Here is a 576,018-nt window from a genome sequence, read left to right as displayed (position 1 = left end):
TAGAAATGTACTTTGGGGGGGAAGAAAACCCTATCCTGAAGGAAACACCCATTTAGTCATCCCAACTCTTTTCTGTGATGAAGATGTCTTTTTTTATTCATTAAAGAGAAAACTGCAATCCCAAAAAAGCCCTTGCTGTGCTGCACAGTAACTGAGGCTGGTGAGCAGCTGATGTATGTTTGCTATAAGGTGAAGGTCTCCCTGCTTTGCAGTCCTGTTGCCTCTTACCTGGGTGATGGGACCCCTGTGTCTTGAGTTCAGGCAAGGCAGGAGCTGCTCCTCAGCTCAAACAGCTGTGCTAGGGGAAGGGGTTTGTTGTTTGTGTAGAGGCTCAGATCCATTTCTCTTTCAAGCAGTCACCTGATGGACAATTTCAGCTGAAAGTCAAGAAAATTTCTTAAGGAAAGCAGGATGTTCTCCCTCATCCCCTAAATAGGATGTAAACTTTGGACCACATGAATAGTTCATATTAAAACATGCATACTCATCCTGAGTAAGCAACATGGTTGAACAATGAAATTGGTCTAGCATATTTGAAGAGCAGTTCTGCCATTTTTTAACAGTGTTAATCCTGACCTCTTCGTTTCTTCCTCAGCCACAAGAAGTAGCAGAAGGCAGTCACAAATGCAATCCACGCTCTAAAGTAGTAAAGAGCTATTTGGGAAGCTGGAACAGGAGTGGTGTGTACAAACAAAGGATACCTGATAAAATAATGACCTGACTGTGCAACTTGTAATATCATTTAAAAAAAAAAAAGACAACTTAATTCAACAAAGCCAATAACATAATTAAAATAAGAAGGTTGCTGTAATACAAAACCATATGTAGTATAATGAAACCATAGCTCTTCAATCAGAACAATAGATGTACACTACGGCATAAGAGAAATGGTATTTACAAATAATATTGCTATTATCTTAAGTTTACTATCTCCTGGAAAGCCTGAGAAAACTCTGTCTTCTTCAGGCAGCTGCAAAAGCATGGGTCCATGCAAGTCTTTACCTTGCGAGCTCTCGGCAGCGCGCTCTGTCTTTGCGCACAAGAGCACGTGGGGTTTGTTTGATCTCTGCTTCCAGTCTTGGCAAGCTCTGACTCTGCCTGAATGAAGCACCACAACAAATAGGCGAGATCTGGAATGATATTTTTTTTTAGTAATGGTTAAACTAATATGTTTAACAAGAGCTGCTGTATGTAGATGTACCCTTTTGCCATCTTGCTCGTTCCTAAAGGGTGGTAACTAAGTCTCAGAGCAAACCGATGCGTCGTGAGTGCTTCTGCAGCCTGCTATGCACACAGAAGCTGTTTACTAGAAATATTGAATTACTATTAATCAGGTATTTAATTTACAGAACATATTTTGGGGGGCTTAAGGCTTGCAGGAGACTTACAGAAAGCCCTTTGCTTGGCAGCAAGCACGTCACCAGGTGGGTGAGCACCTTCCACCTGCATCAGTGTCAGTGAGAGCTGAGAGCAGTTGTTCTGCAGAGCCTGGTGTGCTCCTGGAAAACCGTGCTGGGGCTCAGGCTTGCGGGAATTTGCTTAATTTTCCCTCTGGCTTTTAAATAAGCACATGTATGTGTACATGCTTATCTATATGTGTATCTATATATCTCATCTGCACGCACTGGGGAGGGGAGCTGTGCTTGTTGGCAGGAGCTGGAGGTCTTGAGTACAACGCCGGGGTGGGGAGGTGTTGCTAGGAGATGGAGACTCCAGCGTCTGGCAAAGTGGCATTTTTATTTTTGGTGTAGATCACACGAAATAGTATTTGACTGCGAAGCAGGATAGAAATCTCTTCCCTCTGCTTACGTTCATTTCTGAATGATCTGTCTGTGCATAGTAGTGTTGCAGCTTATTTAAAACGGAAATCAAATGTAGACTGGGTGCTGTTCAGTCCAGCTGGAGGCTGGGTGGTTTGCAATCTTCAGGCTTTTTCTTCCCCCCCACCCCTACTCATTGAGAAATCCCTTGTTTGAGCAGCAAGATATATATCTCTGTTTAGGGGAGGGCATCCTCGCATGCCTTTGGTTCCTTTGTGGCCAGTTGTCTCTGTTTTTTCAGATGCCGTGTTAGCAGTCAGTTTTTCTGGGTTTGAGCTTATTAAATACATCCTGCCAGGGCTTGTTCTCTCTCGCTTTGCTGCTTGTGCCCCTTGTTGCACCCCGGTGCCAGCCGGAACCAGCCCTCCCCATCCGAGCTGGCTGTACCTCCACCTTCACCAGGGACTACATGATGGCCAGGGAAAGCCGCCGTGGGGTGCCTGGCCCTTCACTTGGGGCACTCTGCTCCAAACCAGGGCTGGATTTACAGTAGGAACTAGGTCTGAATGGTAAAATGTGGAGAGTTTTTGCACCCCTTATGGGGTGCCGGAGTCCTGAGCAGAAACACGGGGCTCATGCCACGCACTCGCGTTTTGCTGATGTCCCTCTTGGGCACCGAACTCCCTTTGCTCCCTATGTGAGGGGCATTTTTGGTGATGTGGGGCTAAACAGCAGGATGCTGAAGGGTTGGGAGGGCACCTGGGTGAACCCGGGGGCTGCCTGTTGCAGAACCGACTTCTGTCCCTGTCGTGAATGCGCAGAAGGGCTCGTAGCTGAACGTCCCGAGCTGCATCCGACCTGTCAAAGGGCTTCAGCTCAGCACCCTGAACCTCTCAGCCTCGGGAAGAGGCTAGGGTGCTGTATTATTTTTTTTTTTTTTTTTTCATTTCAGTGTGACCAAAAAAATATCACGAGTGCTGTGTATCTGTTTATGTAGAAGCTCAAGTTCTGGGGCATGCCATCCAACCTTTGTAAGTGCCTTAAATCCGTGGATTTTCAGTAGGATTTGCTTTCCCAGTCTGTTTTTGGAGGAGATAGTTAATGAGATAATGCAGCAGTGGGTAAACTGTGACATGTGAAATGGGGTTTGGTGTTGTTTTTTTTTTTTTGAATGTTAGAGAAACTACATGCATCAGAGGCTTATGCACATTAGATTTGTAACCAAGCAATTCCCATTTATATTATGTAACTGATGTTATTTATCAAACCCCATGTGCTGGCCAAGAGCAGATGTTGAACTGTCGTGCTACAGCATTGGAAATTAACTTTTCTGGGGGTTAGTTATTACAAAGAGCTAATTACAAGACTGTTTTTTTAATATAATGTAACAACATGCAATATGGAACTATTATTCCAAAAAAATGTAGTGCATATGGGTCCAAAGTCTATTATGTTCTCTTTTTGGTATTAAGTGAAAGTCTGGACTGTATGGCAACGGTCAATCTGGTGGGAATGTGTGCTGAAAACCCTCCCTGACTCAGGGTGGGGAAGGAGCGCGATCTTTCTTACACTGAAAATACAACGTTTTAGCACGTAACGTGATAAACGTTCATTTAATGAGGAGGCTGCTGAAAAGAGACCGCTTGCATCTGCAAGCACTGCATGCACGCACGCTCTAACCAGCAGTTAGAGGAGGACACGTTTTCCGAGTGGTTTACTCCTTCTACGTGAGTGAGACTTCTGGATAAGGTGTTTTAAAGGGCACAAATGAGTAACTGGATACATCATCCTAGTAATGAATTCCTGTTATTTTTTTAGTATGCTCTGTGATTAGGGTGATGGTTTGTTTGGTGGGTTCGGGGGGTCATTTTTAAGGCAGATATGCACACTAGTCCTTTTTCTGCAATCATGGAATCGATCTTTTGGGCTTTATCCACAAATGTGAAGCAGAATATGGATTTGAGGTGAGCTATACGGAAAGGTGGGGGTATTTTTTGTTTCCGTGCAGTCTTACCCTCTTTTTCTTTACAAGTTGTGGGCAATCCCAATTCCTTCAGAAACTTTGTAGCCTGGAGCCCAGCAGCAAATCCTGAAAGATAACTTCAGGCAGTGCGGAGGGAAAAGCAGTGACCATGTGAGGTGCTTATAGCATTTTTATTCAGTGGCTTGCCAAGTATGTTTTCTTTTAGGGCATAATCTGCAAGAGCTGGCAGACCTTCTCTTGGCTCTCCCTAATTAGCTCAGCTAGGAAAGCACTTGCTGGTGAGGAGGAGTTTGAAGTTTATCCTCATTCTTTGGTTTGGACCCCTGAGCATCTATTTAGGGACAGACTGAGGAAGAATTTAGGATTTGGTTTTCTGCCTGTACAGTAGATCTGGCCTTTTTTAACCTTGATATGAAGTGCTATTTAAAGATCCGTGACCTTGCAGAATCAGTCCACTATTTCCTTGCCCCGTCTGTATCAGAGCGTTACTGCAAACAGGGTGGAACAGCACGTTCTCCACGTCCACAATGGCCAGGACAAGAATAGGGCTAAAATTAAACCACACACAGATGGTACGAAATGAAGAAATATTTAGCGAGGCTTGTTGAAGCATCGGAATCTGTTATTTGGAAGGGACTCTGGAGTGCTGATGTTCCTGCCTGGGGTGGAGGGATGCTGCGAGGGCACGTCAAGTGCCTGGTTTGCATCCCGACCAGGACCTCGGGGTTTGGGTTCGGTCCCTGTGGGATGCTGGGCAAGCCGTCAAGGACCACGCACAGTTAAGTGTTGAAGTGCCCAAAGTGGGAGAGATGGACCTGAGCTGAAGTCTAAAAATCCCCATCCAAACCTTCTGCTTGGCTGCTGCCAAGCCCTGATGTTTAGGTGGCTTTTATTTTATTTTTACTTTTAAGCTCCCCACCTAGGAATCTGCCAAGAGTTCGACCTCTCTGATTAACCCAAACTGCTCCGTCTTTAACAGCGCTGAGCTGTGAAGACGCTAAGCCCAGAGCAACCCAAGGTACAGGTATTCCCCTGCACCTTAGCGGCCGCATCTCAGGAGCATCTTTAATGCCTTGTTGTACCTGCAGTTCAGAATAAAGCTTGGCTTGGCGGGAATCAGGAGTTCTAGTTCCCTTTTCCTGTTGTGTCTATTTATCATCTTCAATCACCAATTTTAAAGTGAATCTAGATATTTTTTTAATTATTATTTAGCCCTCAGTCTTTCTATGTTTTAGTTCCCCATCCTTGACTCATTCCTTCTCCCCGCCTGTGTCCAGGTGGGCATTCTAGATCAGAAACTCTCAGAACCTGTCCTGAAAAATGTATATATTTATGGACATTACACTTGTGGCAGGCTGCTAGTATGATGGGTTGACTGCACCTTTGAGAGATTTGTCCCTGCTGTTGTCTGTGCCGGGTCTGAGCGTCCCTGGGCCGGGCTGTAACACATAGTCCTATTTGTGTGCACGTTTTTAATAAGCATGTTGTTTCGACTGAAATGCCTCTTTCTGGGGCCGGCGCTCTCGGAGAATCGCTCTCACCCTCTCTCACCTCGGTGGCAAACTGAGAAAGGTTTCCTTTAGTCAGCTGGGGGAGAGGGGGAGGATTTATGAATTGGAGAAACACATTCCTGATGCGGAATAGGCACATTCCGCATTTTTATTTTTTTTTTTCCCCTCCCGCTCAATAAAAGCACCATTTGTGTGGCAAATAGCCAAGGGTTTTATGAATACAGCTCTTACTTGCTCCAGCTGCTAGAAACGTTTCTCAAATATGAATTAAAATAAAAAGCCTTGCTAGACACTTTTAGCGCTCATAATTCTGCTATTTTTGGTCTGCGGCATGGAGTTCTTGCATCAGAAATCTTGGTTTGAGAGGCTTGAGTGGCTTCTTTCAAATATTATTAAATTGACCAAAAAAATCTGAAAGATGTATGACTTTAAATAATCTCCCACACTGTAAGGATCATCAGGAACTCGATGTGATGATGTCCCTGGATTTGATGCTTCCCTAGTTGTTACGGCTGTAAAATCCTATCTGTGATATCTTTATGCAGGCTTGCCCTTCCTTCAGAAACCGTCAGGGTGTGTTCTGGAGAAATGGGCACAGGTGAGATTAGGGATTTTTAATAAATCAGCTACTGGGGAAAAGAAAAGATTGTGACTGCAATCCATGCATAGGAATCTCTTACGGGTTTTAAGAAAAGCATTTTAGGTTACATCGCGGGAATGAGCTTTGGTGAGAGACCTGGGAAACCATGGTAACGTTAGGAAGATGGTCGAACTGTGAGTTTGCGGTTTGCGTAGCGGAGGGTGCGTGAGCGGGGAGAGGGACGTCGCGGGGATTTGCCGGGAAGGCAGGCAAGGGGCAGGGAGGTGTGCTCGCTCGGGGGATCGTGGAGGAAAGGGAGTGGGTTTTTTTCCAGGGGGGATGCATTTGGACAATTTGCAGTTGTTAGTGATTTTCTGTAAGTACCAGCCCTGTGTTACCTGTGTATTTTGGCAGGGGTTTTGGATACTTCCCCGTTAAGTGGGACTCGTGCGTTGTTCGGAGTCGCTCGGGAGGGTTATCCCGAGCAGGGAGCATGGGGTGGTACCACCTGAGCAGCAGCTGCAGCGGGGAATGGGGCATCTTTTCCCTGCGGTGTTTGTAATCCAGCTGTTCCTGTAACAAACCCATCTGTCACTCTGAACCAAAGTGGGGGAAATTAGGAGTTTGTAAGCCAGCAGACTGCTTGGCTGGTCCCAGATACCTAGATGTAGTGTTAAAAAATAAAAATTCCAGTTCTGACAGATCATGAATTCATGCTTCTGGGGTTTTTTGGTTGTTTGGGGGTTTTTCGGTGGTGGGGTTTTTTTTCCCCACAATTGCAAACATCCTTTTGAGAGAGCAGCCAGAGTAATTTTGGATATCCAGGGTCAGCCGTGACAGAAGGATTGCTTTCCTGGAGGAAGGGGCTCACGAGGTGCCTGCGTGGCCGTGGGTGCCTCAGGACCCTCCCAGCCGTTTTGCGCATCTGTATTCGAGCGATGTGACAGCCAGCGGTGAGAGGAAAAAATCCCAACAAATGTAAAATCTCACCCACTCAGATTCTGAAGGTGAATCAAGAAAATGTGTCTAGAGGGGAGAAAAAAATCTAGTTATATATAGGTTGTGGTGCCATTAAGATGGAGTAGATGTAAGTTGCAGACATTCCTTGAATTATCTCTCATATCTTCCTAGACCTATGCACAGCAAGGAGAGGTGAAACTGAGAGCAAATCTCGCCTTATAAATTTGCATGACATGGCAACAGGATGGCTCAATTTATTTGCAAGAGCAGTAGAGATTTTTTTTTTTTTACTTCTGTTGCATTAGCCTGAATCCCAACCAGATCAGAGATAAATAACAGAGTCTCCTAGAGACGGAAAACTAGCCCAAGGGCCGGCAGTGCCTTTGCATCTGGATCTACGCTCAGAAATTCAGATTTTTGCTGGCTGGTAGGAAAAAGTGAGTATTCCCCCCTGTGGTGCACATCAGTCTTGGTTGGATCATCTTCGAGAATGAAAAGTTCAGTGTCTGTAATGGTCGTGTCAAAGCTGCCACAAAACGGACGCTCAGGGATAATTACACGACTGGCGTTTTTGTGCGTCCGTGAGATGGTGGCTCGTCTGAGGCTGCCGCAGCGCCGTTCATGTAGGTCACCAAGCTAAACAAGGCAGCAGTGGGAAACGTGCGCGAACTATTGCACTCATTTGGAGAGAGGACTTAATTATCTAGGGGCTTTGATGAGAAATAATTGCTGTAAGCTTTAATACAAGTTGCCATTGTCAAAGAAGTTGTTGTCCCTCGGCTGCTCTGCAGGAACTCGGTGTGCCCGGGTTTACCCTGGTGTGGATGGAGCGAGCTGCCCGGAGGTACCTTCCTTCCATGCAAGGGTAAGACATCTTACACGGGCAGTAACTACCCATCAACCAAACTGGGGTAACGCTTAGCAGTGCAGCGACCTGATTGTGCGTCAAAGCCCTTAAAACGTGCGTGTAAACTCTGACGTGCTGCGCTCCTCTCCAACCTGCGCGTCTTACTGCCGTGCAAAGAACCTTTATTAATTAGGGCTTCACCAAAGGGATGGTACTCAGATTTTACAGATCAGAAGATAAATCACAAATCACACATAATAAAGGGCGTTTTCCCCGAGTCCCAGGCTTCTGAGTTAACCTCTGTGCAATGCTTTCTTTAATAACTCAATAGTGCAGTGCAAAAATAAACCTAAATTTGACCATTTGTGTTAAAAACAAACACCCCCAAACCTCTTTCATGAGAAATAACAATCTTTTGGCTTATTTTGTGTACCTAAGTAACTGCCTCGTAACACACTAATCGTGTGCATTAGATGTATGCAGCAGTATTACTAGATAGCTAGGGATATAATTTTTTTGCTTAGGCTGTATTGCTTGTTAGTGCATCAATTTAATTTTACAGTTTGCTTGATGTGACTTCTGCTATAAGCAGGGATATCATTTTACTTGCATCCTGTTGCAAGTTTGTGCATTAGTATAATTTTCCAGTTTTTTTCCAATGCATGCTGAAAGCAGCTGGCTTTTTCCCATGGACTTCCAGTGTATGTTGTATCAGGAATTTACTGATTAATTTGAGAAACTGTATACTGTAATAATCCTGCAAATGTTTTCCAGTCAGCTCATGTGATACACGACATCACCCTACAGTAGCATTTTTTGGCCCGTTCTTGTGCGTTGTGTAAATGAAAGGGATTTTTCACAGCTGGTCTTCCCATCAGTTCTTCCTGCTGCCTTGAGATTAGATCTCTTAATCTGGTTTTATCATTGCTGTGAATCAGCTGTACTGTTTTAAACCACTCTGCTCAGGCCGTGGAGCGCTTCCAGCCTGAGGGTGCCCTCTCAGATGTGAGCTTTGGGGCTAGCCTGACCGTGGGAGCTGCGCTCGCATCCTCTGCAGAAACCTTTGGAGACCTGCTCTCAGTGAGAACGTTAGTTTTTCGCAACCCGCTTAAGTAGAAATCAAAATGTTTTTGCCAAGTTTGCTGGGCTGGGAGGAAAAATCTGGAGTATGCGGGTGTAGGTGGAATCTCATGAGCTTCCTTGGAGAGCCCTATACCAGCATGTATCGGTGTGCAGCCCCGCGATTGCGGTGGCAAAGCTTAATTGGCAACAACATGAATTTTTGTTAAGTCCGCTATAGTCAAAGCTGGAGTGGGGGCTCTAACAAGTAGGAAACAACAAATGACTTTGGGTCTTGTAAGTTGGTGTGTGGAAATGAAGCCCCGCTATGTTTCATGACCATCTGAGTCCCATATGTTCAGCGAAGGTGCTTGTGATTTGGCCGTTATCTCTGTATGGGGGAAAAGTAGAAGATAAATGTTGAAGGTTTTTCCAGACGAAAGGAACTTATCGACTAATACTGAAAACAGACGGCGTGGAGCCAAGCTGGGATTTGGCCCTTATTTTGAGCTGAGTAGAAAGAAACTGTGGCCAAGGATCAGCTGGAAAACCATTTAACCCTCTTTGAGATTGAACAGCAGCTTTGCTGAGAAAGTCTAATTTGGAATACAAGCATGAGAAAAATTGAGAGCAATGATTTATACAGTGATTGACAGCATGTCGTGTAGGACAACCTGCAAACTCACCTCCTGAAGGTTAGAGCATGCATGATCATGTACTCTGATGAGGTGGAGCTATAAAATATGAGAGGTTATAGAGGAAAAAAAATGCTGCTTCTGAGCCTTTTCACCTCTTCTGATGTGCCTTTCCCTTACCCTGTCTGTCTCTCAAATTCTGTTTCAGGCACCAACTCTACTAGGGCGAGTGAAAGTAGAGGCATTAGCTCAACAATTTCATGTATCCTAATACTGAGGGCTTTTTTATTTGTTGAATACCTCATTGTTTGTTGCATCTCTGTCCTCTGACCTCTAGCTCGTGCTCTCTGTTCCTTTCCCCATTGCTCTCTTGCTTTCCCTTTCCTCTTCCCTTTTTCTGGAGCGCAGCCCTGCAGAAAGGGATCTGGGGGGTGCTGGTTGACAGGAGGCTCAATGTGAGTCAGCCTTGTGCCCTGGCAGCCAAGAGAGCAAACCGCATCCTGGGGGGCATCAAACACAGTATAACCAGCTGGTCAGAAGAGATGACTACCCTGCTGTGTTCAGCGTTGGTGCCTCACCTTGAGTACTGTGTGAGTTCTGGGGCCCTCAATTTCAGAAGGATGTGAAGTCTCTTAAATGCATTAAGAGGAGGGCAACAAAGCTGGTGACAAGGCTGGAAGGAATGTCCTGCAAGGAGCAGCTAAGGACTCTGGGCTTGTCTAGTTTGGAGAAAAGGAGGCCGAGGGGCAACCTCAGTGCTCTCTACAGCTTCCTGAGGAGGGGACGTGGAGAGGGAGGTGCTGAGCTCTTCTCCCTGGTATCCAGTGATAGGACATGTGGGAACAGCTTGAAGCTGGGCCAGGTGAGGTTTAGACTGGACATGAGGAAGCACTTCTTTACCAAGAGGGTGGTCAAACACTGGAACAGGCTTCCTAGAGAGGTGGTTGATGCCCCATGCCTGTCAATGTTTAAGAGGCATTTGGACAATGCCCTTAACAATGTGCTTTAACTTCTGGTCAGTCAGTTGGACTAGATGATCATTGTAGGTCCCTTCCAACTGAAATAGTCTGTTCTATTCTGTTTCAGACAGAACGACAGCCCCAGACTGTTCTCATGCCTTGCCTTTATCCCTCCAACTTTGTTTCCTTTTCCTCTCAATGTATTTCCTTCCTTTGATCTCTCAAATCCAAGAAAAAATGAATTACAACTGTTTATTCTTAGAAGTAGTTTTGACCTTCAGCTCCTATTCCTGCTTTTCTGAGATCATGAAGTCTTAGGTGGATTCCCTGCAGGGAGACTTCTGCTGAGTGACCTCTTACTCTTGTCCACATCCTCAGTTCCTGTAAGGAAGAGCTGGGACAGTCCTTTCTGCTGCTGAGCATCTTCTGGGGAGGATGAGTATTGGAAGTGTGGTCATAAGACATATTTGGGACAGGATGGAAAGGAACAAGGAGAAAGTAATTTGAAGCTTGGAGAAAGCCTAACTACCCAGAAGCTATCATAGTGTTCCTTTTTTTTTTTTTCTTTTCATTTTTTTATGTAAATGCATCAGACAAACATAGCTTCATGTCTTTGGATATTTCACAGGATGTTCATGATGACTTTTTGATTGATGAATTGCATTCATTTCAATTGTATTCACCTGTTTGCATGGCAAGGTTCTGGTAGCGGGGGGGCTATAGGGTTGGTTTCTGTGAGAAGCTGCTAGAAGCTCCAAGACAGACCCACTGCTGACCAAGACTGAGTCCATCAGCGATGGTGGTAATGCCTCTGGGATAACACATTTAAGAAGTGGGGGGCATGGGGAACCTGCAGAACTTCAGTGGGAGAGAGTAGTGAGACTATGTGAGAGAAACAACTCTGCAGACACCCAGGTCAGTGCAGAAGGAGGGGCAGGAGGTGCTCCAGGCACTGGAGCAGAGAATCCCCCTGCAGCCCATGAAGAAGACCATGGCGAGGCAGGCTGTCCCCCTGCAGCCCATGGAGGTCCATGGTGGAGCAGAGATTCCACCTGAAACCCATGGAGGACCCCACACCAGAGCAGATGGAGACACCTGAAGGAGGCTGTGACCCCATGGGAAGCCCACGCTGAAGCAGGCTCCTGGCAGGACTTGTGGACCCATGGAGAGAGGACCCCAGGCTGGAGCAGGTTTTCTGGCAGGACTTGTGACCCTGGGGAGGACCCACACTGGAGCAGTCTGCTCCTGAAGGCCTGCACCCTGTGGAGGACCCACACTAGAGCAGTTCATGAAGAACTACAGCCTGTGGGAAGGACTCACGTTGGAGAAGTTCATGGAGGACTGTCTTGCTGTGGGGGAGGAGGTAGAGAAAATCAGGAGTAAAGTTAAACCCAGGAAGAATGGAGGGGTGGGGGAAGGTGTTTTTAAGATTTGGGTTTATTTCTTATTATCCTACTCTGATTTGATTGATAATAAATGAAATTAATTTTCCTGAGTTGAGTCTGTTTTGCCCATGATGGTAATTGGTGAGTGATCTCTCCCTGTCCTTACCTTGACCCATGAGCCTTTCATTGTATCTTCTCTCCCCTGTCCAGCTGAGAAGGGCAATGATAGAGCAGCTTTGGTGGGCACGTGGCCTCCAGCCACACCTCCCCATAAATGATGGCTGCTGCTCTTCCTCCTTTCTAAAGTGATTGGAGCTATACAGCTGAGAAATTGTAGATGGGATTATTGGCTAATGGCTGGTTTAGCCCCAACGTGCCTTCAATTGCTCTTGTACAGAGATTCCCCTCCAGTGGTCTAAATGAGCTGATTTTGCTGTGCTGTGGCTAAAAGGAAGAAATAGAAATTAGATCCATCTCCTGCTTAGCTGTGCAGTGAAATGGCTCTGGACGGCCAGATCTTTATACTGAACTGCATGTGAACTTACCCATTTCTCTCGTCTTGCAGAGCAGCTGTGATAGCCAGGCTGGCTTTGGATTCCACCTCTCTCTTCACACCGTAGTAACCAGCCCGTTGCACAGGGTCACGACGCAGGATGCTCTTTGTTCTCCATGTGGAGTGGAGGCAATTTTTATTCTTAAGGCAGCCCTGGTGCTTCTGAGCCGTAGTGAAGAAAGTGTGTGCTTTTTTTTGGTTTGTTTTGGTGGGTTTTTTGAGTGGCACTCTTAGCTGAAAGTCCTGAGTCCTTGCTGCTTATTTTTCATTTGAAGGCCAATGTTAGGTTTCCTATTTTTATGAAGGATGAGGCTGGTGACTGTAGATTTGCTACAGGGCTGTTATGGGACTCCTGAGAAAAAACACACAAGAACTAACCTTAAATCCCATTCTACTCCAGCTGCAAAGCAGAGGTTTTTAGTCTGCCTTCTTCAACATAAACTCTGAGCAGTGTCTATTAGGACAGCTTTCCAAAATAAAAACCCTACCAAAACAGAAGACATGCGCTCTTTCCAGTGGCAAAAATGAGACTCATCACTCGATGCATGATTGGAAGGCATTTCAGTATTCAAGATATGCAAACCTGTGGGACATGTACTTATAATTGCTTGATATTTCCCAGTTATTTTTAACCGATGTATCATCTGATGCGCACCTCTCTTTATAAAAATGCGGAGTAGCTCAAAGAATAGAGCTCCTAAAGTCTTGATTCAGGCAGCATCTTATCAACCTTTGGAATTCAGTAAGAACTAAGGAAAATTTAAGGCTCTGTCTCAGAAATTGGAGATGTAAACATCTGGTAGGCTGCATTTGCATCCTATAGGGAGTTTGTACGCTTTTTATAGCAGCTCTTGTCTTTGCACAGCACCTAATGCGGAGGGGGTTTGAGCCGTTGCTTGGGATCCCTTGGTACTATTGTGCAGCAGTTAGTTAGTAAGGAGACATTATTCCCTGATATGTAATGCTATTATTATTTCAAATATTTTGTTAAAGTTCTTTAATCTCTCCTTGCGATCGTCACCCCCTGCATTTTTAATTATCAATGTTTTAAATGAAGAAATGCTGAAGTATGCAAGATTAGAAAAGGAAACATTCAGCATCAAGAAGCTCTTTGCTCAGAGGGGCTTTGAACGGGACTGTTGTATTGATTTGTTAAACCAGAGCCTGTTATTTATCGGCAGCGCGTACACCAAATAGCACTGTGCACAACAAATGTACTTACAGTTGTTAATGGGAAAAGAGACCCTGTTCAGTGAGGTGCTTCTGCTCGATGTGAGAGAACGAAAAGAGGTTTTGTTGTTGTTGGTTTTGGTGGTTGTTTTTTTTTTTAAATGAGGAATGATGGAGTAGGTCTGTGAGAAAAACATTCAGCTCATTTCAAATTCGAGGGAAGGCAGTTTGCTCCTGATTCACAGTGATTCATGAGCTGTCACGCATCAGAGATGGATCCAGCCCGGCTCTGACAAAACACACGACCTGAGCACTCTTCTAAACCAGCAGTGCCACCAGGCAGGGTGACGCAGAAAGTACCAGGAGGGGAAGCTGGACTGCGGCTCCAGGAGGGGACAGCCCGTTGCATTGCTGTGTAGCAGTGGCAGCAATGTGTTTGTCTCGGAAAAATCAAATGGGCAAATAACTGAGGCTGTTGACGTGGGGTTATTTGATGCTTGATCCAGCATGGCCTCCACCAGCACCCGAGGGAGAGAGGGCATCACCAAGGGCTCTGCAGGCTGCCTTGGGACCGTGTTCAAAGGGGGAGCTAAGTCTGGAGAGTGGGTACAGCTAAAACAACCTTAAGCTCTTCTCCTGTGCCCTCAGGCTGAGGATTTCATCCATGCCCTAAAGAGACCATGTTTACATTCCGATATAACTGGTGAGACTGGCTCTGCCCTTGCCCTGTTATTTTCCTGGCCAGCGTGGCTGTACAGACCCACTGCTCAGAGTACAAAGGACAGCAAGCTGCGATGTCTCTTTTTGTCAGATTTGCTTCATTTTGTCATAAAACAACACCTGATCAATTTAAGCCAAGCCTTACTATGACAGGTCTAAACCAAAATAAACTCTTGCTACCCTTCTGTACAGGTTCTCCTTATGTTAAACTTTGGCACTTGTCCCAAGTGCAGGCTCTCCTCTTCCCGATGTGTCAGATGACGTTGGGCAACATCTACCAGCATCTCTAGCTGGGCAGGAGCTCTGTTCTCCCTCAGACCTACGTCTAACCGTGCGTTTTGAGCCCTGTTTTAACTTCTTTCTGTCCTGCAGAATAGCGGTGTTGAAACAGGTGAGGAAAAGGTATGCATGGGACTGTTTGTAGTGTGTTGGAGAAACCAGCTAGAGTGTAAATAATATCTTTGATCAACCTCTGAGCTGAGTATTGCTCAGGAAGCCCAAAACAAACACCCCTCCTCCGGGTGGAAGGATGCGGCAGCCCCTGCCTTGTGTCCTGCTGTTTGTCCGTGCAGCGATGCACCACGCTCTCCAGCTACTCTTTCTCGCCTCGGGCCAGGGGTAATTGCAGTTATTTAACAGACAGCACCATCCGATGGGTTTTCTTAAATACGCAGCAGGGATGGGCCTGATCTAAGATCACTCGACTTAGGTATGTTCTTCCCACATTAAAGCCAATTAAGTTTGGATGGGTATAAGCGAGAGCAAAATTTAGCCCAGTTTGTCTTCTCTGTGAATTGGTTCATGTTGGCTGAGACGAGTCTCGCATCTTTCCTTGAGGCAGAGGCTCCCGTACACATGAAGGCCAGGACTAACATGGAGTCATCAGAGCAGGGGAAGGGCTTTGATCTCAAAATTTCACCATTTGAAATTGCAGATGAAAAAAAAAAAAGAATTAATAAACCAGCAGCTAGCCTGCAAGTAAATCATTTTAGCTTCTCTTGGAGCGGGCTTGGTCCCAGTGCCTTGAAATGGGAGCGTGACTCTGGCAGTAGCTCTGTGTTATCCCAAGGGTACTGAGATGCAATGCTCCTGATGGCCTTGTTGCAGCAAGAGCGAGGACGTGCCACCTTTGGGAGGAGGAGATGCTGGCAGAGGAAAGCAGGGTTAGCTGTGGATGGGAGTGCAGTATGGCTCTCGGAGAGCAGTGGCGACGGGGAGCTGGAAACCAGAGCAGGAGGCTTTGGAGGAGCAGGTCTGCACAGCCTCCTCTGCTTTTGCCCCAAGCTGGATGTGTGCTGTAGAACCATTTCAGTGTGGCACGGTGCCCAGGCAAATTCAGCTCGCTTTGCACCATAATGCCGCTCTGCAGCTTCCAAACCAGACCTGACTTGCACCCTGCCAGCTCCGGGCAGGAGCGGAGCAGCCTGAGCCTGGTGGATAGACGTGCCCTGAGGATATGTCTGCATTGCAGTGCAGAGGTGAGACCTGGGCTTGGTGAGACAGACCTGAGCTAGCTCTCAGGAGCTGTGGGGCTGCGATGCACCGGGGGCACGTGGGGGGGGTGTCCCTGGGCTCTGGGAGAGAGGGGGAGGAGGAGGAGGGAGGAGGTCTCCGGTCTCGGTGAGTCTCATGACACTTTTGGAGACTGAGGCTGGGTGATGGAAGGACCTGATGGGCTGGTATGTGCTGTGCTCACTGGTGGGATGGCCATTCCCTAGAGATCACCCAGGAAAATCATGGCCAGCAGCACTGGGAAGCGGACAAAGTGGTAGTGCTGGAGTTTGGGTAAAATACGTTGCCCTCCTCCTTAGGATACGTGAACCTTGGTGTTTGACTGAGGATCCTCAGCCCCATGCCCTGGCACTGGGACAAACCCCAACCCTTCAATTGGGTGGTTCACCTCCTGGAGACCAAAAGCATCTCTGCAGGGTGCGAGAGGAGACAAGGGGTGTGGCATTCGCTGGGTGTCCAGCTGTGGGATGGGGGTGCATGGGCATGTGTGGCGGGCCAATTCAAGCACCTGCGGCTGCAGGTTGTGCTCTAAGCTTTGTATGCGTGGGGACGTATAGCAAGAAAAGAAAAAAAATAGTAGAAACAAGTAGAACTAGCTTCTGGTGAGAAGAATACAAAGAGGTTGGTTGAAACATCTTTCAATTCATATGAAATTTTAAGGTTATTTTTCCTTCTGCATTCCTTATATTCTGGTTGCAAGTCATACTTCTGTATTTCTTAAGTGCCAGGCCATTTTCTACCTGTTTTCCCTCTACTCACCCTGCACCTCATGTAATCCATGAAGAAAGTTCTTACGTTTGAATTCACTATATCGGCTCATGAAAATCTACCCGTGCTTTCCCTCAAAAGCAGGAGGACAACCCTGCACGGGATCCATGCTGCCCACTGAAGAGGTGGCTGTATCCATGTGAGCCATTTTGGTTCACTTTACAGTCAAATGGAGAGAAATGGGCACTCCCCACCCTATGGCAGCCCTGTCCTATAAATCTGATAGACTGGCATTTCAAGGAAACCTTTGCTTTCCGCTGATTGGAAAAAGATTTTTAGATGGCTCCAGCAGATGTTATCCTCTGAAGGAGTCCCACCTCCTGAGCCTGTGCTTGCTGCCTGGTTGCTTATTCCTGAAATTATGCAATATTACAGAGACACCAAAAAAAAAAAAAAGAGATAGAGAAGGAAATGGTCAGAAGAAGCTTAATCAACCGAAATCACAGGTGATTTTCAGCAAGATCTTGGGAAATAAAGTCTGGTGTGAGCAAGCAGCTTAAAGCCAGAAGGGTGGCTGCAGCCCCTGGAAAAGGACTGGAGGAGATCCCCCTCCCCGGCAGCTCCCAGCACCCGTGAGGCTCCTCTGCTCCCAGCACTGAGCACTAGATGGCATCCAAGGGGGAAATTTGGGCTTCCGAATGCAGTCCTGGGCTCTGAATTGGTAATTGCAGCTGGATCCAGAAATGAAGATCCTATCTGGATGGGGAAAAAACCAAAAGGGCCAAGGAGGTGGACTTTTTTCCAGCTCCTGCTGCCATCCCGTTGGGGTACAGCTCGCTCCAAGGTCTGCCCCACCATCTCAGCAGAGCGCTGGGCCACGGGGCGCAGGAAAATAATGCAAGGGCATCAACAGCAAAGGCACTGTGCACAAATCAAGGTGGATTAAAGCCCGCGTGGCTGCGTTCACCCACATCCTCTCTTTCCCTGCGCGCTGCCAGCCTCGCGGGTGCTCGGATGCGCAGCACGCTGCGTACGTTGCTGTCTGCTCATGTGCCGTCCCTTGGTGCGCAGCCTGGGGACAGCTGCAGGTGACTGGAAATGCAGCTGCTCTGAGCTGGGAAACATTTCCTAATGAGGGAATTACCTTTGCTTCATCCACCTGGTTTTCTGAATAAGCCAAGTTGTCCCTAGGCCATTAATGGGCTTTGGAAGAAAGCAGAAGCGCCACAAGAAATGGCTTTTGTCCAGGTGATTTTTGCTCCTCTTTACCTTGAGGGTGTCTTTCTGCTGGCGGGGGATGAGGAGGGGGAGCGTTCAGCATCTCTCCCTGCCTCACGTCTCTGTGCCCTCCTGGGAGGGAGCACTCAACTTCAGCTCCAGGCAGGATTAGACCCCCAGCATGGGTATCATAATATTTGCTTTTATCATCTCTCAAATAAGCAGAGGCCACAAACAAGCTCCTCAGGAGAGGCAGCCGTGCTTGGCCCCACGGCTCAGCCCTGGCTTGGTACGTGGGACCGGGAGCCAGCACCCAAGCTTGGGCTCACAGGTGCTGATGCATACGGCATGGAAGCACAGGAGAAGGTGCGAGGAGCCAGATGGGATGCCAAAATGAGTAAGTGGCCGTGGGTGGCTGCCTGGGTGCCCAGGAGCCATGGGAGGGACATGCTGCTCCCCCCCTGCCTTGTTTGCATGCTGCAGGTGACCTTGAGCTTAACAATTTAATGAGCGCTGTGCAATTACCAGCATCATTTGCATCTGCTCTGTCCCTGGTTAGGAGGATACTGAGCTACAGGTCCCAGTGCATGCTGGAGGTGGCTCTCTCCTGAGCCATTTCACTCTCTCTAGACGAGCAAAGGGGTCTCGGGGCTTCAGTATCCCATCCAGCACTGCATGGGCTGCCTGCAGAGCCGTGCTGCCCTGCCTGTGCAGGCAGCAGCCAGGCAGACCGCAGCAGGCAAGAGCCGCCCGGACCTTATCAGAGAGCAAGTATCTGCTGTCTGCAGCACCCCGCCTCGCCGCCCTCGCAGCTTTGTGAGGGAGAAAGGATGGGGGCAGGCGCTTGGTTTCCCCACTTGCTTAATCACAGGCATTCACTCCTGGGTGTAAATTTGTCTTGTGATTCGCGTGACAGGCGGGGAAGGAGCTGTTGGGGTTCGACGGTTGCTCCACTGCCTGGAAGTCCAGCACCAAAAGGGGCTGGGTCTCATCACCACCCAGAACGTGTTTTCCCTCTGAAACACCTTTGTGCTCATGCTTTTTTTTTTTTTTTAATTATTTTTTTCCTCGTGTTTTTCTGGTGTGAATACAGCTCCAGGCAAGGATGCAGGAGGGCTTTATCAAGGTTCGGTTGGAGTTTGAAATAGTTTTCTTCCCAAAAGTATATGTACCTACAAGAAATAGCTTCAACCCAAGCCCTGGGTAGCCCAGAGTTACTACAGACTACTGTTTGTCTGCCCGTTTCTTTTACCTGCAATTATGGGGAAATTGCCATCGTGTAAGCAGCAGGCTGTATGAATAGCTTTATTATTTGTTGTTATTAGACCTAGATGTGTGTTTTTCTTGAGATCATATCAGCACAAGAAGGCACAGTAATAATAGCCTTTTGGGCTGGCCAGGTTTAATTTCTATGGACTGTGAAACTTTTGAAGCAGGGTGCTGTTTATTGCTTTCTTTTAGAATCAGTGGCATTAAGCAGACAGTGGCAGCAGAGAGACCTCTGCGTTGTCTGGGCTGAGTTCTCGTAAGGGCAGGCGGTCACGTTGCGCTCGGTCTCCCTGGCATCAGCAAAAAGGTCTCTTGTTACAGCCTGCTGCCAAGCTATTTTAGGAAGCAAGATTCCCCTTTTATGGAATTATTTTTCATGTGAGTTTAAGTACTGTGCTTATTTGCACTTCTCTTTTTCTGTTTTGGTCTGTTCTACCTCTCGCCTTCAGGTAGGGTGTGTGATACAGAGAGCAACATCTTCTCAACTTCCAACAGCAAGGTGTTATCTGAGCGTGGAAAACATGACCAAGAACGGGTCAAGAAATAGGAAAACATCATGTTTTCTCTTTGAGGATCATTATCAGGAGCTTTTCATCAGAGTCCAGGAGGAAAGAATAAAATCAGGGCTGGATTCCTTGATGTAAATCTTCTATCAGAATTTTTCGGGCCGATTATCGGATGCTCGTGCCCATGTGGTCGGAGAGCCACCCAAGCTGGCAGCTCTGGAAAGAAGATGAAAACAAAACCAAATTGAAATGGTGCCTTGTCAGACTTGTGTGATTTGTGCTTTTGGCGTCGGGTTTGTTACCCCAAAAGTCACCTCACGGTTGGTATTTTGCTTCGCTTTCTGAGTAGCTTCACTAAGAGCAGAAGGGCAGTAAACGTGGGCGTGCGGCTGGAGAGAGGTGGGCAGCCGAGGACAGCTAAAAGGAGAACTCAAAATGCACCATTTTGTGGGGTCTTTGTCTTTCATTTTTGAACCTCAGTATTTCGAAACAGTCTCAGGGTTTTGAAACAGAAGGATTTTGATATTTACTGTTCGGGGTTGGCAATACTGGACAAAGGTGATAAAGGCGCCCACGACAGAGCACACAAGCTATGTGTGATCTATTGTGCAACAACTGCCAGTGAACCTGTGTCTTTGTGTGTTTAAAGTGTATTTCGTGACATTTATTGGCAATTTTAAAGGGATTTACTCTTCGCTATTTCATAATCCCTGGTTCAGAGCAAATTTGCAGATTTTGAAGATCAGAAGGGACCATTAATGCCATAGTCTGAGCCTCTGGATAGCTCAAGCCACCTAACTTCATCCTCTCCTGTACTGAGCCCAATACTTTGTGTTCAGCTACAGCATGTCTTCTAGAAAGATATGATACGATATGAAGGTGGAAAGATGAACCACTAACCCACCGTTTTGTTCCAAGATCTGATCATTATCGCTATTCAAAATAAAATGAGTAATGTACTTCTCATTTTTCTTTGTCTGCCTTTGGCTAGAAGAAGAATTTATGCCCAAACATTCATATAAAAGCAAACATTTCTTTAGCCCTTTCAAAATAAAGCAAAAGATAGGCTAGATATATGTTGCAGTGAATCTGCATGGCTTTACAGAGAAAATAGCATCCTTCTAGTGGTTTGATGCTGTGGTCTGCAAGGCAGCTCGCGTGAATTTGTAAAGTCATTTGAGCTGCATTAAGGTCAATATTATAACTTGAACATCATTTCTTTTAGTGGCTTTTCCTCTTTATAGACATTTCTTCAGCCCTTTGAAATCCAATGTCCCAAGCAAAATTAAACTGGCACAGAAAAGAGAAGCGGGAAGCGAGGGTTGTGCACTTAAGGGGAAAAAAAAAAAAAGCATTTAACTGGAAATGTATGTGACAAATGGGAGTGGGCCTGGCTTGACCCCTTCTGGCTATTAAAAGGCTATATTGCGAGATAATTTGGGAAAATATTGTAGCTAAAAAGAGGGTGTTGAACCAAATAGTTTGTATTGAGTCAGTAATTTGAGTGCTGTAGTGTTGTAATGCGCTACTAACCCAAACCATGGATCCTACCAGTCCTGAGGTCCTGGCTCTTATCACAGTATCAAACAGCCTGTGTGAAAGCATTCAGAACACAAACCGGGGAGAAAATCCTTTTCAGAGCTATAAAACCATCTTCTGTTGTAAGGAGCTTGATCATTTTTGGCAAGACTTTCAAAGAAAACAGTGTCGAGATCCTCTCGATGAATAGGAACATTAATATATTAGGTATGTATTATGTAAATCCATACTTCAGTGGAGTGCCAGATAAGATAAATGGGAGCAAAGAGCAGGCTTTGAAGGCTGTTGGTGAGGTTTCTGTGTGTGTGCTGTGCTCCTTGAAGGCTCAGTGCAGGACTCGGAGCCCACAGGGACGTTGAGGTCCTGCGGCCCCCTCCTGCTCCCGTGCCCCTCGAGGGGATGCTGCGGCGTAATCGTCTAAACGTCGTCAACCTGCGGCACGACCTTGCTGAGGCCACAGCACTGCAGCAGCATCCTTGAAAAACCTCTTTTCTCCCTGTTTTGTTGCAAGGGGTTCCTTCACAGTCTCGGTGCAGGTGGAGGAAAGCTCCTCCATGGCAGAACCAGGTTGTGCAGCCCCTTTCCACCCCCCTGGACATTGCATAGGATGAAGGCACGGATGGCCAGGGTTACGGCAAACCCAATTTATGTGCTGAAGCAAATATTTGGGGAGGGTCCAGCTTGGTCCCTGCAAACACATTTAAATACTTGAGGATCACTGACAATGAATTATTGAGATAGAGACTTGAGAGCAGATAAGCCTGGGGACTCGTGCATTGTATACAAATGGACGGCCTGATCCTCGCATCTCACGTGAGGTGGTGATGAGGGGGATGTCGGAGCTCTTCCCCGGCACATCTCCAGTTTCATGTCGTATAGTTGTGCAAGACAGGATTGATACGGGGACCCCCACATGGGGCGGGGGACATGTGCGTCACTTTTTCTTGCATTGCTTCATCTCTCTGAGTCCCACCATAGCTCCATGTATATTGAGCTTAAGATGTCTTTCAAAAGCCTCTCCCTGCTTCCCTGGTTACGCACCCAGGCTTCTCCAGCACCAGCCCATCAGAGCAGAGTCTTGGCTGGTGTTCAGAAGATGCAAGCCCATGCATGTCACTGTCACGGCTGCTTCTCAGTTCAGCATCGCCTTTCCTGCTGCCCCACGGTGCAGGTAGCCAGCCAAGCACCTGCCCCATCAGCATCCGTGTTCATCGTCAAGGGCTCAATGCTTTGAAGGTGATGCCAAAACCTATCGGGTGGCCCATAAAATGATTTGGTCTAGACGTGGAAAAAGATATTTTTTTTTTCTTTTACTTTTCATTTGGGTGCTGAGCGTTTTCAACCAGGTTATTGAGATAGTTTGCGACCAGAAATCAATCCAGGCTGAAAAAATGTAGGTGTACCTGTTTACATTATAAACCACAAATGTTTGTATCCTGCAACAAACATCTGGGAAGTTCTCCAGACCAGACATTACAAATGTGTTAACTACCCTGAGTTAACCGGTAATCAATTTGGGGCTAAAAACTCGAGCGTGGGCCTTTCCTCTGAGACTGTTGTTTATAACGGGGCTTTCATTTAGATCCTGACCTAGAAACGTAATTAAACCATGGCACATTCTTGACTTTCAAACAAACTTCTGGGAGCTCGCCAGCGCAGAGCACAGACCCAGATTTTACCAGGTTTGAAACGAGCGGCGATGTACCACCTCTTTCATTAACTGTTGTTGACGGTGAAAATGCCTGCCCGGTAGAAATTGTGAATTATACAGACAGCCCTTTAAGGCTCTGCTAATAAACACATGAAAGGATTTGAGGGAACTATATGAAAATACTGGTCTATTGAAATGCTTTTTAATGCCACCGGTTGGGGAGAAGGTGTATTATTCAGGGCTGGAATTTCTAATAATTAATGTGTGTCTTTTATAATTAAGACGCTGCTTTTGATTTTTGCAGTCCAAGTTGGCTCCAATTTCTCCATCAATGGTGGGCTGTATCACCAGGCAGTGGAAAACCACAGCCATGACCTGCTGGAGCTGCTTTGATGGACCTGAAGGATTTGGTTTTTCCAAACAAATGCTGAGGAAGGGCAGTAGATGGTGCTGTTATTCTCTTTTTTGAGGACAGGGATGGCAGACAGAAGACAGAGGCACAACTAGGACTATACACAAGGTGCTACCAATCCCCCGAGTCCCCAAATCGTAAATCAGGCTCCTTCGAATTGTGGGATCTGGCCTTCAGAAAAATCATCAGATTAAATCAAAAGGCGCCCTTTTCTACAGCTTGTGCATTTTGATCTTTCAGATGAGATTTGGAGGTCACATTTTCAAGCTTTTTGTCGTAATCGTGTCATTTGACATTTATCTTTTTTTTTCCTCTCTGTAATAGTGCAAAGTGGAATCTTCTCATCATTTCGGGAGCCAGCAAGATTTAGGGGAACTAAATTAAATGAAGGAGAAGCCCCAGGATTGTGAAACTTGGCAGTAGTACAGAAGCTGGTTTCAAAACAGACTGGAGTTGAAGGCTGTTGGCAAATCGAATGCATTTGACCCTGAGTAGTTTGGGATGCCAGGAACGGGTCCGTGACCACAAAGCCTCCAACCCCACAGGTCACCAAGGCACGTGCTTGAGGGATGACCCTGCTGGCCTGCATTAATTTGGATACCCAATTTCCGGAACAGCAGCAAACTCTGTATCAGGATGACATTTATCAGCTAATTTTTTTAAATAACCTGAAGATTTATGAAGCTTGATTCTTCCCAGTGGCATTGGAGAGGGCAGAATTGGGTCCCCTTTGAATTTCACTTTTATTTACCTTCCTCTGCAATGACAGGTCTAAGTCCAGCCTTAGCAAACATGTCTTAACAGGGCAGCAATGATTGTGCATGTTGGACAAACCGTTGCCTGCGGCCAGCATGTGAAAGGGGGGACGTGGCAGGTCTCCTGCCCTTAACCTTCTGCCTTGGGGTGGGGTTGGCAATGCCCCCAGCTCCCTCCCCGCAGCTCACAGCCCCTCTCGTGGTGTTTTCTCCAGCAGTAGCTGATGGTGCTAAAAATAGTCTTGAACAGGGTAGTGGTGGTTCAGCTTTGGACTTTCCAGAAGTTTACCGGTATTCTGGCCTCGTGACTCCAGTTTAGGCCACCCGATGCACGGCACGTAACTTTGCTCCGATTTCCCTGTTCGGTGAGGAATAATCTCAGATAACGTACGGATAACAATCAGCGGACTGAACACAGCTCACTTTCTTATTTTAGGTTTGCTATAGACATGGTCATTAACAGCTCCAAGAAACACAATAGGCAGGGCCTGGGCCTTCCCCGCTGCATGTCCTCTCTCCAGAAGACCTGCTGCCAAATCCTCCCCGTGATGGAAAAGCAAAGTTGTTCCTATATAAAACCCCACTGTAGGTCTGAGGAGACAGCAGCGGTTTGGTGCTGGGCTGTGCATCAAAATGAGCGTCCAACCGCATGCACTTTAGACATCAAACTGCTCTGCAACACCATTCGTGTTTGCAGAACATCAGGAGGAGCAGGACAGGTTCTCTACACTTGCAAGTGGAACAGCCTGGAGCACTGGGGCCGCATCCTGTGCGGCCGAGGAGCAGCCCCAGGAGCACAGTACTGCTTGACGGGCTGTCGCTGCGCCCCAGCAGTAACGCTGGACTGATGAAACACGTTGTAGGGACTAACCATGGTTGTGCTGGGCCAAGGAGAGTGGGATGGGGTAAGTGGGAGTGTCAGGACAGGCTACAGATCTGCTCCCCTCTCCAACAAATAGTTATTTTGCATTAAATTACGTGTGGGATAAGCTACTTCCATGAGCCTCAGAGCAGAAACCGGAGCTGCCACCATTCCCTTCTCTCTCCCAAACCCATCCTGTGTACCAGGTGGAACCACGAGCTCTCCACAGGCTCCCCTTTCCCCAAACCAGACCTTACTGTCCCCTTGGACATGCTCCTCTATGGATGATAGAGAAAAAAGCAAAAACAGGAACTTTTTACTTTTTTTTTTTTTTTGTGACAGAAGCAATATCCTTTGGCCTGGATCATGATGACTGGTCATGCTGAATGAGGAAGAGCTTCTCTCAGTTTTAAATTATTGCCATGTAATGAGCAGGTTTCCATATATATATGTTACAGGAGTACTTTTAAAGAGCTTATTCTCTTAAACTGGCACAATTGAATGAATAATACACAATTTCTGTTTTAATATTTTCGAGTTCTGAAATATCCCAGTTAACGTTTAAATCTGGGCAAGAACAAGTGTTACTGCAAACATTTTATCTTCCCATAGATTATATCAGTACTCTATTCCTTGTTCACCGGGGGTCTGGTCCAACTTAGATGGGAAGATGGTGAAAATGTTGTGAGATTGGTTGGTCTCCAAAAATGTAGGGCAAAATTCACTGATAATGTAAATGCAATTGGTTCCATTAATTTATATCAGCAAAAACTTTCAATCCATAGTGGGAATTTAGAGTCTGACTGAAAGGAAAAGCTGAGCCCTAAAAGGATAGCTGTTGCATGGTGTATTCAATAATTGCATTTATGAATAAACAATTAATTATTACCAATTAATCTCTTGCATATTTTTGACAAAGGCACAGAAGCTACTTTTTGGCACTGCTGGCTTACCCATTGTCAAGTGTGAACTGAGCAATCGTAGTGGCTGCTCCCTTAAGAAATTGTCCAAGATTCAGACTTATTTGTGCGCCCATGCTTGCATCAATTAACAGTACAATCTTTTTTGTTATGAAAATGCAAACATTAGTAGCCTGAGGGGTCTTGTAAATGCAAATATAAAACTGTAATTTCAACTTCCCTTTAAGTACAAAAAAGGCGCTTTTTTTTGTTGTTTGTTTGCTGTTACAATGACAAGTATCTTTTCTTTTTTTATTTTTTCTTAGTTTCCTCGCTTTAAAAGCAAAATTGAATTTAACCCAGGGAATTTTAGTGGGGATCATTTCAGACCAGCAGATCTGGGGATGCAGGGAGGCTGAAGCCGGCTGCCAGAAGCCGTGGGCTCCTCTCCCAAGGGCCAGGCTCCGAAGGGTGCAGGGAAGGGTGGCTGCTTGGCCCCGCAGCAGAGGCGGTGAGCTGGGCTGGGCAGCGTGCCCGCAGCTGGCGTGGGGCTGGCCCCCTCGGCTGGGGGAGAATTCCCACGTGAGGATTCTTTCCGCTCGCTTCAGGCATCCGAGGAGCCTAAATTAGGCACCCGCACCTCTGCCACGGTCAGGGGAAAGAGAGAGAGACCTTGAGATGTGTTCTCCAGAGACAGGGTGGGTGACCGTCACCGCAGGGCACCATTTTGGGCTAAAACTGATGGTTTTGTGCTCAGTGCTGTGGGGCGATACTGGGCAAAAGGGAGCCGTCTGCTCAAAAGTAAGGTGGGAGATGGCACCTGAGTGCGTGTCACTGAGGTGTAATGAAAGAATTGGAGGAAAGCCCAAGGTCTGTCTGTTTTCCCCTTTCTTTTTACACCGCACATATAAAAGTAAAATATGAAAACAACCACTTTACTTTCTTCCTCCCAGGCTGGCCCCAATATGCCCAGGTATGTGTCTAAACAGATTCCTGGAAAACCTGCCCTTGCCGAGGCGCAATCTCTAGTGCTCAGGTTATAGTCTGCAGCTCCGCAAAAAGCAGCAGGGAAGCGTGTCCTTGCTGGGGGGTCCTACCTGCCCTCCCTGCCTGCATGTCTCCGCAGGCAGGGAAACACCAGGGACGCAGCAGGATATGTGTCTCGGCACAGGATTTGGCCTGGCAGTGGTTTGCCAGCACGCAGACGGAAGGCTGAGGTCAGATACAAGCCCCCCCAAAAAAAAAAAAAGAAGAAAAGTGGTTAGATACTGTCCCGAGCAGTTTCCTTGGGTATCACACTCTCTTCCCACCACCACACCACTGGCTTTCCTGCTCAGAGCTGCTAGCATCGCCAGCCCGGATTCCTGGGAAACCCTTCGTTTAATTCCTTGATGATTTTTAATTAGACCAAAGGAGCGATTAACCAACATAATAATCCCTCACCCAACTCCAAATGCTCTTGTTACACTCATTTTATCAAGGTGGCATTGCTGGTGCAGGAGGGCAAAGCTGCTACAGTTGGTTTGGTGGTGGTACCCGGTGGGCGGGTGGCATGGCCAAACCCACCCTTCAGCATCCTGAGCGGGCAGGGCAGGATCCGGCCCTGCTGGGGCAGCCCGCTTGGGGTCTGCCAGGCACCGGGGTCTGGGGGTACAACGCACCGCATCCCCTCGAAACGGGTCTGTCTCAGCACGTGGAGCAGAGCTGGAGGAGGAGGGAAAACCAGGAGAAAAATGTTATTTGTTACTAGTTTTCTCCCCTTCACACCGTTACCATCTTTCAGAGTCCTCCAGTCTTGGATCGGCTGGTTGTTTTCCTTCCCTCCCTCCGTCTCCCATTGCTCCCATCGCTCCTCTCTTCGGTTTGTGAACGCTAGAGGCTCCCTCCTTCTGGTCTGCGAAAAAACTTTAGTTCCTGACTCTTTTTTTTTTTTTTTTTTAACTTCCCTCAGGAAAAAAATGTGGAGTTAATTATCTATGTAAAATGTCAGATGCAGGAAAGGGGCTGTGCTTACTTGGATATCCCATCCGAGGCGAAGTGACTGATTTTTTTTTTCCCTCTTCTTCTTCTTTTTTTTTTTTTTTTTTTTTTTCCTAAGGGGTGGAAAGGACCTCGCGAAATAAAAGTGCAGAAACAAGCCGGTGGCTCCCAGAGCGGCCGGGGCGGGCGCGGCGGGAGCCCCCAACGCAGCGCAGCGCGGAGCAGAGCGCGGAGCAGAGCGCGGAGCAGAGCGCGGAGCACCGCCGAGCCCACCTGCCCGCGGGACTCAGCATCGCCCGGCTCCTCGCTCCGCACCTTTTCCCCCCCGCGTACCGAGAGCTTGATACACACACACATAAATATATTTTTATCCCTCCCCCGGCTTTTCCTCCAGGACTTTTCCACCGCCTTGGGACACCCGCAAACTTCTCCCTCGCTCCCCCTTCCATCCCGCCCCTCCTTTGCTGGTGGTTTTGGGCTGGTTTTTGTTTTTGTTTTGCTACTTTTTTTTAATTTTTTTTTTTTTTTTTTTTTTTTTTTACTTTGGAAGACCCGCCTGCGTTTCGCCTCCCGTGCCCCACCGGAGAGGCCGGGAGCGGCTCCGGCAGCGCGGGCAGCACCTCCCCGGCGCACCGCGTGTGAGCCCGGCGGCGCGGCTCGGCTCGGCACGGCCCGGCTAGGCTCGGCGCGGCCCGGCTCCGCTCGGCTCGGCACGGCACGGCTCGGGCGCTCGCCGCCGATAATGCAGAGCTACAAGTACGATAAGGCGATCCCGCCGGAGAGCAAGAATGGGGGCAGCCCGGCGCTGAACAACAACCCGGCCAAGAGCAGCAGCAAGAAAGCCCTGCTCATCTGCCTCGACTTCCTCTGCCTCGTCATGGGTGAGCAGCCGCGGGGGCTCCGCGGGGTCCCGCGCCCCTTCCCTCCGCTCCTCTTCCCTGCACCCCCCCACCCCCCCCAGCACCCCCGGACTCCCACTTCGGGAAAGTTTGGTGGAGGGAGGGAGGGCGGGCGGGCAGAACTCGGCCGTGCCCCGGCCGCGCCGCTTCCTAAACAAAAGCGGAGCGGGGCGCGGAGCGGGGCCGCCGGCCCAGGCGAGCCGGGGAGCGGGCAGCGGCGGCACCGCGGGCCGGGCGGCGGGGAGCGCGTCCCGCCGGGGTCACAGCGGGGCTGGCGGCGGGGGGGGGAGCGGAGCAGCCGGCTGTCCGCGTAGAGAGGTGTGCACGGCACACACACACACACACACCCCCGCCCCGATTTACTGATTATTATTACTCTTTTATTTATTTATCGTTTTCCCCACTCTGCCATGTCCTGACCCGGCGCTGGGGGGGGGGGGGGGGAGAAGGGGGGCAGCCCGGCCGCCGGTGGTACGCAGGGGGCACTGTGGGCTCGGGGATGCGCCCCCGGAGGTGCCCCCCGGGCCGTACCCCGCACCCCACCCGGCCAGCGGCACCTCGGTAGGCGCCGGGGCCAGCTCCAGGTGGAGGTAGTGCTCTACGGCTGCAACGAACCGCGCAGCTTGGGTGTGCTTGTATTTTTGTTAATAATGGGGGGGGGGGGGGAGAAAGAAGAAACTCTTGCCACTCTAGTTACTTTGTGTTGCTCTGATGTCGGGTTTAGCAGTGGTTGTGCCTTTCTTCCCTCTCCCCTTCTTGCACCCGGTGCAGGCATCTCGCTAAACTCATTTCTTTAAAAGATTGCTTTGAAGTGCTCTCAGGCATCTCGTAGTCTCTGGCAGAGGTCTTAGTTTGCTAGCCTGCTTGGCTTTTGGAGATGGTATGGCATGTAAGGAAACTGTCAACAGTCTGTCTCAAAAAGATTTTGCATCACCCGTTCAATTGTGGCCGCAATGCTGAATATTTAATTGACAGACACAGGCAGGGGAAATCAACTGGCTTCCAACAAAGAGATTAATAACACAACAGCACGTGAGTATAATACTCCAGACACCACAGTCTTTAAAACAATTGTTTCTGCTTAGAGCCCATTTTTTAAAGACTGTCAGTTTGATTTAATTTTTCTGTAGTTTATTGATCATCTGGTGTATATTACGAGGCACTAATACATTAAGAAAAGAGGCATGGTTTTCTCTTTATATTCCCACAAGAATAGAGCCCAGTGCAGAAAGCTTCGTCTTCTTGTATCTGGAAAAAATAAAAATACTTGATACCCCATATATGAAACCAGTGTAAGTAGAAACATAACTAGCTTGACTTACCTCACTTATTTAAACAGAAGGTTGGATTCCTAGTAAAACAACTTCTAGGAGTCACAACTTTTAAACTTTTATTTACGCAAGTTTTCTTAACTTCAGGCGTTCCTGGCATGAGTAAGTGCTATTTCAATGGGTAAAGGGTTTTGCTTCCCCCTTCTCTAGACTAAGGGTCCTAAATGAAAAAGCAATTAGTTGACATGTGTTATTCTACTTGTGATAGTGGGTAAACAGAACTTATCAAGCATCACTGGAAGGTATTGTTTGCGGGGAATAATGTGATACAGCAAAAACTGTGATTGTTGCTTTGTTTCATGTTACTACAGGTGGAAATCAGAAAGTAAACACCAGAGTTGGTTTGGGTTTTGTTGTTGGGTGTTTTTTGGTTTTTTTTTTTTGTTAAGCATGAGGAGCATTTAGAAGTAAGAGCATGAATTCAACAGCTGAAGGAAAGTTTAGATCTGGCTGATCACTGGCAGGTGAAGAGCAGGGTGGGACGTCGTGGTAAGGGAGGCGATTACACGATGGATATGGCCCATGATGTGTGTTTGGGGATGGGCTTTTCAAATACACCCAGACCAGTAGTATCGGACCTGCTGGTGGATGACTGGGCATGAGTTGCTGTGAAAGCTGGCTGCCCCACTCGCGGGAGGCTTGGCTTGCTCTTCCCTCTGCCTTTTGCTAGGGAAGACTAGGAGCTTGTAGTTTCCAAGCACTTGATTCCCATTTTCTTCCTTCCTGAGCTTGTAAAAAAACAAAACTCAAAACACTTTAAGGTGAAAAAAAAGGTGCTCTAGCTGAAGTCTGTAAGAGAAAGTTGGACAGATGTAAGTTAATGGATATTTATGCGTTCAGTAAAAAAAAAAAAAAAAAAAATGGAGTCCTGTGTAAGATAATAAAAGCAGAATTGGGTGAAATGACTTGTTTTAAGGTGGAGGTACTCAGTAGAGGTCTTCTGCTGGTGCATGTAGGCACATGGCCAATGGCCTCCAGTGCAGTTAAACTGAGTTACGCCTCTTGAGCGCCTGCCCAAAGACATTCAGAGTAGCAGGGAAACAGAAGGCTTTTTCTCATTTGAGGACCACTTTAGGAAATATTAAAACCGGTCATTTGATTTGCAGAGGTCTGTGACGCTGCCTTGGCTTCTACTGCAGGTACTGCTGTAATTCTGACCTGAATTGGTTTTCTATGAGGGGGAAAATGAAAAAAATCCACTACGGCTGAAATGTCTTTCAGAAATGACACACGTCAGCTCTCTGTGAGGTGGTAGATGTGTACAAACTCTTCTTTGTTTACGTACAAATTTAAACAAATTACCCAGAAGACAATTATCATAAACATTTAAGAAAGCAGAGCTATCAGGAGCTTCCTTCAGCTTTAATTTGGCGCGAGTCGTTAGAAAGATCCACTTTCGTCTTTCATTGTGAAGTACAATGGTTATCTTGATAGTAAATGCATAAGGGGAAGATTTGTATCTTCGTTCCGTGGGGAGCAAAGTCATGGAGCCGTTGGCAGAAGTACGTTCCTGGTGGAGTGGGTTGGATGAAGATCTCTGAACCAGACCCCCCCCCCCCATTTCTCCTGCATTTCCGACTTGGGTTGGGTTGGCAGGGAGCTGAATATTTTGGAATACCCCACTCCTCTAATGAGTGCACTTGGCACTGACAAATCCTTGATTTCTTTCATGAACGAGAGGTTTCATCACTAACACTGTGAACTTCCCAGAAATGTCATGTCTGTGCTTAACTCGGTAAAAGAGGCAGAAAAGAACTGAGTGTGCATTTATTAAAGCAGGTCATCCGAGGGGGGAAAATAACTTTCTCCATCTGCTTCCTCCTCTCGGGAGGGCTCTGTTTAGAGAATTAGAAGATGCTTCCTGAAATTGTTAGGGCTGCAGGCGAGTTTGGTGGCATGGAAGAGTCCCCGCTGCCCTGTCCCTGTCTTGCTGGTCACCGTGACACATCTGAAAATGTCATTGAGGAGCTCAGCTGGGGGGGTGGCTGAAGTTGCTACTGTCCAGCCGGTTGGTGTCTTCACGTTGTGGGGAACTCTCTGAGCAGCAAAATAAGAAGTGTGATGGGAGGACCTCACTCCACCTTCATCTGATCATCCTCAGCCGAATTGCAGCCCCATCCTTTTGCCAGGAGTTTCTTGGACCTCCTGCCCAGAGCATAGAGTTGTTACTGGTGGGGACTGGTGTGACCTTGGCTGTGGCAGGTCCCACGGGACGACTTTCCCTGGTGCAGGGAGGTTTTGGTGCCCAGACGCAACACTGCACGGAGCTGCTGCAACCAGCCACCGCCTTTCTGCAGGAGACGTGGGCCGGGTGGGTGAAAAAGCCTCCTGCCCTGACCCTTGAGGTGGGATATTTTGGAGGCTGGCCCCACAGGTGCAGGACCTAGGGTTAAATTTACTCCTCTTAGACCTGCTGGTTTTTCCCTTGGCAGGGACTCCCCGTGTTCAGCAAACTCTGCGCAGCCACCTGCGCTCTGCTGACGGGCGCTAAGTCGAGCGTTTAATCTCGGAAGAGGGGAAGGCTGTGTCAGCAAGGCCGATAGAGCAGATTAAGGTCTTCGGTAGCTTGTATTTGTGCAGCTTGCGCAGGTAGAACGGCTTCCAAAAAGTTCTGCTTGTGCTATAAAATAGAGGGATTTCATCTGGCGTACCTGCTTCCTCGGCTCGTGGAAATCGGGTTTATGGGAGCATATGTTTCAGGCTGGTGAGATGTAAACTGCACATAATTTACTGCCCTTCTTATTTTCCGTCTCTAATTTAATTTTCTCTCTTCTGTCAATCCCAGTTAATCTGTACAACGCAAGTTTTACTGCCTTTGGGAGGTTTTGAAGCAACAGATGGATAGGCTTCTTATGACCTTAGTATCTCTTCAGCTTTCTCACAAATTTGGCATCTCCTCTTTTGTAGTGAGCTTGATGCTAAAATGAACTTTGAAAGTAAATATTTATACTACCACGACCTTGACATGTTTATGTAAGTGGGGATATAATCTTATAATTTGGGCTAACAGTTTCGATTACTCTTAACTTTCCTCTTCTGGGTAGAAAACTGTGTCGCCGTCCAGCTTTCAGAAGCAAAAAGCGTTTGAGCTCTACCGGGGGCCCTGTTGCTCCGTCACCAAAATCGGCACAAACAGGCCTGGGATTGTCATTTAAGTGTAAGGAGTGGGAGGAATTAAAGATGAGGTTAGAGTTATTTGGATGTTGTAAAGTTGAATTTGATGAGCTAAGCAACTTTGCTTTGTTTGGGTTGGGTTTTTTATTATTTTTAAGACTACCCTGCTGTGCAGGGTTCGCTTGTTGTGTAGGTAACATCTTTCTATGCACTCCTGAAAATAACCTGCTGACCCAACCATTTCTTATTTTCAGCAAGGGACAATGAGATCCGACTGTACTAAACCAGCCGGGCAGTCCCAACGCCTTGGTGGTGTCTTCTCCATGTTGGGGAGGACTGAGTCCGTACCACACGCGAGAAGCTGCGTGGGCGGCGAGTCATCACTGTGTTTTGAGCGTCCCTAGGTGGGGTTGGGTCGTTAATGTTTATGTATCGCTTATTTTAATACCTGTAGGACGTCTTGGCGGCAGCGAGCTCCCTGTGAGGCAGCAGGGTCTGTCTCGGGGATGGCTGGTCTGGAAGTGCTTTGGCCAAGGCAGGTTTGCAGAGGTGGCATCTTGGCGTGGGGTTGTGCGACTGTATGCCACCATCGCTTGGCAGTAAAGGAGCTTTTTTGAGCCTTGAAAAGCTTCGTATTAAACCAACAGTCAGCATCTAAGCATGATACCCATCCTTCGTTTTGCCTTCTTTTGAAAGGCAAAAGGAGCCAAAGATGACTGGAAGAAAAGACGAGAGAGAAATATTTTGGAGGTGTTAAAAATAGGGGGTCTTTTTGTTTTTATAAAGCCAATGCAAAAAAAAAAAAATATGTATCAAGAGCAGGTTATTAGTGACAATTATACTTGAGGTGTTAATTGCAGCACAAGGAAATGCTGTACCTATGGCAGACTGAGTCCTCGGGGGTATAAATCTGCTGGCTTTCCCAAGCCAGTGGAATTTGGCCAGCCTGAAGATGTGTCTCCAGGAAAGCTGAATTAAGTGCAACTGCTTCATGGCCAGAAGTGCTTTGAATTTGTGTACCTGCTGCTGAGACAGGCAGGAGATGGGATCACCAGTTACAGCAGATGACATTTTTGTTTTAAATTGTCTGTTTGTAGTGAGCACAGCAAATACGATAAACATCACTCCCAGATCAAACAGTTAATCTCAGTTTAATATGCATGCCTTTCTTAGGCTGTTTTGGTCTGACTTTGTTTGTCAGGATACAGGCTGAGGGTATATCCTCCAGATGCATGTGCCTCCGTATACCACCCAAAGATGGTTTGCATACCACAGTTGGGGAACCCGGCTGCACGGGCACAGTCTTGCAAACCTGGGCTCCTCTTTAGTGCCTGCATCTGAGATAGGAAGGGCGTTTGCATGCCTCCATCTCTGTCTGAAATCTCTTAAAAAGAGAAGAGTGTGTGTGTGGGGGGAAATCCCCAGCCTAGCTTTCTGTAGCTTGCTGTGGCGGAGCAGACTCCGTCCTCTCCATTTCATTCATACAATGCTCCTGCTTCATCCATGGTAATCCAGAAGGGACCGTTGTGGTCGCCCAGTCTGCCTGCGCCTCGAACAAGGGCATGCCTGTTGAAGGCAGCGCGGGGAAAGGCAGCAGCCTTCAAACCCTCCTGTTCCAGCCTCAACACAGCCAGAGCTGAGAACGGCAGCTTCCCCTGGCCCCGCGCATCCCCAGGGGGGGGTTGTGTCCGGGGAGGGGGGGCAGCAGGGAAACCCCCTCCCCGGATGCAGCTTTCCCTCCTGCGCAGCAGGATGCCAGCTGGGGTTTTAGTACAAGTGCTGTCACTTTTTTTTTTTTTTGTTGTTCTGTTTTAGGGCCCTGGCTTCTGTAGTGGTGTTGGGGGTCTTTTGATAGGTCAGATTTTGTATTTTAAAAAAAAAAAAAAAAAAAAGGTTTGAAAATGACAACCAAGTGAATGATAAAGCCTAAAAAAAAAAAGATAAATTAAAATAATCCAGCATTTATTCTGTAATGATAAAGTCTGAAGTCAGTTTTCTGAATACACTTAATTTTTTTTTCTTTTCTTTTTCCACTGGCTGGTGTGGCAGAGGTGTGGGACCCCTGGTACAGCCGAGGCCAAAGCAGCCCTCTGTGCTTCCCACCTTGCGAACGTGGTGCCGCAGGCTGCGTCGCTGCCTGGGTGATGGTCCTGCCTGCGCCCAGCCTTCAGTCTGGCTTTGCGGATAGCTTGGCTGGGGGCGTCTCACCGAAAGCTGGGAAGAAGCTCCCCTGTCCATCACATCTCGTGGATCAGCATGGCCACTTTCTCAGAAGGGCATTCTTATCCCTTTTAAAGCCACCCCATCTGTCCCTGGTTTGCTCTCTCCCATGATGTCTACCTTGGAGAAGCACTACCCGCTCCGCAATGTCAGCAGGTGAAAAGCTCTTTGGGGCAGGTCAGGTGTCCGTGTACGCAGTCGTGTTGGGGCAGCTGTTGGGAAAGTCATGCTCGAGAATCCCTTCTTGGTCATTAGCTGCGTGCTCTGGCTTAGCTGGAGCGGTGGGATCGTGATCAGCAGAAGCTGCTCCTCAAGTTAGACCTTGGGAGGCAGAACATCACCAAATAAAGAGGAATTTGAAGTGTCTTCATATAGCTTTTGATGCAAACCATCGGAAAACTTGCCTTAAGCATAAGTTTGTTACCAAGATAATGTATTAAAAAGTTTGAAAATTAGGCTTGTCCTGGTGGCTTTCTAAGTATCAGAAATTCCTATCGACTCCGTCCTTTCAAGTTGGTCACATAAGTGGGCTTGTTTTTCACATGCATGGGATGTTTTGAAGACAGAGGGTTGAAAACCAACTCTCCGCATCAAGTAAATGTTATAAGCAGAACATGTAATTTAACTCCAGAGCTTCTGATGCTCTGAAAATGCCTGTGCTCTTTATGCTGTGTGTTCTTGTTCCAGCCTGTAGCTTGCACCCATATATGAGCTTGTCTTATCTGAGCGTATGGTGCTTTCAGTCAGGAGCTACAGGGCAAGGCTGGGTCTGCCAGCCAAAGCCCAAATGAAGCTGCAGTTGGTCTGATGATGCTGGTGATGCTGAATCAGTGGAGAGTGTTCATAATTCTCCAATACTTTCCCAAGATTTTTCATTCCTTGCCCAAAAAGACATGAAAGCTGTGTTGACCATAGCACAGAGAAGCTTGGGAGATGCCTCCAGCCTTTCTGATAAAACATACCAGTGGGCTTGGCCTACAGTGCCCAAGAGACACAGGAACATGAGGCTGGATCGGCATCGCTGGGCTAACCCAGACCTCACCCTGAGCGCTGAAGGTAGCTGTGGTGTTGAGGTGTCTTTCACCGCTTTGGGCATTTGCAGATGACAGGCTATACCTCTTGGAGCTGCTTCACTTTGCTGGCTGGAGGAGCTGAGAACAATGTGGTTCTTCCTTCCATGGGGTTAAGCAGAAAAAGTGAAAGTTACTGGTTAGTGGTTTTGGGCAGCCATCCCTCTTGAAACAAATGATGCTCACTCTGAGAGTTCGCTTTTCCCAGCAGCGTCGGGGTTGTAGCTGGCTGCTGCGCAAGGGAAGTGAGAACTGCGTGGCATCCTGTAATTAGCTTTCACCTGGTTTTACTGTAAATTAGTGCGAATCACAGCCATTTTTGAAAGCTTTTACAGCAGTGTCCCTGGGTCTGATCATGCATGTACTGGAGGCAGGCACTGCACGCAAATATTAATAGCATTGCTCTTAATTCAGCACGTGCTTATGCAACGCTGAGACATCATCGTACGCCTCAAAATAGCCGGCCACTGAATTTGAAAGCCAGTGTGCCAAATGGACTCTGGGCTGCTTGTCTTGATGCTCAGCAAGTTATTTATAACCTCCGTTTTGGGGTGGTGTGATGCACCTTTCTTTAAGCCTGGCTGCAAGGCTCAGCTTGAGACCCTGGTTATCGCTCCCACCGACGCCGACAGCGAGGTCTTTGCTCTGCTCTTTGTAGCAGCGCAGCATCCACGGCAACCGGTCCTGCACCTCAAGCATTCTGAGGGCTTCCAAGGCTTTTCTGCAAAGCCCACCACTCTTTAAAGCATTAGTTTCCGAAAGGAGAGTCGAAAATAGTGCAGCAAAACACTGATAAGCAGGTCTGGTCAGTGAACACCAGGTGCCTTCATGTTCTGAGTGATGCTCACGGAGTAATTTTGGATGGACGGTAAGCTGATGGCAGGCAGCAAAACTCCTTTGAAGTCGAGAGCTGTGAATCGGTTTGGTGTTAGCAGGCTTCCGAAGCTGCTCTTTGATCACTGCTCAGACAGCCCTTGCTTTTTGGGGAGCTGCTTCTCCCGGGTTGCAGCCCAGCCGAAGCCCCAGAGGAGTCCTGTGCCAGGATCTGAGCCCTGTCGCCCGTCGCTGGGGAGGTTTGTGCCTCTGGGAGTTTCTAAACTAAGGAGACAGGGAGCATGAAGGAGGGCAGAGAGCTGGATGGAGCCCGGCGAGGGCACACTTTGAAGGCAGTATTTCCAGCACCCAGGTGCCCGGTGGGGCTTTCAGAGCTACTGAAGTACCTCGAATTCCTAACAATTTCAGTGAAGCTGCAAACTTCAATGCTTCTGCCAGTCCTGCCAGGCCATCGCCAGCCTCCCGAGGTATCTTTTGAGATCAGATCCTCAGCGATGTGCAACCACAGAGGAGAAGTCTATAGCTCCAGGGCTAGGGCCAAAGCGTGTCCCTAGGACAAGTGTGCACCTGTCCTGGAGCTTCCCATCTCGATTCCTGCAAAAGCTTCCCCGGATGGCTCCGTTCCCATGCTTCTGTGTTCTGCAGAAAAGGGAAATGACCTCAGATCACCTGTTGCAGCAGGACCTGGCTTGTCTGTTCTCAAAATAAGAGCTGAAGTTTTTCTGGGTAAGGATATGGGGGGAAAGGTGCACCCGGACATCTGCCAGTTGATTACCCGTAACACAAATGGCTAACTCGCAAAGGAAGGGCTTGGAGGGGCTTTAGCCTACTCATACTTGCCAAGATAAGAAAAAATTCCCTTTGCCTGACCACAGGAGGCTATGTTTGCAGTGGAGTCTCGGGGTTTTTTGTTGTTTTGGGGTTTTTTTCTTATCAAAGTTTACAGCATCAGTGACTATCTCATGAAATAATCCCATATTTTTTCCTGTAATCTGGAATGGATTTTTTTTTTATCTAACACTCCTTGTTTCTTGACCATCCCTGCAGCTTTAGCATGCAGCTGTCATTCTGCTGCAGCTCCCACAGAGCGGCTGAAAACCAAGGTAACAGCAACATTTTGAGTGAAGGGGATGAAATGTGGAATAGGTTCAGCGTATTTCTTTGTCATTGTTGGAGTCCTATTCAGTCTGGAGCTGAATAGGAGGCTGATTAGCATGTGGAAGCATTTCTAAAGCATTGGGCTGTGAGGTTTGGGTGGTTTGTGGTTGGGTTTTTTTTTTTTTTCCCTTAAAGGAGAAGTTTTGTGGCATTTATTTTTCTGACTGAGCTGGCATGAGTCTTTGTCGAATGCAAAACCCATGGAAAAGTCAAATAGCGTTTTGGAGAAAGCCTGTTTTGATAAATCACTGTGTGCATTGGGCACAAAGAAGTTTTCCGGTGCCTAAAGCTCTAAGAGCTACTGCCGGGTCTAGGGATGCAGCATGTTAAAACAGCCAGACAAGTGGGACAGAGTTTGGGATGCATCTGGATCGTGGATGTAACTTAAGGGACTTTGCAGACAACTTCAGTGAGAGCAAAAGCAAAGCTGGATATTGCTTTACGAATGCAGGATCGGGTCCGCAGTCTGAAAATCCACCTGCTTAAATGCTCAGCGTTTTGCTTTCAGAGCGAAAGATATAACGCTGAGGTCAATTAAAAAGCTAACTGCAAGTGAGAAAACAACTTTTCCCCAATGAAATTGCTTCAAGTCCTGGCCCTGAGGCCTGTTTTGGAGAAGAGGGTTGATTTTTTTTTTTTTTTTTCCCTCTTTGGTGTGGGAGCAAGGTGTGGGGCTGATGTTCCAGCTAGTCCCTTGCTTCAAGGTCTGCTGTGCTTTGCTTCGAGTAGTAACTGAAATTATTGCCTTGGTACTGCTTGTGGGTCAGTCTGATTTGGGGGTGTTTGCAAACCCCAAGGGAGACGCGGGGGGACCCTGTTGCATGCCAGGGGTTGCGTGGATGTAGCACGCTTCTGCCCCGGAGCTTGCAGATTGAGTGGGCAGGAAAATGCATTTAATTTCTGGGTGTAATGAGTGATGGACTTGGAAGTTGCGTGGAAGGCTCATGGCAGCAGTTGGAGTCAAACCCTCTTGGTGGTACATGTATGGACCAGACCCCGTGCTTGGGTTTCTCTGAAGAGCAGTGATGCTTCGTCTAGTTTTCTTTCAATTATTCCAGTTTAAGAGAGGAAAAAAGTGCCTCTCCAGCTCACTGGTGTGCCTTGATGTAGGCTATTGAAAGCTGATTAAAGCTATTGTTTAATTAAGGAGAACTTAGCTCCTCTGGTCACAATTCATGATTAAAGGATTGTTTGAAGTAATTCTGCAATACTTTCTTTTTCTTTTTTTCTTTTTTTTCTTTCCTCCCTCTCTCCTTTAACGTGAAGAAAGTTCCTAGCGCTGTACGTGCCCCAGCACCGAGGTTTTGAACGCTATTACAGGACCGCAAACCTGCTGGCGAATCTGGCCGCTGCCAAAGGCATCTGAACATTAAAAAGCCCTGCAGAGGGGTGGGAGGGAGTTCAATCTCAGGATACGCTGATTTGGAAAGGGAATCCAAACAAAGAGGCTTTTCAGCAGAAGCTGAGGCTTGGCTTCTCTCAAGGGCAGTTTGGGCTTGGGGAAGCATCCGGGAGGCGGCGAGCGGAGCAGGAGTACATGAGCTGGATGCCGCGTGGTGTAAGGTTTCCCAGCACAGCACGGTTTTGTGTTACAGGCTGGGGAACTGGCTGCAAGCGCTCCTCGCTCTTCTCTTACTATTTTTTTTCCTCCTTTTATTTCTGTTGGAAACAAAAGAGAGGTTTAGGCTCTTTTTTTTTTTTTTTTAATAAAGGAAAAATAAAGGTTCCCATCCCCTGCCCCACCTCCCCTGCAGGTTTGGCATGCCTCTTGCTGTAGGTGCTGGAGGGGAACCCATCGGAGTCTCCAACCTGGAGAAACCCTTTGGTGGGTCCCACACCGGCCTCGTAGGGGCATTTTAATTTTTCTCACAGGCTCACCGAGGGCAGGCCGGCAGGAGCCCAGGGTGCTGGGGGGACAGGCACCTCCTAAAGAAGGGTCTGGCTCAGATAACAAGTGAAATGAGGTGGACGCTGGAGCACCTTCCTCACAGCAGGAGGGATGCAAAGCGTGTGGAGGGGGTGTCCGCCGGGCCCCCTGTTCCCATGGCAGCCCTGTCCCTTGCGGTGGCACCTCCGAGTGCCACCACGCTCTCGAGAAGTGCCAGGAAGAGCTGAGCAGGGAGGAGGTGCTCCCAACCATCCCAACCAACCAGTTGGGGTTTTTTATAGGCACCAGATGGTTTTAATAGAGGAAAGCTGAACTTCTTATGACCCTTCCCCACAGACGTTGTTTGTTGTTTTGTAATTGTGGCCAGGACAAAACCATGTCCCAGAACCTGCAGTGAGTGTGAGAGCTTGGTGCCTGGTGCTGCCTTCTCCCACCCCACTGCGAGCCCCCCTGCTACCCCCTGCTCCTCCGCCTGCCCTGCCTCCAAATTATCTGGGGGAAGCTGCTGGGCATGAAAGACTTGAGGCTTTCCACCGATCCCTGGTTAAAGAGATTAGCAAGAGTACAAATTGGAGAAAACCGAAACATCTAAAAGCGAAGCGCGAGGAAGCAATAAAATGTCAGGCCGTGTTTTCCCTTCGAGTTGATTAAAAATTCTTCTGATAAGCAAGAAAGCTTTCATGGCTGGAAAAGACCTGTATCGTGTCAAATGCAGTGAAAGGTTTATTAGAAGGATAAAGTGGTGCGAGCGTTGGGTTGTGCTCGCAGCCCTTCTGGTGTTGAGTTATCCCGCAGGGCTGAAGGCGTATTGCAATGGTACGGGAGCGAGAAGTGCGATGGAGAGAGGAAAATGTATGGAAATGGGGGTGTCTGGAGGGGAGAGAGGGAGACACGGGGTTCTGACACACAACTGTCAGAAAAATTAACATAGAAACTGGCTGTTGGGGAAAGCCGTATGACAAAGGTAAAGGAAGAGCAGCAAAAACTATCAAGTTGTAGCTAATGAGGATCTCTGGGTGTTATATGCATATCCATAATGCATCCAAACCCATGATTTTTGAGTGCCCGGTTGTCCTGTGGCTGGTACCTTTGGGAGCAACGTTACATCAAGGCCGACTGCTTCTGCAAATTCCCCCTTGCAGCCCCAGTCTTGTTTCTGCCCAGGAGCATCAAACCTCTAGTAATTGTGAAATCATGCTCATCTCCTGTGCCACTTGTTTCATGGTGGCTCTGGGGCCACCGAGGTCCTGCAGACTGCGGGGAGGAGAAGTTCTCGCCTTGGCTTTTGGAAAGTAGAAAGTCAAGCAGAAGGAAATGAGGGCTGGGTCTCCTGCTCTCCACGGGGAAAACCAACAGTGATGGCAAACCAGCGTGCTTGGAGATCTGCTGCCAAGATGCTCCACTGGGCCCATGGTTTCCCCTTAGCTTGAGAAATCTGGTTGGGGATCAAGACAAGACAAGAATGAAAAAGCAGGAAAACAAAAGGTTCGCTTCCGTGCCGTTGTATTTGACTTCCCAAGGTTTTAATTGCCAGGGGCTGCACTGGGAGCCAGCTGGCTGCAAAGGGATGCAGATCTCAAGTAGAGAAGGTCTTTTTCTTTCTTTTTTTTTTTTTTTTCCCCCTCTGAGTATCTAATAACTGTTATATTTTCCTGCAGGAGATGCAGCTTTGCATACCTTCCCCCCCCTCCCCCAAGATGAATTATCATTTTTAGGTACGTGCGTCCTCAGCTTCTCCAGCTGCTGTTAAAGCTTCTGCTGCTACTGCACAAGCAGCAGGAATGGCAAGTATGGGGTCCAAATTGTACCTGAATTTTAGAGGTTTTTCTCCTTGGAGCAGAAAAGTATGCTTTATGTGAAGGAAAAATACAGTAGGCGCACTTGGTGCATGGGCCAAGGGCTTGCAAGAAGGGATTCATGTGTCCCTGCAGATGCTGGTGCACAGTGACAGCAGGATCAGGCCCACCGGTGTGTGGCCTGGGAACAGACTGGACAATCCCAATTTTGCTGCCAAAACCTTACTTATTGTACAATAACTCGAAAAGAAGAAAAAAAGCCCATCCTAAAAAAAATAAATAAATAAAGCATGGGGTATTTGGCACGCCGGTTGTATAAATCTCAACATTAGCTACCTGTGAATCATCCAGCAGCACGTTAATTGGTACCCCTCGGTAGATGAGGATTTGGCATCAGGTCTGCATGTAATTACAAGCCACACACAGAAGGACACAGGCAGCTAATGAACTCCTGCCAAACTCCAGCTCCGCTTCTGCGGCTTTTGAAGTTCCCTGGTCTTTCAGCATTTTGTATAGTAAGCACTGAAAGGCATCAAATCACTCCTTTGACAGCATTTAGAAAGGGTTGGTTTGTTGAATAACTTGAGTCCCTCCAAAGTCCCATCTGAGAACTGGAGCATCTATAGGCGCCTTTCTCAACGGAGCAGTAAATAGGCTGGAAATAGAGGACACCCCCTACGAGCTGCTGAGCTCCTGCCTCGCTGACGGGAGCCAGTGGGCTCCGGTTGCCACGATGGGCTGCAAGAAAAGAAACTATTTCCATTTAAAAAAAAAAAAAAAAAAAAAAAATCCTTCAAAACAACCCCAACTGATGGTACAGGCTTTTTCCCATGCATCAAGGGGCTTAAAATGGAGGTTGCGCAGAGTGGGTTGCAGCACGTTGCACGGGTCCGTGGTTGCATCGGTGTTACGAGGGAGGTGGTAGATGGGTTTTTGGAAGGTTGGGAGGGCAGGTTTTTGTGATGCTGGATTTGGAGGGTCGTGGCGCTTTTTTGCGCTGTTTTGTTGCTGGGATCAGATTTGAGCCCAAGCCCTTCTCCTCCCCTTGTCACGTCTGAGGTGACAAAAGGAGTTGCTGTTGAGATAAAAACAATTTCCATGAAAACCTGCGATTTTCAGGCAAACATACCAGGCGGGCTTCATGGCAGTACCATGGTGAAGAGGAATAATGATAATGCAACTTGGCACGAAGCCCTTCCAAAAAAAAAAAAAAAAGGGGGGGGTGTGGGGGGAACAGAAGAGCCTTTGTCAAAATTAACTGCAATAAAGAAAAAGGGACTGCTATTCCCTTGGGCTTCTTTAACCTTTTTTTTCCCCAATTTATTCACACTTTCCTTGACAGCAGGGCACAGCATTGTTACAGAGGGGCTGGAAAGGGAAATGGGGAGTTACCCGGTTTTGGTTTTAAAGAGCACAGTACATGTTGTGTCCCTCGAGTCAGCGTGAATAGCGGCTTGGCTGTCGCCTGCGCTGTTTGGATCCAGCCCGATTTATACCGTCCCCTAAGGAAACGGGGCTATGAAATGTCACCTGGCCGCAAAACGCAGTCATCGCGGCGGGGTTTGGGCTGCACGTGGGAAAGGGGCTCTGGTGACACCGGGTGTGACAAGGTGGACGTGTTCGCAGTGGCTGGCCCTGTGCTTGTAGAAGAGGGCGGTGAAATTTTAGGTGTTGCTGTGCCGCTGCTGCGTCACCTGGATTTGCAGAATATGCAGGTTTTTAGGGGGATAAAAAGCACCCAGAAGTTTGAGATGGTGTGCAGCATGGAACCATGCTGTCCAAAGAAAAAAAAAAAACCAAAAAAACCCCAAAACCTCAAAAAAATCTCTTTGTGGCTTTCAGGGACCCGAATAATTCACAGGGTCTCATCCAGGGGCAGATGGGTGAGGGTAGGTAAGTCCTTGTGAGCAGCGGGGGGGGGGCATCTCTGTCACCGCGGGTGATGGGTTGTCACGACAGTATCCCGTTCTCAGCTGCTTTCTACCAAAGTAACGCAAAGTTCTGCGGGCAGCACAGCCAAGGCAGCGAAGCATCACACCTCCGCCTTCCCCTGCAAAGTCTGCCCTCCCCACAACATGAAGCTATTTTAATTTGGAGCATGATTTTTTTTTTTTTAAATGTTATTTGGATACCAGTGCAATCACCGTTTATATCATATATTGTTATACATTAGGGTGCAGCTCTCATGCAGTAACTGCAGTCAAAATACAGAGGAGGGAGAAAAGAGATAATTTTACACCTTTTTAACCCATGGGTGAATAGGCAAAGCCTCACTGAGCTCCGCTCCAGGGCACACTGAGATCAAACCCCCAATGCTTGCAGGGCCTTGGGGTTATTTCCACTCGTGCTCACGTTTTTTTTCACCTTTCTTTCAGCACTGTGTACCGTACATTATATCCTGGAAACCCTACCAAATCTCGACTACCGAGGGGGAAAAGTTTCATTTCCAGTTAATCAAGGGAGTTGTGTAATACCATTTTCTCCTGGGGAACTTCCAGAAAAAAGAAAGGAGGAGAAGGAGGGGGAAAAAGTAAAAAAAAAAAAAAAAAAAGGGGTATTATATACAGCAAGTATATTAAGAGGAAATAAATTATGAATTAAAAGTGATTAGTGAACTTTTAAGGAAGAGGTCAGAAGTGCCTTTTGGACTACAAACTTTTTAAGCTTTCAGTGCTTGTATTCGGTTACAGAGTTATAACCCGGCCTTATTTGTGCAGGTGGCTGCTGCTTCAAATCCGAAGAAGGATTTTGCATTTACAATAGGTACATTGACAGAACTGGGTCAGAAAGCTACTCGCAGCAGGTTTCAGCGCTGTAGACACGGGCTTTGCCTCCTCCTGCACAGGGGCAGTTGCTCCCAAAAATGTGCTTAATTACAGCTGCAGTGCCTGCCTGGGATGCTCCAGGAAGGGGGAAAGGAAGTTTGGGAAGTTCAGCAGATAATTTTTTTAAAAAGTTTTTTAAGGAACTTGATGTTGACCAGGTGAACTGGCTTTATTTTTGCTTCAAAAGCTTTGTGCCTTTATTGGGTTTTTTTGGTTGGTTTTTTTTTTTTAAATAATCAAGAGAATTTGTTGACTGCGTTGCATTAGCCACGGTTTTATATTTCCACTCGCTCTCGTTAGGGTTCGGTGTGGCTGTGCAAAAAGAAGGAGCCAGGGCTTATGCGTGGTGGTGTTTGGGGGCAGTAAGGTGAGATAAGGAGTCTCTGCTTGATATTTTATACATTAAAACAACACCTACAGCCCACAAAGCTTTCCTCTTGAATAGATGTTGATGGAGTGGAGCGGATTTGTTGTTGCATGGAGAAATATTACGGTTCGCGCGGCCAGCGTGCGTCAGTGGGGTGATGTGGATGAAGGGCGGCAGCAGCTCTGCTCGCCATCACATCGGTTTGGAAGAAAGCTCCTAGATTTCCCCCAAAGAAATGGGGTGTCGTGCCCCTTTCCCGCAGCGTAAGCGTTGCAGGGCTGGGCAGTGGTCCGAGCCCTTCCTCGAAGGCAGAGCCCGGAGGAGTCGTGGCGAGGCAGGGCTCGTTCCAAACCCCGCTGACCGGCAGAGTAAACCGTGTTCGCTTCGTTTGTAATTGAAAACATAATAGTTGCCGCAGTGTATTTTTCACACGATCCATTTGCCCTCAGTATTACAGAGTTCACAGGCACATTTTTGATTTTTTTTTTTTTTTTTTTCCCTCCCTCTGTTCAAGCTGGGTCATCCTAGGTCAGACTTCTCATATCTGCGAGACCTTCCAAAGCACTTGGATGTATAGAGGTGCCTCAAAAGATGCTGACGCGTTAGATTTTTCATGGTGTATCGCATTTTATTCCTTGCTGTAGACAATGTGAAATGATGGCTTTGTTTCCATCATGTTTGACTGGAGCTGGCTCTGGGTTCCTGTTGATAATGTCTTTTATATTCACCTTCTCCAACTTTTGCTGGTTGGCCAGGCTGGCTTAAATCTGTTTTACCTGACAAATGCAGAATTTTATATGCATCTAGGTATTGTGGCTTGGATAAGACCTTTTGTTCTTATTAATGCATTTTTTTAGGTATTAAAAATATACGTGCGCTTTAATATAAAGCTCTCTTAATACATCAGCTCATGCCAGACTCCCAGGAGGAACAACTTAACACACTTCTTAGAATTCCCTTCTCCTCTTTCCCCCTTCGTATGCGGTGTTTACCGCTGGAACTAGGTAACAGGTACTCTCTAAAAGCAGCATTTCTCCCAGCAAAACCAATGGCAGCACTCCTGTTCATCTGGAGCTCTTGGAGCACAGGGCTGGCACGTTGTCTTCCAGCCGCACGAGGAAGCGTTTCTACCAAGGTTTCGAATCCAGAGGAATTTGCAGCGCTTGAGAATAATTTGACATTTGGTTTAAAGCATCTGTGGCCAAGAGGCTTTCTATAATAATATTCTCCCAGGATGGTTGGGTCAATAAGCATGCTCCAGGTTGCGCAGGGCTGTATTTACTGCAAAGGATGGGTATGTCTCTGGGTGATGGGTTTGGGGAGCAGGCAGAGATACCTGTCGTTCCTGCCACCACTGCCGGTTCCTTTTAGAGGCACTTCTCAAACACCTCTGCAGTTTGGGGTTGTCAATATTATAGCGTTGTCCATAGGGAAAATGAATATTCTTGGCTTTCTTGTTTGTTGTTGTACTAGCAGGCGTGAGAAGGCATTTTGCCCAGTGTTCCTGAATAACCAGTTCTTATTTAAAAATAAACAAACAAACAAAAAAAACCCCCCAAAATTAAGAACCCAGAAAATATCTCCATCTAGGTCAAAATGAATCCATGTCTGCCCACTAGGAAGTCTCATGGACTCTGTGGACCAAAAATGGTGAGGTTTACATTGAAGTTCCTATGATTGGGCTGAAATGTAATAAAGTGGACTGAAATGTCACCCTCTCGATAGGAAGGACACCAGATAGATTGACATAAGTAGGTGCCAAAGTTAGTGTGAGTTACACGGGAGAACCTACAGCAAATAGAAAATGAACTGGTATCTTGGGTTTTGTGGAAATCAACCCATTGTGTCCTAGGACTTTTCCAAACAGGTCAACTCAGAGAAATTCAATATATACTGATCCTCGTTTATGTGTTCTTTAATACTCTAAAGCAGGTACCTGTTCTACAGTAAAGTCTAGGGTTTGTTTGTGTGTTTAGAGAATTGCCTATCCTTATGCGTCTGTGTAGCTGAGAGTAGTGGTACTGTAATAGAGTTGAATGGGAATCTGTTTTGCAAACACCGATATTAGATGTGTTTCCAAAATACAGGCAGATGCACAGAGCAGTCTTCTGGACTGCTGGAACCAAGGTGAAGAACAATTAAGACTGAGCAGGTAATAAAATACAGACTTGAAGGTACTCTGTGTTTCTGATGTTAGCCTAGTTGTCTCTTGTGAATATATGGACATCAAGTATCCAGATTCAGTCAAAAACTGTTGAGAAGGAGGCCCATCACTGACACTTTCAAGACCTTTGAAAATCCCAACGTAATGGCCCAATCCAGCCCGCAGCAGGATCCTTCTTTTGGCTACCGCTGGGCTGTGGATCATGTCCCTCAAGATTATTTTTCGGTTGACCGAGTTCCTACCCCTCCTTCCCCCACCCATTTTGTTGGTGCTGGTGCAGAATCAGGCCCTATTGTGATTGTCAGCATATGCCTGATATGACGGAAACATGGAAATACTTCTGTTCTTCACGTTATTAAATTTCATCTATGTGCATATAAATATATATAATGTCAACTGGCTTCAGGAGTTGTTTGCTCTTGCAGCAGCTGCCAAGGCTGGTCTGCAGGGCTGCGATTCTTCTCTAAGAGTTGGGAAGCCCACTTTTAAAGCCCCAATAAAAGCCTACCATAGGCTAATCTAGTTTTTATGCATTTTAAAATATGTACAAATGTTGTAAACCAAATAAGGTTTGTATGTACCCAAGATCAGCCACTCAGTACTTCAAATAGAAAGCCTGTCACTTGTAGGTACGCAAATATTTACAGAGTGTGTCTTGGATGAGGAATTAGATGCCCCACTTGGTCCTGCCAAATTATTTAATGATCTTTTTCACTTAAGATAGACATCTAATCTACCGAAACCTTAAAAACACGCCCAGGGCCTGGACATTGGCAGCCAAACACATCACAGAGTGCTTGTTAGAAATTACCATTGCTTTGTTGAGATAGCCAGCAACATCCCACTGACCTGCAGGGTTGAAAGAAGAAAGATTTAGTGGGGGAAAAAAAACCCAACAACCTCCATCAAACCCAAACATTAAAAAAAAAAAAAAAGTGTTTAATTTGGTGCAAAGGTGAAGGTTGGGCTGGGAAGATGAGAGCTGCATGGGTGGGTCACTGCAGAAAAGCCTCTTCCCCTCCCTCCGCAGCTTTTCCAATGGGTGGCCAATGAAAGCTTATCCCCTTTTTAAATTTTTTTTTTCCTATTAAATCCGCACAAGCCTTAACTTTTCAAAGAGTCTGAGATTCAAAGTGCTGTACCCAACACAGAGCCCTTTTTTCTTCTGCCTTTGATTTTATGCACATTTCAAGCTGGTCAGAGAGTACATGCGGGTTTTGCAAGGGTTTTTGTTTAGGCTTAGTGATGGGGTTTTAGCTTTCATGCTGCCAGCTTTCCCAAGATTATTGCCTATTAATTGCCTCTTAATAAAGGTGCTGACCAAGGGAAAGGAGTATTTTTTTCCTTGGTGCTAGATTTCCAAACTTGATTTGCTTTATTAAATAGAAAGGCAAATGAATTTAAACCCTTCACTGAGATATTTTAGTGCAGGACACCAGTGGTTAGAGATCACCAAGTCACCTGGACTTCCTACCAACAAAAGCAACATCATTTTTCAACGTCCAGCCCCACGTCCCGCAGTGCCTTGCACAATTCGTTAGTGTCCATACCTGCTCCATGCTGCTCAGAGCAGGGCTGAGCCCGTTTGGATGGGACAGGATCAGTCCCCAAGAGCTTTCTATTACACTCATGGTTTGGAGCCCTGTTTGATCTCCTGTAGCATGGTGTAGATAAAAGCATGTGGTTGGGATTTCCTTGTTCTGTTCTTAAAGCAAAAAAATCCCCTTTATATGAGGAAGAAAAAAAAAAACAAACCCTTTCCTTTGCATTGTGAAGGATGTTACAATTCAGGAGGTAATCTCAGCTCCATTTACCTTTTTTGCATTGGAATAAGCAAATCTGGTTGTTCTGTGCTTTAGTTTCCTCTGTCTGTGAGATGGGGATAAGAGTGCTTCTCTGGTCACGCAGTCTTACATGGATGCGCCAGGGTTAGCTCCATGCCTTAGGGTATGGTCCACATGCTGCTGTGTAATTTCTCAGCATGGGGACACCAGTATTAATGAAGATGTGAGGCCTTTCTACAGCGTTACTAAAGAACTTGCAGTAGGTCTGTACATGTAGGTGCAAAGTAGCCACAGACAGAATGGCCAAGTAGGACCATTTTTGGAGAGGAGTGACCATCCCAAAATCAGTGTAACTTTTTGCCTGCTGTGAATTGCTCACTTCAATGCAAGTCACCATTCATTACCATTTTCTGAAAGGTACTTCTTGTATTCTCAATAGTTGTGTACGGTGGGTAGGATTGGGAAATGGTGGAGGTTGAAAACTTAGCACCTTTATGGGCTTCAGCTGTTGAACTGTTGTAGATGCCAATCACTGCAGCCAGGGATGCATAATCTGAATTTCATATTAAGACACTGAATCAAAGAAGTAGACTGGGGCAGAAGAAGGGAGGCGGCCAGACGTACCATGAAGATGGTACAACCCTACGCTGCTTGCCTTCCATGTCCAAGGGCATGCGCGCTGTAGCCCCGCTTCTGGATGCCCACCTTTGCCCCTGGCAGATCTCCCAGGGGGAATAATGTCTCTGTGGTGTTTTGCTGAAGGATCCCAAAGGCATCTCTCTCCACGTTTAATTCTCTGTTTTCTTCCACACTTCCCTCTGTAGTGTTTTTCTGCAAAACCCATTCTCTAGTTGCCTTTTGGCACTGCTACGGGCTTCTCCGTGCTGGAACCCCCTTGCCAAAAAATATGTGGGTGGTGACCTAGTCACTTAGACAACCCGTCCTCCAAGAAATAACCTTGTGGAAGAAGAGCTATCTTGAGCACGATTTACCATTTGGCATGGGCTGAGGTCTTCAAGTCTTCTCTTCCTTGGGTTGAAAAGGAACCTCTGGCCCAGCCCTCGAAATCAAGGGCGTGTTATGTCTTCGAAGTAATATCCGTTCAGCTACGGAGAGTATGTTTATGTTTCTCATGTTTAAAAAAAAAAAGGGGGGGGGGGAAGAAAAAAAAAGGGAATCTGAGGTTACTGTTTTGCTGGAAAAATGTCAAGACTTGATTGGCAATATCCCGCTAAACCACAAGTTTGTAGGAGAGAAAACAAAACCATTGGATTTTCTAAACTATGCCTATGCGCACTTTAAGAAAATGTATACCATATAGGTCAGTTATGCTCTTATTATAGCTGTGGCAAGCGTACATATAATTGAAACGCGGAAATACTACCCCATGCTGTTCAATGAATGAAGGGAAAACAAATCTTTATTATTCCTGGGTTCACATAATATATAGGAGCACTATTGTCTTTTTTTTTTTTTTTTTTAAAGCCAGTTTTAGCTTTCAGATGTATTTTATTGTCTGTGGGAACATGTGTTTTACAGACCTGTCATGTGAAAGCTATTAACAAGAGGAACTGGAGAAATAACAATAAGCCACGTAACCGTGGCATGTCTACTCCCCGAGTTCAACTGTTACGCCGCTGCTTCAAGTGCATGTGAAATTGGATCGTGCCAAGCAACATTAGCTCTTCTCCTGCAATTTTTCATTGGGAAACTAAGGATTTTTTAAGTGGCCTATTAATATCAGATTGCTGGCATCAGAGGCATGTTTTGGGGCCAAGCTGGCTAGGCATCAAAACAGTTAAATAGTGGAATGAAGATCAACTGGATTCACACGAGATGTCCGATTTTATTTACCATATCTGAGCTGGGCAGGCGGTTCTGAAACCTTTCCTCGCTGGTTCACACATGTGGTGGAAACCATCCTGCCCTGCCAAGTGCCGCGGGGCCCGGCGCTTGCAATTAACCCATTTCCAGAGTTTTTTAGAGAGGATCTGAAAAGGGGTCCTGAGCGATGGCCCTGGCCGCTCTTGGGTACCTCAGAGGCTTCAGGTCTGCGTGTGGTTGTCCCTGCTCACAGATGATGGAGATTTTCCTTTTTCTTAAGACTAACAAAACCCCCTAATAATCCCGGATTAGGCAAACCTATTAACGTATAAGAAAAGGAGCCAAAATGGATTGCGCAAAGTGAAGTACAGAAAGTGGTTCATGTGGAGGTGGGGAACGTTATTTTGACGACACCTTTTAACAACCTGGATGGCACCCTTGCTAATCACATCTAGCAGGTCGTGATCACTACAAATGTACCATGGACAAATTTAGGTGAAACCCATCAGCACTTTGTTTTTTTATTTATTTTTTATTAATTTTAGAAAGAAAAAAAACCCTCTGATGTCTTAGACTTCTTGCTGTGTAAACAAACTCGCAGATACTTAAGCAAGTTAGTGGTCGACAAATATTCCCTAGTGCTTTCTGTAGGATCTGGGCGTGAGACCTGTTGTCTTGGCCCAAGGACAGCTTGAACCACTGTGCATTTGTTTTCCCCTTACCTGGGTTTCGCTTTGCAAGTGGGAGGAAGGGTTTCCTGTACCTTGTGGTTTGTGATTTACTCTCAACGTGGGTTTCAGGGAATCTGGGGCTTGTTTTGGAGGGGATGTACCGCTCCTCTCGGTGACGGGCTTAATAGCAAAGATGGATGGGGAAACTGAGGAGAACGGAAGGAGGGTGCGCTGCTCAAGGTAACATCGTGGCTGGGAAATACCCCAGAGCTCTCCTACCAAGTTTGAGGCAACGCTGTATTTCTCTGAAAGACTTAAAATACGGAATAACAGATGTGCAGCGATTTTGAGGTGTCCCCTCTATAGCGCATGTCCTAACCCATCACTCCATGATTTTGAGCAGATTTTCTCCGTGCCTGGTGCAAAGGTCTAGCTGAGCTGTGCAGACACAGGTCTCCTGCATGGAGGGTTCACAACCAGTGTTTAAAAACAGATTTCACATGGTTTTAATGTGATTGAAGGCGAACGGGCTCTGATGGGAGTTCAGCAGCTCTCGTGGATGGGCCGGTCGGGTGCGTGCTCAGCTTCCCCTTGCATGGATGGGTCAAGGATGGATGGGTGTCCCACAGCTGCTCAGAGCACGTAGTCTTATGGCATTAGTAGGTACAAACACACATATACCTGGTAAATACAGAGAGGAGGGGGCCAAGGAAGGCTTCAAAGGCGTAGAAGTGATGGGGATGGAGCGTAGCTGGGCTGACCAGGTAGGAGAAGCCGTGCTGATACTCGATCCTCCAGTGTTTGTTTGCACAGCTCTGGGCTGCCCTGCCGCGGGGCGCTCGGCAGAGCATCGGGCCCTCCCTGGAGAAAAGTGCCAGGTTCGTTTTCATGGCGTTTTGCAGAGGGATTGCTTTAGGGGTCCGTTCCTGTAAGTTAATATTTGCAATGCACCAGGCTTAACTGAAACCAGGCAAGTGCAGACATCTGATAACCATAACAGAGGAGATGCTTTTTCCCCGCAAGAGCGACTTGGAAAAACAAATCCCAACGCTGTTCCCTTTGGAAAGATAGCAATATGGAAAGAAAAGCATCAGGAACGGTGCTGTGTGGTTTGCAAGGGGTTTTCTAGTTGGGCCTTTTTTTTTTTTTTTTTGGTGAGCCGCTTGTGTTTGCCTGTGTTGCTGATGGGTTTGGTTATTGTCTCCCGTTCTTTCCAGCCGGGTTGCCTTTCCTCATCATTGAAACGAGCACAATCCAGCCCTACCAGCGGGGCTTCTACTGCGACGACGACAGCATCAGGTACCCGCTGAAGACGATGGAGACAATCAACGACGCGGTGCTATGTGCTGCGGGCATCCTCATTACTATCCTCGCTGTAAGTACCGCCTCCGAAACCTCCTCTCCTATCCCTTGGGCATCCCCGGTGGCTTTTTGTCACCTCTTTAGCTGGTTTAGCTGTTTCTCTGGGGGTTTAACGCAATCTTGCTGGTATGTCCAAGCTATCTACCAAGGTGCACATCTCCTCTGTGATTATTTGACTTCCACGTGAGCATGGAGTAGTAAACATTTGCAAATGAAAGCCTCTAATGGGAGGAATGAGATTACTCCTGAAGCCCATAAACAGGCCCAAAGCTGTTTGGGCAAGTCTGTGAGCTCCACAAGAGCTTTTTCACCCTCCGGTAGGAGTTCAGTGTAGAAGCAAAAAGACTTGAGTGTCAATAAGGACTTGGCAGGGTTTGTCCCTATTCAAATAACTCTTGGTATTTGCCTATTTTATAAGGTTTAAAAAAAAAAAAAAAGTCTTTTCAGCTAACCAGTGCCTGGAAAAGTTTCACAGGTTAGCATTAGATTTTTAAGAGATTGTGTATCACAGTCATATTAAAAAGACAATTAAAACCTTCCATGGGGAGCTTATTCCCAGAGTCCTCACTGTAAAAAGTAGTTAATGCACCACCTTCCCAATGCCTCCTCATTTCTCTTTTCCTGCCAGGTTTCCTAGAGGTGTGCTAGGAAACGATTGCACGGTGAGAGCTTTATATGTCAGCCAAAAAGCTGAATTCATTCAGCCCGTGGAACTGAGCTTCCTTATGCCAGCACGTATCTGGTGCTGGGGCAGGAGGCAAGAGCTCTCTCCTGGTTGTTGGTTAAACGCTTCCAGCTGAAGGTGAAATTCCCCTATGAAAAGTACCTACATTTTCCTTCTCACCTGCCGCCAGCACAGCTCAGGTGCTTTCCCAGAGGTGCTGCCTTCCTCTTGGTCCTTCAGCTGGGGAGGGATGGGGATGGAGGGGTCAGGAGCACTTGTTCTCCTCCTAGCTTTCATCTTTCCTCACAGGACCAATGTCACGGGCAATAGGTATTTTAGCATGGCACGGTGCCTGCTTCGGTAATACCCCATTCCCTGCCTTGCCGTTTTGTGCTGTGAATATCTCCATCGTTTCCTGATCTCTCCATCATTTCCTGACCACATATACTCACTTAGCAAAGTAGGTCCCCAAAAGTGCCTTGTTCCTATGCGCCCTCCCTCCTCAAAACAAACCCCAAAGGTGCCAGACCCCCGATTCTATAAACACGGCAGAATTTTACCCTGCAGGTGAATTACCCCTGAGTGTGGAAAAGCCATAAAAACAAAATGAAAAAGCCTCTCATTTTCGCATTACTGCCTGAGCTATCGGCATGCCGGCTCCATGCGGAGTGTGCTTCTGATCAGTAATGAGGCAGTGGCAAGTACAGGAGTTGGAACAGAAACTGGAAATATAATCAGCTGCCTATGTGATCCATCAGCTTTCTACCACGAAATAGCAGGTCAATTAAAAGAGAAAGAAAATCCCCAAAGAATTAGATGTTTCTGCCCTGGTTTTGCTGTGCCCACAACAAATGTAACTTAATAAGGTAAATTCAAAAGCTCGGTTATTTGCTGTTGAGTGATACAAATGGCTAACGAGGAATTGAAGCAACAGATTTCTTTGCTATGGCAGCATGCATGGAAAATTCAAGTCAGCCTGACCTCTTTTTTTCAGATGTAACCCAGATACCAGCATTACTGTAGCATAATAGGAATTCCTTCCAAATCCACAAAGCACTGACTCCGCTCCTTTCGCTCCCAACGTTTGCCTTGGGAAGGCAGGACAGCGGTTATGAGGACTTCCAGGGAGCCGGCGTTTTGGATGGCGCGGCCAAAATTTTGCGCCCTTGCTTTACGTGGCGTCACGGGCAGTCTAGCCAGGGTAAAAGGTCTGGGTTGTGTTTTAAGTGGCTTGAGGACACCCAGAGTGCTCTTTAGGTAAACGGCAGAGGCAAAGACCTTTGTTTCGATCAGGATGTGAGAAGAGGATATGCATTTGGGTTTAATACCTGTGTATTTACTGACTTCAGGCAAATTTCCGTGCAGATGACCCTGGCTCGTGCCCCTGAGCTGTGCGCTCTCACGTCTCTCCTGACTGCTCTTCTTGCTTGGAAGATGGTTAATTTGATCATCTTGGGCTCAGAAGCATGTTGGCGGTCCCTGGGATGGCCGGGGAAAGTGGCATTTTCCTTTTCCTGAGCCTCGTACGGGTACCGCCGCTGAGCTGCCCTGCTCCCCCCACACCTGATGGGTCTTGAAAGCCTGTAGAAAATACCTAAGAAAATTAATTTGCTAGACGATCTAAGTTACACAGCTGGATTAGCTGATTGTTTTACAGCTGAAGGTGATATGCTTCAACGTGATTAGACACAGAGAACGTTACACCAGAGACGTAAGTGATTAGAAAAGCTCTAAAAGTAATTACAGGCTAATTGGACTGCTGGTGATACCTTATAATAGCAACGATAAAATGGGCACGACAGCCAAAAGTCTGCAAAAGGCATTCACAGACAGAAAAGTTTGATATTGGATTCTCTCTAGTGACCATCTTTCTTAAATGTGCGTGACGGTCCCCCGGGGGCTGTGCCCATCACGTACGCATGGCATACATCCCATGCGGGTGGCTCGCCAGAAGTGCAAGGCATAAGAAGAGTTTAATATCTTAAAGACTTGTTTTCTTCTCAGGATGTCTTTTCAGTTCGTGCACATCTGTGCTGCATTAGTTTTTCACCATCCTGCTTTATCTGGGACGGCACTGCCAAAAAAACGAGTTTACCCAATTTTTAGCTTCTCGTTAAGGTTGAGCCATGGCTTTAACTAAGCGGGGAGGGTTCATGGCTGCCCAGCAGCGTGTTAGCGAGGGAATGAAGTCTCCAATTTACAATCTGCTACATGTGTGCAATTACCCAGACCACCAACGGTGAGAGAAAAATATTAATCCCCAGACTTTTGTTGGTCCTTGTTTAAAACGGTCACATGCCTTACCCAGGTCAGGAGCCTCGGGTTTACGTGGATCTGTTTGTGAGTTTGGAGAAATGGCACATCTGCTGCTATTAGATGTCATCCTTAGTTTGTCTCGTCTCCCCTCTGCAAAAGCCATGAGTTTTGAGCCTCGTGGCTCCCCTTCTTATGAATTTAGGGGTTTGGGAGGCTGCAGGCGGTGGCTGTGCCCTCATGCAGGAGCATCCGTGTCCATCCAGGACACCCTGGAGCTGCCTCCTGCCAGAGGAGCAGGAGAGGCTCCAACCTCCCTCTGTGGTCCTCATGCCTGTAGATGTCCTGGCTGCCAGGTTGTGCTGGAAGGTGGTTCAAAATGGAGATAAACCATGGTCTTTGGAGTCTGAGAGGATTAAAATGATGCCGGAGCTGGTTAGCTGCAGCTCCCCAGAGAGCTCTTGGCCACCGCCAGATTTCCAAGAGTGAATCTTAGTAGTGACATGTAAACCCCAGGTGACGGTGCGGCCACCCAAAGTATTTCTGTGCATGGTGGCAGAGAGCTTGGCCTTCATTTTTTATTATTACACTTGTATCTCTCTTCGATAAAGCCTGCTTAGCTGCAGTTTCAGCTGCCTTAGGTCAACCTTGGTTTCTTCAAGCCACGGTACCAGTGAGTTCAAACAATGATACGGCTTCATCTCCTCTTAGTCTAATTGCCATACTTTTCCAGTTTATTAGTTTCCAAAGGTTGTGCCAAGCTTTTAAAAAAGGTAGGCAGGGGAGCCTTGTCTCCTGCATGCCGCTGGCTGGCTGCCACGCCGGGAGGAATATTGCTGGCTGCTCCAGAAAGGGATTAACATGAAGGCATTTTTTCTGACAGTTAATTTTACGTATCGTAGTCCTTGTGACTAGAGAGGGTCAGGGATGAGGGGGAGACTAGGGGGAAAAAAAAAAAACCACCCCGCCTCGATTTATTACTCAGGTATAAAAACATATAAAGTAATGAATAAAATCCTAAAGCTGTAAATCTGGAGCTCAAAAACTAGGTGTGTAACGTGACGGAGAACAATTTAAGCTTTTGCTTCTTTGGGAGAGGTGAGACATTTGGACTTCATTTCACAGCCTGATTTTCATTAACCCGCCTTTTAAGAGTGGGGATTAGGAGAAGTCAGGCCCTCTGCTCCCTGACTGTGATTTATGGTGATATTGTCAAATGCCAGCGCCCCTGTCACGAGAAAGACAGGATTTGCTGCCACGCAATGGCAAGATCTCTTGAAATGCCCAGAAATAACTGGTGTTTACGGAGGCTTTGAGCAGCTCGAGTTGGGTCTGGTGGTGGCAAATTTTGGGCCTGAATCTGAAAGGTTTGGGGCTTCGAGTCTGTTGCGTTCAGGGTTTTCAGAGACAAAGATAAGCAGGCGGTTCCTTTGCTTTCCTCCAAAATCAGTTTGATAAGAGGGTAGTGGATCTGGCCTCTCCTTCCCAAACACACACTGATTCTTTATCTGGTTTATGTTCATTTTTTTTCCCCCTATGCTGGCATAGATCCGGGGTGCTATTTCACTTCTGTAAAGATGTGTCAACGTGCTAAACCAAACTCTAGCTTTTTTTTCTTTCTTCTTGTTTATCAAATCATAAAAAACATTTTGAGCACTGCGAAACTGAGAGGGAAAAGGAGGAGGACGGAGAGATGCTGGGCTCTGGGCTCCCCTTCCTCACTGTGGAAGCAGATTGCCGGTTCGAGATGCTCAGAACACAAAGAGCTGTCTCAGCCCTGCGTTTGCCACCCATCGCCGGTCTCGCACGGCATCTTTCCTGCTCTCTAACCTCTCTGTTGCCTTTCACCCGCAGATTATAACGGGAGAGCTCTACCGCATCCACTACCTGAAGGAGAAGTCACGCTCCTTTATCCAGAACCCCTACGTGGCTGCTCTCTACAAGCAAGTGGGCTGCTTCGTTTTCGGCTGCGCCATCAGCCAGTCCTTCACAGACATTGCCAAAGTGTCCGTCGGGCGCTTGCGGCCGCATTTCCTGGAAGTTTGCGATTTGGATTTCTCCACCATTAACTGCGCTAAGGGAGTTTACATCCAAAACTACACCTGCAGGGGAAGCGACAGCAAGGTCCAGGAAGCCAGGTGAGAGCCCGTGGTGTCAAAGCCACGGGTCGCTGCCGCCAAAATGGTGTTTTACGCTAAATATGTCTTAGGGTTTGTCTGCCAGCAATAGATGATGCAAACGCCGCTTTCTCTGCGAAGGCTGTAACTCCGTCTGCCAGGGACAGGCGGTTTCCCTCGGGAATTGCGGGACTTGGCTGAATAACATATCTTTTCCTTTCTCTTTACTCCTGCACTATTGTTTCCCCAAGCGGTTGCTCAATGTGGGAATTCACCCTAAGAGCTGAGCTCATGGTGAACAGATTGAGCCGTCTCATACGACGGAGCAGAGGACTTCTCCTCCAAGGACGCTCCACGCAGGCAGGGCTGCCAGCACCTCCCCTTCAAGCTCTCTATCAAATCCGTCAGATGTTTAGATTTGACACTTCTAAGGGCATGTTTCACATGCTGCGATTAAGAAGCAAGCAGCTTCTCCGGTTGCTTATTTCTTTATGGTTTCCTGGTTATTTGAGGCGAGACGATGAGTTATCGGGCTATCCTGGAAATAACTGCTGTCCCACGAGTAGACCAGGAAGGGACGAACAATGCGAGCATCCTGTCTGTCCGTTCGCTTTCTGCCTCGCAAGCGAGCGGGACATGTAACGGTGGTTTTATAACCCAAAAGATTGGGGGTTCTGGGTCCCTCTGCTTTGGTACCCTCTTGGTAGCAGCAGGCGAGTCACCATATTTCACGTAAAATTATAATAGCAGAGATGATAGCGGCTGGTTCTTAGCACCTGCTTTGTTTTGCAGGAAATCCTTCTTCTCTGGGCACGCGTCCTTCTCCCTCTACACCATGCTGTATTTGGTGGTAAGTAACCTCAGGCTTGCTTGAGATTGAGCTGATTTATCTCCTGTCCCCCTTTCCCAAGGCGCTCACACCCGTTCAGTAGCAATAACAACACGATGAGCATCGGAGATAGGGGGTCGGTTGAAAAAAAGAACAAGTCGGTGGCGGAAAGATCCGCTCTCGGCCCCCGCGGTGGTGTTTGGGATGGAGACTCCTGGGGTGATAGCTGAGCTGTGCAGCTTTGGGATATAGCCAAGGCTGTGATTAAATCCGAATCCTACTGATTCTGTGGATGACTTGGGCAATTTTGTTCGCCCCACGTTGTGGTTTCCACTGGGGAGAGCTCCGGGCGAGCCAAAATATCGCACCGACGGAGAGGGAAGATGCGCCGTCGCGGCTCTGTCGGGAAGTGAGGGCCGGTTCCGAAATGCGCCAGAGGAGCAGGTGGAGCAGCCTCTGCCTGCCGGGATCCGGAGCGGAGGGCTGGGACTTGTTTTTCTTTGTCAGTGAGAAATGGCTCTACCCTTCCTGCCCGGGGCTGGGGCCGGGGCGGCTGCCAAGGTGCTTCCTGCAGGGGCTGCGGGAGGCACGCTGCCTGTGCCCTCCCGGGGGCTGGACCCGCACGCAGCTTTTCGGGAGGATCTGGGTAGTGATTTGTGTTTGTTTGGGGTTTTTTAGATTATTATTATTCATAATTATTATTATTTATTATTATTGTAAAAATTAGGAAAAAGGTTTCAGATTCCTTAAAGGATTTGTGTCCCCCAGACTAGCAAGCAAAGAAACAGCACGGCACTGTTAAAAACATTAAATGTGAACTTTTATCTGTGAGCAGTGCTCCCCCCCTTTACCCTCTGAAAAGATAAGCTGTCACTGCTCCCTCCTGCCTTTTCAGCCCTGCATTCCCCCTCCCTGTTAGCAATTTCTGTGATTTAATTACTAAGATTTCCAGACTGGTGTGGGGGTGGCATATTAAATTCTTTCCTCATTCCCCTCCTCTCCCCCCCCCTGCATTTTGTTGTTTTGGGGGGTTTTTTAAATGTTCTGGGAAAACTTTTGAATTTCTTCAGTAACCATTTTGGCCGTTTCCTCCCAGCCGTGTTACAATGCAGAGCTGCCCCGGTGATGCTTCGCAGGAGGCTCAGCCCTCCGCCGCTGCCTTCGCAAAACTTTCCAAGCTGTGTTTGGAAACCATCACTCGCGCAGGCATTTATTTATTTCCGAGGAGATCTGTGGGCAGTCCGATAAGTCAGCCCTGAGATGCTTTCGAGCCTGGCATCCGGAAACAGCGAGCACTGCCAGTCCCTGTTAAGTAGGTGATGGTTTCTCTCCAAATACTCATCAAGGTTTGGGTCATCCTACCGGGTATTTTTGTAGGCGATGCTGCTCCTAGGCCTTTTTGGAAGCCGAGCCCGATGCTTTACCCTTTCCTGCAGCATCCTTCAGGGTAGGGGACAAACACCGGGGGGGCTGTGCCCCGCCAGGCAAGCGCTCACCCCCTCCCTGCGTTTCCACCCCACTGACTTCAGCAGTGGCTGCCCAAAGTCATCAGGGCTTGACCCTGTTTCCACAGGGCGCCGTGCAGACCACGCTGCTTTGCCAGGTTTTTTCCATGTTTTTCTGAAAATCCAGCAGTTACAGAGCAAGAGAGAAATAACAGGGAATGCCGGTGCCTGCGGGGCTGGTGGCAGGGGGTGCACTGGAGACCCCAAACCTGCAGCCTGCATGCAGCATTCCCATGGGACGTATGGAGAACCTGCGTGGCTCATTTTCTAGCGCAGCTTTGCACCAATGCCTGGTGGCTGATTTACTTTTTGACTTTGCAGCAGGCTTCAAAAGTGGCATTTAGCGCCTGCGTAATGCCTCGGAGCAGAAAGCTACCTCTGATCTCTCTTTGCTGCCCTTCCCCGTCCCCACATGGGAGCACTTGGGCTATCGGCAGCCTCTGCCCTTCTCCCTGCCTGATCCGGGACAACAGGCTGCTCCCCTCATCCCTCTCCACGGAGGGTTTTTGACCCACGATCCCTTAATGTTTTTATTTTTGTCCCAAAACTGGGATAAGGTTGGTAGCAGACTCCATCTGACCAGCTGCTCGGTTGCCTTGTGCCTTAAAAAGTGAGGGGAAAAATTACACCAAGTGTTCGTTCATAAACTGAAGGGAGAAAAAAGGCAACTTGAGACAAGACAGTGTGACGTGGTGCATGTTGGAGGTGAGGAAACGGTGATCTTAAGGGTCTTTTCCAACTTAAATGATTCTGTGATTCTAACTTGTCTTGCAGCACCCTGCTCTCCATCACTCCAGCTCCCTGGCCACTGCCAGAGCCTGAATGAGAAATCTCACAGGAAAAGGGAGACAGAAAATCTGTCATGTTGGAGAGGCTGATAATACCCAAAAATAATTTTTTAAAAAAGCAATAATAATCCAGAGGGATTTTATTTAATGGAAAATAAACCCCTGTGTTTTGCCCAGCTCAGTGAATGAGTGGGGTTTGGAAGTGTGGTTAGAAATGTGGCACCTACCGTGCCAACACCTGCAGGAGGTGGCTTCGATGGATTTAATCAGCGAATCATCTCAATCAAAACAAAACAGTTGTACTCCAGTTCCCGGGAAGGGAGGGCTGTGCCGCAGCAGGTTGCTGCCGGTGCTTTGGATACCGGGAGTTTGCCGGGCACCTTTGCAGAGTGGGGATATTTGTGGGGCTGAGCGAGAGCTGCAGAGGTTTGGCTGATCAGCCACATCCCAAGCGCAGCGTCTACATTCCCTATTGAACAATACTTCATATTTCAAGGATAAGTCACTTCCCGTCTTTCCTGGCATTCCCTGGCTTCACTCTTAGAGCCCATTCTGAATTATAATGTTTTCAAGTTTGCCTCACCTGATGGAGACGGGTGCCAGAAAGCTTTAGTTGATCTATTAAAAGATACTCAAATTCTCACGCATCCCACGGGATTTCCCTGCACCGTGGGGCAGGATTTGCCCGGGTGTTGGCGGTTCCCCATCACCCTGCGCAGCAGCAGCGCCCTGCGGTATCCATCAAGGAGAAGCAGTTTGGCCATGGGCTCCCGTAGGAAAACGCAGAGAGATGCCAAGCCCTGGAGGGCTTTGGGGGAAAAGTCCCAAGGAAAAGGCACTTGCAAACGGTAAAATCTCCTGGGATTTAGTTCTAAACACTGAGACTTCAGGGCTAAGTTCCTTGCAGCCTTCTTGTCACCAAGAATACCCAATTAACATCAGGCCTTTGTATAAAAAATTTAAAAGGGGAAATTACGCTTGGCTAATCTTCTTTGTCTTAATTTTCCTTGCTTTGTTACCCCTTGGCTGAGTGAGCCTGTAATACGTATTTATAGCAGGCTGAGGAAAGAGGAGGTATGTAACGGCTTATTCCACGCAACCCCCCGGACCTGACCCACACCTCTCGGTTTTGTTTCGCTGGATGTGGGGAGTCTCTGCGGAGAGCGATGGGGGCTTTCCACTCCCCTCGAGCGCGTGAGACCGTAATGCTGACTATTTTTTTTTTCATGGCACGAAGTTGCCTGGCACCGCACAGAGGATGCAGAAGAGCTAAATATCGGAAAAGCAATGTTGGCTGATTCTGCATAAAAGGGGAGTAAAACAGGGCAGCTTGTGTATTTAATGTGCGTTGGTGGATGAGGTGGAAGACTTGGGATAAGAACGGGGTTTAGTGTGTTCTACTCATTTATATGAAAAATTGGAGATGCTGCTGGTTTCGTGTATCTGGCGAGGCTTTGCACTGGGCTTTCTTGCTGAGGGGTGGAGAAGGTCCTGGTACCCTCGTGCCGCTGAGCGATGACGTGCCAGTGTGAAGGTAACCCCGCGGTGGTTGTGGACTTGGAGTCGAGTTTAGCGGTGACCTAAGTGCATCAACTGGAATTACATCAAAGGCCAGGGCTGAGGTGGGAACTGCATTGCTGAACTGATGGGGATATTCCCGACGGGGCGGGGGATGCCGTACACCCAGCACGGGCAGGGAAGAGGCAAACAACGCATCCCTTTGGTGCTGGGAGCTCTTTGTCCTTCTCCTGTCCTTGTCCCCTGGCCATCTTGGTGCTAAAAACTGAATTCTGCTGTTCCCCTTCCCCCAGCTGGCTTTGCCCAGCCAGGGCAGTGCGTTACACCGGGGTGAGTTGGGTTTGAGGCGTTTTGGCCCCATATCGCTTTGGGTACCGCTCCGTTTGCAGATGGGGCTGGAGGAGGAGGTGACTTCAGGTCAGACAGAAAGAAGACCAGCCATTTCCCAGAAGGAAACCGTAGCTGTGACTAAGGGACGTGGTTGATGGAGTTCAGCCTTGCAGTGGGGAGAGTGTGAACAGGATGGGATTTCTGGGTGGCAGAAAAGCCCCGGAAGGCTGGAGGTGATGCTTTTAGCTGGTGTTCCCTGCCAACTCCTCCTTGAGGAGTTTGCCTGGGGATTGCATGTGGCTGTGGGCTGTCCCCACCACCACTGTGGAAGTCCCCTGGCAGAAGAGCAGTGATATGACATCCTTCAAGCCATCTGCTTTGTGGTAACTCAGCCTCTGCCAGGAGACAGTGGATGGGAGCTCCAAATAACTGCTGCTCTGTGTGATCTTATTTCATCCACACTTGTTTCTGTTGATGGTCTTCCTGATTTTTTGCTGCCCTGTGATGGTCTGTGGTGGAAATAACCCTGGTTGTGGTCTTGCTCCTCCATCCCCTCCCAGGAAGGGCTCCATCCAGCCCCACGTTCCCATCCAAGTCTGGCAGTTCTTAGCAGGCAGCACTTCAGGTTTGCTCCCAGGTTACAAACAAAATCCTTGCAAAAGCAGGTTTTCAGATAAATTGCCAGAAACTTCCCACGTCTTATGGCACCAATTCCTGTTTTAGCTAAATTCTGATCCTTTCAACCTCTATGCTGCCCTTTCACTTCTCTTATTAACTCGGTTTTTCTTTCATACTGAGGGCAGAGGCAAAGTTCGGAGCATCCTGTACAGTCTCTGACGTAGCGCATGCTCATAGTATGCCTGTGGGATATGAAAAGTGCTCTTACCCTCTTTTTTTTTTCTTTTCCTTTTTTTTTTTTTTTCTTATGAATGGGGAACTAATGAACATCTTTTCCAAGAATTTAATTGCGTCAGTAAAAGCAGCTCGGTCGAGATCCTCAGGCTGGTAGTGCAGTGTCCGAGATGCATCTGTTCGGGTGGGTTTTACTTCTCCAAGATACGCAGGTGTGGGTGTGAGTTGGGTGCTGGGGACTTGGGTGGCACCCAGCACACGCCGTACGGTGCCACGCTGCCCTCGCACACCTTTTCCAGGGCTCAAGTGTGTCGATTAGGTGCACAGTTCAGAGCTGTGCTTTGGAAGGAGCGGGTCAGTATACAAACTTGTTTATTTTTTTAATCGCTTCAGCCCCCAAAAATGTCTGCTTTATTGTGTGTTCAAGCTCAGGGTTAACTTTTTATTCCTAATTTTTAATTGCTACTTTGCTTCCTTACCTGTGGATGACCTATTTAGTCCAAGCTTGTGGGATGGAATGGTTTGAGGGGATGTCAAGGCTGTGAAAAAGTGACAAATGTCAGATTATCCAGCAGCAAATGTCAGTCTTAAGGGGTTTGATGTGACAGAGACTCAAGACTAAAGTAGGACATTAGGTTTCCAGTCTTCCTGGTAGAACCAAGAGTAATAGTTTATAAGATATAATACTTGGAGCTAATTTTGCTCTGCAACAATGTCCTGGAACCTAAGTTTTCTACTGTCACCTGGGCTGAGACTCTTGAATCCCGAGCCTGAACTATGGCAACAGAAGCATGTTTTCATATCTTTTGTGTGCTTTAAAAATCCTACTCGCCACAAATGCTGACTTTTCAAGGGAAGTTGTCTCTATACTGAGAAGTTGTATCTAAAGATATCGCCCCCCCCCAGCTCTCCATATCACCACCTTCACCCAGGAGTATCCTGCCTGCACAGTTTATTCTGTGGCAGATCACTGGGTCCACAAGTACCATGGCAAGGAAAATTCAACCAGCCTAAGCCTTGCAAACCAGAAGTGCAGTTCCCTGCTAATGAACCGCATAGATATTTGCTCGCAGGATGAAGTGCCTGCTGTTAAATCACTGCAAGTGACTGTGCAGGATGGGCTTGTGCTATTTTACAGCTCCAGCTTTCCAGCTCAGTGGTAGCTGCGTTTTACCTGGGGGGAAAGCATCTCCTCATCGATGCTCTTTTTTTTTTTGTTGTTACTTTTTTTTAGATCCTCCTGGTCGGAACATACCTCCTAATTTTGATACACTGATTGTTGACTCATCTTTCTCCCCAGCGTAGGAATTACCACCACAAACTAGAGAAACAGCCCAGTGGTCCATTTGCTGTGCTACACCAGCGAGAGTTTGCTGTGGGAACCCAGAGAGCTGTAACTCGCCCTGTAGCAACGCGTGCACGAGTTTGCACAGCGTGGGGTGTGTGCCGTGGTGACGTGGCTCCGTTCCCAGACTCTGGCTGGGTTGCAGATCTATTCCCCAGAATCATAATGTGCATTAACCAGCACCGAGCTGTTTTGGTACTGCTTCTTTCCATGTTAATTGGCTAACAATTTGGATAATTTGGAGCATCTGCTCCATTCAAATGACATGATGTTTCATTTCCTCTAAAGAGCCCAGTGTGTGTTCTTTCCAAAAAGGGGTAAATATAATGTGTATGCAACAGCCAGACATACTAAATTGGCCAAAACGATGCTTTCCCCTTATCAGCCTTCCAATTAATTCTGCTTTTATAGGTAAATGGTGTCATTAAGTTATTTGTGGTTTCAGGGAACCCAGTGAGAACTTTATTCCCTTCTGTATCAAGGCAGTGTAAACTGCTCTGGGTGTGTAAAAGGGATCGTAAATGGATATTAAACCCCTTTCCAGCCCTCTGATGTTGCAGAGTCCCATGAAGCACACTGGGTCTGACTTCCAGCACTTCATTTAGGTACAGGCAGAAAATACCTGCTGCGGCTGAGCCCACGGGCAGCGGGGCCGAGCTGCAGGGGCCGAGCAGCGTTTTCCAGGTACTTTTGCACTCTTCGAGCCATCGAGTGCCTCTCTGCTCCCCAAACCCGAAGGTTGCTGCGGCGTGCGTCCCTCCCTTCCCGCACCCTGCCCCGCTGAGCTGTGGGCAGCGAGGTGCCGTTTTCCTGTCCTCTCTTCCCGCCCGGCTTCCTGGTTCCCACAGGAACTGGCCGTGCCTTATGGACAAAATGGAAACGGGCCCGAGATAGTCATGGGGAGGTGGGGAGCAATGTCCATTTGACGTCACGTCAGCTTATCTTTTTAGGTCAAGCCAGGACCAGGATGGGTTGCTATTCCATGCTGGGTAGGAGTGACTTCCCATGCCGTGTGGTGGGGCAGCTGCTCCCTGTGCCCCTGCAAACCCCCACGCTCGGGCAGGGGAATGTGATGGCGATGTCAGAGGATTGCGTTTTGCATCCGCGTCGGCTGCGGCTGTGTCTGGAAATCCTTGGGGCTGGCTCTGGAGTTGTGGCATGCTGTGTTTATTCCTGCTTTTCTTCTGAGATGCTGCGGGTCCTGCGTGCCCCAAATTTAGGACCTTGCTTCTGTTACGCACTGAATAGTGGTGGGGAGGAATTTCCTGGATGTTGTGTGTGTGACTTTGATGGACTCGGAGGCTGAAGCAGGGCTGGGAGGTGAGCCGGTATGCAGGGGGTCCCTGGCTCACCAAGGGAGGGCTGTACCCATCCATTTCTGCCCGCATCCCCTCCGTGGGCTAAAATCCCTCGGAGGCCACGCGTTTGCAAAGAGCATCCTTCTTTGACAGCTCCCCACTCCTTGAGCCACGAGAGTGCGGGTACCCCACAGCCAGCCCCACAGAGCTGTTGCTGCCACGCGTGCGCGTTTTGGCCACGGCTTCTCCTTTGCTGCCCTCAAATTAACGCAGCCTTTTTGTTTCCCTTTTTTCCCCACAGTTTTATCTGCAGGCCAGATTCACGTGGAAGGGAGCCCGCCTGCTCCGTCCCCTCCTCCAGTTCACCCTCATCATGATGGCGTTTTATACCGGCCTGTCCCGCGTGTCGGACCACAAGCATCACCCCACCGACGTGCTGGCGGGCTTTGCACAGGGGGCCCTGGTGGCTTACTGCGTGGTGAGTACGGCAAACCGTGCGGGGATGCTGGGGGGGGGGGTGTCCTGGGGAAATAGCGGGGACGTCCCCAGCCCGTGCTGCTGCAAGCTCACGTAACCCCCCCGTTACAGCTGGGGACGTGGCAGCGTGCTCTGGGGGTTTGGTCCGGTGTCACCCCTGTGTGCAAACACCCTGGGCAGGTGGAGGGCAGCTCAGGAGCGGAGCACCCTACCAGCACAACGGTGGGTGCTCTGACGGGCACCCAGCAAAGGAGGGGGCACCCGCCGGCGCTTTTCTCTCCCTCTGAGCAATGGCGCTGCTGTGCTGGGGGGGAGAAGCAATTCTTCTTGTCTCCCACTGAACAAATAACGTATTCACCAAAAAAATACAACATTTAGGGCTTTTCCCCATCAGCCTTGCGCTCCAGGAGGCTTCTGGGCAAAGGGCCCCTTCGCCCAGGCAGCTTGGGGCGCTGAAAAGGCGTTCCAGCAAGGGAGAATATTTCCCTTTCACCCAGCGGCATTTGCTTCTCCAGCCGCTCTCGGTAACGAGCATCGGCTCGTTTGCAAGGATTACCGCCAAGCCCCCAGTGGGGAGTCTCGGGTAGTTGGGATTATGGCTCTTCCCTGCACAGTCCAGCCAAAAGCCGTCCCTGGGAGCGGGAGCCGGTGGGCGAGGGGAGGAGGCAGGGTGTCTCGCTGCCTCCTGGGGGGGTTTTAATGGACCGAAAGGGCTTGTGAGAAAACGGCGAACAAAAGCCGTGCCCGCTTGTCCGCGGCTGCCGGGCTTGTTCTCGTGCAATTCACTTTCCAAAGAGTGACCTGATTGCGCAGCGCTGTAACTCGAAGTGACACATGTAAAGGTTCGAAGCGGGCAGGCTGGGGGGCACCGGGTCGGGCGGCTGCCTCGCCTGGACACAAAGGGGCCGGGGGTTATGGGCGCTCCGTGTCTGTACAAACTCCTGAAAGCAAGGTTTTAACAGCTTACTGCTTTCTTGGGGGATTTTGGGGGGGGGGGGTGGTTTGTTGGGTTTTTTGTTTGGTGTTTTCTTTTGACTGATCTAAAAGTAAAGCAGCCCTGGAGGCAAGGAATTAAATTCGCTAACATTATATTTTGCAAGGAGAGAAAATAGGTTATTTATGTACTTTCTACTCATTGATAATGTTCCCAAGCCAAGACAAAAATGTCATTGTCGGGAAGTTTTTATGAAGTATTATTAACTCTCTGAGCAGTAGCTGTTGGGTTTGGCTGTTGCCTGATGCCCATGTCCCATGCACGGCCGGGAAATTAGAGAAGTTGCGTACGGATGCGTGCCTTCACAGCTCCTGTGTCCTTCATACCAACGTTGCCAGGGTGTTTTTCCAAATCCTGGAAATCATTTTCCATCCCAGCAGTTGCTGTAGCACCGTGATGGCAGTGCTGGCAGCCCTAGGGAGAAAAGGGTCCTGGGCAAGGCAGGGAGCAATGGAGCAGCTTGTCTCAGTCCAGGTGTCCGAATTTGTCTCGTGTGGGCTTGCCGAGACACCAAGTGCCCCTCACCAGGCAGGTTCACAAGGGGGTATTTACCTCTCCGTGTGCCTTTCTGCTTGGGAAGTGGGGTAACAGCAATATATAGGGGGGAGTAGGGACCGGGAGATCCATCCCTGGATCCCGGCAGCAGTTTCAGAGAGACAATAGCTCTCCGGATGCTCGGGACGGGCGTCCGGATGCTTCCTGGCTGGGATGAGCGGCAGGGCTGGCCGTCCCCTCCCAGCCCTCCAGCAGCTGGAAGCTGTGCTGGGAAGGGGAGGCTGCAGCAGCGCTGGGCTGGCTTTCCTGTACCGAGGCAAACCGACATAGGAAGCAGCTGCCTGAAGGTTCTCAGGCAGGCTCGGCTTTGCCCGCAAACCCAGGGCAACCTGCGCCGCTCTTCCCAGCCAGCTCATGGAGGGCGCGGTGGTCCCCAAATCCTTTGCAGGCCTGGCTTGGTGGCCGGGGACATCTCAGGCAGCAGCTTAGGACTTGGGCAGGGTTTAAACCCAACCCTTGTCCCGCTTCATCGGCTTGCGAAGAACCGGCAGTATGTTCTTGTTCTCCCAAACGCGGCTTTGCTGGCGTGGGCCATGGCCCAGGAGGGACCGGCAGAGGTGGCAGCAAGGGACAAGGGGAAGAGTCGCCCTGAGACCCCCTGGAGTTTGCATTCAATGTAGAGTTGAGCAGCTTTTGGCTAAAATTACTGGTATATCAGAGCAATTACTGGTATATCCTGGGGGTCCTTGCCCAGCTCTGGGATCCAGCTCTCGTGCACGGGATGCTTGAAGCAGAGGGAGGGACCTGAAGAAGGCTCGTCACCTCCAACCCACCCTGCGTGCTCCCAAACACTTCTTCCCCCAGCAAAGCCTTCAAGAGTCCACTCTGATGATTGTCAAGGGCCGTTAAAATACCGTAGTTATCAGGCTGTAACTTTCAGCAGAAACCAATTGCGGGTTTCATCTCTGAGGGCTGCCGGAGCTTAAATCCAGGTTGTGCTGCAGCAGACACGTTTGTCCTTCAGTGCCTGAAATAACAAGCAGAAGACATTAGTGTCAAGCGCTTCCAGCTGATGAAACATTCGACTCGGATCCAGGGTGAAATACGATGAGGATTTCTTAAATGGAAATCGTTTTTCTGCGTGTTGTAGGCAGCCTGCGATGTCGTGTAGTTTATGTCTCTTGTGATGGAGAGAGAAAAGCGGAGGCGTCGGAAGGATGTGCTCCTTCTGCTGTTGCTCTGCTTAGCTCACATGACTTGTTTTAACCTCCCTGTGTTTGTGATTTAGGGGGGGTTTTTTCAATATCATGGAAAGGAATAGGAATTGTTAAGTGGCAATATAAGATATTGGCTTACTTTGTATAATACGCGCTCGGTCTTCTGCCATCAAGTTTTCTTTATGGGTGGAGAGCACCTTCTACAGGAAATGGAGCTAATCCAACTGCAAAACTTTGCACGTTTATTAGTCCTTTTTTGTGTTAAACAGTTCAAGCATTAGGAGGATTTAACACACTGTTTTAACCCCCAAAGATCACATTTCATGATTCCTATAAGTGTTTATATAACCTCCAGCCATGTTAAAGTGAAATATAGTTTAAAGAGAAACGAAACCTCTTACCCGGTCCCTGAATTAAACCCTGAAAAGCAGCGAGCAGCACAGTAAGAACTAAAATACCCAGGATGACACCCCACCATAACTCATTCCTGTCCAAAATAAGGACCAGACTCTGTGTAATCCCCATATGCTTCTCGCGCTCAGCAATCTCCTCCCATAAATCGATTTGTCATGGCTATCTCGGTGCAGAAATTGGACATCTTTTTGATTGAATCCAGCTCTCCAAGGTGGGCAAGCGAGCGAGATGGCATCAGAAACACGCCAAGCCAGCCGAACGGGGGTTTTACAGTTATTAACGTCCCAAAAGAAAACCATCGCCAGAGCGGTTCAACGTGTTTTTACGCTGCGATGCTGCAGCAAGAGGCCAGGCTCCAGCTCGTGATCCTCGGAGGGTTCAGCTGGATCCTGTTGTTTAACCAAAGGCACGCACGCTGCCACTCGGATGCCCTGCGAACAACTTTATTGGCTCTGTTGCACAACTAGGCAGCCAAACACCAGGACATACATGGGGAAAAAAAAGAAAAAAAAAAAAAAAAAGAGCTGGTTTCTATGTCAGCTCCTTCCTTGCTTTTCCACGAAGCAATAAAAACTGAGAAACAACAGCTCAGCTTCCTGCATCCTTGGTTATAATTGTAGGAGTAAATTGCCACTTACAACAGGTTCACTGTTCAGCTCGGTTCCTTATCTGCCCGTGCTGATAGGGACTTGCAAAAGTTGTTTCCAAGGACAGCTAGACCCGCGTAAGCCTCTGGGTAGCTAGAAAATGTGGAGATGCAGATGGCAAAACCTGATCCCCCTCCCCGCGTTACCCAGCCTGGGTGTGCTAATTAATAATTTGGGCTGGCGGCGGCAGTCGGTGGCAGGACTGAAGTTTGGGGCTTTGGTGCCAGCTAACAAAACGATGAGTCCTCGCCACTTTTTGCCCCGTCCAGAGGATCCATGCTGTCTGACTCTCTTCCCTTCTGGCGCAGAGCTGAGGTTTGGCAAGGGAGAAAGTGCCCCGGTCCTGGAGGACCGATAAGCTTTGTGCAGCGGCTGCCAAGGGAGGATGTGGAAGTTTCCTCCCAGCGCTTTGTTTCTTATTGTGTTCCTACCTCCCGAAATTGCCAAGCGCTGGCTTTTTCACATCCGGGAGAGGGGTTACATCACGGGATATTTAGGAAAAAGTAGTCAGGAATAGCTCCTCCTCTCCTTAGGCTTTGGCTTCAGGACCAGACCCTGGCTCTGTACCGGTGCCTTGGTGGGGCATGAGGAGAGCATCATTCACCGTTGACTCATTGCTGATAACTTTTAACGCAGCTTTGATTTGAAAGCTTTTAATTACCTACCTGATGTCTGGCTGAATGAATTGTTTCTCACCAACTCCATCCCTAAGCTCGCCGTGAGTCACACCAGCCCTTCGGAGACCTTTGTTATTTTATTGGAGTATGGGCCGTGTCTCTGTTTCCTGATTCATGCAGTGAGAGATGAAATTGTTCCGTAACGGGTTTTTTGCTGTATTTTGTGAGGTCTGAGCCTTTTTCTCTGTCGTACAGAAAGGTGGTAGCAGGCACTTGGGATTTCACAGCTATCGGTGTTGCAGGCAGGCATTCAATAGCACAGAAAGTGCTATTTTTGCAACTTAAAAATATGTGAATATGCTGTAAACCAACTTTTTTGAGCAGAGCATCACCCAGTGTGGCTAAGCTTGCCTTTTCCACTTGTTCTTACAGGTGTTTTACGTCTCAGATCTCTTCAAGCCCAAGACAAAGACTTGCCTGCCTCCACCACCCATCCGGAAGGAGATCCTTTCACCTGTGGACATCATTGAGCGAAATAACCATCACAACATGGTGTAGACCTTTGCGAAGTCGGATGGGTGTTGTATTTTATTTTAAATTTTTTTTTTTTTTTTTTTTTTTTTTTTAAAAAAATGACTGCTGACAGCAACTACCTGCTGCTCTCAAATCTCATCAGACAGTAGAATGTAGGGAGAGACTTTCTTGCCCGACCAGTAAAGTCTTACTCTGTGGTCTTTTCAACTTGTGACATTTGGATGAGAGGGGTGGTGGTCAACTAAGTCAAAAGCGACAGTGAGAAAGAAAAAAAAATAAAAACAAAAAACAAAACGTGAAATTCAAAAGCCGAACAAACAAAGAGAGGTGCCGGAGTTCTGGATGTGCAATTGGTTTGAGTGTTCATGTTGTAGTGAACGCCAAATTATTCATAGGCTAATGAACACTAAGGGATTTTTGGAAAGCTGGCCATCTTAGGTTTTATTTACTATGAAGATTTCCAATGCCTGCGAGAAAAACCAACTCACGACTAAATTGTATAGCACTATCTACGAGAAACAGCACTGAGTCAAGATCTGGGATTGGTTTGTAAGAGTTGCTTTTTTTCTCTTTTTGATACTAGTTTATTTTTGCCTCCTCTACTCCATACTGTGACTTAGTTTAGAAGAAGCTTGCCCAGTCTAAAGATCTCCGAAGGGTCTCTGTTCACACTACACGCCTTTAACAAGCGGTCCTGAGATGCGCAGTGAGGCTGAATAGCTCCATCCTCTGCGCAGAGGAGCCACATTTCTTCCTCTCCACTCGCTCCCCAGCAGGGGTTCGCCCTGCCCGAGCCCCCAGGCGTGCGCAGCACCCACAAACGGCCCTTCACGAGAAGAGCATCCTCCGCTTCCCGGCCATCCCCTCAAAAACAAATCGCAGCAGATTTTCTGCGCTTCCCGCGGGAGCTGGCGGTTTGCAAGTGGGTAGCGGCGGCTCTGCCGAAGACGCCTTCGCACTACGACCTCGGGGCTGAGTCCCGGGGAAACTTTTATTCTGCAGTTTCGGGACGGGCTGCTGGGCGGCACGTCCCAGCCTGGGTGTCAGTCGGTTTGTGCATCCTCCCCTGGGCACCCCGGTGCACACCACGGCAGGTACCAGGTCCTGTGCTCCGCTCGGTGACACCGGTGGTAAATCAGTCGTGCCTCTATCGAGTGTGATTTTTATTTTTTTTTTTAATTTTTTTTTTTTTTTTGCCCGGAAACCACAGGTTCTTGGTTTGCAGCCCTTTCACAGAGCGCGTTTGCAAAGGGATCCCGCAAAGCATGCAGAACGGCCATTTGCACATCCTTCTTACAGAATCCGTCCTATCATTTCAACTATAGCAAGCTATGATTTTTTTATATATAAATATTATATAAATAATGTATAAAACCTTAAAAATTAACTATGTAAAATATTATTTCTGAAACAATTTTAGATATATCCACTATGACTATAAACTGTGTCCTGACCTGTGTTATTTACATTTTGCTGCTTAAAAAAGCATTGAATTAATTTTTTATAGTCGACTAAAATATTGTAGTTCTGTGGTAGTAATATTTTAATGAAAATAACTACAATTAGAGACATTTGTATAAAAAAATCATATTAAATTGTCTGTATTTTTGTAATGTTCCATTTTGTAAAGAGAAGAATATTCAAAGACTTTTGTAGAATACAAAACTGAAGTTTGTATCTGCGAAATTATTGCTGTATAAATGTGCTTTTTAAATAAAAGCTCATAACACAACTAAACATCCCGGCGTGAGCTGCGTTCTGCCTTCGGGTTGACCCTCCTCTGCCAGGGGAAATTGGGCCCTTGCCCAGCGGGACGAATTGGGCTGAGTGACCCTTTGGGATTTGGTGATACATGAGGGCATCATCTGGATTAAAAGGACCCGATGCCACTTTAGATGGGCGTGCAAGAAGATCCCACCAGCTCCTGGCTTGGGGGGACACAGGGACATTTGTGGGGTTGCGTTGCGTTGCTCCTGGTTATGCCCAGCCTTTGAGCGCATCCCTTTTTCTTTAGCAATATTATAAGCTTTAAAGAAATATTATTTAAATAAAAAAAGAGTCTGAAGAGCCACAGCCCAGCTCCTGGGTGTCCTGGACAAGGACTCAGGACTATGCTCAGCACCAACACCTTTTCCATGAAAAACAGACGCTTTGCAGCTGAACGAAAAACTTGCAGCTTGATGGGTTGCAAAGATGTAGGTGGAAGGGGAAAAGAAGAGGGAGGAAGAAAAAAAAAAAGCCCACAACAGCATGTGCTCCCAAATGCACATATGCACAGCATACGGTTACATTTTTTTGTCTTTTTTTTTTTTTTTTTTTTCCCTCAAGACAATGAACTTCTTGGCGGTGACACATGGTCAGAGCTGCGTTTCTGCCACTCCTTAGGTGAACCGCATCAGCAAGATAACGCGGCACAGAAATAATTTGCAAGAATGCATGACAGGAAACAAATACCACATCAAACTGCAAATAAATAGCAGGTGGAAATTAAGCAGGCAGAACTCAGCTAGCACTTGCTATTATTATCCTAATTAGCAGCAATATTTTATTTCGCACGGAAGAACTTTGTAAACCTGCACCTGTCCTAAATGCAAAGGGAGTTTTCGTTGTGCCGCGTGTGATTTGAAAGCATTTTGGGGGTTGAGCGCGTTGTAGAGGCGAGACTTTAGCTTCAGGGCAATGGCTGTGAGGACAGACTCTTAATCCCCAGTTTATCTCTAAAATACGCTGCTGGGGTCTAAGTGGCCCCGGGTTGGCGGAGGAAACCCCGCTGCGTCTGCGTGCCCCTGGCAGGAGCTCGGCCCCACGGAGACCTTCACGTGCGGGGCTGGCTCGGGCGCAGCAAGCGCTGGGCTGAGAAAAGTCTTCGCTTTGCATCCTAACCCCCAGCTACTCGGAAGAAAACAGGGATGCAGATGTCTGGGTGAAAGAGGAGGGCTTGGAGAAGTGTCAGAGGGGAAACAGCACGGGAGCCGATAAGAGCTGGGGCAGAGCCGGTGCCTGCGGGGCCGGTGAGTCGTGGGACCTCGCTCAGGATGTGTGGGTCAGGTGGGGGAGAAGGCAGAAGAGGCCATGGATAAATTCGTGGAAGGCAACAGGCTTGAACATTATAGCGTGGGGCTGAGCATCAGCAGTGCCAAGTCCTATTTCTGGCTGAGCGATGGTTTTAGCGCCGTCGTTTCCTCCTCCGCTTCCCGTCCGCCTCCCCGCTCCGTGCTGTCCGGTCCCATCCGTGCCCTCAGGCTGGGAGGGTAAGGGCGGCTTCGCACGGCAGCCTGTGCTCGGGGGAAAGCGCAGCTTTGCCAGGCCTCACATCCCCACCGACTGCTTGGGAAATAATTAAAGGCAAGTGGTAATTGCTGAAGGGATGGATGGGAGAAGGCTGTATGTGGTGGCACGGTCTGCAGAGACCTTTCTGGGTTAGCAGAGCGTAAAGTAAACGTTTAGGTGCTACAGGAGGAACCAAGGCTGATATTAAATGAGTGTTTCAATGAAACTCCGTAGAGAAGTGAAAGCATTTGGTGGGCTGGCTGGAGGAGCGGAGGTGTAGGTACCGCAAGCCGTCAGCACGGTGATGGGGCGTATCTCTTACCATCGCTTCCTGCAGGGCAGGAAGCAAGTGAAAGAGAAATGGGTGAAATGGAAAAAAATAACAAAGCCAAACCCATATGAGCACTGGGATCCCACGGCAACCACTTCTGCAGGCGGTCCTCAAGCAGCATCGGCGCGTGCAGCTGGAGCTCGCACCTTGTACCGCAGTGATGTTTGGTCCTTCACACAAATACGCGTCAGCAGGGATGCTGAACAGCCGGGAGACTTCAGGGCTGGCCTTTTGCATGCTGCTTTGCACGTTGCAGCTCTCTGCAGCTATCCCGGCGAGGGAGATGGATGAACAAACTCAGATGCGTTCATGCAAACGAGGCGCGTTGCTGGAGCCCGAGGCTGGATGCCTGTTGTGGCCTTTAGTGCTGCAAAACCTGGGCTCTGCTCATGCCGATGCTAATCGGAGGCTGTGGAGCACCCAGTGCAGCATCTGCCTTTGATACTCAGGCCTGGCTGGCAGATCCTTTCTGCACAAGGGGTTGTTCTGGTCAAACCTGTCTTTTTTTTTTTTGCACAGAGACCGGTTCAGCGTGTTTTCACAGGCCGGGATTCGTGTGTGCACCTGACTGCTATGAGAGCAGGTCTTTTGTTCCTGGGTAAGAAAGGTTTACGCAAGCCTCAGGTTTGGCCGTGTTTTGGTGTACCTAAACAGCTTCACTCAGCAAGTATGCTTGGCAGCCTTCAGAGGCTGAAGCTGTTGTACTTCTGCTCAATGATTTTCAGATATGAAGGTCTCAATCAAGGGAGGGGGAGGGAGGAGATTTGTCCTGCAAGCAGAGACCTGTTCTTCTCATGCTCCAAGACTACCTTGCTTTGGGTGTCCGAAGTTTTCAAAGATAAAGCTAGCATTCAGCCGTGGAGCCAGAGGACATCTCAGGCCGAGGTCCTGCGGCACTGGAGGGCTGATGTCAAGCCCACGTTCATGGTTGGGGTGCAGCGTGGCCGACCCTGGAGCCAGCATCTCACATCAGCTGCGTTTCTCCCCTCGCCCATCTCCCCTTTCTCTCGACACACCCTCTGCCTTCATCCACTGCTCTCCTCCCAAAAGGCAAGCCATTCCCACTTGTGTTTATCTTTTCCTCTGGAGAACAGATCAGAGGTTCAGATTTTATGAATGAAGTGAATCACTTGCCTTCTGGCTTCTGTAAACATGGTCCATATACCTGCCCACAACCACGAGCTTACCACCCGTCTCCCCCAGACTTTCCTACCCTTGTTCCCTGGGTGCCAGGTGATGGTCCTGGCACAACCCCGATGGCCAACTGCTTGTCTTACCAAGCTATCTCAAGGTCAAACAGAAGCTGTTGCCTTCACTGAAGGAAGCAGGAGGTAGAAAACAACCTCCTGTTGACTCAGCGAGGCGGGGGGGGGGGGACCCACACAAACAAACCCCAAACCCCAACAACTTTCAATTATCATCTTTGCACGCCACCCCCACTGGCACCAGCCGGCGCGGGAGTGCCTGCGTTAGCTTGTCTTGAGTTATAATTTCCTCGGGGCACAGACTACACCTATGTATGTGTTTGGGTAGTAGTGATCAGACTGGTTGTGATGCATCCCTGCCCCATCCTATCTGTAGCTAGAAGGGAGCGAAGTCACCAGCAAAATCTCCTGGCTTCCTTCGAAAGTCTCGTTCTGCGAGTTCCTGCCCTGCTCGAGAGCCGCCAACTGCCACCGCGGCGGTAGCTCGCAGGCAACGCTGCTTTTAATATATAGTGGCGCAGCCTCGCGTAGCATTTAATTTTTGTCTTTAACCCAGAAAATAAAACTGTTGCCTTTTTTTTTTTTTTTATCTCTCATCAGGTGACTCTCAGCGCTGTGTTTCGGGACACGTGGAGTGCGAGGCTGCCAGCTAATTCACTGCTGGTGGCAAAGGCATCAGCATCTGCAGCGTTTAAAGGCATGAACTCTACAGGGTTTGATCTCACTTTATGCTAAGGGTTCATAACCAGCAGGAACAATGGGCTATTATTTAAGAAAAACACCTTTTAGTGTTTCCACGTGTCAGCAGAAAGTTGAGAAAAAGAACCACCAAAACACCGAAGTTTGTGTACGCACACACTCATCTATGGATGGGAGAAATGGGAATCGAGGGGAATTCAGCCTGATCCTGAAGTCTTTGAAGTGATTAAAATTATACTAAAACTTGAAATAATGCGATTTCTCTTTGCCACTTCAAAAATGAATAAAATGAAACAAAGCCATCGCTTAGTTTGTACAGGAACTAGTGTGAAAACCTTGGCTTTCCAGCTGCACTTTGACATCTCCATTTCCAGGTGTGTGGCGTGAGTGCGTGCTAACTGAGGTCAGCCTGAGATATAAATTAAACAAAGGAGTGTTTAATTCATGCTGGGCTGATCTTTCCCCTGAAGAAACATCATGAATGGAACAGGAAGAACTGTGCTGTTTTAATGAGGAACTCAGAAATAAAATAAAATCTAAAAAATAAAATAAAATAAAAAATAAATAAAATCTAAAAAAGAAAAGAAACCCTCCTTTTATCTGAAGGAGGAAGGGAGCCAAATCTCCCATGAGCACCATCATTTCAAAGGGACCTGCCTTCTGCACAAGTGCATAATTTGCTTATTTTCAAAGAAATTTTAGTGATGTTGAAGGCAAATGAATAACATTGCTCCAGCCTCCCAGGGCTTGTCTGAACAAGAAAAGTCGTTAATGTTTAATATGAGGTAAAATTTTAATCCATTTCATTAAACTGTGTAGATATTCTTAGTTCAGTTTTAAGCAGGATTAGTCCTGTTTACCTTAAGTCAAGTAAGCACAAGTACAACTTCAACTGATATAAGGCTTGCTTAAATTAAAGGAAGAATAGCTACCAAGGCTTAGGGGAGAAAATAAAGCCCATTGAAGCTTTTTTTTTAAAAAAACAAAAGTTGGGGTTTGCTTTGATTTTTTTCTTTACAAAGTATTTCTTTCCATGGGAAAATAATAAAAACTAGAAAAAGTCTATGAAAGTTTTGCTTGTAAATGATGAGCCGATTGCACCTGAAAAAACACTACTTAATTCAAGAGAGGTAATTCTTTCCAGCAGAGCCAGCCTAAGCGTCCCCTTGAATGGAAGCGGAGCAAGGCTGGGCCGGTTGGACATGGCGCTTCCAACTCACCCATTTCTAAGAGCCACCAACACGGACCGTAGACATGAGTCAACGCCGAGGCCGGCAGGACGCTCCTCCATCCCTCGCTCACACATCATCCAGCAGCTCTTGTGTTTAGTCCTGTGGACCACGACTAGGGTACTGCATGTCCTTTAGGACGACATCCAGGACTGATGTGAAGGTGCCAAATTATATCGGATTTACCACACCCCTTGGCCAGCCATCCCACTGGCTCATTTGCCTCACTGTTAAATGTGTTGTTAATACTTCCCTTGTTTTTCATTACTGACTGCTTCTGTGTTCCCATGCCCCATATCCCTTTACTTTTATTACCAGAAAAAGCTCGCTTTTATTAAATCATGCCATTTTCCTATAGATAAATCCCCTGGTTAACTTTTCATGGGATTTGTTCATAGAATAATGCTTCTAAATTTAAAGCTTGCTCACTTTTTGCTCAGGTTTTTGCTTCCCCTACAAGAATATAAGAAAGGCTGCAAGTTAACACAAAATCAGCGGAGAAGGGACCAGCCGGGGACCAATTTTCCTTTGTACAAGCAGTTAGTTAGGAGCACCTTCTGCTTGTAGGTCAGATTTAATCTGATGATTTCCAAGAGGAGAGATTTCTTATCAGGTCTTAACCCCTCCACCTTCCAGGCCACGGGAGAATAGCGGCTTGATAACATTCGCCCTCCTTGATGCCCTCTTCAGTCAGGCACCTTATCTGTTAGACCTCAGGCTACTTCTGAAAAACAGATAACCCTCTCTCCGAAGGTGCAGAAAAGGCCTCTTTTCAAGAGGAACGTTAATGACTTCTGTGCCAATGTGTATGATGTGTTTCTTCGAGCAACGTTGATGGATGGGCAGCAATTTTGAGCTTGGAGGGTAAGTCACTTCTTACTCACTTTATACTTGGTATAAATCAGGTGTGATGCTGTCAGGCATGTGAACCGGGCCACTGTGAGCTAAGATATACGTAGCGAAAATATTAGAGATTTGGAAATGACTCCTTTGGGTGGTGTGAAGCTGGTTAAGAAGTCTTGGAAAGATGGTTTTGCCATGGATTGACACATACCTTAAACTTCACACAGCAGAAATATCTATTTCCATTTCAGTCTTCCAAAGGAGCTACAAAGGAACTAGAAGTTACCTCTACGCTAAATTCTTGCACAGCAGCTGACGTAGCAGTAGAGCCAGAGCAAAGCTGAATGCAGATTTGACCTCGCTGAAAGCCAACAGCAGCACACTGGGTTGATAACGGATAACTGCACAGACACCAGTGAACGTGAGCTGAACAAAAGGCTGCAGAAGACTTTCCACCCACTGTATGCTAATAGGCTGGAGGGGTAAGGGGAGGGATGCTAGGCAGAGGGTTACATCTTCAGTCTTATTCATTAAGGAGAAAATATTCAAATAACTGTGCGTCTGCTCCTTGTCTGAACTGGCACTGAAAATAGGAAGGCAATTGCCTTTCTAAGCTCTTCCAGGAAGATTTGAATAAAGCAAGCAAGCTTACTCGAGGCATTAAGCCATGCATGTCTTGTCTTGCAGTGGTGGGAGCAGCTCCCCGCAGAAGTGGGCCAGGCTAGGCACCGAGCAGGTGGATTAACTGTTCAGAGGAAAGAGCATGGAAAGTAGCTTTCTTGCCGAGCAGGTCTCCATACAAATAAGTACGAGGCAGCAGGGATTTGTGCTTAAGCTAATGAACCACCCGTCAGACCTCTCTGGAAGAAGATATTAGCACATAGCGGTACAGCCTTCGACAGGCTGGCACCTCTGCAAGGAGCCAGAGGGTTCGGAAGAGAACAGGCTGCCTGTAGCCAGCCTCCCAAAATACACATTGTGCTTTAATGGAAACCTAACACAAATATTTCCAGCACAGGACTTGTAATGAGCTTCCAGTTTGCCTCAGGACGTTTTCTCCCAATTTGGCTATATTTACGAGCAGCTATTTTTGCTTAAGTACAGAAGGGGGGAAAAATTGCACGGATTGAGCTCCACTTGCCCCTGCACCCACCGCTGCAATGGGGAAGGGGAGACCTTTTGGGGTGGTTCACGTCCATATGTCAGCTGCTGTGCTTTGTTTTTTGTTATGGGGAAAATATATACATTTTTGCAGATAAAAGCCAGGCAATCAAGGGGTTTATTAAACAGAAAATGAGCTTATGAACACAGAGAGGTGGACAGGAGCAGGGTGAGGTTGGGGCATGGAGATGGGTTTGGCCATAAAGCAGTCACCCTTCTCTGCCCATGGAAAACCTTTCGTGGTACTCCAGGAAACCGGGGCGGGTGACAGGAGTCAGAAGGGAAGTGTATCTTCAAGGGACATCTATGTGGCATTCCCCCTATCTGCACTATCAGCCCAGGTAGGTAACCTTATGCAGGGGAAGGTGATCTGCTGGTATTTCTAGTTACCAAAAATGTCTGGGGTTTCTCCTAGCCATTCCTCACTTAATTAAGGCAGCTTTGAGTTTGGGGTTTCCCTTGAGAAATTCCAATATTTTACTGTGTATTTTCCTTCTAAATTGAGACAGAAAATCAAAATACTAACTTCCCCCCCCCATGGAATGGGTAATTCCAAACAATCCCCATTAGGAAATGTTAAACATTTTTGTGCAAATCTATTTGCCCATCTACAGTGCAGCCTCACACAGTTGCAGGCACTAAGCACAAAAGAAGCTTCCTTGACTCCAACATCACTTACAATCTCAAAGCATTCAAGGAGTATACTTTTCTTTTCTTTAATACTTCAAGACATGGTACAAGCAGCAAAAGAAACCTCATTATTTTTAAGTAAGCGTAGTGGCAAGGCTTGCTCTTGGCCAGCCCACCGGCTGGGGTAGAAGGAGAAGCATGGTGAGCTAAGCTCATGTTCTCCGGGGCAGCGTCTGTGCAAGTGCATTTGCTTACCAACCTGTGAGATACTGCCTGGAGCCTTGCTCCTGAGCTCAGTAAAACTTGGTCCTCCTGGCATAGCTGCAGGGTTTAGCAGAGATTACCTGTCTCCTTCCCCCCCCCCCCCCCCCCCTCCCGCCCCGAGCTGTGCAGGCACCTTGAGCTAATGCTCCTAAGGGTTTAGCAGATGCTAGAACTGATGCAGCCATCACCGTGCTAAAACCTCTGGGAAGGTGATATTTGTTGTAATGACCCATTTCCTCTCCCTAGAGCAATGCAGGGAGGTAAAGTGGGAGTTAACATGCCAACGATAATGAAGTGATGGGGATTAAAATGACTCCAGCGATACAAGTCACCCAGCTCTGGCTTCCCGTGCATTTTGCTGTGGGGCACCTGCCAAGCACCTAAAGGTGTCTGCGAATCTTGGTGTTGCTCTGCGAGGTTATTTAGGTGCTCTGCTCCTGCAGATTTTAACGGGAGCTGGTCTTAACTGGGAACAAATAAATAACCATTTATGTAAGGACCCCAAGTCCTGAGCACGAACCCTGCAAGCTGCACCCACGCTCTGCTACTGACACATCGTGCCTGCCATAAATAGCTCAAGTCATATAATGCTTAATCTGCACAAGCCCATCATAATTAGATAAAAGTCAAGCAAAATATCCATCACCTTATGTAAATAACTCAGGCCAGAGTCAAAATAAGTGCCAGCAGAGAAAGTGTGTTCTTACAGCAGTGGGATTTCCAGGAATGCTTCTTTCCTTACCGAAAAATCTCTGTTGTCCGAATGCGCTCAGCATTTGAGCAAACAGGGGCTAAGCCGAAGTGAGAACTAACTGCCGGGGCTCGGCAGCACATGTTTCACATTACGGAGCTGTTTGAGGGGCCTATGTGGCTTAGTGGATAAATCATCAGGTTTGTCCCCTTGCAGCTCACAAGTCCAGAATAGCCTGTGGTCCTAAAGGAGAAAAAAACTCAGCCTAAGCTCAATAGTTTCCATCACAGAGGTTGTGTTCTGGTGTGAAACAGGCCAGGTCCGTGGGCTGGACCCGTGGGAAACCCCAGCCCCATCTTACGTGGGACCTTGGGAGCAGTTGCAGGACGCAACAGTCCCAGTCCTGCCACGCACAGCCCGTCCATGGGTGTCCTCCTCTATCCACAACCTCGGGACCAAGCACTATCGCTGAAACATGGGAAAAGTGATGAAAACAGTAATGAAACACAAGCCCAAGGATCTAGCACACAAATAGCAAAGGAAGGAGAGATAAATACTGCGATAGTCTTTAAATATCCATGGAGGAAACCAGCCAGGAGCCAGTTTGGCTACAGGGGGATGGACTGGAAGCTAATGACAGATGATCCCGATATTACCGAGCGGCTAAGTAGATTTCTAACCACCGTTTTCACAAAAAAGCCGAATGTCACATCCTAGAGATCGGGTTAATTTTCTTGGGAGGAAAAGGACTGCTAAAAGCCTTTAATAGCTCCTATTGAGGCAATCGTGATTATAAGGAGCTGGGAGGAAGCCGGGCCTGATGTATGAGATGCCAGGACTTGAATGTGGTAAACAAGGGTAGGGGAATATTTGTTTTGACAGTGCGCTCAGTACACAGGAAACATCAAGCAAAGAGGGACGACTCTGCACAGGAGTTGCCAGTCCTATATTTAAGAGCAAATCAAATTAAGGGAGGACCCTGCAAATTATAGACATCTACAAATAACCCCAGACCTTTTGTCTCAGCTGTGGGAAGATCCTGAGGACACCGATAACAGACTGCATTGCACAACGCTGGGAAACAGGAGGTCTGGTGGTGTGTCCACTCTGCCCAGGATCTTGGCTCTAACTCTGGCTACAGGCTGCGGGGGAAGGTGGAGAGAGCCCAGGAGAGGATAATTATGGAATAACCTGTCGATGGAGGAAGTGGCTTCCCAACCTCTCTTTACTTAGGGCTCGAGTTCTGCTCAAAAGCAGGAAGATTTATAGCCCTCCCCATGGTTGTGTTGTTTTCTCCTTCTGGCCAGATTAGTTTAATAAATGAGAGGTAGGGAAAAAACTGCTGAAAAGCAAAGCCCCTACAGCGATGCTGTGTCACATCATTAAATAAGGGGACTTTTTACTTAAGAGGAGTTGTTTGACCCATAATTACAGCTAAACTCCCATTTGGAAAATGGCTTTTGGTCTATAGGGGCTTCTCCTGTAATTTTAACAGGATGCAGCATCGAATCCTCACCCCCTATTTCGAGGGCAGCATAAAGTGATTGTATAATATTAAATAGCAGCTGGTTTTCAGGCTGGATTTTCAGGTGATTCTACTGTACACAAAGGCTTTTTCTGAAATTAAATACTCTCCGTAAATGTCAAATAGTATTTGGTTCTCATTCCTGAGGTCTGCACACAATCCATTGTAGCAAAACATAGGGTGAAAACTAACCTGACTCGTATGACAGAAGGAGTATCGACTGGGAATTTCCAAATCCCAGCATCACTGGGGCAGCAGGAGCTCAGAAGATTATCAAAGATGAAGATATCGCAGTGTCCTGAAACACGGGTTAACCACACTTGCAACATTTACTGTCCCCCAAGACTGGATTGGGTATACTGAGAACATGATGGCATGTTTAAACATGTTGCCTCATTGCCATTTCGATCTAAACCAATTATGAATCTATAAACCAGCTCCAAGGTCATCACACAGCTTCTTTAGTGATAATAATAATTACATTCCTTGCATTTACACTGCATTTTTCATTTGCAGATCACAGGAGACTTCATCAAAGCAGGCAGCAATCATCACTTCCCATTATTACTTGCAGAGAAAATGAGGTGCAGGGAAGGTAAACACCTTGTTTGTCTCAAACTAGGGGTCAGATGAGGGGGGTGACAGGAATTAGGAGCCCTGTGGGACCTTATTCAAAGGAGAAGCCATAGCTACTGACCTACTCTCCCAATGGATTAGTATGGGATTGCCCAAAACCTAATGGTGAGGAGACTTCTGGGAAGTTTTGGATTAACCACTTCTGCTTTATTCTTTATTTTTTCTTTGTTTTGCTCAAAAAGAAATGTTTCATGGGAACCAGCTCTTTCTAACCAATCTCTCCTGAAGAAAGGTTTTTTGACATCAAAAGGTCCTTTGTGGTCCAAAAATGTATGTATGTAGCCACAGAGGTCCTTGACGGGGATGTAGGAACCCCAGACCTGTGTCAGACTTCACCACCAAATCTCCCTATCCCTGATGAGCTTCTGGTCGCAGTCTTACCAACATGGTGCAGCTGGTCCAGGCTGCTCACAAACACGTGGTCCATCCAGCCAAAATACACAGCAGCTAGCCATCTTGCATGCTGGCAGACTCCTGCTTCAGCTGTTTCTCCAAAAAGTATTTAAAATGGTTATATCCCCTAATGCCTGGATTGCGACCAGTTGTGGGACGAGACATGAGCTGTTTTCCTATCTGAAAGCTTTGAAAGGTGTTGGTCTCACATCCACTTCCCATTGAGTGGGGCTAAGTTTTGACATCTCAGCAAATTTTTCTGCTCATCCTCATGTGGGAAATTTCCTGCCCATATTTAAGCCTTGCACATGCTCTTTCTGCTGTCAATCTCTCTAACAAGAGACTTGGAAAAAAAAAAAAGTGAAACCAAAAAAGATGAGCCTGTAAAAATGTCCTCTGCCATATCCCCTTGAGAAAGACATTAACACTGCATTATGCAATTATATATTTTCATTTCACATCACTTTTAGTCAGACTCCAGTTTCATTCCAAAACTGAAGTCTGGGAAAAATAGCAATTTTTTAAAATAAGAAATGTTGCTTTCTTGAAAACAGCAACAACAACAACAACAAACATCCTCTTGACTCTTTCTGAGCAGTTTTTCAAGACTCGTGCTGGAGTGTTTTATAATGCATAAAGTCATTTGTGTTTTGTATTGAGCAATGCTTTGGGCTTTTGCCTGTAGTTGCAGCAAAAATAACCCAGTGAGAGTTATTTCAGTTTTTGATTCACATTTTGGTGTCAGAAAGGAACTGAGATCTCAACGATGGAAAGAAGTTATTTCTCATAATTCTGCAAGTCTACACTTCATTTAATAATTGCCTGAATCAACTCCATGAAAGCTTTTATTGCTATTATGGTCCTGGCCTCCTTCACTAGAACAGGCGTATTCCCTAAAAAATGAGGAGTTTGCAAATTAGGGACAAAAGGAAGACTGGCATCCCAGGTTCTTTTAAATATGAAGGTGCACTTTGCAACTTTAATTTCTTTAGGTTGGTTTCTATTCATTCAATTTTGTACTTGAGGAGAGGCAACACAGCAAGAGCCAAATGAACAGCTTTGTTGAGCTCTCTGCTCTGCACTGGTTTGTGAGAAGGCAGGACAGGGATTTTCTTTTTTCCCCCCCAAAACAGCTGGCCTGCTGCGAGGCAAAGAGTTGCAGACTCACAAACTCAACCCAAAACCCCAAACTGGAGGCTAAAACCCCTCGTGTCCTGCAGAAGTAACAGAGCGTTTTATTGTGAGGCGTAACAGCGATTATTTGGGGGGCCAGGGCTGTGCTCGTTGGCAGCTCCCAGGACAGATTTGTGTCTCCACCGAGTTTCGTGCAAGACTCGCCAAGTTTCATGTCCCTAGCGAACCTGAAATGTGTGTTGTTTTCTGTTTTACACAGCTCCCAAGGGCCGAGAGAGGAACTAAATCTCATCCCGAGTGGGGCCGCTCGCCCTCGGTGAAGGAGGATCCGGCATGGAGGTGCTAATGTGCCTAATAAAACCATCACGGCGGGAAAGTGTCGGGAGTCTCTTTTCTGATGGAGCCCATCTAAATACCAGTCCTCCATGACAGCACATGCTTAGGCTATAAAAACTAGCAAAGGAAAGGATCTTTGCCTTGACTTCACTTCCCAAATGAATACCCTCCATGGCCGACCCCGGGGGTGGCTCAGGAGCCGGGCTGGGAGCACCATCAGCTGCCCAGGGAAGCAGTGTCATCGCCAGAGGACAGCACATTGTCATGCAAAGCAACCACCAAGTACTTTAGGATCTGTTGCGGAGACAGAATATGGAAGAGGAGCCAGATTTCCTTGGGAGATAGGGCGGGCAGATCGGGGAGGCGAAGGCTTTCTGACCTGGCAGGTGATTGCCATCCCCAGAGGATGCTGCAAAGCGAAGCCCCCGATAGCCGCCTGCCGTTGAGCGGCACCGCAAACCCTCCTCTGCTTCCAAGGAGATAAAACCAGTCTGCGGACGTCGTCCGTTTAAGCTGATTTAGATACAGCTGGCGTGCTGGGAGCTGAAGGTAATTTATTTCTCTTGGCTGATGATCTGGTCCCTTTGAGGACTGAGTTTTCCAAGCGCTTTCTGCTTGGCCACAACATTTGTATCTCTGACAATTATTGTTATTTTAATATTAGGCTAAGAGCTAATGTATTAGGCTAATATATTAAGCTGGTAGCCCGTAGACTCTTTAGCTGGTCTGTTTTGGTGATACATGAAGGAGATTTTATAGATAGGCTGTTCAAACCCAGCTCAACCCTAGTCTGGCATTTAACTAGGGCTTGCAGAATATAATGGCTGAATGAATTTAGCCCATGCCCACAATAACTCTCTTTGACTGCAAAAGAAGTTCCAATAAACATGTCATTCAAATGCGAATGTATTCCAGTAAAAATTAGTGAGCTGATGCTATGAATAACCTGCGGAGCTACAGTGTAGTTTCAATTGCCCTCCCATCAGACGGGACCGAGATGATTAACACCAGATCAGCCATGATATTTATATTGCTCGGATCATGGTGTGTCATAAGCAAATGCAAAATTGCATACTGTATTGTAACAGCAGGGACGGGAAGAGCCACGTAATGAGCTGGTTTTATAGTGAGAAACAAATGGGATTGTAACACAACCCTGGAAACAAGGGATTGCTTCCAAGCGGGGCGAGGGAACAGGACAACAGCGTGTGAGAGCAGTGCTGAGAATCACTCTTGGGTTAAATCAAGTAATTTATATAAACAGAGGTGTTGCGTGGGGTTTTTTTGTTTGGTTTGGTTTTTTTTTCTTGCAGCAGCTTTGTATGATATAGCATGCATTTGAATAAATGCCGTGAACAGCATGTCCCCCAGACCTGGCCAGCTTGGGAGAGCATTTTATAAAGTTCATTATTGTTGTTTGTTTCTACTAAAATTAACCACAGCAAGTTTTTCCTATTATCCTCTCTCTGTCCCCTCTATTTTATTAATAACGGGGTTCCCCCCTGTGAATCTGCCCCTCTAACAAGCGAGTCCCTCCCCCACCTGCGGCCCCTTTCCACCGAGTGCTATTTTGTAAGATCTCTTGTCACCAGGGCTCTGCGAAGACTTAGGCGTGTAATGGGAAACATGTGTCTTTCCCTGGCGCTCGCAATCTTACCCCGAGGAGCTCCAGCGAGGGCTGAAATGGGAGTGCTCTCGGCGGAGACAGGGAGCTGATGGGGAAAAGCTCGGAGCCAGAGACGGCAACTTGGGTGTTTTGGGGGTTGGTTTTTTGTTTTTTTTTTTGTTTTTTTTTTTTCTCTCAGAAGTGCAGGATCTCGCACAATAACGATAGTAGCAAATGGCAGTTTCTGCTCCGGAGGTGGAGGGGGGGACTTTGGGCAATAGAGCTCGGGACAAGCAGCCGAGACAAAAGGGAGCAAAGGGGAAATAAATGGCTTTTTAGAAGATGGTAAAAGCAAAATGATGGGAAAACACCCCCACCCCCAGACTGGAGCCTCAGATCGCCACAGTTTTGTACATTTTCCTGAGCAAGAGAAAAAAAGAGGAAGAAGCTGAAAAAGATGCAGAGAAGTTGGGGAATGATTGGGGGGGGTAAATTATTGTTTGTGGATCATCACCATCAAAAAGAAAAGTGGTCATCACAATACTGCATGCATGATATATGATACATAACATACATAATATATATGGGCCTCATTCCACATTGTTATTCCTTCCGGATGTTTTAATCTGTAGTCTTGTGGACAAAGAGGATCCTGTAAAGAAGTGGATCCACTGCACAAGGATGCCAGGTTCAGAGTATGGGTGAGGTTTACTCCAGCGATAAAACCTGCTCATCACCTTGGCCACCTCCTTACATTTTCTGAGGTCGTCAGAGCTTCTCGAGCTGCTGACCGGTCAGAAATACGGCCCAGAGCAATGAGGACCCAGACTCAATTGCCATGTCTAAAATCTGAGCGTGACTTGGCCTCCTCTGGGATTAAACACTGGAATAACAAAGCAAGCAGGATCTGGCCGGTGTCTGACAGCCAGTGCTTCTGGCTTTCCAACAGCCAACTTCATTCTGAGGAAAAAAAAAAAAATAAATTAAATCAGTCTAAGGCTGAGGCACGTTGTTGTTTCCTTGTGAGTTCACTTGCAAAGGTCACCGCTCCTCTCCCCCCACCCCAGTGTCTCTCTCTCTGCAACTCTTTTGTTTGTGCAAGACTTGAGGAATTAAAACCTCATTTCAAGGGTTATGAGTAGACCACAGCAGCGATACATTGCACTGATTACCAGCAGCAGGCGAGCTTTTCCCCATCAGCTCTTTCGCCACGGTGGTGTGCAAGATCTATACGGCTTACACTGATTTTTCCTGCCTGTAGATTTTTATTTTTTTTCTAGCTAACAGGGACTCCATTGCATTAGCGGAACAGACTTATGATAAATTACATAGGATTATATTGTTACAGGGAATTGCCATCACCTCAGCAGTAATAGAAAGAAAAGAAAAAAAGATACAGGGATAAATAACTGCAAGATAGCTGGGAGTGCAGTGAGAAGAGAAATGGCCCTGGTAGGGAAGCAGATAGATGTCTTCCTCAGGTGAAAAGATTCATTTATGGAGACAGCACCCTGGGAAATCTTTGTATGAAACAGCCAAGCTATAGGAAAGTAGTTGCCTTAATGGAAAAGGTGGGGGCTTAGGGGTTCCTAGGAGTCTAAGTTTTCTAGATCTGGAGTTCATTTGTCGGTGCGATGGTGGGAACACCATTTTCAGAAGTGAACAACAATTTTCAGTGGCCTAATTCCTGGGTAGATAGATGGAGAAACCTTGAAAGATGCTGCATTTCCCAGAAGCAGCTAGTACCTCCCCTAGGAAAGTCAGGCTTCTTGCAGCAGGACTCCTGAAAACTGAGGGAGCCCCACATCACTCAGTGCTTTTGCAAACAGGCACATCATTGATTAAAGGCCTGGCAGGAATGTTATCTTTCCTGGCTTCTTGCATAACAGAAGCTAGATAATTAAATTTTATAATCTTTGCATCAAGCCTGTAATTCCCTGATTGCATTAGAGTATGTCTTTGAGAAAAAGCCCCAACCCAAATGCCCCTAGAAGCTTCTTGCCTCCCTGAGCAGTCTTTACAGTTGCCCATTAAAAAGGGTCACGACTAGAAATAGTTTAACATTTCCACCTCCCATTCGGAGGGATCTTATCTGGGTTGAGCTTCCAGCCCTGGCATCATTTCTGCTGGCTCAGTCAAAGATTGATTTGCCATCAGAAACCCTTTTCCTGCTGTGGGGACCACCCAGCTGTGATGGAACCCTTCCTCCTTGGTGAGCTCAATGGGTTGAACTTCTGAGATGCTTACCCCAGCCACGTTTTCAAATGTCATTTTTCAGGTTTGCTTTCCTAAACCCTCAGTAGTTCACTGACATCCTCTCCAAAGTCCAGCCTCCACACCAAGCCTGAGCCAGGCACGTTCCCAGCAGTGCTGCACACAGTAGCAGCAACACTCGCCCGCTTGTAACGCCAGCCTCTGCCACTTCTATTTCTCTATATCATTATGTTGATGTAATAAATATGCAGAGGACCTCCAGGCACCAGCCGTTTCCTTTGTTCGAAACGCTCTACCACGTTCTCCCAACTGGATATTATGGTATGATTATATACATGCTGGAGAAATAGCTCCCGATGTCAGTGCTGCTTTGATACTGCATCTCTGCCTCCCTGTCTTCCCCTTCGCGTTTCCCATCCCACATTCACACGCTCCCATTACATAGCTAGCCTATATTTTACTCCCTCTGTTCTTGCTGCAGCTCCTCTCACTAAGGGAAGTCTTGATTATACGTTATGGCCAAATGACTTAAATCATAGAAAAAAACCGAACACAGCGGAGCGTCGCCTTGAGGTCAAAATGAAGTCAGAGCCCTCTGGTTGGGAGGCAGGTCCTTGCTGAGAGCTGGTGGGCACCTCCTCTCGCTCTGCCAGGTCTCTGCATGGACCTAACCTCCATCCAGGGAAACTCCAACCCCTCCAAGCCAGCCCACGCTGAACCGGGCGTAGGGCAAAATCTTATCCACGGGCTGCAAACTTCAGGCACTGGGAAGATTTCTGCCTGTTTCCAGCAGTGGGAAAATGTATGAGCGGGGAAGTCATATTTACATAAGTCAAGGAAAACACTGTTTCCTTCTTCGGCAGGAAACAGAAGTTATTCTCAGAGCTTCAGCAAAAGAACAAGAAATTAAATAAAGCGCTGGCAGCCTAAACTTGTTTTATTCCTGTGGTTTTACAATCTCTGAGTCAAAATAAACACATTTTCAATCTCAGGAGAATTATTAGGGTAATAATAGAGGAGGGGGGGAAGTTATTTACAGGGTCCAATGGAATCGTTCAATGAATCATGCGAACTGAAACAACAGATTGAGGGCAAGAAAATTCACATCTATGCAACTGTCTGGTTTGATTCTTCTGTTACTGGGAGCTCTGATGCTGCAATACAAGATTGGGAAAACCCTTGGGTGCTCCCAGCAGGAGTTTTGCCTGAGAGAAGGGGAATGATCAATATTACAACACTCAATTTCTTTCAATTAAGAGTTTAAGTGGATTTTAATGGTGGTGTCCCTCCTTAAGCCTGGGGTGGACTCTCATGGGTGGGTGCTGAAGCAGAGCTCCTGGGTGAGGGCTCCCGTCCCAGGCATAGTATGGAGTTAATTTGCATTGCCCCGTGATATCCAAAGATTAAACGCAAACCAGAAATTTGAATCCTCATATCTTGATGTGCTTACCATCTCCGCTCTTAAAAATTTATCCAATTTGGCACTGTTTCTCCTTAGGACAAGAGGCCAACAGCCCACACCTAATTACAGTCCTTCACCTTCTCTTCTGACCAGAGCAGTCGTGTTTGCCCATGACATTACAAGGACATCCCCATGGGCAGCGCCTTACGTTAGCTCCCTGCCCACCTCTTCTAATTTATGCCTTTCCTGTGAAATTCAATGATATTGCAAAAGCAGCTCTTTTCTAGTTGAATTCCTGCCTACCACTATGCATGTCTACATTTATGCAGTATAAATGAGTGGAAGGGTTAGATATTTATCTTATATATATATATGATACATATGTGTGTGTGTATATATATGTGCACTTTAATGGTGATATCCCTCCTTAAGCCTGGGATAGATTTAAATAGACACACACACACACACGTGTATATTTATTAGATAAACACCTAAGCCTTCCACTGCTTTACAGTGCAAGATTTAGGCATTTAGACACACACATATATGTGTATTTATCACAGGCATCACATTGCTCTTGGGAGCTGTGTCTACAGCCAGCAAGAGCTGCAGGTACAAGGACAACTAAATGTAATTACAAGAAATAACTACAGGCGGTATTACAAGGGAAAGTACAAGAGGGAATTACAAGAAATAGCTACAAGAGGTAGTTACAAGGGTAAGTGTCAGAGGTAGGTACAAGGCTCTTGGCACTGGGAGCACGAAGGGGACAGGAAGAGGAGCTGGTGTGTGGATGCCAGGATGGGAATGGTGCAATCACAGCAAATACTGAAGCTCTTCGCAAAGCTCTTGCCTTTCACTGGGATGCTGGGAGACAAAAGCAGATAGCAGATAGGTGAGAAAACCCTGAATTGCTTACTCCTTTCAAACCCAAATTGGGCCGGAGGAACACTTTGCCCTGCACAAAGCAATTCCTAGGCTTAGGCTGCTGTTTAAAGGGTAGAGGTTAAACTCAGAAGCAAGCCTGTAATTTTTATAAACAAGGCTCATATTTCCCTTCTGGAAATATATATATGGAAACCCACGTACGCATGAAGTCTAAGACATGCACGAGAAGACCATTGAAGCCTTGTTATCTTCGCTTTTGTTCTGCTTTCCTGGTGCTTTTTTAATCCCCGTACTGGTATTGCCTTGGGATTGACTCCCTTTTCCAGGATAAGTTTTTCACAGGGCTGAAGGGCTCTTTGTTCTCGCCCCACCGCCCCTCCGCGTTGTTTGTTGTGCGGTCCCTGGGGTGTGCTTCTGCTCTTCCAGGGGGCCAGCAGTGGAGAGGAAGAGGCAGAGGATGTGAACTCCCATGTTTGAACACAAAGAGAGAGAGAGGAGGACCTGTGTACTCTTCTGCTAAATGCTCCCCAGCAGACAGAGAGATCTTAGTGTTTAGGAGTAAAACACTAGAAAAAGGGGTAGGGAAAGGGGGGTGTAGGCTGAGGGGGTGCCGTGGTTTCTCCCCACTGAGCGGTACGGTGGCAGTGTTTGCAGACCTTCCTGCTATTATCACCACCTCGGTACTTAGGTGAATTCTTCAGATTTGTGTGGGAGTCACTTATGGGACTTGCAGGTATAAAACCTGTTGGCTCCAGTGAACTGCTTCGCATACCGTGGCAAGGAATGTAAATACATCAGTGCCGATGGCGCTTGGGAGAGAGCCATGGCCATTCCCGGGCATGTAGGGCTGGAAGGGACCACCTACATCACGGGGCTCAGTCACCAACTCCTCACAAACACCTTCCACAAGCTGGTCAAGCACCGGCTACTCAGTTATTTCCTGGTTTGTCTTGCAGCTGCTACCCCTCACATTAAAAGTTTGGCATAAATATTGGAGTAATTTGGTTTGCCTCAACATTTTTTCAACTAAAGGTTCATGGTGCGTTTTTGAGGAGGACCCAGAGTCCACCTTATGCACGTGCCATCACGTTTGCCTTCTTTTAATAAGACTAGTAAAAAATGCAGTTAAGATGCACTTGTTGCACTGTTTTTCCAAAATGCTTTTTTTTTTTTTTTTTTTTTTTGCTTGCACTCTTGAGAACATATATGTAGAGAGGATTTCATGTTTATTTCGTGTTTGGTTGTCCAGCATGGGGAGGAAAGTTGGCAATCATTCCGCAGCCCTTCTCTCCATGTCTTATGGCCCTGGTGGTTCACAGCTGAAGTCTGAGGACCACTGGGTGGGTGGTTAGTGAGACCAGCTAAGGGCTCTTGCCTTTTGTGCTCTCCCCAGCGAGTTGTTGTGAATGATTGAATCATTAAAGTGAATAATTTGTTGTAATACAAGATAATCTTAAACATCTTTTGCATCATCGCAACGGTGTTGCCTCCACCATCCCCCTTGCCCAAATTATACAGCCAAGCTGTGAGCCAGATCTTGGAGATGATCTAGGCTATAAAAAATATTTTTAGGAGAAGGAAGAAAGAATTTCAATGAGAATAATTTCTCCACAGCCCAACGCGCATTTGTGAAGAACAGGTAAGGCCTGGCCACTGGAAAAGGGGAAGGAAGAGTTTCTTATTTTGTTTCTTTTTGCAAGCAGAGCCACCATGAAACCATACTCAGAAACAGGTATTTCAGAGGCATGTTGTAAGGCTAACATAGTTGCAGGATTGAGCTCGAGGGGCTCTCCAGTGTGGCAGCCCTGCCCCATTGATGGTCCTGGGGTAACGGCAATGGGACCTGAGGGTCCTCATGACCCAATGAAAATGGAGTGAGTTAATTTGCATTTATTGTGGATTAAGGTGAGGACATGGCCAATTACTGCAGAGCAGCCACCGCTCAAGCAGTTAGTGCCGTCCCTGCCTGGTGGGAACCTGCTCAAGAGGCCATACCCATAGAGAGAGTGGATGGTGGTTATCTCAAGGTCACATGTGCAGGAAGCAACCATTCATGGGAATTTTGTGTGAGAGGGAGGTGCTGATGGGGCTATCAGTGCTTCCCAGGTCAGGCAGGACATGCAGGGAGTCACCAGGCCCCAGAACAAAGCAGGAAGAGGTGAAGATGGCGCCAAATATCCTGGCGAGAAGGTTCAAAGTCTGGCCAGAGCAACCAACCCTTGCCAACAGTGGGAGACCCGGGCTGCAGCAGCGCCCATCTGGAGCTCGCCCTTGCAAGAATCTTAAAACTCCACTGCTTCCTCTTAAGAGTACACACAGGCTCACCCCACCAACCCTACACCCCTCCTACACCTTCAGCTGCCAAGGTTAGAATTAACTTTACTTTTTCATGTGAAAGAGCGCAAGGACAGCCCATGTCAGGAGGGTTGGAACTAGATGATCTTTAAGGTCCCTTCCAACCCAAACCATTCTGTGATTCTGTCATCTATATCTGATGATATAACTAATAGTCTACAGATTTACTGGGGTTTTTTTGCCAACATTTTTCAGGGGCATCCCTGCCTTGTAGAACCTGCCCTGCTGAGGCTGAAATTACAAAAGCTTTTGGTGTCTTTTTGCTTGACGTTTATGTATTTCTTCATCTGAGAGCATCCTGGTCCATGGAGGAGCTCACAAGCAAACAATGACAGCAACTGTAATAAAATCACCACCAGCATCTGGATCTTCTTGGGGGTGAAAACAAATCATGATATGGCTGCACAGCCATAAAATCAACAGCAGCTTTCCAACAAAAACCAGAGGACAATGACTTTGGTGGAACACCATCTTTAAGGGTTAAAGCAGCAAGCTGACAACAGCCTTAATGTTTTTACAGCACACAGACATGTAACATATAATACAGGACAATTTGTTCTATTGATGTCTAAAAATGCTTAATGGAGAAACAGGCTGTTAAAATACAGGATACTTTATAGGTTAGCTCTTCTCCATACTTCATCCTCAGGTATTTGCCAAGTTAGCAGTGCATCAGACTTCAAGACACATTTAAGCTTCTTTAGAGCAGTTTTTTCCACTAAAAGCTTAGCTAAAAGACATACGTATTAATGAAAAGGAGTCATTCATTCTTGTCACACATTTTGTCCTCAAAACAGTTGCGAATCCTGCATATCATTTTTTTTTCTAATGGAGGGGAAATAAAACAGCTTTTATATAGTTAAACAATTGTCCACAGTCTTTCCCAAGGATGGAAAAATGCCCTAAAAATGGAAAGCAGGTGGGTTTTCTCCACATCAGATTTCTTCTTCTGCACAAGAACAAATAGGCTATATCCCTGTTTTCTGTTTAAAAAAAAAAAAAGCCATAATCAGTGTGTCTTCTAGAAGAGTCCTGTAATCTGGAGATCCATTGGAAGTGGGTTTTGGTCCCTGTATTAGCTGTATGTGTCTACAGTTTCTACTAACTGCATCGACAAAATTTTCCTACTTTTGTACTGTACCAGGGCAACCTTGGCATCCCACCTTTCCTTTCCATCTCTGCTAACCTGGGAAGTTCTGCAGATTTCTTTGACGTTGCTCTTGGCTTGGGAGTGTCAAAGCTGAAAAAGAAAACAGAAGGCATCTTCAGAGATGTTGTTGGGGTTGGGAGATAAGTGGAGTTTTTTGTTTGATTAAAAGAGACACCTGAAAAGTACGGAACGTAAGAGGAGAAAAGAAATGCTAAACAAAATAATCGCTGCTGCAGGACTCTTGGTCTGAAGCTCTCTGGGATTTCACTGAAGATTTGCTTCGTTACTTCTGAATGTCTTCATTAGCTCAGAAGCCTCCTTGGCGGGAACATAGTTGGCAAAAATGGACCCCTCTGGCATGTACTTTTTTACATCCAGGTGGATCCCAGCCAAGCACACAGTCAGACCATTATTTCACACATGGGTTATCAGCAACGCATGCAAAAATGCAGGGTTAGAGGAGCAACTTTCAGAAGAAATGTTGCTGATAAACCTGGAAATACTCTTAGACCTCCCATGGCAGAGGAACAGCCAGGTATAGTTAAGTGAGTGCCAAAGCAAAACCCTTGACCTGAACAACTGCAAATTTCAGAGATATTTAAAACAAAATCCCAGACCAAACTCAGAGGCACGAGAACAGGATAGAAAATTAGGTTGATATTAATGAGGCACCAAATGGGTCTGAGTTTAGTTTGGGGTCAAATTTTGGGACCTTCCTGGCTTTTCTGGATTTTTTTTTTTAGAATTGCTCTAACTCAGTGAGAAGTACTCAGTGGACACCTTCAGCTTGTTCTCCACTTGGCAGCATAGCATCCCTCCAGATAAACCAGTCTGCACCACCCTTATTTACTATGTCAGCTAATGGAGGGATAAAAGCAGATGGGACAGTTCCAATTTGCTGGTTTTCCTCCCACCTTTCTTCTTCACGACCTGTCACCGATTCCCTTTCCTTCCCTCTCTCCTCCCCTCTATTAAAGCAAAACATCTGCTGCAATTTTAAGATGCTGTGGGCTTTTGCAGGCTGTTGCCAGCAAAGATAGCGCTTGGCAGGGAGGGAAGCTGAGCAAGAGCCACAGCAGGTGAAGGTTTTAATTCCCTCGTTACTGTAATCAGCTGCCACGACCACGGAGCGGTCCGTGAGAGGCAGCAGTAATGATTTCCAAACCGAAAAGAGAGCTCTGGCAGGCTGGACTGGGGCTTGGCCCCCATCCGTCAGAGCTCTGCAGAGCTCAGCTGGTGACTAGTCGCTGCGTCACTCCTTTCTGATTAAACTCCCATTAAGTTTAAAATAATAATACGTCCTTAGTGGAATAAGAAACTCTGGAAGAAGAAAGAAGAAAGTCTTTGTGGGGTTTTTTTGGCCAGCGGTGAACTAAGGGCCAGCCCTGAAGAAGCATATGGGAAAAATGTCTCCAGGACCATGCTTTTCTTCTGTTAAAGTGTGGGGCTTATCCTTGCATTTGCTACGACCACAAAATCCAGATTCACCAGTGATCTAAGACCCTTTATACGATTACGACAATGAAAAATGCTGGACAATGTACATAAATTATTATGTGTGAACTATAAGGTACAGAAGCGCCCAAATCTTTCAGCAGACAATTTCTCACAGGGGGTTGATCAGAACAACCTGCGCATTTGTGTCCAAGATCTTTGCTCTGACATTTTGTTCTCCCAGCTATCTGACCCCTTTTTTTCATTATCTGTCTGCTCGCTGCCCTGTGTAGGAGCCAACCAGACTGAGCAGAAGGGGCCACCAGGTATTTTGGCATCCCCAGTCAGACCAGCCCTGAAGGAAAAGGCAGAAATAGGTCCATGACACTGGACCCCAGGCCAGGGAGGTACCAGCACCTTTACCACCAGGATTTGCCTGTACACCCAAGGACCAGTAGTTACTACAGCAGTATATATTAATAATTATACTAATAATACATCTTCTCGGCTTATATTTCTTCTCCTTTACTGAGCAGTGGGGAGGGAATACTAGTTTGTGTCTAGCCCAATGACCATATCTTACTTGTTTTAGTACTGAAATGGAAGAAACAATGCTAGAAACTTAGTGGATCAATCTGAAACTTTTGGCTTAATGTGAGATAATATTTTTTTTACTTCTTTTGGGGGCTATATAATCTTTTTGGATAACCTTTTCCTTTGGTTCAAGTTAATTTTTGAAACCAAAGCACTATGAAAAGCAGATCTGAAACATGTGAACATTCAGAAATCAACAAAATGAAGCATTGCAGCATTTCCATGGCAAATCTTTGCATTAAGAAACACTGATAGAAAAGTAGGGATATTTTCAAGGGCCAGCATTCCCTCTTTTCACAGAAACTATTCACCAGATTTGACTCCATTCACAGTCTTTGTCTTCCAAAAGTCCCATTTTGAGAGATGAATTTGTGGTAGAAAGTCCCCCCCCACCTCTGCAGTCATCACTGGCCCAGACAGGGAGCAGATGTGGCTGAGCCACTTGGCTCTGCCCTACTTCCCCTCCATGAACCAACATCCCACCCAGACTTCCCGAATTTTTGTGGCGAGTTGCCCTGTGCAGTACACCATGGTCCTGGGGCAAAGTGGAGGAACTGCTAAAGGTATGGATGTCTTTTGAATAGTAACGAGATGCCCAGCTAATAACACCAGCCTACCTGATGCTTGGCTCCAAGGTGTGCAAATAGGTAGTGGAAGTGCAAGGATTTTGGCAAATACCCACTTGTGCTTGCGGTTGCTCACGTGGCTTCCCTGCTCAAAGCTAATTCACATCAAAGTCAGGTTACCTGGGAAAAGATTAAGAAAAAGCAAAAGTTGAGGTTGTAAATCATCTGGAGATCAGGTTGAATTCCTCAGGGCTACAAAGTTGGGGCCAAAGACGGGAATGCAGCGTGTAATGGCCTTGCTTATCACCCTGGTGCTGTATCCCAGAGTTATTAATGGCCTCTGGAGTGCAGTGACAGTAACACCAGCTTGAGGAACAACCTAATAAAAAGAGAGTCCCGGCTCCAGCCAGGGCAGCCAGGTCACTTGTAGGTATCACAGTCTCATTCCTGCCTCCCAAAGACATGATGCTGGTCATCTGCTCTTTCCACCGTATGTTTCCTCCATCAACATGCCTAGAAGGACACTAATGGCTCCCGTGATGATTTGGCTCAGATTATTAAGGTATTAGAGAGTAAAACAAAGCTCCTCAAAGTCCTGGGAAACTCTACCTGGCACACACCGAGGGGCTGATAACACCACCCTCTGCAGCACCCTGGCAGGGGGTAGAAGGAGCCAAACTATTAATCTTTTGTAATCTAGCTGGAATTAAGTGACAGTGATGAATCACTTTGTAATGGACTTCCTGAATCCTCATACAAACGGAGGAAGTGACCACCCTTGACCAGATTTCTGCTCATGTTGCCTGTTTCCCTGCCTGTATTACAGATTTTTCCCTTTTGCAATCAGCTCCGACCCCGCTTTAGCAGGGCTAATGAATTAATATTCAGCCAGCCTGTGAGAACGGCGGCCTGGAGGGACCGGGTGGGGGGGCTCCCTGGGGCGTGGTTTACAGGGTATCATCAAGCAGAAATCCAGTGCAGAAAGGTCTCTGAAGGGAAGGCAGCCCTGGGGCGGCCAGCCCCAAGTCCCCGTTGCCTGAGGAAATCTGGCTAGTGGTGCCCCAAAGCACGAGGCTTTCCTGGGCACACCAAGAAATGCTGTCCTTGGGCTGTCCCTATGACATGGAGAGCGTCTGGCCTTCCCGATAGCTTTGGTCCCTCCTCAGCAGCAGAGATGTGTTGTTCGACAGAGCCAGCAGCTGCGCAGGAGGCACTTGAGCCTTTCAAGTCTTGCATCCTTTGGGCCATGCTGGGGAGAGGATGGCTTTCTTTTTGGAAGGCGTCAGTTGAGCTTTATTGTTCCGGCATATCCATGTTACAAAACCATGTTGGGGACCCATCCTTGCCTCATGATGGGCTTGCGTAAGTCTCCAGCAGCATTTGTGTTGAAAAGGGACCATGACCTTCCCTTTGTGGAGCAGCATTGAATTGCCAGCTGGGAGCTCTGGCAAACAAGCCCCGGCAAGCTTATGAACTCCCTGTCTCCCACCCAACAAGCTGGCCATGAACATATCCTGAAGGCTCTTGTTGAAGAGTCAGTGTGAAACAAAAAAGAGACCACAGATTACGGCCCGTGGGAGCTTCAAACCACGCCAAAGGCAAGAGCCAATGGACACTATAGCCATAGAAGGGCATATTCAGAGTCAGTTCCCAGCATCCCAACCTTGGTTTCAAGCGCTGGGTTTGGAAACGCAGTCAGTCTGGCAGTCTGTGTGGGCTCTGCCTCTGGCATCGGGGCTGGCAGGGGGAGTGAACTGCAGCAGAAATGAAGCTCAGAGTAATCCCTGTGCCGATCTGGCCCTGGGAGTCTCGCAAGCGCAGGGACAAAGCCCTGGGATGCAATGAGGTGGCTGCGGAGAGGGAGCAGAGGTGACCTCACGAGGACGTCGAGCAGCGTAGTGAGATGTCTCACCAGCCAGCCCAGCCCTCATTAATATCACCAACAAGAACAAGAGCTGGCCCGTCACATCTCATCTCAGGTGTGGGCTTTGATTTTTTCATCTTTTCCCGTATCCAACTCCCAGGCACTCTAAGTAGGAGGCAATGTGAGAGAGGTACACCCCTGGACACCAGCTCTGCATTTGGCCACTTGGCCCTGACATCTTTTAAAACAAAAATCACGTTATCAGTGGTCTTTTGTCCCCCTCCTGCATCCTGGAGCCCATCACTCAGCAAAGAGCCCCCTCTGATCTTCACAAATGTGGATTCACTCACACCGCAGGGGAGGGTCAAAACCAGGCACTCGGGTTTGTGCTACCCGATAGTCCTTTGCTATCTGCTTTTCTTTTTCATCTTCTTTTGGTCTTCCCTCAGCTGGTTAAACCTCCACTTGTTTGCTGCCTGAATCAGGAAGGTCTGAAGACTTAGTAAAGGGTTCAGGCTACAGTCCAGTGTTTTTTTGTCACTTACTTGTCTAAATAATGCAGGAAAAGCTCCTGCATTTCAGGCCAGGCTCTCCATGAAATGTGTAGAACAGGAGAGGTGCGAATGGAAACCTTGGTGGCATTAGGTGTTGTTTTTCTAAACATTCCCCATCAGTAAGCAGGCAGTCTCTCAGCGCTGCATGGTCCCACCGAGGTCTTTAAATCGTATTTCTAGGATTTCTTTAAAACAGGGGCCTCAAGCTTTTAAACACAAAGGGAGCTGGGGAACGGTTTCTTTAGCAAGAGATTTGAGCAAATCAGTGCTTTTCGTCTCTTTTTTTTTTGCCCTTTTTTTTTTTTTTTATGGACATCTGCTGGGGTTTGTATTTTTTGAGTCATGGGGGTGAAGGGGGTTGAGGGGGAAAGAGAGGTTTGCAGACAGGGTGAGCACAACATATACTGGAAAAAATCCCGGATGCTATAAATGGGAGCCCCCTAACAGTGCAGCTCATCTGAAGCAAAATGAAAATATCAGGCATCCAAGAAACATATGTGCAGATGGCTTAGAGCCCAGTCTCCTTACTAGGGCTCTGCATTAAATAAAATGCACCGGGTCATGTTGCTACAGATATAAGAGATTACTAGGTGCAACGTGCACTCCTCTGTGAAACTGCAGGTTTTTAAACAATTGGAAATACAGACCTTGTTTATGGATCAAGCAAATGGCTTCAGTCAAGCAGAACAGCCTTTCTGGGTTTGGTGGTTTTGGGTTTTTTTTTTGCTAGGGCTGGGGTCAGGAGGCTCGTAATCTGTTTGTGAGATTTTGCTGCAGACACTGCTCAGAAGGAGAGCGGTCTCAACAGCGACGTGAGAAGCAGCGTCCAAGAGGGCTATTGACTATGACCTGTATTTTTGAAGGATGAGATGAATCAATCCAGAGCCTTGGCAAGACCTCGCGGCTGGGGCTTGTGCTTTCAGCCAATGTCAATTATGTCATTACTGAGCCTGCAGAAGCTATTACTAATGTTACTTTTACAGTTCACTGCCGACCAGAGAAAAGAGTTTTTCACACTGTTGTCGTTTTGTTGGAGTAAGACTATACGAATCGCAGATGGCTTCCTTGCCAGATGTAGCCTCACAGGACGGCAGTTTGGGGTTTACCAGAGGTTTAATGAAAAGTTGGCCTTTTCCCAACATTTGGCAAATACTCTTGGGCTGTCAACTCACGCAAGCAAGTCGAGAACCTAAAATGTCTAATGAATTGTTCTCACCGAACAAGGAGGTGAAAAGTTTTACCTGAGAAACAAAACTCAAATGAGCAAACCAATACTCTATCACCCTGGGCCTGAGCTCATGATCACCACGGTTATTGAAAGCTCTCACTGCATGCTGGATCTGTTCCCAAGTCTTTGCTATTGCTCTTGAGGGGTCCAACGTATTTCTGCTGACATGGAACATTGATGGTGAGTAGAGGGAAGATGTGACATCCAGGTGTGTCGAAAATCACATCATCCTTACTTTGATGCCTACTGCTCTTTTTTTTTTTTTTTTTTTCCAGTTGTGACTTTTCTGCTTTGTCCTGGGCTGAGTGTTCATTTGTTAGCCTTTCTGCTTGGTTTGTTTCTTCCTTGATGATATGACCAGTTCATTAAAGTTGTGCTAAAAGAAATTCTCAGATGTGTGCCTTCAGATGTAGGACATCTTCTGTACTCAAGAACATGCCCAAATGGTGCAAAACTAACCAACATCTCCAGCTGCAAACTGGAAATTCTTCACATTATTTGAGTTTTCAGGTATATTATTTCCTTTTCTCTGTTCAGGAATATTTGTTTTCAATGAGACTTGGCATAGCATGGTATCATTTTAAGCATAACTCTTCTTAGTTTATCACTCTGCATTTTCCATTCCCACCAGCCTGGCCTGATATTCATCCTTGTCTAAACTGTCAAATGGAGTCAGCTGCAGCGATTTGTCAGTGAAGTTTCTTCACTGACGATTTAGATGAGAAATGAGTTCCTAGGTCCCAGCAGCCTCAAAACGCCGCCTCATGGGTGCAGTGTGTGCACCAGTGAGATGGAGCACAACGGTGCCTGTACATATGCAAAAACATGCATTTGAGTCGTTCAAAAAATCAGCTCCAACGAACAAACCCTGAAACATTATTCACACCACGTCTCAAGGCAATGAGTCTGTCTCATCTGCGCACCTTTAGCAGTCTCCCATAACCAACTGCCTTTGCCTCAGCTTGTCTGCCTGTCTTTAAATATCTTCATCCTGAGCCTAACTTGAATGGTACATTTTTTATCACCGTTGGTGCACAAACCAGATGATTGAATTCTCCAGAGGAAGGAGGAAGTAGCATTTTACATCCATGTGGCACAGGGATTAACAAAACAGCTGGAGAAACATAATCATGGAGATGTCATCCTTTTTCCACTGACTGAGGTTTGGATGCAAACCTAGTAGCTAACCCTCCTCAGCGTTCCTGTGGACCCGTCTTCTTCAGAATCACTCTTAAACAAGGATATTCTGACTTTTTTTGTGTGAGGTGCTCAGAGAATTTGCAGAAATGAAGTTCTTTTACCAAGATACAGATTGAATCAACATCCCTGAGACAAAATGGACCAAGCACCATGGGTCTCCCTCTTTTTACTTTGGTGATTGCATGATGGAGTTGCAGAGCACATTAGGAAAGCTGTAATGGACTGTAAATCTTCCCCTCTCTCCCCTCAAAAAGAAAAATTACAAGTGTCAGGCTTTCTTAAATAAGTTTTAAAAATAATCTTCAGTTCTATAGAAGGATTTTGGATAGGATCAGAAGAAATCAAGAGGTCTGTGATGACTCGTCTTTAAAAAGTGCCACATGTCTTTTCATAAAACACTGTCTTCCTGGCCTGGGAGGGCTATTGCTAACGAAAGACTGAAAAGCTGCATAATATTCCCTTCTTAATGCCGCTGAAGGGACTCATCTTAGTATACCAGTAGCCTAATAATAATCATCCCTAAAATACGTTCAGCTTGAAATTATCTTTTCTTGGATAGCTGTTTTTCCCTCCAGGGAAATCTTGAGCACCGTTACTCCCACGATGCATAACACCTCAATCTCTGTTCGGCAAATGCTTCTCTGTAGATGGCCCAGAGATCGGGTCTTTACTGAGTTTTGGGTAGGGCTGAGCTCACAGGCAAGTGCTGGGACTCTGAAGAATTTACTATGAAGCTCAGAGGTGTGGGAGAGGAAGATTTAATTCCTTTTTATCCCATAAACATTTGATATGGGCCCTCAGCTAAGGCAGCTAGGGAAGATTTCATCTCACTACGCCACAACTACATCTGTACTCAGTGAAGAGAGGAAGACGTCTCCAGAGCCCATTGTGGACATCTACAGTCTGCACCTTGGAGGTGCTGGTATCTCTTAATTGACTAAAATGGGAGCTAGCTAATATGGGTAACTATGCATAGGTGAGGTGACTCCTATCCCTATGACAAATTGTGGTTTTTCCCTTCCTTCCATGAAATAGAAATGGATCTATCCCCACCTGACAGAGCTGCTATAAGGACTCAGACCTTACAGAGAGGGAAGTGCTTATAAATGAGCCAGCAAGGCGGTCATGGTAAATACCTACATTCAAGAGTGCATGGTTGGTAATGTATAACATTCCCTAGTAAAATCACAGCATTATTAATTTTGCTGCCTTATATACCTCTGGAATGGTAAAAGCAAGAGGAGAAATCTGGCCCAGTGATCCATCATCCGAGGCTTTGAAATAGAGCCAACGTCAGTGAAATTGGAGTTAGCCCTTAGAAACACAAGGAGGGCTAAAGCAACAAGTGCATTTCACTGAGCTATGATATCATCCTCTATTCGTTTCTAGAGGGGAAGCTGTTTATCGGATGTGTAGGAGAGAAGAAAGAAGCAGAAAAGCACACACATATATTTAAATATTCAAAGCTGCCCCAGGAAAGAACTTAAAATCTGAGGTCATTTCCTCGATGAGCTTAAAGCATTATTTGTCATCCACACAGAACCAGAAGAAAAAGGGAAATAAAAGAAGGATAGGAAAAGTCTGTTGCACCCTGTGTGGTTTGAATGGGAAGGTGCTTAGTTACGAGCCAGCCTGCAAGGGTGCCCCTTTCATCTGCTCCTGGCTGGTTCTGAGCACCAAACTGGCAAAATTCATGGAAGGGAATGGAGAAGGCTTGGCAAAGCCGTGGTACCACCTGGGACTCTTTTACATTTCCTTACCGTCACAGCGCTGAGGCATTTGTCAGAGCCTCCAGCCAAGTGGTCTCAAAGGAATGAACTTTTCTCTTCTCTGCCCCACCTAGGCTGTGTGTATTTGGAGGGAAGCATTAAATTCACTCCTGAGAAGGTAAAAAGAGCAGATCCAGCTGACACCTCCAGAAGACTGCCTGAGCAGCTTTAATAGTATATTAAGTGGTATCTTACTGGGGTTTAGGCTTGATTTGATTCCCTTGCATATCAGTGCAAAGTAGGTGTAGTAAGGTGTTATTCTATATGGTAAATAAGTGGAAAATGCAAAAATGGCCCTTGCAATTGTGATCATCATCGCAGTGTTGATCAGGAAGGACACAGCCTGGAGAACCCAGGAGGCAGAGCTGGGACAATTCAGGGTGAAGTAGCACTCAGAGAAGTGCTCAAGTCGAGTGGTGCTGATTGAGTAACTGGAAGACAATATAGTAATTCACTAGGAACTCTGTAAATAATTTGGAGACCACAAGCTGCCTGATGACAGCATCCCTTCATATCCCAAGTACCCTTATTGCTGGCAGGGGAAGTGGGGACTTCACAGTGTTCACTGGCCTGGCTGGGAGCCTCTAGGGCATCCATGCATGAGAAAAAAGACAAGAAAGGAGATCTGTATGTATATCATATAGAAATGTCCCCTGTCCCAAAAAGTAACTATTCCTTTACAAAGCCATGCAAGGTACAACAGTTCCCACAGGGGCTTTGCCAGGGCCAGAGGAACCAAGGGTCATGCTATGACTGCATCCCTCATCTCCTGGAAGACATTTGGTCATGAGGACAATATGGAACACAGGACAGAGGGGAACACTAGCTCTCACCGGCAGCCTTGGTCCCAGCTCAGCAGCTGGAGGTCTTTGGTGTCAGGAGACCCGCAGCCGCCGGGACTCAAATTGGGGACCAGTCTGTGGGCAGCCAGAGACCTGCCCTGTTCATGATTTGTGTTTTCTTCTGCCCAGTGCTGAATTGCCTGGAGGAGCACTGGGCAGCCCATGTGAAGGTAGAACAGCAGCATGTGAGCAACTGAAAAGTACGGACCATCACGGGCATCTGCAGGATGCTGGGCTCTGGTCCTGTTTCATTTATAAACATGGATGCAGCTGAGGACATGTCCTAGATGTCATCCTAGAGATGATGAAGCCATGAAGAATTCATTTTCCTGTGAGCATCCCTCCATCCTCTGCAGAGTGGCTCCCTGGAAACCTTTTGCTCCCGTTTGAGTTGGCTCCTGAACAACACAATGAGACTTGCTCCACAATGAGCTTGTGGTCTGCCTAGAAGCACTGAACTGGCTTTTGGTCTGCAGCTGCTGTTTAGCCTCTGGATTGCGCAGCTCCAAACATATCATCGGTTCCCTGTTATCAAGGGCTCTGATTCAGAGCTCAGGAAAACATTGCCATTCCAGGCTGTGGGAACTGTACATTTTTTCCCCCAGCAGATTTGACTTGAGCCACACCAGTCTTGTAAAAAATTAGAATATCTAAGAAAGGACAAGACTGCCAATGTTTGCATATTTGGCTATTAAAAAGCTGCACTTCCAGCACCTTGTGTGACTCAGCTGAGGGAAGCTTCGGTGTTTGTTTTCACTCTGTAAAAGAAAATTATAATGATGATAATAACCAGTATGTGAGGTATTTCTCTTTGCTGAAGCTCGGACCAAGGACCACAAGATGCTGCACACAAGCCGATGAAGCGATGTGAGCACTTGCGAGCGGCAGCGAATGCCATCCTTCCCCTCCTGCTGCTGCTGGAGAGCCCAATGCACACTGCCGCTCGGCAGCACGGCTGAGTCAACGCGCTGGCACTGTGCTTCCCTAGACGTTGGACCCGTCCCTTGTCAGCGCTGCTCTGAATGAGTATGTCATAGCCTGGTGTTAGGTGACACAGCATTTTAGTGCTTTAATTGGACAGTCTGACCATACCCTAAGCAAGAGCTCAGGCCCTTCCTGCTGGTGCTGCACAAATGCAGCGGTGGGGGCGGGGGGGGGGGCCTTGCTAAGATACAGCAGAGATGGTTTTAAGTAGCTCCGCAGCCCCTCCGCACCACAGCCCTCAGTCCTTGCTGGCAAGTAAGCTGAGGGTGGACAACTTCTCTTTCCCTGACCGCCATGTGCAGCAGATGGGAACACAGCAGGGAAGCACTGGCCAGCAAGGCAGCAAGTGGTCTATAGCACGCCGACACCAGGAGCTCCACAGACATTGCCCTAAACCAATAAATACTGCCAGTTTAATACTGGCAGTGAGACGAACTGGCTGCACAAAACCACAGGGGTGTGAATACTCCCCGGGTACTCCCAGAGCTCATTTCAGCTCATTGCAGCTTTCTCTAATATGCTGGGGAAAAAAAAAAAGGAAATGATTTTTTAAAAGGGTTATTAATCCATTTTAGGGCCAGAAGGAACTTGTGTGACCCTCCAGCGCAGCCACCTGCCTTACACGGACCATCCAGCTTCACTCAGCAGTGTCGGCATCACGCCTGAAACTGCTGGTAGAGCAAGCGTCTCATTTTCATCAAATGTGGAAAAGATTGGCTTCTTCTCTGCTCTAAAATATCATGCCCAATGTTTTTGGTTGGGTTTTGTTTTGTTTTGTTTTGTTTTTTTGTATTAAAATTTTAAAATAACAAAGTGGAATTGCTCAGCGGGGCAAACTTCAGCACTAACCACAAACACAGGCCTGGCTGCAGGAACCAGCGAGCTGGGAGGCATTGCCAGGTTGTTAGTGTTAAAAGCAAAAAAACGGTGAGGAAAATCTGTTCCCCACTCCCTCCCAGTGTGCAGGTCTCTGGTCAGCATTCCCAGGTTGCTCCTACCATTGGCAGCGTGAAAATCAGTGATGCTCATCCAGCCATTTAAATATAAAGAGATAAGGGTAGTGGGGGGGGAGAATTTTCCACAGCTCATCACTTGTCCGGATTGCATTGCCATAATCAAAACCTGCTGAGCCATCTATCGATGTTCAAAGCCAAATGAAGATTGATTAAGGCAAACGTGATGGGGTCATGAAGTAAACTCGTCACGACAGACGACCGTATTTTTGTGCATCTGAACGGTACCTTCCCCTTTGCATGCCACCTTGCCACCTCCCCAGCACCATGAGGAAGGTGTTAGAGTCACTCAGGGTGTGACGTACCACAGAAAATCCCCACATTGCGTCCCCTGCCACTTCTAAAGGAGACAAGGACTCAGCTCACCCAAGTCTTGCCCATCTCCATGGCAAGATGCTTTGCCACGTGAGCATCCACGGGGGAAGCACTACTCCAAAGATAACAAAGCCCGCTCAGTAGCTTCCACTTACCATTTCCATTTGCCTCCCCTTCCCTCCCTTCATTACAGATACCATGTTGTTATTAATATTTTTTCTTTCTTGGCTACCTCTTTGCCTCTGCAAAAGGGAGGCCGGCTAAATCAGCCGTCTGTTACTCCATCAGCCTTTCACTCAAAGTAAGCGACATTCACTGCAAAATGTCTCAAGCTCCTGCCCTGGAGCTGAGTGGGTTTGTCACAGTCCAGAGAAAGCAATTTTAGCTGCTGTCTTAAATGAAGACTTCAGCCCTGGTAGATGGAAGGTGTGAGCTGCATGGCTTTCTCCATCACCCGGAGCGCAGAGCCCAGGGGAGGAAACGGGACCTCCGAGAGGCTGACTTCTGCCTCCAGATTCGCCCTGTGCCTCCTCCTTCTCTCTTTTCATCCTTATCTCCCTTTCTCACCAGATATAACACCCTAACGCCACACAGACGTGCTTTCCTTGAGCCTAGCAGAGTTTTAGCAGGGCAATGCTTTTGCAGGCAGGTTTTTTTCCTCATTTATTGTTTCTGAGACCAGGAAGCAAACTCAATTTTTAAAACTCATTTTCAGTTTTGGTCTTCTTGTTCCTTCTGTGAGGAGGACGGGCTCCTTGATTACCCTCCTCTGGGCCAGTCCACAGCCAGCCCACAACCACCAAGGTCCTTTGGGGCACCGTGAGGCCATGCCGAGACTCAGAACCCCTCGTGCTTTGGTTTGACTTTTCTGTCAATAACCTTGCTGGGCTGGTTCTGGGATTTATCAGGAGAAGGAAGTTTTCTTCATACGCAGCTTAATACTCTGCTTGGACCGTTCACAATTCATCTCGGCCTGACATTTCATGTACTTTGAGAAATCCACGTGGCCTCGAGTGAAACTAGATTTAATGGTGGTATGGGCAGAAATGAAATGGGGGTCAGGGTGAAAAATGTCAAAAGTCAATTTAAACAATAAAAACAGCTGCTTTGAACTGAAACAGGACTGGTCTACACCATAACACAAGGTTCATCCAGGTTAGGTGTGGTGGAGGATGGAGCACTGCACTCTTCCTCAGCTTATCAGCAGGGAAGATTATTATGCATTCTTCAGTCAGTCACTGCTCCCAGGAGAAGAGACTCTCCAGACTATGTCAGATTTCAGACAAACACAACAACAACAATGACTGTGCTTTCCAGATACTAATATTTTAGAAATGATAGTGCATTTTTCAAGGCAGAAGGCAGCAGCCTGGAGTTCAGTTACATTGTCTGGGTGATTAATGTGTTGTTTAGGGAGCAGGCAGAAGCAAGGAGCCTGAGAGAGGTCTCCTCCTCTCTGTGCCTGTCTTCTAGTGCTGAGAAAAAAAAAAAAAAAGAGCAAATTTAGCTCGTGTGGTTACTGTGTGTTTTCTGACTATCTAAGGAGCATTTGAGGTACATCATGTGCACGATGGGAACGACCCAGTGACTTGTGCGTGCTGAAGACAAACACTCATGTTTAACTGCTTCACGGACAGCGCTTATCAGCGTAACCAATCCAACAACAAGCAAAAGAACAATGCAAACAAAAATCCCAAAGAAATCAAAGAAAATGAGATATGGCTGGCTTATCCTTATAGATGTGGAGCAGGATCCAAACCGCTGCAGGCTTTGTACCACAGACCCCAAATCTTCCCTATCTCTTCCCCTTTGTATGAAAGAAGGAAATTTCTCCCAAATATGAGCAGCCTTTGATGGCAGAGACTCAGCAGAGCTGCTCAGCTTTGGGGTTGCAGAGGAGAGCCTTGTGCAGTCCATCTGTGGGTGCCCCAAGTGATGGTGGCAGGTGTAGGAGGGACCTTGGTGGTTCATGTCCGCATCCAGCACCAGGGATGGGAAGACCACGTAAGGACTAGGCCTACAGCCTGTTTTCCCCCTGGGTGCCAGAAGTAATAAATACTATATGCACCGACCCTCAGTAGCGTCACCTCTGGGTGTCCCATGGGGGATTTTCCCACTGGAAATCAGTGTCCAGGTCTCAGATGTGCAGCCCTAGCACGTGTGTTTTACAGAGTGTATTTTTCATTACACAGTTCCACCTCACTCCTTCCACCCCTCTCTCCCCCCCCCAGGGAATATAGTACAGTGCACGCATTCGGCATACGCTGAAATGTATAAATAAACCAGCTTTTTGCTGGGTCAGCCCTCTGTTGGCAACCTCCTTGTACTTTGTCACTGGAGGCCACAACTCCACTTAAAGTGACCATTTTTTCTTGGCAGGACTGGGTCGCTTATTCACTCACTCCTCAGCTCTGCTGTTTGGTGCCAAAGCACAACAAGAGCAGCTCTTCAATTGCCCTTGGCTTCTCCTCTGCAAATGAGTGCTGAGCTGTGGGGAAAGTCCGTGCCATAGAAAAGGAAAAGGGAAAAAAATACTGCTCGCCAGCATCCAAGAAAAGAGAGGAGATATACGCCGTCAGGTCCTATTCAACCATGGCCCATAGGAAGAACTGCAGGGGGTGTTTATAGCTCCCACCATTGGCTTCCACATGGGCTTTAAGATATATTTACACAGTAATAGAGATAAATATCTGTTGGCCCTGATGAAGAGGCATTTCATGTGACAGCCATGGTTGCTCACATTTCCCAGATTAGTGACATTCCTCTTTTTGTGTCCAGAAACTGAACGGGTTGATCCCTTTTCCTGCATTCAGAAGTAGAATTGCTTTTTCCCATCCTAACTCTACATCAGGTATGTGGGTTGGATCTTCTTCAGTGCTGCATTGTTTTTAAATTGCAAAGTGTCTGCAAATGGAGAATAAAGAAGTCATGGGCATATCTATGTAGATGGCTGCCTCCCAGACGAGGGCAACGGGCTCCCCATCACTGGAATGCTGCTCATATGGGCACAGGCTCAGCATCCATGAACATGAGGTCTTCATGTTTAAGGAGGCTAAAATTTGGGAAATAGACTGATGATTTCATATGTACAGCCTCAAAGAAGTCTCCTTCTCCAAGGACAGTGCTCTCAAAAAATCATTTTGATGCCAAGCTGGACGCTGCTCTGGAAAGCATGAAAAATCTTGTGCGACATTTCAGAGCGATGTCCAAAACGTTTGTATTTTGTAAACAGGAAGTCACATTGTCTAGAGAGGATATTTTCCCCCATAAATAGCTGCATGCAGCCTTTTTACATAACCCCTTCTTACAGTATTTCGGGACTGAAAAGTTCATTTCCCTCTCATAAGCACATAGGAGAATGCAGCTGCCACCCAGACATCTTTTAAATGGGACCACATGTAAGCCACTTAGTCTCCAAAAATGAAAGCAAAACATAGTGCTGTCATCACTGCACGGCACCGTCAATCAGAGCTGTTCATAATATGCTGCACCACGTATATCTCATACCATGTTCATTATAAGCTTAGGCTAATGCATAATAATAAAGCAGAATATTACAAATGTATACTCTGGATTGGTAAATGAGGGATAAGTGAAAACAAAAAAGTTCAAATCATCTCTTTTCTGGCCATGAGGGTTGCTGAACACAAATTCCTCTAAAGCTTAACTGAGGTGTTTTTCCCAGCTTTACCCTGACCTTGATCATGTTGTGTGCAACTTCCTGAAAAGGAACTTGTGGCCATTTTTGCTCATGGTCTATATTATTACACTGAACAATCACAATCAAGTTATTTTACTTGCAAATTCAACAAAATGAGTTTGCCAGGGATGCTCCCCAATGGTGTGGATGGGAGACACCAAGGTGGGTCATGCCCAGCTACTTTCATCTCCCCCCTTGCCCTGTTGGTCCCATCGTACGATCCAGAAAGACCACAATGGGATGTGCTGCCGGGCCAGATGATGCCTGTCACACCAAGGACCAAGCAGACAGGGAATATCCACAGACAGACCTGGGGCTTCAAGCTGCTTCTGGGATTGCCAGAAAAAAAATCATCAGAAAAACGCGTCCTGTGCAGCGTAATAGTTGGTCCAGGACAAATGCCCAGATCTCACAACTGCTGTAAGTTGTAAAGGCAAAGTAGTCCATATAGCAGATTCTAAAAAAAGAGGGCGGTATCAAGACTCTTCCCTTGTTTAGAGGCATTAAAGACTGAGAAGGAAAAAGGATGCTTCCTCCCACATGTAGAAAACGCAAAGCAGTAAAGTATAGATGTATAAAGGGGCTGACAAAAGTGATAGCTATTGGTAATTGAACCTTTTTCTTGCTCACTAAAAACCTGTAAAGCTCATGACATTTTTTTAAACGACAAATATTAAAAGCCATTATCTTTCCAGTGTAGCATCATTGCTGGGATCCAGGCCTTGGCATTGGAAAAGAAAGATCGGGGGAGGGCTGGGATGATGCTGTACTGGGAGAGATGCAAAGCACAGGAGGAAGAAGAGGAGGAGATGAGTCCAACTGAATGCTTGGTGCAGTGGAAAAAAGTATTCAAGGAAGGAGAAAAACCCTGGGAAAACCCCAGTTCAGTTCATATCATGGTGGATCTATTGGAAGTATCATGTAAAAAACACAGGGAAATTATGAAAATATATCTGGTCATTTCTGTAAAGCTCTTTCAGTACCTTAACATCATCTGTAGAGTGCTGAAAAGAGAGGAGAGAGTTCATTAAGAAATTAGGTTAGGGTAAGAGGGGCTGAGGCTCACCATTGGGGACTGGTGGGTGGGTTGGTTCCATCACGGGAAGGCATTTCCACTCCTTTCAACATGCCCGGGGTGTAAAAGTAGTTAGAGTCTTAAAAAAACCAGCTGGCACAAGCTTAAAATTTTGTTGTTATTCATATGCATCCAAGTATAAAACAAGGACTGTATAAGCTGAGTAAATAAACAGACTCACCAGTCTCTGGTGAGGAGGTCTGTGTCGTTTTATTCACACTTTTTACCATATACTCTGGGGTCGTTTGCCAGACTGGGAATAAATGGCATCTGGTTCTCTAACCCAGGCTTGATCTCCTCTCTCTTATAAAGATGTTTCTCTCCTGGCTTCTGGGGTACAAAAACCAGAAGAAGTGAGAGGAAAATCTAGCCATAAAATGTCTTAAATGTATCAGAAATCTTTGGGTGTGACTGTGACTGTGTTTATTCCCTTTTTCTGCCACCACGACAGGGCACAGAATCTGACCTTCTGGGTTTCATTTACATTCAACAATAAAGTACTGAGATATTTGTCATAAATTTGCTAAATCTCAGTAGCACTAATTTAAATAGATCAGCTGCTTTTAAACACGCAATACATCTATTATCAAACACCAAGCACGTTTCAGTGGGAGGATTTAATGAAAGTGATTTTAGAGAAGGAAAAATGCCATTCACGGGAAGAAGAACCCCACCCATTTCAAAAGTCACTTTGTTCGACAGTTGTACAGAATTCATACCAATTTAACACAATTTGACATTGTTCAAGGTCGTCTGTGCCAATGCCGCTGAGAAAAGCAAGTTGGTCCTAACGAGCTGCCTTTGTGGAGATTGTTGGACTCTACTCTTTCAGCAAACACATCTTATTATTTCATGATGGTGTCTCAAATGGAAGAACAACTCGGATCTTGCTGCAGCTGCGCAAACCCCTCTGTTGCCTCCAGTGGAAGACCAGAATTATGAAAATGAGTGGTTTTGCTCATTAAACTCAATCCTGCAAATATTTATAAGCAATGGGAAAAAAAGCTAAGAGAAGACTGTAGACTGGTATATCGGGGCATCGGGTCACAGCAAAGTGGTTTGGATTTAGGACTGACACGTGGGTGCCTGAAGACCACGCTCAGGGCTTCGACCATCTTCCCATGGTGCCGCAAGCACACTTGCTGCCACCTGAAGCCAGCGAGATTCCTCAAAATACGTAATTGGGAGAAGTAAAGGAGAGATCGGTGAGGGCTAACACTCCGTAGTGCCGGATTGCTGCGGTACATGTGCAGCAGTGCTTGGGCAGGAGGGAGAAACTGTGGGCACACCGGTCACCCACATCAAAGCAGAGGTGGCAAAGTTTGGGCTCGGGCTGGTTTTCTGTACCGTACGGGAGGCGCATCACTGGAAAATGTGGCATGCTTCTGGGTCCATGCAAAACCGTTCCCATGTTATTAATGTTGGAAACCCCTGATTATACTTTCATTAAATGATACCTCTCTTAAAATGCCCTTTATGTGTTTTTTCATGCTGAGGGCTAAGCATGGCATACAGGGCAGCTCTTGGTGGCACTTCAGGTGCAACTTTTTCAGCCTCCTCCAGCTTCTGGCAGGGGAAGGAGAAGAGCAAAACCAGAGACAAAGAACATTTAACTCCCTTGCATGTTGAAGGTCAGGTGAAGGCGCATATTTGTGGCCCAGTCCTGCTGTTGCTGAAATAAATGGCAGGTTTGCCATTGATGTCTGTGGGAGTAGGCTTAGGCTCGGACTGCGATGCAGGCATGGAATTAGAGCAGTGCCTAACGGCATTAATTAGGGGGTGGTTAGCGGAAAAGCGAATCCTCAGCGGTACAGCAGATTATTTAGTGGCGGAGCAACGTGGGTTCGTGCCTTCTGTTATTGGAGTGCTCTCATCTGACGTTCAGTCCTAGGCTGTGCTCCTGGCCTCCAGAAATGCTTTCCTCCCGTGTGAGAAGACATTTCTGATGAACACATCGTGGCTGGCTTAATACAGCAGCATGAGTGGGGATTTTTCAAGCATGGAGACAGGGAAAAAAGACTTGTGCGCTCTACATATGTATCTTTGAAGACAGAACGTGGGTCATAACTAGGAATTTAGGGACTCTCATATGGGAACAGTTTACTGGTCTTTTAGGGTTTCTTTGCTATAACATTTCCTAACAAGATAGATCTCATCTGCTACCTATCACACATACCTAATTGCACAATAATATGCCACAGGAAGGTGGGGTTTTTTTCCTGATCTTGGCTCTTTGCCTTGCATTTTTCTCCTACATGATATAACTGCAGATATAATCTGTATTCTTATGTGTGCTTCCATGCATAGATCAGTTTTTCACATCACCCCAAAAGCATCTCACCCTGATGAATCCCAAAACACAGCTTCACTCGTAGCACTTGCGTTTACCTTGGCTGTCTGCTCTGCCACACAGAGAAGCCCAGGCAGGGCTGAGGCAGCTGAGGACCCAGCACTTGTGCACTTGAGTGGCTCAGCAGAGATTTCCCTCCCACATACATGTTTCCAGATCTCAGAGCCTCCTTTCTCTTAGCTGTGACATACCCCAGCAGCATTTATGGGGTCTAAGGCACAGAGAGCACCTAGGAGAAACCCTGGTCCAGAAGGCTGTGCCAGCTGTGATGGGAGTAGGTTTCACTGAGCTGCACATCAGTCAGCTGCTGAGATTAATGTCCTTTCAGATATGCACATGGAATTAATTAATTCAATGAAGATTTTTTTTTTTTAATTGTTGTTTCCTGGAAACAAACATTGCTTTTAGCTCTGGGATACACTATTATTGCACAAAGGGAGAGAAAACAAAATCATAAGGCTGAATTTTTTTCGGGTGGTAAAGACTGAAGCTTTCAGAGCGGATTAGTATTATTTCTGGGTGGTGGGAAACATGACTCTCATCCCAATCCAGCTAGGATTTCACTCAGCTTTGCAAACCAGGCAGGCCTGGGTTATGGCTGTACATCAAAACCGTGGTAAGCGCTTGTTAAGCTATGGCCGGTTCTCACATGTAGCCAGGAAAGCAGGACACTTTGGCTGGGATCTGCTCAGGTTTGGGTTAATAACGCACGACAGATACCGAGACATATATGCTGCAACACAGTGCTGCAGAGACAGAGGACACAGCTCTGCAAAGCTCAGCCGTAACCCACCGGCTCTGATGGTGGCTTTTGTTTTGGAAGAGTTTCTTTCTTTTGAATGCAATGTTGTGTAATATGTGTATTAACTCCTCTGTGTATTTACCCCCACAGCGTAGCGGTGATTCACAAGCCTAGTATTATATTATTTACTTCTTTCCTTACTTTTCTCTTACCAGATGCTGCTTTAGTGTTGCTTCTGCCTGGTGGATAGATCACAAGGTTGAAATGCTGGCACTTCACGTGATCCCTTTCATAAACAGATCCAATTTTATTTTAAAAGCAGGTTCAGAAATGATTGCCCTTGGTGTGAGGCTCTTCTCGACCTTAGTGCCCTCATGGTTGCAGGAGAACTAATGAAAAGTCCTGCAGAGCCCCAGATGGTTTGAGATCTTCTTTGGCAGAGCATATGAGGTGTTTGATCAGGGTTTGGAAACTCTCAGGGTTTTGGGTGGTTTTCGCTGTATTAGTCAAGGACTATTGTCTTTCTGTGCGCGCATGGGGTCTGTTTCTCCCAGCGGTGGAGAAGTCCTCCTTCGTCCTGATGCTTACCGAGGGAGAATGGGGCCCTGTTGCAACAGCCCTAAGTCCTCAGGGTTAGTCCAGGCTTGAAATAAGGCTCATTTTCCTATTGTTAGAACTAATCATTCCGAGAGCACAGCACCGCAATTGTTTTTAAAGATCTCATTCTCCAAACACTTACTCCCTGGTTGTGTTTCTAATGTCATAGTTGGCTCTATTGTCTTTGACTTGCAACTCTCCTGCTCTCCCTCTGTGCTCCAAATTCATCACAACCCCCCGCGAGACATCTTTAAAAGACGGGGCTGTGTAGAGGTACCCATGCTGTGGCGTTCAGCAGTAGCCGAGCTCATGAAGTCTAGCGATTAATCTGAGCTAAAATACCATTTCTTGTACCTAAACTGCCCCTGTACTTGAGGTAGCTCCAAAAGCAGCAGAGAAAACCTTTAGGTCTGGCCAGCTCCATTCTGGTGTTGTTTAAATTAAAATTGAAAATGTCTAAGCAGGCATTGCAATTCATTTTAGGGTTTATCCTGGCTTTATACTACACCAGTCTTAAGCTTAGCTCAACACAGCACTTTTACTTAAATAACAACAAACAAACAGATTTGGGTAAAATAAAAACTACTCTGGAGCTGCCTCCCAAATAATGTGTCCAAACCTTTTCAGAGTGTGTAAAAGTTGGGAAAGAAAGTGGAAATAATGAACTACTATAAATAAAACCATTTCTTCAAGTGTTTCCATCAGAGGAAGCCAAAGCCTGGAGGTGTTGGATAAGTTTTGAGAAAATCTCCTCTTGTCACTGGTATGTTGACATTCAGCAGTCAGGGAGGTTTAGAAAGCCAGGAGGTGTTTGTTTGGGGTTTCTCTTTGTTGGTTTATTAAAAAACAACAATAACAACAAAACAAAATAAATTTCCCTTGTACCTGGAATAATTTCAAACAACGATGCTTAGGTGATGACAGGGCAAGAGGCGTTGTAAGCCCTTTCGTGGACAAGACTAGATCCCCAAATGATCAGGGCAAAGTGAGGCTCCATCCGAAATAAAAAAAGATGCAATTGAGTGTGGAAAAAGGCAAACCCTGACACTTCCCTAGGACAGGTGGGGAGAGCGAACAAGGAACTGGAAGCCTGCTGCAGAAAAGGGCTGAATTGGGCTGGAGACTGGGGTGGCTGTCCCAGAAATGCCCCACAAACAGTCCAATATGCCAAACAACTACTGTAAAAAGCAGAAAGCGCTCTGGAGATGCCGTATGCCATCTATGCGTCTATCCGTCAGCCGCGGATGCGTATCCCTTCTGCTCTGCTTGGGGCTGGCAAAGCCTCAGCTGCCGTGAACGGTCCAGCTTTTGCAATCCAGGCTTCAAGGAGACTCTGGAGACAGTTCAGCAAAGAATGATGAGAGGTCTCAAAATGTGATTTCTGCAGGAAGACGGCAAGGATCAAGCTCGTGCTGTCCTGAGCAGGGAGGACGGAGGGGGAAGACATGATACTATAACTTAAATATTTAAATAGAGAGGAAATGAATAAACTGTTTTTGCGCCCGCTAAGGAATAAGGAAAGAAACCACAGGCTTAATCTGTAGCAAAAGAGATTCTGGTTAAAGGTAGGGGTGCTCTGGCGTGGATTTTTGGGGCAGGCTGTGGATTTGCCACTGCTGCTTGGTGCAAAGGCGGCTACACGGGGCACCTCCACCTCGCGGCGATGGTTCAGAGAGCTTTTGGCAGCCGGTCACGCCGTGTGACCTCGTGAGCTCCCTTGCAGCTCCATTTTCTGTGATTTCAAAATAATGGCAAAATTACACGCTGACAACATAAGAGCTGGGATTATTTGTTTTAGGATTAATATAATTAGGCTAAGTATGAATCAGATGTTTTAGCTATTTGCAATTAAAGCACACGGGAGAGATGCGATGCTGTCTCCGTGTCAGTGAAAACCTTATGTGAGCTCAGAAAGCAAGCGCTGACAGACACCTTCCTTTCACCCCGATTCAGCCACGGGACGTAGGAGTACACCAAGGATTAGGCACCGTGCCTTTTAAGCCTCTTGGATAGTGCCAGGCTGAGTTTTGCTTGTATAACCGTAGCATTTCCACAGGCAGACATTCAGTGTCTTAATTAACATCAATAAATGTTAACACTTGCTGGATTTACTGGGAAGATTGGAGTGCCAGCTTAATTCAACGCCGACGTATCAACACAGGAACTCTGAGATCTGCTCCCTCCTAGAGCCGTCTGTTTTAAGATCACAAGGGACTGCTCTGCACCGACTACATCTCCTGCAGCGCTGCGTCGAACCCACGTGCAGGATTGCAGTGATGCTCTGGGAGTGACACCCAATCTTGGTCGGAAATCTTCATGTGCTGAAGAGTCAGCCACATCTCTTGGGAGAGCCCCTGCGGATAATTGCACTCATGGCTCAAAATATGTCTAGTTTCTGGCTGGAAGTGTTTTAACTCCAGCTGCTGGATATACCTGGGTTTCCCTTTATCTGATAGATGACTATGTCAGGAAGAAGCTACTTACTCCCTGTGGGTGCACACAGCATGCAGCTATCAAGCCAGGATATTTCAGATGGGCAAATATCTGTCACAGAGATTACTCCAGCCTGTTCATTACAGACAAGCCATGGAGGTTTTTCTGGTTTACCCCAGTTTTCCTCCTGGTAGCAAACTGTTTGCTCGTACAAGTTGACACTGGCAGAGAGTTTAGCACAGAGAAATTCCATCCTTGCCATGCAGTGGTCCTGGCATGAGCAAGGAGATGATAACCTTTGGCTCTGACTGCTGCTGAGGGTTTTGTTTTATTTTTGTGATTGGATCCAATGTGAACTGGCAGCGCACTGCCAAGTGTTGGGAGAGCTGCTGGTGCTCTTTAAATGTGCGGCGTGGTGGTGCTGGTGGAACCCGAATGGGAAACTGGTTAAGCCCCAGAAATGAGCCTGTTGTTGCTTTGCCCCCTGTTTTGATATCAGCATCGCCCTTCACGTCTGTGGTAATGGATATGTGAGATTATGCAACAATGTGGAGAGGGGAAGACCAACACCATGCCACGCTCTATCCATCCCCCCAGCCCAGGCGCACACGGGTGCTGGAACAGCGGCAGATAACAACACGCTGGGCGATCGGTCTTTCTTTCCCTGAATCTCAGCACTAAAAGTTCAGAGGGCTCAATTTTACCCCTTCCCTCCCACTTCCGGCACAATTCCTCCTCAGGAGGGGATGCCATGCTGCAGACACCCCGTAACAAGTGCCAGAGCAGGTTTTTGGAGGACTATATTTGAATGTGCCAGCCCACAGCTCAACAACATCACTGGTTTACATAGCTCAAACTTTGATAAGTGTCTGCTTTAAACAGAGATGTGGACACATGCATTTCTCTGACAGATGCTTCATTTCTTTAAAGAAGAGGAGCCTACAGCAGTTTTGAAATCAGGCTGGATTCTGGAAGTCCCTAAAGTGGAGGGAAAAAAAAAAAAGAAATAGCCAGGCTTTGCTCCTGACATCGAACTCCTCTGAAAATCCCAGCTGGAGACAAGGACATGCGATCCCAACGTCCAGGTTGCTGTTTGCAGAGCAATTTAGCAGCACGCCCACTCGACCCCCGGCTGCAGTGGTGTCATCTGTGGTCTATTATGGGGGATTTCATACCAGCTGGGCAACAGGAGCTCGTCTGAAATCCACCCCAGCTCAGGAGCTGATGAGCTATTTAGCTACTGCTTGTATTTGTCTTATAAAAGTAATAATACCGTGTTCTGTTACCATTAAGGTCTGACATTAAGTGCATTAATTTCCTAATAGATCTAAAGCAAGAGCTAGGAAGGCCTTTTATTTTTAATGAACTGAAGACTGTTGTGATCTCATTCATCCACCCATGAAATCCACTGACTGACAAGGTCCCATTTCTGGGCAGCGGGGTTAAATGTGCTTCAGACAAAAGCCAGATTTTCCTTTCTTCTGCATGCCATGGACAGGATCAAAGGAGTGGGGAAATGGACATTAAAGCCCTTGTAATCAGGGACACAGACTTCGACCCAGCATGGGCCAGCCCCCTTGCAGGCTTATGGAAATGCCGCTGTGCACTATTGCATGGGAAGTCTGGGAGCTCTGGGGAGCAAACTGGGCAAGTAAATAAGGCTGGGGGGCAAGTGCTGCATGGACCAGGCTCATCTGTCATCACCAGGAGCTTCTCCCTGGAGACAACGCGGGAGTGAACACCCCTCGCACCTTCGGTGCTTCCTCTCTCAGTTTAAGACTTTCTTAATAAGCCTGTAATATCTCTGGGACTCACCAGATGGTGCTAGCATGGATAACCCTGGAAAGACGGAACGGATGGGCGAGCAGATCTTGGGGGGAAAAGGGAAAGCAAGAATACCAGTTTGATTACATTTCTTTACAGAAGTGGTGGTAACGCGCCAGGAAAGCTTTTCTCATTAATCACATCTCTCTGCAACTGGAACAACGCTGTAGCTGCGGCGGCTCAGCTGGGAATCCACGTAACGTGTGCGATGGAGACCCAGATGGGTGGCCAAGGCCGTTTCCCTTGGCTTGCTATGCAAACCACAGGACCTGGTTTGGAGGTGTGGATGAAGGTGACCTTCAGAGAAGCTGGTGAGTCATTTCCCTTCTTGCATTTTCATTTGGTCTTCTGTTTTAAAATACTGTATTCAAGCACCCCTCTCAAATGGCCTTGAAAGGAATGGGGAAAAAAGACTGCTGATGTCTCCCAAAAGACAGAAAACTGGGAATAGTTTGTTTTCTAAGCACATATGAGTTAATTTTCTTTTCAAAATTTGCATTTATTTTTAACTGGATTAACATCCAGCTAATGTGGATGTCAATGGGTTGGAATGCAATTTGGGGAATTACGGAGGAATTTAGCACTGCTGATATAAAACAAATGTGATGGAGTTGGAAAGCATATGATATTTATCTACATGGGCTTGGTGTCATCAGTTTGCTCTGTCTTTGTCCTAGGTTAACTCTTAGGCAATCCAAATGGAAAGAAATACTTCTGCTATAGCTCCCATAGGACTAATACGATACAGTGTATTACTTGGCTTGGGGTTTAAAAGAAGTAATAGGGAGTTTATTACTCAGACCTTCCTTCTAATAACAATGGCCAATGAAACTATAGATATAAAGCAGTTTTTTACTTGGTATGCTATTTTGTTTCATTTGACACTTAATTACAAAGGTTATTGTAGTGCATAATGTTTGGTAAGCCCATACATGCCAGCATAAGGATACTGTCCTTATTCTGTATCTATTTGAAGCATACTCAATGTAGTTGCTACGGCATGTGCTGAGGCTGTGTGGTGGTAAGTCAGGAAAGGACTTAAACGTCCTTAAGCCTGTACCAAGAAAGGAAAGCACTTAAATACCTGCTTTACACTTTGCTTTCAGGGTGTTTTCCTGAACTCAGGCCACAAAGAGGAAGCATCATCCCTTTAAATGGACAAGGTCCAATGGCCTTCTCAGTGCTGAAATCCTGCCTCCAGGAAACGCATACAGGGAAGCATCAAAGCAGAGAGAATGAGTTGTTCCTTAATCAGAATATTGTGAAACTGTGGTTCTGCCAATGGTTTGCTGTTCGGGTTTTGTAGATACGTAGGATGATTGGGAAGCTTCAAAGAAAGATGTCAACCAAATGTTTTTCAGAATCACATGCAAGGCAGAAGGAAATGTGCTTCCTAAAGGTCCTACTGGCAGATGAATATCTTTCTGAAATCATTAAAGTTGTAAAGTTATCCTCCCCCCGCCTCCTCCCCCCCCCCCCCCCCCCCATGAAAGATGATGGGAGTTGCATGCCAGCCAAAACCAGATTTGGGAATCAGACATTTCCCTTCGAAGAAGCAGCATGCTGATCTTGCAGCGGATATGCTGGGGAAAAGCACAGCACGGACCTGCTCACGTTGGGCAGCCCCTTCTCTCTGCCATTGTGCTGCTGTGCCCCAACACCAGCTGCCATCTCTGTGCAGGGACCCCACCACGGTGGCAGGGCTGCCCTGGGACCCAAATCATTGTCCATGACCACTGCCTGTGTGGTGCTGCCTCTTCCCACACAAGCAGAAATAAATAGAAGAGGGGTTTGGTAGCAACTGTCTCAAAAGATCTGCATTGACTGTGCAGAAACACGTTTCCTGGCCTGTCCCTCCTGCACAGAGGGCTCCTTACGGTACGGTATCGGTCAGGTGGCAATAGCATTTCTTCTAGATGCTCCAGAGTACCTGAGCAATGGAGGAGAGCCTGCTAAAGGTGGGAGTACCACCCTGTGCCAGCATTGCTCATGCACGCTGGCATTGCTCCCCGCTGCTCCTGGAGCACGACCTCTCCCGCAGGACATGATCCTGAATCCCAGTGCAGCAAAGGACAGCTGCCTGCTTTACCGTTCCATCGTACATCTATATCCTGCACGAGTGAAAGTAATTTGGGAATGGTGAGGCTGACAGAGGCTTTACACATCTCTATTCCCACAGAGTTGTGTTCACCTGACTGTATCTTTTTCATCCGCAAAAATGCCTAGCTTTGCATTTGAGGAACCCCTTGCACCAGAGTGCAGCAACATGAGTGATGAGTTTGGGTACAGTAAGTTAAAGGGATGGTAAAAAAATAATGGTGGGTTTTGAACTCATACCTCTCACATGTAAGGTTTGTAGTAATTACATCAGGTTGCTTTCTCTGACAAAGAGCGAGCATTGATGAGTACAGATTTGAGTATGACACTCAGTTTCTCAGTTCAGGCCACATTTAAGTTCTACTTGATGGTCCTCAGGAAAGCAGAAGGGTGATCTATGGATGGTGGCATTGAGTAAATGGCTTAAATTCATCTTCCTCCTTCTGATAACTCCTTCCCTTCTTGAATTTGCAGGAAGCTTGAGTTATTATGGTATTACAACATCTTTAGTGTAAGGTTAAATTCAAGGTTACTATTATTTCATTATTTATGTCTAACAGTCTCCTTGGAATTGCGGACCCTTGGAGAGATATTGCTTCTGCAACACAGAGCTGCTGAACTGTGGTGGTGGCACTCTCCATGCATAAGATCTGACATGGACTGTTTACTCTTGTCTTGCAATTAACTGAGCCATTCCCTATTAAGTCCCATGAATGGTTAGAGGGCATTAAAAAGTCTCTTATCACTGGCTAATTCCATAATTTTTGGAAACAGAAACCCCATGTGTTTTTTCAATAAGCACTTCTCCTTCTGACAGCGCTACATCTTTCACAAACACAGCAAGAATAACCTCTGGACTTTGCCTGCAGCAGTGAAGTATGAAATTTTGAATTCCATGGGTCACTGTTTTTGCTGCAGCCAGATGTGGATAAAAGGGAAAGGGTGTTTTATTGTTGTTTTTTCAAGAAACAGAGAAAGGTTTGTACTAAGGTACACCCTCTGTCCTAAAAACAAGTGGCTAACATGTGGCTTGAATATCGCCAATTGCCATTTCAAAAGACAAAACTTTAAAAAAAAATATTTTGAATTTAAATATTCTGTCTGCAGCTAATAAAGTACACTATGACTTTAACATGGATTTTGGTAAACATACAGGAGAGCTACAACCTTGATGCTGAGCTGTGCAGCAGCAACATGACTGTTGGTGTAGTTGGTTCTGTCTCAGTGGTTTCACTGGCATCACAGGTATCAATGAGTTGTGGTGGATGTTAAAGGGGAAATACTCAGTGGCTGAGAAAAACAGCATAGTGAGTCCTTCTTTTTGTTCTGAACAGATTGGGTTACTCATTGGAAATAAATTAACAGATGAATTCAATCCCTGTTTACAATGATGGATGAGTCTATGAAAGCATTCATTATTGGTATGCATTTTATGCAAACTCTTTTGGCCACTGAGGCATGTTAAAAAATTGCTTAGCTTAATTTCTCTGAAGTCCCAGTGTGTCACTGACGATTGAAACCCTTTGTTTCTTGCTTGGAGTACTGGATATTGAGTAACCAGGACAGTCACCTTCATGGTAAACTTCAGTGGACCTCATCACTTGGAAACACTGCCAGAGAATAGTTGAAGATACGAAACCATAAATAACAAATTGAGAACTGCACTGTTTATTTGTGGGGGGGGGGAAATTTTTTTTTTTTTTTTGGCATTATTTAATCCAGCCACTGTCTGTTACATCCACACTGAACAATATTGGGTTCCCAGCCACTGCCCATGCAGCCCAGCACTGTGACGTGATTTTGGCTTCCAGCAGTTTCCCTCCTGTCTCCTTAAACATTCTGTTACAAAACCAAAGATAAAAATGGTGATCACAATGAACACACAAGAGGAATTATTTGATCATCCTGTAGCCTCAATTGCTGCTGCTTTTAGCCTGGTGCTTGACAGCACACTTGCCAGATACACTAGTAGCCAGGTGATGACAACCCACAGCGTTTACTGCTTCAGCAGGGATCACTACACTTTACGGACGATGGACTCTAAATGTCAATACCTGTGAGTCATATATAGTCAGGGGTTTTGTTGTAGCAAGGGAAAATTCTGTACAAAGTTTGATTTTTCTTTGTCTTGCTGTTGCTACCTTGTCAATAAGATCACCATTGCTGTGAAAACACGCACCAGAAAGACACATGCTGGTTCTCAGACACCAACAGCCAGACTTCTGGAGGTGCAGGGCAGTCCCCCGTGACTTTATCTAAAATTCCTTGAGGTGTCTTTGCGATCACTTGCAGATCAGTACTGCACTAAACTTATAATTCAGCCAACTGCTGCATGGGAAAAGATGTGTCAGAAAAGGGAGAGAAAAATGTTCAACTGTCCATTTGTATGTGTTGAGAGCACCCATGTCTTCTCCAAATTACCCGATTCCTTTGCTTGTGCCTTCACAAGACTTTCCACCTCTGTGTATTGCATATTGCATGCAGAGCTTCAGTGCTTCAGGACCCAGCTTGACTCACTGATTTAGCAGGAAATATCTGTTTGGAAAGGGACAGATCATTTTTTGCCCCGACCTTGGATGAAAATAGCTGATAAAGGGGCAGCTGAGCAAGGAAGCAGAGTATGGCCAAGCGTGGGCTATTGCAGATGGGATCAAGGGAGAGGAGAGGAGGGAAAAGGATTTGGAGAGAGGAGCAATGGGGGAAGGAGAATTTCCCCTTTCAGTGGCAGTGCGAGAGGGGACCACCGCAGCCATCGGTGGGGACACAGCTGGGCTAGTGTGTGTCTCTGCTCCCTGAGTGCCAGGGGCAGGTGAAGGAGTCCCATCGTTCCCCTCCTTCCTCCTGAACTGCGGGGCCAGAACCAGCCCTTCGGACGCACCTCCATGTGTGCTGCACAGGCTGGTCCTGCTCCAAGCAAAGCCTTCGGAGCAGGAACTGTACCACAAAGGATTGTGGAAACTCAGACTCACCCCCGGTAGTTTAATGATCTCAATAACTGAAGCACTTTGAGGAGCAGATTTTTTCATCCCTTTCTAATTTGCAGTTGAGACCTAGGGCAATTTTTGTTCCTAAAACTTTGGAGTTACTTCAACATTTTAAGCCACAGAACAACTGCTCAGGTTCTCGCTCCAGTCATTTGAAGTCTCCCTGTGAAACAGCTGGCCTCTGATGTGCAAGATACCTGCTTCCCACTATTTGGCTTCCCACAGCAAGAAGATGACTTACGGCCATGAACTATCCCTTAATTTAACACATCAAAACCGAGTGAAAATAAACAAAGCAGAGTGAAGAACACATGTAGATCATGAACTCACATTCTGCACCTTGCACTTTTGCCCAGAGCACATGTTTTTGCAGCTTATCTCCCTAGGTATCTGTGATGGTGCCTTCTCGTGTGTTTGTTTTCTTTGTGTGGGGATACTTGGCAAGAAACTGCTTCTCTGGGAGAAAAAGCAGTTTTTGCTTCTCAGTGGCCGTGGACCAAACAAAGACCATAACTGGACACTTAACCAGAAGCTTGCTGCAAAACCTGTCCTGACACGTGTCAGAAATGGCTTGCACTGATTTCAGTGTGTCTTGAGGAAGGTTACGTCCAGACTGTTTTGTCCTTTTGAGCTACACTTCCCACCTTCATTTAAATCGGAGTTTGCTTTCATTTGTCTCTCTCTAATCTTAGAAAGCCCTTCTGCAGCCCCAAAATGCAATTTAATGTCACAGCAGCAACATAGCTTGAGTCCTGCCTCTGTGCCCGTGATGGGGAAAAGACCCTTCCATGGGTGAAGCCTTTGGGACAGGCAGTGATCTTCATCTCTCTCTGCTGAGTGAGAGTAAAAGGCTAATAAGATGCTTCCTACCAAAAGAGATCTATTAATTCTTATTTTTATTTCCACGGATTGCTTTTTTTTCTGCTGCTTTTAAGTGAAGGTCTGTCATTCATGGGCACCGTGCAAGATATGGTAATATCAGTACTTTCCTTTTGGAAAAATATGGTGTTATTTGGCAAGGTATAGCTCAGAAATGCTTTAGACCAGAAATTCCTGCTATGGACTCCAAGTCCTGCTGCATCCAGTGGCTCCCTGATTTTGCAGTTGGAAAACAGACTTGGTGAAGCTCAGCTTCAAGTTAACTGCAAGAGCCTATAACATCTCCTGAAAACACTTTTAACTAATTTCTAAATCTATACTCTTCTTTGTGCTGGAATAAATAGAATTTTAAAAAGATAGTAAGAAAATCAGTCCCAATGTCCACAGGCCAGAGAATAGGCATAGTCCTTCCCATCGATGCTGGGCTTGTGCTACACCTGGCAGATGTCTGACCGTCCACGTCCCTCACCAAGCACAAGCATCTGAGTCTTCAGCTGGTTTTGCAGAGCCCAAAACCCTGCTCAGAAACTCACTCATTGTCAGCAGAGATCAGCCCACGTGGGTTTTGTGGATACAAAACCATGCATGTAGAGTCAAGAAGGTGTTGCAGCTAGTACATTCCCACCGCTGACAATGAGTGAAAATACAGTCTCTTCTGTGTTATTCGTGATGAATACAGAATGAAAGAGTCAAATCCAAAAGCTAATGGCTGGTCAGAGATTCAGTCTGGCGAGGGTTAAGATCAAGTCTTGCAGAGTCAGGAAAGAGAAAGGCCCCAAGTGTCCTCGAAATTTCCATATGACATTTAGGTATCAATAACGGCATTGTTCGGGGGCAAGAGCTCATTTTCTAAGAAAGGCAGCTTGCTCCTTGCGCTGGGCTCCCTGCAGCTGAGGATGCCAGGCTGCTCCCTGGCAAGAAGCTTGTTAGTTCATTTAAAAAATGCCCATGTTAAATGAGGCATAAATCAACACCGTTCCCCTCACATTAAGACACACCAGTTTAATACTGCCGAGGACAATGACCTGAAAATATTTAATGATGTCAACATTTCTAGGGAAAATTTTTCTTATGTGGAATTTCCAAAGGCTTTTGGTGTTTTTGTAGTTTATTTTTCTTTAAAAAAAAAACTTTCGCCATCTTTTTTCTTTCTTTTTTTTTTAAGGATTATCTGTTAATCTTACGCTGTTACAAAATGTATTCATAATCCTCATGGCAGTTACTTAGCAAGTCTTAAACCTGTCATTAAAATACCTCCTCTTGTTACTACAATCAGCAGTCTTAATCCACGGCAGGTCTCTCTCTTTTTTTTTTTCTTTTTTCTTTTTTTTTTCTTTTCTCACTTTGTTCCCAAATGGCTTAAACCAAGGTATGACAGGTAGCAAACAACCACCCCCCCATCTAATTACTTGGAAGAAACAAATAAAGGGAAGGAACATGTTTGTGTGGCAAATTCCTGAGAGTTTGGAAACTAGAGGCCATAGGAATGTGCCCTGGGAAATTTTAAACCCACTCCAAAGCTGTGGGTTTGAACAGCGGTGGATTTAGTCCCTGGAAGGCACCGGTGGCGAGAGGTACTGCCAAAAGAGGGGGCGGCTGCGAGCAGCTCCAGACGCGCAGCCCCGGCCCCGAGGCGAGGACAAGGGAGCACGGTCCTGCGCGGGAGGATGCTCGTGGGCCGGATCCAGCAGAATACGCGTTGAGCTTTACCTGGAAGTGCTCAGCAGCCCGGTGTGGCTCAGCAGTGCCCAAATCCCTCCCGGCACCGGATTCCCTGGGAAAACCCAGATTTGAGAGCTACACCGGTGAGTAGGAGGGTGAGTGGTGGGAAGTAGAAAGGACCACATTGCTGGAGAAGTGGGTGCGAGTATCAGGAAAAAAAGGCCGGTAGCAGGATGTCTGATTCATGGGAAAAAAGAGCCTGAATTAGAGATGAGCAGAGGAAACGCGGCAGCTCTGCGCTATGCATTAGTGGAAGGGGAAGGAATAAGGTGTCAGTCGGTCAGTGCTTTAGCAGGAAGTGGTGCTAAACAAGGTTAAATGCATCAGACAGCTCCCACTCGTTTGAAGCTCAGAGCTTGTTCCGTACCTGACCCCATTCCAAAAGTGCAGTTCTGGAAGGGGGTATCCATAACGGCTCCCAGCATGTGCGTTCTGTGAAGGTTTTTAGGGGAAAACAAGAGCTCACTTTCCTAGTCCCCAGAGACCCCAGGCTGTCCTGGGAGCTGCTGGGTAAACATGGTGCTGGTTTGAAATCAGATATTGCCTCTACAAAACTCTTCAGAAGATAATTAGGCTGAACTGGGATTTTTTTAAAGGCATTAAGTCAGTGAACTTTTCAATCTAAAACAATGCCACAATGACCATGTTGGGAATAAGGCATTATGGCCCTTCTTGGAGATAATGTGTTGAAATTGTCTTGTTAGTAGGGAGACGTTAATGTAATAAAGGAAAGCATTGTGGCCTGGAACAGCTGGGCTTTTCTAACTGCTTGCCTAAACGTGCGTGATTAATGACCAAAATGCGTCCTTGCTGAATGGCATTGAGGGTCTGGAGGTATTTCATGGCATTTTCCTTTTCCCATTTTTGTAAGAGATTTGTTGCAAACAAAGCTCCATTGACGTAGGTCCATTACAGATCTGCAGAGTGAATACCGTATTATTGCCTATCTGATGGGTGACAATAATGTTACTTTGTTGTTGCATGTTTTATGCTGCAGGATACGAAGATGCTTGAAAAACTGCTTGGTGCTTTTGGAGACTGGATCCACTCAAACATTTTAATGAGATTTGTTGTCATTGTTGTTGGAAAATGCTGCTTCATCCAAACCAAAATGTCTCGCAGTGAAATAGTCCCATTAATAACATTTCCATGGGAAAGTTTTCAGAGTTTCTGGGGTCAATTTATAAGCAGAGAAGGATCTAAACGAGAACCCTGATCTTCTCAATCTGAAAACAGATGTTTCAATGGCAACAACAACAAAAAACCAAATCCATTTCAGGGAAATGTTTGAAAAGTTTGGTTCTTGTTCCACACTGGAATGAAAACACATTTCCAGACCTCAGAAACCTTCATGGAAGCGCACTGGCTGATGTCTGGCTGCCTCAGCCAGAAACTTCATGGCCCATCGGGGAAGGGGCTGACACGTAGGTCCTTCACTGGTCCAGCCGCACTGTGGCCACCCACCCCATGCTTGGACTTTGGTGGGGATCTCACCCATCTGCTGCTGCTCTCTGCTCTCCTCCCCCTCCTGCCCAGAAGCCTCTGGCAATGCAGAACTGCCCGATGTTTTGCCTTGCTTTTCTTCACCTGTTGAAATGTGCAAAGAAGTGGTTCACAAAAAATAAGTAAAGCTCCTTTGCGCCTAGGAGCAGCCATGTGGGGAGATGCAACATTGTGGTAGCATGGGAATGAAATTCTATCACCAACCAAAACCACAAAGTAGGTTTATAATACAGTTATCAGGAGTGCATGGGAAAGCCGAAGTCAAAGGCTAGAAGACTCTGCAAGAAATGTCCTAATATCCCAGCAGTCCCTCTCAATGTCTTTGTTGGTGCAGGTCATGTTACTGTTCAACACCATCGCACAGCTGCCAGCATGCAGATTTGTGTCTCATCCATCATCGCTGCATCAGCAACAACTTCGGGACTCTCAGCTGATAGGAGGTACCCGGACAGGATGGGTGGATAGATCCATAACGGGGGTCTCAGGTCTCTTTGGGGTGGGGCAGTCGGGTTTTAGTGTCTTGCTGACACTGTGTGCACAACTGCAGGTTTGCAGGCCGTTTGGTGGGAAACAACAACAACATTTTGACACCAGTTCTGCTCGCTGACCCTTCTCTGCCCGCTAGTAACACATGTGCATGACAATTTCCTTCACCTAAAGGTATTGCTGTGGCACGGGAAGGTAGACCCTGGATTTATCCAAGAACCTCACTTAGAGGCAATTTTTCTCCCTCCTCAGCCAATGTGTTGGCTTTTATCATTCAACAGGTCATGGGATTGTTTTCCCTAACATCCTCTTAAGAAGGATGTATTTTTCAAAATACTGCCATTCCCTTCTCTAAAACAGGTTTTGATGTGGCTACTTCAAATCAAAACCATGAGCTTTCCTCTCCTCACGCCCACCGACTTAAAATCTGCCCCCAATGCCAGTGGTTCAGAACTATCCAAATAAAGCAGTTGCTTTAAGGACTGTTTGCTTTTCCTCTCAGGCTCCTTCTCCTGACGCTATATTGTTTGTGGAAAAAGAGTTCTCTGGGTGGGTCATTTAGCTGTCGTGGTTAAGAAGTTGTATTTGAAGTCTGGTTCTGTGTAGAAGAAAAACATGTCAAAACAGCCTTGAAAATACAGATCACTTTTTTCCCTCCGTGTCAGGATGTTACCTTTTTCCCTCTGCGAAACAGCTCTTTCCAACGAAAAACAGCTTCATGAGGACATTTGCTGGGTGGCTCCAAAATGCAGCGAACATAACCCTCTTTTCATACCAGGAAAACAAATTACTTCTTGAATAAAGCCGTGCCTATACAGCTCTGCATTTTAACTTTGCTTGAACACTTACTCCTGAATATCTTCATATCAGGGAAACATGCTTAATTACTCTTGAGTAATTCTGCCTGCTGGACTGCAATCCCTCAAATTAATGCTATGTGGGATTTTGTTGACGATGTTGGTTTTTTCATTTGAAATGATGCCAAGGAGCAGGTTTCCCTCTTCCATCTTCCCCCTCTACCTTTTGACTTTAAAGCAGATTCTCTGTGTTCCTTAAACAAACACTCCTCCGAGATACTTTTTACAGAGTGGCATGTACGCCATGAGCCAAAAATGGCATTAATGCATTTTTCTTCTGCGGCTTTGGAATGACGCGCGTCTAATGTGAATGTGTGTTGCCTCGGAGAACATTCTGTTTTCTATTCTTGCATTTGATTTTCTGCAGCTGGGAAGCCATGTTTCACAGGTGGTTGGTAAGCTTATTAGATTATTCATAACTGGTTTTATTTCTTTTCTTTCCTTTTTTTTTTTTAAAAAAAAGGCAATTAAAAACATGTGTCAAAGGAGGCCCGCGATGATTAGAAGCACTGCTGACATCTATTTCTCAGTTACCTTTTGCTGTTTTCACTCGGGTTATACAGAGCCCAGCGCTGGTACTCGTACGAGCGTGCCGCTTACACATACACATGGCCCCGAGCACCCACCGGCCAAAGTGCGTGCTATTCCTGTTGGAAATAATTTATATTTAAAAAAAAAAAGTTTTGCTGATGGTTTATAAGGGATTGTTGTATGAGAAACTTCTGTTGCTTTCCTGGGAATGAGCAGCAATCACAGTAATAATTATGATAATGATGATGAATGTTTTGAGGCATTTTTCTGCTGATGATCCCAAAGCACTGACAAACTCTGGGCAAGCAGCAATTCATCTGAAGATGAATTCCCAATCTACGGCAGTCTCAAAAGACGTACAGACACCAGGAAGGGGGAGAGTAGTGAGGGACTCACTGATGGGGAGAAGTTGAGCCAGCACAAGAGGCCAGCTCCAGACACCATTAACGTGAATCCCCAGCTGAAATTCAGTCCGGACTACCAGGCTTTGCAAGCCTCCATCGGGATGGTCCCAGCCATGTGCGAGCCAGATACCAGCTCTGCAACTCCTCCAGAGGAGGACTCTGGTAGCTCTCATGTGGCCTGTTCAGCTTCTGGTTCCCAGAGGAGCCAAGGCTGACTTTTCAGAGGTGTTGAGCTTTGACTGGCTCCGATTCAGCCTGTGCATTACTCCTTGGGAACAGTCAGACCCCAAAAAGCTGAGCTGATTTTCAGAGACGAACTTCTACCAAAGGAAATTAATTCAGTGTTGTACATTGCATATAGGCTTTTAAAAGTGCTTTTGTTTAAAAAAAAAAAAAAAGTAGAAACTGCTGGATTTTTAAAGGATTCATACATGCAATGGAAGGAGAAGGGGTAAAGAGATCAATATCAGAAATAGTAGTGTTGACAGGTGGCACCCACAGTGAGAAGATCTTGTGGATAGACTGCTTTGCTGAGAGCAGACATCAGCACTCTGCAGTCTTCAAAACTACTAAGGTCCTGTCTTCAGGGCAGGCTCCAGGAGCAAATTCATAAACCCTTGTATGGTCCAGCCCTGTGGACAGAGAGGAGAAGCATTGCAAATGGAGTCGGGAGAGATGCCCAGCATACATGCGGGCTGCAGTGATGGGACCTCTTTAACCTCCACCGGGCACAGCAGCAGCTACTCGCATGCATAATCCTGTGGGCCCAAGTAGAGCCATTCACCAGCCGTTCACCCTGCTCCAGAGCATCACCCATCCCCAGAGCCGTGCACACCAACGCACTTCAGGCAGAAAGTCTTTGTCTTCCTCTTCCTCACTGTGCTTAAGTGACAACTACATCTCTATGTTGGCTCCTGCAGCGCAGCCGCCTGTTTCCACAGTCAGCTAGTAACCCCCTCCTTTTCTCCAACTCTGCTGCTGCTAAATAATTCAGATGCTGAAAAGCTTCCTTTTAAAATGCTCCTGGCTTATTCGTACCCTTCATGCGTTGCAATCTTCTGCATTGTCTCCTTCTCCGCCTTCAGGTCATTTCTTATACACAGGAAACAAGAACAGGATGGCAAAGTTTGCATGAAATATCTATTCTTGCCTGGGAGAAAACGCAGACTGCTGACTCAGGCTACGTTCACAAACAGTCCAAACACTGCAAAATATATAGCCCCACTGCTCCTCCAGCTGTGCGTTTTCCCATTCTAACCCTCCGCCGCGGCTTGTTTGCACAATCAGCCTCTTTGGAAATCACCCACCTTGAGGAGCTTTGAAAATACCAGGGGGAAAAGACTTTAAAAACGTTTTGGAAGGCAGCGGGTGTCTGAGGTTGAGTACACTCTTACACCTAACCTCACCCTAACGCAAGTCAGGGTTGCAAAATGTGCTGCCTGCATGGAAAAGGTCCCCGGTAGCAGCCTTTTGTCATGGCTGGTGGGTACATATGCACCGGTGGAGGCTGCCACGAGCTGTGCTCCTCGGTGACCTTTCCTTCGCAGGCGGAAATGAACTTCTTCTCTTCATCCTGACATCTGCGAGCAATCTGAGGCTGCTCCATACCACACAGCTTGGTTTCCTAACATTTTGGTGAGGAAAGATCACATGAGATGAGCCAAACGATATTTTCCAGTTCGCCCATTGGTCTCACCTCTGGTTCTAATCACGTCGTGGAAACCAATAGCATGTCTATGGTGTATGATCAGAGGAGAAGCCAGATTCACTCAGCTTTTTTTTTTTTTTTCCCCAAAGGCTCTTCGGACTTGTCTGAATTCCTATTTTTCAAATGAGAAGCTAGTGGGAGGGCTTCATTAAGTAGTCATGGAAACACCTAGTGAAAAGAAGCAACCTAACAGCTGATTTACATGGAAGTGAAATAACAAATCTGGCCTCAATCAGAGGAATCTGGAGTCATTCTGGAATTTTATTTTGCAAATACCAGCCTTCTTACCCCAGAAGTCACCCACTTTCCTGGCTGAAGGTCCGTTCCTACCACCTGAGACATTTCGTGGAGCATAAGGAGAGCTGGACTGAGCTCGCAGGGCTGTCTCCGATGCCCCATGAAGCCTGTGGAGGTCACTGGCAATGTCACTCCCAAGAACATGCTTTGCTGGCTTAATCAAGGCCAGATTCCCTGGGAAGGCTGGGATCCAGGAGACAGTGATTCCAGCCTGCCCAGCCACATCCATTCAGTGTACGCTGCCTGGCTGGGTCTGCCCCTGGTAATGATGATCCTACGGATACCAGGAATAAAGATCCAACTTGTTCAGCTCGGAATGATTCTGAAAATCCCATTTGTCTTATCTTCTTGGTCCCCGGGTTCCCCGGGTTGATAGCGCTTCCTTTGCCTGCATCAGAGGTGGAAACGTCTTACTGCTCGCTCGTGATCTTGTAGGATCACTCAACAACACCAGGAGGCACAAATAAATAACAGTGTATGGCATCACCTGAAGTTTATCGGAGTTAAGATTGGGGTTTTAATCAGCTAACATAAGGAGAAATATGTTGGGTTTTTGTGAGTGGCTGGATTCCTGTTGGTGAAGCGAGAAAAACACCCTTCTGCCAACAGCCTTGCCAAGGCTTATCTCCTTTCCTCCACTTCTGTTTTATTAACGTTAGATCCTGCTGGATTGGCTGAGCTGCCAGCATTGCTTGTGCTTCCCTGCTCATCTGCACAGATTGCTTTCACAAGTGGTGCGGTCTCTTCTTTCTCTGGTTACTCTGCAAATATCGTTTTATCTGAGCGTGTTTTCCAGTCCTCCCAGCTGCACCCGAGTGGCTTTTCCTGTAGCACCAAGTCAGCCCAAGGTTTTGCTGCAGCCTTCATGGTTAAGTTGGAGCTACAGGGAGCTGTCAGGCAGACTACATACTTCTCTCATGTTTCCCTCCTAGATCACACTTTTTTTTTTTGCAACTTGAGCTCTTTATTTTTCTCGCGCAGGACCCACAGTCACCAACGCTACGGGCGCACATCCCGGTTCACTCCTCGGGCTTGGCAAAGCTCCCCTCACTCCAGGGAGCTGGGAAAAGATGCGACTCTCCTATTAAACCTAAAGAGAGCAGTTTGCAGTAGAAACTGCAGGAAAAAAGCTTTCTCTCCCCCCGCCTCCTCCTCCCATCCTCCCCGTGGGCGCTGCTGCTCACCCACATTTTCCCAAGCGCTTTATGTTCATGGAGTTAAGGAAGCAACTCGCTCTTTGGGATTTACATGCCTTTGAGGTAAAGGCAGAGCAGCTTTGAGAGATGAATCCTTCTCTCTGCTGCCTGCGCTGTGGCTAGCCTTACAAACCATAGGAGGAGGATTTTGCAGCTCGAACTTTGCAGCTTTTTCACGTCGCTGTCTGAGCTGACACCTTTCCTTTGAAATGGAGAACGTGGCAGGCATTTTTTGCCCAATGTCTTGAGTCTTAATCCAACTTTTGCAAGGGATTCAAGATTTTTGTGGGCAGTTGCTTTTTTATTCCTCCCCTGACCCACTTTGCTGCTGCGCTTGGATAAATAATTTCTGCAGGGTAGGAAGTGCAGCCAAAGTAAGTAGCTTAATGTCTTTTCTCAGTAAAAAAATCATAAAAATTATCAGTCTCAGATTCACTTTGACACTAAATTAAAACTATGCTCAGACATGATGGAAAAATATCACAAACAAAAACTGCATAAAGACCCTGGCTCCAAAGCGGTTAGTACCTTCCTGAGTTACTTACGCTCATGCAATAAAGTTGTGCTTTCAGTTGGAGTATAAAGGCAAAGCTGGTGTTAAATCTGGAAGCGGTTTTCACCCAAACTTTGCCTGGTGGCCTCATCAATCTTGTATGACTGATTCATCCGATGTTATCCTTGTAGAGCTGAAAGCAAAATGAGAATTGCTCACTAAGAAAATAGAGGATTGTTGTTTTGATACCATATCACATTATTTCTGAGGGAGTCCTGCAAGGGGAGAGAAAGGGACGTGATTCCCTGCTAGTGTGGGCTGCTTGCAGGGCACAGGCTGCAACATCTCAGGGTTTGCCTTTGAAGTCCCTGCAGTGAGTGTGGCTCTTGCATACCCAGAGACACCCCTCAGTCACGTCCTGAGACCTCAAGATTTCCCTTTTGCATTTAAATTCAAGAATGAGAAATGCAACCCAGTACCTCCCTAGGAGACCTCAGTGGGTTTTGGCCACCCTGTAGGAGAAGCGATGGGATTCCTCTTCTGATACACGGTATCTCCTCCTGTGGCTAAACAGCTGAGCATGTTCCTACCTAAGGAGTTTGCAAAGAGAAAATTAACAAGAGGTGGCCATATCTGAAATGGCATGAAATACGGAGAGACACACAGTGTTTTTCTTCTTTTTCCAGCCCTCAGTCTTTTTTCCACTTGGCCCTTAGGTGACGCCATTACAAGGAAAGATTGGGTTTTTTTCCTGGCAATGTTAGAACTGGTCACCAGATACCTTCATCCCCCACGGTAGTTACCTGATCGTGTCTGCACACACTGCCGGCGGTCCGAAGTAGCCCATCTGTAGATCTTGAGAAGCCTGAAGTTATGTCTTTCTTTGCTGACTCCAGATAATCAGGTAAAGCTTTGTCCATGCCCCAAGGACAGATAATAAATTAAACAGAGAAATTCAGATAAACTGGAGGCAAAACATGACCTCAAACCCATGTTTGGTTAATGTAAATAAAGATGACATTTTCACGACATTTTCACTTGTCATTAAATTTCAGCTGATTCACTGTGTTGTCCCACCTTGCCTGTACAGCATTAATGACCATTACAGGGTGGTTTTAGTACCTTAAACCAATCTGGCAAGGCAATTTAATTTCTTCTCAACAACACTTGTGATTAAAAAACTCTTCCATAGTGGAAAAGACTGTGAAACTTTTACTCATTGTCCCCAGTAAAAGCCTTTCTGGGGATGAAGGGGAAAAGGGGAAAGTAATGTTTTCCAGTACTCACCAAAGCTAGAATTTCATATGAAATTTTAATTCATCATCTATTTTTAATCCTAGAGACCTGATCTGGGTAGGATGGTGTTTGTGTATCATGTATCACACATGCAAAATGCTGTTCAGAAGAACACACGCATGTAACTTGCCAGGGATTATTTTGCACTTGGCAATTTATTGCATCCACATATTGACATATTAATATACTTAGCGTGGAGTGCATAGCATGATGGATCTTGCTGTTCAAGCATCCCTGCATTGTCCCTCCACCCAGGATTGCCACATGAAGTATTGCACACTGATGCCAGTGTCCCAGTCCTCCCCCATAAAGCACCAGTGCCGGGTTGGGTGGCTGCAGTGAGGTGTCACATCCCCTCCTTGGGTTTTGCGTCCCCTCTATTGAGTCTGGCATATTTTGGCTCCTTGAGGATTAGGGTTTTGCGGTTCCCCGTGTGAAGATGATGCCTGGCGAGCTCAGCCCAGGCAGGTGCACAGCTTGGTGGACTCAAGCCCGGGGCCAGCTCTTCTCCTTCCCATGGCTGCGTGCTCACCACTCCATCAGCACAGATTTATTTCCATGCTCGATTTGTAGGAATAAAAGAGCCAGATAAGAAATATGGTTTTAATAGTAATGTCACCAATGAATGCTGAGGATCTTGATATCAGCCATTAAGTAAAAGCAGGGGTGGAATGAGCATCATTTGTCTGTTGCCAGCTTCTCTCAACTGGCTTTCATTTAGAGAAGGAAAAAAACCCCAATCATTGCTATCCAGGTAATAGTGAAATATATTTATTGTCAGCAACAGGTCAAAATGCAGAGATATGTTATTCACAGCAAGCTGACTTCACATTTTCTGAGCTAAATGCTGGATCCCTTTCCTCAATTATTCACATATGTTTTCTGGTTTCATAATAACCCACATGCTGTCCCCTAAAGAAAGCTTGCAGTTTACAGGCTTCATGACATTCAACTCGAATACGTATATCTGCTCAGCCATTTCTTGTTCCAGAAGCTGAGCCAGTGAATCTCAGAGATTAAATTAAGAAAGGTGCCAGTAGAAAGTGCATCCTGTTAAAATACAAAAATAAACAATTTACCCACCAAAGAGATTGCAAGTGAGGAAAGTTTTAATGATGCAGCTTCAGTGGAGCGACTTAAACAAGAAACAAAGCGAGCCCGATGGTCACACTGTAATAGCTAACCGATGTTTTCCCCCAGCACAAAATCGCTCGATCGTTCAGCATGTTTGGAGGCGGCTGCCGCTGTGTTCCAGCATAACATACTGCATTCCACGGTGAAATAGCATATATGTAACGTTACATGATAAATGGCCGCGCTTGCTGCTTAGCAAGTGCTCGGTAACTTTGATGTATGATTTTGTCTGGTGTGCGGCATGTGACAGCAGAATTGCCCGGGTAAACGAGTATGTGCTCTGGTCTGAACAAACACATCATTTCTGTTACAAGTGCCGGAGCTGCATGGCAGATGTCTGTCTTTCCTTCATGCTCTCTCTCTTTCTTCCATCCTCTCTGCTTCAGGCCTTCTGCAAAGCATATTACTTTTCTGCCCACGTAGATTTGGACTGCTTTTCTATCAGCTTGGTCGATGTATTTTCTTACCCCTTGAATTCTGCGTGGGTGCAAGGCTTCGTTCACCTTCAGAACAGCAAAGGCAAAATTAAAATAGCAAGTGTGAGCTGGCCGTGAGTAATGCCTCTTTGTACGCTGCTTCGGAGTTACCATATAACCAATGATCAGAGCCATAGGCAGGTTCTACAGCTGATCTGTAATAGAGAAGTTATGGTCTGTTACCCCATATAAAAAGCACAAGGATGCTGAGGGTGGAGTTCATCCAGGAAAAAGGGAGTTCAGTGGCAGTAGGCGTGCATGGAGCTGGATAAGGAGTAATTCGTGCAGTCAGGGATGTGCCAGGCAAGAAATTAGGGGTGGGAACAGCCATGGTCAGAAAGTCCCATTCCTGAAATCTCCTGCTCACGTCATCATTCATGTCTCATTTTCAGCTCTGTGACAGCAGGGAGGCAGCAGCTCAGGAGACGTCGCCATGATGGGTGACGCTGTTCTCATCATCATTACAAATTCCCTTGTCAGGCGTTGGATCCAGAGAACTGGGCTGCTCACCAGTGGAGGTTTCAGTTTCTGATAGAAAAACACAAACATTTTGAGAACACAGATGATGTTTGAGTAACCAAACCCCATGTTCTCCCTGGAAAAAAGTTCAGTGGGAGATTTTTGTCCAGCACCAAATACACTTTAAACCAAGATAGTTTAGTGATCCCCCGAAGATGAAAGACTGAGGAGTTTTGGATTCCCCTCCTCCCATACATCACCTCTGGGTGATGCCTCAGCAGTCAGGCGTTAAACAGTGTCCTGCCACTCGTGAGCCCCCGCACTCTTACAGTGATCACTTTCAAGTGTAATGCAGTAAAACCTCATATGATTTCCATATGTCCTGCTGCCTGAATATTTTGCAACTGATTCATGATGAAAAAACCTTATAAACACATTATCTTGACAGGACCAATTCTTGAAGTAGCAGGAGATACGATAGCAGAGACTTTGAAAGGAGGTCGTTATTATCCAGTAGCATTTTTCACTGTACATCTATGAAATTTATGTCAATGAGTCACATCCTTTGAAAAGAAAGAATGAAAAGTGCCCTGTAGGACAGGTGAGCTCCTCCCCAAGCCTCCCCATGACTATTTAGCTCCAGAGCTGCTTGCAGCCCTGCCAGCAAGTCTATTAGCTGAACAAGCCACAGATCCAGATGCCTCGGCTGGGAAAGAAAATGATCCAAGCTTCGACATATGGGTTTTGCTACAGCTGTAGCCGCAAGCGCTGACTCCTTTGCTGGAGGACACAGAGGGGCCAGATGGAAAGAAAAGCAACGCCGCCACTGCTGCCCACAAAACCGGACGATTCGAGGCAGGCGGCGATGAAACGGCACGCATATTCCTGACAGCACGTAACTGGCCGCGAGAGCACGGCGCCGGGGGTGACACGGCTCCTGTGAGCTCCAAGTGTCGTGCACAGGATGCAAAAGCCTCAAGGTCTGCCAGGCTGGGCCTCCCAAGCATTCCTTACAAGGCTTCAAGTTGTTTTGTTTAAGCTGGGAACATCTCCCTCCTCCATGATAAAGGACTGATTTTGATGCTCAAGATTGGTTTTTTTTCCAAAATAACAACCTGTTTTTTGGTGTCCATTCTGATACCCCTTAGAGGGATCTGCTTTCTGGAGCAGGCTGAGCAGATGCTTCTCTGTAAACCTCTGCCTGGAGCCTTGGAGCCACTATCACAGCATCGTGGATTGTAACTGGGACTGTATCTCCGGAGCCGTTCCTAGACCGGTCTGTCAGCAGAGTAACATGTTGTGTGCACCTGCCACACTTCAGAGCTGTGGGAGAACCTGTGTGGCACAGGGAGCCGGGGCAGCAGTCCAAGAAGAGGACAATCTGGAGCAGCAGCACCAGGCTCGGCAGCTCTGCCCTGCTCATGGAGGCTCTGGCTCCTCTTGCTTCAGTACAGAGCTGAAACCCCAGCAACAGCCTCAGCTGTAAACAAAACTGATGGTTTATGGCCTCATCTCAAACACAGCATGGATTTCTGCTGCATGATCCAGTCCTGGTTGGACCTGTCTGCCTACTAATGCTTTGCAGGTTCATTTAACCCCTCCTGACTTCGTACCCCACTTTCTTCCTGTGAAAAGCAGCAAATGTTCCTCTCTGCACCTGACATCAAACGTAAGAGGTGCTCAACCTCTCCAAAGCAAGATATTTCAAAGGTATCTTCTGCAGTGCCCAACCTGGAATTATCCCCAAACGGCATAATTACAAAGCTGATCAACAGCTGAATGACAGAGCTAGTCTGGAAACCCCATACACTCACCCTAGTAGGTGTCATCAGACCTGGATGATCTAGATCCAGATGTAGATGGAGGACTTCAAAAGCTGAAGGAGAAGGGGAACAAGAGACCCTTGGCCCTAGTCACTGGTCCAGAGCATTTCTCCTGGGCACCGACAGACACAGCTCTTGTAGATGGCACACAGCTGACCTGCCTTGAATCCAGGTGGGATTTGGTGTTGCCCTGAGGTCACAGGAGCTCAGCTGATCTCTTGGATTCCTATAAAGAAATTTTGGGTTAAGTTAGTGAATCTGTGAGAAGAGCCCTTCTTTATATGTCTCCTTCCTGTGTATTTGCTTCCCATCTAACTGAAGTGCATCCCTACCTTTAACTGGGAATCTGGAAAGATAACTAATGCGAATGGGGGAATAATGTTGCATTAACTGCTCAAAGCACCTGGGAGAAGCTGGTTAGATTGCATATTTTCAGTGTGAAGGCTCCTTCAGCTCCTTGTGAATTTGTAGTAAATCAGCACTTCATAATAAGAACAAATGTTTCATTCTCACTTAAAAATTACTATGGCTAGAGGCTTGTAATGTGTAGTTTTCATGCAGGGGTTACATGACGGGAACTTAAATCTGTTCCATTTTCATCTATAATTTAAAATGTGTCATTTTGATCGATGAATTAGTAAAGGAACCCAGGATAATTTTGAAACTACCAGCTTAGTAAAGTTGTCTGACCTTGCAAATAACCTTTCCAGTTTAGAAGCCTTTAATAGCTTAACTATTAGCTAATCTCCTGGGAAACTTTTTCCCTGGGCAAAAGTAGTATGGAAATATAACACCAGTAATAAGGTTTCCATCTTTCTTCTATCTTGATCTTTTTAATTAATTGCCACTCAGTAAAAACATAAGACTGGGAGGCAGGGGATAAAAATCCTTGCAAGGGGAGGGCAGGAGTTAACTGTAGGCTGTTTCTATCCTTTACCTGCCTTTTTTGCATAGATTCATTAGGTGCTGAAATATATTAGCAATTGTTAAGGCATAACTGCTGCTTGATTGCTTGACACTTTTGGCTGAAAGCTGTGAAATAGATCACTTTGTAATGGAAAAAAGCTGCTCCTGCTTATAATGAGCAAACATTTTAAAACCTTGAATGCTTTGCAGGGCACCTCAACAAACCCCTGAGAGCTTTTGTGTTACAGTTGTGTTGTAGTTGGGGTTTGTGGGTTATTTCTTTCTGGGGAAGGGCAGTGGTTTTTCTAAGGACTGCAAATATGTGATTTGTTAGAGGAAAAGCAGAGTCCTGTATAAGTGAGGAGGATAGGGTGGAAATTTGTGGCCCAGGTGAAACGTGGACTAACACCTAGTCTAAAACAGGTCTCGAGTTCCTAAGTATCCTACTTAGCTTATTTTTCCAAAGTTTCTAGTGCCATTTTATCTAATGGCCCTCTAATATAAGTATTATGCTGAATCGATGAGAAGTTCTCCATATAGCTTTACCTGCCTGATAAAGGGGCTCTCATTTTACTTTATGGGCATTTTGCACTATGTTTTTCCATGCTGTCTGGGGAAAAAAAAGAAAATCTGTTTTCTAAGCTAGCAGTGTGTGACCTTTTCATTGCCCTAGCTCCCTGCCGGCCCAGCTCCAGGTTCAGCTGATGGCAGTCCTCCTTCCAGTAAGGACAGGGCATCACTGTGCCAAGCACCCAGGGAGGCCTTGGGCGTCTGCTGTGCTTCAGGTGTTGCTATCCCCACTGCGTTTCACCCTTTTAACCTTATTAACTATTGCTGTTCCAGTAATAAGAAACCTGAGGCATGCAACTGAAATGAAAGGTCCTTTCAAACCACAAATATGAATGTTTCCATTTAAAAAAAAAAAACAACACTTTTTTTTTTTTTTTTGTATGTGTGAGTGAATTGCTTAGTGAGACCTACGCTTATTTGCAAGCGTTCTGCATCTTTTGCTGGGAGAAAGATCATCCACCGTGATGAAGGCACAGTTTACATTGCAATAACATGGCTCCTAGATGAAGACATAGAGAGTTTTGATGCAAGGGAATGGAACCACGGGGGCTTCCCTCAGGCTTATCTTTAGCTGCTGAGGTTTATTTTGCAGGTCTGGACTTCAAGCTTTTTGGCTACGTGAGTGAAGGTAAGTCCCTATCTCAGCACGGTGCCATGAGCAGCATCTGCTCTGGCACCACGCGTCTAGGCTATCGATCTCTAAACATCTCCTTCCCCGCTGAGACTGTGCAGATACCAACACATGTGATGGAGTGAGCGCAGGGTCCTGCTCTGGGGGCTCTGTTTTTAGTGAAAATGAGCTTCATCCTTGCTCAGCGACTGGTGTTGCCTGGTGACCCTTGAACCAGCACTTAAGCCCCTGGAGCACAGAAATTAGACTTTAGTCTGGAAGGACCTCTGCTCCAACAGATGACCTGTTATTTTATCTTGAACAGCAGCAGCTGCGGAGGAGTGTTGGCACATGGCTTTTAGAGCTAATCACTCATGCTCTTTGAGGAGAGCAGGAATTTCACTCCCTCCCCCTCCAGCAACCTGGGACTTTATTGCATGTCTGGATCATTTCAGGCTGATCCTTCCTTAACTTTTCCTATTTATTTCCCCCAGGCTCAAACTTCTGATACAATCCCTGGGCCTCGCAAGCACGCGTTGATGGAGGCTCTCCACTCGAGCCCATTGAAGCTAACCCCTTCCCTATGGCAGGTCCCCGTTATCCCTCTCCATAAGCCACTTGCCATGTGTTTCATCCTTCTGGGATCTCCCCGCTGAATCCTGAGTCTCCCATACCAAAATCCCGTCTTCTTGCCTCTTTCACTACCATCATTCATCCCTGATGACGCACAGGCAGCAATCCAAGGAAGAGGTGAGAAGAAGCAGCTCCCTGACTTCCTTTCTCTCCCATCAAACCTATAGAGGAAGCCTGAGGCTACAACCAAATTAGAGAACGGAATCTCCATTTTTTCATATCCTGAGGCTCCTAAATATTTGCTATTTATTCGATCCAGTTCTGCTCTACCTAACAAGGGCTCCCCGCAGGGACTGAAGTGCGGGGTAGCAACATACAAGCTGGTGCCACAAGAAAATGACAAATGTCATAGCTAGCTGAGAGAGACTGAGATTCAAACCAAGAGCCCTTGTGATTGAACAGTGGAAAGACGTTGGTAACGTGCCCAAACTGCCCCCAAAGCTAACATGGGAGCAGTGGTGAACAGGGTGAGCCCCATGGCTCCTCCAGCCTCCCGCCTCTCCCATTAAGTCAAAATCAGCTGTAGGGTCTCTCCAGGGCTGCTGGTCACCACCTCCATCCATCAGGAGGTCTGGGCTGGTGGGTCAGACCCTGAACTGGTTCCTCCAAGCAGGTGTTGACGGCAGGCTCGTTCCAGCCCTCGTGATACCGCCATGGGGGCAGAGCTCATAGGCTCCCAGTGCGCAGGATGAGACCCTGTGAGAGGAGAAGCCGGTGCCGGTGTGACCTCCTGGTCTTGCTGACTGTGATATCGGATGAGGTTACTGGAGACAGAAGAAATAAGCCTGTTGTGTGTGTCCAGAGAGTTTCACAGTGGTGTATCTCCAGCATGGTGGCTGTCACTTCCTCCTCTAATCTACCACCTTCAGGGTGATCCTGCACCTCTATCCCTGGACCATTTGCATCCAACAGTGTGCGCCCAGGCCAAACACTGCATGCACACACAGAGCGTTCTTGGAGGTCCCTGAGCTAATGGGACTGTACCTGTCCTCATAGCAAACTGCCCTGCAACCCACAGAAAAGCCATTTAATGAAAACACTGGACTGTAAAGCTCCTGTCTGGTTTGGGACATTGCAACTGCAGAAGAGAATTCATGGCCTCTCGCAGAAGACTGCACTCAAAGTAAATAATATTATTTCAGAAAACAAAATTCATTTTGCAGCCTGAGACCAACTGCAACAGGATACGAAGCAGGGGGAAAAAAGTAAAAATGCATTGCCCCGGGGGCTATTTATTATTTATACACCACTGTGCCTAGATAAACTCCTCCTTGAAAGAGTAGGGTGAAAATAATTCTGCAATGTGAAAACAAACTACCTATTTAAAGTGATTTTATGCCTGAATGGCCTCATTATAAAAACAGTCTGTGTGCAATAACTTTTTACCTTTTTCTACATTATCCAATGAACTGCTTTTTGTCACTCTCACCAGTTTCAGTGCTTTCATGCAGCCACCTTGGTGGAAAGCCTCCGCGGTTTCCTTAGAAACGTCTTCCTTCCTGGATGTTGACCCATGGTGGTTGAGGCAGCTAAAACCCTGGAGAGGTCCTGTTCAAACAGGAAAGAGCAGACAGTTTAATAGCCAGCTTTGCAGCTCTGTTCCTCCACAGTTTACAGTAGTTGGGAACTATAAAAAAAAAAATCATAACGAATGTTTCTTTATTTTACGGTCAGCTTTGTGCTGGTGTTTTTGACAAAAGCTGAATATGTAGCTCACGGGCTGTTGTCGGGCAGCGGTGGGGTAGAGGTGGTTCACTTGCAAAGTGCTGGCACTTGTGAGACAGCTCCCCATGTGCAAATAGACTTTGTCCTTTGGAAAAAATACATGCTGTTGAGCTTATAGGTGCAGTCATAAGTCAGTAGCACAAGGGAGGCAGTCTGAGACGCCATAAATAACATCACCTTTCAAGTGTTTTGCAGTGCTCATACGTGAATGCTCTGCAATGTCTGAGCAGGAATAACAGTCCAGCAGTCCGTGAGGAAGCTGGGAAAAACACTTGTCAGGCCGGGACATTATGAAACCAGCCTTATCTCCAGCTCTGCTCATGGCCAAACAGCCATTCCCAGGGACAGCTGCCCACCTCGTGTTGATCACTGACATTTGCATTACTGGAGATGTTGCTGGCAAACTTGGAGGAAGCTTCAGGGTGATCTTCATGTGAAGGGACCTGGTGAGACCTTTCTACCATGCACCTCCCACAGAATCATCCCCACCCATCTAAGACATCATCCAGAGCAAGCCAATGGGCAGGTCATGCAGGTGTTTCAGATTTGCTGTTTCCTTGCATTTTCATTCACTTCCAGAGGAGCTCATGAAGTCTTTCAGCTACGCTAAGACCTGGGCACTTGGCGCTGCGTAAATACTGATGGCATCGTTTGGCTGCTAAATCTATAGGGAAATCTTGGTTGCAAGGGCTGGGCATAAGCAGAGAGAATCAACACAAAGAGGGAAAAAAAGGAGAATTGTAATTAACAACAACAAAAATAAATTACGCAAGAGTGTTTCTCTTAAAGTTTTTAATAGCAAACATTACAGACAGCAGCTTTTTCAAGCCAAACAGGAAGGAAAACAAACAACTACAGCTAATTCACAGGCTTTTAGAAGTCAGGTTATCAACCAGGGACTCACAGACAGGAACTGATGAAGCACAAATCTCCAGGGAAACAGATGAGGTTTTGAAAGAGCACAAACACACAAAACCCCAAGATGTACGTACATTCATAAATAAGCCCAGGGAAGAGCTGGACACCTGATTCCCAGGCTGAGGGTTATGAGAGTCTGAAGGAGGGAAGGAGAGTCTGAAGACTTGATCCACACTGTTAAAATCTGGAAATGGTTGGGGAAGTAACTTGGGTATGTACAGATCTTGGATAAGACAGATAATATCAGTGAGAGTTACTGGCCTGGATGTGACAGCAGAAGAGGAGGCCAAAGAAAAGCTGAAGAATATCTAGAAATGTGGAGGCTAAGTGTTAGGCAGCTCCATCCTCTCCAAAGGACAACGAGTTATGGAAGAGCTCTCCACAGCACTGCACACAATCTTTAGGGCCGAAACACTGCTAGTAAGTCATATCAGCAACTACAAGGCTCTTGAGGGATCCTGAGCTCCGCTTCAGGATGACCTGCCGCGGGCCGAGCTGCTCTTACTCCTTTCCAAACATCTCTCAACCTCCAGACAGTTTGTATTTTCAATGACACAGTGATGGATAGAGATTAATACCTACAGGCAAGAGTTAAACAGCCTCTTGGTGATGTGTAAATTAGCAAGTGGACAGTTGCCCCAGAGAGAAATGGCAAACAAATATTTATTAGTTTTTTCAAAGAACCGCAGCCGTAAAACTTTGTTGTTTAACTGCAGAAGTGTTTGTGTTTTTACTGAAACCAGTGCTAAAGGTGATGTCTTTATTCCTAACTGAGGTAACATCTGTAACTCTGTGATTTACTGCCTCCAGGTAACAGAAAAAAAACCCAACCCTAGAATGTCTTTTAATGTACATTGCTCTTGCAGTATATTAGGAAGATGCCAAGAAGGAATTTAAATACCATTTTACGTGAGCAAAATTACTGTTGATTTCACTAAAATATCTGATTTTTGTGACTGCTGTGCTTTTTATCAATCACCCACCTCCTGGGCAAAGAGCTCTGGCTAAACGATGATGTAGTGGGACAAAGAGTGTAACAAGGAAGGTGACAGGGAGAGCACGAGCATTGGAACGTGTAATAGGGGTTGATACTAGATCCAATATTGTTGAACAATCCCGTTAGCAATCTGGAGGATGGGACGCAGAACACCCTCAGCAAGTTTGCAAATGACACGGAATGGGAGGAGTGCTTGGTAGGTGTGCCACCCTTCAAGGGGACTTTGAAAGCTGGTGAAATGGGTCAAGTGGAATCTCATGGTGTTCAACATAGGGAAGTGTTGAGTGGGGAGGAGTAGCCCCATGCGTGAGGACAGGCTGGGCATGAGAAGCATCTTGGCCAAATAGCATCTGAGGGTCCTGATGGACACCAAGCTGAACGTGAGGAGCCAGAGATGTACCCTCACAGCAAAGAAGGCCACCAACATCCTGGGCTGCATTAGGAAGAGTGTTGTCTTCAGGTTGAGGGATGTGATCCTTCCCCTCTACTTGGCACTGGTGAGACACATCTGGAGTGCTGGGTCCAGTGCTGGGCTCCCCTCTCAGGGAGAATATTCTGCTAATTTCAAAACACAAAAGAAAGTTTGATGATGGTTACTCTCTGCAAGAATTTCCCGGGTCTGCAGGGAAGATGGGGGTTTTTATCTTTCTGTGGGGAAAAGATGTAGCTACTAGTCTGTGGACAGTGAGGAAAATAAATTCTTTTCTGTATGCATGAGTGAACAGTGGCTAAAGTATTTCACTGCTCCGTTCTTGCTAATTCACCTTTCAGCTGAAACTATGACAAAAAAAAAAAAAAAGCCATCCCCACAGGAAGACTTCATTTTTCTGGGAAGACTCGAATTAGCACAAATTAAAATTCTATTTGCATAATTCACTTGAAATTCTAATTGCAATGCTTTTGCAATCTTAATTACACCATTTGTTCCTCATTTAATTGCGTAATTCTACTGAATCAAGTTAAAAAGGAAAAGCTGCTGTATGACTTTCTTATGAGACACCTCAGCCTGTGTAGCTGCTCCTGGGAAGTTTTGAGCGTGTGTCATCAGGCAGCTGGTCCCAGCCTCCTGAGGCTATATATCCTCTGTTCTTCCTTAGGACACATGAGTATGAACTTCAAGAAGCCCTCTATGCCCCACCAAAAGCCAAGGTGCCTTCAAGGACGATTTTTCAAAATGAGAAGCAAAAGAAGGGGAGGAAGAAAAATAACTCCAGGATGAATTTAGATGAGCTGTTATTAATGATGAAAATTCCTTTATTAACCCCTCCAAATCAGCTTTGCTGTTGCTGGAACAGGGAGGGGAAAGTTGTACAGATAACTGAAATGCATTAAAGAGACAAACTCCATAGTCTTGTGCAGAAAGTCGTGCCACATCAGATAAATCGCTATGGACTATCTGCACGTTTATGGTGCTCTTATATAAAATAACTGGACTGTCACCCACGGAGCGACTCCACTTTCCAGGAGTGCCAAATCTGGAGCTGAGTGACTCAGTCTGAAAGTCAGATCAGTTTTACGTGGCCTCTAATCCCCCCAGACTACTTTCCTCCATGAAGACTACTGCTTCATTAGTACAGAAGGTGAAGTTTATAGCAACACCAAAGTCCATTCTCATATGTTATCTTTGCCTAGAGAATAGGACTTCTGACATAAACCTGGAAGGTAGTTCAAAGCCTTGCTGCATAAACACACATCCATTTTTTGTACTTTAGGAATAGGTAATGTAAGAGTTGAAAGGTGAAGGTTATGGCAGTTCGTGTTTATTTCACCAAGAGCCAAGAGATGGGAAACATCTGGCACTTACACACCACGCAAGTCTTAAAAACAAAGAGACCTAGACTTTAGTCCGGCTGAGCAAGCACTGGGATAAAAGCTAATGACAGGCTGCTTATTTAAAGGGATCATAATACAGAACAGCCATGTAGGGAACCAGGGAGGATTCAGGAGGGGGAAAATGAGGGGAAAATTTAGCTTTGTATTTCCAAGTTAAGGGTCAAAGCCTGACTTCAGTTACACTCCAGTGTCAATCCTGACCTGCAGGCCTTAATACAGCATGTAGGACCCTCCAGATTTCACCCGTTCCTGGTTTCCAACATGACCAAATCTCCAAAGCAGTGCTCAGAATTGCTGCTGATGTGTTTCATGTGTGACGATGTGGAAGTCCTCAGGACCGATTGTTTTCGTGAAGGTGAGAGGAGAACCTGAGCACAGAAGTGACTCACAGGGATGTTAGTGTGAAAAGCTCATCAGCATTTCTTGGGAACGATGGAGGTGCTCAAGCACATTGCTGTGGCTTCCCTGGAGCAGATCTTCACCTGCTTTGCATCTTCTTCAAAGGCTTGCCCTGAAAAAAGTGTTTTGTAGAGTGGGGCTCCCTCTTTTAGAAAAATCCCTGACTGAACATGTTCATTTATTGTGGCAGCTCCTCTTCAAAACACGTCACTTCTCCCATCTTCATTACTCAACCCACAGAATAAAATGGTCTCTTCAGCAGGATCCATTTTGACAAGCAGAGATTTACCCAGAAACTGAAGAGTGATGATGCTTTTGCCCCTTCCCCCCTGCCCATTGATATTGTACAGGCCGTGATGTGGATGGGCTGCATGGTCACCCCCGGCCTCCTCAGCCTCCTGACTTTGCCTAATGTCCCATCCACATCCTAGCAGTTACATGGGAGCTTCATCTCTCACCACAAAACAATAAACCATGTAAAAGGAAAAAAAATAGAATTTGTTCATGATATGTTATCCACATGTCTTTTCTCAGGCAAGAACACATATGCTACAGCCATGCTGTTTCTTTCGTAGTCCCCTACCCGCTGCTTTGATGACCATGTGAGAACCTTAGAGCTAAGGAGAGCTCCACTTCTTGCTTTTGGCAAGGTAAGTTTCCAATCCCAATCCCTCAACAACACCAAGAATTAATATTTAACATATCTCCAGAATAATGAGGAAATGTGGTTCCTCCTTCTAAGATCTTAGAGCTTACTATTGAAAATGGAGCATCCTCTACTTGTAGCAGACATGCATGAAACTCTATAACATGCTGGTTTTTCAAAAGACCTGTCATAGGTGTACAACTAAGCAGCATAAAACCTCTTGATCCCATAACATGTGATAAGGAAACAATGGTTACTGCCATAGAAAGAGATTTCCAAGGGTAGCTATGTGACAGAAGCTCAAGTGTTAATTCTTACTAAGGCTGTGGTTTGCACCCAACTGTAAGATTTGTGGTATCATACCACCAGTACCATGTGCCAGATGAGCAACAAGCTGCTAGAGCATAGACAAACTCCAATTAATGGTTCGCATTTGTCAAAAAAAAACCCCCAAAACCAACCAAAAAAACCCCCCTTTTATACCAGCAGATTTTTTTAGTGTATCAGTATTGTCTTAACTTTACGCTGGACCAGCTATCTTCTGCCTTTCCACAGCAGGGGTGCAGCTAGCACAGAAGTATAAAGCTAGTATAAATTCCATATCATGTCCCCTGGCTAATTTGACAAAACACAATCATGTGTCCATGCCTGATCCACATTAGATTTATAGTCCTGGGTGAGCTGGCAGTGCACAGATCTGGTATTAATAATCCTGGAACCACAGCCTAAATCTATTAGCTGGAAGCAGTAATACGATTCTTAATCCTATTTTGTGTCAGAGCAGATAACTGCAACCAAGATGGAGCAGAAATTACATGTTTCTGCCTGGCTAAACTTGCCCTGAGTCTGAGCTTTTGGAGAGTTCGAGCCGCTCCAGGTACTAATCTTAAAACTGATGTTTTGGGGGCACTTTATGGGAATTGAACCTAGAAATCCAAGACCCCAAAGGTTGAAGATTTTTCCTGTAAGAAATGGGCTCCTTTTACTTGAAAGACTCTTATATCCCATGCAAAGAAATGTCATCTATGTTTGAGAACCCACCATTAGAGCAGGATGAAAGCTTACGTGCTTAACATAATTTGCAAGCATGGTAAAGGTTTGGAACAGTATTCATTGAAAACTTAATGAGACCCGTACTGCAAGAGTCCACCGTAAAAACGCAGCTCCCTTCCTTAGACTGATTTGCCCATACTAAATATCTGAAAATCATAATCATGCTGTTTCCTCAGCAATTAGACATTTTTATATACTACATTTCTTTAATAATACTAAAACTTTTTTCTTTATTTAAAAAAGCCGTCCCCTTAGAAACACATTATTAAATTACAGTTTATAGCTTTGCAGTGGGGTAAATTATGGTTCTTTTATTAAAGTATTTTAAAGACTGGAGTTTTACCAACATGTTGCTCATTGCCAATAGTTGGCCAGGCCCATGAACACTGCAAAGGTGCAAGCTGCATCTCACAGAGTCCTTCTGCACTCCAGGAGGGAATTTATGCTTGGTTTTCCAAATAACAGGGTATCACAGAAAGCACGTCCCACGTGACTCTGAACCTCAGATGTATTACACCCATCATCTATGTTGGGGGTGTCGTATTTTCTTCCTCACAAGCATCAAGAGGTAGTTAGACCCTAGGAGGAGGCTGTAGCGTGTTGTTGTTCTTATAGCATTGTTCTTATTGCATTAGTTTGTTTGCTTCTTTGCAAATGACCCTGCTTCTCCACAGCTGCCGGCCCGCCAGGAGATCCTCTACTGGAAGTGCTACACATGCTTACCAAATCGAAAATCATAAATAAAGTATTGGCAACATCCAGGCTGCATAAAGACGCAATGACAACGCAAACTCATGTCACCGGTCCAGCCATGCCAAAGGACCCACTTCTCCTCTGTGTTTCCCTCCCTGGAGTTACACTGATGTCAAACTGACATCAGGAAAAGGAAAATCATATCCCAGATACTAAACAGAACACTTGGGCCTTGCTTGGAGTCAACAGCGCATTTTTCCACTTCTGCAGGCTTCTATCTGTAATTGATAACTCTGTGCTTCTGTCATTGTGTTTTCTGATGTTAAATTGCACTGCGAGAACAGACTTGCACACACGTGCGGTCGTGGAGCCGAAGCTCCAACAGCCTCGCCGGGGGCTGATCCTGCGGGGTCTTCTGCTCCGAGCAATTTCTGCGCACGGCATTTGGCACTGAAACAGGAAATTAAGGGCTGTAGGAAAGCAACCTTTGGCCTTTAATTCACTTTTTAATAAAATCATTAAAAGAAACCTACTCCCTGCCAGACATTATGGGAAATTGCTTTAATGATACTTTCAAGCAAAACACATTCACTCAGCTGCATGCATGGCTTGCTCAACAGCTTCAGCTCGCTTATTTGTGTGTTTGCAGTATGAAAATGGTTTGAATTATAAAGTCAGGCTAGAAAATTTTATATGAACCAGGCCATGATAACAACTTGAGGCCAGGTTCCATCCATTATATACTTTTTTAACACGTAAACAACAGTTATAAAGTTTTTCTAGAAAAGATCAATAAGTTTGAGCCAAAGACAAGCATCAACAACATGAAAGGACAAAGAGAGCAGAGGGGTTTTGGGTCTTCCCGGTCTCTATTGGAACAAAATGTGTGCCCTTAACTGCACAAGTGATGGGCACACAGCAAAGCTTGTGGGAGCACAAACCCATCTGTCCGCAGCTAAAAGCCTCGGGCTGTAGCTCCCGATCAGGCTGCTCTCCATTGACTTTCGAGTTTGCCATTGCACGTTTGTGTAAGCTCTTGCAAAAAAATTTATGGCATTCTTGTACTAACGAAGAGGCAAATCTTGCTTTATAATTGTTAAATTCTTAACTTACCACTTGGGCATGTATAAATCTATTTAAGAAATTGTCTTAACTGAACTGAGCCTATGGATAAGTGGATGATTACTGAAGACACCTTAAAATTTACAGGAGAGATCTGTGCTAAACCTAATTAATTGTTTAGTTACAGCAGTGAAATTTTAAAAGACTGAATAATTTCTATCTAGTGTAAAATTGGCCCTCATGTGCTTTGATTCTTTCTTCCTTTCTTTCCTATTGTATAGAAAAATGTTAATCAACAAACCTGGTAGTCAGTTTTCTACAATCAATAAATTCTAAACCCAAGCCACAGTAGCTTTTATGTCTGTACGTTGTAAAAGTAAATTTACATCATATGTCAAACATTACACATGAAGACAAAAACAACGTTGATTTCTAGTCCTAAAAGATATATGCGTATCCATAAAATCAGCAAGCTGTGTCCTGAATACAGCTGGATGATCATACTCCGACCAAATGGCTTTTTGTCTAAGACTGGAGATCTGTCAGACTCAACTGTTTTCCAGAACTGCATCTGTTTCAGGGAGCTTTGGGGAAACGCAGGACGAGCCCCTGGTTTTCTACCAGTCCTGGGGCAACCCAAATTTTCCTGCTGCCTGGGCTGTGGAGCAGCCAAGGGGTCATGCCAGGTTCCCAGAGGCTCCAGGACAGCAAGAATCGAGCCCAAATCGGAGCTGTGCTGCACACCCCTCCACGGCAGAGAGCCAGGCAGCCTGGTGAAGTTCGGTCACCGGAGGGAAATGGCAAAGGAGGAAAGACCCAGCTGTGCTAATTAATCACGGGATGACTCGATAGCACCAGCGTGATCTTGAGAGAAGCAGATCTGAGCCTGGCGAGAGGGACTGAGCCGACACAAGGGAGCAGGGAAGCCTTTGCGAGACACTTTGATAGGAGCCCGTCGGGGATCCGGCGTGCATCGCTGTGCACCTTCCAGGCAAGGCCAATCCCAGCCAGAAGAAATGCAGGAAAAGGGCAACTAGAAAGACAAGGGAATATGCAGCCTTTCTTACCACACAAAACTTAAAAACCTGTGGTACCTCTAGCCTATTAAAATGAAATCTAAGAAGGACAAAATATCTATCTAAAGATATATTGGAGAAGAGCAGCAGAAAGAAAACATTGCTTTGATTTAAAGAGCAAATGTGGCACAAGAAGGCTGGAGTATAATCTCTGCCCATAATTACACAAACGTGCAAGGAGCTCCACTGACCATAGGGAAGAACGGTCAGCACAGTTTTAAGGTTCGTGGTTTTTACCCCAACATGCTGCAGGTGGCAAAATCTTCTCACAATGGCCATAATTATTTACTTCTTTTTTTTTTTTCCCCCCAAAACCAAAGATATATTGCTACTCATCTTTCCAACTCCAGGACCCCACACCTTGGTGGCTGGGGAGCACAGCAGAAAGGGAAGAGGTTGAACCAGAAAAGACCTGTTTGTGGGCTCTTTGTTAGTGGGAACATCCTCTGTGAAAAAAACACTGCTTCTGGAGAACACACCATGACAGCATTTCCAGAACATTTTCCACTGTTTTCCAATGACATGACATTAGTTTATTTGGGTGGACTCCTTTCTTTGGCTAGTTATGTCCTTGTTCTTGGCTGGAAACCTCCATGGATGAGTAAGGAAAAGAACGCCACCTATTCCCACAAGTAAAGAGGCTTTTTGAGCTACAGTCTTTAACAAAGAAAACCCCTGTGTACCTTTCTCATGGAAGGAATTTATTAGAAAATCCCTAATGAAAATGAATATATCCCTGAAATGAGGTCTTTATCTAATACCTCACCAACTTTCTGGGAAGTGACTAAGTGGAGGCAATTGGATTTCAAGCTGGATCTGGTTAATATAAACTGCCACCTGGTGAATGCTAAAGAGTATTTTTGCCTTCGCTAGGCGTGGTCTGGTTTACACTTAGGAGAAGAACTGATCCTCAGATATTCATGTTGTACAATTAGGAGTAATAACACAAATAGGGATATAATGAAATCACTGCGTTACTTTCTTCCAGCCACCCTGCACAGAGATTATTTGAACACAACGGTTCCTTCTAGATCCCCCCAGGCCAGAGCAACCTGAAATCAGGCATTCACAGTTCCTGCTACTCCGACTACTTTTTCACCCGAGACGTTCCAAGAAGCCATCCTGCTAAACTTGTGCTACCTGTTGGTAACACAGAAATGACAATACTTCCTTACAGGGATGGTGAAGGATGCTAAGGGCAATGCAGTGTCCAAACCCCGTGGTGACGAGGCCACAGCGGTGTTTAGGGGAGATTTGGGATGCCAGGCTGCAGCAGCTCCTTTCAGATAGCTTGCGGCATCACAGACCTGCTCTGAAACCTATTGACACTGAAGGACTCCCACCGGCTTTTATCAGCTTTGGCTCACATCCTTGGCATCTGGTTCGTGCCTATTTATAATGTCATGCATATCAGAAGCAGCCTCCCAGGGAAAATACGCCAACTCATCTTCTTGCTCAAAGAAGCCATTTAGCTGTGATGGTAATCTGTGATTTCATTGCTAGCCCCTATTTGCCTTCGCAGTTAGACTCTCCAGGGATGGAATTTTATTTCTTTGGCACCACTTAAGCATTGTGCTGTGCAAATCTATCTGTCTACTTATCTCATGCATACCTATATAATAAGCGTGTATTTGATGAATAATAAGTACATAGGTGCAATGGGCCTCCTTTGTATTTCTTTGGCACTATTAATAGCCCTTAAAAGTGGGAATAACTCTCATTTGTGCCAGCTCTAAGCTGTCTTGATACAGTCCAAGCTTTGTAAGGGAGTTTTATTATAAACAGAACATTTCTGAATAATTAATCTTTCCGATATAAGACACACATACCAATTCCAAATAACCCCTGAATGCGTTCTTGGTTGAAAGGGGCAAATGAAAGATGGGGAAAAAATGGAGTCAAAATAAGGAGCTAAGATATAGAATCCAGCCAGGAAAGCACGGACTTTTTTTTTTCCCCCCTCCTTACTCACACAATTCAGAACATATTTTCCTTATAAAGTAAATGGGTAGGATATCCAAGTATACCTCTGACAGTATCTCAGCTACATGTGCAACAGTGGAGCATAATCATGGGGTGCTGGACAACATCCCCTGCTATTAACCACCATGCACGGTCCCAAAAAGTAAGTGGCAAGCTCTTGGCACTGCGGCAGTAGCCGTGCAACCTGTCAGGCTGCCCAGAGGCAGCTGTGTGTAGAAGCTGGTGCAGCCGGTCACTTGTTTCGCTTTTAAGAAACCCAAGCAATTATAAACACATGCACTTTTTAGCTTTAGCAAGCTGTAGCAGAATTCACCAGGGTGAGATGGTCAAGAAACTCGTGTGAGGCAGGACGTTTGGTGGTTGCTTGTAATTTCAATGGATGTTTCACCGCGCTCCATTGGTTTTTTCGGAAACGTAACGAATCAGCGCACAGCACACCCAGCCGGAGGAGGCTATAGTCCTACAGCGTTACTCACCGCTTTCTATTCACTGTCCAGCTCATGTTGCTGTTCCTGAAAGTCAGTCTTGCCCTGCCTCAAACGAGTGGTTCATTGTCATATGGAAATGGAGGTATGGCGTGGTCTCTGTATGGCAGGGTAAGACACAAAATGACCCTGAGTCTTTAAACACGCAGCACAGCTCTGGGGAACCCATAGGGATGTGTTATTTTTGCTGGGTTAAACGTACAGCAGGATCATCTTAAGAATGAGAGCTAAATTCTGCTTTTTTCCAGCCATCTCATCTGTGTTCTCTCGTGCCATCTGAAGTCTCTCAAATCTAGCCAAGCACATCTTCAGTAAATAAAGGTTGAAAGAGCTTTGTTTTGCAGCCGTGTAATGTGGAATTATATGTAATACATGAAGTTAAAAACAAACAAACAAACAAACAAAAATCAGAGTGGTTTGTAGGAATAATGCATTTCTTCTCTGACTAATACAAAAGACATTGTCAGAGCACTCCCAGAACCAGCATCCATAAACCGCCTCAACCTTTGAAATCCTGCTGCCGTGCATTTCTAAAACACTGATGCGCTGGCAGACCTCGGGCATCATCTTCCACGCCATGAGACGTGGTCTGAAGGTTCGGAGGAAATTTAACTTCTCCTTCATTCAAGACTCTACCAGATGATGGTCTCGTGTAATCTCATGTGCGCTATGGCAGTGTCAATGTCGAGGGAAAGATCACGGAGATTTATCGTAGTACACTTCTCTGTGAACAGAACAACCCTGTTCTAGTAATGGATGGCCCGGCCTTGCAATTGAAATCCAGATCCAGGATGGGCTCACAACCATGGTAGTGTGATTTGGATTATCCATGCTAATTTCTGCTCTCTGAATTGCAGGAGATTCTGTGGCTGGCAGCTGCAGGCTTACATTTTATCACCGAGCTGCAAGGAGACATGAATAGACTAACTATAGCTGAATCTGTCAAAGGAACCACATGAAAATCCCAAGAAACTGGAGTTTGCACAGTGCTTCCTTAGACTTCAGTAGCAATTGTGGCATCTAGCAAAGATTCTTGTTGGGTTTTTTTTCTGTTTTTTGTTTTTCTCTAATACATAAAAAAATCTCTGTGATGACTGTAATGGGAGAGGAAAATTGTGTGCCTGACTTTGCAGCTTGCTTTCGGGATTTGGAAGGATTTTTTTACATACTGGGGATCAGGACTTTTACTACAAATCAATTCCAAACCCCACTGAACTCCCTCTGTCACAGGGATACCGTGCCTGAAACATGCTTTGTGCACCCTGAGGGCTCTTTAGACCTTAACGCCTTGGTCCCTGGTGCTAAACGACTGGCAAGCAAAAACTCGTGCGCTTAATGCCATTACAGCAGGGCAGCTTATTACCACACTGAAAATCACACAAAGCTCTGAGTCTGTATTGCAAAGTTATAAATCAGCCCCATTTACATAAATGGACAAGTTCAAGTTGAAGTTATCAAGTATGACGGCTCGAGTGGCATCCTGTACGTCAGACCCAGAACTGAATGACCCCTCTTTTCCTTTTGCCGAAGAGACAAATGGTGAGAACGTGACAGACTTTATCTCTGATTCACATTTTTAGCTGGGGACATAGGAAATTTTAAACTGAAAATAATGTCTTTCTAGGGGTGTGTTACAACCTTTTCCTGACAAGGTCTTTATTTTTAAAAACAGGGCAATAAACAGAACAACACCCAAATAATGAGAAGATTGAACTATATGGATGGTTTTTAGCATTTGTCATCAAAGAGATACTGAGCTGCTTGTCTCCAAAGGCCAATTCATGAATGAACTTCCTTGCAGCAGGACAGCATAGCACGCCTTGGCCGGTGCCGCTACCCTGGCTGAGATAAGCCCCTGCCAGATCTTTCATCTTTGTCCCACTGACAGAAGGTCCCTGGTGATCCCCTGTTGGAATACCAAAGCACTAATGACATACCACACTCATTCTCCCACCATGAGGTTCCCCAGGACCACGATCTGGCCGTGACATCTTATAGAAACCAGCAGTTGCTCTTGCATCAACACGGATGATCTGTGGCTGGGTTAGAGCACTTCTGTACGCCAAAGTGGCATAAATAGGATGCAGCCCGGTGGATGATGGAGTCTTTGGTCTTTACAGTCCCCTTAGCCAAGCAAAGCTCCCCCACGTTAGAAAAAAAATGAAAACTCAGGAAAACATCCTAGTCTTTCATTTCAGAGCAGTCAGATGTAACGTTAGTACAGACATCTCAAGCAGAGACGCACTGCCCTTTCCCTTTGCGTTAGACAAACAGCAGCTTTCCTTTTTTATTTTTTCCTTAAGGAAGTCGTCACCGTGTAGCTTGCTGTATTACTCAGAGGCTGAGTTACTAACAGCCTTCACAATCCTTTCCATTAAGAAGCAACCAAACAAACTTGACAGGAGCATCATGTATTCAATCACTTTTACCAAATTCTGTTTATGTTATTTTTAAAGTGGATTTAGCATTCACAAGACTATATCACTTTTTGAAATGAAGGCAACAAAAGCTCTTGCTATTCACAGGAAATGGACGGAAGAGGTCCTTCACACATCCTTGAAAGCTCTCTGCTGCTTTTCTGGCTCTTGAGCCAAAAGCACAGTGAGGCCTCACATGTGGCCAAGCGATTTCTGCAGAAATTGCCAAAACCATGCCCAGAATATTGATCGTTTTCTGCCCCTGAGAAAATGAGTGGGAAGGTCAATCCCACTGACTCATTCAACAAACGAAGGTTGAGGGCCTTGTGGTGGTGGTTGCCATCACTGCCAAACCGGACTCGATTCCGACTAATACTTGTTCTTCCTGCAGTGGGAATTTAACCGGTGGCTTTAGTGGTCTGGCCTTTACGGGGGAAAAAAGACAGCCAGAAGCCTCACAGCCATCAGCTTGAAGCCTGCATCAACAACAAACAAGGGCAGGGGGAATGTGCTTGGGTTCCTATCTGCACCTGGACCCACCACAGCAGCTCATGACAGCCATGCGCTTCATCTCATCTCTGGGTTATCCTCCACAAAGCGAGTGAGATTTTATCCAGAGAAATTCCGTGAAATGTGGTGAGTGGTAGCAGGAGCATTTTGTAAAATGTTTCATTTCACACAATTAGCTGCTTAGTCCACAAAAGTATGTTGCCGAGATAATTCCCATTTGTCTACTGTGCAGCAAAGCTAATTAATTTCACCTGACAATACTACATTTTAAAGCTAGAAATATCCTTTTTTTAAAGAAAAGCTTTCTGATCAGCCAGGCCCGCGGTGAGGCAGCGCTTTTTGTTCCTTGGTTGGGAGACACTCTGCCACGTGCAGACAAAAATGTGATTATTAACATTAATCCCTGCAGTGAATATCACACCAGTCCTGCAAGCCGCTCTCTTGTTCCGATAAGGAAGGAAAGCACCAATTCAAAATTTATTGGTCATTAGACAGCATATTGTGGCTGGAATTTTCCAACGAGCTCAGCGTCTCTAGCAGTGGCCAAACATTCGAAAGAAGCTCTTCATAGTCCAAAATAAATGTCTACATTTTCAGAAGACAGGCAGAGATTAGGCACTGTCTGGGAAGGGATTCCATTTTTTTATCACTTCCAAGTTTTATTTTTGCACATGAATTTTGTCCTCAGGTCTGGCTGAGCTGGAAGAGGCACATGATGCTCTGCTTCCCAGAAGGGCCAGCCAAGCACGGGCACCACCGATGCTGGATGCCAGGCTTCAGCTGTCACCGTCAGTTGCTGCCCCTGGAAGGTCACTGCAATTTAGGGATGGTCTGGCCATATCCTCCACATCTGGGCCAGGCAACGAGTGATGCAGAGTCGGTATAACCTTAAATCAGAAAGACTCATCAGTTTTGCCCTCTGGAGCGTAAGGCAAAAGCCTTGCACATACTCACAGCCCAGAAAAGCGCACACACAGATCGTATCATATTGCCTACTGTAACGCAAGAGAAATGAGAAATCAAAGACACTGGAGACTTTTATTGTTCTTTTTAAGTTCTCTCCCAGCAAATACGGTGCCCATATTTTACAAGGCTACAACACAATAATCTACCACCACCACTTTTAACGACCAAGCAGTTGCAGAGTTGATCTATAAACTGATGTTGCCATTTAATGTGGTTTCCAGTGAACTGTAAAATTTATAGCTGTAACTAACACCCCCCCTGCCCCTCTCTCTTTTATGTTCTCCTCAAAAAACATGCTGCTCCACAGCTCCAAAAGGAAAGCAGAAAAATCAATGTGTAACCTGAAGTGAGCTAATTAGGATCATATTCACATACCGTGGATCTGTGGCCGCCTGGTCAATTAAGCAGAGATTAATGTCTAACACTGGATGGATGAATACCACCAAAAAGGAGGTATAGAAATATTCCGATCCACCCTTCTTGCACAGCTTCTTTCATGATAGTGGCAAAACTGCTGCGCAGAGCAGAGACCCTCTGGGAACTTTCTTCCATGGGCTTTCCCCACTCTGTCCCTTGCAAATTTCTCAGCATTTTTTGGGCAGCCTCACCACTACCATCATCTCAGCATGGTGCCACTGGCACCCTTTCTTTGGCACAGCTGTCGCTCCCCTCGGCCGTGCTGATAAGACCACATGTAAGATGAAATCCACTTCTGCTCAGCTGGCCTGGCCCTTCTCCGGTCCCCATTCAAGTGATTGATGGGATTTAAATGGGCTTCGCTTCAAGCCCATCGCATGGGGGGAACTTTGTCCCAAACGAACGTAATGTTGGAAAATCTTGGGCACGCACAAGCGCACAAACTGATTTAAGCTCACTGTTGTGAACGCTTGGAATGAAAACCGGGGGCCTGATCCCAAAGCCCATTAGCCTTTGGAAAGGCTCCCTATGATGTCAGTGGATTTTGGAACAAGCTTTTGATGCTTTCTGGTAAGGGCTGATGGAAAAAAAATCTCCAAGCTTAATTGGGATGGGAGGGAGGTGGTAAGGAAAATGTTTTTAGATGAACACCACCTTTGCGGGGGATGCATATGCTTGCTTGAGGTCCATTGATATTTTCTGGTGAAAAGCCCCACACTTAACTGCTTTTGTCCATTTGTTTATAGGCTGTAATTTTTTTTTTTTTGTGGGGGTGTGTCAGGGGGGATTAACTTTCATACCTCATGTAAGATCACATTTAATGTTTTAATCTTCTCAACAGCTTTCTAATGGGAAGTAGGATCTAGTTCAAGAGTTTTATCTGGATATTCAATCAAAACTTTGGCCTCCGCTCCCCTGCCGCTGCCTCTCCACCTTAAGCACGGTTGTCTACAGGCACCGGGAGGGGTGACAATGCCACGAGCAATAGATGCACACTGCCTCCATGGGAGGTTTCTCAGCAGGGTGGGCAGAGCAGTCCAAAGGGACACAAAATCTTCCCTGGACCATGTTGGGAGCTCCCGGGACAGTGTGTGTATATTGGCTGATGAGAGAAGTCGTGCTCTTCGACATCATGATTGCAGTACTTATTTAACCCCGGACTTGCTTAAGGTGGCTTTGTTTGGAGCCAGAATGAGTGGTGCTTGGGGGTAAAGCTACCTTATGATGGTTTTTTTGGAGAATTCTCATGCTAAGTTCACGTCAATGCTGCCATGCTTTTTATTAAACAACAGAGCAAAACAAAAGCAGAGGGCCAGATTCTGATGTCATTTTCATTAGTAAAACCAGGCGTGAGTCAGTGGCTAATAAACTTGCCACTGGAGAACCACGGCGCTGTGCCATGTAAGTATGGTCGGCCCCATAAAAATTGGTGGAGGTGGGAATGGAAGAGAGCTGCCATCTTAGGGAAAAAGAAATTAGGAACCCTAATAGTAGGGAAAATGGGATGCATAATGAACAACTGAATCCAAGTCTCTGGCTTGGGATGTTCAAAAGTGTTAGATTAATTTTTTCCCCCCCCTTAACTCAGTACATCACTTGCTGTCTACATCTATCCACTGGCTGTCTCCCCGCTCACCGCGGTGCAATTATACCAAGATATTGCTGTGCAAGGGTGCAGACACAAGGAGCCGTTGCTTCCTAATAGGGCTGAACGTGAAAACACTGAGCAACTTGCAAGCATCTCAGCAGAGCTATAAGGTATTGAGGGACTACCACATTGCATAGCCAGCTAGTGTGCAACCAAAGAGCCCATAAAGCAGAAAGAACACAAGAGTGATTACAAATAGCAATAAATATTATCTCTGTGAATCTGCACCCTTTACAGCAAGGAGAGCTCAACTCTAGTTTTACAAAATAGCCTGGCAGCTGTGCTATTTATATGTTCACCACCAAGCTTTCATTAAATTTAACATGTGTTAATGGACACACCATATTATTTTGGGAGACTAAATGTGAGATTTATTTAATTTCCTTAAATATCAAATATGGATCAAGCAAAAGAAAACTTTTTTTTTTTCTTTAAAAAAAAGAAGTGTCAGTTTAACCGAATTCAGACAGAGCAATGTCTGATCATATTTACAGCATTTATGGGTTTGGAAATCTACAAAGAACTCTGAGGAAATCTAAAGCCTGCCTAACTACATCGAATGATATTCCTCTTGGTAATGCATAACTATTCCACAGGTCTTTACAAGAAAACCCTTTTAACTATATGTAAATATTCCGCAATCTTTCAGAAAATCTCCAATTTAAGGGTGATGCTTAAAACAGGCTCTTTTTAAATTTTAATGTTTTAAATGCCATTTGCAGATCCTATCATTTCCCTGGGATTCCTTCCTTTTCCTAAAAACATCAATGTTTCCAAACAGCCATACAAAGACCTTCGAAACAGACTCCTTGTGTTGCTTAAAAAAAGTTCTCAGATATGAACTACATGCACCTAAATCAAATTGCAGCTACAAACAAACTTACTTCTCACCTCATTTTATTCCTTAGGATTTAATGGAAAACTGTCATAAAGCGTGGCAACAGAAAAAATACCTGCCACAAAAAATAAATCTGTCATACCTGGGAAAATCCATTCATCAAAGGAGGGAAAAATACAGTGAAATCATGAGAAGTTAAAGGAACAAATCTGTAACTGATTTGGCTCTAATATTTAATCTCTTTCTGCTACCTTGTAGTGTGATATTGTGTCCACCCTGCATAACTTGAACATGACAATGGGGCTTCAATAGCAAATTTATAACTTAATCAGGATATTAGTGGTATGGTAGGACAAAGCCAGTGTCTCCTGAGTGTTTCTGATTCTGGCCAGAGGGACAGATGCTCGGGAAGGTAAATCAGACGTAGTTTGAGTGGTAACACACGACTTTGTAGAAGTGCCATGGATTTACACCACCGGAGAGCCTGGCTCTAATCTGCACTGGAAAAGGCACCTTCAAAGCACAACGGCCCCCGTACACACCGGTTCCAGTTAAACACAATCCTGTTTTGTCCTGGGAGCCAGGATCAGGGATCACAGGTTTGTAGTGAGCAAGGAAAAGTGCCAGGAGAAACGCTCTCAGCTTCGTTCCTTGAACACAATAAAAACCTTTACCCTCGCACACCGTGACAGTGATGCTGAGCTTGCTGACACCCCAGGCTTCAAAGGAGGGCGAGGGGTGGCTGTGAAGCAGCTGACCTTGCAAAGAGGTTTGTTTATCGGCACGAACCGGTGCCCTCCTCCAGCCCAGCGGCCAACTGAGTCAAACAGCTTCTGTTCGAGCCCATGAACTGCGGGAAACTGGAGAGCCCATGGGAGGGCTGCAGTGCCCGTCCGGAGATTTGACTTTCTTGAGTGACAGCTTGATGAACTCAGGCATGAGGACTTGGCCCTTTGAAGAAGTAATTATGCTGCTAGTCCAGAAAAAAATAACTCTGGATTGTGCTGTGCATGTTTACACAATGCCAAAGAGACGAGCAGGCGGGTATCTCAACAGGGAAGACGCATTTCAAAGAGTTATTTATTCACCGGAGGTCCTGAAAGGATGTTTGTTGGATCATGCAGAAGAATGGAAGCTCCTGAAATCCAGGATGCCATAACTTCAAATAGGAGCAGGCAGCAGCAGATTTATTTCTCTAGGCAACTAGGAGCTTGTCACTGTTTCAAGTACCCTAATTACCATTTGGTCTCCTCCCACCCGTGACTCCCCAGTGGCAGTCGCCTTTGTGACAACCCTGATGGTGATTATTTATGTCATATAAACAACACATGTTGGCATAATCATCTTTCCCCACTTCTTAATTCACCAGTTTCTCAATGAGCTTTGCAACTGCAAGAGGGATGGGGAAGGAAAATGATCAGCGCTGAGCAAGCTAAGGGTTTTGCCTGAGATGTCGTCGTCCTCGTCCTCAGCGAGGAGCAGTGGGTGTCTCTGCATGCCACCGTGCTGCGGGGTACCTGGGGAAGTGCTGCCCAGCCTCGTCCCTTAGGATGCTGATGGTCCCCAGTGCTCCTCAGGACGTGATGCCGCACAAAAGCAGTAAAGAAGTGCGTATGTGGCTATTTTTAAAATAAAGCGTTCACCTTCTGCCTTCCTGTGCTGAGTGCTCGCTCTGAGACGGACACTCCCCTGTGCCAGCGCCTTGCCTGCATCTTGTTCCTCTATCCCCCTTGTTTTGTCTGCTCTCTGTGACAATTGCCCGCATTGGTACACTGCATTGTTTTAATTCCAGCCACCACCGAGATAAGACTATCAACGTATCACGACTTTTGTTTAGGATAATCTGTTGTGTGCTCTTGTGAGAAGCACGCTCTGCGATGCCGGGGGGCAGCGCTGGATGTACCAGCGGGATGGTCATCTGCCCTTGCTGTACAACCTCAGCTATTTTCTCACTTGGCACCACCTGTTTGCTTATTTTTGAGGGTAAGGCTGACTTTTAATACAGATAGATGGAACGCTAAGCATGGGGGTGAACCTTGACTGAATCTCTGCTGGCCGCTGTAATATAAACTGCATTCTAATGTACAATATGTTGTCTTACATCCAAGTCGTAGGCAAATATTTGTATATAGATAAGCTGACATTTTGTTTAGTACATGCACTCTAATTTCCAATAAAACCTCTAATAAAGAATTATAAAGTGAATTTATTGCTTCACTTCAAAGCAAGGACATGGTGCCACTTTGAAGGGGTACTTGAAGTGTTAAATCCATTTCTATGATGCCTTAATACATTTTCTGTACTTTTTTTTAAAGTTATTTTAATATTATTGTGCCACTCTGTTAAAAGGCCATAAAATATTTTAAAGAGCAATAAAAGTAAACACAAACACTAAAAACCCCATTCTTCTCTCTTCAACCCACTGCGAGAGGAAGAGACAGAGGATTTAGGCATAACAAAATTCATGGCAGCTGTGTAAATAAAATAAAAGAGCACACTGTTTTTCTGTTGATGATGATTCTTAACATCTTGCTATCTAGCAGGAGCCCAAGGCAAGCTATGGGAAGGAAGCAGAAATGCCGAAGGAGAGCACGCAACGGAGGACAGGCTTTGCACCCTTCCTGAAAATGGGAATCAAAATAAAAGAAAAACAGAAGAAACTCTCCAAAGCAAAGAGCCTTTGCCCAGCAGACTTCACCTGCTGAAGGGTGCTGTTACACCCAGCGTTAATAAGGATGTACTCCTCACCAAGCCAGAGCAGGCTTTGGTAGGACAGACACACACCCCCCCGAGATAACCTCCCTTCTCCTCCCTGGCTTTCATTTGCTTTCTGCAAAACACAGGGTTGAGCTCTGTGCTGGGTACCTGCTTACGGTTCACTGAAGTTTTAGAAAAGAGGGCTTAAAGAAGACGTAACTCGATAAACTACATGGTTTTTCTCAGCCCACCCATGAATTTCACTTGGTGTAGGAAGAGGAGAGTCTAGTCAAGCTGCAAAACTGAAGCTCAAGAGGGGATGAAAACGGTCAGAGAGAGTCTTTCAAAAATCTGAATAATGACTGTTGATGCTACTAAAAATAGAGAGACAAAAACCCCTGCCAAAATGGGTTTATCTCAGGGAAACTGGATTTTCAATGTCGATGGTCTCTCCAGAAATGTACAACAGTTCTCATAAAAGAAAGTCACGGATTTTGAGCCAACACTCCCCCTTTCTGTAAAATTTTCCTGACAAAAGTGTGGGTTTTTTCCCCCCAGCCTGGGCCAGTGCAGGGAGCACAGCACCTTCCCACGCTGCATCTGATTGCGAGCGATGGCAGCTCTCGCCAGCTCCCTCGGTCCGGGGCACCAAGGAGCTGGCAGAGCCGCTGTCAGCTCTCAGCCCTCCTGCCTTATTAAAAAATAAGAAAGCAGCATGGGCTACTCTATTCATAGCATCTTAAAATCTGAATTTGCAGCTAGGTCTACAGGTACAAGCTCACACCTTGGTTTACTGCTTGGGATGAACATGAAGCTCCATAATACAGTTTGTGTTTAGGGCTCAGCAATAATTATACAACAAAACCTCCCAAACTGCCATGTCTGTTGGATTTTTTGGAGGTGTCAGGCATGTCATGGAGAGACTGCTTATTTTGCAATGTGCTGGTACAAACTTTCCTTGCCTTGAAGACTGTTTCGCCAATGAGCTCTTACAAATGCAGTGCTTCACAGATGACAGCCCCTGGGGTGATGGCAGAAGCGACAAGGAATTTGCCTTCAAAAGCCAAGTTGTGAAACAAGGGTGGAATAAATCTCGGAGAACTGGGGTCAGGGAAATCTTAATGGGAGCAAAATATGACTAATGATCAAGTTGATCCAACACGTAATGAGCATCATAGAGGCTCCTTCAAGAGATGGAGATCTCCTGGCTTATGTTGGAAAGGGTTCCCAGGTAGGGAAAGGTAGCAGGATCCTGCCCTCAGCATATGCAGTGAGCACCACAAGCCCCGATCAGCCCAGGGGCATCTGAAGGGACTGCCTTGCAGGGCCTCCACCACCCCATTGCACCCCAACCTGCCCCACACCGGGCAGGGCACACAGCTCTCCTAACTCCTGATGAGTCTGTAACTGCAGCACGCACACACGGAGACCCATGTGTAACATGAGCAAAGCACTCAACAATGTTTTTCTGGAAGTGACTTCATTTGGTGTGAGACCTTAATGCAGGATTTGGTTGTATTTATTTATTTTTCCCTGTGATTTCTTGTCCTAGACAACATATTTGCAGCTGCAAAGCACTGATGACTCCCTTTGCTAAGCAGACTTTCTCCTGAGAGCCTTCTTTCAAAGGTCTCCATTGTAACGATCTGGATTTTGCATTTCCGCCGTTGCGCTGACGAATGGAGTCCCAGGTCCTGGAGTCACTACAATGAGCACGGGGCAGAAATCACAGCCAAATTCACCAGCACAGCTCACTAGCCACTGATTTATTTCTCTCCGTGACCTCCACATGGCTGCGGTCCAGACGTGATCCCACGTACCGCTGGAATCCTACACATCATTTCGGGATCTTTACTCATCATTTACTAGACCGTGCTCTCCGAGTTGTCAGTACGGTTTCCAGGAGGCTCTCATTGTGCTCAGTGGGGATTTGGCCACAGCTTTCCGGAAGGACAGGAATACTGAAAATACTAACGTTCTCCAAGTTACTCACTTCACTCTGTCTGTAAGGTCTGCGTATGGAAAATTTTTTGTCATTTCCTTGCAGACACTATTTTCAAAGGAGAGATATATCAGTTTGGCAACAGCGCAGCACTGTGATTTAATAGTTTGTTTACCTCTCAGCCCAGCTCTGCTGTTTAAGTTCAGGAATCCGGCCCTGTCCCTTCTTCCTATCCTTTTTTGTTAACAAGCACACAGTTCTGGTCTAATAAGGCTTGTTGGCTGAACCAAGTCCACTGACATGGATGAACCCTGGCTACCAAGGGAAATGGGGGTTTGCGGTGCTCAGGCCATCACCTGGTGGGATGAGGTTGTTTGAAAGCCTAGATTGACTCCAACAGCTAAAGAGATTTAGAGACCAGACTTCATCATACCATTTCACTAGTGAGACGCAGTCGTAACATTGGGGTGTAGAGGTGTCAGAGGAGAACATTGCTGTGGGAGAAGCTTTCTGGGGTAAAGAACCCATGAAAATGGTTCTCTTCACTCCCGTAAGTGGACTAAGTGGAGGAAGAGGTATGAATAGGGTTTCTCTGTGAGCCACCAATTTTCTCCATTTCTCCTACCTCCAACAGCCTTGGGTACTGTATATATCTATATTATAGTAGCTCTCATGCCTGGCACACAACTAACACAGCTAAGAAGGGGAGGCTGCAAACCAACCCTGGACCTTACCACTGACCCTGATGATGGGCATCCATTGACACTCCTTTTTCTCAGCCAGCCCACTGGTTTCAACCTCTAAAACTCAGAGCACAAGCACACTTAGGTTTATAGATAGTTTTAGGATGTTCTGAAGCAGTAAGAACTTTTTCTCATTTTACTCTTGTTTTATAAGACACAGAATACTTTATTTTCTATGATTTATAAGAAGCAAAGTTACAAGGAGCCTGGTCTTGTGAGGACTTGAGGGCACTTTGCTTCAATGGAGTTCGGCCCCAACATGTATATTGAGCCCCAGATTTGCTTTGAATAGAAACTGAAGTGCCTGTAAGTTCTGCCTGCAGAAGAACCATGGATGTAGTTAGACCCCTTGCAGGAGAAGTCAAATTACATCTTTGGAATGGGAAACAGACATTTCAGAGATGAGACAGAAATTCGTTAGAAATAAAGACAGAAGACCACGAAGTCCAAGACTGTGAATGGAAGAAGTTAAATAACCTCCCTCAGCCCTGACAGGCCAACAGCCTCCTCCACCAAAACATTAAAGATGTCTTTTCACGAAATAAAAAAAAAAAGTGATTTTTAGGGCTTGAGAGAAGTCTGCCTTCAGGAATTCCTTTGTCCATTTGCCCAAAAGTCTCAGTATCAGTTACAGCCTGTGAAACACTCAAAGCTTTCTGGGGTCTTGTAGCCAGCAGATTCCCTCTCTCTGCTTCCAAGGATTATTTTTTTCCCCATTAGAATACAAATTTTGGACAATTTCCCTTTCATCGTGCACAAGTGTAACAGATGATCTCTCACTGAATTATTTTAGAAATGCATTTATGGAGTCTGTTGTCTGGGATATAGAAGCTCCATCTTTTCTATGCTATATATTATTAAATATCATTAACAGTGTCCAAAGCATGAAAGACTGACTTTGCAACTGAGAAAAACCTTCTACCAGTCAACCCAGACACTCTGTTACGCGTCTGCACTGTGCTCATAATCCGCTTGGTATCTCTCTCGAGTGCCTCTTGCACGTGGAGGAGAGAAAGCTATTACTGATACCAGCTGAAGGAGCTGCTGCTGTAGCTCGGGTGACAAAAGCTTACGCCTTTTGGTCACATAGATCCCATGTCTGCTGCTCACTGAGGACACGACCCTGGCCATTTGCAGCTGCAGACCCGACGCCGTTGATGGCATATACTGCTGTGATGCTGCTTGCTGACCTGGTAACATCTTTGGAAAAGTGATGGCTTTCTGCAAAATGATCGTGATGGAAGAGAAGGGCCCCGGCCATGTGCGTGCTCACCCTCCTGGTCTCTGGGTGCACAGGTTGGTTGTGTCCTGGCTCCTTGTTGGGAACTAATCCAAGCATGGTTTGTCTCCCATGTGTGTCCTGTTTCCTTGGGAAAGGAGGGGGCCACAGGACATTTCATGAGATCCCTTGGCATAGACAGGCTTCAGACATGGGCTAGGGACCTCACCGTGCCGAATCATTAGTGTCATGTATGCTTCATTCAGACAAGCGAAAGTCGTTGTAAGGATTTATGTACAAAGAGAACAAAAAGAAATCATGGTCCCAATGCTGTAAAATGGGTAGCATACAAAATACAGTGCCCTGAGCCAACTGAATGCTTAGGCCAATAATTAGTGTTCTCTTTGTGTTTAAAATTGTGCATGTTCAGGGGTCTGGCCCTGGACGCTGAACATCTTAGGCAATTCAGCCCCCCAGCACTGCTCACGACATTCTTTTTGGTTTACAAGGAATCTTTATTGTAGTAGTACATGATGATAAGCATTAATAGAAAGGACATTCCTTTCCCATCACTCTAAAGTGAAACCATTAATTCCCTTTGCAGAAACATGTACAATGTGAATTCCTGGAAGAGTGGGGCACAAGGGAGAAAGGACTGAGAGCTGAAAACCTGTGGGAATGGTGTCAAAAATAAATGTAAGCTCTATGTTGCTTTATGTAGCTTTAGAGAAGCAAAGTGTCTTGGTGAAAAAAAGCACTGGTCTGCCACTATTAGCAGCACGTCCAACCTGATCATCCTCTCCTCAGCTAATGTCCCATTTACTGACCGCCGTAGATGCTCCCGGGCATGGTCAGCCCATTTCCTTCCCCTCTCTTGTCCTCTGTCCTGTCGCAGTGCTCGCTGGTCTCAGACCTGTCTGTCATGCTGCTGCCCTCTCCTGTTGGATGGGCTGAGCATAACCATCCTTCAGTGGGCCGAGAGCACATGGAGAGGGCAAGGACCAGGCATGCCTGCGAACACGGCACAGTGGGAACAGGAACATTGCCCCTCCATCTATTTGCTGCTGTTGCAAGGAAAATCGTTTCTGCAGGTCACGGTCTGAGTGGTGGTCCTGAAGCTGTAGATGCGTTGCCATCCCCGGGGCTAACCCCAGGCTGTGGACACAGAGATGAGTGCTGCAAGACTTCTTGCCACGCGCCATCGCCCTGCGACAGCCAGTCCATTGGGGCACCGAGCCCAGTGCCAAGAGCAGGAAGGGAAGAGAGGAGACAGAGATGCAAGGAATCAGAAAGGCAATTAACCACAGCCTCAGATAAGAGTAAAATATTCCGTCTGTCTTTGTTTTAATGTCATTGATCTAAACCAGAGATGCAATGATTTCCAGTGCAAAAGTTTATGGGCATAATCTCTGTTTGCTGGTGGAAATGGCTCTCTGTACTTCAGAGTGGGAGCGTGCCATGTTGGTGCAGTTTATCTTCTGGAGAGCTAAAGACTTCAAGGAGATCACTTTAACAAGGGGTTAGTAAACTTCACAGTTGTCTGCAATATTTTATTGGGGGTTGGAGAGACTGTTCAAACATCTGTTCGGACGAATAAACAAACAGCCTTGCCACGTCGGTTATAGCTGACTCACAGTTTTTGTGAAGGAGGTGATCAATGGACTTAAATTACAGTTTGAAAGTGCAGGCTAGCTTCTAGGGTATGACTTATAAGGCAAATAAGAGCATAAGGAGGATGCAGAGCCTCCGTGCGATCAAGTTCTGGCCCTCTCCATTGCATTCATACTTTAATATCGCATCCCAGAAGGGAGACTCGGTGGTGGTTGCTTTTCAGAATAAACATTCTGGGTCGGGAGCAATGATTAATACAGCAGAGATCTGGGAAAATATACCTCTGTAAACAATAATGTTTTATAGCTGTGAAAGGAACTGTGTGTACCAAGAATCCTCTGCCTGCATCTGAGCATGCCCCACTCGCAGAAACTAATCAACAACAGGGAATTTCCTCACTTGGAGGAAAATATTCAGAAGATTTCGTTTGTCCAATATATTTCACTTAATCCATATTTCCCTGGAATGAAGAGAGAGAATATTGACTGTGGTAGGAAATTAAATACAAGAGGAACCAATGGAGCAGCCAGTGAGATTTCTTATGTGGATAACATAGGGAAATACATTAGAAAACCTTAACTTTGCTATCAGTCACTGAAGAGAACATTTAAAATACAGATCCTGCCCGCCACAAATTTTCAATGTAATGTTATTGTAAGAACGTTGCACAAATATGTATGTATAGCCACAGAAATACAGCCATTTAACACTGAAAAATGCGTGTCACCCAAGTAAGCAGTGAAATGCGCAGGGTGCAAAGGCATTGGCGATATTACCTGTTACCCGAGTGCCAGCCCTGGCAGCAGCTGGGAACACAAGCTCCACGCGGGGTTGAGGGCAACAGAAGAAGCCCATAGGGGTAACCTAATAGCGCGGGACAGGCAGGAATGATTTTCACTGTACACAGGGCAATTTCATGGTCATGCCTCTCGGAAAGCTGGTGGGATTTGGAAGCTGAACTGCTATTTGTGTCTTTGAAAACCTCTCCTGTAATATTTAGACAGAATGGCGGCAGGGTTTTTTAAAAAAAAAACACCCCAAAAAAGGCAAAGGTGGAACCTGCTTTAATCTAATGCTGTCCATGAATAGGAAAGTCTGTCATTTCAACAAGAGAAAATTCTTAAATGTTCATCCATGGACCAACATGCCTTTGATTAAACCACCCTTACCCTGCTCAGGGCTGCAGGCGAGTCCCTTTAATGTCTGGTGAGCCCTTGAGTGACATGCACCTTGTTTTGGGTTTCAGGACACACCAGAAGCCACTGACATAGTGACCGGGGATATACGTAGCCTACCTATATGTGTCATTCATATAGAGAGTACAGCAACCAACAAACTCAGCCCTCTTAGCCCTTCAGGGGCTTAGTATCCTGCTTGTATTAAGGAACAAATGATGTTACCAGAAAAAAAACCCTGCAAGGGTTTCTCTTTGCAAGGGTGACTTTGCTCACTTCCCTGGCAGAAGCCAGGCATGCAAAGTCTTTTTTTTTCTTGTAGATATTCTATTTTCAATAGATTTCATAACACGCAGTAATCTTATTATGCTAGGTAGGTCGTTTTTGCAAAGAAAACAGTTTTTTCCCCTCTAAAAGACTGCTTCTTTCAGACAAAGACTGTTTTTTTCTAAGGAAAAAAATAAGGCCTGGGCTGTGGCAGCAAGTCTTCCAGGGAATTTAGGGGCTGATTCATTCTTCTTGCTGCTTTTGGTGCCAGGGACCTCATGTGTCCTGTGGCTCCCCGTCACACATGGACATCACCTTCTTGCCCCTTGCAGAAGGCTTTCCCCAGTGCTCAAGGACATGAAGGTGTCCCTTGTATCATGGCTTTGCATCCTGGGTTAATATCAGCTCCTGGGTTTTAGATTATTATCCCATATCTTTCTGAAAATTGAACAATTGGCTTAATAACAGGAAGTCAGGAGCTGGCAAATTACTGTTTTTATAATCAGAACAGGAGGCTGAGAGAAGGAGTCGTGTTTTGGCGGTGATAGCTAATTTCCACATCTCATTAAAACAACGTGGCTTATTCATATATTTTTAAGGCTGTTTTTCGTTTAAAGGATAATAGAGCAGGTGCCCCCTTTTATGAGGCACTAATCCATTTTAGCTAAGCGGTTTGTATTGGTGGAGGAAGCGGATTTATTCAAAGTGCCTGGGTAAACATGGTACCAGTCCTGTATCCCTCTGATACCAGGCTCTTACTGGAAAAGGCATGAAACAAGTCACTTCCATGGTGTGTCTCTGGGCTCAGCTCCGAGTCGGCGCAGCGACTGTCCCGGGAGCCCTTTCATCATGCATGTTCCCTGCATTGTCTTCTTTTCCCAGAAGAGGCTCAACATTTTGATGTGGGTGTGACTGAAAAGTCACCAAAAGAATACATACGGGCTTATGTTATCAGGGTCCAGGCATGTACCCGGGCACTGTGCAGTGCAATGGGTGGTTGGACCTGGCCCAGTCGCCAACCCACATGCCATCTGTGCAACAGTGGTGGTGTGTGACCGATACCAGAAGTAACATCATCAGTTGAGTCCTTTCTTAGTGCTGGGGCAGTTTAGAGGCAATTCAGGTCTGCAGAGAACTTTCTCCTTTCCTTGTTGGTAAAGTCCTTATCCATGAGGGCAGAAGAACGGGTCTTGTAGAAGGAAAATGTATAATAATGCAGATTTCTTGAGTACGTTGTGACTTTTTCCAACAGCAATCCTCCCTGGTGGAAACCCCGTTATTCCTCCTACCTGGCTGCAACCCTTCCAGGCAGGGGGCTGAGAGATATGATGGGCAGCAAAAGTGCTGCACAACTCACAGGGTGTTTTGCAAAGCTGTCTCAAAAGTCTGCTCAGACACAACAGTGATAAGAGAAGTAAGAGTAACCGAAAGCCTGTGTTACCAAAGGTGTGGGTCATAATGAACCCACAACAACACTTATACAGAGTTTCGGGAGCACAGGCTTTGAAGGGACAAGGCTGTATTTTGACTGAATTTGGGCTGAAGGCTGTGGTGGCAGATTTCTCTCTACAGCCCCAGAATTAATGGTTTGGGCAGAAGTCTCTTGCTGCAAAATAGTAGGACTTGAGGCAGTGCTAACTGTGTAATAGAGAACACAAAAAAAAAAAAAAAATTTAAAAATTGGCATAATGCTGATTCAAATAGGGGCTTTATAGTTTGAGTCATGTTTAAAGATAAGTACAGGCCAAGTGTGTGTCTTCTTCAGTCACTTCTATAACATGATCTGAATCCAAAAAAAAAAGTTTGGGCTGAGCAATTTAGGAGCAAGGAGGAAATCCTGAAAAATCAAACTTCTCCAGTTTTATATATGAACTAGGTATAGCCTAGCACAGAAGGGAGCCTGGTCTCTGAGGTCCAGCACCTTTTGCTAGACGATATATTGACTGTTCGTACAATGCTGTAAAATATCCTGTCTGCTTTATCTTGGGTGGAGCAATAAAGGAAGGAAAGTCACAATAGCTCTCCTCCCTTTATCAAAATAGCCTGTGCCTATCTAAGAATCAAGGATAAATTAATAATAGGGATCCCTTGGGATTTAGAAGCCAACGGGTGTCATGTTGAATAGGCATACTTGAACGTCATCCAAGCATTTAACACCCTCCGATTTGGACAACGTGTCTGTGCAGCATCCCTCCAACCAATTCCTCTGCAGCCTCATAAAATAAGTAAATACAGCACTCTTCTTTTTTTTTTAATGCCTCTCCTTCCTTTCACATTCATTTTTTATATCCCTTTATATCCTCTGCCACTCTCCTCTCAAAGAAGATCCAGCACCTTCCAGCCTGCAACCTCCCAGAGTCCCCACTGCAGATGTGGAACGGCACCTTCTGCATGTCCTCGATGGAGACACATTATGGCCCAGCCGCACAATGTCGGGTTACGTCAGCAGAGAATCTGTCCCTTTGTAGCCTGCATTTCTTTTTTTCAGCAGCCAAAGGATATCCCTGCTGAATGGTTCATTTGCACTTGGTCATGTATTTACTCACATTTATTTTGCCGGCGCTGAATACTTATGCATTTCCTGAATTTAAAAATAACAGTGCCGAATTTTTCTTCTTGGAAAGAAGAATAAACACTTGACTTGCTTTCAGATTCCTAAGCAAAATGGAGAGAAAAATTTGGAGACGATCAAAGAAAGGACAGTAGGACTGAGTGACCACGGCCAAAACAGAGAGGTGTGCACACCGCAGGCACACACGCCTGCACCAGGGCTGGTGGTGCTTTGTGAGGAGCAGACACACCTAAACGTGTTTCGTCCTCAGGATGGCTCAGCTGAGCAATACAGCACCTCATCACCAGGGCTGATTGCTGTCTCATGAGCTGCCTCACAGAGACATCAAACAAAGCATGAACCACCCATGGTGCCCAGCCACCTCGCAGAGCAGTCAGCCACGAGCCCTGCCCTGGGGTTCCTGCAACGCAGGTGATGGGTGAAACAGAGAGGGAAAGCTGCTGCAGAACGAGACCGTGTAGTGGCTAAGTAACAACTAATTTTACTGCATGGTGCCTTTTTTGTAGGCTAGTCTGGTTTATTTTATATAGCAAACTTGTTCTTCTGTGTGTGCATGAGAGAGAACCTTTTTCAGAAGGACTTGGCTGAAATGAAGCTGATCAGCAAGGTAGGGGAGCAAGCTGAGCAGAGGAGGCTGGCGGGGCAAGTTCATAAACAGCGTGTTAGCAAAGAGGGGAAAAGCTTTCTCTACAAGTGAGAGACAAAACCAGGCTCTTCAGGCAGGTCATAGGATGTAGGGGCACCAATGGGAATACCTACCCTGTGTGAATGGGATATCAAGAGCTCAGGGGTGGAATATGACCTCTAATTTAAAGGACACTGGTTCTGCCTAAATTACAGAAACTCAAGTCCTGGGAATCCCTGAACGAGCCTCAGATGATCTGTGGGCAGGGCAGATGCTCCACCGAGGGCTGGGCTAACCCAAATTATTTGTCACTGTTTGTGTTCTGATGGAAGAAGATAAAATATAAGGACACTCCTCATCTTGTGTAGACTGAAACACAACCCAGAAGAGAGGAAAAGTTTGCTCTGCTGAGGACAGCGGGTCTGGTTAAATCATAGAATCATAGAATCATAGAATCATGGAATGGTTTGGGTTGGAAGGGACCTTAAAGATCATCTAGTTCCAACCCCCCTGCCATGGGCAGGGACACCCTCCACTAGACCAGGTTGCCCAAAGCCTCATCCAACCTGGCCTTGAACACTTCCAGGGATGGGGCATCCACAACCTCTCTGGGCAACCTGTGCCAGTGCCTCACCACTCTAACAGTAAAGAATTTCTTTCTAACATCTAATCTAAATCGACCCTCCTTCAGCTTAAACCCATTACCCCTTGTCCTGTCACTGCGCTCCCCAAATGAAGTGCTCCACATCTTTCCTGGGCATGGGGAGGGTGCACGGGGAAGAACCGTGCCCAGAAGGAGCGACCCTTCTTGCAGTCTCCCCTATGACAACGCTATTTTTTACCCCTCCTTCAGGATTATTTGCAGCTGATACTATCTGACCCTAATTCACTATGGAGCTGTAACCTGTCCATAGCTTTCTCCAGGATCCCAAGCGAAAGAGTGGATGTGACCAAGCCCTGCATTTAGACAGCAATAGGCACACGTGGCTGTCAACGTTTTAAGGGGTACAGCATCACAAGAAGGAGAGAGAAAAAAATAAGGCATATTTTCTCATGATTTATGCAACTGATATGAAATATTTGTTATACATTTCCTTTGGGATGTCTTTTGGTTCAAAACCTGTGATACCAGCTGATAATGATTTACACATTTATTTTGAAACAGTGCAGACCAATGCTAATTGGAAGCACGTTCTGTTTGACTAAGCAGGTACAATAACTCTAAAATATTCACTGTCATTTAACAGGCTTCTGCAACGATATTAATCAAAGCACTTTTTCTAAGCTAAGAAAAAGTCAATGCAGAAGTTATCAGATATGATACAGAGTAAAGCAACTATCAGCCAGGACCAGCCAAGGAGATTTTTCTTTTCTAGGATTGTTATGATTTCATTGAAAAAAATCAAAAAGCTTTCAACTGGGGCTAGTAAATTTTTCATTGTCAGAAGAAAACTTCTAGTGATTTCAGGAAACGTCAATTTCCCCCCCCCCACAGAAAGCAGGCCTCTTTTGTAAAAAAAGTGCTTTAAGTTATAAGCCTGACTGGAAATTTGCGACTAGTTTTTATACAAGTTCCTTCTGCGCTCTCTGGCAATCTGTATTGCATCTACAAATATTAACTCGTTGTGCTGTGGCCCAACCGCAACCATGTGAGATGGAAGGAGAGTGCCGTGCCCCTTACAGAGATGAAGAAATGGAGACGCAAGGTTATGGCAGCTGCTGCTACAAAGCCAGCGTAGCCGAAAGCCTGACAGCACTGTTCATCATCGTCGTTTGCGTTATATTATCCTGCACAATCACGCAAGCAAGGCTGAGACCGCTGACTGCAACATGGTGTACAAAGACACATGAGGAGGCTATTATATCTCTTGGGACAGGATTTAATATTATCTATAGCAGGTCTGCGGTGACTGTCGTTATGCAGAAAAATAATTAACATTCATGGCCAGGAAAGGAAGGCACAAGGACAACCCTTAAGATGGCACGTGAAGTGTAGAAACCGGTGACAGCACTGTGCTAAATAGACAGTCAGCCCTTGAAATGTGAGAGTATCGACAATGTAGATTTTTTAAGATAGCAGAGAGATCTGCCTTTTATCCTTCTGCTGTTTATATAGAGACATGGATAGAAATCATATACACAAGTGCGGATGATGTAGGAATCTTTCATGGAGGTGGAAACGGATTCAGAGAACTACTCCATAAGCATTACTGAACATCAGGTTGGTACGATGAAGGCGAGGAAACGACCAGCATAAGACTTTTGATGGCAGATCTTACGATCTTGTACCGGACACCTCAAGCTGTTCATGTCTCTTGAAATGACCCATCCCCGTCACAGAAAGGTGATTTTCATGGTGGCATTCAATGTGGGGAATAATTTGCTAATTTCAAAGCTAAAGATGGCGTTTTCCTCTTGCCACATCTTGCCAAATACTTGGGGAAAAAAGTAAAGGGGTGTTCTCAAACTGATTTATCTTAATTTTTCAGGTGTTAGACATTGGTTCCTTCTCCAAATATAAGAAAAAAATGCAGTGGTTTCTTTTTCTTTTTTTACGTCTAATTCCAGCCACGGGATGATTTTGTGTACCTGGCAATCATTGCTTTGCTATCTAATAAGTTGCTGTTGAGTGTTCACAATTGCCTGGAAGCATTTCAATCATGCTCTTGCAGGAGAAGAGTTCAGCAAAGTTTCACTAGGGTACTCCAGTACAAAAATTTCCTACCTGGCTAAGTTACAAAATGGGCCTTTCCCCCATACTATGAGGAGATTTAATAAACCAGTGAAACCTCTAACCACACAGGTTGGAAGAAGAAGCCAACGCAGAGGGACCCAAAGGGAAGCCAGGGCAGAACACGCCAGTGTGAACACACATGCAGAGATATTAAGTAAATAGGGAAAAAACGATGCAGAGACATAATTAGATCCTGCATGGATCTGTGACGAGGAATCCACTGACTGAAAAAAACCCAGGTTGCTTGGTACTGCTGGGCTGGCTCGATGCCTTGGAGAGCACAGAGCGATCTCCAGCGAGGGAAATTTCCACAGAACAGTGTCGTGAGGACATCCTGCACTCTCTCCACCATAGCTTTTTCCAAGAAAAACAGCAGCCCAAACCAAACCCCAAACAACATACACCTCAGAAACGTAAATAAAAACGAGCAGGAGAAAGGAGCCTTCGGAAATTTGAGAAAGTAGGGAAAGGAGCAGCCCAGCTGAAGGCACCACAGGACTTGAAGAAGCCCAGCCTGCTCTTTGTTCGTTGCACCAGAGTAAATGCAATGAAACTGTCCCTAGGAGCAAGAGATTTGGCTGGCTAGAGCACAATAATGTGCCTGTTCCCCAAAATGGGAGGTTTTGTGTGGAATTCATCACCAGACAGTAGTAACTTTCCATTCAAAAGCCAAGGAGGAGATTGACTGTGATGGCAAAAGTCCTTCTCGAAGAGGAAAGGCACTGTGCGCTCCCGGTCCCTTGGACGATGGATGCAAGTCCATGGGTTAGAGTGTCTATTTCCAGACACTACAAAAAGCCACTCCAGACAAAGGGCCCTCTCAACGTGACACAAGTGGTGGTGAGCGTGCGACAGTAAGTGCAGCTGACATCAGAAAAAAAGAGTCTCCAGGAAAACCAGCGTAGGCTCAAGTACTATGCCTTTAAATAATAAGCTCTTCTCTTCCAGATGATTTTAATAAGCCCAGGCACATGTGTTGTAACCCCTTGATGCAGTACAATATGAATAACCAAATAAAAGATCTCTCCAGATTTTAAGATTTACTGTTTGTGATGGGAAAAGGCCAACCAGATGACATCATTATACTTCAAATGTGAATTACTGCCAAGTTTGGTAATACTAAACTAGAGAAATTGATCCTCTATGTTTTTGCAGAAAAATGATTTTTGGCTTTGGTGGTGATTTTTTCTCGTGTTATTTATGTAACTGTAACGTTCATGTTTAGCAAACTTGAATTTTACTTAAAACTAGAGCCAGAGTACCTTATCTTACAGGTTATTTGTTTTCAGCCATCTGCTTAGCTGGAAATAATTGAGTTTGACAATTTATGGGTTAAAGAGTCAATGGATTGTGTTGGATAATTCACAAAGAGCCAAATTCTAGCTCAGGCAAAACTGTACTTGTCTTGGGTGGGAGTCTGCCTGATGAGGATGTCAGGATCTTGGTCCCTGTCTGGAAGATGTTGCTCGCTTTGCCTCTAAGGAAGAAAAATCCATACGTATGTGGCAATAACACCCTTTTCATGTAAGACATCTGTATTTCTGGAAGTATAAAGCCATGATACTCCAGCAAGCATGACAATACTACACCACACTTACACGCCATCTTTCTTCAGGGACTCTGCATCTTCTCAACTCTCATGAATATTTCAAATACCCCCTTAAATGAGGTCCACTAAATACAGTTCAGCCCACTGCAGAGCTAAATAGATCGAGTCCCCGAGAGGTTAAGCCACTTGCCCAAGACTGCAAAGTGATTCACAGGCAGAGCTGAAACCGAAAACCACAAAGCTCTTTTTCCCACACCCCTGCACACCACTTCTTTCAGTCTGTTTGTTGATGATGTGAGTAACAACAGTTGCAAAGTTTTGTACCGCAGACAACTCTGCTGATTTTTTGGTTTTTTTTTTTTTTTTAAATTGAGTACTTACTAAAAATCTTGTTTTCCTCTGCAGAAAAGGATTCTGAAATTTCATGTTACGGCAATGTTTGCAGACAAATCCATACCCTTAGGGCCAGGAAAATGTTCTATTTTTACAGCATACATAAGTATATTTATTAAAGTAGCCATATATACATGGAATTATGTTGGATCTATTTTCTTCAGAGAGGAAGCCCCAAGCCATACAACTGCTATTATTAATAAAACTGTGCAGCATGGCACCCGTGAAACGCACTTGGTTTACCGATTACAACAGAACAGGTCTTTAAAGCTCGGTGCCGTGGCTGCTTCAGAGTACCAGTTGCCTAGAGGAAATCACGCCCAGCGCCTTGATTTATCTGCCATGTTCAACCCTTAAATACCAATCCCCCATCCTTGCTGCCAAGGCACAGTGCCACGAGCTGCTCTGCCCTGCAGCTGGCACTGGGAGGTGTGACACACCAAGGTCCTGCTGGTCTCCAAAGCATGCAGACCACAAGCAGTGCCGCACAGCTGGTTTTTTTTCTTGCTGACGTCTGTTGCCAATAGGTAAATGTCCTCATGGGGAACAAGGGTTTTCTCAGTGCTGACGAAGGGTTGGTCTGAGATGACCTCCTTCGGCAGAATCGTGAACTCCATCCCATCATGGAGGTGTGACGGTAAGTGCCCGGTAGACGTGGCGATGGGAAGAGCGCCTGGAGCATGCCCACAGCCTGGGAACAGCAGCGAGAAGCAGAGGATGAGGCCAGAATAAGCACAGAAACAGAAAAACTCAAAAAGGAAGTTTTTGGGGCCAAGGTCTGGTTGGGAACGGCACTTGGCTCTCCAAGCAAAAAGAGCCTTTCCGGCTCTTTGATTCCTGGTGTGCAGGGGGAAGTGGGACTTCATAGCTTCCCATGGAAGAAATAGCCCACATCACCACCAGCTCTGACTCCAGCCAGACATTCCTCTTCCCACCAGCCAAACCAGGAAAGAAAAGAGGGGGGAGAAAACAAAAAGCGCTAAGCCCTGAATTTTGGCGAGCCAGTTCACCCAAAAAAGAAGTTGAAAGCCTCTCTGGTTACAGTGAAAACCACCGTTCGAACTGCGGGTGAGTTCAAACCTAGAGAGCTTTTTGTAGGACCAGTCGTGAAGGGTTTTGGGGTGGAGCAGTTCACACGCCTCATCAGGGACCAGCGGGTGGGCAGGAGCTGTGGCCAGTTTTAGTCACACCGGCTGGCGTGGAGACATCCAGGGCAGCTACATGCGATGCAGCATCACTCTTAGATCCTCTTGCCCTTAGAAGCTTGTTTGCCTGAAGCTCCAAACTCAGGGAGTTTTGGGTGGCCCAAAGAGCTTTCTGTTGTCAAAACTAAACCTGGGGGTAAAGGTTGAGGGACGACCAGCTCTTGGGCATGGAAAGAAGTACAAATATTTGCTGATGCTTTTTTTTAAAATGGATTTTTTTTCTGCCCAGCTACACAGACGTGCTCCACAGATCTCACACTGGATGGAGATCTGAGGTGGGGGAAGCAGAAAATCTCTGGTCCTGCACTCCTTGCTACACTCCTAGGTGTTCTGCTAGTTAAATTGTTGGTAGATATTGGAATCTGGCAAGCTAACTAACAGCCACATGCTCTAACCAGAGAGTGTGAATGCAGTTATGTATTTCACAGAATGCAGAATCTACCGTGGGCTTGGCAGAAATGTCCCCATGAGTCAAAAGAGTAAGGAATATATAAAATCCTGAATTCATACATCCAAATGAACTGGAACACAACCCCAGAAAGAAGAAACTAAAGAATTAATATGCAACATTTAGTAAAAGGTCCCTGCATTAAGAGACATCAGGGACACTTTTTCCCCAAAAAGCTTTATTTTTAACTCAGTGTGTGGAGGAAGGAGGCCAGGTTTGCTGGCACGGCACACCATACTGGGAAAGGCCATCAGAGGTGAGAAGGACCAAGACCTTCCCAACAAGGGGCAGATGAAGGAGCTACAACAAAGCCCTCAGAAGAAAGCACTGTCCCTTTCCAACAGCATGTCCTTTATTCCTCCTACCCGTAAACGGACCACATATATCCCAGTGCCCTCCATGAAAACCATGATGTTGCCTTCAAGAATTGCCCAAACCAAAACACAGCAGGGAAGATGAAGGAAGGAAAGGACAACCCAGCATCCAAAGTCAAAGTCCTCATGCACCTAAATTCTGGCTCTGTCACAAAGGGAGGGTAAATCTTAGGTTAAATGAGTCAGGGACCACTGTGGGAGGGTGTTTACCACCAGGAGGATGCTCCAAGTTACCATTGCATTTGCGCTTATGACAGCTTTCGGATTCATTTTATTTTGCAAATAATCATGGCCGGTTGCCCAACTTTGAACTTCAGTCTGGTGGCGTTCTGCATTTCAGCAGAAGCCTTGTACTTAGTGGTGTCCAACTAAAACATGTAATGTGGTCAGAAATGTGTTTTCCCTGTTTTAAGAGGAGCAGCAAAAGGAAACTTGGAGGAGCTTCTGGTCCCTTTTTTCCCCTCTCTATTGGATGACTTGAAAAATGAAAGAGAATCTGTTTCTGTGTGAATGTATCCCTTTGGATATTTTTGAAACACATTACTTAGAACTGTGCAAAGAATGGATTTTTTTTTAAAATTTGGCTGCCAAACCAGAAAAATCAGGGAAAAAAGTTCATTTCAGATTGACTAATCTATTTTGTATGACTATAAATGAATGATTCTGTTTCATTTTCACATTTGGATTGTTGTTTTCTTAGCCTTTAGAAAAGAGTTGGAGTTGTTTTTTCAGGGGGGAAAAAAAAAAGCCATCTTCAAATTGAACAGGGAAAAAATCTGTTCAAAAAAAGGCAAATAAAATATATGAAAGTTATTACATTTTCTCGCTGGTTTGCAGGTGAAAATGTCTGGAAGTTGCCTGACTAACTTATCATATCAAAAGAATATTTTAGCAAATTTTCTTTTCAGACAAAACTCCGGTAAATTTCCAATAATTGTTCAGTATGAGGATATTCATGGAGCATTGTTTCCCAGAAAAATGTACCATTTTAGAATTAATAGAATAATGCAAAACAATTTTTCAGTGTTGTCTTAACTAGTGATGTCAAAATATTGAAACCACACAACATTAAGAGGTCAGTAGTGGACCTCCAGCAAAATCTCACCGGCTTGAAATAAAAACATGGCCTGAGTGCAAAACCCTTCTGCAATACAATTTCCTTTTCGGGGCACGCAAATCAGATACAGATGCAGCAACGTCTCCTCCCCTTTGAGGTGTGGAGCCGTGACTGTCTGCAATGTATATTCATAGCCCACTTTGATTACCAAGAAGTCCAACATTTGAGCCTCAGCATGATCATCTAACACCATCTGCATCACTTGTAGTTGTTCCTGCTGTTGTCCAAGCAGTGTATTTTGGAGAAATACAGTGAAAATGGGATAGATCCTTCTAGCATTCTTGAAATCAAGTAATATGACGTGCACTGAACTGCTACCAGCTTGCCAAAGGATTTCTTGGAGGTCCCTGACACAAGCCGTGACCCAGATGCCTCTTACTTTTCTCTGAAGACATCATAGCCCACAGTGGACTTGTCCGTATCCTTCCCATCAAGGTACTTAGGAGAAAGAATGAGTCCTCTTGAGATTTTTAAGGTGCTAGAATAGGATTCGGGGAAGCGAAGTAGGTTTTTGATGAAGCCCAGTCACCAGGAGACTGCGTTTGAGGAATGAAAATACCACAAACTTTTCTCCAAGTTGTCTCCATTCACGCAGCAGTGTCCAGACCCTTGTCAAAGTATCGATGTTCTGAAACATCATTTGCTTGCATGAGGTTAGAGTTAAATCTTTCTAACGCATTTTTCCTGTCGGCAGTTGCACACAGCCAGAAATGAATATCTAGAGAGAGAGTGCGTATGAAGAAACTAACCACAATTGGTGTTAATTTGGAAGTGTTAGATTTGAGGGTCCATGAGATTAAACTTCCCCGAACGCATCTCAGTTGTGGCACCAAGTCAACGCAGCTTTTTGCGCGAGGTGCGTGAACTTGAGGAATTTGAACTAAGAATCATGATGACACTAAGATGCTAAAAAACACACAAATGGCTACCAAAAAAAAAAAAAATCCTCCTCTTTTTCCACATTATTTCAGTATGTATTTTAATGGAATTTTGGATGAAATTCAGCTAATGCTTGGAAAGGTTTTGGGTGTTTTACTATCTTAACCATATGTCAGTACTTCAGTCCTTCCCCATTAGATTTAGGGTGTCTACAAACCAGTAAAGAAGTCTCATCGAGTGTGTCTGGAAAGGGACAAACCCAGCAGCGTGCGACCAACACAGTCCCTTTTTAGCTCCTTTTTTTGTTTTAACTTCCTGGTGTGCTAATATGATTATTGTCCATGGACATGGAGTCTTTATTCTAGGGAAATCTTGGACTGGATTGAAAACACATTCCTCATCTCCTCCCTGAGAAAACATTTATGCTTATTTTATGGTTGGATAGTTGTTCAAATGCCCATGCAACACATCCGAGGGGGGCTGGAGTGTGAGAAGAGCAAGCCAGCTGCTAGAGGAAAGTCACCCTGAGGACAAGCTTCTCACTTCTCCCGGCAGCATTTTGGGGGGGTTCAAGTGGAGCTCCCATGCAAGCCAGCTGGACCAGCCAGCCAGCTGTGGCTGCAGCAGACTCACGGGTGATGCTGGTGGTGCAAAGTGCTCCGGGCACACAGGGCTGACCACCCGCGGCCCACACAGGTGGCTGGTACAACCCCTGCTTTAGCCACAGGCTGTGCAAATGGGCATGGAGAGGACAGGTAGAAGTGCACAGCCCTCATGACCCCCAGGGTGGCTTTCCAATTTTAAGAAGAAGAGGAGGCTCCTCTCGATTTCTTGTGTCTTCCTGGAGGATCCTGGCACAGTTTTCCTTTGCTTTAACTCTCCTTTTAATTTACAATAAATTAATATTGCTACTACTATTATTAAAATAACATTTGAGCAGCCCAAGGAGGCTATTTAAGAGGAGCTGGCGACATCCTGAATCTCACACAACCTTTTACCCTCACATCTGTGCATTTTCATCGGCCGAATTAAGAGTGGAAATACTCACACAATTACAAGTTTCTATGTATGAAACAACTGGTTGAATACCCACGTTACCGAGTCCTGTGCCAATTAGCTGAGGCACAGCAGAGTGGTTCCAGCTCAAGCACACAGCGCACGGCACTTCATCGTCTCAGCCTTTCCCCTCTAATAAGGGGTTGTGATTTGGTCGCATAGTTTGGTCTCCGTTTGTAAACAGAACACATTGCAACGTGAAAATCTGGTTGTAATCTTCCCACATGATTTTGGGGGCACTACATTTCACTCCTAAGTAAGGGGATTAGGGGAAGTTTTTATGGCAGGTCATGCACATCTTTTAAACGTCTTTGTGAAAAGTAGCTCCATGATGACCCAGTGCTCCTGGAACTGGGGAGGACCTGAGCCCACCTGCCTTGGGATCAAGGGCAAAGAGTCGCTGGGTCGACGCACTGCATCCAAGTTTCAGCTAAAGCACACAGACTGCTTTGCTGCTCCTCACAGTTGGCATCTGCATTGCAAAGGATCCCACCCAGCACTGCCTCTGCTCCATCTCCCCCAGAAGCATTGCGATAAAAAAAAAAATCCCTCACTTACTTAAAAAAAAAAACCAAAACACTTGATGGATCTTCTAGACCTCCATAGGATCTAAGTCCCCTCATTGCTACTGTTCATCTAACGCTTTCCTGTGCACTTGGGTCACATGGCTATCAAGCACCTTAACCTTGTCATTGCCTGTCCTCAGACACACTGTCTCTAAGGATGACACCATCAGGATGCTCAGACTTGGCTGCTGGAAGCACTAGAAAGGGCTCAGCTGCTTCCTGCACAGTGACCACTACACCAGCAGAAAGTGTGCTATGAGACATGTTTCAGAGCAACTGCTTTCCTCCAGGAGACAACAGAGCGTCTTCCAGTCTGCAAAGCACAATGCAATCCATCTGCTCTCTTTGACATCACTTTGCTGCCTTTTGCAAGACATATTCCCTAATGTCTCTGTACTTGCCAAATTCACTGCGGCTCATGTTCTTCCCAGGTACAGCAAAATTGCGAATTCCCCTCAGACATTACAGTGGTTCTCGTATTTTGATGGTCTCCTGCTTCAGTAGCCTTAGAAGGGTTTGATGAATGTAGCTATTGGTGTGAAGAGTAAAACAGATGTTTTGTTTCGTTTCGTTTTGTTGTGGGTTTTTTCCCAGCAAACAATGATGTTATTTCTACAGAATAACACAATAAGAAAGCAAAATCCTTCCAAATCTCAGAGCTCTAACCTGCAGCTTTAGCAGTGTGTGGTTTTCCATTTAACCCACTAGTAGCCAGAAAAAATAAACATGTAAAGGAAACACAGGTAAAACTGGCAGATGTGATGAATACACCAGATCTTTGTCAATGGATTCACCTCCCTGCACTTCAAGCATATGTGAGGAAGCACGTGGTGGAGAGATTCATGGGGTCCCTCATGAATCAATGGAGAGGAACAGGCGTATTTAAGGTGTGACGGCTACTGCAGGGTGAGTGGTTGAGGTCCTTTAGGTGCTTGTTTCTCTTTACTCACCCTAAGGATGAGTTGCTCAGATTTTGACATCGGCATATGCTGGGTCAGGTGAAACATGCTGCTTTCAGGTCAACAAGCAGGTTGTGCGCTAGGGAAAGTTTTCTGCTTGATCAGTCCAAATTTTGCTGAAGAAAGCATGTCACCTTTTCCAAACCACAGAAAATGATACGAGGACATAGTGGCATCACTCCATGGTGACTGAGGGGATAACAAAATATGACAAAAACAGCGAAGTCTAAGCTTTGGTAGAAATAAAATATAGTAAAACAGTAAGTCACTGTCCTTCTTTGTACGGTATTGTGTGCAGCTATAACTTGTGTGTGTGATTATACTGGTGACAGAAGATGTATTGGTCTCTGACCGTTAAACTGATTTAATGCGTGAATCTGTAACAACACTGTTTGTTTAAATTTATGACAGCAAAGCAGAATGAAGCCTTTCAGATGTTTCAGATGTCATTTTACTTGCTATAAGTAGGTTTCTTTGTTCTACTCCTGCAGTCCTGCACTACCTATCACTCCAAATGGGTCTAAACCAAGGAAATTTGAGGTGGAATCAGGGCTTCCTAATCTAATTTTAAAGAATCAGGACTTCCTAATCCAATTTTAGGTTCTATTTAATTGCTCCTTGGAGGCCCAACTAATGATGATTTCTCCATTTTAATGTCTGTCTTTGTTTTAGCATGAAACAAAGCTAAAATTGTGTTTCCTATCGGAACCGTTGCTGAAGTTGCCACATGGACTTCAGGTGATGGTGAGAGGAGAAGAAGGGACTTTGCCTTCTCAAGAACTTGAAGGGATACCACAGTCTTGCAGCTAAGATGTGGTCCATCCAAAAAAATGTCTGAGCTCTCTTTGCCCTCTTGGCTTTCCTCAGTGAACAGGGGGGAAGAGCCCTTCTTTGCAATTTGTCTTAAGTTTCTTTTTTCATCAGAGGAATGGATGTGAAAATACAGGGCTTACCACCAAGAATAGATGTACATTTAAGCTCTCTCAAACAAGCAGCCATCTCAGATTTCCAAAAGAATACAGATAGCTGAGCTTCACTGTTTGAAAAGGGACACATTTTCAAACAAAATTGCTGCAAATCCTCCTTGTAACCAGCTGCTTATTTCCATGCTTAAAAAGTCAGACAAGGTTTCTCAGATAAACCAAGCAACTGAGTTATATTCCCAGGCAGGGGAAGATGCTGTTATTGAATTATGTCTTGCCAAACAGTGTCCAGTCTTGCAGTCTCTGGGCTAAATGAACAAGGATTTCCATGGAAAATGACCTAGGTTCCTTCTCTCCCCAAGCTTTCTGTAGAGCTGTCCATTGGAAGATGTACTGCTGGGAAAATACTACAAAAAGGGTTCCCAGGAATACTCACTTTAATGCCTTATTGAATGCACTGTAACTGGTCTTATGTTCTTTCTAAGTTTCTCTTTCCAGTAATGAACACATTTACTGACAAGAACAATTACAGAAGCAACAAATTAATGGAAAGAAATTTTATAACACAAGGATTCATATTGGAAACTTGGCACTAAATGGTGTGTTCCTTTGATCATGGAATGAAGTCATATTGTGCTCTTCTGTAAATCTAATGGCTAATAAAAAAAAAAGAAAAGATGGCATTTGAATATTGATAAGAAAAATTGACAGACAATCAATTATTTGTGAAGACATTTTTGTAACAATTAAGAAGGGTGATGATGTTCTTAGATTATTCCAGATAAGGAAAAAAAAAGGCAAAATTCAATGGCTGAATGATTTGATTGGTGTTATTTGTATCTGATGAAGAGACTTTTGGGGGGCAGGAGCAGTCTGTATCGCACATGCTCTGTGACACCACCACAGCGGAAAGCAAGCAGACACAGGCAACAGTGTGTAGCTACGCTGAATACAAAGGGATGGGAGCTTTAACTCACGGCGAACGCTGGTTCTTCAACGTTGCGCTATCGGACACATAAGGAGAGCTTGGCTGCTGCTACTCCTGCATTAGCCAGTGTGTCTCTACTGATTCAGATGGAAATATGGCTATTCATGGTCATTAGGACTAATCATACGAATAGGGAAAAAAAGATCCCACTAAACTAACCAAAAAAAGCCAGCACTGCAATCCAATTACCATCATCATCACAAAAAAAATAAAAACTAAGACTTAACACCTTAGAAACACTCTTAAGGGTAATCCAGACAATTTTATTAATATGGACACAGCAATGACTTCTCAAAAAAATAAAACTCTATAATTAAATTTGAACACGGCTAAAGCATTTGAAAACCTGCCCCATCTATGCAGTGTAACTAAAAATCTGGCAAAGCCACCACTTAAACCAGCTTGGTTGCTGGAGAATACCAGTAATTACTGAACTGAGCTGGTTAACCTCTATTCCTGCAAGAGGAATAAGAGACACACACCTATTTGCATTGATAGGAAACACCTCAATTAAAGGTTTTTCTAATTTAAGTTTTCTTTTGCAGGGCCAGTCAGATATCTGCATTAAATCAAAGATCAAAAATGGGGAAAAAAAAAAAAAAAAGCCCAATACTTTCTCCAGATAAAAATACTGTAGCAACTTCGCTGGGCAGATGGAAATCATCCATAGCAGAGATTGCTTGGCCACCAATGGTAAGACAAGAAATCTGGCAACAAGTAACAGGGGGATGGATGTTCCTGACTTGTCTTCAGATACCATTGAACTCCTCTGTGGGAAGCGTATCAGGCTGTTCAGCAACAGAATCAGTCCAGACCTCCGCTACAAATCCCACCTAAAACACAGCACGCTTCTCGACTGTGTATGAAGAGCCGGTGATGGAGTGCAGTGATTGAGAGGGAGGATAAGTAACTATTCACTGGAGCGGTTTAAGCTTTCCTCCTTTTCCTCTTTGAAAGCTGATTCTCTTTAGACACAACAAAAGTGAAAAGAGGTTAAGTCTATTAATTTCAAAGGGTATGTGTGCAAAGAAATACCGAAGAATGTATAACATGACTTGTGAGCTCCACTTCATACGTACAGTCAACTATTTTTCATAAAGGATTCATGAAATGTTGAGATTTTTTCAAGTGCTTCGATTTTTTGCTAGAGTGGAAAATAATCTTTTAGTTTAATAGACTAGCTTTTCAAACACTTATGCCTCATCTGAAAATCTGCCAGTATTTTCTCTCTTAGCAGATAAGTAGATACTTTTCTTCAGTACTTATCTTCCACATCTTTCCCCCGACCTAGTGGCACATGAACTGGTGGGCAGAAAAATGTGAAGCTAAAGGGAAAGAAAAAACACTTTTGTGTCAAACCAAAGGTATTCAGTGCCCACTTTTCAGTCTCTGAGCCTGACAACCGAAGGTGCAATTGCTTTTCTCCTCTTCCCTGCCCAGGATCTGCCCCCTGCCCGCCTGAGCCGACTGGCAATGCAAATCTCACAAAACTGGTTTTCCAATCATTTTTTGTACGGTAAAGCTGGGACTGCCAGGTAATTCCTAGGGACTGTACACGAAGCCTTTAACCTTTTTACCTCCATCGGATGCTTTTAAATTGCTTTAGACTGTTCTTAAACTGTCTTCTGCAGCACATGTGAGAGGAAAAGGGCACAAGCCTGAAGAAGAAATCACGCATCATCCCGCTGTTTTCTCCGAAGGGAGTTGCATACACGACGCAAAAAGCCTACGCATCATTTACGCACTACTTAATTTCCTCAGATTTCCCTAAGATTACCTGAGACTTGAGCCTTAAGTCTTTTCCTTCCCCCATCTCCTCCACTCGAGTATATTTTTCTCCAGAGTTTGGGGCTCTGTGGCAGCGAGGTCTTCAGAAGCAGAGTTAATTTCCCACAAAGAAACCCACAGCTAACAGGCTGATGTGGATGGCTATGTTTCGTTTCAATATTTGGATAAACTCTGATTCAACTTACTTTTTTAGCATTTTTACAGTATAATTATTTGGAAAATAGAACAATGTACATTACCAGGAACATTTGAAAATAGAGATTGAGCAATAAGAACATTATAGGACTTGATTTCAAAAGAATGCATGTAGCAATTATTCCAGGCTGCATTAAATTACAAAAATTGAGAAAAGCTGTGACCTAGATATTTCTTCTCTTGAAATATTTTTCATTTCAAGCATCTACTTTTTTTTTTCTTTTTTTTTTTTTTCAGGGTCCAGTTTGTAATGAAAGGAGTATTATTTTGTCGGTTAGGTTTTTATCTTTGCAAACCCATTATGCTATATTAACAGGTTGCAGGGGATAGTTAAACACAACAGAGACATACATAGTCCCAGCAGAGCAGGCCAACAGATTTTGAAATAAAGATACCCTGCAAACCATTGGAAGTTATACAAAACAGACAGGAGAGCTATTTAAGAGAGGAAACCTGATACGGATCCAGAGCTGGAATTAAAAGGCTGCAAAGCTCAAAGAGTAAAATTTGAGTATAAAATGTTATCTGTGCAGGAGGGGATTAGCAATGAGCTGAATTATATTAAAACACTCCCTATGTTAAGGAAAAGTTCGGATACACATCTTTTTTTTCATAGGAAAAATACAGTCACTTTTCACAGATTCAGTACTCAAAAAGCGGCATCATACACAACAAATCAAAGAATAGCTCCATATATTGAGAAATGAATGGATTTTTTGGTGTGATTGAATGCTTTAGAAAGGGAGAAAAGACTCAGACAAAATTTAGTATCCTGTCAAGAGCTTTCAAAATAGTGTATAAAGCTGAATGAAAAATACCAAACACAAGGACGTTGTAATTGGAATAATTACTCTGATTCAGGATCCGTATTGGCTGGGAAAATTATGTGGTGAGTCATATTTTTTTTTTTTAATCTGCTCCTAAATAGTGTTTAGCAACACAGGCCTAGGTTCATCTGTGGAACTCTTACAGGATTAATGACTGCTGACTTAACAATTTCGGTAAATTGTTATTCACCAAAATATTACTCATGTCTACAATAAAGTCAAGCACTTACCATCTGTACACAAATTGCTTTACCTGAACTGGTTTATCAGATATCATTAATAATCCTCTTATAAGTTCTCCTGCATCCTGTTAAAAGTTTTGCCAACCCTTAATTGCATCATCACAGGTCAAAAGCAATTCCCTGGGACCTCGTCGCCTCTTTGAAGCATTAACTGGTATTAACACTACTCTCTGCATCACACCTAGCAAGATCAAGGTCCAGCAGAAATATTGCCGTGTATTTTAGATGAGGACATTCAGATGGGGGCTCTGACAGAGGCTTCAAGTCAGGCAACCAGCACTCCTTGCCCAGAGCTAGATGTGTTCTTGGCTGCTGCCTCCGTGACTCAGGGCAGCCCACACTGCAGTTGCTACACACCACGGGCATGGAAGTGATGTAGGGACCCTCCCCGTCTGCCTCTGTGGGCAAGAGGAGAAGAATGTAGAAGATCTAATCCCTGAGGAATTAATCCCTAAAACAGATGCATTGATTTCCTTACAGCCTACCCAAGCCTAGCCTCTTCCTTATCAGCGACAGGAAGAGAAACTGGTTGCAAAAAGCAGATTACTGCAAAACACATTTATGATTTACACACAAATCCAGCCATTAAAAACACTTGTATTTACTAGAAATCATGGGTAAGAGGAGAAAGATGCCAAAGGACCAACAATGTTTCCAAGAGGAAGCATTGTCCTTGTGCCACCAGGATTACCCAAAGGGTGGGAGGACGTCTGCAAGGTGTTGAGCTACATGTGATTGTGATCTGCCTGGGGCAAGTGGGAACCTGACGTGATTTTCACTGGAAGAAAAAAAATAAAAATCATCCTATAAAGTCGATTTCTCAAGGTCGAAAGATCCAAGCCCTACGCCTACAGCTCCCTCAAAGCTCGACAACTGTAGATAGGAAATTTCTTCCTAGATCCTGAATAATGGCTTTGCCCACTCAAAATAGATTTTCAATATAAATATATCCTATATGAACTGAAAGCACTTACATTTGAAAGAGCTACTCATGTCTATTAAGTCAGACAAATGATTGAAATTTAACATTAGAAGTACAACTCCACACCTTGTACCATTTATCGACAGGAAATTAGGAACAATTAGATCTCTGTAAAACAAGGCAAACCCGTGATTGCCGAAGGTCAGACTCCAGGAAAACCCTGCAGAAAGCTCAACAGCAGAAATTCTTTACAGGTATGCCTCTTTACACTTATATCGTACATATGGTTTCAGCAACCATCAGGTAAAATGGACAAAACCAGATTTCCCCCACCAGCTGTAATAAATTCAACCTTTCCCCCCCCCGCCCCGCCACTCCTGTTATAAACAAGCAGAAATGTGGCACAGAGCAGACACTCGCTGCTCTTTTACAGGCGTTATTGGGCTCTGGAATGGAAAGAGGACTGGCAAAGATTGCTTGCAAGTACAGAAATGAAAGGAAGAAAATTAATTTTCTGCAACTTGCTATGTGCATTTCTTGAGTTTTAATACTTTCACATTCAGAAAGTTCACAATGAAACACCTTGTGTAAATATTGCAAGTCCCTGCCTGGAATTCTTGCAATGAGCTGTCAGCAGATAAACTTTCGCCTGTGACTTTCTGTAAATGGATAACCTTGAAAACACACACAACAACCCCCCACTCCCCTCCCCCTGCCAGATCTCATGATTTCTTTTTTCAAAATGGACTGAAATGCTGATTCCTAATAAGCATGTGTATGTTAGGTTAGAAATGAAGAACCACTTTCCAAAACATTATGTCCAACTCAAACCAATTTTGAATAAATCCTCATTAGGGTTCTGAGGGTTTCAAGTTTTTATACACATACATAAAGTACATTAGATAGATAGACAGACAGACAGAAAGACAGAGATTTTTTTTTCTTCTAACTTCCAGTTCTGGCTAGCACTAGAGCCAACCATGCTAAAACACAGCAAAGAGGACTATTCTCTTGATACTCTCAGCTGTGGCCAGAAGAAATTATGCCTGAAATGGCGTGAGAAAATTGCAAGAGAAATGAGCTTTAGCTAGCTCAGCTGTGAACGTTTGGATGCTTATTTAAAGTGAAGTGACCCCAAACTGCAAGGCACTGGATGTTCACTCGTCACTAATTTCTAATAGTCACTCTGAGACAAGGTGAAACAGCCAAGAAAGGGTTATGGGCTCCTTGCTTGCACCGAGGATTTAAGAGGCAAAGGAGGAAAGGAAAAGTCTCTGGGGCTTGTAGGTCATGTTGGTTGGAGAAATTGTTTTTCTTTGGTGTTATGCAGGAGTTTTGATGTTTGAACAACACCCTATGCCCAAAGGCAGAGAGTGATGGCAGCCATCGGGGTGGCATGGTGTCCTTGTAGGCAAGTCCACAGTAGCTATCACCATGCTCTGGCCCTGCTTGTCCTTCCTGCACAGAGGAGGGGGCATTTGTCGAGGAGGAGGTGGAAAAGGCATCCCTCCATCTCCTGTGGGACAAACAGGACAATCCCACTCCCTCTCCTCTGCCACCCCCTTACCCCTGAGGAGCTTTCTCCATTACGTGTTGGGCCACCTCTGTGTAGCCTTGAGTGAGGCTGAAGGGGTAGAGACAGACATTGAGTGATTCCCTTGGAAAAGCTTATTTTGGGGGACTGAAGGTAATGGAGGGTAAATGTGATGGAGGAGGATAGGGAGAATTTGTGGTCTGGGAAGTCAGGGAGCCTTTTCTGTTGCTGGTCCCTCAGACGAGTGCAGCTGAGATGAGTATGTGCTTTTACAAGCAATTATTTTAAAGTGTGCCCAGAGGACATAATAGTCAGACTTTATTGGATATGTAATACACACTGTGACAGTATACAGTGCTATTGCAGGCCAAAATTACAATTCTGGGACCTTGCAGCCTGCAGCTGCTCAGTAAAACAAAGGAAATCCCACCAAAAGAAAAAAAGGAGGGGGGGTTAATATGCTTTTAAGCAAAATCCAAAACATAGATTATATGACTTCCCTCATTTCAGGGCTTTTCTGTGCCTTCAGGGGCAGCTGGAGGAAATACGAAAGAGCATCTTCCCTATAGCTTTCCCTAGCGAGGGCTGGGGGGGTGCAGCCACCACAGGCACACCTCACCTTTGCACATCTTGTGCCCAGGAGAGGCACTGGCATCGGAGGGGCCTGAGCTGGTGGTGGACCTTGCACTGGTAATATCAAGACTGTGATGTCCCTTTTGGTTCCTCAGAGTAGACCTCCAGGAGTATCAATGTCATGGTTCAGCCCCACATGGTCATTAGCAAGGAGCCACAAGAGAAGCATCTAGCAGGTGAAACGTCTGCCTCACTGGGAGCAATGAAGATCACTTTTTGGGATAGGCTTGCAGCTAAGCCCTGGAAGTTGACCGGAGCAGGACAGTGCTTTGGGAACAGAGGCAGCCGAGGGCACAAGCTGTGGGAGATATGTCCCATCACAGGAACCATGCAGCATATTTTCTCTTTCATGGTGCTTATTCTGCCACTGTCCCTAACCTGTTTAGTAGGTGACATATTGTTCCGCACTCTAAATCATTTCCCATGAATAATTTTTTTCTTAGTTTGTTTTATTCTCTAAAAGTTATTTTGGTTTTGGGAAACTTTGTTGCTGTATTCCAGAAATCAGGCTAAGAGTTTCCCTATTAGAACAGAGTGTGTGCAGATGTTGGCAGGGCAACCTCAAGACAAATTAGGATCTGACCAAGTACTCCTGCAACCAGACTGATCGACACAATGGGTGAGTAGAGTATGCGATACAGATCTCACTTAAGGTGTGCAAAATATAAGAAGAAAAAGAGTGAAGCACAGAAAGGGGATGGTTGAGCATTCTTGAATGCTCTGGGCAGGGGCAGCAGCTCCTTTACCACTTGCATGATACGCAGTGCTAACGCAGCCTCAAGAAGCCATACCACTGCTTTAGTGACAAAACTAAGGCACAGATCAGACGGACTTTATGCTTTATTTCACCATTGCTGTTCTGCTGGGATTGTATTTCCAGAGGGTAAGCATTGCTCAGCTGCTGGGCTTCAACTATTCATTACCTCAAAGCCCTTCCGGGAAATGCAAATAAATGTGTAGAATTTTCTGAGCCATTTTCTCTGCAGCAGCAGCCAGCAGACCTCGGCAGCGTTGCCTGCAGCCAGCTCCACGTTACGCACTCGAGAGTATTCGCAGCACAGAAGGGGACGGCAGCCCTTCATGCAGAGCTGCTGCAGTGCCCGCACCCGCTATGCTCACGGGAGGCAGGAGAGACGGAAAGGGGATTCGGGGACCCGGTGGGTTGGTCTGTCCCTGGGAACACACGCCTGTCCGCACCAGGCAGCACAGTGGAGGACGTGTCAGGGCACAGCGCACCGAGGCTCTGCCCAGAGCTGGAAGAGGGGCTTCCTACCCTGCAGTCCAGACAAACATCTAAGGACTAACCAAAGCAAAGGCTTTTCAGACCTGTTAACTCAGATGCTGGATGCAGAGTTAGGAAGTCTGAAGTAATATATTAGGTCAAAAACTCCATTAACTCAAGCTGAGTAAAAACATCACTGTTAACCACTATCCAAGTTTAACACAAAACTCCTTTGGCTCCCGGGTTCTAGCAATTTTATCAACATTTGATCTCCTTTGACATCAGAGCTGGCTTCTGTCGCTAGATCATTTTGTCTAGACTCCGTGTTTACATTAGACTTACCCAGATTGGCACCGTTTGCTTGGCAACCCTTTTGTGCGCACGTGTGTACGCTTATAGCAGCTTTGTTTACGCAGTTTCCCACTGAGTTTGTGACCAAAAATAAACACGGAATTAAATGTGAGCAATACTCAGTGGGACACTAAATGCATTTTATAGGGTTTGCCTCTGAAGCAAAGGATATGAACTGATTTTCAGACATCTACAAAGGCCCATAATCAAACCCAGATCATCAGACAAGAGCGATTGTTCGGGTGAGCTAAATTTCTTCTGCTCTTCACCATTGGAACAATTACCAAAACCTCAGTCATGTTCAATATGTAAAGTGGCAGCAAAACCTAAGCCTCAAAAAATTTTCAAGACGGCTTTTTCTGTGTGTAAATATGCCAGCCCAGGGCCAGCAAGAGTCAGTGAAGAGCTGCAGAGTCCAGCGGACTTCGGATAAGAGCTGTAAGACGTTGGTAAAAGAGGTGTTTCATAGCTCATGATGGCTAGAGGTTACTCCACCTAGGAATCGGCAGCTGAAGTTCAGCTTCTTAAAATACCAAGGAAAAGGCTTTTTTTTTAATGAGATGATGCAGAGAGTCATGGCTCTGAAAGCCAGAAACCACTGTGACAACTACCCAGCTGCCCTCCTGCAAAAGCCCTGACTGTAATATTTCCAAAGGTAATTCAGACGCACATGTCCGAGTAACAGTGTCCCCTGCACAAACATCTGTCCGTGATTCAGAGGGTCTGCATGACTTCAGCTAGACTTCTTCCTCTGCCATCGCTGTTTCTTTGTCCTAGGTAAGAAGAACAAAAAATTAACCGTAACCATAAACCAAATATTTGGTCAACATGACTATCCAGGTCTTGAGAAGAGGAAGCGATGTGAACTTTTGGGGTATGAGCAAAACTCAGCCAGGGAGCGAGAGAGTTCATGGGAAATCACAATGTTTGCTTTCACCCAAAAGCTCCCAAAATTTTGCATTTTGTTCTGGGTTGTTAGTATTAATCAAGCTAATCAAGTAAACTATCAAGATACAGTGTAGTCCTGGGTTCTTCTTTCTTCTAAGCGTCTCTTCCTGGTCATGTTCCCATGACACATGCTGGCTGCAGCTTGGCTGTTCATTTATTGAAAATAAGACTTCATGAGAATACTAAGATGAAAGTTTGTTCAGTCAGAAGGAAACAGCCCAGTGAACAGAGGCACAGGTTTTCTGCTGCATCCAATGCTGCCTTGAATGGATTTTGCTTTCAGGAGACAAGAAAAACACAAAGTACTTTTATTTACTTAGTAAAGCAGTTGTTTTTACAGGGGGCTGACCTTTCTGAAATTGCACCAAATGATAGAAAAGGTAGGGTTTGCAGCAGATCCCCATCATTTGGAAGGATTCCTGTGCTTCTCTGTAGAGTTTTTATTGATTTTTCTCAGACTCTGTTGTCCTTCTAGCCATCAGATCCATATGACCTCCTGGGCTGATGGCAGATCTCCAGCAAGACAGCTTGAACGGCACACACAAGTTACGTATGTATTCGTGGCTGGAAAAAAAAAAAAAAAAGCAGCTCCTGAGCCAATATAATGAGTACAAGACACAGCTGAGCTGATATGAAGTAATGTGTGGATGTCAATTTTCAGCCAATAGTGAAGTGTCAGGACACAATTGTTTGGCAAGCCCTTTGCCCTTTATGTGTCCAAAACGGCGTGTTGATGCCTTTGTACAGCGAAGGGCTCTGGATGTTGCAGGAAGCATTCCTCGTTGCTTTTCGTTAGCTCCAAAAAAACTGCAAAACCCTCAGAAATGAGAAGTGAATCACAGGTCATTTCTATTGCAAAATCTCAGCGATAACCCCTGATCATGCAAATCTTCTCTTTCACATGTAATCACATCCTACGAGCTGTGGTGTGATGTTCCACTTACGTATATGGAGTAAGAAACGATGACTCACACCTTTTCCAAGTTGTTGTAAAGACAGCCCTTCCTATGTAACACTCTGATATATATCTGATTATGATGATAAGAGGTTCATGTATGTTTTAGCTCCTTGTGTAATTTCCAGCCTGTATGCTGGAAATAAAAGAACTAGAAAAAAAATCTCAGCTTGTCCATTTGGTCTTAAAATGAAGCATATTATGGGCTTCGGTGGAAAAAGTACAGGCGAAGTTTGTTAGAAGTATAAACTTACAAACCTATAAAGGAAATTTGATGTCAAAATTAATGTTCAGACTCTGGAGAAAACCTTGCTGGTGTCAAGATATGCAGAATAACTGAATACATTTTCTCAGACCCTTGCACCATCTTACATCTAATTAGAGCTGCCTGAGGCAGAACCTGTCAATACAGAGATGGAAATCTCAGGCTGGGGACAGGCTGCCGATCCTCACAGTGCTTGTGAGCTCATGGACCATTTTTCCACGGCACTACAGCATTTATTTCATGGGCGTTAATTAAGATCCAAAATAAGGCTGGAAAAGAATTTTTCTGCAGAATCAAATTGGAGGCAGGTAGAGTTGACAAGTGATTTTGCGATGGAAACCTGACAGCTGTCACAGACAGAAACCCTCTTCTCTTCAGTTAGCACTAATGTGAGTGAATAGAGGGGGCTTAGGGGAAATGAGGAAGCACGGTAGATTAAACAGTATGATTCCAGGAACAGCTATTCCCAGGTTATCTATTTTAGTCCAGCCAGGCTTCCCAGGAAGCCTTGACAGAGTTTCCTAGCCGTGATAAGCAGTCACCTTGCCTGCACAGCAAAGCATGGAGTCATTCTTGTCCCACCTTACCGCTACCACAAGCTCTTCCAGAAACCTCCCTCAGAGATTTCTTACGCAGATAAGCAGCAGTTTTTCTTGAGTAAGGGCCACGGCGTTTGTACAATAGCAGCCATCACAACGATCTCCTGTGGCAATGAAGTCCACAAGCTAACTATAGGATGCTTGAGGAGCTATTTCCTGGTATTCTTTCACTTTCCACCAGCTGTTGTTGTTGTTATTTAACTCATTATTAGTTTAAAGTATGATGCTGCATCAAGAGGTTTATGTTCTTATTAAGAAAAAATAATTGGCTGTCTGGCCTTCACTTGGATGAAAGCTCATTTCTCTCTGGGGAGTTTTCAGCGTTAGTCCATCTCTGGCAGCAAAAGCTGTGATTTTAGCACCCTCCAAAACACTGGATTACAGTGAAAGTGGAAACTGGGTAGTGAAGCAAAATTCACAGCATTTCCCACGAGGAGTTCTTCGTACGGAGAGTCAGCAGGACGGTCACTTATATGTACAAGAAATTCTACTAAAATAAACACACCCTGAAAACTTCCTGGGCTCTAAATCATCCTGCTAAATTTGATTATCACTTAAGTGATTTAGAAAGCAAGATGTTCTCTGCGTTATAAGAGTTTATTCACAACGTCAGCTAAAAGTGATAGACACTGCAGTAATTCAAACCAGAGGGTGGGGGAAAAAGGAGTTATGAAAACTTGGCTTAGACTGGAGACCAGAGAAGAAGTTGAAGGAAGAGCAGCATTTTTGAGGGAAAGGCAAATTGAAGGAATGAAGTTTTGAAATTCCTGTCTTTCCTGCCTCCCCAGTAAGCAGGAGAATCTAGCGTTCGCTGGCTTCATGGGGAACAAAGCAGAGCTTGAAGTTTTAAGCTTCACTGCTCCCACTGGCCGTGTCTACATGGCTGCTCAGCCCGAGCTCCAGCTCTTGTGCACAAACAAAAAAGTCTCTGCCTTGCTCAAAACTTGAGTCTGGTTTGTAAAAAAAACACCAAGCAAACAAACAAACAAAAAACCTCTGCAGAAGCAGTGGACTGTGCTGGCACTCAACACCGGAGCCCCTGGATGTCAGAAGGACCAAGGCTTGAGTGCTGAGCAGAGAGGAGGGTCTCCTCGCTACGCTCTCTTCATGGGAAAGGCAAATAGCTGCTGCACGCCGGTTCTCACGGCAGTGAGTTAAACCACCTGCGGATCCGCTCAGCTCTGCCCCTTCTGCTGACCTTTCTCCCTAATGCAATCTCTCTTCCAAAATATGCACATCCTGTGCCTACTGCACATGGCCAACTTATGAATGGGAATGGATTTTCCAAGCAGAGGCTGACATCCCAGCTGATGAGACGACACAGCCTGCGAGCAACCGTCACAACAAAGAAGTGGCAGGAAAAGATGCCATCCCTCCTGCATGGGATCTGCTGAGCCACACAGCTCTGCACCAAATCCCACATAAGACTTCTAAAAAGCCTCAAATAATTAACAGCATGAAGTTAACCATTTTTCAAACATTTCACGGCATATATCCAAACTGTAAATGAGTATCTGTTAGAATTTTACTTGGAGAAGAAAAACAAAAAAAGATTTACTTTTGGTTAATGCTCTTACATAGTTCCCTACCTATCTCCCTATCCAAGAACTTTTGCAGTTCAGTATCCCGGTCTGGGCTCAGCACCACCCCAGTTATATCCCATCTGCCCATCCTTAGCTTCAAATAAACTTTGAAACAAATCAGAAAAAGTAGGGGAGGCTCTCAACATTTTATATAGCTGGAATAGAAGAGGGAACAGAGTCATCTGTATGATTTCCTTCCATCCTGGTAAAAAATAAGAGATTGAGAATAGATGTAGAGATGTGCCTGCTGTGCAGGAGACAGAGAAATGCTTGTGAAAGCCTGTGCAGCACTGAGCCTGTGCCTCGTTGCCCTAAGATGTCCAACAGCAGCTCTAACAGCTCCAACCCAAGAGTAACAACAAGAAACTCATGCCGCAGCATGGCGAAAAAGGTCTGTTGGACATAAGTATCCACCAACGTTAACTAATAAACTTGAGAGAGTTGGATCAAGGATTTCAGTCACAGTCCCAGGAAGTGGGTGAATTGGGGATCCTAGAACTTGTGGAGGCCCCGTCCCTGGAAGTGTTTAAGGCCAGGTTGGATGGGGCTTTGAACAACCTGGTCTAGTGGAGGGTGTCCCTGCCTGTGGTAGGGGGGTTGGAACTAGATGATCTTTGAGGTCCCTTCCAACCCAAACCATTCTGTGATTCTATGATTCTAACTTCATGTGCATGGGGGTCTTGGACCTTCAGGAAGGGATATTCGCATTGATCCAGATCAAGACATGTGGGTCCCCTGGGCCCAGCCTCAGAGATTTAAGGATCTCAGATGTAGAGTCTTTGGGAATTTGTGTCTTGCTCAAGAGAAGGATTCATGCTTTTGGAGCATTTCTTCCAAACTTTCTATCTGGGACAAGAAAATGGGCAACCTGATTAATCTGCCCTCAGAAATGTCTTTATTAAGACACTCTGAAAGAGTCTAGCAGTGCAGATGGATTGGTACACAGCTACAAAAGCAGGTCATGCCCACGTGAGCACGGTGTCTCAGAGGTTACCTGTCAGCCCTGGCAACAGCCCAGCCCTGACATCGCATTTCAACTGCTCTTCAGCACATGAACTGCAGGAACCAAAGGCTGGCACTTGCAAACACAGCTTTGTGTCTTTTATTGTAAAGGTCTGACTCCTTTTCCTGAAGCTTTTAAGTATGGCCCTTTGAGCATAATTGAATGAGACAGAAGCAAAAATCAAGAGGCCTCTGCTTTGGAAAGAGACGTGACACTCATTGATTGTTAACCACAAAACACGGGCCTCTTTTCTTTCTTCTTTTTTTTTTTCCCTTAGTGTTAACTTCACAGTTTTTCTTTCTTTGAAGTAGCTTGATGTTACCAGAGCCTAAGAACCCAAAATGTCCTCATCAGCATGTTGGGGCACCCCTGCTTCAGGGAGCGGAGCCACCAGGCAGCCCTTGGGATAACTCTTGCCTCCTGACAGTTTGTCATCACAACACCACCAGACAAGCAGGAGGCTTGCTTTCACCTGCACCAAACATCTCATTTACATTTCCACTTCCTGTAACTCCTGTCCATCTGCCACACCACGCTGCTGCCCAGAAGCTGCAGCAGAATCTTCCCGGAGCATGTGTATATAACATTTCTTGTAGTTTTACAGTGGTGCAGATGAGCCTGCTCAGCTTTGTCTACAACAACTGCAACAGCCTTTTCAGACCAAACCTGCAAAAGTCTTCGGGGGGTTAAATTTCTGTGCAGATGAACTCATCTGTCACCTAGATGAGAAAGAGATTTGAAGTGCATACTGTGATAAGTACCTACTTAGTGCAAATCTGTGATTATAAGGATGAGGTAGACTGCAATGACTGTCTTTTGCCATGTCCTGCCTAACCCCAGCATGAACTTTGTCCCCTTGTCACCTCCTGCAATGCAGGCATGCCCCTTGTCCTGAATTATTTTCTCTACCTGGTCCCCGGAGTGTCTCTGAGTCATGCTGAGGACCCAAAGGAAAACAACCCAACCTTGGCTGCTAGTGATGGAGAATCCTACATGTCCCATTAAAATGAAATCAAATCATTATAAGGTATTTTATAGTTAACTACATGCACCATTAAAATTTTTAATTGTCTTTCTAGCTCAGATTTGTCTGGATGTTGCTTACAGTCATTGTATCTTATATCTCCTTTTGATATGCAAAGGAGATCCCATTCCCAAATTCATTTTCTCCAATTTCAAGTTGATGGGATGAATGTTTTGTTAAAGTAAAATTTAAGATAATTGTGCAGTCTATAATGACAATAGGGGGAAAAAAGCACATTTCTATACTACTGCTTTGTCCTCAGCAATGCCCAATCCAAAGTCAAATAGTGATGCTGTGGCAGCACAGGAATTGTACAGAAGTGTGAGCCAGCATCCATCTATTCTTCTGATTCAAAGAATCACCGTTTCCTTAACTCTGAAACCATCGTAAAATGAAACATTTCTTGGAGGTTCTCTGACACATGAGCAAAAGTTTCTCAAAGTCAGTGGGAGCCTTTCCACCTCCATTAGTGGGCATTTTATCAAGTTCTGACTTCTTTTGTAAGTAAAGCTGGGCTAAAATCTCCAAATCCTACAATAATTTGAACTTTACTGCCTACGCAAGAGAAAAGCAGCCAAAAAAAACCCCAAATAAATGTATGGAAAAGAAACAATAAAGCAAGTTTTCTCCAAACAGCATTCACTGATAACAATGTAGCTTTGTGATTGCTTTCATTTTTTTATGTATTTCCAAGACAAAACAACGGGAAATATACGATTTCTCCAAATTTCTGCCAAAAAAAGTAGTTCCCAGAGTATACATTTAATGACAGAATCACAGGAAGACGTTTTTTCCCATCCTTTCTAAGTTCCCTGCCCACTGCAAAAAGGACATCGACAAGAAGAAATGTCACACAGAAGAGGCGGGGGTAAGGACACGTCTGACTGCGGTGAAACAATTCTTTCTAGCTGAGCTGGTTCGAAAGGGCTCTGGTGAGCAGCCTGTCATCTACTGGAGATCACCCAAATCCAAGGTCTCACTGGGGCTCATCGAAATAGGCTGCTCACTCATTAGGCTGACAGGAGAGTGCCAAATATCTGTCCCCAGAAGAATTGCTCATACCTAGTGAGATCATGGTCTTTTTGTTTTTTTGGGGTGTTGGGTTTTTTGTTTTGCCCCAAGTTGGAAATGGAGAGCTTTATTTCTTTGGAGGGAGAATTTGCGGAAGGGTAGGTTATCTGGGCCCTTGGCCATCAAGCAAAGCCAAGCCCAGGCTGCCTACGTAGCACTCAGTTGAAAATGGCAGTGATCCCTGGTTGATGGGAGATTAAAAGGTGATTTGAAGTGAAGGAAGGACCACCCCTGATAAAGCACTTCCAGTTAAACTAAAGGAGAAATGTCTGCTATAAACAATATAATATATGTAAACTTCACTTGTACTTAAGACCAGGCTTCAAAAAAAAAAATTAGTGGGAGAAAAAACACCAACAAATCAAAAGTGGCAGAGGATAAAAGGCGGATTTCAGAGAGGTCTGAACAAGAAGGCAGGCTCCTATGGAAGGCCAGACAGAGCACAGCCATCCATGAGCTCACAGCAACATCCTCCCAGCAAGGGAGGATTTAAAGAGCCAAATAAGTCCATGAAATTCACACAGGGCCTTCAGGGATAGAAGACATATTACATTTGAAGAGACACATTCCCCAATCAAGACCACAAAAGCCCTTAAAATTATCAGGCGAGTTGGTCCAGACTCTCTGGCAGGATTTCTGCAGAGCAGCAAGAGCTACGGTGTAGTGGTCTCTGATAAATCACAAGCCACTGCTGCGTTGCTGATGCAAAGAAACGAGACCCATCAGGGACCAGTCAGCATCTGTCCGGCACAGAATCACGGTGAGATGTGATGCTGTGACACTGAGTGTCTGACCAAGACTTGACCTTGGCAATGACCTCTGCTTGGTGTTAGAGAGAGGGAAGCTGCTGGGAATTGTGCTCTTGACGGAGATTTCCTGGGGGGAAATTGGGGAAATCACTCTACTCTCTTGGTGGAGCCCGGTTATTCTTGGACGGGCTTCCTCACTAGTCACTATTTCTGACCTGCTTTCAGTTAAGCACCAAAAGAGTGGTGCTCCTAAGTCATAGCAAATAGCCTTAAACTGAGTGATCACAACTTGACTCACTTGCAGTTGAACTATGGCTTTCAATATCAAAAAGGAAGTAGAGCTGGAGGAGTCAAGGGGACTGAAGGGCTCAGTGACTGTTATGATGAAGGGGGTTGGAATTTCTATTGGCAAACACACATGAAAAAAAGCCTTTAGATAGATCTCCCTGGTAAAAGAGGAAGGGCTCCCCATTGACCTACATGGATATCTTAAGGTGGCAAAAGAGTAGGAGTCTTATCAAGCGTGCAAAAAGGGACACAAAAGCAACAAAGGAAACATCTTTGGGGCTGGGAAGAGGAGAGGTAAAATGTCAAGATTAGATTAGATTTTACTGAGGAAAAAGGTCTCGGATGTTTTCCAGCCACAACCAGCCAGAACATGGAGAAGGAAAAGGGGTTGTGGTGCAGTAAAAATGGAGCAGAAACAGAACTGAGGGCTGCTCCAACCAGCCTGCCACCCTGCCTGTGGTGCTCAGCAAAGGGCTGCTCCAGAGCATGGGGCGAAGGCAGGGCAGCAAGCGAGATGAGGATGTGGAAAGGACAGAGCTGAGAGGGAGTCACAGCCATAGCATCTCATGGGGATGTCCAGAGGGACGGGGACATCTCCATCCTGGGGTTTAAAAAGAACTTGAGAAATTGCAAGTCGGGGGCATGGATATGTAACCCCCAGATGTGCAATAACTGCATTTAGGGAAAGGAGCAAGGAGAAAAGAACAGTTTAGACACTTGCAGGACACTGACTCTGAATCGACAGCGTGGGGAGCTTTTTCAAAAGCAGTTTTTCACAAAAAAATTAGACATTGTGAATCAGGCTCTGACTCCACCCCTGTTTCTTCCAAGAAATGTTTCTTCCAGCTCTCTTCTGGCAGGACATGAGTAATTCTGACCACCCTCAGTGAAAGTTGTGTCCGTGTGGGAAGAAGAAAGCCCCTGGCACATGCCACGGACGTTGCTTTCCTGGGCATCGTCTGGGTAACATACTTCCAGCCTGAGCTGCCATTCATTTTTAGCAAATGACTAATAATGACTTGCAAAACTTGCTACTGTGTTTTTAATTTCAGCTGCTCTGGGGATATGTTTCTGGCACACGAAGCACTCCTACCGTCATGACAAAAATAATTATATTGGTAAAAAAAACCAGGCCAAAAAGATATAAGGTTATTGTAGGGTGAGGGCAGGGGAATTATTGAGATGAGTTGTCTACAAAATAGCTTAAGAGACTTGATTTCTTATCATGACATCATGAGTTATGCTGACTCAATTATGATGAGTGATAATCATGACAAAAACTGTTCTAGCTATGGCCTTAGGAGATGAAAATCGAGGGGAGGAATTAGCAGGGGGTGGAGAAAAAAAAAAAAAAAGACATAAAATTGTCACAGGCAACAGAACGAAAAGCTCCGGTACCCAGTAAGCCAATGGAGATTGGTTTAAGTTACAGTGTTTGAGTGGAGTAACAGCAAAAATAACTGCACAAAAGCAGGGCAAGAATTATCTTATAGTGCGTGCCTAAATAAGCTGGGCACCTTGGCGGGAGGGGGGATTAGGGCTCGAAGGTGTCCTGGCAATGCAAACAACCCAGAAAAGGTGCTTGCAGCTGGTCCCCAGGCAGGGGCTCTGCATCTTCCGGTTTTCTTCTCATCATATAACGCTTTTCATAAATCCACCCAACATCCCTATAAAACCAGGGAGGTTTTATCCCTCCTTAAGTGCTCAGAATCTCACAGTTCTGGTTGTCAGAAATCTGTCCTTTTTCTCCTAAATTTCCTTACTGTAAAGCCACACCTGGACGTTAGGTGTCTTCCTGGTGTGGTCCCCTCTTAGAATGCTGCGGAGCTGTAATACCCTCTTGACCTCCCTTTCGCATGGATAACCAAGCCAGCATCTCTCAGTTCCTTCACATCAAACGACCCTTCCTTTCCCTGGGGCTCTGGGGGCTGCTGAGCCTATTCCAGGTGGGAAACCTGATCCCCCAAAGCTCCCTCTGCCCTGGAATTAGGGAGCAGCTGTGTGCTGAGAAACCCACCTCTGAGAAAAAGGGCTAAAAACCAAATAAAACCATGCCAGGGCTCTAAGGAAAGCTGGAAGTAACGAGATGATTTGTGTAAACTTTAAATTGAGCAAGTTTCATGCAGAAGGCTCAAGTTACGTTTTGCGGGCAGGGAGAGGCAAACTCAGGCACAACAGCAGCGGCTTCAAAGCAACACAAAGACGATTTCTTCCTCGCTGCCTCTGTGCCACCCTCCATCACATGGAAAAGTTGGGCAAATGGATCCTTTCAGGCTTGCTGTATGTTAAAATGAAGAAAAAAAAAAAAAAAGTCAAAATATCTGAGCTTTCCCTGTCAGTTCTGGGCTGCTGGAAACAGCCGAGCGTTTGTGCCAGGCACAGCGGTGCAGGCAGGCAAGGAGCAGGCTGCCTGCCCTTGGCAAAGCTGCTGATCTGGGACCTCAAATTTTACCTGTAGCCTGAGATTGTGTATAAAAGGAAAAGACATTTATGGATTTTGCAGGACATTTGCTGCCTGAGCAGACGTGCAGGGCTGAGGCACGGCACAGCCGGCTCCGGATGCGCTCCCCCGCAGACCACCCACCACCGCCGGGTCCCCACTCAGAGCCAGGGCTTGCTGTCCCTCCCGTGTCTTCAGGACACCCCAGCCCGGAGAGGGACTGAGAGCAATGTGAAAGCTAGACAAACATAAATAGTTGCAGGTTTAGAAAACAGGAGATAGAGATTTTTGCGATAGAGCTGTCAGAAAGTGAGACATAACTATAAAGTCGAAATGAATAACCTGTCTGGCTCGGGAGCTTGGAAAATGCACTGAGGGCAGGAGTTACGCAACACGGCAAGATGTTTATCAGTTCTGGGGTTTTCACTTTTCCTGAAAGTGCAACTGAGAGCTGGAAAGGTGGGTGCTGGGGGTGAGAGAGAAAGCAGAGACTCTTCATTTCTTGGGTTGCCGTTTCAAAAGCATGACACGGAGACAGCGATACTGGGAATGATTTAGAAGGAGCCTGTGGTTTGCTCCCCTCCGACTACTTTCAAGGAGGATTCAGATGTGACAGTGGAGAGGGAAAAAGGGATAGACCCTCTCCCACCCCACAGCTCCTCCATATTAACACTAACATAGTCAGGGCTCAGGGTGGGAACAGGGTGCTCACACGCATCTCTACCACGCTTGGCAACGTGGGATATTGTTCCTGCCTCTGCACTCAGCAATACCTTAAAAAAATGCCTTGCATAGGGGATTAAAACCAAACCCAAATGCTGCTGCCTGTCCAAATCCAGAGGAGATGACAGCTCAGAGGTTCGGGTGAAGTTGGGAAAAGTTCACAAGAAACACTTGTGGGTGGTAGAGTGATGTAACCCTTTAGATAACTCCCAGCATTTTAAGGTTAGCCATCCATTAACTTCCCATTAAAACCCGTCAATCTTCACGCATGCATTGCAACACCCGATTTCCATCCTGCCGACCCAGGGGCTGCCCCCTGCACCCTGCTCCCCTGGGTGCATGGGCGCTGGGCTGTGGCAAGAGCCAAAAGCCACTTGCTCCTGGGAGAAATGACTCAACACCCGGACCAGAGACACATTCCAGCCTGCAGGAAAACAACTTGAAACCTTGAGTGGTCTTGCAACATCCAGCCGCTCAACAGAGTGAAGCAATCACCCGCATGAGCTGGTTTTCAGCTCTTACGCCAAAGTCTGTCTGCAGAGCCCAAGAGTAACCAGGACCAGAGTTTGCTCCTCCATGGTTTATGGAGTACCCAAACCCAGAGTAACGTGGCCCTGGGCGGACACCAGTGTCCCTTCCCACCCCACCGGCTCAGGGCGGGCAGTGGGCTGTGTGCTGGGCATCCCTAAAATACAGAAAGAGTCCGCTCAGGCTGTGGTATGGGCAGAGAGAAGCAGCCCAAGCTTCCCTTTGCAGGGATGCAAAACTGCTGCCCTGGGAGGAGGAACCACCTCCTTATCCTACACCCTCTCTACTCGGAAACAACAGCTACAGGAGATTTGCATTTTTGGCACCTTAACAGTTGCATTAAAATTGGTTGGATTTTTTTTTTTGCCTTTTCTTTTGCAAGACTGGAAAATGTTTATGCTCTAGGGAAAAGATTAAAAAAACCCCAAACAACGATAAACAGCAAAAGTGAGTATATGTTTTTAGTGGCAAAGAGGGTAGTTTTTCAAAGTTTTTAAAGCGAAAACATTGTAGTTATGGCGGTACTTATGTATTAGAGAAAGAGTTGTGAGAAACAAACATATCGGAGCTAAAAGAAGCTCAGCCCTAGCAGGTGTTTTATGATGTTAACAGAGCCAAGTGAGGAAAGCCTCTATCCATTACAGATGCAATTATCTGTTTGAACTGAAAACACGAACTTTGGAGAAAACAGCAAAATGCTGGACTTCCAAAATATTTAAGTTATTTTGGGCATTTGACCAGTAGGAGGGAGCAAAGCAGGGACAAAACTACTCATGTAGTGCTTCCAAATGTACATATACTATTCACACTTTTCATAGCTGAACGGTTAACAACAAAGACAATTACATTCTTGCTACAGCTGATTAAACAGTTGATCCCACGGACCCCAGGCTTCTCAGACGCGGTTGTTTGCTGTAAGCATAACCAGCAAAACAAAAACAAGGCTAAAGCGGAGATGTTCATCTCTCATGGCTCGAGTTCAGGACAGCAACCCTAGCCAACATTATGCATAAATATGAAACACGTCCTGTTTATCCTAAAATTAATATGATTTAACCAGAACTTCATAGGGTTGGAAATGTGGAGGTGTGGTTAAATTTGTAACTGAACTAGGATTTGAATTGTCCCTCTGCTGCTATCATCAAAGAGCTGAAGTTGCCAAACACCGTGCACCAGAGCCCTGGGTGCCTCTTTGGTTTATGGGTTAACATCCCAGTATTCAATCCATGTTTTCTTGGCTGTACCTAGAGCGTCCCACCAGCCCAGCTGGGCAACTCTAGATGATGTCTTAAGCATGCAAACAGCTGTCCGTTTGGAAAAGCTCTGATTCCCGTTGAGCTTCTGCCATAAACACATCACCCAAGAGTCCATTCCCCACCTACAGCTGCTCACCCGGGGCATCATGAGTAATGTTGCACTGAATATCTGACTTCTAGAGAAATAAGTCCCACTGAATTTTAACGATCTGTCATCTCAGCAGGCACAGACTCATTCCGTGTTACGTTCCACAAATTCCTCTCAAAATTATTTTATATTCAGCTTTGTTTTTCCTTTTTTGGGAGCATTGAATGTTGTCTCCTTAATGCGCCTTTGCAAGAAACAATTGCATTTGTATTGGCAATTCTTTTTTCAAGATATTACTAAATCTTCAGTCCTTTCCTTGTGGGATGACGAAAGTTGGATAAATAAGAAGAAAGCTGGCTTCTGACCACTTTTTGCAAAAGAGGAAAAAAAATGTGCTTTACTATGTGGCATAATAGATAGTATTTCCACATACTTAGACAGCAACTCTTTCTGTGGAAAACAAAAACAAATACTGCAAGCCTTTCACATTTTAGCCCAAGTGGAGTATTCTCTCCAAAACAAAAAAGCTCAAAATGTTCTAAAAGTGAGTCCATATTTGATATTCAATATTCATCAATTACTTTTGCCTCTGTATCAGTTTTATTACAGCGACTCTTAGGCCTGACCATGGCTGACCTTTTTTGTACCCCTCAGTGTGATATGGACTATAAAAAAAATCACTCCCCCATGTTCCCATACTGATAAATGAGCTGCAGTCCTGAACAGTTTACAAACTAAAAAACCCAGAGAAGCAGTGAGGAAGAGCTGTCACCACCATGGAGCTGGAGACCTGGAGCTGAAGCAATATTCCCTTGCAGGAAGCACGCAGCAGAATGGAGAGGACCATCACAAGCATGAGCCTACAGCTGGTGTTCCTACTGAGATATCTAATGTCTTACTGTGAGAGCAATGTTTTAACCTTGGAAGAAATTTCATATTTCTTGGTGGTTTTGGTGAGGGAACTTTAGCAAGGGCAAAGTTCTAGACCCTGTGCTCTCTCAGCAGATTAGCTGTTAGAGGTAGAGTTGGTTCCTCCAAGGTTTGTTCTTAACCCTGAAAGAGGAGACCGTCTGTTTTAAAAGCGGCAAAAAATAACATATCACAAATATGTCTGCACTAAGGATGCAATGCAAGCTTTTTTCCCAAGCTATCTTCACAGCCCTGGTGCAGTGGACCTGTTTCAGTACATAAAACACTGTGCAAGGCACCACGAGAAGACACACGAGCATCATCTAACATCAGAACGGAGCATGGAGCTTGCAGTCCACCCGGGCCTGCTGCATGATGTGAAGCTGAGATTTACAGCCAAAGCAGCTCATAGTCACCTGCCACCCAAGGACGTGATTTGCAGGGTCTTGTGTACTGGTGTTTCTCCATAGCTAAGCGCCTCTGAAGCTGCAGCTTCATTTTATATTTAGTTAATGGAAACCAACTGGAAAGATTCCCGTTGACTCCAAAGGGCCATGTCCCAACACATAATGTATTAGTGGAATAAACCGCCCTGTTAAATCATCAGAAGTCATGGATAGACTCATTCCTCAGCCCTAAGTCCCTGTCCAGATAATACAGCTTCTCTTTAAGGGAGGAATGAGAGGAGTTAATCCTGGGACTAAAGACAGGGCTGCTGAAATGCAAATTTCACACTCCCTCCAAACAAACACCTCTGAACATGCAAAAAGGGAAAATCAGAGCAAGGTCCCCAGGTCCAGACCAGAACGAGCCACCCTGATCCTGTGATGGTCCTTTAGCAGCCAAATCCTCCCCTACCTACCCCAGAGGGATCTGGCTACATAGGTAGTAAGGAATGTGAAGGCAAGAAAAGGCTGCTGTTGCTCATTGGAGGGCGAGGATGAGAGTGAAAAAATAAGTGTACTCTGTAAAGCTGGATTTTGCTGCCTGGGATACATCTCCATACACTCAGCCCGGCTCGGAGCTAGAGAGCCCTGCAGCTCTTGGAACCTTCTGCTGCAACTTTCCATCCAAAAACTCCACGTGGACTCACTTGTAAATGGCAAGAGATTAGGGAACTTCCCGTCATCATCACTTATTCATGAAAAGTTTGGAAAAATCTTGCTTTCCGTGGAAATAAAAAAAAAGAATCGGATCTTGGAGGGGGGAAGAATAAAATGTTTATAGTGTGCATCACCTAAAAAAATAATTCATATGATGAATCTTTATCTTAAAAGCCCCGGACTAAAAACAAATAAATGAATCATTCAAATTATTGTGGAAGCAGTCATGTTTCATGTTATTTATGTGTTTAATGCTCCTTTTAGGGTTACATTTTTTTCTTCTTATAAAGAAAGGCAGTTTTCTTAGCATTGCCGTGAATACCAATGTCAAATTCTATTTTAACAATGTTCAGTGATGCATGAATATCCCAAAGGCAGAATTTTAAAAACACTAATACCATTTGTTAAAGAGTAACTAGACAAGCCGAACAGTTTTTCACTTCCTGCAAACTTTACAAAATGTGGTTTCACATGGATAGCCTCTGAGCCAAACCCCATTAAATTAACAGGAATCTTTTAATTGACTTTATCTGAACTTTGGATCAGAACCATAAAAGTCATCTTTTTTTTTTTTTAACTGGCCTTTGGTCTTTGTGACCAAAGTTATTGATAAGATTGCAGGAAGCCAACCTGTTGATTAAATGGCTAGTGTTTTCCCAACCAGTTGGCACGGTACATTCTAGTTAACCTTTAGAGACATTTTAGCTGCCGCTTAAGGTGTGGGATGCCATTTGTAGCAACGCGGCTGCAGCGATGGGGCTCCAGTAGGTGCTCCTAAGCAAAGGCAGGAGTTCTCCTACCTTTTTTTTTGGAAAAGGAAGAAACGAAGGGAACCCTGCTATGAGAAGGAAAAGCACTGTGTCAAGCTCAGTCATGTCCTTTGGGAATAGCAGGTTTCCTTTCACCAAGACAGCAACCTCATCTTTGCTGGGTCCTTCCTTGAACAGGTTATCCAGTGCAATTCTGTTCCAAAGGTATTCCCATTCAATTCTCCGCTGTGCTATTTCTAGCCTCATCCTTGTACATTGAATTGTGAATGCAGAAATTGGCTTCTGTCGTGCTTTAACCCCAGCCAGGAACTAAGCACCACGCAGCAGCTCGGTCACTCCTCCACGCCCAGTGGGATGGGGAGGAGAATGGAAAAAAACCTCGTGGGTTGAGATAAAGACAGTTTAATAGGGAAACAAAGGGAGAGAGTTATTATTATTATTATTTTATTATTATTATTAGTTATTATTATTAAAACAAGTGATGCACAAATGCAATTGCTCACCACATGCAGGAAAAAACCCAACTTGATGCCCAGTCTGCTTCTGAGCAGCGATCCCACTTCCCAGCTAGCTTCCCAGTTCTATCTGGAACATGACATGCTATGGTATGGAATATCTCTCTGGCCAGTCTGGGTCAGCTGTCCTGGCTGTGCTCTCCCAGCTTCTTGTGCGTCTGGCAGGGCGTGGGAAACTGAAAAGTCCTCGACTTAGTGTAGGCACTACAGCTACCTAGCAACAACTAAATACATCAGTGTGCTATCAATGTTATTCTCATACTAAATCCAAAACACAGCACTGTACCAGCTACTAGAAAGAAAATTAACTATCCTGGCCGAAACCAGGACAGCTTCCTTGTTACGCATCTTCTCAAGTCCTTTTTTTTTTCCTCACTCTACGTGATATACCATGGGTGCAATATCAGCTCTGCTAACTTTAGCTGGTTCTAGCCACAGCTTTTTTACATTCATTTCTCAGCCCACAATAAAACAGGAAAAAATTAGAATGTCCAATTAAAAAACCAATCCAAAATTCATGCCATTTGTCTTCTGCTCACTGCCAGAGTCGACTGGGTATGAAGGATGGATGGAGGGTTACCTCTCAGAGAAGGACAGAGGCAGAGAGTCCCATGAGAGCACTCAGTTTTCCTCTTAATATCTCTGAAGTATAACAGCATCTTTTCTTTAAACTATTTTCCCCTAATCCTCAGTTTATGCAGTGCCAAAGTGTACGACACTGATGGGTTAATCCAGGGAGGAGAGAGGTTCTCTGCGGGATGCTTGGCCAGCGTCAGTGGACTAACATCAGATACAGCCCCAGCCCCTCCATTTCTTTGCACAGATTAGGTCAACTCATTTAAATAAACCCTCTGAGCAAACAGGTGCATGCACAATTAGCATCATTAACCAGCTGTAAAACAAATGAGTAGCATGCTAAATTTCTCTCTTCAGATGCATACCAGCAAGATTACATATATGTGAATAAGCATGTGCTGAGGATCTCTGGGAAACCATGTGTTACTGAGCCGTGGTCTCTGGGGAGGCGGGGATGTTAGTGTGAGCCTTGGGATTTGGCCATTCCTTTGTATCAAGGCTATATTTTAATATCAAATGTGGGTAATGACAACACGAGAGCTCTACCAGTCTATACCAGTGCTCTTTTGACTTTCTTAAAGCCTCACGATGTGAGTGGAAATTACATTATTATTGTTATGAATAATAACAACAGAGAAGGGAAACACCAACAGCAATGACAAGAATAACCCAAACTATGTCAAACTTGTTAAAGGCAAATTAAAAACAATTTGGGACCTCATTTGTTGAGAATAAAATGTCAACAGCATTTAGAGCTGTGCCTCACCTGGCTCAGCAAAGGACTTAGGCATAGGCCTAATTTTAAGCACACAATTCATGTATGTGATTTAATAGGTGCATTTTGTGAGTTTAAAATTACATATATTTAAGAGCGCTGCTGACTCAGGGGGTATATTCCTGTATTTATGTTGCAGCTTTAAATTCTTCATAATTACATTATCCCTCCTGCTCTCTTCAGATATTTCCATCTTTCCTCTGTGTCAGGAAAAGTCTCTCTTTCACAGTTTGTTAATCAGTTTATGATAACACAATCTTGGTGATGTTTTCCTTGGCAGCATGCCTTAGACTGAAATTATTTAATGATCTGAGCGTTAATTGAAGATTAAGGTTTGTGGTTGTGTGCACTTGGGTCTCCCATTGAATATGAACCCAACAGAGGCGAAGACATCCGTCCTTTTCTAGGATCAAGAGTCAAATTATTAAGAAATGGCGAGATCCAGCAGGCTGGTGTCATTGTGGTGCTGCTTTGTACAGATTTCACATGGCAGCTAGGTTTGTATAAACATTTTTTTCCAAGGAAATCAGAGAAATTCAGTCCCGCCGCCCTCTCCTCACATGCACGTGCACAAGGCTGGCGCAGAGAGCCGATAAAACAGCCCAGAGTCACTTATTGCCTGAGCTTGCCCCTGAGGCAGAAGATGTTGGTTTGCCCTGCAACCCCAGCTAAAAACGGTCCTGAAGAAGGACATGCTTATTTCCCTGCTGCTGTGATTCACCTGCGATGGTCCAAGGCAGACCTGGTGGGACCTAGCAGGATTTTCCCTGAGCCCCAGTCAGTGACCACAGGCTACATCTTTCCCACAGAGTTATTAGAAGAATTCTTAATTCTTTTACTACTGTTTTTATTTTGCAATTTTCTAAGGCAACAGCAGGTTTTCAAAAATCCATTTAATAAAAAAAAAAAAAATCAGCAGTAAAAGTGTTTTAGGAAGTGGAGGTGATGGCTTACTGATTCTTTTCCATATAGCAGGAAGACATGTGGTTCCAAAGAAAATCAAAATATAGACCAAAAAAAGCTTCGCGAAAATTGTAAAAAGAAAATAAATTAAATAAAACAAAAATCCCAGTCTCCCCAATTAGTTAAACGAGGGAAATGAATGCCACCTGGACTGCAGCAGATATTGGACTGTTTAGATTTTCCAGAAGAGGAAAAGAAATTCACTTTTCTCTCCCCCTGTGTCCCCACTTTTCATCTGTCTTAATTTGTTCACATTATTTTGTCAGATGTCTGCCCAACTCCAAGTCAAATAACCTTCCTCCTCCTGCCTTCTGCAGGATAAAACAGATCCAAGCAAGGGAATACAGAGCACGTATCTGAGCAATCTTGGCACTCGGGATGTATAAACCCAAGCTTAAGCCTCGCTCTCAGTTCTAGTTTGTAGGTCGTCCCTTTAAAAACCTGTTGAAATACTTTGAATAGCTGGAATTAGCCTTGTAAATACCCTCCTCCCTCTGCCCCAAAAAAACTCAACTACACAACCCAGGCTTCCACTGAAATACTGAATCATTTTGTTATTGCCTTATACCACTTCTGCTTTTCAAAGAGCAGGTGGCCTTAGCACCGATTAGTTAAATAAACATACAGAAAGGAAGAGTTAATCTGGCGTGGGGGGGGGGGGATAAGAGCTAATATATCTTCTCGCTGAGGTCCGAAGTGTGTGCCTGTGCACATACAGACAAAGCGTGCCCAGGAATTTTTCAGCGTTTTGTGTTTTACATGGTGACAGGGATTTACCGGCTCAAGTGGAAAGTAAAAACAAAAACCCCCATGCAGGAGCAAAGCCTGTCTGAAAGAGCAGAACCAATTCTGTCTTTCCATCAGGAAGATTCTTCAGGATACAAGAAAAAGAAGAAAAAAAAAAAAGAGAGATAATAAGAATCCCAGGTATCTGGCAAGATCAAGCGATGACGGCTGAAGACACAAAGCCATTGCCAGGTGGGAGGGGGGATGCCCAGTAGCCACTTTTGCTGATAATAAATGGAAGAAATAGCAATTTTTGAGGGGGTGGGGGGAGAATTTGCATCAAAAGCAGTTGGAGCCGCTGCCTAAAAGAACATAGCAGGAGTTAGCCAGGTGCTAAGGGCTAAGGATTTCAATTTCTTTAAAAGGAGTGAAGGAATTCATGCAGGTGTTTGATTTTGGGGGTTGGTTTGGGGTTTTTTGGGGGGGCGGAGGGGGAGGTGGGAAGGGGAAGGAGGTAGGGGAAAAGGGGAGAAAAAAGTAGGAAAAAAATCATGAGAAATACCATAGTAGCACGGAGAGAAGGCAGCTGAAAAAGTCAAGGATAACTAAAGAAGCACATGAAGCATGACCTTGAAATGAGACTAATGAAGTGAGCTTTTTGGGGGCTTGGACCACTGCCCGAGGAAACTGCCTCCTGCTATTTAATTCCTAATGAGTTCAGGGAACGAGGATTTTGCACAGTCTTTGAAATAAACAGGATTGTGTTAAAGAAATACTCAAGCCCATCATTAATTTCTGCTTCTAGTGGAAACAAGCCATGAGACCCCACATCCTGCCTAATCACTCAGGTCAAAAAAGTAACATAATGCAAATTTCAGCACTATATATTACTTTGTGGGGCCAAGTAATTCTACATATTCATTGCGTGCCTGTATTGTGGGTCTTTAGAAGAGAAGGGTCATTGCTAATTAATTATTATATTAATTATATACTGTAGGAATTCAGCGTTTTAGTTTCATGCTTTTCTTCGCTTCCTGTGCCAATTTTTCCATCCCTATAATTGTCCTTCCTGTTTATGCAATTCCATATGCACAGTGGCTACTAAAAGTCAGCTGTTAAAACTGTTTACTGTAAATATTTACACTGTGGCCATTAGTGAAATCTGTATCTCTGAACGGATGATGGATGGCAGCGGGTCTAATCCGAGAGACCCTCTGGGATAAACAGGGTAAAAATCACGTGCAGAGGCTGGGAACGCCGCTTCCCGCTCCCTTCAAGGCAGAAGAGAAAGTCCTACGCTTGGGACATTTGCTCTGAAAAACGCTGAGAAACGCAAGGTTATTTGCTGATGTCTGTGGTGCCAGAACACGTACCAGTTATTACAGAAAGCATCTAAAAACCCAATGACGGGAATAAAAGGGTAACGGGTTACTGCAGCGTACAATCCAGTAAAGGTGGAATTATACACGGACTAGGCTAACGGTGCATATCGCACATCTCTGCGAGCGGGGAAGGCAGGAAAAGCTAAAATACAAAAAAAGCCAGTATTCGTTATTTAACGGGAGTTGCAGAAATTAGGTCAAGCCCTGCCTGATGCTGAGAAATCCTGACACGCGCTGCGTTCCCCGACACCCAGGTGCTCGGGGCGCTCTGGCAGGCAGGTTGGGAAGGCTGCGCTCGCGTGCCCGTGCCCTTTTCTCCGTGGCATCCTGGGGTGTGGGCTGCCAGCGGGCAGCTCCTGGATGAACGATGGACAGTCCATCGCCTTCTGGAAAGGATGGATCTCAAGTGTCCCTGTTCTGCACATTTTTTTTGTCCCGGATGTTCTTTCAGAAGCAGCTGGTGTGGCAAAGCACGCACTGTCATGAAAGAGACACTGAAAAAATAACAAAATGAAATCCCCTCCAAAAAGTGAATTATTTGGGAACAGCAGAAATAAGCGGGTATTTGATGTTAATCAAATATTTGCTGGAATAATGGTTTGGGCTTTGTTCAGTATGAGTAGGAGTTTCTCCACCCACTGCTGTCAGATCAGCCTTCAAAGAAGAGTCACCTAACGCAAACATGCCTACACCTCTGTCAGCCAGCTCTGAAATCCTAACTGCACAAATGAGGCAATCGGGAAGGTGAAATTCCTTGGAAGCCTCAAAATAGCCAGATCAATTTATCTTAGGACAGAGACCGGCCGCGCTCCACAGCCCTAATCAGAGTTATGGGTCTTATTTACAAATCGGGATAGCACATAATCTTAAAGCACACACTTAAGTCCCTTGTTTAAACCGCAGCATGTGTTTGGAGGTTGTTTTGCAGGGATGGACTATCCTGATGATCCAGCTGATATACGTCACTGAGCACGTCCTATGGGGAAATAACTTGGCAATTTACTCTGGATTTAAGATAGGACTTGTGCGCACATGAAAAACACTGTACGACTCGTGCCTGCGGGACGCGATGGTTTGGGAAATGTCTCACACGTTATCAAATCTGTTTGAGGTTCTGAACTCTGGCTTCTCTTTAGTCATTTTAATTCCCAGACAAATGGAAAATCCACAGGGAAACAACCAGGCTGATACCACCGATGAGTATCTGTTCCTGGGGATTCATCCTCAAGAACAACACGTTACCCGACCCGTCGGCCCGCAGGCTGAGCAGCAGCAGGCTGGGGGACAGAGAGAGGCATGAGGATCATCTGAGAGTCGAGAAGAAAAGGAGTCTGGAGTGAAGAAAAGGAAAGGACCTTCCTTGAGCGCTGTAGGGAGAACAGAGATGAAGAGAGACAATGGTCCACACAAGATCTCGCTCGAGAACCAAAAGAAAATGGATGTAGACAACACGGTCCCAAATTAGAATTATGGAAGAGTCTGAGGCAAGGAAGAGCCAACAGCGGGTTTAGGCAGTTATTTTGTGGGCATCTGTGGCTGTAGGAGGCAGCAACCCACAGGCTGTCCCCAGGGCTGGCAGAGGGGTGACACCACTCAGCAGCGCCGGGGACCAGCTCGCGAAGCTCAACACCTCCCCAACCAGAGGGGCCACGTTTTGGTGTCATTCGAGCCCTGCTGACCTGTGCCAGATGTATATCAGAGTTCATCATCCATGTACACACTGGCACACCTGCAAATGGAACTACAAAAAGTTCAGTTTTGGTGAAAATGCTGTTCTCCGCTGGCTGCAAATCCATAAACCTCCATTTTTGTCCTTGCAGCACAGGTGCCCCTCGATCAAAGGGAAAACAAGTCCATTATTGAACGCAGCCCCTCATTTTGCAGAAGCGCCTTCCTTCCCACAGCAAAATTAGCCTCAGCGCGGGTAGTTTTCCATTTGTAGCTCACCCTTCTTTATGGGAAAGTTTATTTTTGGACAACGGTATAAATGCTTAGCCCAAATAGCCACTGCAGCAAATGGTCTCTTAACAGCAGCCAGGGTGGGATTAGTCATTCCCAGGTGGGAAGGTTTGCTCCATGCGGCACCTGCCAAGCTCCACGCAGCCCTTTGCTGCTTTTAATGGGAGATGGATGGGATCTGATGGTATCATCTTTGCTTTCTCTCTGTAAGGTATTTTATTTCTGCTGGCACTCCCGGTGCTCAGGCTTAGACGTGTTTATGACATGGTTTGATGTTAATGTGAGTTTTCCATGTCCCACCGTTGCACTCTTACTTCTTGTTTCCCCACGTGTTACTCCACTCTCATCTACCTCTTCTATTTATCTTTTCCCCACCTTTTGGTTTTATGGCAAAAAGCCATCACGTGGAGGAACAGATGGAAGGATCAGAGCACACAGCCGTTTGTCTTCTGTTTGACAAAGAGCACAAAAATGGGCTCAAAACACCACAGGCAGACGTAGACGTATCATCTACGGGGGTCTTATCGGTCCTCCCCCAGCTGCTGGCGGAGCACGTATGCCACAGTGGGCACTGGGAAGGAGGGGGAGCTCCCTCTCCCCTGGAACAATTAATTAAATTGAAATTCATTAACTTCAACTCAGCTGACCCAAAGTTCGCGCTGGAAAGTGTTTTCAGGTCTGGCAGACTGACCCGACCCCACGTTACACCCGATGTTCAGACACAGGTTTGAAGGCAAGAGAGCTGCATAAGCTCTTGGGCTTTTGCTAAACCCGCTTTGCTCGTCGCAGAGGCTGGCGTGGAAACGGCGGGCAGCTTTCCGCAGCCTCCACTAAACCCCTCTGGCGTGTGCCTCAGTTTCCCCCTCCCCAGACAAAGGCAGCCATGGCTTACAACGAGTGCCATTGAAGAGACAACCACGCTCCGCTCCCCGTTACTGATTTTTGAGTCCTCTATCGAGAGCGAGCCCCACAACAAGGTATTTATACCCGGCTGCAACACAAGCTTGCTTTTTACCAGTGCCTGCTGCACATACCGCACTGAGGTGTCGGGAGGATTAATTACTTAGCGTGCGCAGAGGACTTTGAAGATAAAATGTGCCAAGTAATTACTATGTGTTTTACTGATTTGGGCATGCACAGACATCTTTTTTCTTTCTTAATGGTTTGTTGATTTTGTTGACTGGCAGTCCAGGACAAAGCTGCGTTTCTTGTGAGGTTTCTTTTTTTTAATATTATTTTTAATAGGTTTTTTAATTGCAGTATTTACTTTAGTCACCTCTTAAATAGCTAATTACTTGTGATCCTGTTTAGATTTGTGTCTAGCACAGACAACAATTACATCTTTTCTCTCACAGCCCACAGTTACTGCATTACATGCTGGGCTTGATTTTTTTTTCTTGCCCTGTAAACAGGACTTTCTGACCGTAATAAGTTATTTTCCTGGTCATGGTCCATAAGGTGGAACGGATCTCAGTGAAGGCTCTCTGGTTTGCCCATGACAAAGGGAACATGACAAAAGCTGTATCTGATGTTGTATAAACGTGATGGGTTCATCCTTTGTGTCATTAAAAGGTATAAATGGGAGATCTGTGTAAATGGGAGAGAGGCCAAGACAGCAGGGTAGGGAAAGAAAATGTATGCAAAATTCAGTGTTCTGATTATGAAAAGGTGCCAATAATACCATCTTGGGTGGTCATTAGGCTTTAATTTTAGGAGAACAAGCCAGTAGTCCAGCAAGACAGCTGGTGACGCTCACTCTCACCTGAGCTTTATGAAAAGCACGGACAGAAACACCAGCAGGGAGGCACTGCGGAGGGTGTTTCATCCAGGGTAACCTGACCGGCTTCGTGAGAGCCTGCCTGGAAAAGAGGAGCCCAGCCAGCCACCCATGCACCTTCTCCTTGGTTTGATGTCTTCCGCGGTATTTAAACTACTATTTCCACTTCCACAAACACCCAATTAAAGAGAAAGACCTCATTAGACAGAATTTGGCAGATCACTTCTATTTTACTTCCTCACCGCTTAACGCCAGCGTTAAGCTCCTCTGCAGCATACAGGCACTTGTGGAAAGGTCAAACCTAGCTCAGAAATTGCTACCACCAACAACCAGACAGGACGAGTCTCCTTTCTTGTACGCCCTTAACCTCTTTATTACTGCTCAATAACCTGCTGCGTGAGGATTTCTAAGCTGAGAGGCTTAGACCAGATTGCTTTTTTGCCTATCCTTACTCCCAGCCTTTGAAAGGACACCTAGTCCTGTAGGCTGAAGACCTTCCCAAGAAGGGAAAGTGAAAATTAGATCTCTTCTTGCCCAGACAACCTTTTATTTAGTTATCTCCTCATTTCTTCTCCATGTGTTTTGTTTCCTAAAGACAGGCTGCTGAGGAAGCAGGAAGAGGTCAAGGTGAAGAGGTCAAAAGGAACTCTGCTATCTGCTAAATTATCTACAGTTATCTGCACTTGAGGCAGTCACCTCAGCTCTCACTTTCTGTTGTAAAACTCAGCAAAGTCCCCATAGCACTTTGCTCCAGGAGCTCCAAAACAGGAGAAACAAACCCAACCAAACCCTCTTAGCCAGCTCGGCTTGATGAGAAAAACCAATAGTTTCAATGCCTTCCCCTGTCCCCATGGTCCAGATGGCTCCAGACACAACCTCGCTCGCTTGCGTTTGCTCAGGTCCGGCACTGCTGCGGGGCTGGCCGGCTCCTGCCCTGCGCGCAACGGTGCCTCTGCTCAGCTCTTCTCCCCCAGCCTTTGCAGACAGAGGCTCCGTCTGCCCCAGGAGATGCTTCTCCCAGCGCATCTCCTTCAAGATATAAGCCAAAATAAGAGTTAGCAGATGGAAACAACTGGATTGGCCTTGCTGCGATGCCATCCAGAGGCCGGACGGCTCCAAGGGGAGATGCTGCTGTATGCAGAGAGTTGATACCTTACGGCTACTACGTGGGGATCTCTGGGGCTCATTCAGCCCTGCCTCTGTATTTACTTTTCACAGGTTTTATGGCAGCAGCTGAACATTGCAAAAAGTCTTTTTTTTTTTTTTTTTTTCCCCCCCCCCCCCCCCCCCCCGAATTCCCGGCAGGTGGAGGATGCTCGCAGGAAAAAGCCAGGCTCCAAGGAAAAACCCCTCCACCTCTGCCTGCCCTGCCATCTCCAGCTGAGGTCAAGGCAATCCTGCTAATTATTGCATTAAAATCTTCACAAGCGCAGAAGCCCCTCCAGGAGTCCTGCAGCCAGATTTAGTGGTACCCTGCACCCCAAACCTTTCAGGGCAGGCCAGCTTCAGGAGTATCATGTTTTTCCAGGCACGGTACTGAAAGTAACAGGAAAACAACTGTCTCATTGTTTAGAGCATCCCTAAATATTGCCAGTAAAGATCTGGTCAACTTTCCACAGTCTGCGGCTTTTGAGATTTTTCCATCGGGGTGATTTATTTCATCAAAACAGCTCTCAGGCCACCAGCTGTTAAAGCACTTGTGGAAAGGGCCAACCTCAATTCTCATTATTCACTGCAGGTTTCCCTTAATAGAATCAAACTGGTTAATAAGTGCTAATACCGGTAATACAGTCCTCTGTACTTTGACCTAAATTCTCCTCCGGCTCCCGGGGGGGTGGACATAGGAGGAGCACGGCAGTATTTGCTCCGGTACACGGACAGGCAGGATTAACCCATACAGGCAATCCTCATCTGCTGTGTTTTGGGAGCATTTTGAGGTCTGGGCTCGGTTGTATCAGATACTGTGCAAAATCCTGTCCAAAAGCTCTGATCCCAAACTGCTGATGGTCCGTTAATGTCCAAACAGTGTTTGGTCTCGGTCCCTGGTCTCCAGAATGACCTTTCTCTGCTGCATGCCTCCAGTTCAGAAAGTCAAAGCTGTTTTTATTTAATAAAAAGATAGGAAGTGGCACAAACAGTTTTCTATGCTTGGTAATTGCATGGCCAGCTTCAGTACAAATATTACTGGGAAATTAAGGAAGGTGCCTTTTGTTTTTCCAGGAGAATATCCAGAAAAATCAGATTGGTGTAAACACTGCAAACGCCATTGTATTTTTGTCAGGTTCATTTGGCAGGCCAGGTTCAAATGGAACAGTTCATTTAGTTATTCTCATTGCTACGTAATCCAAGTTGTAGTTTTAGGTATACAAACCACACGTGCTTCTCTAGGACGTACACAGAACTGCGACAAAAGCAGGTCACACGAGAAAGTATGGGGCAGAGTGAGGTGGTTCAGGACAGGGATTTGGGGTCAAACAAGGCAATTTTACTCCAGCTGGTCCCAATCGCAGCAAAAGCACATGTTGTTGCCCAAGAAATAGGCTCTGAAGTACTTCTCAAGTGGAAATGGGCACCATTACGCTTCAGAGTTAACGCTCCAGGATACTGAGCAGGGGAGAGTTTACAATTATGAGCTGGTGCAGCAGTGTATGGCAGTACCACGTTTCCTCCTCCCCGCTCAGGGAGAGGAGTCACCGCGGCGCTCCCGGTGCTGACCTCCCGCACGGCTCAGCCTGCGCTCTCCAGAAGAGTTTTGGCAGCAAAGGGGAGGAAGGAAGGAATGTAGACTCCTCCAGTCACCAAGTTAATGGGTTTCAATGTGTAATTAGTGACATTCTTGAAAACCCATGTCTTGTCACCACTCTAAATGTGTTTAGCTTCTGTTTCCTCATTATTCTGGGATCTCATTTTTCCGCTAGATTAAGGAGATACTTCCCCCCTCAAAAAAAAAAAACCTCTCCCCTGTGAGTGTTCATAGATGGTTAAGAGATGATTAGAAACCTCTTGGCCTGCTGTTTGCACATTAAACATTTGCCTGAGGAAGGACAAATATACAAATATCAACTATACAGTTTGGAAGTGTGACAAAATCTGATGTATTAAGCAGAGACTAACAAATTCTTGATTTGTATCTAGTCCTGGGTACCACAATTCTTTAGGGCTACTTATGCATAGTGACCATGAAACAAATTAAAGACCAATTTTCCTGTATTAGCAATAGTAATTTGATGGGATTTCAGACTGCCCTGAAAAGCCCACAGTCATACACCCTGAGGGAGCTAATTTAGGAGATTAGTCAGCACACGCTCTCGTTATCATTATTGGAGAAAAACAGAAAGCTTGAGAGGTAAAGTCAGCTTTGAGTTAGTTGGTGGGGAGGAACCTTCTCCTCTGTTCATTTTCACTGTCCCTATCAGAGAAAACCCATTTCAGTTAATGCAATGAGAAAACATGACTTGACATCTCCGCCACTAAGCGAAACATATGATTTTTCTTTTTAACACCACCGCACTGGTATGGCAGGGTACGCGGCCTCCTGCAGCCAAGGCAGTTTCTGAGGTGCCTATGCCCGTTCTCCCACCTCCACCCCGGAACGTGCCACGGCGATGGGCTTCAGGCTGGGTAAGCTAAAGAAATTCATTCAACTCTGCAAATACAGAGATCCAGGGTTACACAGGACATGTTTCTGCTCTCTTACCCTATTTTATTTTGATTTTCACTTGCAAGCCAGCAAAATTGCAAAATTCTGAGGAGGGATGCACTTTCTTTCTCCTGCCTTGAGACAGACAGAAAGACTTAGGAAATGCCACAGAAATAAACTCTGCTAAGAAAATGCAAGAATTGAACAGTTCAGCTTTCAAGAGTCAGATAATGGCAAACAGAAGGTTGAACTTTTCCCCTCGTGTGCATATGCATCATGATTCATTGCATACTCATCTTATGCTATTCCTCAACTATTGCAGTATGCCATAATTTGTCTCAAGAGGCAAACAGTAGTTTGCAGAGCTGCATACTTGTCTCTGAGCAGCAGGGCAAGGCTGAGTTCACAGCACATCCCTTTCGCTATGCCCAATGCACTACGAATAACAGCAAGCTTGCTGGTATCGGGGAGAAGCAAGAGCGGGGCTGCTCCCTAAAGGAAAATCCAGGAAAACCAAGCAACAACTCGGGAACAGGGCAAGGGGCAGGTCATCCTGCAATGTAGCTCAGGCTAGGCTGAGCTCAAGTGGGGACCACCAAAGGTCCTAGGTGAGGCTGACGAGGGAAATCAAGGTCTGTTAGTGCCCTCAGGGCCCCAAGCTGGTGCAGCAACGTCCCTGAGATGTGGCTACTTGTAGCTTCAGGCGTAGCAAACCGTGAAGCCCAGTCCCCGGGGGTGCAGGCAAGGCTGGCTGCATTACATCAGCTCACGTGCCCTGCCCCATGGCTAAGCTGAAAGCTGCACCGTGCACCACGCTGTGCAGGATTTGGCCTTATGAGATGACAAGCAGTGGTAGGTTTGAGTCACTTCTGGCAGCGACCTGCAAGGAGCTCATTGTCCCCAAAGCACGGCCCAGAAAAAGCCTCGCTAGAAGAGGGGAGCCTGAAGTCCTGGCTTTGTGTGCACCTATCCACATCACTGCTGCTCCCCAACCAGTTTGGACCAGTGAAGCCCAGCAGACTGGTATTGCAAATACCTCTAAAAAAGGTCCCTGAGCAGGCTTCTGAAAAGAGTCCAACCATGATGTCGATACCACTGAAGTCAGCATAATCCTGATCTCAGTCGAGCCCGCTGCCCGGGGAGCCTGCCCGTGCACAGGACACGCGCTTCCCCAGTGCTGCACGCTGAGTAATCAGCTATTCCCATGCAGATGAGCCCCGGGAGAGGAGCAGCAATCAGCACCGGGACTTGCATTTCTGGGAAGCGCAGAGCTCCTCTTTCAGAAATATCTCACCACAGGAGTAATACCACTCAAATCTTGCAAGTAATAAAAAGTAATGGGAAACAGATGCTGCTGTACCTTAGATTAGAATCTATGTTTAGATTTCCAAGATAATTTTTATCTCCGATACTTTGGCTAATGTAAGGCTGATATGATAAATGGATTTTCTACGGAGTCTGAAAACAGCGCGCCTGCTTCAAAACGCAACCCGATACACAGTTGTCTCCGGCAGCGAGACAGAGAAAAGAAACAGAACTGGCCTGAACGAGGGTCAGGATGGAGGATGTGCTACATGTACGAGGTCAAACGACCCCAGACTGGTGCTGGAGGAGTCATTACATCTCCCTATTTTCTGACTTTTTCCTCCATGAGTGGTCTGCCACCCTTCAGCATCCCCTCTCCCCGTTACCATGCCCCTGCAAGGCCAGGCACAGCTTGCTGCCATGCTGCGACTGCCTCTTCCCACCTCCTTCTCGCTGTCCCGTTGAAGCGATGGCCGCAAACAGTGGATACAGTCTTTTCTTGGTCTGCAGCCAACAGAGCCAATGGCAAAACGCACATGGCAAAAAAAGATGCAGGGAAATCAAGAAGAAAGATTTTATTTTTTCTAAATTATTTTTGTTATTATTATTTTCCAGCCTGAAAACTCTTGGCAAAGTAAAACTCATCAGTTCCTTCTAGCATTGTAAGCGGAGATTATGTAATATTTACAGTGATATTAATGCAATCAATCAGCGTCAGCAAGTGGAGATGTGGGAGCCAGCTATACACACGAGAGAAAAGTGGGGAAAAGGAAAACACAAAGGGGTCCCTGTGATGGCCAGGGAGGGATGCCAAATACTTTCACTGCTTTCCAAACTAATATGTTACAAAATAACACAATCGGCTTTGGCCCAGTTCATTAAAAATAATTAACTGCTCAGTGACTTCCCCACAGACTTGAGATGCCCACTAGCGCCCAGGCGTTTGCATAAACACCTTTCCTCCTCCCATTCGGAGGGTAAGACTTTGCCCAACCCTGCTCCAGCTCGGTCCCAAATGATGTCAAAGGACCCCTTGTTGGATCTTGGGTTACAGGGAACGGTGAAAGCATCACAGATCAGGAGCCTGCGCTGAACAGAAGGGCTTTGCCACTGCCCCATCCACTTGCAACAACACGCCAGCAGCTGAGAAGAGGCTATTTGCCCCGAGGTGTGTGCCCTGCAGCCACCAGGCGAGTGACTTCACAACCCTGAGAGATGCGTAAATAGCTACTGCTGCTGCTTTTTCTTTTTTGGGTAGAAATATTAGGGTCCAGAGAGGGTTGTTGCCAGAGCTTGATTTCTGCCTGGCTATTGGAGAAATTTTTGGCAGCAGGGAAAAGATGTTGGTTTGCTGCACAAGGGTGGGAAGCAGGATCTGCAGATGATTCAAGCAAGGCTTCAAACCCAGCCCACACAGCTGCCACCAGGCAGGCTGAGAAGGGGTCAGCAGTTGGCTTGCAAGGAGCTGGGACCATGCCGAGGAGCAACAGCTGGGAATGTGCTCTGGTCCTTGTCTACCAGGCTGGAAACACTGCAGGCATTGCTAAACCCTATCTTGGAAGCAGCCTCTCCTACGTAACTGCTATGATGGTTGGACTCCAGCCTACAGAGTTTGGTAGAGGCCAGTCTTGGGATTCAGACCTTGATGTGGACTGTCTCAAGCTATGATGATGCCAGAACCAGGGACCGTTGCTGCTCTGGCTGATGGGCCATTCTCACCAGAAAAAGGCAAATCAGTTCAGAAGAAAGAGTCAGGGCACATGTTCATAAAACCATGAATCCTACGTTCAAAAAAAGGCCAGCAGGGATGAATTACCTTGTTTATTTTAAAATGGCCATATAACTGTTGAGATACTGAGTCAGATGGTTCTCACATACCAGTAAAGAGCTACTCACTGATTTCTGCTGGACCACTGAAGAATTTCATAGAGCAAATCTGACTAATCCAAGAAATTCAGGTCTACTCTGGATGGGCCACTGCCTGTTGATATGCTTGTCTGAACTGAACAATTACAGCCTCCAGAATTTGCCCTTGCATGCTAGCTAAAGGACAAAACCTGCATATCTTTAGAAATGTGAACATCACTTGAGAAACCTAGGCAAGCACCCTAATATGATTAAGAAACTCAGTTGACGGTAAGTGTGCAGATGCCTAAAACCCTACAGCATTATCTTCAGAGGACTTGTTTGACCAAGAATTCAGTTTAACTTCTGGAATAAGAAATTCTAGATATGCTTCACTCAGAGAGAAGAAATCCAATATCTTTTAAAATCCATCAGTGCAGTAAAAGAACAGGAGGGACATACTATTTTTCCCATGTTCACGTCTTACGTTACCCCAAAACACAAAGCCAGAAGAGTGCTCGGGTCACAGTCAGAGGTACCCAAGGCAGATTTTTTCCCTCTGTGGACCTCCTGCCAGAAGCCACTGCAAGGAAACTCCCACACCTTCAGGAAGGTTTACTTAACACCAGACTTGGTTGAAAGGGAAGGGATAGCTGAGTGGCAGAGAAACAGCTGGTCAACTCCTGACGCTGGTGCAGACAGAGATCAGGCTAGAGTAAATTACTCCTTTAACCCCAAGTTTGGAAAGATCCATTGGCCAAGTCGCGATTGAGAAATGCCTGCTCTCCAGAGGAAGATCAGCATGCAGGCAGCAGTGAAATTTCCAAGAGCAGACCTCCCCAACACAGTTAGTTTGGCAGCAAGAGCCAGTTGTCTTTGAGCAGACGCTCTCATTCGGGGCTCCTTCCCATTTAGGAGTGTGACTCTTGGGGAAAGCTTAACATCAGATTCTGCCCTGGTCAGAGAGTACAAAACTCTGACCGAGGCCAAGTTTGGTACATTTCTGACACCTAAGCCATGCTTTCTCTTCCTCTCTGACCCAGGGAGTCTATTTTGGGCTGAATTCCTAGTGACATGAGCAGGAATTCCTAGAATAAGACCCTTGTGCACAGATGGAAGAGCAAACTGTTTTGACCACTGAGCAACCACAACCACGAACCACTTCCATTAACTCCAACCCTTTGCTACAGCTTTAGGTTTCCTTGTAGATGCTTAGAAGCTTTCTTCTGCGTGAAGTTCAGTGCTCTCTGGGAGTGCTCTCTGGGAAAAAGTGCCCCTTTTTATTGTTGCAGGGACCTGTCCCTTGCACTATGGAGGTGCCCACCAGATGCCCTAGAAACCTTTGTCACTGGGGCAAAGGAAAAAAAAAACCAAACATTTGCCCCAGACAAATGTTTAATCATGTTGTATAAGCAACTAAATTAGGTGGCTGATCTTCCTTTGATCTCTTTATAATCTCTGTAGAGAGATCTTTCTTCCGTTGAGCAGTTCAGAGCAGGAATTAACCTCATGTGCAGGGAAGAGCCTTGCAGAGTAACCTTGCTCTCTCCCCTGGATAGAGGAGCTGTTGAGCAGTCTAAGCCAGGCAGCTGAGACACCTTAAGTAGATATCTGGAGATGGATGAGATAAATACTTCTCTGGTACTCTACTCTGTCTCCACCCCAGTGGGCAATGCCTCATCTGCGCTTCAAAATCTGGACAATACCTTTCTCAACACCAAACTGACCAAGAATTGGTACTGTATAGAAAAGTGACCTGAAAATCTTGTTCCAGGGAGTCAGAGAGGAGAGAAGCAGCTGCTTTCTTTGGTTTGTGGCGATATTCACAGCTTTCTCTGTATGTCAGAGAGGCCAAAATTACACAATGCCCTGACCGTACATTTATCCACACTTCTGATGCTTTAGCAATCTGGTTTCTCAGCTAGAGGCCGAGGATATGAAGAAATGAGCCTGCGAGTGAAACATATGCTATCAGTAAGGTCTCGTTTTATTGTTGCCACTTACTGTTTCCTAACAGGAGGAGAATGCACATGGGGCTGTCTTCAGACAGGAACGATGTAGGGCAAAGCCCTGAATTACTTTACACCTTCAGGCCACTTGCTGCCACTGGTCTGCAGTGCAAGGGTGTCCAAATGTTGACCTGCCCAGTTAGGGCTAATGGGAGAAATCATTAACAACAAAAACACTACAACAAGGACCAGAGATGATGGCAACCACCCCACCACCACGCTGCAGGCTAATACGGAATGAGAATGACTAAGCTGCAGATGAGCTCAAGATGAAAGATTGCTTAGGGAGAGCTGTTCCCCCCAGCCCAGGAGAGCCATGGGCTTGGCCAGCAGTCCCCGGCTAATGCTGAGTCCATCCTGTTTGATTATAAACACAGAGCAGCACTTGGCCACTGCTCTCGTCTGTATTTCCATTTTTGCTGATAATACACATTTTTAAAGGCAATGTTAATTTGCACACTAGATTTATTAGCATCAATATTATCCATCCTTTCCTTTCACCCCTCCTCTCTTCAGCTCAATTCATCATTTTTTACGAGAGGGCGAGTTGCAAGGACCTCACCTCCTCTGCTTTCTGTGGGTGGCACTACAAGCATCAGCTTCATGATCACCTAGAGAGCGAAAAGGATGAGTTCATAGGAAGTCGTGGGTAAATGACTGAGCTGAGCTCTGAGAGGCCAATTGTATTATTTTCTCCTGACAAACCCCGAGCAACTTGAGGTGCCCGCAACATTGCATCTAGTTTGCGGCAGGGTAACGAGAACAAAGAGCTTTTGGGGTGGAATCCAAACCACATCCTCCTATCAAACCCCACCGAGCAAGTACGCTAAAATGGCTGAGCGCGGAGCACGAAGCCATATAAAGCTGCAAGGATCACAGCCATTGCTCGGTGCCAGGCTTGAGGCGAAAGCGAGTTTTACAGGAGGAAGGTTACGGGCCTCTAACGGGACGTAAATTGTGTTTCTGCGCGCAGCTGAAAGTGTGAGCCTGGTGTCTGTGCGGATCCTTGCAAATTGCATCTTTAAATGTAAGCATCAGTGGTGCCAAACAATTACGATGTTTATAGAAACTGATGGCCTACATCTGTTTAAAATACTTCTCAGTGTTTAGACTGACAGAACAGAAAACATTCTGCAAGGAGTAAGCATAAATTGGATGGTTTGATAGATTTTTTTTTTTAAAGTGAGAAGAATTTGCACTAAATTGATTAACTACTCAAATTCATTAGCACTGTAAGCACTAGAGAGTGAATGCACGCCATAAACCTGCCTTCCCGCGTGACAGAGGATTAACAAAATGTAAGAAAATTCTTCCAGAGAGTAAACCCTGTTTGGGACCAAAATGTAGTTTCATATCCCAACACCGTTAGAGCCTTCCTGCTTGATCTTAAGCACGGCAAAGCTTTTTCTCCATTGAGAAATCAGCCTTGTACGTCTTTGCCTCAGCTCCCGATCCCTGCAATGGAGATAATTCTTACTCGAACGTAGCTAGTTACAGCCGGCCAGAGCAGATGAGCAAACTGAGGTCCCAACCTGACCTGCTTGCAAAGGATAACTGGATCCGTCACACCACACAGAGAAGTCTGACCAAAGCCCTTGGCTTCATCTCACCTCCCTGAGGTGGCTCTATCTCCACCCCAACGCTTTCCTCCTTCCAGGGGCTCTGCTGAGTCAGTGGTCCCTCTTCATGCCACCATCCTGCTGGCACCATGGGATGCACCTTCTTTGATCCAGGCAACTTTGGACAGGAGCAAAATATCTTTCATTCCCAAATTGTCTAGAAGTAGAGATTTTGTAGATTGTGACCAGTAGAGCAAAGAGCAGAACTATATGGTGCTGCAGTCCAACAGCCCTCAATGACACAAAGGCTCTTGAGGGACCTCAGAAAGCCTGTGCAAACCATAGCTAGCTCCAGAAAACCAGGTACTGCTTCAGCAACAGCCAGACCTCAGCATGTACTGGGCTTCGGCAAACGTCTTCCCTCAACCACAGCAGCTCTGAACAGTGCATACAACACAGCAACACCCAAATTCTCACACACGTACCCATAGGCTTGCTTGTACGGCCGTCCTTAGCTTGCTCTTCCTTGAACGTGGACTGCTGTGTTGTAGTGCTTTGCCACCTGACTAATCAAAGAAGCCTTCCTTCATTAGTAGCTCGAAATCTTGCTATAAATCTCCCCATAGGGCTCACTCTTGGGTGACAGCGTTTCAGAACAAAGAGCCCCATTCATCAAACAAGCCTTTGGAGTTCGCTTTCTGATTTTTTAATGTTAGTCTTAGAGGGGGGTGCAAGTTTTATGGGCAAAGCACACAGATACCCCAGAAGGGACACCCTGCTCTGGAACTAGTTATAACCAAGTCCCCTCGGGCATGGCTGCTGTGCAGCAAGTGGGAAGGTCTCTCCTCTCAGTTGTACTGAAAGCGAATGTATGGCAGGGGAAAAAAAAGTTCTGGAGCTTTCCCATAGTTAATTGCCAGGATTATTATGGTATCTAGCTCAGTAAAAGACTTGCAGTTTCCATTCTTCTTTTCCTCCCACCCAGTCCCTTGTATTTTTAAGACCACTTATGTCACACACACACACAAAACTCCAGCACGAAAAGGCAGCCACATCAAACACAACATCACAAATAAGCAGCCTCCATCTCTTCCAAGCCCTCATTCCCTTCTCCGTCTATATGCTGTAAATTAGGATGCAAATTATGTAAATTAGAAGCACGTGCAGAGTGGAAGTCATTCTCCCTGGCACTGGCAGCAGGCCCCGCGTAAGCACCGCAGACTGCAGAGCAGTATCCTGACCACGGACGTCTCTGGGTGAAGCACTGCGTCCATCAGAGCAGCTCCCTGCACCAACACGGGGGGCACACAGAGGGGATACCCCAGAGCAGCACGCTCCGCAGATGAGCGAGAGGAGCCATTGCTTTTGCTGCTCAGCCCCACAAGATCAAGCAGATCTCTGCTAAGCACCATATGGGTCAAGCTTAGGGCAGCCAGACTCGTGCAGGAAGCTGGAGGGGACCACATCTCCCATCGGGAAGCTCCCTGGGACACTGGGATGGCGTTAGTGCTGCACTTTGCAGCTACAGCAAAAGCCCCGCGCATGCCCAGCTCCGCAGCACTCATGCTTTGTCCTGCTAGTCCCGACTTGTACTCGTGCCCACAGGAGAGCATCCCATCCCCTCGGCAACGACACCGTCCGCATGGGGCTCTGTGTGTTGTTCCAGCACTGCTGCCTCTCCCCCAGCCCTGGGGCTGTGTAAAACATGCAGACATTTTCATCACTTAACTTATGTAGATTCCCTCAGGGCAGCCATAAGATTACCCAGTGCTCTTTAAATTCATCACAGAACAACCTTTTCCAGCCACTGCCAAACAAAAGCTTTTCCAGCAGAGTTGCATTCTTCTTTTCTCTGTAAGAAATCCCCCTTTTTTAGACCCACTCAGCTGTTACACTTGGGTACAAGCTGGTGGGAACACACACAAATATCTGCAACCTCACCAAAATTAATAGATAAAACTGCTGTTAAATTCAAGGAGAGTGGAACAGAATTTTACACCCATTTTTCCCAGGAAGGCAGGAAAGAAAAGATCTGTTAAAGCCCAACTTTAGTCCACACTGAAGCAAAACTCCACTGCTCTCATATCCCCTGTGGATGACACATAAATCCTACAGAAGCACGCTGCTGCTCCACCACGATGTAAGAGCTGTGCAGATGCAGTCTGCACTCGGCTAAGCCTTCGACCTGCTCCTCCCGTGTCCAAGCTGACCTGTTACTGTACGCGTTGCTGCCGCAGAGATGTAAACGCGGCGCGGTACTGCTCATAGGCAGAGCCCGGGTTTGTATAGCACCCGCTAACGAAAGCGCAGGGCAGGTAGGTGCAACATCTACCAAGCACCATCTAGCAAGCAAATTCTCAAGGGGTGGGGTATTTTTAGACCTTTAATCTCCTACCAAAAAAATTAGCCACTGACATCTCAGAGTGGGTTTTATAGGGTGAGGCTATGCTACGTTTCCCTTTGGTTTGATGAGGACTGGGGGATGCACTATTCTGCAGTTGTCCCCTGTTAGAGACCTGTTTGCTGTATCCTCCGCCTCTCTGATTCTCTCACCCTTAACTGCAGCTTCACACCAGGTAAGTGAATCAGAAATGCCAGTACCACATGAGAAGGGGTGTCCCAGCAAGGCAAACGAGTGCTACGAATGGGCAGCACTTCACGGCTCCCCTCGGAGTGATTGCTGGTTACACCAGCCAACGAGGTTGTTCTTTCCACCAGAGTGGATAGGTGGATTTCAGGTGAAGCCAACCTCGCAGCTCTGCTGCCAGCTCTCAGTCCAGTTGTGTAACCACTTTCAGACATCCGACATGATCCCACATATTGGAGCTTTTAAAGTTTCCCTTGGTATCAGCTGGGAATGACTAATGCCTAAGGCTCATGAGGATGCCCAACATGACCGTGTACCAGAGCAAGGCCAAGCCACCACTGTCCATTACATGGGCACAATCCTGGGGACGTCTCTAGCCTATTCTGAAGGACCTCAGCAGCTTAGGAGTCCAGGTCCATCTGAAGGGATATGGCATTGCTATCTATGTGAGGAGACACACTGGGGTCAGGCTCCGAGGTAACAAGTTGTCCCTAGAGACCCAGTTGTTGGATCTGCTACACATTGATGTTTCTATACAAATAGACTTGGAAGCTGCTCACATCAGCATTTACTGGAGGAAATCCCAGCCGCGAGCCCACTGGGATCAGGGGAATCAAAGCATTACTAATAAAGAGCCATTTCTCACCCTCCAATTTTCCACACTCCAAACAGTAGGATGCAAGAGGGAGGATTTCTCATAAGCTGAACTCCTCCAGCAGGAAATGGCACATTTAGCACTTCTTTCACGACTTTCTTTTCACCACATTTCCTTCGTGCCTTCTCCCGAGCTCTGCTGATGGCAACGGCAGCACACTATCTCTGTAAGCAGATCCCTTCATCTTTAAGAGCAACACCACGCACTTCTGCCAAAGCAACCTGGACCCAGGGTGCCTGCACGCACCTTCTGCCCGGCTGGTCCCCGGCAGCGCAGCCACAACCATCTCTCCAACTTAGCTCTACAGATCACAGTGGCACCAGATTAAGCCTTTAGCTATGTTAGCTCTTGAGGTTTACTCATCACAAATGTTGACAGTAAGGATCAGCTTTAAGTAGCAAACCAGAAAACCAATTCCCTTCCATATATTCAATAAAATCCTGTTGCTTCCTTCAGAAGAAAACATACTGCACCACATTATTATACAGGCACAAGAGGAAATCACTCTTTGGATTTGGAAAGTCGATATTAATGGGCTCAGACTGCAATAGAGGGCATGTTCTTTTTGCAATTGAGTTACTTTCTCTGATACACTCTTGATTCTATTTTCCTGGCAAATTGTGATTGCTAATAAATTGCAATAACTTTGAGTTTACATTATGACTCACAGAAGATTATGTTGGGCAGTAATGACATTCCCAAAGTGGAGGGTCTCTCCAGTGAAATATCTGGCATATGGAAGCAATTCAGTATTTACAGGTTCAGATGAAACCTGTATATTACTGATGAAGAAACCATATTTTGATATGATAATAGGCAGCAGTGCAAGCTGACAGACATTATTTCTTAAAGGGAAGAAAATACGAAGCTCTTAACATCTACTAGAAGTCAGGCTTCACCCAGAGCTTATTGAAGCCAATAGATTGAGTCCTTCAGTAGAACCTGGGGTTGAAGATCAAGTCTTCACCCTTGGCCACAACAGGAACATGTTCTGGGTCAGCTCACTGTATCCCAGAACACTTTATCCTACAATAATATTCCAGTCTCCTACTTATTATATGCTGAAATCTGTTTATTTCCTCTAATATCTAACTCTCCCTCAGTGTCTCATTTTGAAACCCCCAGGGCAGCTGAAGTGGGAATTTTAATTTTATTGCTCTATTAGTCAAACTTTTTTTTTTCCTTTTTTAAAAACCCACTGTTTACACAGAGCAGCCTTCCTCCCTGATCCCCTCTGGTTTGTCTTTTGCTTCTCAGGCATTTCCTAGCTGCTGTGCTTGGGCTCCACCTTGTCATGTAAATCCAATTTAATTTGCACAGTTCTGCTTGACTGGGGCTGTTTTCTAATAAATTCAAGCTCCATGAAAAATTCCAACCAGGTGATACACTCAGAGGCAGCAGCTCCTAATGCTGTATGTGGTACGGATCTTCAAAACACACTCTAAGAGGAGGCAGGTGGCTTTCAGGGCCAATTGGTCTTTTACTTCTAATATTGACTTTTAATTACCAACAGCTAAACCTTGTTTTTCTATATGATCCATTGCTGCCTCAAAATCCACTTTGTCCTGGGGTTATTGACACAGTTGGAAAACTGACCATGTTTACTTTTTTTGAGAAAACAGTTTACTTTTCATGCATTAATTTCAAATCAAGACTGTCTCTGCACTCATACTGCAAGCTCTACTTCTGCTCTCTTCACTAGTTTTTGGAGTTCTTCATCCCTGTCCTTAGAAACCTCTAGCGCAGAGATGACAACGTGCAGGAAACAAGGACAAAGGATAAGTTTTACTTTATGGTTTTATTACTTCTGCTTCTCGGTGGATGAATTTTTGTGAATGCTCAATAGACTAAAGAGCAAACAACATCCTCTTTGCAAAAAGGGAGATGGTGGAGTCCATAAGCCCCAGTGCACACCATGACTTAGCACCAAGCAGGATCTGAACTGGGTGGTAACAGAAATAAGTGAGCGCTGTGCTCTGCCCAGCCTAACACAGGCCAGGAAGTTAGAGTCCAAAAAATCCCCTTCTGCTGTAAGCAGAGTCTGGGAGGCTTCAGAGCAATATGAACAGAAAAAGGCCCTTCGCTTCGTGCCTCACATTTCAGCGCAGGCTGGTGCCTCCCCACAAACCCCATTTTCGGCTGCGGGCTCAGCCCTGGGTGCAGGTTAGGCAACGTACGTGGCTTGCGACCACCAAGCAACCGCTGCTCCGCCTCGCCTCTGAGCTGGGTTTGATCCCCTGTGAAATACCTCCAAAAATAGCAGCATTACATATCTTGGGTACAAGAGGCCAGCTTGAGGTTTAGGTGGCATTTAATCTACTCTCCCGTGCAAAAAACTCCACAAAACAAAAGAGCCCCAGCTTTTATTCCACTTGGTCAATAAAACAAAGAAATACTCCTCTAACAGCTTTGTAAATAAATACCATGACAGTTCAGGTGATTTATTGGCACTTAACATTCTGAGGGTGATAGAAAGCACTGCAATAGTTAAGTACCACGGTCATGGCCATTATAAACATTTTTTTAAAGGGGTTTATTACAGAGCTGTAAAAGTAAGCTCTAGGCTAGAAGCTGGCATGTGAGTTCTCTCTACCTTTGAAGTATTTATTGACATTAGAAATCTGGGAGGGGAAAAAAATCAATTTGGAAACTATGGTTTCATCAGACTTTGAATAGCAAGTGTAAAAAAGCAAGCAGATAAGAAAGGGGGGGAAGGAAGAGAGGGAGCAGTACCGTTAAGACAAATAACGTTCAGCAAATCGTTTGCCAGGAAGATCTTTTCGGTTCACCTTTTTCTGTCCATAAGTGACTCACAAAGCAGTGGTTTCTACAAAGTTTCTCCGTCTTTCAAAATATTTGCCCAGCCATTTCCATGCAGTTATTGGTGTGTAATTTACAGCTTTTCACAGCAGGGAACGCAAGTCGCCCTGGGGTACGGCATGCCATTGAGTGCTGCTGGGAAAGCTGCAGCTCTCCGCTGGCTCCCTGCTTCCACCGGAGGAGGAGGAGGAATTTGTATCCAAGCGGCTCAGCCCTGCCAGGTTACACATTGGCAAGAGCAAGGGGTAAATCCCACCTGGCCTGATTCTCCAGCCAGGGAGCTTCAGAAGTCTGGTCCAGGGGGCTGCTTTTCCATTCCTACAAGTACTCGCCAAATGCAGGTACCGCTCGGATTTCAAATCCAGAAGGGACCACTGTAAGCTTCCTATATAAGACAGGCCGTTCCATTTTTTGGTTAAATGGCACCACAGCATTGCTCCTGCTCATCAGTTACCCGCACAGCATCACTGTACCATGAAGAGGGCACGTTGGAGCATCCCTGGGAAGACCTGTGCTCAGTGGTACCTTTAAAGCTAAAAGCTTTAAAGCTAAAGAAAACACTTGGGAATGGGTTTGCCACTGAGGAGGACAGTAAGGGAACTTTAACTCCTCCATTAGAGCCACCCAGGGTTGCACTCTGAGCATGTTGCAGCTCAGCATCCCATTTTGATGGCTTCTGTGCGGCCACCTGCACTTGGTGCATCACTGGATCCAAGAAGCCCAGTTCAGAGAGACAAGAAGCTCTCTTCATTATCTCACCCCTCCAGGACAAACCCCACAATGAAACCTACTCAGATGGGAGAAACAATCTGGAAAATCAGCTTGGCACATGTCAAACCAAACCCGTAAGCTTTGGTGAAGATGAACCACGCCTTGCAGAGGCAGCGCAGGAGAGGAGACACCCTGATTTACACCAGCTGGCAGCCTGGCCTTACACCCTGGGAAGCTGATGCTATTTTTGTCTGCCCTTTTCACAGCCACGTTCACCACTGAAATCCTCCCACATGCTGAATTATGGGCTGGATGGATGAGTCCAGCTTGGACCAGATGTTTATCTAATTTGCTTCCACATGTTTTTAAACATTTCACATGTAGGAAAACGATAAAAGCAAGAAGATTAAACATGGATGTCCAAAGTCTAATTAACATCTCCACTGGTAAGCTGGGTGTGTTTTATCTTTAAAACAGAGTGACACCAGCTTCCTTTGTAACACGCATGAGTCCCAGGGGGAAGCAATCAGAAATAACATATTGATGTTGTTAGGAATCATTTATTATTACTGTTATGAAGCTTGGGTGAATCAACTCAGTAAGACCAACACCACCTCTGTGAATCAGTTAAACTCTGGTTTAAGGTCTTGAATAAGACTTTGATGAGACTGAGTTTAAAAACCTACAGATGGGTGAGATGCAATTAAAGAATTTTGACAAGGGCATTTGATCAACCCAAAAAATTCATGCATCAAACTGTCATCATCACCAAATGTGCATGCCTCAGATTTTCCAGTTCAGCGAGGTTATAGAACATTAGGGCTTTTTATATATTTAAAAGTGTGAGTTAAAATATAATTATAATATAAAAATGTTATAAAATAAAAAGCTTACATTTTATAAGCTCACCACTCTGGAAAATATTAGGCACAATAATCTTCTCTATAGCGGTCTCCATATTATGGTTCCAAGTTCCTCACACCTTGTAATATAATTAAGCGTCCTCCTGAACATTTTGTTGCACTTCGGTTCTTGCAGACTATCATCAGAAATGGCTGATCAAGCTCTGCTCCCTCCAACCATCCCAACACTTGGTGGCTTGGAAATAGAGTGCTCCGAGAGCAAGTATGAGAAGTGAGCCCTAGGGGTAGCTTTGGCTCTATAAACTAACTGCGTACAGAGAAAGAGAGAGAAGGGACAAAAATATTTTCTTCCCAGATGCAAATGTGCAGGCAGGTGCCAAAGGCTTCTAACTACATGACTTTGTATTTGGCCTGGTGACAAAATAAACCCCTGTGTAGGAAGATACAGTAGTTGTAAGCAATAGGTTACGGGTTTCAGTTTAAGCAAGGCCTAAATAAGTTCTTTATCAGAGGGAACAGTGTTAAAATACATATATACACTTTAATAAAATGTTGGCCCTGAGGTCATGTGTCTGAACTGTTTTCTTTTTCTTATGTTCTAACAGTGCTTTCAGATGTTCATATCCTGCAGCTGCAGTTCCCATGTAAGCATGGTCCACGCTGCCAATCCTGTGGCAAACGGGTATTAGCACCTCATGGCCACTTGTTGCAAATTGGCTATTCTTTGGCTCAAAGGCTTGTGCATCTGTGAACATCTGGGCTGAAGAGGCTAGTGGAGTTAATCGAAACAAATGCACCTCCCGATAATTACAGGAAATTCTAGACATGGTAGAGATTCCTCGGTTGAGTGATTGATTGACAGATTGCAAGAGGTGTGCATGTCAATCTTTCCAGTTACGAACCTAGGGTTTGACTAAAGGAGCATAGAGCATGTTTGGAGTATGGATTAGATCATCCTGCACCATAAGGACATCCTATCCTCCCTATTTGTTGCCATTCTCTTTCTTCCTGGCTCCGTGGGCTAGATTATCCAAGCAGACCACAGTTGCCTCTCAGGACTCATGGTCTACAGTCATGATGAAATCAAATCTTGAATTCTCAGGGGCTGTATGGGCCATGATGTTGACCTGGGAACCAAGGGGTGAAGTGGAGAAGAGGACAGAAAGGTTGTGCTGGTCTGCCCAGATAAGGAAGACACTGAACAGGTCTGACTGAGGGCAGGGAACATGTCCTGGTTTCCAGCTAAAGCCCTGTATGTGTGCCAACTCCATGCCATTCCTCCATAGGGTTTGGTTTTCTTTGTAAGGAGATCCAGGAAGGTGGTCAAAGAAGAGCTACAAGAGGCTTCATTATGCCTCAACTTCTGGATGATGGGCTGTATCCCTTCTTGATTCAGCCCCAAAGAGACAGGAGGGATTTACAAGAGTAAGGACCATCCCTATTGCATCTCTTGGGACAACTCAGAGGGTGGACACAACACTGCAAATCCAGCTGCAGGTCGTTGGGCAAAACTGGGTGGACCATGACAACTTGGGATGGATAAAAATAATCTGCAGCACGTCCAGGGCTGACTTTTAGGTGTTAGGGAGGGCCATAAGGAGTGATATTCAGATTTTGGAAGACTGAATGGAACGTTCCAGTTCTTCCCAAAATATACAGTGGAAATAGTTGGGCTCAGAGAGAACAACTATAGCCAGGGCAGCAAGAGAAACAGCAGTAAGTCCTAGTGCTGGCAGTGCTAGAGAAGTTGAGAGCTGACTCAGAACGCAAATTATCTTTCATGCTGCCGATCATAATGTCCTCGCCTGGCCTTTGTTAATACGTTTCACTACCGTAATGAAAGCCAAATCCCCAGCTATGGGTCAAGCCAAAGGGAATAGGCTTGAACGTGGGGCAACTGGCAACAGAAAAATTTCTCCAGACGCTTACTGTGGGCCAGAGGTGAGCTGATCTGTGATTATTATTGCAGGCTGGGAGGTGTGGTGTGCTTGGCAGCTGCTCTTTCCATCTGCTTGCATGGGCTGGATGGGGGAATCAGAGGTGCAAATGCATCCAGGCCACTGTCTCCAGCCATCCGTGGGACTGTTGAGGATGGTTGCCTTCTGAACAGATCAACCTCCCAGTAGGACAGTGTTGCGGGTTCTTTGTCCCTTTGCACAACGAGTCGCCATTTATTGATGAAGGATTTTTCACAAGGACATTACAACAGCACCAAGAATCACAGGACAGAACTGTTTCTTTTTCCTTATCTGCTTATTCTGTTTCACCCAAACCATCATATGGAGTTTCTTAATGTTTTGTTCAAAAACTTGGACAAAAGACAGTGAACTGCTTCCAGGCTGGGCTGTAGTTGACTATGCACCTCTGCAGTCTATGCACATTTCACGTGTCACCATAAAACAATTAGCCACTAACAATCAAAATTTTACACCAGGCCAACTAACAAACAGATTACAATTGGCATCCCATCAAGGTGCCACCAACTTCCTGGGCCCAGCAGGACACTGAGGAAGACAAAACCCCTCCTCAGGTCAACATCAACACATGTAAGACCAGTGGCATGAGATTACACGAGTTATTCCTTCAATTTGTGGGAATTTAATCCAGGCATCAACCAGAAGACCAGCTGCTCTTTCCCCTATCTAAATATGGGTTAGCAAGTGCAATTTCAGACAACTTACCACAAAGGAGGCACTGTGTTTTGGGGCATGTCCCCCAGTACCATCCTTCTCATCAAATCAGGCCATCAGCTGAAGCAGGACCAGAGCTAATTTTAAGGCCATGAGTCCAAAATCCCTTCTCACAGCAACCAAGCACAAAAGGAAAAAAGAGTCAGCATGTGTCCAGGGAGCACACCCAAGTCCCACTGCATTGGCATCACCATGGGCTTACTTCCAGAGAGATGTGGTGGTGATACTATTTATGAAACAAGCACTGGCTTTTCCCCACTGTACAATTTTACTATTTTTGATCATTAGGCAGGAAAGCATAAATAAAATCTGCTTAATGTCATAGTCATTTTTCAAACAGGAAGTGACACTGGTTGACACCCAGCCATTAATTTGACATGGGGTAGTAAAATCATTTTATTCTGCTAGCAGAATTTTATAGGAATTAACCAGCCTTAAGATTTATGGACAACATATTGCTTTCACTGTAAAGGCTGGTGTAAAAAAAAATGGAGCATCATCGTTACTTGTTGTAAAGGGATTTTTTGACTATGGAAACAGTCACTTAAGAAACCTTTGCTTTTCTGTACACCCTCACCCCCCACCCATTTTACTCTGATTTTTAAAAAATAGCATAGAAAGGTATTTTAGGAGAAGCAGATGTTGTAAGAGGTATGGAGAAATGCATGGGGTTTTAGTGGTGTGGGAACTTCGCTCCCAAAGAAAGAACAAGCACATGTGCTACAGCCAAAGAGATGGTGGCCATAGTTCAAGTCCCAAAGGGTTTGTTATTGTCTAGTTATCCAGGTGGTCACAGAGGTCTTTGGGCCTGATGAACACCTCCAGCCAGGCCAGAGAGAAGGAAGGACTGAAAGGGCTGTAGCCTGTCATAGCCACATGCCCTAGTCCAACCTCGCTCTTAGGCACAACCAAAGGCCAGTGAAGGACTCTTGTGGACTCAGGCTCTGGATTGCATCCTCCTGGTCCCATTCTGCAAAGCTTAATTAACACACACGATAGCACTCCAGTTAAGTGAGCCATTTACATGCATTAGGACTCTCTCCCCAAGCACAAGTTTGCAGCTCACACTAAGTCGTAGGCGTATTAGAATAACACGGCAGTTGTGTGTGCAAAGGGGCAGCGTGCACGGCGGGGAAGTCTGCCAAGTAGGAATTGCGTACATTCTCCTTGCAGCAGGCTCCAGCCCCAGATGGCAGCGGTGCAGGGCTATGCTATCCCTCACCCTCCCACTGGCCACCGCAATGAATTTTTCACTCCAGCTGGGGGAAAAATGGAGGGCGGGTGGAAGCATGAGGAGATCCTTATCACGCTGCAGTCAGTAACACCACATCAACTAGCACGTCTGACGTATTATACTACCCTCTTGAGACGAGCCAACTGACCCAAGCCTGTGCTTGCAGCCGCCACCAACTCCCGATAGCGTCACCCCATGCAGGGGCCAGCTCCTTACACCACCACCTTGCTCATTCGTGCTCAGCCGCTGTCTTGCTCACTCAGCTTTCACGCTCATTTTCCAAGCACTATTTAAAATGCTGCGGGGAGATCTTCCCAGCACCTCCAGACAGGAGCAAAACCTGAATGCTTGCATGACCAATCTCACCAAGAGGTGACCAAAGTGCGAATGACCAGCAGATGAAGGATGATGCTGACAGAGTCCCTGGGAAGGGATGAGCTGCTAGAAAAGGATGGCAGCTCCCAGGACAGCCATCCTTGTTCCTTCCTGCTGCCAGATGCACCCAGCTGCCAGCCACCTTCAGCACAAGGAGCACCACAACCAATGCATCCAAATTCGGTTGTTACAGTGCCTGAACTAATAAGGTGAGAGCCGACGTTTATTATTATGGGCATAGCTGTGCATTAACAGGCTCAGGTGGCTTCTGGCTTACATCCCATCACCTTGGAGCAAGGTGGAGCCGGTCCTGATCTGCAGAGCCAAAAGCCTATTGCTGTTCTCATGTCTGCATTGCCTCTGCGACGCCTCACAGCCTCAGCCGAAATTCCTGCACGAACCAACCCACAGCGAGAGGGCCTCTGCACCAAGGAGATTTATATGCTCGACAGCAGGAGATTTTGGGGGAGCAGATGTAGAGAGACAGGGTCATGCAAGGTCACATTGGAAATACATGGCAGAAGCAAGAACTTAGCCCAGTTGAACTAAATTCTCGCTCAATGGCAAAACCACAAGACTATCCTTCCTCTTAAGAGAGTTTTTCCATGCCCTAACAAGCCTGGTGAGGAACTTAATGACATCTGCATGCTCTTGCCTGAGCAAGGACCTCATGATTTGGCTGGACGCCATGAAAAAAGATGTCCAAAAGTTATGAAAATAAAGGTATTTATCTTCATTGTTAGAAACAGAGACTGAGCCTTTTATTTCTCTCTCTTGGAGGATTAAGCTCACAGATTTACAAAGAACTGGTTGATTACCAAAATAAATACATCGCCATGCCAATTTATAGGACACAAATGTAGGAAACCCATCCAACCAAATCAGGCAAAGTGTAATTCATGTGAGAGCCCTCAGCATGTGCAAAGGGCACAGTGCATGTGGAACAAAGTACATAGGGAAAACATGCTAGAAACCTCTATCTGCGGGAACAATTCCCAGCGCAGCATACAATGGAGCTATAAAATAAATGGCTTGGCTCTCCACTGGAAGCAAAGCCCAACTGTTCTCAATGAGAAGGAGGATCATGTATCTTTATAATGAGAATTCAGTCATTTTTAAATGTTGGCTTTGCTCGTATCACCACCAAATCTGTCTGCAGAGCTGACAGGCTGCAGACTTCATTTGGATTTCTAACTGTGATTATACATGGCAGTGATGGATACCACAGGGTTTTCGGGGGCTTAGGGTTTAGGGCTGGCTTTTGTTTTTCAGTTGTTTGGGGTTTGGGATTGAGGGAGCTGTTGGGGTATTTTTAGTGTCACTGTCCAATAAGGCTTAAAGAACTCTTTCCTCATTTTAATAGTTCTGATAATGCACAGAGATGAAAGCAGACCCTGAACAAGTTGTTCTTTATGCTGGCAAAGCTGCCCCTTCTGCGATGAAACCCAAGAGCAGTTTCTGCTTTCAGTGCTCAGTGAGATGGAGCAGAACATGTTTACTGAGGCTGAACATACCATTGGCCTCAGAGGTGTAAGCACCACCCTTTGCAGCAAAGGTGATCCTCAGAGCGCTAAAACATCTGCTTGCTCAGTAAAAAAAAAAAAACCAACCCCACGACCACATTAACGTTCAGGAGCATGGCATATTCAGGAGTTAAGGGAACTTTCCTCTCTGTGGCACAATTTCAACTTCTGCAAGGCTGTTCTCCACATACCCTGGTGAGAACATCCCTGCATTTGTGACATGAGACATGTGGAAAGCCACAACCCACATATTAGCCCGATCTGGAGCTCTGTTAGGGGGACTGCAGTTTGGACATGTGTGAAAAAGAGGTGGTTCACCTGATTATTGCTGCATCAGAGACAAGTTTAATGCATCCAAATCCATGAAATGATGACATGCATCAAGTTCACAGCACGTTCTTTGCAAGTGGACACAAAGCGGCTCTGAGAACTGGTTCAGAGTAGTTGCCAAGACCAAATGTGCTCAACTGAGCTGATCTGGCACACTGCAGGGCTGAGTCTCAGTGGAGAGGATCTCTCCCGGACTTCACAGCACCATGCAGTCCAAGGTGTGCCAGCTCTGCACAGGAGCTGGGTAACACCTTGGGCTCCAGACCACCACAGCCTTCAGAGCAGCAGTACCTGGCCAGGTGGTGTAAAAGCAGCTCAGGAATATCAAGACCTCACCACTTTGCAGTGATGGGAACACACCAAGATGCTGTTCGTTCTTCACGCAGGGGTGGAAGGCTGGGTGCAATGGTACTGGGACTCCCATCCCTGCAGTGAATATCATCCAGCCACTACACTGATAGAAAATTTAAAGGCAATAAGGACAAGTCCACACTCCAAAACAGAATAAAGCACAGATGTCCCAAAGTTCATCAGGAGCACTATCGCAGCACAGCTGTATTGCTCCCGGTACCCCAGCTCGGTGCTGTTGTGGCACAGACCAGCTGCAAGCGTTTTATAAAGGAAAGCGCACAAAGCCAGGCAGGGCTCTGGCTCACAGCATGCCAACCCCTTCAACCCAGCGCTCCTTCCCCAGCTTCAGCCATCTGTGCTCAGCCCTTGAGGCCAAGATGAGATGAGCCTTCCCAGTTGCAGCTTTTAGACTAGACCAAAGTCTCTGTACATTGTGAGCTGCGAAATATATGAACTCCCAGGCTTTACATGAGCCTCAGTCTTCTGTGCAACATCATATGGTTTTCGGATTTGTCTGCCCTGTCCACCTCTCCCATGTGTTTCCGATAATTGCTTACATATGGAGGGGTTTCTCTTGTTTGCCCTTAGAAGGGACCTGCTGTTGTTCTCCCTTCTTAGATGAGGCTACAGACGTACACGTCATTTTTATTGGTGTATTTTATTGCCCCTACTTCTTTACAGCACACACCACCAGTCTCCCCAGCCTTCCCTTTCAGTCCACTGTTTGCCATTGCCTCTCTGTTAGGTGTCCTCATCCCCCATCTTTCTCAGTCAAAACAGGGGCCCCTAATTAAGAGAATGCCTTATAAATCTCTCTGCGTCCAAATAAGATCCAGAGCCTGGCTGGGGAGACAGATCTGGAGACAGTGGGTAGGTCTGGCATTCTTCACGTTGCACACAAGCTTTCTTTAGCATCACTCTGCTTGGCATGTGAGCTTGGATCTCAGCACCAGCAGCATGCCCCCTGCACGAGACCCGAGCTCGCATGCCCGCTGCTTATAGTGAGCAGTTAGGAGAGGGATGGGCTGGAGACCACCCGCTTGGACCTCAAACCTTGGTTATGCAGAGCAAAGACCCAAAATGGGATGCTGACCCTGCAGGAGAGGCACTCACCTTGCCTAAGGCTTCCTTGTAGGACCCAGTGGTGCACACTGGTATGAGATATGGATAGCAATCTCTCCCCAAAAAGCTGGGGGATTCACAGTCTCTCAGACACAGGCAGCAGACCCTTGGGTCAGGAGGAGCTGCATTCAGGGCATGTCCTACCCTCAAAATCTCCAGAACCAACCCAAAAGCCAGAGTGGAGGTTTCTGCTATGCAACCCTGTCTGGATACAGCTTTAAGCCCAGTTTCACACCAACCGGTGCGAGGCAGCTCCCAGCTCAGCACACCCATCCCATATCTAACCCATCACCCAAGCCCCCATGGAGGCACCTAAGAGGTTTGTCCTAGTTTAGGGCTCCTGGGTTGCTCTCCGCTCCTTCCACTGATGCCTTGTGTGCACAGGGAACACAGGTCTTAACCCAGGCACGATCACCCTGCTGAGATAACAGCCTAAGACTTACACATTGCATCACCCAAATTACGCGTCTAAAGCGGAAGGCCTGAATACAACCCTCAAAACTCACAGTGACACCATCCCCCTCACTGAAAACCCGCTCCTTGTGGAAGAGTGGTACTGGAGGCACTGTAACTCAAAAAGCACAAAGGATAACAGTGGCCTGAGACAAAAAATCCACCCCACTAAATCAACGCGTTACTTTTGTCCATGCTTGCCCGCAGTCCTGACTTTTGATCAATACCGTGCTGGCCCAGGGACTTAAGCTCAGCCTCCAGTGGTGTCTCTGCATTACACTCGCACACAATAATTTCCTCGGTGTACACATCGCTGGAAACACAGCCGGTGCCAGAATTCCCCCATACCAAATCTTTCCTTGGGCCAGTGCCCAGCACTCTGAAAAGGCTGTCAACATCTGGAAGCAGTGATACTGCACATCTGCGAGACCCTCAGAATTACAGGATGGCGAGAGAACTACCTACAGGATTACTTATGTTGATAATTAAATCCCAAATAGCAGGACACTAGATGTACTCACCTTCACTAACACTGTAATGCTTGAACTATCACATGACCCACATGCCATGCTGCTGCTGCAAACAACCCTTGGAGTAGAAATAGATGGAAATTTTTCTTGCGCTTGCAACAGAAGTGCAGCTGGGGAGGCTAAGGCAGCAGGATAAATCTAAAGAAAACATCACTAATTACCGAGGGACTGATTTTGAGTGTCTTATTCATGCGGAGTAGTAACAAAGCGGATCATTGCACTGGTTATTAGCGTGACTCAGGGTACAAGATTCAGGCTTTAACCACAACCAGGACCTCTAGGACCAAACCAGGGTCATATAAAGCTTCTCCAGGCTTCCCACAAACTCAGAAAACTCAGGCTTCACAAGACGTGGCTTTTCTACTATACCCAGCAAGATACTTTGATGCTTCTAACATACTAGTTTTCTAGATGGCTGGTGTACAGGAGCACAGAAGAATAGCTTGTGGTTTTAGCTGAGTCGGAAACATTCCTTATTCATAATTCTGGCATAATTTATACCCAAACATACAAGATACCTCGCTCCAAACCATGCGATGCTATATCTTTAATGCATTTTCTTTAAGTCAGCTGTAAGCCCTCTCTGCTATTGCCCCACCAGTAGCACCCACCAGCCCACGCCACGGCTCTGCTCGACACCGCACCCACGTTGGGGCCTCAGCCTGGCCAGACTGTTCCAGACACATCGACACATCACTCCACCTGCGTGAGAAGCCCCACGGAAACCAGGGAGGTCAGTCGGGCGGGCACCTGATGCTAACTGTTTGCTGCACTGAAGTTACAGGGCATTGGTGACAGAAGTTTTATCAAGTCAACCAAAAGTCACAGGTGTCAAAGAGAATTTAAAAAATTATCTACTTCAGCTGCTGTACTCATGTGCTAACACCTCCTGCTTGGCTCAAGGACTCTGAAAATACAGAGAGGCATTGCTTTATGTATATTTTTCTCTTCTATTTACATTCTTCATGCAAAATTGACCCTTTGATAGGCAACATCAGAGATCTCTGTCACCCCAGCTGCACCAGGAGCTCAGAGAAATGTCTCCCCGTGGTGATCCTGGACAGAAAAGACATCTAGACCAACAAAACACTGCTGATACAGGCTCTAAAGTAGCAGAAGCCACCTGTACACACTACAAGAGCCATCCTGCTGGACGTGATATACAGACTACAGACAGATAACAATTCGCACAGAGAACGTTTGCAACCGTAACAAGAGACGCAAGGTAATGAGGCTTCCTGACACTTACCTCTTTGATCTGAGACCTTGGCTCATTCCGGTTATTTTCTAAGTCATCACAGATAAATACTCTTGTGTATTTTCAATGACCCCAATCAAAAGCTTTTCCAAAATCAGAAGCTCACAGGACCACAGTGCAGTAGCCTTCAGGAATACATTCTGGAGAGCGTGGGGCAGATTTTTGCTCTTTTGCTAATCAATAAACCCATTATGTGGGCACCCAGTATTGAAATGATGAGAAATCTGGGTTCAAAAGTAGATTTTTATTTTTGTTTTGCTGTAAATCCTATTTATGGCTTAGGGTGCAGCTGATATGCCGCTAGCTTTTATTTCATTGATAATTCTGTGACTGTAGTTGAAACCTTGCAACTTAATGAGCTGATGTTATTACTCATACTGTGTGGCCATCTGGAACCGGTTTGGTCAGAGAGCCCAAAGCACCAAAAGCCACCTGTAATGCATTAAGCCTCAGCCCAGTACCAGCTCCGTGGATTTGAAAAGCCAGGCCTGCATAAATACTAACCTGTGAGAATGTAATTGGAGAAGTGATATTTAAGAACTTATAGTTTGCCAGAAATGCTCATTCTCAGGGGAATGTATGCAGAGGCTTAAAGTTTAAAGCCAAGCGGTTTTTAGTTTCAACATTGTGAATCAAGAAAAATCATTGCATATGGATGTCGTCGGACTGTCCAAACCGCTAGGTCTATCCAAACAGGCCAAGCTATGCCAGGGCTTTTCAAGACCAAGGCTCCCTCCTAGCACCTGAGCCTCACATTGCACATGTTGCTTATCGCTGAGGTACCATCTCGAGACATCGCTCCAAAGGGACTGAAGAAATAAGGGGTGAATGCTTCATAATACTTTACAGTCACAAAGAACGCACGACTGCCACAATCGCCAAAAAAAAATTAAAATAATCACTACAGAGCTCTCATGTATGCACAAATAACACTCAGCAATTTAGAAAGGCAAAAACCAGCACCTAAATATCCCAACAAAACATTCTATTGAATATCATGATCAGATACGAGCTGCCTCTGGGCCAAAAAAAAAAAAAAGAGATGGAGCAACTGCATTACCTGAAAGCCCCTGCTGTCTCCTGAGCAGACCCATCCTTGGTGGCCTTTTCCTGGGAGAAGGCACGAGCCGGGGCTGCTGGTGGCTCTGGCACTGGTGCACCAAAAAGGCCAGTTGTGTGGGCAGAGACATAAATTAGCATGGTGCCTCTCTGCTCGTTAGCCCATTGCTGATTTACACCAGCTGGGGGTGTGAGTCACTACTCAGATTTCAGAGATTTGGGTAAAATACAATTCAAATAAAATAATTTTTTTTCTTTTGATTTTTCAAAATCCTGAAACTTTCCCTAAAGCCCTTGGTTCAGTTAAAGACACACAAAGCTCTGACGCTTCAAGGTAAGAGCGTAAATCCTTGCAAGGGTTTTAATTTCTTTTCTTCCCCTGTTTGTCCTGCACAAGGGCACTTTACAGAGCAAATATAAATGGTTGTCTTCTCACACACATTGTCTTCTGCCAAACTAACACTGGTCAGAGAACTCAACCAAATCTCCATCTTGTTCCTCTTCATTCAACTGCAGATACTTCCCAGTGTAACCATCCCCAATCACAAGCCTTCAGAAATGGTTCCCTGAAAGCAGGATGTGGTTACTGGGTCTCTTAATAGCAAAAGAACGAGCCCTCTTCTACCTGAACTGCCTCATCCCCAAGATTTGGGTCCTTCTTTGCACTGCGTCAGAGCGGTGACGTGAACTTCAGGGAAAGAGGTTTTGCAAAGGGTAAATCGGAGCACGGCTGGTCTGCTTCAGCTCTGGGAATGCCGGAGCACGTGGAAGCAGGAAACCAAAGCCATAAAGAAGCATATTCTGTGCTCAGCAACAGTTACGACATGGTCCAAAGGGTCAGCCAGAATGGAGAATTTTCCTTTAAGTGAATGTTTATTTTTTTTTTAAATCTGTAATAATTGTTGAATTGGGGAAATAAAAAGTACCACTTGCTTTTCCCAGGCTGCACTTGTTTCATGCATGGACACCTCTTCAGAAACACTCCGTAGATGAGTGGACAATGGCTTCATTGGAAGAAGAGAGAAGACTAAATGCTCTTACTTTTGATGGCCTCCCCCATACCCACAGCATGGTGTCATTTTCCATCGAGCTCCAAGACCTCCCCAGACCACAGTTAGACTTGGAGGCTGGGCAAACAGCCTGAGTCCAAACCTTCTCCTTCAGGAAGTCTGCTTCGGCAAGAGGCCACTTTTTCAAAAATGCTTAGTCCCACTGACTTCCACCTGAAACTTTTTGAAAACAAGAGTGGAGCTCCAAAGTTATCCGGAACATCTCATTTATGAAGTCTCCTTTATCTAAGGTATTTGGAAATAATTTCTAATGTGGAACTGAAATGTTTGACTTTTTCTGCACAAGCAGTTACCATTTCTTCGTGATGTCCCAGTGACACGGTGATTCATGCAGCCCACATCTGAGTGGGGCGGGAGTAGAGCATGACATGGCAGAAGATGTGTGTTGCAACAGAGAGTGCCCATGGGGAATCCTCAGGCCTGTTTGAAGACACAACGGGATGCATGAGCATTTTGTCTTAGAGGAGAGCCTTAAATGTTTGGTGAGGTCCATGTAAGCATATAAACATGGTATTTGTAAGAAAATCACATTTTGTTCAGCATCATGTGCATTTTACCCACTCAAGATACATTGCAAGGGCTCAGCATGGCCAGCATCATCCAAAGCTCAACTATTGCATCCATCTGTCTTGCCTGGAATTAGTCTGTGTTTTATTTATTTTTTTTTAATGCATTTTGGTGACAGGAATGAATCCGTTTTAGATGAAGGCTGAAGTACCTTTTTTTTTTCCCTTGCGTAATCCTGAAGTGCTTTGAAATTCTCAAACAGTCATAAAAAAAAAAAGGGCCAAGGAGAATTTTTACTGATCTGGTTTTGATATAAGCGATGCAATGCAATATAAAAGAGCGTCTACAGAAAGCCCATGATAACAGCGAAAACGTGAAGAGGTTTGATTTTAAACCCCAAAGTGTGGTGGATATATTAACCAGGAGTTGGGGAGAGGTCACGCATTCCTCACACGTAGACACTTTCCAATCCCATCCCCGCCTGGAAAACGCCCCGATCTTTTCCTCCCCCCAACCCCATGGCCAGGTAGGGGCTGCAGCGGAGGCGGCACATGCTGGGGGCCATGCCCATGGGGAAGAGGGTTGTCCCTTGGCCATGATGACCAAAGCCCGAGACCCACTGCAGAACGTGGGGGACAAAACCAAATCCAGAAAGAAGGGCTGAATTTCTATGCAGACGTGCAAAAGTGGGATCTGGCGGCTGCTCGCTTTTCATTTATTTTCTTTTTTCTGCGTCAGAATATATTGCGATACAAATCTTTCTGACTTGCAGAGATAAAACCTTTTTTGTGGGACAGTAGATACTTATTTCTTCATGATCCTTCAGACTCTTTTTTTTTTTCCTTCCCAAATTTCAGCAGATTTTTCAATATTTTGTGGTGGGCTTTTGGGCAATTCAGAGCATAAAACTATCTAAGGAATTTTTCTCTGTAATAGTTCTTCATGGCTTGACTTCCTGCAAACATACTTGAGTGAGAGCTCCATCAAAAATACTAGCGTCTCTTAAGTTGTGTGAAGATTAGGATAGGAGGATAAAAACCCACAAAAATTTTGAAGGTTTCACAAAAGCATTTAGAAAAATTACTGAAAATTCCCCAGTATTTTCTGGGAATTTCTTTTGTTTTTTTTTAAAATCAATGTTCTACCTTTTCCCTGAAATGTATTTGTGGTTTGGACTCTGCTAGAAATCTCTCTTGCCAAAATTTTATTAGTCTGAGCATTAATAACTCCATTTACATGGAGGCAACAGGAAGAAATACCATATCGTCCCCTACGATTGCTGCGTGCTGTTGGAAACCTTGGGCTTCCACTCTACTTTTGAACCTCCAGGTAAGTCCTACTTCCCTACTTTTTATTTCAAGTCATTTTCTCCCTCTGAAGCCTTTCACTTTCTCTTGACACCTTATCTGAGATGGGCATCCCACCCATGCCTACACGCCATTTCCCTGACCATGGCAGCATCCTACCAACCTCCTTTATTGCTATTCCACTCGTGTTTCTTTGATATATAAGATCCCTGAGGCTGGGATGGAAAGATTTTTATTCCAAACTTCTTTCGCGCTTAATCAGCCTCAGGAAACAATTAAAAAGAAAAAGAAAAAAAGAAAAATTATAAAAAAAAAAAAAGTCAGGATTCTTGGGAAGCTCATTTTGGAAAACATCAGTCACAACACCTTGAAAGCCTCCCTCCAGCTGATAAATCCGACAGTGAACAGTGCCACCAGCTCGCTGCTGGTGACAGCTCCTGTTCCACGTGGCCCCCCGCAGTGACAGCAGGGACAGAGCGCATTGCAGCCGTCTCTGAGCAGGTATGTGGCTTCCTTCAGGACAGGGATGCCCAAGCACAACCTACAGCAGATGTGTTCCTCCTGCAGCCAGGAGCCACCCTTAGAATAGGATCCCAGCGAAGGTGCTGTTTGCTTTGCCATGCTATCTCGTATAAACCACTTGGATTTGCTCTAGGAATAACAAAAATGCCTCGCCACTTTGTTTGCGTTTTATTCATTCGCTGCTAGGATTTCCAAGAGCTCAGAAGTGCGGGCACGCAGACGCTGCTCTGCAGTCAGCCCAGCATTTGGCTGTCAGAATAAAATTCAACCTACACTCAATGCCTACGAGGAAAGAAAAATAAGGAAACCCATCTAGATTAACTGGCTCATTCAGTGTCCCACAAGTTTTCATTCACAGCTTTTGCTGCTGGCGTTGCACCGTTACAAATTGAATGGTTCAAAGCTTTGTTTCTCCAGAGGCTTATTCCTTCATATAAAATACGCGTTATTGCAATGCATCCCCATGGCGCCGTGCCAGCCAAGATCAGCCGTCTGCACACACCGGAGCAAGAAATTTGCTCGTACTTAGCCAAAAAAAAGGGGAAAAAAGTTCATTCATGGACCACACAGTGTTAAGTAGAGGTACAAGGGCTATATCTGTTCTGGACGCCTGCTCAGGGTCACCTCCAAACCACAGCAGCATCCGGGCCATCTGCCTTAGCTCGAATCTGTCCCACGTGTTGCTGCGATTTCCCCCAGCTGCCCCAAAAGCCAAAGCAACCCCCTCACTCCACACGAGAGCCTCTTCCAGTGGCAAAACCAAATTTCTGGGCTCAGGTCTCTAGAGAGACCAAACCTGGCTCAGCTTTTCCCAGCAGTTGCCTGCTGCTGTCACGCCATTTGCACCTTGCTCCCTTCCCTCATGCAGTGCCTCAAAACCTAAAAAACAAAGCCACCATGATTTTATAAACAATATGGGAGAAAAAAACCCCGAAATTCAAAGCAGAGAGCTCACACGACACATCCCATCCATGGCTCGCCCAATCATTTTTGCAACATGTTACATCTCTAGACTTTAAATCGCCCAACGTGCATCTTCCCACATATGTTGAAATCTGCTTGTGCAGACCAGCACTGGGGAGAAACCCCTTATTCAGACAGACTGGGGGTGAGCAGGGCAGGGATTTCCACCCTCCTTCACTGAGCATGTAAAATTCTTGATTACTGATAGAAAGCAACAGGAAATTACATCCCCACTCTAACAAAAACCAAACACCACGCTGCGGACCCGTGAGCATTTACCCTGTTCCTTATCTGGGCTCACTGCTGCTACGCACTATTGTTCATCTACCAGCAACCTCCACTCCCACGTGAAAAAAACAGCGTAACGTTTAAAAAAAAAAAAAAAGGCATTCTGCATACACAAACACATGTTTCTCTGTAAATATTTAGAGAACATGTGAATCCTCAAGAGAACGAGGCAAAGTGGTGAGAGCGTCAGCAACTGCTCTCATTGCCTTCCAAACCCCAAACTCTAACAGTTACGGTCTTTCTCCATCTCTCTCGTGTAAGGAGCGTTTCTTCTTGTGGTAGCCCCTGCGCATCCCATCGCCGTGGCGCGGGGATGCTCGACGCCGTGCGCTTGATGCGTTGCGCGCTGCTTGACGCTTTATGGGATTTTTTAAAACAGCAGGTGAGGAAGATGCAACCCTGGGTCAGTCGGCGGGGATGAGAAGCTCCATCCAGTCAAACGAAACAAAGCAAAACAAAAACACTTCTTTTCATGGCTTGCAGCTGGTCATGAAAAGGCCGGAGCGCTGGAGCCCTCCCTAACCTCGGGGCTGCCGGGGTCTTCTGCGGGCGGCGGATGGGAGGGGAGCGGGAGTCCGGCGCAGCCCGCCTCTGTCTCCATGGAAGTGCTTATCAAGTGGAAGGAAGTTATAATAAAATTTACTGCAGTTCCACAAAGTACCACTGTTTGTGCGTTATTAATCACTTACACGGGTCCCCGTCAGAGGAAATGGCAGCCCCGACAGTGATTTATATGCTATTTAGATAACCTGAGGAGAGTGTGTTACGAGCTCCGCGCCCGGGCTGTCGTCCGCTGAGGGGTGCCCCCTCCTCCAAACACCCGGGGGTCCCCTCGGACCCTCCCTTTTGCCTTCAAAGCCACCGCACGCCTTATCAGGGCCACCGCCAAAGCAGGCGCTTTCCAAACGCATCCGAACGCAGCAGCTTTTCCCATCGCTGGGAGATCAAACAGTCCTTCCTGCCTGCAAACAAAAAATCTGGCTGGAAAACAAAGTGGCCGTGCCTCGCCTGGAGTCCCGAGGGACATCGAGTGCGGGCAGACAGCAACGCTGCTGCTCCCGCCCGGTGCTGAGCCCTTGCAGGGCAGCGCCCAGCACAGGTCCCATCCCCTGGCCACCCCAGAACGGGAAAATCCCATTGGGATGTTCATTTTGCAGCAGAAAAATGGTTACTGAAGGAATGTTAGCGTTCTTTCCGAAAAAGAGAGGCATTTGCATAACTTGTATTTTTTAAAAAACATTTTGTTTTAAAATGTGGCTTCGGTGAGCCTGGGGTGCAATATGCTGTGGCAGCAGAAGGTGTTTGGGTTGCAAGTGCTTCTGCAGCACTGCCCTGGGCTCCAGCAGAGCCCCACGGCTGCCGAGCCCCACGCGATGCAGGGGAGGATGGTGCCGAAGAGACCGGAGAAGGGAGCCTGCTCTGTTTGCTGGCACCGAGACCCCGGCTAACCATGTTATAGCTCTCCTTTTCTCCTCTTGATTGTTCCTCCAGCAAAGCTTTTCCTGCTCATCATCCTTCACCCCACATTTGGGGTGCTCTGGCTGCTCCTTCATCCTCTAGGATGAGATCCTGCTCTGTGGTCCGTTCTCGGATGCACAAGAAAGGACTGGCGGGACTCACCCCTGCCGGGTCTGAGCTGTGGGCTGGATGTGTCTTGCTCTTTCTCCAAGAAGCTGCAAAACTTCTGTTTCTTCCCCCCACACCTTTGCTTTCTCATTTTGGTAACTTCAGACCAGCAGGAACGCCCGATTTCATTTGCTCAGTCTGAACCGAAACATTCTTCTGCACAGAAAAGCCCTCAAATCTTTCTTTCCATCCTAATTTTTTTTTTCCCCCTGTAATGTGAAAGTTTATGTATCCTTGAAAAATCCACGTCCCTGTTTCTGAGGGAGCCTAGAGGAAGAGGTTCGGGGGGATATGGCAGCAGCACGGCTCGTCTCTGTTTCGGTAGAAGGGTTGTTTTCCTTGCCCCTAATCTCTTCTGCGTATCGCATTTCCTCTCTGTTTCATAAATGAACAAATTTATTGTAATCATTAGAGTTTTACTCCAAAATTAAATGCAGGCTAATACAAAACTATGCACATATTAACTTTGACTTTGCTTTTGTTAAGTCAGACGTTTCTTAATCAAAACCATATTTTTTGCAAAGTCTGGTGATTTTAGGCACCTTTTAAAAAAAAGGGGGGGGAAAGGAGTTAACCTTCCATTAAATATTAACCTTCCTTCATCATAAACAACGCAGCTCCAGATCAATGCTGCTGACATTTGCTTTCGCAAATGCAAGTGTTTGTTTCTGTTTTTTTGTAAACAGAGGTAATGTCTTCGTGGCCTTTTCATTTTAGTTGACATTGAGAAACACAGAGTATAAAGACATGACCCAGAAAGCTCTGGCTGCAGAGCTGGATGTTTTGGAGAGGTTCAGAGACCCACGCTAAGGGTGGCTCTGAGGTTCAAGCAGAACTCCGTGGATTAGAGCGCTTAAAATTCAGAAACTTTCTCAGAAGTTTGTTTGGAAATCCAGATCTGACATTTTGGCCTCTGCAGCCTTCCAGCTGGAGATGCAGAAACGCCGCCACATGCTGCAGGTTTCAGCCAAGCCCCAGGCAAGCTCAGGACTCAGGACCATGGCGTTAGTGGGGCGGATGCCCTTGCTTCTGCCTGGGTGATATGAACCCTCATTGCCAAGAAGCAACAGAGCTTGGAGACAAGCGTTGGAGAGGAAAAGGCCATCCTGACTTGCAAGTATGCTGCACCTGGCAAGGGACCGCTCGCTGTGTCCAATTCAGGTCTCCCCTCCTCCTCATGTTCCACCTTTCAGTCCCATCTGGATGGCTTGGGTACCACCAGAGACTTTAAACAATATTAGATGCCTGTATCATCTGAAACGATCCCTTCTTTTCCCTGGATTTGCAGCGTGCATTAGCCTTCCCATTTATCAGGTCCTGTTGAAAACCTCAGTCGCTTCTGCATCTTTTGGAGCCGCAACGCCTCTCTAAAGTACGACCCCATGCAGAGGCAAGTGCATAACCCCTCAGAGCCACCCGGCAGGATTTGTATTTCAGCCTGGCAACACATCAGAAAGCCCTTCCCCAAAGTGGTGGCCTCTGTGGCATCAGTGCTATTTCACTCTCCTGCTCTGGCAGCACCGAGGGTCCCCAGACAGGACAACCCTCCCCTCACGTTCGGTATCGCACACCCGCCGGTCTGAAAGCAGAGATTTCTTCTTAGCCCTGCATGGTACAAGTGCTGCATTTGCTGGAGCTTCTTTTACCTTAGGTCACAGAAAGGGAAGACAAACGCCGCGAGGTGAAATGTGTCCTCACGTGTGTCCGGTCCAGGAGCAACAGGGTCACCGCGGACATACGGGAAGATACCAGCACCAAGTGAAATGTTCCCTTTCTGTTCCCCCAAAAACCTATTGCAAAAGCTTCCGGCTGCGTGCATTTCATTGCTCTCGAATTTAGGGCTTGCACCTGAGGCTGTCAATACCAGTCCCACTTCGTCCCACTTTTCCCCACTATCCCATGCTGGAGCTCTGAGCTGCTGTCTGAGGCAAGCATTAAAACTGCCAGAGAAAGGATTTAACAGCCCAGACGACCTTACCCAGCCATGGCATCCCTGTCTCTGCTTCAGCCACAAGCTCCCACACTGGCCACAGGGCTAAAAATAAATTAGCGCTATTTAAATGAAAAAGCAAGATGTACTTTTTGTCTCGTCCTGGAGGTTCGAGTAGTCGCAGCTAAAATAACGGATTTGTTTTGTTGTTTTCCTCAGCTTATTTTAATCCTCCTATGGATAAGTTATGAAATTGTGGTGGGACATTTATTGACTCAAAGTATTCATTCAGAAGCTGCAGACCACTGAAACCCACAATTTTACTCATGAAGCAATCCCTCTCCGAACAGAAGCACCAGTTTCATGCTCATAAATAACAACAGTAGAGAAAGAAGAGAAGTCTAAATAAGATGGAGAGAGAGGGTTCAATAACAAACAGCTCACTTTTCAAAACAGCCTTACAAAAATGCTGTTTGTACCACAGGTCTCAGCTGGACAATACAAAGAATGTCAGGAATTTCATTTCTAGAGTCCAGCCTTTGGGGAAAAGGCAGTTTTTAAGAAATACCCGATGATATGATCCTGAAAACAGTTATATAAATCACAGCTGACGCAGCCCAGAAAACAGCTACTTTGGAGCTCCAGCAACCACGGCAAGAGATGTGCGCGTATCCGTTACTTTTGTCTCTTAGAGGACAGTTTATTCCAAGACCCGAGCGCTCTGTAAGTATCTTAACTCTTTAAACCAACACGCCGGAGGAAGGTGTTTGTGCCTGAGCTCTCACGTCAGCCGGCGCTTTTGGCTGGTGCACCACAAATGAGAGAAAAATAACGTTTTTGTGGTAGTAACTCTAACTTATTTACATCGACGTGAAAAATGTTTACTTCTCCTTCCCGGGAGTGTGGCAAGCGCAAATGACCCACTCATGGTGACACGGGACATCGGTGGCAGCATGAGCGATTTGCAGCTGGCCAACGTCCTCGGCGGCAGCGGTTTGATCCCGTTCTGAATCAGTGTTTCTAAAAAGCTTTATGGACCTGAAAGCCCTTTCTGGAGGTGGGGGAAGCCAGGAGGTTTGCCCCCAACTCACACCCTCCTAAAGGAATGAGGAGCTCTCATCTGCTAAGCTGACATGACCCAGTAATGATTTCTTGCCAGGCTTACCTTCATATTTTTATCTCCCCTCCTCATTTTGCTCCTCAGCACACAAAATAGGTGCTTTTCTTCACTGACTCATCGCCACGCTCCTGCGGGGCAGCAGTGAGCACTGTCCCACTGTCACCAGCATCACTCCCAACAGGCGGAGGGCAGAAACTGCAAGAACTCAGCCCGATTTCCCCCCTAGCATTTCCTAATTGTCAGCACCAAGCGTCAGAGACGTAAAGGCGTCTACTGCCCACGTGAACCTCCCCCAGCGTGGGACCAGCTGCGTCTCTAGACTCGCTGTGTCAGCAAGGTATCAATGGAGACATCCAAAGTGAATCTCCCGACCTGCTGGATGTACACCTCTGTTCGTTATGTGCCTGCGACGCAGAGCAAAGAGGATGCTTCCCGAGGATGGATGGGCTAATTAACAGGCTGGCTGTCTCTGGGGAGCTGGTTGGAAGGAGCTGGCTTAAAGGATGGAGGCTTGATGGGCGGGCAGGGAGTCTGTGAGCTTCTTTGATATGCTGCAGTAGCGATTTTTTGGTGAAAAATGATGACAGCTTTGGAAGCCGAAAGATCAGCTCAGGGAAGGGAGAGAGAAGATCTAAAGTAAATTGGGACCGTGTCTGCACCGGCATGCCAGCGCTGCCAGGCACCCCAAGGGGAGGAGGCCCTTGGAGCCCCATCTCCTTCCTGGAGGAGGGGATGGGATGGCCACAAAGCCACCTTCCCCTCTTCAGTCCCACGCCATCTGTAACCCTGTGACAGAGCAGGGAGCAGAGGGAAAACCAGCACGTTCTCCAGGCACGTCTCGTGCCTACCGCATGCCACAGACCTGTTCCCTTGCTCCATCATCAGCTCTGCGCAGACAGCCTCCACGTCCACCTTGGTGGTACTCAACTTCATCCTCCCTCCCCGAGCCCGACAGCTGCAGGACATCGGGGTGTCTCAGCCGGTGCTGCCCCATATCCGCAGTCAGAGTTTGGCCCCGCTACCCCACAGCGTCAGTGGCTAAATTCCCCTCGATCGAGCCTTGCCCTGACTGATGAACCAGGCAAACACCACCCTACAGCGGAGCAGCTGGACGGGTGACTTGAAAGCAGTTTTGCTCATGACACGCTTGGACTCTGCCTGGTGAGAGCGAAGGGTGAAGCTAAAAACATCATTCACCAGAGAGCACATTTTTGCATTTCAAAGCAAAACCAATTTTACTTGCTAATAAATGATTTGTTTATTTACCCTTTCCTCCCAGAGAATGGTTTCATGGTTGCAAGTCCAGATAACTTATGCTTCTATTTAACTCACGTGTGACTTCGAGGTCACCCATTCAGGGAAGTGCAATATTTCTTACGATGCTACGGAACAAAACTAGGCTGGACTCTTGCCAGATGGGAGGTTTGTATCTCCCCACGCAGAAGACACCCAAGTGGCAGTCTGGCTGGTGGCCATGCGGAGCGGAGAGGTCAGGGGCCATCCATCAGGTTGGGTCCTTTCTGGGTGAGCAGAGCCGAGTAAATAAGTAGTTAAGTCTCCTGCTCCGTCTCTGGAATTGGAAAAGCCATTGGGAGTGGTGGTTTTTTGCCGTGCAGTACAGCACAAACCGTCAGCCAGTTTGTTTTGTTTGCTAATGCAGCCCAACAAGCGACTGGTGGGTAAATTTAATCGGTTTGAGAACACGCAGTTCCTGGATAGGTTTTGAGATATGCCCAAAAGTGAACCCATTTCCCTGGACTGCTTCAAGGGTTGGGGTTTTGGTTTGTTTGCTTCCCCTTTGCTTTGTTTTTAACACAGAGCAGACCTCATTTATTGTAACAGGAAAACCGAGAGCTCTATTAAAGTCGTGATTATGCTGTTGCCAAGTATTTGGGATGCTGGAGTTGGGATTTTTTTTTCAGTAAGAAAAACCTCCCTGCTCCCCTTCACAGGTAAACTTGTTAAATGGTTTTCAACGGGTCAGTTTTCCTTCCTGTTCCCCTTCTGTCAGAAACAATTGTTTTATGTGTTGGCAATTTTTAGATAAAAAGCGATAATATCTCAGTGATTTTGAACTGAAGCACCCATATTCAGCTTTTGAATAGAAGAATTTCCTATGAGACATTTCAGTTCCTTCTGGAGCTCCAACCGCTGCCCAAAGAGAAGACGGCGGTGCTACAGATGCCACCTAATTAATCCTCCTTGCACCTTCGGTGTATAGAGGGTATTAACCTCAATTTACAGATCAGAAATATGAGACAGGAGGGAGCTGAGTGACAGCTGTAATGAACACATTGCTTCACTCAGCCAAGGATTACAACTCATGAACCCCTGGATCCCAATTCCCTAATTAGTAAACTACATAGCTCCTCCAATGGACCAGAAATGAATATTTTTGAATAAAGCAAAATATTTTCCTTCATATGTTTGGGTTCCTGCAAAATATCTTGCTACCGAAGGTGATTACGAGCCCTGCTTCTGACACTGTCACCTCTCCTGGTTTTGTTAATGACAAATTCATCTTCAGGGAGGAAATATCTGCTGTCACACCACGTCATAGGAGGCAGCATTACAGAAATGCAACTATTCAGCAATCTTCGGGGGATCTGCGCTGGGGGCTGTTCTTCACATGCCGATTACGGCTCCCACGCTCAGTTTTATTTGCCGAGTGTTTAGGTCTTGATGCCAAGGGAAACCCAGTTCCATCAACAGTTTTTTCTGACATAAGAACATAAATTTGATTAAAAACTAATTCAAATCACCTCAGTAAAGTCCTAGAGCTTTGTATAACTCTAACAAGTGAAAACTAACACTTCTCTGTAGATGGCAAAGGTTTTTTTGCATACACTGCATGCAAACAGCATGTCTTGGTATGGGCAAGAAACACCGCTGGGATAAATCCCAGCGACTCCAAGGCATCGCCCCATGACAGTTGGTTTCAGTATTGCTTCCCTTGTAAGAGTCTAGAAGAACAGATCACAGTGCCATGGAGAAGCCTGTGTATTTATGGCCACATCCTACTACTCCTTGAATATTTCCTATCTACGCGCTTCTAAATCTCTAACTTTCGTAGGCATTTTGGGTGTAACAGAGCAGTTCGCACATTTTCCAGAAGGAAGTTATTCGGGTTTATTTTCCATTGGAAAAGAAAAAACATTCCATAAAAATCTCTAAGTTTTCTCTAAGTTTCACAAATTTTGTATCAAAATAAATCTCGTCTACAAAAAGTGTTTTGATTTTCCTGAAACGGAAGGGTTGACATTATTCTGACTGGCATATTTCAACTTTTTCCTTCATTTGCAATGCAATGATATAATGTTAGAGAAGTGAGAAACACTTCCATTGGTGATCAAATCGGTTTATTTTTGGTTTTGAGATTTTCTCCCCCTTTGAAAAATGTTTTCTTTCCTGTAATTTCAGAACATGCTTTCTCTAATTTCAGAGTTTTCCATAAATAACAAATCCGATTCCTGCCCTGCTCTATTGCATCCTTTATGCAGGGTCTTCCCAGGAATGGCATGCCTCAAGGATTAAAGAGATGTAATGTTTGTAGAGAGATAAAGATTAAGTTCGCTTAGTTCTTAGGCCTCATGCCGGCTCTGAGCACAAGACTGAATTTCACTTCGTATGAGTTATCACAACTGAAACTGCTCTTCGGTGGAAACCACTATGCAACCATCTATTTGCAGTTGTAAAAGTCAATATATTTAAGCCTGCAGTGCATAACAATGACCCCTATGGATCCTCCAACGTTTTTCTTGGATCTGTATAAGCCTGTTTTTAATATATTACTCATCTAAATTGTTCCTGGGACTTGATTATTTGCTGGAGTTAAAATATCCAATCTTAAAAGATTTTTAAACATGTGCACGCTGAATTCCCCACTGCAATAAGCTTCATTTAGCTCAACTAAAACTGCCATGCCATAAAAAAATGTTTTAAAAAATCTCAAACTAACTGCTCTCCTGGTTGGTGAAAGCTCCCCAGGCAGGATTCCTTAGTGATGATAATCTCTGGTTTTGGCTGGCTCTGTTTGGTCCCTGGAAGAATAAAATACAGTTTTCACTGAGCTGCATATCGAGGTGAAAACAGAGGGCAGAGCCATGCCCTCTCCCCTGCAGCGTCCTTCCCCGTAGTACACGGATACTGGATGTTCCCCAAGGAATAAAAAACGTGGCAAGCCAAGCGATCTACACAACAATATTGATTTATGCTCTGTCTCTGAAAAGCGCATGAAATCACCCTCGTTTGCATGCGCGAGCGCTCGCCGCGTTCCTCCCAGTCACCGGGGCCACGGAGACCCCGGCGGGATCCGAAGGCGAATCGCTGCACACCCAGCCCAGCACAGGGTCCCCTCGTAACCATCGACTGCTGGGGCAAAGCCTCCTGAATTCGAAAGCGGATCGAAGCCTGTTCAGCCTTTGCCTGGTTTGCTTTCTAAGCCCCAGCTCCTTTTCATGATGCTGGTGTAAATTAGGGGTGAGGCTATCGAAGGAGATGAAGTTATAGGAGAAAAGAACCGGGCCAAAAAAACCCCACAACCAACCAACAAAAAACACCGCACGGAGTTCAGCAGGTGATTTTTTCCTTCTCCGCTTCTTCCGCAAAGAAGGAGAACTGGGTCATCCTGAAAATAACTGCAGAGGGCCGGGCATTTTCCCCCTCCTCTCCTTTTCTGTACGGAAGGGCAATTGGGCAATCATGCAAACAACTGCTTAAAGTTCAGCAAAAGGTGGGGGGTTTTTTTTCTTTTTTTCTTTCTCCTCTTCTGAGTAATCTTCCCTTTCACTCTACAGCAATGAATACTAACAGGGTGATTCTGATGTGTTTTCAGAGGGTTAGGATGCGGTTCAGGGGAAGTGCCAAACAGTTATTTCTAAAACTTGAAGTTCTGCAAATTGTTCACCTTTGTGACTCTGAAGTCTGGGGGGGAAACACACTAATTTATGTATCTTTGACTGATTTTCGTGGAAATTCAGAATGTCTTTATCTCAGCCATACAGTCAGATTTCTGTGGTTTTGGCCACAGAGCCTCCCTACAGTTTCAACAACTTGATATCCAGAATTAATAAATCTGATATGTGCATGCTTTTACAACCCCCTTGTCTTATTCCCCCAGGGAAAAATATCATCTGCCCTATTGTTGACTGCTTGGATTTACCCCCACAATGTCCCTCCCATCAACATGTGATTAATCACCCTACCCCAGCAGGCACCTCTCAGGAACTCAAGACCTTTTACAAGCATTAATTAAGCCTTGCAACATCCCTGTAAAATAGGTTGAAGCTGGGGTTAAATGATTTGCCTGAGGTGACAGAACAAATCAGAAGCAGGGATAGAAATAAGAAGGAACGCTGCTGCTTCTGCAGCACACGCATGGCTCCCAGCATCGCTGCAACGTACCAAAGCCTTTACATATTTCTTTTTGGAGCTAGGGTGCTGCAGCCACGAAAGCCATGGCAGCCATGCAGTGAGGCTTCCCCAGCTCTCACCCACAGCACAAATTCACCTCGATCCCTTCAGCCTGGCCCCCCCCGCAAGCCCAGCCTCTCCCCTTGCCCGAGGTCCGTGCTTGCGGTTCCCTAACCTGCTACTTGTACGAGCTTTAACTGCCCGTAAACTGGCAGCTGAGCCCTGCCCCAGAGCTGACTATTTGTCACCCAAATTGAAGCCAGACCCTTGACACTTGGGACATCATCAATTCTCCAGAGCAAGCGGGGAATCAGAGCCGGGAGGAGGATGCTGGGGTCTGGGCATCTCTGTCGCTGCCTCTGCAATCGGAGTGGAAAATCACACCAAGGAGGGTGAAGCCTTCTGGGAGGCAAAAGTAGCAAAGAGGGGAAAAAAATGCTTAATTTTTTTCATGGCCTAGGAGCTCCTGTCACCTTGCCAGGGGTCTTTTTGTGGGATCGCTTATTTTCTAGGCTCAGGATTTAGAGAGTCTCATGCAGGTGGTGGTGGCGTGTGTGTCCATGTGCTCACTTCTTCCTCTCCACCGAGTTGCGAAACACAACGTGGGTTTCTGAGGTTGGTTATTTGTTGGGTTTTTTTTTTTTCTTCCCAAGAAAAATCTTTGCTTTGTTTTTTTCTTAATTTGCCCCAGATTTTCATGGCAGACTCCAACACTAAACAAACAAACCAGCAACCCAAAATCAATGTTCTCTCAGATGGTTTAGTGGTTTCCTCAATGACCCAACAGCAAAAGCAGTCTGGCAGGGGTAGGGAGATCTCCCCATGGTACCCACCAAAGCAGGCTCCATTGGGAAGGATAATGCCCACAGCTCTGGGAAAATGTCCCTTTTCCTTGGGGAACAGGGTCCCCCTATCCTTCTCTCCACTGCTTGGGCAGCTCCTTCCATGTATTCCGTAAGGTCATCCAAGGAGACATCATTCCTAGAAAGTTCCTCCTCCTCCAGGGCCTTACATCTCCTCTCACGAGCTTTGCCCAACTTGGCATAATATTGAATAAATAAACCATAACCAATTCTATGAGAAAATGATGGTGTGAGGCCCTCGTGCGTGCTCTGCCACTCGGAGGTGGTTAGGCTGGACGGCAGCTCAGCCACGGGCAGTGGCCTGTAGGGAGGAGCGAGAGCATCAGCCCCGCACAGCATTCCTGAAAGCTTTAATGAAACGTGAGAATAACCAAAGCCAGCAGACCCCCACTTCAGTTTGGCATCTGTCTCATCTATTTTGTTGGGGGCAGGCTCAGATATTTGGCACGAGGTGCATCCCAGGGACATCCTGACAAAGAGATTAATTATTCGTACAGAAAACCCATTGCTGTGACCTCCTGAGCACCCTAGGAGCTTTGCAGCCCAATGGCCTGGTCCGCCACGTGTCCCTGGAGACAGTCCCTGCAGTATGGCAGCTGATGGGGACAGAAGGCTGGTAGAGCTGGTGGCCCCAGGTGGCATCCCCAGGGATGTTCTTGTGTGTCTGTCCATGTGGGCTACTCCCAGGAACAGCTTGTGTCCAGGTTCGCTCTGCTCACGCCAGGCTATAAACATCCGGGCAAGGGGCATACCACCGCGCTCAGGCATCTTCGCCTCGAGAGGTCCCTCGGGAGCTGCATCAAAAATACTCCTCTTCCTTCTTGACTTCTGCTCCACGGTTGTACCAGCCACCCCGTCACACACACTCTGTGCACAATCAGCACGCGAATCCCAGCGACTCAGACCATCCCTGTTCGATGCTCTTGGCCTGGAAGCAGTTAATAGACAAGGTGCCAGGAAACGGTGCTAAAACCATGCTGCATGGTTCCTCCGCAGAACACGCCACACCTTGCACATAGCCTTTTCAGCGTGGTTCTTCAGATCAGCCCTTAACAGAACACGGTACTTTTTTCCTGCACCTATTTCAACATCCCAAACGGAGCCACAGGCAACGGGTGGGTTGCTCCTCCGTCCTCTTGCAAGGCCAGCATTCCCAGCTCCCTCGGTCCTTCTGGCAGGTTTTGCAACATTTGGCTATTTTGAAACCCCAAGATAAATTTCCAGGCCCATGTTTACAGCAAAAGACTTGAAAACACGGATCCTAAACCCCGGAAGACAAATAGACACAACTCTAATTGCAATGTTATTCTAATCCCAACAATTTTAATTAAGTACTTGGGTTCTCGATGGGTTTGTGCTTTTTTTCCTGCCTTTCGGAAACACTTCCAGAAATACAAATAGCCTCAACAGTTGGAGCTGAAAATGGGAAATCAAAAAGTGCACAGAAAACACTAATTAAAATGGCACCAAATTGCCGAAAGCTCAGCGTTTTCCCTGCCACGCTCCCCCGTCTGGCTCGGCCGCTTGGACCTTGCCGCTCCAACGCTGCGGCGGGAGCTGGGCAGGCAGCATCCTAGGGCTGAGATTTTGGGAACAGAGACTGTTCCTGTTTCAAACACCCAAAGGTGCAGGGCAAAGTCCCTCCTGCGTGGACCCGATCGCTGGGGAACGGCCACGGGCTGCAAGGACCCTCGCACCATCCGTTTCCCTAAATCAGCCTCAGTACCGTTGCTGTTATCAATTGAGTAAAATAGCACTTGTTCCACGAAAAGCAGCCGCGAAACAGTTAATCCCAATTAGTTCAAACCAGCAGATATCATTCTTTATATTTTGGCAGTTCTCCTTTTGAAGGGAAAAAGATGTTTGTGTTCTTGGAGTCAGTCTGAACAATAAAATCGGATGCCAATTTTCTGGTCTAAATTAGGTGAAAGACCAGACTTTTTATCATATGTGTGTGTCTGTGTGTGCTGCTCTGTTACATGTTTATGTTACTCCTCCGTGTATTTACCACTGAAATCGCAGGCTGCCCAGAGCATGCCGCAGGGTGGCACAGAAACGCGACAGCCCGTTTCATTTACTAAGGTTGGAAACTGAACCCGGCACCAAGAAAACATGAGACGCTATCAACTGCAAAAGGAGATATTGCCGAGAGATAAACATAATAAAGTCAGTCATTGTCAGCGTATCAAGTGAAAGCCTTGCCAGGGTGTATGAATAAGGGTTTTAAACTTTTGCACTGGCTGAAGTGTTTTCATGTCCGATTTCAGCGCGCGCTGAAAAACATCCAAACCCCGGGCTTCAAAGAGGCTAAAATCAAAAGGATTAATGAGTGGTAAAACGCCATGGGAAAAAAAACCCAAGGCTGGCACATCTTCCACGGGACATTGTCCATTGTGAGCCCGGAGCCGAGGTGCAGGCAGCATTGCCCCCCGTCACAGGGGAGGGAAAAGAAAACGCAACTAAAATAAGCACACGTTCAGCTCCGCTCCACACGCCGTTCCCATCTGCTGAGATCGGGAGCCCAACCCCAGGAAAGCGATGCCGTGTTACCACCTCGCTGCCGGGCAGGTCTGGGACCTGCGGACACCGTCCGGCAGGCAGCGTGCCCAGTACACAGGGCAAAGCCCAACTGGTGTGACCCACCCGGGAAGGCTCCGATAGCAATGCTTTTCTTTCCACGCCAAGTGAGCTTTTCGTAATCTTGTTTTCATCATTCATTTTCTTCAGATGTCACTAATTTTCAGGACAGGCAAGAGGATGCCAGACTCGCATTCAGCACAGACGCCGGCACGCAACAGAGAAACTATTCCTGCAGCGGAGCAGAAGATACAACACATCCCAGCCAAAACGCGCCTGATTGATCAGCCAAAAGCAGGCGGCGGCAGCTCTGCTCGCAGCACGGTCCTCTCCATCCAACAGCCCTCCAAGCTCTGTCCTCTGGTCACCGGTGGAGACACACAGTTATGGGGAGAGCTTGCTGACATCTGTTTTCTGCTCACTTAACTGGGAGAGTGCCTTGGACATTAAATCTCTGGCACCCTGTTTACCTCCTTCCAATTGTTTTCACAACACTAGAGGGAGACAGGATTCAAATAAGGTTTTGCAATCAGAAACCAGCATTTATCAATGACAGAAAATACCCAGAAATGCTCACGGAGCCCAACGCACCCAAGAGAAAGTAGGTGCCACCTCCGAGCGCAGCCAGCTGCAGTCTGAGCAGACCCTTTGCAAAGGGTATTCCATAGCATTTGGGGCATTTTACTCAAGAAATGCACAAAAACCAGTTAAAATTTGAGCATAGGCTTAAATTTAAGCACATACTTAAGAGCTTTCTGGCACAAGGGCTCAACTGAGGATTAAGAGCCACACACCATATTACTTTTAATTGAGCTACTGTCTTCCCATATGTTTTTCCCTGGGGAGAGCAGTGGCTGGCTTATGAGTTCAAGTAACAACATCAGTTAAAAGAGTATTCGAACAATTGCGGTTGGCAGTTCTCTGAATAATATGAATGTTATAGTGTGTCGGAAAATGTCATATCATCAATTTTCTGGTTTCCTGCACTCATTGCTTTTGATCTCCACCAAAAGATTTATTGAATGGTTTTCATTTTTACATTAACCTAGTCCAAATTGCACCGATCAAGAGCTGGGACGTATTTATTTATTTTTTTTAAAACATCCAAAGAGCGATTTTTTTTAAAGCTGAGGCTTTTGATTCCTTCCAGTTTTTATTGTTTGAAGCAAAGGGCTGTTTTGGCAGGTTTATGAGATGGTGTCTGTTTTGCTGACAGACATGCCTGATAGATTGCTTGTTTGCGTTTTATTTTTGGAGCCATTGCCGTGTTATCTGCATTTGAAAAACAATTTACTTTCATTAAAATTTAAATCAAATACATGGAAATATCAGCCTTGCTTACAATCAGATCTTAAATCCATCCTGTTGAGCATCTTTTCCTCATCACGGGTGAAATGCAATGCAGAAGAAAGCGATTCCTTCCCCTCCAGCCATGCCCACACTCAGTCATTACTGCTTTCAACTGAGGAATAATTCCTCACCACGAGCCCTGCAATGCCTTGAAAAGTGAATAAGGACACTTCTTGCACCGCCCGGCCAACCTAAACATGCTATTGATGAGTGTGAAGCTAAAACATTCCTTAAAAAATAAAGATATAGTAGTCAGGACATTTGACTTCGATGATTTCCTTCAGCAGTGAATTTTAGAGTGACCACAGCGTACATGAAGGATTATTTCCTTTCATTTGTCCTGGGTCTTTAATCATTTGTAGCCTTTGAGCTCTGCCTAGGGATCATATTCCAGGAATTTGTTGTTGTTTAACAAGACTATTTTCACTAACCTGTGCCACACCATAAGTTTTGGGTGAGTTAGGAAATAAAACTGAGAACTTTCAGGGCCAACACCTCTATGTAAGTCAGTGCTCTTACTTCAGTTTTAAATTACACCGTTTGCCATCCTCTGAGGTCCTACTATCCCATTTTATCCTCTATTAAAAGAAGGGGAAAAAATTGATTTTTCATTTAAGCGACATGTAGCTACCATTTTTCTGTGTTGATCATCTTTTGTGTCGTGACTTTTACTGCAGGTAAGAAATCAGTAATACTTAATGACAAGCTCGCACAAGGATTACCCCTAAGCGGAGGTTAGCAGATCCGTTTTGCCTTGAAGGGATGCTTTGCTAGCAGCTTTTCTCAGCCTGGGAGAGGCGAAGACACCCTGTGCAGGCAGCCCACCCCTCACCTGCTGAGCCACCCTGAGCCAAGCGCTTCCCTCCGCACCCATCTCCTGCTGTGTAAAACAGAGGTGCCTCGTGCAATGCATCGAGAGCTTCAGTGGCAGCTGGGGAAAAAAAAAAAAGAGCCAATTTTACTCCACTCTTTGCTGTTAGACAGGGCAAACATGTTAATTCGATGAGCCAAGTTCACCCCTGCAAAGTCCATCTGTGACAGTACTGATGAGCTTGGCCTTGCTGATGCTACTTGAAACAGCCTCCAGCCCCAAAATAGCCCTGCACACACAACAGCCCCATTTCCTGAGTGTGAATCGCGGGACGAGGCGGGCAGGGAAATCTGCGGCAGCTCATGACTCCACACCAGATTTGAGGATGGTCCAATTTTCTATAAATACGGCCAAACAAGGCAGAGTGTCCGTCCTCTCCCTCTCCGCGTTCTTGTTTTCCCTTCTCCTATCTCAGCTGAATTTTCCTACCAGCTTCCTGAAAACACTTCCCGATTTCACACCATAAACATCCTCCACTTTTATTTGACCAACACTTCCTATGGTGCGAGGCCTTCCGCCCAGCTCCTCCAGAGCTGCTTCTATGTTTCCCCTATCTTTGATATCTCAACAATAAATTAAAAACAACCTTTCCTGTGCTTGGTACTGGCATGCTTTCGGCATTTTTCCCCTCCCCCCCCGACACTAAGCAGTGAGTGCAGGCCATTTCACGCCTGCGTTGGCCAACAGCCTGCTTTGCAAGAGGTAGCAACGGAGGTGGAGGGACTCATTGCTCCCCAATCAAGGGCAGGAGGAGCGTCACGCTCAGAGGGAGCTGGCGTGGTACTGGGGGTTGCTCCTGCACTGCGAGGATCCCTCCAGACGCACATCAATGGAGGCGCGTGGGGAACGGGACTGTCCCCTGCCAGGAGACGGAAGGTCACGGCCACCCCGGTCTCCCTGAGGAGCTCTCCCTCTGAGCTGCACGCCACTGTCCTCAGATCACCTCCTCCTCCTCCGCTGGGGAATTCCCAGAGCTCAAGCCATGGCCAGCTGAAGGCGAGAGATGTTGTTTGTGTTGACTTCAGCAGCCGTGGACGAGGCTTCCTAGAAGAGTTTCCTAGAGAGCCAGCACTGATGGGCAGAGATGCTTCCTCGGGAAATGTGCTGTCTCTTCCTCCTACGGAGAGCTTTAGCCACTGGTGGAGACCAACCATGCCTTATCGTACTATTTTTCAACTTTTTATTTTGCCACTCAGTAACAGATGAACTCCCCAGAATTCCAACCGTGTACAACGCTTATTGGAGCCATGAGTGTGCCCAGCCCTAGCAAGCAGGAGAAAGGGCATGCCCACCGCTGCAGGCAGCTCATAAACACCCAGGACCCATTTTGTTGGGCTGATGAGCACCAACTGAAGCTGGAAGAGCAGTGTTCAACCATGCTGGAAGTCAGCCTAATGCCAGGGCTAAGCTGGTACGTAAAGGTCTAGTAGGTGACTCAGCATTTGGGTGCCTCAGCTTTGGTGGCCTGGTAGTAGGATCTGCAGCATCCAGAAAGGGCCTGATTTCAGGAAACAGCATCACATCAGAAGGCAGAAGCACTCCAAACAATTCAGTTCTGATTTAAGGAGAGGCCATATAACCTCAGCTTCTGCAAAAGCCTTTACAGAGGCATTTGGCTAGTGCACTTCAGCAGCAGCTTTGGGAAGATCTTCTGACACATGAGAAAGTAGAAGAAATTGCCAGGAAAACTAGGTTGAGGAGCAGCAATGCATATTTATGGACACCCTGCAAATGGGCCATCTTAATTCACCTCAATTGTATTGGAGCCACCGATGGACAAATGCCCTGCTTCTGATGTAAAAATAAGAAAGCGAGGATTAGTTTGAGAACTATTATATTTTGTTTCAGCCAAGTTTTATTAGTATCAGATGCAGTCGGGGATATACTACCCTACCTCTGAGTGGCCAAAGATAACATGTGAAGCTTTGCTAGAAAGGATGACTCCGAAAGATGAGGGAGTGATGGGGAGGATGCACAGCATTGTGTGTTTAACCAGCAGCAGATAAACACAAAATACCTGTCCCGTTACCTGGCACCCACAGTCTCTCCCCTCGAGCAGCCACATTTTTTCCACTCTGCATTTCATAAGAGACTCTCATCATCAGATATCATTTCACTGGATGTAGCGTTGTTTCTTCTATCAAGCTTTGGGTAGAAGCTGAGCGCATCCTTTGCTTCTTAGCTGTTTTGGATCTGCTATCAGGGAGGCAGCAGCTTCTGCAATTTTCAGATAACATAACATCGGAAAACGATGCACTGGCGAGGGAAGCCTGACTGCTTTAGTCGCAGCAGCTCTACATGTATTATTATAGATAAAGCACACTGTTGAGAAGAGTTTGAAGCCATGAGAGCCCTGGGATGCAGAAAAATTACTAGCCATTTCATTTGTGTTTTACCCTGTTGCGTTTTTCTTAAAGGGAGAGGACAGAAAAAAATACCTTTCCGCAGTGTTCTGTTTGGGCAGGATTTCAATCCACCTTGCATCACTATGAAAAACTGTTTGGGGAACAGAAAAAGAAATAACAAAGTGGCTGGTTTAATAATTCTAACATGTCTGCTCATTAGAGCATGATAAGGCAAACCTAAGTCGTCCTCGTTTAATACTTATGAGATAACAGTTACGGAGGCATTTTTGTGATGCTTTAGGAGTCAGGACACCTGCCTGCCCCGTGTCCCATCACGTAATTTATGCATACGCTGCCAAGCGTGCCAAGACTTTTGCTGGGAAGAGTCACAGCTGGGTGCAGATGTCTCCTGTTCAATGCCTGACATCTGGAGCTGAGGAAGGCTGAGCTGAAGCAACACTGGCTCCATCCTAAGCAGGGGCACCATGCCCCAGCAGCAGGGAAAAACAAGACAACACGTAGCGTTTGTTTGGCCTGCCATGGTGCTGCAATTTACTTGCCAACTATCCAGTCGCTGTGGGACACAGTAAGGATTTAATAGGATTTATATACTTTAATAATTTTTGTATTAATGATATTGCATTACAAATAGGTTTTTGTGTGAGCATATATAGCCTATATACTCACATATATATATATATTTATATATTAAAGAAAAAGAACTGAAGGCAAACACAATGCAGCTGCAATCCTCAAACTCAGAAACACGACAAGAGCATAGAGCAAAGGCAGGTCCTGCCTCCATGGTCCTGCAAGCAAACCCAGCCAGAAAGACAGAGCAACCCAGGCGGACAGGGAGTTCCAGGTGAAGAGGAGCACACACTGGATGAACCTTGCTCAGCTCACATCAGCTCCATCGATTTTACGCCTGGATCGCACGAGCAAAGAGCTTTAAGGAGGGACCTGTAGAGGTACAGCATGGGACTTGTGCACATGGAGCAAGTTCTCGGGGAAGGCGGCTGCCGAAAGCGGCTCGGCAGGTAACCTGGCCACGTGTGACACAGTGATCCATGTCCTCGCGGACGAGAGGCTGCTCTCGGCTTCCCAGCACCACGCAGAGATTACAACAATGTGCAGCTCAGCTTCTAAGAGCCTTACAAGCAAAAACAACTCTAAACTCTTTTTTTCTCCAATAAATTTTTGCTTGTGGCCAGAATCACTGGAGAGTTTAGTTATTTTTTCCAATACACAAAAAGCAACTGTCCAGCCCAATTCCTGTGTAATTTCTAGCAAGAACAAAACAAATGAAGGACAAAAAGCTGAGCTCCCCCAGGAATGGGCTTCAGGAATCCTTGAGAACAACATGCTGCCACGCACAGCATACCAGGAGAGTCCTGCTAATTAAAAGACAGTGAACCCCTCCACGTCAAAATACTGAAGACAGGCCTCCACCTCTCCAGCATCAGGGCTACATTCAGGACACACTGCATCCCAAGTGCTGGTTAAAAATAAGTTATTAGCACTCTGAAATAGGCAAGCAAGACTTTTTCAAGAAAACAGATTTGCAGAGAGTCAACAGATCATGGGTAAAAAAAAAAAAAAAACAAACAACAGAAAAAAACATTCTACACTTTCCAGCTTGTCCTTTTGGGCCAAAGCTTTCCAGGTGGCAGCACATACCAACTAAATTCATACACGAAAAGCCTCGGAGGCTGCATTTTATTGCCCCCAGAGACAGTCAGTTGTATCTTCAGCCAACGCTGTCCATCAGAGCTGTAACGAGGTGATGGACGCCCCTGCCCCATGGGCCTTGGGCCCCCACCTTGGCTCTGCAGAACAAGGGAGGGACCACGCTATAATCAGAAACCTGATGAGCAAAAGGATAAGCAACACCAAGAGGCTCAGACCAACAGCAAAGACACCTTTCTCCTCCACATGCCATCTCCATTGACCTTCTCCAGATCACTCACCGCCCTCTTCACCTCTCAGTGAGCTATCAGCTCACACAACCACCTCCCAAAACATGGAGACCGGGGGGACCATTAACACCAACGGGAGTGAATATCCTCTGGCATCATTTGGTACAGCAGGTTTTGGTCCTCATCCCTGCCTGATGCACCATTGCCCTTGTGTCCTCTTCACACGATGAAGACCACCAGGTTGTGCATACTTGTCCCAGGCCAAGTTATTGGCTCCCAGCAGCTTACTGTCTTATTGAAATAACACCCTTTTGGCACCCAGGCCCTAAACACCTCTCTGGAGCACTTGTTAAAGGCCTGAATATCTGAGGGTTTCTTAGAGGGAAGAAGAACTCACACTTCTCACAGGAGCTCGGCCGAGAAGGCTGATAATCATCTCGTGATCACAAATTACTTTTCATAAGGACTATTTATGAGGTAACAGTTGGCATGCGGAAAGCATTTCATTTCACCAGCAGCTTACTGAAAACGAAACATCGTGAACCCTAAAAAGAAACCGTGAATCAAAGGCTGCATTCTTCTCTCCCACAGTGACCCCTTTGTTTGGTTCTACCCAAAAGTTTCATTACAAAAGTCTGATACAGGAGCCTTATTAAATTGTGATTAAATGACGTGTCCACGTAGAAGTCTGCTCGTTCTGCTGTTGATGTGGGCTGGCTTTCTGAGACATTTAAAACACACGGGCTTATGAAATAGCTGTAATATCTTTTCCCATGATTGCTAGGGAATGGAGGGTCTTTGCTCCTGCTCTAGTCGTACCTGGCCTCGCTCCAGAGGATAACATTTTCATTAAAAGTGCATTAGGTGCACAATTCGCCATGCAGCCGTCCTGACGAAGCGCCTGATCCAAAGCCCGTTGACCTGGCTCAGAAGCCTTAATGGGCTTTGGTGAACTTTGCTGGCCTCTATAAAAACAGAATCACCCAGCACTAGAGTTACTTCGAGCCGCTTCTACTATCGGTTGGATCTAGTTTGTTCCCACTGCTTCTCCCTAAGTCTTTCTGTGTTTCGGGATTTAAAAAACAGTAGCACAAGCTGAATCATGACTCAGGCCAGGTAATTGCTAATGAGTTTATTAGAGCAGCAGGGCTGACATTTGGACAGTTGGGACACCCAAGAAAGGGTTAAAGAGTAGAAAGTCAAACCCAGTGACCTCCACACCATTTCTGACTGAGTGCTAGTTCTGAGCCAGCAGTGAGCTCGCAGCGGTGATGCATCTTTCCCTCCAGATGACTCACTTTAAATAGAGCCCAGTGATTTACGCATAGAAAAATGTATTAATAAATACGGAAATGCACAAATTTGTAAGTTTTAAGGCCAGGAGAACCGTCACAAATGTTCAGTCTGACCCTCTGGAGACTGAAGCCTCACCCAGCAACTTCTGCCCAAAATGCATGGCTTCTGTTTGAGTTGAAGCATCCAAATATCACAGCAGAATACTTTAAAATACTTTCTGCTAATATTTGTCAGAAGCGATGCTGTAAAAAACAGAATGCCCCTCTTTCTGCTGTTTTGGAAAGTCTAAGTCAGGCCAGGGATGCCAAGTTTTTTAAAAAATTATTTTAGTTTTAATCAGTATCCCTTAGTGATATTCTGTGTCCGTACTCGGAGCCGTGTGGCACAGAGCTCTGGGGCAAAGCTGGTTGGACGCTCCCAGTCCATCCCACACCTTCAGCACTGTCACGGGCAGCCCCACCATCCTTGCAATCAACGTGATACTGGAGTAACGTAGCTGGTTAACAAAGCCAACGCTTCGCATCATCCACAGCTTCCTCTAGGCAAGAGCAACACTGTGCTCATTCAGCAGATAGTAGATCAAGCTACTCACAAAAGGTGGCAGAGGACGGCCAGAAGGTTTTATGGCAATATGGGTTATTTCTGGGAGATGCTGGCAGCATTCTGGCTGAGTCAGCAAGAATTCTCCTTGGGGCAAGTATCACGGGCTGGCCTCCTCGCAACCCCGGGACCAGAGGGCTGGATCACAGAGGCACCGTCTCATTTGTCCGGCAAAGGCAATTTAAATCATGCTTTACAAAGTACAAATGCGTGTAAATATTTGTGTAAGATAAGATCGGTGAGCAGCCTAGCAATATTTCAGAGCTGAGCAAGGGCAAAAAGTAAATTATATATACTGCTTGAGAAAAATAAAATTAGGAAATCTAGCAATGTGTTTATGTTAGAGTAACATTTGCTCTGGAGTGGGTTTCTGTCAATGGATGTCCTACACATGGAACAGGCAGTGGAAATACGAGGGCAGGGTATGCAAAGAGATTTATCTGAAGATCAGACCTAAATCTCACGAGAGACTTCTAATTAAGCCATGCACCAGCCACAGGATATCAAAAGGCTTTCGGGAAAGGTTGGTGGATCTGTCAGGTTGACATACGCAGGCACAGGCAGCTGACTGCTAAGTCGTATTTTATTCAGAGCAAACGCACAGTGAGCATCTCCGAGATAATCAATCTTCTCATATTCAGGAGACAAAGTTTGTTATCTGAAGTAGCCGCAATGCTTTCTGACAAGGATACATTCCAGATTTTCTCCTTTTAAATTAATATATTTTGATTAATACTTACAGCCAAGAGTCACAAGACTGTGGACACCAACAAACCCAATCCTGAATCGGAGGTTCGGAGAAGCGCTGTACCACACTGCCACCCTCAGCTGCTCATACTGACCCGTGATGCTTCGACACAAAAGCAGAATTTACTTACAGAGAAGGCAGAAAGACCGATAAAAAAAGTCTGCAGATTTTATGGGTAGGAAGCAGACAGTGCCAGTCTCTCGAATGGTTTAGCCCAGAGAATGAATAGCAACTCTCAGCTTTTCATAAAGGCCCCCGCATTTCCCAGGGATGGCCACACTGCAGTGTCAGCCGATTATAAAAAGCACTACATCATTTCATAAAGACTTTGTACACCTTGGTTGCATTCTACATCACCAGCCAGATTCTCAGAGTCTCAATCTCTTTGTCTAATGCTTTAATCTACAGGAGCCAACGTAGCTTCTTCTGCCACAGCCACCTACATCTTCAAGGTGGCAGGTGATCACAGTGCAGCGACGTGAGCTTTCTAATTGTGGCCATCAGATCTGAAAACATCGGTCTACATGATTTGGGCAAGGAATGAGAGAATCGAGCAAGCAACCGTGCTCCCACCGCTGGACAAACAATTGCCTCCCTCACTCCACAGAATCACTTTTTTTTCCTCCAGATGCTTTGCATTTCCCCCTTCCTCTGCCAGGTGTTTTTAGCACATCAGTGCTAAAAATTTCAGCATGTTCTAGGATCCCAGCCTGCTTTTAAATAAACTACCACAGATCTGTCTCTATGGAAGATGTTTCTTGCCAGAAATATTATCTAATTTGTAAGTATTTTATGATTTTCTAAGAGTTATAAAATACAGTATTAGGAAACAAATGGCTAACGGAAAAGATCTCTTCTGGTAGCCAAAGTGACCATATAATTGATTTTTATGAACAGCATCTGAAGAAATGAGTCACAGCCCATATGGCTATTTTGGAATCTAGATATACATCACGTTTTAAGCCTCTCAGAAGATTTATCCAAGTTTTCTGCATATAATCAATGGTGATTAGACAAGGATATGAATCATTACGGTTCCTAAGGCTGAGCACATGTTTGAAGGGTGAAGGATTCACACACTCTTGCTCTATAAATATCCATCCAAGGTTGTCCAGAGCATGAGAAACTCAGATGGCAGAAAGTGAAAAGGTATCGCAGAACAAACTGTAGACTCATTACAGAACCGAAGGCCTCCTCCCTTAGATGGGTGTAAATATTATTAACTTAGGACATGGTTCAAACTTCAGTTGAAGTCAGACGGAAAAACCTTACCTCTAAGGCAGACTGTGTATCCTCTTTCTCCATGACTTTAACCATTTTCTCATAGTTTGGCCCAGCCGGTGACAAGGTTGGGTTACAAATTTGCTCACTCAACTGTGATGCTCTACAAATAACACCCACACAGTTCACATGCGCACACTCTCCCCACGAACATCTGGGCTTTCCAGTGGTGCAGAAACAACGCTGCCACGGGCCCACACTTGCACAACCTCACACGTGCACACCTCACACACATAACACACCTTCACGTGCCTGGACTTTCTCCTGGGCGCTGTGTGCAGCTCCACGGCTAAAGCCTCCACTAAAGCCTCTTCCCGTGCCAGAGGATTCACATTCATTCAGTGTCAACACAGGTTTGTATCTTGCATCTTCTGAAAGACGCTGAGAGCCCTCTTTGCAATAGCTTGGGACTTCTATTACTGTCTTCCAATTGATCCAACAGCGGTGTTGGGACTTTTGTTTACGCAGACAGAAGATGCAACAGGTACAAAACCTTGAGTAACTCAATCCCTGCAAATATGATTGCTAAATTACATCATTTTTGCATTCCAGCTGCAGATGCTGGTCCACAATACCCTTCCTCGGCTCATGACACGCAGCTCCGGAGCACCTACATATCACAGAGCATGCTAGTTTTCAAGGACTCTCAGAGAGGGAAATGTCTCCCAGTACAAAACAACCTTCGTGTCACCATGGAAATCTCAGCCAAATAAATATTTTGCAAATTCATTTGCCATGGAAGAAAATAAGCATAAGCCAGGATTTGTGCGTGATGCTTCGTGCATAGTATCTCCAATGCATTTCTTTCCATCCATCAGACTTCTACGCAGCCCCGAATTCCAGCTCCCAGAAGAGCTGCCCACTGATACTAGAGATGTTTGGCCTAGATTGCACATTTACAACTTTGATAGACTTTTAGAACCAGAAGGGACTGTTATTATAGCCCCATGCAGCTTCCCGTGAAACACAAACCAAACGGTCCCAGCTGATAATTTCTCTATCAAGCCCCGTGACTTCTACTTGAACTGGCACCGGACGCACTCCCGATGTGCTACAGCTACTATATACCTTACTGTATTATATACCTTACAGCTCCTGTATTTCTCCAGGCAATGCAAAGGAGAGAGGGGAGCAACAGTCCCTTTTGCCGCACATTCATCCTGACAAAGGAGCAAGCAAACTGAGCGCCAGCAGTATTTTTAAAAGCTGTCTAGTCTTGGAGGCAAGTAAAGCCTCTGCATTCCTTGGAAAGAGACAATCGGGCGATAGAGAATAGACCAGGATCCATAATCTGTTATACAGATTTAACTTCAAAACACTAGCACACATTCAGATCCTGTTTTAAAGGGAAGCTGAAAGATTAACATCAGCTCCTAGACCAAGCCTGTTGTAATGAAACCCTCGCCTAGAGTTTGACAGAGGCACTAACGGGGTCTTTTATGATGACTGCCAAGGGAAGTCTCCAAGACAGCCGAAAACTTTGAGGTTAAAATTTGAAAGGAAGACAAACTTATCCTCATATTCATGTTACAGCACATGATAAACTATTCCAGAGGGGATTCTTACCAGGATGCTAAAAGAAATTTTATGGAGAACTAGAGTCATTCATCTAAAATGAGGACAAAAGTGTAACATATTACCTAGGAGGAAACAAAGAAAGGTAATATTTTGCCCCCAATTTTATTGTGTTTCTAAGGCAATTCAGTCAGATAAAATTTGCAAAGCCATTTGAAGATGAAAAGGCCTGTACAATAACCAGATCCAGAGGATTGTGATTTAAGGAAATATTATGCCAGTTGTAGCAAAAGTAGAAGTTTTCATATTTAAGTTATTTCATATTATTATGAAACATACCAAGACTAGCATTCTTCCACCCAGAGATTTCCCAGATTTCCCACCCACATAGCATCTGAAAGCTCTATATAAGGAGTTTTTGCCCACTTCACAGATCAAAGCAACCTTCCCCATGCTGGCAGCTCAGCTAGAAATAGGGCTGACACCCCTCAACATGCAGTTGAGCATCTTTAGTCTTGACTTTAGTCCCTCAATTAACCATTACAGCAACAAGTAGATGCTTTACAGCCCGCTCTTGCTGCTCTTTGACTAATGACCTGCAGAGGCAGTAGACGTGAGGTATTGATCTGGTTGGGTCCCCAGTTAGCACAGATGATTAAATCACCTCTCCAACACAGGTCAGTGCCCTCTCCTGAAGTGGGACTGGGGGGCTCTGTCCCCCCCCAGCACGGCAGGAGCCCCCATGGTGCCGAGGAGCCGTGCTGAATGCAGCCAAACCCAGCCTCGCAGCCCTCAAAACCACTCCAGTGCCAAGAACAACAGCAAATAACCTGCCCTCCACCAAGGAGCACGAGGGTTTCCAAGCTCAGCTGGGGCCTTTTCCCTTTTTTTTTTTTTCTTTCTTCCTGAGAAAAGGCAAAATGCTCCGAGATGCCTTGGAAATACAGTACAGCGAGTGCTGCTGAAGGGGATATTTGCAAGGAGCAGTGCCATGACCTCAGCTTTAAAAACACTTCAATCAGAACAACTCAGAAGTCATGCCAATGCCAAATTATCCCCATGCAATACAAGAAAGGAAGCTAATCCCAGCTTCTTGATGATAATTAGCACAATAAGAAACACCTTTCTGACATGATTTAGCTCAGAGCCAAAGCCCAAGCTGTTGCAGAAGAAAACTTCTTCGAAGGAGCTGATGATGATGAAGACTTGAGTGGTGCATTGCACCACACTGGTGGTGTTCAAAGAAACAAACCACCTGGTCTTCCTGGCTCATCTGCTGCACCTGGCCATCATCCGTGGCTTACCCCCCCAAAGTTTTGGATACAGGCAGGAATTTCTTCTTCTTTCCAGTGGCCAGACATACTTGATTTTCTAGCTATTCCACCGAGGAAATAATCCCCCAGGTGATTATGTGCTACAAGACTCTGCTCAGTGACTCAGCTCTTGTGGCTTTTAGTGGTATTGACTTCAAAGGAAGACTTTTTAGGGGAAAAAAATAGATTCCTAGTGAGTGCAATGGTGAATACCTGCAGTAGTGAAACTCCAGGCTGATGCAGTATTAACTCCCAGGTGAGTTTCCATGCACCTACCCTCATCCCCAGCCCTGAACTAGCTATTTTTAAGGGAAAAGCCATCACAGAAATGAAATTTTCCATATGGATAATTCAGAGGGGTTGACTGGAGTTTTGTCACTGGCACCTACAAGATGACAGGTGAGGGTTTCAACCACAGTGCTGCCAAGCGATACTAGGGAGAGGATTACACCAAAACAGATCCACCTCTGAGCCTCACTGCTGCTGTTTCTCAAAGGGTTTGAGGCTGGGAACCCAGAGCTCCCTCAGCACCCATCCTTTCCAGCCATGTCCCAAGGTATGGGGCAGGGGAACGACGCGTTTCCACTAGGATGCCTTGACTGCCTCTGACCCATTAAACTGGTAAAGAAGAGCAGGACCAGAAGCTTTAAAAGGTCCTAGCAAGATCTGGGGATGCTTTTTTTATGTGCAAAAAGCCCCAGGTGCCAATGCCACCCTGCATCTCATCAGGGCACAGACACCTGCCCCCACGGCCAGGGCAAGGGATGCATCTTTAGCCCCATTTTCCCCAGCAGAAGCAATGAGCAGGGTAAACTTGCAAGGAAATTTAGAAACCCTACGCACACCAAAAAAATAGAACTGAATTCTGTTCAGAAACAGTTCTCCTCTGGGGGAGATAAGATGCGAAAGAGCAAATCACTTGTGACAGATGGCAGGGGTGGTGGGGAATGCACTAATGGGAAGCACACACATCCCAGGAGGATGAAAGCAGTATAAAACCTTATAAAAAACCAAGTGCATGTCTCATTGGGCTGCTTCACTGTGGTTACTTTTATAAAAGATATATTCATTCAAAGGCAAATCTTGATTTCTGTCATGAGCCCATTATTACAGAAGTGCTGTGAATTGGTGTTAAAGATACAGCAAGTCATAAAGAATGTATCCTATATACACCCACATGTATATTGAACCCAGATTTATATAGTCAGTGCTACAGGAAACTAGGCACTCTTTATATTTACTAAATGTTGAATTCAGTGCATCAGCAGCATAAACTGCAGTGGGCTTAAAAGCAAGGTGCTGACTGCACTGCAGCATGACACCGCAGCTGCATACGTCATTTCTGCATACAGCCATTGTGCCTGGGTCAAAAGGCACCATTTATCTCTTTCCTTTTTTCCTTTTTTCCTTTTTTCCTTTCTTCCTTTCTTCCTTTCTTCCTTTCCCTCCCTCCCTTCCTTCCTTCCTTCCTTCCTTCCTTCCTTCCTTCCTTCCTTCCTTCCTTCCTTCCTTCCTTCCTTCTCTCTCTTTGTCCTGGTGGTGCCCATAATTACCATTATTACAGGGGTGCTGCCTTTCAGCAGACTGTTGGTGTACAGCTCAGATTTCACTTCCAGATCCTTTGTCATTGTGGGGAGGCACAGTTTTGATGGAAACTCCATTCCAAGCCCTTGTGCCGGCTGCTCCCCCCACAGCCTGGTGATTCCCACCGCCCGACCTGGTGATGCATTTCGGGATTAGAAATGAGAGCACCACGGAGTGAGTCCTCCTCGGTTCTTTGTGGTCTGTGGGTTCTCATCTAATTCAGGGCAGTACTTAGGCAAAGGCTTAGCTTTAAGCAACACTTAATCTCATTTACTTTATAAAGCCAAACTCCAGGATAAAACTCTCTGAACGGAATAATCCCACCAAACACTGGTGGAAGAGTAGAAGGGGTGGATAGGACCTCCAAAGTCTACATAGCCCAATAGCACACTGCACAGATCCTCCAGCCAGCTCCAAGTGAGGTAACAGGGGACACAAAGCCACAACAGCCTGGTGTTCCACTTGAGTTAGAGACGTACAGGTATCTATCTCGCATCTCAAAGCTAATTATCTATCTAGTGCGGACTCCTACCCCAGCATGACATACTGCTTCTGGTATAAGCAAGCTGGCAGAGATACGCAGCATCCTTCCAGGCGCTACCCACCTCCTCAGCAGAGGCAATCCTGGAAAGCATTTTTGAGTTTCGTTAGAGCACACGTAGCATAATGAGAATTTATTGTTTGTATCATCTTGTGACAGAAATATATCTAGAACCTGCTCTCAGGATGCACGGGAATCCCAGCAGGCCATTAGATACAAAAATCTATCAAAAAAATACTGCATGGGGAATATTTAATTCCAGCCCTCAGTGGTACAGAGGACTGATTTCATTTCTGAGATGCAGCCCACTGCTGTATTATAAAATAGCACATGCTGGTTTTATGAGATGGTCCAGAGAACACTTATCAGCTGAAACCACGGGTAGCACACAGGGAAGCAGATTAAGGGAATAACATGTTTTGCGCAGGCAGCCATGCCCCATGCTCACACGAAAAGCCCAGGGGACAGTTAACCCCGAATACAGCTGCTAGGGTTTAGTACTACAGACCCACTGAAAGATTTATCTCTAATTCTCAACCAGGCAGGAGTTTGGTAGGCATTCAAGGAAAACAGTAGTGGGTCCCCTTTCATTTAGCATCCTGAGCAAGTCTGGTCAGAAGAGAAATTTCAGCAAGAAACAGCCACAGGTAGGAGCTGCTGATTTCTTGAATGAAGCTCAGGCCGCGGCAGTCAGTAGTAAATCACACCTCTCACCACCCATGACATGTGCGGACCAGCCCAGCCGGGGTGCTCAGGAACCCTGAGCTGGCAGCAGGCACCAAAACCAGAAAAGATTTCTAATTAGTAGAGTCAGGAGATGATGGAACCACCTTCCGCTGTGGGAATTGGGGTTAAGAGAACACAAGTGGCTTTTAAGATGGGTTTTGGCCAACTTATGAAAAAAGATCCAAGATGTGGACCTCTCCAGCAGCTGAGGACAGTGACCCAGGACATCTCTCAATCCAAACGACCAAACATTTGTGCTACTCACAGCAAAACATTTTGGGGTTAGATGTTTGCTGGACCAGCTCCAAACTGTTATCCTAAACAATTTCTGCGATCCCCACTATAACATGTTGGTCTTTTCCATTATGTCCATGTTTTCCATCTCTGGGTGTGCCTTACCATCATGAAATCTGACTCTGCCACTTAATTAATACCACATCTCGCCCTGTTCTGAGCACCGTCCGCACACTCCGAGGTATTTGTTGCTGCAACAAGGGAATACAAAGCTTTACATGCATGGAAAAGGTTAAAGTCAGTATTTTGGCTGGTGGAAATATTTATGGAAAGAACCCGTGAATTAGTGAGCTGTATTCATTCCACTGACATTTCCTAACTGCGTTAACCTTTTATATTTCTTGTGGTTGGCTCCTGTTTAATATGTTCTAATTATATGAGAACCTGGAAGCAAATGAATGGCTGAGATTAAAGTTAAACAACAGCCATAAATACTGCAGGACAGATTCGAAGCACTGAACCTATAGATTTACGTCTCCAAGTTCAATGCCTTGCAGATGAAACCCAAAAGGCTATCAGACACATGTGCAGAGCTCATAGTTTCTTGCCCACTCACTCATTTGAGGGCAGAATTTGTCCCTTTGATGGCACCGTGTTGATGTTTCATTGCGCATGTAGTAAAGCACATTAGTTCATTCAAAGAGGGTTCACAAAGGACAAATAGCTTCTGCAAAAATCACCATTTCCTCCAGTCTTCATACAATGAGAAAGGCAGGAAAGGAAAAAGGGATTCAAAAGCCTTCAGTTAATGATGGGCAGATGTTCTCAGAGCCTTCAGCCAACCTTAAGCACTGATCAGGTACTACTGCATGCACTGTGTGCAGTAATAGCAATTCCATCTAACATCCGAGCAGGCAGTCACTCAGCAGTGATTTACGAGCACAGCAATATCTGTTACAAAACACACAAGATTGGAATAACTTTCTCCCAGCAAAACGTTACATCACAAGCGAATGCAGACAGTTGCAAAATTCAGATCCACAAGTGGAAGATGTTAGCAATCTGTTCTAGTTCAGCGTGATGCACGGAAATGCCAGATGGCTACTCTGCCGTTCACCACCTCCAAAAGTGGATGGAAGAGGTTCGTGTACGCAAGTTGTCCCTTTTAACGGAGTACAGTCAGCGCTGGCGGCCAAGGGAGTACCAGCAATTTGATGGCAGATTAAAGCTAGCTGGAGATGCTGACCTGTGGAGCAATTGCACCTCTGCTGGAGAATTAGATGTAGCTTCAGTTTGAGACATTCAACCATCGCTCCCACTTTGGGGGTTAAGAATGACACCACCAGCTACACCGACGGTTACACATGGCCAAGGTGCTTTCAGCCTGCAGTCCTGATCACCCTGCCATCCATCTCTGCGTGCCTGCTTCCTTCGACTACCATGGGATAGTACTTAAGATGCTTATGGGTTGAGCAAGAGGTCTAATGAGATTACACGGGCTACTTTTGATCTAGTGACCTCCTGCCTCCTCACAGACAAAGCAGAGATCCACATATAGTGACAAGGGAAAAGGGCATCATCTTTTATCTATTTGGCCTGTGTAAATGCGTGTCCTCTCAGCTCTTTGCTCCCCTCTCTAGCCGTGTTCCATATGATTGCTCAATATGCCTAATTGTTGTCTTGTATCACAGCTTCCGATACGATGCAGCATCAAAGGGATTCATGCATGTGGTTACAATTAAATCTGTGCTTAAGCACTTTGCTGAACCCAGGCATTCATTGAACTGCAATTGTTTCTGAGGTAGGGGACATCTTTTCCTATAAGATGCCTCACACAGTCGGTTTGACCCCAATTGGCCTTCTCTAGCCCACTAAAATAAAAATAAATAACTAGGAGTAAAAATAATAAATGGTGTCACCCTGGTAAAAGTTTATTTCCTTTGTGTTTCCAAGAACGGTACACAATCTACAAGGAGGGATGCTGCTGTCTCCTACCATCAACAATGCCAAAAATAAATAGAAATTAAGTGAAAGAGTCAAGTTTCAAGCGGCATAAGTTCAACCACAGCAAATATTTTGTGTGGATGCGGCATAGTTTAGACTCCAGCATGTTTCCTTATGGTCTATCTACTTCCTCAAAAAATATCAACCATAATCGCTCCACAACAGCCAAGCCTAACACAGCATATCAATTCAATAAACATCTCTATTCCGCTATTGCCTAAGGGGCAAAAGCAATCCTAGCAGGTCTGTAAAGGATTTTTTGACAGCAAACCTCCTGGCTGATCTATTAAAAATCCCAGTATTTGCCTTGCGCAGCCCTAGCAGAATCTGTTAATAGCCCAGACAGTCTCTGCTTTATTTTCAATACCTCTGCTTCCCTCCCCATGCGCTATTTTAAAAAGGTTATTTAATCTAGTGATCCGTTTTGTTTTTTGGGGCTTTTTTTTGTAAATACATATATACATATATATACGGTGCCTATGACACCTCAGCCCGCATGCGTTAGGCAACCCCTCTGGCTTTGCCCAGGGAAGAATTTCCCCTCTGACTGATATTTTTGTGAGTTTGGGAAAGCCTCCGGCTCTTGCCACAGTTTTTCCATTTGTAAAGCCGGTGTCATTAGAGACTTGAAGCACTTACTGATTTACCATGCTTTGGGATAAATAGTGTTACATTAGCACAGGTGCAAATAGCTTTCTAATTATTATTAATTTAATAATGCTGCTGGTACACACTAATGAGATCCATGTTGTTCTATAGTAGGGGAACAACACTAGAAATTTCCACAGCTGTCAGCTGCTGTCTTCTCGCAATTGCTATGGAAAGCAAACAAACCGTAAAGGCAATTCATAATTATTATAAACACTCCCTAACCTAAACCACGTTGACATTTCTAAATCAGAGTTGCATGCTTGCTCTTGTCTGTGGTGTCAGAAAGGGAACAGAGCCAGCTGAAAAAGGACAACCAGCTACGAGATAATTTGAGAGCCAAGCAGTTAGTTTGGTTTTAACGAGCTGTTTTAACGTGCAAAAAGTGCTTCCCCCATCGATTTGACCAACCTATCCCACCTCTCGCTCCATCATGTTGATCTTAGCTTGAGACAACATTTGGCTTTCCAGTATTTTCTGGAGTTTTCCTGCACGGTAAGTGCTGTGCTGTTTGGAAAAGGCTTTGCCATTTGGATCCGTCGGGACTTGTCCCCCCCAGTTAGAAGAAAGGAAGGAGAGATCCAGTTCCCCATGCCCGCTGCTGAGTCCCTCCGGGTTTTTCTCATAAACTCATTCCAAGAACATGGCTTAAGCTCTTAAGTGATATTCAAAGCCCTCAGCATGAGGTTTATGGCTTTCAATGTCTGCTGAGAATATAGTCATAACTGACAAGTTCAGAGGCAGGTATTTGGATGCTCTTCCACAAGCAGGTCCCTATAAAACAGATCTCAACTCTGACACTGACCAAGACTTAATTTACAGCGGTTTAGTAGAAGCAGCTGACTGACAGAAAAAGGTCCACACACAAAGAAAAGCCCATGGGGCTGGATCTGCAGCCGAATGCCTTTCTAGCAGAACCAGGACACTCTGACTCTCCATTGAACTGTGTATCACTCACTGACTTAGACTTTTAAAATTTAAATTGCTAGTTCTACCATAGAAGAGAGGAAATCCTTATATGCTCTTTCTCTTATATTATGGTTTCATTTAGATTTCATTATAGTAATTCTGGTTTCGATTTGTGGTACTTCCTGAATGACTTCTTTGTCTTCTGTGAAAACCCCCAGAGGATGGTCAGAGCTGACGAGCTCAGAGTGTGGGGATCAAGAGGCCGTCACAGCGGGACCTGCATCCCCCTGCACATCGTGTCCTCGATGGACAGACACAGCTTGTGCAGAGGGATGCACGGAGAGCAGGCTGCCGGTGCCAGTTCCAAAACTGACGTGACCCCATTTGTCATCTCCATCTGGCCAACACCAAAGGGCACGCCAAGGATTCCCAGGACTCCTCAAATTCAGCAGCATGAGAAAGCAGGGAGGGAACCAGAGCAATATGTCTCAAGAGAAGTCAAGTCCAGCAACGAGCAACCCCCCAGCCATGCAGCACAGGAGCATCCGAGCAAGGGCTAATGCTCACTCACATATTCCCAGCCCTCCTGTAGACAGAAAACCCAACCTGCAAAAGAATCCCAAGCTCAAGTTTAACTTTTTTCGTTAAAGTCTAATTCTGAACCCTGGGAAGTTCACTCTGACATATAACAAGGTATTCATAATCTTCAAACCATCACTGAATTTGGGTGATGGCAAGGGCTCGGCAGGAGTCCTGTTAGATGCAGTGAATTCTTCAGAAGTCAGACATCTATTTTACTGAGATGCTCTGAGAAATGCCAAGAAGGAGCAGAGCCCTGTTGCATCGGGAGCAGCAGAGCATCCCAGCCTCAAATAGTTGATGGTTTTGATCAGCGGGGCATGCCAGCTCGGAAGCTATTGATGGAAAAGTTCACTGGAGTCAGGGCAAAAATTGTCACTACTCCTTTAGCAGAGCACCCACAGGCTCCAGTCACATCAAGGACCTGCACTGAACAACATAACGAGAGATATTTGAGCAGGACAAAAAGGATATCCACTTTGTGCGATACAAACACACCTGGATCAGCATCAGACAAGCAGAGGACACATCCCCATGGACACCACAGCTGGGAGAAATCCATTTGTGCCTGTTCCCAAAGCTCCCTCTTTGTGCCGAGACAACACTTTTTTCCCTCCCAGAGCGCTGATATGAAACCAGGCCAAATGAAAAGTGGAACTAATCTGAAGGATTATGTTTCACCATTGTAAAACACTTGGCAAAAAGGCTGACCTCAACCTCAAGCCCCCCCCCAGCGCTGAGCAGCTCGGCCGTGCTGCCGCACCTCGGCACAGCCATGCTGCTGCCGTGCTCCAGGTGGGCACCTTCACCCTCCTGCGCTCGTGTTTAAGCTGGGCTCAGACAAACCAGGCGGTGTGGGACGTGCTGTAAAGCTCTCTTGCTCAAAGTCGTCAAGCAAACAGGAGTCAGCCAAGATAACTGTTAAACTGGCCTCTTCCAATCACCTTGTAACCCTTCCATCTACCGCACAGTCACTGCACGTGCACGCTGAAAAGCGAATTAAACTGCCCCATTCTGAAACTTTCATTTCTTTCATATTGTTCAGTGTAGTTTGAAACATCATGTTCCAGACCTCCCATGCATGCAAAGCATGCTGAAAAAGACCATATTTTCCCCACAGGCTGATTCCCGCTTTGAACCAAAAAGCTGTATAACACACTTTACCTAGGAAATCGGATATGGTACACTCTTCTCACACTTTTACTAGGTCTCCACACAAGCATACAAGTTTGACTTTCTAGCCAAGACCAGGTGGGAAAGTCCTGCTATTAAAACACTAACAGGAAGCTGTGGGGTCATTCAACATCCCTACCCTCAAATAAAAGCTCCTCTTCCACGTAGCTCAGGGCTCTTGCTTGTCTTTCCCGAACCACAAAACTGGACTGGATGTTAATTTGAAACGGAAAATGTATCCAAATGTGATGACAGTCTACTAAAAAATAAAATAACCTTAATGTAGTAAACTCTTTCTAAGTACAAGAACCGCCATGGTATAAACACTGCTGGCACTCATAAAGCTTCGGTTGGCTTTAATAGCTTTTCTTTCAGCCTAGCCTGTCTTCAGCAAAGGAAATGTTTTATTTCATTGTGATCACAGTGAAACATCTTTCTTTAACAGTGTTACCAAAAGTAAACATAAAAATAAAAAACAATAATAAAAAAAGCATACCTTGCTGTCTATCTTACAACTTTCCTTCAAAAGCTCTCCTTCCCCTACTCAAGCTGTCAGGGGGCCTTTGGGAACCCAACATCTTTCCCCCCCCCAGCCTCTACATGAGCCAGGGCTCACCTCCACCGATGCGCCAGGTGCCGTCCCGCATCCTGGGAAACGTAGCATGGCAAGCTGAAGCCATCACCACTGCGGCTCCCGCAAGCCGGGCAGGCATCAGGCAGTGCCTCTAGGTCTCAGAGTGGGCCTAGGAAAAATAAGGGGATTTGTCTGAACCTAAGTTTTTTTAGGACATTACGTCCTCTGTATGATGTCTCAAGGCTGACCTTTACCTGTTAAAAATTTAAGTTAAAAATTTGCACCACTCAGAAATGTTGCTAAGCTTTTTAACCCTGGCCCTGGTTTAGAAATTGAGATCAAGCCTCAGCCACAGTTTACTGGACTGGAGAAGTTAGATCTTCTGTTTTACCTGGGGATATTTCCAGCATAACTTAAGCGCATGAGTCCCTCGTTTCAGTGTTGCATCTCACCTGCTCTCACTGGGCCAAACTATTCTTCTTAAAAAATAAATCAGAAATATAGCAGGAGTAAAACGGAGAGAAATGATACTGAGCAACATTCTCCCATCAGGGACAGATCATTTTGGGGTAGGATAATTAATCAGCCACAGTCTAAACGGCTTCTGTCTTAAAGGACTTCCTTCTTCTCCTCACATATCCTCTGTGGGTCAGGAATGCCAGCGTAGTATTATCATTCTCTCTTTGCATTTGAAATACTAGCTACCGTGTTGATGAAACAGACCTTTATGGAACTTCAAAGGCCCATAATTATATATCCTTTCCTTGAGCTTTGATATTTTAATATTCAGCTGGTGAAATTATTATCCATTCTAGCCACAAAGCATTTATTTATTTTGCTTGCTTTATCTCTGTTATTTCTGTGGTGGTAAGAGGCTGAGGAAGAAGCCCCCCTGCTTATTGGCAGCAGCAGAAAGTGGGAATTGAATGTACCAGGACTTTTATCTCCAGCAGCTGAAGAACGAAGCGTTTGAACTCCTTCTCCAGCCCGAACGGGACTCCAAAACCTCTCCCCCCCCGGCCAGTTCCTCTCATTTATGCTTTTCAAGAGCCAGCCAATTTTCTTTATATAGGTTTCCCTGTGCCATGAGGGAGCACGGGAGAGTCAAGAAGACACCATTCAGTAGTAGCAACGGTCTGAATTTTCCATCTGAAAAGGGTACTCTGGTTTTGAAAACTGCAAAAAAAAAAAAAAATCAATGCTTGTGTTTGCTCAGCTCCAGCCTCACCAAGGTGGATGTACGTGCAACAGGGGCAAAAATATTTTCTGTATACATCGAGCCCATAGAGCAGCAAACATAAATACACACAGGTAGAGCACAGCTCCCCTTGCTGGCTAACAAAACAAGGTGGTGTTTTGTGGTTCTTTTCTCATGAGAGAAAGCCCCCGGGAATGTTTTGTGCCCTTCCTCCAGGGACTTCAACAGCAGGACTGGGCTGCAAAATTCAGAGCAAAACCTGGATTTTCCAAGCTCAACCCGCAGGCCTGGCCCAAACCTTCAACAAAACTAAGTGAAAAGTGCATTTACATCACCAAGAGATTTCAAAATACGGTGCAAAACCCCCACCGTTTTCACAGTATCTCTATATCTCATTGAAATGAAGCTGTAGAGAGGAGGTGCTGGAAATCACATCGGAATGATGTTATTGAGAGATTACAGTGCGATTTCTAAAATAAATCCCCTCGGATGCACCCGGATCTCTCTCCTGGAGAAACAGGCTGATGGTTGATCCTCCGCAGACATTTCTCAAGAGTCATCACAAGCCCTTTCTCTCTCTCTGTTGGGTCATTTCCAAATAATCCTGAAATCAAACCTGTGTTAGATGAGCGCAATATCAGCATATGGCTTTCATCAAATGATTTCCAAGCCCTTCAGGAACATGACTTAATTGCACTTCACAGCAGCCCCTGATGAGCTTCAGCAGTCTTTGCTTTGCCTTGCTGAGCTGGAAAATGAGGAAAAGGGGCTATGTCACTTCTCTGAACTTGCAAAGCAGAGCAGCAGAAGTGGCAGAACTACCATTGAGAGGTCTGAGCTTCCTAAAATCCACCTCCAGCTCCCTTAAGAAAGTATTTCCTCACAAGGGAGGGGAAAAAAAGCTAGCCAGCTGGAGACGGACATTTATGCAAAAATGTTCTATAAAATTGCAACCCTCTATTTATAAAAACATTTGAAATGATGGATTCTCATCATGGGCTTTCCCAGCATCAAAACTGAAGAAGATTATGCTGCAACGTATGGGGTGGGTATCCAGGCCAGAAACCCATCTCATTCAGTCCTGGGGGTCCAACCCGATGATATGGGGGATGTATTAAAGAAGTGGGTGGAAGTCTGTAGGAGAGGTACACGGTTCCCACGCGTGGTTGGGTTTGTCGCCTCCAGACACCTCCTGAGGCCATTCAGACCTGTGCCAAGGCTTGCCAGGAAATGCTGGCAGAAGGCATTTAAAAGGCAACGTGGACATGTTCCCTTCCTACCGCACCGCGCTGTTATGCCCACGCAGGGACCCTTCCAGAAGCGAAGGGAAATGCCTGGAAGGCGTGCAGCCAGCGTGCAGCCGCTAGCACCAGCTCCCCGAGCAGCAGGCAGGGCTCGTGGCGCACAGCCTGATGCTGAGAGTCATCCGAGCCCACGCTATTTCTGCGTGGTGTCATGCGTGTCCCAGACCTCATCCTCGCTCCTTCAAACACCCCCAAGTATCTCGCTTTTCATCTCCGTTGTTGTTTACCTAGCATTTCCCAGCAATGCAGCCACTGGTGAGCGTAGTCCTGGTCAGCTGCAGGAGCCTGCTGTCTGTTTGCAGGATTAAATTGTTTATCTTCTTACGTGGGCCATTGAGAAAGCTATGATCCTGTTTACATCGTGGTCAGTGTTGCCATAGTGCAGAAACGTTAATGTCTGAAAAAAATAGTGAAGCGCCATCTTGGAGAATAGGGACATTACACGAAGCAGAGAGGTGACCGGGAGCCAAAGCACCTCTCCGTTGAGCAATGGCTTGGTTTGGTTCTCCAGCTCACAGGCAGCTGAAGGATGCTCAGCACAGGAAAGACACAAAAGCCTCTTAAAGCCAAATTGGATATGTATGTATTTACCAAGAAATTTGGGAAGAAGGAACGGGAGAATCTCATATGCCACATTCTTTTTGCAAATGGAAGAATTTGGGGTTTAGGTTTTAGTAGTACTAGAAAATCTTGGGGGTTTATTTGCAAATTTTCATACAAAAATGACTTTGTATTCAGAAATGTTAACGCCTGACTTTCAGCCCCTGAAAAGATGCAAAGGAAATGGAAATCTAAACGAGTAGCATATGCCATCCCCTCGGCTCCACCAACAAAAATATTTGGCTTCCACTTGCAGCTACCCCAATCAAAAAGAAGTTTGGGTTGCAGGAATGTAAGTCGAAGTGAATGTTAAATTTACATTAGACATTTGTTAATTAGCCAGCAAATGAATTACCCCCACGGACTGGCATGGTCCACACAACTTAAAAGAAACACTTTTGTGTCAAGTTAAACTGTTGCCCTGGAGTTGACTAAGCAGAAACATTCCAAAATGTAATTATTAATAAGATTTTCTTGTATTATTAAAAACATCAAGATTAAAATGCCTCGGTGGATATGTACAGGCAGGGAAGTAAGAGAGGGACTCAGTAGGTGTTTATTAAATCCGTTTCCACATACATATCCACCCTTCGTGTGCTCTGCATTTCCCTGCAAGCAAAAGCCCTCTTGTACCTAGTGTCTATCCCTGCGGGTACCTCTTCGGTTATTGCACCCTGGCCAGCATGATTTGTTGGCTTAATCAATATTCGGGTTAAACAATAATTTCTTTTAGCAGGAAGGAACTCTGTCACCATTCTCAGTGTGTTGTGCCAACACATTAAGGGACCAAAATATTTTCCTGGGACTATAAAGGAACGTTCCTGAGACAGTGCCTCACTGGGGACTGGAATAGCTCTTGGAGCTGGAGGGGTTGTAGCATGCGCAAAGTCTTGGCTATTGAGTCTTCCTCTTCCTCCTGAAGTTGCTGACACCTTGGAAAAGGCTTTGGTACATGTAGGATTAAGGAACCGCTGTGGCCTCAGTTCCTGATCCCACATGGTTTCTCTGCTGGGTTTTCTCCCCAACAAACAGCTAAACAACCCAAATAAAGCTCTTGGGGAGCTGGCTTTGCTAGCGACACCGGGATCTCGGTAAACTTTCTTGTACACTAACATCTGAAACTCAAGTACCCCAAGACCTTCAGAAAAGGATATCATTATTTTTTTCACTTCCTTTGAGCTTAGGCCAAAAGCCAAAGTCATAAATAGAAACAGTTATTCTGGGCTCAATATCACCTTTTGTGCAATGACAAAAATAAGGTGTTGTTGAACTGTTTGGCATGACTGCCCAAGCATGTGACAAGAAGCTAATTACTTTCGAAGCCAAATCCACTCGAGAAAACAAGAATCCAACTTATAGCAACTCATATTCTGCCAATTTTGCTGCTCCAAATGCATATTTTCTTTCTTTTTTCCCCTCTCTCATGACATCCTTTCCTTCTTTTTTAAATACTAACGCACAGTTTGTAGCTGAACTTGCAGACAGTCTCTACTGTCCTCTCAGCCTTGCTCAACCCGTGCGATAACCAAATCCTTCCTGCAGAGCTGAACTCTTTTTCCACGGTCACACAGTACATTAATTCACTCAACACATTTGTTTGCAGCTGTCTTCCATCACCAACCGCACACCCAGTTGGCTTCTCATAGGAGCGGGAAAACTTAATTTTCCACTAATGAAGGTATGAAGCAGGTAATTTTATGTCCTTTGCTCCCTGAAAAATTTTGCTTCATTTTGCTGGGAAAACAAAAAAATACAATACAATGCTTGGGCTGCTAGTTTTGGTCTCTTCAGAGAAAGAACAGCTTTCAGATTTTTTAGCAAGTTTAGCCAAATCCTACAGTGACTTCTTAACACAAGCTGGTCATTCCTGTATGGGTGTATTTCTTCCAGGGTAGGTACAGCTACTGATTTGTTACGAATGATCGTGTTAGTGGCTTCTTCTATTGCTCCCCCAAAACCATACCCTTGTTTACTTTCACCTATAAATGCTAAAGAAAAAGACAAAACAAACCAAAAAAAACCCAACCAACAAATGAGGAAACAACCAAATCTCACAGTCAGAGATTTGTGAGATTTGCTGTAAGTGATGTCCCTGAGCCTGGGACTACAAACACAGCACGGGGTTTTCCTGTCCCTTGAAATTTGCTCTGCACCTGATATTTGGGAGGCATTTTCTTCTTTTCTCCCTCACTCTTCAGCTCTTGCTTCTAATGTCAAACGCAGGCAGCAGCTTTGAAGCTACTCCAAATGAAAATGCCAGAGGAGTCCTGGTTTTCCAGTCAGCCTGCCAACTCCAGCAATCATTAATTTTATGTGCTAATTTTAAAGTTGATTGTTTTTGTGTCTTTGACTTCAAAGGCAACTCCAGTGAAAAACCTAAAATATATTTTAAAAGGTAGAAAATAATTTTGTTAAAATGTCTTTTCTTGCAAAAAAAAAAAAAATCCATTCTTTTTATTTTAAGGAACACAGATTTCCTCCCTATAGCCTGCATAAATGTTGCTGAAGATTTTCATGCCAAATATTTGGTTTATTCCAAAGAAGTCTTTAAAAAAACCTAAGAGAGATAAATAAATCAGACTAAAAGTGTTTTCATTTGTTCCACTGGTGGCACTGTGGATTTTATTAGTGAAGTGTGCATGTAACATATGTGCAGAGCAATTATGTTTTTCAGTTACAAAACACTATTCATTAGATTAAATAAAATGACAGAGATTTTGGTCTGGTTCAGCCCTCAGATATTACACAGTCACTTGACTGGAGTACAGTTTTGACTGTTTTCCCAGCTCATCAGCACATTAAAACCAGCTGTGGGTCTCGATAAATCGTTTCAGCAGAACCCACTGAAAATATCTGTATTTTCCTCCCTCCCAGCCCAACAAATGAAACTTGGAGGTCATTATGGTAGTTTTAATTATGATTTGCTAGGGATGTCCTTCACTGAAATCCGTAGTTCCATAAACAACATGCTTCTTCTGTCATATTAGATTTCTTTATTTCAATTGTAAAGTCACAAAACCATGTGCTTTCCATTTTAGCTCCTGGACCCCCTGCTAAACTTATACACATGAAGGAGTGGTAGCGAAGGGAGAGCAGCAGCCAGGAGTGTCCACAGCCCTATTCCTGCTTGTGAAAAGATGTTTACTGAGCCTGCAAACAACACAAAGAAGGAAAAAAAGGAAAAAAAAAAAAAAAAAGAAAAGAAAACCAGACCAGAACTCGGCAGCCTGGGAGCAGAATCAGGCTGGTATCAATGCGGGTGCAAAGACAGAGCTCCAGCGTGATAGGGGTTTGTAAATGTGTAACGACGGCATTAGCTGCGAGCCTCGTACATGGCTCTAAAGTGAAACCAGCTGCCAGCGCCTGGCTCCCTCCGCCTCGCAGCAGAAGCTCTGGGACACGTCAGAGAAAAGTTCCCCAGCGCTGCAAACAATTACCGTGGTTTTTCATTTGTTCCATTTTATCAAACTCCTTAGAGTAAAGGAGAGAAGAGAGAGGAGAGAGGAAAGGAGAAATTTGAAGGGAAACAGGAACAAAATATGGAAGAAGGGCTTCACTTGGGTTTAGTTTGGTCTCGACTGGGTTAACTCCAAGAAGAGGTTCCCATATACCACTCCCAAATCTCACTACTAGGGAAATTTTAAGTCCCTCCTCAATCTGCGGTAGCATTTAGGCTGTACTTTAACAGGGCCCTCAAGCACGTGCTTGATTTTAAGCACCTGATTTAGTCTGTTGACTGCAAGCCTAGTCTACCAGCAGAATGCAGATAAACGCTGATTTTACTTTATTCAATAACTCTCAAATAGTTCAGGGCCCATAATATATTATACTAGTTTGGGGTTTTGCACCATATATAATATGTTTTGGTGTCCTGGACACAACCAACCAGTTAAAACGCTGCTGAGATAGGCCCTTGCCATTAGGAGAACGCTGCAAAAGCATATTGACAAAGGATTGTCTCGAACAAAGCCCCAGCATTCCCTTTGACAATGTGCATTGCATTTATAAGATAAACTTTGGCTGGAGGAGGGACATTTTGGATGGGCATTAAGCATATTTGTGAAAGAAAAGTTCCTGTGGAAACCCGAGAAGGTGGTTTTGCACTGAAGAGCTCACACAGTTGGCTTGACCTCATACCCATTCCCTTATAGCTTCACATAAACACTTTAATTATCTCATCACAGCCTGGAAACAATATAACGAGGGAGACATTTGTTTCTGCCCCACCATGAAATGTCGCTTGTGATAACAAATTTCGTGTTTGTCTGACGAAAAGTTTATGAGAGCAAATTGAAGCTTGGGAAATATCACAAAATGTCGAATTTCTCAGAGGGCAAACAAGTTCGCGAAAATCATAGCCAGGAACAAACCAAAGCAGTGGAAATTCCAGTTGACAATGTTAGTCTCGTTCCCTGCCTTTTGTTGACAGGCGGATTTTGGAAAAGAACAATTAGTGTAATAGGTTCTGGGAGCTACTGAGCCAGAAATTGAGAAAAATGGAAACCAAGAGAAACAGCTGAAGTATCTCCTCATTCTCATTTAGATTGCGGTTAGAGCAGCTGAATGGCTGTTTTTTCTGGTCCACTTGTCTAATACTGAAAACTGGGGAGGGGAGGAATTGTCCCAGGTCGACCTCATGGAACAAAGGGGAAAACCGTGGGACAAAAAGAAAAGAGGGAAGAAAAAAAAAAGAAAAAGATTTTCTTTGGAGAACTGAGAAGTGTGCGGCATTTTCTGTTGGGATGGATCGATGGCTTTGCTTTACCCCAAAATTAGATTATTTTCTTTACAGACTATTTTTAGAGGGGAGGCAGGAGAGGTATGCTCAGTTGTATAAGGAAAATTGAAGGATATTCCAGGAAAAAAAACCCCAACTTTGGATTGAAAAGCAGAATTTTTCAGAGGAGTTTTTAAAGACATGTTTCAAATAAAAAAAAAAAAAAAAGAAAGAAGAAAGCTTTCTGATTCAAACTTGTTGAAATATTGCCTTTTTTTTTTTCTTTTTGGCAATTCTGTTCTCATGGGGAAAAAGTGAAGGCGTTCGACATAAGTCTGCAAAGCAACAAAATCACCATATTTTGGAGGGAAGAAGGGAAAAAGCACCGTACCATGCCCGGGGTGGGTAGTGGGGCCGGAGTCCCACTGCCCTGCTCAGCCCAGCACGGGTCCTGCCCCAGGGCAGGGACCAGCACCAAGGCACGGAGACCCTCTTCCAGCTGCAAACGTGGGACCTAAGGGCTGTGAAGACCCTGTGCCAGCAGCGGCACAGTGCCACCGGCCCAAGGCAGAAGAAAGCAAACATACATGGGGTGCTGCAGGTGAAAAGAAATGTAGGATTTGCAGGGTGGGGATGAGACCTGAGTGAGATCAGTCACCAGATCCCTCCAAAGAGCCAGGAGAGGAAAGGCAGACATAAACTGATTCCAGCAAGCCAGGTGCTGGTGCCACAAAGCCAAGCAATGACGACATCCGCCTTTCGAAGCACGGAGATTTGTTACCTGCCAAGTTGCTGGATGTCTGCAGTCCCGTTCCAGGGGCCCAGGCATGCTATTTAGACTATAAAACCCTTCCAGACCATCAGGGCTCCAAGGGTATTACTCAAAAGCGTTTTGGGATGTGCTATATCTTTCTAGTATTGGCTTCCTATAGGACAGGATTTTCCCGTTGTGAGGACAGGTGTTCGAAAGACATCATTTGCTCTAAAGCATCAGTAGATGGGGAGTGTTGCGCTGATGGATCTGTGTCAACAGGAGGTTTCCCAGGACGGAGACCTGCAAGGGGTAGCATTTAGCTTTCACTGTTTGATCTAGACTAGTTGTAATTGGCATCCATGAGCTTAGGGTCCGGTCAAGAAGGACTCACAGTCCGAGTCCTCGATGCTCTCATCCCTTGGGAGCTCAGCTTAGCACAGGGCTGCACTCCCATAGCCCCACGAAAGGCTGGGAGCATGGCAGAGGGTTCTCCATCCCCACAACACTTCGCCCTGGAGGCCTTTTACAGCATGCTCCACGATGATGCCCATATGCTTCGGTGGGCGTTACTGCATGCTGAGCCCCTTTTTTGTTTTTTTATTTCAACTGCTGGGGTTTTTTAAGGATGAAGATACAGCTTTGTCAGGCCCAGATCATAGAACCAAGCCCTCACCACCCTCTAGCTTTACAAAAAAACCCTCAGTAATCCCAAATCCAGTGTCGCATGGCCCGCTGATGAGCAAAGCCCACGTCTCCAGCCCACCATGCTGGTCCTGTACATAGCCAAAAGCTGATTTTCCAGCTGCCCCGGGCGGACCCACTCACCCGTACCTTACTGTAGGGCTGAGACTCTCCTATGTCCCGAGGGACCCTCATATGCAGACCCCATGGGAGCTGCTAACTTGGTGTCTGACAGCTAAAGGAGTTTAGAAGCTTAATTCCAAGGAAAACTGAGGGCACCTAAATTCTCTTAAAAAACTGAACATGCTTGAACAAGTTCAAAAAGTCCCACTGGTGCATTATTGAGCAAGCAGAAGGAGTTATTTATGCCACTGATGTGGGCAACGCTGGAAAAAACCCTACAGGGGAGAGCAGAGTCCTCGCCTCCGCAGAAACTCCAGCTGACTTTGAGGGCACTAAAAATATCTTTTGTGACACGAGGAGAGGAATCCAGATATGATTTTCCCCTAATCCTTCGCTCCTGACTAAAAGGCGTTACATTATGTTTCCAAATGGTGGTTCCCCCTTGAGCTGCTAAAATTGTCTCAGATAACAGTGTTAGCGAGGGTCCGCAGATAACACCAGGGATATGAGGGACGTACCGGTGGGGCCACCCCTCCCTGCAGCTGCTGCTGTCCCCTGATCCAGGCCGCCTGCTCTCTGCTCTCAGGACACCTGTAACTTCAGCCCTCGATGCTGAAATGGAGATTGCTTCAAAGAAGGACTTTTCACAGTGGAGAAGTGCCAAACCAAGACCTTTGCGGTGCTAACAAACAGAGAATTCAGACACTTTCTGGTTCTCACGGTGGGGTTAGACACAGCTGTGCTCGGACCGGATCTTGGGCCAAGGACTTTAAAGCTATTTAGATACTTTGGCCCTCGCGTGTCTTTGAAAAGGTTGTCAAGGCATTCTGTAAAACAGCTGAAAAGATTTATTAAATTCTGCAGAAAGCTCCAGAATTTCAAACAGGCTATTTTATGTGTATTAAATGGTATTGTCACTGATTTCCACTGCACTCGATCCTGGCTGACGGCACCAAGCCCTAACATGAGGAGATGCATTTACTGGGTGCACTGAAATCATCCATTGGGGCATCCATTGCCAATTCAGTTGTACATCTATTCGCCCTGGACCGTAGTCCTACGACACATACCCCACCCAACCATCCTGATCGCCCAGGTGGCTCACGAGGTCATCATTTAACAATTACAACATCATAGTTTGGTGAAGCCCAAATAGAGGCAAAAAGTCACGCACTCAGGACCAAGTTTCTTCTTTCATTTGGAGGAGGGAGAGGCACAGAGCTGAGAAATCACAGGCGTCTTCCAAAAACAAGTGGAGGAGGCAGGGAAGGGGTACATGGACTGAGGAGTAAAGTCTGAGGGTCGTTCCCACTCCCCACTTCAGTGCAGTGCTGGGAACAGCTGGTGCCATGCTTGGGAATTTCACCCTCGGAGCAGCTTCCCACCCACTCTCCACAGCCGTGCGGAGGTCCACATAAGGACCCCGGCCGGTGCAGAGCTAGACATGCCAAACCAGGAAATGTCCCAAATGCCTGGCTGCATGCTCTCCATTATATCTGCCCCACCTCACCACTGCGGCATCTGTGCCCTTTGGCAGCAAATTGTGCTGAGGGGCTGTGAACCACCAGCCTTCTGCGGTCGCATTTCCACGGACACAACACGTCTTCACTCCAGCTCTTAGGAGACCAAAAGCAGATGAGGCCAAAGACCGAAGGTGTAAAATATATAGACAGAGTTGCCCCTGCTCCATCAGGAATTGAAGGCAGATTCTGACAACTGCAAAAGATGGGATTCTAAGTTGCATGGATAGCTTGAGAGCCAGGGCTATAAAACAAAATTAAGCATTAAATGTTCTTAACAAAGACAATCTGGGCTCTCTGTGTTCTGTTTTTGTTATGTTTGCCCCCTGTTTTATGCTGCTTTAACCTTCAGTTGTTGCTGTTGGAATCCTTTTTGTGCTGTTCCACTTGTCATTCTTCTTATTTTTATTAGAGATGCTTTGGCAGAAGACTTATCAAAATGCGCTGAGCTTGTCAACAAACGTCATTAGCAACGAGTTGAGGCAGACAGTGTAAGTGGGGAAAGGGCATGGGAAAATATGCAATATAAAATAATTTTATACATCCAAGAAATGCAGCAGAATAATAATGGCAAAGGCCTTGCCGTAAATTATTTGTTATAGAAGTAAGTTCCCACCGTTAAGTGATTTCTAGCCAGGCTTCAACAGGTCCGTGCAGCGGGCTAGATGCTATTCGGGCAGAAAACGGCACAGCTTCTCCAAAATCAAGGGCCTGGCCACTCCGCATGCAATGTAACCAGGTTGAGACACACAACTTTCCACACTGATAATTTTAAAATCTCAAATGACAAATTAAGGACTAGATAACCAGCTCTGGAAATCACAGTCAGACCACTGGCAGCACTGCAGCTGACCAGTCTATGCCCAAATCATGCTTTCTTCTGGGCTAATATTACACACTGGTATATCCAAGTGGCCCACACAATCAGCGTCATGCTGGGGTTCGATCTCAACATGCCAAGTTGTTAGTTACAGGGCTAAAAAGCTGCCCCTCTCCTGATCCTCTGCTTTGAAGTTCCCTCAAAGACATTTGCTTACTTAAGCTCATGCAAGAGAAGGTGAAGTCTGACCCCACCATCCACTGGTGGTGTCCACTTTCATAAGGGTATGAGAAGAAAAATAAATCACTGCAAAACGAATGTAAGTGAAGCCTTACGGTGTGCTTACCTAATTAGGTGTAAGGTTATATTGCAGGTTGCACTGGGCTGTACAAGAAGGGTTGGAATTCAGTAGGCTTAGGTTAAACAAAATAAATCATAAGGTCAATGGTAAGGTGAAAATGGAAAGGCATCCCACCCACCGACCACAGTACATCAGCAGCAAGCAAGAAAGTGCACTCTTGGTATCCCAAAGGCCAAGAAAGACATATGAGCCCGTAAGATTTAGTCCCTCCGGCTCCAGTTGCTGATTACAGCTCTTTGGAGATCAGCTTCTGATAAGTAAATAGGTCAGACTGCTCCTGGCCAAAGCTAATGGTCAAGTGATGTTATTTAACCTCACGCACTTCCACGGGGCACTGGAGCCGGATGGAGAGCTACCACGAGGGTCACTGAACGCGGGTGAGCACATCAATAGGCACACGGGCGAAGCCCCAAGGAGACGAAATGGCAGTAACGCCGACCCCCACAGCTGCACCAGCCAGTCTCAGCGGCGGGAGGAGGGGAGCATGCGGTGGCTCATAACACATCATAAACACTGCTGGCTGCAGCTCACGGGGAGGGACGGGGCAGGGGGAAGGCACAGAGGAGTAGAAACTTGGAAGAAAAATCTGATTAGAATTTAAAACGCTTTAATTGATCACACCGTTAATCTCTTCAATATCCCTCTAAGTGTGATGGGCTCTAGCGAGCTTGCTAGACCACACACAGGGACTCAGACATCTCAGATACGGACCCGAAGAGAGTGTCCTCCACGGGGCAGAGAACCACTCCTCCACCTCTGCGCAGCCATGAGCAAAGAGCTCTCGAGTACACGCAAGGAACAGGGGCGCAAAACAGTTTTGCAAACCTGACTCAGCCTTGATGGAAGCTAATGCGGTTTCATTGGGCTGAACCGAGGCTGTACGCCTTTCATAGCCTGTTTTGCCTCAGGGAGCGTTTTTTATGGCCAAAATAATATGTGCCATATGGGAAAGCCCCACACAAATTAATAGGAGTGCAACCAGTAGGATTGGAGAGAAATTAAATAATCTATGGAAATGGCTGTGTAATCTTTAAAATTTGATAGAGAATAATCCCCTCTTGCAAAGACTTTTTAAGACATTCTATAGAATTGCTATGATGTAATTCGCTTTTAAATCCTATTCAAAAGGCTCCCAAGCCTAAGAATGGTTATTGTTTTCTTATTAAATTCTGTAAGACTTTTCCATAAAGAAAGATCTGGTATTCTCATAATATCTCCACTATCCAAATCTGAAGTAATACAAGACCACTGGATTTAATTATATCAGGCACATAAATGTCTTCCAAAGCATTACATGTATCTGTACACATGCAAACACATACAAATTAGGTGCCATTGGAATCAATAGAGTTGAACCCGCTCCGATGGGACCAGCTACTGAAACGACTACAATGACTGACGTGCTTTTAAAGGCCACAGAAGGGAATGGGCTGGAAAGCTCTTACGAAATGTTTTTGGAGGTGGAAAAATACCAATGCATTGAGATGGAAACTGTTTGGAGGAACACGGTGGGTTTGCTCCCACTTCTTTTGCAAAAAAGGAATTTTTGGTCGTGCACAGAAAGGGAGTATGTGCTCGCCCCAGTCCAGAGCATCCTGCGGCTTGGGGTGGGGAGGCCAGCCGGGATGTGAAAGGCGTAGCCTTTAGAGCTGGGCATTGAGCCTGGAGCGCTGGCAGCCCGAGTATTTCCCTCACCAGGGGACTGTAAGGTATTTGTTTCTCTCCTTTCTCTCTCCCACTCATTCATTTCAAATGAGATCTACTGGTTCACATTGAGACGGAAAGGGAAAAACAACCCTGCAATCACAAAGCGTCGTTGTGAGATGGAAAAACTGGGGTTTACCCGGCTCTACTCCAAAAAACATTAAGGGAAAAGGTGAGAGCGGGTGCCCGAAGCCTGCCCGCGGGTCACGAGGGGGCTGCACGCTGGTGGAGCATGCCTGGGATTCCTCCACCATGATGCTGAACGGGCCCCGGCGATCGCAGCCAGGGGGAAGTTGCTCAATGTTGTGAAACACAGGAGGAAAAAAGTTATATTAAAGTAATAAATGAAAGCAAAAGTGCTCTCTGTAAGGGGGCTGGGAGCAGGGGAAATCTCAGTGTGTGGCAGACCGGTGCGAAACGTATCTTGGCATCATTTTCTGCACTGGAGGAAAAAGGGACGTAAATAGATACAAAAAAATCTTATGGCTGGTAGAGTGTGCATGTACATGTTGTTAAGGAGTTCTGATCCCTGATTTAGTGAAGTACTTTAGTATATGTTTAATTTTCAGCATGTTAGTACTGAACTGGGTCATAGAGCACTAATGACAATGACTGTTGTTGACCTAAAAATCTAAGAATTATGAAAAAAAATCAATGAAGATATATATTTCTTTTTAATATTTCTTGGGAACATTATTGTTTCAAAATAAGAAGCACTTACATATTTTTTAAAGAAACTTTGAAATTTAAATTTCCTATTAAACTCAAGCCCTCTTCCCAAAGGGACCCAGGAAAAGATCCAGCCAATTGGAAGATTTTCCTGGAAAATGCCTGGGTTTGCCATTTTTTCCAAAACAAACGTATGGCTGTGGATCTCCTGGCAAGGGTCGGGGTCAGACCAATACAGCCCTTCCGACCAGTACAAACAACCGCACCGTACGTCTGAAAAAAGCAACGTGAACCTTTCACATCTGCTCCCGACACGTGGTGAATTTGCCTCAACTTGGCTTTTATTATTCAGTTCAAACGATGGTCCCTGAGGTGGACCAAATTTCAAACAAGTCTTGGCTGTGCTTCAAGGAAGCAAGGGCCAGTTTATAGCTTCAGGTGCAAAGACTCCGCGACTTTCTTTTTCACATAAATTTGACGCAGTTAAAACGTGACAATTTTAGCCACACTGTGGGGGAATCTTCTCAAATCTCTGCCTTCTCCAAGGCCACCTGTCAGAGAATGACACCCTGAGCCTTTATGCTGCTGTGATTTATATTCTATTATTTTATTGGACATCAGGAAAGACCACAGTTAAAAAATGAATAGTATATCATCAAGGCAAAAGTTTTCCTTTAGTAATTGTATTCAGCTGTCTTTTCAACAAAGGCAGTACAGGGAGAGGCAGTAATTTTGCTATATCAGCCTAAATCTTAATTAAAAATGTAGAATAAATGCTTCTTGTTTGGGAACAGAGAGGCCAGAAGAAAGCCAGAAGTTGTTTTTCTTTATCCGATAGCCATCAGAAGTGAAAAATCCCAGTTTATATTCTGGATTTCATCACTTCTGCAGACTCTGCATGTTGTATAAGACCAACCTGCCACCACCAAGGCTGGCACACTCGATGCTGCCAGAGAAATGCCCTGCGGAAAACAAATGTTCTTCTGGGGAGGGGTCAGCCTCTCTGATGACCCTCTCATGGGACAGGAGATACTTGATGTAAGGCAAGCTGCTGTGCAGGCACTGTGAAACCCTGCAAATCAGACCGCCCCTGTTCTTTGGGAGGATGCTAAATGCATTTTGCTCCCAAACTTGAAAGACCGGGCCACGTTCAGGGCTGGACAGGCCTCCTCAGCAGTCTGCAAGTCCATCAGCCCTGAGGTAGGGTGTCGGAGCAACCATCTGACGTGCAAAGGTATTTGTCAGCCCGGGGAGTCCTGTGCAAGTGCAAACACATTTTGGCTTCCCCCTCCCATGAATGACCTCCTAAGAGGCATTGGCCGCTGGCCGGGATCTGCTCTTGCTGGCAGAGCGTGCCACAGGTGGCACCATCTGTGCCACCAAGTCCAAGCCAAACAGCTCGTTTCCAGCTGCAGGGAAGGGCCGGCAACATGATAGTGACTCCCAGGCGGGGTGAAGGGTGGCTCACACACTGGCTCCATTGTGGAGGAGGAACAGTCAGTAATTAGCACCTGTAGGCAACTCCCAGCCCCTGCAATAAACACAAATATGTCTCCTGGCATGGCCAGCTAGGAAAATATAAGCTGAAAAAGCCCCCTGTGCCAGACACATTCCAGTGTATGTGTGCCACTGCTGCATGCCAGCTGCTTGCTGCGGGTACGTGTGCTGGAGAGCCAGCAAACGTGAGCCTGCTACATCGTTAGGAAGGCGAATCTTTTCCCCTCGGCTATTTTCACACGCTTAATAGCATGTATGGACTTCAGAGATACCCTCAGCTTCAGACTTTCCTTTATGACTGAAGGAAAGATGTGACCCCAAATGGATTTACGCTATTATTTTATGCAATGTATGTTTAATTTGTCCAGTTACTTCAGTAGGAGGCTGACTGGAGTGAGATGCACACCTTTCCACCTCCTTCTCACCCTTCCTGCCATCCAAAAGCACTCGCATTGCTGCGATGCAGATGTTACGGCATGAGGAGCAGCAGATGTACAGCAGGGGAAAAAAAGATGGTACCAGTCTGGGACATTAAAAGAAACCTCTCACAGTTAGTATGGGATCTTCTCTGATGCCCAGACCCACCAGCTTGTAGGATTTGGGAAAGACCTTGACTATGAGAAATGCCATCACAGTTGACAGCCCTACACCCAGGGGGACATTCAACAGGGGGTGGCCATCACCAGGCTCCAAGAGGAAGCGCCAAGCGAATGGAAGAGACACCCGTGACTTTCTGCCACCATCACTCCGAGAAACGAAGGCTGGACGTGGGAAGATCCCAGTCACCACTCACCCCACCAAGGGGGTCTGTCGGAGGGGTCGATGCTGCCACCAGCACAGCTGCAGGCACACCAGGCCCAAAGACAATAAACAAAAGGACTTCGCTCTCAGAGCTGGGGCTGGGCACAGGGTTATGTGATTTTTGGAAGCCTTGCAAAAAGTTGTGTGGGACAGATGGAATTAAAAATCCCTTCGCGTTGCATGTACACCCTGGCGCTACGAGGCAGCTCTTGCTAAGCACTTTGCTAGGTGGCTACCTGCTGTGCAGCTAGATCTAATCAGCGCCAAACATCTCCAAAGGAAACAGCTCTGAACAGTTCCATTGTTTTAATTTTTTTGCTCTGGGCTCACAAAATCCTGGTGCTCGCTCTCTCAAGTGTGAAAACTGACTATAAAGCAGATCGGACTCAGCTGTGGCTTAGCGGGCAGTGTGAGCTGCACATCAGTGATGGGCTTGCATATAAACCACTTGGCAGAGCTTCCAGGACAAGTCAATTCCTGGAAGGAAAAGTGGCTAATAGGTATGAAATACACTTTGTTTGTACCAACGGGCACTCAGGCCAAATGTCTGATGGTCAGATTGACACAAGCCATAAAGCATTGACTCTTGAAAAGCCTTCTGCTCCTGAGCACCTGAACCCCTGCTTCTCTGAACTTCATCTCCTTGATGAAAATATACTCTAGGGCTGAGCAGCTGAGATGCCTTGTGGCACACAGTGTCCATTAGTCACAGTTTAGCTGAAATTCCTGCTTGCTTCCCTGCTGTGCCAATTCGGAGCCCGGTTTTACCCGAGACTGGCCAGGGTATGTGACTGGCTCCTGCTACGTATTTTCCCATATAAGAAGAGCATTTGTATTCTTTCAACCAGTGTGACTTTTGGTTTAGATTCAGGGGGAAAAGCAAACTTATCCTAACAGAGGCAAAGAGCGTGTCACCTCCATAACATGCTACATAAACAGGGTTTCCCTCCTGGCAAGCGAGACCCACCTGAAATACAGAGGAGCGGCACTGAGCAAAGGCACTTAGAGGTGTGATGGAGCTGCTGAGGGCTGCCCAGTTGGCAACACCTGCACTCCAGTGACTCCTTCACCTGCTTTAACAAACAGAAAATCAATGTGGATAGGCATGCCTTGGCTCAAACTGTGACTGTGCATCTGCTCTCAATCCTGGATGTTCAGGTGATGTTCCTCAGCACTGCTTCTTTGGTATAATATGGGTACAACGAGCAAGTATTAACAGCTTAATTCTTCCTACTGTGACTTTTTTTCTTTCATTGTCCTTATCGCCCAGGATGGAGTTAGTTCAATTTAGGTTCTTGCGTCTGACAGATTTATCAAGCTCAGAGCTGGAGAGAAAAATATCCTGCAGCATAAATATGTTGCAAAAGAAACTACAGGAAACCTCATGTTGTCCTGCATCCAGGAAAACAACAGGAGCAATGCAGTTTTAGCACGTTGAGTTTAATTTAAACTATTTGGTACTTTGGAATCAGATACATTTGGATGAGTACGGAACTGGCCTAAGGATCTGAGATGGCAAATTTCCTAAATAAAGAATGGTGATCTTGATGGTTTATAAAAACCTCCAACATACTTTTATATTTTCTCTTTTTCACTTATTGCTATGATTAATGTTGTGCCATTGCGATAGTCCAGATAATAACCACATCAAAAAAGGAGCTCCTTTATTCATTTACAGATAGACACGACCCATGAGGCTTCTGAGAAAACATCTCCAGGTCACAGTCAGTTTTCTCCCATACTTCCAGCGTGAGCATCTTCACCCTGCCAAGGAAGGATTGCTTTCCCAGGAAGGGAGGGACTGCCTCGGTGACCGTCATGACTCTTTGTAGCTGGTTTATGCCATAGTCCATGGTCTATCGAGCATGATGCAAAGGCACAAAAAAAGGCAACCAGCCCTGCTGCTCACAGAGAACTCAATTCATTATTCCACCTGGGCTGAAGACTTAATTTCATTATGTGCTTTATAAACTTAAGAGTTTTAGAAATAACATATAATATTACTGGCTCAGAATGAATTTCAATCTAAAGGCAAAGATCTGAAAGGGATATATTAAATCCAGGGAAATTCTGCTTCAAAAGCTCCACGCACTTCTGAACATAATATCCCAAAGTCATACTCCAAAGTTAAAATTTGATAAAAACTGGAAATTAGTTGGCATCTCAGCATACTTGGAGATACTGAGTAATAAACGGATAAGATCTGTGCCAAGATGAATTTTCCCCATTTGTCTAAATATTTAAACTGTACAGAATGAGAAAGTGCTGCTCAATATTTTTAAATGTGGCAGATTGTTAGTGGCATTAGTTTATATGTGTCTATTTCTCTGTATTTTTTCTCACCGAGTTCAGTGTAAGCAGCTGAGATCCCATCTCCTGCTAAACTCAGGGTTTCATTGTACAGCCAGAAACAGCTACGTGGAAGACAGTTCTAACTGATTTCATGAATCTGTCAACCATCAGAAGTCTTTTCCAGGATCAAGTTCAGAAGAGATTTGTTGTTTTTAAGACATTAGGTATTGTGTACTCTTCTGTCATCCGTGACTCGACGTGCAATTGTTTCTTTCACCAGAACAACTAAGAGAATCCTTTATGCCATTTCACTCCTCAGAATATAATTTCTCTCAAGATCTGTATTTTGGCTTCTTTTTTGCTGTTGTGTTGGTTTTTTCATGTCCTATCCTCTCTAGGGTGATAAATACCCAAGATGCCAGGCACAGGTTATTGAAAACAGAACAAGATAAAAACAAACAGGGAGAAAAACATGTTTTCTGGGGTTTGTTTCTGAGGGGGAGTTTTGCAACTGGAAGAATGAACATTGGTTGACTTTGTTCTAAAGGCCACAAAGAAAGAAACACGATGCTGGTTTTTTATGAAGCCTGCAGACTGCATTATCTGAAATAAAGAGTTCTGCCTGAAAGAAAATGGGGTTTCTTCGGAAATGCCTGCTGAAAATTAAATACTAAGAAGATGTCATTAGATGTGTTGAGCAAGGTCTTCTCCTAAGGCCACTTCAGTGAATAAAGGCAACTGTGGATTTTAATAGCTACCCTGGGGAAAGGAAAAAACAAGCATATTTGGCTCATCAGCATGCAACAAGAGTAATTAGTGATTTAGAAATAGGTGTGGCAGGGGAACAAAACAGTGGACTGACAGAAGGATTCGCATGTCAAGAATATGGAATAACTTAGAGGAAATCTAGAGATACACCAAGTGTTGAATCAGAGTATGCAAAAATAGCTGTGTTCCTATTCTGCCCGTTAACCCAGAGGTGTTTTATGTGTACACGCAGCGAGGCAGCCCTCTAATCCAATTTGCAGAAGTAGGTGGGACTGGTTTGAAGAAAACAACGTGATTCCCTGGTCAGAGGAGCAGTCCGGGATTGTGGTCAGTGTTGGCAGAGCCCAGGCACCTCTTCCTCCTCAGATCTTGGATGTGGTGGAGTTATTTAGTTCCTTTATAGCTCAGTTTGCTTTTACCTGCAAACAAAGTGAATTGTATTCAGGTATCATCACCTCTGTAGCACCTCATTCATTGGTTTATAAAATACCTCTGAAGGAAAGATGTGAAGAATGGTTATTAACAAAGAGTCTAAAATCCTAGAAGCCAAAAAGAAGACAGTAATCAGAGCGCTAATAAGGCTACCAGCAAACTCAGATGATGTTGTCCATCATGGAGGAGATTTCAGTTTTTGATTTTTGACATCACCATTTACAATCAACTCATCTAATGCAGTCTGTTTTCTCTCTTTAAGAAAAACCACAAAACCAGTTTCATGAAAATCCAAAGTTGCTGTGGGACGGCATCTCCTATTTTAACTCTTTTTCTTCTTCTTTGCTATTTGCAGTGACATTGAAGAACCACTGACATAAAAATCCACTTCCAATTTAATGCTGAAATGGAGACAGATGCATTTTATTAGGAGTTTGTACCGCTCTGCAGAGATGAGAAAATATTTACAGATAGCTCAGCTGATCTTTTAAAGTGGCATGATTTGATTGCCATTGAATAATTATTATGAAAACATTTGCAAGGTTTTTGTTACCTACCTTCCCTTCTCTTTAGAAGATGTCTTCTGGAAAAGATTTTTCAAAAAAACGGGGCGTAATGTAATACATGGCTATAACATAGATTGTTAATTTTTAGTGTAGCTGAATCACAGCATGCTTTGATTGAGAGGAGCCAACACAAACATGCAAAATATGTGCCTCTTTGAACAGGATACACCACATCCTGCATTTGGTAGCCAAAGGTTCCAGTTTGCATCACAAATGTAGTCCAAGATCTCTCTCTCCTTGAGGTATGTACCTCGGAAAGTGCCAAATCTGCAAGACATGCCGCCTTTTTTTTAATTTCTTTCTTTCCTTCTTTCCTATTTTATAAAAAAAAAAAAAAGTTTAATCATTTGCTTGTTTGGGTTTTAGTAGAGACTCAGCAGGTGATTGAAAGAAAGGACTGCGTTGTCAGGAGGGATTTTGATTAATCAGAGACTTGATCGTTTGATTAATCGTCCCAGAAAGAGCTGACTCCAGCAAAAGCGCCCCAGCCAACATGTAAACACGTCGAAAGAACATTTTCGAAATACATAAAGACAAATTGCAGTTCAAAGCTACTCTTCCTGGCCTGTTGATTTGACTGCTAGAAACAAAAGCCTTTCTGCCTGGTTGATAGAAACCAGACCTTCCACGGGAGGAAACAATTGACTTCAGGTCCTTTCAAATTCTGAATAAAAAGAGCTTGACATTTTCTTTTTTAATTAATTTTTTTATCTTCTCATTCTTGTTTACAGTAATAAATTACAGTCCTTAGTCTTTTTACAAGGAAAGTTAAGTTTCCTCTCATTTTCAAGCAATTTATGACACATGTTTAAGACCTTCAGTTACATAAGGGCTCTGCAGAGCTTCCCAGCAAAGCATAAATTATCGCAGTGAGGTAGCAAACAAAACATGGTGCTGTGCACTGCCCAGTCTTCATGGCATTTTACCTGCCATTTAATGCTTGGAAAAATACTCAAAAAGCCTGCCTGCTTGCCTTTAGCAATCTCATCATGTAGAGGGGAAAAAAAAAAATATAAAATTGTGAATTCAGCTGGCTCCCATGCTAGTGGAGGTCATAAAAACTCTTTCTTGTCATGGCAACACATGGTGAGCTGACTGTAGTGAGCTGCATGGTGCACATAAGCAATCCACAATGTTTCTTCTCAAGTTCAATGCTGAAGACCAGCCCTGTTCAGAACGGCACACGAGGAAAGCCAGTAAAAAGCAGAATTAGTATTTCGCAGGAAATTTGGGGAGGGCAGGAAACAATTTCCTTTCCGGAGCAAAAATAAAACTTTCCTACAGATTGTGCAAAACAGAGAATACGGGGAGAAAATTGAATGTTTCCAAGGTTCAAGCCAGAAGCAATGGGTTTGGTCTTCACCCCACACTACCTGGGGAAATCCCTGATTTGTGGATGCCGTACCCTCGCTGGGCTGCCTGTGCGCAGGCTCACGGAGACACAGTAGCCTGGCAGCCACCAGCCCAATTCCTTCGTAAATCCAAGTAGCTTAACCGCTGCTTCATATCACGGGCCTCAGCCCAGGGTGAATCAGCTGGTTTTCTTCTCATCAGCAACACAAGAAAAAATCTAAAGGAAAAAGTTGGCTGTAGTCAAACCAAAATGGAGACAACTTTGCTTTTGCCAACGCACACCTGCAACCTCCCACCCCCATCACCAGCAACCCAGCGGTAATTCTGAGTCAACTTGAAAGCATTCGTTTGGCCCCAAAATGAGCAGATTTAGATTGAATGAGATGTTTTTCAGCCCAAAAGAAAACTTAAAAAGAAAAGACAGTGTTAATTAGCAACTGCTTAAAATATGTATAGGAATTGTGAGACTAAACAAATCAATAAAAGTTAAAATTATTTCCAAGAAAAATTCTGAAAAAATATTTTGAAACTTCCGAAGTACATGTTCGTTTTTCAAAATTCTGAAATATTGCATCTTGTCTTTTACATTCCTTCTAATGGTTTTGAGGTCCAGAACTTGATTTTGAAATAGAGTTTGTCCTTCTCAAGCTGTAATTTTTGATGCATTTACTACTCCAGCTGCAAGGGTCGCAGGTACTTGTTTCTCACTTCAGCATGGCTAGCGGGGTATGAGCTGGGCGAATTGTCTTGACAGTGCAACAGCACAGTGTAGCACTTTTGGTGAAAGCATTAAGAAAAATCAATGCAACCAATCTGAAAAGAGTCCACAAGTTGACAGTCCAATTGCTTATTAATATTTGCCGAAAGATAAATAGACAACAAACCCTATTCCCAAATGTTTTGCTAACAAAAAAGGAGACATACTAAAACATATTGAATGCTTTTGTAATGATTGATTTGTGATATATATTTTTGCTTTAGTTTGCTGTATCTTATCTTCACCATGTTTTATTTATCATTAATTAACTCAGCTTTGTCAAAGACCTTGAATCTCAACCTTAAATTCTAGCAAAGCACCACGGAGAGCTAAAATTACCAGCCTCTCCTCCCTCCAGCTACGGAGCCAAGAGATGAAGATCTACTTTGCCTCTTACAACTTCCTTAGTGGCAACAGGAATCCAAAGGATATTCCTCCCCTCTTGTATATATCAATCGTAAGTCCTTTGTATTCATTCTCATTTCATATCCAGCCGTATTTTAATTCATGAAATCAAAAGACCATCTACTAAAATAAACCAGACTTAACGAGGGAAGAAAGTCAAAACAAACAGGCACTGTTTACTTCCTTCGTACTGATTTGCCAAGAAATGAGCTCCACATCCAACATTATCGATTCATGTCAGAAATATTAACCTCTCACAGCAGCATGAAGAGTAGCATCTGGATCGAAAGGATGAGGGGGGACAGGCGTGGGGTGAAATGCAAGCAACAAGGCATTTCTGCACAGCTTGGCGGATATCTTCACCCCCCACAGGTAGTGTTTACGTCCTGTCAATCGATACCACAGATGGAAATGTGACATTCAAGGTCTCACATTTGGTTGTGGCTCTGGCTCTCAGAGGAGAGGGGATGGGGAGAGCCATGTGCATGGTGTGTCCTCCAGAAAGTACTGCTTCGAGCCACATCTGGAGTTCCTGGCTCATAACGCTGAAAGATGTGGTACCATATGAGCGTAAGTAATATAATTCAGCTGTCATCCACCGTTGACCATCCTTAGTACAAAAGAGCTGGGATTCAATGGCCATCACAGCAAAATGTGACAGCCGTTCATGTGATTGAGTTTGTAAGGAAAGGAGGCATCCGACTGTCCCCAGAACAGGTGAAAGCATGCAGACACATCTAATCTGAGAATCACCTTCATTAGTTACAGCTCTTCACACAAACACCTCCAGCCTTTTGGAATATTTTACGTGAAAGATTTTGTTACCGAAAAAACAGTTTTCCCAAAACCAAAAGATTCAGTCAAAAAGTATCATTTTCAGTCATTAGATCTTTTCTTTCACAGAAAAGGATTTAAAAACAAAAACAAACTAGGGTCTAGGTAAGCTTTGGATTTTAGAAAATGGAAGTAGTACAAGCTTCTACCCCACCCTCCAATCTTTATTTAATTAATGGCTGTTCCTCTTTCAACCCTGCCCCACCTTCCTTTCACCACCGAGTGCACTGACAGGCTGTTTGGTTGGTGTTGGGGTTTTTTTCTTTATCCTTTGACATCTTCACAGTATTTCTCCAGCTTCTGCAAGATGCAGAGCAGCTGTGTGCACCCCTGCAGGACCCACCTTCAGCTGTGGTACCACCCTGGGAAACAGAAGCAACTTGGTCCGCAACTATTTTTCTTCACAGGACTGCAATTTTTCTTCATAAAACCCAGTTGTCCTCCTTTTCAACTAGCTCTGCAACTATTATGCGCAGATCTCGCAACACTGCTGGATCTCAGCAGCGCCCTTTGTTATTCCCCCCGTTTGCGGACGCACAAAGAGGGAACTGGATGGCTTCTGCAAGTTGGAGTGGGGTGTTGGCTCCCCATTCGCTGCTTCAGATCTGAAGCTGCTAACAATGAACAATGGTAACACGCTGACTCCTGCTGCTTTTGCGCTCCATGTGGTGTGCGAATGGGGCCAAGGGCATGGACATGGCTCTGGGACAGGGTATTTTGGTTTCCTGCCTTTTTTGTCCAGCGCAGAGCAGAAGCCAGAGCATCCACAGGGATGTTCCCTTGCTACACTTGGTGGCATCTGCCCCTCAGGGGCTGTTTTGTTGCTGAGAATAGCAAGAGCATTAAACAGAGGCCAAGGAAGAGAGCCATGTGCAAATGTCCCATTAACTCCATCCCGCATGACCAACTTCCTTCTGCTGGCAAACAGCAGCACAGTGCTGCTCTGACAGCACCTCCGTCTCTGCACCTCATGCTCCAGGAGCCACAACCCACCAGAGAATGGTCCTGGCCCTTGGGCATGGACTTAGTGACCTCAGTATTGTTCCTGGGAGCAAATGTCCCCCCAGCCAAGCCACCGGCAGCTCCTCAGTGTCCAAACGGGGAGACAGGCACTACAGTGGCAGACTTAGAGGTGGCCTTTCCACTTGGGGTTAAAACCTATTGTCAGTCTGAACGTTTGCAGCCCTGTGGATAAACACAGGACTGCCCGGAGCCAAGCATTAAATCCATGCTCACATGCAGAATAAATAAAGAATTAAATGCGGTGCATAAATAAATACAAATGTTAAGCGGCATGGAAACTAACACAGCCTTCTCTGTGTCCTCCCGCTGGAGGGGCCTCGGTGAAGGAGCCTGCCCTGTCTCAGCTCCGCGCCAGGCTGCTGCAATCAAAGCCGAAATGCAAACGTGCTCTTTTTTTCCCCTTTTTCTCAGATCTGGTCCCTAAATTCTCACTTTATGTGGCTGACAGAGGTCAGCACAAATAGCACAGAGCCAGGTGTGATGCGTTTGTGCAGAAACGAAGCCAACTACGATGGTCCTCACATTCCATTTGTCCAATGCGTTGGTAAAGTCATAACGAAAACTGCTGACTCTCTCTTGCCCTGATTTTTTTTTTCAGATTATAAGACACATAGTGATTTCTCTGGGTTTCCTTAGACTTTTATCCCATATTTACAGAGACATTTATTTCTTTGCTGTTCTTTTTTTCTTTTCCGTTTTTAGTTTCACTCCCTCAACTCCAAACCAGGGTGTCAACTACAAATTATATATATATATTTATATATATAAAAAGATCAATACATGTATCTTTTCAGAAATGCCTTTCAGTACGAGCCTTCCAAACAGCCCTGTCCTCCCAAAACTAAAGCAAGTGAGCACCTACACCACATCAGACCCCTCTCTGATCTCACGCCCATCGTATCCAGAGTTAACACAACCCATTTCAATGGCATTGGCATCAGCAGTTAGTTCCGATTTGCTTCTGTCTGTGTTGAATCAAAGTCCCTCTTGCTTACGAGGGCAGCTAGATTTTCGCATATGATATTTTTCCTAAGAAACTCAAGCAACAAACAGATGAGAACCAACTACTCTGCAGGTCTTCAAATGAGAGTGTCAGCACAGCACAGGACACGACAGCGAAGCAAGGCTGGGCCCGCTGTACATGCTGGATCTACCACCCAAACCTTAAAGTCCAAGGGTGCTCACTAAAGACCTCTTCAGTTCAGGCCTCCTTGTTCACTGGAGACAAGCAGAGCCTCAAGATGTTTTTCGATGGGGAGTTAGACTGAGCTTTTCCACTTGGGCTCTCTAGACTCTGTATTCGGTTGTCTCAGCTGAGGGTTTGGCACACAGGTCTGGTAGCCACATCCTCTCATTGCACCGTCACACATCACCAGCGGGGTGTAGGCAGGGGAGTGACACACTCCTAGGAGGACTTCCTAGTCATCCGAGTGATACTCAGATACAGCTTACACCGGAGTCTAGGCTAGAAAATTGGTATACAGAGTGGACTTCTCAAATGGCAAAGGGAGCTGGAGCTGAAGTTGTTCTCCAGTCCCTTGGAAATGTGGCCCTTACACTCTGTTCATGGGACAGTTGTTCCCCAAAGGCAACAGGCCTGAGGGCAGCCCGCCAACAAACTCTGCAAATTCCCCAAGGCCAGAAGAGCCTGTGGTGCCTTTGGAGACATAGCTGAGGGTCTCTGAAGTGATGGGAAAGCCATGCTGCCTCTGCTTGTCCCATCACAGTTCCTTCCAACCCCCCCCGTACTGCTCTAGCATCTCGAAATCCTCACCACGCAGCCGCCACTGGGGAACCTCTTTAGTTTGCATGAAGACATTTGTGGATTTCAGCTGAGGAATTCTGGTTTTCAAGCATTTGGAGGATGATTTTTGCAGCAATTAGCTATCGGATCTGTCTCCATCTCCCTAATTGCCTATGAATTTCACAGTGAGCAACACGAAAACCATTAGTGGTCAGATAGTCACAGTAGATTCAGAACACATTTCCAATTGAAAGAATTATTAAGTAAGATTTGTTCATGGTGACATCCAAGCTCCACTAACCGCTTCCCAAGCACTCAAGAAGGGATTATGTCTACTTGGAGGCACTCAAATTTCAGGGGTGCAATATCTCACAGTTAAGAGTGGGGCTTTTTGGCCCATAGCCTTTTAACTACATCCTATGCATAGACTGTAATAAAACTCGATAATAATTGAAGAAGATGAACTTCCTATTAATCGCGAAGCAGCACACAAGGACCACAAGTGCTACCAGATCCCACGTCTCTATAGAAATAAGGGGCCTGTCCGAGGGTACCGCACGGATGCTGCGTGATTTCCAGCCTGCAAGGTTGTGATGTGCACTGCATGCTACAGATCAAGGGAACTGAAAAGACTAAGCTTCCTCACTGTAGCAGGGTCTCTGTTTACTGATTTCATAACTCCAGCTGGACCTCTTTTGGCAAGGAAGAGGATTTTTATGAGGGAAAATGCTATAAATCTGCTGTCACTAAAGGACATCAGAAACCATGTGGCATGTTCATGATATCATCAGTGTGCACCAGTTCTAAAACAGAGGTTTTAGCCATAAAGCTAAACCCTTCCTCTTCCTGCTCCTTCTCAACCCCAAAGCTTTGGGGAGATAGAGAAGGGGAAAATGAAGGGTGTACGCTTCAAAGTCCTGTGATAAACATCCCAGGATTAAAACAAAGCCAAACTTTGTGTCCCGTTTCTGAGCAGAAACAGCTGTCACTCAGCAAAAGCATTTGCTTAATGATGACGGAGCCCAAAAGAAAACCCCTTCCTTAAAGGAAGGGAGTATATCTGTTTCATAATGCTCTGCCTTGAGTTAAAAATCAGGAGGAATCGGTGCAACATGCCAGGTAGGAGTCTGAGATGGAAATCTAGCAGGGTAAGTGTGAGCTACGCAGCCATAAATTGCTTGCCTTAACTGTTTGTGACAATTGGTAGCAGACAAAAGTTATATATCTTCGGCAAGCGTTTCTGCAGTCCACAGCTTTCCGTTCTGCTCCAGTTACCATGGCCTTTCTGACCACCTTCTTGTGAGAGTTTTTCCTTGCATATTGAGGAAATGCTCCAGGCTGGGAGGAGAAGGGAGCAGCCAGAGCCGGGCCAGGCCACTGAAACCCTCTGACATGGACTATAGCAAACGAAGGCAAAACATAAGAAGCCTCGGGGGACTCAGAGCTCCACGAGGCAGAGATTTCGTGCATTGATACCTGCAGACAAAATCCTGATTGTAGACACCAGTTCAGTGCCAGAACACTTTTCCGCTAGGAGACTTTAAATTTATGCTTCTAGTAGGGTTGAGAAGTTCACAGAAAGGTCATATTCATCTGCTTCTTTGCACTGTAATGCAATACCTCTCCCAGTGATTTTAATTAGGACTCTCACAATTAATTTGTTTCCCCATCACATTTGTGTTTTCACTCCTTATCATACGTAGAAGAAACACTGCTGCAGTCACTGCCTTCCCTACTAAAGGAAGAATGAAGACTCATTACTTTTGTCAACAAATAAAGGGTTATTCACCCCACCCCCACTACACCCCGGGCTTTTGCACAGATTGAAGATAATTGCCTGTTTCAGCTGGCTGCACGATGCTCAAGCACCTTTGATTTTGGAGGTTTTGCCTTGTTATCCCGCTGCCTGCTATTGGAGTTCAAACCAGCTGGCTACATGTGAGCAGAGCAAACTTTGCACATGCCAAGGCGTGGGTAGGTGGGTGAGAGCCGGAGGGAGAGGGGAGAGCAATCTGAATCAATATTGATATCATTTATATGGTGTCACAACTGAAAAGGGCGAGCAGTGATGTTCACATTTCCCATTGAAGAGGCTGCACAGTTGAGTTTTACTCAACCCTTGTTGAGTAAAAACTGGAATATTTGCAACTTGGAAGATAAAGTTACTGTGATTGAGAAACTTCCCTTCTAACACAGAGGGAAGATGTTTCCTGCCTATTTTGTTGGGTGCAAGATAAGAACATTCAGCTCCTAAAATGCATTCAGGTTTGTTTCTGCTCCTACATGAAGACTAAGTCTTCTAACTTGTTCACTTTTCTCAGTCCATGGGTTTGTACAATGCAAATGGTTGAGAAGATTACCGAATTTGGCTTTAAATTAGCAGAAACATTTCAAAACATTTTTTTTTTTGATCCAGTCACAAACTGCATTTTGCACTATGGCCCTGATGCATAGGCCACATGTCAATGGATTTCAAGGAGCTTTTAGACAAACCTCATGCGCAGGACAAATAGATGGGCTTTCTGCTCTTGCCACTTTGCAAGGACAGGTCGCCACTTTGGTGTTCAGAGACATGCCCATAAATTTGCATAGCAACATCCAGAGGCCTCCTGGGTGCACAGCTAGTGTTTAGAAACTGCCATGTAGTGGTGGTGGCCTGCCCAAGGTCTCTGTGAGTTCCTAAGGAGAGAAGGAGCTTTGAATCATTTCAAATTGAGCTGATACAACATTGTCACATTATAGTTTTTCATCACTCTGTCCTGCTCTGTAAAAGTCTTACTCAGGTTTCTTTGCTTCTCCCAGATGAGTAATGTTGAGCTATACAGAATGCTTGGAAAGCAGCTTTGGATGGAGAACAAGACATCGTCAAAATTATGCGGTGCATGATCCAAATCTCTGAAACGTGGGGTAGAACAAATAATCCCTTCTCTTACTTAAGTACCAGATTCATTCATCTGTTGAGGACTCATAAAAGGCACGAGCTGGCTGGCTACAAGACAGTTTTTCGGCCCTCTGTGTCTACAATGGGAATAAACCCATGTGAAATCATACAGAAACTCCTGAGAGTTTTCCATGAGGTCACTTTAGAGCTGTCCTCACTGAAGCAGGAGGATGTATGAATTTTAACATTGCCAGTGTGTACCTAATCATGCTAAACACTGAACATCTTTAACCCTTTCTGGTAAATGGATGTTTCTACACTGAGCAATGAAGCAAGGAATGGACATGCCTGACTGCTGTCATTGCAAGAAGGCCAGGTAGTTTGGTGCTTGCCATAGCAATCAGGGTCCTTCCATTCCTAGTTCAGGAGCAGATTTGGTCATCACCAGGAAAAGAAGAGGCTGAAAGTACTTTGTTGGAGCTCTGTACAGTTGGCACCAGTAGGATTAAGCTCAAAAGTTGGGGAGAAAATGCAAATGAACTGGGCACATTATTAACACCGGCTAAAATAGCACAGACCTAGGCCCTCTCTCAAACCATCACATCCTAACACCTGCAGAAGAATCCATTACTCTGACAGTTTGGCCCTAATGGGGAGAAGGGACCACCTAAGCACATTACGACATTGTGAATGTGGTTTTTAACACCATATATATCGATATTTCAGGGATCTGAGGAAGGGAAAGGGATTGAACCTAAGCAACTTCCTAAGCAACCTACACAGCTTGTTGACTATTGAGAGGAATACCTGCCATCATGTCAACATTCAGAAGTTTGGTGGTGGAGGGGATCAGACTGCAGTCACCACCCAGCACAACTCCTGCAGGCCAACTGGCATCAGCCTTCCCAACCCGAAACTGGAATTACTCAGCAGCAGAGGCAGTGAGTGCAGACAGCTGGTTGGCCTTCAGAACGAAAGCTGGCTCCTATTCCTTTGGACCATCCCTTGCCCATTGCTCCACCTGTGTGCTCTACTGCATATGTCTTCCAAGTCTTTCCCCAGCTTTGGCTCTTTTACTGTGTCCTGCTCTAGAGGCTCTTAAAAGGTATTGGCCCAGAGAGGTATCCAGTGCCAGAAATATAACAAACCAGCAGACAAAAATCGAGGTGTCAATGCAGAGAAGAAAAAGAACCAAGGAAAACAAAAGAGAGCACCGCGACCAAAGCCAGGCCTGCCCTATCTCAAAGCGGTGGATGCAAAAACAGTACATATGTGTTGATGCTGTTATGCGTACATAAAAATCAAAGGCCAAATACAAGTACCAACTGTTGCAGAGGCTAGTTTGCAGCATAGTCCTTCATACACTTTCAGGAAACATTCAGCTCTCTGTTAGCTGAGACAATGAGGATTAAGGATTATCCAAACAAATTAAAAATGCAAATGATACCCACTATTTCTGGACCACCCCACTGGCATCCCACAGAGCCAGCTGACTCTCTGCAAATCTTCTCAGCTCTTGTGGTTGCAGGAAGGTTTACTAACTTTGCCACAAGACCGCACACACATGGAGATGCTCCTGGGTGCTCCTGGACCCAGCCTGCCTCTGGAGGCAGTGGAGTTGCAGGTGGGCAAGGCTGCTCCTGGGCTAGTAAGTTCTATAGAAATAAGATCACTGTCTCAGTAAGACACTTTGTTGCCTGTGGCTAAATATATTTTTAAACAGTTACCCCAGAAAGTATGCTTTAGAGAGGTCTGTGTTCAGTGCCTGCCTGCCATGGCAATAAATATAATTTCTGTTGATATATTTGCTCAGGTTTGGCATCTCCTGGTGGGGTGCCCATAACGGTTGTGCCTCTCACAGCACTGCCCGCACAAGACTACCTCAGGGATCCCTGTGTGTCTGTGGTGTAGGCCACCAACAACCTAAACAAGTACTTGGTCATTCTCAAAACAGGAAAGTGAGAATTACAGCGCATGTAAGCCCCACAGAGCATCATCTTGGCCATCTTCATGACAGAAGGTCTCATAGCTGCAAGCATGTACTGAGAAAGAAGTTAATGTCAGGGCCTAATTTTCCTACAGCAGGAGTCTGAAGGGAGTACGTGACCACTGCAGAAGCAAAATAGGGTGCTCTGACACAGAGTAAAGACAAGGAGATGGGAAGAGTATGATCATCTAAACAAGGAGTTGTTGAAGATCAACATTCCCAAAGGAAAAAACCATTTGAAGGACCTAATGGATCCACTGTCAATCAGCAATAAAGACCATTTTCCTGCCCAGGGAAAACTCTGAACTTGTAACCTCTAGGCTCAGCTAGTAAGCAAATGTTTGCACAAAAAGCACAATAACAATTGTTTAAAGGAAAGATGTAGAAATCTACATGAAACTTTGAGTAGCAGATAAAATTTGTTCCTAAGTATTTGCGGTTCACAACACTTCAGATCTATTGTAACCACTTTATGACCATGAAAAATGTCATGTTGTCACTACACTAAGCCCTGCAGTCATATTCTAAAAGCACGATCCATCACTTGAGTTGAAGAAAAATATCTTGTAAGGTTTGGCACTATGAGGTTCATGACACATATCCTGTCTCAGAGAAGATGGTGACACGCATACTCACCAGCCAGTCTACTACAATATACCAAATAGTCTGACAAAGTATTTTAAGTCTTGCTCTTTTTCAAGTATCCAAGCCTGAAAGTGCACCACTTGAAGGGTTCTTCTAAACTGTTTTCTCCCAAAGTAGCATTCAAGCAACAAAAGCAACGTGGCACTGTGTCACACTATATCCTGATACTTATCTACATCAGAATTGCTCTGGGCAGCTAATTGGACGTGACACTGGACAACAAATCAGGTAGGAAAGTGTCCAAGCCAAGTTTTACTGGTGCAGCAGGAATTAACTGGTCTGCTGTAGTGGCTTCAAAAAGTAGTGCAATATGAGTACAAGGAAAACATGTAAAATTTGAAAGCAAATTACTGTCAATCCAAATGCAAATCTAAAATTTTTGGTGTTGGCCAAACTCCTTCTCTCTCAAGCTTATTAATGCTGATGGTGCACAATTCTTCTCTCAGCGTTACAAACCATTTAGCATGGTTTCAGTGAGAGACAGCATTACAACTGTGTAATATGACTACTTTACCTTGCATTGCCAAACTTCTCCCTCAACCTCCATTAAAAGAGCTTCCAAAGGCGTGCTTCTTCGAGCTGTCTTAATAGTTCTTCCCTACCAGTATGGAAATGCCAGGTTTGGGGAGCAGTTTTAAAGGCCTTCAGGTTGGGATGAGGTTTGAGGTTCAGCATTCAACAAAGAAGCAAACACATCGGCATCTCAGGTATTTATTGCTTAGACGGAGAGTTCGTTCCTTAGCGAACTTTTATTTGAACATATGCTACTGAGCAGAAACTCTAGATATATGCCTAAAAAGGTAGCTATTTCTGTCCTTGAGTGATTACCAGCACCAATGGTCATCCAGTGACCTGGAAACTCTGCAAGTCCTTGCAAGACAACATAAAGGAAAAAACCAAAACTCCTCTGCCTTAAAACAGATCAAATCAAGTAGTAGTAACCTTACTAGAAGAACAACTAAATGCCAGCTGTGCACAGGTCCCCTCATGGCCCAGCACTACCTAAATTCAGCACAAACTATTCAGCACACTGTTTTTGGAAAAGGTGTGAGCTGATTTCTGGATTTAGTTTTCAGGTCAAACCCCACTGTAACCACAGGACAGATCATATTGTGTAAATCTGCTGTGGTCACCTAACTAGTAATTTCATCTTTCCTGGAATGCATCATGTTGGAGGAGGGTGTAAGCTGTTGCAAGCATGCTCCTATTCTGCATGGGCTCAACACGACACAGTCAAATTTCTTAGGCAGTAGATGAAAAATTGTAACAAATCCTAAGATTTTTCACAAATGTCTGCTCTAGTCTGTATCCTGTATTCAACTAAGAAGAAAAGCAAAGTTTAGCAGTAAAACAAGGACCAAACACAAGTGAACAAAGTCGAAGCTCTCTAGCAAAATGCTTTTCTTTAAGTTGCATTACATGCATGATAAACTGAATCAGCTCTGAATTCCTGCTCCAAGTGGATACGAGGCAGGGGAGTAATTAAAACAGCATAAAACAGTAGACCATGTCAAGAGTAATCAAAATTTACAAGCTCAGTAGATAAAGATTGTTTTTTTTCCCCAGAAGCTAAGTGTAAAGCTACCAGAGCATTAGAGGACACCAACAAAAATCTAAGCATTCTCACTTATTTTTACAGAAGACAGCAACAGAATTATTCTGAACTATCAAATACACAGCACTCTGCCCTGGCCTTGTTGGCAAATGGCCTGTTCACCATGAAAAAAAAAAAAAAATCACACAAAGATTTCAGTGTACAGAGCCCCAGAGTGTGAACCGGAGAAGCACCAGGGACCGAGCAGGGGTAGGAACTCGTGAGACCTGTGGGTCCTTAGGCCATATTGCAGCAAACAAACTGCTCAGACGGACAAATAAGAGCCCGTGAGAATGTGGAGTCTCTGTCTCCATTTAATATATTTGTTCTAAGGCAGAGCAGTACAAACTGTCCCTCTGCTGCCTCCTTAGAGGTGCTGAAGCCAGCCCAGATAAACTAAAGCTAGTAACAGGGCAAGAGGAACATTTGCTGCCTTTATTGCTGGCTTCTATTACACAAATTAAGTCTTATGAAAGACAGCATCATGCTGAGGATATAAGATATCAAATGAAGCCAGCCTAAGAAACAGGATTTTCCTAAAACCAGATTTTTCAGTTTTGAGGTTTTTAGTAAGAACAAGTTTTGTTTTGTTGCTTTAATTAAAAATTCCATTTTACTAAGAATTCTTTTTCTTCCGGGGAAAAAAAGCCCAAAATATAAAACAGAAAGAAACTGCAGTGGAAAAATACAGAGCAGACCTATCACATATATTTTTGTTCCCTGTTTGATTCCTGGTTGTACGCAGGAGAACCTCTTCCATATTCGAAGGCAGGCAAATTCAAACAAGGGGGAAGGCACAAGCTGGATTAGACATGGAACATGAATAATCATGGAAAATTGGTAGTGTTCCTCTCCTGATGTCTTGAGGTTAAGAAGATGCTTTTCTGGAGGTGATCCTTTTCCTAACACACAATCACCTGGTCTCTATACCAGGTTAACCAGTGAAATCTAATATCTACTAGATTGAGGATGTCAGCCTAGAAGATCTAAGCATTCTTTTTAGTCCTGAGCTCTATGATCCAGACCTGTAAATGAACGATCCGAGAGGAATACAGCAATACTTCGCATCTTGCCTTCAGTAATAGGTCTTCCATCAACAGTTATTGACCAAAAGCATCATTCCCCTGTACAGTCCTCTCCCATATTTCACCCTGAGGTGCATGCACACTATGGAATCCATCCTCCACACCCTTCTGTTATGGGTTGGGGCTTGGTTCCTGGAAGAGGTTGTTTTAGCCTCACCACAGCATCCTATACTTCTGTATCAGCCCTGGGCCTGTCCCTTAACCCGAGGCTCACCATGCCAGCTCCAGAGCAGCTTGGGCATGGGCGTCACACTGGCAAGAGGAACCAGGGGTGCAGAAAGACCCTTCCATGCTGAGCTCCCGAGGCCAGGATCTGGCCGCCTCCATTGAACCACCACTGTATTTGTGTTGCAGTAGCACCTAGTGGCCAGGGCTATGAAAACACACAGAAAAGGAAGCATTCCTGCCAAAAAAATAAATACAGTTAAGCTTAACCAGGAAACAACAGGTGGTCATATGTGACCGATGCAGCCAGCACGAGGTAACTCAAGTTGACTCTAAAGGCCTAATTCTCATGTGAAAGTGAGAGTAAAAATAATTTACATGCTGTGCTTGCTGGCTCAAGAGACCTCAGTATAAATGAGAATCCAGTCCTAAATCCTCAATGGGATCCAGGCTTCAAGAAGGATTTCAGCTTGAGAAGGGGTGTGGGTTCTACTTTGCAGTGTGTGAACAGCTGAATGGGCAATTCATATTATTTTAAGAAATGTCATGATGGGTTTGGTTTGGTTTTGTTTTTTCCTTTAATAACTTCACCCCCCCTTATTAGACTGTAACCAGGGGACCCGTAAAGCCTGCTGAGCTAAGATCAGCACAAATCATCCCACCAGAAACACACAGTGGAAAACTGAGAATGCAGGAGGAAGAGGTGTTGCATGAGCATGAATCATGCAAGGACAGCTACCTCTGGGAAAACCACTCGTTATTGTACCCTTCCTAAAAAAAAAGAGGTGGTGGCGGTTCTTTCCCACTGGCAGTACAACTCTAATTCAGGCACGCAGCATCTAAAAGCAAACTGAGATCAAAGAGAGCATCAAGGCAGGACTGTATCTGATGGCTAAATTTCCCTCTGCCTTTTCATTGTTTGGGCAGAGCTAGGGGAAGTAAATGTCATGCAGAAACACATGGAAGCAGGTCCTGAAGTCCCTTCCCTGAGCTCCAAAGATGTATTACTGAACAGGGCTGGATTGAAAAAATCAGGTTTTCCAAGACAGCGCACGGTTCACTTGACACTATGAGTTCAGTCTATGCTTTTACATTAGCTCAGGGCTGGAAACCACATTTGGGTCCAACACGGCCTAAATGTCCCTACTGTCATATTTTGGCTTGCTGTCTGGATGTTTTCTGGATCAGTCAGCTGACTCTGGGGTGGGGAAACCAAACAACTTACATGCAAACTCTGTCCCCGTGGAAGAAAGGGACAGGAGGCACTGGCAAACCCGAGCTCAGAAACAGCTACCAAGAGGAGAATAGCTGCAGCCAGTGATGAGAAAAGTCATCACTCCTTGTGCTGCCATGCATCAGCCTGGAGCAAGAGGAACTGTAGGTCTTTCAAACCCAACAAACATATTTCCATGTAGAAATTCCCTGCCACAGACAAGATAAATAAAAATAATTGGTGACAGGGACTTGGAGAATGGAGAACAGTCAGTGAAGGGCAGTTCTGTTGGAGGGGGATGCACTGGGCTAAAATGCACACAAATTATCTCAGTTCTGGGTGTAAAAGGGAGTTGTGTCAAATGGGCCATCACTGAGATATCTGGAAAATGTACTCCAGGAATTATTGCAAGAATCTACTCTCTTTTGCTCTGGTTACCTTCTTCAGGTAGAAAAAAATGCAGAGGAAGAAAACTCCACATGTCTTGTAGGAGCTCTTTGGTTTAAGATTTTTTTTTTATTAGGGATAAAAGAAATGTTCATAGAGAAAATGAGTTCATTTCTGTCATCTGCTGCCACCATCTGCAAAACCAGCAGCAACATCTTTGAAATTTTGAATTAAATCCACCCACTTCTCTTATTTCTGCCTTCCCTCCCAGTGTGGTGGGCAGTATGAACCAGTAACAGGGACGCTGGCCTGGGAATAAGGACCCAAAAAGAGCCAGTACAGACCCAAGCTCCCCTGTCATTGCTGTCATCAGCCTGCCCCACCACATAAATTAATTTTTCCTCCATTTCTCTTTCTGTAGGTTGGCTAAATTAACTCTTTCTCTGTGCAAAGTTGTTGTGTTAGTTTAGAAAGATGACAAGCAGGTCATCTTAAGTGTGACCAGCAGGTTGAGGGAGAGGATTCAACTCCTCTATTCTGCTCTGGTGAGACCCCACCTGCAGTACTGCATCCAGCTCTGGGGTCCCCAGGACAAGAAGAATATGGACCTGTTGGAGCAAGTCCAGAGGAGGCCACAAAGATGATCAGAGGGCTGGAGCATCTCTCCTATGAAGACAGCCCAAGAGAGTTGGGGTTGTTCAGCCTGGAGAAGAGAAGGCTTTGCAGAGACCTTACAGCACCTTCCAGTACCTAAAGGGGCTACAGGAAAGCTGGAGAGGGACTGTTTACAAGGGCATGGAGCGATAGGACGAGGGGGAATGGTTTTAAACTGAAAGAAGGTAGATTTAGGTTAGATATTAGGAAGAAATTTTTTACGATGAGGGTGGTGAGGCACTGGCACAGGTTGCCCAGAGAAGTTGTGGATGCCCCATCCCTGGAAGTGTTCAAGGCCAGGCTGGATGGGGCTTTGGGCAACCTGGTCTAGTGGAGGGTGTTGCTGCTCCTGGCAGGGGGGGTTAGAACTAGATGGGTTTTAAGATCCCTTCCAACCCAAATCATTCTATGATTCTATGGTGCTGGAGAGAGATTGGTGACCCAGGGACTCTGGGGGAAACAGAGCACAGAATTATAGAGGAGCAGAGCCCATTTTTGCCCAATGATCAGTGCCTTCTGACATGTGAGTTGGTCTGTTGCTGAGTGTGGAGCTTCAGAAAGAAAGGAGAGATCACTATGAATGTCCAGCATGGTTTCAGTCCTCCAGTAGAGGCTGCAAAACAAATGCTAGTAATACAGCATATTTTTTCATGCCCCACTGGTTCCAACTAGGAGTGGGACCAGATGTGCCAATTTTCAACAAGAAAGGCTACTCATGCTATTCTTGGCACAGCTTGAAGCAGCAAGTACCCCAAATCCTATTTAATATAGTGCCTAAATGTTATAGACCTATTTGTTCAAGTTCTCTTGCTTGGTTTTTCAAGCTCAGCTGGTTCCGATAACCATCTGACCTCCAAGGCCCAACCCAGTCACAACCCTGTCTCCCACCCTTCACAACTGCACCCATCACTAATGTTTTCCTTCTGGAAATGGGTTTCTTCCTATGTCTAAAGATTGCCTTGCAAATAAAGTTTACACAGACAAAGTGCAGACACTTCACAATTTTTGAGTTAAATTGCATTGCATTTTTAGTACTGAGATACAGATCGTTAAGCATTTTTTAGGGTTTGGACGCACGTCGGCATTCCAGATTAGCCAGATGGGCACGGGTACTACTGACAGATGTTTAGTAAACTGTTCACATAGCTGGAGATAAGGGATTTACTACCCAGAATATCCATGAAAACACGAGGAGATACAAGCATATCAAAGTTGTGTAGAGAATTCATCCTCCCTTGGACTTTAGTCTTAGAGGAAATAATTTTACAACATTCTTTGTGAATGTAATATACGTACACAGTTGGGGAGTTGTATCTTTGAAAGGACCTTACACAGGCTCTTAATGTTGTGCAAAGATTCACGTTATAAGAGACTGATCTGCCAGAACTCAGATATTGAGCAAAACAAATCCCTGTCTCATACGCAGCTCTGAACGATTACAACGTTACCCTGCAGTCCCATTACTTGCAGGTCAAATAGGATAAGGTCACTGAAAAAACTGTCATTTGTGGGGAAGGCTGCCTCCTGACAGACAACTGCTTTTCGTTTGGAAAAGGCTGAAGTATTAAACATCTTTTTTCCCTCTGTCTTCACCAGTAAATCTTCTTCCTAGACCTCTGTACAAACCAGAACGGCTTGGGAAAGAAAGGGACAGCCAACAGTGGAGGAGCAACACATTAGAGACAACATGGGGTAGGGCTAAATATTCAAATCAGTGACGATGGATGGTTTTCACCTTAGGGTACTGGAGAAGCTGGATGATGTGACTGTGAGATCACTGTTTATTACCTGCAAAAGATCACAGTGACTGGGGAAAGTCCTTAGCAACCAGGAAAAGGCTGATGTTATACCCATCCATAAACGAAGTGAGAGAAGGATCTCAGGTACCTGGTTTCTCTCCATCCCTGGAAGGACCATGGAACACATCCTCTGGAATCCATTTACAGACATGGGAAGAACGAGAAGATAAATAGGGAATAGTTAACACAGATCCACCTAGGGCAGACCACACTTGACCAATCTGATTGCCTTCTGTGATGAAATGACTGGCTATATAGACAAGGTGAGAGCAGTGCTGTATTATACTTTGCTTTTAGCAAGGCTTTTGACACTGTTTCCCACAGTCCCTCTTCTGTAAGCTGAGGAAGTACAGACTGGACAAGTAGATCATTGTATAGGTTGAAAATGGGCTGGACAGCTGGACTTAAAGTGTGGCAATCAATGATTCGGCAGTTCATTGCCAGCTAGGAAAAAAAAGCCGGGGTAAAAGGAGCTGGGCTTGTACGGTCTGGTGAAGAGGACGCTAAGGAGGAATCTAACAGCCACCTACAACCACATGAAGGCTGGTGACAAAGGCAATGGAGCCAAACACTTCTAGGTAAGGAGAGAAAGTTAATAAAAGATGCAACACAAATGGCAATATGGGAAGCTAAGCTCGAACATTACAAACGCTTTTTCCTTAACAAGGTAGTGCAGCTCTGGAAAAGGTTATCTAGAGATGATGTTGCATCTGCATCCATGGTTGTTTCCAAGCCACGTCTGATCTGATCTAGTTTTGATGATAGTCCTGATCCAACTGAGAGGTCCCCTTGAACCAATTTCTCTATAGTTGTGTGATTCAGACAGGTACCTCCACTGAGGAAGGAACCGAGTTAGGAAGCAAGAAGGCAAAAGTATGTCAGGACAGATCTGCTTCTAACTGCTAATGTATCGCTCAGTCCCCCGTACAGGACAGGACTTAGCTACTCCCAGTGCAAGGGGTGGATGGGACATTATCTACGGGGGAGATAGTCACCTGGCTGGTTAATGTTAATGAAGACAGTGAGCTATTAAGTCCCTTTTGCCATATTACCCTCCCACCCTCACCCCCCCTCCAAAACCTGGACTGGATAGTTTGCTGGAAAGAAACTTATTAACATGTGAGAGGAGCTCCACTACTATTGACACGAGATAAATAATTTACAAAACTGAGAACCAAGGCCAGACCAGCTTTCATAGTAAATAAAACCAGTTCTTTGTTGTCGAAAGGAGGACTGGATCTTTGGCAGGGTCTGGTGACAAAGCAAAGCTCCGTATGTGGGACGACAGCCCTAAGAGGCTAAAAGCATCTGTTCAGATGTGCCTGCGAAATCACCCAACGTTCGCCTGGCCAAAGAGACCAGTGACCATTCAGGACAGTTGATTTGTTCTGGATTGCAGGGCTACCAAGATGCAAGGCCTTGTACCCACGTGGTTTCGATCACACTTCTGGCACATGTATTTTGTCCTCTGCTGGCAGAGCAGTCACCCAGCAAGCCTGTCTCTGGTTAAGGCCTCCCTTCCCACTCCCCCATCCCCTGTTGTTACTAAGCAGGGCTTTTCTGTTTCGTCTCACTTCGCTTTTATTATGGCAAAGCCCTATAAAACTATCAAGTAGAGCTGGCTGAAAAGCAGTGTTTCCAGTGCCTTGAAAATGTAAGGGGGTTTATATATACATATATATATATATATGTAAAATTGGTTTTGATCCAAATTGAACAGAAACTTTTTTCAGTTTTTTGAAAAGACAGCAATTTCCAGGAAGCCAGAAGCTCCCCAGACCCTGCTGCAGCCTCCCAGTGAAATACACGTCAAAGCGTGTCAGCCTCAGCGGGCAGCTGCAGAGCTCCCAGCATCCCTGCCCTTGGGGCAAATCCACCAGGTGCATCCGCTCAGGAGCCAGAGACTTGTACACACACTGTTTCTCCTGTCCTGGAAGAGATCTGCCAGGAGTACAGGTGGGTTTCCTCAAGCTCTCTTCCTCAGGCATAGGGAAAGTCAACTGTGCTCAGCACGGTTCCAGCAAAATAAGCCAGGATCAAGGAACGATGTTTCATGGGAACATTTCTGACCAGTTCAATTCTCTGGGATAAACCATCAAAGAAGAAACCGTTGGCTGAAGGAGCATTTTCACTGCAAGTATATCTGATCCATCTGCAACGTGACTTGCCTCACATGAGCGTCCAGTCTCAGTGATCCTTTCTCGTGTAAGCTGGCTGCCAACAAATACTGCTCCATATGGAAATGTCAAGGCAACGACCACCCCACCAGTGCTGATGGTTACTGGGGTGATGTCAGTGGATGACAATTTTGAACATCTAAATTGCTGACTTTAAAAGCAGAAGATCCTGGTAGCGTTTTATGACCTCGTTGGGTGTATCTTGCCTTCATACACTTAGGCCTGGTGATGAGAAGATCCATAAATTGTTTGGATGACTTTTAAACAGATTCTTCTGAATCAGCCCATATGGATATGACAAGCTGGTGAACCATACAGCATGCTACAGCTTGGCATCACGCCTGCAGCTCCTTCCCATAAAATGGGCAGCTTTTAGACCCATTTAATCACACTTAAACAAGCTTTTTATCTCATTTGTTCTGCGTCATAACTCTCCCTCCAAACGCTATAAACTGTGGCAATACCACAAAGTACAGGCCAGCCACATTTGAGAGTCATCTGCCTGGCTCTCACACTTTGTTTAAATCAGTATTATTTCATGATGATTATCTGTTTTCTGTGGATTGTTTTTTTAAGTGCCGCTCTTCCTCCACGCATACCCCTTGAGGAGGCATATCCATGCCCTAAGTTCATTTTCTCATGATGAAATCACTACCTTTCTCAGCCACTACGTCCTGGTTGAGGGCTCAGGCTGCAGGTGCAGTTCTGATGCTGCCAGCCATCTGGAAATGTTACCTAAAGGAATATGTTAGGATTGCCCCCGCCCAGGAGATCCCCAAACGTGGCACAGATGGCTTTGTGTCTCCTGCTCCTCTGCACAGGGGTTATGTTTAAGATAAAGATTGTTTTGATTTTTGTCCTTCTTTCCACGTTCAGCCTCCCTGTGCAGCCCAAGTGTTTCAGCACTCACATGGAGAGACTCCTGCTACTTACTGAGATGCAGCAGGTGATATACAAAAACCACATGTGATGGGTGCAGAGAGGAAAATGAATTTCATGTTGATAACCAAACCAAGCAAGCAACTCCACGAGAACATGTGCCGTGAAGGCTTCAGAAGGGGACAGATAGATATTTATAGGCCACCTTTTCCCTTTGTTTATGTGAAAGAAAACCCAACAATGACAAAACTTCCCTTACATATTTGTCACACTCAGTTTTGCCCTGTGACAAATCCTGAGAGCAAACCAGGATTAACTGGATGCCCCATCTTGTACCTGAGAGTGCCAGTTCCCTCTGTTCAATAGACGTTGCCTGCCACAGGACCTCAAGAGTTAAAATACCCTGATAAGCTTTAACCTCCTGAGAGAGAGGGAGAAAGACATCTGCTTTTTATTTTCACAGCCCAGTGTCTATGTGCTCCGGTTTTGAAAAGTCTGCATTCCATATAAACAGAGACAAGTCCTCATAATTTATGCAATGATACACCAACACATTAAAAGGGTTATATTTTACTCTAATGAGAGAAATAAGGTATCATTTCCTTCAGACGAGGAAGGAAGAGTTGTCGTAATAAATGCCAAATGGGCATCCCTTAATTTCTTTAAGGGTAAGGATATTATGACAGCAAAGAATTTGGGCAATAGCTACCTATTAAACAAAACTTTACCAAAACAGATGTTGACATTGCAAAGACATCTTGGGAACTAAAGGATGCAAATTTATTTGAATAAAGTTAAACAGGAGAAAAGCATGTCTGAAAATCTGTTGTGTTTCTGAAGAACTCTTTGCAAGAGGAATCCAAATGGAGTAGATGAAAAGAGTTCATCCTGGCAGACAATCCACTATTAATGGCAGGGGGAGCTGGGGTTTTTACTCTTTTTCTGACTCTCCCAGCAAAATCAAGTGACAGTTCTGATACATAGATGTACCCACACAATCCGTTGTATCACTGATTGGTATTGTGTGCTTCTTGGATGGGCACATGAGATCAGCAACACCTATACTGCAAGAAAATCCAGTTATGGCCATGTAAAATCCACGCTAGAGGCTGGTCTGTCTTTTTGGGGGGTTCATGCTGGTTTGAGATAGTAGAAACATGAGTCCAACTTTGTCCTCTGTCCTTATTCCGCCATCAACAGGAGGGAAATAGAATAAAGTCTCCCGTTCTGCCCATCTCTTGTGCCTATGGCCTGTTTGGATGATGTCTTTCTCCCTACACCATTGGGGAGAGCAAGGTTATGCTCGGTGAAGTGGCTCTTATCATTGTTTGCTTCTTCTGCCTTTTCTGTAGTTGTCATCTTCCCCACACTCTCAAAGCAAAAATTTTTCTTGGCACTAGAAGGACCAAAACTCCAAGAAGAAAGGCAGAAGGGGTTTTCATCTGCAGATGGTTGCGAAACTGCAAAAGATCTGTGTCAATACAAACGGTAGGAGAGCCTATAGGTGAAGGAGAGAGATCAAACAGTGGCAGCAATGCAGGAGAGGATGTTCTGGGTTTTGGACCATTCCCCACTGGGAGAATATAACTTTTAGACAGCAAGAATAAATGGAGATCTTCATTTCTGCTGCAGTGCTAAACTGCTTTTAGCTACTGACTGGGCATGCAGAGAACCAAAGACAAAAGGTGTGTTTGAAGAGAGGGAAAAAAACAAGTGAAGTGGAAATCACCTCGAAACATACTTTGATCATGCTGCAGATTCTGTCCAGCTGTAGAAAATGTCACAACCTTTCTGTGTAAGACAGCATTTGTTCATATATTTGAATATTTAAATAATTTGCCTCGAGAAGGATGGGAATTTCAGTATGATTTATACTGACTCACGAAAACAAAGTTAAACTACTAAAGACCAGCACATAAAAAAATAATTTTAGAAATACTTTAAAATACTAACATAAGGAAATAAAGGCAAGATGAAATTCCAGTTCCACTCTACGACACTGTCTTAGAGATCACTACAAAGGTCCATTCAGCCAAAGATCACACTTGCATCGGAGGAAGTCCTCTTTATGCACTGTTAATTACTTCAACAATCTATAAAATTAATGCCTAAATGAACCACATTTATAGAGATTAAATTTCAGATACTATTTACATTTAACAGAATATCCTTTGTTAGCAATTACTAGATTTATGGACTGTTTGGAGCAAAATGGACACACCCCAGGGAACCTGCTTCAATCCCACAAACGCACCACAGATGTGGACACACATCATTCATTCAGTCTGATGCTGCAGAATGGCACTGAGGGAGAGGCTTTTCACTGCCCTTTTTGGTTTTCCTAAATCCTGCATTTTGTGCTCCTGCAAAGGAGGCGAGGGAGGACACGGCAGCCAAGCTCCGTCCCCACGGCTGGGAGACCGGAGGACTCATTGCTCCTCGCTCTGATGCATCTTCAGGCTCTCCCAGCCTGACACCACTCACTACTTCTACTTCAACATGCAAGGCACATCCAAACCAAAGATCTGGGCAGCTCAGACGTGCTGAAGGACACCTCTCTGCCCACCAAGGCAAGCCACATCTCCAGCTTTGTCTAACACATACACACCCTTTTTGGTTTAAGATACTCATTTTTAAAGGAAAAAAATCCACACGTCTATCTCTCTTCTTTTTGACTAGAAATTTCCCTTTCAGTGACTGCTTATGCTGCCATGGCTAACTTCACAAGTTTGATAGGCCAGAAAGGAAATGGAAATCTTTCTGGATTCAAATAATGGGAAGAAGATATAGTATCACCCATTTGTTAAGATACTTGTCACTACATCCAGCCTCCATTGGTCAAATGTGCTAGGAGACAAGCTGACTGCCTCATTTCACTTTGGGGACACTGAGGCATGGAGTGGGACAAAGGATCCTACCCGAGGTCAAGGGGGGGATGTCTGTCCCCAGGGAGGAGGCTGAAATCAAGTCTTGCAGTTTCCCATGTGCTAAGGTCTGGCTCAGCCTGCCTTCCTTCAGTGATTTGGTATGGTCACGAGGATCGGTCTGAATGCAGCACGTGCGATTTTGCCCTTCACATCAGAGAGCTTTGTCACGCAGTTGTGATGGGTCACAGCACCTGTGCTGTGTTTGGGTTTGGACCTGTTTGGAGAAGCTGCCAAGTTACTTCTAAACTACATACTTGCCTCATCAGCTGTTACATTTGGTTTCCAAATGTAGCTACGTGACCTTGAAATTAGCATTCATCGGGCTTCCAGAGCAGTAGAATTAGCACTTGGATATTAGCAGAAAGTTAACCCCAAATGGGCACAGATGAACTAAAATTATGTAAAAGATTGGGATGCCATGTATACGTGGTACATTCAGCACTGGCTGTAAACCCTGTGACAGCAAAACAAAGAGCAGAGAGAAAACTGGGTAATGCTTTAAGGGACAAGTCCCTGTGGCTGTATCTTAGGTCTACCACAGAAACCTCGCACAGAGGCTATACGGTAAAGAGCTCTGTGCATCCTTCACCGTGATATGAACCGTGTTAGGTTATATGGATCTGGGCGCAATTTAACCGCATGCGGTGTGTGGTAGAAAACCTGGGTAATCGATGTGCACAGTGCCGTGCAGGAAGACTGATTACCTTTAATAATGGAGGATAAAGGCAACTTCTAGCAAAAAGGAGTAAAGAAAGATCTCACTATGGACAAAGTAAAAAAATATTTGATATTTAGATCCCTTTTTTAAATCAAGAAAATTGCTTCCTGTCAGCCTGAAATCTTCCAAGGTATTAAGAACTTCTTTTGCTATCTCTTCCCCCATCTGTGATATAGGAGTAAATCTTCCTCTTCCTTAAATCTTTCTCTCCCTCTTGACTTATCTCATACATTCCTTCACTTGGAGATCCAGATTCCCATCCGTTCCAGGCCTCTTTCCATGCCAGACTCATTGGGAAGAATTTTCTCCTCTTAGTAAAGAGCTGAATTTCTCTCCTCTTCTCTTCTCTTCTCTTCTCTTCTCTTCTCTTCTCTTCTCTTCTCTTCTCTTCTCTTCTCTTCTCTTCTCTTCTCCTTGCTTATTTTCCCAGACCAAGCCACTCCTTCCTGTTGGATCTATTAATTATCATCCTGCTGCCACACTCCATGTAGGTTCTCATTTCCCTTCTGTTGTATTCAGGTTTCCACCCGCCAGATTCCCATTTCTGACAAGTTTATTCAGACTCTTTTTATTCTTTATCCATATTATTCCCCCTCCTCTCTTTCAGCTGGTATTTTATATGGGACAAACTACCCATGGGAAAGTGGGGAAAAGGAGAAATAAAATTCCTCCCTTCCCCACCTGGGGACAAAGTGCCGTGGAGAAACATGACCCACAGACCATGCTTTGACTGAGAACCACTGAGGTGAAGGACAGCTTTTCTAATGCCTTCTGAGGCCCAAGATCCCACTCTGAATGCTAGGACTCGGTGACGAGTGGCATTCCTCAGGGGTTGGTACTGGGACCAGTGCTGTTTAACATCTTGGTCAGTGACATGGACAGTGGGATCGAGCGCACCCTCGACAAGTTTGCTGATGACACCAAGCTGTGTGGTGGGTCAACACGCTGGAGGGAAGGGATGCCATCCAGAGGGACCTGGACAGGCTTGAGAGGTAGGCCCATGCAATGTGCATGAAGCTCAACAAGGCCAAGCGCAAGGTCCTGCACGTGGGTTGGGGCAATCCCAAGCATCAGTACAGGCTGGGTGGAGAATGGATTCAGAGCAGCCCTGAGGAGAAGGACTTGGGGGTGATGGTGGATGAGAAACTCAACATGAGCTGGGAATGTGCACCTGCAGCCCAGAAAGCCATCTGTGTCCTGGGCTGCATCAAAACCAGCGTGACCAGCAGGTCGAGGGAGAGGGTTCGACTCCTCTATTCTGCTCTGGTGAGACCCCACCTGCAGTACTGCATCCAGCTCTGGGGTCCCCAGGACAAGAAGAATATGGACCTGTTGGAGCAAGTCCAGAGGAGGCCACAAAGATGATCAGAGGGCTGGAGCATCTCTCCTATGAAGACAGCCCAAGAGAGTTGGGGTTGTTCAGCCTGGAGAAGAGAAGGCTTTGCAGAGACCTTACAGCACCTTCCAGTACCTAAAGGGGCTACAGGAAAGCTGGAGAGGGACTGTTTACAAGGGCATGGAGCGATAGGACGAGGGGGAATGGTTTTAAACTGAAAGAAGGTAGATTTAGGTTAGATATTAGGAAGAATTTTTTTACGATGAGGGTGGTGAGGCACTGGCACAGGTTGCCCAGAGAAGTTGTGGATGCCCCATCCCTGGAAGTGTTCAAGGCCAGGCTGGATGGGGCTTTGGGCAACCTGGTCTAGTGGAGGGTGTTGCTGCTCCTGGCAGGGGTGTTGGAACTAGATGGGTTTTAAGGTTCCTTCCAACCCAAACCATTGTACCATTGATTCTATGACCTGACCCTGCAATGTCCAGATGCCTTTGGAGACCTACTGGTTCTCCTCACTGTGGATCCAATGAGGCAAGTAACCTCCTGTCTGACCAGCTTGCAAACTCCACTCTAGGAATGTGTCAGCCGCATCCTGGACACCAAGATTCACTTTTGGACAAAGATTATAAATAGCTTGCTTTAAAACAGTGGGTAAAATCAGTTGCCATTAACCATTTTTAATAGCACACAAGGCTTTAAAACAGTTGAAGGAAAGAGTAATTAAAGACATAAGTATATATGGGAACTGGGATAGAGTACAACTTTGGGATTTGCCAAAGACAGATATTCATTTCATCTGGCTTCTTGGCTAGGGACTTCCTAGAGGACATACAGTGAATCCAATTGATCTGGATTTCAGTAAAGTTTGTCATACAGGACCACATGGAAAATAGCTCTTTGCAGGAAAAAATAGGAATTTGTACAAGATCTGAAAAGTACATAAAGTGTTGATTTGTATGAAAGGAAACACATTATGTGAAAAGGAAATTCTTCAACTAAAGGGAATCACTTGTGGAACTCATCAGTGTTGGCTCTTAGGAATTTATCTTGCCAGGTATTCTCATTAATGACCATGGCACATAATGTAAGAAATGTGCTAATTAAACTTGCTAATGACCCCAATTTCAGAGATACTCTAAACGGAGAGGAGAACAAGAAGCTTAACACAAACTGGATGATCTTGAGATAAGAAGTCACAGAAAATGCACACAGATTTGTGGTGTAAGGTGTGAGGTAACATCACTGTAACCTCATTGACGTGGAAAGACCTGGGAGCATTGAGTAACACTTCCAGTAGACAGAGGGAAGTGATAACACCATTGTACTGGAGGGTTGTGTCCAGTTGTATGTAAGGAAGGTAAATTCACGGGGCAACATATGAAAGGAAGGACTCTGGGATTAGCAGAAGAGGGAAGCACTTTCAGGAGCAGAAGCCAGAAGACGATGGCCTGCTTACAAGGAGAGCGAAGACACCCCTTGACCGCAATCTTCACACTTCTCCAGTGACAGTAAAGAGTGAATAATCTAAAAAACAGCACTGTAACATGGGGATATGAATGGGCTGAGAGGAAATTTGGACTGTAAATTAGGTGGTTCAGTGACAGCCCTGCATAATGAACACACAAGCAAACAGCCCTTCATGGATTTCAGGATGGAGCTTGCAGAGTTAGTGAACGTTTATGGGATTTGTTCTCTAAGATAGCAGCGGCTTGGCCTGCTAACAACTTTGCTACAGTTCAATACTCAATCTAATTTAAATATAAAGTTTCCCAAAACTAAGTGTTTTCCCCTTGCTTTGTTAATTGCCTCTTCTCCAAAACAGACCTCCAAAAGAGAGGAAAGGCCTCCCCCCCCAGAGTGACACCAATTGAATTTTGTTCTTCTTGAGTCCAACACCCATAATTACCAATACATTCAAACAAGCAGGCAAGTTACTGAGGGAGAGGAAACAGCAGTCAGCCACACTTGCTGTTCCTGGGTAATGAAAAATGACTGATGAATTTTTGCATCCCAAATCAAATGTGGTTTAAATGAAACGATGGGCTTAAAGTACATAGACCAGAAAACCTCCAAGAGCCTCTTGTTCTGCCTGGGAACAATAAGGCAAAAGCTCTAAGAGGCTGCTAAACTTAAAGATACTTGTTTTGATCATCAGTGAAGGACCACAATCTTCTCCCACTGATACCAGCATTGCACGGTCACCTGCATTTGCACGGCCACCTGAACCAGGCCATTAGCTGTACACGCTCCATCTATTAGCAATGCCTCGTGCTTCAAAGGTGAGAAGCAGCTCTGGGGTAGGACACGCAGCATGTGGAAAGGATGAGCAGGCTGGGAAGCGGGAGGTGTTGCAGACCTGGTTTCTAAAAGGCCCTGCAAACGGTTCATGAGAGGTCCCAACAACAGCGAACACGTTGAGGGTCTGTGTCTGCAGGCTGATGAGCTGCTCAAGTAGCCAGGTGAGCAGCAGTAAGGGAGGGTGACAGCAAACATAAGGTCCCCCCCAAAAGCCATGGAGTACATTAACATTAGCAAGATGTTAAAATCAGAAGTGAGCGGTGTTGTGAAAGGAGGTGGTAAGAAGCCAAAGTTGGGCAAGGTTTCTATATACACAACAAGTCCAAATCCCCATCTTGCCATGATTTGACATCTTAGAGGGAAACAGACTTTTTTTTCTGCTTTTAAAGAAAAAACATTCCCTGCAGTGAACACAGCCTAAATATCCCAGCATCCTGTTATTGTATCCAGTCCAGGAAGTGAAACCAAGGCCCTGGGTCGGTAATTGGGGCCACATGGACATCCCCATGCTCGTGCTGAAATGTTCTGACTTCACCAGCCCAGCCACGTGGCTCCAGGTGAGAGCTGAGCCGAGGTACCTGAGCCGCTGTGCAACACCTTTGCCTAGACCTTGGCCAAGTAATGCTGACTCTTTAATTCAGTTCCCCATCTGCAAGGCTGGGGTTATCATCCAGCTCTTGTCTGCCTAGAAGCTCTTCAGGGCAGGGAATGTGTTTACTAGATCAGTGTGCGAGAGGACCTTGATTTTGGCTAAAGCAACTGAGTGCTAACTATACATACAATAGAAAAAGAGTCATATTATATAAATTATTATAATCAAGAATCAGTGGCTAACCTCCTGAAAAGTCCCAGCGCTTAGTGTTTTCATGTTTTTGTTTTTGGAACAGACTAATCACTTTCACATCATAAACAAATAATGTTTTTTAATAGATTCCACATTTGTGGAACTTTTACAGCTAACATGCAGCAAAGCTCTAGTCCTCCACAGGCTTTTTTTTCCTTCTTCTTCTTCTTTTTTTTTTTTTTTCTGAAATAGCAAAATATATTCTGTAGTAAATTAAGTGCAATTCATGTGGCATTTTGTATGAACGCACTGTGGATGTGGCCTATGAAACAAGCTTTGTTAGATTTCTGTAGCCCTTATGTTCCATTTTTGAGCTTATAATTCTAAATATGTTTTTGCTGCAATTTCATGTAAGGAACAACGGGGAGCCTTTTTCTGTCTAATATAACACCTATGAATTCCCATCAATGCAAGTAACAGATGGGGAGGAGCTGGATGCTGCCCTGCCATCTGCACGGGCTCTGTGCTTCCACCCTGCTCAAGGGCAGAGTAAGCAAGAGCAGAAGCCAACCCTCCTAAAGGCATGTGTAATCTTTCACAGCCAAGTTCAACTCCTGATGAACCCTTAGGACTCATAAGTTAATGTCTGCTTTCCTGGGCTACCCTGCTTTTCCCTGTTGTGCTCCTACCCATCCTGGTCTCAGGCAGCTGCCAAGTGTGCAGGAGGCAGCGATAACGCTCCGGTGGGATGAAGCCTGGGGAATTCCCATGGCTGAGGTGGCATCACTCCGTGCAAGCTCAGCGCTACCACTGAACTCCCCTTTTACTTTTTTTGCTGTATTCGGTATCTGTACATCCGTTTGAAAAACGCAGCTGTCTGCAGAAAGGCTCAGCTTAGAGCGACTCAGTCCAAAGAAAGCTTCTGTTGGGTGATTTTGCTTATCAAGCCCAGAAATCCCAGCTACAGAACCTCTGCTGCTACGAAAAAACCCAGCACTTTGAGTCATAAGTGCCTAACATAAAACATACTGGACTGAGACGCCCGGAGAAAGGTGGTGGAGACAAGATTAATGGTTTTAACTGGGAGTGAAATCCAGTAATTAAGTAGTGACCCATGACACTTGAGAAGCAGTAACAGTTTGTTGACCACAAGAATGATTGCTCAGAGCGCCTTCTTAATGTTGTAAATGTGAAAATGATTTACAGCACGACCAACGGGGAAAAAAAAGCAAGCTAGCAGGCAGACACGATTGACATTAGTAATTGTTCCTGACTGCATACATATGTGGAGGTAAGAAAGTAGAAGTACTTTCGGTGTGTAGCATGGTAGCAATATATCAAAATTACTAACAGCAAAGGACTCAAACTGCTTGAGCCGAGATGATTAAAAAGCGTGCAAACACCATTCATAACACTGAAACAAACAAGAAGCCTGAAAGGGATGAAGGATCCGCTTTGGTTTTCAGTAGGGCTTGTTTGCCTTAGATCTGGAGCCGTGAGCGTATCAGAGCCTCGCGGACAGAGTTAAAAACAAATGATTAATATCCAGTACGAGTCTCGGTGTACAAGCTGCTCTGCATCTGAAGAAGAAGTCGGAAGACTCTCAGGGGATTTCGGCAGCATCTGAAAGCACGAGTCAGTTCAGATTTAGCAACAATGAGATCTAGCTGGAAGTCAATAGAGAACTAGCGAAGTGTTTGAGGAGGACATGATGCTTTGTCCTCAGTGAACTGTGCTCACTGGCACGCTGCAGATGGTAAAGTCCAGCCTTGCAGTGGCACCTTCTGTGGTCCTGAGAGAAGACATGAACATCAGGATATCCCGGCTTCCTCTTTGCTTGTAAAACAGGAAGACAAGTGAGCCTTCTTCCCCTTGGCCTCAGCCTGCCCCGGTGGCAGTTCACCAGGGCAGGGATGGTCTCCTACAGCGTGGCCCAGGGTCTGACAGTCTCACAGCACAGGATGAAGGCTCCTCTTTCAGCCCATTGCTTTATGCTGATACCAGGGAAAGAAAGAGAGTTTGTGCTGCTCACGTGTGAAGTGGCAGAGATCTGCTCTGTGTGTTTTGGAAATGTTCCCTCTTTTTGTCAGAGGAAGGGCTCTGCAGTTTACAAGAGAGTTTAGTAAAATGGTGACATCTTCTCCTTTGTAAACACCTGGAGGACTGGACAACAGTCTCCTTTCCAGCCACTTTTTTGCTACCAGTACCGTAGCTTTGCTTTCCTTTTGCGAATAATCACAACCTGCTGGAGGTTCTCTGAATAGAGCAGAGCTATTCAATGCGCCTTGGGGAGCCACCAAGCATCCCACCCGCACCCAGGCACCTCCAGCCACCAGCCCTTGGGTGGGCTCACTCAGATCCTGTGCAAAAAGAGACCTCATCACATTTGGGTTGAAACCCAGGTACAGAGACCCCCAAAACTGGCAGTGTTCACATTGGAGATTTTATGCAGCCTTTAGCCAGGTCATTAAGACCAACATCAACTGATGACAAATGCACGATGACAAAAAAGAAACAGGGTCTCTGGTCTAGCCAGCTGCCATGGCTCATCCCTTCCAGTGCCAAGACTTGTGCCTCCCTGCCCTACCTGTTGATCCCAACAGCACTGGATTGCCACTCAGCAGCCACAGCCCAAAGCTGCTCTTCTCCCCTCTCCAAAATGAAAGACAGTGGAGGAGATACAGAGGGGACAGGAGCAGGGGTCATAAGGCAGCTGAGCAGAAGAAAGAGCAGGGCCTTGTTTCAAATGTAATTATTTTCATGCTTGGCTTTTTCGGCATTACTAAGCCCTCTGTTCCACCATCTCCTGTTAAAAGCTAGTAGGTTTTGTTGTGTTTTTTAATATGGTCATAACCCCATTTTATATAGAAGGGAAAATGCTGGCTCCTGGCTTTCATGTATTTTCATATTGGTGTAATTCAAACAATATGATGACTCAACTTGACGTCGTTTCCTGGCTGCAGTGGGGCTTGTGGTAATCGAGAGTTTAAACTTTATCGGGTCGCCTGATGGAGCAGCAGCAAACACCGCAGAGAGCCCTAATGAAGGCCAAGAGCGTACGGGACTGGCTGACCCAGCCCAGCAAGGACACTTCTTACCCCAGGTAGGTGCCGTCTAGTCAGGTAAGCCACCCAAAAACCTGCCATCTCCACCTGATGCGATGCGGTCATGCAAACAGCCACAAGCACATGCACAGAGACTGAAAACAAGCTAATCCCACTCCCACTGCAATGTTCAAGAAGAAAGTAGAGGTACAAAGCATCTGTGCTCCTTTCCCAGCACCCTGGAAGCTGGCCTTGTGCCACCCAAAAGCCATTGTCAATTCTCCTTTTAATAATAATTCTCAGAGCATGAGAAGAGTCAGTGTTTTGTTCCAGTGAGGACAAAAAGCATTTGCAGTCTGGTTTTAATTACAATTGGAGGAGGAAGGACAACCAAAACTTGAAAAACTAAGGTTGAGAAGAGAGAGGTGAATAAAAAGCGGTGTCTTGGAAGCACAGGACATCGGTGTGCCATTGCATTTGTGCATGTTTCCAGCCGGAAGCATCTTAACACAAATGCGTCTCTTTGTGTCGGGTGTATGCACATCCCTGTACATGCACACTTCTAAGAAGCAGGGCTGGTAGCACAACCTATTATTAAGCTTGCCAAACATTTCCAATTATAAAGCCCTGTTTTCAATTGCTAATAACTTTGTTAAACTTAAACCACTTGGGTTGCAATTTTCCATGCCAAGTGTCTGCCTTGGGCTGAATTTTTTTGTTATTCCTTCTTTATTTTAGCCATCAGCCAAAAAGAGGTTCAGCTGTTTCAGAGAAGATGGCTAGGGAAAACACAGGGGCTTGCAATATAAAAAAATCCTAGCAACCTTGTCTTGCAAAGGTCTAGAGTCCTCCTGCCTTAGAGAAAGGACTGGAAATCTCCAAGTAGTGAAAAATCTCGTCAAATGTGACAGAGAAAAATTGCTCTGAAAACCTTTTTTACACCTAAGAAATACCTCATACGTCTCTGAAACTCCATCATTCCTGAGCACACTTTAGCCTTTTACCCTCCTGGCCATGGCAGGACTGCTTGGGACCACTCCGTCAGAGCCCCGGCTGCACTTAGACAGTGGGGCTGGGAACCTGGTTCTCTTTCAGCCCAACTCTACTCCCAGCCATCATCCTTCCCTTCCCAAAGGCAGCCGTCCTTGCCCTAATCCAGCATCGCTCTCTCCATATCCCGCACGCTGCATTTTTCAGTCCCAACAAGGAATGCAAAGCAAGGTACAGTGTAAGAATATAGTCCTTCTTTATAAAACCCATGTGATAGCAAAGATGTGCCTTTGTCCCTCCTCCCCCCACGCAGCAGTACCTTCGGGATCCCCGGAGTTTGCCCACTTATTAATACCACTAACATTCACATCTGTTTCAGATTGGTTTATGTGGATGGGATTTAATAACAAATATGTTCCCCATTAACGCTAGCCCGTGCCGTGCCTACATTCACTAACAGACTTACGTATTTTCTGATCAGATCAGATGTTCTCTGTGGTTTGTTTGTCAGATTTTTTGTTTGGTGACTTTCTTCTAGCAAATCAGGTCTGAAATGTAAAACATGCAGAGAGTAGCATGGAGCCACCAGCACCAGTGGGTTCAGAGAAAACAAAGCCAGACAGGCATCCTGCAGCCCCACTTCTCCTGGATTTACAGACTCCTGGCCTGATACATGGCTATGCCAAAACACCCTTTGCCACCCCGTGGGAGGTCCACGTTCCCCCTTGCATCGCACTCCTGCGAGATGTTGGACACGTGGCAAACAACACTTGTGTACCTCTGGGACTCAGAGATGGCCTTCAACGGCATGGAAGTACAGCTGAAAAATTCATTCATACGGGCAGATGTGTGAGGATTTCAGCTTGACAGGACTATAAACAGAGGGTGCAGAGTTCTCAGCAGTCATGTTTCTTAAAAGGTGAAGGAATCACTGAAATAATCCAGGTCTAAATCCCCTAACGTCTACATAAAAGATCTAGGAGAATTGCTACAGTTCACAGACGATCATAAAACTGGAGATGCTGCAAAAAGCGCAGGAAAGGAGGAAAAGAAAACAGTGAGCTGCTTGTGGCTTTTCAGGTGGTGCTTCCCATGCACAAGTCTGGAAGGAGAGCTGGACTGAAAGGACACAACATGACAGTTGCCGATATCAGATAGGGGGTTGGGACATGACGCTGAGTCTTGAGTCCATATAACTCAGGAATATTCAAGAGACAAAAGAAACCAGAGATGGGAAAACCAGGAGCCCTGCAGTGGGGCCAGAAGCTGGTAGATAGGAAGTGGTAATGCAAACACAGTGGCTTCCAGCAAGGCAGACATGCTCTTATCAGTGAAGAATAACACATCAGTGGACCAAAAGACAGATATAGAAATACGAGTGCTACCACAATGCAATAAGGATAAAAATGTCAAAGCTTATTCTGCTTTCTGGGGTGATGCATTTTCTCATACATTCAAGAGGCCCAGAGGGAAGCCCACAACAGGTTAAGAGACTGAAATATTGTCTGAAAAAGATGTTTTCTTTTTTTCCTTCAGAGTGAAAGCTGTTCTGCCCCTAGACAAGGTGTGCTCAGAGTCAGCCAGCAGGATTCATGAAAGATGACAGCTCCAGTGATCCTGCAAACCATGGCCTGTGAACATGCATTTCTGTTTTGCTTTCAAGCAGCTATTGCAGCACTGAGCAGGCTGAAGGTCAGAGCTTATATGCTGGTTAAGGCTCCTCAGCTTGTGGGTAGGCCAACAGAATGAACTTCAGTTTCTTGGAGAAGTCCTTGCTTTTGTAAACTCCTGTCTACGCAGGCAAGAGCAAATAGATCCAAATTTTCCCCTTCTTACCTTTCAAGTTGACCAAACACAAGCCAAGACTAATCCAGAACTCTTGTAGCCATCATACCTTGGACACTGTATCAGCTGTATCCAGCCCTCCAGTCCCCATGGAGGGCTCTAGCCAGACCTGGCGATGGACACATGCTGTCAGTAACTTTCTGTTTTGGCAAATCAGCTTAAGCACAAGGTGCTTTATGGTTGCAGTACAGCATCCAAACCCCAGTTAGCCTCATCCAGCCAGCCTGGAACATGGCAGAACGAAACAAGCACCCAGAGCCCGATTAGCTCTGCAATGAGGAGCCAGCACTGAGAGCCCCAATGCTGGGCAGTGTGATGTGCATGGATGCTCCCACCAAAGCCACGTGCTTAGTCCTAGGGGAAGCACGGTCCACAGAGCCACCCATGAAGAGTGGCCTGTTGGGGCCGCTGCAGACAGAAGAATGTGCATCACCACGAGGGAGAATTTAACCTGGTTCCTTCACCCTTTTTCTCTCCTTCAGATGCCAAGTGGGAGGTTTGACCTTGGGCAGCAGATCCAGAGACAGTCCCACGGCATGGACACACATGTGCACACACAGAGGAAGATGAAGTGCTTTTGCCTGTGACCCCAAGCGAAACGGCAAGCCCCAGTCGGCCGAGGTATTCCAATACCCACTTAGCGTTTGTAAGCTGTCCTCTGGGTAGGATTTCCAGGCACATAGCGTCATATCTTTCACACTTTTTGAGCAGGGCTATAAATTATGGTGAGAGTCCCTGTAACTTCAGCCCCATCACCCCGTACTCCTGGCGCCTGCTGGGTTGTTGTTGTTAGGGCTACAGCCCCAAATGGGGAACGTGTGACGTACAGCTGGGAAGGGACTTTTCTAACAGCTCAGTGAAGTGGTCACAAATAGGAAGAAACTGCAGTTTCCTACAATATTTAGCATTATATAGGCCCTCAGCAGTGCCACACTTTACTTCTTCATTTCTAGCATCCCCCTTTGAGAGCTCTACCCCACTTCATCATCATAAACATGTCAACAATCAGTCCCCATGGAGGGCTCTGCTGTTTGTTCTTTGGCTCACATGGAGAAAGCATGTCCCTGCTCCAGCCCCCAGCACACATTTCTCTATGCTCAAAGGGGCCAGAGTTGGAACGTGGCCATCTTGTGGCTCCCGGACCTTGATATTTAAGGAAAAAGAAAAAAAAAAAAAAAAAGGCAAAAATAAAAAAAAGCAAGGAACATGAACTTGATAAATATGATCAGCTGCTGGGAACGTGCCTGAAGCCTCCTGCTGCTGTTGTTGACATCAGAAAGCTGCAGAGCCTGGAGACGGGAGGAAGTTTTATTGTCTCACTCCTACCAGGAGCACACGATTGCCGTTCCAGCTGCCTGGTGCTACCCGGCGCTTCTCTGGAGCGGCCCGCCTGTCACCGAGAAAACAGGACATCAGTTCTCACCTCCCAGACCCGACGGCCGGGGGGAGGCTTCACGCTGCCTCACACAAAGCCTCAGAAGAACTTTTTCACAGAAAACAACTCCAGCATGATGTTTTCCCAGACTAAGTTTTTATTATACCTGAAGCTTTCCCGTCAGCCACCTGACAGCTCTCCGGTCCTCAGGGGCTGTTAATTGGGCTAAATTGCATGGCCAGACAGGGTGCACCCGACCAGAGGGAGAGGTGCTGCTCGAGGGTGCAGCTCTGTGTTGATGCTTTTTCTAGAGCGGCTCCAATCAGTGGAGCAAGGCAGCCCCAGCTGAAAGTTATTTCATGTTTTCGGAAGAAAGAGGATCCAAAATGCGGTCAGCTGGCTCCTTTGAACCTGTGTTCCCCCATCCGAACTTAGCAAGGAAGTTCAGGCTTCCTTAAACCACTAACTCAGCAAGTTGATCTGTTAAAGGACTGGGAGTGAACTTCATTAAAAGTGATGGAGAAGAAAGCAAGCCCATTCTAGTTAATACACTATCTGAATACTAATTCAAGCAACTGAGCTGAAAAGAGATGAAAACTCCTTTGGGGAAAAGGGAATCTGAGGTAGAGCAGTATTTTAGCAGGGGCATGATTAATAATTTCGCAGTGACAAGTCATGAATGTATGGGATGAAGACAGAAATACCTGAGAAGATCCTACACAAAGGCCTTTTCAGTGCTTTTTGATCCTCTTATTTTCTTCCAGCGTGCAAAGCTCCCTCAATCTTTCAGGTCCATGGCATTAGGTATAGCACAGGAGGGAATTATTTTCTTCCATATAGAGAGTTTAGGCCCCCTGAAAGGGGCTGGCTGGACACTTATGAAGATGTAAGTACTCTGTATATACCCAGAACAAACTTCCCCAGTGCTTTGCTAAAAAATATGGTGCAATGCTTGGCTGGATGAAGCATGGTGAAAGAGCTCAGTTTTCATGGCTCATTTAGTCTGGGACTTTTCTTCAGGGACAGCCAGCAAGAGCACTGATTTTGATCACTTTCTTCTGATGTGGACAAAGTTATTCTGGGATTTGGGCTGAGATTGGCTTATTTTACAGGACTTTTAAGAGGCTTCAAAGTGGTCACCTGGAGAAGACAGTTTCCAAATCTGCCCCACTCCAAGCCAGCCAAATCCCTTCTTATATGAACGTATAGCAGTAATGCATTTGGAGAAAAAAAAATCTATTGAGAAATGGGGTTTTTTAAATTGTTTGTCATTCAGCTACAGCTGCAAGGGAATGTCTCCTCGCCTCAAGTTTCTAACCCTTTTGTAAAAATGTTCAGATCTCTCTTCAAAGTAAGAGAATTTTTTTTAAGAAAATATTTTTTTCTTTAAAAAAATCCCCTTCCATTTGGCAGAAACAGTTCCTCACGAACACCGTGGTTTTTTAAGAGACCAGAGTGCTCTTGCGGCAGTGCTCGCTTGCCCAAGCAGCCCTGGTGTAGGAATGTTAAGGCCACTCAGGTGTGAAGGTGCTGAGAGACCTGTAAGTGTCTGGATCAAGAGACAGAAAGAAAAAGCAAAATGAAATTTTCCTGAGTAACTCAAGGGTTTCTTCTGTTCCAAAATCACGAGAAAACCTTTAGTACAAACTACTCCTCCTCCCTCATTATCCCCGAGACAGATGTAAATAGCACTCTGCTTTGCAAAAGAGTTGTAAAGAGCCCTAGAGCCAGCCAACTGAGATAAAAGGCCACAGCTGAGTGTTTCTGTAAAGACAACAGTTGCACCATGAGTGACAGATATTTCGCTATATCGGTTCACCACGCCGCAAAGTTCCTCTGCAAATGGAAGAAAAGATGTCTTTGTGCACCCTATCGAGGCTCTTCCCCCACATCCACGGCATGCAGGGCTCCCCTTGTAGGACACACCGCTATCTGGAATGGGCAGGAAAACGAAAGGCACAAACGTCTTAGCTTGGAGCATACCGCCTCTCACTGCTATCGCCAGGCTCTGTCAGGCTCACAGAGTGAAATATGGCACTGTGCTGTTCGAATCCCAGGTGCACAAATCCAGCCCTTCATAGCTGTATTACTTATGACCCCTCAGTGCACCAGCAGCCACGTTTGGGGAGTGTTACCAGCTCTCTGCAGGCTTTAATCCCTGTCTCTCAACTCAGCGCTGCCCTAACTCCCCAGGAGTGATGTCCTGCAGGACAAACCCTCGCACCCGAGCACACACCTGGTGCAGCACATGCATTGGTTTTGCATATGCCCCTGCAGAAACCTACACCTAGTTAAGGTAGCTCACATATACCTAGTCCCTAAATTCTCCCTGCAGTTCCTGAAACAGCCTTTCCTATCATTAGGAGGCTGAAAGAAAATAAACTTTCATGACCATTTTTATCATCAAAAATTGTTTACCACCTGTTTCATTTCCATGTTAAAACGTGACATTAATTTGGACCCAGGCTAACCCCACCTTTGTCATCAAATTGTTGCACTTAGATCAACCAAGACAGAGACTTTCTTTTTTCCCTAAGTAAATCTACTTTCTTCTCCATGCTAGCCACGATTCTTGGCAAAGATGCTTAAGAAGGAGCTTGGAGGAAATGAATAATATTTTTGATTCTAGAGAAACAAATGCCAAAAGTCACTTTTGAAAAGATAATACAGCTTCAGTTGACTCATATGTTTGTCAAGATGCTGTGACTCCGTAGAGCCCTGGTGAAAGGAAGAAGCTGTGATTTTAAACTGCATCAAGTGTTGATCTTTTGCATTGTTTGGACTTTTGCAATCAGATCTGTATTACAGTTAATAAAAATAAGGCAGTTGCTCAACATTTTTTATATGCAAGGCAGCAAGCAGACCGGGGCTCAGAGACACCAGCCAACTGCCTCTAGTAAAGCCCAGTTAAACGCAATCACATGCAGCCGCGCTCCTCCGTCTGACAAGGCGGCAGCATTCCTGCAAAAGTGGTTCTCCCTCACTAATCCCATCATTAAACCTGAAAACCAGATCCTATTATTTTAATTCATCTGGCAGTAGCTCGCCCTGGTTTAATTGCGCACCCGTACAAATTGATCTGTCGCTTCGGCCCAGACAAAGGGAACCCGAATCCACCTCGAAGCTGTCAGCAGAAACACACTGAGCAAGTGTTCAACAGCCCCGTTTGACACACGGCTCTGTCTTATACCTATGAGTTTCCAGGCCCTAACTGAGCACGCTTGCATCATACTATAAGGGTTTAAGGTCTCACTGGTAAAAGCTCTATTTACTCCCTGGGAAGTCACTCACAGGGTATTATTTTAGTGGTCTGTCAACACAAAGCTTCAATCCGACTGGGGTTGTGCCATCCCAGGCATATATTAATGAATCACTCGAACAGAAGCCGTAGCATCTTAATGCAACCATCCTTTTAAAAAATCAATCAGAATTAAATGTAAACCGCAAAACCAGTAAGTGAATGTATTGTTAAGAGGTTTTGATTAAAGCTTTTGAAATTAAAAGGATCAGACTGAGGATCAGAGAAACATACCGCAAAATCATCGGAAGAAGATGAGGAGCAGATTTTGTAGCCCTTGCTCTTGAGGGAGATAAATCAGTACTTTATATTTTATGTAGGGAAAAGGTTGCAAAATTTGGCCTTTGATACTCAATAAATGTTCTTAACTGATCTTGAGTCCTCGAAGCTGACTAGTCCTTTGGTGTCTCCCCTATGAGGAGGCTCCAGTAGCAGGAAAGCTGCCCCAAACGGAGGTTTCTCTCCTGTCACTTGCCTCGACATGCCTGGGCGACTTTCAGCACACCACCAGCACGGTGACAAGTGGCCAGACGCTGCAGCTCATCCACCTCTAATTGCTGGAAGCAGAGAAAGCTTTTTATAAAGCAGTACTACCACTGAGTGAGAGAATTGCTTATGTTGCCTGATCGGTACAATTTAATGCTTTTATGTCATAAAACTCCTTGCACTGTATTTCTTACAGAATAACAGCAGTGTGCCATATCCTGTTTTTTACAGGAAACCCCAAACATCAACATGAATCTTTGTTTCCAATCACACTAAAAGTGGGTGAAGACCATCAGCCCTGTAGGCACTTTAACATGGTCAAACCCTCATCCACCCAAAATACCCACTGAAACTCCATTATTTTATTTATCTACCAAGCCTTTTGTTTGTATGCTAATTCCTTCTAAAATTGTCCCTTTCCTTGGATGCATAGGTGCAAAAACTGAGCATCGGATTTAACCTTTGTGAGGGTCTGTTTGTGCACTATCGGAGCTGAACACGGAGCAATGTAACTGCCCTCCAGCAGTTATAAAGAGCCAGCGATTCCAGCACGGCTTGTGCGGTGAATAGAGCTCTAAATCCAGATGCTAGTTTACAGATAGTCTTTCAGTTCAATTACAGTAAACTTCTCATTCTTAGGCTACCCAAAAGCCACAGAAATTAATCCCCCTTGCAATATGCCTCTGCTAAACAGAAACCTGGTTAAACACATGGTTGAAGAAGCCACCTGAATTTTTCTATATTTACCGCACATTTAAAAGTCATATTTGTAAGTGACAGAGCAAAACAAAACAAAACCAAAACAAAAATAGGTTCTCTGCTGAGAATTTATGTGGCAAGCTTTGCCCCAGAGTGTGTTTTTATAGCCTGGTTATAAACCCCTGGAAACAGAAGGGTATATAATGGAAACACTGACAGATCCTTACCCAGAATATTGCAAATGAGTGCACCATAAAAATGACTAATTACAGATATTGTAAAACTCAGCTTAGCTCTCAGGCTCAGCTGCTGGGCTAGAGGGGGGAGATGCAGACAGTGATACAGAGGGCTCGACCTCTGCTCCTGTTGGCTTTGCATACAGATGGACGGGGAGCTTCTAGTTTTGACCCTTCATTAATGGCCATGACCACAACAGGAAACGCTTTTTGTCATGTTGTGGGCTCAATGGCAAGAAGAGTGTTTGTGTGTTACCTGGCCTGCAAAAAAATCTGCCCTCGTTCACAGCCTGCAGCACTCCGGCCTACATGCAGCCACAAAGTCCCAAGCAAGTTCCAGCTTAGTAGACTTCACCTGTCTACTTCAGATGGGGCATGAGGAGGTGTTAGACCATATACCAAAACCCAGAGTCCTCTAAGTGGCTTTATCTGGTTTGTGAAGGAGGAAGGCAGTCCCTCAGAGGCTCTGAAGAGCAGCACAGAGGGATGAAGTGAGGAGCTGGGAGCTGCCCGGGGTGGAGCCTGTCCGCATCAGGACACATGGGAATTCACTGCCCCCAGTGAAAAAAGACCAAAAATAAATGGAGACTTGATGGCACCGAGCACCCATGGATCATCGGGGAGAGTTAATTTGTTTATGCATCAGGAGAAGTGTAATTATTGTAAGCAATGGTTCCTGCATGACTGCAGGGATGGTGCACGTGCTCTGCGTGTCATGGAAGGGGTCTGCACAGCTATTGCCTGCTAAACCAGGAAACTGCTCAGGGCCAGACTCTGCCATTCCAGTGTGGTCCTAGGAGCCGATGTCCCCTGGGAGCTGCTCCCTTGCAGGCGTTGAGGAAGGGCCTTGCATCCTTTCCACCCATCCTGGAGAAGATAATGTCAGCTGGCAAAGGAGCAGGCAGCAGGCTCTGGGCTTGAGGAGGTCTCAGAGAAAGACAACCTCCAGCTTTCTCATTTCTCCTTGTCCTCCTCCTCTCTGGTGGGGAAATCCTCTTGGAACTGATGATATCTCCATCACCCTCTGAGCATGGGTACATCACCTGTATGCTGGGTGCTGCCTTCAGTGCCTGCTTGGGCTGGACACTGATCCCTGCACACTGTCCCTCCAATCCTTGCAGAAACCCCATCCCCAAGGTCACAGCGAGCTGATCTGTCTGAGCAACTGGCAGCTGTATCCATTAGGAAACCTAAGCGGAGCCGGTCAGCTTTACGAGAGATGGTTGAATTGTTCTTACACCGGAGGGGCTCACAATTACAATAAAGGCCTCAGCAACAACAAGGGGACAGACCCTGGCCATGGACACCCCGAAGGCCTAAAGATAAAGGGTTGGATTACACAAAGCAGCCTCTCATTATCCACTCCTTGATACTGGTTGGTAACTTTGTTTTTTAAGGAATCCCTTAATTAGGTTTTACAGTGCATAGGTTAGGCATTTTCCAGCAAGAGCTTTATTGTAATGGGTTGCACATGTTCTCATACTGTACACCGAAATGAAACTTAGCTACAGGGCATTTCCTTCCGTTGCTCTTGCTGGGGAGCAGCTTTAACCTCTTTGCAGACACAAAGCCATATTTCACTCCTGAGAGGCCACAGCAGTTCCCCACTCCCAATCACTTGGGTCATTTCAACCCTTAACTATGCGGCGAACTCGCAAATGTGCTGCGGGGAGCAACCCTGAGGAGGTGGGTGAGAGGTGAGACAGAGATGGAAAAAGACCCAGGAGGTTAAAACCCAGCAGTGCCTCACTGCTAGCAGAGCCCAGGAGTCTCCCAAGGAGGAGCCCACGGTCCTCGGCCATGGTCACTTTGCTGACCATTGCCAGGCTGCCAGGGGAATCATCTTCTGGGAACCTCCTCCAACACCAGCAGTGCTATATTCTTGTGTCGCATTTCAATGCACCAAAGTCAGGGCTTGTTTGGAACAAAGAGAAGAAAAAAGTAGTTTCAAGGGAATGAAGATATGATTCATGGGTGAAAGAGAAAAACCAGATTGGGATGGCCAGATACTTGGATAGGATTTGTCCGCAGTCACCGGCTATGGTAAGATGTTCTCCTCACCCTGAACTCTGGAGATGGGTTACTCAGAGCAACCAGAGATACCTCTTGTACTGCAGGGTTTTTTCAGCTGGAGATTGATGTGAAACTAAAGAAATGAAAACTGTATTGGGGAGCATGAACGCTGCTGGGTCACAGAAGTTACTCATGGATTCCTCTATTCAGCCCACCAAGCTGATGACACAGCATGACCATCAGGAAAAAAATCTCCAGCTATGGCTTAAGTGTGTAGAATTTACCCCAGATTTTGTGAACTACCCCAAAACTCAGAAACTTATGACTGTCTTCCAGTTCGAAAACAGCGATATTGAAGGGGGCTTCCATGTGGCAGATTCAGATAAGACACAAGGAGACACGTATGCATACAACATAGAGGGAAGCAGTGGGACTCCTTGCCACAGGATGTAGTAGGAAAAAATATGTTTACATGGGTTCAAAGGGCAAGGGGAGAAATTCTTGGAAGAAAAAAATCCTCCAAGGTATCTTAAATGCCTAACTAACCACACTGTGCTTGGTTTTCCTACAAACCCGTTGCATCATTTGGGTACCAGAGCTACAGAAACAGTTTCTCTGGCAGGTCCTCTGGGAAGAGACTGACAACCTGCACAGCTCAGCGCATCTCTGCCCTACCTGACGAGCGTGGGCAGGAAAGCCTAATTAGGCAGGTCTCAGAAACTTCAACCTGCAGCACAGAACTCTGCTTATCCACCCGGCAGCTCGAGCAGTTAACACAGCCAAAATATGCATTACCCTTAAAGCTGCTGTTGAGGGATTAAACCTCAGTCCCACCAACAGTCAGAGATGTGACAGCTCTGTGCACACCAGGAGCCTGCCTGAAATGACATCTGCGTAAGTGTTTCCAGGAGTAGGAATTTGCAGCTGGATTTTCCGTGGTACCCGCGCCTGTTTGCACTTGGACCTTTGAAAATCAGGCTATTCGTATGCTCACATTGGAGAAGGGAATTTATGTTGTCTTTATGCTTTAAGCCTGAATTTGTCCTGAGGGAACAGTAGCAGAAAAAACAGCCATTTATTTTTAATAGACACCAGTGTCGTTACTTAGGTCTGGTGAGCTTAAAGGATTGAGAGGTGAATGATATCATCAAGGAAGTAATTTCTTTCTTTATTTTTTTTCATTCATCTAAGAAAAAAAAAAAATCCTGCACAGGAATACAAGAACCACGCTACAGTTTGTAAATGTTTCCCCTCAGGACTGCAGACCTCATTTATCTTGTCTGCTGTCCCTTCTCCAAGGCACAAACGTCCCTTCCTGTGCTGTCCTGGGGACAGGCACCTTTTGTCCACCTTCAGCAACCTCATCAAGAAATGAACCAGGTGATGGCAGAGGCGCCTGCAAACCTCTTCATTCCTCTCTCCCAAAAAGATGGAGAAGCCCTTCTCAGTGAAGGAGAAATCAGGATTTATCTGCAGCAACGGCCCTCCCGGCACAGGCCAGCAGCAGGGACCAGGGCCCCCCACCTTAGGACACCTTGGGGTCACCACAGGCCAGCCAGAGCTCCTCGACTTGGCTGTGACCTTGCGGGAGCCCTTGCAAATCACATCTGGAATGTGTTTCGGTTTCAAGAGCAATAAATGAAAACACTGAACACAACAGGGTCGAGGCAATGTTGTTTGAAAGAAAAGGTAATGCTTTGACCCTTATTTGGCCCATGACAAGTCTGGTTATTCCGCCAAGAACTGGGGAAGTGTGGCTTGGGATGGGTAAAGGATAATAAGCTATTTTGTCATAAAATAATACAATTCATTTCAAGCCTCAGTGGCACCAAAGAATGGGAAATGTGACTTCCCTACACTCCAAGCCACTCCTTTTCTTTTGTCTCCAGACATCCAATAAGCAAACAAGAGCTCCAGTGGATTTACACAGAAACAGTCAAGATGAGACAAGTTCATGTTATTTTTCAAGCAGTTTGGCAAACTCTGATTTGAGAAAAAATAGAACAAGACTAGTTTAATTTATGAACTATCAACAAATTGAAATCCAACTTATAGTGACAGCATCAACATAAAAATGGCACATGACCTCTCTGTCATTTTTCCTTTACTTTCTACCACTGAAGCCATGAGTGTGATTTCAGCACCCTGCTCCCTAAAACAAGAGGGGTGCCTTTGGCAGGATGTGAAGGGCTGGCTGCAGGTACCCCTATATCTTCCTCTCCTTCCCTGCCCACAGCAGTATGCAGCTCAAGCAATGTCCTGCTCCCCTCGCTCAGCGTGCCTGGTCCTGTGGCCACCTGCAGGAACTATTGCCTGGGCCATAAGGAAAAGTGCCACAAGCGCTCACAGCATTCCTCTGAGGATATCCATAGTCAGAAGGTATTTTCCCTTTTCTGATGTGGCAAAATCCACTTTTTCCTTAGGAAAGCATTTGCTTGCAGATGAAGTGAGCAGCATTCTTCTAGGTGAGCCAGTGCTCGTTTTATTTTTCAAATGCAACTGGAGTAAAACCTGAAAAGTTCTGAGGATTGCAGGTCTAGATTTGGAAGTTTGACCTTGCCCAGCTGATGCCACTTTTATTGCCATTTATATTTCAATGTCAGCACTGACAGACAATCTCTTCTATCAGGTCCATTAATTTATTGCTTGAATGAATAGTTTGCCACTTAGAAAGGCAATAGCTCCAAGCTGTGAGTTCTCCGGCAGCAAGGCTCATTTCAGAGCTATCTGCCTTGTCATGCCCTGGTTGGCCCCACTAGGTGGGTTTCTGCTGGAATTTCACCATATCCATGTCACAGTGTTGTGCCTGTTTCATTATTTTATAAAAGGATTTTATGTTTTCCCCTTTCAGCCTGGTTTGTTACTACACGTAGGGATGGGAGGGAGAAGAAAAATGACTTGACAGAGGCTGCAGAGCGAACACAGCACACCACAAGCAACCAGCTCCCCGTTTTCACTGCAGCAGTTTCAGGCAGTATCTCACTGGCTTTTTCTGCCTGATTTTTAAATTAAAAAAGCCAAAAAAAAAAAAAAAGCACCCGACCACCCTCTTGCTGAATAACTGGCTTACAGAAAGCTGTCGCTTTTTCTCCGAAAGGATTGAGAAACAGGGGCCTTCAATAGCTTCTTTGTGCAATTTTATTTTGCAGCTTCCAGTGCAAGACAGCATTTCCTGACCTGTGAGGATATGCTGCCCTCTTCCACTCCAGGACACTGCAGCTCAACACTGTCACGGAGACACATCTCCATGGATCTGCAGGATTAACCTAAAGAATCAGTAATCCTCCACTTCCACAGGTCTAGTTTCACTTAGCAGTTAGGTAAAGGGTTAGACAGAATTCATTAAAAATGTGAGGGATTAGGATCATGTTCAAGCAGGCTCTTCCTGACCTCACATCCCCTGTCTGCTCTCCCTCCTGCCCAGTTTGCAGTGCGGAGCCCCTCCACCACCACACACTAGTCCCTGCACCTCTCCTCACCTTCCCCATCATTCAGCAAAGTACCTGGTTGAAGGATGGTCCCCATCCTTCCACACCTAAAGAATCCTATAAAAAACAAGAAAATCCTCAAATATCTTTTACTAAAATGTCATGCTCTGGGAGCCTCCGCCAGGAATTTGAATCTTTTGGGGCAGACAATAGAGATGAGTGAGCAGGAGAGAGCATGGGAGCCTGCCTTACTCGGTCAAGGGCTGCAAGCCTTTTCCTCCCCTTTGTGCAAGGAGGACAGACGAGGACTTTCCAGCCCCGAGTGGGACCCCAGGATGTCACACCTGCTGCTCTCACAGGTGCCTGTGTGCCCGGAGATCCCCTCCAGCAACTCCCCTGTGACTGCTCTTATCAGCCGCTGATTAGAGGTACCTTGGAATAGAAACTTCAAGGAAAAAGGGAAGGCGAGAATTGCATTTCAAAGAAAGTGCTTGAAAGAAACCTTTGAAGGACCCTATTCAAAGGTTCATGACTTGATATAACCATTTTTAAAAGATATAAATTCCTGTTTGGATTTGGGATTGGCTCTCACCCCAGCAGGACAGAAAAGCTGCTGCCTTTGTATGAACACAGTCCCAGCACAACACAGGAGAAGAGATCCATCTGATAACATCTTAAATTACTTTCAACCTAAAAAATCCAAAGGTAATATTTTAAGGTAAGACCTACTCTCACATATGCATGAATAACTTCTGTAAAAAGACATGAGCTCGTGCCCATAAGCTTTTAGGTAGTATAAGGAGAGCTAAATATTTGCGGGGCTGGCTGTGTATCAGATATCCTAGTGAAAAAATACAGTCAACATTTACATCACTTACTGCTGAAATGTTTCCACCCCCGGATTAAAACATGGTAGTCGCTTCCCAGCCAGCAGAGCAGCTAAATCAGATGGTCAGGCTGAACCGAAGCCCAAACATGGGCAAACCTTGGGCACAGCTTATCTTTTGGTGGTCTCTGATGGTGACCAGTCCTCCCCGTTCATCCCAAGTACGCACCTTTCTGGCAGTAGCGTAGCCACACGAGAGTCACCAGGCCTGACAGCACCAAGATGCATTTGGGCTGGCAAATTGCTATTCATGGGTCAAATCAGCTCACAACCACAAAAATACCCTGTCTGTCTGATTTCCTGATACACTGTTTCCTGGTGGATTTTTTCTTATGTTTGAAATTTTATTTCTCTTGGAAAAAATATTTTATTTCTAGATATATGAGGAAACAGCTGATCTTATCTACTCTATTATAGGTGATTTTTTTTAAAGAAAAAAAATTTTAAATGATGCGCAGCCCTCCATTTACACCTTGGTTGAGCTAAGCCCTTAGCCCCTGTGTAGCATGAAAAGTGTGTTTAACGGTATTCAGCAGGATGTATTTTTAAGGATATACTCAACCAATTTGCCGACACAGGGTCAGGGCTCTTAACACTGCTGCTCTCAGCCCCTTCTTCCTTTTTCTGCATCATGACTCCAGTCTGGCCATATCTGAACCTGCACGGGGAGACCTTCCTTCACCCTTTCACTTTCCCCAGCAGCAGCCCCTCATCCTGGCTGTGACCTTTGCCTGTTCCTGCAATTCCTGTAGGCTAATAGTGTCTCAAGGATGCTGGGCAGTGACCCTGCGGGAAGGAGAAGGTCCACCTATGCTGCCTAGCACGAAGAAGAGTCTGAGGTCCCCGCTCCAGCCTTCAGAGCCAGGCAGCTGCACAAGCATGCCCAGCGCTCGAATGCTGGTGGAAAATTCGTGTTCAGGTGCTGGAGCGTGGCAGCAGCGCCGAGCAAGGGGTGCGAGCTGCCTGAGCTGGGGCATGGCAGCCGGCTGCAGTGAGGAAGAGCAGACAGTGAGGGGTTCAGCCTCTCCCCTGCAGCATCAGCATCTCACAGGGCTACACAACTGGAGAACTGGGCAGAAAGCCAGGAAATCTTGAGCTATATTCCTGATGCTGCCATTAATTTCTTATATGGCCTTGGGCAACTTGTATCACCTGCCAGTTTGGGTTTTTCCTTAGATAAAGCAGGGAAAATAGTTAACATCATGGATTTATAGAGCTTAAAGCTCTACAAAGAAGAGTCTGGTCTGGCTTCTCTGTATCAAAAACTCCTTTAATTTTACTCAGTTGTGCCTGAATCAAGGCCAATTTCTTATGTTTGACCAATATATATCTCTCCATCTCTTACAAAAGAACAACTTATCTTCATCTGAAACATCAAGAGATGGAAAAAAGCCAGCACTTCCCTTGGTATTTTCCCCCCTGTGATTAATTCCCATTCCTATCGAGCATTCAAGTTTCATTTCCCATTCGATTTTTTGGGGGGATTCTTCTTTCAGCCACTTCTAACAATGCTTTTTTCTGCTAAATGAAAGTGTTTGCATGATTTGGTATTTCTCCCCGTGGCTTATCCACAGTCGTTGGTGGGCTAAGGGCAATAATGGCAAAGATAATTAAAATCTGCCCAGTGCTTTGAAATATTAAGCTCATCTCTAAGGCCCATTATCCTGCTCAGTGTCAGAGGTACCACTGACAAGTACTTGACTTCAGCCTTTCAGGCAGCACGCAGCTGCCAGAGAAAACCAAGAGTGGAAAAGTACTATCCCTTCAGAAAAACAGATGTTGCAGCTCCAATTTGTCTTCTGCCAAGACAAAGGAGATGCACTAAATTCATCTTTTGTAAAGGATTTTGTTTGGCATCCAAGATTAATATCACAACAAACTGGGAGGTACCATACCTCAGGGTGCAATGCTATATTGCAGAACCGAGCCTAAATACCCATGCTGAGCATAATTTAGTCAGTCTGAAACTATGGCTGTGGAGGGGGAGATAAACTTTTTCCATCCAGTAGCACGTTATCTAAAGAATCTCTCTATCTCAGTATACAAAGGCTGACCACTCAGCTTCAAAGTCAGGCAATAGCTTCTAGGCTTGATGCAGCTCCCCATGGAGTGCCAGTGGTGGTCCTCAGAGCCCTCACTGGTGGCCTTCATGGGGCTGCTTGGTCACACCAAAGGAAAGGAGGAATGAAGGGATGGGAAATCAGACCTGAGCAATCCTATGAGATGGCTGGAATGCTCTGATTGGAACCAACTGTTTTCACTGGCCAGAAAACCCCATCTCGAGTCATGCAACTGGGTAAAGGACATCAAACCAGGGCTCTGCCTTATAGGAAAAAAGTGACTTATTGACACCTTTCACAGAAAGGACCCTGGCTTTATCCACAGGCCAGAAATACTGCAGTATATATGCTGGCTTTTCACCCCAGGATCATGTCTGCTTGTCACCACCAATGGCATCCTCCTGTGGTACTTTTTGCCCCTTACACAAAGTGACAACCCCTTTCCCAAACACACTGGTCCCAGACGTGACTATTCTTCCCTTGCTGACGTGAACCATTACGTGTCTTCACCAGCTACTACAGTGTTTCTCCTCAGCAGTATTTTCACTTCAGCAAAAGGACGAAAAATCCCTACTTGTACAACCTGCTCAGGATGAACGGCAGCGTATAATTTAAACACATCAGTTCAACACTCCTTAGAACAACAAATTGGTCCTGATTTTTACATGGCATATCCAATTAACAGATTGAAACAAGCACAGTCATCGAGTTATGGTATTCTCTTTCCACACTTCTTCATCCACCTGAATAACTGCAAATAAATTCCATGTATTTGTTTCACCAATGCCAAATCTCTGTGCTATGGCAATTTGTGAACAAGCTCTACACACACACACACAGAGGTATAATGGATCAACAAAAATGACTGGACAAATCAAAGCTTTTAGGATTGCTTTTTTCTCTGCACTGTGGGAAATCTTTTACAACAGTGCAAAACACATGCAATGTACTACCTCGAGACAAGAGCATTTCTCACTGGTGCATGGAAGTGCTCCTGAAGCAAGCTGACCCCTTTTCTGCTAGGGCTAAAGTTTTGCAAGCCTAAGTATGTCAGCTAGGAGTGAGAAAAAACAAATACATCATCCCTACAACAGAGAGAGCTACGCCAACAAAAAGCCCTGGTGTGGATGCAGTGTTACAAAAGGAGGGATTATTTTTTGTTCTTTACAGTATAGCTAATTTTGTTTGGGTAGCTCTGATAAACTACACCAGCAAAAGAAACCTCTTGGCTCGAACAACTGTGTTTCCAGCGTAGGTTGCCAGTCGGGTGATATCTGTGTGTCAGCACATTCCTCCTGCCGGAGAAGAGAGACCTAACGCTGAATTCTCTGAAGCCTTTACCTGGGATAGAGGAAGGCTAAAAGAAGGATCAGACTATTCAGTATCTAAAAGGACGGCGAGACACAGCATGGTGAGGGGGACAGCTCCGGCTGCTCTGAGCCAGAGGCCGGCCCATCAGACAGCACATTCCTGCCTGACACGCGCCCTCTCGGCTGCAAAGTGAGTTTCTTGTCAGAGACGATCCCCAGCCAGAGGGTCGCTGTATGATAACATGCAGCTCACTGCCCACATCAAGGGCAAGCTTCTGCTTCATGTGGGGACTTACAGCTGGACCCCAAGGATTTTGGTCCTGCCTGTTGTGGGCACAGCGGGTTGTGAGATGGCTGCCCAAGGTCATAGCTACACCACACTCTGGGGATGGGATGGCATAAAAGTTTCTTTTAACCGAGCAGCAACACAGGGTCTCACTGGTTTTCCATGTAGGCTGCAGGTGCCCAAGGTACACTGGACATATCCAGGCTGTGCAATCCACTTTTCCTTCCCACTGTTACTACGCCTAATATTTGCTCTGTACTCTCACAGGCTGGCTTCCACTTGCCATAATCACACAGCTGACTGCAACACAGCCAGAGCTATCGTTTGGGGAGGGTTAATCTGAAAGACCCCATGGTAGGTACATACTACCATTTGCAGCCTTGTGTAAGTATCCTGTATGTAGCCTCAGGTAGGATGGTCTGAGAGCCTCTCCATCCTTCCTGCTCTGGCCATTGCACTCCTTTCCAGCACAACGAGCAATTTCAGTGCTCTGTTTAACAAGGCTTCAAGGCTGTGGCAAGGGCCCCTTCCTTTGCATCCTCTGGAGCAGCAAGTCCCACCTTTTCCTTCTTGCAGAGCTGCATTGGCTCGTTGCCCTCACTAATCCTGGGCGGGGGGGTTGTTTGTTGGGCTTTTCTTCCTTAATCAATCCATAGAAACTAGCTAGCATGAGGCTTTGTGTTTCTGTGGAGCAAATTCCACAGGCAAGGTGTAAAAGTAATTAAGGCACCAGGCTTCAGCTTTCTGACATTGCAATCAATGAGCTGTCCCCAGGCAGCCACCCGCACAATGAAAGCGCAGCAAGCACGGGGAGGCGAGGGGGGAATTTAAAATCCACGGCTTTTAGAAAGTCACATCATTTCTCGGTCCAGCTCTCTGGGGGCCAACAGATAAACAGCACTGCCCCAAGGAATTTCCTTCCTCCGAAGGTGGGAACTGGCCGGGAGCGGCCACGGCCTCCCATCCTCCGATGACATCAGCTTCCTCGGGCGTGGGGCGAGGGGACTTCAAAGGAGGAGTTAGGGGAAAAAGCCCTCCTGTGAGAACCAAGGTCTGCTTTCTGGCCTGAAGGCCGTGTGACGGAGCCCCGTTGTCAGCAGTTCACCCCAGCATGCCCCAGAGAGACAATAAAAACGGGAAGGAAAGCATTAGTGTAGCAGAGGCAGCCACGCAAAAGCGGCTGCAGGGCTGTGGCCACTCCAGTTCCTCCGGCCAAACAGTCCCAACACAGCCCCATCTCTGCCGACATCTGAGCTAGCCCGTGGACCTGAAGGCCACCAGTTTCCTCAGGCTCGTGGCCCTGGGCTGAGCTCACTGCAAACTTTTGGATGCCAAATCCAGGTTAATCTCCAACACAGTCTCTGTGTAATGATGCTACATGCACTTCCTCCTCCCTACAGCTTCCTCTACCCTTAAATGTTGAAGAACTGTAATATCTTTTTAGTCCCTGGCCCTATCCTAAGTTTTGTTGAAATTTGGCCAAGAACTTCCTGGGGGAAGAGGAAAGAGAAGGGACTGGCAGGCAGACACGGTGACACTATGTTCACATAAGCTTCATTTCCTTAGGAAACCAGGCTAAAAATAATAGTCAAAAATGTTGGGCAATTGCCTTCAACTCAACATCTCTCTCTAGACAGGAAGAAAGGAAGGAATTAGCAGACTGTAGGTTATATTTCAAGGTTTGTCCACATGATTTGAAGCATAGAAATTAGAAATGAAATTAAGAAGATATATTAGGTTGTCTTGCCCCTCCCCGGGGGAACAAACCTCCAGCTGTTTCCCTTAGCATATTTTTTAGTGAAGTGTGCAGCCCGGTTTCAAATGATCCAAATGATGGAGCTTCCATCAGTTTTCAACAGGGACCCATTCCTTCGCTTACATATCTCTCCTTTTCTCTTTTTTTTTTTTAAACCAATTTCAACTTTTTTATCCATTGACCAAGTTTCATCTCATTATTTCTAGCACACCTCTTAATCATTTTATTAACTCACTAGAGTAAAAAGGTAAATAGAAGTGCCACCTACATACTTCAAGTAGCATCACAGGGTTCATTCCATGCTTTTGGCTGACTGAGACGCTCTTATTCAATGTAGCTTCATGTTTTAGCTGTGTTTTTCCTGAAAAAATAAAAAAAAAGAAAAAAGCTTTGATTAATAAATTCCAGGAGGTTTTTTCAGTCCGAGTTTTTCAGACTTCCCATTCTGGCCCCATTTCAGCTTGAATTTGAAAGGCCCAACCCACTGAAAATATCTTCTAGAGGTTTTTCTCACTCCCCTTGAGTTTTCTACTTTAGTTTTCTGTTACATAATTAAAAATTATTGAAAGGGAAGGGTTACTTTAATATGACATTATTCCAGCTCTCCTTTCTTAACCACACAGCTGCTTCTATCGTACAATATACAGTTGCTTTTCAGCACAGTGGGCCCTATAGATCTGGAGACATTTCTCTCGTGCTGCACACACAAGTCCTCGCGGGGAGAGGGTCGCAGTCTGGGTGCAGGCTATCAGTGCTTTCTGGAAACATCAGGGCAAACAATAATTCCTAGGGAGCAACTCTACCCCAGACGCAATTATTAACCACTGAGATTAAGGCAGAGACGAAACAACTTTGCTGCTTGCACAGCCTCCTCCAAAATAAACCACAGCGCAGCGTGCCCAAGACTGCATTTCTCCCCAACACTGCCCATCGCTCGCACGGTCAGAAGAAACCCAGCGATGGTCCGACAGCACCATCTGCTGCCCCCCGCCCCTGCCAGACAGGCGAAACCCCACACGTGGCAGGCTGGGCAATGCCGAAGGCCTGAAGGGAGTTAGGACCTACCTAAGGGAATCAGGATGTGGACAAATCACTCGTCTAGCTGCAGGACGGCAAGTTAAATTAACTACTTCTGTCCAAGCACTCTGTTTGGAGCAGGGCTGGATCTGACAGCAAAAATCCAGCCGCTGACCCAGCGCAAGATCGAGGAGGTACGCAAGGATGAATTAGTGCTGTCATATATACTTGACAGAGAAATATATTGCTTTTTGCTACTTCGTAGCTATATAGCATGAAAAAACGCTGTGAGGTATAATCAGCTTTGGCTTCTCCACCCTAAGCACAAACACACAGAGGCTTTGACCAAAATCCTCATCTTTAACACGCCTGTTCCACATTCAGAAGCAGAAGACGTGAAGATGTGCAAGCAGACACAGTTTTCTTGGCCATAGTGCACTTTTCAGGGGCCAGTTTTAGAGAATTTTATGAAAACAAGATTCTCCATCTCAAAATCATCCAATTCAGAAGAGGGGCTGGTTTCTGGTATTCTCACACCTCCCTGATGGATAGCAGCACATCCACAGCTGCCAGCAAACACAGCGAGGAAGTGTGCACGTATTTGAGATTCATCCCTCAGCAGCTCCTGGATTCCTCCTGCACCTCGTAACCTTGCAAGAAGCATCACGGCACCAGCATTTCTGTGCCTGATCCCCTGCTTACAAATGCCCCCCCGTAACTGGGAACTGCTGGGAAGACAGAGAAAGGCTGGCTCTGTAGGTGGGATGGAGACCCACATTGGGAATATTTCCCAGAGTATCGATGGGTCTCACAGCCTCCACAACCCTGCGGTGCAGATGTCCCACGGGTCCACAGCCATTCCCCTTATACACACCTTGACCCACAATTAACTCCACTGCTGTCCTGAGCCTCCTGCTTCACCAAGCCTAATGCCACACACAGTTTCCATAAAACCAAGTAGATTCAAGGCCATATTAGGCACAGTTAGAGGATACTAAACGGAGGTTCCAAGAAGTCTGAGCCCTTTCCTGAGCGCTGACAGCTGCGTCTGAGTCAGCGTCGCTCTCTGCCCTTCTCTGCTGAGTCACTTTATCCCAAAGCATCGGCAGCAAGCAGAGAGCGAGGAGGAGGAAGAAGTGAGGGAGCACAGCCAGGAGAGGGTGTGCGGCAGGAGCAGAGGGCACCAGCCTTAACGTCATGCCAGATCTTCTGACGTTTGTGTTACTGGTGGAAAAGTACTCTGAAAATACAGCTTTCATGAGGGTCAGGCAGTGACAGAGAAGGCCCATGGTACCCAAACCCAAGCAGAATACTTGGGAAGTAACTTGCGTACAACTCAGTCGAACCAAACTGAGAGAAAGAATTGTACTTTCGAGTGGGATCATGCCAGAATATATGCGTGTGAGCGTGTGTGTGTGTGCGTAAGCACGTGTGCACGTGTGTATGAGTACTGCGTGTGCATGCACACACTCACACATGGTTTTGTTTGGACAAGGCATTTTGGCAAAGTCAACAAAAACTAATTGCAAACAAACTGCCTTTATATTCAGCCCTCAAAACGGCTGCTTTCAAAGTTGTACCAGCAGGAGTTAAAAGCATCACTAGCTGTTGCTACATGACCCAGTAATTTCGGATGCTATACCTTCCACTCCATCACAGCGCTTTTGTTTTGCTGGCCAAAATGAACAGTGAGGTGCTGAGTCTGTTCATCTACTTATTCAGGTCTCAGCCCCAGTTTACAGGAGCACTATATAAATTCAGAAGTTGCCTGAAACAATAAATAACTGTGACAGGTACAGAAACAAAGCCTGTAGCTCTTGGGCTAGTGTTTCCTCCTCTGGAGAGGTTTTTGTTCCCTCGTGTCTGCAGGACAGAACATTCCAGTGATGTTTCAGCACTGATGGGCCCTCAAGCCTCAGCCAGGAGAAAAGTCAGCTTTCTGGCAGAAAACCCTGACTAGCTCCTGGAACCGAGCAAAGAAAAGGAGAAAAGATGAAATACTTTGTTTACCATATCATGACATCACCATCATCACTGGAGAAAAATGCAAGTTCATCTTTCTTCCCTGGGATGGTCCGTATGACCTGAATCATTAGCACTGCTGGATAACACGGCAGTTGTCCTTCCCCCTCCGCAGAGAGCTCTGGGACTGCAGTGCGGGCATCAGCGCACGCAGACGTGTTTGACCTCGTGGCCACCGACTTCGACAGGGTGCAGATGCAACCCAGAAAACTCCCACCACTGAATTCCTTTTGCAAGATACGAGTCCAACAGTGATGTTTTTCCTCTCGGGTTGAGCCTGAATGCGCACGCTGAGTCGCTGACTGCTTTGTGGCAAGCTGTACCGTCCCCCGGGACAGTGTACGGGCTCCACGGAGACAGGGGAGGATTTCTGCCCAGAAAGTCTTTACATCGTCCACTGCTTTAATTGTTCGAATGAGCAGGGAAGAACATACCCAGGCCTTGATAGAAAGTAAACTATTTCATCCAGAGGAAACAGCCACTTCAACTGGCATCTGTCACTCAGGTACACAGAGTTGTGGCTCTCTGGAATGAAACCTGCCTCCAAGAAAACGTTTGGCTTAATTCAAACACGTCTAGGCTAGCAAAGTCTTTTTCATGGATGGCTTCATCTGCCTCCTTTCGCTTCCCTTCTACCTCTGTCCCCCCAGAATTCACTTTTATTTGTCAGTGCTACGCTATTTTCTATATATCTGTTACTGTTCTCTGGTAACTGAGCAACTGTTGAAGACCTCATGGGACAGGTAAAGTCAGGACACCCCAGTACATCACATTTTAGCTGTTTTATTTTTTCCTGGTTTTGCTCCCATGGCCTCCCGCCAGATTAGGTCCATCAAAATCAGTTTTAGGCTTCATGACAAAGAGCCCAGTTAAAAGGAAAAGGGTGGGTTTTCTACCGGAAAGAGAGGCCACCGCTCTATTCGAGGGGTAAAAATTGTCTGAAAGCGTTCAGGACTGCTGTGACTCTGACAGCCACAAATACAGGAAAAATACAGTGGCAAATGGCACCGTAGCCAGCTGCTCCGTCCCCACAGTGAGGTCTTCCTCCACCTAACTGGAACTCAGATTGAGTTGTCAGAAAACTCCAGTAAATCTTTCTACTCACATAAGACCAGAGTCAGGGGAGTGCTTTATCGCTCTGAGATGGAATGGAAAATCGGAGCTTCAAAATCCTTGCAAAGGGATCATCTCAGGAGGGGAAATGGCATGGATCAACAAAAATGTTCATTCTGGTTTTAATGCTACAGACAACAGCAAAGCAAGATAAAGCTGCAAAAAAACATCCAGACCTCATGCTTTCCATTTTTGAAACCATTTGGGAACGTTTTCAGGACTGGAAGATTTACCAAACTGACCCTTGTGCATGCAAACACAGACAGGTTATCCTAGATTACCATTTTCTGATTACAAAAACCCAGCCAGAAAATTCCTGACCAGACATTTTACATAATTACAACTGCAAGAAAACACCGAATCAGAGCACAAAAAACGAATCCTGGCAGATTCCCACCAGAATAAAAATTAATGTTTTAAAGCATTAATTCAGGAAGTCGCTGCTCCTGTGGAAGCCAGAGATCACTCATTTCAAGGTACTGGTAGCAGCCCAGGCAAATACATGTGCAGTGGGAACAGCACCCACTGCAAAGATACTCCATCGCTGAGCCACATGTGCCAGATGGACTAAAGATCACTTGCCCTCAACAGCACCCTTTTTTCTGTGATCATCTGGAGCAGAAAACCTCTATTCCCACCCTGCTGTGCTGAGCTTTGTCCTGGAAGTGCTGGAAGGATTTGAGGGATCTCACAGGCACTGCTGCACACCCTCTGCGTCCACAGCCTCGCACCAGCCACAAACAGCCCAAAATAACCTGAGACTGTGAGTGTAAACAGGTAGAATAATTCAGAAACATCAGCTGAAAAGGCTGTTCCTCTGTGTGAATTCAAGGGGAATTCGTTCCCTCCAAGGGCCAGTAAATCATTTGAATGTTGACTCGGAGATGACATTATGGGCCTGTCCTTCACAATTGCTTCAAGTGCAATTTTGGCCTCAACAGTTTCTTTAATTGAATCCGATTTAGATGGGAGTCCACCAGCACTTCATTTTTATTTTATTTTTATGATTCAATTTAGCATTTAGTTTCAGTTGCAATCTGATTTTATTATAGTTGTTGCTAGTGGAATATGTATCCACCTATTAATAACACTACATAAATCCAGATGCTGTCTTAAGAAACATTCTCACACGTATGAGCACTAACATTTCATATATAATATGCCTACTTGTTGATAAGGCTTGCTGCATGACTCAGTGCCATGATCTTTCCAGAGGAAGTATTGTTTCAATGCATAATATGATACAAAGGCAAAGAAATCCAACCTTTTCTATTGCTGTAACACATGGTATCTTTGGGGCGTATCCTCAGGGAGGTGAAGATGATTCAACCATGCACCGTGCACTTGCACCAGCAGGAGTGTCGATTTGAGAATGTATTCTTTCACCAAGGAACTGGTATTCACATGTCTTCGTGACTTTTTGTGTACAAATAAAGGGGTCTGTTTCACAGATCTAATATCCCTTCCCTTAGAGATACTGAAATAGAGGTGCGGCACACTAGAAGTGGTTGCACTGCACCATTCGCTAGCTAAAGGCAGTCAGAAGAGGCATAATGTTTCCCAAAAAACAGAGTATTCAGCACTTTACACATGCTGCAGTATCATGACATCCACTGTAGTTTCAGTAAGAAGTAAACGGAAGCCAGGAAGACTGTGGTTATACCTGGAGGAAAATTTGTAGACAGTGAGGATAGAAGAGGATTGCATCAGTCAGCCTGGGTAGGCTGCAGTGCCTCCATCGCCTGCAGTGAGCCAGGACTGATGCGGGTAGAGCTGGTCTAGCTCCACAGCTGAGAGGAGGAGGAGGTGGCATTTTAGGAGGGCTTTTCTAGCCCTGGGGTTTTACACTTACACCCAGGATTTGAATTTGGGGATCTACCTGAAGGAAGCACAAGTTATCAGTCACATCTACGCTGCTGTATACCCCCAGCAACTACTGCGTAAGGTGCCTTACCCGATGCACCGGCTGGTTTTCCATGCCATGTTAAGCTCCATGCTGCTGGGGTTAGACTGGCATTTGCTGCAGAATTGCCTGGTTTCAAATTGGATTCACTGCAATAGAAACCGAGTAGATCAGTCCAGATTCAAAGGCCCACAAGGCAGATCACTTTTGAACACAAACACATTTAGAAGAAATTTAGATTGAATTAATTCTTTTTTCTGATCTAAGCTAAAAGCTTTTGCAACATCTGAAACTTTTATCAGAATTGACAATGGTATAAATACCATCCTGCCAGCTCCTAGAGTGCTAGCAAACAATCTTTCATCAACCAAATGAACTCTTACAGACGGAGCAAGATATAAACACCCATATGTAATGCACATTCCCTGGACTGGGTCCACCACTAGCAAAACCTTCCTGCTTCCCTGGAACCAGCAACACAAACTCCCTTTATATGTCTTAAGTGTCCACAGTACAAACAATAACACATTAGCATGCTCTTGACACTGCTGTCAAAATAAACAGCTATTTATTAACATTCTACAAGGCATTCTTTTTAAAAGAAATTAATCGAGCAATAATGTCAGAAAAAAAATAAATATATCCCTCTGCCCCAGAAAGCAGCATCTTCCTTTTACTTAAGACAACATCTGGTCCAGATAACAGCTGCCAAGGGCTAGAGCTAAGAGGCACAGTGATTGCTGTTGCTTGGTGGTTGCTCGAGCATTTTTGAGAACAACATTTTTTTGCCGTATGGTATCACTGCCAACTATTCCCTGGGCTCCCAGGAGAACAATGCATTCCCTTTCTGCTCTTACTGGGTAAACAGAATAAAGGCTGAACGTGATGCTTGCTCTCACCAGTCAAACCTGCACTAAATATAAAAAGATATTAAAAACTGCCTCCCCCCTCTGTCTTTCTGAGGTGAAAACCTCCCCATCTTCACGCAGGGACACTTTTGCTGCCTTTTGTTCCTGTGGTTAAAGCAAATTTAAAGATATCAAGGAACCTCTTGAGAAAACCAAGAAAGGAAGCTTGAATGCAAAGTGAACTTACAAACAAAAAGCTATTTTTAGCATTGGGGGGAAACTCTTAGCATTGGACAAACAATACAAGGAAGTTTCAGACACTGACTGCTAGGGAGAGCTAATATCCCCTTGTCGCTGCCCCACCTAGTCTGGATACAGGAATGCTGCTATATTCTCAGGCTTCTCACAACCCCCAAATTATCCACCTTCCCCTTAGCGTGGTGCAAAAGTTCAGGGCTTTAGGCCGAGAGCCACCTGGTGACCTTGGCTCATACACGCAACCTCACCCTGCCGATGGCATAGGTGATCTGAGGTCACAGTGTGACCTTGATGGGACTCTGGGCTCTGTGGTCTTGATGGGAATGGGTGGTGGGACTTCTATCTGTAGTACCACCACACGTGGTGGTAGCTGGAAGCACGTGCAGGGCTGAGGCCAAATAGCAAAGGAAGAGTCTTGTGTACCTCAGGCACAGAATTAGGACAGAGCAGCTGGGCAGAAGCAGAAGGAATGACACAAATGGCCTTGGGACAACACAAAAAGGACCTTCCTAACCACAGAGCAAAATATCTAGCAGTGCTTCTGCCCTTCGCACATTGCTGGACCCCAGGGCATTGTCTGCAGCTAGTCAATGGAGTCGCACTGGTGCTCAGCAGCTGGGGATCTGGCTGTAGACTCAGGACATAACAATAACGCTTTGGCAGTCCCCATTGACCCTTCTTTTCCTCCTAGCAATTCAGCTTTCCAACTCCCCCAGGCAAAACAAATAATTTATTTTTCAAGCAATTATCAATATGTAGGTTCTTTGGGCTGGAAAGCTTTTACACAGGAGTTTTTCCAGGCTATTCACTTCTTTCTCTAGCTGCATTCCTGTTTATTCATTTGCAACTAGAGTGAGTAGCAGGAATCAAAGTGGTCAAGAACAGTTTGTCTTCCAAGATCAGTGAAATAACTGAAGGACACTGTTTCCCTTGAAACCTCTCCCAGATCTTTGTATTGCCCAGAGACCTGAACCAGTTTTTAGGGAACAGAAGATCCTGAGAAAGTAATTTCATGGAGCAGACACATTTCTACTTTTGCTGTGAGCTTACAAACGCTTAAAGCAAGGCTTTGATGGAGAGAGTCAGTCCAAAACTGGATGTGAGGTGGAACTGTACAAAAAATAGAAGCCATACAGCATTGCTCAAGTCCTTATCTGGCCCTGTTGCCTATATAGACTCAGGAGAGGTCAGTCAGGGACATTTTACAGATCTGCCTGCCAGTGGGAGAGAAGGATATTTATTACATTGCAACAAGCTGAGCCTCAGTCAGCAATGTGCCCTTCCAGGGACAAAGTCGAGCTCTGTACTGGGCTGCAACAGCAAAAGCCCAACCAGCAGGTTGAAGGAAACGGTTCTTCCCCTGTGCTCGGCATTGTGAGCCCAGGTCTGGAGACTGCATCCAGGTTTGGGCTCCCCAGGACACGACACTAAGAGGAGTGAGCCACTGAGCCTGGCTTGGCTTTGCCCATTGAGATGGTCTGGGGGCCAAAGCACATGGCACGAGAGAAGGGAACTGGGCTTGTGTTCAGGCTGGGGCAGAAAGCGCAATGGGGAATCACAGCTTCTGGTACATAATGGGTGGTAACAGAGAAGATGAAGCCCTGCCTCTCAAAGATGCACAGCGAAAGGACAAATTGCAGTGAGGGAGATTCAGATCAGTTGCAAGGAAAAAGAATTTTGCCCTGAGAGTGATCAAACATTTGGACAAGAACTCAGAAACCTTATATCCATGAAGTTTTTCAGCAAGTCTTTATAAGCTAGAGAGAGAAAGGCCTCAACACCCATCAAGCACTCAACTCTCTTTGACCTGGTTAGGGACACTACAATATGCAGGCACCTGAATGCCTTTGTCTGGTCTGCTCCAGAAGGCCTGCTCATTTTCTCAAATGGCACTTATGCCACTGAATCACTTAGTCAATTTTCAAAGACCTTTAATTTTGGATTCTGAGCCTTTCCTACAGGCTTTTTTCAAATTGCTTTGTTCCACAGATACTTTGTCCTTGTCTTGCTAAATATCCCCTGGGTGAGAGGACAGGGTTGTTGGCTGTTGCTTCTTTCTGAATAATTTCCACCTTTTTTTTTTTTTTTTGGGCGGGGGGGTGGGGGGGCACTCATTGCAAAAAACCTCCAAAGAAAGAATAGGAAGAATTTATTTCTGATCCAGCTCTTGGTTCCAGCGCAGGGTTGGTCTGTATCTGCAAAGGGTTAAGGATTAGCTGATGGAAAACATTTGAGAGGCTCTGATAACAGAGCATACACAAACAGAGGATCAGGCTCACAACACTGCTGGTTACACATTGCAAATCACCAGCTTTAGCACAGGCAGTACCAGCCTCGTACCCTGCACAGCGTTTCTGCTTCTGGGCTGCACTGACACCCTCCTGCAATAACTCACCTGTCACTCTCGAGAATACTTAGAGTTTTCTTTCTTCCACCCACCAGCTGACAGGTCTGTAGACATGCACCCCGATGTCCTGTCTCTAATTCCCCCCAAACCTCAGCCCATTGATATCATACAAACCAGGGGAACGTGCTGTTTCAGAGCAGGCACTCCAAAGTCCAGCAGAGCCAGGATGCTTAATGGAAACTGTGCACTGACTCTGAAACACTTGGCTGCAGATTTGTTCAGCTTTTTAAGAAGAGAGATTGCTTGATAGGGCAGCATGAGCGAGCATGCTAGGGACTGGGGCATGATTATAGTTTAGCACAAAGATGCTGCAGCCTAAAAACTAAAATGCTCTGTGAAAGACAAGACACTGGCTGTTTTCCGCCCAAGGCCATGGGTCTGTAATGTAGCACTGGCTTCAGACGCAGCAATGTTCCTCATGCGGCACCTGGGACTGCTACATGCACAAGCATCTTTGCACACAGCCAGGACCAGGCTCGCACCCCAGGGAGCCCAGATGTGGGCACAGCTGGCACCCACATTAGGAAATGCTCTTGAAGTGCCTGGGGAATTTGACCAATGTCAAAGTCAAGAGTGGAGTGGAGCGTAAAAATCCCTTCCACTCTGTATTATGCTCAAATACTGAGACTGCACCTCACTCCTCTGTTCCTAAAACAAATAACAGTGCCACAACCATAATTAAATGCAGCCATTGTCAAACAGTGCTGGTCATATGGTAAAACCTGGTGTTATTAAGTACACACACTTCACCTCTGGGATTAAACCACCTAGTTTCCTTCCACTAACATTCAAAACTTACTCTTTCTCACCTTCCTCCAAAGATGAGCACAGCTAATGGTTTGGGTACAAAGCAACCTAACGGCATTGACGTCAGTGGGAAAATCCTGACCCCACAGTGCTGTGGGGGATCACTATGCTGAGGATCAAACCCTAAAGCGTACAGAACTCCTCTAACACAGAACTGACTCCTGATCTCCCATGACACTATTTGCTTCTTCACCCAAACGGTACCTCCAGAGCCCACGGGTCCGTGCCTACAGAAGGTGACGAGGCGGCAGCAGCCGAAGTCTCCTGGGGTAAGGAAGCAGGAATTGTTAGTGTGGATCAGGTCCACGGCCCGTCTAGCCCCACATCCTGTCTCAGATGGTGGCCAGCACCAGATGCGTCAGAGGAAGGTGTGAGGGACCCCATGTGAGGCAGATGTCATGCCTCACTGCAGCCTGCCCGACTTAGGAAAAGATGAAAACAAATGAGTTTATAACCTTTTGTCAGCCTGTCCCAAGGATGTAACTTCACAAATATTTAGGTCAAACGGGGCACACCCTGCGCTGCACAGAAAGAGAAAAGAAGAAAACCCAGTGCTTCAACTCTTGGATGCCATACTCCTGTGAGCTAGATAAGGTAAACTGGTGACAGTCACTTGCTATTGCCGTGGACACTGGTCTGCTGGCTCAGCCCAGGAGCTAAAGGTGGCTTAGGACAGAAGTGCAGTGATTACTGCAGACTCAGTGCAAGCCATCGTTTTCCACGACAGTCACAAAAAACTGTAGTTAATCAAAGAAAAAGAAATATCAAGCTAACCTAAACTAGGCTTCTCTCTGCAGAGCTTTTAAAACTCCATCCAGTTTATACAAGGGATTCATCAAACTGAAAATCTTTCCGTGACGCATGGGAGTGTCCCCACTTTAGCCATGGGTTCCCAAAAGGTCATGAAGAAGTCCCCACAAGCATGTTGTAAATGTGAAGACCAGCTATAGATGCATGTGGCTCCTGTCTTCTCCCAGTCTGCTCCTCCTTGGTGGGGACAGGAGCTGGTGACTTCTGCCAAGTCCCCAGCCAGAGCCAAGAAAAACTGACAGCCACAGGCCGGTTCTTATTAAATCATAACAGGCTTTCTCAGGGATCACAAAAAGTATCAGTAAGGTTCCTAATCAGCCTGGGACTCCACTTCCACGTAGCAAAGCCTGATTGAGATGAACCTTCTCATTTCTGTCTTGGCAGTGCCTGGGGCTCTCATCCTGCTTGTGGAAATGGGTCTCCACTGCCCATTCCAGTGCAACACGATGGAGGGCAGATATGACCTGGCTCACAGGAATTTTGTCCAGGGCTGTCCCAAGGGCAGGGATTCGGTCTGGCTGCAGCTTCCTCAGTGCTGGTCCCTGCTGGTGCAAACCCCAAACACTGTAAACGCTGTGTTTATAAGTATGCTATACATATATATACATATAAGCTATACATACAAATTCTAAGTACTGGGCAGGGCAGACACTTGCCCTTGTTCCAAGGTGTCCTGTCAGCAAGGCAGGACGGAGGCAAAAGCAGATGAAAGTTACTGCTCTGCCCCAGCCTGAGCGAGGGGAGAGGGGCATCTGTTCTGCCGTTTGGCACGGAAGAGTCTCCCGTGTCCTTGGTATCCCCAGGGTGGCACCACTGATGGCTCGTGAGCAAGGCAGAGACATGGCACAGCTCTGCGAAGGGGGCAAAGGCCAGCTCAGAAGCACCCCTGAGAGCCGGCAGCCTTGCCCACAGCTCTTTTCCTCCATCAGCTGTTAATCATTTGCCTCGGCTGTGTTAATTCACAAATTTCTTTCTCCCAGCCCTGCTCCCATTGTTTCCAAGCAGGGCATTGTCATGAGGCCAGTTCTATATTTATGACAGGATGTCAGCCTGCGCTTATAGTCGCCTTCTTTGAACTGGATACTTTTACCTTCTATGTTGGCAACGATGCAATTCAACAGAAAGGTAGAAAAATAAACAAGTGTTTATTTAAGACATGCTTGGTTGTATCAAAAGACACAAGTGGCACTTCTTCCTATTGGCTCTTCCACACTCCCGGCCAGGAGAGCACAGGGGGTTTTTTTCATGACATAAACAAAGGATTATTTCCTAAGAAGATTGAGAGTTTCCTTTAAAGGAAAACAAAAAAAGAAAGGAGGAAGGAATCTGCAGAATAGCCCTTAGGAAGTTACAACTCTGGAGGCCCTTCAGTCCCTCACCAGCAAAATGTATTTAAATATAGCATGGCCTGCCCAGAGCGCAGCCTGAGAAATGCCACATACCCAGCAAAGAAATCACTCTGCAGGCAAAGCCAGAGAGTGCCAGGCTTCAGGAAAATGTCCCATATCAGGATATGCAACCAGGCCTAAGAGCTGCATCTTTGACTTGAGTTGGTTGCTTCAAAAGCTTTGATTCTGCTTTACTATGTTTTAATTTCCACACACAGCCTAACTTTTTGTTTGTGCAGCAAAGCAGCATGGAACCTTTGTCAGAGCAGGCATGCAAATGCCCTTATCCACTGAAGGATGCCACCAGCCAACTTCAAACCAGACATGAGACTTGAAGCACCCACCTCCTCTGCTCCTCACCCAAGCATCACCAGGCTCCGTCCGTGCTCTTCACGAACAACAGACGATGCCAGGAGATTTGCAAAGCTCCAACCTTATTCTACATGAAATGCTTTCTCAAGACTGCTCTCAACTAGGTTTCTAATGAATAATTTTTATCTGTTATTTCTTGGACAACCAGAGAGCTGAGATGTTATGCCTGTGTGAAGCCCTCATTCCTTGCTGAGGTCATGAACTTCAGTGTTCAACTACAGCAGGTTAGAAAGTGGGTCAGAAACTCCTTCTCCTCAAAATAACAATTTTTTGAGGCAAAACTAAAATGTTTCAAAGCCCAAGTGCCATTCATGCCTCGTGGGAGATGCACCTCCGCATCACAGGCCTATTTTCTCAACAGATGAGGAGTGTGGTGCACTACATTTCCCATGAGAAGCTGTGGTGTCCCCTACCAGTGGAAAGGGTGATGGACCAGTGACGTGAATGGCTGGGAGTTCACCCGGGGAGCCTGGCCACTGGCAGGAATAGGGACATGTGCAGTCAGGACTAGAAGACCCATGAATGGGAAGTTCAGGACACAAATGTTTCATCTTGGTCAAGATTACAGTCATAGTTTTGGCTGGGGGTCATTCCACTTCCTGGATAAAATGTACCTGTTTCTCCTTCATCTCCCTGGTAAGTAGATCACTTCGTGATGGAGGAATAAGCCAAAACTCGGTCTTCTAGGCAGAATGCAGATAGGAGTGTTTTGTCCAATGTTAGTTTGGAGCCATGCCCCATCACCGTGGCCTCCATTCGATGCTGTACCTGCTCTGGAGCTACACAGTGACTTTGTGCTCCAGGACACTCGGACCTGTCTCCTACACACATTTTCCAGAGCACAACCGAGTAGCTATTAATTGCATTCAGCTGCAATGAGAAGTCTGAAATAGCTCAGGCGCTCTGGCAAGAGACTTCTGTTGTAACAACAGGCTTTGGCTGTGGATTTATCTGCCATGGATTCTGCTTCCCATACAGCACAGGGTAACTGCAGCAGGATGAACCCTAGAATGTAATAATATAAGCAGGAAGGGCTGTAATTTGAGGACCTTCCCACATCAAGTAAGTAAAACAATCTCCTCTTTCAGAATGCAACATAATTCTTGCAAAAGAGTCCTTTAAAATAATATACAGCGCTGCTGAACGGGAGCTGTGGGGGGACTCCCTCTGATCCTCAGTTCATTCTCAGATTTAGCTGATAGTTTTGCTCTGACTGCTCTAATTCATATAGAGGAGCTCTAAGTTTTTCTTTCAAATGCAGAAAAGGCTGCACATACCACTGGCTGTTTCCTGAGCCTTTTGCAAGAATAAAGGTACTGACATACAACACGTGAGTTCACCCCTTGCTTCCAAATAATTCTGGCACCTCAATTTCCCCTCTCCAGATGGTGGCAGGTTCTGCTCGTGCTGCGTTTCACACCCAGAAGGACTCTTTGGGAGACTCTCTTCAGATACCAAAGATCACAGTCAGAATAAGCTCTAGCTGTATCAGGGAGCTTCAGTAAATGGTACAGTGCATTTGGACAGAAATTATGATTTCCTCTTTTCACTGTGCAGGATTCATATTTGGGATCCAAAGTTAACTCTGGAAAAGGCAGAAAGCCAGTTTATATTATTGTTATGTCAGACGAGCTACTATCCCTGGATTCAGGGCAAGTAGACATACTTTATGGAAGAAAACAGTACTCTCAGCCCTCACTCCTGTCTGCTCCCCATTTGCTTTGGTCTTAAGACCTGGTCATTTTTTAAGCATCCTGCAAAATCTGGGAGGTAACAGGAGACTTGAAGATCATGAAATAACTGGTGAATAATGAAATAATCTAGATGTAAAGACACAGCAGGGAGCAGCTATATGTATTTTGCAATTACGTTCCTAGGGCAAGATCTAATACCAGTGCCCTCCTGCTAACTTTAGAATAAGGCTTTCACAGTGCAAGAAGCCTTTGTTACCTCTCACCCTGAGGAAATAACTACTGGTCTTCAGAGCAATGCATTACACAGAAAACCCTTTTTGGATTATATGTCACAGGAGCTATGGAAATCTCCATTACAACCACTGGGAGACCTAGCAACAGTGAGAAAAACCTGCCTTCGTTTGCTGCCAAAGTCCTAAATATTGTTAGTTTACTTCAATAGCCAGAGATGTTGCAGATCACAACAGAACAAGGAAGACCCAGGGCTTTGCGAACGGGAACAGTGTCCGAGCAAAACCGCACAGCCCCATCCAGATGGAGCCTCACCGCGTTAACCCTGTGCAGCGTGGCGTGGGGAAGGGATTGCTTGCTCAGGCTCAGCACGAGGCTAGAGATGGTTTGACCGTCCACAGGTGAGCCCATTCACATGCCATATGTTGGGATGTCTTTACAATACGCTCTCCAGCACCTCCAGCTCCACATTAGCACAAGTTTGCATCTGTGAGCACCTACCATTCTCAGCCGTAATGCCTGTGATGAAGGGGCTGCTCGACAATGACCTGTATTGCACAGATCATCAGATTGTAGAAAAACATATCTCACCTACTTATCTTTAACAGGGACTAAAAAAATCATAATTCTCAGCAGAGTCCAAGCAGCACCAACATAGTGAAACCACGTAACAGAAACAGAGTAGAAGAAAAAGGACCAGCAATTCTACAGGGATATATTTCATTACTGCACACCAAGTTTGGAGCAGTGGAAACAATACAAGCTGTGCAGCAAAAATCAGTCACCATGGGCGCTCCTATTTCAGCAAGTGCTTCGGAGAAATTTATGGCTAATCAGGAACATGACATTATTAACGCGCTTTGTACCCAGCCAAGTGCAGATGTGTGCTTGCATAAACCTTTCCTTATCATTATTAAAAGCGATGTGCTGCAGTCTGTCACTGTTCAATAAACAATTCCACGTCCAAGATCTCAAACGTTGCTGCATCGCGTTCTGATGATCTGCCTTTTCCTTATAGGGTGTCAGAGTCAGATGCAATAACAAACACATGAGCACAGCCCCTTTGGGCTGATGCATTTCCAAGAAGGGGCAAATGTTGATTACTCTTGCATGTTATTTTGCCTGTCTAGTTAAGAGTCATCCAAAGTCTAAAGAAACCAGTGGAAAACCTCCCGCTGGCTTCACTGGGCTTTGTATTTGGCCATTAGTTATTCAAGTACATTAGCCAAATTTATGCTTTTAGCGTAAGACAGCTCCTAAACTACCATCCAACCGTAGCCTCCATTTTGGGGAAAGACAGACAGCTAGAAAACATTCTAATTCACCAGTCTTGTAATTTGGCTTTATATTATTGCTAATAACTTTTCTCAATTATTAAAAAAAAAAGACTGACCAAGAAAATTTTTTACAAATACCGCGACCTCAGTTTTCTCTTCATTTTGGGGGGGAAAAAAAAAAAAAAGAGTTACAGAGGTGCAGATGCATTGCCTTTCCAGCCACTTTTCCTGTTTAAAGTTAAATTTGTTTTGGTTTTGTTCACATTTCTTCAAGCCCTTGTTTTTCCCATCCCTCATGCTCGGACGGTCAGCAGACTGGCTTTTCTAGGATGCCGCAGTGAACATTTCCCATCTAGATGCAGGGAGGGGCTGGAGAAGACATCTGGCCTGGATTCTGCAGATGTAAACATGGGAAGGGAATTGGGAAAAGAAAAGGTAGCCTTTCTCGGGCCATATCCTGCAGCAGCCAGGGACCCACCTGGTCCCTAGAGAGCATTAGAAAATCCTCAACATTTTGCTAACCCATGATCTGCCTCGCATGGCTCCTGAACAACAGAGAAGAGCCAGAACACAGTTAATTTCAGCTACACCCTAACCCTCACAATGCCAAAGGTCCGCTCCAGGCGCAGGCAGAGTAGGCAGCTGCCTGGGGCAGCCATCGGCTTGGGGCGGGCAGTAGAGCTAGAGCTCTCTTCTTCCCACTGCTAGAGCTTGAGCGGGCTGGAGGGGAGGCAGATGGAGCCAAAAAGGACCTCCACTCGCCATTCACATGCTCAGAGCTCAAGGAGATGCAGGTAGGGGGACCAGGGTCAGGCCAGGAGTGCAGAAGTGCTTCTGGTGTGCTAACCCCATCTAACTAAACCCATCTGGAAACTACTCCATCACTATCAAGAAACTGCATTTTCTTGCCAGAAACAACCCAAACAAAATAATTTCTTTTTGCCATCTCCAGAATAAGGGACAAACTCAACTGTTAGGGAGTTTGGATCTCTTTCTTGATAGACAAAGGACCCACACTGCATACATGCCCTGGAAGCCTTTTGTGGATGATTTCAGAGAATCAATGTGGAGAAAGTTGGAGCTCTAATAGAAAAATTTCTCTCGCCTGGAAGTTTATTCAGCTGCAACGCTCAAAGTTATGTAAGAAAACTAGATAAAATTAGAGTATTGGATAAAAATAGCACTAAAAGAAATCTTCATCTTACTACAGTATTTTGAGACCACTTTGGGGTCTTTTCTGCTTCTTCACCTGCTGGCACAGGAAAGCAGCCCTTGCTCTAAGTTGCCCACTGGCTGAATGCCATGGCATTTGCACTGCCATGGAAAAAAGTCACTTAGGATGGTAACAGTCTGGTTTCACATCCATTTTGTGGCAATGCCGATGGCTGTACTTCCCAGGCAGCAGTCCTCACTGCTTTACTACAGAGCAACACCAAGGCATAAACCCAGGTCCTGACAGTGAGTCAGCACTGAGCTGTCAAACCAAGCTGAAGTCTCCAGGAAGCAAAATGTTCTCTCTGCGTATTTTTTGTACCACTCAGTATGTTACATAAACTCCCAATGGGTAGAACCATAGCCAGGGCTTGGAAGGATATATTTATTACAGCTGTAATTCTAGCATTTAAACTTTCTGACAGCTGCTGTGGACAAATATGCAATAAAAATCAAAGCCAATTCAAAGCTAATATTTAGAGGTGGGACACTGCATAAGCATTTGGGTTCTGGGCCACGTTCTGCTTTGTTTAGCATTCAGATGGTATGGACGACTGCAGCATCCCTTCTCCACACACAAGTCAAGCTCAAGTCACTTTGGCTTCACTTTCCAAGCTTGGCTGCATGAAGCTAGAGCTCTGTCTCCCGTTATCTGAGCAATTGGCTGTCATGGTCTAAACCACGACTGGCTCATGACACGCAGCTTGTAGGAACAAATAATTTGAGCATATTCAGCTGCTCCAGTTCACACCTTCCCTCCTGCTGCTACAAGCTTGATATCCTCTGGCAGAGACACAGGCTGATAGCTGAGGACAGTAAAAGCTCAGATCACTGCCAGGGCTTGTCTGTCAGGGCCTTTGGGTATCCACACAATGTGCCTGTTCACCATAGATAGAAATAAAGGTAGCCTGTGCTGCAGAGGTCCTGAGCTCGCTACCATTCACTCCTGGGATGACAGGAAAATGTGGGTGGGGAGAGACCCCTGGAGGTCATCTAATCCAACCTTTCGCTGGAAGCAAGGACAACCTGAAGTTATTTCAGACGAGCTCATGATGACGCACTATTCCAAACATGAGTTAGGCCTTACATGAGGCCAGGAGAGAGACCCTACAACAGCTGTATGGATTCCTGTTGAGAAGCCACAGGCTCCCTCTACAAACTGCCCCACTGATGCCCAAAGGAGCGATCGCAGCAGAACTGCAACTGTTCAAAGCCTCTGGAGCAGCTCAGGGACATTTGCCAGTACCCAGCCTGCCCCCAGTGAGAAGCCGTAAAAGTGACACCACGCTACAAGGAGCCATATTGATCTTAGAGAGTGGCATCTGTTGCAGTTACATGTGACTGACTCAGTGAGGTTCCATCGAACCACAGTTCTTAAAGTACTCAGAAGGGAATTCAGATGATTCCTCCCTAAAAAGAGTTAAAAGTATGGTACTTCTTCAGCCAGTGGAGTTGTTCTCAAAGCAGGCGTCTGTCCATAACTGTGCACTGTACGCTTCCTGATCTGTGAAAGCAAAATGTCCACTGTTTCTACTCTCAGAGGCACATAATGCTATAAAGACATCCACTGAGGGAATGGATGATCTCTAAAGTGGCAAGCTTTTCACAGCATTAGCTAGCATAGTAATTGTTGACTGTGGAGAAGGCTGTGTCTACACAGCAGGACCACAGAGCAGTCTTTTGCATGAGGCATGCACGCTTTTTTCTGGTCACACTGCTCCACTTCAGGCTCAACTCAACCACCTTCAGCTAAGGAACGGCCAGTTGCAGGTCATCTGTTGACATTTTTGCCTGCCTGTGCTAGATCTGTCCAGTTTGACAGAATTTAGTTCTCTTCTAAAGACATTTTGAGTCTCACCCTGCACTCCTTCCAAGAGTACCACACCTGACCCTGGTTTTCATGCTCATCTTAGCAGTTTCTCTACAAAACCAAGCAACGTGCACAGTAGGCACATCTGAATTGGGGAATGAGCCGCAGCCCGAATTCACCTAAACATACACTAAAAGCCAAACCTAAATTCAAGGTCTGCACTTGCAAGACAGCTGAAGCATAAATGCCCAGGCCCACAGAGGAGAATGGAATAACGACTCTATTGTCCGCAGGATCCCAAGACTAGTTATGGTTGATAAAGCAGATATTCCTGCTGGGCATGCATTCAGGGAAGAATTACCCTAAGGAATGGTTTCAGGAATTCAGCCTGTTATAGCCAATTCCCACTGAAATTTATGAGAGTCTTTTCAGGGTCTGTGTTGTCTGCAGGCGTAAATAAGGGCTCATACACAGAAGGTCTGGGTATTGTTAAATAACAGGAGGTTTGTACCATATAGCCATCAAGATGAATGATCCAACCCATTGCTTTTATTCAAGCCCTTCTTTCATTAACAGCAAGTCAAGGTTATCATGCTAGCTATGCCAGTATTCAAGCTAATTGGTTCTCTGGAGAGAACTATAAAAATGTTGGTTTCAGGACCTGCCAGGACAAATGCACTGCAGTTGGTCAGCAGTGGAAATACTTTATTATCTTTGACAGAAAATGCCATTTTCATCTCTAATCTTGTGTTGCAGTATGTCTCAACAACCTGTGAAGGAAGTAGGAATTTGTACAAGATCTCTTACTGTTCTGAGCTGCCTTGCCGGTTTTCAGTACTTTTGCTGAGTTGGTTGAAAGAAAAATAGACACAGCAGAAAAGGATCCATCAGTAGAATGGGGAGGAAGTCACATCCTGGAGGACAGAAGGCTCTGAGTGATGTTGTCTTCACAGTCTCCTGTGAAGCCAGGAAATTCATGACCCCTTCCAAGCACACACTTTACCCACCTCAGCTATCAGACCATATTATAGTTGCCATCAGTTTTGTTCACTTTTTCCCTTTATCTGGTTCTTCTCACAATGCTTGTGAGCTCTCCCTGCCATCTTTGCCTCCACTTTGATTCCCAGTTTTTGAGAAGTGGCCTATTTTACCTTTATAAAGCATATTAACAGAATCAAATAATACCAAAAATGCGAAAACCCACTCAGACAGATGACATCTCCTGTGTTAGATTTCCAAATTCTCTGCAATTTAAAGAACAAAGGTCCTTGCTGAAATGTTCAAGTGGTAAGTCTTCTGGGACCTACTTTCTTTCAGAAGCTTCCGGAGGATCTGGATTCATCTGTGGTTAGGGACAAGATAAGCACAGCAGGTGTATTCCCTGTCTCCAGCATCCTGGATCCTCTCCAAGCCGATTTCCATCCTCCCCGTTCCAACAAAACAGTGTTCACAAGGGTCACTGATGACATTTTCTTGGCCAGCTCTCTATTCTCTTCCACTTTGGCCTCTGTGTTTATGACACCCTTACATCTTGTCTCAGCTTTCATGATCTTGTCCTCCAACATTTCTCTCCTGAGAATGCTTGCCATATTGAGCAGACTAAAGGACTTTCCCATTGGTAATTTGATTCAAATCAAATCAAAGAGGGGTGGCAGAGGGAAGGGGGTTGTTAGTTTGTAATTTTCTATTTTGAACTAAACTGTCCTAGGAACTTCCAGCAGTGTATTCTGGATTACCAGACTGAAAACAACAGAGCGATCCACAGACCCATGTTCTACATGTGATTGGGCTGATGTACAGAATATAGCAGAGCAGCACTGGAGGTATAGTTCAGATCTCCGTATTTGCTGTCCTTCGCCCAACTCCAGGGAGCCACCAGGTTGAGCCAGACTATTAATCAGAGGGAAAGTCCTTCAGAAGGTGAGCTTACACAGTCCATTCTCATGCAGGAATGCAAGTTTTCCACTCACTGCAGGTTCCAGAGCCCCATCTTTGATCAAATTATACAGCTCAGAGAAAAGTCTAGCAGATAGCAGCCAGGTAGATAATCTTAAGGGCACTCCCAACTACCCCTAAATCTGCAAAGTAAGATTGTAAAGAAACCAGATAATAGAGGAAAGCACAGATTCACTTGTGGCAAGAACTGAAGGACAGTGGTTGACCACCTCTGATTAGAAAACATTACACACCCAGCCAACCAACATGTTGATGATCATAGAATCACAGAACAGTCCAGTTTGGAAGGGACCTCGAAAGATCATCTGGTCCAGCCTTTTGTGGGAAAGGAGGCCTAAATGAGATTATTTGCACCCTGTCCAATCTCATCTTGAAAGCCTCCAGTGATGGGGACTCTACCACATCCCTGGGGAGGTTTGATTGATTATCCTAGTGATTGATTGTTCTCACTGGAAAAAATTTATTTCTTATATCAAGAAGATGGGATCACCCTGCCAACAAGGAAGGCCTTTTCCAGTCCCTTTTATTTATTACTGACAATCCAAACAATGTGAGGGATTTTCTCTGCTCTTTCCTACTGTCCATTTCATGGTTGTGGAGCAAGATGCACCCAGGTGCAGATTTCAAAAGCAGTATTAAGAAGGTCACCCCTGGTCACAATCAGCTCTAACTGCCAGTTGTAGCGGGATGCAGTCTTTTCCTTAGTCACGAAGCAGAGCACTTGAAATATCCTGTAGGGTGAAAACAATGCCTGCTACAGCATTTCTCTCCTGATTTTTGGGAAGAGGGCCAGACAAGCACCACAATTAGTCATACGTTTCAAACGCAGTCCCCATTCTTAGTTTCAACCTCTTGCCTGTCCTTTTGGTACAAATGAGGCTACGATCTCCACCCTAGAGAGGGTCTTTGCCTCAGAGTCACACACTATCAATCAGTCTGCTCCCAGTAATGAGGAAAGATGCTTTCCTTCCTTCCACCTTCTATTTGGACCTTCGCCTTCCCAGTGGGATCATTTTACTGGGTAAAGGAGGACAGAAATAGACAGAAAGAAACATGTCAATATGTGCATCGAAGAGGAATTAAACCAAAACATAATGAAATATCTGAAAGCGCATGGGAATTTGCTGGAATCTAGAGAAGAGAGGAAGAGAAGCAGCTATCACGCCTTTTACTGCTGCACATGGAGTTAGTTTTTAAAAGTTCCTTCTCCTCGTCTTACTTCCCTCCCTCTGCTCACTCCCTCCCCTGGGGAGGGGAAGGTAGCAAAGGCATCATTACAAAATATAATCACCTTGAAAAGGGTAGGAACCCAAGATTTTAAAATCACTGCAAGAGGCAGAAGCGTCTTTGGGGGAAAGTTCAAACAGCTTCTTTTGCTTGACAACTGCTGGAAACAATATGGCAATCATTAGTTTCTCTCTCTCCAGTTCAGGGTAGTCCATCTAATTTACACATGATGAACAACAGACATGCACATAGGTCCAATAGCAATATTAAGGTTGCCTCTCTTGCCAAGAATTATGCCACTAAAAAGCACATGTGCAAATCCATGTGAGTCTGGAAAGGGTTAATGGGCTACTGGGGGCTCACGCTTCTTGAAGAGAGGTAAAAGGAGGGACAGTAGCTCAGCTGGAGAACAAACTTCACTCTTGCTGTGTGACTATCCATGGGTATGGGAGGGTACATTGTCTGAGAGGGTGGATGACCCTCTCATCTTCAGCTGAGCCAACCGCACTCACTATGGGTTTGGCAAAAGCCTCCTGGAATGCACCTGAAAGGACAGCATCAGATCTGGTGTGGAGGTGCAAAGATTCATGAGTCCTGCCTGATTGTTTGGGTAAACCCTGAAGCCTCACAAGAACACTTAGCTTCGGTGTCAGTCCATTGCCCATTCCTCAATAACTCCAGGATTGGGGTTATTTTTTACCCTTATTTGGGAATATCTCTGGTGGGAGGCAACACCACCTTTACTCGCCTTGGACAGGGTAGACTTCCAAAATGACAGCTCCCTTTCTACATGGGCCACCAAATACTTGGGACAGTCAGTGGGGCGTTCAGGAAAACCCTGACTGGCAGAAACCAGCTCTATGCTCTGCATCATCATTAAGAAGAAACATGTCATCCAGCCAGAATCTCCTGTTTCCTGGCATCAGACAGACCACTACAAAAACAGGAGCTGCTGTCTGACCTGAATTCTTTTTTACATCTTCCCAGTACCATGTGCTAGTTAGTTCTCCACATAAGCAGTCCATGCCACTGCATTCTTAGTGTCATGCTGACCTAGAGCAACTAGATCTGTAGCATAAAGTAATTTGATTTTAACCAGAAGCCACTGCATAGTGTAGGAGGATATTTTCCACTCTGTTTCTGGCATTGTCTGCTTGGTGACCTTGAACAGGTAGTGTTATCTTTCTTCGTCTCTTTGTTAAACAGAGATGCTGGTACTGACCACTCTTGTAAAGTACTTTGACGTCTACCAACAATAAAAAGCCAGGTGTTGACATTATTGTGCAGCAAGTATTTACTCTCATCTGCTTTAAATCTTTCCCTCCTTCATTTTCATTGAATAACCCCTTTGTTCTCGTATTATGAAACACTGTAAGTAGACTCACAACTGCTCACAGAAGTGAAAACGGATGGATACAGACTGATGGAGAGCCCCTCCTGCAGAGCAGGACTTCCAGGGGTGAAACCCTGGCTCCACTGACCTCAGTGGGAATGCTGCCAATGAGGTGACTACTTTATTGCTGATTCACAGTAAATGATAGTAAGAAAAGCATTTCATAACATTTTCTAATCTGCTTCTTGAGGGTTTAGTCATCCCAAAAGTCAATATGAATAAGGATTACTCTTCCCTTTCAATAAATGGACCCCCCATGCAAAACTCTACCCAGTTAACAATTCCTTCACTACTTATTTTTGTTGTTTGTTTTTCTGGTGAAGTTACCACTGTCTGTGGCCAAACAACACACTCAAGCCCAGTAACCTTTCGGAAAAATGACAGATTATGTCTGCTGCTCATTTCATGTGTTTTTTGCCCAGTACAGTCTCTGAGGAAAGGAAGAAGGTGCCAAAACTGAAATAAGAAAGATAACATTGGTAAATGTCAGAGCTCCCTGGTGAGTGCAGAGGTCTCGAAGACTTGAGAATGCTGAACAGATGACTCACTGGGAAGGGTTGCTGCACGTCCTGTTTTTGACAGATGGGACACTAACTTATTTTATCTAGGATCCTGTATTTTTATGGTATTATAGTAGCATCTAGAGGCCTTCATAGTGAAGGAGATGGCTTTTGTGACTCTGTGAGGTAGAAGCTATCATGCAGGATGAGGGAATTGGATTTAATGTAAAATTTCGAGGCCAAGTCTGTGTATGAATATTTTGCAGTTGCTTACAGTCAGGGTTTGGTTTACAGGTGCAGAAGGGCATCTTCCTTACTGAAAAGACAGATTCTGCCACAGGTATAGATATACAAGTCCTCCATAGAAACACTAGATATATGCATCCAGTTTATTATGGAGCCTGCTACATATCCTAAGTGTTTGGATCCACACTTCACACCTGTTCTGAGAGCTTCAAGTGGACAATGCAGAGATTTTGCCTTAGTCCCATGGACAGATTTCAAAATTATTTCTGTTCAGATCAGCCCAAAAGCAAAATTGTTTTGTGTTTCTGGCACTGAAAAAAATGTCACATTAAAAAACTAAACAACATTTCCAAGTAAATAGGCAGTGTATTCTGTATTTGAAATGTTGAAATCACTGACTGACTCTCCCATATTTCCCTCTCCGTTTTCAGCCAAAGCCACTGGCTGAATGCAAAAGTACATGAACAGCCCTAAATCCCACACTATTTTTAATCAAGTTCACTATTCAACAAATAAATAAAGCCACACAGCTCTAATGTAATGATGCTTGTGATGACATTTTCCACATCCTGCTCCAGATCTCCATGTCATTTGTCCCACCACAAGCTAGTGTAACATACCCTACAGCAGGATGAGGAGTCTGGAGTCTGCTACTGTCTGTGAACTAAACCAGACCTGGAGTGAAATCCTGACCTCAGACAATAGCAGCTTTGCCACCAACATAAGTGAGACTAGTTTATTAGCCCAGGATTTCTAACTCAGGCATTAGAGGCTTGTATTTTTGACAGTTTTAATCCAGAAGCCCTGAGCTCACTACCATCATCTGTGGATGTGATTACATGGGTAGACAGGATAAAGCCAGAGTACTCAGAGTATTTCTGCTCCGCTTCTGCTTCCCAATTTGAAGCTGTCACTCAACCGGTCCTGTCCAGCCAACTAATTGTTCTTCTGGGGACAAAGTCCTGTGGGTGACGTGCCCCCGTGGTTTCCCATTTAACATGCTGCTGAAGGAATACAAATTTGTCCACTCCCTCCTCCCCTTCTTATCCAGTTGAAATAATAAATATTTTACTCATGATTTATTGGATTTCAGTTTGTTGAAAAGATCCTCCAAACAAATGAAGTTTTAATGGCAACAAACGCCAGCCGCAGCGCATTAGAAAATATAAACAGCAGCGGAGACCATTAAACAAAAACCACTTCGGATACAGCTGACATAGTGCTCAGCAATCTTCACCTCCTGAGTCCTGGGCCCTCGAGAGAGAGTCACAGCAAGTCCCTCACGGGAAAAAGAAATATGGAAGTACCACGGATTTGAGTCCTTTGAATGCTGAGGGCTGCAAGAAAGACTTTTGAAGTGACCAGGCTTCGGGGTGTTCAGGACCGCAGGCAAGACTTCCATGAAGGGGTTCATTTCTAAAGAGGAAGAGCCAAGGCAGCCCCCCACTCTCTGGTCGCTTCCAGCCCTCCAGCTCCCCGCCTCTGCCCCGTGCTCTCCTCCTAACAAATGGGCTCAGAGTTGAGCTCCTTCACTGCACGGGGCACCTGCACAGCACCTGTGTTGGAGCCACCCAGCACCGCCTCACGGATGAGCAAGCTGCCCTGAATGACCCTTACTGCAGGAAAGGCTGATGTGCACGTCTTTGCAGCCCGGGGGAAGTAACCGAGGTCATTTTGCTGTGCTACAGAAGATGGATGTTCTACCTGTGCACAGGCCACAGCAGTCAGTGCATGGCTGGGTACCACAGAGCAATTGTCACCTGCTCCAGGGAGCATCCAGTGTGCTCACAGCCTATGTCTGTCTCCTTTACATGTCTGACTTTGGTAGAAGCAAGTGAGTTCTGTTTGCCTGGGTTTGTTCTCAGTACATCCCTGGTTACTCCTCTGCCCTCCCATCAGAAGATCTGCCAGCACAACTGATTGTGCAATCACTCCTAAAGCCAATGCTGTCAAAAAAACCCAGATCCCTCAACTACTTCTAGTAGAATGATTTTTTTTTTCTGATTCATTTTGACAGTATCAGAGTAGAGAGCAAGTACTGATGCAGCTACACCTGCACACTTGAGGCTGGGGCAGGTAGAGATCAGGTGGAGATCAGGTGGATGTGGCTGGGAGCCAGTAACCTCTTCAGTGAGCTCATCTTCAGCCAGAACAAGATGCCTGAGCATCACCTCAGGACCCAATGACCCTAAACAAACACTCTAGTTACAGATACCCCACCCTATTGTGTGGGGAATGGATTTACATCTATTAACACAACATCTAGAAAAGAAGTTATTTAGTTCAGTGTACTGCAGGGAAAAAAGAGTGTACCTGACATATGAGGCAATCATGGTTGCTGCCATTGCTCATTTACCCCGGAATTAACCTGAATTCCCTTATTCTTTCTCCAGATACTGATGATGAGGCAGGTAAATTATCCTCCCAAGAAGTCCTTGTCCACTTACTGCAACTTTGGGAGCTGCTACAGGACCCATCATAAAATATGAAGAGAGGAAGAATCTTGTCCCTCTATTTTTGGTAGCTAACAATTTCCCTGAGGTCTCCTGCACTTGCCTGAGAAAGACGCAGGTGAGACATGCCTTTGAGAAGATGGTACACAGTTGCAGTTCTAGATGGGGCTAACTGTTGTAGCTGTACTGAGGAGTCAGTAGACATCAGCTGATGCTCTGTCCTGCGGAAGTCTGACCAGTTCCTCTATCCAGCATATTAGCTGGACTTAAGGCTTGTTTGAGGTTTTTATTTTAAACTTTGGGGCTCATGGGAGGTAACAAACCGACTGAATACTTATCAGGACTCATTTGAGCCAACAGTGGCCTTCTTGAACCTGAGCAGCAGTTTCTGGACCGGAGAAAAGACTCAGTTTCAGAAGATTTTGATGGTTCACACCAATCAGTAGCTCACTCTCACTCACCAGGCAACCCTTCTGTACTCACCAAGCCGACACAGAGGTGAATACCCAGAAGGGTGTACTGTGAGGGGACTCGGGCTCCCCTTTGCGGTGGTGTGACACGATGGAAACCTTCAGGGAAGCTCTTCAAGCCATGGAAGCTTAACTAGACTGTGTCCGAGAATGGAGGCTCCTTCTTGAGAGATAAAACACTCTGTTCCTACACAGCAATCACATCAAAGTCTAAGCAGAAGGGGACTAAGAAGACCTACCCAACAGCACAACTCCCTCCTGTCAATCCCAGTCCAAGGATGTTTTCTGCTGCACAAATCCTAGGGTCTCATCTCTCCACAGCTTTTTCTTAACTGATAGATGCTACCTAAAACAGCCTTGATGAGCGCACAGCCTTGATGAGCGCACAGCTGGGATTGCCACCTTTTATTCAAACAGGGGAAGCATGGACAAGTAATGTGTTCCAGAGACTGGAAATCAGGATGTTTTGATTTGAGATAAGTACAAAACATGTGTGAGTGACCAAAGACACCCTGCCTGAGCCTTTCAGGAAATAAGTGATTCAAGACATTTTACCATAAGAGCAAGAGTTTACTGTCAATAAACCATTGTTTACTGTCTACACAAGAGCTGTGGCTACTACTTTATTCAAACATTCATATTTTGTCTACTTAATCCATTCCAAGTCACTGCAAACAATTTCTCTTTCATCATTTGTGGATGCCTGGGAAAGGGACCTTTCTGTCTATATGGAATCCAAACTGCACCTTGACATCCCAGCATGTCCAGGGCTCCTACACACACTTCCAACCCTGCATGTGCACTGACCTGAGCAGACACCTCTTCCCTGCTCCCTTCCCAGCTCTAAGGGCAGCCAGCAGGCTTCACACAGTGCTTTGCTGAGGCCATGAAATGAAGCCTACCTTCCAGGAGCATGGCCCCTGCCAGTACAGATCATGCAGCCTTCACATCTGAGCTCATATTTGGAGACCTCAAGCTAAGTTCGTGGAGTACCAGCATGGTTCGGATAGATGCCAAGTATCTGGAAAACACTGAGTTTTATTTAAAAAAACCAAAACACAAAGCAAAACAAAAAACCAAAACCAAAAAAAACCCCACAAACAAACAAAAAACCAAACAAACATAAAGCCCACAACAATCTACAGCAAAAAGTTAGTTCTACTCCAACCTGTGGGTTCGCTATAAAGAGACGGACTGCACTGGGAAGAGTCATAATCCAGCTGATTGTAAACCACATACCGAATACTCACAATCAGATTTATTTCATGATTTAGAAAATCACTAAGTCATCACTATTAGCACCATGCTGTGCTGTGTACTGAAAGACACCGTAATTAAACTGCAGCAGACCATAACTGTTCCAGGAACGAACAATGTCAGGAACACAAAGTGGCCAATGTGGATTTGCAAAAGATCATGCAACAATTTTTGCAGCATAAAAACCATTCATTTGTTTGAATCCTGAGAATTTTAATTTCATTTTTAACTGAAGATCAGGGCAGGATTCAGGCTAAGGAGAAGGCAGCAAGCAAGGAGGACGAGGTAGGTAAATGAGGTTAATAAAAACAATCACTGTTAATAGCAGGGGAGAAAAATAGAGAAATCTAAATACAATCACTGAGGAGGATGTAGACATAACCAGAAACAACTCAAGTTCTGCAGTGAACAATCCCACACTGGTAAAGAGCCTAATCCAAAGCCCATTGAAATCAGGGTCTTTCCACTGACTTTGTCATTTGTGACTGCATGACAAGCACAACTTTTCCCATTGCAGACTGTCTGCCACAAAATCTTTTCTGTTTCTCTACGCATTTTTCCACTGTTCTTAATAAAGCCATTTTCTTACATTATGTTAATATTTTTTAAAAAGGAAAAGAGAAACCCTTCATAAATACACAATCAACCCTGAGGTAATTTTCCTAAAATAATTTTTTAAATAAACTGCTCTGTACAAACTTCAGTCACTTCAAAATGTGCTTTGAAACTGAAGACTGTGGAAAAGTTAAAGAAGTGATTGCTGATAAATAGTTCCATATGATTTATTGAATATAATATCCTTCCCTCTACAACACAGAATGCTTTTTCAGATCTTGGGGCATGGACTTTTTGCTTGCTAAGAGATGTGTGCTAAGGTTTAATAAGATATTTATATGCGAAAGAACTTCCTCTAATTCCAGAACACCCTATACCTATTCAGCATCAGCAGTACTCTCTTAAACAGAAATATCCTTTGGGATGAAACTGAACTAAATTGGTGAAGCTGTACAAAAGCGACTTCTATAAAATACTTGAAATGTTCCTCTTTGCTGTCAGAGCAGGAACATTTTTAGTTAGGTTGTGGCAACACCGAAAGGTTTATCACATGTTCTCCTAAATTCCACAGAAATTTTTTCTGGGGTCTGAAGGAGAATGGAAGTTGTCGCTGCCTCACAGCAGCATCAAATATATATGATGGCAATATAAGAGCAGATGGAGAGCTTTTGATGGTAAGATTACAGAGCACAGTACCTCAATAGCCCCTCTGAGAAACCAAACCACCTCCCCTTTTTCAGAAGAGGTCATGTAAGGCATTTCAGTACATAGCACCAGGCCTTTAGAAATATGTTATCTGGAAAGACTCAGTGTGTAAAACAAAGCCAGAACTAGACACCTTTTCAGCTTTCCTGCATAGCTCTATTGCACCAGTTGCCTTACAAAGCACTCAGAAAACCGCCCTGGGTAAGCTAATGCAAACTCTGGTTTAACACATGCATAGATACTTCACACTGGCTATATAGGATTAGCGCTTTCTGTAAATGTATTGATGCAAACCAGCCAAAAATTATCCAGGCTTAAACAGACACAGGCACATCCATATGCAAAAGCCTCAGATGTAACCATCCTCTCTTGTCTGCTAGAGCAGTGCAACTTTGTGCATAGAAAATTGCCTTCAAGAGAACTGGAGGAGGAACCCAAACTTTGTGCCTGATCTTTTGCTAATCATGCGAGGAACAGTCCAATCACCCCCCTACACTGGAGCATAAGGACTCCAAATTGGCTTTACTTAGGGCACGTGTAAACCAACGTAGGCCTGATGTCTATTCTATGGACGCACAGCAGCTTCAGGCCAGATGCCACATACCTTGGTAGGGTGAAATCATGCGTGCGCTAATCCAGTCTTTTATATAGCACTGGGTCTGGCCAGGAACCCCAACCCTACTCAGGCAGAATGCAGGCAGGAACAGGCAGATCTATCTGTACCAATTTGTCAGATGTGAACTCAGATGTCTTCAGTGTGCTTGGAAGGATGTAAACGGTGCTCCTTTCCAAAACCCATAGCAAGGAAATGGCTGGGCTGAGCTCTCTGAGCTCTAAACAGGAAACAGGTTCTTCAGTCTCAAGTGGCTCAACGAAAAATATCATCCAGAAGTGGCAGTAACGCCTCTGCATGCAGCTAGAGTTTGCCAGAAGTTCAGGTGAGTACACATGAAAGCCCCAGATGAAAACACCGACACCGAGCAGAACAGGGCAATTGAGCTCCAGGTTCCCCTCAATCAGCAGGGCTGATATCCAACCAGTAGGATCTTGCCAAAGGCATGAAATACTGGGCCTTTAGGAGAGTCTAGAAGGAAATGTGAGAGAGCAGGGGAAAATACTGTAAATGTTCACCCTAAAACCTCCAGAACTACGACCAGCATGAAAACCCTTTCTGTAAGAAGAAAAGATAAGGTAAAGATGCATTTGGATGGGGAACCGAACCACTTTGTCTCATTGTGCCACACATCTCTGCAAGGGCACATAAATGTCCCCGGATGTCCCAGTAGACTCAGTACTTTGCTACCAAACACTCCTTCAGCTGAAAACGGAGCTGAGCAGGAGAAAGACAGTGCTGATCACAGAGGTGAGGAAGAAGTCAGCTGACTATGAACATGTGGGACTCACTCATATGTTTTGTGTTCTTCTGTTTGTTATAGGAAAGAAAAGTTGCGTGTGGGTGGGCTGGGAGCCCCCCACTCATGCAATGTGGAAACAATAAATCACGAGCAGCCCTGAAGAGCCACCTGTGATTTTTAAATGTAAAAAGCCTTCTTTCTCCTCTGGAATCACCCTCCAGTTTTACTCTCCCATCTTAATCTCACCCCAGCACAGGTTTCTTGGGAAGGGTCTCACAACCCATAAAGCTCTCCCTGGGTGGGGCAACCAGTGGCTCTGGGAGACAACTGGCTGAACCACTCAAGTCTGGTCGTGCTTGGATGATGTGGTTTTAGTCTCGACTGCACATACACTTTGTCCCTTCACTATTACACCACTAGATCTTGCTTTGGCTAGCCCAAATTCTCATCACGACTCAGTACACGTAATGAATGTCACATCTTCCTCCACACTCGTTCTGCTTCACTGACGACAACAGGCTTCCTTAGAGGCAACCGTTGTCTCGCCCCTCCTTGGCGTTTTTTACCTGTCTCTGCTTTTCACATTTTTCTTTCCTCCCAAGATTTCCCAGTGGGGACTTCTGAAAGTCCTTATTACCCACCACTCAGCACGGAACAGGGACAAGAGGAAGATGATGGAGTTCATTGATCCCATCATGGTCAAACACACATACACTTCAGACAGTGGTTTCTGTAATTCCTCAGCCATTCCTCCATCCTCTGGAAAGGGGTCAACATGTTGATTTATAAACTTAGGAACCAAATGCTTCTCACAGACGTGGTAGGTAAACAGGCCAGCTTCCCCAGTAGCCTTGTACAGCTACATATGGCAAGCAGAGCTTCACAAAGGCTTTTGTCCGCATTTCCCATCAGTCAGACTCTGTGAAGACAAATGACTAAATCCAAACTACGGACAAGGTTACCTTACCAGTGACCCCCAGCCTCTGGCCTTGCTTCAGTAGGCCCTAGAGATCTCAAAGTGTCCATTCCCAGCCACACACAGATACTCTCCCCTGCCAGGTTTTCTGCCCTAGTAAACATTTCCGTCCTTCTCCCTGGGAAATGGGGGCTGCGGAGCATGGAATTAGCTGCATTAGTTTCAGGGACATCCCTGCTGTCAGCAGAGGAAGGATATTAACCTGAAATTAGACATTTTTCACTTTTCTCTATGCTGGAGACTCTTCTAAGCCTACCTGCCATTTTGGTTCCAGTGCCTGAGGAGGGGAATGGCATTCTACTGCCTCCATCACCAAGACCAGTATGGCTTGCCGTGCACGCACAGACGAGTCGTTTCAGTCAGAGGCGGGCAACATCCATCCTGTGTGTTTTTACCATGAATAACAACCCTTACTTGTCTTCCCTTTCTCCTGCCTCAGTAGAAGTCTGCTGTTGGTTACCGCTAGCAGATACAATCGTCCTCTCTGCTACTTCATACATGTGAAATCTGTGCTGCTATGTTTGCAGTTATGAAAGTTTAAATGAAATCTTAACTGCAAGAAAAAAGTATTTTTAGTCATATTTACACTACTTAGAATGAGTAGTGAGAATTCATATCGTGTCAAATGTCAGAGCTTTTGTTGTTGTTATTCTTCTGACCAGTTCTTGAGCACAGTAATTGAAGCCATTTATAGAAAAAAAATTACACTGTATTCTTTTTTCTTCCATTTTTGCAATAAAATCAACAAATTAAGCCCTGCCTCAGCTACAAAAGAGTTAATTTAAAGAATAACAGTGGGAACCATGATCTTCTCAAAGGGATATTTATTTGGTTTTAAAGAACTCGTTCTTCATGCAAAGAAAATGAAGGTTGGAACCAGAAAAGAAACATCTGCCTCCTCCAAAGTTATGAGAAACTGTGTTGCACATTCCTAACCTTTCTCCTGTCCTTTTGGCTAAAAATCAATTACTTTTCTTCTAAGGTAACATATACATCTGGGCAACTGGGCAACTAGCATATAAAAATCACTCTTCAGAGCTAAACACAAATAGATTAACTAAAGAGAAAGGGCATAATATATTTTCACTTCTGGGAAGAAATATTTTCAATTACCAGAGAGACTTCTTTCTGGAGGAAAGATCTGACCTTTCTGGTCTGTAAGATCTAAGGTACAGGATGATTGCAGCAGACGTTTAATTGCTTCGGGTTTTGGAGCAAAAGTCAAAAAAACTTCTTTAAAACATTTTTGATGTACTTTGCTCCTCCATCACTCCTCTACATGAAAATACTTAGCAAAATGTTGGTTCCTTTGAGACTGCCATTTATCTTAGCAAAAGAATTAAAAACAAAGCCATTTTTTACCCATTTCTGCTAGAACTGCGGGTAGACATGTCACCCACAGCCCCAGCAACACAGGTTTGAGCCTTGCTCTGGGTCATTTGGGCTGAAGTGTCTGAGCAGTCAGATATGACACAAGAAATATGGAGGAAACTGGGGCACGAGCTGATATATGGTTTACTAAATTCCATGGCCCTGGCAATTGTGGCAGGGGAGAAGGAGAAAAAACGATAGGGCAAAACTACACAACTGTCAAGAAATTCTAGCATAACTGAAATGTATTTATGTTTTTAACAATGCAAACTGAACGGATTTTTTTCATTTAATCAAACTGCTTTTCCATTTTTTTCAGCTACCTTTCCTATCTATTTACAGGCGGTTTTCTTGACTGGCTGAATACAACTGTAAAAACATCAGACTAAAGCACTTAAAGACACCAAATAATACTTTTGAGAACAGGTAGCTTTACAGAGTCCAGAAGGAAATAGCTGAAAGCTAAAATGTTTGGTTTATTCCGCAGGAGTGGGACATAATGAAAACAGATGGAAACAATTTGGATGGCAAGTTTCTTGTACACATCTCAACATCTCCCTAACCTCAACATTCACCTTGAGTACAAATTGCCCCAGCAACTTGCAGTCCAGGATTAAGAAACTATTGCTTATTTAAGTACAGATTTGCTGGGGATATCCACAGGAAATTTGAGGAGCTACTTACTGAATGCAGACCATTGTTTGCATTACAGTAGCACTTAGAAGACTCCAGCAAATCAAGCATAGTGTGCACGGTACTGTACAAATTTTGGATGTATCCTCCCTAGCTCAAATTGCCATAATTTTCCACTATTACTACATCGCCTAAGTGCTTAGATGTTCCTATTGAGTTGAAAAGCTCCTTTTTACCCTGAAGCTGTCCCAGCCCCATGCAGCTAATACAAAAAAAAAAGGTTTTCATCAGCTCTAGCAGATGGGCAGCTCTGGGCGCAGAGGTGAACGTGACCGGTTCAAGGTTACACAGGCCACCTCCGGCAGAGCCAAGAGTAAATCCACGTCTCTGGCACCAAAGCCCGTGTCACAACCAAACCCAGTTTTTCTCTCTGATCTTGCTTCTCTCTTGCTCACATAAATATTTGCATGGCTAGAATGAAACCACATTGCATTTTTTTTCCCCTTAGGAAAAACACGTACTTAAAATATTTCTGTAGTTTACCGCCCTCCCCCCCCCCCGCCCTATTTTTAAGCAATTGGGAGGGGGAATATATTTTTATTTTGCTTGGCAAAGAAGAAAAGAAGGAGCAGGCCCTGGTGGAGTCAGACTCCCTGAAAGCCCTTCATTCTTCAGCTCTGCCCGCCCTGGCATCACTGCAGGACAGCACAGCCACAGCCGCAGCAGCTTGAGACCCCAGCTCAGGTGAGGGGAGCAGGTCAGCAGCAGTACGAAGGTTTTTGTGAGTCACCTGAACATTTTCATGGGAAAGTTGTGTAACCTGTGCTGGATTACCCACACCAATTGTAGTTCACTTAGAATTGACCCGGGTCTGATGATTACCATACAAGCATACACCGAATGTCCTAAGCAGGATCATCAAGGAAGACGAATGTGATTAACCCAGGCATCCGTGTCCTTCCCAGGAGCAACGAGAACAATTTGCTCCCTTTAAAAACCATCCAGGTTCATCTCTGGCTCTGCCAGAGGAATTTCACCTGCTTGTGCCAGCAGCGTTTTCAGCTCCAATAAAAGTACCAAAACATGCTCACATCCACCCAAAACAGCCCACGGTGGGAAAACTTCCCACTTTGCTCCAAGGCCACCTGACCCCTCTCTGGGGATGACGGCTGGTTGATTTTGCAGGCGTAACCAAGCCCCCTCCCAGCGAGGCGAGACACGAGAGCAGCTTCACGCCTGCTTGCCTGCGAGGGTGCAAAAGGGGGAGAGGGAAGGCATGTATGTCTTCAATATGTTAGCCCATTTCGAGTCTTTATTCCTAACACATGTTTCTTCTTTTATGCAAAACATGTCTCTTCTGTTTTCTGTCTCCTTGACTTCATTTTAAAATGCAATATTTTTATGGCATGAAGAGATAAAGATACGAGGAGGGGAGGGAAAGTGGTACAAAAAAAGCAATTAAGTCTGGTGGCTGGTTATTGTAATGCACTAAGAAATAACCAAAACCATTCCCTTTGAAAAAAGGGGCCACTGCTGCTGCTGCTATGCACAAGGTTTTCACAGCTCCCATTAGCATGACTGGAAACTACCCAGGTACAACTCTTGTCTCAGTCAAAGATTAGACTATCATGTCTGAGATGAATGGAAACCTTTGAAAGGAAGAACCAGCATCATTGCTGGATCACTCTAGCCTTGTCAGCCGTTTATTTAATCCATATTTGTGCTCTGAAATTCTTGTATTAATACATGAAGGCTCACAACTAAGGCAATAAACTGCTCTAATGAGCTTTATTGAGTACAGCTATAGTACTGAACGGCTGAGCAGAAAGAAGTCAGGAAGAGCCTAGTTCTGCTCTGGAGTAAATGGGTCGCATGGTTTGGTTTTTATAAGAAGTGCTTTGGAGGTTTCTGAGATTGCAGGAAGTTCATACCTGTCCATTGATCCAAATCTCGGGTCAAGTACTATGGCACAACGCTTCCAGGACATTGCTATCCTCCACATCTGATACTGCAGAAGTCCCCACAATTTGAATTAAACCAGGTTTCTTGGAAAGAGAAAAGTCCCAGTCCACAAAATTTTGTGTGAACCATGGATTATACAGAAGAACTCAAACTGGAAACTGAGATCAGCCTTTCCCAGGGAAAGCACTGCAGGTTAGGAGTATGTGATACCACATGCCATTACAGGGCAAATTCTTCTTGCCAAACTGCTGGCAGCTCCCACTGAGAACATGCATCTGTATTCGTGAGCATTTTCAACTGTGCTCAGGTACAGCCCTTGGCCTGCCGTGCTGGCCCAGACCTTGACACACCTTAAAAAAAGTGCTGAGCCACCCCAACTCCATCTGTGCATGAGTTTTTCAGCTGCTCCTGCAGAGCAGCTCTGCCGTCAAGTGTTTCCAAAAGCAGCTGAACCAAGAGCCTCCCCTGCTCTCAGCAGTTACCCCGAGCCAGAGGGTCTGCCAGACCCCTTGCTGCGCCTGCTAGGGCATCGGGGTCGTCCCCCACGAACCTCACACGACCTCGGCACCGGGTCCTGTTGGCGCCGGGGAGGATCTGGGGAGGTACAGCTCCCTGCACGCCTTGGGCTACGAGCACATTCCTCAGCACGGACAAGCCGCTTGGTACCAGTGACGGAAGTTAACATGAGCTGCTACAAGCTGGGATTATTTTCTGTACTAATCTAGTCATAACGTTAAAACAAACTATTTCCGGACTGCAATTATTGCACCTCATAGAGAAATTGTACGATGCTGAAATTAACAAAATGCTCGAGTGCATTTAATTATTAACAGATACCTTTAAACTTGCGGTTAGGAAACTGTTAGCCATTCCAGAAGCATGTGCCCCACAATTCAGTTCCACTCTGAAGCATTTTCAGAATCTGCTGATCTATAAAACGTACTATTGGAGAAGGTTTGTTTTGGCAGAGGTCTCAGTTTTGTCCAGCAAACTAATGGTGTCCGTTAACACACCATTACATACATCGTTAACATACTTGGCAACTGGGATTTCCCCTCAAGAATAAAGAAATCATGTGTAAATCATAATTATTGTCCGCCTGGCAGTATCAATCATCACACACAAGGCACTTGTTCTAATTTTCCACCGGCAAAAAAGTTCCCTGTGAATGTAACTGGGGTTGTCCTTGCACATGGCACCTTACTAGGAAATCACCAGTCAAAGTGACTGTGATATGCAGTGAGTTTATATGGTCCCGATCAGGAATGCAGAGCCACCAAGAAACAGTTTGCATCGGGCTGACAACAATGGACTGACATGATGAATGAGAAACCAGCATTACCTGTGGAGCGATCCTTGCCCTTAACATGCAGTTCTTCCAAACAGCCACTGAAATCTATTTCTTTTCCGCTGTGGATGCCTTAGGAAAACAATGAATGCAAAAAAACCCCACCCTCATCTATAACCTTATGGGAATTATGGTGCTGAGTGTGCACTCTCCTTCACGGTTTTTGCATGCTCTTTCCTGTTTTATTCCAGGTCCTGTTCAGCCGTACAGGTATAGATCAGGATCCACTTATCTTCCTTGCTTAGACCATAAGCTCTTTCAGGGTGCATTTTGGGGAAACCTTGCAGAGTGGCTTCTTTTTATAGCGAAGTTCAGCATTAGATTTATGAAGGAGTTCAGCTCCACACTGTGACGCCCAAGTTGCCAGCTGGGCTTTCTTCAGCAGAGCTCAGAGCTGGTCCTCTAAAGCTCTACTAGAGTTTGGCGCTAAGAAAGGTGGCTGAGAGGTGAGAGTGCAATCAAATCATCCTTTGTGTGTGTATGCAGGAGGGTTTGGTCCCTGCTCCTAGAACTGAGATCTGGGACTGCTAGGTGAGATTTCATACAATCAGGCAGCAAAGATTTTCTCACATACAAAATCACTCTCAAACCTGTAGGTTGAACATTTAAAAAAACATAGCAGTGATAAAATAATAATACCAACAATACTGCCAGCAGATGTGACTGCCAAGCAACATTAACTACTTCATGGATTATGACACGCATTTGATAGAAAACACTTGCAGCAAGAGAGATTGGCATTACAGCTAAGAAAAAAATTCAGCTGTGTGGTTAGCGCAAACCAGGGGTGGGAATCTCAAGCACTGCAATTTTTCGGGAACAGGACAGAGTAACAACCGTCACACACCTTTAAGAGCTGACATTGCTTTGGGGCAGAGACAGTCTGGCTAACCTGGAGATCCTGCTTTCTAGGATTCTGTGATTTCCACTCTCTAACACAAAATGGCATTATCCTGAAGTGCACAAGTCACTGTCTTGCTCATCTTTTGCTCAACAGGTAGGGATGGATCAGCATTCACATTAGGCAGCGGAACAGCGTTCACTGTACGCTCCTGACAGCCCCTGGCCTTCACAGAGGAAAGCGAAGCAGCCTGGACTCACCAACTCCATTGCCTGTGTGTTTGCTAAAAAGAAGCTTCCAACAGAATTCGTGCTTCCCCCACCACACCTCGCCTTGCAGTGCAATGGTTGGAAGTTGGAGGTAGTATTTAGTTATAAAAACAAAACAAACTAACAAAAAAGGAACAGGGAATTTGCACTGGAAAGATAAAACTTCTTTCACAATTGCAGCTTGGGAGTCTCATGACAGTAAAGAATATATTTATTTTCTGCGTTTGCATTTACACTTCATCTCTGATTCCTTCCCAGTACTCCCACCCTGTATTGCTTATATAAAAAGAGATGTACTAGAGACTCCAACTACAGTCTGTAGTATTTTCAGGCCTTGATGGAAGTCTGCAGTCTATTTTCCAGGCTCGTAAATCTCAAGAGAAGTGTTTCATTATTCTGTCCAGGCAGCGTGGAATATCTGAGCCATAGATCCTCACGGATGTTTCCTTTCTGGGCCATTCCATAGACAGGCAACATTTTGCATTTCAGAAGTGCCCTTAAATTCTTTCACCAGCCCATTCCTCTTCAAACAAGTTGGAACTGAAAATTCCTCTTTCAAGTCCCATACGATAAATTGCAACCTCAACATTCCAGCCTGAAAGGAGCATTTTTTCTCTTCTCTTCAAGCATTTTGCCTTGTAGGTAGAGAAGGACAAAAGCCATGGCCACCTTCAGCAAATTCAGGAGACCAGAAGCCAAAGTAAACAGCTTTTACAGTGTTTTGTAGTGCTTAGGAGTAAAGTACAGAGTCTTCAACAAAAAACAGTACTGTTTCCGGTACCTTCATTATAGTCTAATGGCTATATTGATTAGCAACAGGTCAAAGTTGTGAAGTTTGCATATGGATCCAAGTTAGCCTTGTATTTGGTAGTCCTGGGTTCAGGACCACCTCACCTAGGCACGGGAATTTGTAAGATACTTTAATACTTTTATATATGTGCAAAGAATATTAAATCAGCTTTGTTATTAAGCCATCTGGAAAATGTAAGCTGCATTTTAGGAGTGACTGTACGAATTCAAGCGTCTGTCCAAACGCAATACATTTCCAAGCCATTCTCACTTAGCAAACAAAGGAGACAAGCGAAATACCTCCTAGAAAAAAGCTCTTGTTTCTGACCTAAAAATCACAAGGGTAGTGACTTTGGGCAAAGAAGTCCAAGAAGTTGGTGTAGAAAGGCATTTCAAGCTGGGAGGAAAGTGTTTCCAGTCAGGTCTCCTCGCATGTTCCAAACCACTGAGTCCCCAGAAAAGGGCCCAAAACATCAGCTTGAAGGATGTGGACATACAGCAATATGGACAGCGGTGCAATGCACTTTTGGACCTGCTCATATCCCTAGGTAGCTTGCAGGCTAACTGGGAAGCACGAGCAGTGCTGGTTTGCTCAAAGAGGAAGACAACTGAGCCAAGACTACCCTCTTTTATGCCCTTGCTGTCAGAAGAAGGGAAATAGGGGAATGCAGAGTAAACCAATTAGGATAAATCGTCAATAGATGAAGATCTGCCTTACCTTTTCCATCTGCCTTTTTAGAGAAGGGTAGACCTACACTGAAAGACGAAGTCTTTGACCTTAAGTGATGAATGAAAACTGATAATTCAAACCTGCCACGGGGCAAGTTTAAAGGAGGGTTGCCCCAAATGGTTTCATTATGTTCAAAAGCTATTGCCAGGAACACGGATATTTTTTTCCTGTGTTTGTTGGTTGCTCTGCATCTCTGTATGTTTGTTTTTCTTCCGGTCTTTTGTGGTTGCTTTGTAAACATCTGGGCTGGTTTTTTAGTTCTTTGTACCAGAAGCCTGTGTGTGTTAGTTTTGCCAATGGCTCTTATGTAATGTTTGTGGGGATGAAGGAATCGGTTAAAACAGCTCCTTCGAAAGGCCCCCCCAATCCAAAACTATTACGGGAATAGTTCATGAAACGTCCTCTTCCTCCTTCCATACTGCACCATCAATTTCCCCAACAAGGTTAAAAACAGAGCCCCCTCTTTCAGTGGTAATTAATCAATATTACATTTACTTCTTGCAATCCCATGTTTCTACTGAGTTTTGCGGTGGTTTTATGTCACCAAAGGACACCTATGCACTTTCAATCCAAATTAACTGACTCATTTGTAGGGCACAAAGGAGTACATTTCCCGAACATGAGACCCATGTATTTCTTCTTTAGTATGCAACACCTTAATTCAGCATAAAAATGTTAACACCTCCCAGTAGTGTAAGAGTGAAACTTGGCAGCCAGAAAATAAATTGTTTAACAGCATTTTCCTGCAACAGATATAAAGGGTTATTTGACAGTCAAGATCCTAATTCTTTTAAGCTCCTCTGAAAGACCCTGCAGCTAACATTTTTACATTACTTCAAGCTAGCTCTCCCCCAGTAAGTGAAGACCTTCGGAGCTTTTAAGACCAAAGGAAACACTTTGTCTGTCAAATTCTACTTTCCTGTACAATCCAGACCATAAATTTTCACCTGGCATTTCCTGCTGTAAACTCAAGGATTTTGGTTGGTCTGTCACAGGTTTTCAACAAACATTTGGTTTAACTCGGACCTCTCTTGTTGGTGCAGAGGTCCAGCCCATTGCGCCCTGCACCCACCTGCTGATCATAGAATCATAGAATCATAGAATCGTAGAATCATAGAATCATAGAATCATAGAATCATGGAATCATAGAATGGTTTGGGTTGGAAAGGACCTTAAAGCCCATCTAGTTCCAGCGCCCCTGCCAGGAGCAGCGACACCCTCCACTAGACCAGGTTGCCCAAAGCCCCATCCAACCTGGCCTTGAACGCTTCCAGGGAGGGGACATCCACAACTTCTCTGGGCAACCTGTTCCAGTGCCTCACCACCCTCACAGGGAAGAATTTCTTCTTAATACCTAATCTAAGTCTCCCCTCCTTCAGCTTAAGGCCATTCACCCTTGTCCTGTCACTCCATGCCCTTGTAAACAGTCCCTCTTCAGCTTTCCTGTAGCCCCTTTAGGTACTGGAAGGCTGCTCGAAGGTCTCCCCGGAGCCTTCTCTTCTCCAGGCTGAACAACCCCAACTCTCTCAGCCTGTCTCCATAGAAGTGCTCCAGCCCTCTGATCAGCTTTGTGGCCTTCTCTGGACTTGCTCTAACAGCTCCATGTCCTTCTTATGTTGAGGGCCCCAGAGCTGGACACAGTACTTCCCACAGATCCCTTCCCACTTCTTGAGGTGACAGCTAACTCCCTTTCAGCCTGAGGCAAGAGCCTACCTCAGTCTTGTGGGAGCTCACAGGGAGCTGGAGTTTTAAGGAAGACCCCTCACTTCATTTCCCTCATACCCCAAATGTAGGAAAGGAGGAGAAGAGGAGAGAGGTAAAGGGAGGAGGCTCTGCAGGAGGAGAGCTGGGGATCCTGAGGTAGAAAGCTCTGCAGAAGGGGAGCTGAACAGGCTGAGAGCAGAGAGGTCAGTATAATAGTGCTGCGCAGCTTGTACATTAAAATTTCTTAATGGGCTCTTTTCCTTAGGAAAAAACAATCTCATTTCACAGGCTTTCATGATTACAGGGTTCTCCCCTCCCCCATTTAAAAATACCCCCACAAAGCTCCATCTTCTTAATTTGCTTGGTCACAAATGGGAACAAGCTGCACTTTCTAAATAAATATTTTATGTTTTTTTCCCTCTCAGCTGTGGAGTTCATGTAACAGATTATCTGAACCAAATGGGTTTACAGTTCCCTACTTCCCCAGTTCCTCACCAACAATACTACCACAGTAGAGACAGACCACGCTTCAATATCAGCAGTGTAGATGAAGGAAAATGTGGGTAAATGCGGTTTACACCACTCTGAATTTGGGTCAGTTTACCCACATTTTATTTACCACTAGACTTCTAGTCAGTACCAGATTCAGGAGTCATATATGCTTTCATTTTGTACCCATTCCCAAACCTGACAGGTACAGTTTTAGGGAAAGGGATGGATTTCTACATGGCCTGATCTCAGAGGATAAATGTGGATACAGGGCTCTTGAGACAAATCGATGGGTATCCACACATTCAAATAGCTCAGTGGTTTGCATCTTTGCTTGCTCCCTATGGTTGCAGTTGAAAGTTGTTTTTGGAGAAGTGAAAGCAAAAAAGGAGAAAAATATGCTGTCACCAAGAAAATGTTATTCTGACTGTTACTGTAGTTACAGGTAGCAGATAAATCTGTAATGATGAGGAAGGACAAAGATGGAGCACTACAGTCCTGACCTGAAATTTCCTGAGTTCATACAACATCTTGAGTTTTGTTCTAGGTCACCACACCATGCAGAAGGTATCTATTCTGATTCTGGCTTTCTCTCATTATTTTCCCTTCTATACCCAAAAAAACTGTGAAAAAGAAATAGGGTCATGATTTGGACTGAGTATTCATAATACAGTTCTAATGAGAGAAAGATGCTCTTTCTACTTGAAACGTGATTACTCAACCCTTAAAAACTCCAAAAGAAGCATCCCATGGTCTTGCATGGGCTGCCTCAGAAGATCCCAGAGGATTGATTCTCCCCTCTGACACCAAGTTCTCAGCATGGAAGGTGTCCCTGCCCATGGCAGGGGGTTGGAACTAAATAATCTTTGAGGTCCCTTCCAAACGAAACCATTCTATGATTCTATGATATATACCCAGTATAAAATGGATTAACCCTTCTCTCTCTGCATAGGAAAGTGCCTTTCATTTCCCTCCATAGCACACATGTCTGTGAGCAATGGGGTCTCTAGGAAAATAAGGCTGCAATCGATATCCTAGCCAACAACAGGAGATGCCCATAAAAGACTATATGACTTAACTATCATATCTATCCTTGTCTCTGTGTGCATGAATTTAGGCCTCATGTCTTTCTCACTATGTTGGAAGAATTCATTAAAGAATTTCATGATCACTGAAAGAAAGCAAAGGTGGTGGAGTAAAACTTCTGGTTCTGTCTCAACTTTCTCTCTGTTCTTTTCTCTGACTTAATACAGGTGAAAAGGTAACACTGTTAGACAGCCAGGCATTTCCCTGAGTGGAGAATAAAAACACATCTGCTATCAAAAGGGAAATAAACACACATTGGCAAAGCCCACACAAGACTAAGACAGCAAATATTGCAAGAGAACAACACACCCCCCCATGATGCCCTGTCCTGTTCATAACATGGATGCCAGCAGATGAGAGTGACAAACACACTATTGTAACTCTCTGATGACAGAGATTCTCACGCTGTTTTGAAAAACCTTGGATGATAAACATCATGGCTGACAAACACCCCTTCGGTGACCCCTGCAGAACTCCAACCCCAGGTAGCAGAAGGTTAGAAAAACATCCCTTCATAATCACTGGCTGAGACTGATCTGATAAACAGCCATTAATCCCTTCAGCAGCTTGCTCAGCAGCTCATTACTTTCCATAGTGAAGGCACATTACAAATCTAGAACCACAGGCTGGTTTGATGATGGCTTCATCTACTCATCTGCTGATCACAAACCGATGTATCACTCATAACAGAAAAGGGAAGAAAGAAAGAAAACTAATTTTGAAGAGATTAAACCTAGAGCAACTGAGAAAGATATTAAAATGAACATGGAAATAAACTACAGGAGATTAAAGGTCTGTTAAAACCGAAAAACTGAATTTTGGAGAGTGATGGTCACAAATGCAAAGCAATGGTCTTGCATACCAGTCACAGGGGGCCAAAACTCAGCGGTATGATGCGAAAGAATCATGAAGAGGTAGAAATTAGTGAAGTAATAATGGGAACAGCAGCAAACACCCTGAGCTCTCTGAGCTGAAATGGAAATTCTGCTCCCACACATTCAAATATCAAATTTTAAAAAAAAAAAAAAAAAAAAGTAACTAAGCCAGACTCTTCCTTGAGGAGTAAGGGCTTTTGAATCAGGAAACACATTGGACTCCTTTCAAGAGAACAAGTGAACCTCTCTACCCCAAACAACGTCTTCAGGAAAGTCCAACCTGTAGAGTCTCTGTTTCTGTTTGCCTCGATTTTAGATCTGTTTCCAAAACACAGATAGGTCAAATGCAGACCAGCACCCAATTGCAAGAGTAAAATTCCAGCTCTTCTGTCCGTACATAAATCCGAACTTTGACAAAATCTGGTGGAACCATAGATTTCACTTTTGTCCGTCTCTGAAGATTTCCAGGGTAGAACAAACACTGCATGTTCAGAGTCTGGAGTGTGTCTACAGCCCCAGAAATAAGCAGAACAGGTCTGGGTCCAGAGCTGAGGGAAAGAGATCTGTATGTTTACCAGTGGGAGAAGAAATACAAAATTCCAAAAGGTAATGTTTTTAAGCTTGGTTTTAAGCTGAAACTTGAATTTCAATAATTTACTGTAACAACCAATTATAGGTTTTGGGGTGGTTTGGTTTTTTTTTTTAAAAAAAGGAGTTTTAATTGGATCTTTTGCACCTACACCCTGTTCCCACAGAAAAGACTAGTTTATGGAGAGCTAAGTGACTATTGAACTAAAAGACTGGATTATGACAAGAAGTCTGACTTAATAACTTGCCAAAGCTGATCACATTAGACCTGTTCTTTCACACAGACAGTGCAGACCCCACACAAGGCCTCAAATGTTTGCGAGGGGACTCAGCACCTAAGGATAACTAACCCTGAGCCATTCATACAGACACAACTTCTTTTCTCCTGGTGGAGACAGCAGGTCTTTGCTAATCCTCCCACTTCCACTGTGGCTTTCTGAGTCATTCCTGTTGTAGATGACGCACCTTTGGCCAACTGTTACAAAAACATGACCATGCAAGGGTAACAGAACGAATCTGGCCAGAGGTAACTGAATAAAACACAACTTCAGACAGAGTCCCTCTTGGTTTTGCACTGTCAAGCAGCCAGGGCTACAGCTTGTAGCTGCATGAGGTGCATAGCTGAGATAAACAACCACTGGTGACATTTTAGGCCAGCTGAGGTAATAAATGAACATTGACCTCCATTACTATCTCAGATGAGTGGAAAATATTGGCTCAATTGGCAACAAGTTTCCGCAAGCTGACTTATGATAACAGACCATGCCCTCCCTGCCTTTTCTGTGTTTTCCATCAGAGTTTTGAATAGCTTTTTGTTACAGAAAATCGTTAAACCATGAAGCACACAGAGCTCCAAGCCATTCAAGCCAGAACTTGGGTCAGGAATGCTCTGACCTTGATACAGGACAGATACAGCTGCTGTAGATTGCCATTATTTTCTTCCATGCCAAAACTAATTCTTCACGCCGTGCTTGCAAGACAGGAAGTCGCTGATAAGCAATGTTTACATGCAGCGCAAGGCTCTTTAACGTGAGGGCACGGCCTTACCGCTGGTGCCATTGATTGGCACCATTGTCTGATCCAGCACAGACAAGCTCCAGAGACCTGGTGGGAACCACTACAAAAAAGTGGAAAGCCCAGGATGTGGACTCCCTCCGGATGCCTGCTCGAGCACTTGACTGGTGCAAAGTGATCAACCACAGAAGTGCCCTCAGCACACAAAACGGGGGGTTAAACAGGCCGTGGGCTGAAGCTGTGGGTGGAGAGCTCAGCTAGGAAACAAGTACACACACACACACACACAAAAGCAAAAAACATGCCAGAGGGTGAGGAGAGGAGGTCTGTCTCCAGTGTCTCTGGAAACCAAATGAAGCCAGGAATTGCTTTTGCATGCTGTGGTCTGATCTGCATTGACATCCTCTTTCCCTCAAACGAGGTACCGACTGATGGAACATAAGTTTTCCACAGACCAACCTCTCAAGAAGTCAGGATGTCCCCTTGCCCCACATACCAAGCAGGGTTGACCAGAAGTGACGTGCATACTGTGTGATATTCACTTGCAGCATGGACTGAGGTCTGCAAGCCAGGCCTGGCAGTGAAAGAGTAAACCTAAGGTCATCCAGATGAAGCCAGAGGGATAAAAAGGCAGCACTTATCAACAGGGCTGCAGAATGGTTTACCAGACCCTGGAGTATCAATGTGAATAGTCTGGTACAGAGACCCTTGAGGTGAAAGTATCAGGGTAAAGAATTACTCAGACCTGGACCACAATGTCTTTCAAATCCCCAGGTGGCCTTCAGATATTAAACAGGGATAGGGTTTGCCTACAGGTTTATGGATTAGATGAGAGTTTCACTACATGGATATGCTCAAGAATGATCTAACCATTCACTCATACCTAGTCTGCATAAAGCATTTCTGCTACAGTGGTAGCCCAAAGCAGATTTTGTGCCTGCCTGTACTAAATTCTTTCAAGGACAGGAATATTTCCTGCAGATCTGGGCTTTCTTTTCATTTTGAAATCATAGAAACACAAACGTGAGTTTCCTTGGCAAAGTTCCTTGGTTTGCCTTGCTGGAGATGGAGTAACCAAAGCAAATGAATCGGGAGCAAGATGAGTAAGTACATATCTATCCAGTTGATAGCCATCTTACAAAGCTGTTCGAGGGCAAAAAAGTACATTCCCCTATATTGAATCAGGACATCACAACTACAAAGTGTTCCAAGTTAAACACATCCAAAAACTGTTTGACTCATGTTTCACATTTAATTCTATATCTCTAAAAAAGTTTACAAAAGCAAAGCTTGCCTGGACTAAACAACTGAACTGCATGAGGCACGTGGCATTAGCTCAGGCTTCTCTGGCCAGCTTTCTAAATGAAGTGTTTGGAAATAAGAGAAACACACAGATCTGGGAGTGGAATGGATAAGAGATTTAGTTTCTCCTTTCATAACAGAGTCCTGTGTAAATCTGAAGGAGCCTGCAAAGCTTCAACAAGACATGCATTAAAAGCAGCAGCAGCTCTGTCCACATATAATAGAATTATTAAAAGCAAGGCAAAAGAGAAAGATTCAACACACTGCTGGAGAGTTGCCCAAAAGCCCACAGTTGTGATGTAGTATTTGGACTCGAATCGTGTTAACGGGGCAATATAAATCTGCAGAAAGACAAAGTCTGAAGAAAGCAGACCTAGCCAAAAAGGCCCAAAAACTGGTCACAGATTCAAGTGGTAGGTAGTTCAACAGGGAAGCATTTGAAAATCTAATTCTATATAGTAAAAAGCTGGCTGTGCTCATAGTTTATTTTGAAGGTCACACATACATTATAATACCAAGGGAGCAAAATCTAAGTGATCAAGCGAATGGCATAGCAAAGTGCACTATGAAGACTTCATTTCCCTCACAGGTTCCACAATGGGCTGGCAGTTCAGTTATTGGCAGTGATGATGTTATTTCTAATGTAAATACTTCACTTTCAGCACAGCTGAACTGGGAGGGATTATAACAAGTAATGAATGAACCTCCAAATACCTCTCCAAGCCAAAAAACCCCAGTGATGGCATGCAGAGCTGAATCCTTCCAATCATCCAGAAAGAGATGGAGAGGATTTTGCACGACTCTTTGTAATTATTGCTTCCAAAACTGCCAGCGATGCCTTTTCCCACCCCTCTGTGGTCAAGGCAATTATTCTTCCAGGTTCTCACTCTTGGCCAGCACCTCCATTGTCAAGTCAATGGAAGAATGACAACATCCACCAGCTGCCTGGACAACATCCAGCCTGGATTATTACAATGAGCTCGCATGAGAAACAGGATTAGAAAAGCAGAGAAAGTCTACTGATAAAGCTGCCCCATTTGTTTTGATTCAAGATATTACGGTTGTTCAGTAAATGTCTGTGGTACGTGGGAGACTTCCCTGCACCCTGAACAGCTCCATGGCATTTGATTATCTTCTGCTTTATTGCAAAATAGTACAGCTGGGGGGCGATGGCTAGGTCAGGTTCAGTGAAGGTTTTCTAGGTTTAGCATTTGTATTATCTTCTCCTTGGTATACTAAGAAGTATTCCTAGAGATCACCTACAACATGATGGGGAAGGAAACTTCCTGTGCAGGATCTCACTGTTTAACTTACAGCATATCATAATGTTCCCATTCCTTATAATAACATAAGCTAGCATCCATACTCTCTTCAAATATGGTCCAACCAGATGGGTTTGCATATTTACAAATCTTGCAATGAAATAATCGATGTAGTAATTGCTTCTACCATATTCATTTTGTTAAAAAGCTCTCTGGACTATTCTTCCCAAAACTAAAAGACCACCCTGTGCTGAAAATGCAGGATATCATTTCACTGTGCACACTGACTTCGGCTTGATGAATTCATGAATGAAACTGTACAGCACGACTGTTTATCCTGCAGTATGCAGAGAATGGACCCAATGACCAAGGACCCCTCCAGTGGCACATGCCTACCTGCCCACTGAGTTCATAAAGGATCAGATTAAAAGTTTAACCAACACTGATATGTCTGGTTGCATCTGTGGAAAAGGACACACAAAGCTTTGAGACAGAACAGCCAACTTCAGGCCTCTTGGGAAGGTGACAAATGACATAGTAGCAGACAACATAGTCTGTCTTATATCGCTGTCATAATATGCGCACCTCTCTGGCCTACTTTTAAAACCTTTGTAGTCTCACTGATACCGCACCCAGCCAGTTCCTGAATGCAGGAACTACTCTGTTCTGCTCTGTTCCACTTCCCTTTTCTTAAGTGCTTGCAAGCCCTTAGCAAAACAAATTCTGAGGAGCAAAACTCGGATGGTCAGATGTGAAGAAAAGAAGCAACATAAGAGAAGACAGTTTTGAAGAAAGCCAACGATAGTGCTTGGCTGACCAAAAACTCTGGTGTTGGAATCTTCCAGGGCTCACAATACAGTCTATTTTTGTCAGAGAAAAGAGATATTTTCTACTGTCTTCCAAAGCCAGGTGGTTTATGATCTGGAGGATCCTGTGACTGATGTGGCTTTTGTTCCCATGCAAAAAAGCATTTAATCCTTGGCTTTAGCCTTGTTTTTGGACATGAGGTTGGTGAAAAACTGAAGCAGTGATTACAAAGTGTTCCCTGTTCTGGGAGGAATAATGAGTGTAAAAAACACAATCCCAAGTGCCAAGCAAAATGGCTAAGGTTAATATTATTTGTCATTACAAGTGCAGAAAGAATACGAGCTGCCAGAAGCTCTGTGCAAGGATGTGAAATCCATATTTCTTGTACTTTTTTCTGTTTTGACAACTAGAAATAATATTTTTCAATTGCTAGATCAACCTAAAAGTTATGGCAATGCAGCCTTAAAAGGATTCACAGCCTGCATGACTAGCATAGGGGCAGGGATTTGTGTGCAGCTCCACACACCAACTTTGACCATTCCTGTGAATCCCGGGCCAGGTCCTGACCTCATTCAGATCCATATAAATCCACAGCCGTTTCAGTGGGGCTGTGGGGATGTGAGATCAGAATTTGGCCAGTTACGTTGGCTGAGCTGTGGCAGGTGGGCACTTGCCAAAGAACTTCGTAATGGATGGTGTAAACACCAGCATTGCTTACAACAATTATGTAACCTGCAGTTACACTGCTTTATAGAAAGATTTACAAAAGGCAATGGTCTCCATGGCTCTCCCACTCCACCCGTGTGCCATCATAGAGATCCTCTGTAGGGCCCAGCCCTTCTGAATGCAGGTGGTGGTGTTTCTGAAATTACAAATGAAAATTCTGTCTCCTTGCACAAAGGGCAGTGCAATAATTCAGATAACCAACAAACCCAGAGTGAAGCAGCTCTCCTGATCCCACACTCTCAGTTCTCACCCTTTCCAACTCCTCACCTCATGTCTACTTGTCCCTCCTGGCCAGTATGGAGCTGCATGATTTGGGAAGAGCGGTCAGCTCTGGATTCTCTAGAGTAAGCTCAGCTCAGCCCAAGAGAGCAAGGGAGAAAACTTTCCATGTGAAGTAGAGACAAAAGGACTCCTTAGACCACTTGGCACACAGGTCAGCGGGAAGTGAAAGCAATGCGATTGCAGAGAGTAATTCCTGAGTATGGTTTCAACTCACAACAACCACCCTTGTTCATCCACTACATCAGCAAATTTCTAGATATCTAATCATTACAGACCTGCTACTCATGTTTTCTCCCTCCCTTCCACACATTATCCTTATCATATCACTATACCAGATTCTACACAAGTCTTCTTCCCCCCCAGTTTATGACCCATTAAGTCATGGCTGGTGACAAATACCTGTAAGAAAGGCTTGAATTCAAAGAAACAGTATTGTACTCTGAAAGAAAACTGTCCACAATGCTCAAAGTTTAGTCTGATTCCTCACCCTTTTGCATACTCCAAGAAACATGACCATCTTGTAATATACTGAAAGATTTATTTCTAATATGAAACCCATATTTAGTATTGGTTTGGCAGTGGTAGGAAGGAAACCACAGGCAGCTGGCATGGATTAAGTGTTAGTTGTTTGATAAACCTGGAGTTGTGAGGACTTTCAGCTTCCCAATTGAATCTACTGCCATCCAGAGCTAAATATTTGAGAAGAGTGCCTTTAGACGAGCAGGGTTTTGTTTTTCACATCTTAGCTGCATGCATACCAGCAAGAGATATATGTTTGCACACATAAAATTTCTATGAAAAACAAGAACTGCCTGTATCTTCTCCAACATTCTCACTGCCAGCTCCTTGGTAACAGCTTTAGATGCATCAGCTCTATGCTTCTTAATCCTTTTAAATTACAAATATTACAAACACAATAGCTCGCAGTTTCCTGCAATAGCTTTGCTATCTGAAACTTACACTATTTCAAATTAGAGAATTCTGAGTCTTTTTCCTCTGAATGCCACGGACTGTTTACTGACTAACATTCAACTGTGCTCTGAGGAAAATGTCAAGAACTTGGGTTCATGATGCTGCCACCTGAATGAATGTGGTGCTTAACACAGTGCAAAATCTGAATTAGATAGTCCAAATTACCAAATTCACTTCCAGTGACTCACCGCAGTCTTTGAGCTTTAAAATCCTTATTTGCTAGTAAAACGCTGGCACCCAAGTGTTTCCTCAAAGCTAACATGCAAGGTTTTTGAACGTAGGCCAACCAAATTCATTTTGGAATTTGAAATAATATCCATAAGGATTTTTTCCTATTTGCTCAGTTCTAGTCACCATTTCTTACTGACATATCATCTGACTTGAAGTAGAAATTAAGACTCTTTAAAATGTCTTGCAATTATTCATTTATGAAGTGTGGGACAGAACAGTGAAAATTGAGATTGCCTTAAAAATGTCAGTGCAGGTGTCTTAACAATCTTCATTCTCTACCACGTATCCCAGGCACAGGCTTACTCCATGAAGAATTGCTTCCTCGGCCTTGGAAACTCCAAGCACTTGAGAGTCAGGACACTTTCCCCTTTGACAACTCCCAGGAAAATCATTCAGTTTACAGAACAACCAAAACCAATGACCACCATATTCTTAATTCTTGCCTTTTGTTTTATATGGCTCACAGGGCTTGTATTTTTAAGCATTTTCCTCTAATTTTGAGAAAAAACTTTTAATTCCAAAAGCCAAAAGCAGCACAGAATGAGTTGATTCCAGGAGATGGTGCTTTAAGGAAAAAAACTCCAGAAGTGGTAAGGAGACCCAAACCCTTAGCAACAGTATGGAGGTGCATCCATTACATTTCACAGCATAATCAGGACTTTATGTGCCTTTCTCCATTTAAGTGAAAAAGCAGATTTACTATGGTCAAAGTCAGCTCTGACAGCCAATCACCACAAAGCAAACATGACTAAACAAAATCCATCTGAAGAGATGCAGGAGGTTCCTAACAGGGCACACTGCTTGCTTGTCATGGGACAAACATTTCAGAAAACAGGCTTATATTTAGCAAGTAATCTTGGATGTCACAGCTCTAAATGCAATTATATGCCAGATTTTTGTCATCCAACCTTCCATTAAACCTCAGATACCAATAGCGTCATATGCCAAATGGCTTTTCACCAACCCTTGAAAAGTCACTGCCACTAAACAAACACTTTGCTTTTCCTGGCAACTTTACAAGTGATTCCCATGAGAATGGAGCTCCCTTGGGTTCATCCACAGCAGCTCAAGTTCACTGAAGGCTAGTGAGGAATTGTCCATACAGTTCTAGTTTTGCACGGGAACCTACAGAAGGACCATGACTTAACATACTACTAGTTATAAAGCTTTTAAACCAGCCCCAGCTGAGCTCAGGAGGAAAGCAGATGTGAGCAAACCCCATCGGTCAGGGATTCAGTGCCTTCAACAACTTTAGATACAACTGGTCCTTGCATGCTCAGCCTGCCTGCAGCCTCATTTCTGCAACTGGAAAGGACTTCACCCACCATCAGCTGCCAAGACAGATGTAGGGAACCAAAAGGAGTTTGGTCTGTGGGCACCCGCTGTTCAGGTGTGTTTCCAACAATAAAGTCACCGCACCAATTCTCTTGCAAATATTTCAGCCTTTGGCTCACTTCCCCCACACACACACTTCAGATGCCACTAAATTAGAAGTGAAAAATATAACTTGGTGAGCACATTTAACATAAGTAAAAAGATTAAGGAGTTTATCTGTCAACACTGGAGTCCAGATGGTTTTAAAGTGGAAGAAAAAACAGGAGATCAAGAGAGATGTTAATTATAAGCTCTTTTCTTCCTTTTAAAATGTTTTAAAATATTTGTTAAAATACCTAACTTCCTGTAGGTTTTGGAGAGGGTTTAAAAAAAAATACCAGCATAGATTTCAGACTAAACTTCAGTGTCTACACAGGCCTGAGGAGGCTCAAATCTGCTTCTCATGGTACATACCATCAGACTTTCTTTGCATATCCAACATGCCTATAGAGGAGTTATTTCACAGAAATTTCTGTGTATGACTTCATAGTATCAGAGCTCAGTATCAGAAAGATATTGAATTCTACTGGTTTTCATCCTTGGCTCTTGACTTTTCCATCCCTAATCCAGTTCTAGGAGCACTGAAATCATGGACATACGGCTGGACCTACAGCAGGCTCCCATGACACCAATCTAGTTTCCACAAGGATAAAAATACAATGTAGTGAGTAAGTTTAAAAAAAAAAAGGGGGGGGGGGGTGGGACTCATTTAAAAATAAGCATATCCCTATAGTGGTCACATTTAAAGAGAGGCTCAATTCAGAATTACACCCATTGTAAAAAAGGGAGCCAGCCCCTTCTGTTTTACCCATCTTTCATGTGGAGGACATCTATTTTAATGTTCCTAGGGGCTGCACCAGTGGCTTCTGGGATTTATTTGATCAGTTTGTGCTGAGTTCTTACTGCCAACTTCTTCAAGAGAAAATCTTGATTAATGTCCCATATCTAATACAGACCACGCTCCTGTAGCCTTCATATGCCCTGAAAGGGAAAACAGAAGACAAGGCAGGGCAGAATGCCTACTTCACCGGGATTTCCTTTTGGAGATCCCCATGTCACGCACATCAGATGGCAGGTACTACCTCCCTCTTAGATATAAGTATCATGAATCAACCTGGGAAAAATTCAGCAGTTTGTGCCCAACTGGGCATTTCATAGTTCAAAGGATCTGATGTTGCAGGGCTGGGAAAGATTACTTTGGATAATAATAAAAGAACTCAAAACCATGGGTTCTAGCACAGTAATTTAATAGAGACTGGACATTCTGAAACAGCAATCATTATTTTTGTGACAATACCACACTACTTTGATCAATTAATGTCCAGATACAAAAGAGTTGAGAAGCTAATTATTTTATATTGTAATAATTCATTTTAACAAGAAAGAGTCCATTTTATTTCCTAACTGTAGATCTGGCTATTAATCCCCAAATTTGGGCTGTGTAAAGAGAGAGAAAAGCTGTCTTGCAATACCATTCTGTAGAGATAAAATGGATTAGATGGAAGACAAAGCCATGATCCCTGGTCCACATTCCTTATGAACCCATGTCTAGAAAAAAATTTGGTTTTTTCTTACAGGATTTTCAAAAGCATTCTAGATTTCTACTTACACAAGTCAAGCCTGTCACCCAGTCAGGAACACTGAGATAGCTGAACATTTCCAAATGTTGGGACATTGAAGCCTGTTGATGATGGAGTGGCTGAACACTGCAGCTGTCACACAGTTCATTGGGTCAACATTGCAATGAGGTTTCATAACCAGCCTGGTTCTGCTGCCTGTAGCTTCCCTAATGGTTTATTTTATCCAAATCAGCGATCTTTATTAGACAAGATCTCACCACATCTCTCTCTATTAAAGGGTAAAAAATGCTCAGCTGAGTTGGGGACATATTTATTCATAAGTTTAATATAAATTCTATTGGCTCTATTAGCTGTTACAGAAACACATTCCATTTTAGTATGTTTTTTGGCTCAAATGACCCTTTTCTTTCCAGCTTTAGTGCCTTCCTGTCCTCATTTTATCAAACTCCTAAAAACATTTCCTAAAAATGTTCAATTATTGTGTCTTTTAAAAACAATAATTTTTAAAGCTATTAAAATTTTCCGAAAACTTAACTGTATTCTGAGTCCTTTCCTCTTACTTTTGGAGCTCCATCCTGGTCCCATATTCTTTTCCACAAACCAAGCAAGTTTACCCCTCTTCTTGGCCACAGAGAGTTACTGAGACTCCATAGCATCATCAGCACAGACAAATGCTTGAGGGTCTCGAAACCTGACCAGCAGCAGTGATGAGAGGTGCCTACAGAGACCCCAGAAATCAGGCAATACAAGAGCACCTACATTGCAAGAAGGGCCTATAAAAATCTACCTATGACTCAAGACATCTGCAGAAAGATGTTTTCTGCAAGGATGCTCACACAGTAACAACTACGCACATTCTAGAGTATCTGTGTGTCAACAGGCATACAGACCACGCTGCTAACCTGTTACTCATGAAGCCAGTGATTCCCATTTGCTGATGGTGACACTGAGAGGACTTCCCAATGAGTCCTAAGCAATCCATAGATCTTTAGGAATACGGAATTTATTCTCTCATAGAAAAGTTCCCTTCATAGAAGACATCAATTTCTCTTCTTACTGTCAATGGTATCCCAGAATAATTCTGCAACATCCCTCATATGTCTTTTAACAGAGTACCTCTAACTGGGCCAAAATCCATCTTTTTCCATAAAAACAGCTGACATCTTGAGTTCATATGAGGTGCACTGTGCTTTCTCTGGCATATTCCTAGTATTTACTTCATTATTTTATATTGATGCAACAGCAAAAAAAAGCTTATGCCATATGGGTGTGCTGATGTGGGGAAAAGCAACCAAGCTCTGTTGAAATCAGTAGAGTTAAGCTGGCATACACTACTGCGTATGAAGTTGCGGAGCACCCTAAGCATATGAGCTCCTAGTGAAGACTGGAGCTGGGCAATTAAACTGCTTTATGAGAAGTTTTGGATGGAGTACAAACACCCCTTTGTGTGCTCTCATGCCTGATAAATCTTTAAGTGGTGCAGCCTTTCACACATGTACAACCAGAAGAAAACTCAGGTTTTAAATCTACAACTGTTACAAAACACGGTGATCCTTCATGCAATCCCTAAACGTGTCCATATGCTACAACAATTTCAAATTGAAGTGAAAGAAGATCTTTGTAAAACTGCCACATCTCAGCCTCACTTACTCTGTTTGCAAACTGTGACAACTTAAAGCCATCTCAGCATGGGAAATTGCTATGATATTGTCAGAATGGAGGGCGACTTCAGCTTTTACATATTTGGTCTGTTGTAACTCATTTGCTCTTTAAGGATCAGCTGACTGAGAAGTCACCAATGCCTACTTAGGATATGGAATACATCCTGACTTCTGTGCACACTCCAGGCATGAAGGACAGCAGTGCAAGACCATGTCTTTAATGCTCATATGAAGGGGAAAAACCCTATTCTTCTCAAGAGCTGAAGACAGAATGGGAAATGGGAGGATCTTTGTCTTTGAAAATGATACGTCAAGTTCAAGTCAAATCGGTGCACTGGCTCCCGTCTTTTCTACCCAGATGCATTAAAACAAAACAAAAAAACCCCCAAAACTGGAACATTGTTCCCCGGACAAAGAACATCCTGTGAACTGGAGCCACAGCACATCTGGGGGCCTCATGTTGCTGCTGAGTAATGCATGACCTGGGGACACTGTCATTTTGTGCTTAACAAGTCTCCAGAGGGAAAGCTGACATTTGAAAGAGACAAAAAAGCTTCTTCATGTGATGCCAAGGCACCCTCTCCTGTTTCACTGGAAACTGGGAGCATGTGAACCACACAGAGATGAGCTCATGTAGCTACACTGATGTGAGCCACAGCCTCCCAGTCTCTATGCCAATATCAAAAGCCACGTGCCAGGACATGTGGCATCTCACAGTACCTTTTATTTTCTACTTCTGTTCTGCCCAGACTTTCATCAAATTCTGGATTGAAATATCAGTCAAGGTAGAGGGGCAATCAGAGAAGCTTCACAATCATTGCTTAGGAAGGAACCTGACTGATTAGTTAATTTCTTAATCAGTAACTTCCCTATAAGCCATTCTTTACAATCTGCTCACCACACAGGTACCATGCATGCAGATCTGGAATTGAAAAACTGTAATGTCAGTAAAATTTGCTTGAGATTTCACAGACCAACTATTTGCCATTGCGTTACACAGAGACCTAGACTTATGACTGAGGTGTGGAGATTCCCAGTCTCATGAGCAGTTTCAGAGCATGGAAAAGAGCATGAAAGAATATGACAGACTAGGTAACTGCCTTCTTGATGGGAGTGTAGCACGTGCAGTCATATGATGGCAACAGGTCTGATGATTGAGAAAATCCTGGGTTTTCACCCCTTGATGCTGCAAAATGACAGACTAGAATGAGTTGTCTGAGGTTCAAAGCAGAACAAAACTCTCCACACCATACAGAGGGGCAAGTACCCCAAGACTGTGTGGGGAAGATGCATTAACGCTGGAATTCTTTCACATCTTCCTTAAAATCATCTTGAGTATCTTTGGACATGTTCTAGATCACTGCAATGCTTCTTTCCATCTCTGTATGGTGGAAAATTTCCAACCATATGTTTAGACCTGGACTTTGTCAGAGTTGCTTATAGCTTGTGGTACCAACGTACAGTGACCTAATTTCTATACTGACTCCTTCAAGAAGGCTGCGTTGGCTGGCTACATGAAGAACTGATAAGCTTTCTGGAGCAAAGAAAAGTCCTCAAAACCAGCCAAAGTTGTTTACTGTCTCTGCCACTTCCAGATGAACTACTGGTACAAAGAGGTTTCACTTTTTAAAAGGAAACATGTTCTCAACATGGTTCTTATAAATTAAACCACATCACTCTTTCAAAAGACGACAAAGGAACTGCACACATGATTGATGAAATATCCTAAAGACTCTTACAGAGGAAAATGTCGCAAATGCATAGGCAGATCACAAGTGACACGCACCAGAACAAGGCCTGACAAACAGCACAGTGCAGTAACACACATTTAGAACTCGACAGTGAATATTTGCTTACTACATGCTTCTTTATTTTAATTGGAAATAAAGAAACTCGGTGATGAGTCTTTAGGTACTGGTACAGACATTTTCAAGTGTCACACAGGCCATAGAAGGCTAATTATTACTTGGTGTCAAGCATTAGAGCTCCCCAGATCTGACTGCAGACACCAGTTGAGGAAGCGAGCCACTGCTTTGGTTACAAAACTCATTTTGAGGAGATGATCAGGTTTCAGCAGTACTATGCAGACTCCCTCTGGCTCACTGGGAAGCCGGCCGCCAGCCTGTGTGTCACAGTAAAAGCTGTGAGGTGGTTTGTTCCATGCAAGGGTGGGAGGCTGCCAATCTTAAAAAGATCATTTTTGTTATTTGCAAACACAAAAATTGCTCTAGGCTCGCTGGACATGCCAAAGCCTTGATCAAAATCACGTCCCTTTCATGGGGACAAAACATATGTTCACATTATCCCAAAAAGAAACAAGGGGGTTTGGGGAAGAAAGGGGAGGGAATCTTTTTATGTTGGTTTAGCATGAAAATACCATGCATGGCTGCCAGTTGTTTATCAGCTTTTCCAGATCAACAATATGTTCTTTCTTAAGGCCTTTCATTAAAAAGCTTTCTGTCAATCTAACTTCTATTAAATAACGAAAACCAAATGGGGAACAGTCTCCAGCTCTGGGCTTGTCACATGACACTGCTGTTTAAAGAGCTTTTTTGGTCACCACCTCACAGCAAGAGTATTCTGGAGAATCTAATTCATAAATACTGCTTTTGCTTTGGGATACTACCCATGTGATTCCCTTTTTTTCCTTTTGTTCCTTTTATTTTTTTGCCTGTGACAGAGGAAGGATTGTGCTTGCTGCTTGGGTCAGTCATCTCCACTTCTCCATTGGGTGGTTCTGCTGTTGGTCCCTTCTTTGCATTGTGTGCCCAAAAGAGAATAAAAACTTAAAGAAGCATAGTAGGAGGAAATTTCAAGTCATGCAAAGAAAATATGATACTGGCAGAAGAAGGATCAGGGAGAGAGATCAGGGATCCCTCTTTCAGGATCGGAGTCAGGGAAAACAGCTAAGCAAAGAAAAGCAAGGTGGCTATATCTTCTAAAAAACACATCTGTCCTTCAGCTTCAAAAGATTCTGTGAACAAATACCATAAAGGAGAAGGTAGTGGTTTGCATAGAAAGAAGAGTGAATCAAAACAGGTTTTCAACAACTCTCCTCTGTTCCAGTGAGTTGGGGAAACCGCAAATACAAACACACAGGATGTATCCCAACCGGGGGTAGGAGAGAGAAGCACACAGGATATCAGCTTGTGTAACTATAATTACAGGGACTCTGTCAATCATTAAGGCAAAGTAACTGGTATTCCTTCCTGCCGAGATGAATTCTCACACACATTGTGGCAGGTCTTTCCAGATGGATGAGCCCTAAATTGCCACAGGCAAAGGAAACCATCCATGCTGTTAAACTAACGCTAAGATGAGGCAAGATAAGGCTGTGAAGGGTCGGCATTTGGAGCGACAACAGCAGCCAGAACAAAAAAGGGAGAAAGTCATCAGTCATCTCTGTTTCTCTCCTAACATCATCTTCCAGGTGGTCCCAAACTTTAGGCATTTTTGTAATTTAAGGGTCACTGGTATGTATTCTTTTATACTATCCATCCTTCTGGCAGTGGCTTCACCTGATAACAGCCACAGATAACAAGGGGAAAGAACCTTTAATTCCTGACAGCACCTGCTGCATACAGGATGATGACAGAGCCCCAAGTGGGGTTGTCTTTGGGCACTGTCAGCACTTGCAGGGCCAAGCCCTGCCGCTCTGCTGCCAGCTGCAAAGCCAGAGGAGTTTTTCTTCCCATGTCCACTTGCAGGGTCTTGAACTACACTGGATGGGGACATCAGAGGCCCTTTCACTGTGCCAGACACAGCTCTTCACCAAACCTGCCCCAGTGTATTCTGGCTGGCCAGCATTCCAGCAACATTTCACATTTGTAAAGCATTTTATATATATGTATACACACACACACACATATATAATATGAGGTTTGACTTTCTCCATAATTCCGTCAGACCCATACATTTTACCAAACTGGTTAACTGAGAAAAAGATTTCCAAGGCACAATACCTGCAATACCTCCCAACAGAAACTACTGGAAGTTGCCAGTGCTCAACTAATCCGAAAGAAACAAACCACACTGGATTTATAGCAAGTGAGGAAGTTAGCTCACGTTTTGAGTTCCTTTTATCTTTATTACCAGAGCTATGGCTTTTTTGTCCTTACAGCTGTCTATCAGCAGTACTCCAACAAAGAGGGCCATTCCTTGAATTTTAATCCTGTAATCTGTTCCTTGAGAGAACTTTAAACACATTATTTAAAAATAAATAAATATCCAAAGAAATATTTAGAGTCAATGCAATTCAAATGAACTCACAGAAAGTAAGGATGATGGAGAGACCCAGGTTTTATAACGGAAGATTTACCATATGCCTTAGAAAAGTAGAGGGAAGTCAAAAGACCTGCAGTTCTTACTGAGCATTAATGACTTTCTTTTTCCCCCCAGTGTTTCTGTGCCCAAGGATTTTCTAGCAGAGAGAACAGTTTTCTTTTGGCCGCCTTCAACTCTGAACTTGCCTCTCAGTCTGCTGGTGAACACATGAGCATCATAACTTCTACTTCGGACAGAGGTTGTAGCAAGTGAAACTACAAGACAATTCAGTACACTTAAAGTCATCACATCCAACTACTACTCTATCGAGCTGTGAGACACAAATTAGCAGACACCAGCATGGAGAGGAAGTGTGAACAGTCTCCATAAGGTTCAGGATGAATGGTCACTTCAAAACTCTAATTTCTAATCTGAAGTAATCTACAATAGATATAATTGAGTTACTAACATAAGAGGTTTTCAACAGCAGCAATAATCCAACTCCTTTAACATCAAGTGCAGACACGACTTTTAGTTTTCATCAAGGAAACAAAAGGAAGGATAGAATAAACTGATGTTTTCCCTCTGTCCCTGCACAAGGCTTTGAAAGTATCTGAAAAGGATTAGCAATAAAGAAATGTTGAGTAACATCAGCAAAAGATGCTCAGTTTAGCAACGTTTCTTACCCTAAAAGTAGCCCAAGATGCTCAACAGACACCACCTCATCAACTGACGACTGAGCCACACTGTGAGGACAGTCATTTAGAGGCCCTTTTAAATCTTGTGACTATGGTTCCTGCATCTTTGCCCGCAGCGCATATGCTAAACTCACTGCATTAAGGTATTCAGATCTCAGCCTGCAGAGTCATGGTGCTAAGCACAATGGAAGATTACATGTCCCCTACCTCCCAGCCCAGTCGATAGATGCTATTTTCTTACTTACTCCAGACAATCACTGCTCTGATAGACAACTGATTAAACCCCACAAAAATGCTGTATGATGGCTGACATTCTGGCCTCCGTTCCTGCAACAGTGCCTCTCCACACTGAAGTTCTGGGCAGATCATCAACCTTATCTTTGAGCTTCCTGCCTCATGTCACAACCCTACTGTTATTTAAACATAGTTTTGTATTTAATTTAATTTCCTTGTTTTTGTTTAGCTTTGATAAAGAAAAGGAAATCTTTTCTAATCGGTTCAAAACAAGACCATTGACTCAAGACCAAGTTCAATGAGCTATCGGGGCAACAGGATACTAATGGCTAATGCAAAACTCTGAGAAAGAGTCATGGGAACAAAAGCCATTGGAGGAAGAACAACTTGTCCTTTAAATCTGTAAAGGGGAAGTGGGATGCGGAGAAAAGTTCTGAGTTGAAAAGCCATTGCAAGAAGGGCTGTGACAGAGAATAAGCAAAGAGCCAGGGTGAGCTGAAAGAGAGATCATAACATAATGAACTGAGACTTGTGTGCATATATATGTGTGTGTACATATATACGATGTTTGTATATGTACACATATGCATAAATGCATATATATATAATTTTTTTTTGCCAAGCAAGTATACTAGGAAGGAAGACTGACCTACAACCACAGAAAATCACCAAACTTAAACCAAAGTATTTCTGGAGTTGGGAAATGTCTACATATCAGCTCCCAAAAGACGTAATCACCCATATTCTCAGAACACCAAGTTATCACTTCCTGTTGACTTGACTACATGTCAGTGTAGAATAAAAAGTTTTAAGAAATGAAAAATATAAAGAGGCCAGTTCTACTGAACTAGGTCAACATCTGGCAGAGAATCATGAAAATCTTTGGTCCTGAGAACCAGCCATATGACAGAGCCTCATCCACAAGTCTTTCCATGAGCTTCAAGGAACTTTGGCTCATATCCCAGGACAGCTATTTTCAGGCTAGCTAAGGACAGAAGTGCTCATACGAGTGAACAGCATGAAGAGTTAGTCCAAGTCATAAAAATATTGTGCTAGCAGTTGAGAATGTTAGAATAGAAAAGTGAAGAAACAGATTAAGGCCAAACAGTCATATCAGAATTATCCAAGTCTTATGCATTTACAGCTCCTTATCTACAGCAGGGACACTTTATCTAAGAATTCACATGAAAACTGCTGCCATCAGAACTCATCCAATAATCACTGTCCAGACTTCCAGCCAAAGTGCTTTCTCTCACAGTTGTTAGTCCAACAGCTCTGACTTTTTAGAATCCCCCCAAGTATACTGGCCCTGATTTTCCTATCTCCATTGATGCATAATAATTGGGTCAGATCTACCCTCCAACCTACAAAATCCTCAGTGCAATTTTACTGCATCATATCTGCTGTTACAGAGACACTGTTATGATATCCAACTTTTAATGCAGTGCTAGTTACTTATTTACTAGCTCTACAGACCCCAAAAATCCCTGGCTCTTTTCATAATTTGCTAAGACTGTCAAGGGCATTTTTTCTCCATTGCTACTAATTCACATTAAGGGCCGTTGGTCATGCTCAGTAATGGCTGTCTCTTTGATCAGCACCCAGGTCAAATACCATGAGAACAGCCTTCCAAGAAATGTTCAGCTGTTCTGTCTTCCATCATCCAAAATGTAGGCTCTGCCAGCAAAATGGCTAGGGATTTCATTACCTTTACTATATTAGGTCCTTTATAGACTTCAAGCTCATCTTTATTAAATCTTCTCCACACATTTTCCCTTACACTCTCCAAAAATCCATCTCAGGGCTTTGTTCAAGTTATTTAGTGGTCATTCTTCCATCTAAAAAGAGGTCCAACAACCTGGATCTCTGCAGCTTGGTCTCTCTCACTATTTTGGACCTACGAGTTACCTGCAGAAAAAGTAACGTCATTCTCGCTTTTAACAAGCCTTAGTTTCCTCTGAGGTGTTGAAACCATTTAACATCAACATAATCCAGTGTATTTATTGACTTCCAGAAAAGCTTTCCCAAGATGATCTTAAGCTAACAACTGGGTTTTATTTTCTTCGAATTTAACCACTGTTTGGAGTTTGTTTTTTTATTTGCAGCACCTTCTGGTCTCCAATTCTCTTTTGAGCTATATTTCTTCTCTCTCATGATAGTTAACTCACCAGCATGGTCAAAAATGAAATGTAAACCATTTAAATTCACACCATTCTGAGAATTTCACAATGAGTATATTAATCCCTACACAGTCACATTAAAAGTATCAGAAATGATACTTAAGCATCTCTCTAGCTTAATCCTTCACTGCAGTCAAATAGAGCAGAATGTGCAACCTTTTCCATTTCAACCAGTTCACATTTGCACCCTTCTAATACTTTTTTCAAGCTATCCAGATCTTTTTTCTGCTGAAAGTCAAGGTGTGACAAATACACAAGCTTTCTTAAACCTCCCTAAAAGCTGCAGAGGAAACATATATACATACACACAGATATATATATATATATCCTGATCAGATTCCTGCCCCCTCTTGAGCACCTAACTGATCATGTCTCTCCGCTCTGTGAAAAACATTTATTTTTATAAAGCAGATTGGATACAATAGGCTGTACAGAGAAGGGAAAATGCTGCAACATTTCTTCCATTCTGGTTTCTCCCTTCTTCAGAATTGGGCATATTCACTTGGAATTTATTCAAGCTTCCAAACCAAATCAGTTTCTAAAGTCTTTGAGTTCGTGTAGGCCCTCCTGTTTTCAATAATGCAGCAGGAACACTATCGGCCCCTGGTGCTTTATTGGTCCTGAGAATTGTAATTGTCTCTCAAAGCTCCTCAAAATGTGGTATTTCTACAAAACAGCTGAGCTGTCTGGATTACAGCCAGTATCTCTTTTTTCCACCTCACTATTAAAGAGATCACAGTATTTTCTCTAACTTTTTATAGTTACACTATAATTTCCACTTTCGTCCTTAACCATGCTCGCTCACTCCTCCACACATGGATATTCTTGTAAAATGCATTCACATTATTAATACTTTTCTTCTCTTCTGTCATCTCTACTGTGTTTTATTATCTGGTGCATCATTTAACTCATCCTTCAGCTTTATTGTAATTCTCAGCATAAGGTGGCTTCTCATTCTGAAGACAAATAATTGTCTCTGCAATAGCCCTCTCAGCTTCTATACGTAAAGTTTCAGCTGCAAGTTTCCTATGTTTCTAAAAAAATCTCTCATTCACTAAAAACAAGCTTCTAAAACCTCAAACCTGCTTTCAGCTATTATCAGCAATACTTGGATTTTCTGGATATGTCAAGCGTTTTGCCTTGTCTCATGGGCTCATGCATATTATTGTGTTAGGTCATTCTCAGCGTTGCTTCTTTGAGGTAATACACTGAGCAACAGGGTGAAGACTCTCTGGATGTAAGTTTCTTCTCTGAATAAATAAATATAGTGTCAGACTGACTGATATCAGCTCTATTTAAGCTTACAAATGTTCTAGTGCTCTTCACAACTACGTTAGATATTGCAAAACTTAACTCATCTCTGTAGTATTTAATGGCACTGGAAGATCATTCAGAATTCTTTTGAATTCCACATAGAATGCAGTTTTAATTTCATCATGTGCTTCTAATGTAAGTTCATATAAATCATTATGATCAAAACAAACTGCATGTTATCCTTCTATTCTGAAAAAAAAGAGACATTCACTGATAGCTTCACAAACAAGAACTTCTGAACGCTGTCACATATTACAAAGACTTTACCCATTTCATGCCTTTTAGTCTTTACAACTCAGTATGCTTCTGGAGAGTATTACGCACTGTGGGTTTTTGCAATGACAGGATACTATGGAAGTCCAGTCCTTTGACTCAATGTTCCTTTCCTGTATTGTAAAAATAAATTGGAGATACTGTTTCTTCAAACAATCAAGGCTATGTATGACACTTACTTGTTTCATATAATTTGGAGGCTTTCTGGCCACATCAGCTCAGAAGTTCCATGCTTCCAAATTCCAGCCCTCTCTCTGTAGGTCCTCTATCCATAGAACTGACTCTTTGGGGGGTGGTTTGTTTAACTGAGCTGTATTTGTCCTTTATCCTTCAAAATATCTGATTTAAGAAACACTTCTGGCCCCGTCTCTACTACCAACATTGTTTTTGCAGTCACAGGAGCACCTTTCAGGACACCAGGGAAGGTACCTTACACATGCCTGGGAATGAGATCTGTAATGCATCTGTAAGGATTTTGATGCTGTTTATGAAAACCAACTTAGATATAGTCTGAAATGCAACATGTTTGATCCAAGATTCACAAAATTTTTGAATATGAAACAGTCTGAAGCAAGTAAGTGTCAAGCTTGATCCAAAGATATTTTCACATCGCTGTCCTTAGATGTCAGAAATACACCAAGATTCCTTTATTCTCCCTAAGTGAAAAAGGCACAGCTCTGCATCAGTATCCCAGAAGGAAGAGAGGGGGATGTTTCGGACCACTTTATACATGAATCCGGGTTTAGAAACAACATTACAATGAAAAACTAGTGCATGCCTATACCATTGTGCTCAGCTGAATGGAAGCAGACCAGTTCATTTCAGTATCATAATAGATCCTTTAATGCTCATTGCTTAAGTAGTTGTTTCTGTTTCAAAGGACAAATTCCTACAGTTTCAGAGAAAGAAGTTCTATCCTGGTATTGAGAAGTTCAAAACATTAGTTTTCAGCCTGTCCATTTTCTTAGTATGATCATGTTTTGACCAATGAAAAACATACAAAATCCTACAGTTTATTTCCTTTTCTTTACAGGATTATTATTTTTTTGCTGTCCTGGTGCTTCAAATGAGACGGCTTCTGTGAACCTTGTTTGGAAAGAGACACCATGTGCTAACACATTTAGGGAATCCAAACTGTTCCTGATACTACGCTTAAGATTCCTTATTAAAACCAGCTGAATACAAATAGAAGGGATTAATATCTTTGTTCCCTAATTATTATATCGGTATCGATGTACAGCTGAGATTATTTAAGGGGGGAAAAGGAAATATCTTTTTAAGATGTTAAAAATGTTTTTGGCACTAAATCCATCTAAGCAGACAAACTCCCAAACTAGTTTGAATCATTTCTGTTTATAGTTGATGGCAGCTCCTACGTAATGAGGTTTGAGAAGGCAGTACTTACTGCAAAAGGAAAGTGCATTCAAAATCTCCGAAACACTTTAAATCTGAAGTTCTCTGAGTTTGTTAGGTCGTGGAAAAGCTCAAGAAGAAAGATTTTCAATTATGTATTTTACCCAAAAAACACTCGGCAAGGCCCCTTGAATACTTCCTTTCTTTTCATCAAGATACCGATACAGAATTATTATCTAATCTATTTGTATAAAAACAATAGAAATGGCAGTAGGCGTAACTCTCCTCTCTCTTGCAAAAAGGCAGCATGGGATACCACCAAAGCCAATGGTTAATTCGCAGTGATCTCATCGGCATGAACTATGCTGACACTTTCCCTGCCAAGAGCAATTCTCTGCAAAGGGACTTCCTGGACAGATAAGGGTAAAGAAGCCTACCGCGTATGTCGTTATTCCAAAGCCTAACTGATGAAACATATGGATGTTGAGCAACTCCTGGAGACCTGCTCAGTGCATGAGGCAGCTGGAGAGGGATCGCTTTAGAATTAGCACCTCGAGCTTTTGTACCAAGCACATGCAACAAACTCAGATTTTCTCCCTTCTCAGGGAATTTTTTCCCTAACAAATCCATTTCTTTGGAACCTGAAGAAAGCTTCTACAAACAGGCTTGAGCAAGATAGGCCATGATGAAATAATTATGAAGTTTACAGTGTTGGTACAATCTTTCCTATATATTTTTAAGAGCACCCAAGCAAGATTGTATAATGAAAAAATGACTTATAAAAGTGTCATTCAACTGCTCTGTATTCACATTTGTGCTCAGCGTTAAGTCCTTGACAAAGACAGAACTCAAATACTGTGGATGCTTTCTGCCCACAGCCAGTAGTTTTCTTTGATAATTGCTTTTGTTTAGAAAAGTAGAGGAAGAAACAAAAGGGAGGCTCTGAGAAAAGTTGCAGTAATTCCTTGAAAATAGGAGTATTTTTCTTCGAGAAAGCTGCGAAACATCTTTTTCATAAAGAATTGTAGGGTCTATTAAAAGTTTAACAGGACTTTAGATAGCCATTACAAATGCCTATAAAGTTTCACTATCTGCTTAGATTTGAGGGATTCTGGGACACTTCTTGCTCTCTTCAAGGCTTCATCCACAAGCTTGCTAGGGATGGCTTTGTCCTTCCCAAAGCCCCCTTTCTGTTAAGCAAGCCAGTCTCTATTTGTTTCTGCAAGCATCATTTTCCTATTAGAAATGATGTTTTTATTACTCTCCTATCATGCTGAGCAGTGGGGGATATTACTTCTCCAACAGCTGGAGTGCAAGGCCTCTTACCCTGTGGGGATTTGGCAGTTACCAGTTGCAAACTAAGCGGAGCAGTGAGCAAGCTCTGCAAAGAGGATGTCTTTACTGTCAGCTAATAGCACACAGATCACTCCATTCCTGCAGAACTAAAACCAGGCCACTATTTTGCTTTTTAAGAGACAATAGGTCTCTTTCTCCCCTCCTCCAAAACAGAGCAGGCACAATAGCTCCAAAATGAAAACCTTTTGTGCGCACATATTATTTGATTTCAAGCTGCCTAGAATATAATGATGATTTTTTCAGCTCCTCGCAGCAGCTGCCAGCATTTCTGACAGCCTGTACAAGGAGATGGGAGTACTGAATATCTTTGTGTGTGTTATTTGCTATGATTTTTTTCTTTTAAGAACTTTCAAAAGGCTGTTTAAGAAATTGCTGCCAGCCCTCCTGGTAACCCCACTGAATTTTCCTTATGGAAGGAAGTTCAGCAAGGAGAGCCATCACTTCGCTTTAGAGAACACTAACCTATTCTGTGCTAAAAACAAACTTGCAAAGCCTAGGGGAAACTCCAGAGATAGAATGAGAAAAAAAATGCAAAGCCCCTCAGAAACAATAGAAAGACTCTTCTCAGACTCATATAAGAAACATTATTCAGAAAAGAATAAGAGTCATAGAGCCTATTTATCTTCCTCTCATCCTTTCCCCCCACCTCTGTGCTTTTGTAAAAGAGAGCCTCCTGGAACTCACCTTTTATACATTCCCTGGGTGTGGTTAACAGCCAAGCATAAGTAATCACTAATGCAGCCTCCGGTATCTGGCTGTATAAAGCAGCTCTGCTAGGGCTTAAATTTTTATTTTTTTTGATGGGGGTGGAAAGGAGAACTCTTTTGATGTCTTGGGTAAGTACTAGCTAAGAAGGAAATTAAATATAGAAATTTTATTTTGCTACTGTTTATTTTTTGCTTAAGTTTTTTTTTTTAGTTGTGCCACATCTTTATAGAGACTTTTCAAATAAATGAAGCTTTGCTGCAGATTGTCCTGGTAAGAGTGTCCTGAGCAATACCTGATGAACTACTGGGTGACTACACTCAGATAGGCCACCATGTGAACAAATCCCTGTACTTGCAAGAATGAAGACAAGGCCTGAAGTTTAATATGCTTTCCCACTCTTCTCACAGGATGAGATCTGTGTTGTATTTGGGACACTCAGGGGCTGGGAGCTTGTGAAAAAACAATCTTCTCAAATCTTGCTAGACCTGTACATCTCATTGTAAAACTTTATATTTCCTTAGTGACTTTAGACTTCATTCATGGATAGTTTGTGTCTCATAGGAAAGGCTGGAAATTCAGCCCGGGGGAGGTATTGTAACTGCAGATGCCTTTTCTTCCTAGGGGACTGCTAGTTCTCTACATCTTGTACCACTGAAGAGGTCTGGGGGTTCCTCACTTGTCCTGCTTTAGCAAACTCCTTGGATGTATGAAGGCACACTGCTTCTTTCCTCATTAGTTAAAACACCTGTAGCAAATCATACTGCGTTTCTCCAGGCACAGCCTCCATGCTGATTGTTGTCCTACCCTAAACATGCTCCATTAACTTTCTGAAGCTCTACAATCACCTCTCAGGCTTGGCCAAACCAGTCTCTAGTTTCTCTGCAGATCATGCAACTAAAGCCCAGAACGTTGGAGACAGGATCTCAAGAGATGAGAGTGTATTATAAGGTACAAGGCCCTAACTTCCAGGTACCTGGGTATCTGCACAAATGGCTTTGAAAAGCCATGCTTTGGTTCTGAGAAGTATTGAATGTCTTGGAGTAGAGATCTCAGAGCTGTGACATCTTTTAGTCAACAGTAACTGTCATGTTCTCAATGGTAGAAGACTTGAGAGGCCTGTAATGTGGTCTCTCAGCCTCTTGTAGCAAGATGCAAGATTTCACCTTTAAACTTTAATGATGTCACTTGCTCCTAGGAAAACCATTAATAACGACACTTGACTCCCAGACAGAACACAGCCCGGACTGGTTCACCTTTCTGCAATGCCATAAGCATGAGACAGGAGTGATCTTGGTTTCTGGCACGGGAATCCTTTATCAAAGATTAGACATCTGTCTCACAGGTTGCTGACCACTGAATCCCAGGGCTGCCACTCAACCATATTTGCAAAGGCTGAACTAGAGTCTTCCAGTGTTCAATACCTGTGAATAAACTATCATCTCACTTGGCCACAAAAAAACTTTCCAGGGAAACTAAGGCCATACTTGCACCATGAAATAGGATTCTGTATTCTGCTTTGAGGTGAGGATGACCCAGGCTGATGACAGAGTGCACCTCTAGAAAGCATACAGCTATTACTATTTTTTTTTTGGCACTAAAATTAAGGCTTGCTCTTTCTAAGGCTTAGAAACATATTACCTCAGGTTTGGTGTATGAAAGTGAAGCAGAACTGATTCATTCTGGGGAAAGGAAGAAGATGCTTGCAAAGGACTTTTGGTTCTAGATTTGTCCTGGTTGGAGAGGAGGAAGGAGAGAATCCAAACCCAGGGTGTTGCTATGCCTCATCTTTCACAGCAAGAAGAGGATCCAAGTGTGTTCTGGCACAGCACTGGAGTTGAATTCTTTCAACCTGGTCAAGTCCCAGGCTCGGGTGGCTTTTAGCACAGGCCCATCTCTAGCAACCATTCCCCTTGTTTGCAAGCAAGGAAACAGAGCTGCCGCTATTCGTGGCATGCTGTCACAGTCTAAGCCAGGGGCCTCCTGCCTTGTGATTGCTGATTTCAGTTCATTTCTCTGATTTACAGTTTCCTGATTTGCAGGTTGTTAAAATACTTGTAAAAAACACTGGTCTGGAAAATGTTCCTAAATAATTACGTTGATGACTAAAAATCAGCCTGAAAGGGCTTTAATTCATAGCAGCTTATACAATAAGGGAGATTTAGGGAGAGCTTTTATTCTCAACTCATATTTTTAATGTTTCATTCATGTTCATATCCTGTACTACAGACCCCAAAGTGAGTTTATATGGCTAAACTCTAATTCTACAGTCAAGAACTAGTTCATTCTCTGGAAAAGCTTTCTTAGGCAAATAAATTCTTCTATCTGAACATTAGTGTTGTGTTTACGTTCTGGAGGGCTTGTGGGGAATTAGAGTCCTTTCCCCTTTGGAAGGGGATTGTGGGAATTGAAAGGTTAGCATTAAAATAGGGAGTCTAAGCATCAGTGAGAAACTGAGGTCAAGAGTGTGCCCCATTTACTTGCTGCAAGTAAAGATCACAACTGAGTCTGTGCTAGGGGATTTGTGCAGTACAGCCTGAAACATCCTGGATCTGCAAATGAACAAGACACATCCAAGACTATTTTGATTGTTACCTTTGGTGCTGAGAGAGATCTGTTGTCATTAGCCCAGGCTAATGTTTAGGCCTGAAACAGTGTCATCCCAAGTCTCAAGTTTCTTATTTAACCAGTCCCAGCTGTGTCAAATCCTGCCTGCAACAGAACTAGAAGCTGGAATTAACCATTGAACCTCCCAAAACGTATGACTGATGGACCCGATTGTAAGGTCTGGTTAGGACCATTTTGACACGGCTTCTGCTGGAAAATGTCTTAGTTAAAACTCTTCAGAAATGCATCTGTTACTTAACGCCAAGACAACTCAGAATATCCTGAGTGAGGCCTGGCCAGGATGGGAGATGGGCTTTACCACATCCCAGGGAAATAAGTTTAGTCTATTGTGAGCTGTTTCTGGTTTTGTAATGACTCTCAGCATGGAAAAAGCTCAAGATTCTCAGTTTTTAGAGAATCATAGAAATATTCTCTGCTCAGCTCTGTTTGCAAGGCTTATGTTATTTAAAGGCCTCAGCTTGCTGTAAAGGAAGCTAACACAAATATCTGCAAATATCTTATAAGCAGGGCACAGCAGTTTCTGCATGAGTGCAATGTAGAAGTACAGAAGTTTGCCTGTCAGATGCCCACAGCCCTCAAGTAATGACAGCATCACAGGCCAAGGCATGGGTGTTCGTGTGCTCCCATCAAATGTGACAGGCACTGCCCCAAGGTGCCACAGGCTCAGGTGAGAGTTTACTCGTTTACAGAGAAACAGAACTTGTGGAGGTCTTGCTAATACAGCATTCCTAGAAGTTTGGATCTTGCTTTAACAGTCTAATGTATTAACAGAAGCATTACCCCCCCCCCCCACAAAAAAATGCCCTGGCTAGTTAGTGCAGGTGTCTGCTTGGTCTGCCAAGAAGCCAGCATGAGGGAGCATAGCTGTTTTCAGCTGAAACCAATTACTTTGATGAGTGAAGTAACTAGGGCTATAAAAACACTGTCTCCTGGTGCATTAGAAAGTTAGATGTGCCCAACATCTGCATTTGACAGAACAGATCTAAATAAGGTGATTTGCCATGACTTGCTAGACTCTTCTTTGTAGAACAGTGCATTGTCCTTGTCCTGCTGTCAGGAAACAACCATCAGCCACCATTTGCTTTGTTTCATCCTTCTATTTCTCATCACACCACCTTGTGCACAATAAGGACACGCCAAGATACTATGCAAGTGTCTTGGAGACTACTGCAATAAGGTGATCCTGTAATGTGATCTTCAACAGGAAGGTAATCTGCAGGTACGGTACTCCTGAGCTGTGGCTGCCTCAGCCCTTCTGAAAGCTGTTTTGAAATTGAAAATCTATTCTATGGTGTTGGTACAGTTTATGGGGTCAGTTCTACTGCACAGTTAGCTGAAAATGAAAGTAGGGTCTGGGTTAATTGTAAAAGACTCCACAACCTCTAAGTGTGCAGTATGTGCAGAACCACTTGCTAGCCTTCCTTAAGGGGAGGCAGTTGAATGATCCAATCCCTTACACTGGATCTATACAGAGTCAGAATTCAAGAGTTATAGACTTTGTAAGTGTTCTGGGGCAAGTGTACCAGTAACTGAGCAGAGTTGCAAGCAATCAGCTTGGAAAATGATACACTGAAGGAGTGTCCTTTGGTATTGTATTAAGTTGCTGAGGAAAAAATGACCATCTACCAGAGGAAATGATGAGGCAAAGAAGAAACAATGTCATGATCAAAAGCTTTCATCAAATTTTGGCATGTAAAATAGTAGAATGGTGGAAGATGACCTAGTTCCAGGAAGGAAGCAGGATGTTTTAAAAATTGCCATATCATGGCTACAAAGGTTATGATGGGCAGAACAGAAGAGTAGAGCAACAGCTTACTAGTAACTGAAGGTGAATTTGGAAACTAGATGCGTGTATTTCTGAGGGACAGATGTGGAACATGTGATACTTGTAATGCCAAATAAGCTGATCTGCTTGAATACTCCAGAACCAGCAAGTTCTACCCTCTCCTTTAGCAATTTCCATGGCAGTGAGCAGTTTAATTTGTAGTTATCTCTTTGCAAGTGAGGGTGAGAATATGGCACTAATCACTCTTTGGATGGAGGTGTGGGTCTTACCACTAAGGTACAGAATTCTACCCTGCTCTGTGCTCTACCAGAACTTTTGCCACTTAGATCCCTTGAGGGATCCGCTATGGAACTACCAAGCAGGATGCAGCACAGACTGAGGTTGAGAGTTTTTAAAAGCCATTTCCACTTTGTTATTAACATGTGTGAATATTGGATTTTATGATTTCCTCTTTGATTTTATGACTATTGCAGATTATTCAAAAGCAAACTGAAAAAGTAATTTATTGCCTGGGTTTGTTTTGTTTTTTAAACCTGTAACAATTTAAAGCATCATGAAGAGTTCCGGATCATACTCACAACAGGGAGACTGCTTAATGAATTAAAAAAATTTGCCTGCAAGTTTGAACACCGTGATAAATGGAGGGGTAGGAGTCCATGTGGAGCTGTAAGGTCAGTTATGGATCTGAGAACCCAGTGAAATTGTGCTGTAATTACTGACAGAAGCACCTCAAAACTCTGCCAGCTTTGCTAAGGCTTCCTGCCCTCTCCAGATGACCTTCTATAACTAGACTGATGATCTCCTGATAACAGGTTTTCTTGGTACACTTCCACATTTTCCTGATACTTTGGGTCTTGCTAGAAAACAGATGTTCTTGGAGTACTTGACAATCTCACTTTGAACACTGGCAGGAACCAGAAACTGGAGAAGAAGAAATAAGAAACTTTTTTTTTGATTGCACCTGATCGTTCTTGAGCCTTGACACCGGGGACTAAGATTTGGGCAAGGATCCAAACTGGCTCTTCACCACAAAATCCATTCTTAGGTCCCTACATGCACATTAAGGTGAGCATTAAGTCTAGTGTTTCAGTTTTAAATCTCAATTCCCTTGCTTAGGTTCTGAGCCAAACATTTGCTAGGGGAGAGACATGCACAGCAGATGAGTAGCCTTCTTCAGGATACGTGTTTCCACTAAATGTGTAATGAAATTACAGATTATACTGAGTGATTCTAGATGTTTTGCCCAAGAAACCAGCTAATTAAGCAGCAATGTGGTCCCACATTGACCAAGTATGTGGTTTTTGTTCAGCACTTGTCACCAAATATTGTCAAAGTGCAAGAGCACCATGACCTGAAATTATTGCCCATGCCATCTGCATTTCAGACAGCCATTTCTTCAGGTCACAGACTAAGTCTAGCTAAGTCTTCTGGAGGAATTGCTTCAAAGGATGTCCGAAATGGGAGAGGGATATGGAAGGCGGCTCAGTAAAAGTCAGTACTGAAATGACGCACTGCAAACTATAAAGTCTAGACTGTATCCATAGATACCTAAACGCATATGCTTTTTCTGTCATGCTTCCCTTCCCCAAACAAACTTCTTTGGCTTTTCCACCCAGAGACAACTGCATTTGACTGTTTACATGACACTTGATAACTTAAAATGCATCTTTTGTGTGGTCAAGGTTTTTCAGTATAGTGGCCTCCTAAGCAAGCTTTTAATGCTTCAAGGATCATCTTATCAATGAAAAAAAAAAAAGCCGTTTAGTACGAAAATCATCATAACTGAAGATAATTGTGATTTGAGTAACTGGGAAATTCTCATTCAGTCAAGCAGACAGCACCTGATAAGGTTAGTACATACTCTTAAAATAGGCTATTGTCAGGCCTATGCATATTGGATATAACCATAATGCTTCTTGACCTCTGGGCTCCCTGAAAGCAATGTGAATCCATAGGTAATCTTATATCTTGGCTACTGACCAGTATAATATGAACTGAACACACCATCCAAACAAGGGGCTCCTAGGCAGGCTGTCAGTACTAAAGGTTGAACTTGGGGCCTCTGGAAGGGAAAGCAGTGAGCTCTGGTGCTCTGAGGTTAGAGGTGAACAGCCAAGACTACAGGAAAATTGTTCTTCTACTGCTCTGCTGAAAACAGTGCCCCACAGATCAGATGCAGATTATGTTTATTGCTGCTTCAAGGGTAGTGTTTGATTGTTGGCATTTTTTTTTACTTTATATCACCGGCCAGGCTTAGGCCAGTACTGCTGCTTGGGGTGGTGGGGTGAAAAAGCATCCCAGGAAACTGATCCACATGCAAAAAAACCAGATTTTGTTTCACCAGCAGACAACCCAACTGCTTGTATTGGCATACCTGAGAGGCAGCATGGAATGGGCTCGCTGAGGCCTGTGCTGCTGTCACGGGCAGCGCTCCTCGCCTGGGGGCCTTAGGTTTGTCAGTCAGGTGGTGGCAGTAAAATCCTGAAGTTAAAAGTGCTTCCATTGTGTCAGGCTGCTCCAGCAATGGGAATTCTGCACAAATCAGGGCAGCACTCTGTGCCAAAGGCTCTATAGGAATAAAAGGCAAAATAAGTAGTAAGTGACTTAAGTGATGCTACTGGCTTGCTTCAAATTATTCCAAATTGAGTCATTTTTGAACTTAAAACCTTTGGTTTAAAATAAACCAGAGAGTCATCAGGGAAGAAAAAACCTGAGTGCCATGAAAACTGAGCTGTTAGTTCATGGATATGATTCATTTTCCCCTTTCTTTTCCATCCATTCAGGGGCCAGCCAAATCCATCTCTTACCTGGCCTTTCTTTACCCTGAAACTCAGAGTAATGGGAGGAACAGAGTTGATGTGACAGGATGTTTGTAGAAGGCTCTCCCATGGGTGTCCTGTGAATTGTTCTTGATATACCTCAGCTGGTGTGCTGTTTCTTTGGGTACAGACAAGTATATTGTAGTGATACAGAACTTGGGCCTAAACAATACGTCTGAATGGTTTTAACACAGGGTCTAGACAAAATCTCTCTATTTCTTCCAAGCTAGGGGTGGAGACATCTCTCTCGTACACACCCCCCACATACACATACCCCCCTCCAGAGTATGGCACAAACATCTGAAGGCCCTGGGATTCCCATTTTTATTGTTGATGCTCACTTTCATCACATCTAACATTTGCTCCGAACTGACTACTTCTAAGAACGTCACTCTTTGCAATGTGTATGGATATTAATCTTCCAAAGAGGAATTTAAATGGCAGGGTGGACCCTTGAAGCTAATATAAGGGAGGTGATGCCCCGTCTGGTTTTAATTAGAGGTAGCTTTCTTAATGAGGTAATGTTCTGTTGTGCTGGGTTATCTCCTAGAAGACAGGGCAGCAGGCGAGCTGTTGGGGAGGGACACTTGAAAAACATCACAGGCAAGCTGTTTAATGTTAGCGCTATCATTCATCACCCGCGCTCTTTGGAGAGCCTGACAGACGGAGCACGTCCTGTGGGGACTCCATCAGCCTCTGGCGTGCTGCTTAATGCAATTTAGCCAGATGTATCAAAGCAGCAGGCGAGACCCTGCTATTTGGACAGCATTTATAGCATCCTGGGCAAATAGTCAGGAAATGTTCAATAATGTGCCTTGCACAAGTGTGGCAAGAAGCAGATTCTTAGAATGACGGGTTGCCAAGAGAAATCCTGGCAGTGCCTCGTTCCAGCTTTTAGTCACATGCTGGTTTTGTTGTTATTGTTTGAGGGCTTATTTTTTTTAAAAGGCTGTCTTGGTTTGAGGTTTCCAAAGACCAGATTTAAGGTGACTTGAATACGCCCATCTGGTTCCCGATCAAGTGGACGAATGTGTACAGCAGAATCGCTGGCCCGCGTGCACACAGCGTGGATCTGGGCACCGGGCCCGCTGGCGTGCTGCGTTGTCTTCCCAGCAGACAGAGCAGTGCAGAGCTGACTGCTGCAGCAGCCCCAAACGCTCTGCTCGTGATGCAAAAGGGATCAGCGCTGTCTGGGCAATCAGAGAGCAAATGCCATTACAGACAGGGAATTTAGTGGGGACTCTGCCTGCATCTCTAGGCTATGGAATGGGAGCCAGCCTGGTATGCTGACCACCTCTGTTATGGAATTCAAGAGGGCCTCTGCAGAGTATAGTTCAAGTATACCTAACCGTTTGATACTTAAATAATATTAATTCCCAAATTTTGCAATCTAGACCTTTTCCCAAAAACCCAAGTATACCCACAGACCTGGCTCTGGTTCTCGCCCTGAGGTACTGGGTGTGTGAAATCTCTCCATCAGTTACACAGCAGGAGGATTGCTCCCTCAAGAGAGCAGAGCCTGCAACAGGGAAGGCAGACACCCTGGGGAAAATGGGGTTCTACGCTTTCTACCCTGTGTCCTGCTGCCCAGACTGGTTGCCACTGCTGCTAGCTGCCACAGAAATCCTAGCCATAAGCCATGTAGGTGCTGAAAGCTGATGTGTTTTGCTATTTAAGTCTCAAACTTCTTTGCCAACAATGGGAGAAGAGAACAAGGTTAAAGTACTGCCCTGTGGGCAGCTAGCAAAAAGACACGTAACCTCTAGAGGGGGAGAAGCTCCAATGGGCCTGGAAAGGGAATGGCTGTGGTGTGTATTTTCAGCCTAAAGGACAAAGCCTTGTTAAATTCCCAATGTAGAAGCAAAGCTGTCCTCTGCGCCATTTTATTATTATTATTTTTAGCAAGTTCTCCCCAAAACCACTCTTCTGAGGAGACCCCCACTTCTCCTGGGAGCCAGAACTGCAGCCTGGGTGAGGTACAGACGTGCAACCCAGGCACCTCCCCATGTGCTGTGGTGTCAACTTCACCTGTGAATTCAGCTTTGGCTTAGGGCTGGTGCATAAAGATGTAAAATCCATCTGGGTCTTGCAGCCTTGGAAAGCTCTTTGATGATGTTTCCAGCAACAGAAATGTAGCATGTGCAGAGCTTTGCATCCTGTTGCTAATAAGTCTGCTTTTACACCACTCTGCTACACTTATTAACTTTCATTTACATATTTTTCCAATAATCTTTTTAACATGTGACTAGATGACCATAAATCCTGGAGAGTGAGGAGTGCAGGGTATGTTGGAAGAACAAGTGCTTGGGGCTCAGTTTAACCCTTCAGTTACCATTAGAAAGGCCAGGTCCCGAGCAGCTGTGTCCTGCTGTTAGCCCAACAGAGACAGGTTGGCAGGGAAGGGTAAGCACTTCGAAGGGAACAGATTTTCTTCTTGTGGTATCCCAAAACAAATGTGGTGCTGCTGCCAAGTCCCAGAATGCAAATTAATGCATAATGGGGCATTTGAAATGTTTTGCTAACAAGTACATGGCATGGTTCTGCATTGATGCTTAGCTGTTGATGAAACCCCATCTGTGGATTTAGCAACCAGGTTCACTAAACCAAGTGGCGTTCCATGTTTCACGATATATGATGTAGCAAAGAAAATCTGGTTTGGCTTGTTAAGGCAGGACAGAATGGGGACAGCTGGTTAATGTATGTGAAACACCATCTCCCACAGCACAGAACAAGTGCTCAGCAATATCCAGACCCATGTACTCCCATGACAACATAGGGGATTATTTGGGGGGCAGGGGGTACCGACACTGAATTTCCAGGTTTGAGTTCTCTCTCTGCTACCCTTGGATTTCAGACTTCTCACTGAGAGAAATGGTGACAACTAGAAAAATTGTGCGATATATACTTTTATATTTTTTTATACATCTATACACATAGTTGCTTCCAATTACCCAGGAATAACTGTTTCCTCTATTGAGCCAGCTGCATAGATGGCTGAACAATCTGTCTGTTCAAACATACTTCAGTCAACTTGCTCTAGCTGATTTGGCAACTATTTTTCTTTCTACAACTGGATCTCCTCCAGTAACAACTTAGACAGCCTTTTGACTTTAGGTCATGGCTGTATGACACTGAAAGATTCCTTTCATTTGTCTCTACAAGTAATGATGTGAAAACCAAAGGACTGTCATGCCTCTAGTTGTGAAGGGACAGTTTGTGCAACACATCCATGTGTCAGTTGGTTTTACACCACAAAGCAGGACAAATTATCTCAAAAACAGGGTTTTGGACTGGCACTCGAGGGTTCAATTCCTGACACGTGTCCTGGATAATCAGCTATTTTTGCATCTGAATGTATGGAAATAACTTCTCACCTCAAAAGTTGCTGTAGGGACAATACCCTGCTATAACTGGAGGGTTCAGAGTAGTAATGAGCATCAGGGGAAAGAAATCTCAGTCCCAGGCAACCAAGAAAGATCTGGAATAAGATCTGCCAGCAGCAGCAAGGGTGAGAAGAAGGGAATAGTGCTGCCATCAGGAAGCTGAGGTCCACTTCATCTCTCACAATGCCACCCTTTTGTGATGGCTCGACTTGGACTGTGGCCATAAAGACCATGAAAACCGCTAGGCAGCTTACAGCATATACATTTTACATGTGTAAATTTATCCTGCTCTCACTAAAACTTCAGCTTGGAATGACAACCATTTGCAAATGTTTCACATGCCCCAACTGAGAGGCTAGAAGAAAATGTGGCCTTGATTAGCAACTGTTAATCAATTTCCATCTCAATTAAATCTTGTTGTTCCAAATACAGCATGAGACCACTCAGTTTGTAATGTACCAAACCGTATGTTGCCGCTCTGCGTGAGGAAACCAGACCCCAGTCTCCAAGGCTGTCATCCTAGGGACTTTCACAAGCAGTAAAATGCTATTTTCACAAGATCAGCACTTTACTTTTCCGCAGCCATTTCCTTGATGACTTAGGGCAGTCTTCTGGGACTGAGTTTGATAAGGGCCCCTGATCTTAGTAACGCAGCTTAATCTCCAAAAGCCGGATTTCAGCACTACCTAATCACATCAGGCTCCTTTGCCTTTGCCAGTCCATCATGCTGCCGCGGGCTTCAAAGATTTTGGTGGCATAATGACATCTTCAGACCTATCTTGACTGTATTTCCAAGCTCTCTGTGCAATCCCATGTCTCAGAGCCTATAGTATTATTTTAATTCCCAGTTCATTGCTTTAGGGGCACCTTCCTTTATAACTTCTGCTTTGCTTGTAATGATGAGATCTCTTGCAGATGCAGTTAATCAGAAAGATTACAATCACTCTAGAAACACCTGCATTGGAAATAAGTCTGGCTTTTATTACTATGAATTCCTACTGCTGACAAGCTCTGGGAGGAGAGGATGGGGGAAAACTCAAGATCCCTTTGCACAGCTGGAACATAAATGTGAAATTTTCTTCCCATTTATTTTTCTTCTGTAAATGATTTATCTGCTATTGATCAAGATTACCACCAAATAAAAATGAGAATCTACTAGCTTGTGGTGTTTTGTGTAACACACTCATAAAACAAATCTATGCCTCCATCACTGGAACAGTCCATACTTTTTACTATGATATGTACAGAACTGGAAGCAGCGTTCATTGTCAGGGCTCAGCTAACAAGTTCAAGAACAACATGGATCCTGTATTGGGACTCCACATTGCATATGGAAGACAAAATAATTCAGTTGTTCCAATGGTCTGCATCCTTTTACCCTTATGATATTAAGGACAAATATAAAAGACTGAGCTCATTAATTGTAATTAATAGGTACAATAGGAAGCAGAGAAGTGAGAAGTATTAAGGGAGCAGCACAAAGATGTGTAATTGACTGCAGGGTAAAAAGACATTCTTAAGCCTGATGCAAGTACTTTGAGTCATATTCCTATTATGATGATTCTCTGCTCTCTAACTGTTGGATAAGTGCCGGCACATTGTGTCCAAGAAATACTGAGTTTTCAACAAAGCTCTGCAGTGGTAAAGGTGACACAGTGTTTCAAAAACCCAAGGTTCAGATAATAAAAGGTCTTGGGACCATGAAAACTGGCAAAACAAGAAATAAAATGCCATCCCTTACAGGAGACTGAAAGGCATTCATGTCCTTCAAGGACAGGCTGGTAAAGTTCTAAGAAATAGCTCAAGGTGTTCACATTTATTAAGGAATGTTAATCTACTAAAGTCTGCAATTGTCCCAGGCTCTGGACACAGAGATAGAACTGTTTAAAAATTAAATACTACATTTAAAAGCTTTGAAAGATGTTCACAATTTTTCTTATTTTTTAAGAAGCTGCAAAGTGGTGCTTCTACAGTGATCTATGAGCATAGGAAAAATGAAAATGTCTCACTGTCTCCAGGACTGAGTTCTCAGTCCACACAGAGTCAGTATGAAATGCTTCCAGTCCACAGTATCCTGCTTTCTCTCACTGGGTAACAACTCAAACCCAATATATGCTCAAAAAAATGATATAGTGGGGAATAGTCTGTCCCGCTGCTTCTGCAAGAGTTACAGGAAAGAATCTCTAATGCAAAAGCAGAAAATGTAGCCCCTTTACTGACTCCTGATAATAATGTTTTCTTTTACCTTCTCCAGGTTCCTAGCTTATTTATCTTTTCAGACCCAGAAACCATCAGAGACTGGGCTGGCACAGTTACCACCTGGTTTTAAATGAAGGTATTTGTCATGCATATCCACATAACTTCTATTCATTTAAATAGCCTGGAATTGGTTAGACAACTAAGAAAAGGAATGGCCTTATCAGAGAAGATGCTCCATTAATAGGAAGGTGACACTTCATATTTTGAGCAGAAGAAATATTTAGTGCAAGCTGGATGGAGTTCAAATATCAGAATCCAAGACGATAAGACAAAACCCCCAAGTAACTAGACAGTTTCTGAATTTTGCGTTAAGGAGCTACCCAGAGTTTTAAGAACAGGGACCACTGGAAAACCAGGGAATATCTTCTGTGGCTGGAGTAATGCTCCCTCTGGCCCCAACAGCTTCAAAGGGAAAACTGGAGAATCCCCTTCCCTCATTCCAAGTTATCTTCCAGTATGAAATGGAAAGAGGTGGATCAGAAGCCATCTGGGCTAAAGAAGGTCTAAAGCGTACCTCTTCCATGTCACTGAGTATTGTAACTTGAGGTCAGTAACAGAGAAAGAAGGCTGTCACTGCTGTGACCCCACCTGGCTGCATTGTAACAGAAAGCCTGTCCAATGGAGCAACGCAGCACCGCCATGCACCAGACCGCTTCAGGCTGTGAAACAAAGTTGGTTGACTCTGGCCTGCGGGTACTTTGAGTAACCTGAAGTAACATGAGGGGAGATGATTTCAGACACCCTTTTCTCTTTGATATTTCTCTTGGCAGCCTTTCACAGCCCTCCCAGCAAGATGGCTGATGTCAATGCTGGGTTTGGGTGCCTCGCTCTTCCTTCCATGCACACTTGAGTACCTAACACAGGTCAGAAATGGCAACACAGTGTTGCTCGTTACATTGATAAGTGTTCAGCTGCTACTAATAACCACTCATCCACTCACAGCCAAGCTCCATTTCTTTTTCCCAGATCACTGTCAAGGTTGTATTACTGAGGAGTGTCTAAACATGGGCTGCAGAAACAGAAGGACTTTGCCTAGTAGGAGATGGGAGGTCACTGACTGCCTTCAGTGTACTTAAGTCAAACTTAGCCTGTGGTTAAATATACAAGTCCTTTGCCCTTTAAGGCTTAAAATAAATTTGTCTCAAACTACTGCATTGGCTTACATTACTAAATAAATTATGAAAAATAAGTTGGCCTCAAAGCATAGTTTGCTTTGCTGCTCTGGGCATGAACCATTTCACTTGGACTCTGTTTTCCAGACCACCTATCTCCCTCACCAGGAGGATGAAGAGAAAATAATCAAGAGGGGCTGCAGCCTATTTAGACAACTGGCCAGCTCCTTGCAAAGGGCTCTTTCTCAGTTAGAAGAGAGAAGATCCACCACAGAGGAAAAACAAAGCCTGCTAAATGCTCAACGTGGTAATGATGCAATGGTACGATGTTACTGGACAGAAAGGACTAGGTTCACTGGTTTAACAGGGAACTCAGCATATAGTCAGGATCTATACCTTTCTTTTTCCTATCTCATCCTCCTCTTTCTCTCCCTCTCACTTTGTCTTTTTGCTCATCTTTACTACCACATTTATGTAAGTGCTGAACATGCATACAGTATTGCATACTACAACTTCCCTCATACCAATCACTTGAAAATGATGATCCCAGTGCCCTTTGAGACCTGTTAACAATTACTGTTGAAATTAATATGAATCCATCAATATAAGCTCTTGAACTGTACAGCCAAGCAACAGTGACATGTACATCCTAAATCTTGTCTAACGGCACGATCTAGCTAATTCAAAAGGGGAACTGTATTAAAATATAATGCTGATACAGTATGTTGTAGATCAGCTCTAACCAGAGGTAACTTGTAAACTCCAAAGACACCTCTGTAAAGGCATTATTGCACTGTTACTGAATGGTGCCTTTCAACAGGAAGTCAATCATCAGCTCCCTTAAGCTCACTGAACTGCACAAATACAATGTCTCTAATTCCTGTTCCCAAACATGGCCCAGGGTTGTGCTGTCTTCCCAACTTTTATGACAGCTCTGCAAAGGTGACCCACCCCTCTCAATCTCCAAACTCTCATTAACTGCCTTGCTGCTACTTCTGTTGGTCAATACAGGCAACTCTCTCTGAAACAGTGAACGGGACCAACTGCATCTCACTTACATTTGATATGTACCCTACTTTGGGTTTGTGCCTAGACTTGAACTATGAAAAAAAAGAAAAATTAAAAAAGAATTTATGATCTCATGAACCTTGAGAGCAGAGGCCCTTGAGCATCTTGTGAATGACAGCAGCACTCTTAAGTCTGGATCCTAGCTTGTGTTTCCAATCCAAGAGGACTGAGCAATGTTTGGAATTACATAGCGAGGAATCTAAACTAAACCAGGTGTCTTCCCAGTTTTGCCAAAAAAATAGTTTGACACATACTAGCTTATAAATAGATGGTTCTGCCAGATCAAACAATGATATATTACACTGACCACTCAAACAGCCCAACAATGAAGCAATTTTCATGAGGATGCAATACTTTTTTACTTTTTTAAATTGAAAATAATAAACAGATTGGCTTGTATTATCATGAAAAATGTGCTAAAGGGTAAGGTCTGTGAAGAAAAATCTGACAAGTCATAGGTCATAAAAGTTTCAGTTCAGCCTTGTTCATATTATAGTGAAGTAAATTATTGCTGAAAACTTCTTTCAAAGAGTTCCTTTTTGATTGGGTCTTGGTTTTAAGATGAGCAAACGCTTTAAATGTGAGCTATTTCCATTGTTTGTGAGCAATAAACAACAGGCTGAGTAGAAAAGCAGAGCACATAGGTCATTCCCACTGGTGTAAAAGAAATGCGCCACAGCATTTTCTTCCAACCGCAGAATAATCTTTACCTAACTGTGTATACATCTGTCTCCGCACAGGCACCTAAACAGGGAGTTCTCAGCACCGTACAAGGGGTTTTTTCTTGTATAGGTACAATCCATAAACCCAGCTGGCACTTGGGAAAACCAGACTGGCCAATGCAATGCTGACATGACTGACTACAGCACAATCTGACAGTGTTGAGATACTCTGGGAGCATTAGTCCCTTTATTGGAACCGTTTGCTATTTAATTCTCATTTTGCTCTTTCTAAAATAAGACTGTTTTGATCATGATGAGCAGTGTGTCTCTCAGGACAAAAATGATTTTGAGTGGAGATGTGATGTAGCTCAGTATAGCTGCATCAAACCACAGGACCAAAGAGTGCCTTGCACCTACGGTGTCTGCAGCAGAACTACTCAGTGCAGATGATTCATTGAGAAACCTCTTTTTCCTGATAGGATTTGGAAAGATGCCTGAATATGGTGTTAAGGAGCTGACAGGGAACCAGCCATGCTCAAATGCCTTCCTGTTCATGTAAAGATGCAGAGAAAATCTCCTCCCCACACTTAATGTCTTTGGGACCCTTCCAGTCATGTCCTTCCCTTCTGACAGTCTTCCAGCTCCTCGGGACTTTCTGGCCCTCCTCAATATCCTCCTCTGTCTTCTCTTCCCCCAAGGACAGTTCTTCTCTTCTCGGTCCATTCTGCTTCCGCCCAGGAGGTTCCTGGGGAAGAGGCCGCAGGTGGTGCAGCGTGTGCACAGCTCAGCCTGTCGCTGGGACATGCTGCCATCAGTTGCACCTCTTCCTCACTCAGAGACCCGCTGGATCCTTTCAGACAAAGATTTTATCCGACGCAGCAGCCACAACTCTCCCCCAGTGGCTGTTTCTAGCAGAGAGGCCTGCACTGCGGCATGTGAAAGTGCTCTAACACACAGCACATACTTTTCCAGGCTCCACCGCAGCGTCAGGCTTAATGAAACACTTAATTATCAGACCTCAAAACTCAGGATTTCCAAGCGAGACAAATGGATGTCCTGCATCGGGACCTGGCTGTGCAATCCTTCCTCTGCCAAACACTTGCTCCTGGGGACAGGTAAAACTAACAAGCTGAGAAACAAAGAGGCTAAATAAAGCATACGTACTGATAGGAACAAGGCCATGCTGGTAACTTGTTCTGCCAGCATAAAGAAAGCCTGGTTAGAGGATCCAAATAGCTGCTTGGCATTTGAGAAGCAAGGAACTAAATCAGAGGCTAGAGACCTAAGCATTAGAACTAGAATAAGAAATACTGAAATTATTGCATCCATTGATTGAAGTAGTCTCATCCAGACCAGGGAGATCTGGCTGTAAGAGTCTGGGATGACTAGACACAAACAATGGATGCAGACAAGGAGACACCACTGAAAAGACACCACTGAAACTGTGGCTATTGCCCTCATTTCCACTTTCAGTTCAGTGAAGTGCACCAGGAGCTCTCTCCCGACGCTGAGGCACGGGACCAGACACATAGGGAGCACTGAATTCTCAGTTTCCAGAAAAAGTTGCATACTCTGGTCCAAAAAACAAGCATTTCAAACCATAGTGGCAGTATGCAGGTTTCACAGTACCCGTGCCGCAGAGAAGCACAGGGGGTTTTGCAGTACCAACCATTTGTCTTGTACTGAGCACAACGATTCACCCAGAAGTCAGATGCACATCAGTTCTCCCTCAGCCACAAAACACCCACCAGCTTTCTTTTCCATTACAAATTTAAGATCTACCTGCAAAATATAAAAAGCCTCCAGCATGACAAACATGCAGAACAAGAGCAAGAGCGCCTAGGGCTGTCACCACTGTCTGTAAATCTCTTTGGTAGCTGGGAATTTGTGAGGTGGAAGGTTTTCAGTACTGATTTGCTGTTATCTGAAATGGATTGTATGGCGCTCTGAATTTTTTTATCAAATCTGTAAAACCAGTAAAACACAATAGTTCTGGTTAGAAGAACTCTTTCAGGGTGGAGTGAAAAACAAGACACCATTGCTGGAGAGTATCTGGTGTTGATCACAAGAAGAATAAGTACTACTTGCCCAGAGAAAACAAGATTTTTCCACTAACCTCTTCTTCTGCTTTCTCAGCAAATTTTTCTGTTTTCTCTCTAGTCTGCAGCCCTTCTCTAGCCAGTAAATTCAATATCTTGTGAGATCTAGAAAGAACAAAGTGAGCATTAGACAGACAAACAAGGAAGGGGTCAATTATTGTATTAAAATCCCCAAGTGCATTGTTTTAGCACAAATTTCACATTTGCTTGTGCATGCTTTTAAGTGATTCCTTATTTTGTACCTTATAAATGGGCACCAGATGCCAGAGAGAATGATCGAAATTGCAGTGAAACTCAAGATCAAATAAGTTTTGCCCTGACCTAAACCTACTTAAGAAATATCATACATGCTTTTCCCCCCAAAGATTTAACAACAAAAAAAGCCTTTCTCCTAATTTGTCACCTTAAGAAGTTGACAAGGAGAAGCGTTAGCACAATTTGCAAAATCTCAAAATCTTTGTCACTGCCAGTCATTCCCCTTTCGAGGCACTAAAGGACTGGAATTACCCTTGTCTTAAAATCACGAGTTGGCTTTCCTTTCCCAAATTCAAACATCCAACAGCTGTAAAAATGGCATCCAATCAACTGCTGACTCTGCCATTTTTGCAGTGTTCCTGCTCACATCCATCTGTCTCCTCCTGTCACGCTGCAGCACATCAGTGGTGCAGTGAAGAGGTAGGGCAGAAATTGGCTTGCTACCCATGTGTGTGGGCCAGTAGCCAAGCGATTCCACTTAACAAGCTGGCCACAGATCCACCTTTCATGTCAAAACATGGGGAGAATTAGGAAACTTTTTAAATTAAATAATTCTACAATTGATGTTCTTCTGTTTTGGGGTTGTTTTTTCTTGAAAACTTTTTTCAAATTTTTAATTAGAAACACTTTATTTCTCTCCTTTTAAAGTCCTCCTGGACTGAGTTAGTTGGATCAAAGAACTGCAAGTTCTATACAAGTAAGATCATGTTAAGTTACTGAATCTTTTTACAAACTATCTGGCTGCCTGCAGTGTGGCTAAAATATTTTTTTGCCATCATATGAACTGAAGAAAGACTGCAAGTCTTCCATGAGACACTGCTTTCTGAGAAAAAAGTCCTTTTAGATATAACCTGTTGCCCCACATTAACCTCAGGCTGTCTCAAAGAATATTCCTAACTATATTTTTAACGATTGGGCATATTGGAGCCAATTTTCTGCTCTGTCAGCACTGTCATGAAGCCGAGGAGCTGAGCCTGACCCAAGCAAGGCCTACACAGCTTTCTAGAAGGTATAAGTCACCCTTGTCTTGCTGTAAAGCAAAGAGCCACTGGTCTCACCTCTCCAGAATGTCGTAGGAGTTTCATTTTCCCCACCTTGGACCGAAAAATGTTATTTTCTAAGTTTGCCCCTCGTGTGATGGAACTGTACTCCTCTTCACAGTCCACTAATTATAAACTTTGAACCAAATGTGCCAGCTTCTGCTGCCTTTTTGTCCAATAGCCAGTTATTGCCAGCATAGAGAGCTAACGCTCACAGTGGGCAGTGTCGTCAGCCACCCTGAATACACCTCCACTCAGGACATCCTGCTGTGGGAGCTTGCCATGGATCTCACCAGGCAGATGGTTCTCTACAGAGAACCTCTGACACCTAACTAGGCTTTCTGAGAAAGAAACGACATGTGCAGCACCACTGCCAGGTCCCACTCCCACTACTGGAAGATGTAGTAGGCACTCCAAGGTCCAGCACCAGAGGCAGGGAGACCCAGTTCTTTCTCTCCGTAGGCATTCCAGCTACCTCTGCTCTTCCCAAGCTTCTGGAAACACTTTATCCCTCCTGGGCTTGCTCAGGAGCCACCACAGCTTCCACAGCATCACAAATGGGATTTTGTTTGCACAGGTCTCACTTCAATCTTGACACCTTCCTTATATGAACAAATGATACTTTTGTAAGCAAAAGAGATATGAAAGAACTGGACATTCCCATCATTTGTGCATGAATGTTTTCCACAGTCTGAACCAGAGGGTGCCTGATGGGTTTTCAGAAGTTGGGTAAGTTTGGTGATTGTAAAGACATCTTCCAGGTATAACCCTTAACCTTAAAGGACAGTCACCTCCAGTGGTCGGGTGAGTATCCATCTAACCCTTATAGATGTAAAGAAAAGCTGCAGTTTGCATCGTGTTATGCTAAGCCAAGAGAACCTGCAGTGAACCACCACCATGGGTCTTGTTCGCTCAGGGCAATGGGATACAACTTAACTCCATCAGTCAGGAAAACAGAAAGAAGAAACGGTATATGGGCATCAAACTTAGAATTTCAGTATTGGCCTATGAGTGCCATAACAGAAATCTCTCCTTCTTTCTGTTAGGGAAAACAGCAATTGAAAGGAAGCAGCAGAAGAGACAAGAGAAGTTAGAAAAAATGGAAATTGCTGTATCACAGAGCTCTGACGCAGAATGAGTGATCGCAATGTAACAAACTACCACACACCAGCTTCTCTCAGTCCACACGCACGCTCTTATCCCTAGGGGACCTTTTATTTTTCAAATATGGGGTAGCTTTCTCACAAGTTAAAAAGAAAAACACTAAATCTAATTATTTTCCATTTATTGTGGATTGTCACTGGGCAGCTGACAGATGCTTGTTTGTGTGTCAAACCCTTTAGGTCAGAAGCTGAGCTGAGTCCTGTTCCTTTTTAAGTCAACAGAACTTCTCTGAAATCTTTCACTATGTCCTGACTAACACTGCTCTTTATGGCAACCTTTAACTATGAAACACTGGGGATTGTCTAAGTTAGACATCTGGCTTTATATTGATTTCAAGTTAAGACAGCCCCTAAAATGGGGCTTAATGCCTTTGAAAAGCCTGCTCCGCATTTTGCCACATATTTGCTATATATTTGGGTAGTGCAGAAGCATAGGGAGTAAGTTTGGAAAGTCACTTGTGTGATCTCTCACTAAAACTCCAAGGTACTATTCAATAATCCAGCCTTTCGGAAATTTTTGCGTGCTGCTTACAGTACACACTTCATCCTTTTGACATAAATAGGAAAAGTTGTTTGCATCAAAGCTTGATAGGTTGGAAACTTTCCTCTTTCTACATATAATACATAACAGAATAACTTCCGGAGCTGAAGTTGCTGAGGGCCAAACTCTGTCAGTGGGAGCTTTGCCATTTGCTTCATTAAAACCCCAGTGTGGCCCTACAAGAACAGTATTTACTTTATAACTTCAAATTAAATTCAGTGTTGTTGCATAAAATATTCTCTCTCCAACTGACAGCACAGGAAAATTATGCCCTCTGCTGCACCTCTATATTTGTATTCTATATGAAAGTCTTTCAGGCCATGCTGACTCTCTTGTTGAGTGGAGGGCTCAGTTTGTCAACCCACAATTTTGCAATGCAATGCGAGCGATGAACTTACCACTTGATCTTAACAGGCATTTGAGTTTCACTCCCTGTTAAAAGATCTCTTTATTCTCCTGCTTAGGTTTTGGAGAGGACCTCACAGGATCAAACTCTTCCACCACTTTGATGGCTATTATTGATTTGCACCATTAGAAGCTGATACTAGCACAGAAAATGTCTTTGGATGACCCACCAGCAAGAGGTCATCACTATATATACAGCTCTTAATCCAACACTCTACCTCTGATATGCCTGCAGAATTCGGCATTTCACTCCACTGTGTGAAACCTTTGGACTCTCTGGAATTTAGACCATTTAACTTCAAAGTTCAGGCTCATTTGGGTAGTCTCACTGAGTCACCCAGTTTGTTTACTTCTAAAAAGTCTGTCCCATATCCTGTTTTCTGGGATGTTTATAAGCACTCTTGGGATGCTCAGTGCATCTCCTCCATTCAAGTGGAACATCTTCAGTTCAGGTCTTACCTGGGGTGACACACCGGGATTTGGAAGCTGGAGGACATGTCATTACAGCTCTGTGAATGCACTTTAAACCACCCGATGGCCAAAATATTATAGACGAATTGACATTTACTGGGTTTCTAGTGAGAATTTTGCTATCTTCTTAACCTCCGTAATACCACAGCTGGAATGCTACCAGCCCCCAAGTTGGTCCACCTGAAGTTACTTTCAATATATCCGCAGCCACAGCACAACCATCACTACTGCCACATCTTGCTATGATTGGATCACCCAAGATTACAACCCTGATGCAAATCAGCTACTGCAAATAAATTTACTCTTTGGTTAGCCACAACACCCCATTGGTGTCGAAGGCCAGTGTAGATATTGGCAAGAGGGCAGGTTCTTATGGCAGCAGGCTGCTAAAGGGCAGAGGAATGGTCTTTGCCCCCTGTGACTTAATTTGCCCGTGTGGAGCCCTGGAAAGCCAGGCTGTGTGGAAAAAGGGCAGGATAAGGGCATACTGTAACAGCATTTGGAATAGACTGAAAGAGGAGGGGAGAATGGGGGTCTGAACACAGAGGCAAGGAAGCTGCAGATGAGTGAGTGAATGCTAGACAAAGGTAACCACCAATAATCCAACACACAAGGGCACATCAGAAACAAGCACTCCAACACAAAATGCTGTTCACAAAAATCTGCAAATGAACTAACACTAACGAAAACAAGGGGCTTGGAAACTGGATGGTAGCGGGAGGAAAGGAGAGTTTGTTGTATAACTTGCTCCTCCTGTCCAGACCTGCCAATGCAGCTGGATTCTGACTTGCAGCATCATCACTTTTCCAGTCTTGGCCTCCTGAACCTGCAAGCAGCCCCTCGCAGTGACCTGCCAAACCTTCACTGTCCAAACTTTTCTTCCTTTGAACAGCCTGATAAGGGGCCAACCTGTGCAGTAGCTTCTCACCATGCCCTGGAGGAAGAATACAATGAGGCCTATAAAGCCAATTGCACTTGTTACCCGAGGCAGCTTTTGAACTCTGCACGGAGAGGCTGGAATGCCCCCTTCCACTTAGCAGAACAAAGGCCAGCCAACCTGCAGGGTTTTAAATCTGAAAGTTAAACATGAATGTGATTAATGTGTGGCTTTGAATTTCATGTATTATTGAATTGTATACATTACTCCAGGCTTGGAGGTTTTTCTCTTTTATACTGCAACACAAATGTATGTTCTGTTTGGGAGGGGTGCAGAGTAGAGAACACCAGGCAAAAACATTTCCATATGTATTCCCCAAATTCTCTGCCTGAAGGACTTGAGCGAGACGGGATTTATACTGTGTTCCACTGACCCCAAAAAAAACAACTTGAAACAGATTTAGAGAAGATGCACTGGAGCTCATTGCAATTGAAACACTGGATACTTATTTGACAGCCTCCAGGAATCCTTCCAGGTCCACCCTTTCCTGTGAATCTGCTAAAGCTCCAGAAGATTATCACAGTTAAGCTAATGTGCAGGATGCTGGGTTTGAGGAGGTGGGTTGCCCCTGGTAAGAGTCATAAAAATGATCAGCTCTTGTAACCAGTGCTCTGACTCAAAAGAGTGAGTCCTTGATCCCATTTAAGTCATATAATCCTCTGATAGGAGCCAGAAAGCTGGACCACACCACTCCGGTATGATCCTGCTGGCTTCGGTGAAATACTGCGTGACCAGAAGAGTATCCTGCCTTTTACTACTGGGGAAACCTTTAACCTATTTCCAGAAACAGTTAATTAACCCCATTTGTTACATACAAGGGGCAACTGTAACGGGCACCTGGACACTTCCAGTCAGGACTTTTTCATTCTCTGTATGGCTTTGGGCAAGTCTTCTCATTTTACCACAACATAACAGAAGACTAACAAAGGTGCTGAGAAATACTTGAAAAAAATTATTTTAGGGAATATAGTTCTTTTTCTAATTATTGGGATTACCCAGAGAAATTTTAAATATAGAGTGTCAAATGGCCAGTATCTGATGCACACTACCTGCCTTTCTGTGGCAATGGATCTCCTTTTGCAAGTCCTGTGCATTTTCATTCATTCATCCAGCCTTCTGCTGTGCTAGGTGGAGTTCTCATTACATTAGTGATTCTGCATAGAACTGAACCACACATCTGCATAAATAATGAAGCTACACAATTCAATGCCCTCACACTTTTACTCCATGTTATGATTTTGATCTCCTGAGAAGCACCTTCAGCTTTACCTCAAAGACAAGACACTGGTTTCTCTCCCTTCTCACCACCTAACTTGGTCAGTTAGTACTCAAGGCATGCAGTGCAATCACAGGCCGTGGAGTGATGAGTTTATTGAGATCATTCTTCAGTATCCAGCCAGAGCTTCAGAGAACTGTTTGCATTTTGATAAGACCACTGGGAGGAGGGATTTGCAATTGTATCATATACCACCACTCAACTTGCTATGGTTAATTCTACAAGGACCATCATTAAAATGTACAGTGAGCTGGCCTTTCATGGGATGCCTTTCACTGGGCTGGACAGAGAGGATCTGGAAGAAATGAGAGATGATATAAAGAGTTCCCCTTTTCCACAGCTCAGATATACATGGCTTCTCATGATTTTCCATGCCAATTTGCATCTGGAACTTCATTTGCTGGTGGAATAGAGCAAGGCTATTACAGAAAGAGAGCTCTGTCTCCAGAAAGTTTCTGGCTCAAGAGGATGACTGACCTTTGTTCTGAACAGGAATGTGAACTCTGTTGCCTTGGGACATCTTTGAATCCTTGTCTCCTATGCTTTAGCCATTACTAGCCCTATGATTTCAAGATATGAATACAGATTTATCCTAACAGCACTAATAACTTTCCTGGCTTGACAAAGCTTATTACAGAATAATGCTTCTTTAATTCTTTACTTCCCAACCAAAAAGTCCAGACAGTGAATATGGGAATTGTAGCAGTGATTTCTTAGACCTGATATACATCCAGTACTAATTTTGCTAGAGTCTTCCTGAAATACGTATAGAAAAACTATTGACCATTTAGGACCTTTTAGGAGCAGGGACGCCCAAAATATCATATTGTTGATCCAGGGCCTGAGATCAGCCCTGCAACTTCATCCTCAGTCTGAAATCTGGCAAATGCTGCCCACTCACATGGAGCTTACAGAATCTTTTAACTGCAAAGACTAAACCTGCCACATCTCCAGCTCACTTTGGTGCAATACAGATGCAAAGCAGACAAAGCATGACAACCACATTTCTGTCAAATGAGTTAAAATACATGATACAGTGCTTATTCTGGCTATACAATTTATGCTTGGGCCAGAAGCTCAAATAAGCTTTGAGCAGGGGACAGGGGAAGAATGCTCTTACAGTTCATAGAATCATAGAATGGTTTGGGTTGGAAGGGACCTTAAAGATCATCTAGTTCCACCCCCCTGCTGCGGGCAGGGACACCCTCCACTAGACCACGTTGCCCAAAGCCTCATCCAACCTGGTCTTAATTCCAAGTGTTCCAAGTTCTGTGATCCTCGGTCTGGCTATAAAGTGTTGTGGACACATGCTGACTTACTAGACCTGAAATCTGCCGGGATTAAGTTACTCCTTCAGAAAAAGAAAAAAAAAGAAAAAAAATTGAAAAAACCCCAAACTGAAATGTTGACCCAGTTGAGAAAAGAGTGTAATTTGGGACCTGTTCAGTGTTTCACTTTGGCTGTGACAGCACTGATCTGGTACCAGGTGCTCCAAACCGTAGCCTTACTTTCTGGGGAATTTTTAATTCTAGCACCTATCAATGTAGCAATAAAATGTAGCAAAAATGAAAAATACATTTTGGTCCAGCCCCTAGAAACAAAAAACCCAGCTCCTCTGCAAAATGATGCTTGCAACTCTTACATACTGCTCCCAAGCCCAGAGAACTGCCTGTTTGCTGGGGACGTCTGCATCACTTTTGCTATTGTCTGCCAGCAAGAAGGCCTGACCTGCATCTGAACTCATTCCAGGGATGTTTCAATAAATCTGCAGTTTCCCAGTAAACCCAGCAAATGTCCTTGGTTAGGACATCCTTGTCCTGTGCAAGCTAAACCAACTCTCCCATTTTTAATTTGGCATGGCTGGTCCTCCCCTAGTCCCTTAATTAAATGCAAGAGGAAAAAATAGGAAGTCTGACAAGACACACTGAGTGAGTGGCCTCTCTTTCTGTGTGCTCATGTGGCTCCATTCTTGGAGGCTGACCCAGGGCAGAGCTCTGCTCTTCTACATATATTTTCCAGTGGAAGCATTTTTTTTTTCCTTCTGTAGATTTATTCAGACTCCAAACTTCAAATTCATCAAAACTGTCACGGACCATTTGCAGGATGGGAAGATATTGTGGGTCCAATCAGCGTGGGTGTCACAAACAATTATCCGCTGCAGAATGATCCCAATTAGTAAACACCCTGCTAACAGGCCACCTCCCCAAGGATGCTGATTGCCTGTGACAGTGTTTTTTTCAGGATGTCTGCTGGAAAACTACAACTCAAGCCTTTGTGAGCTGGCTTCTGGCAAATTCCTTGTTAACCCTACAAAAGAATCTACACATGAATAATTAAAAATAGATTGGAGTAGAAATTTAAAGTACATTTAGCTTTGTCACCCAAATCCTTTATAACAAGACCTACTTCTCATCTGCAATAAAATGGAAATTCTATTCCCTGTCTTGGCTTGTACGAGGCCCTCTGTGTTTTGATGCTTTGCTCTAGGCTTTTGGAACTAAATGAAGATTTCAATATAAACACTCCCTTCCACTTTGTCCTTTCTTCTCTCCTTTTCTGTTGGTGCAAAACTCTCAAAGAGTTGCCTGAAGGACCAAGCTCAGTAGGTGTTTGAAACCTACCTGCTTACTCCTTGCTTAAGGCATGCTGCCTTTTCTGCTGTATGACACTATCTGAAAGAAAAGCCTCTAACAATCACAGAGCTATTTTTATGGGATGAAATCACAAAGACAGGAACAAATGAAGATATAAAAATAAGTAATTTTTTAAAAAGTAACTTTTTGACCACCCAGTTCTTTCCTGAAATGGACTGGGGAGTGATCAGTCACTCCTCTTCACCCTGATCTACTATCAAATCAAAAGACAGCAGGCCCAAATCTGGTGTAACCCAGGAATAATTCCACTACAAGTAGTGGAGCTGTGGAGAAACTGAAGAGAGGAAGAACAGAACTCTGCTTTCTACCATGTGAACTCAGCCCCTGCAGTTCACGCAAGATGGGCCAGAGGACAACTAGCTGCAGCTAAAATTCAATACTTGGTAATGCCACAAGTACAGAAGTTTGAGGCTGCAGTATAAGATCATGCTATGAACTACCAATTGCTTGGATGAGATTTCAGCTGAATGGCTTTCACATTGAAAGCATCTATAAGGGAAAGGTTATAATCTGACCAGCTTTGTACATCCTTTGACTAGCTATCATTTTAAATGGTCTAATACCTAAGTCACTGCTTCACACTGCTATCAGCAGATGCTCCAAAAGACTAAACTGCCAAATGCCACATAAAGCGATATAAAAAGGCATACCTGGAGCAAAATGTACTGAAGAGTAGCAGTAAGTTGCAATTTCCTCACTGGTGGCTATTGAGAAGGGTCCAGGCAGCTTTTGATACAAACCATGGAAATCAGATGAGGAACCCCTTCATCCTTCTCCAGTCCCAGAAGCAACAAGACAAGCACAGTGATGCAGGATTGTTTCAGGTTTACCCCTTCTATTCTCACAATGCTGACTGTGTTTTACAGCATTGCGGATGATGCAGGTGGAAACTCACCCAGAGCAGGGAGAGCGATAAACAAAGTATTCCTGTTCTCCAGCCAGGTGGTCAGAGCTATATTGGATGCAAATTGGATGAAGAAATACACTGCTGAGGCACACAGGTTTCTTCCTGAACTGGCCACAGTATGTAAATGACCTGCATGCATGCATCTCTCCAAGGATAGGAGCTGAGTATGGACTACACGTTAATGGTAAAGTCATCATAACTGGACTCCTTGATTGTGAGTGTGCATTTTTCTGAAAAAAAATCTCATATTTAGCCACAATTGGTTGGGCTAGAAAATATTGACATCTACTACAGGGCAGAGTATTCCTTCTGCTGTGGGACTGTTGGGTAAAACCTCATGACCTGCCTGTAGTGAAATCTTAGCCATAAGCCACAGAGTCCAATTATACAGAGGTAGAAAGATTGATTTGGTCATCAAGGCTGCCTCCCAGCCAGCAGTCCTGCTCCTAAGGAATGGGCTTTAGTGCCACACTCCATTTCCTTTCAGGTGTGCCAAGTCCTCCCCTACTGCTCAGTAATACTCCCACACCTCTGTGATGTTGGCAGGCTCCTGTACAGCCTCTCTCCTCCTCCTCTGGCCTGGGGTAATCAGACTCTCTTCTTTAATATGTGGGGGGAAGTAGATTCATTTAACTCATCCCTCTTACTTTCAGCTTGGATTTCAATCCAGTTGATGGGTAATTTCTTGGCAGTAAATTGTACCCCAACTATATCTTCAGCAGAGATAAACCGCAAGACCTTTATAGATTCCCATGGAGCTATGCTGCTTACCCCAGTTTACAGTCCAGCCCAACAACCTGACTTCAGTTACCTTGTTGTCAGTCTATTACACGCACCCAAGCATGCAGGCCCAAACTATACACTGCTCACTTTGCTGTCTCACACATTAAAGCTTTCAGCGTCCCTCCTTCCTAAAGAATTTTGCTTTCGGGTATTTTTCTCAGATAGATAGAAAAACTTCTTTTCCTCCTCTAACGTTCCACCGCTTTCATTATTTTTATCCCACTACGATTACTTGGTTTCTGCCATGCTTCACATACAAAGTACTCAATAATGTTTGCAAAACATTGTACCTAAAACTGTCATTAAACTGCTCTTTACTGCTTTGCTAATGCACAGGAGGAGCCGTCAGTAAAACGGGTGAATCAAAAACTTTCATCAAGTCACATCGGTCAAAAATCTGCATGATCAGAGCCATGTATCATTAGTCATTTCTACTAATTCACATGACTGACCTCCTGTCCAAGACAAGCCAAACAGTTTTGGAGGGAGGGCAAGATCTTGTAAGACCCTGTATCAAATGCTTTACTAGGCTCCAACTGCAATATATCTAATATAATCCCTTTGTCCAATAATTTGCCTTTGCATGATTGAGGATGAAATTGCATAATTATTCCTTCTCTGCCTCTCCCCCAAGCACAATACCCTGTGGTTTGGAGCAATTTAAGACTTAGTTCAAGACTTTGTCTCACTTTTCTGCCATCCTGGCGGTCCACACTAAATCCCAACTCTTTCTCCTTCACTTTCTTATTCCTTCCTTCCTGAGCCACTATGGCCCCCACATCCGGAGCTTCACCATTCTTTTTCTTTACCTTTAGACTGCAAAGTCATCAGGACAAAATGTGAGAGAAGATGTCCAATCTGACCAACTCACTTCACACAAATCTTAACAGTGGCGCTACTGCTTTCCTATCCACCTCCCTCTTTCCAAAGGAGGATAAGAAAGACTCTGGATTCCTGTCTCAGTTGAAGAGACTGTTCAGCCCTCTGTAAAACTGCCAGGGGTACCGCCACTTGTGAATGTGGGAGAAAAAGCAGGCTGGCTCTCTCCCAGGGGAAGGGCTTCACACATCAAGCTGAAGACAATCTGGCCCTGCTTTAAAGAGGAGGGACATAGTTCTATTTCTAGCAGGGACATTGTGTGAGTAACTCCCTCTGAAGTCAAAGGATTTTGCCCTCAGATATCCAAGGGCAGAAACCAGGAGCCATACAGTCAGTCTTTGTGCCAGCTGATGGAACAAGCACCCTCCAAGCCATAAAAAACCAGCTCTGAACACTGGGATAAATCTGGAGTCACTGGAAATGTCCTTACAGCCGCAAACAGATTTATGACCCAAAATCCAAACAGGAGTTATCATTGCAACCACTGCTGATGCCAGGAGACATTCATTCCCTGCCTATCCATCCTGTTTGGCTCACAGATCCCAGTGGTCCTCCTCAGGACAGCCACGCAATCTATATGAAAGCATTTGGCTTCTGTGGATGCCATGAATTTTCTGCGTTCCCTACTACGCACACTCGCCAAGTAAGTCTTGATTTAGCTACAGTAATCTCTGCTGCCTGTTCCCACAGAGAGAAATGTTTCTTTTATAGGCTCTGATCTCAAATGGATGGTAATAAACAGCCTACCTTTGCATCAGAACAAGGTCGCTGAACCAGCAAACATGTATAAATTCAGCCAATCCCAGAACTGCAGTAAGAGCCAAGCCTGCCCCAACCACCTTGGCCTGCAAGCTGGCCGCCTTATGTTGGTATATCACAGGCAGAGAAAGGCTGGCCTGTAAATTTGACCTGAGAGATGATGGGACATCAGGGAATTGCACCCTCGAAAGGACAGCAGGCCCTAATTTCTTTTGCCACTGTAGATCCAATATAAGCTACACAACCAAAAGGGACAGACTTTACAGCTTGGCCAGTAGGAGCCTCCTGAGCTTTGAAGGAGCAACAGCACTTTGGCCTAAGAGGGACGTAGCCCATACACAGAGCTGGTGCAGCTCCAGGCACCTCTCCTTCGCAGGCAAAGTGCACTGATTCGCTGACGCGCTGTAGATCAGCTTGAGAAACAGGAATGTTCTGGCGGAGCCTGCTTTCTGGCCGCAATGCTTCCAGGCCAGAGGACTCAGAGGAATGTCTGAGTTGGGCTTGAAGTGTTTTACTGCAAATGGCCACTTTGACACCACCACATGCACATGTACTGCCAGGTTTTACAGTGGGGCTCACAGCACTTCCAGAGCCAACAGCTTTGCAGAGCCTCATATCGAGTTAGCCAGCAATTCAGCATGTGCTCACTGTGCCTTCTTCAGCCTGGGACCCCTGACCACACGATCCTGAGCCCGTTGGGACTCTGGTGTGGGCCCACAGTCTCATTTCAGTCTACTTAGCCAGGACACAGGCAATGGTGTTTTCACCAGTTTTATGAGCCTGACCAGAAGGGCAGATGACACCTGGCCCAGCATAAAGCCTGCCACTACCAAGGGAATCTGCCAGCATGGTTTGAACCAGCAGAGAGAACTTGTGCTGGACCAGCATGCTCTCTCATGTGGCTGCAGTGTTTTGGATCCAGTACTAACAGCCCTAAAGACAGTTTTATGGCATCATTGGGGTAAGGACTTTGCTTGAACTCCTTTGGTTTAAGCCTTGATTTAAGTTAGTGCATAATTCATAATGGGGATGATAACAGATGGCAACTTGTTAAACCACAGGAACTCAATCAGTTCTGATCACATGACAACACCCTAAATAATTTAAATCATATCTTACTGCGAGAGCTGTTCTGCTGGAGCCCCGCATTACAGAGAGACGCCAATGCCACACTGTGGGAATCATCTTCCAAGGCAGTTGTTACCAAGTCCCCTGTTTGCAGAGGGAGAAACTGAGGCACAAGAGCGAGTGGCTTCCACATGCTCACTCCATGAAAGCAGATCGCTGGTGTCCTCCTGCTCCTCTGCACCAGATCCCAGCCATGAGGCCCTCATCTCTCCTGCTCTATGTGTTGTGTGTGTTTACAAAGATATTTGCAAGAGGTAAATTCAGACAAAAGGCATTACTTCAAAAAGAGGGCGGGGGGGTGAAGTGCCTGTCCTCCACAGCATGGTTGCTAACTCCAGGCAGACCCTCCACAGAAGTTTATCACCAGACTAGACCGATTAGCAGGTATATGATCCAACCAGGATGAAGGGGTGATTCAATCCATAAGGACATCCACTGAAATCAATGGATCTAAAAACTAGATTCAGATCTAGTTTTCTCTTTGAGTTTCAGCACCTTCTTTTTCTTTCCATCAATTTCCAGGCTGCCACATGCACTTGAAATCTGGGGCCCTGCAGAAAGGTTTCATTCCCAGTGAGTTGAAGCAATCTTCTGAATGAGAATACTCTTTAGGAAAGAAATGTTCCAGGAATATTCCAACAGGTTCTGGATTACAAAAATGCTTCTACCATCACAGGGGGCAAAGCATCATAAAGAACATAAAACTTTAATGAATTATTATTATAATCTCAGCACACTTATCTCCCCCTTTGAGAAGACACACTGAGTTCAAGTCCTCTCTGGAATTCCAATCAATCATAATCAGCACAGTTAGTCCTAGCTGAAGCACAGGCACTGGCTGCTAACCGTAAGCATAATTAACACAGACTGCTGCCTCCCGCCTCCTGACATATTACAAGGGAACGCTGCCTACACTAAATTCATCCTTAAACATCACTTGACTGCCAGCCCATTTTTACTCTTCACTTCTAAAATCACCGTCGTCTTTTTTTTAAACACTTCAAATATAAAAGTGCTCATGAGCTGACCAGCTACATTCTACAGTAACTGTTACGGGCTCTTCATCTACTGAACAGAAAGGAAACTACCACCTAAAAATCCTTCCCCATCTCAGAGGTGTTTGAAGCCTTGTTTGTTGGTCTAAGCACAATACATGGAGTTCTTTGGCACACTAGTTCTCACCAAAGCACAAGCGTGAACTTTCTCTCCCGTGCACTATTAGCAGTTGGCAAAGATGTTTGCAGAAATACCATTACATAAAACAAAGTTCTGTGTGTACAAGATGAACCAGATTCTCAGCTGGACTAAACTCTTTCAATTCAAGGCAGCTTTGCCAAATGACATGAGCAGAGATACAGATCCGTGTTTCCTCTAAATCTGTGTGTTAGCAGTAAAAGACATAACAGGCGATGGCAACAACCCTGTCCGGATCTTCACGCAATGCTGCAAATCAGAGCATACCTCATGCCATAGAGGATCCCAAAGCAGAGGAGCTTCTGGGGCAGGGTCCAATTCTCCATCACTTTGCTAAGTGGCTCCAAAAGTCTAGAGAAGTTGCAGCCGGGGGCAACAAGTACTGAAGCAGGCCCCAAGGAAAGCATGAACCATGGGTTTAACCACACAGAATCAGTCAAGAGTGATTTTGTCCATTTGAGTTTGGACCTAAGGAAGCCCTCTCTTTGTAAGGAGCAAAATCCATTTTTGCCACCATGAGTGTTCCCAGACAAGGCTCACAGTCTCTCCTCCATGCCCCCATCCCCATGGCTGCCTATATGAGCACCAGTGCAGCCACGCAGCTCTCCCTCGGCTGGGGTGTCAAGAGGAACCTCTCACCAGCAGCAATGGATGCTGCCTGTCTGCCTTGCCTCAAGCCCAGGTTCAGCAATCAGCCCCGAGGGGAGGCCCTTTTTACACACAAGTTATTCAACTTGCTGCTCTCAGAAGGAAACCTGAAGGAACCCGTATCACTCACAAGTCCACCTGTTCAAGCTCCTTAAGGAATGCCTCTTTCCATCTGAAAAAGCAACCTGACAACTTTAATTTCAAGCAAGTAATGACATGTCTGTCTTATTGCACAAACCATCAAGGCACTAACTTCAAAAGCAATGAACCTTACTCTTCACTCTTATTACAGGGAATGGAATTATAGGACATTTTTTTAACATGGGGAACTGGAGTGGTCTGAACCCAGACTGAACTTAATATTCTAAATAGGCCCAAACCCAAATCTCTACTCCGAGAGCTTCCAAACTTCAGGGCAGGTTGCGTCTGGCTTATGTCTCTTGGTTCCAAGCATGCCAAGTCCTGCAGCTCCATGCAGGTCCTTGACATGCTCCCAGCAAACTGGCTACCTGCCTCTGGGGAGGAGAGACAGAACAAAACACAAGATACTACAATACAGTGACCTTGGGTGATAAAATTGCCCGTGGAAAACGAATAGCCGGGAACAGTGAACTGAAGAAACCAGTGCCAAAGCGAGGAGTGCCAAGGACAGCGAGCTTAGCAGAGGGTGGTGGAGGGAGAGGGACGGAGGCCGAGGCTGGGAGTGCGGGATGAGACAAGCCCGGGAGGGAACCGCGACACCCTGTGCCGGGCTATAGGCTGTCCTACAGTGTCCCCTGGTGGCAGCAGCCAAAGCCTGCAGCCCTGGCAGGGCTCCCGCCGGTCACCCACTGCCGGCAAAACATACGTGTGTCTTTGTCTTCTAATTACATGAGTGACTAATGTAAGTGGATAAATAACAGTTGCTAAGTTATTTTGATCTTGCCTGTGGCTATAAGGTCAGGGGATGTTTTTGGTCAAGCTGAAGCATGAGAACTGCAAAACAAATTGTCTACGTGAATGCACATGTTCCGGCTCTGGACTTCCCCGTGGCTACCTGCAGACTTGCCCAGGCTGGTCACAGACCAGACCTGCACAAGGTAATCACTCAGCAAGGAGGCTGCCACATGTACAACGTCTTTCATACATCTGGCCAGCAGGAATCTGAGGCTTTCTTCAAAACCTGGCTTATTGCATTGGAAAGAAGAAAAAATCCGTTGGCTGTTTTTCCAGCTTTCCCTTTCCATTTTGGTTTTAAAGAAAATTCTGGTTCAAAGGCCCAACCTCAGAAAGGTGTAAATCACTATAAAAATACCAAGAGGAGATTTGGAGTGAACTCAGACTTGGAGAGTGCCTTTCCCTTGAGCTAGCCCAGCCAGACAGTACCAGCACAGAGCAGCAAGCTTGCAAGGCCATGGAAAGAAGAAATGAGGCTGGGCACTAAGTCAGGAACTTTCCACTTTCAGATGGCTGGTTTCTCACCGGCACAGGAGTAAGGAAATCACAACGCAGCCAGCAGACCACTGACACACGTGAGCAGTCACTGCATGGCAGACTCCCAAAAAAAAGATGTCACAAACCTCAGAAACCACAGAGCTCCTGAAAGGAGTCATGGAGAAGCAGAGGCAGGGGAGATCCCTGCAGAGATAGAAGCCATTTCTTCCTGTGATGGCAAATCTGTGCTGAATTTTTTTTTTTCATGGAAAGGATCCCCTTCCACACCCCAACTTCTCCCACCATAATCTGACTACTGGTGGTCCACCAGCCAAGACTGCCGGGTGTAGCCCATGGCCTGAGGAAACCCATGGGCTGCTGGAGGAAAAGGCAAGCTCAAGAAGTGGCCATGGGGCTTCCCTCCTGCTGACCAAAGCTACATGCCAGACGTGTTGTCAGTCTGAGCACTGCAGAGAAAGCCCAGTGCTTTGGGGCTGTGGCTGACCCATGCTCCCCAACATTATGGGGGCAAATGTCAGCCAAGCTCTGTTAGCCAGCATATGCTCTCCCACCTAATGCTGTGGTTTAGCTGTCACAGGACAAGAAGAGCTGGTCAGGTAACCAACTCCATGTTAACCCAATGTCTCTCTGCACCCATAGCCCCCCCCGCCTTCCCGCTAGGATTCAGAAACCCAGCTGAGGTGCCTCAGACCCCCTAGTAAGCATTAGGCATAAAAAATATATGTCTTGGAGTGGGAACTGGCAAAGGCAAGCAAGCAGAGACATCATTTGGGTGCCCCTTCCTCTGAACACCTTGTGCTGTCAGGCTTCTTGGTATCTGCAGCTGAGAATGCTCTTCAAGGGCAGGCACTCCCTGCTGTGGGGTACGGTGGATCAGAAGTGATTTTTTTCCTTTTAAAAGCATAAGAGTATCAGCCTGGCAGAGTGCTGAGCAGGTGTCCTGTGCCCCAGGACAGTGGATTCCTAAAACAGAGATGTCTCCTCAGGATCTTAGCAAAAGTGTGCTGAGAGCAGAGCCCAGAGCCTACTCCTCCTGTCTGAGTGCACGACGCTTTCTCATGTGGGTAACTCTGCCCCGCTCTACCCCTCTGCTTCCCACCGAGAGTGCCCCAAGCCTTCCCTCAGCCTGCCCAGGCCTTCCCCAGCAGCTCGTGGTTTCAGGCAGTCTCTGGGAGGTGTGTACAAACTCCTCTGCAATGGGGAAAACCCAGCTCTCCCACTCCCTGTGTAGGTGTTTAGACTTTGACTTTACCTAGGGTTTGATTCCTGATGTGGGCATAGCCCCCAGGGACTTCCCAGCTGTGGGGAGCCAGACAGTGACAGCGCACAGCAGGCAGTACTGGGATGGTGTGGAAATGGAGCTACAGGCACATGGGTGATTTGCAATGCACACAGGAGGTGCACAGTGAGGGGAGGTGACCTCTCGAGTAAGAGAGGTAAGACATTTGGGATGACAGTATCTTTTTTTCTTTTCAAACTAGCTCTGTGGCTCCATGTGCATTTGGGTGAAAGGGGAGAGATATCCATCAACTTGTGCAGCCCCAGGACACTCACCGTTCTGGGGTGCTCTGACCCAAGCACTGCCTATTTCCATCTGTTGCTCCTTCAAGAGTACATGCAGTGAATACATACACTTCCACGTCATGTTGGGTTTTCTTGCTGACAATAATTATTTTGATAAAAGACCAAAAAAAAGAACATAATCGCTCTGAAGAACAGCTAACTTTTCCTATCCCCACCCCCCCACCCCCATCTTGGTGTAACATGAAATTTCAGTAATCTAAAAAGGAGGTAGAGCAGATTAAGGAGATTCTCAAGGACATAAAAAAGGTTGAACACAATGTCAGACACTGCCAGTGCAAAATAACCCACGCAAGGACAGGAACAAGCACAACATGTAGCAGAAATGTGCCAATGTGAAACCATTACATCCCACTTGTTAAAATACCTGTATTGAGCAGCCCAGTGCTCAGCTTCACACTAAATCACTCAGGCAGCTGCCAGGGACAGGCTCTGAGCTACCATAACCCCAAAAGGGCACCACTGAGATCAAGTCAGAGATGTCTGTTTCAAACAAGTCTTCCCAGCTTGCTCCCATACCACCATTACATCTGGAAGGGTAAATTCTCTGAAATGTTTATGTCATAAGTATGATATTCCAACATTTACATAAAAATCTCATTTACAGGAAAAAGATTAAAGTCTTCCACCACTTGTTCAAGAATCCAGCTAGCAGATTTCTGCAGTTTCTTACACCATTTTCTTGCATACAATGATAAAATCACTCGTAAGTTATTTTTCCCACAATTGATTTCACACAGTGCTGAAGCTCCACATAAACCCTCTCGTGAGGTCCTGGAGGGGATGTTGGAATCACCTACAAAGTCTATAACTCTGACTGAGTTTATAAACCACAGTATATATCAGATTCCCCCCCAAGGCTCCAGCAATCGTCCCTTGGCCACCCGGACACTCAGGAAGGGCAGGTTTCTCAGCCCAGATCCAGAGCCCACCGAGGACCATGAGAGGGCAGTGTGTCCTGCAGATACAGTCAGCGTGCCAGGAACTCTCAGAGAAAGAAGCAAGAGTTTCATTTCCTCATTGCAACCACATAGCATCAGCCTTGTTTCTTACACCAGTTAGGCTCATGCTATCCGTTTGGGGTGTATCTGAGCCTGTCTAATCCTACTTGAGACCTTTGGTCAGCCCTAACCAAGCTGGACACTGAGGTGTAGGCCTCAAAGGTAGGTAATTTCCCTCATGTTTGTAAAATCTGGGAGTCAGGCAGAAGAATCACGTTCCCGCTGAGGACAGGCTGAGAAGCTTGCCTGTTACTAGTCATCAGCAAATCCACATGTGGAAAGGTAAAAGACAATTTGATACACTAGAAACACAGCTATATCAATCTTGCTGTTCAAGAAACTGCATGCTTTAAAGAGTGAGGCAATTTATACCTTACAGTAGAGGAATAATGAAAGCAAGTTGCTGTATCTACTTTCAGAAGAATCTTTGAGAAGTACAGAGACTAACTCCCAAGTGCCTGGGGCTGGACTGCTCCAGGAAAAGAGCCATAACCCCCCGTACACCAGGCTGAATCTGCTCCGGATGGGAAGAGTTAAAGCAAGCAAATACTAAGCCTGAATGCAGCCAGGGACAGAGCTGCCTGAGTGCATCTGCTGTGTAGAGGGAGGGGAGAACAGGAGAGGGGGCTGTGCAGCAGGAAAAGTGCCTCTCTTCACCTGAAAATGGGAGATCATGCTGTAACAGGCAGAGCTAATGCGGAAACAATATGCTTCTCCACTCCCGCTCCTGCCTCCATAAACCCACCCCATCGTAAAGACAAGGCTGAGGCTCAAAGGTGGATTATTTTCAACTCTGCCACTAACCTCCTTCGTGGTCCTGAACAGATTCTCCCCTCCTGGTGGGGATTACTCTTAAATCAGAGCACAAGCTAGAGATGTAGGATCTCTCTGCACATTTATAAATAGCTCACCTACACATTTCACAGGAGGGCAAATCAGTAAGCAGCTTTAATGGCAGCCCCAGCAACGACAACGGCAACAACGAAAACACTACCACCTTTCTCCAATGTGTCCTTATTTTCAGCATCCCTCATACTAATAGGGACAATTAAAACCTGGAAGAAGCCCCAGGACGCTGACAAATAGTGACTGTAGGCCAGGCCTGAAACATAGTCAAGGATCAGTAGTTACAAGTCTGTGAAACAGACCGGACAAGTCATATGAACTGAGCACACAACTGGCACCTCTGGTCCCCACCTCATCTTCCCCAGAAGACTGGACCACATCTCACATGTTTTCCGCACCAGGCTGTGGCCCTTCTCCTGCCCGCACACCAGGCAGAGTTTTCAACTTGCCAAACAGTTTTGCACAGATCACAGTGTGGAAGAGAGGAGAGGTTTTAAGGCATAAATAAAACAAGCCCAACCTGGCCAGTGGAAGGAAAGCGATTCATCACTATTAAATCATGTTAAGATCAGAACACCATGGTCAGGACTACCAGTGTTAGGGATGTGATGCAGATATGGGCTGTGCCAGAGTTTCTGCCCCAAGTCCTACAAATCAGGAAGGCTTTGCTAGGTCATCTGATAAGCACCATCTTCAGCAGAACTGGCTCAGATGCTGCTACTGGTCTTGCTTCCAACGCTACTAGGAATTTAGCTGATTTTAAGCAAATAAGTTTTAAATTATTGTGTTGTCTCTGCTTTTACCCATTTGTCACTGTAAAGACCTTTAAAACACAGAAAGTGTTTTCAGTCCTGCTGCACACAGAGCACCTCTCTTTCCACTGAGGTCTCTAGCTTCGACAGAATCAACCTCAAATTAAACAAGATCCAGTCCTGGCCAGCAGAAGGGGACTTTCTGCTGGAGGACAGGATTCATCACTGCTCAGTAACATTAGGATTTACAGACCAGTCAGAGCCCACAGCTCCTCATGCTGTATGGATGAAGTAAACAGCCCCTGCCTCGTAGTTTTTGAAAAGCAGCAGCCAAATGCCACAGGGTTAAAGAAGGGAAGAATTAACCATATCATTATACTTCCGTGTAGTGTCTGATGGAAATTGCCATCTTGTAGTAAAGTGATTTCTGCTATGATTAGTTGAGGATTGAGGGGAACAAGACTTTATTTCATGCTTTATGAAAAAAGTGTGGATGTACTTGTGAGAGCATTACAAAGGCAGCAGAGACTGTGGCATTTGGGGACTGATGACGGCCTTGCACAATGTAATGCAGCACTAGAAGCAAGGGGAGTTGTTGCTGCAGTATCATAACAGATCAAAGGCTGGGAGCACCCTAGGAGTGAAAGGAGTAGCTGATAACAGGGTACAGTAACAGAGCTGATACATGGGTGTGACTCAGCCCTGAAGCACCTTGCTGGTGAAGATACTCAAATGAGTCAATGACAGATCAAATGCATTGTGAAAGGGACAACATGGCTGTGCGTGCCAGCAGGCAGATGAGGCATGAGAAATCCAAGGCTTTAGGCTCTCACAGCCTTGAAGAACCTCTTGGTATTTCTGAAAACTTAAGCCTTGTGTTTGAACCAAAAATAATCTCACATGCTTCCGCCTCCCCTGTAGTCCCACCTGCAGATCCCTACACAGAGCATCAAGGCCTTCCTCTGGCACAGAAGGGCTGCTGCTTCCCACCCCAGAGCTGAGTTTTGGTTTCAGCTGCCCTTTGGTCTGCACTTAATAATCTGCATGAAATGACAGAATCTGCCCGAATGAGAAACTGAGAAATCCCGTGCAAATACAAGTGAAGCAATGGTAATCTTAAAGAAATTAAAAAGGGAAAGAGGTTCTTCCATCACAGCTCCTCTGCCTAAATACCCCCATATTTTTAGTCAGGACAGTGGTTTTCACCTCTCCCACCCTCGAACTCTGGCATGGGGCTGCTGGTGCCAAGCTGCTGCAGTGCTCTAGTGTAAAACCCTGGCAGCAGGAATGTGACCTCAGGTTTCCACATCACTGAGGGCAAACAAGGTGGTGTTTTGATCAGGAGAGGAGTTGCAGACCAGTCTTTAATATAAAACATTTTTTGTTCTGATTTAAGCCCAGCACCACAAAGGCCTGTGTTGCTGTGGAACAGAGTAAAATAAAAAATAAAGGCACCAGATCTGTAAAACAGTTTTTATTTGGTGATTCTCTTCCCTCAGCAGACTCCTTCCTACCTATTCTGTGCTTCACTAACTACAGCTTAAAAAAATCCTCCAGCCTCACAGACTTGTTTCTCAAGCTTCAATGCAGAATTCAGACAATGAGAAACTGAAGAAACAGGTCTTGCTTTAAAGGTCAAAACCTAATTCAAAAGGAATCCACGCAGGACAAAAAGCCAGCAAGGAGTTCCCTGTTGCTCTATCACATTGCGCCACATTTCAGCCTACACCAGGGAAACACCAACTGCTTTTGTTCCTGGATATCAGATAGACACGCACTACAGAAAACAGCCTTCACCCTCAGACTACTGCATGTTACTACAAGCACTGTCGCTACACTGCACTGTCCTTAGCTAGACGAATGTAGTCCATAAGTTGAGCATATCCCATCAGCACTGGATTCACTGTACTGTTTTCCACCTTCCTAAACGGAGTCTCCATGCTGTTCCCCTCCACAGTCTCTCACTTGTTTGCATTGAATTCATACTCCTATTCACAGCTCTGCTGATTATAAGAAGACTGCAAAGCCTGTAAACGTTGGATTGGTATCACAACAGCCATGACACTCAAACTCGGAGTGTCATACCACATCTCCCCTCCCTACAGCAGTGTGTTAATGTCAGTGGCTCTGCATCACAGGATGGGAGGGCTCCCTGAGAAGGGATCAGCAAGCAAGGCTGGGGTGATCTGAGGACCAAATAAAAGCACCCAAAGGCTGCCCTGTAAAACTCCGTGGTGCCTCACAGACTCGTACAGTGTAACAAGAACACCAGAAGTTTCCATTTCAGATTGTTTCACTTCTAAAATATCACTGCATGAGTTTGTCCTGCACAAACTGAGCTCTGCAGTCTGCTGTTACGTCAAGTTTCCTCAGCTAATTTGGCTGAAGGATAGAGTGAGCATTCAAGTGCCTGCCCCTGGGTGGGTCTCTCAGGGTACCGCTGCAGCTTGACACTGAATATCCTGTTTGTATTGTTTCTCCCCTTCGCCAGCAGCTCAGCCAGGGCCACTCCAGAATCAGAAATAATTCTGTCATTGCAGTTCATCTGACACTGAACTCACATGTCAGCACGTCATTCATCTAAAATGACAGTAAAGAACTGTAACCAACACAGGGAGAGAAATGATCTTTTAAAGAAGTGATTTTACCTACAACCACACACATTAAAAATGCATTAGTCATAACTGCAGGTTTTTTCAGGGCTCTGTTCCAAATCTGATTCTGCTGAATGGCTTCACTCTGCATTTCTGCATCTTAGTGTTTTAAAGTTCAGCCTTAGCCTTCATTTTCTCCAGCTTGTGAAGCTTGTTTCAGGAAGAATGAACAACCCCCTTGCAATTGTTTCATTTTCCAGCCCAGAGCTGTGGAGATGTGTTGTGAGACCCACGAAACGGTCTGAGTTGAAGAGCTGAAAACCCATACAGTGAAGCAGAGGGGGCAGATCTGCTCAACCCCTGGAGTCAACTGTTCTCTCCTTTCAGTTGTGTTTCCCTTAACATACTGTTCAACTCTTTTCACGCTCATGTCATGCTGCTTCCATTCAAGGGAAACAGTATGAAACTTCAGTTTTGTATTCAGGAGACCAGCGGGTACTCAGCTTCTGCTGCAGAAAAAACAGTCATGGTTCAGCTCCTCTTCCCTTTGGATGCTAGAACAACGGGGACAGACTTGCTGGAGGAGGCACATCAACACCACGAGATCTGTTCACCTTTCTTCTTTCCCTTTCAACCCCACTACAGTTTGTAGCAGTTGTAAAAATTAATACACGTTGAGGAGCTAATGATACCCATCCATCCCCCTATAAGGCTTGTTAGATACCCATCTTAAAAGCACTGTATTAAAGCTAAATATTGTAATTACGATTACTAGTGTACATGAGTTCCAGCTTGAAACTAAGGTAAACCGCCTCTTTGCAAATCACTGCTGGCAGCAGGGTTTGCCTTGGCAGCTACCCCAGTTACGCTCCTTTCTAGGTGGCCAAAAGCTGTGAAGGCAGCAAAAATTCCTAGCGTAGACAAAGTCTGAAAGTATATTGCATTAATCTGTCAGCTGGTGCTTGTGAACAGACTCACACACTTCTTGTGTCTGCTAAAGTCTTTGTTTTGTGTGAGGCTGCACAGCTACCTGAGGAGTCAAACGCGTCTTGTTATCTGTCTGTTGCAACTGTACTTTTCAGGGGGTTTACATCCTTCTTCACTACACAAATACTTTTAACCCCTCTACAAGAGGTAATCAAACACCATTCATCAATATCTACATATAAGAAATGTGATTTTCAATAATTCAGGGGGATTTGCACTATCTGGTGTCTGAGACACTTTCTTAAAACCCACCTATTACATTTAGCTACAAATAAAGCAGAAGCAGGAAACTGGAAGAGAGTGGGTGGGACAAGGAATAAAAGGAAAGGAAGAGGGGAAGGGAGGATAAAGTCATTCCAGAAAACCTAAATTAATTCTTTGCAATACTATCCAAAAGCTGGGTTCTGCAATATCTCAGATACTCTTTCTTTAGGTATCATTTGCTTTGCTGTCTCCTCTCTTAATGTAGTTCAAGTCTACAAAAAAAGCATTTACCCTGCAGCCTGTAAAGAGTGTTTCTGTTCATCTGGCAGATAGGACAGAAGCTTTTTCTTATAATCCTAAAATCCAACTATATTAGGTGCCTAATCCCAAACTATTAACATCAGTGAGAAAAAATGTGTTCTTCCCTTCCAAACAAAGGAGCTGGGTTTCATATAGGCTCACGCACACTCCTCATTCATGCAACAACTGCAAAGGAATTTCTTCTAGCTACTGTAACTCCAGTTTCCCTACAACTCCTGCGCTTACGTACCATACAGTGGTGGAGCCCTGTAATTAAATTTTGTCCTGATTTCCCATATTTAGTCATTATTTATAAAAGATTTATGAAAAGTAAGTTTTAGCTCGTACTAAGCTTCCCTTGGTAATATATTCCTATGGTGCTTCTAACAAAATACAAGAAAGATGCTCTTTTATCATGAGTAAAACATGTGCATGAAATTAAAGATTTGGTGGCAAAATAATAAACTTTACATTCCCTTCTATCAAAGCCTCTAAGTATATATATAAACAATGGTGGCTGCGAAGGTACAACAAAGAGGGACACAAAATCAGGGTTGCAAAGGATGTTTTCCGATTACATCTGAGATTTTGGTTGGAATTCCCCAACAGCTGTAAACAAAAAGGGAAACCTCCAAGTTCAACAAGCCAGAGAGTCACCTCTTAGTTTGCTGCCTGTGTATGTTCCACCAGAACAATACAGCTGTTTCTCTGAGGGAAAACACTGCATTCGCTGTTTAAATAGTTGAGAGGGCTGTAAACACAGGGCTGGCTTTAGAACAGGCTTATGAAGAAAAGCATAAAAGCATTTTCAGTTAAAGAGACAAGTTAACCGAACACTCCTACTGCCACATGTCTGCAGAAGTCATTGCAATTCTCCATCAAACTATTTTTAGGCTACCTGGCAACACCATGGTCAACCCAAAAAGCCAGGTTCGATGTCACAGCATGACCACTTACCAAAACAGTAGTTTCTGTTCCAAAATGTCTCTTTTCTGTAACATAGTGGTTCCTCGTGTCCAGATGTGCTTCAGGATACACATATGATGCATTCCATAGAAAGAAATTACGTCCCATAAAGTAGCACAATCAGATAAGTAGTAAATGTGTCATATCAAACTGGCAACTACACAGGCACAAACTCCAAGTTATCCAAAGGCAGATCTTGAGGATATTTGCTCCCCCCTTCAATTTCTTTCTTTGCCTTGTCTCCTTGCACCTCCTGGTGCCCCATCAGGAAAGACTCACCACTTTTCTTGTTCTCAGTTAGATGAGTTTGCTATGCTTCTCCCTGCAACTTTTCTTGAAGTGACAACTCATGAAAAACATTTGCAAACTGGAACTTCCAGGCTGAATAACTTCTAGAATAAGATGCACCCATTCCTTCACTAAGCTGGACTGTAAAATCTTGTCCTTTAAGTAGTCTCAAGAGAGATTAAGTCAGTGAAGTCTGTAAAAACTAATTTTAGGACCAGTACACCTCACTGTCAGTTATGTTGAGCTGCTGTGTCCAAGTGTTACCCTTACATATTGGTGAATTCAAATTCCCTTCAAACTTCCTTCAGGACAGCTGGACTATGGTGTATAGGTAACTTAACGGCAAAACACTGCTTTCTTAGTCACCTGGGATTACAATCAGTTCCTCCATTACTTTTGGTATGTTTTCATTAGTTAGCTCAGCACAAATTTACAGGAGCACTTCCTGGAAATAAACCTGAAAGCAATAATGACATCTAATAAAATATATTACTTTTTCCTACAAACTTTTCTTCCATTATTAGGGGAAAATGATGCCAACTGACTTCATCAAGCTGTGAGGATTAAACCATTATTTATAATATGCTTCAAAAATGAGAAAGTTTAATTTAAATGTTGGTCACGTGAGTAAGCAGTGAGTCAATATTCAGCATATTAATTGAATGCATTTGAAGTGCCGGAATTTTTCTGAAGCCTGCCAAGCTTGAGCCATAACAGTTTCTTTTATAACTGGAGATCACCATGAATGAAAGACCTTCCTTAGATCCAGAAGCCAAAGTTGAGAGTCATATGCACATTACCTCCATTCCACTGAATGTCACCCTACAGAAGGAAAAAAAAAATCAGAGATGAAGGAGCTGTGATTAACTTTTGGGTCACTATATAAGGACTATGAGACCACTGGTGGCATACTGCAATCTAAAAATTAACGCAAAACCCTGCCAGTCCAACAGACTGAACCATCAGTTTGTGGTTTTTTTACAGACAAACTCAGGAGCAGGGACAAGACACTGAGCTCTGAAAGTTCACGTAGGTTAGACACCTAAATACTGTTGGTGTCCCCTACACTTCAAAGTTTCCTTTTTGCTGAATGTGATTTGTATCTAAGACTTCAGACAGCTCTTGCTAGATTCTTAACTCCGGTGCTCTCAATGATGTCAGCAACCGTTAACACAAAATAGTTTGCCAGAAAACACGAGCCTCCAAAGACAAATGTACATATGCAGACACCAGCACTGATCTTGACAAAACTTTTACCTGTTTCCTACTTCCTCCTCCTCTCTGGACATAGAAAAGACATTATTAAAATGAGGTGGTAAATTTTGTCTGGGAGATTGCCAGGATATCCAGATCTACTGATTTTTATGCAGTACCAGAGTTCACTGTGCTTAAGAAATATATACAACTGATTTTCTGCTTTGGGCACTAGCAATTTTTTAATTTTTTTAATTTTTTTGCTAGTTGATTGCACTCTGATTCATTTTATGTGGATTTGCATCTCTGTTTGCTATTTATCAAACATGTATACAAAATTATACATGTTCTCTTTCCAGGTTAAATAAAGGTGGCCAAACCCCCTAAGTCCAGACCAGTAATTATTGTCTTTTAGCAGGATATATTACACACTTAAAGAACACATTTCTACAGAGAAATAAGCTGGAAGCTGGCAGTGCTGAGCCTGCAGACAGTAACTTCTCAGTGTACTCTGTGACCCACATCCTCCACTCGGGCAGGCCCAAAGCTCCACAGCTCACCTCCTCCATCCGAGGACTCGCTGCCCAGCTGCCACCTACCAGTGGGTGCCCAGGCAGGGCAGGAGCTTTCAGCAGGGGCCAGGTTTCGTTTCGCATTAAAACCGCCCCTCATCATCTCAGAGAAGGACACCTGCCCACTGCCTGCCCCAGCTGCCCGCTCCCGGCCCACAGACACCCACCGGGTGCGCCGGCCCCTGCCCACTTTCCCGCCTTGCCTAGCTCCCCCCCGGGCCTGTTCGTGTTTCGCTGGGAAAACCCAGTCACCGCCCCGCCGGCCGTGCCCCTGCGGGACTTATTCACTAGTAAGAGCCGTAATTAAAGGAGGAACTACCGGCAGCGGGGCAGGAGACCGGCCGGGCAGCCTCCTCCTGGCAGCCCGGTTCCCGCTAGGCGGGCTCCGCCGCACAGGCCCGGCCCGGCCCGGCCCGGCCGCTGAGGTACCGCCAGGCCGCGGCGAGGCCCGACCCTCCGGCCGGGGTCCCGTTCCCCTGGCAACGCCGCTCCCCCTCACGTGACCCTCACGGGCCACGCCCACCCGTTCCCGTTGCTAGGACGACGGCCGCTCCCTCGCATTCCTCCCCCCCCTTTCCCCCGCCAGTCCATTCATGCCCGGGCTGCGCCTCCCCCTGTCACGTGACGCGGTCCCGGCGTGCGCTCCCCAGCCGGGCTTCGACCGCCGCTTCCGGGCTGAGGGCGGGGCGGAGGGGGCGCGTGTGTGAGGGCGCGCGCGGGGGGGCGGGGGCGGCCGCTGCGGCGGCGGCTGAGGGGAGAGGCGCTCCCGTCAACATGGCGGCGCGTGGGGCGGGCAGCGCCTGAGCCCGGCGCCCCTCGGTTCGCACCCCCCCCCCCCCTCCTCCTCCCTCTCCCCCGGCCCGGCCCGGCCCGGCGCGGCGCGGCCATGGAGAGCGAGGAAGAGCAGCACATGACCACGCTGCTCTGCATGGGCTTCTCGGACGCGGCCGCCATCCGCAAGGCCCTGCGCCTGGCCAAGAACGACATCAACGAGGCCGTGGCGCTGCTCACCAACGAGCGGCCCGGCCTTCACTACGGCGGCTACGAGCCCATGGAGAGCGGGCAGGGCCCGCCGGGCGGGCACGGCTCCCCCGCCGGCGGGCAGGGCCCCCGCGGCGGCGACGGGGACGGCGGCGGCGGCGGAGGCGGCTTCGACCCGCCGCCCGCCTACCACGAAGTGGTGGAGACCGAGGTGAGCTGCGGCCTTGCCCCGGGCGCGCTGCCCCGGGGCCGGCCTCCTGTCAGCGCCGGCCTCCCCCCGGGGCGAGTGGAAGTTCCCCGGGAGCCTCCCTGCTGCGGGGGTGCCGGCGGGCGGGCGTCCCCCCCGGGGCGCGGGTCCCGCGGGAGGGTGCCCCAGGGAAGCCCCCGCTCCCCGCGGGGTCGGCCCCGTCACCCCACGGGCCGGGGACTTCTCTTCCGACCGCCCGACCGCCTCGCTGGCTTCCTCCCGTTCGGTGCCGTGGAGTGCGCGCCGGGGCTGTTCGTTGCGGTCGCTGCAAAGTGAGGAGCAGTCAGGCTTTTCCTTGGCATTCTAGGAATCCGTGGCTACCGTAGGGGTTTTTTTTTTTTCTCTCCCCACCCCCCCAGCCGTACCTTCTTGCATAATCCGAGTGACTAACAACTGTCTAATTTTTTTTCACTGTTTGCACAATGTGAAGGAAAGTGCAGCCTGGGTATTACTTTGCATACAGTTTTATTTGGGTAAGCTAGGCATAAATTCTGAAATAGGAATGCAGTGAGTTCAAATACTTGCAAAACAAACGTTTTAACTTAAATTATAGCTGTGTTCTAAAATAGACCTGAAGTAGAAGTACTGGAGAATGCCAGCCTTTCTCAGTTCCTCTCCTTCCTCCTTGCCTGCCTTTTTCTTTTCTCTCTTCCATCCTCTTCCAGAACTCAGAACTCCTCAGCCAGCAGGTACACTTATGGCGCTTTCCCTGCTGCCTTGTGGCACTTAGCTGTAAGGCCTTTTCCTCCTCCAGATCTTTTTTCCAAAACTTCCCAGAGTGCTCATATGAAAAGAGACGATTAGTAGTGACCAGACTATGGAACCCCTGGGGATGAGAACAGAACAGCCCTGCTGTGTGGTACCAAAGGGCCACCTTGCATAGTCTCTGTCTCGAGAAGCAGGTGCCTAAGCACGTGAATAAACCCAGGGAAACTCATGTATCCTTCCAGGCTTCAGTGAACAGTATCATGGGGATTTCCTGGCACTAGAAGTGGTATCTTTGTGTGTACGTGTGTGTCTGTATCTATAAATATATATGTATGAAGAATACATGCACATATATTCTTGTACATAGCTACACTTGCACAGATCATCTGTATCCATAGCCTCAGTATATTGAAGTCCAGTCTTGCAGAATAAAGGTATGTGATCCTGATCACTGAATTAACTGGGTTAGATCCTTAGCTCATATAAGCTGATGATGTATGCTAGTAAAGTAAGGCTATCTGTGGGGTGGCATGTGTGCTGTGCAGAAGAGGAGTCGCTGTTTAACTTCACTGATCGAAGCAATAGGGTGCTGGTTTCCAGCCTTTGCTTCGAAGGGTTGGGAGTGAATGAGAGTTGTGCTTGTTTGCATTCAGATCTCTGTAGCCATCAAGAGGGTGGATTTTCCTATCAGGTATAGTTATGGTTGGGGCAATCTGGGTTGTCAGTGCGACATTTCAAGAGAAGCTGTCTGTGTAAACTTCAGAGAAGCACTTTTTTGCCCTCCTTATTACAAATGACACTTGGACAACTCTGACCAAGAGGAGCTTTTTCGCTGTTATTTCAGCTCGTATGTCTAATCAAACTTACATACGTGTTATAGTTTCCTTTGCCACTCATTTTCTTGCTGGCTTTGACTTGTGTTCTTGTTAACCCACAGGAGGGAAACCAGAACATTTCAATGTAGGCAAATGACTGCAAATCCACAAAGTAGGCATTTCAGAAGGATTGAAGTATCTTGCTATGTTAAATTTTATATAAATTCAGGTCCTAATTTAGTGATTGGATTCATTTGCATATGGGCGTCAGTCAACTCCTGCACATGTATGCAAAACAATATTCTTGTAATATAAGAGTTATACCTGTAAAAATCTTAAGACTTGGAATTTTTCACTGTGTTTATTTGTCTTAATACTGCAGTACAACCTAGCAGCTTTTGACATATCATTTTTTCCCCCTTTTATAAAATATATTTGATCAGTTCTTGGAGGTTTTTTTTATTCTTCAAATGTAGTCTAGGACTACATTTAATAAACTACAGCTGTTATTTATGTGGTTAATCAGTAAGTAGTTTTCCATTCAGCACAAGCTTATGGCATATGAAGCTGTACAGAAAATCATTGCACAGATAGCTGTATTATTCATTGTAGTCATATACATTATGCTGAAACATATTGTAGCCCATGCTAGCTTGTGGTAATTCAGATGTTATTTCTGGGTTTCTTCCTCTCAGTATCCATCTCTCTTTCTAACAGCTCTTAGAGTGTGTATTCCTCATCATCATACCAGTTTTACTTAGTGGGGAGGTAGTGGTATGTTAGTTTTTTGGTTTGATTTTTGGATTTTATATATCAATAATATACATGAACATATAAATCAAAAGAGCATAATAACATTTTCTGGTCTAGTAATCTTCCTCATGAACAAAAGATAGGATTAGATTTTTGTTTTAATTTAAAAATAAGAAGAAATCTCTAGTCATTCTCCAAGAAGTGTGTGTAACAGGTCTGTACTTTGTATTTACATTCTTTATTTTGGCTGAGCACAGTTTACCATGCATTAAGAATAGATTTATGAATGATTAAACACTCTACATTTTCCCTAATCAGTAATGAATCCATTATGTTTGCATATGCTTATTTGGTTTCTATTACATAATGTTAGAATCTGTTCTGTTCAGTAAGCATGTTGATCAAAGAAAGGCTTGTCTGTTGGTTTTCTTTGAGAATAATGCAGCAACCAAATACATATCATATGAGTTAAAAACATGCTTTCTTTAGATAAGATAATAAAACCAGTATGAACCCTCTTTGAGTGATCCAGACTGTTGATCTTCAGGGGTGCCTGGAAATGTTACAGAACCCTGAATTTGGAATAACTGGCCCAGAAACAAGACAGCTGCGATGAGCTGTCTCAGTGTGTGCTCTATGCCTTATATGTGAGACTTCAGATGAAGACTTACATAAATTAATTTTCACGAGGGCTGAAACTTCAGTTTCAGCAGGTTAACGTCTTCCAAAGAGCATATAGTTGATTGAGTTTTACGTTAATAGCTGTGGTGTGCCTCTGGAGCTGATGCTGTTAGCAGTTAGCATGAGCATGCTTAACTCATTAAAAGAAAAAGGGAAGGCAAATCTGGAAATACAAAGGGGGCTTCACATTCATTTGTGGAGTCTTCCTGAAATATCAGGAAGTTCAACTTTAGGTTTACAGTTGGTTTGAAGTTTTGCCCAGTGTAGTGCCAAACCACTTTGACAGGCTGAGATCACCTGCTTTTACAAGAGGTAACTTTGCCTGTTTGGCGAAACTTCTGTGTTTACGTCTGTCAGCTGAAGTAAATCTGATAAGTGCATTTTGGCAGGAATCTGGGATTTCTGTGCTTATTCTTTAGGCAACATACAGATTTGTATGGTGTGACTCTTTGCCGAGTGGGGTGTGTGTGGAAGGATGGTATGTTCATCTTTTCATATGACTGACAGATAAGCTATTTCATGAACTGCTGCTAAATCCTTATAATTTAAGATAAACAAATGTGATAACAATGTCTGTCAGTGTGTCCGTGAATTGCCATGAGTGCCAGAAGTGCTGAATTTCACGAGTTGAGGGGACGAGGGATGGAGAAGAACAGGCCAAGTGAGTGTGGGGGTTGTGACCAGAGAACCTAAAATTGCAGTAAAGGGTAGGAACCCACTTACACTGAAAGTACTGAACATTACAGCAGCAGTTTGTATAACCTCTACTAAAACAATCTTGTTTTGTTTTTAAACCACTTCTGAGAGTCATTACTATGACCTTTTGGGTAAATTGTGATTAACGGATTATATTACCTTCTAGCTATTCCTGTCTCCTTTAGCATGTGCTCTTTTGATTTTTTTTTTTTTGGTTGAACTGGATCAAAAGCTCATATGCACCCGCTTTTACTAGATAAGATTTATAATAAAATTTGTCCAAGATTGCTTTTCGAGCTGCTGTTTGATTTCAAGAGAATGGGTTCTGTAAAAGAAACAGGCCAGCGACTGTAGTAACAGTGCCAGGAACATTCTCACTAGTCATGCTGCAGAACTGTTGTGTTCACAACCCTATCTCTCCTCATTATTAGAGCTCAGTACTGAAAGCAGCTCTGCCACAAATGTGCTGCGTCACGATGGGTATGTAACTTAACCTCTGTTTTAGCTTCTAGTGTGTAAAATAAGGATAATGGTGTGGTTTTTTATTAGGAGTACCATGGACATTAGGCTTGGGAAGTTCTTTATTCCTTGAATGGAAGGAGCTGTATTTAAAGACAAAAAAGGTATTTAGCCTTCAAGCAAATGAGATGGATTTCACACTACAATTTTATAAATTTAAAATCAGTCTCCTGTCTTGTAAATAGCATTGAGCTTTGCAAAAGTGCATATTTCTGACATTCTCATGTGGAAGTTTTACAGTGTGGCTTGTCTAGGAATTGGCCTCATAAAACAATTAAGCAATCAAATAAAGCTCTGTGGTGGATTCTGGCATTGAATCCCTGGCTGCTTGCCATCAGAATGTCAAGTGGCATTGGTATTTTAGCACTCTTGGTTTTCGGCATCACTGTTTTCAAAAATGAGTCGCCCTGGTGTAGAACCTCTACTTAGATTCTGGTTACGTTAAGGCTTTCTTGGACTTTGAAAGAAAATGCCCTGGGTTTCATTCTTGATATAACACAGACTAGTAGAGATGCTACATGAAGTTAGAGAAAATAGGGCTAATACTGGGAGGTACAGTTGGTTAATTTTAAGTTTAAGCTTTGTTTCAAATAATTTATAAAGCCGTTATCATGTAACGTGATTGTTAGAGTAATCTTTGGATTCAGACTAGCACTTTATAATTACTGGTTCATCAGGGAAGGTGATGCCTGTGGGGTCAGTGGAGGTAGGAGACGACTCCGTATAGCCAACTTCTCAGCTGGGCAGGAAGTGTCTTTGATATAATGTTCTCTGGAGGCATTTTCTGGTCATCTTCCCAGTTTACAGTGCTATTTTGCAGCAGCTGTTTAATAAGGAAGTGAAATACTGAGGAAGAATGAGAATAAAAACAAATTAGCCAGTGTTAGAAGTTAATTCCAGCAAATCATTTGGATTGCTTTTGGATTAAGGAACAGTAGCTCTTTGTATGAGGAGAGCAAAGATGGAGAGGAAGTGCCGGTTTCTTTTGTAAGCTCTTATTTTGAAAAAAACACGTATTTGTGCTGCCATAGGAATAGTCTTTGGTATGTATGTTTCAGTTATGCTTCATCGGCCAAATTAAAATAAATTAAAAAAAGCTAATGTGCGCAATGTTTCTTGCCACTTGATCTTCCTGCTCACTACAGCAGTTCTGACTTCTCTTGTTCTGATGCCCAGCAGAGCAGTCTCGAGAGGCATTTAAAGATTTTTCTGATTAGCTAATCTCAATTTTGTAATGATACATTATAGAACTGGAATTCAAACTTGTAGTTTTCAGCTTTGTCAGTTCTAGTTTCTATCTCTAGTTTCTCGTCAGTTTGCATTCATAGAACGGAAGTATAGATGAGTGTTTAGCAGTGTTATTGAATTAATTCTCCCTTCCAGAGCCTGACCTTAGGTCACTAAAATCTTATAATAAATATTTAATCAAGTGTTTCTGCAGCACTTCTCTATTAATGCCTGGTTTTTGGCAAAGGAAGATAGAAGCATTGACTTAATTTTAAGTACCGAAATGCTAAGCATTTGTGATTCATTGTTTTAGTGTATTAAAGCACAATGTTTATCTGATGCCACACAAAGTTATTTTGAGTTATTTGGATATAAACATGAGGTTTTGTTCTTATGAAAACTCAAGGGTTGGGAGGAATAATGATAGCAACTCAGTTCTGGCTGTTTGTAGTTATCCTAATAGAGTAAGTGCAAGATAAGTGTGTTTTCCTTGGTTCCTTAGAATGACATTCTTAACAGTGCTTTCTGTGACCTCTTCCTGGCCTACAACTAGTTATCAAACTTTAAAATACGTTGCCAAAAGCGATTGTAACAAATCTCAGATTTCACTAAATACTATGGAAATAGTAGTACAAAAGGGCAAAGGTATTCCTCTTTTTTTTTTTTTTAAGTTCAATGAATCTTTAAAAATCACATTTGAATTAATAGAGCCTCAATTATTGTGTTTTGCTGTAACGCTGAGTATTGTGTTTATCTCTGAACAACTAGGCAAGTACATTGGGGAATATTGCTTAGTAACATCGCACCATCACCCTGGAAATCAGGGAGACCAGTACAAGCAATGTTTTTAAAAATCCTAGTTAATTTCTAGCTTTGCTGAATTTATTTTAATTTTTCAAATTCATCTTGTGTTCTTATTCCCAGTCTTATACAGTTCTTGGTTGTGAGAGGTGGGGAAGAGGGAGAGCCATGGGGTTTTTGTGGTTGATTTGTTATAATCCCTTACAACTACTGTGAAGGGTTTAGTCTAACCATGCATTCTTGATAGCGCACTTGTACTACTTTCAATAAGGTCAGTGTCCAAAACTTTCTGTGGGAACATTCACTAAAGAAATCAGAATTTCCTTAGGACATCTTTATGGTGAGGCAAGAGTCCAAACTGGCAGTTAAGTGAAACCTGTAACATAGGATTTATTTTCCTTTAGTGATTGACTGGTAACATTCCTTTACATTAACATGATGAAATACTAGTATTTTTTCTTACAACAAGACTACATTTGTTTGTGTAAAGTAGTGCACAGTAAGAATTTGAACTAAAGAGCCTAATTTCTATGCAAAAAGAATAAAACATCCATATAGCTCCCCAACGAGCTTACTTTCTCTTAGCGATAGATAGGAGTGGTTTTTGTTATTTATGTTCTGCTGTACTCAGAAATTTTGCGTACAGATATTTTCCTGTGAATGAAAATGCAAGGGCAAGATGCTGTATCTGTTTAGGACTTAGTTAAAAACTGTTACTATACTGTGCAAATAAATGCCTGTTTGGCAGTAAAACATTTAGGAAATCACAGTGGGTTTTCTTATTGCCAAATAAGAAACATAATTTGGAAATTCCATATATGACACCATTTTCTGAGGCTTACTAATATTGTCATATTCATAAAAGGATACCAGGCTTGCTCTTAGCAATGTGGGTTGAATGAGTTTGATCTGATGGCAAGAACAGGCAACTGGGAAATACTCTTCAATTTTGTTCCCACATCTGCCACTTAACACGAGTTTAAAGAAGTTCTTCAAGCTCCTGGAGCACCAGTTTATAAAAAGCAAGTAGATTACAGGTATGAAAATGTAACCATTTTTTTAAACACTCAATACCACATGCTTAGTGTGTTCAAGTGCAAGGTGGTAGCTTTGATTTATTTGAAAGCCTTTTAATTCTTACCCTGTGATTCAGTTCTAGGTAACAGAATATCCTCCTTTTAGGAGTTAATTAAAAGAAAAATGAATTGACATCCAGGTGTGAAAGTAAAAGCTACTTTAATCAGTAGTCTGGCAGATAGAGAGGGACTGTCAAGTCATGACTTCAGGATTCATGGCTTCTCCCACAAATTGGTGGACATAATAAATCAGAGAGCAGAGGAAATGCTCTGGTTTTATGGGTATTTGATGTATTTCTCTTACATTGCCTCCCCCTGAGCATCTTGCAGTGCTTTGCAAACACTAACGAATGGTGCACTAGCATGCTGTGGCAGAGGGAAGTACTGCTGTAGACACTTTATAGCTGGGGAAGCTGAAGCATTGAAAAATGGATTTCCTTATTAGTATGTAGTATATCTGTGATAAAACTGAAAGATGCACCTAGAATTTTTGTCTTTTAATTCTAGGTTTAAGCTTTTTTTTTTTTCATTACTGCTTTTCAGAGCAATTAAATTTGGTCCTGTTTGTAGGTACATAGTAACAAAATACAGTTTCTTCATTTGGTGGGGTTTTTTGTTTGGGAGGGAGGTGGTTTTGTTTGGTGTGGTTGGTTTGTTTACAATACAGTGAAGCATCAAAAAAATCTGTTTTCGTGGCTATAAAATGGTGGTCATTTTGTGAAAATCACTTATTAGAGAGGCATGAGGGTGAAAGGAAGTGCTTGGTCTGCTGGTATCTTAGAAAGTCTGCTACTGTTTCTTGTTGAAGGAAACATGACTTTGGGGTTCTGTTTCATAAGTTATACTAGATTCAGGAGCACATAATTTGACTTAGCTCTGGTGATAATAAATTCTGTTGGTAGCCTTCTATCAAAATCAAATTAGCAAGTTTAAATTATAATTTGACTGTAATTTCATTACTAAGACTGCCAATTAGCATCAAAACCTTTTCTTAAACTCCTTGTTATTTTATGTAAAGTAACCAATGTGTTAAACATCAGTGGCTTTAGTTAAACAGTGTTTGATGAGTTAATTAGTCGAATACTGCAGGCATACATTTTTGAAGCTTTGAACTGTGACCTTTTGGCAATTAAAGTTAATTTATATTTCACTTTTTGTGTGAGGGCTAATCTTTGTTCTATGTTAGTCTTCCATGGAAGGTTTTATACTACAGACTTACGCAATGCTTTATTGATCAGATATTTAACAACTTTTGTTTATTCAGCCTTGCAAACAACTCTGGGAGGTGCCAGGTCCCCAGAGTGGAAATCTTGAATTGCATTGAGGATATTTCTCTTGGGACCCTGTGTGTGTATGTTTGGACATAACTGCATTTTCACACCTTGAAAATAAGCCAAAAGAGTCAAGTAATGCTGTTAGAATGGGGGGAACTTCAGGGCTTTTGTGTCATAAGAGCTATATCAGAAGGCATGGGAAGTTATGTTAAAGGTTTAAAGCTTTAAAGGTTAAAGCAAGTGTGTTTTGGTCTTAAGATTTCGGCTGCAGAATGGAGAATAGTCGCAGGATGTGTGATGTGCACCATGATTTCCTATCTCAGAAAACAGGTGATTCTTGCAGACTTTTAAACAGTTTATCTTTGGATGACCCGTTGGCTGCCAGGAATAGTTTCTTTCCTTTTTACTATTCTGTTGATGGAGAATATCCCTACAAATCCTTAACATTTCAGATACCAGTTCAGTATTAAGTCTGTTCAGCCAGAATTGCACAGTCCTGGTTTAGGTCATCATCAACTGGCAGACACCATTCTTAAGTCATCTATCTGAGAGAAGGGAGGGAGTTTATATTTTTTTTATATATATATATGTAAGTATGTAATTACCCAGAAGTGACACAGAAAACCAATTTTTGGGAGGCTGGCATGGCCTTGTGTACTATTTATTTTCACGTATAGCATACTCTTTCTTTAAAAGCTTTTATTTCACTTGTGGACCCGCGTCAGTAGAGTTTGCAGTGACAATTCCTAGCTCCTTAGTTACAAAGCGTTAATTGTGGGTACCTGTTCAGAGCTGTGATGTGTTGGGCTGTGAATGTCAACAGAGCGAGATCTGCAGCCTGTGCGGCTGGTTGTGCAAGAGCTGAGCTGACATTGCATCTTACTAGTTGCCGTTAATAAATCCCTCGCTTTAAAGAGCAGTACACAAATCGATTTAGAAGTTGGATGGTGAACAGTTTACTTGTACAAAAGGACAGTAATTATGGAAGAGCAGCAAATGTCTTTAAAGGGACTGTTACTCATAACTAGATAATGTTGTAAGAAATGGGACTCAGTCTGCAGTAGTATAAACTGAACAGAGCAGTAATCTCAAAAAATGCAGGTACTAAATTTATTAATGGTTTGAAGTGATATTTGAGTTTTAAACTGCCTAGGCGTTTGAGACTGTTGGAAGTTTCACAGTAGCTATGAAGCTATTTGTATGTGATATGTTCTTAAATTAATAAATAATTAAACTTGATACTTTCTGGGCAGGGTTTTAGTAGCAGAAAACCGACAAGCGAGAAAACTTGTCTCTAATTAGTGGAATGTGCCAAAGATGTTGGCACATGCTTCAATGCAAATAATTCCCTTTGTTATTAGGACAATATTCCTAGTACCACACCCGTTGTTATTTCTTGTGTGTGTAACAAAAAAAAAAAAAAAAAACAACCAAAAAAAAACCCCAACCAAAACCAAAAAAACCCCAAAACATCTTTTAACTACATTGTTTGTGGACTCAGTACAGCAACAGGCCAGACGTATCCTTGGCACAATTTATGAAAATACCCTTATTTGTGGGAGCTGAGTGTGCAGTGAAGAACGTGTCATTTCATTCTTTCCTTATGAATTTCCGTATTATGGACACGGGCAATGACTTGTGTGGAAAGAGGCAGTAAAGAGCAACATTGCTTAGATGCAGATGGGAAAGGAGGACAACAGGTGGAATTTTTCAGCAACAGTTGAAGGCCTGCACTGCTGTTAGGCTACGCCTCTTCAGGTAGTGTTAGCAATGGATATTTTTATTTAACGTGCGTGGTTTCCTCCGGGGAATGGAGCAACTGGCGCTCACTTACTGTAATCACTTGTTGAAATGTTGCTTTCCTTTGCTACAAGTCTAGGCTCAACTGAAACGTGGAACAGCAGTTGGGTGTTTATATTCTATTCTGCTCAGCTTACCTTTATTAGACTAATTATTGTATCCCAAACTGTTGCTGTAAGGGCTTTCTTTGTAACTGCGCATTTATCTTCTACAGGAAATGGATTTGTGTTCTGGATGGGTGTCCTTTACAAAAGCCATAAACTTAACTGTTGTTTGTTTAATAAGTACAACAGGACATTTCCTAGAAAACTTTTGCTTTTAAACACTTTCAATGTCTTTTCTTTTAGACCTTCAAACATCTCTTCTCCAAAACTTGAAGTATTTAAACAGGGCATGATTTGCTAGATGTGAATCACATTAGACTTCCATGCACAGTACTGGATCAGACAGCTACAGTTTCAACTACAGTTGATATTCAGGTCTGTTAAAGTACAGCTTCCCATAATGACAAACTTAAAACGTTTAGCAGAGGGTTGGGGGAAGGTGGCACCTTCCCAAACACTGACATCTTGGGGTTTTTCTGAGTGCTATTTTGTGTTCTGTTCCTATAAACTTTATTCCTGCTCTCCAGAGCCTGTTAGTAGGTCCAACCACTGTGTGCTATCGTCATCTGCACCAGTGAACTTTAAAGGGCAAGCTCTATATAATTGCTGTTTCCTTGGCTTAATATTTTTGAATCGTTGTGAAAGTGAACATGACACATTTACTTTTTAATAAACAGGTCTAATCCTGCAAATAGCATGTGCAGAGAGCGAGCTGGAAGCACACTTGTCTGCATACATTGATTTCTGTCTTTGTATACCATGTCTTCCTGAGTTCAGTTCTTTCTTTTGGTTTATTCCTTTCTGTTTGTTCCGTTCTTTTTCCTGACAGTTTTTTAAACTCTGGAACATGTTTCCTGCTTGTCCTTCCTCCCTACATGTCCCTGGCCTCTCCCTCGGGGGATCTTGTTACCATTACTGCACTTGTGTTTTCCTCTGTCTCTGACAGTCACTCCTGGTTGCTGCCAGGCCTGATCCAGACATTCTGTCCTTTCTCCTGCCTGAGTTGTCTGCTCCTGTGATGAAGGTGGGGAAAGTTAGTCCATGTGAACTCTTGGCACATTGGGTAGCTAGCATCTATGTGAAGTTAAAAAATAAACAAAAGAAAATAAATGGATAACTTGTCTGCTTTCTCATTTGGCGCTACTGAGGCTGTTACCTCATATGGCACTTAGCAAAGAGCATGGGGCTAATTCTGTGTTCTGCCTGTACGCAGAAATAGCTGCTGTTTAGTGGCACTAGCGAGGAAACCTGTAAAGCTTAGCTGCAAGCATCTGCTTGCTTTTCCCCTGTTTGCCTTCCAGAACGTTTTCCAGTAGCTCATTTTTACCTCAGGAGAAGGGCAATTGTTTCTTTGTTGGACAACTATATTTGAGATGTAAATTTTTCTGTAGATAATTAGCTAGTAAAAAAAAAATCCTGATGTACTGGATTAGCGCCTTGTGTTTCTTAATGTGATGGGGTGAGAGCATGATGAAATTGGTCTCCCTTAGAATATACTATTGCATATTCTACAGTTGTTGTTGAACAGAGGATTAATATGCAGATCTGTGAAGATCAAGGTTTGTACTCTGCAGTCTCACAGGGACTGGAAGTACTTATCACTTGGCTCTAGGATCTGATAGACTAAGGAACGAGATTTGCCACTTAAATAGGCAATTAGTTAGCAATTAGTTATGTAAACGTAGTTATCACCTAGACGAAATACATAAAGGTATGTAATCCCTTCAATTCAAATTGAAATACTAAGTTCTACTTTGAAAAACACAAGCAGCCTCAGGGTTGTTGTGAATTCCACATGCTTGTTACAAGCACAGCCACTTTTTCTGAAGCTACTAAAGTCTTTAAAGTGCCTAGGAGAGAGAGAAAATGTTTCACTTGAACTTCCTTTTTATTCACAGAAAAATGATGAAAATGGGAATTGCTCTGGTGAAGGTATTGAGTTTCCAACAACTAACTTGTATGAACTGGAGAGCAGAGTTTTGACAGATCACTGGTCCATACCCTATAAGCGGGAAGAGTCTCTAGGCAAGTGCCTAATTGCATCCACCTACTTAGCAAGACTAGGTAAGTTCTCTTTCTACACATATAAAGATTATCTGTTCAAAGGATTTCATAGACAGCATGGTGGGCAGTTATGTTTTGCGTATTAGCTTGCTGTTGTTTACTTAGCACCCTGCAGAATGATCACATCGCTGTGAAAGTGGTTAACAGTGAGCTATTCTACCCAGTGCTGTAAAAAGGATGTTGGTCTTTTTTTTTTTTCTCTAATTTGTTTACTTAAGCTTTTTTAAAAATTGGAGCACATGTTTCTTTATGTTCTAATGATTGTAGGAATTACTGTTTTTCAGAGCTGAATTACTGACTCTTTTTTTCATTGTGCTGGTTATTTTCCATTCGTAACAACAAGCTGTCATCTAAATCCATGCTGTACCATGCTTGTATAACTTGTTGTTTTTCCCTAGTGAAATGCTTATACTGCATTAGACCTCAATTTGACTCTTCTGTATTCAGTATTTTGGCTGGGGTTAAGAGTGTTATGGAGGCATCATCCCCAACAACTGATACATAACGAGAGTGCAAGATAGTTTTTCCATCATGCCTGATGACAGGCTAAAAGGAAGCTATAATCCACTGGACGAATGGAAGTTGTGAGGTGGTTCTGGTTTGCTGCTTTATTTCCAACCTGTGTTAAAAGGGTGTGCTTAGATTTGGTTTTGGGTGGAGGCTGTGAAGCATCACAAATGATCTGAAGCTAGTGTAAGTTAAACTTCGAAGGGAGAAATACTTATGGTGCTAATAATGCTTGAAGAAGTTGTAAAAGGTGGAACATTGGGAAACTTCTTATTTCTAAAAGGCAAGTTCTCTTGACTCACAATTTTTTTTTGTGGCTGAAAAAGCATGCTAGTTATGAATGAACAGTAGCACATTTATTACTGCTGGTTTTGGTTGGTGTTCCGAAAAACTTGCAAGTAGCTCCGTGAGGTAATCTTAAAAAGTTTTGGGTTTTTTAAAATATTTTTAAAAAGCACTCTCCTTTCTGTAAAGGTCTTTCTGATTCTGATGAAAATTGCAAGAGATTTATGGACAGATGCATGCCTGAAGCATTTAAAAAGGTGAGTAGGTACAGTAGACCAATTCAATGTTTCTTTATGTTGTTCATGGTGGAAATCGTGTCTTGTAATCCGGACTTCAGAAACTACGGTAACTAGTGAGTATGTTCTTAGATTAAAATCACAGTCAGGTTCTTCTTCTAGATTAAAATCATACATAGACTTAGATTAAAATCATACAAAGTCCCAGTTCTGCAACTCTGGCCAATTCTGGCACATAGCTTTTCTTTTTTTTTTTTTTTCTTTTTTTTTTTTTCCCCTCTCTTAACCGAAGAGCTCTGTAGTCATTACACAGTCTGTAGCTGTTAATGGCAAGTTCAGAATCAGATTTCCTTTAACTCTATTCTTTCTGCTCCTTCTTTGGAGGGTTGCTAAATTCTTTCTTACCTCTTTGCATGATCTGTTTAGAATTTGTCTTTCTCCTCAGTGCTTAATGCCTAATGTGCCCCTCTGGCTGTTCTTCTCTGGGTTATTGTGAATTTTCTCTGTGCAGCTCCCCAAACCAATTTACTTCCCACTATTCTATTTATTTTGGGTACTGCCTAAATTTCTTGCCCAGTTTTTAGACCATATGTATAAAAACATGTATACACTTTTTAAAAAGTTACTCATTCCTAATCTTAAAATATTGAATATATAAGTATATTTAGGAAGATAAAAATTTAAGGGGAAAATTATTTTTCTATTTGGCTATTAGAGTAATAACTTTACGTATAATACTTTTAAATCACTTGGTATTTTTGTATATTAAATAAACAGTGTAGATTGCTCCTCCAGAAGGATAATCTGTAGAAATCTAAGTTCAGAATGTCCTGAATTACAATTTGCTGAAATATTTGCATCATACTCTCTTGTTTCTTAAAATGGTACAAAAAGTAATTGTATTTAAAGTATTAAACTTTTTAACTGCTTGTGTTCAGACACAGCTAGCAGAAAATTGCAGATGGAAACTTAATGTCCTTTATGAACAACCACATTAGACCAGATTTAGAGAACATGTTTCAGTAGGTGAGAAAGCAGCATTAAATACCTCTCTCTTCATGGTTAAATGTTCTTTGTTTTCCAATAGAAACCAGCTCAAAAAGTGTGAATTGGTAAATGGTTATTACAGCTGAATCAGTGCAGCTTTGTGGCACGCCTACTTGAAGATTTGATGGTTGTGTCTTCAATCTGCAAACAAGTTATTTGCATATTAGTTGTTCTTTGTAAAGGTTACAGTCTTTACTAGTGCGTGGAAATGGAAAACAGTTTGCTTTGCTACATTTGATTTTCTGTCATAAACTGTGATTTAAGGTGTTCTTCAACGAAATTACAAATCTAATTAACTCTTAAGCCATTAGTGCAGGAAGAGCATCTGAAAAACACACTAGACTCTGTTTAGTATTCTCTAAGGAAACATTTGCTCCGAAAACAGTCTCAGGGGTTGATAAATTTCTCCTATTTTGTGATTGTGCTCAAACTTCAAAAACTTACTTTTTTTTAGCTGTTGACATCCAGTGCTGTTCACAAGTGGGGAACTGAAATCCATGAAGGAATATACAACATGCTTATGCTGCTAGTGGACCTGGTTGCAGAAAGAGTAAAACAAGATCCTATTCCTGTGGGCCTGCTCGGTGTACTTACAATGGTATTTGACTCTTTGTTGCAATTTCTAATATTTGGGTATTTGGTGTTTCATATTTATGCTGCTGCTTTTTTAACTATATTGAAGTTGTAGTATATTGTCTTACAATCCGCAGCCATTGCTTGCTGCAGATTAAAAAAAAAATCTCAAATCAAATCTCTCTCTCAAAAAAAAATCATATCTGCTTACACTTCAGTGTTTATTTTTTAAAATCAGTACTTTGAGTTATCTCCCCCTTTATCTGGCTCACATGGGTATTGGATATTGCTTATACAGAATGGAAGGTTCAGAATGCTTTCTACAGTAGGAACTGAGAGGCAGGAGCAGGGGTCTTCTGTTAAACTTTATTTTTTGCTAGATCTTTAACTGTCAGCCAGGAGAATGCTCAACTGACCAAGTCAGACATTATCAAGATAAGTTTTGAGACTGGCATAAGCCATACTGTTCATTGCCATGGACTTTTCTTTCAAGGCATTTAACCCTGACAATGAATATCACTTCAAGAATCGAATGAAGGTGTGCCAGAGAAACTGGGCAGAAGTCTTCGGGGAGGGGAACATGCATGCTGTCTCGCCCATATCCACTTTTCAGAAGGTGAGCATGGCCATGCCCTAAAACCTATTCTTAGGGTAGATGTGTTTGTTTCAGAAAACATTTGTTTGATTAGTAGGTATTTATAACACAAGAAAGCTTAAATGTGTCACCAAGAATTGCAGCAAATAGATCGTCAGTATATGTTGGTCTGTAGAAAAGAATTTTTCCTCTCAAATTGTCCCAGTTCTCTATTAGAGGCTGGATTTAGAAATCGGTGTACTTTCATGTCTAAAGCATCACAACAGTCAGACAGGTAGATCTGTTGTATCTAAGGACTGACATCTGTCTGGCTGTTGAGTGTGAAATGACCAGGATAACTCAAAAGCGTACAGTTCTAGCAGAGAATTCATGCTTTTCTGAATTTAAGGACAGGATATCTTCAAGTCAGACACACTGGCAAGGAGGCAGTTTTTGAGGTTTGCACTGTCTTGTCACAGTTGTTCCAGATGGGTGGGTCTGAAGAAGGAGCCTTGGTGGTGTTGATCTCTCCTTCAGGAAAAAAGTTTGTGGCTGTAGAAAGAAAATTCTGCATCTGCTGCTTTGGGAAAGGTTCTTTAGTAATGTTCCATGCTGCTAATGTGCTATAAATACAGTTGCTTGTGAGTCAGCAGCTACAGTGTGTACTGTTGCCACAGCACATGGTCAGTGATGTCAAGCGGAGTCCAAAAAAGGATGATGCTAATGAGAACCTCCCAGAGCTCCAGCTACGTGCTTAGTAAAGGGGTTGTTACAAACACATTGCTGTTTTCTTTGAAATCATGAAACATGCATTTGGGATGTGGGTTAATGGGCTGAATGTATCTGTCCAGATCTCTGTTTCAGAAGAAAAATGTTTAGCATTGATTGTTTCAGCTAATAATTTGTTAATATTTTAATTGTTCAAGGAACCTCACGGGTGGCTGGTGGATCTAGTGAACAGGGTAGGTAAATGTAAACCAAGCAGAACTGTTATTTGTCCCTTGAATTTGTTTGGCTTCAGAGATAATTTCTTCTTCCCCCCTCCCCCCCAACTTGTTATTCCACTCTTCACTTTTGAGATACCCACACAAAAAAAGAAAGTTTAAGATTTTAATCCTGCCTACGTGTAGGGAAGAGGCCTTGCTAAATAAGTCTTGTTGAGGTGCTGCCTTCTGCCTTGAGCACCTTTACCCTAACATGATAGCTGTGGCTAGAGGAAGTCAAGCTCAGCTTAGGCCGCTGTTTCCCAGTCAAACGTGCTAGGCCAGTCAGCTGTTGCTATATGTGCTCTGGCTTTCTTCCCTATATCCACTTTTACCTAAGACAGAGTTTCTAGCTCCATGTTTAAACTGGTACCAGGTATAATTGCATTCCCCAGCGTGCCCCTGAATTCCCATGGAAACATAAAGCTTGTGTTGAATGTGATATTCCGTGGTAAAGGATTCTTGTTGGTATCCCAGGAACTCTCAATGCGGTATTTTCTATAATAGCTTATAAAAAAGAGAAAATACTGTAGTTCACTAACATAACACTGATTATTTTGTTTCAGTTTGCAGAGTTGGGTGGATTTTCAGCAATTCAGTCCAAACTCAATTCAGAGGATATTGAACTTGGGGTAGGTTCATCTTTTATCATAAGACTTCTCCTTTTCCACTGCACATTTCCTGTAGAACCAGTACCGTCCCTTCTGGCAGTGCTCTTACCTTTCTTTCGGTACCAGAGCAATATTCCCACAGAGCCCTGGAGAAGTGCTGTCAGACTGGAGGTCAAATGAGGTTGTACATAAAAATCTGTGACTGAAGAGCTTTTAAGACATCACAGAAAAGAGGAAGGGCTAGTGTACCTTTCTGGCTAACATTCAGCCTTCTAGTTACATATCAGTCAGTCTAGTTTCAATGTAAATTCACAAATATGTCCCTCATCTTCTGTTTGCTTCAGCTGTAGCTGCATGTAGCTGCAAGTGAATTGATTTCTATCGTTTATTATAGAAATCATTGTTTAAGGGAAAAAAAAATCCTTAGGAAGACAGACACTGTCTAATCCTAAGCAACTTTTGAAGATCTGTGTCTGAAAACTGGCTGGTTCAACAATTCTAAACTATTTTTGGTGACAAAATCTAACTTGTTTAGTTTTAGCTTCCTAACCTATATTTGGGAGACTTCATGATATTTCAAGTGTTGAAGAACAAGGAGCCTAAGGGAAAACCGTGTCATTTAGAGTCTTGTCCCTCAGTATAAAATCAGTCTGCTTTCAGTCAAATGCCATTTGGAGAGAATTCAACTTCTTTTCTTGGGGTATTGATATTTGCTACTTTATATAAAGAGATAGGTTCATATATGAGCGTGACAGAAGAATAAGGAAACTCAATTTAAATCCTGATACTGCAATAGAAACTTTGACTTTGTTTAATGACTAATAACTGCTTGTTTAGGAAGGAAGTCTGGTTCAGTGTCGCTTATTTTAGGCCTTTGATTGCAGTGGCGCACACTCAATTTCATAATTCTTGATCCAGTGTGAGAAGAAACCAATTTTGATACTATATATTGGCAAACAACTGTCTTTATACATTTAATTTTTTGTTGATAGATATCACTTGAAAATCATAGAATCATAGAATAGTTTGGGTATATAATCCCAAATACAATTTGGGTAGTACAAGTATATACTTTGAGTATAAAGTAAACAAGAATAAAATCGTGCGTTGCAGAGATCTTGCCGTGTATATGACACATTTGAAAAAAGCTTTCTCGCACTTAATTCTTTGGGGAAGAAATTTGCCATATGGCTTTTAACCTTCAGTCTTGCATTCACACTTCTCATTTCTGTAGAGAGCAACCAAAATGTGATGTGTCCCTTTCTGTCTGTGCACTTCTGTGACTGAAACAGGATTAGACAGAGAAGTCTGAACAGAATGATGAGAGGACCGAGCTTGGTGAAAACTGGGAAGGTGTTTTTTATTTCAGGCAAAAATGTATAACACATACTGTATGCCAGAGAGTAAATCTCTTTTCTGAACCATGCGTTGTTGTAAAGGAGTTGCACACTAAAATCTATTGTAGCAAATGACTGGAAATTATCATATGAAATAAATAATATTTATTTTAAGGTATAGATCACTAGCTCTGAAAAGATCTCTTGTATCTGCACCTAAATACCTGCTGTATTTCTTTCAGGCAATCTCTGCATTAGTTCAGCCATTTGGAGTTTGTGCAGAATATCTTAACTCTTCTGTAGTACAGGTAAAATGCCTTTGTTCTGAGTTCTTTACAGCAAATAGTAAAGCCTTGAAATGTGATTGTAGTAGTTTGCTCAAATATAGATGGAGCTCTCTGTGTCAAAGTAGATCTTGGGCAGTGTGGTATCAGAAAGACAGCTACATGAGACTCTTCTTTTTGTTGTAGGAATTTGAAAAAAAACAGAGGACTGAAAATTAGTTTACAACTGTGTTGGTGTGAAACTGGTGACTAATTCAAAAAGCCTTCAAAACTCACTTTGCATAAAGTACAAGAATCATTTTGAGCATCCTGAGGGCTCAGACAATGTTCAGATTCATTTTCTTAACACAGTGATCTCTACTCACTTTCTACATCTGCAACAATGAGAAGCTTTGCCACTGCCGTTAGTAAGCTTCATCAATGTAAAGCACGTGGGAAAAGAATCTAGCTTGATGGATGGATTTTGTTTTTAATTTAACTTTCTGGGTGAGATCAAGCACGTGGGTATGAGAGTCTACACGGGGGAAAAAAATTGTGGTACAGGAAACAAAAATCACCATGATATATCTGTACGTACAAATATACCCCAGACTTCACACCTACACTCACTAACAAAAACAGTTGATTTAATAAGTGACTGAAAGTCTTTATTTTAAGAGGAGGTAGTTTAGAAGCCACTGAGAGTCAGAGTCATATGCATCTAATAACTGATGCATTTTGAAAGATCTGTTTCATTTTGTTTTAAACAAAATTATGGTGGTCTCAAATGGCTTCTTATGGCAATTGCTTCTTTTTCTGGACGTACCTAGCAGGATAGTTTTATGTGTGTTGCAGGTGTCGCTTTATGTCTAAGATAATTGTGAGCTTTCAGCTACATATTTCACTTTACAGCCAGATCTTCTGAGTAATGTGATTGATTTCAGGAAACATAAAATGATTGTCATGCCTTTTCTCACATTCTTTAGCCTATGCTGGATCCAATCATTCATAAAATGATTAAATATGTACAGAATGTAGAAGAAAAGGACTTGAAAGACAAGGTAATGTTTTATATGTTAAATATTTAGGAAGAACTTCCTGTGTGTCTTGAAAATGCTGACAACATATACTAGTAACAATAGCTTTATTTTCACTGGCAAAAATACAGCCTGTTCTGAATTCTGACTGAATGACATAGAACACAATATATTTACCCAATTCCATTCAATACCCTTTTCAGTAGATATCTGATGTCATGACCCTTCTAAAAATATTTTGCTGCTGTTGCTATCAAATATGGTTTTGTTTGTTCCCCTTTGTAGTGTACGGAATGCTGACTTCTCTAACTGACTTGAAGATGCTAACTATCTTGCAGCCTGTTAAACTCTTACAACTTGTGCGCGTATGACTGTTGCATTAGCTGTTAGCTTCTGAGAATTTGGTAACTGGTGATAAAATGTCCATGTAACTTGTGACTACTTTCTGTATTACCCTGAATTTGGCATTCAGTTCTGTTAAATTTTTGAGTGTTGACTTTTTACTTAGACTTAAATTGTTAATGGTAAACTCTAAAGTATGCATAGGTTGTGTAACTACAGAGGGGCAATTTAGCATACCAAATCTGTAGCAGGAGAGTCCACTTTAACCAAAGGTTTTGCTGTCTTAGAATTTCTGGTGTTTAAGTAACAATACTTTCAGATGTACATAGTACTTCATTTCATAGATTAAACAGTCTGTATTGGGTCAGTAAACCTACTCTTTGTGAATCATTGAAGTCTGAAAAAGAATAGTAAAAATAGCAATGCTTCTATTTGTGCCCCCTTTTTTTTTTTTTTTTTTAAACAGAGACTAGTCAGTATTCCTGAGCTCTTGTCTGGTATCAAACTGCTGTGTATGCGCTTCCAACCTGATTTGGTAACTGCGGTAGATGACTTACGGCTGGACATTCTGTTGCGCATGTTAAAATCTCCTCACTTCAGTGCAAAAATGAATTCCCTCAAAGAAGTAGGTTTGCTTTTTGTGTGTGTGTATATGTGCTGTGTGTAGGTGGGATGGGTTGTTACTAAGTCATTGAAACCACAACCTTAAAGAGGTGGCGCAATATTTCCTGACAAATTATGTTGCCTTAGCAAAAGCTTAGTTTGTAATAAACAGCAAAACAAGTTAATATGACAAGAGTTGTTTGTAGTATTAGTAGCCACTGCAATGACCGTGGCCTCCCAATTAGAAAACAGCTAGACATAGTTTGAAATTTTCTAAGAACTGCAATTTCAGATTGATTTATAAGCAGTTGTCTATGCTATTCATTGATTATTCACTCTGAGATGACCCAGATAATTCAGAGCATCCTATGGGATATCTCTTTTCTCCCCTCCTCTCATTGAGAAAAAAGGCGGGGGGAAATTAATGGGACTTAATCCTAGATTGATGTCTCAGTCCCATTAGATCATTACACTATGTAATTGTATATTTATTTTTTTTATTATGGTTGTATATGGATGCTGTAGTAGCACCTAGGAACTGAGTTTATCAACCAGGGCTCTTTGTGCTAGAATCTTATATCTAAGTAGAAGAAGAAAACAGTTTAAGTATGGAGTTGTTCATTCATCTCTTCCTTCTAGAACTTGTACAATTTAAGTGTCCTAAAAAAGGCATTTTTTAGTATGCAGACGTTGTAAGGTGTTTTAGAGTCCATCTTCTGTGCTTTTTGCTTCTTTATTTATGGGGAAATTGAGATGTTAAACCTCATTGCTGTTTGGTTCTTAGTCATAAATGTCATGTATCCTTGGTGAAGTTACAAAAGTGCGGCTTTTGAAGGCTTTAGCACAAATGTACCTTTTCTCCCTAGAGTGAGGAGCCTGTATCGGTTCTGTATTGGATAAAATAGGACACTGATTTGAGTGTAACAAGCAGAAGCCTGAGATAACCTACTTCTGGTATATCTGTAGAAATATACCTGGCAGCACAGGCCAGCTTTTCTGAGTCACACTGGGACTAAGAATCTACTGCATCAGAGACTGATGACAAGGAGGTGTTTCTGGTTAGGAATTTGCCTTTAAACAGCTTATTAAAAAACCAAACCCAAACAAAACAAAACCCTGCAAAACAAACAAACATAAAACCAAACTACCAAAACAAACACCAAAAAAACCCCAAAACCAACCAGCAAAAACAAAAAAGAAAAAACAAGCACCTTCTATGCTCAAAATATTTCAGGATTCACACTTAAGCTTCGCAGTAAGCCTTTTGAATAGATTTTATAGTGTGCGTGTAGGAATCATTGTTAGAATCTCACATTTTGCAATTTCTAGGTAACAAAATTAATAGAAGACAGCACTGTATCCAAGTCAGTGAAGAATGCAATAGATACAGACAGATTACTAAATTGGCTAGTAGAAAATTCTGTCCTGTCGATTGCTCTTGAAGGTAAGCACTTTCACAAAGACTTTTGGCATGTGCTTTGAATGTCTTAAAAGTTTCGTCTGTCCCTCTGAATACATTTTAATGGAACACTATTAACAAAGGAGTTCAAGGGTTTGGGTCATCTTCAAAGTAACGGAAAACCCTGCAAATTCTGCTACTCTCATCTAGTCCTCTACTTGACATCTGTGCAGATGTTTTCTGTTGTACCTGGGGTTTTTACTCTCAGTTTTTCTTTGTATATTGTTAGACCCTAGAAAAGAGAGACAAGAGGTTTGGAGGTTTTTTCCGAAGTAGTAAGGCCCTATAGGAGTGAACTGCTATCAGATGTATGAAGTAAAACAAAATAAAAATGGAAGGAGCCTTTTCTTTTTCTTTGAACAGACAGACTTGTCTGTAACAGTAAATAAAGAATTTTCAAATGAAGATAACTTCGTTCTTCTCCCTTTCAAAAGTATTTATTCTTATGCATTTAATGTGTCTAATACTATTTTAAATATATTAATTTCGTTGCCTTTCTTTTTTTCGTAGGTAATATAGACCAAGCGCAATACTGTGATCGTATAAAGGGAATTATTGAACTGTTGGGCAGTAAATTATCTTTAGATGAGCTCACTAAAATTTGGAGAATTCAGGTAAGCAACCAAGACTAGGCAGGTACTTTTAGAATGTCTTACAAAAGCAGACATTCCAGTGGTGGGATTTCTTTGTTTATAATATAGTCATCTCTTTATTGCATAGTGGAGGTGTTGAAATTTTAACAGTATAATTAATGCAAAGGCTTTCTTCTACTTCTTTCTTTACCATTTAAAATGGCAAATTTCTTTTTTTTCCTGGCAATTTCTTGTAACACAGCTGTTAACTCTTATGATGAAGTTCATTTCTTTGCAACAAGTGTGAAGGGGCTGCAAAAATATTTGATTTGGAATAAGAGGTTGTCAGCCTGAAATAGGTGATAGAGTGTTTGTCTAGACCAAAGACCATGTCTAAGGATATTAATTTTCATGACTGGAGGTATAAATTTGAATGTAGCTCACAGCGTGACTTTAAAGAGAGTGGACTCAAACTGTATGAATTCCCATTTAACTTTCTGTACGTATAATTGACAAGTCATCTTTTCATGTTCACTTTATGTATATTCAACTTATCGCTGTGTAGGAAAGGTGGTTTGACTGCTTAATGCAAATGACATGGAAATTTTGACCAGAAACATAATCTTCCACTGCAGGAAATGGTTTTCTCCTCAGTCCAAATGTTGAATTGAAGTTTTAGACTAAACTCACTGGATGCTGTCAGATCTGCAGTATGTGCGGGCATGGTAGCAAGTCTTACATGCTTAGTAGAGCTGAAGTATAATTCCAGCTCATTGACTTTTACTCTTTAATAAAATGCAATACTTCCTTGCCGCTTCTGGCTGTTGTTACCATGGTGCTCCCATCAGCGTGGGAGGAGATTTTGCATTGCTCACTTTTGAGTAAAGCCTTAAAGTGTGTCAGGGATGGAGCACCCCACACATGAACTTAACCAAGCAATAAAAATGGTGATGTTTGTGTTGCTGGCACCATGCCTTCCAGTGGTATGTGCCATTGCAGCGTCTTGAAGCTGCTGCAATAATGGTAGATTAACTTGTTCTTTCCTGCTTTAGAATTACTTCCAAAGATCTCTCTGCCAGTGAAATGAGGAGAGACAGTTATTCTTACCTTATGTTTCTAACATGTCAAAAGCTGTTATTCTTTCTCATTAGTATGAATAGTAGGGTAATACTTACATGAAGATTTTTCTCTGTCTCATTTGGGATAAAGACCTACCTTCGTGTGTTTTCCTTCCTCTTTTTAGTCAGGACAATCCTCCACTGTGATTGAAAACATACATACCATTATTGCTGCAGCTGCTGTGAAGTTTAGCTCTGATCAGCTCAATCATTTATTTGTCCTAATCCAAAAGGTAAGTTTTCACATGAATTTACATTCCATAGGAAGAGAATTGATGAGAGATACTTGTGCATCCAGCCTACCAAAGGGCAAATGCCTTGAATACATTTATATTTTCTATATGAAAATGTAAATATAAAATTTGCTATAAAATAAAACTTTTAATACTGATTTATTTTTTTTTGTTAACCCAAAAGCCTGATCAGCTATTGGTACCGCTAATTGACTTAGATTACATTATATAGGCAGTGCTATGGTACTTAAGTGAGATTTTTATTATGATATTTAATCCCTTCTAGTTTATATTTGAAAAAAGAGTTGGACAAATTAGTACTGTAACTCCTAGTAACAAAAATAAGGAAATATGCATGGTGGAAACATACTTATTTGTATTTTGATTTTCCTACAGTAAAACAATTGTAAATTGTATTTTTGCGTACACTTGAGACTTAACAGACTGACAGTGCTTGCTGCTGTAATAGTGAACATTACTTCTTTGCCACACAGAGCTGGGAGACAGAGAGTGATAGAGTGCGACAGAAGCTGTTGAGCCTGATAGGGCGCATTGGTCGAGAAGCACGGGTGGAGACAACCACTGGAAAGGCATGTGAATGTGAAATAAAATCTCTTTTTTTTTTTTTTTTTTTCCTTTATTAAATGTAGCGTTGCTAGTCTCTGTACTTCCTAGGTCCTGACTAATCTTGCACTGCTTCCTCTAGGTTCTGGAGGTACTTTGGGAGCTGGCTCATCTTCCAACGTTACCATGTAGTCTTATTCAGCAGGCCTTGGAGGAACATCTGACAATCCTCAGTGATGCCTATGCAGTGAAAGAGGCAATCAAAAGAAGCTACATCATCAAATGCATAGAGGATATTAAGAGGGTTGGTTTATTATTTTATTTTTTCCAAAATGAAATGTTGTCTAGCCTTGACGTTGCCCTTTCAAGATGCACAAATTGTGTGTCCCATCTGTAAGTTCTTACCTTGGGGAGTCCACGAGAGGGGTAGGCTTTTTGTGAGCCAGTTTGTTGACCATGAGACTCATAGAAGTCTCTTGCCTTTGTTTTAAGCAAATTTTCAGCACAAGAAGTGATCAGTTTATGGGAAACTACCAGGATGGGCCCAAGGTTAGAATTTGCAAATGGAACCACTATAAAGGTATGTCAGTATTTTAACTGTCCCTTTCATGTTAAAGCCTAGATTAGTTTTCTTTGAGTTAAGCATGTTTTCTGGCATGGCCATTAAGTCTCAAAATGCAAATTGATATTTAAATCATAGTAGTTTTGTATTTTAATAAAATACTTAAACTCTTTTAATCTAACATAAAGAAGGCATTCCCACAGCTGTCTGTGCTAAGATGTTTCCTGGCAGCAGCAGAGATGTGCATGGCTTAAAAGACTGCATATACTCTACCCTGCTCTGTTCACGTAGCAGGCAGTTTTCCTTGAGGTCTGCAGGAATACTCCTGTCATCTTTTTTTCAGTCTGAAGTATATCTGTAAATAAAAAGGCTAGTACTTATTTCATGGTAAATTAAGTTTTGTCTGTGTCGCAGCGTCTGTAGAGGGTTTTAGTTGTTTAGGAGGCATAGTGTGTTGCTTCTTGATACTGATCACACCTTTTTGTGTGTGTGTTTATGAATACGAATTTCAAACTTTGAGTTCTGAATCTCTGTAAAACTAGAAGTCTTTTCTTTTGGATCTTCTCTTGTCCTTTCCTATTCTTGCATTCTTTTTAATTACATTCTGGCAAGGGCCTTAACAGAGGTGCTGCAGTGAGGAACGCTAAAGGAAAGCTGATTGGGGTAACCATACAGAAGATGTTTAAAAGTACATAATTTTCTTATTTCCCTTCATTAGGGGAAATGAAGACATAAACTGGGAGGGAATGTAATATTAAGGCAGCATTCTCAAGTACATGAGGGAGTCCTCAGTAGAGAGCTCTCTGTTACGGGCAGGTTACTTTAACCTCTGTGTAGGTGGTATTGGTTGTTGTCAGTATTTAAACCAGACATCACTTCTGAACAAGCAACCTCAGTGCTGGTTTGTGTGGTCAAACTTTACAGAAAATGAAGCCTCCCAGAAAAGTGATGAGCAGTTCTAACAAGGAGGTAGGAGGGTTATTCTTTGTAGGATCTCTTTCAAAATGCAGCTTAAGTATCCTTCGCTTCCTATCAGAGGGCTCCTTGCAGCACCAATCAGAAATTTCTTCTTGTCTCTTAACCCTCAGTAGTATTTCAGGTTCTTTCTTCTATTATTCTTGCTTTAGCAATAAGTAATGTCATTTGACTGGATTTGCCCTTTTATGCCCTAACAGGCCTGCTTCATCTCCCGTAATTGAGGAAGGTGGTGGTTATTATCTCTCCCTGGTGCAACTGAGTTCTTTTTGTCTACTTAATTTGCATGTTCTCTAGCAAGGAGGTGGTACTTTGGGCTTAATAATCAGGAGAGCACAATGGCCTGTGTGTGTCAAAGGGCTTCTTGTAGAAAGTGAAGAAGGGCACCTTGAGTGTGTTTGGAAAGGGACCAGGAATGAGTAACTGAAGCCTTCAGAGCTAGTAGCTGTTGTTTTGAAACAGCATCATTAATAGAAATCATTAGGCTTCTATGAGTCTAAGAAGAAAGTTAATCTGTTGTTGAGCATGTACACATGTGTAATTGTTTTTACCTTTCCTGCTACTAGTCATCCCAGCACAATAATCCTCAATTTGTGTGGGTGGTGCCAGCATTACGTCAGCTCCATGAAATCACACGTTCGTTTATTAAGCAGACTTACCAAAAGCAAGACAAGGTAAGGATACATGCTGAGATGACTTTTGAAGCCCTTGCTATGTCTGTGTGGCTCTGCTTCTGTAGAACATGGAAGTTTGAATTTAGAAATGAGAGGGGAAACAAACTAGAAAAACACTTTGACAAGTACAGTTTAGTGATGTATCATAAACAAACTGTTCAAGTAGGGATGCTGTGTTGTGTGCCATATGTTTGTGTGTGCGTATATATGTATAAATCTGCTGTGTCAGGAGTAATCTATTTTATTCTCAGCTTTTTGTAGAATAATTAACAGGCAAGCATTTCTTAAGAAATTAACAATGGCTAATGTTTAGACCAGCTGCTTTGTAATTGAATTGATGTTGATTCTTGGGAAACAGACTAAAATACCAGCAAGTCACATGTGTTATACAGTGGCTGAGTGGAGGTATGGGATTTTGTTTGCAATCTGTCACACGTGTATTTCAACACATGCTGAAAACACAAAGGTTGGGGCTTTGGATGCTTGGAAGGGATGCATTCGGTGAGGGGCGAACATTACTCCTTCTGATACGAGACACATGTCTGTAGAAGAGCAGACTGCTGTGTGCACGTGCCTGTTTATGTATTTTCTTAAAAACCTCTTAATGGTTTGTGTTTTGTGTTTTGTTTTGTTTTATTTTTTTGCCAAGAGCATTATTCAAGATTTAAAGAAGAACTTTGAAATAGTGAAGTTGGTGACAGGAAGCTTAATATCATGCCACCGTTTGGCTGCATCTGTGGCAGGTCCAGGAGGGCTTGTTGGAGCAACGTTAGTGGATGGCCGATACACTTACCGGGAGGTACTGAACCCTGAATTTCTTATACCTTAGGTTTTTGGAAACTTGATGTAGTGTATCACTGACCAAGTTGCATAAGATTAAGAGATGTTTTATTTTTGGAATTCACCAGTATGTATGTTCTCTGGTGAATAATTACACTAGTTTTTATTCATAGTTCTGACAGTTGTCTATTAGGGCTTGTTGTGGCCTTGTTGTTACATTATAGAGCAAGGGTGGGCAAACATCACAATCTACAAGTTCCTTACAAAGTCTTTAACTGGTCGAGAGCTGGATCTCCCCACCCCAGGACCTCCTGTCTCCGAGCTTGTGCATCTTCCAGCTTCTCCACCAACTTCAGTTCAACTACCCTCATAGAGACTATACCTTTGAATTTGATGTGAAGCTCTCAAAACCTGAAATAGATTGGCTAGTTAGGACATGAAAGTCACATGCACAGATAGCTTGTAACAGTTTGTTGCTAAGGTTTTGATAATATTTTTCCATACTAGTTGTGACTTAGTAACTAGTGTTAAATAATATCAATATTGGGAAAGTAATAACAAATCCAAGGGGACTTCAGTGTTCCCTTTTAGAAGGGTATTCAAAAAGAAGTAATGTTAAAAATTGTGTAAAATATAAATAAATCTCGCTGCAGAAACAATTTGTTTTCCAGGTTTTGCAAAGTGTACTATTATTTGACAACTAAGTTTGTAAAAAATAAAAAGAACACTCAGAGTTCTTGTTTCAGAAAGAAAAGTCTTAAGCTTGATTTATTTTTTGTTTGTTTGTTTCCTCTTTCTCAGTATTTGGAGGCACATCTAAAATTTTTGGCATTTTTTCTGCAAGAAGCCACCCTTTATTTGGGCTGGAATCGTGCCAGGGAGATCTGGGAATGCCTTGTAACTGGCCAGGATGTTTGTGAGTTAGATCGAGAGGTAAGAAAAACTTGAAAAGTTGGTGTCTGCAGTTGCAGAGTGAATCTTAATGGATCATGAATAGCAAGTGTAGTTGTTGAGACATGTGAAACATAAATAGCAAACACAAACTAATGCATTTATATGCTTTGTGTAAGCTAATGGAGCCACTGTTACATGTTCAGTTATGACTAGGATGCTCTTTTAACATTAAATTTGACTGAGGGCGGAACGTTGGCCGGGAGATGACTTGCAGGTTTATTGATGCTGGTTTGAAAAGGGGAACATGCAAGTTTTTGGGGTCATAAGAGACATTCAGCATTATTTGGGTGAAAGATGATGATGAAGACAAAGTACCCTAATGCTACAATACAGCCTGTATAATGTGGGAGGTTACTAGATGATTAGATTTTTGAACCTCTTGCTGTAGATAAAACTTCTGTAAGATGAGTTACTGTAGTATCTGACATAGTTTGCCAATGCTGTATAAAATGAAAATATTTGCCATGACAATGGGGTAAAAATACACCTGCCTTTCATTCCCAGATGTGCTTTGAGTGGTTTACAAAAGGACAGCATGATCTAGAGAGTGATGTACAGCAACAGCTCTTCAAGGAGAAAATTCTTAAACTGGAGTCGTATGAAATTACTATGAATGGTAAGAAAATGGCTTTGGTCAACAGATTTGTTTTTGAAATATATACCTGGAATTTGCTTCCTAATCCTTAAAATTAAACATCCAAACAGGGATCTTTTTCTATCATTTTAAATTGTAATAGTCCACAAGAGGGGTAGGCTTAGCCTGACCTGAATAAAAAGCTTCCAACTTTTTTCACTTTCAGGTTTTAGTTTATTTAAGACTTTCTTTGAAAATGTGAACCTGTGTGACCATCGACTAAAGAGGCAGGGAACTCAGTTGGTGAGTGTTCTGGCACATTTGTTCTTGTATACTACCAGTGGCATCTTGGGGATGGGAGGAGGTGAGACAAGGATTCTTTAGCAGCTGTTTGACACGGTCGTGTTTGTGGTAATATGCAGATTGTCATTCTAGCATTAACATTGTTAAATTCTGAAGCTAAAGGTCCAGGATTACAACAGTTAAAATTCAGCAATTGGTAGCTGGAAGCCGATATGTAGCTTCTAAGACTTTGCAGGAGGAATAAGTGGACTACTACTTTAATAATCATGAATTCTAGTGTGCATTTTTTTGCTTCTCCCTAGCAGGGAAATTTTCCTTTTTTTTTTTAATTATTTACATGAGATTTAGGCTTATCATATTCAAATTCTAACGTACAATAGCATACAAACTCTATGATTCTTCAGTGGTTTTGTTAAATTAATTGTTATATGCTAAGTAGTTTTCTATAGGCATTTTAGATCTTTATCACTGAGAGTTAACTTACTTCAAATGCGTAGTTTTTTGCCAAGTACCACAGTAGTTTTTGTGATGGTTTATTATGTGGTTGGTTACCATGTTGACCTTTGTGAAACAAATTCCATTCCCGATTAAATTTCCCTGTGCTTTTTCCCAAGTAAAGTTTTTCATTTTTTCAGTTGGCTTGAGAGTGTTCTTTGGAACTTGTTTATCCACCTGTAAACAAATATTTTTTTTCCTAGTATAAGCATACAAATCTGCAGCTATTGATTTCACTTTGCACTGTGCCAAAGCTTGGCAGTGTGTTGGAAAAGAAAATTTTTAAGATTTAGTCAAAAGATGCTTTTCCAGCAGATGGAAGACTGTTTCATTGCTGTGGTTCAACTCACTATTGTGTTAGAAATCCAGTCATGTTTTACTGTTGTTCTTTCTTGCGTAGAGTGTAGAAAAACTGGAATTAATAGGAATGGATTTCATTTGGAAGATTGCAATGGAGTCACCTGATGAAGAAATTGCCAATGAAGCTATTCAATTGATAATAAATTACAGCTATATTAATCTAACTCCTAGACTGAAGAAGGTAGGCATATATTTGTACATGAAAGTGCTTTGACATTCATAGAGCCTTGATACTCTGTGTGTTAAAATGTGTAATTTGTCAGGTTCTGTCAGTTATAAGTTATTCCCATGATTTTGGTTTAAGTTCTAATTCGTTTGTACACTTTATCTTTAGGATTCAGTATCACTGCACAAGAAATTCATTGCTGATTGCTACACACGATTAGAGGTAAAGGACAAATTTTATTCTTGTACCTACATCCTTTTCAGTTTTGTATCTTAGAATTAGATTGACAATGATAATTCTATTTAAAGAAAAAAATTCTTTCCACAAATGTTTCTTGTCCTCTTAGCTCTCCAGGACATACTAATTGTCCATGTAAACCAGCACTTATACTCTGCTTTCAATTCTAGGCAGCCAGCTCTGCACTCGGTGGTCCAACATTAACACATGCTGTTACAAGAGCTACAAAAATGCTTACAGCAACTGCTATGCCTACAGTAGCAACATCAGTTCAGTCTCCTTATAGGTAGGCCTGCCTTTAAAAGAGTAAATATGACAGTAGACACTTGCTCCCAGCTGCTTCCCACATGATTTTGAGTGCTAATTAAAATTCTGAATATTGGTAGTTGTATGTTCTGGTTCTTTCTCAATTGAATATTCCAATTACAATGCAATTTGAGTTCCAAAGAGACTTTGAAAAACCTGTGTTTTAAAAAGCAAAAAACCCAGAAAGTAAACAACCAAAAAAACCCCAACACCCACCTGTCCAACCTCCAAAAAACCAAAACCAACCAAAAAACCCACAAACCCCGCCCCACAGACTATTACCAGCCTCTTAGTAATATAATATTTCTGGGGCAGCAGGGTTTGGTTTTGGGGTTTTTTTAATTGGGAGTGAAAAGGATGGTTTTTCATCCTCTAGCTTAACTTACGCATACCTATATGTGTGTAGCTTAAATATACACAGGGTGGGACCTTTAGAAACATGAAGCTTCTTTTGAAGCTGGCTACTTCTCGAGCAGTAGAACATGAGCTTCTTGGCCTGTTTTCCTAGTTAATTTCAACTGAATTAACTCCAAGTTTAAGGAGTTATATTTGAAAACAGCTAGTTTGTGGTAGGTACCCGTAGGCATCAAAAATTAATCTCTGGGACAAGTTACTCTTGTTTTCAATGTTTATCTCTAGGTCAACTAAACTTGTAATAATTGAGAGGCTACTGCTGTTGGCGGAGCGTTATGTGATAACAATAGAGGTAAGATGTATTTTTTTACTAGGCAAGGCTAAGAACACAACTTCCAATATTATTAAAAATTAAAATAAATTTAAATTTAAAGTTATTTAAACCTATGCAACTCTAGTAACTTTGTTACGTGTCATCATAGAAATGTCTTTGGTTTTAAGAGTGGTATTTATTGTCATCCTTCTTTTCCTTCAGGACCTTTACTCTGTTCCCCGAACTATTCTACCTCATGGTGCCTCTTTCCATGGACATCTTTTAACACTTAATGTTACATACGAGTCTACCAAAGATACCTTCACCATAGAGGTATGTGTGCACAGGTTACGTCTGTCATGCCGTGTTGATCCCGTAGCTATTCTTGGATTTTTTGATGCCTAGACTCAACAGAGTAAGCTGGTTTTAAGGACACCAGTCAACTTGGAGACTCTATTTGAAAACGTTAAAAGTGTGTATAAGGCTACTGTAATGAAGTGTTTGTAGACTAAATGTATTTTGATTATCATTCTGGGGTGGGAAGAAGTTGTTTGCTTACTGTCAGTGATGGAGCACTTCTGCTGCTGTCCTACCCTGTCAGGCTCTTTTGTGGACAGTACCTTTACCACCCTATACAGAGGAGCAGGAGGGCTTTAATGGGAAACTTTTTTTTTTCTCTCCTGGAATTTACTGCTTGAGCAGTAAACCAGTGTTGTTTAATTTTACAGGCTCATAGCAATGAAACTGTAGGGAGCATCAGGTGGAAGATAGCAAAGATGTTGAATTCACCTGTGGATAATATACAGATATTTGCCAATGACAGCCTGGTATGTAACTACAAAGAATTCTCATTCTTTATGAAATTGAGTCTCTTTTCCAGAACTAAATGGTAAATATTTTCTTGCAGCTAACTGTAAACAAAGATCAGAAACTACTCCACCAACTGGGCTTCTCTGATGAACAAGTCCTTACAGTAAAAACATCAGGAAGTGGGACTCCATCAGGCAGCTCTGCAGATTCCTCAGCCAGTTCCAGCAACAGCGGCAGTGTATTTAGTTCATCCTATGCAATGGAACAGGTACAGCGTATTAACCTGAAACCTTCCCTCAGATTTTTTCTTGGAGGGGTGATAGTTGGAGGAGACACAGCTGGGGTGGAAGAGGAACAGTAAGATGAGACAGAAGCTGTTCACATGAGTTTGAGCATCCTGTCTTTTGTAGTCTGGTTTTGCTTTCAAACTGCAATTGAAACAAAGCATTTAAATACACAATTGCCTTATGCATGCAGATTGGACTTTATAATCTGTATTCTGTCACGTAGCCTGCTTGGTGTTTATTAATCTCTACAGGGTCTTTTAATCAAACATATGAGACCCATACGATTTAATCTTGAGATTTTATATTTATTGGGGAGAGAAATTTCCAGCTTTCCGTAGTAATAAAGCTGTGGTATGAGAATAAACTAAGAAGCATTAACTAGTGTGTTCAGACCATTCCTGGTCTGCTTTTTATGTCAACCCTAACTAACAGTTGACTTCAAAAATTGATTGTTGAAAGGGAAATGGGGTAATGTAAAAGTTCAGATGCTCTCTCAGTCTAGAAAGTAGCAGGGATTTCTATGGGTCAGGTTGGCATCTGGGTCAGTTGCTTCAGTGAAGAGCTCTCTTAAATTACTTGCAACAGAGAGGAGAGAAAAAGACCTTTGTATTTCTACTTAATTCTCAGGAGAAATCCCTCCCTGGAGTAGTCATGGCTCTCGTGTGTAATGTGTTTGATATGCTTTACCAGCTTGCCAATCTAGAGGAGCCAAGGTAAGCAAACTAAATGGTTTTTAAATATTGAAGAAATGCTTGCACTGTGAAGTTCGAATCGCTACTTCACAGTGTGTAGGCATCCACCAGGCCACAGTGTGGCTGAGTCCCATTTTGCACAAGTAACTTCTGATAACTTTTCAGGATAACACTGCGAGTGAGGAAACTTCTGCTCTTGATTCCCACTGACCCAGCTATTCAGGAGGCTCTTGATCAGCTTGATTCACTGGGAAGGAAGGTACGGATTAAACAATAGCTGATGTTGGTGAGTTTAACAAGAAGGATTTTACCTACCAATTTTCTTAAAATTTCCTATCAGATTATAATCTGTGAAGGGTTTGAAACTCTGCTGCAAAATAATGGTCACATTAAGGATTATTGACTTGTTTCAAAACAGCTGGATGCAGGAGGTTATTACAGGGATTATACAAAATGTATTTCCAATTACAACAAAATGCAGTAGTCTCAAAATATTTCTTCTGTGACTTACTCCTAGAAAACACTGCTATCAGAATCAAGTTCTCAGTCTTCAAAATCACCATCCTTGTCTTCAAAACACCAACATCAGCCCAGTGCTAGTTCCATACTAGAAAGTCTTTTCAGATCTTTTGCTCCAGGCATGTCCACCTTCAGAGTGCTCTACAATTTAGAGGTAAGAAAACACACTTACTGCTTTCTACTTGTGTTTCTGGGCACTAGGGTTTAAGTAGTTCTAAGTTTCTTGGGCAGGAGACCACAGGTGACAGGGTTATTATGCAAAATGCGAATGTCATATCATAGCCTGCCTTTCTGTATGCAATAAATTCTACACAGAACAAAAGAGGTAAAAAGTTTCCCTTTAGAGACTGTACTGGGAAGCCAGACCCCTCTTTTTGTAATTTGCAAGGTGGAAGTTGTATTCTGAAGCAAGTGGAGAGGAGCAAAGAAACATCAAAATCCTTACTGTTTAGGTAAAATTCCTGCTCGAATCTCCAGAAACTCTGAATATGTGATCTTTAGTGTGTGTGTGTATATATGTATGTAAATATATATAGATATATATATGTCGGTTCTTTTAAAAATTAATTGGAGCTGTTGTTTAGTTTGATTGGATTTGCTCAATTCAATTTGAAAGAAAAAGGAATGCTAACTTCCCTGCTATATAAGGAGGAATATCCTGTCCTCCATATTCTGTCTGTAGAGGCTAAGGAGAAATATTCTTGAGAAGCATTCAACTGTGAAGAATTTTCACTATCCAAATGTGCAGGGCTTTTACCCAGAAGCTTCTGGCCTGTTTTAGCTGTGCATGCAAACTGAGTGGAATACATACACTTTTTTTTTACCTCAAAGTATTTTTCTAAGTTCTCTATCCAAAACACTGGATCAGACCCTGTAAAAAGGTTCTTGCCATGTGTTCAGTGGATGGATTTTGAAGAGTATAAGAGAGTTCAGCTGGTGTCGTTGTTAGGATGCTGTAATCTGCATGCTCTAGGAAGCTGGACAGCTTCTAGTCCTACTTATAAGAACTCATGACAAATACGGTTTGAACAACTTGAAGTTGGAGGACTGATTGTCAGCAACTTCAAAAACAGTGGACAAAGTTACTCTCATTCCCCGTGTGTGCCAAGATTACTGGAGGAATTTTCTGGTAGTTGCTTTCCTTTGGTTTCTGCAGTCTAATGTGAGCTCTTCATCTTTCAACCCTGTCATCACACCGCAGCGTTAGGATTCCCACCTTTTCTGTACAGTTGGAATGAAAGATATTTGATGTCTTTGAAATACGTTGACAAGTTCTACAACTGAAAGCAAATGGTTTAGCGTATCACAGCAAGGGTATCTTGTTGAACTGGCAGGTGATATTACAGCATGACGAGACAGTTATCTGCTGCTTCTATGCCAGAGAAAATAATAAAGGCAAGTAATAAATTGCTTGCTTTTCTGGCAAGGGATGAGAAGTAGCAAATTGGATTAGATGTGTAGATTATATGAATGGACTTGTTCCTCAAGTCCAGTCAAGCCAATTGTAAGATGATTTCTGTCAGGAAAAGGATGATGTGCTCTTTTATCCCCTGAAGTGGTGATATGCTGAAAATATGGGAACCAGTCTGAACTGCTTTCGGAAAAAATGCGCACAGGAAATTTGCAGAGTGTATGAAAGAGATGAAAATTAAATGTTGCAGATGTTCAGGGTTATATCCTGCAGTGTTGTGATAAGATTTCATGCCTGGAACTCTGTAAACCGTTCTTCTGACCTGTGAACCTGGAAAGGATATATTTTGTTTTCCCACATGCAGCATTGTTGGCTGTGCATGCCAAAGACACTTTTCAAGAAAGTAAATAACTTCTGGGGGTTTTCTGGGGTTTGGGGAGGAGCTGGGTTTTGTTTGTTTGGGTGTTGTTTTGTTTTTTCTTTATGTAAAACGAAGCTAAAGTGATTATAAATGTACAGGAGGTCTGACCCACAGAGACCGCAGACTTCCTTATGGCCATGTTTCTGAGCGTAATTGCATTCTGTGAAGTTTAGTGCTGACTTAAAACAGAAGGGATGAGACAGTGCTGATGTTCATAAGGCCTGTAGAATTACCAGGACCATCTTAAAAAAAAAAAAAAAAAAAAAGGCAGCAATACAGTTATGTTTCAGAAGGCATGAATCAATAAGTAAGCCATCCGAAGGGTTTTTTTTAAAGGGATACTGTCGACTGAAAATCTAGAAAGGAGAAGGATTTGGGCTCTTAAGGAGCACCAACAGAGCCTGAAACAACATTTCATGTGCTAGAGTATGTACTTTATCCTTTCCCTTAACAAGCAAACTGCAATAAGGAAAAAAAAATTATACAGAATAAATATCTGTAATAGCCATAGTTGTCCTGAATATTTTAATGTGATTTCTCTTTACTGACTACAGCTTTGCATAAGTGTCTTGTTAATTGCTTCATTTGTAGTGGATTTTTTTTCTGTTGTACTTTTAACCTTCAGCAGATAAAGAATACTAAGGTGGGGAAGGTGTATGCATGCTTATTTACTCATTTATTTTAGGTACTGAGCTCCAAGCTGATGCCAACTGCAGACGATGAAATGGCAAGAAACTGTGCCAAGTCTTTCTGTGAAAACTTCCTCAGAGCAGGAGGTTTGAGGTTAGCTTTCAAAATCTTGACTAAATTTATAACACTTCATTTAGTTAGCAGTTCTGTGTGTTTTCTGATTTCCACAATGCAGCACACTAGTACACCTGTCAGCTTCTTTTTCAGAGGAGAAAAAATCCACCCAAAGCTGTTTTTTCATTATCCAGTGTCTGAAATCCAGCTATCATAGTAATGTAATGTAACAGAGTACATGTTGTTAAACCCCAAAATAAAGTTAGGCACAGATAAGCTTGTGAAGTGTAGCTTTTACTAAGGTAGTTGATATTTAGATAGTTAGCGTTCAAGCATTTCAGTTCAAATTTGCAAGTGTGTACATTACACTATGTCCTGCATAGATGCCAATGGCCATTTTAAGCAGTCAAAGGGTAGATCGTGCAGTGGGAACCAAATTAAATTTTAGTGTCTCCAAAATTCAGACCCTTCAGATAAGAGTTGAGGCACAGCGTGAGTGATTTGGAAGACCTGGCAATACTGCTTGTGTCAGATTTATCAAGTATATGTTGCTTTTAGTAACTCTATCCACCTCCCCTGCCCCACAGATCCTGAAGCATTTTCCAGCAGGAACAGAAAACTTCCATCTGTAGATGTAGGAGGAGAAAATGGGGATGTTAGTCTCCAAAGACACCAGTTTGGCAGGTTTAACTGGCACTCAGCTGACTGAATAGGAGGAGACAATGATAGACATGAATATTAATTGCAGCACCATCCTACTGTAAAACATTTTCACACAGAGGCTTATTGATTTGTTTTTAAGTTTGGTGGTGAATGTGATGCAGAGAGATTCCATCCCATCAGAAGTAGACTATGAAACAAGACAGGGAGTCTATTCCATCTGCCTGCAACTTGCAAGGTATGTAATTGCCTTTCACTAGAGAAAGTGCTGCTTTCTTGGCTTAATATTTAGGATTAATTGGTACTTTGAGTTCTGTTTCATTCACTTGCTGTGAACATTCAAAAATAAGCCTGATGTTTTTGCTCTGTGAATGTAGGTTCTTGCTTGTTGGCCAGACAATGCCTACCTTACTGGATGAGGATTTCGTTAAAGATGGCATAGAAGCATTGTCCTCACGCCCCTTCCGTAATGTCAGCCGACAAGCAAGCAGGCAGATGTCCATTTGTGGAACGCCTGAGAAGTCATCCTACCGACAGCTCTCCGTGTCTGATAGATCCTCCATTCGGGTAGAAGAAATCATACCAGCAGCAAGAGTTGCCATACAAGTAAGGAAGCGTTTGATGATTTATGGTGATGTAGCGACGTGGTCTCCAGTGACAGCTGTATAACTCCTGGATTTTTACTCAAAAGTCTACCTTTTATGCAGGTTCTTGCCCAGGGTCCATTTAAAAGCATCCAAAAATCCAGACTATCAGTGTCTCTTCCCAATCTTGATCTGAATTTTACAGTCTCAGGAATTATTTTTGCAGTACGAAGGGAAGCAGTATCCCAAAAGAGCTTACCAGAAATAGATCTACTCAGAAATCTTACTGGTGATGTATTTTCAGTCACACTTAACTCTAAGATGTTATTCGTGTTAATTTTCTGTAAACAGAAGGGAGAAGTTTCCTGCTTGAACTTGTGGTTTATAATCCGTGTTTCTCTGAATTAGAAATTTTGGGCAAGTTTTTTGTCAAATAGCTCATTAATAATTAAATTTGTTTGATGGTACCTTGGGAAGAAAGGAAACCTTTTTATTTTCAGTGCCCTAAGAAAATGCCATTTTCCCCTTTATAGCCATGTCAGTGTAATTAGTCTGAGACTAGCTATTTACTAAAACAATCTAAGCTGACAAGAACTCAACCCATTTGAAAGTTGAGTCCAGTTGAAAGAAGTTAATGTGACGAGTATGCTATGTTAGGTTCTTGGGCAGTGCTTCCCAAATGGATTGATATGATTGAAATCAGCATGCCTAACTCCAGATAGGTGAAAAGAGAATCTACCACAGTGGAGAATTTAAAAACAAACTACTTCCTACTAAGGAAGCAATACTAATATCTCCTTGGGAACAAAAAGACTCTTGTATCCTTGAGCCTGCTTAGAGAAGAGAGAGGAAAACAAATCCAAATGTCAATTTGATATGATCCAGATGATGCGTTCCTCTTACCACTATGATTAAGAAAGAGTGTTAAATATCACAGAAGTAACCGCTGTTTCTTGTTCCTTCAGACTATGGAGGTGAATGATTTCACTTCCACAGTGGCTTGCTTCATGCGACTCTCTTGGGCTGCTGCTGCAGGACGACTGGACCTCGTGGGAAGTAGTCAGCCAATAAAAGAGAGCAACACTTTATTTCCTGCTGGGATTCGAAACAGACTTAGCAGCTCAGGTAGGTTAACTGTGTCTCTAAACCAATCTAAAGAAAGCATTTGGTTTATTCTTAATTTTACTCTTGCAGAGCTTGAAGCTGAATTCATTGGAGTTGGATTCCATGATCCTTGTAGGTCCCTTCCAACTCTGGATATTCAGTGATTGAGTTACACAAAGCTGATAAAAATGCTGTACGTTTGTGTGGCGTTTAGAGAAGTTTTTTAAGTTGCAGAGAACTGACATCTGAAAAATGTAACGGATTACAGCACTTGTTCATTTCTTAATGCAGGAAGTAATTGCAGTTCAGGAAGCGAAGGAGAGCCAACTGCGTTGCACGCTGGTATCTGTGTGAGACAGCAGTCTGTATCCACCAAAGATGCTCTGATTGCTGGAGAAGCCTTGTCTCTCTTAGTAACCTGCCTTCAGCTACGCAGTCAGCAGCTGGGTATGAAACAGAATTGGATTACTCACTATTTTATAAGTAAGGTGGGGGAAGGCTTTTGGAGACAGGCAAGTACAATATATTCATGAGAAACTTACGGCTTTAGGCTGAGACAGCTCAAGTTAAAAAACACAAAATCTCATTAAAAAATACAGGGTTGTCTTTTTTTTCCAGGACTGAAGAACAGGTGGCATGAAACAAAGCATGTGGTGCTGTGCCTTAGTGAAATGTATTGGGAAAGCTGACTTATTGCCAGTATCTAAATATTTGCACTGGCTTTGAAGTGTGTAATTCTGTAAGTGCTGCTGTTTGCACAGCTAGTGTTTAGTACTTGAACCTTTGTGTACAGGAGTTGTAAACCTTGGTGGTGGTCAGAGGAGAAGGAAAATGTTGTTAATAATGCGGTGTCAGTCTCTGGTGGGGGAAGGAGATGGGGAAAATACGCAAATAGCCGTTACTGCTTTTCAGTGTCAATGGGGGATGTCCTCTAGGTCCTACAGTATTTTAATGCAAGACTGTAACTGACTAGCTTTAAAGGATTATTTTTAAAAAGCCTGGTATTCATCTGTTCTAGGATCTTTTTACAATTTGCCTTGTGTTGCCGATTTCATCATTGACATACTACTCGGATCACCAAGTGCTGAGGTGAGGGTCTTTCTCTGAAAACTTGATAATGTTATACTTCTGAAATGCATATGCTCTGATCACTTAGTATGGTCTTGAAGGTAAAATTGTTCATTACAAAAAACTGTTGGAATATTTGTAATTTGAATGAATAACCTTTGTATAGTTGTTAGTAGTCCATTATCTAGTGATGTGTTGATAGAAAATGCTGAAGTATTACATTCTTTAGGCTTGTTTAATCCATGAGGCACACAGGACTGCTGTGGCCAGTCTAAAGAAAATACTGTCATTTTGGTGAGACATTCTGTAAAACTAGTACTTTAGGGAAGGTTCCAAGTAACTTCCGTCTGAAAAGATTTGGCTAAAAATCTAATGGATTCTTCTGAACTTTCAAGAAATGCTTCTAAATGTCAGAACCCTTCTAAAATTCATTCTTTCTGATTTAAGGTTATTCTGCATATTCTGAAATCTAGAGATTTTCAAGCCATACTATATATCATTTCACTGCATCTCATATATTTTGTATGAAGTCATTGTATCTTTTCCCCCTTATCTGAATTTATAATCTGTGTTTCATAAAGCATCAGAACTTTTAGCTCAGGGATGAAAGTGGATTGCTAAATCCCTTTAAATAGAGAAACCCTGGCTGGCAGGTGCTGAGCTCATAGTCTGGTTTACACAAGCTTCTCGATGTCTGTTTTTTCTGTTACACTTCTGTTTTGTTAGAAATCTATTTTTTGCAACTTTTGAGCAACTGCTAGTGTTTGACAGTGACGCTGTTTCAGATTCGTCGTGTTGCCTGTGACCAGTTGTACACCCTCAGTCAGACAGACACATCAGCTCACCCAGATGTACAAAAGCCAAACCAGTTTCTCCTAAGTGTTGTTCTCGGTGCCCAGCTGCCTCTTTGGTCACCAACCAGCATCATGAGGGGAATCAACCAGAGGTAAGTCAGATGTGTGATTATTGAGGAAGCAAATCTATTGCATTTTTAAATGAATAGTGCTGTGGAAGCTCTGAGGCACAAGGGATTAGGACTTCACAAGTCTGTCGAAAGTAGATATCCCTGTCAAGCCCCAGATAGCTTTGGCAGTATGTAAATTGAAGGGAGATAAAGCTGAATTCTCAAGGTACAACTCTTCCTCTGTGAACTGCTATAGTTCAGCTTATTTGACTTCACATTTGTGAGGCTGTAATTGCTGAACAGGCCTGCTTCTTCTACGATGTGGCCATGGCAGTCAGAACCTGGCTGGAGTCCTGCATGAGGCACGGAGGCAATGGGATGTATGACAGTAACATTGAGTTTATTCAATAGCATTGCATGGATCCAGATCAGAAACCAATCCTAAAGGCTCCAGCCTTTTCAGTGGTGTCTGGGCCCGTGACTTCACCTGACTTCTTGTTGCTTATGTTACCCATTGCACCTGTAAAGACTGTAGCTGTCAGTCCTGTTAACTTGTCCCTGACTGGCCAAAAGTTGTTGAATTCAACAGCAACTTTAAACATCAATTTCTAGAGGAATCTGAATAGAGGAGTAACTGAGAAGTTAAAACATGTTGTTGTTATATCATCGCCTGATAATTAACTAAAATTGTTACGAGGTGAAGGAAGAAAGCAGGATTAAATGTTATGAGTAACATTCAGAAGCAGCTGTTGGGAAGAAATTTGTTTTAAAGCTGCAGCATGTGCGTGCAGAAGCATACCCATGCTATGGCTATGCCATTTTGGATTAGATAGAGCACACAGGCCTTAAAGGCAACTGCTTAGGAAGAAGCTTCTGATTTTAAATTAAATCTTTCTTCTATTTGTGTATGTTTCAGACTTTTGTCCCAGTGTACGGAATATTTTGACCTGAGATGTCAGTTATTGGATGACCTCACATGTAAGTATGTACAGGCACGCATGTCATTCTGCAGCTTCCAAGCGTGTCTGCCTTCTGTAGACAAGATATAGAATTGCCTTCACGGCGGGTCTGTTACACCATGAACTCAGTGTGACCTGCCAGTGTGCTGCCTGTCCTGTGCTAATGCCTGGCATGGACTGTTTTTGGCATTTAGTAATAGCGAGGCAGCTCGCTCTTTTTGGAAAGTGAAATCTGTTCCTTTGTGGAAGGTGTACTTTGTACACATTGAGGGGGAAACTAGAATTTCAAACAGTTTAGTGATGGTCTTTGAATTCATATTCTGCATTTATAGAGCTGTTAATTTTTCTGGGTTTTCTTCTTCTCTTGCAGCATCAGAAATGGAACAGCTAAAGATAAGCCCAGCTGCCATGTTAGAAGATGAGATCACATGGCTGGACAATTTTGAACCCAACCGCACAGCTGAGTGTGAGACCAGTGAAGCTGATAACATCCTGTTAGCAGGACACTTGAGGCTCATCAAGACTCTCCTTTCACTTTGTGGGGCAGAGAAGGAAATGGTTGGTAAGTATTCCTTTTTACTCTCAAGTGACTAGACTGGTGTGAATTCTGCGTAGCACTAGCAGATGACTTCATCAGTAGACAGTATGTGTGAAGACATTATAATACATCAGTAGAAGTGATACAGAGCTATAAGGAGTAATTTTGGCAGTACCTTTGTTGTACCTTTGCCATTTGATAAGATATTTGGGTATAGTTTTTGTTGATATGGTGCTGTTAAGTGAGTTTGCTGTTATGGAACAACCTTTTGACATTTGTAGTGATAATGGAAGTATTTAACAGTAGATGTGGATTACTGTGTTACAGGTTCCTCTTTGATTAAGCCATTGTTGGATGATTTCCTCTTCCGAGCATCCAGGATTATTCTGAATAGCCATTCTCCAGCAGGCAGTGCTGCAATCAGTCAGCAAGACTTTCATCCAAAGTAAAAATTGATTTTTTTGTTATGTTGGGTTTTGTCCTAGATCTCATGAATGCAAATGGCACACTGGGGCTACACATACTAGGATTTAATACCACCGTTGGAGTATTTCTCCAGTTCTCTATGCTTCCTATATAAGTTCCAAATAGCATTTTTCTAAGCTTTTGTGACCAAAAATCTTTGCTTTTCTGTACTTCTGAAGTCTGTGCTTTGTTAGATCAATGGTGAACTGCAAGCACAACTGAGTGCTGATTTTGTGAGTCCAGAGTGTACTCCTTTAGCTCATCATTGCTTGGGAAGTTGGCTAAATTGCAGTATGAACAGGAACTTAACTTTCCAAGCCCTTTGTAAATGAGAATCTCAAAAGTTCCACTATTTTCTTTTTCCCTTGAAAAGTGTTTTGTAAGAAACTAACACTGACCAAGTCTCCTTGCACCTGAGAGAGCTGGGGGAAAAAAGAGTGGGCTTTCTCTTTCCTATCACACCTGTCTTCTGTTATTGCCACACAATATCTGAAGGGGTGGGTAAATTAGCTCGTGTGGAGTTTTGTGCTGTTGCAGCTGGATTGCTTACATTACACTGACTAGTTGGTGTGGATTTGGATCAGGCATATGGAGGTGCCTTTCCACAAACCCTAAAGAAGGTTTTAGCGGAGCATTTAGCAACCCCTGAACTGAATGGGACTTGCTACACCTTCGTGTTTTGCTCCAGCTTTGCTCCATTGCAGTTCATCTCAAGCATGCTCTTTTGTTTGCTTAGAGCAAATAAAGCCTTTTCTTTGGCCTTTAGAAGAAAGGGCTAGTGTGTTTGATCCACTGGAAGGAGCTAAGTAGAAGTGCTTTGTACTGGTCTAGCAGCTTAGGTCTAAGGTCATCTCTTGTAGGAGTAAGTTATCTGGTCTAGCTCTTTGAAGGCTTGTCTCCCTGTAAACAAGTCATTATGTCTCCATCAGTGTTACAGTGATAGAGAATGTCTGTCCTCAGAGGTACAACCAATTCTGTGTCATCTTTAGGTGCCCTAAACTTTTCCTTGCTCCTGAATGTTAACAAGTGTCTCCATGTCAGTAAGGGAGACTTATTTAAAGGATTGTTCCTGGTGCTGCTCTTCTGATTCCATTCTTCCCTGTTCCCCAAGAAAGAAAAAATAGCATTCTGCAATCTCTCAGGAGTGTTTCATCATTTTATAGTGTTCCTTTTGAACATTAATTGCCACTTGTTCTGAGTAATATGGCTTTCTAGAATTAGAAATAATTGAGTCATCTACAAAATAGATCTCAAATGTGGTTTTCTTTTTAGGTGCAGTACAGCAGATAGCCGATTAGCTGCTTATGAAGTGTTAGTAATGCTGGCTGATAGCTCACCTTCCAATCTCCAGCTTATTACAAAAGAGCTGCTTTCTATGCATCACCAGTGTGACCCTGCGCTTACCAAGGAGTTTGATGTAAGCAAAAGCCTTTTTTGATTTGTATTAACGTGGTTTGGAGTACTGTGTATGATCAACTTAACTGCTCCAGTCATGAAATTTCCATGGTCTTCAATTTAAAATGACAAAAAGCAGATAAGAGTAAATGCAGACCCATTTGATCTTCCTCAGAAACAAATACTGCAGTGAGTCTTTGTCAGTTATTATTTGGATAAGAAAGAAATATTGCCTAAATAGCACCAATTTTACTTAGATACATTTTAGGCCATTTTAAAACAGTTTTGTGCAAAGTGTTAAATATCTTAATGACCAAATATAGCACTCTTGTGATCTTTCAGAATGTATATTCCTGGTTTTCCATTAAATTACTCTTGACAGCTCATATAAAGGTGATTATAAAAGCTATAGTATGTTGTTGGAGTCTCATGCTTTTGATTACTTACTGGGACAAAAAAAATGTGCTTGTCATTCTAGTATCTTCCACCAGTGGATAGTCGCTCCATTTCAGGATTTGTGGGACTGAAGAATGGTGGTGCTACTTGTTACATGAATGCAGTCTTCCAGCAGCTATATATGCAGCCTGGTCTACCAGAGGTAATTGGTTCAACATCCAGTAAAGCCCTCTTTTTGGAATTACTGTCACCTAAACTGAAAGTTCATCTTAGCACTATTTGTAAATGAATTGTTTAAAACAAATAAAACTGTGTATGTATGTGTGTCTGCATATATATATATTTATACACACAATAAATATATGAATTATAAGTTACTGTGCTGTGTGTCATGACAACTTACAGTAATAATATTGCCAAGAACAAATTTTAATAAGTTCATTTATTTGTTTCCTTCCAGGCCTTCCTTTCCATTGATGATGATACAGACAATCCAGATGACAACGTGTTCTATCAAGTTCAATCTCTTTTTGGTCATTTGATGGAAAGCAAGCTACAGTATTATGTACCTGAGAACTTTTGGAAGGTATTACATCTTTTCGTTTAGAATATATAGCTTTCCTACTTAGCAAGTAATTATTCATTCAACCTTTTCTCATTGCAGAATTTCTAGAGAGCTAGTTCTACTTCAAAAAGTCAAAATGTGTAAAAATAACAAATTTCTTTAAAAAATCCCTTTCTCTGGTGATGTGTTCATGGAACAACCATCTTTTTATATCTGTTTATATAGATTTTCAAGATGTGGAATAAGGAACTTTATGTTAGAGAGCAACAGGATGCTTATGAATTCTTCACCAGTCTTATAGATCAAATGGATGAGTACCTCAAGGTAAAAACCTCAGGGATTTCTTTCCTTGTTTGTACGCATCTCCTCGGTACCTTTTGTCTCTCTCCTTTGTTCTTCAGAAAAGAAGGCAGAGAGCTATTCGGCTTATTTTATAATCTACATAGTATTAAGAAGTTTAAAATTTCTATTGCTTTCTTGGTCTTTCACTCTGTAATATACCCAACTCATGTCTAATTTTACATCTCCAACAGAAAATAGGAAGAGACCAAATATTTAAGAATACTTTTCAAGGAATTTTCTCTGATCAGAAGATCTGCAAGGACTGTCCTCACAGGTAATGTTAAATTTAGTGCATTAGTTAACAAGTTATGTGCTCCTGTAACTATTAAAATATGTAGGTCAAAATAGCATGAGAAGAGAGACATACGCTTTTGTGAGCATCACAGCTGTTGATAGCTATGGGGCAAATGCGGTATTCTTTCCTAAGCGTATGTGTTGTTAATGCAAGCTGGATAGGTTCTACTCTGTCAATGCCTTGACTTTTTCTTCTTGAATTTAGGTATGAGCGTGAGGAAGCCTTCATGGCTCTCAACCTAGGTGTGACTTCATGTCAAAGTCTGGAAATATCCTTGGATCAGTTTGTTAGAGGAGAAGTTCTGGAAGGAAGCAATGCATACTACTGTGAAAAATGCAAAGAAAAGGTATTAGTTCTTAATGTGTGTGAAAGAAGATTCAGCTCTAGTTTGATTTTTTCTTAAGCGTTACATGGTCATAGAAGCCATGTTTGGATACTGTTTACTCTTTCTATGTTGAAGTCACAATCAAGACATTAAATCCATACATTCATGAAGATAGCAGTCCATGCAGATAGCATTCTTAGTTCCCTTTGTAAGACATATTGTAGACTGAACATTTAGAGGGATAGCAGGGTGGTAAAATGTTCTGTAACATACCAGCCCACTGCACAGACTCTGAAATGCCTGTAATGGTACCCTGTCTGTACGTAATGTAGTCATCCTATGGCCATCCTGCCTCCCGTGGCTGTATTGCACATCAGTTTGGGATAGCTGGAATTGTCCATCTGTAGAAGAATACTACAGAATGCTTGAAGTAGATAGAGGTGATATTCTTTTTTCTTTTTAAGAGAACTACAGTGAAGCGCACATGCATTAAAGTCTTACCTAGCCTGTTGGTGATTCACCTGATGAGATTTGGCTTTGATTGGGAGAGTGGACGTTCTATTAAATATGATGAACAAATAAGGGTAAGAAAACTTTTCTGTATGACACCCCCACTGCCCCCCGCTGCTTTGTGAAGTGGACTCTCACTGTTACTATTAATTCTTCTTTCTTTCCCCCACATTTTGATACAGAGATTTTGAGTACATGGTACACTTACAACATGATCTTGCTACAGAAAATAAGTATTTTTCCTTACAGCTTTCCTTGTCTGCAGCATTCTTGCAATCCTTTCAGAAAGCTAGAGCAAAAACCTCCATAAAGACATTTTATTTAACTTCTGTGTCATAAGGATAAAAAGTTGAAGTACCATGTTTTCCTTTGGTGTTCCCAGTGTGGAAAGTATTAATACAGTTCTCATAAAATTACACTAAGCATGTACACAATGTAATCTCTTAGTTAATCTGAAATATCTCTTCAAACAGTTTCCCTGGATGCTGAACATGGAACCTTACACTGTGTCAGGGATGGCTCGCCAGGACTCATCCTCGGAAGTGGGGGACAATGGTAGAAACGCAGATCAAGGAGGTGGAGGCTCCCCAAGGAAGAAAGTTGCCCCTACAGAAAACTACGAGCTGGTTGGTGTGATTGTTCACAGTGGCCAGGCACACGCAGGGCACTACTACTCCTTTATAAAGGACAGGAGGTAATGGCCAAGAAGATTTGGGGGGGGGGGGTTGAGTGCTGGCTAAAGACTACTTGTTTTGGGAAGGTATAGCGAGCCATTCAGAGCTCTATTGGAAGCATTCTTCCCTTTCTTAACACCCAACATTGTGAGTGTTAAGGCAGTAACACAATAATATGGGACACCATATTATAAAAGTCTCAGCAATTCTTACGTACCTTGTATTGCAGTTTGAGGGCTTCCTATGACACTTGGTTGCAGGTGATATGCTTCTCATATTTTTAATCAAGTTTATTTTTTAAAAATGTGACTGACATTGATTTGAACTAAGCTTGCTATTTACTGTCAAAACAAATGTGAGTTCAGCGTTGTCATTTCTAAGGTATTCGGGTCATTCAGTTTTTTACTAGACAATCAAGTAACTTTTGTTTCCATTGTGTTTCTATTCTGTTTTGATCACAGGGGATGTGGAAAAGGAAAGTGGTATAAATTTAATGACACCGTTGTTGAAGAATTTGATTTAACTGATGAAACCCTGGAATATGAATGTTTTGGTGGAGAGTATAGACCTAAAGTCTATGATCAATGTAAGCAGAAGTATAGATTGATTTACAGTAGCTTTATATTTCATACTGCTTCTCAGTAGAGGTAGATCTCAGTCCATTATATCTACTTTGAGTTACTTTGTCTAATAGTCCTTCTGAAACAGTTTTTTTCCTAAAGTCTTCTGTTTACTGAAGGACATAACAGCTTGTATACAGCCTAATATTAATTGAACCATATTCACTGTTGTTCAGCACTTTGCAGACTTAGTAGCAGAAGAGATTCAAAAGTAAAATTGTACCCCATTAAAATAGGGTGGGGTTTTTAATAAAAAAAAAAAACCACCACAAAAAACAGGCTTTATTTTAGGCTAGTGAAAATAATTGTGCATAGAACATGGTGTGGCATCATATAATTAAACTTTTCAATGCTTTAAGGAATTAATTCCAAATACATTTCCACCAATATTCACTTGTTTCATAATTCTGATGTTTTGATCTGACAGATGACCTTATACTGCCACAGTGTATATTACCTGCACACCCAGTTTCACTTCTCTGTGGGAATGAAGAAGGTACGAAACCTTCAAAGGCCTTCACTGACTGCCTTTTCTCCTTTCAGCTAACCCTTACCCTGATGTGCGTCGGCGCTACTGGAATGCCTATATGCTGTTTTACCAGAGAGTGTCTGATCAGAACTCTCCGGTCCTACCAAAGAAAAGTCGAGTGAGTGTTGTGCGTCAAGAAGCTGAGGACCTCTCGTTGTAAGTTCCTGTTGTGTCTGTAAAGGTTTCTCTTATGTTGATATCCAGACTCTATCTCCAGAGCTAAGAAATGAGTAACTCCTGTTCGACAAAGGAGTGTACTGACCCTTCTGTTGTTTTGGGTTTTAAGCTGCTTAATGAATAGTCTTTTATTGCTTTCAGAATTTCCTCTTCCATACTGCTGTCACCATTGCAGTAAAAAGTTCAAGCTGACTGACAGCCTCAAGAAGTATTTAGACTGTCATCTAAATTTGCCTTAACATTATACTGGCTATACTGGTATTTTAAACTTGAACTGTAGATTTGTCATAGGATTTCATTATTCACCTTGAGCTTGTATATATTTCAGATCTGCTCCATCTTCACCAGAAATTTCACCCCAGTCATCACCTCGACCCCATAGGCCCAACAGTGACCGCCTGTCTATCTTGACTAAGCTGGTTCGAAAAGGAGAAAAAAAGGGACTTTTTGTAGAGAAAATGCCTGTGCGGATATATCAGGTAGTGCACTCTGAAAGTGGCAACTAAATCCTACTCATGAAATTTAAGCACATAGTAAGAGAAACACAGTAACTTTGAAGGTTTTCTTGAAGTAATTCCCTTCTTGAAAGCAAAGCTAAAAATAATTCTGGATTCTGACATAAAGAATGTCAGAATAAAAGCTGTTCAGTAGGATGTTACTGTAAGTTTTGCTGTCCTGTCTCACAAAATTGACCCATCATTCTTCGCTTCGGAGAAACTGCAGGCAAGGTAGTCAGACATGAGATATGACAGCAGTCCGCAACCAAGCAGGGAGAGAGAAGAGCTGAGAAGATGCTTCATTTGAAGTAAGAGTAATGGAGACAATGGCAAGTTACAGTCATCCTCAAGTTCTTGAGTTCACAAGAATGTAGAAAGGGGAAGAGAAGGGAGAGAAACCAAAACCAGCTTCAGTTCTGGTCATGTCTGTTAACTTAGGCAATACTGAATATGATCTCAAAGGGGAAAACATGGATGTTGAAGGCAACTTTGGAAGTCAGGACTGAAAACAGGTGTGATGGCAATGGCAGAGCAGTGAGAGGATGGTAGAACCTGGGTATTAGGCTGTCATAAGAGGAAGGTCTCAGTTTGCAGGCCTGCAACTCTGGTCCATACAGGAGAGGGTAGAGTCTTGCATATTTGGCTTTCTGAACACACACCATCCTGCTGATGTGCAAGAGAGCTTACATCACATATACAGTCAGAATAACCTGTGCAGACCGTGTCTGGCCCTCCACATGGGCTGTACCAGGGCATGAAGAGTCACTTTAGGCATTCTTGTATCCAGGGTTGTGTTATTACAATAAACAGAACTCTGCTCACGTTTATTGAGAGTCTTTCAGCAAAATCTCATTTGAAAAAAGAGGGAGGGGCTTGGCATTTAAGTACGTTGTTGTGGCTGCAGCTTGCAACTATACTGTGGCTCCTTGCTCTGTACGTCTAAATTTGCGAAGCAAGCCTTTCAGGTTTGAAGGATGTTCTCTTGTTGTTGTTTTTTTGGTTTTTTTTTTTTATTAAAAGCAAGCCAAAATAGAAATTCTTCCCTTTTCTTTTCCCTTAGTGGCCAAATGATTAAGTCCCTCATCTGTTGTCTTGTGTTTTGTAATATCCTTGGAAGAAATTCACTAGTCTTATACAAATTTTCTAAGTCTCCCATATGTATTTTCCCCTCTGCTGAAGTAATGATTCAGAGCATGAACAGAATAGGTCTGACACTGATTTTTAAACACTGCACATTTACATAAAATATGCGATTTTAATTAGAGAAATGTACTTTGACGATATTTTAATTTTTTTGCCTTTTACAGATGGTGAGAGATGAAAACTTGAAATTTATGAAGAACAGAGATGTATACAGCAGTGACTACTTCAGTTTTGTTCTGTCATTAGCTTCACTGAATGCTGTAAGTACCTGGATTATAATCTTAGAGCATTTGGAATATGTTGGGTAGAAAGGGCCACAGAAGCTATTTGGGTCACAACCATGAAAACTGGGAGAGAAGGGTTGATGTGATTTTGCTTTTCCAGCTGACCAATTCATTGTCTCCAATAATTTTTAACGCTGATAACATCTGTCTCAAAGCAGACTCCAGCCTCCTGTTCTAGTAGTGGGAGAAACATCTTTGTGCCATAGTAAAATTTATGAAATAACACAGACCATTTTAAATGACGCAAACTGAGCTCCAGAGGGACAGAAATTCCTCTCTGTATGGAAGATCCAAAAGTTGGTGTTAGTCACTTCAAAGTTGGTAGACTTTCATTGGAAATACAGCTTACTAGCTAAGGTTTTCTAAATGGAAAACAAACCAGCATTTATTAAATCCACAGATCTAGTGGGCCTTACAGCAAGTTTGTTCCTGTTTTCACATATTTGTTAACTAGCATGGTCAGCACTGGAGACCGTTTTTAGCACAGAAATATGCTTTGCTTTATTTTTTTCCAACTGAAGTAAATTACTTGAATAGAAAATGTTGATGTGTTTAAGATACAGCACATGTGCTGCAGGCATACTTCTGCTCTGAAGTAAATTTGACGTTTCTTTCAGACTAAGGTAAAGCATCCTTATTACCCATGCATGGCAAAGGTGAGCTTACAGCTGGCAGTCCAGTTCCTCTTCCAAACCTATCTCCGAACCAAGAAGAAACTCAGGTAAGGCCTTGTGCTGGGTACTGTAACAACATATTCTGAAGTTTTCGTGCTTGTACCTACAGCACCTTGAAATACTGCAGGTAGTATAGACATTCATGGGAGTAGCAATACGTTTCTGCTTTGCACTGGAATCCCATCATAAAGAAATCTGAGAGAGGAAGGAGGGTCGCGTATAACCTGACAGCTTGCTGCTGCTCCCGGCTCTCCATTATTTCAGTGGTAGTGGATTGGGCGTGGAAAGGCTTTAATGCAGATTTGAAGACAGCAAGTTGTTCCAAAATACTTCTCTAAGTGGTTTTTGTCTGAAATCATCTAGTGTATCTTCAATTAAAGGAAACATTCTTTCTATTTGGCAAACAAGAAACATGGCTTAGGTTTTGGAGGTGTTTTTTTCTCATTCGTTACTGACAGTTGTCCCTGTTTTGTTAAAGGGCTGACACAGAAGAATGGATTGCCACCATAGATGCACTGCTCTCCAAAAGCATTGATGCTTGTCAGTGGTTAGTTGAACATTTTGTGGGGCCAGAGGGCCGGGAGCTTTTAAAGTAAGTACTGGGAATTCTGTCTTGGGTGTCTTGTGTCTCGTGTATGGGTAAAGCTTCCTAATAACATGATGTGGCCTATACTGATGTATTCCCAAAGAGGTGACTGTGCACATTCTTTAAACAGGCACGCTAGATAATCACTTAGGGGTTTATTTCTAGTATTTTCTCTGATTGTGCAGGTTTCCGAGTAGTTCTGAAAACCTAATAAAATAGTGTAGCGTACATTGAGGAGGATGCGGATTCAGTGCCTTGGAATGTGTTTCAGTTTGTGTAGTCACTTCTGCAAGGGGTGGGAAAGGAGAATGTGATGAAAGTGTTTGGGGTAAGGTAAGTTAAATACTTACCTGACAAAGGTCACAGATAAACTGGAAAGATTTTTTCTGGCCAAGCTCAAGATCAGCTTATGGGTGTTTTGAAAACATCTAAGACAAATTCTTGGAGAACTGACACACTTGAAGAGATGCATCAATGTATAGAAAATTTTATCTTTAAAGTTGCATTGAAAGACAAGATTCTATGACAGCTGTTAGTTTTAGCTCTTTTGTTATTTGAATGAATAAATATACGGTAATATTATAGACCTTACTAGTGACAAGCAGGACTGCAGGAAAATTAGTTAAAGCTTATCCACAGAAGTACAATGCAAGAACTATCTGGACTGTTATCCTTTTTAAAATAATAAACACCACACTTAATCATAGTAACTGTGTGTACACTTTGATTCCAGTTCTCTTTGCAGCTTCACCTTTTATCTTCCAGGACTTTCCTCCTGGAATGCAGTGTAAGGGAGGTGCGAGTTGCTGTAGCCACCATTCTTGAAAAAACCCTCGACAGTGCCTTGCTTTATCAGGAGAAGGTTAGTGTCACCTCATCACCAATGATCCAATGATTGGTTGTCTCTCCTCGTGGCTCTTGTTGCGTTTGCAAACAGTGCTGTGTGATTTGTTAATGACAAGGCGAAAGGCTCTTGTAGCTCTTCGTTTCTTGAATAGGTTAATGCCTGTCTGCTCCTACCCTAGGAGGTAACATGCTGCTGTAATTCTCAGAATTTAAAGTATTAGTTATAATAAAGCTTGTCTTATAAACTGAAACCACATATTCTTTTAATAGTTTGGAAACAGTGTTTTCTTAAGATTTATTCTCTTTTTCTGTAACTGAGAGATTCCAGAAATCAGCTTAATTTTTAACTGATTCTCCTTCCTCACTCTGAAGCCTATAGGAGTGGTAACTGAGCTATCTTGTTCTAGAGAGAGACCATAGCTATGGCTATTGTTCAAGGGTTTCATTTTCTGTTAGAAAATCTTGGCAAGTAAGTTTAAGAAGTGCAGCTTTGTTATATTTGACTGATCTTGATATTGTAGGAAAACGCAGCAGGAAATTTGTGAAAAGGAGTCCTTTGTAAAATGTCTGAGATTCACTTATTTCCCTTGGGATCTCCGAACCAAGTCATTTGTATTAAGAGAACTCAGACAGAAGTGTTATCTGTGTTCTGGCATATTCCTGTAAGTTGTCAGTTGGGACTTGGACACTTTTAAATTTCCAAGTCTTGTTCAGTCAATTGTTTTTTTTGTACATCAAATTTTAATACTTGGTGCAATAGAATGTTTATTCTATCCAGTTTCTGAGGTCTGTATATTGTTTTTCATCTAGTGTCATGGATGGAAGACAATACAGTCATAGAGGCTTCTTTTAGGAAAGTTTGTCTTATTTAGAGCTGATAGCTCGTAGGACCTCATAGCAATCTTTGAGTACAGTAGGAGGGAGATGAACATGTACAATATAGTTTGATAGTTTTTGATTACTTCCTCTTGGCTGTTAGTTGCTATCTGTTAACTGAGATGTAATAAATTATATACCGGTGCGTATACCCTTAGTGTGCTTTGATGCAAACTAAATGCTAACGTTGCTTTTTGCATAGTTGAGCGTGACAATACGCGAACATGAGACCTTGAGTGACAGTTCACTTCTAATCTGGTTTGTTTTGCATCACTGTAATGTCTGCAGAGTTTGAACATCAGTTCACTCTAAGGAGTAATTTGAATTGCTTTAAAAATATTGCACACTCATGTAACTGCTGAGTTTTACTTCTTTGAGGAAGTTACCTACATGCCAATACTTTCATTACTTTCTTGTTCAATATATGTGGGATTCATTCAGAAGAGTTAAAAATGGGAAGGCTGCAATCCTTTGTTAGCTACTCATATTCATCACAGCAAGCGTATCTGACCATACGTAGGATTTTGTTAACCGTATACATTAACTCTGATACATGAAACTTTTGGGTTTTAAGCAGTAGACGACTCTTTTTAAATTCAAATTAATAATTGTTTTCACAGTTGAAAAGTCTACATCAATTATTGGAGGTGCTACTTGCTCTACTGGATAAAGATGTACCTGAAAACTGTAAAAACTGTGCTCAGTACTTTTTGCTATTCAACAACTTTGTGCAGAAGGTAAGAAACCATTTTTTTAATGTTGTTTTGATTTTAAAGGACAATAGTAAAATGGCTAGTCATCCATATTCATAGAGGTTTAAGCAGCACAATGAAACTCTTCCAGACCTTTTATTAGAGTATTCTTTTTTTCTGTTTTTGAAAAGTAAATGGCTTTGAACACTGGATTAGGATAAAATCACACCAAAATATACAAGCAAAGTATACCTCTTGAAGATGTCATTTCCGAAGTCTAAATGTTGGGTTTCTGTTTTGGGAGGTGGTTTTGGCTGTTCTTAAAAAAAAAAAAATTATAAAGAAATCAGTGTTCAGGATTTTTGTCCTGTAGGAAGCAGAATAACTAACTGGACTGTGTTGTTCACATCAGTATGGTTTCCCTCTATTCCCCTATTCTTTTTTGTTTGGTTTGGGTTTTTTGTTGGTTGGGGTTTTTTTTGTATATGACACTTACTTTGCATATGCTGATTCTGGTCAAGTTTATATAATATGCTCTTTATAATGAGACATGTTTTAGAAGTGTAGCTTATTGATCTGCGTGACTTTTTCTTTTAGCATAGGAAATGCAGTGTTTAGCCTATGCATTTTACTTTTGTTCCCTAGAGCATTAATTCTTTACCTGCACAGGAATGTAATTTTTATTGTTGTCTAAACAGCAGGGTATAAGGGCTAGCAGTCTTCTTCTCAGACACTCTGCTTTGAGGCACATGATCAACTTTCTCCTTGGCCCCAACCGGCAGAGTAACCAGGTAAAGCTTACCTACCATGTGGTTTTGTGCTGTAGTTTGTCCATCCCCATATTTTTACAATGTTTAAATTATGGATAAATACTTTTCATGTGATAGAATGGACTACTCCTCGGATTATTCTGTAAACTTCATGCAAGTCTTTGCCTGTGTGTAGTTAACATGAAAATAGCTGTGTTGACAGAAGTGAGCGTCAAGCTTTTGATAATAAAATTTTCACCAACTTCAAAGTATTAGAAAAATGGCGGTGGACTGTTAAGGACATTGCTTTGTTTTGACTTAGAAGTTGACTAAATTAACCAATCAAAAATTAATTAAATCTCTCTTTTGGATCAAGCAGAATCGCAGGTGGAGTTCAGCACAAGCACGTGAGTTTGGATATCTTCACAACACTGTAGCGCTACTTGTTTTGCACTCTGATGTCTCCTCACAAAGAAACATTGGTAAGAATTGCGTCTTTACATTTTGGTGGCTCTGTATTTCAGTTACTTTGGGAATAACTTAATATCAGTGAGGAAAAATACAATCACTTTGAATTTAAGACGGTAGTGATTAACATACGTTTGATTACTCTTTATTTTGCTGTAAATGTACTGAGAGGCTGTGGCAAACAGTATTACAGGCACTGGCGAAGGGAAATCTTCATGTTAACGTTATTATGCCTTCTACCCTTCCCCATATGCCTAAAAGATTTTCCTCATGTGAGTAAATCAAGCTGTCATTGTTGGCTGGGACAGATTTGCAACCTAACAGGCTACATTTTATTTTAGATTTGTTATGCTTTTTGCTAATCTGAAGGGGAGTATTTAGAGCTACTGAAAAACAAGCAATGAAATACTCTCCTAGATATTTCTTAGAGACAGATATCCAGTGAGGGGGAATGGGTACAAGTTACTCCTGGGGAGATTCCTGTTGAACACAAGAGGAAGATTTTTCACAATGAGAGCAATCAGCCATTGGAATAATCTCCCCATGGAAGTGGTGGATTGCCCAACTTTGGACGCTTTTAAGATTCGGCTGGGCGGGGTGCTGGGCCATCTTGTCTAGACTGTGCTTTTGCCAGGAAAGGTTGGACCAGATGATCCTTGAGGTCCCTTCCAACCTGGTATTCTGTGAAATAAAAATGATAAGGGAATGAATTGAGATATTAAGTTTCCTGAAGAAGGAATTTAAAGTTGTGTTTTTAAAAGGCTAACTTGATTTCTGTCTAGGGTTAAAAGTTTCTGGAGTTGGAGGCAGTCAAAAAAATAAAGTAAAAGAAGGGTGGTAAACATTCTGAATGTGATGAATGTGCAACAGTGATTGGGAGGGAGACTAAAGCTCAGAGTATTGATAGTAAATACGAACATTTTTGCTTTGGCCTTCTTGCAGTTAATTTCCCTATGTTGTCACTAATGTAAATGACACTTTAGTGTGCAAGAGATTACTTGGACTGGTACTAGCTATAAGCTAGTTCAGATGAATGTTGTTAGAGATGACAGAGCCAAATGAGTGACAGTGTCTTCAAGGTGTGTAGAACAATCTGATTTATTAGTGGATTGTTTTTGTATTTGCTATTATAGCTCCTGGTCTCTTTAAGCAGCGTCCACCTCTAAGCATCACTGCTTCAGGTCCACTTTTGACACTCCATGAAGAAGTGGAAGCCTTGTTATTCCTGTCTGAGGGAAAACCTTACTTAATGGAGGTATCTGTTTCTGCCCTGCTTTAACCTAAAAGCTGGTCTGATTTTCTTTGAAGTATCCTTATATGAAAAACACTGAATATTAAAAAGCAAGCAGCAGGGGAGGGGGGGAAATATATGGTTATTATTTTGAGCCTGAACAAGAAGGCACTTTTGGTTTCTTCTTGAAACCTTTATTTTCCAGTATATCTCTAAACTTAGGGGTCTGGTTAGAGAGTTTATGAAGTTAGCAAGGACAGCTAAACATGTTTTGCAAGTGCCCATGCAGTCAGTTACTATATGTCAGCTGGAGGTGCTAACTTTAATTGCTCTGGCTTAATGGATCATGCTTGGCCAGACCCTTGGAGGCGGGCAGGAGGAGCTGAATGGACTCCTGTGAGGGCAGGGGGTTCAGCAAACTGGGCCATGCTGGGAGAAAAAACTACATCCTTCCTGGAAAAGACTAACATTCTATAATAAACTTGATCCATCTCTTAGAAATAATTGTATGGCTGTGTCTGAAATTGTTTGCACTTTTCCATTAGGTGATGTATGCATTGCGAGAGCTAACTGGATCTCTGTCGGTTCTCATTGAGATGGTGGTGTACTGCTGCTTTTGTAATGAGCACTTTTCCTTTACTGTGCTACACTTTATCAAGGTATGGAGATAATCAAGATAAGCTTTTTGCATAAGTGTTTTTTCTAAGCTTTGGTCGTACTGTGTCTTATGTGTTATAATGGCACTGGGATCTGCAGAACAGTCAGGACAGTTTGTTGGATTTGGGGGGGTGGGGGTTGGTGGATTTGGGGGGAGGTTTAAGCTTTTACTGTTTAAAACAACAAATTTTCAAAAATCTGTAAAGCTGTCTCGTAATTCTTTGCATCATCAACATATTTTACTAAGTAACTTTCTCTTTCTGACATGCAGACTCAGCTGGAAACTGCTCCACCTCATGAACTGAAAAACATATTCCACTTACTCCATGAGATACTGGTAGGTGAAAAGACTTGTACAGGATAGATTTTGTATCAATGTGTAATGAAAAAAGTCAGGACTGCATTGGTAATTTCAGCATCCATGTGTCCTTAATCCTTCAGTCTGGAGTTTTTATTACTTTTTAAATTGCTGTCTTCATAATCCAGTGCTATATGAAACTTCACAAGTCTTACTTGTTTTTCATGTTGATGTGGTTAAAACCATTTCGTAGAATAGATATAGGTATCACACACAGCTTACTTATATTGATCTTTTTCTTTCCTAACAGGTTATTGAAGACCCATTGCAAGTAGAGCGCATCAAATTTGCCTTTGAAACTGAAAATGGATTAATAGGCAAGTAAGCCAGTGGGTGAACGCTCCTGTCTCCTACTGACCCTTACGTTGATGATGGTTCATATCATCTCCTCATTTCTAATACTTCTAAACTGTTTTACTTCTCAGGGAAAACAACTCAACACTGTTTGATTTTAGCCACCACCACCCCACAAAACACTCTAAGAAAATCCAAAATCAGCATTAGAATATTATAGTAATGGCAAACTGGAAAGGAATTTAACTGGGAAAAATTCATTATCTCCAACAACAGCAGTCGGAGAACCTAGAGAAGAGTGGTACTTTTGTACTTAAAAAGTGACATTAAGAAACCTTAACCAAGAGATTGGCAGGAGAGATAAATAAGATAAATAAGAAGCAGATCAGGGTGTATACATAATGCAGGGGAAAAAAACAAGTACCTTGGATTAACATAACAGAGTAGCTCTATGAATCCTGTAACCTTAAAGATTATTTATCTCTTGCATATCTCAAGAAATTGCCAATCTTTTTGTTTTGTCAGCATCCCAATTACCATAAAAAGAAACTGGTTCAGCATGGACAGATGCTAATACTACTAACCGCAGGATAGCCTCATCATCTGACAGGTGGCTCCCATTTGCTGCTCATACAAAATGTTATCTCTCCATTTGATACAGAAACTTCACTGAAGTGAACTTCCTAAAGTATTCAAAAACAACAGAAAAGTCCCAGAAGTGATGAGAGCTTACTTCATGTGAATCAGGAGAAGATGCTTTGTGTGCAAGAGAAATGTGGGGTAGCCACACGGTGCTCAAAGAACACCTCTGATCAGTTAGTGCAGCCTGGGCATCTCTTCCATAGCTGTTTGGATGAGGAGCTACTTCAGATTGTGGCTTTCACCTTAACGTTATTTTGGATTCTGTTTTAGTGAGAAGGAGTATTTAGCTTTTGTTCTTTACTTCTCTCTTGTACTTCAGTGCCCTTCCCTTTAGTAGTTTCGGTGTATGACTGATAGAAGAGAAGATAATATGTGGCAGTGTAAGAGAATAGCTAGTTATTTTATTTCTGGGTAAATTGGTCCCACTTGGACCAATTCTGTTCTGTAACTTGGGCAATACTTGACCTTTTTTCCTCTACAGAGGAGAGGTGCAATTATTCAATTGGATTTTTATGTTGAAGGCTTTTTGTGTAATGTTATTAAATCATACGTATTTTACAAGAGCTGCTGTGAGTTTTGGGAGTGAAAATTGTGGGTTTACCTTGCAGTTTCCTTGCACCAGCACTGAACAGCATCCAGTCTCAATGCACGTGGACCGTGACCGATTGGTCATGTTGGCTAGCTTTACTCCAAGAAAGGAAATCAGCAAAAGATAGTTTCCTGTGGCTCTCAAGAGGGTGTTTGTGCATAATTTGCAACACACAGGTGCTGTAATTTTAATCATCTGCTGTGCTTTCACGGTAGAAAAATTGGGAATTTGCAGTTCCCTTGCAATTGTTTGTCTACTTCAGAGGTTTCAGTACAGTGTTCTTTGCTGGCTTCTATGGACAGAGCAACTTTGGAGTAACAAATCTAATTGTGGCAGCTCCGTGGAAATCTTTGTACTTCTCCTCAAAGAATTTTGTTAAATGATGTGGGAATTCACAGTATCGAAAACTTCCTGGTAGGAATGGCCTGGGGGTTTTGCCCAAGTCTCCTACAGAAGAGATTGATGGCTGTTGAATTTTGCTGTGCTTGTTTGTGTGAAGAAGCTTTCAACATTCTTCTAGCTTTGCAAGTTTTGATCCAGGTGGAAGCTGGTGATCTGGCCCATTTATGGGAGTTTCAAACATTTCCCCCCCCCCCCTTCAGATAGATGTAACCATAGCAATTATCTAACATAGACTGGATTATAGGGAAAGAATAACTGTATTAGGAGAGGACTGTTTAAAATTCAGGTGCCGCATTTGAAAGAATTACTGCATTTTCACTTTGATCTATTTTTAATCCAATAGAGTTGTGGAAATACTCAAAACTACCAGCAAAACAGCAGTGTGTTTAACGCAAATACTCATGCTAACATCTATAGAAATAACTTCCAGCACCTAAGTTAAAATTTTAGCTTCATCTTTATGTTTTCAGACTGACTGGTACACAGAAATCTGAAGTGTGGGGTTTTTTTTTAATCCGTGTGTTTCTCCCCACAGCCTTGATGCACCACAGCAACCACGTGGACAGCAGCCGCTGTTACCAGTGTGTCAAGTTCCTTGTTACTTTGGCTCAGAAGTGAGTAATACAGGTTTCAGAATTTAACCTCATCTCTACCTTAGGCCTCTCTGTGACTATTAAAGCTGCTGCTCTTTCTACTTTTGATCAGCTTTATCTTTTGTTACTGTGATCTAAGTGGTGTTCAAAGGTCTTTGATAGTACATGTGTCAGTATGAAGTGAGATCTTTACCGATTAGTACCTGAGATAGATTTCTCATGTAACAACTGATAATTGCTGTTTATAAAGGTGCAAAGGTCAGCTACATTCTACAGAGCAGGAGCCTAGGATTAAGACCAAGATAAACAAGAAAACTGTCCCAGATTTTTGAAATATTCTGATTCCTAAATTCTCTTTCTTTTGGAACTTGGCACGTGTCCCGGTAAAGCATAGTTCTGAAATACGTGAATCTGTGTAGTAGACTACTTTGTGTAAACTTTACTAGGCATTATTGCTCTTGCTAATTCAGTTAATAACAGGACTATACAGTTTAGGTCAGAGTTTGCGATGATAACAGTGCATACAGAGGGCAGCAGCACAAAGAAAGAGAAGTCTTTGGATTTTTTTTGTAAGTTTGCCAGAATGCCTTGTTCATGACTAATAAATATAATTTCAATTTCCAAGGTGCCCTACTGCAAAAGATTATTTCAAGGAGAATTCCCACCACTGGAGCTGGGCTGTGCAGTGGCTACAGAAAAAGGTAGTTTGGCTGTAACTTTACAGAGAGACTGCCGCTTTGTTTGCAATGAGAATTATGAAATCTCCATCCTCTATATGGCTCTTTGAGATGACTATAAAGACAAAATATAAGCTACTTCATTTTTTACAAGGACAGTTTGGATGCAGCTAAATCTGATGCATGCAACAGCTTCAGTAGGCCCCCATGTGCTTCAGGCGTAGATGTGTGTACAGTGAATAAAACCAAGTGTGAATGGTTGTGATGATTAGCGTTCCTTGCCATGTGGGAAGTTTTTGGTCCTGCTGTATTCACGTTAGAAGGTTTCACTTTTCTAAAAAAACAATTTTCCGTTGCCTGCATGTTGATGCAAGGGAATGCGTAAATGAGTGAATTCCTTACAGAATCACTGCAGCTTTGCACAAAACATAGCTGTTGACAGATACAGCTTGTTCCTCCCACACACTTATTTTTTTGTTCTTCCCTCTAAACTTAACGTGGTTTGGTCAAGACATCTTTAATAAATACCCACGGACACTTTGGAAACTTAAAGCTCAGCAGAATTGGCCCAGGTTTGCCGACAGGGGCGATGCTTGGTCTCCCAGCACTGCACGTACAACATGATAGTATCCCAGCTCCAGGCTGCCTTTCTGTCCTGACAGCTGCTGCCAGGCAGATGTCGGGTGCATAAACTGGTACCGTACTGAATACTGGAAGCAGAATTAGTGGGATGCTTGCAGTGCAGCTGGCACAACTTCTTGCCACTCTTCTCTTGAAGCACAGCAAGCTGACAGGTCTGGATAGTCCTGCTTGTACCATTTTTACCATCACAAACGGATGTAAAACTCGTATGGCAATTTTATGGCTTTTTTGGCTTTTTATGCAGATGTCTGAACATTATTGGGCTCCACAGAGTAATGTATCCAATGAAACATCTACTGCAAAAACCTTCCAGCGTACTATTTCAGCACAGGTATGTGTCACAGTCTTGGGAGACGATGTTAAACTTGTATTATTTCCTTTTTTGCTTTTCAGTTAGCGTCTTTGGTTTTGGCAACTGTAGCATTTTCCAGTGCACTTAAGACCATTCTTCCTTTAGAAGCCCAGACCCTGTGGTTGTTCCTGAAAAAAGTAACCCTTAAGTCATATTAGTCAATACCTCCCAATTACCTGTGGTGACTCAACTATCTCACTACAGCAGCTGTATTGTTTCAGAATCAACTTTAAAAAAAAAAAATAATAAAATATTATGAGATGAAGGTATCAGCATGGGCCCTGACACTCTCTTGGACTGTTTCCAACTCAGGACACGCTGGCCTATGCCACAGCCTTGCTGAATGAGAAAGATCAGTCTGGAAGCAGTAACGGGTCAGAAAGTAGTCCAGCCAACGAGAATGGAGAGAGACACCTGCAGCAGGTAACAATAAAATAAGGACATGTTCTTCTTCTGTTGAGTTGCTGTGTTAGACAGCTTGTTCCTGGGGCTCGGGTCAGAACCATCACTAAATGTAGATGCAATAATTGTGCGCCTTACAAAAATAACGTGCCTTATCTTTCTCTCCCCATCCCTTGTCTGTATTGAAAGGGCTCAGAGTCTCCTATGATGATTGGTGAGCCTAAAAGTGACCTTGATGATGTTGACCCATAGAGGATACCTGTGAACACAAAACCAGATCAAGTCAAACATTTAATGCCTGGTACCTATTGAAACTGGAGTCCCATTGCTTATGCCGTTAGAAGAGTCTGGAAGAGAAGTGGCGTTACAGGATCGGAGGCAATGCTGGAGGAGGTTGTTTCCCTGAAAGCGAAAAGCATTTTTTTTTTTAGCCACGAAGGCTTCAGATCAATAAATGCTCTAGAAAACTGCATCTTGACCTGCAGTAGCTTTTGACAGTCCAGACACCAAAAACACTTTGTTCAAGAAGATTTTATCAAATACACAAACGCTAGTGGTTGAATTTTTATGTGAACATTAAATGAGTGAATGTAAAACTGTTGCTTTTCTGTGATGCTGCAAAAAAAAATCTTTTGGTTTTTATACAGGAAAAAAGAAACCAGACTGCCCTTATGTATGGAGGGTAAATTTTTAATCTTTCTGATAATATTGAATAGGAATATTCAAATTTCTGTAAAGATGTGTGATGACTTACATTTCATTGTAAAATATTAGTTAAAGAATGGGTTTACATAAGGACTTCTGTATTTAATATGTCTCCTTGCTAATTTGTAAAGCTCTTTATGAGAAGGATCAGCAAGATTGCTCTGTAAGGAGAGTGATTCCTTACAGAATGGTTTGGTCAAGGAGCTCTGGAATGGGTCATCTTTTCTGGAGCCCTTCCAAAAACCACAGACAATTGGGAAGGGCGATAAAAGACAAGCTTTGTTCTCTAGGTATGCAAGTGTTTATTATTGAAGGATGTTGGTGGATTAAAAAAAAAAAGTTAATGAGTAGTTTAAAAGAAAAAAAAAAGCACTTTAAGATGGAATTCTGTTGCAGTTTTACTCATTAAATTTTTTTAACCTTTGGAGACATATTGAATAAAATGTAGTCTCAATCATGTGATCTGCAATCACTTGCTTATGCTTTGAAATTACTGAGAAAGTTGGTATTGGTTGTATACGATGAATAATTCCTTGAGTAAGTTGAGGACACTGTTGTGCAGATTTTATAGTAGTTTTAACACGGAGAAAGAATTATTTGGCTTTGTTTGTATTTTCACTTGACCAGGCAACGTTTAAAATATCACAGCTCTTTTGATTTGCTCATAAACAACTGGAAACCAGTTGCGATGATTTGAGCACGGTTTTGTTTTCCATGTCAAGTGCAGTTCAGTGATTTCTGGCTCTGGCTACTAGCTTCTTTTGTGCCAACTAACTCTTCATCTTTTGTACATTTTGCGTTTGTCACATTTTTCTGCACTGCTTTTTGCCTTTATTTATGGATTCTGCCTTACTTTAAAAAAAATTATATAAACAAACATGCACAGAAACGGGGGACATCTTAAGGAGTGCCTGGGTACCTCCAGAAGAGATAAATTTGCCAAGTTAAAGGCACAACTAGCCAAAAAGTGCCTTTTTTTTCTTTTTACATACTGTTGCCGAAACAAGAAGCAGCAGACAGCTTTTCACTGTTGTGCACTAATATTGGAATTAACCAGTCATTTCACTGTTGGAAGTAAACATCCAATCTGATTTCAGCTGTACAGCTTTATAACTTATTGCGGGTTAAGAGAGCCGTCGTCATAAATTGCACGTGCGAAGAAGTAAGGGTGGCATCGTAGTGAATCTCTCGCTTTCTTTTCCAAACAATGTCTTCATAGACACATGGCAGAGTTAGCATTTTATAAATGTTTCTGATAATGTGCTGGGACATTTTAAATGTGATGTTTTAAATTAATTTTGAATAAATCATTTCTTACGGATACCCCTTCTTCCTTCCCCTATCCCTAATACTTTGTTAACGGGTCATAAATCATCACAAGAAGTCAGTACACAGCGGTGGTGGTGACGGAAGAAGCTGGTAATGTTCCTATGGGTTGGCACCACTTGTCACTTCAGGTTCCTGTTATTTCCTATGGAAACAACGTCCTCGATTACCGCAGGCCCAGAGAAGCATTGATAAGAGAATTGCATCAGGATGGCTCATCACCACTGTATACTTGAAACCAATACAAACTTTTTCATGGTTCTGCTCATGCTTGTACAAAGTCAGTGGTTATAATTTGCAATAAGATGATACTTGGTCAATTATTTTTGTTTCCAGCTGCTGTCATTTGAACCTGCTGAAGATTATTTTTTGGAAAATAGAGTTCAACAAAACTAGTTTTTGTGTAAATTGTGATGCATTTATATGTTGTAATTTTTACTGCCAATCTTTTTGGATGAAAATGTTTTTATACTGCTTACAAAATGTTCAGTGAGGAGCAGCCGCAGCCTGCCTGTGAGTGTTCAGAGAGGTATTGTCTGATTAATACGTAGACATTTGGCACTGGAAAAATAGGCAGTCTTGATGAACAGTCTTGGGATTCCTGGTCAATGGAATAAAGTTATTCCTTTCACAGAAAACTAGTGTAATCTTTAGATTGCGCACACGCTGCTATGCTCTTGTCCTACTGATCCTCTTATCTTGAAACTTCTTAGGCCAGTCCTGCAGATGATAAGCTCCGAGAGGTTGCCCTGATTGCTGTTTTGGCTCCTGGCCAGAGTAAATCAAAGCAGCTCGAGCAGCCCCCGGAGCTGCGCTGCTGTATATCCTTATGCCGTGGCATCTTCGGCTGCGCTGTCAGATTTGTATCTATGTGCAGCTTCTTCTGACCTTCTTAGCAGAATGATTTACCCTGGCTACGCCTGCAGCCACGGCTTAGACCGGCTTTTGTGTGTCAGATAACAAGATCTGCAGGCGATCTGGACTTGAACGAATACTGCCTTTTCTCCTGGTGCGAGATGCAGAAACCCGGACACGCAGCAGTGCCACGGTGCTGGTATTCCCCCGCTCACCTGCCTGCTGCCTTCGTAAGCAGAACTAGGAGCTACGGACAGGGCTGCCAGCCCTGCCTTTGTCCTCTCTTCTAAGGGCAAAGACTTTTACGTTTCAAGCGTGGCCCAGCTTGCCATCTCCACTGGCACTGCCGTGGCCTGGGTATTGCAAACGCTGATGGGACCGTCCGCAACGCGGCTTATTCCTTGATGAGAGGGGCTTTTCTGCTTACCCACAGTACAAGATAGTAAGCAAGGGCTAATCTTTGAAGATTGGTTCCTTCCACCAGGCTTATGTAAGCTTGAACTAAGGCGTGAAAGCTGTATCTGGCTTCCTGTGCGTGGAACGTGCTCGCACCTTCTGCTGGGAGCCGACAAGGGAGCGGGGAGCAGGTTCTTCCCCTCTCCCAGGGAAGTCAGCAGAGGTGAAATACCTGATGCGTGTTTTGAGAGGTTACAGACTAGTGAACCTGCTGAAAAATGATTAACTGCATCAAAGCTGTTCAGGAGCTCTTAGGCTAACATCCCTTTTTCTCTTGCCCTCTTTGGGCAAAATTCAGATTATAGCTGATGAAATTAGGGGCTGTAATTATATACATGGTCTGTAATTACGTGTTTAGATTAGGGGTGGGCTTTTGCCATCTGTAGGTAACAAGTTTGAAAGGTTTAAACTTTCAAAGTGGTGCTTCCCACAGGGTCTCTGTCTGCTCTTGCCAATTAAAGCTGGAGTAACAGATCCCTCAGGGGCTTGTTGGTGGGGAAAGAGCCAAAGCGACAGGTTAGGCTGCTGCTTGTGGTATCAAGCTTTATTTTTTCATCTGTCCTCAAGTAACACAAATTATATATTGTAGTACCAGGAGGTAGCTAATCACCCAAAAAATAAGACCCAGTTTTGGTGGCTTCTGGTACATCTCAGCTTCTCCCTGCTGCTCTGCATCTCTGAGCATCTACACTTTACCTTCTTTCCGGAGCCCTGATGTTTATTGAGCGAAGCCTTGAAGACTTAATTGAGCGAAGCACGAGGGCATGTTCCCCAAAGCTGGGTGGTCGTTTGTTTCCGTAACTGGAAGCTCTTGTCCTACACCGCTGTTTTAAAAACAAACTTTTGTTCTTGCGTGGGACAGCCCACCTGTGGGCGAGGGGAGGGTGCCCACGCTGTCTGTGCCTCCCTTCCGGAGCCCAAGGTGGTGGCCTGTGCTGGCTCGCTAACGAAGCAGAGCTCGTTTGGGGGAGCAGCATCCTTGCCAGATGGATGCCAGCTTCCCCCTTCCAGACCGGTTCCCCCTGGGGACGCACATGAAGCCAGACAATGGATCATATCTACTGGTCTATGAATTTTATTTTAAAAAGACAGTTATAAAATGTTTATTTATAAATTCCAAATAAATATTGAAGGTACAAATGTAAAAACCAAGGTACTATGAAAGCTTTTTCTTCTTTCTTTTTTCCTTTTTTTTTTTTTTTAAAAAAAAGTAATTGCAGCCAGTTCTACGTGTTTTGGGAAACCCTGAAAGGGAAACTGTTAAAGCAATGCATAACACCAGCAGATCATTAACTTCAACTTAAAAAAAAAACCCCCACTAACAAAGCAGTAGCTGACTCTGTAGCAATGCAGATTAAAATCTAATTAAGCAAGCAGACTGTTTAAACTAAAAAGTAAAGAAGTCTCCTAGGTACACAAGTAGGCAATTATAAAACTGCCCAAAAAATAGCTAAACTACGATTTTCCAGATGCGAAGAGGCATTAGCTGACATCTAATGAGCAACTAACCAGGAAAGAAAGGAGCAATCCTCACCGCAATTATTATTTTTTTTTTTAAAAAAGGTGGTGGACAACAACGCGAACAAACAGCCCCATGATGCTTTGTACAGTCGGGGTATTTATAAAAAGACCCGGTGCGCGGCGAGGAAAGGATGCCGGGATGGTTCCCGCGATGAGGCAGGGCTCCGGCTGCGCGGGGGCTGCTTGGAGAGCCCTTGCAGAGCCGCCTCGGCCCCACGGCGTGTGAGAGAGCGACGAGCTTGTGCCCACCATCACGGCAGCCGCGTGTCAGAGCGTGGACCGTGCCAGGAACGGCAGCTCAGCCCCGGGAAGGTACCGAGCCAGGGACACAGTGGTCCAGCAAGGCACCCATCCCTGCTACGCCGGGCATGCCGCGTCTCCAGCTCAGCCCGTCCCTACTGCCGGCTCCGGCAGCAAATGGCAATGGCGGCGGCTGCGCTGCTGCCCGGGACGCTGGCTGCCACGCAGGTATCATCCACGGCGTAGGCTCCCATGGTGCCGGGGCTCTGGGAATGGGCGTTACAGCCTGTCAGCGTCCAGCCGTCGTCACAGGACACCGTCACCTAATGGGGGGAGAAGAGGTCACCCTCCACGAGTCAGCAAGTGGCAGGGGTCTGCCCATCCCCAGTGGTCCTCAGGGTGATGTGGCCGGTGTCACCCTGAGCTGCTGGACCCCAGCCAGGGGGTTGTCCCCGTTACAGGTGGGCAACTGGGGACACCAGTGAAGGCTGGGGTTGGGGCTATGGCCTCAATGAGATACGGAAGCCAACCCGACCCCCCATCGGGGTGGCAGAGGGATGAGCAGAGGCGAGGACAGCACCATGGCAGCGGAGCGTGCGCCATCCCTACCTTCTCCGCAGAGCCCAGGGACGTGCGCTCCTTCACCCGGCACTCGAGGCTGGTGGCGGGGCAGCACAAGGCGTGCGCCATCACCTCCGTCCTGCCGGCGCAGTGGCTGGGCCCGCTCCCCAGCGCCGCGACGGGTCTGCCGCCATCACCCAGCACCGCGGCGGGGGAGTGGAAACTGCACCCTGCCGACGGGAGAGAGGGGCTGTCTGCGCCGGGCGGCCGTGGCAGTGTCCCAGTGCACACGCAGGCGCTAAAGGATGTTCCTGCTGAGCCCTGAGCCTTCCCCGCCCCCATGCACACAGCACGTGTGTCCCACCCCCCCGTCAGCTCAGCACTCACACCCACCCTTTTACCCCCAGGTCCCAGAGTTTTTCTGGCAGAAACACCCCGGCCATCAGCACATTGGCTCAAGGCTCTGCAGCCCGCCGTGTCAGGCGTTACCGGTCAGCACGTGGTCCCGCAGGGAGCAGCCGGCCCCCTCGGCCCCTGGGGAGCTGGCGTTGATCTGGCACTCGGTCCTGGGCCGCGTGCAGCACCTGGCGATGGCGTAGACGCCTTGGCCCCGGAAAGCGTTGTGGGCCACGCACTGCTTCTGCCCGTCCTTGTCCTGCAGCCGGGGCAGCACGGTGTCACCAGGGGTGCTCGGGGCCTGGGGACACCCCTCCGAGGCCGGCGGGCACCCCAGGGGTAGTACTTCTGTCCCCGCATGCCCTGCTCACCTCCATGTGCTCCCCCAGCCGCCTGCCGCTGCGGGAGAAGCTGGAGCAGCTGAGCATCTCCTCGGTGCCGGCACAGTGAGCCACAGCCGTGGCGTGCCGGGTGAGCCCCGAGCGTGCCGACCACACCGAGCGGCAGTACAGCTGCTCGTCTGCAATGGGGCAGATGGCATCAGCGGCGGGGCGGACACCCACAGCGGCACCCAGCACCCACGGCACAGACCGGGCTGCCAGTCCACCCCCTACCCTCTGCGTGCAAACAGCCGCGCTCGGGCTCAGCCGTCCCCGGCACAGCCCGGGAAGGAACATGCCCTGCAACGTGCCGTGCTTTCACCCTGGCACTTCTTTCCCTGTAAGGGCAGAGCTCTGCCGGGCACCCAGCAGGCAGCCAAGGTCTTTACCTGTGCCCAGCCGGGCGGGCAGCCCAGCCACGCTGTTGGGTGTCTGGAGCCGCTGTTCCTCGGGGAACCACGCCGTGTCCATGACATTCTTGTTGGCGAAGTGCAGGAGGCGCTGCCGGAGCTCGGCGAAACTCAGCTGGGGCTCGGCGCTGAGCAGCATGGCGGCGATGCCTGCCGAGAGCCATGGGGGCTGCAGTGAGAACCGGGGGCCGCAGAGTCGCCTACACATGACTCCCCTGAGCAACGCAACTCTAGAGACACGAGAGGAATCACTGCAGCCCATCATCCACACGGGACGCGGGAGCTTTGTGCAGGCTGCAATACTCAAATGAGCCGAACATGCCAAAACCGTGGCACCATGGCACACAAAAATGACCGCAGCGCAGGAGCCCTGATGCCTGGCGCCCGCAGGGACACGTGCGCAGCACCAGCAAGCAGAGGACCAGCCCTGCCTGCCACCCCGGAGCCCAGCTCGCCTGCCACATGCGCGGCTGCCTGCGACGTCCCGCTCTGCGCCGTGAAGCATGTGCTGCAGTCGCTGGAGGCGCCAATGATGTCATCTCCCGGGGCAAACAGGTCCACGCAGCGGCCGAAGTTGGTGCCCAGGGTGCCAATGGAGGCGGGCTGGTCCTCGCTGTTGGTGGCACCGACCGTAATGACCTGCCAGGGCGGTGACGGAGGGGGACGTGGGCAGGATGGGACGTGCAGCCCCAGCCCACTCGGCTGACGGCACTGGAGTGGATGAGCCTGGGGAGGTGGCAGCATGTCCCCGCATGTCCCCAAACCTCAGGGAACCCTCCCAGCCCATACCTCTGGCTCGGATGCTGGTGAGTACAGGCAGGCGTCATCCTTGTAGTTACCGGCAGCTGCGACCATCACCACCCCCATCTGCGCCAACCGCCGACAGCCGGCGTTCAGCACACGGCTGTAGGCGCCGGCGAAGGGCAGCAGCACCACCAGCGGCGCGTAGGACTGAGCCTCCAGCGTCGCCTTGATAAACTCCAGGCCTGGGAGGGACAAGATGAGGGACGGGAAACTATGGCAGGAGCGGGGCGAGGCAGGGGGCTCCGGGAGGAAGCGCGCTCCTCTCCGGCTCGTGGGGTGACTCACCGATGAGGGTCCCGCTGACGGTGCCCTTCCCCTGGCAGTTCAGCACACGGAGGCTGCGGATGTTGGCGCCCGTGGCCACGCCGGCGTCGCGCCCGCTCAGCACCCCGGCCATGTGGGTCCCGTGGCTGTCGCATTTGCTGGCCTGGCACAGGCACCACGGTTTTACGAGCCAGCCCATTGCCTCAAAGCAGGTTTGCAACCCCACAGCATCCTCCCCACCCCACCCCTTGTGCTAAATCCCACTGCAGAATAAATCTTGAAAAATATTTTGGGGCGGGGGAAAGGTAAAAAAATCATCCTGTGCAGAAGGAGAAAAGCTGGCAGAAAGGATGTGGGACGCAGCCAGCCTTCCCTGGGGCTGTGCTAGCGCTCAGCTCCCCTGTGCACACAGCAATGCAAGCCATGCAAGGCAGCACTAACACCCACCGCAGGGTGCAGGCAGCCTGCACGGACCCGTCTGTGGGGCGGACCTCGATTCCATCTTGCCACAACACCTTGACTCGCACCCATGCCCCACCCAGCCCGCTCTCCCCTTGACTCGCATCCTGCCCCGCTCGGCCACAGCCCCAAACAGACCACCTGGATGGTCCCAACATCCCCCAGGACCACAGCTCCCGCTGCTGCATGTCCTGCCCGGCATTTTGCCATGAGCCGAGTGAATCTCCTGTCCCGGGACGCCTCACAAGCCCATTCAGGGTTTGATGGGTGCAGGGGGATGCTCTTGCCAGGCTGCAGCATGAGGCACCTCAGGGCTCACCTGCCTGTGGAAGCGGGTGCCATCCTCCTCGGGGACGCTCTCGAAGTCGGTCACAAACACCCTGCCCTCGATCTCCCGATGGGTGCTCTGCACGCTGGTGTCCAGCAGGTAAATCTCCACCAGGTCACCTTTATCTATCAGGGGTGCAGCCGGGGGGAAAGGCAACCACCACTACGGTCAGCCCAGACCACCTGGGATGCTCCCAAAACGCAGCTCCAGACCCGCGGCAACACGGGGCAGGGGGATATCCCCATCCTCTCGAGATCAGGAGTGGGGATGGGGTCACTGACCCTTCCCCAAACCCCCGTGGTCCTCCCCCCACACCCCAGCACTTACTGGGAGGGCTGTAGGCACCCGAGCTGGGCTGCGGCGGCACGATCCTGCCCAGGTTCCAGGGGATGCTCTGGGCAAAGACGTAGGCGTCCTCCTCGATGTACTCCACATGCGGCAGCTTCAGTGCCTGCGGGGAGGAGGCACAGCGCCCGGCGTGAAGGCAAAGCTCCTGTTCCCCCCAGGGCCAGAGCTGCCACCCCCCAGCCAGCGCCCACCTCTGCTGCTGCCGCCCCCCACTGCAACCCAACTCCCGGGTACCCGTCGCCCGCTCCCCGTACCGTGTCCAGGACGTCGCTGCTCATCTTCACCAGGAAGGCGGGCAGCAGGTGGAAGACGTGCAGCAGCTCGGTCAGGTACCCCCGCCGAGCCGCCCGGGCCTGCAGTCGCCGCGCCGTGCCTTGCACCTCGTCCTTGCCGCTGCCCTTCCGCAGCACCACCACGTATCGCCCGGGCAGCCGCCACGACGCCTGCGGGGACGCAAGCACCAGGCTTGGGTTTGGGGGTCCAAACCCACACACGGCCGCCCCGGCCGCCTCCGCCGCCCCGCGCTCCTCACCTTGGCGGCGCGATGGAAGGCAGCGGGTCCCGAGGGGGCGGCCCCGACGGCGGCTGCCTCCTCCTCGGCGGCCCCCAGGGCCAGCACCAGCTCCTCCGCCAGCTCCGCCGCCGCCCGCGCCAGCACCAGCGCCAGCACCAGCGCCAGCACCCGCGGGGCCATGCCGGCCCGGACCCCCGACGGGCAGCGCGGAGATGCTCGGAGCCGCCGAGCCCCCTCCCCACGCCCCCCTTCCCCCCGGCCCCCGGCCCTCGGCACGGAGCGACCCGAACCGCGGAACCTCTGCGCGCCCGCGGAGGAGCCGGAGCGGACCCGCGGAGTCGAGGAGCCGGAGCGGACCCGCGGCTGCGGCTTTGCCCGGCGCGGCGGGGCGGGGATCACGCCACCGCCGCCGGCCCCATCGGCCCACCCGGGCGGGTTAACCATTAACGGGGCCGCGGCCGGGAAGGGGCGCGGGGGGGGGGGCGCGGGCCGTGGGGCGGCAGCCGCGCGGGGGAGCGGCGCGTCGTGGGGGCGCGGAGGGAGCAGGGGGGGCTGGCAGCGCTGCCCGCACCGGGCTCTGCTGGGCAGGGAGCTCCGAATTCCCCCAGGAGCCCCCGTGCACCTCTGGGAGCTCTGGCAAGCAAAACGCAGACGCTCAAGGACTGTTTCCAGAGAGGGCTGAAAGCTTTTATGTGCCTCTTACTGGCTTACTTCGGAGATAAATTTCCGTGAAAGCCTCTAATCCTGTTTAGGCATTTTTTACAGAGTCGTCACGCATCGCAAATATTATTTTTCCGGGATACGGTTGGTGCTTTCCCGTGGCTCTCACCGCGGCTTTCCACTTCTCCTTCCCGCAGCGCCGAGCTCCCGCGCTGCCCCGCCACCCCCGGCGACCCACGGCAAACCCCTTCCCTGCTCCCTGCTTTTGGCGGAAACAGGGAGTTTTAATTTTTTTTTACTGGCAATTTATAAGCTTCTCTGAGCTTATGCATTTAATATGGATATGTATGTTTTATATGGATGTGTATGTTTTATATGGATGTGTGTGTTTTATAGCGTTGTGTATGGTTTACATGGGTGTATATGCTTTATATGGATTTATAGATGTTATTTTTAATGAGACCTCGAGTGGGCGCCTGCACGCTGGTGTGGGTAACTGGGTGGACACCAGACCCCACTTGCCTCCCACTCTGCCACGGCGAGCTGACATTGCCAGGTACCAGCATCCACCAGGCTCTTCATGGGGACAAGTCTCGCTCCTGATTTTCGGCTCAGCTTAATCAGATGCCGCTAATTCCTTCTGCAACACGGAGCTGATGTTTTGGGACACCTTCGGGGCAGCTGAGCACTGGGGGACCCCGTTTCGGGGGGGGGGAGCAGTCTCCTTCTCCCTGCAGAGTCGTTCGCTTCCTTTTTGCACGGGAGACAAGCTGTGTCCGAGGGATGGATGGGGACAACCCGCAGAAGAGGGGGTGGTGAAGACCCTCCCGACCCCACGCGCACCCCCACGTGTTGAGCAACACAGGGAAGTCTCGGCATGAGTACCTGACCCCAACGCCTGTGCAGGGAGCGTGAGAGGGTGTCGTGGTTTAACCCGCCTGGCAGCTAAAACAACCACACAGCCGTTGGCTCACTGTCCCCTCCCCGTGCGATGGGGGAGAGAACTGAAAATGGAAAAGGAAAAAAAAAACAAACTCATGGGTTAAGATAAAGACAATTTAATAGGACAAAGCAAACAAAATGGATGATACTACTACTAATAATGATAATATTAATAATAATATACAAAACAAATGACGCACAGCACAATTTCTAACCACCTGGAGCCAATGCTCACCTAGTTCCCAAGCCATGCTGCCTCCTGGCCAACCCCCCAGTTATATGTGGAGCATGACATCATACAGTATGGAATATCCCTTTGGGCAGTCTGGGTCAGTGTCCTGGCCGTGTCCCCTCCCAGCTTCTTGGGCACCCCCCGCCTTCTTATTGGCAGGGCAGTGTGAGAAGCTGAAAAGTCCTTGACTGCTTGGCAACAGCTAAAAACACTGGTGTGTTATCAGAGTTATTCTCATCCTAAACCCAAAACACAGCACTAACCAGCTGCTAGGAAGAAAGTTAACCCTAGCCCTGCCGAAACCAGGACAGAGGGTGCTGCTTGCAGAGGCCGGGGTGATGGAGCCGCATCCCGCTGTGGCTGCAGCAGCAGACCTCGGGGCAAAAAGAAGGCACCTTAACCCCAGATATTTTGGGGGAGTTCAGTGTGATTGGGTTACTGAGCAGCCAACAGCGCTGCACCAGTCCGCCCTGCACCAGCCGGGAATCGAACCCGGGTCGCAAGAATGGGAATCTTGCATGATACCACTACACCACTGGTGCGCTGGTGCCTGCCCCCCCCCGCGTGCTGCCAAGGGCAGGCAGCGCGACCCGCTCCCGCGTGGGCTGCGTGGGCAGCGGCGTGACCCCGCTCCTCCTCCGCTGTCAGCTCCCTGCAGTGGGGACGGCCCCGGCCGCACGGAGCCGGGATGTGGGGCGTCCCACAGACGCGGGGTTCCTGCGTGGGGGAGCAGCCGGGGGCTGCACCCCACGAGAGGCCGAGCGGGCGGCCGGGGCCCTGGGCTTCGCGAAGCTTTTAATTTCATGCAGGAATGTCCCGTTTCTCACAATGTTTAACCTCAGCCGGCGTGGGGGAGCTGAACCCTTTGTGCCCCGGGGTCCTCCCGGCTGTGGGCACGGCAAGGATGCTTCGCTGAGGGATGCGGGGGGACAAATCCAGCTGCATAAGGCGGGGGGAGGGGGGGGGGCTCCAGCCCTAGCCTCTGTCCCTGCCCAAGGAAAATACTTTGGAAAATTAAGTTTCACCAAAAGGGGTAGTGAGTGCCAGGACAAGAGTTGGGCAAAAGCTTTCAGGTCACCATGAGAGTTCTAAACTGAACACAAGACAGCGACGCAGAGCCACCTCCTTCCCCAGGCACCCTCCGAAACCCAGCCAGACATGTCCCTGTCCGAACAGCATCCCCGAAGCCACCACGCTGGCCCCCCCCCTCCCAGGAAGGACTAGCAGAAGTCGAGCAAGTGTAAACAGTTGGCTAATGCTTCCTCTTGGACGGCCGCTTGCAATCCTGCCTGCAATATTTAGCAAACACTGGCATCTTCATTCCCCACCCTCCTGACGGCACCGTTGGCTATAAACACCCTGCGCGCGTGGGGCAGTGCCTGTCCTTTTCCCCTTGCTGCTGCGGTGCCGCGAAGGTGAGCAAAGGGCACAGTAACACCAGTGTCACGGGGCACGAAGCCCCCAGGTACAGTCGTGTCTTGCTCCCCCCTGGATTGCACCAGCAAAGCACTCCCTGGGCGGCAGGGGAGAAGGGCTCCCGCGCTCCATCCCTCTCTGGTGCCAGAGGACAGCTTTTCCCCCGCTTTTGGGCTTGTCAACCCACAGAAATTTGCTGAAGAGCCGCTCTGACAGCAGATACATGCTCCCAAACCTCCGGGCACACGCAGCACCCAGCCCAGCTTTCTCAAAACAGGGCGAGGGACTCTCAGCATCCCCATACTGTTGGATCCGCTGCCGCTTTCAGCTTTCCTCCTGAAATCAGCCCGAATCCGGCTGTCCTGGGGAGGCTCGGCTGCACAGACCCCACAGCCCCGAGCAGCCATAGGGCAGGCGGAGGTCGCGGCTCCCACCAGCACTGGTATCTCCTCATGTTGGAAACAGGCTGCTCAAAAGCCCGCTGCATTGCCCCCGTCGTGGTGATGAACCAGGCTGAGCTCCATCAACGTGACTTGAAACGAGCGCTTATTATTCAGGGGTAGTTTGGGGACGGCGGGCACCGGCATGCAAAGCCCCCCGCAGCACCGCGGCTGTTGACACCGACCCAGTGGAGAAAAAAAATGTCGCCCCAAGCCACCACCTCGAGCGGCCTCGGGAAGCCACAGCCATCACCAGGGTTTCGGCTCAGCCAAGTCCTCCTCCCTCCACCCCCGTCGGCGCTGGAAGCTGGTCCTCACGCAGGAGATGGGGACAGCACGCTCTCTCCCCTCCATCACCCCTCTCCCAACCTGGAGACATGAAGGCTGCCTGCTGCCAGAGTCTCGGGATGTAATTTTAATTCCGGGATGGCTTTGATGAGTGGGAAAAAGGCTTTGTGGACATCTCTGCCTCGTAAAGCTTACCTGAGGTGAATACATCTTTACCTACCTAAACGCTGATCCTGTTTCAAGCAGCAAAGCTAATCCTCCCGCTCCCTAGGGACATTATTTAGCCCAGATCCTGCCCAGCCCAGCAGTCACGCTTATCTCTGCCCACCCAAAGGGCTCCAGCGAGGGGGCCTTGCTGCTGGCTGTCCCCCGCGCTGTGGAAACATGAGGATCGGGAGATGGTGATGCTCCCCTTGGGTTTTGCAGGATGGTGGCTTCCCATGCAGCTGGGTGGGCACGAGAGGCGCAGCATGGCACGGGGGACAGGCAGGAGCCTGGGGGCTCCTCCTTGCTGCAGTCATTGTGCTTTTAGGGGACAGCCCCAGCCCCTCTCTTCCAGGCTGTGACATTTGCGTCCCCTCCACGAGATGGGTCCATGCCAAGTGGCCGTTCTCTCCAGGAAATCAGTTTTCAGGCTCAAAAAGGCAGTCGCTATCCTCGAGCAGACCATCCAGCCCTTCTCGGAGCCCATAATACAGGTCATCCACCTCCCCGCTGCCTTTGCAGGGGGAACTGGGGTGCTCTCCCCCCGCCGGGGAGCTGGTCGGGGTGCAGCTGGAGCAGGCAGCAGATGGCGGGGGGGGTCGGCCCCGTGGCACGGGGCTGCCAGGCACGGAGCCCTCCAGCGACGGCGTGTCCATGTCCTCCAGGAGGGATGCCAGCGGCGCGTCCCCTGGGGCCGGCCGGGGGGGGCTGCGGGAACAGAGAGGGCTGAGGGCTGCGAGGCAATGGTTGCACTAAACACAGCTGCGATGGAGCTGGGGTTTCGCCCGGAGCTGGTGGCGGCTGGACCTGGCGCTGGGCTCGGTGTTGCTCAGCATCACCGGTCCCCTGGCTGGGTGGCTGGGGTGCCCAGGAGGGCCCTGTCTCCCCTGTCTCAGCCCCCGGTGCCTGCCTGTACGGGGACACCCTCCCTGCCAGGTTCCTTCTCCTGCCCATGGCACAAAGCAGTGGCTGCCCTCGCACGCTGTGCCTGCATCCCAGGGAGAAAGCAGAGTGCCCTGTCCCAGCTGTAGCTGCCTTTTGGCAGAGGGGGTGCGCGAGTCCTATGCCCCGAGGCTGCACGGTGACCCCCGTCACCTGCAAAGTGCTTTTGGGATCTCCTGGACCAATGCATGGGCGTCGTGGTTTGAGGGACACATACTGAGCGTCTCTTTTCTATCAAAGTCTGACCAGGGACTTGGGATTTATTCTGGTAAGGGACATCTTTTATATTTATAAAATTAAATAAAAGCAAAATGTGAGTCACAACCAAAGACAATCCAGATTTCCTCCTGATTTCACCCTGGTAACTAATTTGGTACTGAGACCACATGGGCTGAGACACTGTCCGGGCTCCAGCGCAAGCAGCAAAGACCCCTCTGCCTCCTCTCCTTCCCCCCACACTGGGAGTCTGACCCCCCCTCCCCAGTTTCATCCCCCGTCCCACCGGTGCCACCCCGGCCCCACGGGCATCACGTACCAGCTGCCCACCGCCGTCTCCAGCCGAGGCGCCGGCTCTCGGGGGGGATCTCCAGCACCCCCCAGCTCCTGGTGAACCTCTGCTTTCGCCTGCACGGCCGGCTGGGAGCAGCTGCGGGGTCTGGGCTGGGCCGTGGGTGGGAGCAGCGCCGAGCCCATCTCCTGCCTCTGGATCTGCTCGTAGGACGGCAGGCTTTTCTCGTAGGCGCTGGTGGCCTCCTGGCCGGGGCAGGGTGCCTGCGAGCTGAGGGCGAGGGAGGAGCAGGTTACTGAGCAGGATTTGGACCCCCACGGAGCCCGGAGATGCTCAAGGACACCCATGTAGGACTTTATCAGGTGCTTTAGAGGCCACTGAGGCCACACTGCTGCCCACGCCAGCAGCAGAGCCAGCGGGTCCTTGCAAGGGGGATGTCCGCAGGAGCACAGCTGGATGCTTTGCATCCCCCAGCATCGCTCAGGCTCCGACCCCGGGGGGGGCTCAGCCAGCCCTTGCCTCCCCCACCCCAGCCCCTGCTTGTCATTTTTTTGCTGCAATAGGTGTAGTTGTCCCCGGTGCCAGTGCGCCCAGACCCTGCCCTTGTCCCCGGGGGCGCGCAGATAACCGTGTGTACAGATGAAAACACCTGCCAAAAGGAAAACGGCAGCTCACGGTGCTGGGGCCGGGCGCTGGGACCTACCGGGTGTCCCTCTCCGACAGCACGATGGGTTTGTGGTCCAGGAACCGCTCGGTCTCGAGATCCACAGGGATGAAAGTTATCTGGGGGGAAAAGAAACGCAGAGCAGGGGGGGGCTGCGCTGGGCATCACGGGGACCCTCGGCCCTCGTTAGTGGCAGAAAGGACGGAACGTCCCCTCAGCTGGGTTTTTGGTCTTTTCCCAGCACATTTGGATGTCTTGCTCGGAAACGGTGTTTTTGGGGGGATCAATAAGAGGTTGAATGAACCCAGCACGGCCCCACTCTCAGCACCTTGTCCCCAGTGGGGTCACGCATATTCTGAGCCCTGGGTGGGTCCCAGGGCTCGTGGAGGTCAGTGGCCAGGGACAGCACCGAGGGTGCCCCGTCCTTGAGCCCCGAGCACGGTGACAAAGCCAAATCTCCCTCCTCACCAGGGCTGAGCTCGGCTTTGGGGCGGAACTGGGATCAGCTTCACCCCGGTCCCGAGAGACCCTGCCGGTCCCGGGGGTCCCTACTGGTGCCGGGTCCCCAGGTCCCATGCACCGCCTCACATTTTGGGGTGCAGCCAAGCTGTCGACCGGCCATCCTGCACCACCGATATCAGCGCCACAGCCAGCGTCTCCTTGGGAAAAAAGCCTTTTCTGCCAGCTCCGTTTCCTGGGGCAGGGACGCGTGGCCGCCCTGCCGTGCCGGCAGTGCCCTCTGCCAAGGAGACCGGCAGGGGAGGGCTGCGCTCGGGGGGGGGAAACGGGCCCCTCCAGACCTCCGTGGCCACGACAGCCCCTTCTTTGAAGTCCTGGGAGCCCGCCAAGCCCCCAGCCCCCGCGGGTGCAGGGAGGGGACTGGTTTGGGGGGGGTGTGCATGGGGGAGATGAAGACGAGCTGATTTACTTTTGAGCTTTTTCCCCACTGCCACCTGACGGCAAAGCCCCAGGCCCGGGGAGATGCAGGGGTACGGTGGGGCGACGGAGCGGGGCCACATCCTGCAGGCATCAGCGGGGAGGTGTAGCAGGGCGCGAGCCTCCCAAACCAACACTTCCCCCTCCGGATCACCCTAGCTGGCTTTCCCTCAGGATCTGCCCCACCCCACCCCACTGATGGGGAAACCGAGGCACAGCCCAAGGCTACACATCCACAGCACCCCAAACGCGGTTGAGCCCTCGAGCCCCCCCAAGGCGTGCAGCGGCAGGACGGACCCTACCTTTGGGTAGCACTGGCACATGCTCCAGATGATGCCCACGGCTACGAGGAGGACGCCGAGGGCGCAGAAGGTGATGTAGATCTGGGGCTTTTCCACGCTCATGATGAACATTCCCGTCATCACCAGGAAGAATCCCAGCATGATGAACCCATAGCGAAAGGTCTTCTCCTCGGCCATGGGTGCCGGGTGGGAGAGGCAGGGGAGGAGAGATGCCGGGAAGCCGTTTCCCCGCGGCTGCTGCCTGCTGAGCACACCTCCGGGGTACGGCAAGGAGCGGTTCCTTTCTCTGGAGGCTGCCAGGGGCTGAGGATCAGCTGCACGTCGAGCCTGGTCCTGCCCAGGGCTGAGCCAGCCAGTTTTGCACGGGTTTGTAATGAATGCAAACACCGACCCGCCGTTCACACTCCAGTGAAGCCGCCCGGCACGTGTCCGGGTAACCTTCCCTGCAGGCACGCGCGGCCGGACCCCACGTCTGGGGAAGGGACAGGGAGGGCGAGGGGGGCACGGTGGCAGAAACGGGGACCCAGAGAGCGGCTGGTCCTGACGGGACTTTCCCAGCCCTGGGGGCTGGAGCTGGTCTTGGCCATAAATTAGAGCTGGCAGAGCCCCAAAATAAGGGGGACACCAGGACGCAGCATGTTTTCAAGGGCTGCAGCAGGAGAGGAGGGAGCGCTCCGGGGTCTTTTTGGATTGGAATAGCCCCCACCTCGCTCCGGCTGGGTGCTGGGGAACCACCAGCGGGCTGCCTCGGTGGGGCAGCAACCGGGCTGCGACGGGGGGGGGGGGGGGGGGGCTAAATCCAGGGAAGGATGGAGCAGGGTCGGTCCACCCGGGGGAGTGAGGACATAGCATCCCTGTGCCCTGTGGCAGCTTACGACGGAGCAGGGGTGTTTAAAGGTGTCCCCTTCCCACCGCACATCCCACAGCCAGGCACTAGCAGGGGCTTTAATTAGCCTTCAGTTTGTTCCCTTGCTCGCCTGCCCACGTGGGAAAGCGTGTACCTGGCTTATGAAAAACAATATATTGTATTAAAAATAATCTGTTGTATTTGGCTGTGGCTCCGCAGCCGCTCTGCAGCCCTGCAGGTCTGCAAGGGGGCCCAGGGCAGCCTGTTATTTCGGTGGGATGGAGCAACCGGCGGCAGCCCCCGACGAAGTTGGCATTTCCTCTGGGTAAGGGTGCAAGCCTGTCCGTGGCGGGCAGGGAGGGGGGCCAGCCGCTCAGGGTGTCTTTTTATAGGATGCTGCTTGAAATGCCAAGTGCACGTGTGTGCCCTGAATGCGCGCGCGAGCCACTGAACATCTCTAAACCAAATGAAGTGAGGCGTGGGAGTCGGTACGCGGGGAAAGCAAGGTGGAAGGGATGGAGGTATGGCTGGAAGGGGCATTGAAATGGCAGAGGAGCAAACGGGGCGGCACGGAGCTGGTTTTTCTATGGCCAGATTGCTCTTTCTTTGCTGCGGTTTTTTATTATATAGCTCTTGCCTTGAGTGGGCAGCCCCTGGCCCGATACGAGCTCCCCAGGGTTGGTGAGAGCAGGAAATGCAAAACATCTGTAACCAGCAGTGGTTTTATTAAAAATACGAAGGCTTTCAAACATGCCACTTACCCCCGCCGCTCCGAACACATCGCCCATGGTACCCACAATCCTGACAGCCCTGGACCGATCGCTCAGAAAGAGAGATGGACCCCCCTGCCTTCCCCCTCCTCGCCCACCCTCCTCTCACCCCAGCAAAGGAAGGGGCTCAGCTTAAAGCTGAGGGACCGGGCAGCCACCCACAGAGTCCCAGACCCCCCCCCACCAGCTCAGACGCCCCGGATGCTGATGTTTTCGTAGCTGGGGGGAGGCGTTGCCTGCGGCTCCCCGGGGTGCTGGGTCTCCAGCCAGGACAGGCTGGGGCGGAACAAGGCGCTGTCGGAGGAGCTGCGTCGGCGACCGCCTTGCCAGCTCTCGTCCTCCTCCAAGTACCGGTACAGGGGCGGCGTGAGCTCCTCCTTCCTCCCTGGGGGCTGGACGTAGGCTGGGGCACCATGGGCAGGTCTGCAGGTCAGGGCTTCTTCGTAGGTGGGGATGGCACTGGAGTCCCAGGTACTGCGAGGGAAGAAGAAGAAACCCAGCAGCACATCCCGTCAAATGGAGCATCCCAGTGTCCCGTTACCTGGAGCATCCCAGCACTCATCAACCAGAGCATCCCAGTGCCCCATCAAACACAACATCCCAGTGCCCAGTCAAGTGAACCACACCAGCACACATCAGCTGGAGCATTCCTGTGCTCCATCAACCAGTGCATCCCAGCGCCCTGTCAACCGGAGCATCCCAGCAGCCCATCAACCCCATCAGCTGGAGCATCCCTGAGCACGGTGGACATGCATGTGCTGGAAGGCCATGTCCCCAGAGGGCGGGGAGCCACGCGGGAGAAAGGGCACCATCCATCAGACCTTGCAACAAAGCAATGTCGCCCCGTTCCCACTGAGTTAATTAACCCCCCGCCCAGGAAGAGGAAGGGCAGCCTGGCAAGGCAGCCTGGAAGAGCTGCCACCCCCGATGCCGAGACCTACAACTGCAGGTGCGGCTGACCACAAAGCAGCAGACGTGCTGGCTCTCGAGACATCTGCCCCTTCGTTCCGCACCGCGCTGCTTCCCACGGGCGGGAGAGCATCCTCGTCATCTGCCAAACCCCAAAGTCACCCCCCAGAGCACAGAGGCTGCCGGCAGCCGACTGAGCGGTTCGGCTCAAGCAGTCGGGCGAGAGCCAGGTATCCCGGTTCAATGCGGTCACACCCCACCCTCGTGCCCGCCAGAGCCCTCTGCGCACCGGCCAAGCCCGGTGCCACTTCCAGCGGCACTTTGCTGAGCAAACACGGCTTGTGTACAGGGAAAACCTCCGCTCAACCTTTGCCCTGTGCATGGCCCCGCGTGGAAACCTTTGAAACGGTGCTGCCCAGAAGATGGGAAGGCTTTGAAAGCAACCCACCGTCCGCTTGCTTTTGCGAATGAAAGCCCGGCTGGCACGCTCGGGGAGGCTGCTGGTCCAAAGGGAAAGCTGCGATGCTCTGCAGGGATGCCTCCATCCCAAATTCATCAGCCCCCTGTCCCGGACCTATCGCCCTGGGCATCTGCACCATGGCTTTTCCCGAAGAGCCTCAGCTTGCAAAGGGACGCTGCCTTGGAAATGCAGAGCGGGCGATTTCTCCCAGTACAGGACGTCACGCTGCCAACCCTCTGCGGAGCGGCGTTTTCTGCTTTGGAGGGCTTTGCTGTGCGAATGCCATCGCAGCCGGGCTGCAGGAGCTGCTGCAGGACGAGCAATGCTGGGTCAATGCCCTCCCGTCTGGCACAGGAGCCAGGACCTCAGGGAAGGGGACATTCCCCATGGGGGACACAGCAAAGCCCTCCATGGGAAGAGGAAACCCCCCCGACTGCCCAGAGCAGCTTACAATCTCACCCTCAGATACTCAGACGGGCACCAAAACCCCCAGAGAACCAGGAACGTGCCTCCCGCCCCGACTGAATTTTTATGGTTTTATGTTCTTCAGAGTTTCTTTTAGTGCTGCTTTTCCCCAGAGCCCAATTTAGGCTGGAGCCAAGATCTTTGCTGTGACCCCATAAAACAGCACTGGGAAGGGCCGGCTGGCTCGGCTTCCACAGCAGTCTCTGTGAAAAAAAATCCTCCTTTTGATCAAAAAACTTTTAAATGAAGAAGTGGGAATGAACCTCAGGCTCACACAGGAAGAGTGTGGGAACCTGACAAGCAGCCGTGATGTTTGGGGCGTGAGGGGTCTTCCCATATCCCAAAACAGGCTTCATAGAGGGACCCTCCACCTGCACTCCCATCTCAATGCCAATCCGAGGATTATTTTCCTTCTTTTTTTCTTTTAACTCCCTTCTGACCTAGATTTTGCTTCCATTGGAGATGGCACAAACCCATCACCCTTACAGAGCACTGCAGACCTGTGGCACCGGGGAAGGTTTCAACAGCTGGAGGTCTGGATGACCCCCCCAAAACCCCCAAATCCAGGCTCTCTGCCTGAAAACCAACACAGTCTTCTGCTCGGTGGCTCTGCTAAGGAGATGTCTGCCTCAGCCGGTGATGGCCCCGCAGGGCAAGGAGAGACATCTGCGGCTGAGCCGGCCGCGGGAGCAGCCAGCGTGGGCACGGAGGGTGCCTGCAGGGAGGGGAGGGTGCGGGGGCTCCGGCGAGGGATGACACTGATGAGCAAGAGCTCGTGGAGCAGGAGGAGAGCACAGAGCGGGGTCTGAGCAGCGGCCGGCAGCACGGCAACGTTACTGTTCATTGAGCCAGGACAGTCAAACCCACCCTCGACTTCTTCCCACCCAAGAGCCACGTGGGGACGCGGCACCCACCTGCAGTTCCACTTCTCCAGAGGCTCCGCGGTGAAGTACTGCAGGTCCCTGGGGAAATGGTACTGGTAGCGGCGGGAGACCACCCTGGCATTGGCTTTCACGGACCAGAGGAGCCCGAAGAGGAGGAGGATGCCACCGATGCCGCAGCAGAAGAAGCTGACGGAGCGGAGCAGGGCGCTGGAGGAGGAGCTGGGAACCACCTCGGCTTCCCGGGGAGGCAGAAGGCGAGCCCCGCTGCTGGCCGGTGTGCCCACCTCCCCGTCGCTCCACCAGGCAAAGCACAGCGTTCCCGTCACCAGCAGCACGGCCCCGGTGATGGTCATGCCATAGCGGAAAGAGGCGGCTGCCATCCTTCAGAAGGAGGTTTTAGGAGGTGAGAAGGATGAGACAGGGCATGAGAGAGTCCACGTCCTGCAAGACAGGAAAGGGAACGGGTTTGAGAGGGACAAGGTCATGAAAGAAGACATACCAGAGGAGAAAACTGCTGAGCTAGGACCTCTCTGGGGGTTGGACACTCTTCAGCTACTTATTATTGACCATCAGAAGGGGCACTTGCACCATCTCAGATGGGAAGCCCTTGTGCAGAGCCAAGTCAGCCACCAGTTTGGACCCATAAATGGCCCAACAGCCTCGTAAAACCATCCTCAAGCAATGACCCAGTGCTCCCATGGAAGCAGGATGGAAACCCCAGCCAGGGCAGCTCTGGAGGCAGCTCCGGGGACTTCCAGAGCTCTTGTCTTTGGGTTTTATCTCAGACTTCATCCCAAGCTCAGAGGAACACCAGCTGGGTTTCTGACCAAAGCAAGGCTTATGGAAGAGGTTAGGGAGAGGGACATAAATTTAAGATGTCATCGTTTCTGAATTATCAGTGCACGTGTTTTCTCCTCTGAAGCTGGAGGTAAATCAGTCCTGCAGTGACGGTGTCTGGCATCACTGCTTGAAAGCCCACAGCCCAGGAGATTCGGGGCTGCACTGCTTCTTGCTTTCTCAGGGAAAAGGGCCCAGTACCATCTCTGAAAGTCATAGAGATGCTATTTCAGGGAAAAATCAACCCTCGGATGCTGGCAACCCAGGGTGCTTCATCTAGGGATGGCACCTAAGATGCCGAGTGAGCAGAGACCCCAAAGAACACTCCTGTGACTGATGGAGCCCACCACAGCCAATCTCGGGGCGAGGATGGGAGTGGGAATCACTCCGTATCTCTGTTAAAAGTCAGGAATGTGCTGGATAGAAGCTAAACCCTTGGAGATGGTATGACCTACTGCTGAAGTAGGTGTTTCTGCTATGCTGGTCAGGGGGCTTGAGGCAACAGACCACAGAGATCTATGAGGATCTTGCGGACCCAACTATGAAGTCCCATTTCAAGACACTCCAGAAGCACAGAGGGACTTCAGTTTATTTTGAAGGTGGGGTAAATAGCCTGACGCTGGAACAGTCTGTTCAGTCTTCATCCAAACCTGCTTTTGCACATCAAATCTTGCTCCCCTGCATCAGCTCCAGCGCACACCTTCTCAGCTCCCTGGCATAATCAATCCCGCAGGTGTTACCACCTTCACCGTCCCTATCAGGGTGATTTGGGGTTGGTTTGACAACCAAAGAGATGAGGCTGTGCCACATGTTCCTGCTGGGTGGAACATTCGGGGAGGGAGGACCTGGTTTCTGATCTCTGGGGCTCTCACTGCCCCCCGCTTTCTCCAGCAAACAACAAGCATCTGCTCTCTGGACTTGGGGATCCCCAGCCCCCAACAAACCAAACAGCACCAGCAACCGGGGAGGCAGAGAGGTCCCACCATGTCCCCTCTGGCCTTGCTCACTGCCCAGCAAGAAGATGCAGCTTCAGCTCCCACTTCCAGATGGACAAAAAGTTTTGGACGATGTGGGAATTAAGCACCAGCATCACCTTACAGAATCAGCCTTGGGTGACACCTCTGCAAGGGTCTCTCGTGGTGGCAGTGCCAGTGGAGAGCCTGCACGTTGGGGGCTGTCCAGGACGGGGATGGATGGGGCTCAAGTGCAGAGGTGGATGGAGAGCTGGGTGACCCACGCTTGGCCCCCCTCCTCTGCCTTCACCACTTGGCCTGTATGTCAGTACACTGAAGAAAATCTGGTGGCTTTGGTCTCCGTGCCTCCAGGTAGGGCTCTCCTCCTACAGCGGGGACTCAGATTGTACCCTGAGATCTGGAAGTGCCAAGCCAGGGCTAAGGAGGGAGCAGGAGTCCAGCACAGACTCGGTGTGATCAAGGGCGGGTGGAATGACGTTATTTCAAGCCATTATTTATCAGATGGGCCCACTAAATGGAAAGCCAAATTACTTCGTAGTGAAAGAAACATCGTCTGATCTAATCTACATTTAATGAAGAAATCTGATGAGGAGTGGGATTTAGGAAACCTGCAGGAAGGCTGCAGGACAGGGAGCCCTGACAACTCGCTCCAGCTCTCATCCCGCAGTCACGAGCCCGAATCGCTGCCCGGGCTGGCGGTGGCCGGTGGTCCCCACCAACAGCCGCAGTCACCCGCCGGGAAGGAGGTTGTGTTTCTGGGCGGAGGGGAGGCAGGACTTCCCCCCCCCGTAATGAGGGGGCATGTTTAGATGCTCCCTCCTGAATGGCAGGGGCTTGGCTGAGCTGAGACAGAGAAGGGACTGTTAGAGACTGGTTAGAGATGCTGTTAGATGCTGTTAGGGATCAGCATCCTCCAACTCACCACCAAACATGAGCAGGACACAGCAACAAAACTGGGCTTATGTTGCCTTGCAGCAGTAGACGCTCAGGGGAGTGCAAGGACTCTACTGACCCATGAATCCAGCTCCTTTGAAAGCATCGCATTTTCCTGGAAATTTTTCAGCCAGTATTATTTAAAAAAAAAAAAAAAAAGCCCACAACCTAAAAACCCTACAGCAAAACTCTCAGTCCAAGTGCATGGAAATTACAGGTTGCGCTGCACTGAAAGCCTGGATTGAAACAGCACCAAGAGTTGAAATGTTCAGTTCCTGCAGTCAACACTCTCCTCATTTTGGGGTCAGCCTGGTGAGGTTTGGGAGATGCTGCGATTCCCCTTCCTGGGCACAGGGAATATTGCAGCCCCCGGCGCTGTGCGCATCTGGGAACGCTGGCAGCGAGGGGGAGGCAGACTGGGGGGAAGGTGGAGAGTCTCTGGTAGGTGACGGATTGACAGCTTGAGAGAATAAACTCTTCTCTCTTGACAAAGCCAGTGCAGCGCGGGGAACAACGCTAAAAGCTCTTCCAGCCTACCCGGCACGTGCGCCCGCAGCGCGTGTGCGGGGGCGGCTGCTCCGTGCTGGGTGACATTGCCATCGCACCGTCCCCTTGCCAAACCCCCTCTCGGGCCAGCACGGCTCTCCTGAGCCTCTTTAAAAGACCCACGATGTTTTTCTCAGTGCACCAACTACTGGAAAAAGAGGCCGAAGGAGCAGGGGCAGGAAGTGCGGTGTGAGGCCGGGGCAGGACCCGAGTCCTGCTGCCCAAGCCTGCTCCCAGCTCCGCTCGTGGGGCTCAGCATCCTGCACATCAGGTCTCCTGCTAAGCATCTCCAGCGCAGGCTTCCATGGAGGGGCTGCCCCTCCCAAGACGGCAATTGCAGGCTCCCAAACACCCGTCTCCACCCATCGAGACATTTTGTTCTGCCCCGTCTCCTCCTTTGACCTACTCTGAAATAGTCTTTCCAGGGAAATAGATTTGCACGTTGCATGGACAAACAGACATGAATGTTAATAGTTTACATAGTTCCAGTAAGATGCTGAGAATAGCATCCCCCATATAAAGTTCTGCAGATGGTGATTCATAGGGTCTACTAAGCATTACTCAGAAAAACACTCTTTTCCAGCGACACAAGAAAGGAGAAGAGTTTTGAATCTCTCCCACCGCCATCCAGCAGAAATCCACCTCCACACCCTGTCCCTCCACGGTGCTTACACCCTGTCCTTCCACCGTGCAGGCTGGAGACCAGAACCACGCGCAGATGTGCCAAGAGGGATGCCGAGGAGAGACGCGCCGAAGTGCATGTCATTAGGGAGATTCCTTCCTGCCTTTATCTAAATTTGCTGCTGCTATTATTATTACTATTATTATTATTATTATTTAGGGGGTTAGTACCCATCCAAACCATAGTAATAATCAAGCTTTGGCAAGAGCATCCGAGAAGCTCTGGCAGCGTCAGCCTCCCAAACGCAGGTTGGGATGGAGGGGAGCCCTGACGGAGCAAAGCACTGGTAGCCCCCCAGCCCCCGTGCCCCCAGCAAGGCCAGCCGCCGCTTCGGCCGCCCCGACGGGGCGATGCCTGAACCCCACGTCCCCTCTAAGGAAGCGGCTGTCACCCGGTGGCACCCCCGGGGGACCCGTCCCCGCCGCGGCCGGTGCCCCCGCCGCTTCTCCCCTCTGGCAAAGCCACAAGCCGGGGGGGGGGATCCGTGTCCCCCGCACACCCCCCCCCGCCCCGGACCCGCCGCCGTACTCACCCGCCGCCGCCAGCCCCGCTCCGGCCGAGCGGCGGCTCCCGTGGAGCCCGGCCCGTGGGGCGGGCGGGGCCGCGGCCGGGCGGGGCCGGGGGCGGGCGGCGGCGATGGGGCGGGCGGGGCGGGCTGGGTGCGCTGCTGCCGGGCGCCCATCGGTCCCGGCCCGGCGGCCCGGGTGGCTCCGTGGAGCGCCGGTCCCGTCCTGTCCCGTCCCGTCCCGTCGGGGCGCGGCGCTTCCCTGTGTGCCGGCCCGCAGCCCCGGTCCTGGGGGGCAAAAAGAGATAAAAAGAAGAAAAAGGCAAAGGAAGTTGGGCAGTCTCCCCGCAGGCACTGTGCCGCTGTGTTCTGCTTGTGAAGGAGGCGACTTGCTGGGGGGAATATCTCGTGGTTCGGGAGTGCCGGGGAGGGAGGGAGGGAGGTCAGGCTGGAAGTTTCCCGGGTGGGTTGGTGCGAGCAGCGGTGGCACTGCCCGTGCTCCTACGGGGCCGGTGGCACAGAGCCCCGTCACCCCCGGGCCGCGGGAGCCAGGGAACGGACGTACCGGGGACCTGGAGAGAGCCCCGGGCTGCGGAGCCCGTGAGAGGTACCCTGTGGACATCACCACCCTGCGGACATCACCACCCTGTGGACATCGCTACCCTGTGACAGGGACACCTCTACCCTGTGGACATCACTACCCCGTGGGTGGGACATCAGTACCCCGTGGATGGGACACCCCTGTCCTATGGGTGGGACACCCACCGCTGCAGCACGGGGCGGGGGGGGATCTCTGCCACTGTGACCAGCTCTCTGGCAAATGCCAGCATCGCCCCTTTTTTCCCCATCCCAGCTGGGTCTTTTTGCCCTGCAGCACCCATGCGGATACCTGGATGTCAAACAAGCTGAGGGTGCTCTGATCTGAGGTTGAGGATGGTCTGTATGACTGGCACCTGCATTCAGGCACGATTCCTCATCACAGCGGTGGAGGTAGATTTTATTAACAGCCGTTGTGCTGCTCTGTGCTATCGCTGTGCACTCTCACAGATCCACTGTGTTGCTCTTGAGCTACAGCTGAGCATCACTGACAGAGAAAGCCATTTCTATGGATACATCTGCACTGGAGCTGAACCCTGAGCTGCTGTTCCTGCGCTGCTTGCAGCTCCTCACCTTGCTGGTTCAAAAACAGCTCAGGGTTTATCTGCACAGACTGCAAGGGCTGACGCGAAGCCCCGTCGTGTAATTCATATCTGCTTCGTATATGCTTGGTAGCCACTCAGCCCAGCTGAAAATGTGCTGCCCCTTCTGCCTGCAGACACTGAGGAGTTTTACAGATGGTAAGCTGAGGCACAAGGAGAGCTGGGTCACACGGGGCTGGCCCTGTGGCAGGTCAGGTCTCCATCACAGAGGATGGGGCAGGAGTCCCCAGGGCCAGCAGCCCATCATGGTCTCACACCTCCCCCCCGCCAACTGGGATGCAGCAAGGTCCTCGACCCCCAGGATGCAATCCCCAACAGCAAAGCCCACACCTCCTCCAAACACGGTGGTCATTGCTCCTTGGCAGGACAGAGTTTGGCCCCAGGGATCCCAGGAGAGAACATCTGGATTCCTCTGTTGTGGATACGCTGGTGCTGAGCGCTCACGTTACCATCCATGAGTGACGCGGGCACTGTGCATCACCAGTTCCCTGATCAAAGGACAACGAGACATCTTCTGCTGCTTATTACCTGCTCACATATTATATTTAACTGAAATTTGATTGTCAAATGGCTTCTGAAGCATTTCAAGGCGGCGTTTGCATGTAGCTCTGTGTGCTCTTGCAAGCACAGAGCTGCAGAGAGGTGGCTCGGTGCCAACACATTGCTCTGGCTCTTTGGTCCTCCAGCCCCATAACCTGCTGGGATCTTCTGCCTTCCCCAGAGCGCTGGCCTACAGGCAGCCACAAACCCACAACAAACATTTTGCAACAGGGCAGAAGCCATCAGTGCTGAGTGTGCCTGTCACAGAAGAGTGCCAGCACCTCTGTCTGCTTGGCAGCACCTTGGCCAAACTTCATTTCCCCTCTCTGAGAACTTTCCTGCTGGTGGACAAGGTGCTGCAACACATCACGGGGCACAGGCAAAGGGCTTCTCCAGAATAAAGACAGAATATCTGTGCAAAATATGTAAAACATCCCATGCACGGTGAAACCGCAGTGGAGAAAAACAAGAAGCTATAAAAGACAGTTACAGCCCCTGCAAGAACAGGAACAAAGGAGGAACGGAGAAAGAGAGATTGTTCCAGTAATTGCCTCCCCCAGGTAAGGATGCTGTGCCTGATCAACGCTGCTGGCACGGAAAAGTGCTGCTGTTTGATTCACCGTTCACCACGTTTTGCTGCTGTAGCAAATCACATGTAAAACAGTGTATTTCACTGTATAATCAGGCGAAATAAGTTAGCATTTTCAATACCTCTGTGTTTGTGTGTGTCTGTGCCCATACGTGTGCTTTCTGCCCCATCATGACAAGGTGCACCAAGTCAAGAGTGAATTTGGGTGCACCGGGGCACCGAGCCCAGCGAAGCGGAGCCCAGGCTCCCTGCCAGGGCCCTCACACCTGGGATGGGAGTGCCGACACCCTGCGCCAGGTCTCAGCTCTCCATCGGCGATTTGGCACCTGAGCTGCTCTCCCCGTGCCCAGCTGTCCCCAGCAAGCACCGCTCAGGTGCTGCCACCCATGATGGAGCCACCAAAGAGCCACTAAGGAGGCGTTAGGGGCACACCTCTGCAGGAATAAGTTGTCTAAATCCCTAGAGAAGCCATTCCCAAGGGCCTGGCACACCTCGTTTTCCCTTAGCACGGCCACGGCATGCAGGCATGAGGATGTGCAGATGGGAGGGTGTTCCTGCTACCGCCACACATAAAGCACGGGAGAAACCTCCTGCTGTTTATCTTTGCCTTAATTTGCATCCTCTTAAAATGCCTAATTAGTTGTGTTAGTTGATATACCGGCTCAGGCACTCCTACCTAATCCAGTCAGTAAATATAGGCATTGAAAATATTTGTCCTGCATCTTCAAAGGATGCAGTGTTCACCAGGGTCCTTAGGCTTATTTGGGGGTGGCCCTGCAGCTGGCCATAGATCACTCTCTGGTGGTTCTGCTGTAGGGGCAGCTGGAGGGTTTGGGGCCGCTCGTTCTTGCTCTCCAGCAGGGAAAGCCTTCAATTTGGGTGTGAAAGGTGATCATCCCCACAGCCACAAAGTGGTGTTTGTTTGTTTTGGCCACGTTCACCAAGGAGTACTCTTTCTGTGGACAGCTATGGTTTTGCCCTGAGATTTTATTGACTCCAGCAGCCCATTTTGTACATAATATCTCTTATTATTTAGTTCCAATGGCTTTTACTGGATTTGAACAGAAGAGCAAGAGGTGTATAAACTACATTCAGCTGGATCACTCGTTTAATATCAGTTTCTGAAGTGGTTTCTGCACTAGCTATGTCCATCATCTAACAAGCCGCTGGACCCAAAACCTCTTGACTATTTTAAAGCTTAAATGTGTGCTAACCTGACTGTAACGGTGTCCTAACCAGCAGTTTGTAAAGCTGCACCATGGTGAGGAACGTGGCTGTGGTCGGAAGACCTGGAAAGGGAAAGTACTGATACCCTCATCCACAGAGATCTTCATGGATGAGCAATGATCTCAAATTCCTTCTGCTCCTCGTTCGGGATTTCTGTTAGTACAGGAGCACCAGGCTGACGTGCCCCCTCCACGGAGGCTGCTGTGTAGATCATCAGGCAGGAGAAAGCTGTGGGTTTCCTGTAAGCGAAATTCCTGTGTTGCAAACGAGCTTCCTATGAGCCTTCCACCAAAATCAGCAAAGGATTTGAAATTTGCCTAAAAAGGGGTGGGGGAAGGAAAGAGTTAAATCCCGATGCCTCTGCTCAGTCTTTAGTCAGGCAAAACTTTCCTTGAGTTCCTGGAGATTTTTGCCTTAGGGAGGCCCCATGTGCTCTGCGCGTTCCAGATCTGAGCTTCTTCCTTTCTCTGGGAAGAGGCACAACCGTCGTGCTAACACGTGCGTAACCCACCACCCAGCGTGTTTTACACGCTGCAGATGTTGCGGCTCTGCTAGAGCATGAGCTGCCATTTGGCTTGCGGTGAAGGAACATTGATTTTCAGCCCTGTAGGTTCCTCAGTCAAGCCTGATGTCGGTGGTGAGCGCATCTGTCACACCTGAGCAGAGAGCTATCGGAGGTCTGCACTGGCTGCTGAAACACGTTGAATATCTGAGGCTGAAGCTCTTATGTATGCTTGATTCGAACCGCTGATGTTCAAAACAGCAGTAAGGACTTATAATCAAAGACACAACTGGCTAAATTTGCTTTCCAGCAAACTCAGCGTTACATGCGAGATGAACTACAGCTACCCTGACATTCCCGAGACCCTGTGCAGCCTTCACGTCTCCGCTGCACTCAGCTACTGCACTGGTCTCCAGGGAGTAGGTAACGGGCTTTTTTCTCTCTTTTTCTTTTTTATTTCCCGCCCCCCAGCACAGAAATGCAAAAGGGAAGCTTAAAAGCAGCATTAATTACGATTTTTAGAAAAAGGATGGAGCAGCCATCTAGCTCTTCTGGTTGCCACCATGTGTGGAGCCACAGGGAAGCCCTCGGTGTCCAACATACACCCATCCCAGATGTTCCACAGCTGGCTTCCTCTCCCAGTGCCCCCTGCATTATCTCACTGCCCGGCTCGGCATCGGGCTGCCCACAAGCACTTGTTTACATCGGCGTGCTGTGAGGTTGCTGAGGGCTATTATGCTGCCAGCAAACCTTGCAAAACTTTTGTTGGAAGCACGACAGCCTGAGGAGATACGCAAGGTATGGCTGAAAGGAGAGGGAGCACCTTTTATTAGTCCAAGGGACATATAGGTGGGGAAAAAAACCAAACACACTTTCAGACACAAAAGCCCTTCTGCAGGTCAGAGTATTTGGGGCAGCATCTGGTGTCTGAGGGTTCTAGGTGGTGGGAAAGGGGCTGTGTTACTTACACCAGCGTAGGAGGTAAGCGTTGTTCAGCTTGGTTCTCTTTTCTTCACGGCACGTGGTCTCCGTTTCAAACAGCAACTGTCACTCCCTTCCTTCCAGCAGCAGGGATGTTGCTCTGGCTGTACTGCTGCGCCCAGAAGCTTGGCTGCTTTCTTCAAAGCTTGTCTGCAATGTCATCTGTTGACCTAGTAAAAGCTGTTATTTCTGCCTGCACACCTTGCCTCACTTTTAACCTGGAACATTTACATCTTCTTGCCTGAGTTTCTAGGTAACTGGAGACAATTTTGAAATTCTGCAAAAAAAATGACAGGAGGTGAGTTTGGGAAAGAAAGGGCTGCAACGTCTCCGTAATGGCATTAAAAGTGTCAGAGCCAGGCTGAGGATATCAACACTCGTCTCCAGCGAAGCCGACGGCAGTGCCGCGGGTCCCTCACTGGTGAATTTGGCTCACGCCCCAGTTAGCTCTGTAGGTTAAGGCCCCAATCCAAACATGTTCTCCTGGGAGAAAGAGCAGTAGCAGAAGCTTTCTCCTATGGAGGTGCAGGAGCAGATTGCTCCTATCTCTTCCCTCGACATGTCAGAGAAAAACAGACCCTATACCAGCCTGGGAGACAGGACAGGAAGGTTTATACACAGACGTTTATAAAAATGTAAGTGAAGAAAGAAGACATTGGCTAAATTACTTACCTTCAGACTGAAAAAACGTCTCGATCTCCCCTGTCCAGATGACTCACCGTCAGCATCTCAGACCATGGCAGGACCTCAGAGAAGAGGTAGCATCCTTGAGACAGACACCCGCCCGTCCTGATGGAGATCACAGCCTTCCCTGCACGACCACCCAGTGCAGTCTTCCGGGACCCAGCGGGTTAATTTTTCTCCCCCAAATGTATCCTGTCCTTTCCTTAGCTAGGAGCTAGTCTGGCTACTCATCTGATTTGAAAGAGTGTAGTTTCCCTTCCCCGGAGGTGTAAATACTCCTGTTCCAGAAAACTGTCAACTCCTGTTGGTGGGTGACTCCTTGCCTCGCAGAAGGATGAAACTCTCCTCCCTCGGTGATTCACCGTGCCGCTGCCAGCAGGAGGGAGAGCTCATCCCAGCCCTGCCATCTGCACCAGCTGGATGTGAATGGACACCTCGGTGCAAGAGAAGTTCAGAGCTTATTACAGGCTCTTGGCTGATACTAGGGATAACGGTAATTAACTGCTCTGGGATGACAATGGTTTATTGCTGGTGGATCTCCTGATGCTTTTCTTAAGCATTTTTTGGGGGGAAAAAAAAGGTCTCGCTGAGGATGGAGAGACGGGAAGCAGTGGTGGGAGTCTCCAGCTCAGTACGCAAGGCTTGAGAAGCGCGCCTAGGTTTTGACGTGAGCTGGAGACGGGATCTGTGCGTTCACCCATTCTCAGATCTCTTTTGGGAGTCACAGGATTTCTGTGTGTGGGTATGAAGGCCACTGCTCCCCATTGGCACAGTTTTGCAGCCATCGCATTTCTGCGCTTGCCAGAGGTACGAAAAAATTGGCCTTTGATTGTGTCAGGAGGTACTGGAATTGCCATCTTGTTTTA

At 45.1% G+C, this 576,018-nt stretch overlaps 5 protein-coding genes, 2 long non-coding RNA genes and 1 other non-coding gene across 11 annotated transcripts; 3 read left to right on the top strand and 5 right to left on the bottom strand.

Annotated features, from left to right (window-relative positions):
* The first annotated feature begins 27,552 nt into the window (after nt 1-27,552).
* On the top strand, nt 27,553-73,372 carry PLPP3 (phospholipid phosphatase 3). Its single transcript, XM_054833992.1, has 6 exons — nt 27,553-28,315; nt 52,597-52,754; nt 57,513-57,796; nt 58,568-58,625; nt 66,542-66,718; nt 71,534-73,372. Exons 1-6 carry the CDS (start codon nt 28,177-28,179, stop codon nt 71,657-71,659), a joined length of 942 nt encoding a protein of 313 aa, XP_054689967.1. The 5' UTR covers nt 27,553-28,176; the 3' UTR covers nt 71,660-73,372.
* A 54,992-nt stretch (nt 73,373-128,364) lies between these two features.
* LOC129209656 (uncharacterized) lies at nt 128,365-129,491 on the top strand. Its single transcript, XR_008578136.1, has 2 exons — nt 128,365-128,446; nt 129,361-129,491. It is a non-coding gene; the product is annotated as an uncharacterized LOC129209656 (long non-coding RNA).
* An 8,436-nt stretch (nt 129,492-137,927) lies between these two features.
* On the bottom strand, nt 137,928-480,204 carry LOC129209655 (uncharacterized). Of its 2 annotated transcripts, none has more exons than XR_008578134.1 (7): nt 480,046-480,204; nt 477,664-478,782; nt 371,724-371,821; nt 365,886-365,978; nt 145,132-145,293; nt 141,018-141,252; nt 137,928-139,272 (listed from the first exon to the last, which is right to left on the bottom strand). It is a non-coding gene; the product is annotated as an uncharacterized LOC129209655 (long non-coding RNA). The 2 variants fall into 2 exon arrangements; XR_008578135.1 differs by having other exon boundaries at nt 145,175-145,293.
* Nucleotides 480,205-480,447: 243 nt separating this feature from the next.
* USP24 (ubiquitin specific peptidase 24) lies at nt 480,448-546,186 on the top strand. 3 transcript variants are annotated; one of them, XM_054833383.1, is made up of 68 exons: nt 480,448-480,918; nt 493,307-493,472; nt 494,454-494,521; nt 496,002-496,145; nt 496,614-496,736; nt 497,621-497,656; nt 498,244-498,309; nt 499,868-499,933; nt 500,875-500,949; nt 501,734-501,892; nt 503,200-503,314; nt 503,840-503,943; nt 505,145-505,252; nt 505,747-505,842; nt 505,959-506,120; nt 507,303-507,347; nt 507,920-508,027; nt 508,677-508,826; nt 509,609-509,740; nt 510,266-510,377; nt 510,562-510,638; nt 511,534-511,674; nt 511,828-511,881; nt 512,067-512,182; nt 512,842-512,908; nt 513,092-513,202; nt 513,598-513,696; nt 513,777-513,947; nt 514,594-514,679; nt 514,824-514,917; nt 515,176-515,331; nt 517,695-517,792; nt 518,556-518,651; nt 518,791-519,019; nt 519,963-520,122; nt 520,393-520,548; nt 521,120-521,190; nt 521,955-522,115; nt 522,990-523,051; nt 523,403-523,594; nt 523,898-524,015; nt 525,308-525,452; nt 525,909-526,028; nt 526,287-526,412; nt 526,617-526,715; nt 526,925-527,007; nt 527,233-527,374; nt 527,818-527,937; nt 528,337-528,557; nt 528,999-529,123; nt 529,701-529,842; nt 530,192-530,342; nt 531,668-531,763; nt 532,405-532,508; nt 532,940-533,053; nt 533,813-533,909; nt 535,390-535,506; nt 536,160-536,252; nt 536,590-536,692; nt 537,812-537,933; nt 538,455-538,568; nt 538,838-538,903; nt 539,175-539,241; nt 541,387-541,465; nt 542,070-542,145; nt 543,008-543,094; nt 543,428-543,538; nt 543,707-546,186. In XM_054833383.1, exons 1-68 carry the CDS (start codon nt 480,613-480,615, stop codon nt 543,767-543,769), a joined length of 7,839 nt encoding a protein of 2,612 aa, XP_054689358.1. In that variant the 5' UTR covers nt 480,448-480,612; the 3' UTR covers nt 543,770-546,186. The 3 variants fall into 3 exon arrangements, with proteins under 3 accessions (XP_054689358.1, XP_054689357.1, XP_054689359.1); XM_054833382.1 differs by having other exon boundaries at nt 536,587-536,692; XM_054833384.1 differs by lacking the exon at nt 507,303-507,347 and having other exon boundaries at nt 536,587-536,692.
* A 1,068-nt stretch (nt 546,187-547,254) lies between these two features.
* On the bottom strand, nt 547,255-553,319 carry PCSK9 (proprotein convertase subtilisin/kexin type 9). The gene is made up of 12 exons (XM_054834411.1): nt 553,103-553,319; nt 552,825-553,013; nt 552,550-552,673; nt 552,214-552,347; nt 551,457-551,598; nt 551,157-551,353; nt 550,823-551,006; nt 550,347-550,517; nt 549,949-550,097; nt 549,671-549,836; nt 549,230-549,411; nt 547,255-548,943 (listed from the first exon to the last, which is right to left on the bottom strand). Exons 1-12 carry the CDS (start codon nt 553,262-553,264, stop codon nt 548,776-548,778), a joined length of 1,968 nt encoding a protein of 655 aa, XP_054690386.1. The 5' UTR covers nt 553,265-553,319; the 3' UTR covers nt 547,255-548,775.
* A 1,571-nt stretch (nt 553,320-554,890) lies between these two features.
* On the bottom strand, nt 554,891-560,968 carry BSND (barttin CLCNK type accessory subunit beta). The gene is made up of 4 exons (XM_054833671.1): nt 560,619-560,968; nt 559,420-559,499; nt 558,744-558,986; nt 554,891-557,974 (listed from the first exon to the last, which is right to left on the bottom strand). Exons 1-4 carry the CDS (start codon nt 560,793-560,795, stop codon nt 557,686-557,688), a joined length of 789 nt encoding a protein of 262 aa, XP_054689646.1. The 5' UTR covers nt 560,796-560,968; the 3' UTR covers nt 554,891-557,685.
* TRNAG-CCC (transfer RNA glycine (anticodon CCC)) lies at nt 555,390-555,460 on the bottom strand. The gene has a single exon. It is a non-coding gene; the product is annotated as a tRNA-Gly (tRNA).
* Nucleotides 560,969-562,343: 1,375 nt separating the features above from the next.
* TMEM61 (transmembrane protein 61) lies at nt 562,344-569,593 on the bottom strand. Its single transcript, XM_054833701.1, has 3 exons — nt 569,458-569,593; nt 564,984-565,394; nt 562,344-562,709 (listed from the first exon to the last, which is right to left on the bottom strand). The coding sequence occupies exons 2-3, from the start codon at nt 565,331-565,333 to the stop codon at nt 562,424-562,426; spliced, it is 636 nt and encodes a 211-aa protein (XP_054689676.1). The 5' UTR covers nt 565,334-565,394; nt 569,458-569,593; the 3' UTR covers nt 562,344-562,423.
* Nucleotides 569,594-576,018: the final 6,425 nt, after the last annotated feature.

Source organism: Grus americana, chromosome 8 (genome assembly GCF_028858705.1).
Source record: "Grus americana isolate bGruAme1 chromosome 8, bGruAme1.mat, whole genome shotgun sequence".
Taxonomy (NCBI): Eukaryota; Metazoa; Chordata; class Aves; order Gruiformes; family Gruidae; genus Grus; species Grus americana.
This window is presented reverse-complemented; position numbering and strand designations above follow the sequence as displayed.

Excerpts from the sequence above, each read along its gene's own strand:
- USP24 (XM_054833382.1), top strand. The coding sequence starts at position 480,613 with ATGGAGAGCGAGGAAGAGCAGCACATGACCACGCTGCTCTGCATGGGC. Across the intron at positions 503,944-505,144 it reads CTAAAATTTGGAGAATTCAG|TCAGGACAATCCTCCACTGT; the intron begins GTAAGCAACCAA and ends TCCTCTTTTTAG. Across the intron at positions 524,016-525,307 it reads CAGCAAGACTTTCATCCAAA|GTGCAGTACAGCAGATAGCC; the intron begins GTAAAAATTGAT and ends TTTTCTTTTTAG.
- PCSK9 (XM_054834411.1), bottom strand. The coding sequence starts at position 553,264 with ATGGCCCCGCGGGTGCTGGCGCTGGTGCTGGCGCTGGTGCTGGCGCGG. Across the intron at positions 553,014-553,102 it reads CCTTCCATCGCGCCGCCAAG|GCGTCGTGGCGGCTGCCCGG; the intron begins GTGAGGAGCGCG and ends GCGTCCCCGCAG. Across the intron at positions 548,944-549,229 it reads CCCTGGGCTCTGCGGAGAAG|GTGACGGTGTCCTGTGACGA; the intron begins GTAGGGATGGCG and ends TCCCCCCATTAG.
- TMEM61 (XM_054833701.1), bottom strand. The coding sequence starts at position 565,333 with ATGGCAGCCGCCTCTTTCCGCTATGGCATGACCATCACCGGGGCCGTG. Across the intron at positions 562,710-564,983 it reads CTGGAGAAGTGGAACTGCAG|TACCTGGGACTCCAGTGCCA; the intron begins GTGGGTGCCGCG and ends CTTCCCTCGCAG.
- PLPP3 (XM_054833992.1), top strand. The coding sequence starts at position 28,177 with ATGCAGAGCTACAAGTACGATAAGGCGATCCCGCCGGAGAGCAAGAAT. Across the intron at positions 57,797-58,567 it reads AGCAAGGTCCAGGAAGCCAG|GAAATCCTTCTTCTCTGGGC; the intron begins GTGAGAGCCCGT and ends TTTGTTTTGCAG. Across the intron at positions 58,626-66,541 it reads ACACCATGCTGTATTTGGTG|TTTTATCTGCAGGCCAGATT; the intron begins GTAAGTAACCTC and ends TTTTCCCCACAG.
- BSND (XM_054833671.1), bottom strand. The coding sequence starts at position 560,795 with ATGGCCGAGGAGAAGACCTTTCGCTATGGGTTCATCATGCTGGGATTC. Across the intron at positions 558,987-559,419 it reads CTGTCGGAGAGGGACACCCG|CTCGCAGGCACCCTGCCCCG; the intron begins GTAGGTCCCAGC and ends CCTCGCCCTCAG. Across the intron at positions 557,975-558,743 it reads GAGACGGCGGTGGGCAGCTG|CCCCCCCCGGCCGGCCCCAG; the intron begins GTACGTGATGCC and ends CTGTTCCCGCAG.